At 38.4% G+C, this 461,623-nt stretch overlaps 36 protein-coding genes and 1 long non-coding RNA gene across 62 annotated transcripts; 23 read left to right on the top strand and 14 right to left on the bottom strand.

Moving 5' to 3' along the window:
• The first annotated feature begins 43,532 nt into the window (after window positions 1-43,532).
• Window positions 43,533-48,543, top strand: LOC6505141 (syntaxin-4). Of its 2 annotated transcripts, none has more exons than XM_001965392.4 (7): window positions 43,533-43,689; window positions 45,384-45,638; window positions 46,753-46,846; window positions 46,925-47,167; window positions 47,239-47,312; window positions 47,639-47,887; window positions 47,948-48,543. In XM_001965392.4, the coding sequence occupies exons 1-7, from the start codon at window positions 43,657-43,659 to the stop codon at window positions 48,017-48,019; spliced, it is 1,020 nt and encodes a 339-aa protein (XP_001965428.1). In that variant the 5' UTR covers window positions 43,533-43,656; the 3' UTR covers window positions 48,020-48,543. The 2 variants fall into 2 exon arrangements, with proteins under 2 accessions (XP_001965428.1, XP_014760302.1); XM_014904816.3 differs by lacking the exon at window positions 43,533-43,689 and adding an exon at window positions 44,710-44,863.
• A 202-nt stretch (window positions 48,544-48,745) lies between these two features.
• Window positions 48,746-53,111, top strand: LOC6505142 (protein cramped). The gene is made up of 7 exons (XM_001965393.4): window positions 48,746-48,867; window positions 49,084-49,720; window positions 50,265-50,468; window positions 50,526-52,105; window positions 52,162-52,606; window positions 52,668-52,819; window positions 52,877-53,111. Exons 2-7 carry the CDS (start codon window positions 49,150-49,152, stop codon window positions 52,976-52,978), a joined length of 3,054 nt encoding a protein of 1,017 aa, XP_001965429.2. The 5' UTR covers window positions 48,746-48,867; window positions 49,084-49,149; the 3' UTR covers window positions 52,979-53,111.
• A 63-nt stretch (window positions 53,112-53,174) lies between these two features.
• LOC6505116 (zinc finger protein 771) lies at window positions 53,175-55,703 on the bottom strand. The gene is made up of 2 exons (XM_001965394.4): window positions 54,842-55,703; window positions 53,175-54,782 (listed from the first exon to the last, which is right to left on the bottom strand). Exons 1-2 carry the CDS (start codon window positions 55,580-55,582, stop codon window positions 54,141-54,143), a joined length of 1,383 nt encoding a protein of 460 aa, XP_001965430.1. The 5' UTR covers window positions 55,583-55,703; the 3' UTR covers window positions 53,175-54,140.
• Window positions 55,704-55,910: 207 nt separating this feature from the next.
• On the top strand, window positions 55,911-57,629 carry LOC6505143 (mitochondrial import inner membrane translocase subunit TIM50-C). The gene is made up of 5 exons (XM_001965395.4): window positions 55,911-56,262; window positions 56,321-56,531; window positions 56,595-57,123; window positions 57,184-57,307; window positions 57,366-57,629. Exons 1-5 carry the CDS (start codon window positions 56,082-56,084, stop codon window positions 57,554-57,556), a joined length of 1,236 nt encoding a protein of 411 aa, XP_001965431.1. The 5' UTR covers window positions 55,911-56,081; the 3' UTR covers window positions 57,557-57,629.
• A 471-nt stretch (window positions 57,630-58,100) lies between these two features.
• Window positions 58,101-60,600, bottom strand: LOC6505115 (zinc finger protein 436). The gene is made up of 3 exons (XM_001965396.4): window positions 60,000-60,600; window positions 59,509-59,868; window positions 58,101-59,449 (listed from the first exon to the last, which is right to left on the bottom strand). The coding sequence occupies exons 1-3, from the start codon at window positions 60,468-60,470 to the stop codon at window positions 58,562-58,564; spliced, it is 1,719 nt and encodes a 572-aa protein (XP_001965432.2). The 5' UTR covers window positions 60,471-60,600; the 3' UTR covers window positions 58,101-58,561.
• Window positions 60,601-60,809: 209 nt separating this feature from the next.
• LOC6505144 (RING finger protein vilya) lies at window positions 60,810-62,116 on the top strand. Its single transcript, XM_001965397.4, has 3 exons — window positions 60,810-61,310; window positions 61,363-61,526; window positions 61,588-62,116. The coding sequence occupies exons 1-3, from the start codon at window positions 60,912-60,914 to the stop codon at window positions 61,793-61,795; spliced, it is 771 nt and encodes a 256-aa protein (XP_001965433.2). The 5' UTR covers window positions 60,810-60,911; the 3' UTR covers window positions 61,796-62,116.
• Window positions 62,117-62,270: 154 nt separating this feature from the next.
• On the bottom strand, window positions 62,271-64,601 carry LOC6505114 (mitosis initiation protein fs(1)Ya). Its single transcript, XM_001965398.4, has 2 exons — window positions 64,460-64,601; window positions 62,271-64,398 (listed from the first exon to the last, which is right to left on the bottom strand). The coding sequence occupies exons 1-2, from the start codon at window positions 64,499-64,501 to the stop codon at window positions 62,329-62,331; spliced, it is 2,112 nt and encodes a 703-aa protein (XP_001965434.1). The 5' UTR covers window positions 64,502-64,601; the 3' UTR covers window positions 62,271-62,328.
• Window positions 64,602-65,195: 594 nt separating this feature from the next.
• On the bottom strand, window positions 65,196-70,984 carry LOC6505112. Its single transcript, XM_001965399.4, has 6 exons — window positions 70,902-70,984; window positions 70,440-70,806; window positions 69,740-70,133; window positions 66,374-69,663; window positions 65,998-66,312; window positions 65,196-65,928 (listed from the first exon to the last, which is right to left on the bottom strand). The coding sequence occupies exons 1-6, from the start codon at window positions 70,916-70,918 to the stop codon at window positions 65,608-65,610; spliced, it is 4,704 nt and encodes a 1,567-aa protein (XP_001965435.2). The 5' UTR covers window positions 70,919-70,984; the 3' UTR covers window positions 65,196-65,607.
• A 383-nt stretch (window positions 70,985-71,367) lies between these two features.
• LOC6505146 (activating signal cointegrator 1 complex subunit 2) lies at window positions 71,368-74,109 on the top strand. The gene is made up of 5 exons (XM_001965400.4): window positions 71,368-71,627; window positions 71,681-71,841; window positions 71,898-72,500; window positions 72,568-72,846; window positions 72,916-74,109. Exons 1-5 carry the CDS (start codon window positions 71,514-71,516, stop codon window positions 74,003-74,005), a joined length of 2,247 nt encoding a protein of 748 aa, XP_001965436.2. The 5' UTR covers window positions 71,368-71,513; the 3' UTR covers window positions 74,006-74,109.
• A 122-nt stretch (window positions 74,110-74,231) lies between these two features.
• Window positions 74,232-77,515, bottom strand: LOC6505111 (serine-rich adhesin for platelets). Of its 3 annotated transcripts, XM_001965401.4 has the most exons (7): window positions 77,344-77,515; window positions 76,978-77,275; window positions 76,722-76,901; window positions 76,442-76,516; window positions 75,474-76,337; window positions 75,078-75,414; window positions 74,232-75,012 (listed from the first exon to the last, which is right to left on the bottom strand). In XM_001965401.4, the coding sequence occupies exons 1-7, from the start codon at window positions 77,434-77,436 to the stop codon at window positions 74,640-74,642; spliced, it is 2,220 nt and encodes a 739-aa protein (XP_001965437.1). In that variant the 5' UTR covers window positions 77,437-77,515; the 3' UTR covers window positions 74,232-74,639. The 3 variants fall into 3 exon arrangements, with proteins under 3 accessions (XP_001965437.1, XP_014760299.1, XP_014760298.1); XM_014904813.3 differs by lacking the exon at window positions 76,442-76,516; XM_014904812.3 differs by lacking the exons at window positions 76,978-77,275; window positions 77,344-77,515 and having other exon boundaries at window positions 76,442-76,512; window positions 76,722-76,796.
• A 350-nt stretch (window positions 77,516-77,865) lies between these two features.
• LOC6505147 (WW domain-binding protein 11) lies at window positions 77,866-80,180 on the top strand. The gene is made up of 5 exons (XM_001965402.3): window positions 77,866-78,089; window positions 78,153-78,278; window positions 78,340-78,437; window positions 78,494-79,698; window positions 79,762-80,180. The coding sequence occupies exons 1-5, from the start codon at window positions 78,026-78,028 to the stop codon at window positions 79,952-79,954; spliced, it is 1,686 nt and encodes a 561-aa protein (XP_001965438.1). The 5' UTR covers window positions 77,866-78,025; the 3' UTR covers window positions 79,955-80,180.
• A 2,846-nt stretch (window positions 80,181-83,026) lies between these two features.
• Window positions 83,027-87,414, bottom strand: LOC6505110. 2 transcript variants are annotated; one of them, XM_014904811.3, is made up of 3 exons: window positions 86,345-87,414; window positions 84,963-85,544; window positions 83,027-83,719 (listed from the first exon to the last, which is right to left on the bottom strand). In XM_014904811.3, exons 1-3 carry the CDS (start codon window positions 87,065-87,067, stop codon window positions 83,150-83,152), a joined length of 1,875 nt encoding a protein of 624 aa, XP_014760297.1. In that variant the 5' UTR covers window positions 87,068-87,414; the 3' UTR covers window positions 83,027-83,149. The 2 variants fall into 2 exon arrangements, with proteins under 2 accessions (XP_014760297.1, XP_001965439.1); XM_001965403.4 differs by having other exon boundaries at window positions 83,027-83,716; window positions 86,345-87,411.
• Window positions 87,415-89,102: 1,688 nt separating this feature from the next.
• Window positions 89,103-90,732, top strand: LOC6505148 (glycerol-3-phosphate phosphatase). The gene is made up of 2 exons (XM_001965404.4): window positions 89,103-89,916; window positions 89,991-90,732. Exons 1-2 carry the CDS (start codon window positions 89,527-89,529, stop codon window positions 90,516-90,518), a joined length of 918 nt encoding a protein of 305 aa, XP_001965440.1. The 5' UTR covers window positions 89,103-89,526; the 3' UTR covers window positions 90,519-90,732.
• A 43-nt stretch (window positions 90,733-90,775) lies between these two features.
• On the bottom strand, window positions 90,776-92,259 carry LOC6505109 (translation initiation factor eIF-2B subunit beta). The gene is made up of 5 exons (XM_001965405.4): window positions 92,078-92,259; window positions 91,933-92,019; window positions 91,419-91,875; window positions 90,974-91,359; window positions 90,776-90,914 (listed from the first exon to the last, which is right to left on the bottom strand). Exons 1-5 carry the CDS (start codon window positions 92,131-92,133, stop codon window positions 90,842-90,844), a joined length of 1,059 nt encoding a protein of 352 aa, XP_001965441.1. The 5' UTR covers window positions 92,134-92,259; the 3' UTR covers window positions 90,776-90,841.
• Window positions 92,260-92,818: 559 nt separating this feature from the next.
• Window positions 92,819-96,691, top strand: LOC6505149 (UDP-N-acetylglucosamine transporter). The gene is made up of 3 exons (XM_001965406.4): window positions 92,819-93,274; window positions 93,404-93,523; window positions 95,056-96,691. Exons 1-3 carry the CDS (start codon window positions 93,262-93,264, stop codon window positions 95,991-95,993), a joined length of 1,071 nt encoding a protein of 356 aa, XP_001965442.2. The 5' UTR covers window positions 92,819-93,261; the 3' UTR covers window positions 95,994-96,691.
• Window positions 96,692-97,542: 851 nt separating this feature from the next.
• LOC6505108 (histone-lysine N-methyltransferase 2D) lies at window positions 97,543-100,192 on the bottom strand. Of its 2 annotated transcripts, XM_001965407.4 has the most exons (3): window positions 99,841-100,192; window positions 99,331-99,760; window positions 97,543-98,918 (listed from the first exon to the last, which is right to left on the bottom strand). In XM_001965407.4, exons 1-3 carry the CDS (start codon window positions 100,027-100,029, stop codon window positions 97,732-97,734), a joined length of 1,806 nt encoding a protein of 601 aa, XP_001965443.1. In that variant the 5' UTR covers window positions 100,030-100,192; the 3' UTR covers window positions 97,543-97,731. The 2 variants fall into 2 exon arrangements, with proteins under 2 accessions (XP_001965443.1, XP_044573369.1); XM_044717434.1 differs by lacking the exons at window positions 99,331-99,760; window positions 99,841-100,192 and adding an exon at window positions 98,977-99,129.
• A 1,185-nt stretch (window positions 100,193-101,377) lies between these two features.
• On the bottom strand, window positions 101,378-104,024 carry LOC6505107 (protein RFT1 homolog). Its single transcript, XM_001965408.4, has 4 exons — window positions 103,824-104,024; window positions 103,530-103,744; window positions 102,214-103,471; window positions 101,378-102,162 (listed from the first exon to the last, which is right to left on the bottom strand). The coding sequence occupies exons 1-4, from the start codon at window positions 103,881-103,883 to the stop codon at window positions 102,025-102,027; spliced, it is 1,671 nt and encodes a 556-aa protein (XP_001965444.1). The 5' UTR covers window positions 103,884-104,024; the 3' UTR covers window positions 101,378-102,024.
• Window positions 104,025-105,203: 1,179 nt separating this feature from the next.
• Window positions 105,204-135,748, top strand: LOC6505150. 3 transcript variants are annotated; one of them, XM_044717430.1, is made up of 9 exons: window positions 105,204-105,348; window positions 105,637-105,945; window positions 121,538-121,702; window positions 125,357-125,897; window positions 126,529-126,739; window positions 126,797-127,641; window positions 127,706-127,907; window positions 127,979-129,062; window positions 135,216-135,748. In XM_044717430.1, the coding sequence occupies exons 2-9, from the start codon at window positions 105,913-105,915 to the stop codon at window positions 135,393-135,395; spliced, it is 3,261 nt and encodes a 1,086-aa protein (XP_044573365.1). In that variant the 5' UTR covers window positions 105,204-105,348; window positions 105,637-105,912; the 3' UTR covers window positions 135,396-135,748. The 3 variants fall into 3 exon arrangements, with proteins under 3 accessions (XP_044573365.1, XP_044573364.1, XP_001965445.2); XM_044717429.1 differs by having other exon boundaries at window positions 105,572-105,945; XM_001965409.4 differs by having other exon boundaries at window positions 105,503-105,945.
• On the bottom strand, window positions 130,104-131,240 carry LOC6505106. The gene is made up of 2 exons (XM_001965410.4): window positions 130,934-131,240; window positions 130,104-130,865 (listed from the first exon to the last, which is right to left on the bottom strand). Exons 1-2 carry the CDS (start codon window positions 131,031-131,033, stop codon window positions 130,330-130,332), a joined length of 636 nt encoding a protein of 211 aa, XP_001965446.1. The 5' UTR covers window positions 131,034-131,240; the 3' UTR covers window positions 130,104-130,329.
• On the bottom strand, window positions 135,636-137,170 carry LOC6505105 (pyridoxine/pyridoxamine 5'-phosphate oxidase). The gene is made up of 3 exons (XM_001965411.4): window positions 137,031-137,170; window positions 135,996-136,520; window positions 135,636-135,936 (listed from the first exon to the last, which is right to left on the bottom strand). The coding sequence occupies exons 2-3, from the start codon at window positions 136,517-136,519 to the stop codon at window positions 135,810-135,812; spliced, it is 651 nt and encodes a 216-aa protein (XP_001965447.3). The 5' UTR covers window position 136,520; window positions 137,031-137,170; the 3' UTR covers window positions 135,636-135,809.
• On the top strand, window positions 136,743-140,209 carry LOC6505151. The gene is made up of 5 exons (XM_001965412.4): window positions 136,743-137,102; window positions 138,315-138,661; window positions 138,728-139,072; window positions 139,138-139,295; window positions 139,397-140,209. The coding sequence occupies exons 1-5, from the start codon at window positions 136,896-136,898 to the stop codon at window positions 139,489-139,491; spliced, it is 1,152 nt and encodes a 383-aa protein (XP_001965448.1). The 5' UTR covers window positions 136,743-136,895; the 3' UTR covers window positions 139,492-140,209.
• A 3,880-nt stretch (window positions 140,210-144,089) lies between these two features.
• Window positions 144,090-197,589, top strand: LOC26514175. Of its 5 annotated transcripts, none has more exons than XR_004310177.2 (8): window positions 144,092-144,508; window positions 144,593-144,771; window positions 169,125-169,160; window positions 191,124-191,194; window positions 191,299-191,369; window positions 194,745-194,948; window positions 196,986-197,124; window positions 197,190-197,589. It is a non-coding gene; the product is annotated as an uncharacterized LOC26514175 (long non-coding RNA). The 5 variants fall into 5 exon arrangements; XR_001408381.3 differs by having other exon boundaries at window positions 144,582-144,771; XR_001408380.3 differs by having other exon boundaries at window positions 144,093-144,508; window positions 144,607-144,771.
• LOC6505104 (acetylcholine receptor subunit alpha-like) lies at window positions 146,494-324,709 on the bottom strand. 4 transcript variants are annotated; one of them, XM_044717433.1, is made up of 13 exons: window positions 285,251-285,791; window positions 284,199-284,526; window positions 267,465-267,513; window positions 235,299-236,207; window positions 184,715-185,009; window positions 184,435-184,615; window positions 175,320-175,435; window positions 163,149-163,317; window positions 155,780-155,916; window positions 153,249-153,395; window positions 153,071-153,163; window positions 151,407-152,502; window positions 146,494-148,389 (listed from the first exon to the last, which is right to left on the bottom strand). In XM_044717433.1, the coding sequence occupies exons 4-13, from the start codon at window positions 235,351-235,353 to the stop codon at window positions 148,189-148,191; spliced, it is 2,490 nt and encodes an 829-aa protein (XP_044573368.1). In that variant the 5' UTR covers window positions 235,354-236,207; window positions 267,465-267,513; window positions 284,199-284,526; window positions 285,251-285,791; the 3' UTR covers window positions 146,494-148,188. The 4 variants fall into 4 exon arrangements, with proteins under 4 accessions (XP_044573368.1, XP_044573367.1, XP_032307877.1 ...); XM_044717432.1 differs by lacking the exons at window positions 284,199-284,526; window positions 285,251-285,791 and adding an exon at window positions 324,314-324,709; XM_032451986.2 differs by lacking the exon at window positions 267,465-267,513.
• LOC6505152 lies at window positions 223,169-224,473 on the top strand. The gene is made up of 3 exons (XM_014904819.3): window positions 223,169-223,306; window positions 223,371-223,753; window positions 224,255-224,473. The coding sequence occupies exons 2-3, from the start codon at window positions 223,423-223,425 to the stop codon at window positions 224,263-224,265; spliced, it is 342 nt and encodes a 113-aa protein (XP_014760305.1). The 5' UTR covers window positions 223,169-223,306; window positions 223,371-223,422; the 3' UTR covers window positions 224,266-224,473.
• Window positions 246,408-247,327, top strand: LOC6505154 (SUMO-conjugating enzyme UBC9-A). The gene has a single exon (XM_001965416.4). The coding sequence runs from the start codon at window positions 246,599-246,601 to the stop codon at window positions 247,091-247,093; it is 495 nt and encodes a 164-aa protein (XP_001965452.1). The 5' UTR covers window positions 246,408-246,598; the 3' UTR covers window positions 247,094-247,327.
• Window positions 299,887-300,809, bottom strand: LOC6505103 (SUMO-conjugating enzyme UBC9-A). The gene has a single exon (XM_001965417.4). The coding sequence runs from the start codon at window positions 300,613-300,615 to the stop codon at window positions 300,121-300,123; it is 495 nt and encodes a 164-aa protein (XP_001965453.1). The 5' UTR covers window positions 300,616-300,809; the 3' UTR covers window positions 299,887-300,120.
• Window positions 313,863-319,865, top strand: LOC6505155. The gene is made up of 7 exons (XM_001965418.4): window positions 313,863-314,650; window positions 315,077-315,654; window positions 315,705-316,518; window positions 316,596-316,625; window positions 316,703-317,850; window positions 318,331-318,772; window positions 318,902-319,865. The coding sequence occupies exons 1-7, from the start codon at window positions 314,509-314,511 to the stop codon at window positions 319,516-319,518; spliced, it is 3,771 nt and encodes a 1,256-aa protein (XP_001965454.2). The 5' UTR covers window positions 313,863-314,508; the 3' UTR covers window positions 319,519-319,865.
• A 16,009-nt stretch (window positions 324,710-340,718) lies between the features above and the next one.
• LOC6505157 (pyridoxal-dependent decarboxylase domain-containing protein 1) lies at window positions 340,719-345,107 on the top strand. Its single transcript, XM_001965419.4, has 5 exons — window positions 340,719-341,006; window positions 342,105-343,517; window positions 343,573-344,088; window positions 344,143-344,336; window positions 344,401-345,107. The coding sequence occupies exons 1-5, from the start codon at window positions 340,896-340,898 to the stop codon at window positions 344,729-344,731; spliced, it is 2,565 nt and encodes an 854-aa protein (XP_001965455.1). The 5' UTR covers window positions 340,719-340,895; the 3' UTR covers window positions 344,732-345,107.
• A 4,952-nt stretch (window positions 345,108-350,059) lies between these two features.
• LOC6505101 (protein tweety) lies at window positions 350,060-357,829 on the bottom strand. 4 transcript variants are annotated; one of them, XM_044717428.1, is made up of 8 exons: window positions 357,360-357,829; window positions 355,750-356,127; window positions 354,666-355,151; window positions 353,846-354,609; window positions 353,251-353,420; window positions 352,476-352,487; window positions 351,473-352,394; window positions 350,060-350,525 (listed from the first exon to the last, which is right to left on the bottom strand). In XM_044717428.1, the coding sequence occupies exons 2-8, from the start codon at window positions 355,885-355,887 to the stop codon at window positions 350,099-350,101; spliced, it is 2,919 nt and encodes a 972-aa protein (XP_044573363.1). In that variant the 5' UTR covers window positions 355,888-356,127; window positions 357,360-357,829; the 3' UTR covers window positions 350,060-350,098. The 4 variants fall into 4 exon arrangements, with proteins under 4 accessions (XP_044573363.1, XP_001965456.2, XP_032307897.1 ...); XM_001965420.3 differs by having other exon boundaries at window positions 357,440-357,829; XM_032452006.1 differs by having other exon boundaries at window positions 357,664-357,829.
• A 632-nt stretch (window positions 357,830-358,461) lies between these two features.
• On the top strand, window positions 358,462-364,184 carry LOC6505158 (protein flightless-1). The gene is made up of 4 exons (XM_001965421.4): window positions 358,462-358,753; window positions 358,843-361,982; window positions 362,552-362,702; window positions 362,763-364,184. The coding sequence occupies exons 1-4, from the start codon at window positions 358,700-358,702 to the stop codon at window positions 363,171-363,173; spliced, it is 3,756 nt and encodes a 1,251-aa protein (XP_001965457.2). The 5' UTR covers window positions 358,462-358,699; the 3' UTR covers window positions 363,174-364,184.
• A 979-nt stretch (window positions 364,185-365,163) lies between these two features.
• LOC6505159 (nucleolar and coiled-body phosphoprotein 1) lies at window positions 365,164-369,805 on the top strand. Of its 2 annotated transcripts, XM_001965422.4 has the most exons (5): window positions 365,164-365,326; window positions 365,388-365,648; window positions 366,902-368,200; window positions 368,254-369,285; window positions 369,480-369,805. In XM_001965422.4, exons 2-5 carry the CDS (start codon window positions 365,534-365,536, stop codon window positions 369,560-369,562), a joined length of 2,529 nt encoding a protein of 842 aa, XP_001965458.3. In that variant the 5' UTR covers window positions 365,164-365,326; window positions 365,388-365,533; the 3' UTR covers window positions 369,563-369,805. The 2 variants fall into 2 exon arrangements, with proteins under 2 accessions (XP_001965458.3, XP_032307876.1); XM_032451985.2 differs by lacking the exons at window positions 365,164-365,326; window positions 365,388-365,648 and adding an exon at window positions 366,679-366,828.
• A 559-nt stretch (window positions 369,806-370,364) lies between these two features.
• LOC6505161 (TWiK family of potassium channels protein 7) lies at window positions 370,365-392,085 on the top strand. Its single transcript, XM_001965424.4, has 8 exons — window positions 370,365-371,549; window positions 387,485-387,646; window positions 387,716-387,839; window positions 387,896-388,045; window positions 390,822-391,013; window positions 391,073-391,188; window positions 391,280-391,372; window positions 391,437-392,085. The coding sequence occupies exons 1-8, from the start codon at window positions 371,310-371,312 to the stop codon at window positions 391,593-391,595; spliced, it is 1,236 nt and encodes a 411-aa protein (XP_001965460.3). The 5' UTR covers window positions 370,365-371,309; the 3' UTR covers window positions 391,596-392,085.
• A 1,008-nt stretch (window positions 392,086-393,093) lies between these two features.
• Window positions 393,094-400,403, top strand: LOC6505162 (cytochrome P450 4g15). The gene is made up of 6 exons (XM_032452005.2): window positions 393,094-393,529; window positions 394,099-394,296; window positions 395,283-395,465; window positions 398,364-399,025; window positions 399,466-399,757; window positions 399,834-400,403. The coding sequence occupies exons 1-6, from the start codon at window positions 393,331-393,333 to the stop codon at window positions 399,989-399,991; spliced, it is 1,692 nt and encodes a 563-aa protein (XP_032307896.1). The 5' UTR covers window positions 393,094-393,330; the 3' UTR covers window positions 399,992-400,403.
• A 1,012-nt stretch (window positions 400,404-401,415) lies between these two features.
• LOC6505163 (serine protease persephone) lies at window positions 401,416-403,443 on the top strand. The gene is made up of 6 exons (XM_001965426.4): window positions 401,416-401,510; window positions 401,669-401,768; window positions 401,835-402,021; window positions 402,180-402,582; window positions 402,645-402,828; window positions 402,898-403,443. The coding sequence occupies exons 2-6, from the start codon at window positions 401,693-401,695 to the stop codon at window positions 403,236-403,238; spliced, it is 1,191 nt and encodes a 396-aa protein (XP_001965462.2). The 5' UTR covers window positions 401,416-401,510; window positions 401,669-401,692; the 3' UTR covers window positions 403,239-403,443.
• A 226-nt stretch (window positions 403,444-403,669) lies between these two features.
• LOC6505164 (serine protease Hayan) lies at window positions 403,670-407,878 on the top strand. 8 transcript variants are annotated; one of them, XM_044717426.1, is made up of 8 exons: window positions 403,670-403,802; window positions 403,954-404,013; window positions 405,537-405,628; window positions 405,708-405,891; window positions 406,028-406,654; window positions 406,799-406,875; window positions 406,939-407,394; window positions 407,460-407,878. In XM_044717426.1, exons 3-8 carry the CDS (start codon window positions 405,547-405,549, stop codon window positions 407,804-407,806), a joined length of 1,773 nt encoding a protein of 590 aa, XP_044573361.1. In that variant the 5' UTR covers window positions 403,670-403,802; window positions 403,954-404,013; window positions 405,537-405,546; the 3' UTR covers window positions 407,807-407,878. The 8 variants fall into 8 exon arrangements, with proteins under 8 accessions (XP_044573361.1, XP_032307916.1, XP_044573360.1 ...); XM_032452025.2 differs by having other exon boundaries at window positions 405,534-405,628; XM_044717425.1 differs by having other exon boundaries at window positions 403,673-403,802; window positions 403,951-404,013.
• A 273-nt stretch (window positions 407,879-408,151) lies between these two features.
• Window positions 408,152-460,869, top strand: LOC6505166. The gene is made up of 7 exons (XM_032452073.2): window positions 408,152-408,793; window positions 434,172-434,735; window positions 441,055-441,234; window positions 456,626-456,717; window positions 456,785-456,910; window positions 458,117-458,455; window positions 458,557-460,869. Exons 2-7 carry the CDS (start codon window positions 434,181-434,183, stop codon window positions 460,394-460,396), a joined length of 3,132 nt encoding a protein of 1,043 aa, XP_032307964.1. The 5' UTR covers window positions 408,152-408,793; window positions 434,172-434,180; the 3' UTR covers window positions 460,397-460,869.
• LOC123257640 (histone-lysine N-methyltransferase SETD1A-like) lies at window positions 438,513-440,320 on the top strand. The gene is made up of 2 exons (XM_044717423.1): window positions 438,513-438,629; window positions 438,726-440,320. The coding sequence occupies exons 1-2, from the start codon at window positions 438,624-438,626 to the stop codon at window positions 440,145-440,147; spliced, it is 1,428 nt and encodes a 475-aa protein (XP_044573358.1). The 5' UTR covers window positions 438,513-438,623; the 3' UTR covers window positions 440,148-440,320.
• Window positions 460,870-461,623: the final 754 nt, after the last annotated feature.

Genomic DNA, 461,623 nt, shown 5'->3' with positions numbered 1-461,623 from the left:
TCATGCAGTTGACGTGCCTTTATTTTCTATTCCGCTCCATATGTCACGCCAGTTCGCACACACAACACACAAAAAAATACACACACAAACAAATAAAGAAAGCACGGAGAAAGGGAGAAGGAGGAGAAGGCTTGCACAAAGACACAAAACGTGGAGATACAAAAAGAAAGTACAAAAAGAAAATGCAGAAACATCACTTCGTGTCATTTTTGTGTTCACTTGTTTTTTACTTTTTTTTTTGTTTACTTTAAAAAATTCTCTAAAAAAGGTAGCATTTTTTAAAAAAATAGTTTTTAGAAATTGGAAAAGGAAATTGTTTAAAAAAAATGTTTGCTCCTTAATTTTCTTACCTTTCTATTATTTTTTTTAGCCCCAAAGCTGACTCTTTAGTTTTTAATCTTAAACATCCAAAAAAGATTCCTTTTTTTTTTGAGAAATCCTTTTCCTTTTTTCTTATCCTTTTTGGCCAACACACATGTAGTTTTCTAGTGTTTACACACGTATGTGTTTCTGTGCATCTGTGTGCAATTTTGTTGTATAAATTGCTTTGGGAATAAGAATTGAGTTCTAAAGAGATTTAATGGCATATTCCTTTCTTGGTGGCCTGCTTGGTAGTTGCCTCTCGCTCACACCTCTCCCGGCACTGTCTATCTCTTTCTAGCGGTGGCACGTCTCTTCCTTGACATCCTTGACTTTTGTTGCATGCCCCAATCTCATGGCTTTTTCATTGCAAATGGATCTAAACAATATGTTCTCAAATAAAACATTTTGACTTTGTCAATTTTGCATTTTCATTTGAATAGTTTTTTTTGTCAGTGGCGGGGTGAGAGGGAGAGAGGCTTCTGCGGGTCAGGGGTCAGGGGCTTGGGGAATATAAGACTGACATTTTTGGCAGAATCTCTTGAGTATGTCGCCTAATAATAAAATTCATTTTAAATATTTACTTATTTTAAGTTCTATTTGAGCCGTACATTATGTGGCAGCATTTCAAATTGTACGCTGTACGTTTGTGACATTAAAAACGAATTAAAAAAATAATCGAAACATTTATTTTAAAATTCTATTAATGAAAAAAAAAATATTTTTAGTTTCCTTTAAAAATGTCCCTTTTAAAAACCAAGTTAGTTATTAAAACCAAGTTTAAAATAGAAAATAGCCAACAGAAACCCCTAAAACAAAGTCCCTCAAAGATTAGTGAGTTATAATCTGAACCAAAATCGTGTTAAGAACAAAAACCCCTTTCATGCACGTTCGAAAAACAGAAAATGGGAAAAAAATCCTACAAGCTAGGAAATGCGTTCAATGAACTTTTGTGCCAAGAGGGGTTAAGCACTAGGGGGGTGTAAGCAGCACAAGGGATGGGGTTAAGCAGCACAAGAGAGGGGGGAGATGGGGAGGGTATAAAAATCGCCTGCAGTTTTTCGAAAGCTTCGGTAATATGAAAATTGCACTGGCTGTTAACCCTATTTGCAGTTGCTTTTGTGCCATAAACGCAGCCATTCCTCACCCGTAGTACCCTACCCCCCCACTTTAACCCCTATACGCCGCTGTGCTCCCTTTTTTTTTTGTTATTGTTGTTCTTGTTGTTGTTGTTTATGCTGATTTCGTATCATCAGAGATTTCAGCTTGATGGCCTGTCAGGCTCCTGGCTCTCACGGCTTTGAAATGCAAGTTTTCACTGGGATTATTTTTTTTTTAATTAGACTATAAGAGATTCAAAAAAATAATTTAATAATATCTATAACAAAACACAATTTTTTAAACTATATATACTTCTTTAAACAATTTTTTTTACAATTTTTTATTACAATACAATTAAAGTAGGTAGTCCCTCAAAGTTTTCTAATTTTTTAACAGAATTATTATTTATTAATTATTTTATTAACACAAAAAAAAAATATATTAAATAATATAAAACTAAAATAATATTTAAAAAGACTACCTTATTAACTTAACCTTAACAAGTTATAGCTACTTGTCTGAGAACACTTTTAAAAACTGATTTTTTCAGTGCCCTTTATTGGGGGCAAAAAGTGTAGCATACTTTTCAGAGCTGCCTGATTATATGAAGCTCAGCCTGGCTGGCGGGCTCTGCAAGGGGGGAGGAGGGGGGCCAGTGATGCACCATAGTGTGGAAGAATGTGGTGGAGTTGTGTGGAGCCCCCTTTTTTTTAAAGGGGGGGTCTAGCAACTGCAAGCCAAGCACAAAAACTGAGTCGCAGAGCAGATAACACACTGGAAAAATGATGGTAGTAGAGTGGGGGGCAGAAGAGAGGTGCAGTGCTGGAAGGTAGTAAGCTCTAGTATATACTATACATATGCGTGCTGAACCCCCCCTAAAAAAAAGTAGAAAAAAGGACCCCCTACTCGTATTATCTTTGGCCAGCGGCATGTAAATCATTTTGTATGCATTAAATCGTCTTCCACCTGTTAACTTCCCCATCACCCCCCTCTCCATATCCCCCATCTCTCTCTAACTATCTTCCGTCTCTTGCTACACACATGGAAGACCCTGTAAAAACCTCACTTCCTTTTTTTTTTTTTGCATTTTTTTTTTCACATTTCTTGTTAATTTTTAACCGAATCTAAATTAGTTACGCATATATATTATATAGAAGAATATATAATACTACTAGAGGTAAAAATTTCAAGGGAATATTTCACCAATTTACTGAAGCAGAAAGCGGAAAAAGGGAGGGTGGTGGAAAATCTTTTGGTAAGTATCCTCCTTTAAGCTAAATCTGCAGGTGAAAGCTGGAAATTAATGGAGAAAAAGTTGGCAAGGGAAATCGGAGAAACTCAAATCATAACAATAAAGACAAAAAAATAATTCTTTTCTTTATTTATAATTTTTAGAAGAGTTTAAAATGAGGTTTATCATTAAATATAAATAAAAATCGATTCCTAAAATAATATTATTTTTTAGAAATAATAAGTTCTAAAAAAAATTATTTTTTAATTCAATAAAAACTATTAAAGACATAAAATTAAAAACAAACCACCTTTAAAGAAAAGTCCTTTCTCCAAAAAACTATCCAAAAAAGAAAACTCACCGAAAGCCAAAATGAAAAGGATAAATGCCAAAGAAAAGGATAGCTTTTCAGCAATTTTCAACTTAAAGAAAAGGACCTCCACACGCACACATACACTAACACACACAAACCATTCACACAGACACTTTAATAAAGACAAATGCCAAATTGCTTGTGGCAACACATTCTGACCTGGCCAAGAGAGAGAGAGGTCTTTTTTTTATCCAGTGTTGGCAAGTTTATTAATGTTTTTGACCAAAAAAAAAGAAGGGGGAGGAAAACTCAAAAGAAAATGCTGGAATTTCCACAAAGTGTGTGAGTCAAGTTCTCTGCTAATTTGTCTCCAAGGAAATCATTGTCGCTCGGCTCGAGAAAGTTTTACTTTCTTTATGTTGTTTGTTTTGAATATGTTGGGCGGTTTTCCTTTATGGCGCGGAAAACCCACAAAAACAACAACAAATTATTACAATTTTCAAAGGACACTTTTTGGAAAAAGTAACAAAATTAATTTAGTGAGAGGAAAGGTGGAATATTAAAAGGTAAGACATTTATTCCAAGTGGTTGAATTTTGGCAACTTTGGTATGCAAAATATTGAAAAGTGCATGGGAAGCCCCATTTGAACCCGATCGGAGGCTATATCTTTGCCAACTCCTATCCGATTCTTAAAAGGAATACCTTAAAACATTCGTAGAACGATTCTCCATCGATCTGCATCAAAATCTGGGAACAAAATATTTTTCAGATTTTTTCTCAAATTTCCTGGGGGTCCCCTTCAAAATTCTGAAAAGTGCCTATATGGCCCGGATCGAAGGCTATATCTTTGGCAATTCATATCCGATTCCTGAAAGGGATACCTTAAAACATTCGTAGAACGATTCTCCATCGATCTGCATCAAAATCTGGGAACAAAATATTTTTCAGATTTTTTCTCAAATTTCCTGGGGGTTCCCTTCAAAATTTTGAAAAGTGAATACGATTTCGATCCGATTCTTAAGAGGGATACCTTAAAAAGATTGTTTGATACATTTTTCATAAATCTGCTCTAAATTTTACAAATTATTTGATATTAAACTACCTCCCTGAGGAAACATCTCAATTTCCAGATCTGCTTGGAAGCCAAGACCCAGCTCGAAAGGCTCCTCTTGGAACACGAACCTAGTTTATCGTCGAAAGTTCGTTATTCACTTGTCAAGTTTCAAACACCAGACCGTGCACCTGCCTCCTGCCCATGGTTGGGTTTGGGTGGAATCCCCCCCTCCCCCCCTTTCGTGTGGCGTGTTGAGTGCCTAATAAAATCATAAAATAGCAGGTGTTTAGCGCGCCACAAAACGCCCAAAAGGACAAGCCAGGACACGACCCAAACACACATACACTCTTAAAAAATGTATATGTATGCATACATGAATATATATGTGTGTGGGGGAGCGAGTGAGAGAGATGACATGGTATATAATGGCCGCCCAGCGTCAAATTTGATATTATTAATAACCCTTTTTCTAAATGAAATTTTGTGGCAGAAAACATTTCGCTTGTCATTTTGCCAAGGCGAACCGAATGACACAAGTACATCACACACAGACTAACACACACACACACACATACACCTGCATCTATACACCTTTATATAGATGAGTGTATGTGTGTGTGTGTTTGTAATAAATACATATAATCTGTTCTTTTTTTGTTATACCCATTAGTTTAGTTTTCTTGGCAAAATTACTAGATTTGGATTTATTTTGAAATTTATTTATGGATTGGAGGAAATTATTACTAATTTAAATATATATTTTATTTTTAGCTTAAGTTTTTTATAAAAATAATATTAATAGTTAATAGTAACAAGTTGATAATTTTTTAAATTTTTTGGGATAAAATAAAAGTTTATTTTGCTATTTCTATTTTATCATTTATTTATTTGATTTATTCACAAGATCTTTATTTTTAAGATCTATGGTCTTCAGATAAGAACTTATTGTAAAAAAATAAATATTATAAATTTATACTTGAAATTAATATTAATTAGAATATATAGAAATATATTTTTTAAGAGGTATTATTAATTTCTATTCTAGATCCATAACCAAACGAGTTTCCCTTGCCTTTTTCTGCAGACTGTTGTTAGTTAGTTAGCTAGTTACCCTCTGATCCAGGCTCTCCCACTACTAGACTACTTAGCACTGAGAAAAAATGCTTAAGAAATATTGAAACAAGAAATTTGTAAAAATAATTAAAAGAAAAAGTGGCTTAAAGTATTGAATTTTCTAAGATTTTGAGATAAAAAATAATCTAATCTCTATAAGAAAGTCTTAAAATGTTCAAAATAAATTTCTCGCAGTGCACTTACTCTCTACTTTTCGCCACTCTTTTTGACAGGACCTTTTTGGCGCTTTGATTCAAAGCGGCTGCGGTGGAGGCACAACTAAGTGAGAGGGAGGGGGTGGCTAGGGGGGAGGGGGTCTGTGAGGAAATGGACTGAAAGCCTATGAAAAATGATGTATACCAGGGGCGGTTCAGGAGGAGGAGTGTGGTGAGAGGGGGCAGGCAGGCAGGCGTGGGGTACCTGGCACCGTTTCTCATGTCGAGTGGCTTCGCCATGGGATGGTATTAGTGAGTGTCTATGTGTGGCATGTCATACATTTTTCGTTCGTTTGTTAATTGAAAAATGTTGCCTACATAAGGGGGCATGGGGTGGTGGTGGTAGTAGGGTGACGGGGGCAGTAGGGGGTGAGGGAGGGAAAGGGAGGGAGGGGTAAGTGAAAGAGGATGCCGGGCACACATCATCAAAACTTGTCAAAGTCATACACCGACGACGACCCCACAAAAACCCAAACCACTCTATGAACCCCCAAACCCCCTCTTCTATGGCACCCCCACCTACGCCCCTGTGTGCCAAAAAAAAAAAAAAAAATACATGTCTTGGAAATTATAATTTATAGCTTGTCACTGGTCCGCCTTCATGGCGGCTTTTAGTCTGATTTTATTTTTATGGGCCACAGCACACTCTCCTCCAAACAAAAAAATATATATATATAATAATAATCAAAGTTAAGTAACTAAGACGGTAAGTATTTTCATTAAAGAAAGCCTGTAAGTGAAATATTGAAATAAACAATGATTATTAAAAAGATAAAAAGGGGATTTAAGGAGAGATTACAGGCATTTTACGAGACACTTTATGAAAAATAAATATTTAAGGAGTAGCCTTTAATAAAATAGTGATTTCAGTATGAAAAATAATATATTTTCTATGCAAAAAATAAGTCAGAAAATAATTATATTTAATATATTAGGAAAAAGAATACAAATTATCCGCCTCTACTATTTAATAAGTTTAACCAAAAATTCCCTTAATATATAAATAGATAAAATATGTATCCCTTAATATCTAAATAAATTAATAAAAAATAGATAAAGTGAAAAATAATTATTTAAATATATATAAGGAGAGAACTAAATACAAAACCCCTTCCTTGCTAGGCAGATTAATTAATTACTAAAAAAATAAAACCGACCCACCCCACCTTGTCTCACCGCAGCATCCTTGAAATATCCTTAAATTTTAACCTGCCCCCCCTTGCCACGACCAAGCCCTGCCCCTTAAGCCATCAGGATCCTAGAGTTTCCGGCATTTTAAAAACTGCAAGCTGCATGTCACTAATATCTCGTCTGCCGCTAGAGCGAGATAGTCCTAGCCTATATACATATGCCATCTCCCTTGGCCCAACTTGAAAGCCTGTGTTGGTGTGTGTTTGAGTGTATTTGTGTGTGTGGCCTGGAAATTAATTAGCAACGGAAATTGCGCTAATAAACTAACAAATTTACGAGCTACATTCACGCCAGTCCACGCCCCCTCTTGTGTGTCCTTTGGCATTTTTTTTTTTATTTTTTGCTCCTAGCAGGTCCTGGATGCTGCAAATGCCGTTGCTTTTTCTTTTGGCTTTTCACTTTTCCATTTTCCACACAGTTTTCCCTTTTGGCTTTAACCCCCCGCACCACCCCTTCCAAAAGCGGAAACACTGAAGTGGCCATCATTAGAAGTCGGAGGGAAAAAAATAACAAAATGGCGAAAAAAAATTCAAATTTAGAAAAGCAGATGCTGCCAGCTGACAGTATAAAATATTTAATGATTTTTAAATAATTTAAAAAGAGATATATAGATGAAAAGGGTTATTTTTTATAAATAAAAATTATGTTTTAATTAAAAAGGAAGCAAAAATAATAACTGTTACTCAATTATTCTTTTAATAAAAAAATGAATAAAATATTTTAACCAATTCTGTATAAAATAAATTATAAATTATTTATTAAATTGTTGAAATAAAAATATTATGTTAAAGAATCATAATAGTTCTTCAAAAATAGCAAGAAATCACAAATAAAATCTTGAAATATTTTTATGACAAGGAAATGACTTATTATATATGAAAAAAATATATATATTTATACACCCAACAAATTGTCCTGTGAAAAAAGAGGAAAATAAAAAAAATAAGAAACAACACCAGCCAGAAATATCAAAAGTAGAAACAGAAAACGGAAATCAAATAATTTAAATCGCATTTCCGCTTTGCTGCCACAAACAGCCGCAGCACAAAAGCTGATCAAAAATAAAGCCAAAACAATCAACTGCATATGAGAGTATATATATTTTAAAATATATATGTATATATGGACAGGAGTGTGTATATACAAGGACTATACACACATACACAGGATATACCTGTGGCATGGGATGCATGTGTGCGGAAAAAGTGAAAACAGTTCGCTTATTTCATTGTTTTCTATTTTTTTTTTTGGCTGTTTTTATGTTTTTTTTTTTTATGCCAGTCAGCGAATTGTCGGAACGCACACATGTGTATGTGGGTGTGTGTGTGTGTGTGTTCTGCCTTCTGTGCCACGCCCCTTTGGGCAGTCACCTGCTGACAGCATCCTGGGTTGCAGGAATCCTTTGCAGCATCAACGCATCGTTGACTTTAAACGGTCAGGAAAAAATAAACAACAATTGCACTGAGAGAAATTTAAAAAAAGGACAAAATATAATATTTTTTACTTCATATATACAACAATAAAATATTTTATAGCATACATTTTAGGGCATAGTTCTAAAGACTTCCTAAAAATACACATATTTTTCCTCTTAAATTTTGAAAATAATTAAAAATATTTCTGTAATTTCTTAAGGTGTATAAACGCCGGAAAATGTGGAGGAAAAGCGTCAAGCGTCAGTGGAAAGTGGATAACACGCTCAACACAATTTTAGGGGCGCTGGGCGGATAGACGGATGGGCAGAATGGGCGGATCCAAGGGATCGGGATGAACAAACGAGAGTGACAGATGTTGGAGGTATTTGGCCAGAGGCTGTAAAGGACACGGGACACAGGACACAGGACACAACCCAGAACGGAAAAGGTTTTACCAGAAAATACCAAAATAATATAAAGAAAAACTTTCAAAAACAAAAGTTAGACAAATGGCCAAAAATAAAGGATATATTAGAGGATAAAGGACAAAATATTTAATAAGGAAAAAGGATACCTTTTTTTTAATAAAATTTTTAAGAAATGACATATAACATCAATTAAATTAATAATCTCTAATATAATAACTAAACAAAAACTCTTAAAAAAAAGTAAAATAAGGAGTCTAGGTTGCAATTGTGTATGTGTATTGGTGACTATTTTTTTTAAGGATATGTATTGGTGATGTAACTGTTGTTTGGCATTTTGAAATTTCATTTGTTCGTTTTTGGGTTAACCGCGTATGCGGTAATGTGCTCCAGGTGATGGATGCCAATTCAACCACGCCCCTACCGCCATTCCGCCCTCCTGGCCACCTGCCACTCCCTTCCTAATACGCCCCCTTTCAAATTTTGCCAAAGGATATTTTCTAAATTTTTTTTCTCAGGGTTGCACAAATTCTAAACAAACACACTGAAATTATCCTTTTTTTTTGAATATTTTAGGAGATTAATTTTGAATGTAAAAATTAGTATGGCCTAGTTAAATTTTTTCTATTTAATATTTAAATTTATGATTTTTTTTGTGAGCTTTTTTTTAAATAAAAAAACTAACAGACGAGTATTTTTTTTTAATTTTTATATAATTTTATAATATAAACTATAAAGAAATACAGAAAATAAATTTAAGACAGAAATAAATACAGAATTTTTAAAAATATAGTTCAAGATATGTTTTAAATAATTATCAAATTTTAAAACATATTTTTAAACTAATCCAGCCCCTGGTTTGTTTTTTATACCCTTGCAGAGGGTATTATAATTTTGGTCAAAAGTGTGCAACGCAGTGAAGGAGATATCTCCGACCCTATAAAGTATATATATTCTTGATCAGGATCACCTCCTGAGTCGATATGAGCATGTCCGTCTGTCCGTCTGTCCGTCGGTCCGTCTGTCCGTCTGTCCGTCTGTCTGTTTCTACGCAAACTAGTCTCTCAGTTTTAGAGCTATCGAGTTGAAACTTTGCACACACCCTTCTTTCTGTTGCAGGCAGTATATAAGTCGGAACGGCCGGGATCGGTCGACTATATCCTATAGCTGCCATATAACTGATTGATCGGAAATGCCATAACTTTGGTGTTTTTTAAGTTGGAGGGTTGAGACTTTCCACACATGTTATATTTGACCAAAATATCTTGTGTACAAAATTTCATAAGGATCGGCCGACTATATCCTATAGCTGTCATAGAACGATCGAAATTGGCATAACTTTGTTGTTTTTTAAGTTAGAAAGATGGGATTTGGTACAGATTCAATTTTGGGAAACAAAATCTGATTTGTCGAATTTCATAAGGATCGGCCAACTATATCCTATAGCTGTCATATAACTGATTGATCGGAAATGCTATAACTTCGTTGTTTTTCAAGTTAGAAGCATGGGAGTTTCAATGGATTCCTCTTTTGGCAAAATAATTCGATATGCCAAATTTCATAAGGATCGGCCGACTATATACGATCCGCTATATATCTAATAATATAAGATGCGTGGCGCCACCTAGCGGACTGCGACTCAACTGCAAGGGTATATCAACTTCGGCTCCGCCCGAAGTTAGCTTTCCTTTCTTGTTCTTTATTATTTCTGATTTATTCGAGAGCTACCTTTACAATTTCGCATTTTGCCGGGAGGTCCCACAACAAAAAAAAACAACAACAAGTACGGGAATAGCAGACAGGTCCCCCCTTTAAAAAAAGACCTCCGCCAGGACCCTCCCTCTCCCCTCTGCTAACGTATTATGGAGTAAACATCCGAATCTTTTATGCAACTGTTGCCAATCTGAGTTCGCGTTGCCAATGACATGTCCGCCCAAAGCGAAATGTTACCATTACCAGTTACCTTCCCTTCCCTCCCCCTCCTCCTCGCCAACCCCCACCTACATTTCAGCCCCACACACTCCCCCACGCCCCCTTTTGGCATTCAATCACAGGAGCAGCCCCATTTTTTATGCCTTGTTTTTGAGCGTTTTTTAAACGCGTGTGTTTTGGTTTTTGATTTTCAATTTGTTTTCATTTTAATTCACCTTTTTTTTTGTTTTTATTTAGTGACATCTTTTTTGTAACTTTTAAAAGGTGATTTCTTTCTTTCTTTTCATTTTAAGGCATCAAAGTAAGCTTTCTTTTGTTACTTTTAAAATAATCTATAAATCTTAATTTATTTAAAGATCATTTTTATATTTTCTGAATTGAATAAAAGTTAAAATATGATTTAAAAAATTTATAATAATTAAATAAATAGGGGCGCCCTCCTCCTCGATTCTCATAAGGTAGAGCTAAGCAAAAATGTAAAACAAAAATTAAATTAAATAAAAAATAAATAAAATTAAATTAAAATTAAATAATAATTAAAAAAGCGCCCTCCTCCTCGATTCTCATAGGTTGCACTTAAGTAAAGCAGGAAAACACTAATAAATATTTTTTAATACTAAAAAAAATCAAAAATACTAAAAAATATGCAATAATACTACAGGCTCTAAAATACTAAAAAAAAGTCTTAAATACTAGAAAAGTTCTAAAATACTAGAATAGTTAAAAAATACTAAAATAGTTTTGAATTACTTAAACAAAGTTTTTTAATACTAAAATATTATAAAGTACTACAAAAATATAAAATACTAAACAAAAATTGGTTTAAATTTCTAAATTTAAATAAAATTTAACTTAAAATGTAATTTAAAAACATTCAAATACAATTTTTGATGAAAAAATCTATTAGAAATCTGCATTATTCTGAATTCTATTAAAACCTTTTTGAATTCAAAGGCAAGTTTACTTTATTAATTTCAAATAAGTCAGAAAGGCTTAAGCTATCTTTTATGTTATGGCCAATAAAACGTAAATAAATCATTTTGGGCAACTTAAAATTCGATTTGTGCGGCAATATTCAATATCGACTATCCAATAACCAATATCCAGTGAAAATTGCCTATAAAAATATCAGACAAGTTTTCCTTCTGGTCTGGCGCTGTTAGCACTTGTATTTTTATATTCCTTTTCTGGAGAAATCCAGCAAGTTTTTCTTCTATTTTTTATTTTATTTGTATTTTTTTTTTTGGCCCCCAATCTTGGTCTTGTTTCTTATTACGTTGGCAATTTGGCAATTGCATTGGCAGGACAAAAGGATTCGGTGCAAGGATTGTTTGTTCACTTCGTTGTCAGCGATTTGCATATCGTTTTGTTTTGTTTTGTTTTCTTTATTTTTTTGGGGTTTTGTGGCCCTTATTGTTGTTGCAGGTTGCTCTTTTATTTTATTCCATCTCTTCATATTGCTGGCTATTGTTTGGCTTCGTATTTTACTTCCATACAGAGGAAGAAATAATATTTATTTCATAGTTATTATTTTGCCATATTAAAGTAAAGAAATCTGAGAAATATTTAGTATTTTTTTCGAAACTTATATCCTTCAATGTTCCTTAACTTACTTATATCCTTATTCTTCAAACTAAATTAGAGAAATTGTCAATATTATCATATTTTTAAATTTATCTTGGTCTAATAGATATTATTTCGTTCTTATTGATTATTATTATTTTAAATTATTTATTTTTGTATTTTATCTCAATTTTCTTCAGTGTCTGTGGTGGTGGACTGTGGTGTAAAGCCCGTGTCCTGGAGTGCTGCTGTCCATGCAGTAAACAGTTTTATTGCTGCCCTCCATTTGCGCTGTGGTCTCGGTCTCCAGTCTCCTACTTTCTCCAGAGCCTCCCCTCTGACTTTCTCCCATACCACCCCATCCCACCCCAGCGACTCCTTTTGTCTCATCATTTCCGCATTCGACATTCCGACGTGACTCAAAAATAAAAGACATACAATAAAAAAAAAAAAAAGTTTGAAGAACCCTAGAGATGAAGACGAAAAAGGAGGAAGCTCTTCTCGTGGATGCTATTCTTCTGCCAAAAATTGTATTGCATAATATGCCTTGACATCAGCACAAAAACACCACACACACATCCCTGAACTCCCCCCCCCCCCCCCCACCTCCCAGGGGGCGGGCGTGCCACAAACCCAGAGCTGACTGTTGCACTTCCGTTTTCAACGTTTTACACTTCAATTATCTTCAATTTTGCAGGGCAAATGTCTCAAGAACAATGGTCCTGCTGATTGGAATTCTTTAACTCCCCAACAAACCCCATTGTAAGCCTCATACCATGCTCTTTTAATTCTACACTGTAATAAAATAGTTTTTGTTATAAAATTTTATGTTAAAGAAATTACAAATTTTAAAGAAAAAATTGAAATAAAAACTAAATGAAAATAATAGTAATAGATATATATATTTTTTTTTATGAAAAATACTGATAAAAAAGAGTATCTAATTTTTTGTAAGTGCACATTTGGTGTCTGTTTTGTGGAAATGATTTTGGTGAGACCTGCAAGACAGTTACAAATGCGTCAACATTGTTGCCCTTTAGACTAAACCAGACTTTTCCTTCCTCCAGCAGAGGAGCCTCCCCACCCCCCCAAAAAGGATGAGGGGAGTGGCAAGGACGAGGGGGGTTGCTTGCAACGTAAGGTAAAAATCGAACTGACGCAATGGCGTCTTGCCTGATGGCATTCACTTTATTTTCGGTCCTTCCTTCACCAATTCTCACGTTGTTTATTTTATTTCTTCAATATTTTTTCTCCTTTTTTTTTTTGTCTATTTGTTCGCAGAAGAAGGTTGTAGACTATTTTGTTGCAATTGTGTGCGAATATGTTGCAATTTGATTTTCTATTATCGAATAATTTGGCAAAAAAGATCATCAGGGGGCACAAATAAATTGGTTTGCCAAATGAAATTTCTCAACCAAAAAGATTCGGATTCGGATGCAATTTTTGGCATTTATTTTTGGGAGTTTGAAATTCAATTATTGAAACATAAATATTTGGAAATATATGTTTCTTATTCCGAGTATTATATTTTAAAGATTTTCTTCTTAAATAAATTAAAGGCTTAAAGGATATATAAAGTATTCATTTTATTTGAAAACTATAATTTAATTTTTGAAGTATTTTTAAAAGACTTTTTCAACTGCCTTTTAAAATAATAAGAAAAGTGTTTATTTAAAAATATTTCCAATAGGTTTTTTTTATATTTTTCTGTTATTTTTTAATAGAAATTTGTCTTAAAAAAAAAATAATAATAAAATTAAATGGAAAGCTCTCCTCCTCGCTTCTCATAAGGTGTACTTAAGAAAACAAACTAAAAGCGAAAAATATTTTTAAAAAATACTACATTTTATAATAAATTAAATTGTATTATTATTTATTTTATTATTATCTGCTCCTTTTATTTTTATTTTTCTTTTCCATTCAACCATTCTAACCCCTTGATTTTCTTTATAATTTTATTTTTTGCATTTTTTTTTTGTTAAGGATAACTGATTTTGTATTCAGAAAGGACCACCACCCCTCGGGCATTAAATTCCATTTAAAAACGACTGTTAATTTGGCTTGTTAACGGTTAACTGTGTAACGGGTAACGGATAACTGTATAACGATGTAACGGGATTCGTTACGGAATGGAAATTCCTTTTCGTCAATGTCATTAAAATGCCAGTCAAATGTGATTTCGGTGCCGGGCGGGCGACTGGAATGGCGATTGGAAATTGGAAATTCGAATGGAAATGGAAATGGAACTGAATTCAAACAAAAGCCAACCTGGCAAGAGACTCGAGACTCGAGACCCGAGCAATGAAATCTCTGCAGCAAACAAAAAAATCAACAACAGCCAAAGGAAATACACACAAAAAAACCAGTGGGGGGTCGAAGAGTTTAGAACCAGAGGGATGGAATAAACAAAAAAAAACGAAGTGGAAATTGTAGCAAAGGGCGGCCCGTGGAAATTGACAAAAGCAAACGAAATCAAAAAAGGGAGAGACAATGGGCAACAGTATTGCATATTGATTGCGAGCGGCAGCAGACCTGAAACTTCTCTGCCTCCCCAGCAGACCCCCGTGGCAGGGTCTCACCCCCTGCAGGCCCAACTCATGGGGACACAATAGTGCCCCCCCCTTTAACGGCCGCTCCTGCTCACACACTAACCTCTGGCAAATCAAATTGATTTGGAAATCCTTTTGGGCAGCTACGAATGCAACGGAGAGAAAGAGCCGGAGATACGAAGTCAATACACTGTGCGAAAATCATAGCAAGACTTTTTAAATGGTATAGGATTTAAACCATAATTTATAGGCTCTAAAAAAGTATTTTTATTTTTAAGAAACTATTCGAAATAAAATTATTTTAAAATAATAAATAAATATATCATTGATTTTTAATACTCTTATCTGAAAAATTAAATTTTGGTTTATAAAAATAAACTTTTTCTAAAGGAAGATCTAGAATTTTTCTTTTAGATCATATCTAAAATAAAGTGGGAACAGAAATCGTAACAGAAACTGTTAACTAACAGAGCCAGCGGTACTATCTATGGCAGCTACCAAAATACGTTAAGGTAACAGATACTGTTATGTGAAACATCATTGATCCTTTTTTGATCATAGAAATCAGAAATAAATCAAAGATCTAAGTGTTCTAGCTCCGTAAAAGATTGTTTTTAAAAGAATTTTGGTTTCAAAATTATCAAAAAATTAGTCACAAATAATTAAATTATTAATTATGTCTTAAAAAATCTTAAATACGACGATGTTTACAAAAATATAGATAATAATTATAATTTCAGGAAAAATAATATAAATGAATGAGAGACTTGAGAGAAAAAAAGCAGTAACTTATCATAAAAATTAAACCTTTGTTTAAAAATAAGTTTTTTTAAGTTTTTCTTTCAGTGCATGGCTGTGTAGGTATGCAATGTCATGTCCCTCGACAACTGGAAAAATGTCAAGCCATTGTTGTTGTTGGCCGATACGCTCCGCTTCACTTCGCTGTGATGTGATTTTTGGGCATTGCAATTTTCTAAGCGGCTTAAAGGTGTTCATTCCGAGTCATTGACTCGTCGGCTTCCCCCCTTTTACTCTATTTTTTGGTTGTTGGTATAGTCTAGTAACCCCTTGCAATTTTGGTGGCTTAAAGCAATAAAACAAAGCAAGGGAATAGATTTTAAAATAAAAGGAATAAAGGTTCTCCTTATAGAGTATAATATTTCAAGGCTCTTGCCCAAAGAATATAAATATTAAGTCCTTGAATAAAAACCTCAAAAAACATCAATTTAATTGCTTAACAATTTGTCCCTTAATTTCTTTGTTTGAATTTTTATTACTCTTGTTTTTATTAATTTTTTTTATGGAGCCCAGACACAACAGACCACAAAAGTATATTTAAAATACTGTAGACAAGTGTAAAAAGTGACAAAACGTTACGCGGTTGCATTCAATCGTTTTGTGGTTTGGTTTGCTGGATGAACCAACACCTACCTCATCCCTTCACAGAATCCAATATTGTGGCTTGACAATTTATAGAGTTTTCACATTCGAAAAAGTGGGAGTCCACAGAAAAATATATATTTAAAATTTGGATATGGAAGTAACCATTTCAGGGACAAAAAATAATTAGAAAAGCGTCTTGCAGGGCAACAAATGGAGTTTTGTGTCAGAGCCAATTTTATTTATTATTGTCCATTAAACTGAAACTAAAAATATATATACAGAATGTATACACATATGTTGGATGTCAGGGAAATACATTTTGTAATTTTCCCTATGGTGACAACGGGGCGTATGAATAATATTGGAAAAGGAACTATTTATTTTTCTGATTATTTTTTTGGATATTTTTAATTTTAATAGGCTTTTCTTAGGCTAATACTTTATTTTTATAAATATATTAAAGTTGATTTTACATTTATTTAAGTTGAAATAAAAAGAACAGACCACGGGGCGTATGATCAATATTTCGAAGGACTATTTTATTGGCTTTTTGCTATAATTATACCCTTGCAGAGGGTATTATAATTTTGGTCAAAAGTGTGCAACGCAGTGAAGGAGACATCTCCGACCCTATAAAGTATATATATTCTTGATCAGGATCACCTCCTGAGTCGATATGAGCATGTCCGTCTGTCCGTCTGTCCGTCTGTCCGTCTGTCCGTCTGTCCGTCTGTCCGTTTCTACGCAAACTAGTCTCTCAGTTTTAAAGCTATCGAGTTGAAACTTTGCACACACCCTGCTTTCCTTTGCAGGCAGTATATAAGTCGGAACGGCCGGGATCGGTCGACTATATCCTATAGCTGCCATATAACTGATTGATCGGAAATGCCATAACTTTGGTGTTTTTTAAGTTAGATGGTTGGGACTTTCCACACATGTTATATTTGACCAAAATATCTTGTGTGCAAAATTTCATAAGGATCGGCCGACTATATCCTATAGCTGTCATAGAACTATCGAAATTGGCATAACTTTGGTGTTTTTTAAGTTAGAAAGATGGGATTTGGTACAGATTACTCTTTTGGCAAAATAATTCGATATGCCAAATTTCATAAGGATCGGCCAACTATATACGATCCGCTACATATCTAATAATATAAGATGCGTGGCGCCACCTAGCGGACTGCGAGTGAACTGCAAGGGTATATAAACTTCGGCTCCGCTCGAAGTTAGCTTTCCTTTCTTGTTTTTAGATTAATTTTAAAAAGATATTTTTTGTAATACTTAAACAGAATAATATATATAAATTTTCTTCCTAGTTGAAGATTTATTTCATTCCAAGTCGTTTCCTTTATTTAAGAAATATTTTAATTTAAAGTTAAAATTCATCATTTAGTCTTTTTTTTAATACACTCCTTAATACACTTTGAAACCCCTAACAAATTAACTGATTATCCTGCAAACCTTTTTAAAATCCCTTCATAAATGTATTTTTTTTAATGAGAGAATTATGAAAGTCAAAGCAAAATACTTAACTGGCTAATTAGTCAAAAGGAATGGAAAGAATTTGTTTACAAATGTTTGTCGCAAATAGATAATTGGATCCGTGAAACCAGCAAGTGACATGCCAAGTGGATGTGGCAGAAGTGGCAGGCGTGGCAAGGACTTGCCATGGAGGGACAGAGGGAGAGAGGAAGGTGTGTGTAAATGCTGTGGCAACTTATGCCACACACGTACCCGAAGCACTTGCTTAATATGACATGTGGGTGGCGGGCGGTCGGAGTGGCGGTGCACGGGTGGCTAAAAGTCCTGCCGCAGACAGGATCTCTCCAAGGCGAAGCAGCGAGACAAGGAGCATAGGACGAGAGGACGAGAGGAGCCGGGCATAGCCGCAAGTCAGGAGCAGCTGAACCATCCCAGATGATGAAGGGAGAAACGCGAGAGACGACAAGGACATCGCCGTCTTCTGCCAGGACACCTTGCTACCTTTTTGCATTTCCAAGCCAACCAAAAATCCCACACACCCTCTAGACTCTCCTACGCCACCCCCTGAGTATCCTGGCACAAGGACTCGAAGGCACAAAAAAAATATGACAGATCAATTAGGAAGCGAGTATTTACACAGTTTCTTTGAACTTTTTCCAAAATAATTGATGGGGAATTTGTGTTTTTAATTTTCATTGGAAAAAAGTAGTCTCTAGTTTAATTTTCAAAAATGTTCATAAATTAACATAGTTAATTAGATCTGAAAAATATTATTTTTCAATTAAAAAAAGAGTATCATTTATTAGGAATAAATTGGAATAAAATGCAGGTAAGAAAATGTTATAAACTTGAATAATTAAAAATTAAAAAAATTATTAATGAAAAAACAACTTTTTAAGGAGTTATTTTAAAACACTATAATTCAAATAAATATATTTACTTTAATATTAATTAAAAATTGATACATTTCTTAGAGAAATATGTATTATTTTCTTTAAAAATTTAGGGAAACTGAATAGAGAGTTTTTGAATCATAAATTTTAGAATAAATTAAATTTTAATTTTAATTTTATATATTAATATATATTTTTTTGTAACAATTTCATATTTGAATTATTTTAATAAATCAAGAAAATATGCAACTTGCGACATCCCCATCCACTGGCCATAAACGAGCCGAGTACTCGTCACCCGCCATCCTGGCTGCCCCTTGCCTCCTGTGCCCTTCGCTCTCAGCCACTCCCCACCCTCCCTTGGCAGGATCTCAGGCTGCTGTCGTTGCTGTCGTGAAGGTGTCGTGTTGAACATGTTAGGTGTCTTGTCGCTTATCATGTTAAGTGGGTGCACCCACGACTACGTGCCCAGCATGTGAGCGGAAGGGTAGCTGTTTTTTTTTTTTTTTTTATTTCCCCCCCCTAAAGTCCTACCTACCGATCCCCGTCCTTCCAAAAAAGGGGGGACAAGGAGAAGGTCCTCCGCCATGTGTCTATGGTAATTTTCATAGAAAATATGTAAAATTTTCGAGGCACAGACAGGCTGACAGACAGACAGTTAAAGAAAAATAAAACAAGAACAGAGCAAGTGGGGAAATTAGCAACAACATTTGCCACTCATTCGGGGGACTAAAACAAACACTGAGAACAATTTCTATTTATTTCTAAAGCCTTTAAATATTATCTTACAAAATACTAAGAAATCTTACTATAAAAAATATTTTGAAATATTTTCTATTAAATATATCATATTTGAAATATTTTTTTTTCTCGTCGTGTTCTCTCGAGGATTCCGCTACTTGGATCCTCTGCCACTTGGCCTACTCCTGGCAGCTAATTTCTTTTTAAAGTGCCGCACCTCTCTCTCCCCCTCCTCTTGCAGTGATGTCTTGTGGCAGGCTACGGTTATGGTGTGGCATGGTATATGGTGGGTGTGCGGGTGTGCGGGTGTGTGTGTGGCACGGTGTATAGAAGCGGTGTTTTTGTCGCTGCCTGATGCCTGGGACAAGCTCATTTGCACCTCATTAAATGCTGCCACTCGACCTGATGACGACAACAAGTGGAAGAGGCACTAAGAAGCCTGAGACTGAGATGGAGACTGAGGAGGAGACTGAGAAATCAGTGCCCCAAAGAATACACTCGAAACACAGAATATAAACATATTTTTTTCCGCCACCCCCTCCAAGTTTTGAAAGGCAAGCGAGTGGAATGGAAAAGAGATGGAAATACATAGAGGGGTTTACTTATTTTTTTTATTTTTTTCTCCACCTGCAAGAATGTTTATAGCTCGCGGGCTTTTGCCACAAGGGGTGGCATAATGTGGAGGTGTGTGTGTGCCCCAAAGTTGTTGTGTCAATTGATGAGATTTTTTTTTTGAAGAAAGTGGCCTAGAGAAAGTGGCTGACGAGCACTTGCCAGACGGCGCATCTTAATTAGCCAACTAATCCTTTTTATGACATATTTTTTATTCCAACTCCTGATCCTTAAAATCCTTAAAAAAAAATATGTAATAATTATGAGAGATATGAGAGATAAAATGTCAATCAAGAAAGGCATGAAAATTAATGAGTTAAGAGAGAGAGAGAGAGAGAGAGAGAGAGAAGAAGAGGATATCCTGGCAATTAGAGGACATCAGAAGCAGGATTTAATTGACTTTACTCTGACACTTGGTAACACTAGAACAATGGCCACACCACTTTATCCTGCCAGTGTGGCAGCAGCTCATGTTGCAGCTCTCACACATCCCGTTACTCTGGCCTCAATCCCGACGTTCGCCGGTTCGTTTCGCGTTGCCCATTAAATCAAATTAAGTTAATTTGCCGCACTGCGCACACAATAACGTCATCAGAGGAGTGTAATCCCTGTGGCTGTATGCCACGCCCCCTACCTACCTGCCTACCTACCCTTCCGCCCCTTTTCCGTGTCTGAGGACTGCTAATAAACGTCATCGATGCATTGATGCATGCCAATTAGCAGTAGACAGACAGAAGCCAGGACCAGGAGCCAGGAGCATCACTACCAGACGAAGGATGGCAAAACTGAAAACAAGGACATCGTTATGGAGCCACACATCCCATACCGCCCCCTCTATATCCTGACAATGTTGCTGTCTCATCTTTAGCGAGTGCAGCATAAAAACTGCAACGCAACTGCAATTGCAGCAGCAATCGCCGCATTAATTGCAACTGTCAGCCGCCCGTGACCCGCTTAACCCTTGACTGCCCCCGGGACACACTCACTCCAACTCACTCCGCCATCCTTCTCTTGGCTTTCCAAAAATCAATCATCCGTTCAGCATATAGAGTGCCTTCAGTACAATGAACTAAAACAGCAAATGCAATTAACTATTTAAGAACTGAAAAATTGCATTTCAATTTTTATTCTTTGTTATTTTAATATTTATAGAGAGTTTAACTAACTCTAGAGGCCACTATACACAAATAAAATAAAATAAAAAATAAAATAAATTAAAATAAAAGCAATTTAAAAATTAAGATTTAATTTCTTAATTTTTTATTTAAAAAAATGTCTTCGTTTCTTGGTTTCTTAGAATTTTGTTTGAAAAACCAAGGATATTTTATTCTATTTTTTTTGCCAACACGTCGGCTACTTAATATGGACTTTATTCTACTATATATACTATATATACTATATTAAAATAGCTTTAAAAATGAATATATAATCAATCGAAACCTCTCGTCCCTAAAATTAAAACTATAAAGTTCTAATAATGGGTCTAAAATAGAGTGTTTTTATTTTATAATTCCCAAACAGAACAGTTCTGCCCAAAAAATAAATTAAAAGTGAAGCCTTTAATCTTGATATTAAACCCCTTGAAAATCATTATAATATTTCTTATTTTTTCAAGTCGACAGTTTCCCTACCCCATTATTATGCTTTTATTTGGTTAATATTTTATTTAGATTATTTTTTGCGCCGGCTATCCTGGCTGGACGGAGAAACAAAATGAAGATCATCCATCAGCAAATCATTGACCATCAAAAGAGTTATTGTCCCGGCAGAGATTGTGCCTTATTTTACGTTCAGTTTGGGCCATTTCTTCCTGGCTCCTGGCTCTCGTGTTGGGGGGGCTTTAAGTGTTTGGCGAACGGGAAGGAAATGTGTGAGAGAAGAGTGTGAGAAACTTTCGAAAGCAAATTTCCCCGAGGATGTAAAGATGCGAGGAGATGGAGCTCTTGTCCCAGATCCTGGCTGGCTCCATTCTGCTCCATCTTCTCCTGCTACACTCCATCCACTGCTGCTGTCGACTATAAACGTCATCGGAATTCCCCAAAGCCATTAAGCGCAAATGTATGCAACACCCAAGCCAGTCCAAAACACAAAAAAAAAACAAGAAAGAAAGTCAGAAATATATATGTATATAGGAGACTGGAAAGCAAAGAAGGCGAAATAACTGAAAAATGTGAGCTGGCATTCTTCTACTACCACTTCTCTTGTCCAAAAAAAAAATACCCAAATGCCCCTCCAATCCTGGCAACACTTCATTAGCCAGCTCCGCAGGACGAAAAAGGATATGGCTGTGGAGGGAAGCTGAAGCAGCAAACAGCGAATGGCGGATGGCGGATGGCAGGACCTCCCTTCTCTCAATAATTTCATTTTTCAACACTATTGGCTCTCGCCTTGAACTAAAAAGTAATTTCATTGATTACCAGCGAGTCCTTGCGCGTAAAGGATAACAAGCCAAGTCAACGCGTTTGCCAAACGAAAGGCAAAGGACTTGGGGGAAAAAATACTTCACTTTTTTTGATAATATATAATATTTTCCTATAAAATCTTATAGAATTTATCAATTGTTATCGATAGTTTTTTACCAAAATTGTTCTTAATAGTTTATCAAACATTTATCGATTATTATTGAGTATTTTTCAGAGTCTTTTTCAAGATTTATTCAATATTTATGATAATTTTTTTATCGATTGTTATCGATTAATGGTATAAACTATGAATTTTATATTTTTTCAGTGTAAAACAAACCCATAACCAAACCCAAAGCCCAAACCCAAACTGAAGCCAAGCGAGCAACGACACCAGCCACATGGGAGTTGGCAGAGGAATTGCTATTGGTATTTGGGAATGGTTAGGGTTTTGGGGGGCTATTCAATAGAGTATTGGGAAAGGGTATTGGTTAGGGTATGGGATGATGGGACACTCTATTGGCATTCCAGCTTGCGGTCTTCGGGGGCGTTTGGCGGAAGGAAAGCGAAGGGAATTCATTCATTGTAGCCTTGGTAAGTAGCACTTTCATAAGCAAACACAACGAGCGAAAATCAAAATCGTAAAGCGTTCGATTTCTTAAGTAAATCAAATGAAAATAAAACAAATCGTCGATAGATTTCAATAGAACCAGACATATGGATACAGTGGTTAGGAGTTTAAAATAAATATTTAAGATAAGTTTTAATTCAAATAAAATACAATTTTATACCAGGAATCAGAAAGTACCAAAATTAAAACAGATCGAAATTAATAAACAATATATATCGATTATTTATTAATTAATTATCGATAAAGCTCTACAAGTTTCACAAAAAAAAAAAGATAAAAAGCTATGATTATTGTTTTTAAAATTAAAAACAAATTAATATTCCATTTCAAGATCTATAATCTCACAAAAATCATATTAAATCGAATAAATATTAATATTTCTTATTTATATTAAAACAAGAACCAGTGTGACCCTTTGCATAGCTGAATGACTGCCTTACTTTTGTCAGACCCTCCCTGTAGTCGTCTGGGGGTCACTTTGCCATCGTTTTGAATGCCCTTAACCCATCACATCAATAAACCCTGCCCGGCAATCCAAATGCCATGCCCCATGTCCCCACTGGCGGCACAAAATGAATGATTGGATCAATGACGATGAGTGACTATCGAATGGTGGGGGGGTCAAAGGTCGAAGGTTTGGGCACACACACACACACACACACATACATGGAGTTTATTTCGCAGGATATCTTTCTAACTCGAAATTCATCCACTCACACAAAGCGTTTAATGGCTATGTTGCCGTGGGAATCGTATCCAATGTCCTTAATGATAAGCTGCCATTTTCCACATCCCACAACCCAACTCCCCCCTCCTGGTATACCCCTGGTGGGTTTTCCGCTAACAGTGAAAATTAACTTATCAAACATACATTACAGACCCAAAGTTAACATTAACAGCATTAACATGAACACACAACCGGGGACAGGCTTCTATTTTTTTTTTTCTTTTTTTTGGGTGTGGAGGCAGGGGATTCCCCAAAATTTCTACACCTTGCTTTGTGCACTAAAAGAAATTATGGGTTTATAATTTATAATATTTAAAAATAAATAACTAAGAGTTAAGGAAAAAGTAAGCTTGATTTTCTGATCCTATTAAAATTATGTTTTATATAATAATTACTATCTATTAATTTTTATAATTTATTTTCAGTGCACCCTGGTTAGACCTCAACCTTAACTAATGGCTGAAAACGTTTTCTCCAAATTCCCCAAACAATTGAAAGTTGCCGAGATGCTCTCAGGACCAAAAGTTGCTGCAAGAAAGGAAGTCGGGAAAGGAAACTACGGAGCCAGAGCACACATGGCCGGGACAGAGTCGCCTGGGGCTGTTGTTGCCCGCTGATTGAGTTGGAAATGGAGATGTGGACCAGGAGGACCCCCTCCTTCAAGCTCAGGATAAGGAGAGAGTGGAACCAGGAGCACCCCTCTATGGATAATGGATTAGATTGAAAGGTAAGATGATTAAAGTCTAAACTAAATAATTAGACATTTTATAGGATCTAATAAATTAAATCTTCAATGAATTTTAAATCTTAATAATATATATTTAAACTCTACATATATTTTTATTTATTAAATATAATATTTATTAAAAATAAAACCCCTAAAACCAAACTAGTTGATGTTCAAGAAGGTGAAAAAATTGTTTTCAAAAAATAGAAAATAAAAACAGGACATGTGGGAGTTATTTAAAAGTTCTTCTCCTTTTTTTTAATACAAAGCAAGATAAAAAAATGCTCAAATAAAAAAAATAGTAAGAAAATAGTAGTATTTTCTAGCCCTGTTGTGCTCACCATCTGGCCAAAAACATCGCCATAAAATGATTTAATGCCAGAACGCTTTGCCGCCTTTCATTTCCATTTCCATTTCGAACAATAAGTCTAAGTGAGACCAAAATTCCAAAACAGCAACATGGACAGCTGAACCCCCCCCTGGGTTTTTTTTTTTTTTTTGCTCCCCCTGGCTACCAGTACACCTCATGCCCCTGCCTCTGCCCCTGGGAGTTCCCTAGAGTGAACTGAACTGAAATTATTGGAAAATTCATTAATAAGCGAACGGGAAATGGGAAAATTGCGCGAACGCAGCTAAACAAGAGAAATGCAAGACGCTGTGGCCAAAATGCACTGAAAAATAATTCTACTAGTTTGATTTTATTTTTAACATTTTTTTTTTTACTTCTACCAGAGAATTTTTTAGGATATTTTTTTTAAGGCTGGGAAGGGAAATATTTTAATTAGCATAATTATGATTATTTTTTATTGTGTTAAAAATGGGAAGTGGAGATGAGACGATACCGGCAGATAGACAGTCTCGTTTAATTGCACCCACATGTACTCACACACAGAAACACACCCGCACTGACACACACCACACACATACCTATAAGCATACGTGAGGAAACGCACTAACACTCTCACATACAGTGAACAAAAAATAATTTAAATAATAATTTAAAGAGTTTCAAATATGAAATAAATAATTTTGTGAAGATTTCTAACAAAATCTTGAAAAGAAATATTTTTCTGATACAATAAAGGTTTAAAAAAATAATATTTTTATATAATTTTTTTCAAGTGCATCCTCTCACACATTCAGATCGCATTGCGGGGCTTCTGTTTTGTGTTTAGGCTGCATGAATAATTGCCAATCTGGTTTCCTCGCCAGCCGCGAGGTGCATTTTGCCTAAAGGCGTGGCAAGTATCAGGGGTGGGGGGGGGCGTGGAATAAAGGGTAGCGATCTGAATGTGGGGGATCTGGGGATCGGGGGGAGTAAGTAGAGGGGGGGCATTGTAGCATTGTAGCATTGCCCCCCACAGGATTGCCGAAAGTCGAAACGGCACTTAAATCATCAATGAATGAGTGAATGAATTTGGGTCGTGCCGGCCGGGGCCAGGCCAGCCAATAGGCCCGGGCCCGTAAAGAAATTCGATTGGCCAAAATGAGCAATCGAAATCGGATGATGAATGGCGAAAAAGTCCAAAATTGAATACAAATGATTCCGAAAAACAGAAACAGAAAAAGGGGGGGAAGTGCTCTCTCTTTACTCTAGGGAGGTACCAAAAAAAAATATAAATCTTTGGTTTATTCAGTTCGGTTTGAATAGGTTCAAGGGGGGTGTTTGCAAATGAAATGTATGATTCATTTAATTGGCTAAAAAATATATGAAAGTATCTTTTATTTTTCTGTTCATTTTAGAGTTCTTATATATTTTTTTGGCATTTTTACAAATGAATTTAAAAAAAAGAATACAATTCAAAAATAAGAAGAAATTTTTCTCTTAAAGTTTCAAGACTATTATTTAAGTTTTCTGCTCTAATTTTCTAAGTAAGAGTTCTTATCCTTTTTTTAGATTAAAAAATATGGAAAAGGTTTAAATATCTATACTAAAATCTTTGAAAAATAAAATATAGCTTTATAAAATAAAATAATACTCGTAGGTACAGCTAAATAACCGCCTTAAATATTCATACCCGGTACTTCTAAGTACAAGTGTATATTTGCTTTAAAAAAATGATTCCCAAATACCAATTAAATTCTAAAAATATCTATAAAATATAAACTATCTTAAACCATTTAGAAATGAAATTGCAACAAATGGTGTTAACCCTGACAGCTCCCACAAAAAAATGCCAGTATAAAGTACAAGTTATAGCATAGAAACATTGAACTTTTTGGCAAGTCCTTAAATAAAAGCCTCGTCCTGTCGTGCTGGCAGGATGTTTCCACTGACCACTGACCCAGACACAGACAGAGGAGACACCGAGACAGCTAGACAGTAAACCGTAACAGAAACAGAAACAGAAACAGGACAAAACCGAAGCAGACATCCTGAATCCGCAGGATCTGCACCTGCTCCACTCAGTTTCGCCAAAGTTGTTGCCACATTCTTTTCGAATTTGCTGCTCCGTGCCACTAGCCACTTGCCACTTGCCTCTTGCAACTGCTGCCTTAAATTTTCTTTTTCTTTTTTCCCCCTTTTTTTCTGGCTTCTGGGATGGGGAGGGAGGGGGGTAAGGACAAAGGTCACGCGACCGCAAAAGTATCACAATCCCCAAAAGCTGACCACAGAAACTGCTCCACTTCTGAGTTCTCTGGGTCCGATTCCTGATTCCCCCAAGTCCTCAGAGTCCGAAGAGTCTGAGTCTGCGAGTCTGAGTCCGAAGTCCTGAGTCCTGAGTCTGGGCATCGGGGATTTCCCTGGCCGTTCCTTTCCATTTCGAGAAATCCACAACTAAAATAACTCCACTCCCAGCTACGTGACTATGGAGGCAGGCACTTGAAGAAAATAATTTAAATAATTTAATTAAATTTGTATTTAATTTTTTGTTATAGAAGTTATAGTGCAACTAAACTTGAAATAATAACTAATATAACCTTGAACTCGATGAGTACCAGGTATAATTATTAAAATAATAAGTAATTAGCCAAAGAATGTTATTTCAGTGTAGATTTTACGGCTGACTGGAGGATGATACTCTCGCATATATTTTATTTGGTTTTATTGATTTTATAAAAAGGTTATATCTATGACTCTGAACTGGGAAATGGTTGGGCCAAACGAGAGAAGGAAAATGCGGCCAAAAGGATGATGACAAGGGGGGAGGAAGGTAGTTGGCCAAGTTGAGGCATTTCGGCTTTTAATTTCAATTTGACAAGCAAAACAGTTGGCACTTTTTCTCTCTGTTCCGGCTGTACGTGCATATCGTTCTGTCTGGGGAGTTTTCCGGGTAAATTTTCCACCAATTTTCACCTCCCCCTTTCATACTACCTCCACTTTTAGCCATTACCTACATCTATCTATATATAGTATATATATTTTTGTTCAACCGATATATCCCCTTTCGCATTAGAGTCGCAATTGAAGTCGGAGACGAAGACACGAACAGAACTCGACATTTGGGAGTAACTCACTGCATTTGATGACGGCTTTTGGCCTCTTCTAGCCCTGTAAGGTGCGATTCGGGGTTATAAGGTCTATATTTAATTATATTAATCACTAATATATATTTTTTTTAATTTTTTAAAGAGGGTTTAAGCTTAAAGTGGGTTGAAAAAGGTCTTTAAAAGTTCTCATTAAAGTTTCCTGTTTCAAGTTAAGAGATTAAAAAAATTTATATTTTTCAAGAGTTTTGTTTTAGAATTTTGTACAAAATAAATTATGTTAATATTGAAATAATATATATATATATAATATATATATTTATTTTAAAAATATTAAAAATCTGGATATAAAGCCGACAAGTTTCTAACTAATTTATTAAACTTATATACACTTTATTAATTTTTAAATATATTTTCTTATATTTTTAATTAAATAATTCCCTAAACCTCCCTTCCCTTTTCTCAATTTTATTTTTATTGTTTATAAAGAAAATACTCATTGAATATTTAGATGTAGTGGGTATTCAATAAACCCTATATAGGTCTTCCGTATACCTTTCATCCAGAATATAAATTATCAATTGAGCGAAACGGACTGTCTGTGTGCTGAGTTTTCCGGAACGGGCCTGGTCTGGCCCCGGCACCGGCACCGGCCCGGCCCATGTACGTGCGTTTAAATCTTCGATAACTTTTCCGGCCGTACGTGACTAAAATGCAAGGCGACCTATAGAGACTTCCAAATGTCCAAATGGCTTTCGATATGAGTGGGCTGGTATGGGTGGGTGGTGGTGGGGGGATATGATTTCCCAAAAAATTTAGTAAGACTCCAGGAACTACCAGACTTGTAGCCAAGGATATCTCTCCTCTCTCAGCTTTAACTTTCTTTAAATTAAGTGCTAAATGGTTGAAACACATTGATTTTCAGGTTATACGAGCCTGTATTTGTATTTTTTCAAACAGCTTATTGCACATCCCAAGGTTTCCGACAATAAAATCAATTGAAAAGGGAGATTAAATGAAGATTAAATGGATCAAAAATGAATCAAAAATGTATCAAATAGCACAATTCGATTGCCTGGTTGCCTGGTTCGAAATAATTCAAACTTTAATTTTTATTGAAAAAAAATGATTTATGAAAGAATACAGTTAATTGGAAATTTATAAAGAGTAACAAGAAATTGTAATAAAATATATAAAGAAATAGATACAACTTTCAGTTTCTTAAACTGTCCAAAAAATATATATATTCAATTTACTATTTTGGCTATGATTTTATCTAGCCAATGATTTATTTTGGGATTCATTCAGAAATACAATTTATTCCATTTAATGCCCAGGCATTTAAAGTTTTCTTTTTTAGTTTTCTGGCTGTCGAGTTAATCGTAAGAGGATGAAAAACTATTCAAGAAATATGTATGGTTTTTGTGAAGCTATAAAGTCGCACAAAAACTTCCGTTTTCGAATTGAACATTTTTCGGTGAAAACTTTGCAACTTCCCAGCTTGTTTTCCGGATATATGTGTATGTCTATATATATTTTAGCCTCCACCTTCTAACCATTTTTGGACACAGCTGGCCATTAAAAGCAACTTCTATCCCTTTCTATCAATGCAATCTATTTTTCAATACACTAATAAATATAGTTTTCGGTATTAAATATTTCAAAAAAAAAAGTGTGGCCTTGTTTTGAAGAAACATATAAATATTAGAGTGACCAAATGGATAAAAAAAGCAAACAATTATATAGTATAAAATATAGTTTTAATAATAGTTTTAGTTTTAGAGATTTAAAAAAAGTATGACCTTGTTTTAAGGCATTAGGATTAAGGATTAATGTGACCAACTGTACAAAAGAAGCATTATTTCTTTGAAAAACTGAATAATATTCAAAGAAAATCTATTTGAATCCTTATTTTTCCGATAGTGTATTTTTCTTCCTGGAAAAGCAGGAAAACCATGGAGGATAGCCTGCAGCAGATGTATGCTAGGACCCCCCCTACTTCATAGTTTTTAGTTTTTTTTTTTTTTTCGCCTCACACAGAGCCTCTTGTTGGTGTTGACATCTTTGTCCCCTTGTATCCGTGTATCCTGGGGCCCAGTATCCTTGAGTATGGAGGGAAAATGCGAAAGGAAAATGTGCAAGGAAAATGCAATGACAAATAGGCGACAAAACGAAATGAGAAATATCCAAGGAAGATGGCTAGAAATGCTCGAAGAAGCAAACGTTCCAGCTGAGATTAGAAAAGCATTTGTTCCAATCAAAAAGCCAACAAAAGCGAAACAACATCGCCAGAGAGATGGGAGATGGGATGGTACGGTATGGGATGAGATGAGATGGGGAGCCATAGAGACAAGGCCATAGAGGTCCTTCGTTGTGTCCTTTGGCCAGGCTAAACAAAATGAAAGAACAAAGGACAAATGTGTGAAGATAAACTGCCGGGGCACGTGAATGTGGTTGTCTTAGTGATGGAGGAGATCTAAAGGAACTCTCCAACGCAACGGCATGGTAAAAAAAACAACAAAAAAATGGTAATACAAGACACGACAAAATGGAAAAAAATAGGAAAAAAAAGCCAAGTTTCAATTAGTGTTTGAAAACTTAATTAAGCCATAATAGCCGCAGCTATGCTACAGTCTTGTCAAGTCGATGCATAAATAAACGAAGGAAATTTCTCTTCTGAAAGTCAATAGAGGAAAGGACGAGGAAAAAATAAAGATAGTTTGGAAGATGCTAAGGACACTGAATGGATACTGAAATTCAAAGATATAGTTAGATTTAAATAGGGAAATCAATATTTAGTATTTAAAGTTTAAACTCTTAAGAGTTTTCTTTGCTTATTACTTTTCGTATTATTTAAAAAATGCAACATTATTATATTTATTATTTCCAACAATTACTCTAATTCCCCTACTATTTTTTATAATTTTTGCCATTATTATTGACATTATTCCCTATCATCCTATATAAAACTTTCTCTTTATTATTCATAATCTCACTTTTATTAAATATTTCTTCTAAAAACTATAAAGAAACTTGAAGCTCAAAATAAATAGCCAGTTGACTGTCCAAGTTAGCCAGTGAATGAATGAATGAATGGGCAAGTGATTGAGTGAGTGGGTAAGTGAATGAGTGACTAAGTGAGTGGGTTGAATGAATGGCAGCGGACAGGAGGACGCGGCAGGGCAGGCGTTGTCATTGCCATTCTCCAGCTCATCTGCATCTTAGCTCCTGCCAGCTACTACCATGTCCCTCCCTTGCCCCTTCGCTCCACCCCTCTATTGTTAAATGCATGAAAAATAGCTGACACGGCAATCCTTCAAGGATGCATCTGCCCATCCGATCCTTCCCTTCCGGCATCTCCTCCTGCAATTCGTCCTTTATCCCCTTCCTCCCACCACTCACTACTCCACTACTCAACCACTCCTCTACTCTACTCTACTCTACTCCCCCCTGTTTCTAGCCTTGTGCCGTAACTCATACGCCGTGTTGCCCGTTGGCAATTTATGGCCACTGGCTGCAAATGAACAAAGCAGGTAGCCTAATACCTTGCCTGCCCTTTGTCTTCTCTTCTCAGTCCCTCAAAAATGCACTGCCACAAAAATTGGGAAGCAATTTTGGCCTTTTAGCGGAAAGAATTATGAAATATTTCATTTTTAAACATTTTTTTAAACAATTCTGAAGAAGAAAGTAAGAAAATATATGTATTTTAAGCTTAGGATCTTTCAGTATTCTATATTTTTTAACTTTATTTTAGTTTTATTATTTTTTTATTGAATTATTATTTCTTTTTTATTAATGCTAATTGTTTCTCGAATTTGTATTTTCTAAGAAATCAGAATTTAGTTCTTATTTCAATAAAAATAGTAGTTTTAAATATTATGATTCCAAGAAACTAACTAACTAGCTAACTTTATATTTTATTAATACGAATAATATATTTATTTATTATAGTGTAATTTTTTTTTAATTTCTTTCCCTTTGAACTTTTTTTTAGTAAAAAACTCTTTTGACAAATTACATTGACGCCTGTTTATTGAATTACAAGGACAATGGCCAAAGGACCTGGGAGGATGAGATAACGATAATGATAGAAAGCCAAAGATGAGGCCAATAACTAGAAGGAAACTTAAACCCAAAGTCTGTTCCTATTTGCAAAGTCAATAGCTTTTAATTTAATTATAAATTAAAATAATAGAACTAAATGAAATAAAATATATATAACCTGATAGAATATTTCAGTGGAAAGAAAGGAGTTTTTCCCCCCTATTTTCCACCATAAAGGGATAGCCCCTGGATCTACGTATGCCACTCTCCTGGTACATCCCACGTCCTTGGGCATGAATCCTTTGGGCTGGAACAGCCAACGTGATTCGCATCCATCGAGTTAGCCACGTGAACGGCCACGAACAAATGTGCCGCATTAAATGCAAATTGCTCTTGTCGCACCTGAGGCGCCTTTTGTCCATCCTGTCCATCTCAGTTCCAGCCCAGCAGGCCGAGGACCCTCCAAACAGCCCTCCCACTTACAACACCTTTCCGGCCCTCCCGAAACCCCCAGCCAAGTCCTATTCCGCCTCTTGGCAGTTTCATGAGTTATGGGCTTTCTGCTAATTAAGGAAAATCACGAGGAAATTGATTTGAATGACGACGACAGCAATCAGGATCTATCTGCATTAATTATAGGACTTTTCTACACAAGAACATGTGTTTTTACTTGTATTAAATGCAATGCAAAAATATATATTTCTTGTCCCTTAAAAATAAAAATTAGTGGGACAATATAGCACAGATCGAAGGCTATATCTTTGGCAATTCCCATCCGATCTTTAAAAGGGATACCTTAAAATATTCGTGGAACGATTCTCCATCGATCTGCATCAAAATCTGGGAACAAAATATTTTTCAGATTTTTTCTCAAATTTCCTGGGGGTCCCCTTCAAAATTCTGAAAAGTGCCTATATGGCCCGGATCGAAGGCTATATCTTTGGCAATTCCTATCCGATTCTTGAAAGGGATACCTTAAAATATTCGTGGGACGATTCTCCATCGATCTGCATCAAAATCTGGGAACAAAATATTTTTCAGATTTTTTCTCAAATTTCCTGGGGGTCCCCTTCAAAATTCTGAAAAGTGCCTATATGGCCCGGATCGAAGGCTATATCTTTGGCAATTCCTATCCGATTCTTGAAAGGGATACCTTAAAATATTCGTGGAACGATTCTTCATCGATCTGCATCAAAATCTGGGAACAAAATATTTTTCAGATTTTTTCTCAAATTTCCTGGGGGTCGCCTTCAAAATTCTGAAAAGTGCCTATATGGCCCGGATCGAAGGCTATATCTTTGGCAATTCCTATCCGATTCTTAAAAGCGATACCTTAAAATATTCGTGGAACGATTCTCCATCGATCTGCATCAAAATCTGGGAACAAAATATTTTTCAGATTTTTTCTCAAATTTCCTGGGGGTCCCCTTCAAAATTCTGAAAAGTGCCTATATGGCCCGGATCGAAGGCTATATCTTTGGCAATTCCTATCCGATTCTTAAAAGCGATACCTTAAAATATTCGTGGAACGATTCTCCATCGATCTGCATCAAAATCTGGGAACAAAATATTTTTCAGATTTTTTCTCAAATTTCCTGGGGGTCCCCTTCAAAATTCTGAAAAGTGCCTATATGGCCCGGATCGAAGGCTATATCTTTGGCAATTCCTATCCGATTCTTGAAAGGGATACCTTAAAATATTCGTGGGACGATTCTCCATCGATCTGCATTAAAATCTGGGAACAAAATATTTTTCAGATTTTTTCTCAAATTTCCTGGGGGTCCCCTTCAAAATTCTGAAAAGTGCCTATATGGCCCGGATCGAAGGCTATATCTTTGGCAATTCCTATCCGATTCTTGAAAGGGATACCTTAAAATATTCGTGGGACGATTCTCCATCGATCTGCATCAAAATCTGGGAACAAAATATTTTTCAAAATATTTTCAGATTTTTTCTCAAATTTCCTGGGGGTCCCCTTCAAAATTCTGAAAAGTGCCTATATGGCCCGGATCGAAGGCTATATCTTTGGCAATTCCTATCCGATTCTTAAAAGCGATACCTTAAAATATCCGTGGAACGATTCTCCATCGATCTGCATCAAAATCTGGGAACAAAATATTTTTCAGATTTTTTCTCAAATTTCCTGGGGTCCCCTTGTTTTATTCACTCTGCATAATTATTATATATTTTTAAGTAGTAAATACTACACCCATACCGTATTCTTGTTTAAACCACTTCCATTTTATGTGTTATATATATTGTTTCTTGTGAACAAAAGTCCTTCCATTGTTTCCAACCTCTTTGGCGCGGAAGAAACCCCCAAGCGAAGCAAATCGGATCGAAACGAATCGGAGGGAATCATTTATTATACATCAATTGATTTACTTAAATGTTCTAATCGGCTTTACTTAATTGTCCTTTACCACACCATTATTCCCAGTTAAACTATTTGAAGCGAAAATCGTTGGCGAACAAAAGAAGCAAATCGGTTGCCTACTTTCGGGCTGCGTGAGCTAAATCGCTTTTCCTTTTTTTCTTTCTTTTCTTTTTTTTTTTTTGATTTTCCAAGGAAATGGAAATGCTTTGTATGAAGGGGGAGAGGGAAAAAAAAAGGAATGACTTAATAACCAATAAACTTTTGTTTTATTTATTTGCAAATAAAGCGTTAAATCAGCATAATAGAGGGTGTGAGGTGAGGGGGAAATTAACGCTCCTCCGGCCGCCTAGTCGGCGGTAATTGGAGTTTTGAATAGCAAATGCCATGACCTCCTGGGACCTTCTGGGCCCAGCCCCCGCCTTGCCCGAAACAATGGCTCATTGTTTTAGCCCTAAAGCCCGTGAGTTGGTAATACGTCGGCGGAGGTCAGAGGTCGCCACGGTTAGTGGGAAAAATTAAGGGGGGAAAATGGTGAAAAAGCGTATCGTTTGGTCAACCCCAACAATAACAACAAATAGAATAAATAAAATTAAATGGTTACCCTATAAAAAGAGGGTTATATTTTATATTTTAAATAAAAAAAGAATTTAAGAATTTATTAAATTTATCAAATATTACCTAGAAAAAGTATTTTTTGGTCAATTTTTTCTATTAAATTTATTATTGTTTTTCTTTCAAGTTTATTTTTTAATTAATTTTTTTTTCATTTTGCATTCAACATTTAATTTGATTTAATATTTATTTGAGGTTTTTTTTGAAGGGAAAAGGATGCTGCTGATAGGACTGCTCCAAGTTCAAAACATTTAAGAAGTAAACCTTTTAGATCAGTTTCCAACCTTTTACTGAAGAAAATTAATAAATTAAATAAATCTAAAAAACATCAAGCAAACTCTTTAAAATTGTATAAATTTATAAAATAAGTAACATATCTTACACCTAATTTAATAATTAAATGAACTACAAACTGCAAACATTTAAGGGTATATTTGAGGCTCAATCACTGGCTATCCGAAGGGCATAATAAAAATATTTGCACAAATGCCAAGGAGGCCGAGGAGTCGGCCTAGAAGGACGATAGGCAGGTGGAGGGCCGGCTGGTTGCTAAAAGGACCTCTTCCTGGGACAGGACATGAACAGGTCCTGACGCTGATTGTGTGCGGCTCACGTAGTCGAACCGCAATAAATATTGATGTGCACACAAACACAACATTAAAACATTGTGCGTAAACCGGACGAGGTCCTACGACAGGACCTTATACACCTACACACACACACACACACACCTACACCATGCACATACGTCTGGGCATGCCGTACTCCTCCCCACAACCTCCTCTAATTTGTCTTGGAGCCGCAGCAACAGTTAAAGGCAGTAAAATTTAATAACAATAATAATGCTAGTCCAGGAAATTCGAGGACTTCGCTTTATTTTTATGCCAATTGCTGTTTTTTTTCCCTAGCAAGAAGGATAAAAGGGGAGTGCCAGAGGTGGCAGTTGGTAGGACGGGGCGTGGCAGGAAAGGTTAGACGTGAAGGTGAGGTGAAAGCTTTACGAGAATGGCCCTAGCCCGGGCCAGGAAAATATATTAAATATTTACAGCCACAAAGAGGAAAATATGTCTTAAATTACACTCCAGCCAAATCATAGCAAAATGGGTGGATTGAACAGTTTGCCAATAAAGGAGATATCTAGAAAAAATTGAGAAGTAAAATGAATATAATTTCATATTTATATTATATTATAATTTGTAAAAATTCAAACGGTTTTTAATTATTTAAACTTCAAATAAAGATATTTTTGAATTGAATTTCATTAAAAACCTTTTAAATTCTTTTTACATTATTTTTTTTTACTAAATATTAAAAAAAAAATAATATTCTCTGTATTTCATAATTAATTCATAAATATTTAAGCTTTTTAAAGGCTTAAATATACTTTAAAAATGTTCAAAAGCTTAAAAAAGAATTTTTTAAATTCCAAAACGCTTCTACCCACCCTCGCCTGTTGGAAGTAATTGAATTGACCCAGGTGCGTGGGTATAGGGTGTGTGGGGTGTGTGTGCTTGCGTGGGTGTGTGCTTAGAGGTTCATTTAGTTGGCAATTTCTCTAATAGGTTTACACTCAATCTGCGAAGCCACATGGTTCGACTTCCCCACTCCAATATATTATTTTCTTCTTCCTTTTTTTTTGCGCTGGGAAGTAGGCTATGTTTTTTATTCAACGTCAGGATACGGAACAATGACCAGAAAAAAGGAGAAGAATCGACAAAGCAGTACATATGCTGGCAGTTGAAGTCCAAGAGGCCTTAACTCAATTAATTTGCGGCCAAGCCTGCAATTGATAATTATCGAAATAATTGATGTAATTGCTCGCGTTTGACCAAATCGAATCCCACAATCAATGTCCTCTCCACCGCAGGATACAGGATGTGTGCTCAGCATATCCGAGCGCAACACGAGTGCTCTAATTATATGCACTGAGAGAAATAGACTAGCAAGGGATATTCTTTAAAATATAACTATAAAGGAATTTAAATCAAATTGAATGGAAAATCATTAAAAAATTTTAATATAAATGTAATAATGTTATAGATTTCCTCTCCGTGTAAGGACTAAAGAGGTAAGGACCTGAACTAAAGCGGTAACTGGCATCAGAGCCAAGAGTCGTCAACGGAATTGCAACAACTGGACTTGATTTTGCTTCCTCAGCAGTTGTCCTGGCGATACAAAGCGGTAATCTACGCAGGGGAAGTAGTAGGGGGATGCAGGTCCTTGCAGGACACACTTAACATGCAACTTGCGGTCGTCGGACACTTGTCGTCTTTGCCGTCTTAAGCAAAAAGGACATACCCAGATGTCCTCGAAATAAAAGAGCCTCAAAGTTAATTGCCAAATCCGGCATTTACAATTTATTTTATAAATAAATAATTGAAAGGAAGGGAGAGTCTTTCCAAGTCTTTAATCTCTCTCTTAAATCTTAAACTCTTATCTTTGATTTTGGGTAATTTTTTTTCAACACTTCTGTGGAAAATCTGTGAAAAAGCTCCTGGATCTTTTTTTTTTTAAATTTTTAAGCTTCTGCTCAAATTCCTTAAAATCCCTTTTTCTTCGCCCGCTTAACTGCATCTCCTTGGAACATAGACAACAAATATTTTTTCTCTTCGACAAGAAAAAAAAATAAAATAAAATACAAAAAAAATAAGAAAAGATTTCAGTTAACAAGTTTTAGTCTCTTCATATGCTTTGACAAATCCTTTGGCTGTGGCAAGGACTAAGAATGAAATTTGTCTTCGGACAGGACAATTGCTCTCCCTGCCCCCAGTACATCCTTCACAGCCATATGTGTGTCCTGCAACAGGGAAAAATGTTGCAGGAAGAGATGAGCGGTAAGAAAAAAAAATAAAAATAAAAAAAGGCATCGACTGGTAAGACGTGTTGGAAAAAGGACTTCAGCAGGATGTGTGGGGGGGGGGAGTCAGTTGCTTACAAGGACAAACAGGGGCAAGGATAAATCAGGACAACATGTTGTTGCATCTCAAAATCCTTGGCTCTGATTACAAAGTAAGCCGTTTACTTTGCTCCAGTCTGGGCTTTATACAATCAACTCGGTGTCCAAAGACACCATGAATATGCTATTATTTTTATAGATATATGCTATACTTGAATAAAATATATATTGTAGTGTGCTTTTACTGGAGTATGTATAATAAACGCATCAATAAATATTTATGCGGCAGAGATCCCTTAAGGATTTTGTTGCCAAATAGGAAATCAGTTTTGGTTATCTATTTATTCAATTACTTTCTATTGAATATTTTTTCTGGATTTATTTTCCTTTAATTTATTGCTTAATAATTTATAAGATATAAAACATATTTATACTTCTTTTTTTTATTTTTTGGTAATCTATTCAAGAAGACCTATTTTCTTTTCATTAATTTCTTAATTTTTAGGCAAAAATAGGCCCTATTTCCTTTTCATAAATCATATATATTTTTTTTCCATTTATTATTTTACTCCCTGACACCTTGAAGTTCCATCATCCCGTCCATTTTCTTTATCCCGCAATTCATAACAAAATTCCCAGGCATTCTTTCGCAGTTTCTACACTCTATCAGGGGGTATTACTAAGTGAAGTCCTCTCTTTTAATAAATTTCTGTTCATTCTTGTCCATTCCATTGTCCTACATAGCTATTTCTTTTCAGACTCAGCTGTAAAGAAAATATTCAAAAAATATATATCCACAAGAGTATATGGGATTCATCTCCGCTGAGAAGTATGCTTTACTTTTTTTTGCATTTCTAACCAGCTTGGCTTGGGCAACGTGTCACTTCCTGTCGCTGTTCATCATCGTCCTGTATCCTCTATCGTCGAAGAGTGCTTTGTTGTCCTTTTGTGACTTTATTATAAACAAATAGGAGTGAAAATTTCCTTGGCTCTCAGCAGCTAGCTTCTATCGCCTGCTGACAATGACATGGCAAACACAGGATGCACAAACACACACACACACACACAAAAGGACATGGAAAGGGAGGGTGCGGGGGAGTGCTCCCAAGGATGCAGGGCAAAGCAAAATATTGTCGCCTGCAATAAATGCCAAGCATCCGCTGCGACATGGCAACCGACGAGCCCCAGATCCAAGAAGCAGGAAGTGAGGCTGCAGAAGAAGAACAGGAAGCGACCGAACCACCAACCGCCATTATGAATGCAGCGCCATTTTGTTTTGCTTTCCACTATGGCCTCATCCTTATCATTTCCTTTCCTTTCCTTTTTTTTTGTGCCTTTATTTGTGTGTGTGTGTGTTTTTATTTATATGTGAGTGTGTTTAATGCACCCCCCAATGCGTACGATACAATAAATAATGCGACTTGGCAATTTTCATGGCCTTTTCTGGTTTTTATGCCTTCTTTTTTTTTGGGTGAAGATTTTGGCTTAAAGTTACAGATGTATTTCAGAAGAAAATATCAAGAAATGTTTACAAAAAATTAGTTTTTATCAAGAAACTAAATGAAATTACTAGGCAGAAACTATAAGAAAAGATTTTTGTAGAATTATTTTATCAAAAAATCCATTCAAATCCTGAAAAATACTAATATTCTTACTAATTTAATTAGTAATCTAATATAATACTAATATGTAAAATACCAAAAAGGCAAGCAGAACCTTAAAAAACATTACTCATACGCCCCATGTGTTTTTAAAACCAAGAAATATTAAATAAAAAGATTTATTTTAGAAACTATATGACATTACTAGACTATAATTATTTAAAAATCCATAAAAATACTAATACTATAATATATAATACCCAAAAAGCATGCATAAACTCATAAAAAACATTACTCATACGCCCCATATGTTCGAAAAGCAAAATGAAAACCAAGCGAGAGTTCAACCAACAAGTTTAATTAAAACATGAACTAAGAGCATAAACAAATGAATAATTCACATTATGATGACGGGGTACTACAGTCCACACCCCCAACTGAAGGACCAGATACCCTTTCCCCATCTCCTGCCCCTTCACCCCTTTCTAAAAGCCATCGCCGAAAACCAAACACTTACCCAGACCGCAACTAGAAAAAAAAAAAAATTTGCATTAAAAAAAAAAGTACCATGAAACTTTTGATGTTTTTTTTCACCCCGAGTTGGTTTCGTTTGGTTACACGTTGGTGTGACTTTTATGCAAATGGAGAAAAAGAGAAATATGAAATTTCGATGCATAGTTTTGGGCGCGCATTCAAATTGGTGTGGATCAAGCTTCTCGCATCCATTTTAAAATCCGCATCGCCCTTCGATGCTTTCCCCCCTCTCTCTCTCTCACTTATAATGCCTTAAAGGCTTTAAAAGCAATTTGTCTGCAATTCTTTTATCTTCTTTTTTTTATTATTGTTTTTTTTTGCATTTTTTTGTATTGTTTTGTATTTTGTTTTTGTATTTTTTTGGCACGTGCACAAATTTTGGGAATATTTTCTTTTGTCAATTTAAAAACAGATAGCGTATTGGCTGGGTGTATGGAGTTTTAGGAAGCAAAAAAAATAAAATAAATAGTTCTAGGGAAGTTTTTAATAATATATATATAAATAATATTAATTTACATTTTTTTCTCTTTAAAAACAAACCATAATACATACTTTTTTAATATTTAGGTTTAAATGCCTTAAAATTTCTTTAAAAAAATGTATGCTTATTTTTGAAAATCTTTCATTATTCTTGAATATTCAATTTTCGTTTCATAAAATTAAAATTGAATTAAAAATGCATCTATACTTTAGCATTTTTATTTTTATTTTATTTTATGAAATATGAATAGCAACAATATTTTAGGTAATTTTAGAAACCAAACCCTATTCGAAAAAGCCAAAAACCTGTATTGTTTATTATCATTTTTGGAAAACATTCCATGTTGTTGTGTTTTTCTTTCTTATTTTTTTTTTTTTGGTAGTTTTTTTGACGCGTGCGAATTTAATCAAAAGTCAAAAAGCACACACACACACCTCTGCCTCTCCCCCTGGGCTCTGTTTGGATTTTCCCCCAAAAACATACTCCACTACTGTCCCTTTTCCCTCTTGCTCGTTTTGTGCGTGAGCCTCTGACCCAAATAAAAACAAACAACAACAACAACAACAACAGAGAAGGAGAGAAGGTAGGAGGGGGTAAAAAAGTAAAAACAAAGAAAGGAATAAAAGTGGAACACAACACAAGGGGGGACACAACAACGCACAAAAAGACTCATCAAAAACTCATAAATTTGCAATTTTCGACACATGACAAAATAAATTGTAAACAAAAGAAAAGCCCCACAACCAGACGAAAAGAAAAACTAAAAAAAGCAAAAAAGGAGAAAATGGAAAATGGAACGGAACAATAAACTACCTGTGACAATATTTTTCTTTTTATTATTTCATTTAAACTCCAATTCAATCAATGGAACAAAGAAAATAGCCAAGTAAGGTGTTAAATGTTGTTATGCAAATAGTGGCATTTCTAGGGTTAAAAGTAAAAGGAAATTTATGAAAAAATTAAAATATGATTAAGAATTTAATTTAATTTAATTTAAGAAGGAACTTTAAAAGAAACAAGTATTTATAATAATTCAAATACATTTTTGTGACAAAAATTAGTCGTATACTTCTAAAAATTATAAAAAAAATATGTTTATTTGTTATTCTGTCTTGAAACTTTCTTTTCTTGATTATATATATATTTCTTGAATAAATATCCAAAAAGAAATCCCCTTTTTGAGTCACAACTTCACTAAATTTAACGACTTCCAATCGGCAATGACTTTTAAGCTTTCTTTAAAAATACTCATGGAGGGGCTTGAGTCACATTATAAACCTCATAATATATATATGTATATAATATATATATCTAAAATATTGGCCTTTGGAACTTGAAAGGTAAATGACATTCGAGTGTCATATAATTCCTCTTAAGGAATTCCATTGATAAGCAATTGAAACACAAAAGTCACTCGAGAAATAAAACTTGAACTTGGATGGGAGAGTCTCCCGCCGGGAATTATAAAATCTTTTATAAGAATATTTGTTATTTAGTAAATCAATCAAGTAATTCCCTTCTTGGAATATCTTATTGGGTTCTTATTCAGAGTTGTCATGCAAAGCAATGATTTATTTAAATATTTTGTAGCTAGTGACCCCCCCTTTTCGTTTGGTTCGAATTGCATGCGATTCTACAGTTCAATATATCACACGTATATCATTTTTTATTTATTTATTTTATTTATTTTTTACTTTTTTTTTTTTTTTGCATTATTAACGAGTGGCAATTGTTATTTCCCTTCTCGTTCTGATGGCATGGCAACTTGAGAGGAATTTGCAAAACTGTATGAGAAATGGAAATTCGCAACTGTCTGGTGTTGATGTTTTTTATTGCTTTTTGTGTTGTTGTTGTTACTTTTCTTTTTATTTTTTTTTTGTATTATTTGTTGTCATTATTTTTGTTGTTGTTGTTGACGTATGTAGTTTATAAGCTTCGTTTTGCAACCACAAGAATAGCAACAAAATCATTTAAGAAGGCACAGGAAGGCTAATTCTAGAGGGTACACTACTGGATATACCCTGTAAAATACAAACAAAATTTTAGATTAAAAAAATTCAATATTCAGTATATACAATCTAATAAGTTTTAATCCTTTAATTAAAACAATACCTTTTAACCATACCCATAAAAAAAAATTATTTAAACAATAATATGATAGTTTAAAATATTTTAGGCTTGAAATTGTACAATTATACATAAATTTAAGTAAAAAAAATATATTTCTTCTACTGCAGTCAGAGTTTGAAAATAACTTCGAACTTTAGGACTTATGTTGTGTATTTTTTAAATATTGAAAAATTTTCAAACTTCAATTAATCTAAAACTCCCATAAACAATTAAAATGTAGAAAATTAAATGTATAAAATTTAAATCACAATTTTCTCTCATTTCTCAGTGACCTTTGACCCTAAGCCCTGATAGAAACTACCCCTTGGTACCCTGGGAAAATGCAATATGCCGGGTATTATGGCAGCAGACCTAAAAAGCACAACCAGAAAGCGGCAATAGAAAAAAGTTCAACTAATTAGCGCAAGTGACTTTTGGACGTTGCCATCGTCGGCGTCGACTTCGTGTCGTGGTTGCATATTTTTCTTATTTTTTTTTTTCTTCCAATTGAACGGAACTCTAAGCACAACAAGTAATACTAATAATAATAATAGTAATAATAAACAGTAATTAACACATTTTTCCTGACTCGTTTTTCTAAACCAGTTTACCTTTTCGGGGACAACGAAAAAAAAAATAAAAAATTAAAATGATTTATTCAAGTGAATTGCTACTGTAACTAACTATGCTCATTCTCACTCTCTTTTTTTTGCGAAAAAAGTCACAGATACAAATATATACATAGAAGATATATGTATGTATATATATAGCAAGTAGTGTCTGTCTTTAATCTTTTTGAATTGAAAGAAATCTCGACGCGACTGAGAAGCCTCCCTCCCAGCTTTTATTTTTTTTTTTCGCCCGCCGGCGTTCAATACTCAGTTCGAAAACGTACGCGGCGCGGTAAACACAAAATAATTACTAAATTCTTCAACTAAGAATTTAAAATTAAATTAACTTAAGATTTATAAATATTTATAAAATATATTTAATAAAAATCATGTTTTTTTTAAGTGAAAATTAAAAACAAAAAATTAATTTAAAGAGAAAGAGAGTTCAGTGCCAAATAAAGTGAAAAAATAGTGTGAAAATTATTATTTCTTTCTCGGTCTCGGACTATCTCTTTCTGCCAAGTGAAGGGCACATATTTTGGAATATATATATACCTCTATATATATGTACATATATATATTTCTAATCAGCAAACGTCGTAAACTGATAAGCTTTTTTGATAACATGCCTTAGTTCTCTTTGCACTTTTCTCGCTCTCTCTCTCTGATTCTCTCGAATTCTCGCATTCTCCGGTTGTACGTAAGAAAGCAAACAGCTGTTAGGTTAAAAAATATAAATAATAATAATAAAAGTAATATATATATTATATTTATATATATATCCAAGTTCCAGTTAAGAAGAAAAAATATATGTGGAATAATAATTTAATAAACCGGTAGATAAAAAATTAAAAATATATATAAACCTTATCATAAATATTTACAAAAAACAACAACAATGGGCAGAGATCGGCTACCGGAGCTGTTACAGGTAAGTGGAGCAACAAAATAAAAAGAAAAACTCAAAATCAAGGGGGTGGTGAGGTAACCCGCTAATGAGTTTGCTGCACAGTGGTATAAATTAACAAATTAGGGCTTAAAAAACTATTTTAAAAAACAGTTCAAAATCTTCATAAATCTAAAAAGATTTGAGAGAATTATAAGCAGTTTCTCAGGCTATTAAATCATAAAAAAAAGATATATATAATACTGAGAAATATATACATATTAAATTTACATTATGTACTGACTATAATGAATAAATACTGTGTGCAATAGCTTTGTAAAATAAAGAACAAAAATGGCATAGAAACAAACGGACAGACGGACATACGGACTCACGGACAGACGATCAAATGGACAAGGTTATAGTGACTCAAGTCTTGATACGAATAAGCAATATATAAAAAATATATAAACCTTAAAGAATATATATTTCTTTGATTTGAATAGAGTGCAATACAATGACTAGAATTACTGAGTACTAGAACAAGTTCTTTGTTTTTTTAATTAATTAATAGTTTAAAAAAACTAGAGGTTCTTTTGTTTCATATACTTTTCAATAAAAAAAAAACAATCATGATATATATTATTTTCTTTTCTTTAGTATATAAATTATTTCGATTTATGTATTTAAAACAATGGTTTGTTTTATTTATTCTGTATAAGAGCCTTCTTTACAAAGAATATTCTTTTATATTCAATACTCTAGTTTTTATTTTTCATTCATGAAATATTTTTTTTTTAATCAGTTTATAAAATGTGTATATTACACTTATTTTTTATTTTTCATTAAAATATTTAAAGATTGAAATAGAAATAGAAATGGACAGTATTTTAGAAAAAGTATTATTATATTTTCCTCAAAAAAAATATTTCTTTTAAATTAAATATCACAAAAAATAAACCCTAGTAACTTATCTTAGTTATATTTTTATATTTTTCTATTAGTAACATTTCAAAATTCCCAGTATTCGTTTTAAATTCCGTCACTTTGAATATTTTTTATAAAATAAATTTTCCAATTTTTAGAGACACATATACACATTGGCTACAAAATCGCGGTTATTTTATTATTTTTTTAAACTACTGTACGGCTCTGTCTGCTCCTTAAACGCCCTCGTCTTGAGAGATCGAGAAACGCGAATCGACGAGAATCGAGAGGGGTTAGAAAAAAAAAAGAAAAATAGAGTGCTAAATATTTATCAGATTGTCGAGAGATAACAGCGATAAAGAAGACCGAAACATCACACTTACGCCAACCTGCCACCCACCGACAACTGCCCACATATATAGATTTTTTTTCGAGGCCTCCCTTTTTTTTTTATTTTTTTTATTTAGCACTAAGTGATTTCCAGTACTGAAGTTATTTTTATTGTTCGCTTACACCGCGAACCAGATTGTAGCTCAGCCAAATAACAAAAAAAAAAAAACACACTATAACAAAATACAAAAAAAAAACCCTTAGTTAAAAACAGCAACAAATAGTAAATAAAGTCAAGCAAAAGTTGGTAGTTTCTGTACAATTTTTTTTTACATTTTTCGCTCAGTTTTTCGCTGCACTTCGTTAAGATCGCATGGACTTATTTCACTTGACGATTTTTTCTTTCGAAAAAAATATATTTTAAATATTTTTTGTTATATTTTGTTTATTTTTTTTTTTTGTGTCTGTGTGATTTTTTTTAGCGAACACTGAGCACGAGCTCCAACTCGAATTCTTCGTCAAATGGTTCACTGTTTGTTAATGTGTACAGTGGAACCACGGAGTTCGTGAACAACAGTAATACCAGCAGTGGCAGCAACAACTATACCATTTTACCCAACAACAGTACCACAAATAATACCAACAACAATAATAATAATAGTAGCGAAAAGAATAAAGAGCGAACTGGCACGAAAATGTCTCAGAATGGAACAAATGTGGATGATATTCTTAATCCGGTAAGTGATTTTTTTTCTTTTTTAATGTTTTATAAAAAAAAAGTGGAATTTTGAGAAAATTTGGGGAGTCGAACCGGCGTCAAAATTCAAAAATTAATTAAAAATATAGTTATTTTTGAACAAAAACCACTCCTAGAGTCTAAAAAATCCTTTTTAAATATTTTTTAAGGATTTAATTCAGGAGATTTAAGTTTAATAACAAATAGGCCTAAGGATTCTAATTTAAAAATGTTTTCCCATTTTTATATGTATTTATTTTCAAAACACAGTACTTCAAACTTTTTAAAAATCTCCAATATTTCATATATATAGTTCCTAAAAACCCTAAATTCTCCTTTAATTACTAATTTTTGTTGTTAAAAATTCGGAAAAAAAATCTAGAATCTCTAAAGAATCTGTCTCATTTTTTAGGCATACTTTTTTGTTATGAATCAGCTGTATTACTCAATCGCTGTCGCGCGAAAACTCGTGATAAGCGTAGAAAAAAAACCTTTTTTTTGTGTTATTTCCCATTAAGTCTGTTTGTTGTGATTACGAAGGTAAAAAGGAGAGAGAACAAAAAGAGCGAAAGAGTTGGGGGGAAAGAGTACTTAAATGGTGAAAGTCACGCCCACTTATTCCCAGGGGGGCCCACTATTTCTCCACAATTCTTCACAAAGAATTCTCGCTTGGTAACTGAAGAGATTTTTATTTTCAGAAGGATATAACTTTTAAATAAAATAGTTTAAATAAAAATAAAGGTAAAATAACTAAGAAATCACCTTATATTTGTAAGAACAAACAAAATAAATAAATAGTTGCCGGGCCTTGGCTTTTTAAACAATTTGAGTTTTGTTTATAGTGATTTATGTGACATTTGGAGTCAAAGGGAGATTAAAAGGAAGTTACTATTTAGTAGAAATGAGCTCTAATGAGGTATTTAAAAAAAATTGGAGATTTTTTAATAAATTTATGAAAGTTTCCTTAGTTCTCTATAACCTTCTAAGGAAAGGAAGCTCAAAACTTCAAAGAATTAACAAATACACATATTCTTCAGTAGATTGCCTCCAAAAAACTCTATTTCAATTCTAAAAAAAATAAACCTAATTTTAAATAATAATTCGATATTTTATAGTACTCGGAAATCCGACAACAACTTGCCGTTATTGCCGCCAATTTGGAAGCAATGAACCGAATGACCCAAACCATTAATCTGCGAACGTTCAACGGTGCGTATACTTTATATCCCAAATATATCAAAAATCATCTAAAAATTAATATTAAAATATATGTATCTTCCCACAAAGAAAATGAAATGGATGAACTGCATAATAAAAATCTGAGAGTGGGAAATCAACTGATGGCAAGATTCAAGGACTTTAAGGCGAATCTACCGGCGGAAAATGACTACAGCCTGGAGGCCAGGATGAAAAGGACTCTGTTCTATGGCCTGCATCAGACCTTTATCAATCTGTGGCACAAAAACGAACTATTCCTGCAAAACTACGAGACAAAAGTGAAGAAAAATCTGCGACTTCACTCGAAAATCAGTAAGTACAATCATAAATAGTTTTGATTGAGAAACAAATTCCTCAAATCTCGATTTTCTATTTGTTTTCAGTCAACTCGGAAGCCAGCGAACAAGAAATCGAGTCACTCATCGAAAACAAAACAACGAAACTCTTTGTGGACAATGTAAGTACAGTAAACACTCTCAAAAGACAATAAACAAGGCAATCACTCGCTTATAAAGGCCTTATCTTTAGGGGCATGTACTCCATAAAATATTTCTTCTTTTGAGTCATAAAATTAACAAAATTAAAAGGTTCCTACCTTTCATATCCTTATTGTTGTCCTTTTGGAATATCTTTATATAGGAATAGTCTTAAATCTCCATTGAAATATATGTCCTCCAGAAGCCATTTTGTTTTTTTGGTTCCATTCCTAGTCTGAAAAGGAAGAGCCTGTACTTTTTTGAAAAGCAAGCCAAACTTACGATTGTCCTGATTTCTTTTTCCCAGTTCCTGCAAGAGACGGAGAAGGAACGACAGACGCTGCGCGATCTGATGGATAGGTTCAATGAGCTGCGCCGTCTGGAGAAGTCCATCGAGGAGGTGCACGCTCTGTTCATGCGCATTCAGACGCTGGTGATGGAGCAGAGCGAGACGATCCAGCGGGTCGAGTTCCATGCCCAGCAGGCGACCCTCCATGTCGACAAGGGCGCCGATGAGCTGGACCAGGCCGAGAAGCATCAGAAGCGGGCGCGGAAGGTTTGGCGATTCTAATTGCAAATTCTGCTGCAAAAAACAATTTCATTAATTTTTTTACAGAAAAAAATAATGCTCATAACGATACTAGCGGCCGTTCTATTAGTATTACTCCTTGTTGGTATTTATTTGTGATCCACACGCAACAAACATCTTTTTTTTTATACAATTAAGCTTTTAAAATAAGCAAATAAACTTTATAAATGATAAAACTAAAGGAAATTTAATTATTGACGCCATAATTGGAAAAGTTTAAATTTTTCACGTAGCGTCTGCGAATTTTGGGCAACCCTTGACAGGATTGCCGGATCGTTGCAAATGTTAAGTATTACCGTAAGATAGTGTTATATAATGTTTATACATATATATATTTATTAAAGCATTTAACATAATAATGTTAAATTGTAAATAGAAGATTTAAAATATAACAACTTTATTTTTAATTTTGGTTCCATTTTCTGATTTTTGTGTGTTATAGTCTTAAAAGATTTATTTCTTACTCAAACTATATTTTTATTTTAAACTCTGACCTAAATTGAAGATTAAGACAGTATTCCTTTTTAATTTTCCTAAATCTTTTCAAATAATTAAATATTAGTCAAGATTAATCTTAAAACTTGAAAAACTTTGTAAAATACATAAACATTCCAAAATTGAAATATATAAATGACTTTTGTTGTGAAGGATAAAAAAAGGCTTTAGTAGTGGTATAGTTATTAATAATTTATTTATATATGGTTTATTAAAAATAAAATCATATTAAAACTAAAATCAAAGTTTGATTTTGATTTTTTAAATCCTAACTGCCAATCAGAGTTTAACAATACTGAAAAGTATTAACATGCCCTTAACAGCACACAACCGACTGTTAACTAGCCCACTGTTAAGACAACAGCGTGCTGTTAGGAGAACGTCAACATCCCTAGCGTCTATAACTTTTTTATTATAGTCGAACGAGCCAATTTTTCATGTCTGCCTTTTAGGTGAGTGGCCGCAGAACAGTGAATTCGACGGAAACTGAAGCCCAACGAAATGGCGAAGACAGTGGGCTAGATCTGGGCCAAATCGCATCGATCGATCGGGGCGGGGAGGTCGAAAAAAACAAACACTCTTCGACAGCGGCGAGCGCCATTTTTTGTTGGGATTCTCTTGAAAGCGACGACAACGCAGTTTCATATTGCATCCTGATCCTGTTCCAGCGCCAACTCCATTCGACGGAGGAGGACACGGATGTCCAAACGGTATATCCCAAGGCGGCATCAAAAATGGAAGAAATGTGCAAACCGCCGGCAGTTTCTTCATCAGAGGAATCCAAACATCAACCGCAGCAGTCCCAGCAGTCACAGTCACAGTTACAACAGTCACAACAAGCATCTCTTCCCAATGGCAAGGGCGTTCACTTCAAGCTCCTACCGAGCATCCATCAAGCCGAACCGGAGGAGGAGCTCCTCGGCTCGGTTACCATGCACAACTGCCCTGGAACGCGGGCCAGTGCAAGGGTCATTCAGAAAATGAAGCAGGACCAGACCCGACCGATGACACCGCCTCCGAGTGAACGGGAGCTGTCCAAGAAGGAGGAGAAGGCCGCCCAAAAGACACCGTCCCAGCTGAAGACCGGCAACGGCAAGACCACATGGACGAACATCGAACGGAACTGCTTCTTTGATGCGTTGAACGAGTTCGGCAAGGACTTCGAGGCGGTGGCCAACTGCATCAATGCCAAGCTGAAGCGTCGCAACGCCAACAGCGACTACAGCTTCAAGACCAAGGACCATGTCCGGCAGCACTACTACCAGACCTATCACAAGATCTGCAAGTATGTGCGCTACTCGGAAGGTAAGAGTAGTGGGTTCTGAGAACTCCGTACGAGGGGGATAATCCAAAGAAGATTTGCTGACTCTTTGATGACTCGTTTCTGTTTATTTGGTGCAATTTGAGGTCTTGGCATGGCAACAGTTAATAGGCAGTATTATTTATTTATTTTTTAATTAAAAAAGGAAGAGGGAGGTCTTGGAAAAGGGAGGATTATAGTTTTGTTTACTTTTCTTTTGAAATTAAAGACATACGTAGTTTATGTTAGAATCTAGAAATTGGTGGAGGAATAATTCAGAATTTTGTTTAAAAATAAAAGAAGGCGAATCATAAATAGTATTATTTAATAATTAAATTAATAAAGTATTTATTTATAAATTTTTAAATGGAATAAAATAGAAAAGAAAGAATGAAAGTAAAGTTTAGAGCCAAGATTCTTAATCTAATATTAAATCAATGAATTAATTTATTAAATTAATTGTTTTTAATCAAAATCAAAGCTTAAAATGTCAGTAAATCTATTAACTATAATATACAACTACTAATTTTAAATACAATTATATTTTAGAACTAAAGAAGCCCGCCCAGGAGCTGTACACTCTCATCAATTATGGAGAAATGCGACGCAAGCTGACCTTCCTCACCGAGAAGCACTTCATGAAGATGAAGCAGCTGATCTACCAGGGTCAGATCATGGTGCGATCCAAGGGCAAGAACATAAGGATCAAGACGCCATCCTGCAAGGCACTCCGCCGATTAAACCAATTGGATGGTAAGTCTAGGAGCTCCATAAGAAACCAGTTTCAAACTCATCCTTTATCTCTTGCAGACAGCCTGGAGGACATTCGGTTGCCCAGCAAGGTGGAGGTGGTGGTGACGCCCGCCAACATGGAGTCGTTCGGCCGGGTGCAGTCCCTGGCCCAGAATCCTCGGGGCAGGATCATAGTGCCATTGCACAAGAAACTGATCAGCTTCATCAAGACGTTCGAGTTCAAGTGGCGGAGCGAGAGCCAGCGGCTGAGCGAGGAGAAGTCTGCCTATCTATCCAGTGTAGCTGCTGCCGTCACTACCTCCTCCACCACTGCCACGACGTCCTCCGCTGCTGCTGCAACCTCCTCCGCCGCCGCTGCAACCTCCACCACTGCCACAACCTCCTCCACCGCCACTACAACAACGAACTCCACTGGCACTACCGCCTCGCCAGCCGTAGCTCCTTCCACGAACAACAATAACAATGAAACCGAGTCCAACAACCCCGCCCCATCATTGGATCCGCTGCTGTGCTTCCAACCGCGACCCGGAGTGACCATCCATCGGCCCCTACTCAGCATCACGGCCTATCTGAGCAGCGTTAACATCTGTCTGACGGCCTACGAGGAGCGCATGGGCTTCAAGGTGCGCAGCGAATCGCTGGCCAACGTTCCGGGTGTGCCGGTGGCCACCAGCAAGCGGCCGAGAACTGAGAGCGGCTCCGAGAAGCGCTCCCCCGAGGCCAAGAAGCCCAAGTCCGGTGCTAGTCCGGCATTGGAGAAGAGCCTGGACGAAGGAGGTGGTGGAGTAGGTGGGCCAGTGGCCGAGGAGAACCATGCCAAGGTCGAGAGCAGCAGCGGCGATGAACTGGGCGAGGAGATCCTCGAGTTTCTTGCCGGCGGAGAGGGAGCAGTTGCTGCCACGACGGAAACAACGGAAGCGGCAGAGCCTGCATCGGCTATCCCAGCCTCTGCAGCTCCAGTTCCACCAGCTGCTGTGCCACCACCTCCTCCACCCGCTCCACCTGCTCCGACCGCTCCAGCCTCCACGCCCACCGTCTCCCGCGCCAAACGCAAGGAAGCCAAGGAGGCGGCGGCTGCCGCCCAGGCCCGTAACTTCAAACCCCTGCTCAGCGATGACATTCTCAAGCGGATACGACGCGGCTGGACGGTGTCCAATGCCGCGGACATCACCATCGGGGACCTGTATGTGGTGCTGGGCCAGGACTCCAAGCTGGAGCTGGAGTACTACTGGTGTGAGATCGAGACGACGAGTGCCCCATCGGTTCCATCCTCCTCGACGTGCAGCAACTCCAACAGCACCTCGACATCCTCGCCAGCAACCAGCTTGCTGCCGTACAATCCCAACGACTGTGATAGCGTGGAGCGCGTCAAGGCCGTCACCTCGTCGACGGTGAGCAACCGGCTGAAGCATCTGCTGATGGTGGCCAATCTCAGCGAGCGGGTCCGGCGGAGGCAGTGCACCTGCGGTCACACCTGCGACCGCAAGCGGGATCTGATGAGCAAGGCGCAGCAGCTGGCCGAGGCGGCGGCCGCCGCTGGCGTCAACTCGGGCATGGATGGCAATTTCCGGACACCGATGCTGCCGGTGCGACGGCCCATCGGAAATATCGTTGATCCTGTGCGGCAGCTGACGGCGGTAAGTCTAGGATCTCCTTGGTTTTCATTCCACTATAGAGTATGTCCTTCCAACAGCTCACCCGGCAAAAGCTCCGGAGGCAGGTGCTCGTCCAGCGTCGTCTACTGCCCCCCGGATCTCTGGGCGCTCGTCCGTACGATATGCTCAGTGTCCGGCAGCTGCACAGCGGTCTCTTCCAGCCCATTGATCGTATTAGTGGAGACACTGCCTCCAGCGGCATAGGCAGCTCCGTTTCATCCTCGCCCTCGCCCTCGCCCTCGGTCGGCTCCGTATCCACCACCAGCCAGAGCCCGGCGGGCACTGTCCTCCAGGATAGTCAGGAAAAAGAAGAAGAGCCGGCAGCCCAGCTGACGGAAGGTGTGCCGCTCAATGAGACCTTGCAGGGCGGCCGGGATATGCCCAATTTGGATATATTTGGAACAGCCACTTCCCCCAGCGGCGGGAACAGAGAGATCCCCAGATTCGAGATCCTAGACTCAGATGAGCTAGATGACAGCACCAGTAATAGAACCTATAGTTAAGAAGAGTCTAGGAAAAGTACTAATCATGTTGCTCCTTCCAGCTCAAAACTTATTCGAGGGCAGCGTCAGTCCGATGCACTTGCTCCGCGATTCCACGTCCAATGCCCGCTGGCTGGAGGACAACATCAATGACTTCTCCCTCACATCGCTGCTGGGCCACTTGGAGGAAATAGATGCCACCAGAGATATATTGGTGAGGCTTCTGCATTTATTTTTTAATTTATTAAATTTTTAATTGTTTTATTTTTAGAATCCATCGTCGAGCATGTCGGTGATCAGTGAGAGCAGCGTGGACTTCCGGCACAAGTTCCAGGAGATTGCCGCCCTTCTCCAGCAGCAGGAGAAGGATTAACAGTGGGAGGATATTCTACCAGGCGTGCCTCCATTGAAAGTTTCCCTTTTTCTTATTTTCATTTTTGTTTCAATATTTAATTTTTTTTTCATTTTCGAAAACTAAAGTACTTCCAGAATATTTCAAAAAGAAATCATACATAATTTTTTTTTCAATTTAAAACTCATCGATATTATTCATTACTCAGAGAAGAACGTATATCATATATATATATCATAACGAATCAGAGAAACCTATGTTTAAATGCGACCTTTTGTGATCTGTATATAGGATATAGACGTATGTCCCGATATCTCTATATGTCTGTATATCTTACTCTCATTTTATGTCTGCCAAGTATTAGCAAGCACTCACATTATCCAATCCGTATATATAAACTATATATTTTATTTAGAATTAACACGTATTTATTTAACATTTAAAGTATATATATATTTTTTTTTTTTTAATTTCTCAGTTTTATGTTTTATTTTCTCACTCACTCGCACACACACACACGCTCGTTCTGTACTCTTCTAAATGGTTAAATTTGAAAACAAAAATATTTATTTGATTTCTCTCTTAATTTTTAGTTTATTTTTTAGATTGTAGATCATGAAATATTAATCAGAACTTCCATAGAATATATTCCCGAGAAAGTAAAACATTTTTTTTTTGTCTATAAAAAATAGCATCCAAATCCAAAAAAGACTGGAAGAATTTGTGTATTTGAACCCGTCTTGCCATCCATTAGCTTCCCGACGACATCCCAAGATCTAATCCCTTGTAGAAATATTTATACGAACAGTGAAATGAACCATTTATCCGAATAATAAACTTGTTATAATAAAGAACAAATAATAATAAACAAATAAAATACAAATCTAAACTTATTTCTCTAAAAGATTGCAATTGGTTGGGTTTTATTTGAAAAAGCAATAGCTTCTCAAAACTACTACACTCATGACTCATAACTGAATTTGAAATTTTAAATTTTAAATTTATCTAAAAACTAATTAGAATAATAATACAGAGTCTAGAGAAAACGATTATAATTAATTTTTAAATCTATGACTAATGTTTTCTCAGTTCTCTTCTCCTTTTTTTGGTTCAATATTTTCAAGTGTTTCCATGAAAAATGTGGAAAACTCTTGTGGGGATGTAGGGATGAGGGATTCGTCTCTTAATTCTTCACTTTCAGCTCCATCCATTCCTTCTTTTTGATCTTTCCTTCGCCGCCACTGCCACCACCGCCGTTCTTGTGCGACTGAATGTGGAGGGTGAGGGAGACCTGGCGCTTGAAGGTCTTGGTGCACTCCGGGCACTCGAACGGACGATCGCTGTTGTGGACGAGCATGTGACGGTTGAGCTCTGTGGTGGTGCCGAAGCTCCGCTTCTGACAGACCAGACACTGGTGCGGCTTCTCCTGGGTGTGGCTACGTTTGTGGGCAATCAGATTGCTCGAATAGCGAAAGGTGCGTCGGCAGATATCACATTCGTGCGGCTTCTCGCCGGTGTGGATGAGCATGTGCTTCTTGTAGCCCGATTTCTGGGTGAGACGCTTGCCGCAGACACCGCACTCGAACGGCTTGATGCCGCTGTGGGTCAGCAGGTGGGTGCGCAGCGACGACGCCTGCCGGTACACCTTGCCGCAGGTGGGGCAAGTGTTCGGATTGTTCGGATCGTGCAAGGTGGCATGGCCGTCGTGGGCATTGCGGGTCTTGAATGACTCGCCACATATCTGACAGACAAACGGCTTCTCGTCGCTGTGCAGTTGCATGTGGTACTTGAAGGAGTTGCTGGTGCTCAGTTGCTTTCCGCAAATCTGGAATATCAAGCAAGATGTAGAGGGGGGATCTAAGGAAGAAGGGATTCTTCACTTACTTGACACTTCAGGGAGGGATTTGTGGTCTTCTTGCGACGGCCCCTATTGGCCGAAGTCTGGGTCTTCGCGGTAGTGGTATTAAGCGCCTGGGGTTGCTCTTCAGACGGTTCAGGGGCTACCTCGAAGGTGTCTTCCTCCTCCATGAAGAGCTGGCTCTGGCTGGTCTCCTCGATGATGACGTCCTGAACTTCGTGAACCTCTAGGTCCGCAATGCTTCGCTTCCACAGCTTGGCTACCAGCTCTTCCTCTACCTTTATTTCCAGCTCATCCTGGTGGCCAGTTTGGTCCTCCACCACAAAGGCATCTTCTACAGGATCCAGTTCCTGATCCCGGCTCTGGTCTTCGTCCTGCTCTATCACAAACTCCTGGTCAAGGTCTTCCTCTGACTGGGCTTCTTCATTGTCATCTTCCATAAGGTGCTCCACGACCTCCTCCTCCTCCTCCTCCATCACATAGAAATATTGCTCCTTCTCCTTCAGATCGTCATGGCGTTGTCGTAGAAGCCCGTCCGTCTTCAGGGCGGCGCGTTTGAACTCCCAGAAACGGCACAGCTTGGTCGCACACACCTGGCATATGTTCTGGGGCAGGAAGTCCTCCGCCTCCACGAGCTTCAGACCGCTGCAGGAGCTCAGAACCTTGGCCAGAGTCGTTAGTTCGCCGGAGACCAGGTGCGGCTTGAAGAGTGGCAAGCAGTTATCCGATGCGATATTGCACACACGGCACAGTTCTGTTTGCTCCATGCTGGGCAACTTAAAGGGGGCCTACTGCCAGTTTTCAGACGAATTAAATCGAAATTGGATTCGAAGCGTCCTGTTATTTTTTGTTATTGCCACCTAGTTGATAAGAGTTGCCAGACTGGCTCAAAATGTAGCTGATAAAAATACTGCATTCTAAAAGCTAAAAATTAAATGAAACTCAACTATTAATTACTTAAAATTGTATTATTTTTAATTTAATTTTATTATTAGTTTAATATTAAGTTTTAAATATAAAGTTTTATAAGTTGTTAATAGAAAAATACCACGGAGACAGCACTGTGGCTAATCACCACGTGCTAAATGTACTAACGCCAAGTAGGCGACGTCTGATAATAACCTAACGCCCCCGTGCCGGTTTGTAGGTTGAAAGTTATTTTTTATTGGGATTTTGTACGAATAAGTCGTCACGACTGGGCAGGAAACGGGCGAAACGGGATACCGCGATTAGAGACCGTGATCGAGACCCAGAGGCACTACCCAGATGGCATCACCACCCACAATCATCCAGCTGCTGCGCAGCGTTAGCTCGCCCCGCGTTCTCACATCGATCCGCCAGTACCAGAACCTCAGGTCATTGGGTAATCAACCTCATCGCGGTGCCATCTCGCCAACTGGTGTTGCAATGTACCGTGCCGTACGCGGCTATAGCAGCACAACTAACAGTAAGTACTTTCTTTCATTTCATACAAAATTTCATTAAAAAAATAATAATTTTTATAGAACAGGAAACTGCCGAAACTGGAACGGCCACTGGCAGTTCAGCTGCAGCCAGTAGTGGCGATGAATCCTTGCTCACAAATACACCACTGCTAGCTAAGCTCTTCCCGCAAACAGCTCCCGAAATGGACAGCGACATGGCCAAGGAGCGTAAGCAGCGCGAGGAGGAGGAGGCCAAGGAGAACGAGCATGCCTGGAAGCGTATGAAGCTGGGGTAGCTTTCGTTATATACCTTTTCCTATTCTCCAGCCTTCTATATCCAATACTTTTCTTGCAGCTTTGCCATCTTCGGAGGCGGTGGCCTGGCTGCCGGCCTATGGGCCATTTATGAATTCGGAAAACCCGAGGTCGATCCAAACGGACAGACCATCGAGGACGAGTTCACACAGAAGCCGCTGCTGCAGCAATATTTACAGCGTATGTGGAAGAGCATTCACTACTACCAGAAAATGATCCAAGAACCGTCGCGCGACAAACTATTGCCCGATCCGCTCAAGCATCCGTATATCCAGCCAAAGTATACGCTAGTCCTCGAAATGAAGGATGTGCTGGTGCATCCGGATTGGACATATCAGACCGGTTGGCGTTTCAAGAAGCGTCCCGGCGTCGATCACTTTCTGGCCGAGTGCGCCAAGGACTTTGAAATCGTGGTCTTCACTGCCGAACAGGGCATGACCGTGTTCCCAATTTTGGATGCCCTGGATCCCAATGGCTATATCATGTACCGTCTGGTGCGTGATGCAACGCATTTTGTTGATGGACATCATGTCAAGAACCTGGATAATCTGAACAGAGATTTGAGAAAGGTAAGGGTATCTATATTCTCTATTATTTCTCACTTATTACGTTTGATTTTTATTCCGTAGGTCATTGTTATTGATTGGGATTCGAATTCCACAAAGATGCATCCGGACAACACGTTTGGAATCACACGCTGGCATGGGAACGACGACGATAGCCAGCTGCTGGACCTTATTGCCTTCCTTAAGAGTTAGTCCATCAAGTTAATAGGATTCTGGATCTGGACTAATCCACTCCTTTCTTTTAGTTATTGCCCAGAATAATGTGGACGATGTGCGTGAGGTGCTGCACTATTACCGCCAGTTTGACGATCCGGTTAACAAGTTCCGGGAGAACCAGCGCAAGCTGGCCGAACAAATGCAGGAGGCGGAGCGCATGGAGCAGACAAAGGCCAAGCCGATGGTCAAGCAGTGGTCGCGCGGCATACTGGGGCGTTAGTAGTTGAATATTATGCCAATAATGCCATACATTAACACACACACACGAAAATGATTAAAAAAGAAAGATCTACACAAAAAAATAACCATAAAAAGAGTGTATTCCAAAAGAGAGCCCTGCCCAACAACCTTCCTTCCACGAAAGAGTGCTTATTAAAGAGTATATCCCCATCAGTATCCCCCCGACAGGTGAGATCCATGCACTGCAGATCGCATTAGACACGCCCCATTAGCCCACTGGGAGCCCAGACGGAGTGCTGGTGTTTTTTTATTACATTTTTTTTGGGATAAGCTATACGAATGTTTTTGTTTTAAATAAATCACAAAACTTGCTTGTTTTTGTTGTTTGGCAATGTAAACTTAATACTATTACTATTATTATGTAGAAATGAAAACCAAACAACAGCTAAAAGCTAAAACCAAAACCACAAATCACAAATCAGGTGTTTTATTTTTTCTAATCCCTCATTTTTTTTTATCGTTATCTTATCGGAATGCGTTTCGGATAAGAGATACATAGCTTTTAAGGTAAAAAATAAAGACAATTTGTTCTAAAAAACTGTTGCAATTTATTACCATTAGCATTGCCAATAAATAATTACTTAAAGCCAAGGACACTAAGCTACAAAATATTAATTACAATCGATTGGAACAAATATTTACAATTAAGATTACAATTTATTTCTCTGGCTCTAGCTATCTGGCTATCTGGTGGTAGAAAAATACATGTACATGGTACAGTGTCCGTTTTGCAATTCATTCATAATCCTAGAACCTGTCCTCATATATCCTTATATATATATATATTTATATAGTTCGTTTTTAAACTGAAAGCTATATACAATTTATATTCTGAGTGCATAATTGTCGGTATAATTCAATGGCTTATATATTGTATATAGCTACGTGTATATTATATATAAATATATATATATATCCCTTAAATATCCATGCATGATTGTTTTAAAAAAAAGTCTTAAATTAATTGTCGAAAAGGTAGACCCGCTTAAAGAACCACCACCACCTTGGACGTGGAGACCGGCTGTTCAGGTACATCGCTCCCACCGACGCCACCGCTGCCGCCCGCCATCGCCTTGCGACGCAGATCGATGTTGTGCGAGCCCGTGGAGCCGGACTGCACCGGATGCTCCTTGTTGTGGACGCGGAGGTGGCTGTTCAGGCGCTTCTTTGTGGGAAAGGCCTTTATGCAGAAGTCGCACTTGAACGGCTTTTCGCCGGAGTGGAGGCGGACGTGGGCGTTGAGGTTGCTGGTGAAGGTGAAGGCGCGTCCGCAGATGTGGCATTTGTGCGGCTTGGCGCCGGAGTGGACCAGCAGGTGCTTCTTGTAGCCGGATTTTTGCGAGAGGCCGACGCCACAGATCTCGCAGGTGAAGGCCTTCTCGCCGGTGTGGCTAATCTTGTGCTGGCGCAGCGACGACGAGTCGTAGTAGGCCTTGTCGCACAAATCACAGGCATAGGGACGCTCCCCGGTGTGGGTTAGCTTGTGCCGTCTCAGATGATCCAGGGCCGCATAGCCGCGTCCGCATTGGTCACACGTATACGGCTTCTCGTCGGCGTGGTTGCGTTTGTGGGCCGCCAGGCTGGAGGTGGTGCGATAGTAGCGTCCGCAGATGTCGCACTGGTGCGGCTTGATGTTGGTGTGGGTGAGCATGTGCTCCTTGTAGTTGCGCAGGTGCTTCAGCCGCTTGCCGCACTCCTCGCACTCGTAATGCTTCTCGTCCACATGGCTGCGCATGTGCTGGTTGAGGCGGCACAGCTGCCGGAATCCCTTCTGGCACACCTTACACACATGCGGCAGTGTCTCGTTTGTACTTGTCGGCACCGAGTCCAGTGACTCCTCCACGTAGTCCTCCTCGCACACCTCCTCAGTTATCTGTATTTTAAGAAATCATGATAATAACAAGAAGATTCATGAAAGGATTCCCGCCATACCAAATGCTCTCCGGTACCGTTCTCGTCCATTTCGAGGGTCTCCTCGGCGATCACCTCGTCGCTGGGTATCACAATCATCTGGGCATGGATTATCTCGCCGCCAGTGGCCGATTCGTCCATCACCTCGATGTCATCCTCCTCGGCAATCATCGGGTGGTATTCCTCATCCTTAATCGTAACGTACTCGACATTCGCAGGCTGGTACTCGTGGACGCTCTCCACGATCAGGTGCTCCTCCTTGAGCTGCGACCCGACCATCTCCTGCTCAGTTACCTCCTCAATGACATACTCCTCCTCGTCCTGTGTTATCTCCATTATGGCACCCAGTTTATGCTCTCCCTCCAAATCCCCCTCGTTCAACTGTCGTGAGAATTATGGTTTTAATTAATGCGATTGTAATGGTGTTTCGGAATATGCGGGTGTGAGTTTTATGTCGTCTATTGGAAAATGTGTTAAATATGTGGCTAGCCACGAGTATATTATATATTTACAATGCTTGCATCCTGATCTTCGCCGAGCATTTCGATCATCACGTACTCCTCGTTCTCATCGGGCAACGTCCCTGTTTCGGGAAGGGTTTCCGCTGTCGACATATCGGCTTCGTGCTGGAACTGGTCGCTTTTCTCATGACTTCCCTGGGCGATTTCGTCCAAGCCGAGGCGGAGAAGCTCGTCCGAGTCGAGCACCATACGCTTGAAGTTGAAGGCCTGCTCCAGGAGCTGCAGACAGTGCATGCAAATGTGCTGGGGCATGGCGGCGCCGTCCTGCGGCTCAAAGGACAGGCCGGAGCAGTAGTTCAACATGCTGGCCAGCGTAGTAGTGCCCTCGGCGGGACCCAGCTCGATCTCATCCTGCAGCGCCTTGTGCTGCTTGCAGGCTCTTGTACAGGTGCGGCAATTCAACACCACGCCCGCCTTGCCGCTCATTATTGTCGTCCGGGATGGGAGTTTCTCGATTTTCATTCAGTGACGCCGCTACTTTAGATCAAGCGCCGGCAAACGAAAAAAAAATAATAAAACAAGACAGTTTCTTTAAAATACAAAAGTGCCAAACAGTGATAGTGTGGCCAGATGGTTGAGGTTCATTGATTAGAGACGGGACTATCGTCGAATATTTCTTATTTTTAATTTTTAAATATATTGTCTAGTTTCATTATAGTTTTTCAGAAAGTAATTTAAACTATAAAAACACATCAAAAGCTTATAATAATCATAAAAATCATGCATTTTAATAGAAAACTTAATAAAGTCGATACTATCGAAGGTTGCCAGATGTCTAGCAAAAGTTTGACATTTCTCCAGTGTTGCCAATCGTCCCTCTTTTTCACAGTTATTCAAATTTAAACTGAAAGGTGGAAGCGTCAAGAAATTCAGACAAATTTGTACAATTTATTACATTTTGAGATGTCAAATACCTCTAAACAAAGCAAGCCTCCTGCCGGCGAGTCAGATGATTGCGTCATGGTCAACCAACCTACCATGGACGCGCATAAGCTATGGATCCACTGCAACCGCTGCTACGAACTGTATGCGCGCAAGAAATTTAAGCTCTTCCTTCTCGCCTGCCACCATGTGTCCTGCGAGAAGTGCGTGAAGGTGTGTGTGGGTCGTACTCCGAGCGATGCACTCATCTACCAGTGCCCCATCTGCCGCAAGGAGGTGCGCGGTCGCGAGGTGGGCAACAACATGCCCAGCGGCATCAAGATGCTCTTCCATCCGGAGCCCTGGTCGCTCCACAACGACTTCATCGAGACCTTCCAGGAGAGCAACAGTCGTCACATTGCCAAATTCAAGGAACGTCAAGTGCGTATCTCACCTAGTAACATGAGACATGTATCTAATCCCTTTTTTTTAGGAGAAGCTGGTCGCCAAACTGGCCAAGGATATCGAAATGACCAAGGCCATCTGCCAGAAGCGTTACATCGAGATGAAGCACCTGACTGTGGAGCGGCGCAAGGCTTTCCTTCGTCAGCGTCAAATAAAAGTGGCACTAGCCAACAGGAAGAATGAACAGTCACTGTAATATTCATCTATCTTTTTCGATCTATCTTAAATTAATTCAAAATTATGTTTCTCACAGAATGGCCATGAAGAAGAAGGAGGAACTTAGGAAGAAGCAGCTTCTGGCTGCTTCCTGCTCCTATAAATCTGGATCCCAGAAATCAAAGTCATCGCAACGCAACCAGCGTTCAAGATCCGCCTCACCGGGTCTGAGTACCTCGAAGGGAAGTGCCAAACGCAAAGTGACCGGATTTATGCACCTCTCCAATCATTCCTTCGACCTCTAAGAGTCTAATCTCTCCGAGCTTATGTCCACTTAATAATCCATTTCAAGAATTTATTAAGGTTTCTTGTTAACAACTCTTAAACACTTTAAAATTACCTTTAATAACACATTGTTTATATATTTTCAAGTTTAACAATTCTGTTGCTGGCCTCAATTGTTCTTAACTTGATTTACTTTTCTTTAAATTTCCTCAAAACAAGTAACATATGATTAAACACAGATTTAATTAATATTTAGTTATGGTTTTGAAACAAAGAATACAATGTAAACACCTATTTTGACTTTCAAATACTCTTACTTCAATAAAAATTTAACTTGTTACGATAATTCCAACTAAATTTATTAATTATCTAATCTAATCTAAAAAAAATTATTCATTATCAACAACTTGCTGCTATTTTTCTTAAGTGTAGAGTAAACTTTCTCCGAGTAACATTTTTTCCGCCTAGGTGGCAACTCTGTCGAATAACGGCATCTTCCAGACAACAAAGAATTTATTGAAAAAATCACAAAATACACTTAAAAAGCTAAAATCTAGTTGTTGCGCATGCGCTCTATGGGTTCCCGGGGCCGGATGCGATAGCGCTTGCAGGAACTGGACGGCGACAGTGGACTGCAGTACTGATTATCCAGCGTTTGGGTGCGCTTCCGCTTCAGACTCTGAACATCCTCCTCCTTGTCGGTGGAATCGCCGCGTGATGGACGCACCAGGGATCCAGCAATGGAGGCACAGCGCCGGATGAGGGAACCACCAGCGTTCTCCTTGTTGGCATCCTTCTCGCCGCGCAGGCTGGCCGGCAGCCGGATCATGGAGCTCATCCGGGACCAAATACTACCGGTTCCCGGCTCCTGTTTCTTTTCATTCCGCGTGGACGCATTGGTGGGCAGGAAGATCTCATCCTCGTCGTCCTCGGGCTCTACGGCCATATCCTGGACGCCGCTAAAGGCCTTCACCTGACGACACTCCCGCAACGGAGGACGCGGCTTGGGTCTGGCCACAACCTGGCCACGGTCTTTCTTGGCCTCTGTCTCCTTCTTGGGCGAAAACTCGCCGCTCAGCTGCCGCGGCACAATCGCCTGGCGCCGCCGCTCTGGACGCTCTGGTGGCGTTCCCGGATTTGGGGTATAGAAGTCTTCCCTGCTCTCCTCCTCGTTCTCTTTGTTATCCTTCGGCCCTGGTGTCTCAAATTTGATCTGTTTCTTGTTTATTCCAGTTCCCGTCGACACACGAATGGGTGTTCCATGTGGCACATGCACTTCGGCCGACTGGGAGGTGGAACGGATGATCTCCACGCTCTCGCAGGAGTTATAGACCGTGGAGGAGCTCTCCCGGGTGATGATGATGGACTCGGTGGTCGTTTTCTGGGCCGAGAGCAGGATCTGCCTGGTGTGCTGTTGGGCCTGCGAGGACTGTGACGAATTGGACGAGATCTGCATCGCCGTGGCGCTGGATTCGCTCTGGGTGCGTCGCATGGCTGGAGAGAGGCGCAAGTCCAAGGCGGAGGATGCAGCAGATCCTGCTCCCAGCCCTGCGCCTGGTCCTGCTCCTCCCACCTGTTCGCTGGTTGAGTAATTATTGGATTCGCTGAGGTCCAGACGCACCCTGCGCTGCCCCAGCATTCCGCCGTGCTCCACGAACGCCTTCTGGATGCTCTTCGACATGACCTGGCGCAGCGGAGTCACGGCACTCATCTTGCTCCGCGCCCCCATCTTCCAGGCCCTCTGCTGCAGGGGCTGTTGCTGCTGCTGCTGCTGATGGTGCTGATGCTGGTGGGGATTAGTCTCGATCGCTGGACTGGGCTCTTCGTGATATATGCTCGAGACATAGCCCCCGCCGGAGGCATTGAAGGTTATGGGCTCCTTGGGCTTGGCAAACATGGACTCCACCTGGAGCGGCGTGGACGTGGTACGGATCACTTTACCCTTATCGGAAATTCCACCCATTTGGCCGATGGATCGGCGAATGGAACTGTTGCTGATCGAGGAGAGATTCCGGATGGAGGAGACACTGTCGCTGATGTACTCCTCGTGGGTGATGCTTCGCTTGGCCTTCCAGCGCATATTGAAGAGGGATATGGGCGTCACGGCCGGCGAGGTCTGGGTGGACATGGTGGTGCTAACGACGACGGCCGGCGCCTTCTTCACGGTGATCTTGGAGGCTTCTGTGTCGCAGGTGAGGTCACTAGAACCGGAGCAATCCTGTTGCTGATCGGCACATTTGCTAAACTCCCGCAGATCGTCGATCCGGGTGTAGTTGCGCTGGCATTTCCGGCACCGCAACGGCAGGTGGCAGGCCTCGATGTGGGCCAGCAGCTCGCCGTGCATCTCCTCGCGGAGCAGCAGTGGCCGCCGCTCGCAAATCGGACAAAATACATAGATGGTGGTCACCCCCGGCTCCATTTCCAGACGATGCTCGATGATGCCACCAGCGGAGTAGGATGAAGTGGAGGATGTGGATGATGAGGAGGTGGAGGAGGATTCCCCGGAGGAGTTGCTCGCTGGGAGAGCTAACGATTCCCGCACAGCAATGGCGTGGGTGTTGAACTGATGCTTCTGACGGCACTTGCCGCAGCAGAAGACTCTCTTGCAAATGTGGCACTTGCCCTGGAAAGGAATATTTATGATTTCTGGAGGATCGGGATGTGTGGAGGACTTCCGGGCTCACCTCGTCGGGCAGTGGCATGACAAAATTCTGGAAAATGGACATCACTAGCTTCAGAAACACAAAAAACTCAACCGCACAACTGTTACAGACACACACACATAGTGGGGGAATAACGGTTTCCCGGATAGTCCTAGGTATGGGAGTTACGAGAGTCCCAAGTCCATGGGGCCTAGTTAGTGATACGATTAATATATAGAGGGGGTTTCTTATAAATATTAATAGTAATATATTTTTAATCACATTTTGAAAATATTAAATTGAAAAGAATGTTTTTTTTTTAATTTTTTGTTTTTATTTGCTAAATTTAAACTAAAAATCTTTAAAAAATATAATATTCATTCCTTTTTTTTTATTTTTCAATTTAATAGTGTTTTCTTTCTTATATTATTAATTAATAATAATCAATCATTATTCCCTAAAAAAAATAAAACAAAGTTCTTAAAAAAAGCAAGATTTCTTTAAAATATTTTATTTTAAAATTAAATTGTCAAAAAACATTGTAAAAAGAGTATATATATTTCATATTTAAAATTGTTAAGCCTAATAAGGCACAAAAATTAGGATATATTTTTATTTAATATTTAAAAAATGCATTTTTTTTATAAAATGAGGTAAAAAATAATATTTCAGAACAATAGTTCCAACAATTGAGGATATAAGAGCTTAAAAAAAGCCATTTTAAAAACAATACAGATTAAAGATTAATAATTTTATTTGATTTATTTTAAAAAACCTCTTTTTCGAATCACAATTTATTAAGGATTGTATTTAAAAATCGTCATTAAGAAGCATAATTAATTAAAAAGAGACCACAGAACCACGAGAAGTTGAGAAGAAAATGTGATCCCTTGGTTATAATTTAAAAAATTTAACAACCCATTGATTTTTGAAATAATTATTTAAGGGGATATTTAAAAAAAAAAGGAAACTAAAAACCAAAAGGAATATCAGAATCAGGAAATAAGGTCTCTGGGAAGACCACGAGAAGTTGAGAAGAAAATGTAGAGCCATGGTTTCTTTTTAAAATAAATATTTAAGGGATCACAATTTAAAAAAAAAATTGATTAATTGTGGTTAAAAAAAAAAAACTATAGTTTTGAAAAAAAGTAACCCAAAACTATAAAAAAAATTGAGAAAAAAAGAGCAAATTAGGTGTCAAGAGGGCACTGGACGCTGTTGTCGATGAGATTCTGGAGCTTCTGGAGTCCTTTGGGATCCTCGTAGACCTGGAACCGGCGACGAATGAAGGTACACAGATCCTTGCCCTCATCGTCTAGGATGTTGGGCACAAAAATGGTGCCATTGAGGACGAACTGGACCTTGGCGGTGAAGAGACGCTCGCGCTTGCCCTGCTGCCGGGTGAAGTACTTGTTCCGGATCACCTGGCGCAAGTCATCCGACCAGATGCGCTCCATGCTGTGCGGCCCCAAGCCGATGATCCGCAGCTCAATAGCCTCGTGCGGTTCACTCTAAACGGGGTGAGGATGATTACTTCTCTTTAAAATACAAATCTTCAAGAAGAATCTCCAGAAACTCACCTTAAAGTCCGGCTTACAGACATAGAGCTGGCTGGGATTGTAGGTGAGATGCTCGATGCCCGAGTCCATGAGGCGCACCTCAATCTTCTTGCCATTGGCATCGATGCTGGTGATCAGAACACGCTCATAACGACCCATATTCTTGACGACAACGACGTCGCCGCTCTTGGGATTGAGGTGCTTTTCGCGGTGCTTCTCCTCCTCGTAGTAGAGCTGCAGATCCTTGCTCAGCTTGGTCATCGGAGTGCGGAGGAAGTGGGCGGTGACAGGGTGTTTGTCGCTCAGCCGGATGGCCATGTTGGCGGGGCTATTACACTGAAAGAAAAGGGTAATTTAAATATCAAATGAAAAAGAAACAGAAGAAATCACTACTCACAGTGAGGACCTGGAAACGGATGGCATCTCCCTCCTCGATGTCTATGTCGGGAACGATGGACTTCTCTCCGATCCAGCGGGTGTGACGATAGCGACACTTGCGCCGGAAACAGTCCCCGAAACAGGTCACCTGGCGGCAGAGCGGCACACCCACCAGATACCCATTCTCCTTCTCCATCTTCAGCCGGTGCTCGAAGAGGACTTGAATCCACCCAGTGGGACGAACATAGTGGTGCTTCAGCATGAAGTCGCACATCAGCCAGATGTAGTCGGTCTCCGAGCGGCGGACCAGGACGAACGCCTTGCCCGGGGGATCCCTCTTCGCCACATAGCTGTCGAAGAAGAGGCTGAAGCGGTTCTTGAACCTGGACCAGGTGGTGGCGGCATTGTAGTGGATGAGGATGTCCACAGCTCCGCTCCTAACCTTGGGCAGGATGTCGTCGGTGACGATGAGGACACTGCAGTCCTGGCAGCCCCGCCATTGGGCCACCAGCGGCATGCCCGTGGACTCCTGATAGCATGCCAGGGCGTTGATCTTCGCCTTTCCCATCTCCTGCCGGAGATGGACCGCTTCCGACTGGGTCTGGCACACCACCACCGTCCGGTAAGTCAAAAGATCAATGTCGGTGAGCATCTCCACCAGAAAGTTATCGCTGGCGGCATTCTCCGGCACCTCCACCATCTCCACGTTGACATCCTTGAAGACAGTCGCCTCCAGTGCGTCCTCGAAGACGATGAGAGTGTTGGCCACATGATGCAGGATATTCGGATGCATTTGCTCGTCCCACAGCCGACCAGTGGCGAACAGCTGGCAGGGATTCTTCCGATTCCCATTGAAATTGTAGTTCAGGGCGAACCAATTAATGAGCTTCACCGTGGTCACCGGCTGGAGGCGGACCAGCTCCCCAAAGTTATCCAACGCCACGCACTTGACGGTCCTGGCCTGTAGGATGGGTGCCGCCGAGCTATGGTACTCCTTCAGCTGGAGCATCATATCGGCGGTGGTCAGGAGAATGCCCACCGTGTGACTCAGAGAGTAGGCGGCACTTGCCACATTCCCACGCTCCCAAAGGGTCACCAGCATTTCATAGTTCAGCCGCTTCCTCTTCGCACATCCGGCCATCAATTGGTCGATCCAGGCGGCGATCTGCCTCCCGCTCGACTGACTGTGACAGATGATGATGCCCGTGGGGCCCTGATCGCCCTCCGGCCGGCGGTCCATCTCCGCCAGGGCCACGTTACAGACCTGCGGCAGGAAGCAGAGCGTCTTCCCGGTCAGCTCGTGCCCGACCACGATCAGGGACTTGCCGGCGGCGATGTGCGGCCAGGAGTATCGCTGCATTCCATAGGCACGATTGGGTCCAATGATGTGGTGGCGCATCGCCTCCCGGATCTCGGTGCTGAAGCCGTGGATGTCGTTGATTTCGTAGCAGGGCGTCAGTTTCGAGCCCGCCATTGCAAAGATTCCATACATATTGTACGAGTAGTCGTCCTTGGGACAGGTCTCCTTGTCCATCGCACCATCGTCGGCGTCCTCGTCCTGACCGCCACTCTCTGGCACTTTAGGCGACGGCGGAATCGGCCTCTTTGGTTTCGTCTTTTTCATTTCATCGGCTTCAGGTTTCTTGCTCTCCGAATCCTTCCTAGCTGCCTCCTCCTGCTCCATCTTTCGGAGTACCTCCATGTCCCGGAACATGCCCTCAGCGAAGTTCAATATTGTGGACTTTTTTTCCCCCTCCTTCGCTTCTTTGGCCTTGAAGAATTCTTCCCACTCACTTAAGGTCTCTAGTTTACTCAGAGTCTTGGCCTCCTCCTCCCTCTTTCGGAGCTCCTCCGGGTCCAAGTCCGCGAAGCTCAACATCTTGGAGGGTGGTCCATTTTTTTCAAATTCTTTGGCCTGCGGCTCCGTCTTCTCCGATTCTTTAGCTTCCCGCTCCATGCCCTCCAGATAGTTCATCATTTTGGCATCCGGTTCGATGTCTTGGAATTCCTCGGGGTCGCGAAGGAGACCCTCCACATAGCTCAGAGTCTTGAGCTCCTGTTCGGGTTTCGCTGCCACGTTCTGGGGAAGAGGAAACTCCAGCGTGGGCTCCTTCTTCTTCAGCTCGTAGATCCTACGTTTCTGGGGACATCCCATCTGCATATTCGACCCGAACTTCAGGACATCCCGACTGAACACTCCATCAGACATGGTCGGCTCTTCGTCGATGTCGTTTCTCTCGCGGAACTGCTGCAGACGCATCTGCGCCAGGGGCCAGTTATCGAGGAGCAAGTTGGAGACTGGTGGATCGATCAGGTAACGATTACGGCTCTCCCTATCCCTGGCCTGGTCCTCGTCGTCGTAGAGATTCATGGTGTTGGTCCAGTCGTTGCCCGGCTTCTGGCACACTTCCGGCGTCTTCTGGAGGGCCTTCTTCTTCTCGCTGGCCATTAGGAGATTCGCGTCCAGCGACAGTTCCTCGGGCTGATTTTCAGAAGCTGGTGGAGCAGTCAAGGGACTCCCATTGGTCTCTCTGTCCTTGGATTGGTCCTTATCGTCCCACTGGTCGCATGGTTCCTGGTTCTCCTTGGACTTGACCTGGTTCTCCGGATCTGGCGAATCAATCCAGTAACGACGATTGGCCTTTGGGTCCTTGACCTCTTCTTCAATGGCCCAATCCTGGCCTGATCCCGAATCCTCGCCCACCATATTCATCTTCTCCGAGTCGGTGGATGGCTTCTTCTCCTCTCCAAAGGACATAAACTCTCCTAAGTCCCTCACCTCGATCTCATCTTCATAAACTGGCGGCGAATCAATCAGGAAATCACGAGGATCCTCTATTTCTTTGCCCTCCACTTCATAGTCGTACGAGTTGATGGCCTTGGACCAGTCCATGCCTGCCACCTGGGCCACCATTTTCATCTTCTCCGAGTCGGCGTAGGGATTCTTCTCGAGTGTCCGCTTCTTCTCCTCAGCCTCGGCCCTTCTGGCCTCCAGTGCGTTCAGAATCTCCTGCTCCAGAACGAATGGCTCCGAGCTACTGAAGCAATCGAATAACCTCTTGAAGACCACTTCCTTCAGTTCCTCGCGAACAAACTGATTAATATAATCTATTTCCTTCTTGATATTTAATTTAAATTCGGGTTTCCTTCCACCATCCGAAGCTTCATTGCCATTTCGATTCAAGTCTTCCATGCCGTTGGCACCATCTTCCAGAACGTTCACTTCCTCACTGTTCGAATTCATTTTCTTCAGCTTTAATTGGTGTTGGAGCTTTCTGTCTTTATTATTTTGATGGTCTCTCCTGGTCTCTGCCGAACGAAAGAATATGGTAGCTTCTAGAAGGGGAAAAAAAAAATTTGGGATTATGGTCCAGGACCTACTTACCACGATGTGTCTCGGTCGAGGTTTGGGGTGAAAAGAAAGTTCCACTTCCCTTTGACTTCCCGTCTGTGGAAAGAGTCTCATGTGACCTGTCCTCTGCAATGGATCCTGTTACAGTTTGCCCTCCTGTTAGTCCAGGGTTCCCATTCCCAGTTCGGGTTCTCCAGCAACCGTTATCGACCTGCTGCCGGTTCTCCGATTTTTTCCCAAAACTTAACTTTCCATCTCTCGGTGTTAGGATTATAATGTCCATTTTGGTTTTAATCTTCCTGAGAATCCGAATTCGTTCATTGAAGACTTTTAGGGGCGGCAGGGAGACGTTTATCACCAAATTTATTTGAAAATTCTGAAGGCGCGAAAGCATATTGTCGCAGATTATGAGGGGTTGTTGGATGTACTGGAATTGGAAAACGGTTTTCCGAAATAATATTTAGTAATTTAAAGGTTTAATTAAGGAAATTCAATAAATCTTAAAAATTACAAAGTTTATCGGTTGTGAAAAAAATTCAAAAATAATCTCTTTCTTTGAACATATTTTTTACAAATTAAATCTCACATTAAAAATCAAGGAATATGTTTTATAAATTAATAAAAACTATCTTAAACTAAAATAAAATGATTAACAAAATTTTCTTAATTATTAATCGATAAAATTAATTAAAAATACTAAGGAACTATAGTTCCTATCCCCATTATAACTCACTCCTTCCGACCACAACAGCAACTGCATCTCCAACTGATCCTCACTGATCTGCAGACAGCTCACATTACGCTTCTCCAGCTCCGTTTTGAGGGGCCACGCCTCGGAATTCTGCTGACAAATCAAAACGACTCGGTATCCATAGTCCTCCTGCTCCGATCTCCCCATCGCCGACCGAACCGTCGATCCCATAAAGTCCATGGCAGCATGATCACCCCGCGGGCTTGCATAGGTGAAGACCAGGTCATTGTAGATCGTCTGGAAACTAGGTACGGGCGTGGAAGGATCTGATTTCTTCAAGCGACCACCATTTTGTTCCATTTTATGGCTTTTTTGTGACAAAATTCTGGACTGGCGATCGTGAAACTTACTTGACAATTAAAAAAATCGTGAAGTAAACAAATTAAAAACTTTATTTAATTTGTGAAGTATAGGCTGTGGAGAGTTGTTTCACCTTTCACTTACCCTTTTCTGGGGATCATTGGGATTAGAATAGAGCGATCTCTTAAGCGTCTGTCTATAAGAAAAAAAACCCACTTAATATTTGAAATTTGAGATTGGACAGTGCTGCCAGATCGTTGAACTTAAATTCTTATTAGCTTTTTACCGCTAGATTGTGGCGCCCGCCAAATAAGGTGACTAAAAATGAATTAAAGATTAATTAAAGAAAATCTTAATTAAATTATATCTAAAATAGTTACTTAAAATACTTAGGTAAATAGTTAGCAATAGTTAGTTAAGGGCCTTACATTTTTACATCAAATAATTCTTTTAAAAATGTTTCAAACTCCATAATCGAATAATAATCTAACAAATAATGTTTCTTGTAATAAAAAAAATAAAATTCAACATTTTTAAAACAAATTTCAATAGAAAAAACATACAAAAATCACATTTAAATGAATTGGAAAAGTTGTGACGTCACAGATTGGTGGCGCCACCTTGCCAAGTTGGCCGTACGCCATGCATTACATTGTTGTTGTGTTTTTATTTTAACATTCGCATGAAATTCCCACAAATTGGAAACAAACTAGATCTCTAAGTAAATATAACTACCTTTAGGACCATTTGGAAATCATGCTGGACAACGACACCAGCAACAACAACTGCAATCCACAGAAACTGCCACTGGACGAGCTGAAGTTCACGCTTTCAGGCCAGGATGGTGTCCGGAAGCATATTCCGGCGTTGGTAAGTGTCTCAGGCTACTACCACCGTTCCTGACTAACCAGATTTTGTTGCAGAACGAGCACTGGGTGCGACGCGATAAGCCTTTTGGAACCTACATATGCCTAATGAAGTCCTACGGACGCCTGAAAACCGGAGCCGCTCTGGAGGAGTGGACATTTGCGGCGAAAAACTGTCAACAAGACTTCGAGTTCCTATTGGGCCTGAGGCAACATGAGTGGGTACATCGCCAGAGCACATCTGCGACCTATTTCACATCTCGCTCTTCTCCAGATTCTGGTCGTACATGGTGTACGAGGAGTCCTCCATGGCGGCCATCGTCACATTCCTGCAACGTGCCAATCCCTACTACATCCAGCAAGATACCGACCCAGACAAGGCAACCCAAGAGGCTATCGAGCTGTATGGCCAGCTGCTGGACCTTGTGGTGCGCCTAGTTATGCGTCTGTGCACCTCCCAGGAATCGGATACCGAGTGGATAAGCCCCAAGCAGCACGGTAGTTTGCTTTACACGAACTATCTTATCTCACTGCCCATGCTCTTCGATCTGATAGTCGCCGTGGGCGATGCAGAGCCCTCTAATATCGATCTGCTGCGCGATATCATCGAGAGCGTGCTGCGCCTGCAGCCGGATTACGCCAAGGACATGAAGGAGGCGTTGGCCTTTTACGAGAACGCCTTCCTCAGCATGCAGATCCAGGTGGAGAACGAGGGCTATGAGGGTGCCGGCGGCGGAGCACCATTAGATGCCGAATTGGAGACGCCCTACGACGATGTGGTGCTCTTCGCCATGGACTGTGCCTACACCCTGCACCTGCTGTTGCTACTGCGACCAGAGCTGGTGGAGATTCTGGAAGAGCTGCGACTGGTGCCGAGGTGAGGGTGACTTCCCAGGCTATCTTATCGCCCAGTAACCTATTTTCCGTCTCCCTCTCCTTCGCAGCATTGCCAATTTCTACGACCTGACTGTTCCCATGCTGTACCGGAACATCAACATGATAAATCCCCAGGCGAACTCGCTCCGCTGGCTGAACGAGACCCGCCAGCAGTTCCTTCTCGTGGCCCGGCGCGTCATCAGCATCCAGTTGGAGGAGGGACGGGGCCAGCAGCTGGTGGAGGTGCTCCAGGAGAGCCTGGCCGCCCAGACCTTTGTGGTGGACTATCAGCGCCAGTTTCCCGTGGAGAACGACATCGACCAGCTCCTTCGAAAGTGCCCTAAAGTGTGAGTTTTAAAAAATTAAAAAATAATTATAATTTCATTAATTTTAAATGATTTTTTTTTAACTTTCAGAAAAGACTACAAGATCGACTTTGTGATTTCCGGCTACCAGTCGGCCCTCAGCAGTTGCACCAACGGCATCATGGCGGAGGAGCTGCTCAGTAATCCGGACACCGAGGACGACGAGGAGGAGGAGGAAGAGGAAACCTCACGCGCCTCCCCACTGTCCGATCCTGCGGCTGTGAACGGTAGTGGAGCCACCAGGGATCTGGATGTGGAGGTGACGGCTGTGCTGGATGTCCTGCCCGATCTGGGAACGGGCTTCATCCGGCGACTGCTCGTCCGGTACGAGAACAGCGAGCAGGCTATTGCCGCCATTCTGGACGATAATCTGCCGCCCGATCTGGCCCAGGTGGACCGGCAGGAGTTGTATGTGCCGCCCGATCCGCAGGACAAGCTGCAGCGTCAGACCGGCGTCCGGCACTACAACGTACACGACGGCGATCGCTACGATGTCCTGACCCAGGACAAGCCCGAGTGCATCATAAAGCTGGGCAAGGGATTCCCGGGAGCGCCGCGCAACGCGGAGCAGTTGCTGGACGACAAACGGGACCTGGAGCAGCTGAAGGATCGCTATCAGCAGTACGCTCTGGTGGAGGAGAGTCCGCTGGAGAATGGCGAATACGACGACGAGTACGATGACAGTTATGAGGCTCTGAACGATGGCCAGGCTCCGCCGGTGAGCCTGCTCCGTGCCCGTATCCAGGCGGCTGCCAGCTCGGCCTACGAGCCGCAGGACGTGGCGGAGGATGATGAGGAGAGCTCCGGCAGCGAGTCGGATGGAGAGCCAGCCAAACGGAATCCCATCGATTTCTGTGAGAATCCAGAGATCACAAGAGCTCGCTATCAGCAGCGTTTGATGGCGAAGTATGGGAATAGAGGAGGTGGAGGAGGAGGAGGAGGAGGTGGTGGTGGCGGTGGAGGAGGAGGAGGAGGAGGAGGATCATCTGGTGCCTCTGTTGTGGGAGCACCCAAGGGACAAGGACAATCGCAGCAGACACAACGCAATCGCGGCCAGAAGGAGGCCCACAAATCCTCGCGAGCCAACCACAACCGGAAGGCCGGAGCAGCCTTCAAGCGGAGCAAGGGCATGATGGGATGATTAGCTCCACTGCCCAGCCCCAGCCCCAGCCCCAGCTTCTGGACGGATAATTGTTGAATAATTCAATTTATTTATAAACTAGAGACATTTTTGAGAAACCTGTACAGATTCTAGAGATTCTTTTGGGACAATTATAGAGCGAAGGATGCGAAGGAAGGAAGGATACGGAGTCCATTTATTTATTTTATAACACAGCAGAGTTTATTTCAAATAAATATTCCATAACTTTTCATTTAAATCGTCACATTAATGTTAATTTTAAATATACAAAATATATAGATTGCGTGCAGTTTAGGACTATAAAACTTTAAACTTAAATTTTGATATTTTTTTTTAAACTATGATGAAGCGAAAAAGAGCTTGAATTTAATTATTTCACAAATATTCCAATAATTTTAAAGTTTAAACTTAAATTTTGATTTTTAAGAGCGAGATAAAAAAAAAAGAGAAACTATTTAATAGCACAGCACAGATTAGTTCTTCTAGTTTCGTCCTTAAATCGTCCTTTTTTTTTAGGACTATCAAAAAAATATAATAACCCGTGCAAGTAACGTTTGAAATAAAAATAAATGGCGTTAAAAAAAAATACGCTTAAAGCTAAACGTTAAAAAATAGAAACTAGAAACGAGGAAAGTCAAGAACACGAAACATCCATCCGCTCAGTAGCCCCCGGCTTCAGTCGCTTGTACTGCTCGTTGAGCAGCCGCATCCTGGCACTGTGCACCATCTCGGCCTCTCCGGTCTTCTGGTAGTTCTCCCGGATGAACACCTTGAACGGAGTCATCGCCGGATCCGGCCGGGTGCCCCGATACATATCCGCCGTACTCCATGGCTCCACGGTCACCTCGAACTGGCAGTAATGACATCGCAACTGGCCGATGATATCCGGCTGGAAACGAATCCGCCCGTAGGAACAGCGCACACACATCGTACACACGTACTTGACGTCCGGCTCGCAGTCATCGATGGTGGGCACCTCCGGCATGAGGTGCCTGGCCTGGTAGGCCCTGTGGAAGATATTATACTTAATTAGGCGGAGAGTGGCAGGCGAAATTAAGCAATAATATCTAACCATCTCCGGCAGTTGTCGCCGTGTCCGGCTTCCCGGTTGTACATAAACGCCGCCGCATGGCACATCTCGTGGAGCAGCGGCTTGATGAGCATGCCCGGCTGGGTGATCTGTTCCCACAACAGAATCCGGGCCGTCCGCTGGCCCGTGGACGAGATGACCATCTCACAGATGCAGGGCTGCGGCATGACCCGCTTCCATATCATGGTCGGCTCCAGACCGCAGTGGAAGATGCCGTGATTGAAGACATTGAATACGACCTTGGCCACGTCGGTCTTGCAGTTCTGGAAGTCGCGGTATTTCAACGCCAACGGATGGCACATATTACTCGGTATAGCAGCTGGAAAGGGATTAGAATGAGTCTCCAGACACTCCAGGTACTACTCCAGGATCACTTACGGTTCAGAGACTCTACGAATCTGTAGAAGAGCGGATTGGTCTCCAGGCAGGCGATGTTGGACTTGTGCCGGCGACAGATCTGGTTGCGTACCTTCTCGGGTGGTAGACCGGCGAGATCGATCGGCTCCTTGATGATGTCCGGCGTGTCAGACTCCATGTAACTGGCATTGGCGTTCAGCACCAGATCCCCGTAGTATTTGGCCTGCTTCTCCTCCACCGATGGTGGCTGGGCGTAGGACAGGTTGAGGGTCGACCAGGTGGTCGTCTTTGAAATACTGGGCGCCACTAGGCGACTGGGCGGAGCTGGAGCAGTGGCTGGCGCCTTGACGGGCGTGGAGGATTGAAAGAGGACGCTGCGCTGCCACGAGGAGGAGCCGGCCTTCTCCTCGTCCGCCTCCTCGGTGTCATAGTTCTGGATCGGATTGTAGAGGCGACGACGTGCCGCTATGAGGCCCAGGAACTTGTGCACCTTGGTCTTCAGATCCGGATCGTTGTCCAGGGTTACGCCGTCCTCCGGCTCATCGCGGACAAACACCACCGGCTGTCCCAGCTCCAGATAGATGTAGGCTGGCTCCGGTTCCAGGTTCGAGCTATTTGTGTCACTGGCACTGCTGCTGGTGCTGCCGTGGCTCATGAGGCGACGCTGCTTGCGGGACGCCCACTTTGGCTTCTCGGGATTAAGGTCCAGCTGATAGTCCTCGTCGTCGCTGTCCAAAGAATTGGAGAAAGACTCATCCTCCCCGTCCTCGGCCAGCGATGAGGAATAATCAAACTTCCTATCCATCCGGACATGGACGGTTCGTCCGCTGCGGGTCACCACTTTGGGGCTGGATGGTGGCGCCACTGCCGACGCGGCGCGTTGTTCTGGAGGGGGGGGGAGAACAAACAAAAGGATCATGTTGAGCAGACTACTGGGAATCGGTGGCGTCGAGAAATCTGGAAAGCTGATAAGGTCGTTGTTTACATACCCCCGCGGATAGCATTTCTTTTCAGGTTCATGTCATGTCTTCTAATGGCCATGAACTCCTCTATGCCTGAGCTATCTGATTGGAAACAGGCATATAGGATAGATAATTTGGATGAGAATCGTGGTATGCTATAATGATCATAAGCCAGTCTAGCCGGCTTCTTGAGGAGGAACATGAATCATCCACCATCCCATTGTTTAGATATCATTTGGAGTGATGGCGCCGAGAAAGCCGACACCACTAGTCTAGACCCCGGTAACTGGTAACTGGTACTACTCACGTTTCTTGGCCGGCACCACGGACACCTCGCCCCCCGGTGTCCGGCGCTTTTTGGCCGATCGCGAGGTATTCATATTCCTGTTGCTGCCACTGCTTCCACTGGTACTGTTACTGTTACTGTTGTTACTGCTGGGAGTCGAGGCTGAAGCTGAGCTGGGGCTAGTGGGAAGTGCGTCAACACCTGCGTCAAGTTCGGAGACAATATGTAAACATCGGAGGTAACTCGATCGATATATTTGGATTTTTTGGGAACTCACTCTCATCCGTCTCCCCGATGGTTATGTGCTCCAGATTTTGGGTACTCTCCACCACCTCTACCTCATCGGACGAGGAGGAGTAGTAGGTGGTGGGCTGGAAGAAGCTAAACGGCGACGACGCGGATGAGGATGAACTGGACGAGTCCACCAAACATATGATGCTACTGTCGTTACTGTTGCAGTCCAAGATCTCGACCAGTGATGGTTCTGCTGCTGCTGTTGTGGTTGTTGTTGCGGTTGAGAGTGCCAGTGCCAGTGCCACTTGGGGCACTTTGCACGGCCGTAGATCGTCAGACGACTGCGGGCCACAAAATGAACCAGTTGAATGGTCTGCGGATTGAAACTATTCGGAAATAGGTATCTTACCGGTGGGTCATGCTGGCTGTTCTCCTTGTCGCTCAGGCAGCACTCCTCGAATATGTTCGAGAGGCTAATGTCCCTGGTGTCCTGGCAATCCATATTCCTAAGTCCGATCTTCACGCCGCGGCATCATTCAACAGTATATCGTAATTGCTTATATCGTAAAATGGTTCTAGCCCACCTATCGCCTATCGATGTTGGCCATGTTCGATAACACAGCGGGTAAATTGAAACCCAGAGTTTCTTAAAACTAATTCGATTGTTTGGCTTTCTTTTAAAGCTTACAGATATTTAATGGACAATTTAAATATTGAATTGATTACTAAATAAGGTGCATTCCAGTGTTTAAATGGCACATTTAATGAATAATATTTCATAATAGACTTAAGAAACTGTATGTTTTTGTATAACTTTACCGATTAAATAGTATGTCTTTAAACTAATAATTTCATCAGGAATATGCTTTAAAATTACATTTAAACTTAGTTTTTATTTTATTATCACTTTATTCGGGCTAGATAAGCGATAATCTGTCAGATGTTGTACAACACTAAATGATGCTTTCACATTTTCCAACACTCAACATCGAAATTGTATTAAACAACACGCTAAAAATCAAATACTTTCCTTCACGGGTGGACCGGCTATACATTTTCCTGAATAGCACCAATAAGATAAAGCCGGCAGAATGGGGCGCCGCTCCATCAACACCACCAAGAGTGGGAAATACATGAATCCCACGGATCAGGCGCGTAAGTATCTCTGTTTTCGGTTTCCAATAAAAACTTGACCCAATGATGCAAACTGTCTTCCAGGCAAGGAGGCTCGCAAAAAGGAGCTCAAAAAGAACAAGAGGCAACGCCAAATGGTCCGGGCAGCTGTCCTGAAGAACAAGGATCCCTCCCAGATACTCGAAGAGATGGAGAAAATCGACGAGATGGGTAAGTACTCGACATCCTATATAAGTTTGTCCATTTCTGATGCACTTGCTCCGTATTTTAGAGTACAATGTCCTGCAGCCGTCGCCGCTTAATGAGAAGGTGTTGCGGGACAAGCGGAAGAAGCTGAAGGAGACGTTCGACCGTGTCATGCGACTATATGTAAGTTGTTATCTCCTTCCAAACATAGAACTCGGCAAAAAATCAATCTCCTCCAGCATAACGACGAGCCGGAGCACTGGGCCGACCTGAAGCGCAAGGAGGTGGAGTACGAGAAGAAGCGCCTGAAGAAGCAGCAGTACTACGAGAGCGTCAAGCACGCCCAGAGCGTCCAGGTCGATGAAATTCCCCTGCCAGCTCCTGTGAGCTCCGCCGCGTCGGGTGGTGCTGCCCCTGTGCCTGGACCGGGAGCCAGTGCCAGCTTTGGTGGTGCCAGTGGCATACGTGTTCCTCCGCCTCCCATGACCATGGCACTGCCTCCCTATGCTCCCGGTGCTCCGCCGGGTGTAGCCAAAAATAGCGAACTGAATGCCGGCGAAGCGCAAGCAGAGAAATCCAAAGACGACGAGGACTGGCTGGGCGTCCCGCCAGGCCCACCGCCCGACTTGTTCGCCCTGGCCGAGCTGGATTCCGATGCCGAGGGCAACACGGACTACGATGGCGAGGCCGAGGAGGAGGAGAAGGAGCACAGCGACAAGCTGAAGAGGACCAAGGACAAGGATAAGGAGGCCTCCGAGCCCAGTTCACAAAACATAGATGACTTTATGAAGGAGATGGAGCACGTGCACAAGCGGAAGCATCGCAAGCTGGCTGCTCCGGACGATGAGGATGAGGAGGACGATGACGCGGACAAAGACGAGGATGAGGACGACGAGCACGATGAGCCGGAGAAGGACAGGAAGTCCGGCAGCAGCAGCGACACTGACGACGACGACGAGGATCCGGATGAGGACGAGGACATGGCCGAAGCGCCGCCGAAACCAGCTCCATCCAAACCGTCCGCCAGCGCAGCTCCCATCCAGCCAGCTCCTGCTCCTCCGATTGCACCCACACTGCCGGCAATTCCCTTGCCACCGGCATCCTCCGTGCCGGCTCCTCCCCAGATTCCGCAAATGCCGCCGCTGCACAATCTCGGACCACCGGGCATCATGTACCGCCCGCCGCCCATGCGGCCACCTCACTCTGGCACCGGTTTCGGTATGCGCATGCCACCAGGACCACCGCCCGGAGCACGACCGCCGCATCTGGGACCGATACCGCGCATGGGCATCCGCATGCCGCCGGGTCCGCCTCCAGGACTGCCTCCCCGCATGGCGCACCACAATAAACCGGGCGTGGGTGGTCCAGGTGGCGGTGGAGGCTCGGGTCCACCCAAGGACTCGGCCAAGGGTGTGACCACCATCACTGCCAAGCCACAAATTAGGTTGGTCATCCAACTATTCCTTAAATATTAGACTTTTTATTAATTTTTGTATTTTTTTCGCAGGAATCTAAGCGCCGATGTGACCCGTTTTGTGCCCTCCACGTTGCGGGTTAAGCGAGAGGATCAGCGGCGCTCGGCGCGGCCGAAGCATGCGTCGGGAGACTCCGGACACGGCCAGTCGGAGGGACACAGCAAGCCACCCACCAAGGACGACGCCTATCTGCAGTTCATGAACGAAATGCAGGGCCTGTTGTAGCCCTCGTCCTGGAGGACCTGGACGCGGATGTGGCTGTAAATTGTTTTAGTCTAAGTCCTAGAAGAAACCGAGTCAGGAGAACCAGATGCATTTCTTGGGCTTTGAATTCTAACTTATAAGACGAGCGTTTTTTTTGCCAAGAGGATATTTTGTCAAATATTGGAATGCTAATTAAGTTAAATTAGATTAAATAAAAAATACTTAACAAATTATAGATTCAATGGAAAAATTGAGAATAGTTCCAGAAATCGTCTAAGACACTTCGCTTGCGGATCAGATCAGAATTGGGGAAGATATAGCCAAATCCCTGGGCCAAACAGGGGAAAACCTCATTTCAAGGGATCCCATGGGGAAAAATGTGGAAAAAATTTAAAAAAAATTCCGTTTCAGGGTTTTGATGCAGAATGACGGGGAATAGTTCCAGAAATCGTCTAAGACACTCCGCTTGAGGATCGGATGAGAATTGGGGAAGATATAGCCAAATCCCTGGGCCAAACAGGGGAAAACCTCATTTCAAGGGATCCCATGGGGAAAAATGTGGAAAAAATTGAAAAAATATTCCGTGTCAGGATTTTGATGCAGAATGACGGGGAATAGTTCCAGAAATCGTCTAAGACACTCCGCTTAAGGATCGGATCAGAATTGGGGAAGATATAGCCAAATCCCTGGGCCAAACAGGGGAAAACCTCATTTCAAGGGATCCCATGGGGAAAAATGTGGAAAAAATTGAAAAAATATTCCGTGTCAGGATTTTGATGCAGAGTGACGGGGAATAGTTCCAGAAATCGTCTAAGACACTCCGCTGGAAGATCGGATCAGAATTGGGGAAGATATAGCCAAATCCCTGGGCCATACAGGGGAAAACCTCATTTCAAGGGATCCCATGGGGAAAAATGTGGAAAAAATTGAAAAAATATTCCGTGTCAGGATTTTGATGCAGAATGACGGGGAATAGTTCCAGAAATCGTTTAAGACACTCCGCTTGAGAATCGGATCAGAATTGGGGAAGATATAGCCAAATCCCTGGGCCAAACAGGGGAAAACCTCATTTCAAGGGATCCCATGGGGAAAAATGTGGAAAAAATTGAAAAAATATTCCGTGTCAGGATTTTGATGCAGAGTGACGGGGAATAGTTCCAGAAATCGTCTAAGACACTCCGCTGGAAGATCGGATCAGAATTGGGGAAGATATAGCCAAATCCCTGGGCCAAACAGGGGAAAACCTCATTTCAAGGGATCCCATGGGGAAAAATGTGGAAAAAATTGAAAAAAAATTCCGTTTCAGGGTTTTGATGCAGAATGACGGGGAATAGTTCCAGAAATCGTCTAAGACACTCCGCTTGAGGATCGGATGAGAATTGGGGAAGATATAGCCAAATCTCTTGGCCATACAGGGGAAAACCTCATTTCAAGGGATCCCATGGGGAAAAATGTGGAAAAAATTGAAAAAATATTCCGTGTCAGGATTTTGATGCAGAGTGACGGGGAATAGTTCCAGAAATCGTCTAAGGCACTCCGCTTGAGGATCGGATGAGAATTGGGGAAGATATAGCCAAATCCCTGGGCCAAACAGGGGAAAACCTCATTTCAAGGGATCCCATGGGGAAAAATGTGGAAAAAATTGAAAAAATATTCCGTGTCAGGATTTTGATGCAGAATGACGGGGAATAGTTCCAGAAATCGTCTAAGACACTCCGCTTGAGGATCGGATCAGAATTGGGGAAGATATAGCCAAATCCCTGGGCCATACAGGGGAAAACCTCATTTCAAGGGATTCCATGGGGAAAAATGTGGAAAAAATTGAAAAAATATTCCGTGTCAGGATTTTGATGCAGAATGACGGGGAATAGTTCCAGAAATCGTCTAAGACACTCCGCTGGAAGATCGGATCAGAATTGGGGAAGATATAGCCAAATCCCTGGGCCAAACAGGGGAAAACCTCATTTCAAGGGATCCCATGGGGAAAAATGTGGAAAAAATTGAAAAAATATTCCGTGTCAGGATTTTGATGCAGAGTGACGGGGAATAGTTCCAGAAATCGTCTAAGACACTCCGCTGGAAGATCGGATCAGAATTGGGGAAGATATAGCCAAATCCCTGGGCCATACAGGGGAAAACCTCATTTCAAGGGATCCCATGGGGAAAAATGTGGAAAAAATTTAAAAAATATTCCGTGTCAGGATTTTGATGCAGAATGACGGGGAATAGTTCCAGAAATCGTCTAAGACACTCCTCTTGAGGATCGGATCAGAATTGGGGAAGATATAGCCAAATCCCTGGGCCATACAGGGGAAAACCTCATTTCAAGGGATCCCATGGGGAAAAATGTGGAAAAAATTGAAAAAATATTCCGTGTCAGGATTTTGATGCAGAATGACGGGGAATAGTTCCAGAAATCGTCTAAGACACTCCGCTTAAGGATCGGATCAGAATTGGGGAAGATATAGCCAAATCTCTGGGCCAAACAGGGGAAAACCTCATTTCAAGGGATCCCATGGGGAAAAATGTGGAAAAAATTGAAAAAATATTCCGTGTCAGGATTTTGATGCAGAGTGACGGGGAATAGTTCCAGAAATCGTCTAAGGCACTCCGCTTGAGGATCGGATGAGAATTGGGGAAGATATAGCCAAATCCCTGGGCCAAACAGGGGAAAACCTCATTTCAAGGGATCCCATGGGGAAAAATGTGGAAAAAATTGAAAAATATTCCGTGTCAGGATTTTGATGCAGAATGACGGGGAATAGTTCCAGAAATCGTCTAAGACACTCCGCTTGAGGATCGGATCAGAATTGGGGAAGATATAGCCAAATCCCTGGGCCATACAGGGGAAAACCTCATTTCAAGGGATTCCATGGGGAAAAATGTGGAAAAAATTGAAAAAATATTCCGTGTCAGGATTTTGATGCAGAATGACGGGGAATAGTTCCAGAAATCGTTAAAGACACTCCGCTGGATGATCGGAAAAGAACTGGGGAAGATATAGCCAAATCCCTGGACCATACAGGGGAAAATCCCAAGTCAAATGGATCTGATCAGGAAAAATATAGAAAAAAAGATGCAGAATGAATTTTTTAGTTGCTACATATATTTTTTATTATTTTTTTAAGTATACATTGTAATTATTTACATATATTTTTTTTTTTTACCGTTAATCTGAACACAGAATAAAAAAAAAAGGGAAAACGTATGCAATCACTAGTTACCGTTGGCTTGAACCGGAGAGGAAGGCCCACTGGATATGGCCGCCTTGGAGGACTTTTTGGAAAAGGGACGCATCTCCACGATGTCCGCCTTCAGAGCCCGGAAGCTCTTCCGAAGCGAATCGGACACCTTCTTCGTATAACTGGTACTGTTGCTACACAGGGAGAGCTTGTCATCGCCGTGTCCGTTTCTCAGGACATCACTGGCCAGCGGACGCAGTTCATCCTGATCCGGAGTGTTGGCTGTCTCGTTAAGAGTATTTCTCAGATACTTCCGATTGAAATGGAGCTGGGGTGTACCCCATTTTCTCTCGATTTCCGGGGTCTCCTCCTCTAGATTGGTGGAGGAACTGCCATCCGTGGGAGTCTCGGCAGCCACTATCTCACCCATGGCCTCCTTGTAGGTCCGGGTGATGATCATGCTGGTCGGCACGCTTTTCCCATTGACGCCCACTATCTTGGTCGGATCGTGGTCCACTGGCTGGGGTGGAAGACTCTGCCGTGGAGGTTTCGCCCTACGTGGCGACTTCACCTCCAGGACATTGACACGATAGTGAAGGATCTGCTGAAAGTAATTTTTTTTTAAATCATAACTTTAATTTAACGTTTTTTTAAGTTAAAATTTTCAAATTTAAAATTCTATTTAGTGTTGGTAAACGCGCAAAGCCCTCTGTTAAGCCTGGCTCCTGTTCTGTTAACCGATCGGGTTATTCTTTCGCTTCCGTGTTTCCACGTGTTTTGTGTTTTTTTTTTTTAAGTTTTTGCTTGTTTCTTAAGTGTTTTTAAACAATATTTAATTATAAATAATTATTAACTCGTTCTCTTTAATGGAGAAACTAATCAAATGCTTTTGTGATTTAATTTTTAGTGCCTAGTTCAAATATCGTTTCTGCCGTTAAAAAAGTGTTGAAAGTGTAATAAATAATAGTTTCTCTATAAAATTTAAGCTTCTAAATATAGTTTTTGAGTGAAATTCTTAAAATATTATGAAGTTCAAGAAAAGTGCTCCCTCTCGCGGAAGAATGTAGAAAGAATGAAGGATTGTAAAAATGTTCATCAACTGTACATCAAATGGATGTAAAAACTATGTAATATGTAAGTCGCTTGCTTATTTTATATTTCCTCATAATTTATTATTTAATATTTATTTTTAAATGTTTATTTTCTGTTCGTCATTAATGAATTCCCGAATGTGGCTAAGAATTATTATTATTTTTACCTGCCCAGTACCTGATACCTGATTAGCTTCAATATTTATTTCCAGATAATGGGCGATATTTCTTATCAATGTGCAAATTTATTTATTTTCCAGAGAACTTGCGGGTCCCGGGTCTAGTTCTTGGGAATAAAAATGCAGATCCACTGTCAAAAATTAGTTAGTCCTTGATTTAAAGGAATGAGATAATGATATGACTAAAATATATTTTAATTTTTAAATTTTAGGAACCTTTTTTTTTGAAAAATTATGATAAATGAGCTCTATAAGTTCCCATTTTAAACCTTATTCTTCTAAGAATCGCTATTATTTTATAAATTATCCCCAAAATCCTGTTTCTGATTAGTTTTTGTAAAGTTTTTTGATTAAAATATTTTATTTTTTAGATTTCTAATACTATCCTGAGATCTTAAGATCTTGAAAACGCTTTCAATCTTATAGAAATCCCCTAAAAAATAGATCTTCCTACAAAACAATACCCCAATTCCTTCCAAAATTCCTCTTAAAACTATTATTTTTTGAATATTTCGGAAACTTTCTTTTTAAAGAACAAAAAATAACTATAATTCTTGGAGATCCCTTCCGAACTTACCTTATCCTGATCCACAAAACGAGTCAGATCCGTCAGTGGAATACTGACACAAGTGCCCTCGAGGAGGATGTCCTTGTCGTATTCGCTGTGAACGGGAAACTTCTGGGTCATGGAGAGAGCCTCGTTGTCCGGATGCAGGATGGTGACCTCGTAGGCGTAGTTGTACTTGCTGTCCCGCCGGTTCGAGGTGCAGGTCATGGTGAAGAGGATGCGCTGACGGTCGTGGATCTCATAGAAGTTGAACATCTCGTCGTGGGCCTGGAAGACATAGTAGCCGGTGAGGGGCTTCCGGCGGATAGCCATTTCCCACACCAGATCCGCGGTGGTGGCGCGGAAGAGCCGATCGCCGTGCTGCTCCTCCAGATGCTCCTTCCACTGGACTTCGCGTCCCTGCCACCGGCACTCGCCCCAAACCCGGCCCATGAAGCACTTCATCGGCTTGTAGATGCACTGCTGTTCGTGCCAGGGTAGCAGCACCACTGGCATCCGCACCTGGCAGCCGCCGGAGGCGTGGCCGCAGCGGAAGTGCGCCTTGGCGCACAACGCCTCCACGGTCAGGGAGCGGGAGGTGGTAAAGGGTTCCTGGGTGGGAAAAATAATATTTATTAGGTTTTGAGTCAAAATAGTGTTGGTTAATGTTGAAAAAAGTTCTAAACTCGCGGACAGACGGACAAAATTGTTATTTTTTAATCTTTAAGGCTCGGGATCTTGAAGTTTTTGGGTGTCCAGTGGTTCTAAACTTGTTTCTAGCTCTTTGAAGAATGTTTTCCTTCTTTTCAAACAAAAAATACTTAAAAGAAAGCTTTTAAACTCGCGGACACTGCGGACAGACGGACAAAATAAATTAAAAATTTTTGATATTAGAGGCTCTATACTTTTTTTAAACTTTTTAAATGATGTTTTCCTTCTTTGGAAACAAAAATATACTTCAATAAAAGATTTTTAACTCGCGGACAGTGCGGACAGACGGACAAAATCTGTACTTTATTGCCTCCAAGTCTCTGATTCCATCAATTCCTGTCTATAAACCCACTCTTCTTATTTTAGAGACCCCCTTAAATACCAGATAGTACCAGTTTTGAAGTTATATAACCCCCAATACCCCAGTGGACAGAGGGACAAGCGGACAGGGCCATTATATCATAATTTACAGACTGGCAGATAGTGCAGTTGCCCGTGAAATTGATTAGAGAGGAGGGTGCCTCTCCTCTGTCTCATTGATCCCTCTGCCTCCCAGTCCACCCCCCCAATGATGTCAATCTCCGGCTAATTTCTGTTTGGCTTCCACTTACTTCGGACGTCACTAGATAAGGCCTTTAAGAATGGCCGGCTATTGATAGCCTCCCGAAAGGCGAGATATCCGCCCTGACGTCAATTTTTACCTTGCACAGTGGACACATGAGAAGGATCCGGGTGCACTGCTCGCAGACACTGTGCCCGCTCTTGCAGAGCAGCACGGGCGCCTTCATCGCTCCGGCACATCCCGGACAGCGCAGCTCCTCGATCAGACCCTCGTAGTGCCGGGCGGAAATGGTGGCCGTCGACGACTCCTCCACGGAATTCTCCGCCACAGTACCACTGGATGTTACGGATTTTGTGGGAGTATCGATGACCACGCCCTCGGTCAGACTCTGGCGGAGCAGGGAGCTGCTCTCGGGCGTGAAGCCGCCATTGATGGAGGGACTCCTGCCATCCCCGGATCCGATGCTCCGGGTGCGGGAGAGCATGGGTGGCTTGGGCGGTGGGGAGAGCGGAGATCGCAGGGTCACCACACTGGGACTGGGCAAGGTGGCGTATTTGACGTTCAGGCTGAGGCTGCTGGGTGGCTGGGGTTTCTCCACTTTCTCCACCTTCTCCTCCACCTTGTCTGCCTCTGGCTTCTCCGGGATCTCCTCCAGATCCTTTAGATTCTTCTCCAGCTCCTCCTCCTCCTTTTTGTCATTACCATTGCCGTTCTCCAGTTTGCCATTCTCCTCCGGACTCCCCTCCTCGTTGATGGTGCTCTTGAGGAAGATCCGGCGCTGCTCGTTGATCTGCTCGATGGTCTTCAGTTGGCCCAGAATCTTCAGCTGGCCGGGATCCGACTCCAGAGTGCTATCAGCCATGTTTCAAACAGAACTATTGTGTAACCGGGCGGGAGGGACAGTTCCTCAGTGCTCGGTGGCCAGAATGTATGTCTTTCTGAACTCGAAGAGCACACCGAGCGAGTACTTGGCACTTGGCACTTGGCGCACAACCCGTATCTTATCTGGGCTGCGAGAGACCGCCTAACTAAACTAGCTGGTCTGGCAATCGATTTGGAACCGCGATATACACTCTTTACCCGTTTTAGACACACACTCTGACACAGTCGGACTCATCCGGAGGAGAGTACGGACTGGGGACCACCACCGACTCGACTCTTCCGGACACTGTCGGGCCCCAATGGTGAAATGTTGCATTTGAATCTGAATTATTGGCCATTTGTGGTTTCCTTCTTCGGCTTCTTAGCCCTTCTGGCTTCTGGCTTTCGCTTCCAGCCCGTTTTGGGGCCACCAACTGCCGCAGCAATCAATGTCAAGGTGTTGATGTGTGGCTCGAGGGTGGTTGCCCATTTCCCCACAGTAGAGCCTCCCTAAAGTGCACTTGCTGATTTTTTGAAGAATACTTTGGTTTAGGGCATGTTTTTGATCCCCTTTTCAGTATTTTTTGGTTCAAAAACTCAGTGTTTTCAATAAAACTACATTTTTTGTTTCGAAAAATCCTTTTTTGAAACATATTTCTTTGAAAAATCTAAAACGTAATGATCTTTTCGCAATTTTTTATTTTTTAAAATATATTTTTGATGGTTCTCTATTCCTTTTTCACTATATATTGTTTCAAAACTACAGTTTTTATTTCAAAAAGACCATTTTTGAAAGATATCCGATATATCGTTAAAAAATCTAAAATAAATTATCATATTTTGAACTAAGAATGATATTTTTTAAAGCTTTTTATTCGTTTCTGTTTATTTTTTGTTTTAAAAATACAGTTTTTTCTTTAAAACTAACGTATTTGTTTCAAAAACTACTTTTTGGAAAGATATCTGTTCAAAAAATCTAAAAAGTAAAAAGTTTTTTAAATAAATCTCAAAAATTAAATATTTTTTTAAATATTTTCCACAAAAATGATATTAAATGTTTGTATATATATTTAAGAATATAGATTTAAGATTCTAAATCTTAAGAAATACAAACTAAATCGTTTTTTAAAGTAAACTGGCGCTGACTTTAATTTAATTTAGTTTTTTTATAAAGAAAAGTTTCTTAAACTAAAACTTAAAAATAAATAAATACTATATGATTATATAATGGTTAAAATATATTCTTTAGATATTCCTACTATTTTTTTCAAGTGCACTGTCAAATTATAAAGAAAAGAACCCCTAATTCGTATAAATAATATAAACCTTTATGGATCCAGATAAGATATAAAAAGGTGGAACTATCACATGGGTCATACATGAAACGATCCATAAGAGAGAGACTGGTTCTTGATGTCGAGGGCTCACTGTAGTTGCTGGGGGCATGTAATAGTTATAAGTACGATGGGGACAAGCAATGAGCGACAAACAACAGCACTCGACGATGTAAACAAAAATGCCAAGGCAGCAATCGATATTCCACAGGTATTATGGTGTTTTTATTTATTTATTACCTAAAAGATTCAGATTTTATATTTTAAATTGGTAAATAAAGGGTATATTTATAATATTTAATGACTAGAAATATTTTTTAATATCGATTTCAAGTCTTTGAAATATAAGTTTCAAAGAAAAGTAATTTTTTCCCATTTTTTTTTTTAATTTTTTAATTTAAGGCTCTAATTATAAGATTTAGTTTTCATTTTGAGATATAATAATTGAATCTTTTCTTGAAATATATTTTTAAGGATTTTCTTAAATAATTTCCTTAAAAAAATCATCAAAATTTAAAAAAAAATCGAACTCGTGCCTAGAAAAATGTGTCTCAAAAAAGAGTTTTTGAAATAAAACACTCCATAAAAGACTCCCCTGGCTCCCAGACTTGGTTAAAAATTAAAATATAAAATATTTATTATTTAAATATAATATTTCCTCTAAAAAATAAAAGACAAACCCCACCCCCACTCTTCCCCCCTTTTGGATAAAAAAAATATTTCATATACAGGAAATATTTCGCGCCTCAAGACATCGTTTGTCTTTCTATTCACAGTCTTTTTAAGATTTTTGTTTTATGGAATGGACTGAGAGTCCCCAGATCCACTTCCTCCATAGCCAGACAGCCACTGCCGTAGGGTGGCATCTATTTACATACGGAATCTTATCGGAGAAGCCACTCGCTCGGCGCGGGCTCACTAGTTAGCTAAATCGTGTAATCAAAGATACTAAGAGGCGGAAAGAGCTTCAGGAGGAGGAAGAGGTGGAACAAGAGGAGCAGGAGGAGCAGGAGGAGGAACAGTAGTCAAGTCCAATGTCAATGCGTTGACATTGAAGGTTAAATGTACGGCCGTTCAGTTCGCTGGCGAATTTCCGTGCGCGCGCAACACTTCCAGCATCTCCGACATGGCACCACCGCGTCACATCCTCAAGCTGAGCCGCGAGGAGCAGCGCCAGTTCATCAACTCCTTCGACATGGTCATCAGTGACTGTGATGGAGTGGTGTGGCTCCTTGTTGGATGGATTCCCGGCACGGGTGCGGCCGTAAATGCCCTAAAAGCTGCCGGGAAACAGATCAAGTTCGTGTCCAACAATAGCTTCCGATCGGAGGCGGATTACATGGAGAATTTCCGGCATATTGGCGCCCAGAATGTACAAGAGGACGATGTCGTTCATCCGGTGAAGACCATTGTGCGGTATCTGCAGAAGCACAATCCCGGGGAGAGGGTCTACTCCCTCATGTCCTTGGAGGCGAACGAAACGTTGCGTAAGCACAACATCGAATACGAGTCCTTGGTGGGTAATAGCAGGACTTCCTATCTAAAAATAGTATTTAATTATTGATTTTTTTTTTGTTGGCTGGGATGTAGAACATCAAGGAGCACCTGACGGCCGCCACGCTGGTGAACTACCTGGCCATTGAGAAGCCGGTGGGTGCAGTGCTCTTCGACATCCACCTGGACATGTCGTATGTGGAGCTGGCCAAGGCCATCCGGCACTTGCAGGAGAATCCCGACTGCAAGCTAATAGCCGGAGGGAGTGATGTGATTATGCCGCTGGCGGAGAACCTCAATGTGGCCGGATTCTTTGACTTTTTGGAGCATGTGAAGCGGTATACGGGCCGGGAGGCCACCTTCCTGGGCAAGCCGTCGCCCATTCTCGGCGAGATGTTTGGTGAAATGTTCGAGATCGGAGAGCCAAAGCGTTGCATCTTCATTGGGGATACACTCGTGCAAGATGTTCAGTTCGGGAAGTCCTGTGGCTTTCAGTCCCTGCTCGTCCTGAGCGGCTGCCTCACCAAGGAGGACATGCTGAACGCTCCGGTAGATGCCCAGCCGGACTACTATGCCGATAGCCTGGCCGATTTCACGCAATTGCTGGAGAATCTGAAGGAGTAGGGGCATCTCTGTCCCTTTCTTGTTGGGCGTTGGAACAGAAAACTAAATAGAAACCGAACCACCGCTTGAAAAAAAACAATATTTCAAAAATCAAGTACAAATGTTGTCCGAAAATCATCATCTCTTCAGAGTCCTGCACAAGCCGCGATGATTTTGATAGAATTCTGTTCAAAATACATTAGTAACTAATAAAGGAGTTTAGCTTAAAGGTTAATAGTGTCCTTGAAAGATCCTTTTTGAAGAAAAGAAAGACAGCCTTTGAGAGACAGCCTTTATTGGTTGGATTTTTTTGCTTAAAAAAAAAAGGCAGTAACAAGCAGGACTTAGATTTCCAGATCCTCTGGATGATACAGTTCCGTTAGAAGGCGATAAACGTACGAAGGGGCGTGGCCACCACTAAGAAACACATAAAAATTAAATCAGAAAATCAGAAATTGAAAGAGAGTGCCACTCACGTGTTGGAAATGAAGAGGGTGACCAGCTCGGGCGGAACATAATCGAACATGGGACTGTAGACTTTGGCCTCGCGCGCCGGTATCGAATCGTAGGGTATCACATCCTCGGCACAGCCCACCATGTTGAAGGCATCCTGTTCGCAGAGGTGCAGCGGCGATAGCTTGTACATCGGCGCCAGGACGATGACCGGCACGGAGTAGTGCTTGGCCGCCAGGGCCACTGTGTAGGCGCCGCACGCCGCTCGCAGGCCCCCATTGGCCAGGACACTGTGCGTTCCGATGATCACTTTGTTGACGCGCGACATCATCGCGAAGATGGCCGCATCCGGGATGACGATAATCTCAACATTCTTCTCCCCCGCCAAGCTGGCTGCCAGATTGTGGCCCTGAAAGGGGGATACAAGTTAAAAGACTATCTAGGACCTCCTTGGGATGGGTAACTAACCCGGGAAGCCGGCGCACACTCGGCAACAATGATGGTGAGGAACTGACGCTTCTTGATCGCCCGCTTCAGGAAGTTCTCCACGGACCGGGAGTGGCCCAGCGTCAGGATGATCTCGGACGAGTGAATGTGCTCCTCGGCCTGGACGCAAATGTTCTCTGAGCTGGTCTCCAGCTCCGTTTCCACCTCCTGAAGATGGTCGAGGAGGGCCTCGCGCAGACCCTTCTGCGGCACCGAGTAGTCCACACTGACGTTGCTCTCGCTCGTCTGGGTGACCAGTTTGTGGAGCGAGAGGGAGGCTTGCGAGTCGTCGGCAAAGTGCTGGACCTTGGCCTGCAGCAGGTCGAACTCCTCGCGCGTCAGCTTGAGTATGCGGCGGGCGATGTTGGAGGTAACAGTTTCCTGGGGCAGAGCCGCCTGCAGGATCCGGCACTGGGCGCGCACTATTTGCATCAGGGCACTGGAAATAGGAGAGTTTAAGACTACAGAGTCCTTAATTACCCTGCGACCAGCTTACTCGGCATTCTGCCAGCTCTTGCTCATGATGATGTACTTGAATATGTCCAGTGTCTTGTTGGTAATGCTATAGGAGCCCTCGACCAGGCTGGAAGAAGATACAAGTTCATTATTCTGTCAATTTTTAGGACCTGCCTTGTCCCTACCCCACTTTGATGGCGTGGATCAGCTGGGTGACCTCCTTCAGCGGCTGTTCCTTCATTTTGACGTGGTCTGTTGCTCTGCTTTTCACAATAATCCACAAAAATTACCAACTTGTTTTCGTAAATATGCCACACGGCTGTTTGTTATCGATAACTTCGGGACTAGTGATGAGCAGCCGGTTATCGTATAAAACAGCTGACTGGTGTCACCACTATCGAAAGAGAGGGAAAGCTTGAGAAAAACAAACAAAAACACAAATTAAACATAAAAACATAAGCCGGTTGAGTACATAGATAATTTGAAGGTCAATATAGACGAAGTTTCATTATTCATTTAGTTTTTTATTTGTTTTATTTTGTATTTGTATTTTTATTTGTTTAAAATCGATTATTTCATTGAGGTCAGGTTTGTGTATTACCCTTAAAAAATAAACAATTATGGAAGCAATTGATTAAATAGAAGATATTTAAGAGATTCTTAGGGCGTATGGCTTAAAGTCTTATATTTTTATGGTTTTATAAACAATAAAATAAAAAAAAAAAGATTTTAAAGAGGATTTAAAATTGTTTAGTATTTAAAACTATATATGATAAAGTTATTTGTTTAAATTAAGCTAAAAATTTAAATGATTGGCTTTTTTAAACTTTTTTAACCGATTATCACGCCCCTATGTAGTGTGCCATCTCCAGTGCACATGCAATTGTTATCGAACTTGAGCAATAACAATAACAGCAATAAAAAAAACAACAACAAATATGGCCGATAAAAACTTGCCGCTGGGCAGGCTCTTCTTCTTTTTCGCCGCTTCTGCCGCAGCTCTGCCCGTCGTTGTCCGCTGCCCTCTGTCGCAGCGCCGAGCGCTCTGCCCCGAAGCTCCAGGGCCCCAACAGATTATTGTTTACGTGTCGCCGCAGCCGATTCTTCCGACTCGTCTTGCTAAAGCGGGACGCTTTCTTCTCCAAATCAGGATTTAAATCCGGAGTTTCCCGGTAGGATAGCCAAGAACCGTTACCCGGCAAGAAAGTACCGTTACCCGGCAAGGCACCAAATCAAACTAAAAAAATAATAAAAAAAATATAACAAAAGTTACTGCCAAAAAAAAGCAGCACTTGTTTGGTCTATTGTTTGCACCACAAAGTGGGCACAGCTGCTGGAGATCCGAATCCGAGAGAGAGAAAATCCGACAATGAACATACACAGTGAGTAGTGTGGAGTATGTGGAGTATGGAGCTCCCAACTCCCTACTCCCCCAGTTGGCATTCAACCCAAGACTGAGACACACATGTCCGTAATGCTGCTACCCGCACCCATCTCTTATCGCCCCACAGTGAACACCAACACCCTCAAGTACGTCAGCCTGCTGACTCTAACGCTCCAGAATGCCATCCTCGGACTGAGTATGCGGTATGCCAGGACCCGGCCCGGTGACATCTTTCTCAGTTCCACAGGTGAGTTGGAAGCCATCGCTCATCGAGTGTCTGGGAAGTTCATTCATCCAGGGGTCATGGGGAGCAGACGCACACGAGTCACCTGTCTTGAACTGGCTACCTGGCACTTGAACCATTCACGTGGCACCACCACCATCATAGCTATCACCATAGCGACCACCATCACCATCAGTAGAGGCAGTTGCTCTGGTTGAAGTCGCAGAATTGGAGAGGAAACTGATAAGAACCGACTGGCACTTCCGCAAGTGGCACCTACACCACTCCACTCTGCGCCACTTCCCCTAAAAACCCCCAACACACATTCGAGATAAAATTTTAAAATATTTGAGACATTTATGGCCTGGGTCTCTGTAGTTTCCTGGGTTCTGGATAGTCTGGTAGTTACTTCTCCTCATAAACAGGGAGAGTTATTACGGGGTTTGGTATTGGATATTATGATGAGGTATTCTACGGAGGCATTACAATGGAATTTATTGTCTTTTTTAGTGTTTTTTTTAGAGTTAGATAGAATACTTCAAGGGAGATGAGATCTTTAATGATCTATTATGATTTTTTCAAGAATAGATGGAATACTTTAAAGTAGATTTCTTATTAGTTTTTTATTATTTTAGGAAGTACTATGGACGTTCTTATAGGATTATTATACTGATATAGACTTTATTTTAGGAGTATTATGATTTTATAAAAATATAATAATACAAGAAATACTTTTAAAGGAAGTCTAGGAAGAAAAAAGATAATAGATTCATAGATCAGGACTTATAGACCTATCTATATAAAAAATATATTATTATTCACTATAAACTCTTAAAAATAAGGTAAGATAATGGTACTATCTATAGGAAAAAAATAGAATTGTGCTCTGGAAACTCTTAAAAGTAATTATTTTTTAATAATTTCTTATAGAAAAGTAATAGATTATGGTTATGGATCGGAATAGACCAATAGATCTGGACTAGATAGATGCGGACTTATAGATCTCGACTTGTAGATATAGATGACTTGGAGATATAGGTAGAGATACTATCTATAGGAAAGAAATATAATTATACACTGAAAACTGTTGAAAGTATAATTTTTAAATTTTTCTTATTGAAAAAGGTAATAGATCTGGACTTATAGACCTCGACTTGTAGATAGACCCATCCATAGAACCCACTAGTATTATGCATCCCATAATGCCCAGATTATTTCTCTCTCCACAATACTTTCTTATAGTATTTCTTACAGAACCCCCCAGTTCAATTAATCAAAGAAATTATAAAGATTATACACACTTCTTGAAGATCTCCGATAGTCGCACTTTAAATACAATATGACGCACTCCTCGAGTGCCTTTTCGGGGGGGGACCTGGGTTAACCAGAATTCCAGATAGAAGGGGCTTTCAACAGAAAATAACTCCATTGGACCTAATCTCCAATTGCGCCATGGGTTTATTGTTTGTTTCCCCTGTTTGGCGGGCCATTCCACGCCAGACTTTTATCTTCGGGCACTACGCCGTAATTGATTATCTTACGGCCGTATCTTTCAGCCGTGCTGATGGCCGAGTTCGCCAAGCTGATCACCTGCCTGTTCCTGGTCTTCAACGAGGAGGGCAAGGACGCCCAGAAGTTCATCCGCTCCCTGCACCGGACGATCATCGCCAATCCGGTGGACACTCTCAAGGTGTGCGTCCCCTCGCTCGTCTACATCGTCCAGAACAACCTGCTGTATGTTTCCGCCTCCCATCTGGATGCCGCCACCTACCAGGTCACCTACCAGCTGAAGATCCTCACAACAGCCATGTTCGCGGTGGTGATCCTTCGCCGGAAACTCCTCAACACCCAGTGGGGAGCGCTCCTCCTGCTCGTAATGGGCATTGTCCTCGTCCAGCTGGCCCAGACGGACGGACCGGCGAGTGGCAGCAGCAGTGGCACCTCCTCGCCCGCCGCCGGAGGATCGGGAGCGGCCGGAGCCCCCGAACAGAACCGTATGCTGGGACTGTGGGCCGCCCTGGGCGCATGCTTCCTATCCGGCTTTGCGGGCATCTACTTCGAGAAGATCCTGAAGGGAGCCGAGATCTCCGTTTGGATGCGGAATGTCCAGCTGAGTCTGCTGAGCATTCCGTTTGGGCTGCTCACCTGCTTCGTGAACGACGCCGGAAGGATCTACGACAGGGGCTTCTTCCACGGCTACGATGTGTTCGTGTGGTATCTGGTGCTCCTGCAGGCGGGCGGTGGACTCATCGTGGCTGTGGTGGTCAAGTATGCGGACAACATCCTGAAGGGATTCGCCACCTCGCTGGCCATCATCATATCGTGCGTGGCCTCCATCTACATCTTCGACTTCAACCTGACGCTGCAGTTCAGCTTCGGCGCTGCCCTCGTGATAGCCTCCATATTCCTCTACGGGTATGATCCCTCCAAGCAGGGCACCAAGCCGACTAGCATGCAGGGTCCTGACGAGGAGAAGCTCCTGCCGCGCGTCTAGTTGGTCCTGCGACCAGTTGGACCCGTCAACAGTATTTTGTCCAAAAGCACCAACAAATGTACTTGAACCCACCCACCCATCCATCCCCAATCCCCCCTCGTGCGTGTGCTTTGTGTGTGTTTGTAATATATATCGGATATCGGATATCAGATACTATATACTATCCTACATAGGATATATATATATGTTTTTTTTGAGAAAAGGATGCAAAGAGTCCATCTCTGGACTGATTCAAGTGGTTTTCTTAGCTACCAAGATTCCAGTAACGAAGGAAAACGCGCGGTTGTCTCTGTAAAAAATTAAATACTTAATATATATTACTATATAGCTAAAATCTAATTAGGACTAATGACTACAAATTGTTTAGAAATCTCTGAAAACGGCCTGCGAAAAAGTTCTCGTCTTTTTTCGTTATTATTAAATGTATTTTCGTCACCTACTTGGACAAGAAATGGCTTGAAACGGTCCTTCGAATTAGTTTTTTTTGCATTCCCACGAAAAAGTTGATGTTTTCATCCTAAATTGTGTAATTTTTGTTTGATTTTTGAAAGCAATACCCCTGTATTTAGTATTTAATTTTTGGGGAAAACTAAAAAATAATTATTTATGAGCAATACACAAAAATAAGTGTGATCTTTGCCAATTCTCAACACTTTTTTTCAAATTGTTTGAATAAAAAACGAAAACAAAATAGAAAATGCCAAGTTGTTTATATATTTTTATTTATTTTGGGGTTTAATTAAAAAAAAAAAGAAAATATAAATATTATAAAAGAAAAGATCTTTTAAAATAATGTTCTTAGTGAAGAACTAAAAAAAAACACTAAATAGCTTGTTTTTATTAAATAAGTTTAGTGTTTAGTTAAAAAATAAACTTAAAATAGCCAATTATCTTTTTTTTAGCGACGAAAAGTGCTGCACCAAATGCCTTTTTCAACCCACCCATAAATATATTTCTTGCTTTTTTTTTTTATATATTTTTTTATTTAACATTCAAGAAAGTAAAGAAATTAAAATAAACAAAATAAAAAATAAATTAAACTCTTTTTCACATTTAAATAAAAAATGTTTCTTCTTTCTGGATTTCCTTTCTAATTGGAAACTGGAAGATGATAAATAAATGACAAATTAAAAATTAAAGAACATTAAGTATTTAAAACTAAAGTCTTTTAAATTCTAAAAACAAAAAATGGCACTTATACCTTATATTTACATTTCATCCTAAATATAAAGCTAATAGTTGTTCTTTTTTTTTTAATATTAATTATAAATCTTAGAAATCATCTTCTGAACTTTGAAGGTATCGGTGTAGTTAAAAAGTAAGAAACTTAAAATTAAAAAATCATTTCATTTAACAGCCAATTGTGCTTTTTTTTAGTGACGAAAGTGCTTATTCATGCGCCTTAATATTTAATATTTTTTTGTTTTTTTTTTTTACTCAGTTTTGAGTATTAGTTTTTGTTTTTATTATTTTTTTTTAGTTTTTGAATTTTGTAGTTTAATTTTTAACATTAACATTAAGAAAGTAATGAAAATAAAACAAACTAAAATAATTTAAACATTTCAAAATGTTAGTTAATCAATTAGTGATAATTAATGATAAATTATAGACTAAAAAAAAAAAATAATGCCTAAAAAATAGGCGCCCCCCAAGAACTTAATATAAGCTTCTCCTTTTCGCGGCGATACAGTTAAGAGTATTTGGATCCTAAAGTCTAAATGGCTAGCTGGGGAGGACGCTACTCGAACCAGGCGAGTCGCACGTCGTCGTTGCCATTCTGGAGGCACATGACCAGCTCGAAGACCCGCAGCGCCGGCCCCAGCTTCAGGCCGAATCCGTTCATCACATCGTTCCGGGTGAGCAGGAGCAGCGAGGCGCCGTCGATGTCCTGGAAGCGGAAGGCACTGGCCTCGCGCGGATAGTGCCGGCCCACGAAGCCCACCACTTGGTCCACGGTCCACGTGGCCACCGGTATGTTCCGCAAATCCGCCACCGGTCCGACCAAGGCGAGAGCGTTCTCCGGAGTCGGGGTTAGGGAGTGGGCTTCCGGCGATTCCTCATTTGGCGGCTCATCGTCCGGGAACTCGACCAGAGGGACGACCTGGAGCTCTTCTTCGGGGAACTGGATCAGGGGCTGGGCCTGGGGCTCGTCTTGGACCGGGTCCTGGGGTTGGTGTAGGAGCTGGTCCAGGAGCAGGTTCATGGGCTCGTCTAGGGGCTCGTCCAGGGGATCCGCCTGGGGCTCTTCGTCCCCCTGTTCCGGTGACAGGATCTCCTGCTTGATCTTCACTTCCAGCTCTCCCAGGCTGGACATCTCTGGTTCCTTGGCTACCACGTCCTCCTGGGTGGCATTCTTTGGCTCCTCTTGCTTCTGCTCCTCAGCCTTTGGCTCTTCAGTCTCCGGGTCTTTGTCCTTGGGTTCCTCTGGACGAAGCTCCTCTGGCTTTGGCTCCTCGATCTTAAGCTCCTCTTGCTTCGGCTCTTCAGGCTTCAGCTCCTCAGGCTTCTGCTCCTGATCCTTATGCTCTTCACTCTTTTGCTCCTCATTCTTCTGCTCTTCACTCTTCACCTCCAACTTGGCCATCTTCTCCGGCTTGCCTGCCTTCAGAGGATCTGAGAGCACCCTCTTCTTGCGCCCAGCATTGGACTTCCTCGGCGGGTCAGCCATGCCGCCACTTCCTCCTGGGGCCCCCAGGCTGGCATTGCAGCGGGCACACTTCCATCTAGGATCCATCTCGTCGAGGGTGATGCCCTCCAGCGGCGGATCGTGGCACGAGGGGTGGAAGGCTTCCACGCACAGGCTGCAGATGGGAAGGTCCTTGCACTTGATGCCGCACACCTGGCAGTACCGGCACTTCTCGCACTTGAACTTCTTCCGGGCGAGGCTCAGGTTTTGGAAGGCAACCGGGAGACAGGGAAAGTGCCCTGGAAGTGGATGGAAAGGTAGTTTTTATTTATTCATTATTATTATTATTTATTTTACTTTTCAAATGAGAGTTGCTTAAATTTTTTAGATTTTTATTCTTTTAGGAAAAATTTATTTTTTTGGAATTCAGTTTTTAGGTCTTGTTTCTTTTAGGATCTCAGCTAGACTGTCTTTTTGGGAGGGAATATAATGTAAGGTCTCTAAACTTCACTTTAAAATAAAATAAAAAGCCTGCTTTCTTTAAAAATTATGAGATCCGAGTGGGAAGAACAAGACTCCCCAACAAAATGACAGAAAAGGGCTTCAGTTTCAAACGAAAACCAAGCCAGTAAGGAGCAAGATTTCCAGAAAAGTTCATAAATTATATAATTTGTTAATCTTCTAATACTTTTATCTTTTTAGGAAACTCACATTTATTTGTGCAACTCTTGCAGGTGAGGAAGTTACTCTTGTGGCCCGAGCCACGCTTAGGCTCGCTCTTGGCGCACTTCTGGCACGTGTCGAAGCTGCGGCTCGGCGGCTCGCTCTTCTGGGATGGCTGCGACCTGGCCGGCTGCTGCAGCTTGGATGACGGCTGCGGATGCAGCTGGGCGGTCAGTGGCGCCAGCTGGGCCGCTAGCGTCAGCGGCGGTGGCGGTGTCGACTGGTCTGGAGCACCCGGCGGACTGGTATTCGAATCGCCACCATCACTGGAGTCCTTGGAGGCCGGCAGGGTGGGCGGCGACTGCACCATGGACATGGTGGCCGGACTGTGGGCTGTTGTGTTAGCTCCTGCCGTGGCCAGGGAGCTGCGGTTGCGGGACACATAGTTGTCCGATGGATCGTAGACTTGTTTCGGTTTCTGGAGGCAGTGGAGGGCAGAAGATTAGAGACTTTAGAGATCACATGGATGGGGGTCCAGGGGGAGGCCTTATATGTTACCTTGACACGTCCTGTGGTGCGAACGGCGGCCGCTGCTGCCGATGCCACCGAAGTGGCAACCACACCAGTGGTGGCCACCAAACCGGCCGCCGGGATGGGGGCGTCGGTGCCGTTGCTCCCGGCACTGGGTTGTTGGCCCAGGGAGTGGCCTGGCACTGGGGCACCTTCTTCGTCCTTGGTCCGTTTCATCGCGGTCGGTGAAATCCTGGGAAAAGCGAAAGCAAAAAAGAACAAACGAATCTCCTGCTTGGCGCTCGGTTGTTTAGTGTGACCACTCACCACTTTTTAAATACCAGCTATCTTGTCTGGCTTATCGGTATTTTTCTTATTTCGCAAAATACTGTAAAATATCTATAATTTTCACTTAAATATTACTTTAAATTATTATTTTTGCCTTTCTTATTTATTTTTAAGGCTTATTTTACTTATTAGATATAAAATTTCGATTATAAAATAATTCCCTGTTTATCGAAAATACTAAAAGTGGTTGGATTTCGATAAATCCCTTGGGAAATATTATTACGCGTTAGGGCGTTTTGCTCTACGCGTTAGTATTAAATGGGGAAACTTTTTTCTCGAAATTTGTAAATTTTAAATCGAAATTTTCAATTTTACAAAATGTCTGCCCAGAAAACACGTTTTTTCTACGAATTTTGCACTTTGCTTGAGTTCTCGTATCTTATTTCACAAAATTGAAAGGAAAAGGGAAATGGATTTGGGGAAAAATTGAAAAATATAGTCTTCTCGTGGCAATGACCTTAATTTTTTTATGATGTTTTCTTTAAAAATAAACTAGGGCACATAATGATAGAATATTTGAAAATTTAATTATTGCGATTATTTAATAGTAAATTATGATTAAATATTAACCTACAAAAGGAATATCTTTAAATATAATCAGACTAATAAAAAGATTTTAAAAATATGATCTTTTTTAGTAATTTTCAAATTTATTTATCAACTTCTGGCATGTTTTTAACTTTAATTGTTATCTTATATATTTAAAAATTAAGTTATTTTTAATAAATATTAAACTACAAATGATTTTGGATTGAATTTAAAGTAAAAAGCATATAACTTTCAGGGATATCCTTAAACCTAAAAAGTTTTTAACAAAAATATGAATTTTTTAGCCATTTTCGGATTTATTAATATATTCATCAACCTTAGGCTTATTTTTAACACAAACCAGTTAAAAAAACATCAAATTTTAAAGGATTTCTTTCAAAATACACAGTTTCATAAAAATATGTATTGAAAACAGATAATTTTCATTATTTTTAGATTTATTAATTAACCTGAGGCATAAGCTAGTTAAAAACATAAAAGTCTAAGGAATTTCTTTAAAAATAATATGTTTTATAAAAAGATTAAAAACTGTAGGTATTTTTTCATAAATTTTCAGGTTTATTCATCAACCAAGGCATACTTTTAAACATAAAAACGTTAAAACACAAATAACTTTCGAAAATATCTTTATTTTTAAAGATATTTCAGTCAGTTTGAAAATTGTTCTATAAAAAAAACGACAAACATCTTCAGCAATTTTCAGTTTTATTGATCAACCTAAGGCATATTGTTAACATTAACCATTAACCGGTAATATTAGTGATATAAAGGTAGAAACTTGAACATATATCGTTGTCTTTTGATGCACTTGTGTCTTAAAAATTAAATAAGCACTGGAAGCCTATACAAACACGCAATAAGTCGTAATAACTTAATTTCGGAATAATTTACAATTGTCAGCTATATTATATAAATATATAAATATAAATGTGTATATGAAATATATATTATAGTGGGTTAATGTCTACACTCCAAAAAAAATAAGTTAAATTTTCCAAAAGACATCAAAAGCTAAAAATTTTACTAGAATTTTGAGGTTATTTTTTGAAAAAAATTCCAAGTCCTTTTTTTTGGAATAAAGGGCAATAACGGGAAATTTTACAATATTTTTTTTTGCTAATAACTGGACTTGAAATTTCCTTGAAATTTTCAAAAAAATTAACCCACTAAAATATATATAACCGATATCCATACAAATATGGTCGTAATAGGTTCGATTCTGCTCGGAAGTGTGCGTTTCGTCGGGGGAGGCGAGAGGAAATCAACTAGAACGAACGAACGATCTTTGGGATGCAGTAGCGGTGGTGGTAGTGGCTGGAGAAGCCACCTCCCCCTCTAATCAATCTTAATGCGACGGCCATAGCGCCAGGCCAGACGCACCAGATCCCGATGGGCCAGGGCCCAGGCCAGGAGACAGGCGATCCCAGCCAGGATACCCACTCCAAAGTGGGTAATCAGATCCGAATCTTGATACTAGAATGAGATTATTAGACGAGGGTCCTCCAAGGAGTACAGAGATCTTACCAAATAGCACACAATGCCAGCCAGGATCAGGGTGCCGCCAAAGAGCTTGCCCGGCCAGAGGCCCAGGAGTGGGTCCATGGACAGGATACGATACTGCTGGCGGATGTAGTGAGTGCTGTAGAGGATCCGACTCAACATGTTGATGCAGTTGGCGAAGATGAAGCCCACCGGTCCGAATATGCCCGTCAGGATGTAGGAGAGCACCAGGAAGCTGACCGAGAAGATTGCCATCAGGTAGTTGTACTTGTCGATGTCCTTGCTGGTGTTCGTCGCGAACATGTAGCCCTCACTGATCCCATTCACCGCCAGCAGATAGATGGCCAGGCAGTGCCACTGCAGCAGGCTCTGCGGCAGTCCACCGGCGACAAAGTCCGGTCCACCATAGAGGAGGAGGACGGGATGGGAGTAGCTCTGGCCGAAGGTGAAGGCGATCAGACCGATGGAACTGACGCCAAGGAGGAGGTTCTTGAGGACACTGCCCGCCTGTCGGACCATATCGGACGGTTGCTTGCTCAGCTTCACGTCCCGGGAGAGGGTCTGGGTGAAGTAGAAGTAGGAGCTGTCCTCGATCGGCCGGAATATGAAGCGGGCGGCCATGCTGCCCAGATTGTTCACCACATCGTAGGTGGCCTGCTCCCCGAAGCTCAGCACCGGCGACACCGACATCACATACTTCTCGCCCTCCGTAAGGATCTGTTTGAGGACGCCCTGCTTCACGAAGCTTAGGGTCAAAGTTTGGAGCTCTCGGTTGAATGTCTTCCCGGCGGGATTAAACAGGACACACGGCAGAAAGTCCTGCAGTCGCTTGAAGGGGAAATCGTCCATGTTCTTGTAGAGCGATGACTGCCAGGCCTTGGGTGGCGGTGGCTTCTTGCGCGACTGCTGAGCCACAAAGTCCTGGAAGCCCTTCAGATAGAAATAGAAGAAACCATACTGACCCAGCACGATGGTGACGGCGCTGGAGAGCTGGGCAATGGCGAAGGCATTGATGGCGGCACTCCCATCCCCGGTGACGATCCACAGGAAGATGGCGGAGCGCACAAAGATGTGCAGGGTGTTCAGGAGGATCTTCAACTTGACGAAACAGAAGACCTGCGCGACGAAGACGGCCGACTCGGCGACCAGCTCGAGGACACAGGACAGGGCAACCGCATAGCAGGCAAACTCATACTGACTAAGGTAAATGCTGTCCACCGCCGAGAGCCAGTTGATCCAGATGTAGAGGCAAGGAGCGCACAGAACAGCGCAAATGGGGACTCTGGAAAGGGAGATCCTGGTTAGAAATGGACTATGGAGGACTCTTTAGGGTCGCCTACGTCAGCCACATCTGATTGATGAGCTGGGCCCAGGTACAGCGATCACCCTGCTGGGCATTGGCACTTAGAGCGGCCCGGTTGATGGCCTCGCGGGACAGGAAGAGCAGGGTGCTCTCGAGGAGCAGCAGGCGCACATTCATGATCCCCAGCACCTCCCGGCCGACATGCCGGACGATATAGGCATTGATGCCGAAGGTTAGGATGCGGCATAGTATCTGAAAGATAAAAACATATGAGTAATTTGGCCCGGGAATCGTCGTCGTGGTCGTGGTCGTCGTCAGCGATCGATCTCACCTGAAAGATAATGCTGAAGCCTGCGCCGAGTAGGCTGCTGGCGAGCACGTTCCGGGCCATTGGTCCGCCTTGCTGCTGTTCCTTCCGCTGGCTGGCCCTGCCTCACATCCAGGAAGTCCACAAAAATCAGCTTAAATGAGAGTTTCAAAACAGAAACGACGTAAATCAGTTGACGGCTAACGAAGTAATACGAACGATTTCCCACCAGCTGTTCTAACAGAGCTCCCAACAGACTGTAAAGGCGCTGTTAACTCTATCTCTGTTAAGTGCAGGGCGGGATTTTTGAATTTTCTAATTACGATATTCGTCTTTTTTTATTGTTTTTACTGAGAAAATGTTTTATTTTTAACGACAAATATATTTTTTTAGGTAAAAGGCAGTATTTTTTAATGGGTTTTAGTTTTAATTATTTTTTTTTAGCATTAAAATAAGGGAAAATGGTATATTTTTAAAATTGGTTTAGTTTCATGATTTATTTTTTGTCTTTTTTTTGTTATTTTAAATAAGAAAATGTTTTAAATATTATTGGAATAATATTTTTAGGCAAAAGACTATTCATTTTTAAGACTAGAGTTTTAAAATAATATTATTTATGTATAAAATACGGAAATAATAATATACCACTATAATATATGATTTAAAGGCTTAAAAATGTGGTTTAGGGAAAGTATTCTATTTTAAAAATATAAATATATTATTTTTATAACTAAAACATTACTTAAAATATATTTTATAAATATTTTATTTTCAATTTCTGTTGAAAATTAAGAAAAAATCAAGAAAATAGTTACAATTATGAATGGTTTTTTGGTTAAAATGTAAAAAATCAAATATCAATTCTAATGATTATGTTTTTAAATTTTGTACCTATAAATTTATTTATTTTTCGTGTTAACTTTTAAACATTTTATTTATAAAAAATAATAGTAAAATATCACAATGTATGTCAAAAAATATCAATAAACTATTTTGAAAGTCTGAAATAATTGAAATAAAAAGCTAAGAATATTTAATCTTAATTATTTAATGTATTCTCCCCTAAAACCATAATAAATGATAAGCTAGTATATCTTTGAAAGAAAAGGATCTAACTTCAGCTAACAGCCGGCTGTTGACGTTTTTGTGCCTCGGCTCGGATTCGGCTCATAAATTACCGGCTTAAAGGTGCAAAAGTCCGCAGCTCTCTCGCCAAGGAGGGGAAAAATTTGGAAAAACATCCAAACACCCCAAATATATAATCCAGAGACTCGAAAACCGAAAACTGAAAACTGAAAAACCGAAAACCAAAAAACCGACCGCCTCAAAAAACTGGTTGCGACAACTTTCGTTGCGGCGAAAAAAGAAAAAAATACAAAAAAAAAAAGAAGTCTGTTGGCGGTTTGTGGCCTGCTGATGGTTTTGGCCAAGTTAGTCTGCGTGTTGGCTTCGGACGAGTCGGTACAACAACGGATTCCGGATTAAAAGAGATCTGAGAGCCCCCAGAAGAGCCGAGAAAAAGTCGAATCGAGTCGAGTTTGAAAGAAAGGTGTGTGTTTGGTTGGAAAAGCGAGCGGGAAAAATCGTGTGTTCTGCAACACAGAGCGTGAAGTGTATAGCTTTTTGTTATTATTTATTTTTATTTTTTTTTTTTTATTATTATTTTACCATTTTTGTTATTGTTGTTTTTTGGGTTGAAAAAGATGCGGAAAATCGTATCCGTGAAAACGTAACAATAAACAACGTCAACCTGCCTATCGATTTCAAAACAGAGTGCTGTGTGACACTTTTTCCTTCTAAGAAAAAAAAAATAAAAAATAAAAAAAAATTTATTAAGAAAAAAACAGGTTGCAAGCTTACCTTGCACTCACCTGTCGTCCGGATCACCTGGCGGCGGTCATGCTGCCTTAGTTACTAAACTACAACTATAAAAAAAATAAAAAAAAAATAAATAAAAAATAAATAGAAAGAAAATTAGAAAAGAAAAAGAATACTTGAAATTGTGAAAATAGTTCTTGAAAGTAACCCCAGAGCTGGCGGAAAAGGAGAAGGAGGTGACGCAGCAGCACCTGGAGGCCTAAATTGAATAAAAAAAAGCCATAACCCATCCAGGATGTCGGACATTTATTATTGCAGCAACAGCCAGGTGAGTTCAAATCAATTAGATTCCATTTACCTGGCCAGGAAGTGCATTCCCAGTTAGCTGGCTCTTATATCTTGGTTGTTGGAATTAATTAGAGAGCTTCTGGTAGAAATTAATCGGGAATCTTAATTGGGTTCTGCGGGTCAATAAGGTAGGGCATTATATTCTGTATTTAAAGAGGAGGTAATTTTAGAAAAATGTTAAAAATAAATATAGGAAAGAAATTAAGAAAAAGAGAGTCTAAATGTTCATTAAGATGAAGACTTAATTTCATAGAATTTGTATGGCTTATTTGTCTGGTTCCTTGAAAGCTTTACTAAAAAATTCCAGAAACCTTAAGCCAAGAATCTTTTAAGGTATTTGGAGTAAGGATCTAATAGATATACTCGAAGATATAGCCTACGATCGTGCTAAAGACATATAGTCTTTCCTTAGATTTATTTATTTTTTAAGGGGAAATACCAGAAAAAATTAAAAAAAAAAATGACAAAAACATTTTCTAATCAGCTTTTTAAGGCAAATCAATGGAGAATTTATCGATAACACTGTAAAAATATCCTTCCTAATAATCGGATTAATATTAAAAAAGATACAGCTACCCATCGGGGCAATATTTATTTTTCCTTGAATTCTTAATCAGAAATATAGGAAATAAATTATTTAAAAAATATATGATTTTGGTTTTGATTAAAATCGTTGGGAAATTAATCGATAAATCCTTTTAGGGACTATCTTCCTAAGGATTGGATTAATATTGCAATAGATATAGCCTCCAATCTAATTATTTTATAGTTTTTTCTAATTTTTCTTTAAAAAAAAAGCAAAAGAAAATATTTTTAGTTAGGTTTTGTTATAAATTGTTTGAGAATTAACCGATAAATCTTTCAGGGAAATCTTCCTAAGGATAGGATTAGTATTATAGCCAAATATATAGCCTTATATCTAAGAAATATTTGCTTTCCAATGAATTTCCTATAAAATGCATGGTTTTCATAAACAAAATATTGTTTTTTCTGAGTTTTTTATGCCAATCGGTATCGAATTAATCGATAAATCCATCAATATATCGTTCCCAAAGATTGGATAAATATGGAAAACCATAAAACTTTCTATTGAAGTTATATTTTATATTGTTTTCTTACTTTTTTCAACAAAAAAATCGAAAAAAAATTGTAAATAAATAGTTTTTGTCAGATTTTAAGGCAAAGCTATAAGAAATCAATAGAACTTCCCCTCTAATTTTGTAGGACACTGCAGAATCTATAATTTGATTGATGGACCATTAAGTCCTCACTTTGAAAACAATTCTCTTGCCTTTCGGAGCTCTCCTTTTTGGCCCCAAAGGGGCCCCTATAAAAGCTTTGAAAAGTGCATTGTTTCGGCCATAACCAGACAATGGCTGAAAAAATGGCCTAGAGGGCCAACATACTGTATCTTAGCCCGCTTTTTACCATTTTTTCTGGTTTCGGCTTTCAAAATTCCAAGCCAAGCTACAAATTCTTAAAAAGGTTTTATTTTATTTATTTTTTTTGTCAAGTTTTTATTTTTGGTAACTCGGTTTAAACGGCTTTCCACTTACCAATCGCTGTCATAATTGGAAAACGTCTACCAGACATAATTAATTAATGAAAAAAATGACAAAAACAGAAACAAAAGTAAAAGCGTCGTTAAAAAAACAGTAAATGGCTCGTTTATTTGTATTTTTTTTTTTATTTTTTGTCATGCTACTGGGATTGCATAATAAAAGCCAATATCGGATCGTTGGCCTATTAACTTTTTCTATTTTTTTTATTAACAATTTGTAACGGCATCCATAAAGTGGTAATAAATTTTAAAAAAAAATTAGAGCATTATACATTTAAGTTTTTAATTTTTTTAGCTTCTCGAATAATAATTCCTTAAATTTCTGTTATTTTTTTTACTGAAACCTACTCTGAAATTTATGAAAATTATATAGTGACACACCCCCTATTCAGGTCATAATTTCTGCATATTTTTAGCCTTAAAAATAATAAATAATAATTACTAAAAATTGCTGGCTAAAATTTAAAAAAAAAAAGCGAAAAAATGGCAAAAAAATGCAAAGAGAGTTTCGATCTCTCAGCTGATTTTTAAGTGAAAGTGCGTCCCGTTATAAGCCAATTTCGACTTAGTAACTTACTTTTCTTGGCTGCTTTTCTGCTTCTTCTCTTTGCCTGTTATTATAGCCATGTTGTTGTTGTGTTTATTATTGTTTTTGTTGCTTTTGGCCAGAGGCGCTTGGCTGTAAAATCTGTTTCTGCTTCTGGCCCGCCCAATTCCAAAAGAAATCAAAAGTTTCTGTTTTTTTTTTCGTTTTTTTGCCAGAGTGCGTCGTCTTCTTTTCCATCTTGATCAGATCTTTAGATGCTTACTATACACTGCGGAAAAAAGGGTGTACTTTTATCTAAAAATATCTACAATTATTGCTAGAGTTTTTAAATATTTTAGTTTTTAATTTAAAACCAATACTAGACGCTAAATTTGTTTCAATTTTTGTCAGAATAAGATTTTCTAAGTTTATTTTTGCTTTTAAATTATAAAAAAAAAGTATTTTCTTACATAATTTTTTTATAAAACTTATCTCAAAATATTTTATATGGATTTATAATTTTTACAATATTTTTTTTATTTTAAAACTATTTTCCTTTAACTTTAATAAAAATAAAAGAAAATCTAGCAACAACTATCACTCTTAAAGTTATTAATCAAAAACCTTACTAATAAATTATAACTTTTATATTTTTGTTGTACTTTCTTTAACTATTTTTTGTTATGTATTACCCCCTTGTTTTTGTTTTTAATTTGGCGACTGTTTTCATGCAAAAATTTCTCGTCTTTTTGGCTGGCTTTTCTTTATTATTTCCCGCTTGTTTTTATTTTTAAAATTTTTTAGTTGTTTTTTACCCCTGTGGTGTATAAATTTGTTTGTGAAATGAGACCCTGCTTCCCTTTTGTATCTTTTTTGCTGTTTTTTTGTTGTTTTTTGTCTTTTGTCTCATGTTGTGTGTTGTCTTGGTTGATGAGAATTTTCCAAACAAAATGTGTCGCTTTTAACAATGCAGGTGAAATCTGGCTTAGAGTCGAATCTTTTATACTCTTTTTATTAATTATTATATATTGTTTGTTTTTAAAACTAGTTTTAGGAATTTAAAAAAAAATTTTAATATTTTTCTTGTAGTCTAAGGAATTAAAACACTTTTTAGAGGCTTGATGTTTATATTTTGATGTGAAAATAATCTTAATTTAAAAAAATACATTTTCAAATAAAGTCATTCTTTAAAAACATTCAAAAATAATTTCTAACATTTCAAAAAAAATATAAACTATTTATTTAAATGTTTTTGTTTACTTTTCAAAGAAATATAACTCTTTTTTTGTCTTTTATATTTTTAATTCCTTATCTAATAAATATTAAATATTAAAATTCTCTATAATTCTCTAGTTAACTATTTTTTAAAGTCAATTAAAACTAATTTTATTTAAACTACCGGTTTTTTGTCAAAATCACATGTGAAAAAAAATCTCAACAAATTCGGAGTTCTAATGGCCCGACTAACTAGACTCTATATTCCAAGGCTACAGAAAAACTTGACAAAAAAGCCTTTAAAAAAATGACAAAAATTATACACTTAAGGGTATTATTCACAATTTAAGTTGGCAAGGTTTTTCTTGGCTTGACCAAAGTTTTCCTCGCTTGTTAACTGATTATTGTTGGCGGGTTTCTCGTTTTTTGCCTTTTTGCAACATTTTTTTTAGGGCGTATGTGTCCCAAAAGGGTTTTTTTTCGTCAAGATTTTTTATTGTTAAGGTTTTGGGGTTTACTTATATTTTTTTTCTATAGTTTTTTCTTGTAAAATGTAATAGTTGTAGTAGTAATTGTAATTGTAATTGTTGGTGTTGGCCGCCAAAGGCAAACAACTCCTATTGAGCAATTTGGAGTTTAGGCTGCGATTGTTGTGGGTTCGTTTCTATTTATTTCTTATTATATATACATATGTTTGTATCTACGATCTCTTGGACTATATATTCATACATAAATATATTAAAATAAAATACATAAGCTGAACTATGTACAATTGTGGTTACAAAAAGTGGGATAGGTCTATCTTAAAAAATAATTATAACATTTTTAAGTAGTTTTTGGAGTTTAAATAGAAATTAAATGACTTTAAAATATCTTAAATTTAATAGTAAATATTTTTCTAATTACCAAACCATTTTAAATAATTTTAAATTAATTTTTTTGTAGCAATTTTTATCAAGATTTTTTATTAAAACTCTTTATCTTGACAAGTAAGATTGTGGTACATTTTTTAATCATTTTCTTTATTTTATTTGTTTAAAATAATTATTCAAATTATATTATATAATTTTTATAACAGTATAGTTGAATAAACCAAATGAAAACCCCTCTTAACCCTAAAAATCTGATCAGAACTGTGTGTGTTCGAGTTCGACTTCGAGTCGAGTGTGTGGCTTAAAATTCCACCGAGACCCCCAAGCCCCAGACTCCAGACTAGTCTCTCGTATCGCATTTTATAAGCCAGAAACAACAACAAAAAATAAACCAAAAACCAAAAAAGTGATTGCAATTACAACAACAAACTCGTTTTGGCTAAGAAATCAGAAAAAAAAACGCAACAACTTTCAGTTGTCTGGCGCTGCCTTTGCGGCTATTTTTTACATTTTCTTTTCTATTTTTTCTATTTCATTTATTTTGTTTTTTTTTCTCCTATTATATTTTCTATGCTTATCGGAATTGTGGGGCCTATTATTATTTTTGTTTTTTTTTTTTAACAATCACCAGAAATTTAATGACGACAAGGGATTAAAAATATATATCTTAAAAAATGGTTTGGAAAAAAGCCTTTAAAAATGCCTCAATTATATTCCTTTAATTTATTTCTTCATCATTTAAAAAAAAAACATCTACTTCTCTGATATATTTCCTCACTTTCCTTTGACAATTTTCAATTTTCTGGAAAAATCTTCCTTCAGTTTTTCCTTGGTTGTCGCATTTTCCGCGACATGTGCAGCAGGTTCACCAGAAATTGCAAAAAAATAGTAGAAAAAAAATCGAAATAGCAACAAAAAGCCTAAAGCAGTCAGAGTATGAAATAAAATGCTGTTGCCATTTTGCCAAATGCCATTTTGCCACAACATAGTCAGAGAGCCACTAGAGCTTGGCTTAGAAATAGGCTTAACCCCTTAAAAGTTACTAAAAAAGGTCTAAAAAAATCAAAATCATTTAATTAAATTTCAAATATATTTATAAAGAAATTATAAGCATAAATGGTATATGTTTTTAAAGGTTCAAGTTTAATGTTGAAATAAACTTATGTTTATAATATAAATGAAATAAATCTAAAACCTGTAAAAAATAATAAATCAAATACTCTATTTGTTTATATTTTTTCTTAATTGCTTATTATATTTTTTCTATTATTTTTGTCTTTCAAAGGTTAAGCATCTAGAGCTTTGATTTTTAGTATTTTTTTCTATTTTTTCTCTGCTAACTTGAAGCTGCAATCAAATATTTCTTAGATCGACCTTTTGACAGAAAAATATAAAAAAAAATGGCAAGTCATTAAACCAGTTTAGATTGTTAGAAATAATGAGGGACAAATAAAAAAATAAAATGGGTCTAAAAAAAAGAATAAAAAAATAATAAGAAGGATTTATCTTTAAAGGGAAATTATTTTTTCATCTTTGAGACAAATTTTTTGGTTCAATTTTTAAACGATAAGTTTAAAAATAAAATTAAGAAAAATAGTAAAACCTAAAAATTGTTTAGTAAAATAATACTTACTATTTTTCAAAGCCAATAAACATATTTAAATAAATCTAAAATACATAGTTAAAAATTTTATTATATAAATTTATTAAACTATGAAAATCTATTTTATATTTATTTTAAATAAATGTTTGTTCAATAATTTGATGTTTACAGATTTTTTTCCATATATTTTTTATTGACATTTTTCCGCGTGCATGCTTACCTGAGAACTTTCTCCAGGTGCGTCTGCGGGCTTCTTGCATTTTTTTTCTCCTAAAATGTCATTGAAATAAATTAGAAGCCGTAGAAAGGGGGGGTGGGGGGTAAATCAAAGAAGACTAAACAAAGGCAAATAAGACAAATACAAAAACAAACAATGACAAAAGCTGCGCAGTCGCTGTTGCTGCTGCCTCTGGCTCTGCCGCTGCTAGCAGCGATGGAAGAAAGAAGAAAGAAGAAAGTAGCACAAATCATTGCCTTCTACTGCTTCTTCTTCTTACAAGAGCAGCGTCATCTCGCCATCTCTCCTACATATCATATCTCTCTCCCGCTCCCCCTCTTTTTATTAAAAGCTATTTATGGTGGAATGTTAAATTGATTTTTTTTTCTTATTCGCCCTTTACTTTTCTTAATTTTTCTTTACTTAATTTTTAAATGGTTTATTACACGGTTATTTAGTTTTTTTTTTATTTACACACATGAGAGCTTAAAAAAGCAGTTGTTTTTTTCTCAAACTGCTTGCTTAGCCTTGAAATAACGTTATTTTGCGTGGGTTAACTGCTTAGTTTTTTTTTTTCTAAGGTGTGTTTGTTTTTTTGCTACCTTTTTTTTCTTTTTTTTTTGTTTTTTTTTTGTTTTTTTTTTGTTTACCTTTTGTGGCATTTTCCTGCTGCAGTTTTCTGGCCAAAATAATAGTTGCAAAATTTCAATTAAATATGCAAATCCCAGCGGAAATTAACTTTTTTGGAAATTGTGGGAACTCTCTGATTTTAATTGATTTCTTCTTTGTCTTTTTGGCTTTAATGTTTCTTTCCAAAAAGTCTGTTTCCTAAACAACTAAAATATATCTTAATCTTAAATTGCATTTCTGTAAAAGACATATAAATTAAGATTTGTTTTGTTTTTTTTATTTTTGGTTATGAAAGCTTTAATTATGTGAAGCGATTTTTAGTTTTTACCTTGAGTTTTTCAAGATTTGTATCTTTTTTATCTGTTTTTGGATTTTTAATTACTTAATTTCAGTAGTTTTTTGGTTGTTTATGTCGCTTATGATGTTTCATAATTTTTTTTCATAATTATTAATGATTATTTTATATAAAAATAAAATAAAAATGGATGAAAATAGTTTTTTTTTGGTAATTTTTAAACCAAAAAATACTTGTATTCTTTAGAAAATTAAGATTATTTAAATGTATATAATTTAATGATAAATAATACTTTTATTTTATTTTTTTTGGGATCTTTATATATTATTCTCTCAAGAATAAAAAATAAAATTAAGAATTCTCTTTTTTTCTTGGTTTAATTTTTTTATATTTTTTTGTTGTTATTTATTTTTAAACCACTCCCTTTTGTCTTCTTAATTTATTTCCTTATTTATTAACCATTTATATGCAAATCTGTAAAATCTACCTTGGTTCCCACCCAATCAAGTCTAGAATAACAATCCCATTCCCCATTTTTGAAACTCTGAAAAGAATCGAACTCTGAATAGACAATTTTTGCCAAGAAGGAAGATACAGATAGGTGTAGAAAGAGATGGATGTGGGGGACTATGGAAGAGATAGCGAATAAATTGCCAAGAAAGCGCCCAGCAGCATTCCAATGACTGCCAGCACTGAGAACTTTCTACTTCATTTGGAATGCAAAGCAAAGCATTGGGCACTGAGAGAAATTTAGGAGGGTATTTAGGGTATAATTTTGGGAGGAGATAATAACTATATAATATATTATTAATAATTATATATTTTTAGGTAAACTATAACACATTTAATAAGTATAAAATTATTAAAAAAAATAATAAGTGTCTTTAGTTGAAAGATTGTTTAGGAAAATATGATTATAAAATGGATATGATATTATTATTATACTAAAATTATTTAAAATAAATTATTTATTTACTTTCTGACAATATTTAGCAAAAAAAAACTAGATCCTCAATCTTAAAAAATAGCTTATCTCCCAAAAATATAATATTTTTGATGGTTTTTGTTTTGAAATTATTTTAAAAATATTAAGTAATTAATGAAATTAGAATAAGCCAAGTATTTTTTAGTCAAAGTTTCACCTATAATAATTAATTAAAATTGAATTAAATTTCTCGCAGTGCATAACCCCTTGCCGTATTGCATTTTGATTTGCAATAATTGGTGTGGCTATGTTTTCTGTTGTTTTCCGATTGCTAGTCATTATGCTCGTAGGCCGTACAGTGACTCACATCGACTTCACCCACTTTACCACTTTACACACACCCTAAAAAAAACTAAAAAAAAAAAGGCAAATAAAAAAAAAAGATTTAAAAAGAAACCCAGGCAACCCAGTTTCCAAAGTGGCCAGAAAATCAGTCAGAAAATCGTTTTCAGTCACGTCGCCGGCAGTGAAGTCAGCATTCGGTAATGGCATTACCTCAAACTACTACACACTTTTTAGACTTCGGTGGCTTAGAAGCCAGTCCATCTATCTGTATCTCCAACTTTGTATCTGTATCGGGCAATGCCATCTGGGCGGCGTTCCGAAAGATACACCAAACCACGCACGTACTAGCGGTCTATTTAGGCAGTTTTTTTGGGGAGAAATGGGAGAGTCTAGGTGCAGTTAGAGGAAATAGTTAAGAGATTAGTTAAAAATTAAAAAAATATAGATTTTTTAGGGCTAGGTATTTTTTTTTTAATTTTTGAAGAGAAAAGATGAAAAATTATGAAAGGAATTATGAGAAGATAGGCTAGTATTATCAGTGTGTTTGGGATATTTTATACAAAAAAATACTAAAAAAAATAAAAGAAGGATATTTTAAGTATTTTAAATTATGTTATATGTATTTTAAATTAATTAAAAATTTAATTGCTGAAACTTAGAATTATAAATCATATTGCTAGCAAAGAAGTTGAAGCAAATGTTTAAAATATTTCATAAAATATATTAAGTTATAAAATATATTTATTTTTATAATAAAAATTGTATTTGTTTTCGTTAAATAAAAAAGTGTAAGCCTTAATATTTGTTGCTTCCTTTAATATTTAGTTTTTTATACAAAATATATATACATATAATAATTATTTATATAAAATATTAACTTCTTAAAGCCACTCTTTAAATAAAATTTTTAAAGAAAATAGTCCCTAGTATTTTTTTTAAGTGCATTAGAAGAGAGAGTAGCAACAGTTGGTAGTGAGTGCTCCTTTTGACCGGGATCCGGGGTCACAAAGCAGTTTTATCTCTCTGTTAACTGAATTTTCGACTTGGCGACTTGACGGTTTTGTCTCCGATTTTCCGTGCCTGCCCAGCTTTCCCCCTTCGACTTTCCGACGTTCGGCAAACGTTCCGTTATTAATTCGTCACGATTGAGTGGCAGCTGCTGGGAAAACTTAAAAAAATAAAAAATAAATAAGAAAAAAAAGCTAGAGTAGAAACAAGAGAGGAAAAACTCTGCGGAAAGCCTCTGCGGCGGCTGTGGCGGCTGCTTGAAGGGAAATTAGTGAAAAGCTGTCACAGCTGCCGCCGTTGGTTCCGTTTTTCTTTTTCCATTTTCCATTTTCCGCACGTGTCCACACTTTTAAAGACAATCATGGTACAGAGCTACAACAGATAGGGTTAAAAGGGGGGATTCTACTATATATTTATATAAAAAATTAAGTTTTTTAAAGAAAATATAATCTTATAGGTGGATTAGATCTAATAGATCTTTGGAAATAAATCTTAAAACAAAACTACAATCATTATTAGTTACCTTTCCCTCTCAAGTAACTTGACCAGATCTCTGGGCTATTTCTTTGAAATATGACCCTTAGATTCATTATGAAGTAGCCTTATACCTTAAGGGTTTTGGGTTTCAAAAATTATTGCATAAATACTATTACTAAAAAAAGGGGCTTATAATGCAATTGTAATGTTATGTGGTGTCATTTGATCTATTATTTTAGACTTTATATTGTAGTGGTTGTAATTATTGCATAAAGAGGGTTTTTATTAGAAGGGTTTTGAGTTTATTTATTTATTTTTTTAAGCCATTAATAGCAGTTATTATAAATAATAATTATTATATTTATTATATTTTTATAAGCTATTTTTTTAAAGCATTGTTGTTAAAGAAGTTTTTTAGTTTTCGTTTTTTTTCTTAAAAAAGTGTTTTAAAGGTTCTTTAGTATTATTTTTATAATTTAAATCTTAATAAAAGTAGTATAGGAATTAGATTCTTTAATTCTAAACTCATTTTTTAGATGAATTTTTTAATATAATAGATACAATTATAATTATAGTCTCTTGAACTAAAAAATTGAATAAATAATAATCATATAAAAATAATCATATTAGTTATATTTTTGTTAATACTCATAACTATTAGTAGCTTAAATAAATTAGTTAAAATAAAATCAATCATTCGGAAAGCAAGAAAATAAACCCAAAAGAGACAAGGGCACCCCATGAACTTCTCGGTCAACAATGCAGGTCTTCCGAAGCTTTCCTTTTCAAATAAAACAAAAAAAAAAAATGGGAAAAAAAATCTTGTTGCAACTTTCTTCTTCGTTTCGTGGCCAAAAGGTCACCCAGTCTGTCTCCTGTCTCCTTCCCTCCCCCTGTCATCTGTTTGTCTTCTGATGGCATCGCCCCATCTCTGTCTAGCCAGAGTTCAAAAGACTTCGGCCACGAACTCGTTTTCCCATTTCCATTTTCCATTTTTTTTTTCTCCTCCCCCCCCATTTCCATTTTCATTTCCATTTCCATTTCCACATTGACAAGTGCCATTCCGAGGAATATCTTATAAAAAAAAAGGCAGAAGCTTCGCATTTTTGAATTGTTTGTTTAAATTTTTTTTTTTTATTTTTTATTTGTATTTTTTTTTTTAAACAAAGCGAAAGCGAATTTTTTCGTGCCAATTGCAGTTGAATTGGGGCTTTGCTTTTGTTAATGTAATTTTTTTGTTTTTTTCAAAGCCAAGGCAGCCAAGCTGCAGCTGGAAATGAAAGTGTTTTTGTTGTTGCTGCTTCTGCTTAAGTGCCTGTGCTATTATTAACATTGCCTTTGTTGTTGTTGTTGTTGTTATTGTTGTTGTTGGTTTTTGGGGGCTTTGTGGTGTTTTCTTCAAACACGTTTCGGCAACATTGCCGGGCAACATGTTGCGCCAAACATGTTTCCAAAAAAAATAAAAAAAAAAAACAAAAAGATGCAGCAACCCATATTGCCAAGACACCGAGATTAAAAGGGTTTAGTTTGTTTTTTAATGATTTTTATTTTTTTTATAAAATATAAAATAATTATGCACATATCTAACACATAGGTAGCTTTTCAAGCTTACTATTTTCTTATTCTTTCAAGTCTTTTTGAAGAAAAACATGACCTTTACTCCTCAGATTCCTCAGTTGCAGAAATAGGAAAAACAGTGAGACCAGATCTAACAAAACATACTAAGCATACCACAAACGGTCTAAGGCCTCATACTATGACCCCATATTAAATAACAGTTATCCTAAACAATATATAGCATGGTCACACTGGAATTTCTAAATTTAAGCTTTCTAGCACATTCTATGAAACATATATCTTGACTTCTGAAATGTTTTTTAAGATAATATTTCTTTATAATAATATAAGTAAAATGTCGAAATATTTTTTAAAGGATATATATTTTTAAAAAGACAAAAACCGGCTAAAAGACATAAAAATGGAACAAAACCTTAGCATTTCTCGCAGTGCATTTGAACCCCCGTCAACTTTTAATTCCCAGACTTGGCCGCCCCTGCCCCTCCACTTCGGCTCCACTCTTGAGTTTTCCTAATTAGTCTTCCCGCTCCGTTCCAGTCCCAGTTCCAGTCTCCCCACACCCCACTACCGTGTGAAAGAAAAGCGAAAACTGAAACGAAACGTGGCTTAAAGCCTGAAGCCGAAGCTTCGGAGAGCCTGTTGCCCCGAGATCTGCAACATCTGTTGGCCATTTCGGGCTGGCACTATCATCATCAGCATTACGGCCGTCATTATTATGATGGATGGAGGGGGGGCATGTGGCATGTGGCATGAGTGCAAAATGCTTCCAAGTTTCGAACAAAAGGAGCCGCAAGTAAAAGTTTCCACGCCGAAAATTGGGGGAAAAATTATGTGTAACACTCAAGTTTAGACAAAAGGTGATGAAAAAAGTCCCATGGATCTGTAGAGCACCGACAATACCACAACAAATTGGTGAAATAAAGTGTGGTCACAGAAATGGGGGACATAAAAATTATATTTTTTTCAAAGACAAGACATAAGACAAGCTACTAAGTGTTTATGAAGATAACTTGACAGTTCCTTGAAAAAATCACGCATTCTTTTAGCCAAAAAACATGTCTTGACTTTAAGTTAATACCTTGATTCTCGTAGTTCCAAAAAAAAACTGAATAAATAATAATATCAATAAAAAAAAGAAGAGGGAAAAGCTAATTTTAAGCCAAGACGAAGCATAGATGCTCTTGTGTTGGATATAGAACTTTTTGAAAAAGAAGCCAAAAAGTGTGACCTTAGACTGAGAAAAAAGCTGAAATCCTGCTTCACCAAATAACGCTTCCCTTCACTTAGGCGTTAGGACATTTTCCCCTTGAATCGAGCCTATTTAATGGAAAGAGGATGTGATTTTAATCAGAACCGGGTGTGGAGCCAAACCAACCACATCTAGCTTCTCATTATTTTATTTTTCATAATTTAATTGTTTTTTATTTTTATTTAAACATTGGAACTATCCGTGACCGTAGTATATAACCAAACCAATAATTTTCCTCTGCTTTTCTTATTTTATTTAATTATTAAATAATATTTAAACCTTGGAACTATCCGTGACCGTAGTATATAACCAAAGGGAAAATTTTTCTCTGCTTTTCTTATTATTATTTAATTTTTAATTAATATTTAAACATTGGAACTATCCGTGACCGTAGTATATAACCAAAGGAATAATTTTCCTCTGCTGACCTGATTTTCTTATTTTATTTATTTTTTAAATATTATTTTTGTATAATTTAAACAATTTCGAAGAACCAGTGGCCTCTGCATCAACACTGGAGCTCGATGACATTCGTTTGAACTGATTTTCTTATTTTATTTTTTAATAAATTATTTAACTATTCTTGGCTCTTTAAGGGAATCGATGTCTTTGTTCTTTGTTTTAGTGGCAACTGAAGCTGTAGCTGGAGCAAGATTTTCTAATCTGATTTTCTTATTTTATTTTTTAACAAACTGAGTCTTATATCACCCCATTATTGGTATCTGATATCGGGTGGCGCTTATAGATCCCTTTAATTTTTATTTTTAAGAGTTGGTACTTCAAGGGAATCGATGTCTTTGTTCAAGTCTCGTTAATAACTTACTTAACCTGATTTTCTTATTTAATTTATTATTTCTTCATGAATTATTTTTATTTAATTTTAAATCTGGAATCTAATATGAAGACGATTCAATAAATAGTTAAAACTGATCTTTTCTTCGTTACGGCACCCCTTGGGTTCTAAGCCAGACTCTTATTCTCATATTTTATTTTCTTATTTAATTTTTTAACTTCATTTTTTTTTAAATTGGGTTCTTAAAAAGGATTATGGTTCTGGTTTGTGAATTAAGAAATCTTTATTAAGGACTGATCTTATTTTTTATTTTTTGCCTAAAATATTGTAATTTTAAATATTTTAAAATTTAATTATTAATTTAAAACTCAAATACCTCCAAGAAGCGTAAAAATAACTCAAAAATAGGCTGAAGAAAGAGATGGAGAGACAACTAAAAGAATGAGAGCAAAAACCACAAGATTGAAAAAAAAATCAAGCCGGCGAATAATCAAAAAATATGTAAATATGCTAAACGAATGATATGAATAAACAATAAACAATAAACAGTGAAAAAGCAACAACAACAACACACCAACGAAGGAAACGCAGCAACTTTCTTTTGCGTTGACAGAGGCAGAGGCAGAGGCAGAAGCAGAGGCAGCGACTGAGGCAGAGGCTGAGCTTTGGGGCGCTTGACATTGACGTCTTGTAATATCTTTTTTTTTTTTTTCTTACTTTGAACTGGAGCATGCCTTTGCTTGTTTATCTTTTTTTTTTTTTTTACTCTTTCTAAGAGTTTATTTAAATTTTAGATTAATTTGTTCTCTAGAGGGGCTAGTTTTTTCGATAAAAGTTTGTCCGTTAAATTTTAACTCAAAACTCTTAATATTACATTCTAAATATTTTTTAATCTAGTTTTATAATATTTTTTTTAGATAAGAGTTACTTTTCAACTCAATAAATATTAAAATATTTAAAATATTAAACTCTGTGTCCGTTTTAAAAAATAAAATAAGAAATATTTATAATTTTTTTATAAAAAAAAAGCTTTCAAGAAGATATAGTCCTTTTTGGAAGATTATTTGTATAGCTTCTATAGAACTTTAAATACAAAAATATTAAAGTAAGGGTATACAAGTTTCGGTCTTCCCTTCCAATACCCTTTGGGCGTGGGTCTTGTCTTCCAAAAAAAGAAAAAAAAAATATTCCAAGCAGAGGGCGGTGAACGAGCAAAGAAATTTCCAAAAAGATACCCATTCGGGGGGCTACACTGTGCTAAATTCGTAGTCACACAATTAGCACCTGTCCAGGTATCTTTTTTTTTTTTTTGTGTCTGTCTGTTTTTTATTTATTTTTTTAATGCCTTTGTTGGTCGGTCGGTTAGTTTCGGTTTGGCGCATGTCGTCTCCATTACCCGGCTGGGGGCTTACAAATCTGTGAACACAATTCACGGCATAATACCATATCATTTACTTCCATTCCGATGTGATCACCATCGTACCATCGGTGGTACACCGTACAGTGAACGCTCGCCCATGGGGGAAAACCTTTCTAATTCAATTAACTAAATTAAGCAATTGTGACACAAATTAAATGGCTTACACCGGCTCATTAACACTGTTTTCATTGTTAGACGGGGCTACTAAGATTGGGTTTCTGTTATAGAAATAATTGTGCCAGATTGTGAGTACACGGTTAGCTTATTTCACTCAACTAGTTAGATGTTAATTAATTATGGTATTTAATTTATGTTTTTGTTATGCAAGGGGGAGATTTCAGAGGAATATTGTACTTTTTTGTGTATTAATTGGGGATTTAAACAGTTTGAAACAGTTAATAAATGTCTTATAACTTATTATATTTTTTTCTTTAAAAACTAATATTTTTATTATAATTTTAGGTTTTATTTATATTTTAAACCTTTATCGAGTCATCACTGTATTTATATAACAAAGGTCTAAAGTTCTAATTTGTGTTTCTACATTCCCTGAGTTTTATTTATATATTTTTGCTTTATTTTTTACTAAAAATTAATATTTATAGTTACTATTAGAAACTTCCTAACTTAGAATACCAAAAAATGTCCCGTGGGCAGGAATTAAGCAAAAAAACTAGTTTCCAAGCTTAGAAATATTTTAAACCAAAAAAATAAATCTAAAGCTAAGCTTACTAACTAAGTAAACCAAGTAATTAATCTTTAAAGTTTAAACCAATTAATTATAACATTAAAATCAAAATCTCTCTAAAAAATACCAAATCTAACATACTCTTCCGCCATTTTGTTTTTTTTTTGCAGATGAAAAAGTCCCGGGAAGCAGATAAATCATCCGCCCCGTTGTCGGTCACAAATGCAAATGCCGCCAATATGGCGGCGGCGGACAAGAAGAACAACAACAACAACTGCAGCAATCGCAACAAAGAGAAGAGCATCCAAACGAATGGCGGCAACAAAAATTGGAAGGTAAGAGAGAGCCATCTTATGCGTACAAACGGTAATTAAAAACCACACACATCGATGGCGTAATTAAGGAAAAGTCAAAATAAATAAAGAAGATGGAAGCAAAGGCAGAGCAGATGAAATAAAATGAAGGAAATGCGAAAATTGCAGTGAGGTAACACAGTGAGGGGAAAAGCAAGACTTGCACGTGCCCGCACGCACAACGCATGTGTGTGTGAGAGAGTGTGTGTTTGTGCAAGCAGTGCAAGCACCGTTAGCCGGCACACTGACTTTTGACTTTCCCCCGCTCGCTCTCTCTATCCTCAGCTTTTTCACTCCCATTTCCCTCCCATTTCACATCTCATTTACATCTCACACTTTTCACCTCACCATGCTCTTTGCTCTTGTTTTTGTTTTGTTGTTGTTACGCAGGTAAAAGAGAAAGATGTATGTTTGTGGTTCACTTTTAATTGCAACATGATGCTAATTTTTGAGACATTACTTTAACCCTTGGGGGGTCATTAAGAGTTGGGTTGGGAAATTTCGCGAGGGATTTTCTAGAAGATTTTTTTTCTCTAAAAAAAGATACTTTTATGAGGATTTTACTGCAAAAAATATATTATTCTTAATTGGCCTAATTTTAAAAATAAAAAATGAAATTATATTTTAAAAAATATATTCAGTATTATTCTTTCAAATTTTATTCAAAAATCTATTTAATAATTCCAAAAAAATATAATTTTTTATTCATAATTCAATATAATTATTTTTTTAAAATAAAACCTTAAAAAATTCCTCTTTTCTAGATTCTTAAATTGATTTCTTCTTAATTGTTATTGTATTTAAACTTTTAAAATATTTATATTTTATTTTGTAATATCTCTCCTTACTAAACTATGGACCGTTGTTATGAAATAATTTCCCATATACAAAATTTCCCAAGCAGGGTTAAATTGTGAAAAACCGTTGACCGATAGCTTTTTCTTTCGATTATGAAATGAGGAAGCCATTTTGTGTTTAATTACACGTCTCTTGTTCGTTTTGCTGGACTTTTATTTTATTTCATTATTGTTACAGTTGTTATATATGGAGCTTTTGTTGTTATTGTTGTTTGTTGCCAGCATCGCAGCATTGCAGAAGAAAAAGAAGCAAATGGAAAAAGACAAAAACTGGGCCGAGCGCTGACCTGTTTCAAGAAATCAGAAAAAGAAAAAAAAATAGCAACTAAAGCAGTAGAAACAACAATTAAAGTAGTAACAGTATCTCTCTCTCCTTCTTTTTACCTCACTTGCGCTTTAATTGTTTTTCTAAATTGTGTCTGTCTGGCATTCTTTTTCCTTTTTTTTTCTTCTTATTTTTTTTCATTTTTTTCACTTTAAACGGCTTTCGCAAGTGCAACATAAAAAGTTAAAGCCAAGATATAAAGCCGCAAGTCCGCTATGTTACGTGCTAGTTAAGCTCCATTTTTTAATTTTAAATCAAAACCAAATTAAATCAAACTGATGTGTTCATAAAATTAGGGAATTAGTAAAGGGAGAGAGGGAATTTCTTGGGATTTTTCAATTGAGGATCAACCCAGTCGGGCCTTGCAACTGCCAAATGAACATCCCGCGATAGCAAATGATGCTCGCGGCGCACATCCATCTGCGGAAAACCATCATTCCAATTTACATTGGCGTGGCCGCTTTTTTCATGTATGCCTTCGTTCCGCAAGCGCGTAATGCACGCGGATCGCAGCTTGAGTTCCATTAGGCCCACGCTTCCCGGCTATGGGAAAACGGTATGAACCTTCCACTAGGGAAATTCTGCTTCAAAAAAAATTTCCCCTGCTTTTTGCTTTGCTTTTGATCTTTTGTTTTTGTTTTTCCCAACCATGCCCATTGATTTTTACTAAATTTGAAATGCGTTTTTTGTCATATTTATTTATTATTCATTATATTTATTATTTATTAATCTTAAAAAATAAAACTGAAAAGATAAAAAAAGAAATAACAAAAAGCTGAAAATAAATTAAAAAGAAAAACAAATTATTTAAGATTCTTACAAATAAAGATATTGAGACGTCCAAATTTCTAGTACAGCCAGAACTGAAAATATTTGTTTAATGAAATAACGTTTATTCATCATTATCAACACAATAAAATAGGAATAATTGAATGAACAGAGCAGTAAACTTACCATTTCACAATAATAAACCAATGCGACGCACTACGAACAACCCTATGTGACCGTTTCGATTTGGGTTGATTTAGCTTAAAAACGCTGCACAAAACGCACACTAATTACGCGGGATTATTTTTTTGCTGCATTCAGTTAATGTAAAAAAAAAATTCCTTATATAAATAATATTTTTCATTAAATATTGAGCTATGTTTACATTTTTTACTTCAATAAAATTATTATAGAACATAAATTGGTAAACTTAAATAATATACGTTGAATTGTTCATGAAATAATTTTTTCTAAGTTAAGAGTCCCACGCATAAATTTTTCTAAGTCCCAAGCGAGACGAAAATTTTCTAAGTCCAGTTTTTTGAGAGCAAAATCTATGTTGAGAGAACAAATTCCCTCTCTCAACTCGGGGTGGGTGAGAACAAGGTACGAAAGATGCTTGCCGGAATGCACCGAAACGCTGCTAGCACCGAAAAGTCCGACTGGGAATAAGTGGGTTACCGTTATGTTATTTTGTTTTTGGGTATTTTTTTTGGTATTAAACGCATGTATCTTAGTATTTTGGAGTATCTTTTAAGTTTCTAGTTTCTTTTAGAATTTTTTAAATATAATAAAAATTATAAGTGCTTAAAAATTAAATATATATGCATATTTTTTTTTTATGGAGTATTTTTTAAAAACAAGCTACAATTGTCCCAAATAATTGCTTTAATTTTAATCTTTATTTAAATGTTGTTTTTAAGAAATATTTCTTATTCTTCATGATGATTCTGTTATTTAGGAGTATTTTTTCCGGATAATTTAAAACAGAACCTTCATTAAAACATAATTATTTTCTATATTATTAAATTTTACTATCAAATATTTGACTTTCTTCCTTTTTCTCTTAAATTATAAGTGTTAACAAATAGCTTAAAAAACCCCAAATAAGCCAATTAGTTAAATCTGCACATTTTTTTTAGTAATTTGCATACCAAAGCCCCGCCCTAAACGCCCTCTTGCGAAGCAGTTCCATTTCATTAAACCTTAATGCCTGAAAACCCAAAAAAAAAAAGAAAAACTTAAAATCAAGTGCGGTTAATTTCCTTAATTAATTCAAAAGCTTCCTCGATCAACGAAAAATGCAAAAAAATAATGAAAATCAAGTTGCATGTTGAATTTGCATGCAAAATGCCATAAAAAATACTAACCACAAAAAACATTTCAAGTGCAGTGCTTTTTTTTTGCATATTTCAAGTTTTTGAAGTGTTTTCCCAGATTATTGTTTAGTTTTTTTTTTTTGTTTATTATTTTTAGTTTGGGTATTTTGTTTTTTAGTTTGTTGATTGCGATTGCCGTTGATTTCGTTCCGTGATTTGATTTAACGGCATGATTTGGCTAAAAATGGGAGAAAAAAAAACTAAAATTGAAAAATCCAAAGCATTTAAGGCGATTTTTTGGTCAAAGACCTTGCTTAATTATTGCGACTTATATATATTTTTTATTTTTTATTTTTTTTTTCTACAGGCCATCGTCCAGAGTAATCCCAATCCCAATGGAGGAGGCGGTGGCATAGTGGGCGTGGGTACCACGGCTCAGCCCCCAAAGGTGTTCCACAACACCAGGTGTACCCGTCACCACAAGCCCCATCACAATCACAGTCACAGTCACAGTAATGGCACGGGAATGGGAGCAGGAACGGGAGCAGCAGTCATTGGTGGTGCAGGAGCGGTAGCGGGACTTGCCACCTCCACCGGAAATGGAGTAACTGCCTCCAATGGCGTCAGTCTGGATGTTGCCCAGCGGGAGCGGGAGAGAGACAGAGAAAGGGAGAGAGACAGAGATCGAGAAAGAGATAGGGAGAGGGAGAGGGAACGGGATCATCACCTCCATCACATGCACAATAATCATGGAGGTCTCCGCCGGAAATCAGAGTCCGTACTCTCCACCGACTCGGACATCCGGTTCACGCGCCGGAAACTGGGCGACGGCCAGAAGTGCGGGTGTGCCGTTATAGCCGGCTTCCTGATCGCCCTCCTCGTCGCCGGAGCCTTTGTCTATGTGGGTTGTAAGTATTCCAAAATAATACTAATTAATTTCAATTAATTACAATAATTAATACCAAAAAGTATCTTGCGATTTATTGATTTTTTAGAACAATTTCCAATAATATCTAGATATTTCTTATAGATAGTATCATTTAGTATTATAATAGTTTAGTAAAGTGTCTTAAAAGATATGTGGATTGCTTAAAAAAAGCGTTTTTTAAATAACATTTATCACAAAAAAAAAAAAAATAGAAAGAAAATACTATACCCGGTACTCTTGTCCTTAACACCCTGTCCTTTTAAAGGACTTGGCTTTCTTATCCAAAAATGTTTATTTTTTAAAGGATTTTATGCAATTTAAATGAAAAATAAAAAATAATATTAATAATTAAAAACAGCGCCCTCCTCCTCGATTCTCATAAGTAGCACTTAAGCTACCAGAAAATTAAGCGAACAAATATTTTTTTTTTCATATTTAAAAAAAATATAGTTGTAAAAAATAATAATTAAATAATATTTATAATTAAAAACAGCGCCCTCCTCCTCGCTTCTCATAGGTAGCACTTAAGTAAACTAAAAAAACGCTATAAAAATATAATTATTTTTAAATTACTTTAATTTTTAATAATTATTATATTCGATCTTCCAAAGACACCTACTTCCGTCCGGAACCCCTACCCGACCGCGTCTTCCGCGGCAAGTTCATGGTCCTGAACGACAAGTGGAACATGGAGCTGGCCAACCAGAACTCGATGCGGTTCCAGCATAAGGCCCGGGACTACCGGGAGAGGATCAACCTGACACTCCGCCGCTCCGATCTTCGAGAGGCCTACGAGGGCAGCGAGATATTGGCCCTAGATGGGTGAGTCTCTAAATCTTAAATAATAAATTAATTTAAAAAATAAAATAATATTTTTAGGAGCGAGGAGAACAACAACATTGTGGTGCACTTCAACATGATCTTCGATCCGTACGCCGGAGCCGTGAACAGCGGCGACCTGCTGGCCCTGTTCCACGAGGAGATGACCCAGCCGGCCCAGCACCGCCGCCACTTCGCCAACATGACCGTGGACGTGGCCAGTCTGAGCATCAAGGAGACCACCGGGCTGCTGGAGGAGCCAGTGATGTCCAGTTCCCCCCTGGGGGGACATGATGAGACCACGGAGCCCGTAATTACAACCACTCCGGCGCCACCACGTCGCTGTTATCCGCTGGAGCTCTCCTACTGCCGCCAGCTGGGCTACAACATCACCACCTATCCGAATCTCCTCGGCCACTCCAGCTACGAGCAGCTGGCGGAGGATGTGATCCTGTTCCGGGAACTGGTGGACGGGGAGTGCCATCGGGAGGCGTACGACTTTGTGTGCCGGCTGCTCCAGCCCCCCTGCGACACCCACGGCGCCAATCTCCAGCCCACTCCGGGTCAGATATGTCGGGAGTACTGTGAGTCCTTCATGGCAGGATGCGGGAGTCGGTTGCCCACGAGATTCCGGCACTTCTTCGACTGCGAACGCTTCCCGGAGTCGACGGGCACCCAGTCCTGCCACCAGAAGCCCCACTGCGTCAGCGACATGCAGTCCAATGTCCAGAGTCCCCGGCTCTGTGATGGCTATGCCGATTGTCCGGATCTCTCCGACGAAAGGAGTTGCGCCTTCTGCTCCCCCAACGCCCTGTACTGTGGGCGTGGCAGGGCGTGTGTGCCGCGGAAGGCGCGCTGCGACGGCAAGGCGGACTGTCCGGACGGAGCGGATGAGAAGGATTGCCGTGAGTGTGAATCCTCTCCAGAAATATGATATCCTTGGTAACATTTCTCCTCTTATCCTTTCAGTTTCCATAGCGCCCTTGGCGGCGGATCTGCTGCACCCGGAACCCATGGTCCCGTACCTCTCCCGCTTCCACTCCGCCGGCTATGCCGTCTTCTCCGAGAAGGGTGTGGTGGGGAAGCTGTGCGCCGAGGGACTGGAGGGTGATGCCAAGCTGGTGGTGCGCCAGACGGTCTCCGAGTCCCTGTGCAAGTCCTTGGGATACGAGTAAGTGGGATTGGTCCTTCCGGAGGGTCCTGTATGCCAACTAACTCTAATCCTTCCCCACCAAATCACAGGTCCGTGGAGATATTCGATGTCCAGAATGATACGGAACTGTTGTCGGACTACGTGCGGGTCCTGGATCCCCATGCCCCGGAGATCAGCTTCATCCGGACGCACTGCCCCCGCCGGCAGGTGCTCTACGTGGGCTGTGGCGAGCTGCGCTGTGGCGTCCAGTCCGCCCTCTTCAACGCCAAGCAGCACCTGTCCCTGCCCAAGATGTCCTCGCCCGGGGACTGGCCCTGGCTGGTGGCGCTCTTCCGCGAGGACATCCACGTCTGCGATGGGACTCTTATCTCCCAGGACTGGGTCCTCACCACCGAGGGCTGTTTCCAGGGCCAGCCCCGTGCCACCTGGATGGCCATTGTGGGTGCAGTGCGTCTCTCCGCCAAAGCGCCCTGGACCCAGAGGCGTCGGATTATCGGGATGATCAAGAGCCCCGTGGAGGGATCGACGGCGGCGCTGGTCCGGCTGGAGACTTCCGTCAACTACTCGGATCATGTACGGCCCATTTGCCTGCCGGATGCACTGCAGCGACGGAAACTACAGCAGCCGCCGGCCCAGCGGAGATCCCACGTGGTCCCCGTGGCGGAGCGACTGGAGGGGCAGCCGGCTGTGACCCGGAGTCGCCTCACGCCCGAGAATCAGCAGTTCTTCCTGATCCCGTCCCGGGAGCAGCTGGACAGTGCCACGGAGAACAGCGATGAGGAGGATCCCGACCGGGATCTGGAGGAGGATGGCTTCGGTGGCGAAGCGGCCGCCTCGTTCATGCCCAAGGCGGAGGCCCTGCATCAGGAACTGGACGCCTACCCCCTCCCCGACCATGCCCCGCAAGTGAACTACTACGCGAGTGGAGCGGCGGTCACATCCGCCTCCTCCTCGCCAGCCGCCCGGACGGCCACCAAGGCGCCCACCCTGCCGGCGGCCCATCCTCCGGAGCAGATCTGGACGAACTGCAACACCCTGGGCTGGTCCCGGCAGCGGGATCACCTCCAGAGGGTCCAGCTGAAGATCGGGGACATGGCGCCCTGCGAGAACGTCTCCATCGCCACCGTCAACTCCATGTGCATGGAGGCCACCTACCAGAAGTACGACTGTACGGTGAGTACTCGCTTTTTTATTTTTTATTTATTTATTTATTTTTTTAAGTGTATTTTTAAAGGGGGCATTATTTATGATATTTTTTTTATTTTTTTTTTTACTTATGATCTCATTACCTATTTTTTTTAAGTGTATTTTAGGCTGGAACTTGTGAAGAATTTTAGACTGAGCCACATTATAAATATTAATACACATTATAATAATTAATGATTTTTAAACTATTTAATTTCATTGAAAAATCGTTTTCTTAAATGGGTTTTTTATATTATCTTGTTTTTATATAGATATATCTGATCTGATCTGATCTATAACTATTTATATATGTATTGTCTTCAACCTGAATCTTAAACATCTTTATTATGTCAAATAAACTATACTTGAGACTAAAGTTTAGACTAAACTTTAAAAATTATTAAAAAGAGAGGTATTAATACCCGGTACTTGAGTACTTAAGGTTCTGGTGACTTACTTGAAGAAGGTTTTCGAAAAATTCCCTTTTAAATACATCAGTTTTAGGATTAGAGTAGTAGTAGCTATAGGATTAGAGACTAGGACTTGTAGAAAAGTACTAAGGGGATATCTTCAAAGAATATGTATATATAGTCCGATTTTAGAGATACATATAGTTGCTTTTAAGCAATCCGAAACAACTTAAAAATGTTATAAAAATTCAGGATAATGTTCTCTTTTAACAAAACTACCCATAGTGTCTTTACAATATCTATTTTCCTCACTAATTTCAATCTAATTACCCCCTAATTTTCTTCCATTTAAAATTTAGTTTCAAAAACAAAATTTTTTCAAAAAAAGAAATATATTTTATTAAACTCAACTTTATTATACAGATTTTTAAACAGTAATTGCTTAGTTTTTAAATATATTATTTTAAATATATTATTATAAAACAAATTAAATAATATTTCATAGTATGACTTTCCTATTTTGAATTTAGAAACTTTTTCAGATAAAAAATATCCGAAAAACTAAATTATAAAAATGAGTATTAGAAAGAAAATGAGAATTACAGCCTTTAAATTCTAAAAAAAAAAATAAAAACTAAAATCTAAAGACTAATTCTATTAAAGTAAAGAAGAATTACAATAATTTCGTATACTTTAGTTAACAAATTAAAGTTTTTCTTAAAAAAAAATAGAAATAGATATTTGGACGTATTTTTGGTATTTTTTTTTAAGAGAGTATTTTGTTTTTAGTTTTAGGAACAAAAGTTCAACTTTGTAGGATTAGGAATTTTTGGGGGAATTGGAACCTAGATGCGAATGGAGCGCATGAGTGGCGGTGGGGGATTGGAGGATGCAGTGCGTCGGGGCTTGTGGCAGGCCTCCAGGCGTAGTCTTTTGGCTTGGGAGGCTGTCCTTGGCTGGAGATCCTCCAGCTCCTCCCGCAGGTCCTGCTCCTCCTCCAGCCTGGACATTTGCAGCTGCTGCTGCTCCCTCAAGAAGCTACTCTGTCGGTGGACAGAGGCTCCTCTATTACTGTCACTGGGAGGGAGAGATCCGAGGAAGCAATTCTGACGATACACTGGCACTGGCTCATAGTCCTGGTCCTGATCCTCGTGCTCCTCCTCCTCCGGATCTGAAGAACGCTTGCGTTTGGAGGACTTGCTCTCCTGGGAGAGACTGCGCCGGAGCAGCTGGAAGTCGTAGCGCAGGTGGAAGGTGATCTCTGGGCAGGGGAAGAGCAGCAGGAAGTACTCCAGGAGGTGGGCCTCGAACACGTATCCTTTTCCGTTGGTCAGGATCAGGGCTTCTCTCTCCTGTTCCGAAATTCCAAAGCGATTCATGGCTGGAATTGATTTAATTAATTTAATAATTATTATTTTTTTCAAGATTTAATTTTTTTTTATGACTCACCTTGAGAGATGACCTCTTCGTATGTGTTGGCATTCTCGCAGATAATGAAGCTGGTCTCTCCTTGGAAAAGGACCTTCAGGCAGGACTTGATAGAAGGCATTTTTTAAATGTTTTTTTTATAATTATTTTCTATTTAATCACTTCAGAAATTATTGTTTTTATTTCTTGGAGTTAAAAAAGTCCCAAATATATTCCAAAAGTCGGGAAGAATCGGGAGAGAGAGATAATAATTTCACGTCCTCTCACTTCGCTGGGCAGAAATAAAATAAATGACTCCCACCGCCGGCATTGGGTTTTATAGGTTTTTGTTCTATACCTCTTTCCCTCTCCCCTTCTTTGTTTCTGCCTGCAGCTGCATTCCAGTCTTTACTATCCTAGGTAGTCGAGGGTAACGGGGGTTGCAGACCCTCTTTTCTCACTTCAATGAAAAAGGTTCACAAAGGCCCCGAAGAGAGAGCCTCTCTCCAGCTCTTTCTCTCAGCCCACTCTCTTATTACTCATTCTGCCTGAGAAACGCGTTTCTGCATGTCGCGTGCTAGTGTGACGTCACGATCGCCAATTAGGGTGGCACGAATTAAGTTCCATGGTGAAATTCCTTCCCCAGGTTGGACACTAACTAGCTGCTAATATATACATATATTTTTAAATATTTTTTTTGATCTTCCACAAAAATGAAATAAAAATTAATACAACTTTGTAGCATGTATTTTTTTAAATTTATATTTTTTTATATCTATAGCTATAATCTACACATGTATGTATATAGCTATAATCTATTATCTACATACATATATATAATCTACAATCTCTATATCTGTATAGTCTATAATCTATATATGTACGTACATATGTATATATTTTCTATTTCCCTAAAACTCAAAAAAATGCATAAGATCCCCATTTGACCCCGATCGGAGGCTATATCTTTGCCAATTCCCATCCGATTGCCAAAAGGGATACCTTAAAAGATTCGTGGAAGGATTATCCACCGATCTGCATCAAAATCTGGGAACAAAATATTTTTTAGATTTTTTCTCAAATTTCCTGGAGGGTCCCCTTCAAAATTTCGATATCTGCATGGGAAGCCCCATTTGACCCCGATCGGAGGCTATATCTTTGCCAATTTCCGTCCGATTTCCAAAAGGGATATCTTAAAAGATTCGTGGAAGGATTCTCCACCGATCTGCATCAAAATCTGGGAACACAATATTTTTTTGATTTTTTCTCAAATTTCCTGGAGGGTCCCCTTCAAAATTTCGATATCTGCATGGGAAGCCCCATTTGACCCCGATCGGAGGCTATATCTTTGCCAATTCCCGTCCGATTCCCAAAAGGGATATCTTAAAAGATTTGTAGAATGATTCTCCACCGATCTGCATCAAAATCTGGGAACAAAATATTTTTTAGATTTTTTCTCTAATTTCCTGGAGGGTCCCCTTCAAAATTTCGATATCTGCATGGGAAGCCCCATTTGACCCCGATCGGAGGCTATATCTTTGCCAATTCCCGTCCGATTCCCAAAAGGGATATCTTAAAAGATTCGTGGAAGGATTCTCCATCGATCTGCATCAAAATCTGGGAACAAAATATTTTTTAGATTTTTTCTCAAATTTCCTGGAGGGTCCCCTTCAAAATTTCGATATCTGCATGGGAAGCCCCATTTGACCCCGATCGGAGGCTATATCTTTGCCAATTCCCATTCGATCCCTAAAAGGGATACCTTAAAAGATTCGTAGATTTCTCCATCGAATTCTCCATAAAATTCTCCATCGATCTGCATCAAAATCTGGGAACACAATATTTTTTTGATTTTTTCTCAAATTTCCTGGAGGGTCCCCTTCAAAATTTCGATATCTGCATGGGAAGCCCCATTTGACCCCGATCGGAGGCTATATCTTTGCCAATTCCCGTCCGATTCCCAAAAGGGATATCTTAAAAGATTCGTGGAAGGATTCTCCATCGATCTGCATCAAAATCTGGGAACAAAATATTTTTTAGATTTTTTCTCAAATTTCCTGGAGGGTCCCCTTCAAAATTTCGATATCTGCATGGGAAGCCCCATTTGACCCCGATCGGAGGCTATATCTTTGCCAATTCCCGTCCGATTCCCAAAAGGGATATCTTAAAAGATTTGTAGAATGATTCTCCACCGATCTGCATCAAAATCTGGGAACACAATATTTTTTAGATTTTTTCTCAAATTTCCTGGAGGGTCCCCTTCAAAATTTCGATATCTGCATGGGAAGCCCCATTTGACCCCGATCGGAGGCTATATCTTTGCCAATTCCCATTCGATCCCTAAAAGGGATACCTTAAAAGATTCGTAGATTTCTCCATCGAATTCTCCATAAAATTCTCCATCGATCTGCATCAAAATCTGGGAACACAATATTTTTTAGATTTTTTCTCAAATTTCCTGGAGGGTCCCCTTCAAAATTTCGATATCTGCATGGGAAGCCCCATTTGACCCCGATCGGAGGCTATATCTTTGCCAATTCCCATTCGATCCCTAAAAGGGATACCTTAAAAGATTCGTGGAAGGATTCTCCATCGATCTGCATCAAAATCTGGGAACACAATATTTTTTTGATTTTTTCTCAAATTTCCTGGAGGGTCCCCTTCAAAATTTCGATATCTGCATGGGAAGCCCCATTTGACCCCGATCGGAGGCTATATCTTTACCAATTCCCGTCCGATTCCCAAAAGGGATATCTTAAAAGATTTGTAGAATGATTCTCCACCGATCTGCATCAAAATCTGGGAACAAAATATTTTTTAGATTTTTTCTCAAATTTCCTGGAGGGTCCCCTTCAAAATTTCGATATCTGCATGGGAAGCCCCATTTGACCCCGATCGGAGGCTATATCTTTGCCAATTCCCATTCGATCCCTAAAAGGGATACCTTAAAAGATTCGTGGAAGGATTCTCCATCGATCTGCATCAAAATCTGGGAACACAATATTTTTTTGATTTTTTCTCAAATTTCCTGGAGGGTCCCCTTCAAAATTTCGATATCTGCATGGGAAGCCCCATTTGACCCCGATCGGAGGCTATATCTTTGCCAATTCCTGTCCGATCCCTAAAAGGGATACCTTAAAAGATTCGTGGAAGGATTCTCCATCGATCTGCATCACAATCTAGAAAGAAAATATTTTTTAGATTTTTTCTCAAATTTCCTGGAGGGTCCCCTTCAAAATTTCGATATCTGCATGGGAAGCCCCATTTGACCCCGATCGGAGGCTATATCTTTGCCAATTCTTGTCCGATCCCTAAAAGGGATACCTTAAAAGATTCGTGGAAGGATTCTCCATCGATCTGCATCACAATCTAGAAACAAAATATTTTTTAGATTTTTTCTCAAATTTCCTGGAGGGTCCCCTTCAAAATTTCGATATCTGCATGGGAAGCCCCATTTGACCCCGATCGGAGGCTATATCTTTGCCAATTCCCATTCGATCCCTTAAAGGGATACCTTAAAAGATTCGTAGAAAAATTCTCCATCGATCTGCATCAAAATCTGGGAACACAATATTTTTTAGATTTTTTCTCAAATTTCCTGGAGGGTCCCCTTCAAAATTTCGATATCTGCATGGGAAGCCCCATTTGACCCCGATCGGAGGCTATATCTTTGCCAATTCCCATTCGATCCCTAAAAGGGATACCTTAAAAGATTCGTAGATTTCTCCATCGAATTCTCCATAAAATTCTCCATCGATCTGCATCAAAATCTGGGAACACAATATTTTTTAGATTTTTTCTCAAATTTCCTGGAGGGTCCCCTTCAAAACTTCGATATCTGGATGAGAAGCCCCATTTGACCCCGATCGGAGGCTATATCTTTGCCAATTCCCATTCGATCCCTTAAAGGGATACCTTAAAAGATTCGTAGAAAAATTCTCCATCGATCTGCATCAAAATCTGGGAACACAATATTTTTTAGATTTTTTCTCAAATTTCCTGGAGGGTCCCCTTCAAAATTTCGATATCTGCATGGGAAGCCCCATTTGACCCCGATCGGAGGCTATATCTTTGCCAATTCCCATCCGATTCCCAAAAGGGAAACCTTAGAAGATTCGTGGAAGGATTCTACATCGATCTGCATCACAATCTAGAAACAAAATATTTTTTAGATTTTTTCTGAAATTTTTTTTTAAAACCCCTTATACCTGTACGTATCTCTCCCGTTTTCCATCCGATCCTCTTCGGGAACACCTTAAACGATAAAGTGCACTATAAACCGAAAGAAATAGAAATAAAATCCATTCCCAAATGTCAATTGCAGCAAGAGGAGTACTCCGGAGCACCCGTCCAATGCCTGATCCCGGGCACCAACCAGTGGGCCCTCATCGGCGTCTCGTCCTGGAGGATAGCGTGCGGACCGACGGGCGTGGAGCGGCCCAGGATGTACGACAAGATCGCCTCGAATGCCGCCTGGATACGGGAGACGATCAATGCGGTGTAGCAGGATCCGCAGGATATAGGATGTATATGATAGCATTTTTTATGTAGAAAACAGAGCCGATCCTACATGGGTATTACGAATGTAAAAAAATAACGAGAGGAGATGGATAACCCCTTGAAAGCGTAACTAACCTGTCCTAAAATGTTACTACCTAACTCCACTCTCTATTCTTAAAAAAGTATACATTTTTTTTTTGCTGTTTTGTGTAATATTTATTAACTATGTTTTAATTGTATGTTAAAAAAAAAAAAAAAAACAGACGAAAAAGGAAGCAAATTTTAGTTGTTAGAAAAAATTTAGTTTAGCTGTTTTGTAGAAAGATATTGTTGAAATAAAATGAAATCGCCTAAATATATATTTGGCTTTGTGATTAATTTTTTTGGCATAAAAATTAAAAGATTTGTATGTTTTTTTTTAAGTGGAAACATGCATGGCCTCCCACTTGCCATTGTCCTGGAGGCGATATTGGACTCGATCGGCGATTTCTCCGCGACCCACTTTTAAGAAGTCCCATCTTTGGGGTACGAACTTAAAGGCAGTGCTGAAAAAAATATATATTTTCTTAAAAAATAATAAAATAAAATAGAAATATATACTTACTAAGATTTGGGTCTCTCTAGATCCTTGCCACTGGCCAAGTGATCCTCCAGGAACTTGTCATGCTTGGCCTTCAGCACATCATAGTCGATTGGTTCCCCACACGGACATATATGTCCTCGGATCTGGGACACCAGCTCCTCCTTGGCCCAGAGGGCATCCATCTCACAGTCGGGCAACTCCACAGCCTTGGCTCCAATTAGACGCACCTGCCAGGTCACCAGGTCCTTGCCTTCATTATCCTGGACATTGGTCATATAGAAACAAATGCCAGCTTTGGGATTGGCTTGCAGATTCTTGAAATTCCTCGTATACCGATGGGTGATGTAGAAGGGGAAGTTGTCCTCGGTGAGGCCGCGATAGATGACGGTGCGGTTGAGGACACCGAATTCCTCGTCCAAGGTGGCCAGATTCATGTCCACCAGTAGGCCGTCGGGATGTCCTTTGGCGGCGGCCTGAAGGATTTGTTTGAACATGTCCACGGGATTGGCGGGGAACTCCGCAATTTTTGCCAAAGCTGAAGTCATTCTGCGTAAACGAACCATTTTGTTTTTTTTAGATATTTTTAAATAATATAAAATTTAAACAAGTATTGAAAGATAAATCAAAATTAGCTGATATTTTATACAAAAAAGACACATAAAATTGTAAAAGAAACAAGATATTTTCAAAATTTTGCGCCCATCTGGCTCTGTTATCGCCCAGCTGTTATGTTAATAGCAGCGCGCATTTACCAACACTGCTGTGTGACCAGCTGTAACCGTGACGGAATTCGGCTCTTGGCCCTCTGGCCATACTGGCCAAGACGCGACTGAACCGAAAAATAAAAAACCAAAAAAAGAAAAGAGGAGAGGAGCCGCTCAGCTGGGGCCGAAAAGAGGGAAATAGCCGCTGCGGAGGAGCATGACGTCCATACTGGACATGAAGGCCGGCCCGCCCGACTATTGGGCGGAAATTGGTAACTTCTTCCTGCCGCTAAAGGTCCTGATCACCAACGACCGTTTCGACGCCCTCGTGCGGGACATCGACCTATATTACCTGATCAACGGCGTCTTCTGGATATTTGTGGCACTGTCCTGCGGCTTCTGTGGCTTCCAGCGGCTCTTTCAGGTTCGTATCATTAACTCCCAACCAAATCGCACACACTTGTCCACGTCTGGGCCAAGAAAGCAAAAAAAAAAAAAAAACAGGCACCTTTCAGTAGCGGCTTGCACTTTTCATTTGAGGGCTGCTCGGCCAAAATCGTGTTTATAAATAAACAGAGCGAGCACAGGGGCGGAACGGGGCCGGTCGAGGGGTTCCCCGGAATGTACTCTAGGTCAAGTGCTCACATCTTTAGTCTCTACTAAACTAGTAGCTACTAAATCAATAGGGTGCTCTAATATTATTTTTCTTTTAGAAATTAAGAGGTACGAGACATTCTGGTTTAAAATATTGACATTTAAGGATATGTTTCTGCTATTTTATTGTATATAATGGCTTTTTATATATATTTTTCTTATTTAGAAAGAAACTACAATAATAAATGGTAATTTTTAAATATTTTGAGTTGTTTTTTAGAGACTTGAAGTTTAATACTTTGATTTTTTTTGGATTTTAAATATATCGAGCACTTGAAAAATTAAAATTAGTTTCTTGAGAGAAATTCTAGAAGCTTAGGGGTATTATTAAATATTTTAAAAATCTAAAGTAAGAGTTTTTGAGTCTTTTTTTCTTATATTTTTTAACTCTAAGGATTTTCAAAGTAAATTTTCTAAACTTGTTTCACTTTCAAGCGAAAATAAATAAGAAATGGATAAAAAATAATTTTATCAAACAATATTGGACCTTTTTTTTCACCAAATTGAAGTCTAATTTGTATTTTTTTTTTTAAATTAAATTCAAATTCAAATTTAAAAAAATTCTTAAATAACTTGACATACTTACTTTTCTCTATTAAACCTTTTAAAACATAAATAATTATGCAAATTCGTGGTGTAAAAAATTCTCTTTATTATTTTCCATTATAAAATCTGTTTGTTTTTGCAATATTTTAAAAATATTGTTATATTTGTAAACAAAAAAAAAAGTACTCCTTGGTTCGGTGACCTCAAGTTCCTCGGGCAGAACCAGAACCGGCCCTGGAACCGGCGATAGCATAATGATTCAGACCGCTGACCAAACTGACCGACACCCCACTATCTGTAATGACCCGTGGCGACGTCGGGACCAATGCTCGTCTAATTACCTCTCATGCCCATCGTCCATCTCCTCCTCGTAACATCCACACTGTCTAATCTGTTACCGTCTCCTCTCCGGCACTGCATTCTTTCCGGGATGAAGTTCTTTCTGAAATCGTCAAACATGAAATACTTCAAACGAAGACAATTCGCGCGATTGATTTGGAATATTGCGTTCTATGCGGCCAGTTGTTTATTTTTGTATTTCTACAACGAGTTCATGATCCTGCCCCAACTGATGAAGAATCAAGGAAGATATTCATTATTCTACTCCTCGGATAACTTGATATTCTATCGGTCGCATCAGACGGAAAAATTTCAGTTTTATTCGATATTTATAATAACATTTTACCTGCATGGAGCAATGTTGGACTTTAAGGAGGCAGATTTCTTGGAGGTTGGCTCCAAGGCCCTCTACCTGTTGGCCCTGGTAGCTATCGATGTTTACAGGTAAGTCTGTCGAGGATTAAGATACTAGACATCCTTAAGATACTATCTAATGTTATTCATCTGCAGATATGAGAACTATTTTGTGGGCCTGAATCTGACCGTGGGATTGTACAGCATTCTTACGGAGGTCCTGTCGCTCCTAGTGCTACCCAGTACGAATCGCCATCGATTCATCTACCAGGTCTTCCTCGGCCTAAGGATAGCGGCGTGGGCCCATGTCTTTGTTAATTTGCTGCCCTTTAAGTATTTCATACCGACACTCTTTGCAAAGAACTTTAAGCTGCCGCTTAATGTGGCAATATGGTTGTGGTACGGACTGTCCATCTGGAACTCCCCAGTGTTGCAGTACTTCTATCATCAGATCTATCACACCACACCGTCGGATTGTTCCGGTGAGGGATCAGCAGCCAGGTGAGTTTGTTTATTATTATTTTTAGATATATTTTTAATCTCATAACTTATCACTCTTTTTGTAGATGCATCTTGGTGAAGGACTCGGTGGAGTTCCGTCACTTTAAGACCCTGAAGAAGGCATACTTGGAGGTGAAGTTGGCCCACGAGAAGACCAATGCCAGCTCCCTGCCCTCCGGGGAGACCAGTTCCGCCTCCGCCAAGACCTTCCAGGCCATTAAATGTGAGAAGAACGGGTTCAACCTCCTTCCCCCCTTTGGAATCATATTATTTTTCCCCTATTTTTTGTATAATTTTTTTAAATAATTTTTTTTCCTATTTTAGGTGTCATGATGTTGAAGAGAAAGTTGAAGCGGATCCGGGAGGGACGTGGTCATGAGCCGGAGGACGAGAACGAGGACCTCACCAGCGATGCCTGAAGGATGCAGGAAGGACAGCAGGAATAGAAGAAGACCTGGACCTCGTTAGACGCAACAAACACGTAGACGTTACATTTCCTTAAACCAAAAAAGACACAAGTTCCGCTTAGGCTATAAAGAAACTACCTCCCACTTGGCTAAATTCTAGCGCCCCCCACCCCCTATCTTTCTCTCTCCCTCTCACTCTATGATGATAACCTGTCTCTCTCGCTTTCTATGCAAGTTTATGCGTGTCTCGAAATTGCAATCGAGTGCATTTTGAAAAAAAAAAACCTAAAAAAAAATTGAGGCTAAAAATCAAAAGTAATCTCTTAGATTTCAATAAATTATAAGTTTTCTCTTTCGGATTTCTTTCTTCAGAATGCACTCTTGTAGGCACAATTAATTAAATTAATTAAATTAGCAAATTAAAATATTTAATCAAAATAAAGTGCAAAAAACACACGCATAAACCTCGAAATTTAGATAAAAAATTGTATTTTTCAATTAAGTATATAGTTGGCTATATCTATTACTGTCTCCCTCGCACACCAAACACACACACACACACACAACAGTTATCTCTCCTGTTTTTTTTTTAGATTTGTAAGTCGCCTTCAACTTATTGTTGTTGTTTATTCGCTGTGACTTAATGACATATTTAAATATTGTAATGTGTTTTTTTTTTCATTCGTTCTTTTTAATTGAAATATACTATATATGGGCTAAACGAGCGCAATTGAAATGTGTGTTGTTGTTGTCTGTTATGTTGTTGTTTGTCCTTTTGGGGGTTTGTTTCTAATGTCTCTTACTGCCCTTTTTGCCTCGCCTTTGTATTTATTCTTATCTTAAGTTTTCTTTTGGGGTTTTCCTTCTTGAAATATTTTCTTTTGTTTATTCTTTGCTTTATTGATATTTGAAAAGAGTTGGTTTTCTATTTAAATTTCGGTTTTCACTTTTTTTTTGCCATCTGCCGATACTCCTTGCAATTATTTTTGGCATTTTTGCGTTTAAAAATGTTAGAAAAGAGGGATTTTGGCATTCTTTTGATAAATATAAGTGGTTTTAAATTAAAAACATATATAGCAGAATTTTTAAAAATATTTAAATTCATTTTTAAATTTAATATTACATTTTCTTCAGTATAGTACAAATTGTGGTTTAAAATATCTTTTAAAATTTTTTTATCAAAAGATAATTTAAAAAAAAATATTTAAAACTTGGAAAACTAAATTTAGAATAGATTTTAGAAAACTAAATCTTAAAGCAAATTTTTTGGGTTTCCAACTTAATATAAAACGAAAATTTTAACTTAAAGATTCAATATTTTCAAATATTAAAACAAATTATGCTGAAATTACTTGTTTTTAAATAGTTTTTGGAGAAAATGTTTAATTATATATCTGAAAAATGTATACAATTTTCTTTTTAAATTTTAAATGATTTATTAGTAATTTTAAAATAAGAAAAAGGGATCTCCACTGCTTAAAATCATTTGCTTAGAATTCAGAAATTATTCCTAAATAAATTATGATAAAAAAAACTTTAAAAAGGAACTATTTCTAAATTATATTTAAAAAAAAAAACTTCAAATAAAGTTTTTCAAAATCTCGATTACCATTTTTTGTATGGCTTACACTGCGAACAATTGCAAGGTTATTTCAATATCAATTTCAGTTTTCTCCCCATGTTAACATAGTTTCTTGGTTTATTTTTTATTTTTGGTTTGTTTTTGTTTTTTGGTTTGGGGCATTTCCTCTATCATTCATTTTGCTTTCTTTTTAAAAATTCTCACACTAGAAGCTAGCCATTTTTTATTTTATTTATAATTTCCTTGTTTTGTATATTTTGTTTTCTTATCTTGTGGTTTTTCCTTTTTTATTCTTAGATTTAATTTTAAACTTTTTTGTTTCTTTTCGGTTTCTGCCAATTCTTGTTGCTTATTTTGTTTTTAGAAAATGTTTCTTGTGTGGTTTTTTTTGGTTTTATTTTCGTGACGAACAAATTTTTTACGTGCCGCGAAATATATTTTTTATTTTATTTATTTAATTTAATTTAATTTTTTTTTTTTGGTGAATAGGCATTTGCCCTTGGCTTTGAAAAAAAAAAATTCTTCTCTATTTTTTACATTTATTTTTCTTACTTTTTTTAGATCCTATAATTTTATAGTTTTTTGTGTTTAAATATTTTTTGCTCAATTTTCTCTTAAATTTAAATTCAATTCGTTTTTTTGTTTTCTTGTTCTTGTTCTTTTCTCCAACAATTTTTCTAAATCTTATTTTTTCTTCAACAATTTTCAAATTTGCTGTTTTTTTTGCTGTTGTTTCAATTTAGTTAGTTAGTTGTTCGGCTTAAACGCATTTTAGACGTTTTTCTTTTTGTCTTATTTTTTTTTTAAAGGTACGTTCTAAAAAAAAATGTCTCCTCTTGTTAAATTTTTAATTTTAGGTTTTTTTTTTCTACCCCAAAATATTTATTTATATTTTATATCTGTTTATGTATAAACTTTTTTTTGTGTGTAGCTCACAATTATTTTTTTTTGTGGCAAACGTTCAGGTTCTTTTAATGCTTTAACCCCCTTGACCTTTGACCCTTGACCCCCTTCTTGGCATTTTTTTTTTTCGACTAGTAATTTGCCTTTTAAAAAATATCTTTAAGTTTGTTCCAATTTCCATATAAATTTCTTGTTTTTTTGTTTTTATTTTTGCCTGCTTGATTTCCTTATAATTTTTTTAAATATTTATTTTTTATTTTTGTTTTTAATGTCTAGTGATATATGGTATATATACGACACAAAAATTCACTTTCATACAAGTACTATGGGGGAGCCGAGTTCTGATTTGCATTTTAGTGAAAATATTTAATTATTTAAATATTTTTTTTTTTATTAGTTATTCCTGTGAAACCTTAGAGGTTCATTTTATTTGTGCTAAGTATAATTTAATTTCTGGGAATTCTTTTTCAGACAAATTCTGTGATGTTTTTTGTATTTTTTTTCTTTATTTATTTTTTGAGTGAGATGTCTCGTGGCTTTTATTTTTTATTTAATTTATTAACTCACACACACTTTCAAACACTCTAATTGAAATTAAATAATAATTATAAAAAAATAGAAAATATAGAAAATTTGTGCTTTTTTGGCAAAACAATCATCTGCACTTGTCGCCATAAACCAAAAAGAAACTTTCCAAATGAAATCAAATTCAAATTAGCCAAAAATTCCCGCCTTAGGGAGGTGGCGGCCAACGACGGCCAAGGGGGCGTGGTCCGATAATGAGCCTGCTGAAAATGAGCAGCTTCCAACAATAACAATAACAATTCCAAATATAATGAATGAAATTATGTTGAAAACATATTTTTGTTCCACAAACAAAAAGGCAACTTCCTCCACAACACAAAAAAACAAAAAAATACAAAAAATTCCTTCACAAACTTTGTCCTCCTGACCAGGATTCTATGGTCCTTTTTTTTTGGAGGGGAGGGGGCTGGGAAGTGGGAGGGGCGGAAGGACTCCAAAGGGAGGCTGTTTTCCTATTAGCAAGCAATAAATTCTGGCAAGTCGCCTCTATTGAGCCGAAAGGTGGGCGAGAACAGGACCAGAAACATAGATACCACATTAAAAGTCCTTTACACTCGAAGAAAATCATTTGGAAAAGTTTAGAAAAAATTCAAGACATTAGAAAAACAATTTTAAAGTATGGAATGAGTTTCAAAAACTAAAATCTTGTTGAGAGAGGCCTAATATTCAATTTTTAATATAAATAAGAGTATAATATAAAGTTTGAATATTTGAAAAAATAATTTTCAAAAGTTTTTAATTTTTAAAACATAAAAAATATTGTTAAAAGTTTAAATTAGAATAATAAAAACAATTAATAATTATGAATAAATGTCTGAAATATATAAAAAATAGTTTAAAAACACACTTTCTTTTGTAAATTAGTGAAGATATTCTTTTAAAATTATTCTAACTAATTCTAAATCATCTTAATTAATTTATATTATTTTCCACCTTAAAATATTTCTAATATCATCTTATTTTTTTCTTTCTAATTCTCCTTAAAATTTCCCCTTAATTTTTTCCAGTGCCTAGACCAAAAACATCCTGGAAGGAGGATGGGAAAATGGGAAACTGCTGTAGGAGCCATTAAATAGCGGCTGCCTGCCTGGTGGAAAATGTCGCCCAAGGGTGCAAACTTCGCCCCTCCCCTGCCCCACACTGCCCCCACACACAAACCGGAAACAAGGGAGTGAGGGCGTGGTTATGGAGGACGATAGCACGATAGAAGAGTGTTAGAAGAGGAGAACAAGGGGGTTAGGGGGTTGGAATATAGCCCCAAGAAGCGACCATAACTTTATGATTGCTTTTGTATTGCCCGCTGCGTATTGGGCCCAAAAACGCGACATTGGGGCCGGGAGATAAAATCAACAGCTCCAGCTACCGCTACGGCTACAGTGGGAAATGGCCAATGATGGACTCTTCCGGTTAATCCGGGAAACACTTTTATTTTGAATATTATTTTATTGGGACATTTATTGGGATATTTATTGGAGAGCATTACAAGTGTTCCATTGGGAGGGGGAGTATAAGATGCACTGGCTGCACTTGCGCTCTTTTCCACACTGTCTCAGCCTCTGCTGGCAGCTGTACCTGCGCTCCCTTTCACACCTGCTCTCCCACCCAATCATATTTTAACCTATAATATGCGCTCTTATACACTCCCACTCTGTCTCTGCCAGCGCTTTCAAGATCAGACTCTGCTCCCGCTGCAACTGTGCTCCCTTTCACACCTGCTTTCCCACCCACTTGTAGCGAGAGCTGGCTGCACGTGCGCTCTCATTTACCCCACTCTACCTCTGCCGGCTTTTAGAGAGAGATGCGCTCGCTGCACCTGCTCTCCCACTCATACCTGCTCTCCCACCTCTGCCTGCGCTTTCAGCTTATTGGAGTTATCCTCTCATTTGGCGCATCCTACCACGCTCGCCATTCGCGCAATGCTGCTCGTGCGCTCCGGTTTAATAAAAAGTGATCGCGGAAGTGTGTGTTCTAGTTTTTAAATAATTATTTAATTTGTGTTTCTATTTTCTAGTGATTTTAAAGACTATTTAAGATTGCTTTAAGGATTTCTCTTCTAGCTCGCGTGTGTGTAAGTGCGTTTGTGTTTGGAGGAGAGACGCCGGCCAAGGAGTCCCCAACGCAAAGAACCGTTAACTGAAAACAGAAAATAACATGAGAATGTGGAGAAAAGAAAAGAAAGAAAATAAATATGTAATTCATCTAATGGAAGTACAGTCATAACGGTAAGTTGAACTAGTGTTTTGTTTTTAATTATATTATATAAATAATATGTGCCTAATGATTTTGTTTTTAGTTTTTTTTAATTACAAAAATTATATAAAAAAATAATTACAAAAAATCTAAATTAATTTGAACTGAAATTTTGTGAAAACCCAAAAAAGTATGCTTTAAATTTGTAAATATTGTAAACCCCTTTTTTTAATTAGTTAAAATAAAATATTTTCCAATTATTGCCAAAAGAGAGAAAACTATCCCATATTTCCTTAGTTCCACATGCTAGAGACCCCACTGTAATTACATTAGGGCTCCCAAAAGTGAAAACAAACAAACGAAGCCTCTTAGCAGCGCCACCTATTGGAGCTCCCACCCCACTCCACCTCCCCCCTTTCAAGTCGCAGATTGGTCAAATACAAAAATAAAAGAGAAAACAAAAAAAACCGAAATATAATTAAAATAAAAACAACAAGCTAGGGGGAGACAATTACAACAACAAGAAACAAAAACAAAGAGATGGCAAAGGAGAGGAGCTAATGTCCCTTTTGTGTGTGTGTGTGGCCACAGAGTTTGCAGTCTCCCTCTCCCTCCCCATTTTTTATTTGTAGTTGTTGTTGTTGTTGCTTGTGTGCCCGCAACAATTATGATTTGCGGTATTCTATTCCCCACCAGCCATCCAGCCCCTCCAGGCTCCCCATGCTCTCGCCCCAGAAATTCTTCTTCCTCTTAATTGTTGGGGAGAGGGAATTTCGAAGAGATTCAAGATGATTTTTGCTCTTTTTTTTGGGAGTAACTGTAAAAAATGGGGAGAATTTTTTACAATTAAAAAACTTAAATTAAATGGAAAAATTGGACTAAAATATAATAAATTATAAAATATAAAAATAAAATATATGAGAAATACTAATATTCTTCTTAGTTTTAGTTAATTTTTTTTATTATTTTTCTAAGCCAGAATAAAGAAAATATTTATTTTAATCTGCTTGCTTGTGAGTGTCTGTTTGCTGGAATCTCCTGAACTCCTGAAATTTGTGTGCTTTTTATATCCCGAACAGGATCCAGGATTCAGGATTCAGGATTCTGTTGACATCGCCATGGCACATCCTAGTCCCCCCCTCTTGCCACCACCCAGCACATCCTAGCATATCCTTGCATCCTTGCATCTTCAGATATAATATTTCGTTAATGGCTTTTCATTCTGTGTGCACTTCTCCTCCTCGCCCCCATTTCCCATTCCCCATCTCCCTGTCTCTATCTCGTCCTGTTCTCCTTCTCCCTCTCTCCAATTGCATTTCATTTAATTAAAAACTGAAAAAGTGTGTGTGTGTGTGTGTCTGATATGGGAGGCGGTAGGTGTGGCAGGAAAAATTGCAGTGCGGTGGCTGTGATTGACACTTGTTATTGTTGTTGGCTTTGTTATTGCTCCCCGGGTGTTGTTTTTGTTGTTTTTGGCTTTGATAATAATTCACCAACAGGCGACAACATTTTTCAAAAGTGATTCGAAAAAATATATTCCTCAAAACCTATTCAAAGAAATTTTAATTTTAATTTTAAAAATACATTTGACATTGTTGTAAATTTTTTAGAAACATATTTTTTAAATAAGAGCTTTATCTGTTAATTTTGATAAAAAATTGTATATATTTTGCATTAGGCTTTGTTTATTTTGAATTTTTAAATTATAACTAAAATTTGTTCATTAAATTATTGTTTTATTCTGTTGTTTATTTTAAAATAATACTTTTACAAATATTAAAATTTTTTGTCTTTTTGCTTAATTTTGACTAAAAAACGAAATTTTTTTTATAACGATTAAAATAAAAAAGTTTTTAAGTACTTATTTGGTGAAATACTTTCCAAAATTTTAAATTCAATACTCAATTTTCAATAGTTTTTAATTGAATTTTTTATTTAAGAAGATATGAACTTGCAACAAAAATAAGAAAAAATTTCCCTTTCAAAGGCCAAGCAGAAGCAAACTGAAACCTTTGTCGCCTGTTAGGAGGCTTGGGCTCTGTTAAAATTTCCCTCGGCTTACAGAGCTGTTAGAACGGCCTCCCGAGTACGTTTTAAAAAAAGTTTGTCCTTTTTTTTTTGGTGAGATGGCAAATATATTTGGGGGTTTTTGGATATTGGGGGTATTCCCTGGCCGTCGTTCTTCTTTATTTTTTTTTCTGGCGGCCCCTAATCAGGCATCATTTGATTTTACGAGCAATAAAAAGTGAAAAAAAGGAGGAGGAGGAGGACGAGGAGGTGGCTTTTCCAGGTAAGCTTTTCTTTTTTATTGTTTTGTTTTGTTTTCTTCCTTTTTTTTAGTGAATTATGCAACTGAAAATTAGCATAAATTATGAGAGAAGGTGCAAGTTTTTGTGGCAATTAGGCAGAGGGGGAGTGGGGGGTGGGGGGTGGAACAAAATTGAATTTGAATTTCAAATTGTGATTATTTACGAAGCACATGTACTAAGAAACATGTACTAAGACACTAAAATACACACTAAAACACACACTAATACACACTCTTATACACACACTTATACACACTCTAATACATGTGGAAATGCACGTACTCCTGGGCATAATAACTAAAGCTTTGTGCTAACTAATTGCCCCAAGGCGAAAATACGACGGGGGGGAAGGGAAATTCATGGGGGGGGGGGTGTCTAGGATGGGGATCTTGCCTCTCAGTCACACTCTAGCCCTCTCTCTGTCTCCCTTTAGTTGCACTAATTTGCACGCCTCATTGGCTCTCACACATTTATTCACACTCTCATACATGCTTACCCCCTTTTTTATTCATGTTTATTTATTTTTTATTTATATATTTTTTGTATTTTTTTTATAGTTATTTTTTTTTTACTTAGCTAACTAATGTTGTGCTTTTTTTTATTCCTGTTCAACAAATACAATTATTTTTATTTTATATATATATTTTTTTATTTTATTTATATTTTTTTTGTATTTTTTTTTTGGCTAGGCTAATTTATTTCTCTAATTCAATTATCCTTTTTTTTTTGTAATTATTTCCATAAATTGTATTTTTAATTATCTTTTGCATACTATTTTGCATTTTTTTTGTTGTTATTTTTGCCTAGAAAAAAAAACTGTTTTTTTTTAGCATTCTTGTTGTTTTAAATATTAGTGTACAAATTAATTATAGTTAGTATACAACAAATACAATTTTTATAGTTATAGTTACTTGGATTCTCTTCCACTTTGGTTATTTTTTCTGTTATTTTTGGAACAAGCTTTTGGTTTTTATATTTTGTATTTATTTATTTTATTTTTTATTTTTTATATATATTTTTTTAAGAAAAACAAATGCGAATTTCATTCATTATTTTTTGTTGAGAGGGAGGGGATAGAGGGGTGGTAAAGGATACTGGTTAGAAAAGGATAAATGGTAGAAGGAGCCTATATCCTTGGGCTTACAACACCGGCCTCACCACATTCGGCTTGGCCGTCGTCGAGGCGATCTCCGAGAGCTTGATGTCGATGGGCACCCGGGTGTCGTAGAGCGTGGGCGCCTGCAGGATAATCCCGGCAGTGCCCACCACCACCGCTATTGTGAAGATCCACAGGAACAGTCGGTCCAGCACCATGGCCACATATTTCCAGTCCTCTTTCACCTGCAAGAATGGAGATTAAGGATATTTCTTTAAAAAAAATTTTCACTGATTTTTTAAGAGTTTCTTAGTAGTTCTCTTAGTTTCTTTGATTAAATAAATTTATTAAATAATAATTCTTTAATAAACGTAAGTACCACCCCCTCCCTATAAACAGTTCCTTGCCACAAACCCCCTGCCACATTGCTTCTCCAGTTTTCCGGCAATATGTTCCAGTTTGTCCTCCAAGGCAGCTCCTCCTTCTGGCCACTAATTCTGGCCACCCCCAGCCATGACCTCCCCCCTCCTTATGACCTCCACACTACACCCTCTGGCCTCCAATATGTTTGCGTCTTCTTATTCTGCCCCTTGGGGGCGTGGCGTAAATGACACGCCTTCAATGTAAATGCCACAGAAAAGCATATGCCTTTAAGGGGGTGCCTTTTCAAGGGGGTTTTTAGTAAAAATAATTATACTAATTCATTTCATAATTTGAAACATAATTTTATTTCATCACATAAATTTTATTAAAAAAATAAACTAAAAAAATTAATTTTTTACTTAAAAAGACTCTTAAAATGTGAAAGAAATTCAAGAAATAAAAATAAGACCCGGGTTCGACTCCTCTTCAAATAAATGCAATTTTTTCATATTTTTTCTTGAAAAAAATTACTAGAGAGCCCTTTCTTAAATAAAAATTAATTATAAACACACTATTCCTCTCCACTATATCCTATTCTTCAAATGAAGTCCTTGGTCCTTGGTCCTTTGTCTATTGTCCTTTTGGCAGGACACTAGCCCGCATGACATTCCAATAATGATCGAATGTGTGCGTAATTTTAATAAAATACTTTTATTGGCATTCGGTTGCCTGCCGCAAGAAGGCATTCATTATGACGGCAGGACTCCACAAAGGACATCACTCTACACTGACAAAAATTATCACTGACTTTAAATTGAAATTGAAATGCTTCTAAAAAGTTATCTCTTAATGGGAAAATTATAAACTATTTTTTGTTAAAAAATGAAAAATAATTTAGGTTTTTTTTGGAGAGTGCCAGGATGGCAGGACATGGCAGGACACAGTCGCTGCCCAATAAGGCGCATGAAAAGTCATTAAAACTTTTGCCGCAGCCGGCACAGGTCCGCCCATGGCGGCACATATGGGAGTCAGGGAGTTCGGGAGTCCTGGAAGAGTACGGGACATGGAGTGCTGGAAGGACATCGGCCGGGTAAGGTCAACAAAAGGGCAGTGACAGTCGCAGGACACTCGCTGGACGGATGGAGCGAAGGACATCATCAACAACTGTGTCCTGGACAAGGTAGTTCTCTATCCTCCTCCCTCTCTCCAGCATCTCCAGTTGTCCTCCCTGTTGGACATGTCGCATGTCCTGTTTCCTGTCTCTAGTATAGTATCCTGGCCCATCGATTATCGACCTCCCAATAAATCCCGGCCTAAGGCCGCTCTAATTTATTGCGCCAGGCTTATTAACATCAAAGTCCAAGCACTCTCCCCCTCTCTGTCATTGTCCTTGCTGCCGTCTCTTTCTCAGTCTCAGTCTCAGTCTCAGTCTCAGTCTCAAGTCCTGGCCAAATGTTAAGCGGCTTTCGGGGCCACTTGTCCTGCTTCCTTTTGATTTTTTGGCCCCCCTGTCCGCCCTCCTCCGGACTCCTGCCTTGTGCCGTCGAGTACTGCAGTCCTGCGACATTCCTGAAGAGCAGCCACCGTCTCCTTCTCAAAAGGACCTCTTCTTTTAGCTATTTATCGTGTATTTTTGATTTCTGTGTCGTGTTTTGTGTTTTTTTTGCGAAATCATTGGCCAAATTATGGCCATTTTTTAATGGAAACTAATTGGAAACTTGAAAAAGGACCTGCTCTGAGGTGGTTTTTCTGACAATTTCTAAGAATTCTATTTTCTATCATTAAAGTCCTACAGAAAACTGCCCACTAGTCGTATACTTGATGTAGAACACAGGGCGTATGCGTAATATTTTCAAGAAAAAAGCCAATAGGTCGTATACTTAATATGGATACACTTCTCATCGCAAATTTCTTCACTATTTCTACAATTTCCAACCGATTTGGAAAAGGCATGCCATTCCTTAAACAGGACAAAAATATCCTTCAAACTGCATCCAAAGTTTTAAGAAATCAAACAAAAAAAAATCGATCAAATTTTTGAAAAAAATCATAAGGGGTACCCCTTGGAAAATTTTCAAAAAATGGCTCAAAATTTTGAATGCCAAATTTTGATGAAAAATGATAGTACTCCTTGATACAAGATCGGGAAGGTATAACATTTTCAGATCGGACAACTATTGGCCAAGTTATGGATAGTTAGGTTTTGAAAAAAATGGATCGAGAACAGGATAGGAAAGTGATCAACTTTTCACAGACATTTTAGTCAATTTCTTAGCCATTTTACGTCCGATTTGGAAAAGGCATACCATTCCTGAATCAGGAAACTAATATCCTTCGAACTGCATTAAAAGCTATTAAAATTTGAAGAAAAAAATTTTTTGGAAAATTTTCAAAAAATGAGTCAAATTTTTTTTGGATAAATTTTAAGATTTTTTGCTAAATATTGAAAAAGTATAGAATCCTGATTTATAAATGGTATTCCGTTTAAAAATCGGTTGGAAAACGAAATCCTATAAAGAGATTTCTTTCAAAAATCTTAAAAAAGTGTTGGAAAATGTTTATAATTCATTAAAATGCGTTTTGGAATTAAAAATAGTGTTGGGAAACTCTTATATTTCTTTAAAAAACAATTAGAATTCAAGTATCAGCTCTTCAAGACTTGAACTTGAACCTAAAGTGGGAATTTTTTTATAATTATTGGAAGTCCTTTTGGAAAAAGAACACCGGAAGCTCCTCCATAAGTCAACCATTTTGTTCAGAGTTCCCAGCCCCACTAAAGAGTGCCAGAACCACTTGGGAATTCTAAAGCTAAAACGGATAATATAATCAGTTTCTGATGTCTGTCTCTTAATTTTTCCGCCTTTATGGAAAGATAATGAATAGTTTTCAGGCCACTCACCCTTGTGCTCTCCTCCTCCTTGCGGGTCTGATCCGCTATGTAGGTGACCCCGTCCATGGCCTTGTGGAGCTCCGGGCAGGTGTGCCAGCGATGGCGGACATTGCCACGCCCCGAACAGCAGTGCGGCCCGCCCTCCCGCTGACAGGCGGGCAGTATATCACAGGCCGGCGGAGGCGGTGGCGGCGGGGTACATCCTCCGCCGACGGACGCCGCTGCCGCTGCTGCAGCTGCTGCGGCGGCAGAAGTACTTGGGCCGCCGGAGGCCACAGCTGCTGCTGCTGCTGCTGCCGCTGCTGCGGATGTGGTGGGTCGCTGTTGTTGTTGCTGCTGCTGCTGGTGGTGATGGTGGTGGTGCATTAGGACCTGACCACTCACCTGGTGGTGCAACAATTCCGAGGATTGGCACGCCGCCCCGGCGCCCATACCCTGATGGATCTGGATGGTGCCGCTGCAGCAGGAGTCCGCTAGTGTCGAGGCGGTGGCCACCGAGTTGACCGTTGTCGTTGATTTTATCACATTTGGATTACCCATGGAGACACCACCACCACACCCACCTCCTCCTCCACCGCCCATGCCGAGGTCAGAGGTCATAGTGCTGGCATGCGACTGATGGGCGTGCTGGGGCAGGGGCGAGAAGTTGGCGGAGCAACTCGACTGCTGCCTGTAGAGGTGGTGGCCGTAGGTGTTTGTGGTGGCATTGGCCCCACCACCCGATCCACCGCCGCTCCCATTGCCGTTGCCCGTCTGGCTGGACGTGGAGGTCGTCTGGCGGAACTTGGTGGGCGTCAGTGGGTGGTCCAGCAGGGAGCCCCCCGTCTGCTGGTACTGATTGTGGTACTGGGCGTCGATCAGCGACGAGGTGGTGGACGTCTGCTGGTTCACCGTCGACATGGTCGGCGGGTAGAGGGAGCTCAGGTGGCCCGTTATGGTCGAGGCACCGCATCCCACTCCGCCGCCGCCGCCGCCACCACCTCCGCCCATGCCCATGCCCATTCCCATGCCTCCCATGCCGCAGTCGTCCATCAGGTTGAGGGCCTGGACGCGGTGCGCCAGCGGGGAGGTGCTGCGCGAGGTCGTCTTGGGGCTGTGGTGCATGCTGCAATTGAATTTAAAAAAAAAAGGAATATTTTTTAAGATTTTTAAATTAAAATTAAGGTTGAAAAAGGTTTTTTTTAAGTATTTTTTTGTAGAAAAGGTTTCTATGAAGTCAATTTCCCTAATCAAAGAAACTCTTTCCATAAATTTTATATTTTATACTAAAAAAGTCGACCAAACTAATTGAAACCTTAAAAAAATACATTATATTTAGAAATATTAAAGAATCTTAATAGAAAAGTCTCTTAGAAAGGCAAGAAACATATTTTTTTGCTAATAATTTGCTTCAAGACGTTAAAAAATGGCCTAAAAAATGAACCATACCTATAAATTTACTTATTAATTTAATTATAGATTAAAAATAATAGTTATTTAAACATTTAAAATTTGAGAAAAGAAAAGAAAAGAGAAAATACTTAAAATTCTTAAGAAGAACATCCTCCTTGTAGAGTCTAAAAAAAATACCATTTCTTTCTATTTACTAAAGTTACTATAACTTACTCTTTAAATTTTAAAATATTTAAAATATTAGAAATATAAATCTTAAAAATAGAAATAGAAATACTAACCGAGACAAGGCCACCGGCGGTGGCAGCGGTGGTATTTGATCCCTCAGTTCGAGTCCGTTGCAGGTGCGCACCATCAGTCGGCGCGAGGATTTGCTGTCGGATTAGTCGGATTAGTGATGGACCAAAGTGATAGCCATGAGACATTAGATGGGGTGGGGGAGATGGAGGGACTACTTACATCATTTCGCTGATCGGATAGAGGGGACGCCGCATGACGAGAAAGCGGGGCAGCTGGTTGATGAACACGGTCCGCACCCAGGGCGCCATCGTGTGAGTTTGCGGCGAACGAAAGTGGATGTTCAGCACCAGGACCGTCACACAAATGCTATACAGAGAGAGAAAAAAGGGGTTTTCTAACTAGTATTTATTTTAATTGGGGATATAGAGAGGTCTTAGAAAGGATATTACTTCTAAAAGTAAGGTTTTCTTCTTAAAATGTTAGATTTTTAGTAAATTTCTGCATTTGTAGACCTTTTTAAATATAGTTATACACTTCTATATATTTTTTTAACTGAAATATTCTCAAAACAACTATTTTTGAAACTATTTTCCAACTAAAAACATGTTTAAACAGGTCTAAACACGATTGAAACATGTTTAAAAACTGTACAGTTTCAGTTCTTAACTGTAAAATCCTCATATAACTGATGTTGAAATTAATTTTTGAATAAAAACATGTTTAAACATGATTAGAACTTGCTTTAGCACGATTAATACTTAACCTGAATATACATATTTTTAAACTTATTTTTAATCTTTTTTAACTGTAATAACCTCATAAAACAGTTTTTGAAACTATTTTCCAAATAAAACATGTTTTAATCCGATTGAAACCAGTTTATTTAATAATTGAAACAAGAATATAAAATATATTTCCACTCTTCTATACTTCTACTCTTCTTCTTTCTTAACGGTAATATTCTCAAAAAACTGTTTTTGAAACTATTTTTCAAATAAAAACATGTTTAAACAAGTCTTAACACGATTGAAACGTTTTTAAAAAAGTTTTAAAAAATTGAAACAATTCTTAAATATATTTTTACTCTTCTAGACATTTATTCAACTGAAATATTCTCAAAACAACTATTTTTGAAACTATTTTCCAAATAAAAACAAGTTGAAACATGTTTAAACCTGATTTTTATATTCTCAACTCTCTCTCTCTCTGCAACTCTGCAAATCAAACATTTTTCTTCAGTGTTTTTGTAAGAGAGTTATCCTGTAAGGACAACAACAACAGAAGCTACCGGGGGGTGGGGGGGAGAAAAAAATGAATTGCTGGTAGTGAGAACATGCAGAAAGGACTTAAGTGAGTTGCTCTCTTAGTCTGGGTAATTAACTTTCGACGCCCACGTCTAATTAGCAGCTGGCCAAGGACTATGTCTGGGGTTGGACTGGGCTCCTGGAACTGAAACTGGATGTGGATGTGGATGTGGAAGTGGAAGTGGAAGGGTGTCCTGCCAGCCTTAATTACATCATTTGAGGCGAGGTCCTGTTGCGCCAGTGGCCATTCCATTCCATTGTTAGCCAGGACGACGACGCTCCGACGCTCCGACGCTCCTCCTTTTCGGACTTGGTCGACTTTTGTTTACCAACAATTAGGCGGCCATCATTTGGTGTGGCGGCCAGCCGCCTTCTGGGCGTGGCAAATGACTGTAAATTGCCGCAGCCATTAAATAGGCCGCCCCAGGGGGTAGCGGGGCAAAAGGCAAGGGCGTGGCACTAAGCCAAACAAAGTCGAACAGCTGCCGAATCAAGTTTTATTTTCTGCCTTCGTTGGCGAAACTTTTCAAAATATGTACATTTCTTATCCTTCAAGAAGTTTTCTTTTTAAAAATTACTCAGAAAAGGTGCTAAACTTATATTTTAGGTTTGGTTTTCTAAGATTTTGGGTACTAAGAACTCTTAAGACATATATTTAAATATCCTGTTATATTTTATATTCTTAGCAGTTTAGTTGAACTTACTGCCCTAAACTAAGGATTTTTTCTATTATTAAATAGGTATTTTTATTTTTTAAAGCTTTAAAAAGACATAATGATCAAATACGTATATAATTTTATCAATATTTTAGGAAAAATTCATTTGAATTTGTGCTTTTGAGGCCAGAACTGCCATTTTGTCTTAATAACGATGGGCAGATCCCGATACATTTATAGCGATGGGCAAATACCGATAATATTAATAGTGATGGACAGATCTCGATATATTAATAGCGATGGGCAGATTTCGATACATCTATAGCGAGGAGAAATTACCGATAGCATCAATTGCGATGGACAGATCTCGATATATTGATAGTGATGGGCAAATACCGATACGATTAATAGCGATGAGGAGATATCGATACCATAATTAGCGATGGACAGAGCTTTAACCGATAAATCTTCCTCATTTTAATACTGAAGGAGTGCTCATTGCTAAAATTGGTATTTATCCAGTATTATAATTATGTTTTTCCCCTAATTATGCTTAAAAGCGCCTTATCATTAATGTTTTAAACACTTAAATATGCTTATTTGCCTAAGGATTTAATATAAAAGAGTTTAAATTCTAAAAACTTTATTATTTCAACAAAAAATTATCTAAAATTTAAAACCAAATCACTGTTGGGCCACAGACTTAAAATCAAATGTACACATATTAACGAATACTCCATAAACGCTTTTGGTTTGAGGATGGAGGGAGTGAGGGGATGGCAGGACTCACCTGAAGGTATCCAGTATCATGGTGAAGAGGACGAACTTTCCCAAGAGCGGCACCACCAGCGATGTGGGCGGAATGATTTCCGCCAAAAGCAGGAAGAACACAGTGAGCGACAGCAGAATGGATATGCTTAATGAGACCTGTGAGTAAATAGATATATACCGGAGAGTGTGAGAAACAGGAGGCGGAAAGGGCTGGTGGCAGGGCAAGGCAGGGCAGGGCAGAGTGGGCGTGGCAAATTGAGTTGCACGTCGAGCGGAAAATCTAAAGCGCCATAAAGAAGCGACAATTGAGAAAAGCGAGCAAGCAAAAAGGGCGGAAAGAAGGAAAAATCCCTTCGTCCGATAAGGTTTTCTCATTTATAATGCATAAATATGGCTCAGACGATGGCTATATCCTCTTTCCTCCCTCTAGCTCTCCTCGGAGCATCCTTAGAGCTTGCTTTTAATAGTGGCAACATATCGATTACATAATACCCACAATCCCCCAGTCGGTTATTCAGAAACACTTTGTTGCGACACAGAGCATTTCACATTGGTTTCTCAAAGAGGGAGCAGGTAATGCCATTGAATACCTGGAACAGGTGTGATTACAAAGAAAGTATCTCGGTGGGGTATTTAAAAAGGGGTTGGGTAAGGTTAGGGAATTAAAAAGAAGTAAAATGTAACATTTTTAGATGATTTTAAAAGCAAACAAGGCCACACTTGACCATAAAATACCAGAAAAACATAGTTTCTTCACAAAAAAGTATTGTTTTTAGCACAAATCCCTCTACAAAGTCCTATCTCAGCCCCAAATTAGTTAATCAAAGCCTCTGATTAATAAACAAGACATCTATTAGGGATTTATGTTAATAATTATGATGCGATAACCTGGGCACATTATGTACCTACACGTGTCTGTGTCTTGGCCAAATTAATTTATACAGGAACTAGCCCAAGTCCTGGGATTAATTAATTTGTCTGGCAAAAGTTACTGAGGGCCGTTCGGCCCTAGTCTGGCCACTAATTAAGTGACTAACTAGTTGATTTGATTAAAAGAATAGGTCCTGTATTGGAAAACAATAATACATATTATTTATTGCGAAGAAAAAAGTTAATGGAGATTAATTTTAAAAGGGAAAGTTGAGGGAATAAAGCATTCCGCTCGCTTGGCTGATCATTCAAGCCACAAATCCAAAGCAAAATTGATTTAAAAGGCCTAAACGGGCATCACAACCAAATAATAAGCAAAGTCAATGGGCGTATGAAAAAGCGGTTTGTCAGTCGGCAATTGCCAAAAAATAAAAAACACATAAAAACATTAAAAAACAGAAAAAAAAGAAGAGAAACGAGAAGAATTTGAAAACTGCCTGCCAGCCAAAAGCTGTCTAACAAATCATATGCAAAAAAACAGGAAAAATGCCATAAAAAAGCTTAAAAAAAGAGAGTATTGGGGGTCAAATTGGGGACTAAGTTGGAGGTTATAATACTCTATTTTTTATATTTTGGATATATATTTTAGAAATAAAAATAGTTTTTATATTCTTGTATACATTTTTTAGATTAAAATAAGTTAATTTAAGCTACTACCTTAGAAACTAAAAAAGTGAGGTTAGTTTTGATTACTTAGTGAGGTTATGTTATGAAAACTATAAGATTTAGTTCATCTAACTGGTTTATTTTGAGTTATGTAAGGGTAGGCCTTAAATAAATGGCTATACAAGAAATTCGAGCTTAATATCTTGAGTAAGAGAGTAATTAAGACTTAAAAACACGGACAAGCGGACAAACGGACAGAGGGACATAGATTTCAGGACATTATAGCCTATATATACCATCAAATATTCTTTGATATATATTCTTTCCTAATATTCAATTATAAAATATGCATTTCTAGTTAAGAATCATAATACCCTCTTATAGAGCATCGGAAAAAAGTGAAAAAGTGGAAATGGAAATGAAAACGCGGCACACTTTTCAGGACTCAGGCTCAATAAAGCGAAAAATGATTTGTGGGTGGGCGGTGGTTGGTTGGAGACCAGGACCAGACCTTGCCAAATGCCTCCTCTCCTCCTTTTTTTTTTGGGTGGTGGGGGCGTGGCAGAAGCTCACCTTATTTATGCCTAAGCTGCTTGTAAGTGAAGTGTGTCGGTGTGGAGGAAAGTAATTAAATGTTGAAAATGAGACGCGCGATTTGAGTCGCTTTTCCATCATTCTATATGTTTGTTTAACTGTGTGTGTGTGGTGTGTCTGTGTGTGTGTGTGTGTCTGTGTGTGTGGCATAAATATTCGATGCTTAATGATTTTATGATAATTAGCCTTAGTTGGGGGACTCGGCGCTTGTAAAGCGATTAGTGACGTTGCCTAATTAAGGTTACAACTTGCCAAGCAAATCCAATGCCAGTTCCCTTGGCATCCTCACTACAAATGCACTTAGAAAAAATAATTTGAAACTTAAATAATAAAGTTTTAGATAATATAAAATTCTATGGCATTGAGGAGGTACGGGGTATCATATAGTCAGGAAACTAAAGCTTAAACCTTCATTCTATCTTAATTTAAATAAAAAATAAACTAAAAATCATATAATTTTCTTAGATAGGTTTAAAAAATAAACAAAACTTGAGGTTGCTTTATAGCAGCTGTTCAAAATATAACAAAAAAATAGTTATTTTAGTCAAAACTACAAACTTTATACCACATTTCTCTAAGTGCACTTGATAGCTCATCTAAAACATGTAGAACTAAACCCCAAAACTCATCAGATTTCCCTTCTAGGCTCTCTAGACAATAAAAATCATTTAATAACTTTGGAAGAAAAACCCTTTAAACGACTATCGTTTATGGTTTTTAATATAATATTTGTTAAAGTGCATTGGCAATCGCATCACGCTCCCATCACTGCCAGGACGATGCTCATTATTTATGCAAATGTCCTGTGTAATTAAGGTGGCCAAATGCATTTCGGTTACGATTTCGGTTCGTTTTTGGCTTCACTGGCCTTGCATGAACTGGACTGGACTGGGGGTCAGTTTCTGGGGTTTCAGATACGGATAGGGATTGAGGATTGGGGATTGAGGATTGTTTGCCAGCCATCAGATGGGACAGTTTCAATATGGAACGACCAGGACAACAAGGACGAAAGGGCCAGGAGGACAGGAGGCCAGGACGACCGACGTAAAACGTAATTGTTGACCATATTGACCATAAAAATACGATGCAAATAAACGAGGAGGCGAATTGGGAACAGGAAGCGAATCCAGTACGGCTACTTAGTGTTTGGGTTACTGTCAGCCCTTTCGATTTTTTACACTATAAAAAATAGGGAAAGGTAATGAGAGATATTAAAAAAAAACATGTCATGTAAAGGTATGGCATGTCAGAGTTAGATACTCTTGCATATCTAGCTCTATTGCTTTAAATTATAATACTGGCACTTGCTTTTCTATTTCTTTAATTAATCTACCCTCATTTCTCACTGTGTATTAACCCTCTTTGCCCTTCCTGATGTGCTCAAGCCCCTGAAATCGGCAATTGCATGAATGAAGTGCGTTGTGGCGCATATGCATGTAAATTGGCAATTCCAATTCCGATGCCATCGTTGGCCCGAAACTTTTGCCAATGGGCCAGTGGGTAGTGGCCAGTAGTGGGATGGCCAGCAGGTGGATCCATAGTGGGCGTGGCGTGGTGGTGGCGGCGGCATTACGTGCCAGAGTTAACTGCAAGAATGCGGGCAAGTATTCGCCGGCAGTTTCGGAAGCGTATTACACTTTTTGTTGCCTGCTTTTAGGCGTAAATATTTACGCGCCTCCATGCAGGACTCTCCTGCGAGTGGGCTTGTTTCCGAGAGTCTGCTAGAATGTGAGAGGTTCCAAAAAAAAAAAAAAATAGAAAGAATTCTTTAAAAGTTTATTTAACAGTTGGTATTTTTGGGGAACGATAGGACAAACATAGAGTACCATCACAGATAGAGATGGACCCTTTCCGCTTGACTATCGGAGATGATCTCGATGACTTATTATCGATATAATCATAGTACCGTTACGGACCAGTGCTGCCCATCAGTTGAGATGGCCATTTCTTGCCATAATATCTCTTATTTACTTTGCAAATTGTTTATTTAAATAAAAAAAATTAAAACTAAGCCTTTAATGGCTTATATTAGCTCTATTATGAGCCACTTAGCTGCCAATTGGCTTGGAGTTTATAATTTGCCACCTTTTTTCCGCAAATTTGCTGGCCATATGTGTTTAGATTTGGTGGAATGGCCTCTCCATGGCCCCCACGGGGCTCGGAATATATCAAACTAGTCATTCAATTGCAATCGGAATCTAAATCCAAAATCGAAATCGCCCGGACCTAACTCGATAATGCAGAGCCGGGGCTGAATAGAATGGCATTTGCATAATGCCGGCCCATCAAATGCCCAGTGTGCTGTCAATATTTATAACATAAATTACGCTTCTCCATGGACGGAAATGTCCAGAGTATACGCTATATATACTATATATATTATATTATATATATTTATATTCAATGGAATCGTTTTTGGTCATCAGTCCAGTTCGTTGGTAATCCACAAACCGCTTGCGCACACAAATTATTTTTGCATTTTATTTATTTTGAAAATTGGCCGTAATTTATTCATAAGTCCCTCACTGGATCTCTCTCTCCTCAGCCTCTGCCTCTGTCTCGTGTATGTAAATGTTTATATTTATGCATTATGCCATTTTGTGAACGCTTTTCAGCCTGTTTTCATTTTCATTTGGGTTTTCCCTCAAAGAAGCCGCAAACACAAAAAAAAAGGAAACTCGCGGCATTAAATTGAATACCATGTGTGTAATTCTATTTACTTAAACTTCAATGAAGGCAAACTAAGGGAAAAAATACACAAATATATTTAAAAAAAGAATATAAAGCAAGAAGGTAAAGCAAATACGAAGTTTAGATACACTTTCTGTTGGAACAAGCTGAATTTTTTAAGGGAATCGCTTAGACAGACCAGTTAATCATAAAAAAAATGCTGGAAAAACAATCTCAAGCTTTTGAAGCTCTAAAATAGTGTGACCTTGTTCTGGAAACAGCTAAAATCCCATTGTACTAATTAAGGACATTTTCCCTTAAAGGCTTTAGGACATTTTTGCCCCGACATGAGATTATTTAATAGCAGGAGGATGTGATTTTATTCAGAACCGGGTGTGGAGCCCAACAATCCACATCTAGGTCCTCAATATTTTCATTTTCTTTTACAATTTAATCTTTTTTTTTATTTTAATTAAATCATTGGAGCCTCCGTGACCGTAGTGTATAACCAACCGGGTAGTTTTCCGGTTAGAAGTGATTTTATTCTGATTTTCTGATTTTATTTATTTTCCATTTAATTACTGGGTTCTCCTGTCTTATATAAGTGGCCTCTGCATCAACGCTGGAGCTCGAAGACATTCGTTTAAACTGATTTTCTTATTTTATTTTTTTAATAACTCATTTGAACTTTTTATTCTTGGTTCCTAAAGGGAATCGATGTCTTTGTTCTGGTCCCAACTCTAGCTACTATATCCAGGGTTTGAACTGGGCTTCTTCGTGTAATCTGATTTACTTATTTTATTTTAAAACTTTTTTCCTATTGAGTTCTTCTAAAGTTTATATTTCTGGAGGTTACAACCTTATATTAAGAGTGGGCTCTGTACGACCGAACCCCGGAAAAGTCCGAATCGCTAACTCATTAAGGGATTCAAAGGACTTCCTTGGGATCTGATGAATTTTTTATTAATATTAAAATATGTGGTTCTTCAGTTTTTAATTTAAAGGGTTGGTCCTTCAAGGGAATCGATGTCTTTGTTCGAGTCTCCTTGGTGACCAGCAACTTCTTCTTCTTGTTTAATTTATTTATATTTATTTAATTTGAAAACGACTAGCAATGGTTCCTAAAACTGATCTTTTCTTCGCCGGTAGCCTGATTTTCTCATTTTATTTTTTAAATTGTATTCTTTTAATATTTTCATTGTTATTCTTTTTTAATAAAATAATAGCAAATTGGGTACTTCTTTCTTGGCCTTAGTATTATTAACAGCTTATTATTATTCCCCAATATATAGTCACCTTTCAGTTTTTATTTTAAATAGCTGGTCCTTCAAGGGATGTCTTTGTTCAAGTCTCCTTTGTAACGAGACCATCAGGTCCGAGTTCTTCTTCTAGAGTATTTCATTTGACTTATTTTTTAATTAATTTATTCGCATTTATTTAATTTTTAATCTGGGCCTTAAAACTGATCTTTTCTTCGCCGGTAGCCTGATTTTCTTATTTTATTTTTTAAATTGTATTTAAGTATTTTCATTGTTAGGCTTTGGTCTTGTTTTTGGCCTTTGACTTGAGCTCTTATTTAAAAATTTTTATTTCTTATTCCTAGATCTGCCTTTGGATCTTATATATATATAATATATATATAAGATATATACCCTACAAGGGTATAAAAAATACTGATATAAGTTTTCGTTTTCATTCTCATTTGAGTGTGAATATTATTTTTGCTTTTGCTTTTTAATTAAAAGCACATTTTGAATCAGACTGGCGGGGCAATAAATTTACGGCAAAGGCTTTAATACAAAAGTAAAACACAAAAAAGAGAAAAGCGACAAAAAATATACATACATATATAAAATTAAAGGAAAAAAATTCGATGAAAAATGAAATGGAAAATGGCAGCTTGCAGATGTGACAAAAAAGCAAATATTGCGGGGAAATTGTTGTGTGAAATGCGAGTGCCATTCCACATTAGTACTTCCACTGCCGATGATGGACTTCTGGTTCTAATGGTTAATTCCACAGAAAATCGTTTGTAAATTTGCATAATTTGCAATAAATCGAGTTAAGGCCATTAAATAAATAGCAGGTGATGGGTTTTGGTGTTAACTTTTCCTGACTAATGTGGCTTCTTGTTCGTTTTTTGTTCGCATTTAATCAGTTGTTTAATTTAATTAAAAATCAAACGAAAAATTACTATCAGGACTGTGTTAATCCCATGGAATGTCAAATAGTGTGGCCAAGTTGTAATTAAAAATGAAAAGTAATATAGTTTTTAATAGAATTGGTATTTATTTTGAAAAGGTTTGTAGAACTTCGCTAGAGAAACCATATTGCCAGTCACAATATATTCAAAAGAGGCTTTAAGGTAAAAATTATTAAGAATAAATACTGTCAAGTCAGTGTGACCAAGTCTTAATTCAAAAAGAAAAGGCTTAAACCAGTTAGTGTTAAACAAAATTTGTATATTTATTTTCAAAAAGGCTTGTGTATAACTTTTCTATAGAAACCACATACCATCAAGGAAAATCAAAGCTTTGCAGCTTTAAGCTAATAATTAGTGTCCTTTTTTGGTCCTTTGGAACACTCACCTTTTCGCCACTGTCCGATGGCAGGTAGAACACGAGGATGGTGAGGAAACTGATGCCCATGCAGGGAATAATCAGGTTAACCGTGTAGAAGAGAGTCTTCCGACGCATCGTTATGTTGAAGGTTATATCCAGATATGGCTCGTCGCAGCACGTATAGAACTTCTCGTTCCTAAAAAATCCAAAATAAATATTATTAAGGATGGGGTTTTAGGCAAATTGTTACGCAGCGCGTAAATATTTATTAAGGTTCATTCTCTGGATGCTGATATTTATATTGATGGTCTATGGCCACATAGTGTGGATGTGAGTGTGGATGTGTCTGTATGTCTGCCGATTCCCGGGCATCCGCAGTGCCAGCCACTGAACCGAGTCCTATATTTATTTACATAAACACGTAACGCACATATCCAAAGATATATGGCTCTCCAATCGCATAAATCATCGGCCGCATGATAAATATTGTAAAATGTTAAAAAAGTACCAGTATTGGCCTAGCTGCTAACTGCTAACTGCTAAGTGAGTGCCAAACTGTTTTCTAGCCTTGCACTGACCTCCAGTGGTTCGAAAACTGTTAAAATTTGGCTAAATTTTATTGAAATACAAGAATAATATATATTTCAAGAATATATATACTTCATAGGGTCGGATAAGTCTCTTCTAAAGAGTTGTATCCTAAGAACATTCAGGATTCTGCAACTATACCCGGTACTTTAAGACTGCAAGGATATTGATATGAATGTATCAAGTACAAGTTCTTTATCAAAAATATAATAAAAAGAAAATAAACGAAGGATTTCCGAATCTTTTCATCTTTAATAGAGGACTTCAATGAATATTAAAAAATATAAAGATATTGTAAAAAAAATATATATAAGAAAATCAGACTGATTCCAGCTCAGACTCTGAGGAAACAACTATTCCATCAAACAAACCACTAACCAAAAATCAATTAAAACATGAATATTTATTGTCAAGAGTCAAATAAAATAAACAAGAAAATAAGAAAAATAAGATTTTAAATCGCAGAAGAAGATCCCAGACCAGATGCACTGGTAACAAACGAGACTGGAACAAAGACATCGATTCCCTTAAAGGACCAACTCTTGAAATTAAAAATATACAAGATATAAGTTTAAATATTAATAAAATAATCATCAGATCCCAAGGAAGTTCTTTGAATCCCTTAATGAGTTAGCGATTCCGACTTTTCCGAGGTGCGGTCGTGCAGAGCCCACTCATATTATGTGGATGTAACTTCCAAAAATATAATCTTAAGAAGAACCCAATAGGAAAATAGTTTTCAAACAAAATAAGTAAATCAGATTACACGAAGAAGCCCAGTTCAAACCCTGGATATAGTAGCCAGAGTTGGGACCAGAACAAAGACATCGATTCCCTTTAGGAACCAAGAATAAAAAGTTCAAATGAGTTATTAAAAAATAAAATAAGAAAATCAGATCAAACGAATGTCTTCGAGCTCCAGCATTGATGAGAAGCCACTTGTATAAGACAGGAGAGCCCAGTAATTAAATAGAAAAATAAATAAAATCAGAAAATCAGAATAAAATCACTTCTAGCCGGAAAACTACCCGGTTGGTTATACACTACGGTCACGGAGGCTCCAATGATTTAATTAAAATAAAAAAAAGGATTAAATTGTAAAAGAAAATGAAAATATTGAGGACCTAGATGTGGATTGTTGGGCTCCACACCCGGTTCTGATGAAAAGCACAGCCTCTTGCCATTAAATAGTCTCGTCTCAAGTCAAAAATGTCCTAATGCCTTTGAAGACAAATAAATTTTTTCGGTAAAAGGGGATTTGTGATTTTTGTAGTCAAGGTCACACTATTTTGTTTGATTTTCAAATCCAACCTGCCACTGCCACTGTTTGTTTGTCCTTAAAAAACAGATAAACTTTTTGCATAAAAAAGAAAATCAATTATAGAATTAATTACTCTCCCTTGTTGCCTTCTTTTTTGATTATTTTTTATCCATTTTTTAATCTATTTGTTAATCAATTTAATTTAATCAATTAATTCCACAACAATTAGTGCAACCGTCAGAAGTTTAAGCCATTTGCATTAAATAGTTGCGACATTCGGTGAAGGGTTTTCCTTTTTTTAGCATCTGCCTTTGCTGGCTTTTAGTTTAATATTTTATTTTCCATTTTTTATTTTCCTCTTCCGACCAAATGCATAATTTAAAAGTTAATAATCTGTGACTGCCGCTGCCCAGCAGGAAAGCAGGAAAGAAATGATTTTTGTAAATTGAGTTGAAGGAACTTTTTCGCAGGACCACTGAAGGCAACTGAAGAAGCCAAAAACATGTATATATTTTTTATATATAAACCTTAAAAAATTATAACTGGCGGGCAGGAACAAAAAAAATTAAAGGGGTAAGAGTTGCAAGGGGTTTCTTTTCTTTTTTAATATTTTTTCTCGTTTTTTTTTTTGTGTTTTCGAGGGCCATCAATAATTCCAAGGGGTTTGCGGTTTCATTTTGAATAAGAAAATATTGTAAATAAATAATAAACAAGCGAGGAGAAAGGATAACGCGGGGGAGGGATTGCGAGGGGTGTGGCAGGACTTCGACAAGGATGTGGCCGGCAGGCAACTTAACTGTTTGTGGCAGTTGACTTCCCTCCAAATAGAAATGAAGTATGTGGCAATAGGCACACAAAAATGCTTTCCGAGAGGGTCCTGTGCAAAATAAGGATGTGCTTGAGTGTGTCAGTGTCTGTTTGTGTGTGTTTGTGTCTGTGTGTGTGTGGGGCAAGGAATCCGGGATTGAAGGCCAACATCTTGTGGGTTAGTTTTGATGGCTGCAGCAATAAAATATAATTTGCCAAGGCAATTCCGAATGTCAGTCACTCACAAAGTAAGGGCCAGAGAGGGAAGGTTAATAGGGAGTGGAGGGATAAAAAGGAGGAGGAGAAAGTGGAGGAGAAAGAGAGGGACTAGAGGAGGAGAAAGTTAAAAAAGAATATCAAGATTGCTTTGTTTTTAGGTTTAGAAATTGTTAAAATTTAGAGGTAAAAAATAGTATATAATTCAGGATAATATTCTAGATATTTTTAAGCTATTATTTAGTTAGTTTTTAGTTTAATTTTCCTATAAAGTCTGCCTCTTATTCCCTCTTAAAGTCTATGACTTGTTTAAGAATCATAATTAGAAGAAAACTGCCCAAATAGACTTGGGAGAAATACCTTAAGACTCTATCCCCCCCAAATAGTAACTATACAAACACATAACTTCTCGATAGAAAAACGTAATATATGGCCTGAAGATTAAGTCTGCCAAAGTGAGCTTTGGTCAACACGAAAAGGATAAAAATCCTCCTTGCAGGCAAAGACACTTGAACCGAAACACAAAACAAAAAAAAAACAAAAATGGGATAAGTGGGGGAGATACATACGTGTAAAGGTCAGTGTAATAAGTTCGGTTTGTTGGTTAGCAACCGACGATGGGAAACATACAATAAATCATAAAATAGGCAAGAAAAACATACATATATATAGTACACGCGTGCCTCTATATGGCGCCGGGAGATGGCGCCACATAGGCAAAAAAAAATACAAGAAAAAAAAAACAAAACACACGAAATAGAGAAAGGACTAGAGGATACATTGGAGAAAACAACAAATACCAGCTAAGACCAGTAGAACTTCAGTTTGATTTGACTCCGAGGCACATGCCACTCCCACACTCAATCTGTGGACTCCCCTACGGCCATCCCCCCCCCTCCAAAACCAACACACACACACACACACACACACAGAAACACCCATCATGTAGGCCACAACAAACACTGAAATTGGCAACAATTCATCAATGCGCTGGGCCACGCGGCGTATGCGTAATAAAGGCAAGCCGAATGGAAACAGGACTCGGTGAGCGAACTGAAGTGAATGGAAGACTTAAGTACCCTCGTTCCAGCTCCATCAGGACTCTGATTTGTTAACAGTGAGAGAAAAGTTTGCCAGATAGTTTTTTTAATTAAAAAATATTTATTTAGCTTTTAATTAGTTGGGATTTTTAAGTCTTAATGTAAAAATAATTTAGTCAAAATAAGATTTAAAAAAGGAACGGCCTTATATATATATTTTTTAAACTTAAAAAACTAAACTAAAAAATATACCAAATTATTGCAACCACTTAAGTATGCTATACTTTTTTGTATTTCGATTTTCAAAAGTTTAAAATGCAATAATGGGTAGAAAAGGTCACACTAATTAGTGTTTTATTAGCAATAATGTCTTAAGAAATCTTTTTTAATTATTTTTGCCATTTTTCAGACTTAGTGTGCCCGTTTTTACTTCAATTATTAAATCCTAAAGCTAAAAAATAGAGCAATATTAAGAATAGATGGCCCCTAAAAGATTAAATAATGAATTTTCCAACTAAATAAGCAAAGAAATCGTATAATTTATAAAATATAGACCTCTAGGTTAAAAAGTACAGGGTACCCGAGGCCGCACTTTTAAAGAATTTAAAGTGAAACGAATTCCTCGGGGGTCTAACCGAACCAGAAACCAAAAAAAAAAAAGGGGGGGATGGGGGTTGGAATGGAAAATGCTCAATGGCAGTGGAAATGGAAATGGAAATCGAAAGCAGCCGCCAAAGTCAAACAAAATATATCCCATATCCCCCCCAAAACCCCTGCTCTTTGTGAATGATTTTCTGGAGAAAGAGATTTGAAATCAAATGTTATTTAGATTTGCAGCCACCTCATGCTATTTGTTTTTTTTTTTTGTATGTATATTTTATTTCAATTTTACTTTCCTTATTTTTTCCATTTTCCATTTGGCACCCGTTTGGGTCGCCAAAAAATTAAGTGAAATTCCAACGAAATTGAATCCAGAAACAGAAACTCTTCGTCACGTATTTTCCAGAGACATCTCCACTCCCCACTCCTCACTCCTCTCTGGAAAAGCAAAAAGTTGCAGGGGGGGTAGCTACCACACTAAAGTGACCGAAAATGGTCAGAACGCTGATTGACAACGGGCACTAGGGGGGCACTAGGGGGGGCTCTAGGGGGGGAGTCTGGAAGAACAGCTTGGCTGATTGAAGTCAAAGAACAAACGCATAAATACGAAATGATTGGCAACATATAAAAAATAAAAAAAAAAATAGAAAAAAAAATAATAGAAAAAAATAGAAAGCAAGTAGAAAAGTATAAGAAGCAAAAAAGACATAAGGAAAGCAAAAGAAAGTAAGCATTTCTAGGCGCACTCCCCCCTCCTATCAGACACCTACTGGGTGGGGGAGTCTGGAGAAAGTGCTGGGGGGGGAGGAGTGGAGGTGAAAGAGGAGAAAGGTCTCAACGCTTGATTGATTTCAACAACTTTGTGCCAAAAGTTCTCTATGAGCTTTCGAGTGTTTTCATGTCCTGGTTTTTCCCATTTTTTTTTGCTATGCACTGACAAAAATTATTCGTAGAATTAAGGAACATATTTCTAAGACCTTAAGGAAGAGATTTAGTTTTCTTTTTTTCTATCCTATTTTGAAAAATAAAAAATTGTAAATTTTTTGAAAAAATAATTCATAAAAAATATTCAAAAAACCTTGATTCAAATTAAAAAAAAAATGTATCTTAAATATTTCTCCTTTTATGTTTTATTTTACATGTTAAATATCTACTTTTTGAAGTTTATATATTTTTTTTACCAAAATAACAAATAAAATACTAAGGCAGAGGGTTCGAAACTTGTCTATTTTCAAAATATTGAAACAAATAATACAATTTTTTATTAAAAAAGAGTACAAAACCATTTTTGTTTTAAAATACAAGTTAAAACAGTCAATTAACTATTATAACTATAATTATTTAAAACAAGTATCTTTATTTTTCATTTATTCAACATTGAATACCCCCTTTTATTGAAAATTCTCGAAATTTTAAACTAAAAAAACCCCTCAACTATTTCTTGCCGTGCACTTATCTGTCTTTTGGTTTCGCATTTCTTATTTTTTGTAGATTACCGCAGAAAATTGAGGCCAGCAGAAAATCAAAGTAAGTAATAGAATTTTAATAACTAACATAAACACGCTTCGTTGCATGACTTGAAAAAAAAAGCAGCAGCCAGAATACCAGTTGGCCTGGCCAGTAGTAAAATTGTGAAAGAAAAGCCAGAAGGGAAAAGGGAAAATCGAAGAGGGAGCACCCCTGAGGATAAGATGGCCTAAAAATTTCCCAAAGGCGTGGCAATTGAGGTGTGACCGCAGGGTTATCGAACGGGAGGGAGGGGTCCTGGTCCTTTATAGGTCCTTTCCTTCTCTGGAAAGTTTGCTAATTATGATTTTAATCGATCTGCGATAAAGCGAAAGAAGGAACCGCGGAAAACAAGGGGAATTTGTGCCTGGCAATCAAGCTTTTTTTTTTGCTAGAAAGAAAAGGTGAAAAAGAGAAAAGTTTTGGTCCTCAGAGTCTATATCTATATCTATATCTATACTATATATATGTTTATAAAGATGTATATAAAAAGGAGTGTTGTATGTGCTCTGCGTGTTGATTTGATGTTGGAGAGTAGGATGTTGCCACCCATTGCGGCAATTAAACGAAATACTGCCCCCGGGGGCACAACCGAGAAACGCGCCTGACAACGACAACTCCATAGAGTGGGAGCTATAGAGGGGGTTGAGGGGGTGTAGAGTCCTTGCCAGGACTCGGGCGAAGGAATTGCGCAAACAATGAGTTTATTAGGAAGCCCAGCTTAAAAACCCCAACGACAAAGGGTTAATTAGAAAGCAAAATGTTCGCAATTGTTGATCAACAATCGCCCTTGAATTATAAATAAAATTTCACCTTTTTCCCTCCAAAGCTCTGCCAATTGGGGTAATGGTATATAATTGTTTTAATTATTGTTTATTTAAGGCTATTGAAATATTCAAGTAATTAATAGTGATAGTTACAGAGGGTTACAGAGAGAGAGTGTAGGGTTTTTTAATTTGTGTGTTTTTTGTATATGTTTTTCAGAGATTTAAACACAAGAGCTTAAAGATAATATTTTTTACTGCCTTGGTTATGTATTTTTAACATTTTTTTAAAGGAAAAATATCAATTCGAACTAAAAATGTGTCTTAAACACAAATAACCTATCAAGAGAGGCTGCCTCATATTGTACGGCTGAAAAAGCGGAGATAGATCAGAGAGCTGAAGCTTAAAAGTAAAAATAAACATAAAGAAAGCAAATAAATTAAAACTATTATAATTATTAAAAAAAAAGAACTTAACTTAAAGACTGAAAGTGATTTCTGCTTTAAAAAACTAACCATAAAGTATATATATAGAAAGTTACTCCTAAAAAAAGAAAAAAAAGTAAACTCCCAACAAAAAAGTAGACAGTTTCCTTCAAAAAAAGAAACTATAAACCAAAAATGGCCAGTTTCCCTCCTTCACTATCATTACTTTCCCATCAGATAAAAAAAGGGAGGCCATTTCTTTTGGGGTTTTATAGAGCAGGTTAATTTTATGGTCACTAGACTGTCTTGATTTTTGATTTTGTCTTTAAGACTTGACAGGATTTTTGTGTTTTTTTTTTTGGGTCTGAGTCTCAGGTCTCGGGTGTCCTGCTGCTGTCAATCAATGCCTGATTGTTTTGGTTCCCATTGGATCTCCTGTGGCCTGGCCACCTACCGAAAATTGTTCCACCTGCTTGTCTACGTGCTGCGGCCTGCCACGCCTCTCGTCCTTGCTCGTCCTGCCATCCTGCCGTCCTGCCATCCTGCCGCCCTTCAGTTAATTTAACTGTCGATGCGCATTAAAACTGAATCCGTGTCGGTGGCAGGCAAAGGGGTTCTTAGGGGGCTGAGGCAGGCTTCATGGGAAAATTGCTCTACGTGCTGTGAATTGTGTTGCAGCATTTTAGGCGCAGCAGCCTGCCTGCCATCCCACTAGCCTACCAGCCTACCAGCCTACCATCCTACCATCCTACCATCCTACCATCCTGCAGACAATAAAAGCTGCCAAGGGAGTAGGACAAGTAGGACAAGGGGGAGTTGCTTAAAGGCGGGGTGGTGTATATACATAGGTGGCTTAGAGACTCGCACACACTCTGGCACACACACACACACTCGCCTTTGTGAGTGTGTCACGCACTTGTGGCATAATTTACTGCGAATGCCACGCCACGCCACGCCACGCCAAATAAACCAACGCACACGCACACACTTCAGCACAAAGTCACCGCAAGGCACGCAGATGCACTGCAACAAATTGTCCAAGCTTTAAATTCTATAATCTAACAAATTCTTAGACAGAAAAGTTAAGTTTCTCAAAAATTGTTTCACTTTTAGGGCTTAGAAATCAAAAAAGATATATTCTTTTCGAAGAATTAGCTCTTTGAGAACATATTTTAGAGAGACAAGTTTTTAAAATATTAACAAGTTTTGAGTAGCTTCTGTAAATAGTTTTTTTATTTAAAAATATATTAGGTTTTGAGCCCAGTTTTTCTCTCAGTGCCTCTGCCGACAAACATTCACGTAACTGGCGCTGTCAACTTTTTAATTCCCGTCAATGACTTGAGCCCCGTTTTCAGTGGCTGTTGTTGGTTTCATCTCTTCAAATGGCAAAGGGTCTCAACATGCCCGCAGATGCCCTAACTAAAGGGTATCAGGACTTTTCTTTTAAGGATATATATCTTTATAGATAAGATAATAGAAGACTAAGAGTCTATAGTCGGAATTAAATTAGGTTCTTGGATAAAAAGACTTTAGATCTCCTCACTTCTTATTATTTACGATCTTACTCTTAACTTTGTTTCATAATCTTTTTAACAAGTTTCTCATTTATATTTATTTTTAAATATATATTTTTTAGAGCATTCTTGAGTCTTTTATTCCCCAACTTGATTATTTCTCCGTGCTTTGTTTTATTTATTTGCTTCTCACTGTAGTTTAACATTGTCATTTCCGTCTGTCACGTGCCGCTTATGAAATATGGGGGCGGCCCTGTTAAAGGGGGCGTGGCCTGGCCCCAAAGGCGTGGCCCAGACCAAAAGGGGCGGACCAGGAGATGAAAGTACGAGTTGACTCTTCCCCCCAAAAGGGCAAAGGAATTAAGTTGTTTGAGTTTCACTGGCGTACTCGCAAATTATTCATAGGTGTCGTTAAAATATAATTGTTGTTAATAAAAAAAATATTTAAGGGGGGGTTTGATTATACATTTTTTAAGACTTTATTTGTGGGTTAATTTTATTCATTATTTTGAGATGGTTTTTAAAGAAATGACTTGATGGTTTCTTGTTGAAAGTGTGCCTTTTAGAACTCTGTTTAATAAATTACTAAAAAATAAGAAATCCATAAAGGAGCACTTGTTTTAAAAATAAAATAAAGCAAGTAGTTGGAGCAACTTAACCTTTCCCTCTGATTTATTGAACATTTCTTTCGGAAATAGTTCGAAAATTATTACCTCTCAGCCACTTGGTCTCCTGCTTCTTCAATTTCCACCACTTTCTCTCGGCCATAAAAAATAAAAAGAAAGAAATAAGAAAAAATATATACATATATATCAGCCATACACCTGAAGATTTTATGGCATTTCGGCTGCCTGTGTCCTTTGTCCTTTTGGTTCAGTTAAAGCCAAATGTTGGGATCCATAAACAACACTTTCATGGCTTTCATGGACAATATTCCAGCTTGCCACCTTACCATCCTGCCACCTTGCCACCTGCTACTGCAAAAACTCCCAACAAAAATACCAGAAAACAAAAAAAAAAAAAGAAAGCAGAAGAAAACACCCGAAAAACACCCATTTATCCCGTGGCTCGTAATACTCATATAAAAATAAAATGACTTTGGAGACGCGAGTCGCGACTTGTTTGTGGCTTTTACGCGTGTCACTGCCACGAAGGCAGCAAGAAATATCCCAAAAATATATATATATTTTATACAAGTTGCAACAACTAACCAGAAAATCCGTTGGCTTAACTTTCTTGACTCATACTCTGATTTTCTCTGGGAAAATCAACAATTGAAGAACGACTAGGTGAGCGCAAAAAAGTGAGCTATGAAAAATGCATAAAAATATTTACAACAAAAATGGTATTCATAAAAGGTTTATGAACTAGCAATTTGTAAAAAATGTTTACAGATGAACCTCTTGAAAGATATTGTTTCTTCGAAGCATATTAGTGTGACCTTCATCTAGGAAAATCTTATATCCCAAAACGCCACCAAAAGGTCTCACTTTCAGTTAGGCGTTAGCCCTTTTTTGCCTCCCAGAGCCTATTTAAAGGCGAGTGGAGCTGATTTTCATCAGAAACGGATGTGGAGTCCTACCAACCACATCTATTTTCTCACTATTTTAATTTTTATTATTTTTTTTTTAATTAAAAACAAATAATATTTGGTCTCTGATTTTCTTATATTATTTTTTTTTGAAGAAGTAATCTCTTTCCAATTTCTTTACCTGGGATCTATTTGAACTTTTTCTGGGTTACTTATGGGTGTGCTAGTCGAATAGATTACGGCTCGGTCTACTTTTTCCCTGCGGTCTCTGATAAATTTAATTTTTTTATACATTTTTTTTTAATTTAAAACGTTGACCTGATCGATTTCCTCATCAGGAGTGGGTTCTTTGATGGAATAGATGTTCCATCGGAGTCAGACTAATCGGAAGTGGAAATGGCTTAATTGTTTTCCAACCTTATTTGCTTGTTTTATAAATATTTAACATGAGTTCTTATTCTTTTAAACATTAAATACAAACTAATGAAAAATAAACACCCATTCTGTTGCCAATCAAAGTAAAATCGAAACTTGGTGGTGAGCTGCGGACAAATTAGCTTAATGAAGAGTGTTTTGCAAACTGCAGTTACTCAGTTCATCTAGCACGTGTCATCAACTAATTAATAGCACTCAACAGTATTCCCTGGCTTCTCAAGCTCCTCACCTGCCACACTTGCCACACCTGCCTCACCTGCCTCACTTTCCTGTTTCTCCCCAAAGAAGCCCCAAAGATTTCGCAACAAACTTGCTCTCCAAGTGAAACAAAAATTTCTTGTTGCCTTTTGTTCGGAAGCTTAATGCATTAGAAACATTTTGCCATTCCCCCCACCTCTGGCAAAGTGGGCGTGGCAATTAAACAAACGCCTCCCCAGCCCCCCAAGCTGATGGAAGAAATTTTGGAAAGCTTTCACTTTTCTCTAAAAGAAGGAAAGTCTTTCAGACACATGTTGGTACAATAGAGGTTGAAGAAATATTTCTTTAAAATATTTATATTAAAAATATAAATAAATATTTTATGTTAATAACAAATATATAAAATATAGTTTATATTTAAAGAGAAAGTGTTAGAAATTAATAAATTTTTAATATTATTTTGTTAGCTTTTGAAGCAAAAAAAGTTATGTGGCTCGATTGGAATGGAACTCCAGACTTAAAAATATATAGACTATTTGCTTATTTTATTTTTAATATTGATTTTCTGCAGAGCAAATATTGTAACTAATATTTAAATATTAAATTACTGTTGCTCTTTTTCCGCCCTCTTCTGTTTAAAAACCTCACACATAAATGCCTGACCACTCTAAAAAAAAAAAAAAAATAAATAAAAAATAAAAAGCAAAGGCCTCGACATGGTCTGCCTTTCTAAATTTATTTATATAATTTTTTATTTGTTGTTAGTGTTGTTGCTTTGGCAGCTCCTTTTGGCAAAGTTTTTTAATTTAAAAACTTCAACAGAGCAAGAAAATAAATAAAAAAACAACAAAATGTTGTACCAGAAAGTGCCAGTAGGAGAAGGGAGAAGGTGTGTGTTGAGAGTTCAGAGTGCAGTGCAAAGTGTAAATAACGACTCCGCCCGCCCATCTACACAGCACATCGAAAGATCATCATCATTGGCATTTTTCTGGTAACTTTATCATGAAGCCCAGGTTTTCAATATCTCCTACTCTTTCTTAGCCGCCAAGGCTGTCTCTTTTGCACACTTGCTCTGAAAAGAAACTTGCATCCTTGACCTGCCTGTATGTGTGTTTGTGTTAGTGTGTTAGTGTCCTCTGACATCCTGAAAGATTTGTGTTTGTGTTTTGTGACAGCGTCCAAGGAACTTGCCAAAGGAGTTTCTGCCAAAAATAATTGTTCAAGGGTGGGTGCATTTTTGGATAGAATTTTTTTTTTTTTTTTGTATAGAGAGTGAGTGGGTGGTGTGTTGGGTGTATTGGTAAGAACTTACCGCACTGCAGGAACTTCGAGGATATCCCATTCCACGGACGTGTAGAACTCGGACAGATCCACGCCCACCTCGACCACGTTGGTGCCATTCAGTTCGTCGATGTGCCGCAGATCCACCTGAAAATTCGATTTAAGACAAAGATTTTAACACAAAATGTTGTCAAAAATTGCTTACTTGATGCACTGGGAGAAAGTATTTTAAGATAATTAGAGTTTAATGGCTCAATAGAGTCCTTAGAAACTAGTTTGAAGTTCAATAATTATTTTTTTATTTGCATTTTTAATAAAATACCTTAATTATCCTTTCAAATTTTTATAATAATATTAAATTTTTAATTTTTATAATTAGAACTGGAATATTTTTAATTTTTAATTAATTTTCTAGACTCCAAATTATTGTGCAACAGTGACAGCAACTATAATTGCCTCACAGCTCTCTATCTCTCTCTTCCCCTCGCCATCTATATCTGGGATGTATATCCTGAATAGTCCTGGCATGTCCTGGCGATTCGACTGTCAACGTCAGTTCCACAATTCTCGAAGCAGCAACAGCAGCAGCCGGAGAGGAAAACGAAAAGTACAGAGAGTCCTTCGAGATAGAGTGGGTGGGTGGTTGGTTGCAGGACGAAAGGATAGTTGGTCAGAATAGGTGGCTGGCCAGATGGCCAGATGGCCAGATGGGCAGATGACCAGGTTACTGGGTAACCAGGCAGGTGCAACCTGCATCGATCCCAAAAATGGACACGGTGGAGGCCATCGCACTTCAATTTCAGTTTCAGTTTTGCTTAGTTCGGCACGAGTGCAGCTGACAGGACATGGACGACGGGCATTCGACAGGACACTACTGCAATTGGCATGCCACCACATATACACATACATCAGGACCCATAGACACACACAGATCCTGACATCCTTTTTGGGACTTCATCTTGGTTCTTGGACGATGAACAGTTCTGGATGAAGTATTTGACGTAAAATTGCAACACTCTCTCTCTCGGCCAACCAGCTAAAGTGGTTCAATCAAACTTGATCCTTGGCTCCACAGGACTTGGCTTCAACAGGACATTTTTCAAAAGGACCACCTCCCAAAGGTGGTTGGCTTTTTTTTATACATTTTTTTTTAGGGTTTTTCAACTTATTTTATTGTTGAAAGAAAAATCAAAAACGAAGTTTATATTTATTTTTATTGATTTATTTTTCATACAAGCTATTACATTTTTTAAGCTTGTTAATTAACACTAACAAAGTCCACTGAACCCATTAAAAAATGCTGAATTCCTTTCTGTTCTTCAAACTGGCTTTGAAAGCCAGCTCCCAAAGCGTTTTGTCTGCCGATTTACGCCTCAATGACTCGCCATGGTTCTATTGAGAAAGGGGGGGCCCCACCCCTTTTTAGAAAACCAGCTGCAGGTGGCAGTTGACATGAGAGGCGAGGAAAAGGGGGCTTTTCCGGGCAGGTGGACTGCAGGGGGTGTGGGAAAAAACATTGTAGGAAAAGCGTGAAATTTAAAAAGTGACGTTAATACGATTTCGTGTTTCCAGAATCACACTCTCTTTCTCTCTTCCTAGACAGGCTTGCGATGTGCACTGAGCAAAAAAAAGGAGAATAGATTGATGTTCTCCATAAATAAAAAATAAAAATAATATAAAAATAGATAAAGAAGTACTCAGTTTTTAATAAAAAAACGTAAAGCTTGACGGCAGGAGATACAAGGCATGTACAAAATATAAAAATATATAAAAAAGCGACCAGTTAAAAGAACAATGATGAGTCTGACTCCGATGGAACATCTATTCCATCAAAGAACCCATTCCCGATGAGGAAAACTATCAGGGCCAAGTTTTAATTAAAAAATAATAAACTTGCAAAATAAAAAAAAATAAGAAATCAGAGACTGAACCAGAACACAAAAAATAATAAATTATTAATATTAAAATTAATATTAAAATGTGAACTGTGAGAAGCTAGGTGTGGTTGGTTGGACTCCACACCCGTTTCTGATGAAAAACAGCTCCTCTCGCTCTTAAATAGGCTCCCAGGGAGCCAAAAATGTCCTAACGCTTGAGTGAAAAATTGCGTTAGGTTGTGAAATTGAATATCCGATTTTTATAGAAAAAAGGTCACACTTTTTTTGTGTCAAATTTTGAATTAGTTAATAACAACTCTTTTTTCCACGTGTAATAATTTTTCCCTGCTTCGATTTTTTGTCGTGGGCGTATCCGGTGGAAAATCAAGTGTGAAAATCGAGCCTATGAACTTGCCCTTGCCTTTTATTCTCTCCCCATCCACACCCCCCCCCCCCCCTACATATTTTGGCAATTTTTCTTTCGGAAAAACCTTCCCATTCCCCATTCGCACTCGCACTTTTCACAATTTTCCAGCAGAGCCTGGCTCATTGACATGAAAATTAGGAAATCGATGTTTGCTGAACGTGAATGGAAAACAGGCTGCTGCTTCTCGGCATCTCTCGGCACCTCGGAAGTATGAAGGATGAAGGATTGTGGAAGGAAAGTGCAGTTGTGGAAGTGGGAAAATAATCAGAGAGGATGTGGCATGCCCCAAGATTTTCCCTCAGGTGCAAAAAGTGCCGTTACAAATGCACAAACACTAATGCAGTGACACTTAGTCGAGTCGAGTTGATTCGAGTCCAGTTGCCGAAGCGGAAATTGTTATTTTAAGTGGTAGCGGAAATTTCACTATAAGGAAGTGATGATTTAATGAAATATTTCCGTTCAGAGTGATACTACCTGAAGGGGAAAGTGTACAAGAGACAGAGATAGCGATAGCAATAGAGAAAGAGAAAGCGAGACATTTCTTACTGATGAAGTCGAGTTTGTAAATAATTTGTAGTGACTGTGGGGATATCCTTAATTTTGTGGTTGATTTTATGCTTGAGTTGGAAGAGAACAATGGTTAGAATCTTAGCTAGTAGTACAGACTACACTGTAATTAAACAAGAGAGGGTTTTAAATAAAGTTTACCTTAGTTATATTCTCAAGAGATAGAAAAAAACAAGCCAAGATTAGAGAAAATGACTGAAATTCCATTCTTTTAAAAGTAATATCTCTTAATAGACTGTCATTTCTTTCCGAGACAATGTACATATAGGCCTAGGCAGGTGTACTTCCTCTTCCTGTGGCCCACACTACCTACACACCACCCACACACCACCCACACAACACCCACACACCACCCACACACCACCTACACACCACCTACACACCACCCACTTACCGACTGACACCTCCCTCTCACAGTGTCGTGTCAAATGCTTGTTAGCGCCTTGCCTTTTTAATATTAAATGAGCATTTAGCTTTTTACCAAATTAGTCAAGTGTCTTAGCAGCACCACTACCTTAGTGTGGGTCTCAGGTGTACATATAATAGGGTGGAAAGGGACCCACTACATACATATTCCTAATTGTCCTGACAATTTCAACCAACTTAAAGGCAAAAAGTGTAGTGGCAGTGGCTGCTAGATGCCATCTCCGTACAATATCCTCTCCTAATTGAGTTCACGGAACAAAATACACAGAAAATACACGAGAACACTTTGTTCTGTTTAGGACCTTCGGGCTACGGGCTCACTTGGCTGGCTGACTGGCTCTCAGGCTTGGCTTTAATATGTGGCCATTTAATTTGTGCAAATTCCATCCAAGGAAGGAAGGCAACCCTACTGACTCTCCCAATAATAAATAGTTGCCAATTAAGGTCTTTAAGTCATTTTACATGCATAATTTATACAATTAGAGAGGACAGCAAATTGGATAAACAGGAGTGTTGCAATCGCCTGAGAACTAAACTGATTTAATATATTAATTGATACAAATTAGGGAGACAGTTGTCACTCCTTGCTGGATATTTTATCTGGTTGTTAAATTGATGGAGTTTAAGCAAATATCGTAGAGTTTATAATATATCGAGTGATTAATATTGTTAGCAATGGTTACACTAAAGAGTGTGACCTTGCTAGTGAAAGAGTTGAAATCTCCTAACGCTTTCGACTCTGAAGGCATTAGGACATTTTTGCCTCTACACTAGCCTATTTAAAGGCAAGAGGATGTGATTTTAATCAGAACCGGGTGTGGAGCCCAACAATCCACATCTAGGTCCTCAATATTTTAAGTTTTTATAATTGAATTCTTTTATTTTATTTTTATTTAATCATTGGTCCCTCCGTGACCGTAGTGTATAACCAATCGGGTAGTTTTCCGGCTAGAAGTGATTGAATTCTGATTTTCTGATTTATTTTAATTTTATTTTGATTTATTTATTTTTCCACTCAATTACTGGGTTCTCCTGTATTATACAAGTGACATTCGTTTGACCTGATTTTCTTATTTTATTTTTTAATAACCATTTTGAACTTATTATTGTTGGTTCCTAAAGGGAATCGATGTCTTTGCTCTTCTGAAGTAATTTATTTAATAATCTTGTTTAATAATTTATTTATATTTATTTAATTTTGAACCTGGGATCTAATATTCTTGTAACTGATCTCTTCTTCGGTCGGTGGCCTGATTTTCTTATTTTATTGATGATTTCCTTTTTTTATTTGATATTTTTTATTGATAGGCCTCGGTCTTGTCCTTGGTCTTCAACTTGAGCTCTTATTTTATAAAAGATAAGTAACTTATTGGGTTCTGCTTTCTTGTCGTTGACATTCCACTCTTAAGAGCTTATTGTTATTTCTTATTTTCGGTTACTTATTTTTTTTTTTTTTGCCTAGGCTCTAAGATGACTAAATACGTTCTAGAAAATTATTACTTCTAATTATAATATTTTCGGATACTGATTATTTTTTTGCTTGGGCTCTAAGATGACTAAATACGTTCTAGAAAATCCCTGTTTATAATGTTATCTTTTTTTATTTATTTTTTTTAACTATGGATTAAATATTGCAAAAATAACTGTTCCCTTTTTTTTCTTTTTATATTATTCCAATTCATGCGCCTCTTGACAAGAGCCACTATTTTTCTGGTCCTCTCCTTATTTATTTGTTCAACTTGTTTATTTCTTTAACCGAAACGCGATTTTATGACTTGGCTTAAACACCTCGCCGGATGCAGTCGGTTAACCCAATGCTGGCAACCTCAAATGGGGGCTAACCTGGCTAAGACCCTCCTGGCTAAGGCCCAGTCCCAGTCCCAGTTGCTCGGCTGCCCCGGCCTTTTGGGCCTGTTCATTATTAGCTGGCAAGGAACCCAACCACAAGCCAAAGCCACAAAGCATCCATCTAGGCTGTTTCTATTACTGCACTTGGCAAAATTCTTAAGATAAAAAAAAAAAAAAAAAAATAGTAATAGAAAAAATAAAGAACTATAAACTTTAAAACAAATTCGTTAATGTTTAAAGAGTTAAAATATTTTTTTTAAAGACAGATTCTATTTAGTTTTGAGTCCTTTTTTTCTTCAAGTGTATGGCTGTCTCGGGTTGCATTTTTTTTGGTCAGTGTGTGTGGTGCTGAGAATTTTTACGAGGTTACGAGGCCTCCAATCGTTTTGGTCGCCAGGTGTCAAGCTGCCTCAGTCTCCAATGTCCAATGTCCAATGTCCTGTGTCGGGTGTCCTGTATCCTTTTTGCCCAGCAGCCTGCCTTGCTGGGTCCTACGTCCTGCTTACCACCAGAGACGTTTTTATGAAGCTACCCTGTGGTCGACTGTCCGCGTGTCCGCCCGTCCGCCTATCCGCCTTTTTGTCTCTCTGTTTAACTGTCTATTCGGCAAACCATTCGGCCCGTCTCTATCTGCATCGTGTGTTTGTACCTCTGTGGCCATAAAACGTGAGAAATTCTATGCCAGTGTGTTCCAAAAGGAATTATGACCGTATTTCGGTTTATGACCACTAAACCTGGCTCAGAGACACCCAGAAACAGAACCAGAACCAGAGGTGAGCAATTTGTAAATGTGTAAATGAGATAGCTCCTGGGATGCTCCAGAAGATCCTGCAACTGTGGGTGGTTACACATACATACATACATACATAAATATGAATCCTTGGGCAAACTGGCAACTGGCAAACTGGCACACACCCTTTAATGGCAACATATCTCCTTGATATATACACTTGCCACAGATTTATAAACCAATTAGCCAAAGGCCATACACCACCAACTCGTACAAACTTTCATTTGTGTGGTTTAAATTGGATCTCACAGTCTGTGTGTGTTTGTGTGTGGGTGTGTGTGAATTTTCAAGGATGCAACAAGGATGCTATGGCATGCAAGGCTTCCAAGGATGCAATGCATCTCAGTCTGAATCTCATCACTGGCAACCGAATTCTGCGGTTGCCATAAAAGCGCAAATCGAAGATTTGTTTACTATATAGTATGTACTGACACGTGCCTCCAAAATGGGAAATTGAAATCCCCTTTGCTAGAAGCTTTCCTATTTCCCCCCTTTTTTTGCCGCTTTTTTTTTGTAGTTTTTCAAGAGAGAAATGTAACTAAAATCCGTAATACCACAGAGCTTAGGAAAATTGGTTTTCTTACGAGCTTGTATTTTTGGGGCTAACGAATTTTAGTTTAAGAGTCTTTTTTTGTCGTTTGTATGATGGATTTAAGTAATATCTGGAGATTCAAGACTGAGAAGCCTGAAGGCAAATAATTTTATTTTAATTTTTACTTAATTTAAGGGATAAACTTTCATGTTTTTAATAGAAACAAGCAAAGTAAAGTTTACATCAGCCCACGTTTGAAAAACGCATCTCTCTTACATATATCGATGGAAAAGACTTTCAATATTCACTATTCGATATATCGATAGAAAATTTTAAAGCAATCATTTAGAGAGATTGAATTTGAAAGCTTTGAATTTGTGGAATTTTCCGATGTGTCCCTGAAAGTATTATTTTAACACTAGAAAGTGTGACCTTGTTCGCAAAAGAGCTTAAATCTCATTTCGCCACATAACGCCTTAGGGGCTCAAGGCGGTAGGACATTTTAGCCTCGTCACGAGCCTATATAATAGCGAGCGGCTGTGCTTTCCATCAGAACCGGGTGTGGAGCCCAACAATCCACATCTAGGTCCTCAATATTTTATTTTCTTCTACAATTTAATCTTTTTTTTTTATTTTAATTTAATCATTGGAGCCTCCGTGACCGTAGTGTATAACCAATCGGGTAGTTTTCCGGCTAGAAGTGATTTTATTCTGATTTTCTGATTTTATTTATTTTCCATTTCATTACTGGGTTCTCCTGTCTTATATAAGTGGCCTCTGCATCAACGCTGGAGCTCGAAGACATTCGTTTAAACTGATTTTCTTATTTTATTTTTTTAATAACTCATTTGAACTTTTTATTCTTGGTTCCTAAAGGGAATCGATGTCTTTGTTCTGGTCCCAACTCTAGCTACTATATCCAGGGTTTGAACTGGGCTTCTTCGTGTAATCTGATTTACTTATTTTATTTGAAAACTTTTTTTCTATTGAGTTCTTCTAAAGTTTATATTTCTGGAGGTTACAACCTTATATTATGAGTGGGCTCTGTACGACCGAACCCCGGAAAAGTCCGAATCGCTAACTCAATAAGGGATTCAAAGGACTTCCTTGGGATCAGATGAATTTTTTATTAATATTAAAATATGTGGTTCTTCAGTTTTTAATTTAAAGGGTTGGTCCTTCAAGGGAATCGATGTCTTTGTTCGAGTCTCCTTGGTGACCAGCATCTTCTTCTTCTTGTTTAATTTATTTATATTTATTTAATTTGAAAACGACTAGCAATGGTTCCTAAAACTGATCTTTTCTTCGCCGGTAGCCTGATTTTCTCATTTTATTTTTTAAATTGTATTTTTTTAATATGTTCATTGTTATATTTAATAAAATAATAGCAAATTGGGTACTTCTTTCTTGGCCTTAGTATTATTAACAGCTTATTATTATTCCCCAATATATAGTCACCTTTGAGTTTTTATTTTAAATAGCTGGTCCTTCAAGGGATGTCTTTGTTCAAGTCTCCTTTGTAACGAGACCATCAGGTCCGAGTTCTTCTTCTAGAGTATTTCATTTGACTTATTTTTTAATTAATTTATTCGCATTTATTTAATTTTTAACCTGGGCCTTAAAACTGATCTTTTCTTCGCCGGGGCTCTTCATGGCTCGATTTATTTTTTCAAGTATCGCTTGTTGCCTGTCCATCTGGTCTGGGATCTTCTTCTGGGATTTAAAATTTGATTTTCTTTTTTATTTTTTTTCATTTAAATGTTTTTTATATCTTTGTTATTTTTGTAACACAAACCTGAGTTGTTTCAAGCTCGATTATATTAATTTATATTTAATATATCTGGTTACTTCTTTTTTTGCCAAGGGTCTCGTGCATGACCTCACCTCTGAGAAGTTAGAACTTATTACCTTTATGTGCATTATGGGCCCTTGAGTTATTTTTTTTTCCCTGGGTGCAATAAATTTTAGCTCTGCGTACTTATTCCTATTGGTCTCTGATAGTTTTTATTTATTCTTGTTTGGTATCTATACAAATTATTGGAAATACATTCCCAAACAATATATTTTTTTCAACCTTGGATATCAGTCATTTACAGTCTTTAAATAAGCTGTCATTTACGTTCAATAATCTCACAAAAATCGTTTATTTAATGAAATATTATCAAAAACCAAGGCAAATGGGTAGTTTTTGGTATTTTCCCCTGGCTGAAAATCACATCTTTATTAAAAATATCGATAGAAAAGTTATTCGATTTCCCGATCGATATATTTTTCCTGGTTTGAAAAACGCATCACTATGAAAAATATCGATAGATAAGTAATTAGACATTCTCGACATATCGAAATGTGTTTTTGAATTATCTATCATTTCAGTATTTCATATTTAATGAAATATTAGCAAAAAAAAACCATAACAGTAGTTTTTTTAAGGTTTTTTTCCACAGAATAGTTTGAATCGCTCTATTTTTATATAGAAATCAGATCCCCAAAATACTTGTATTCTAAAAATTTGAACCAAATCGGTGGTTGGGCTTTTCGAAAAGTCATCCAAACTAATTATTTGAAATAAAGAAATCTATTAGGGAGTCCTTGACTTTATATTTTTATCAAAAATATCAAAAATAAATGTCTGGAGCTATGGATATATTAAGAAATGCTTTCCAGGCTCTGAGGACTCACCTGAAAGCCATCGTAGGTCCAGCTGCCGAACTTCATGACGCAGGTCTGCTCGTCGAAGGGAAAGTACTCGACGTCGATCTCGCAGGAGCTTTTGTAAATGGCCGGAGGACGCCACTCGACGCGTCCCGTGTAGTTTAAGGTGGCCTTGGTGGCCAGGGTCACCTCAAAATTGCCATCAGCGCTGAAAAAAATATTTAAAAAATGTTAAAAATAGTCCATAGACTTTACTTTACTATTTTATATCTTAATAGCAAGTTAAAGTGAAGAGAAATGGACTTACTTGTTGTAGAGGACAATGTCCGGACGCCATATGTGATCGGAGGGGACGTGAAGCATTTCGACGCCGCCATACTCCTTGGGCTCCCACTTGAGCTTGTAGTCGTACCAGGACTGCTCCACCCACAGGTTGGTGGTCATTATTTGGTTCTTCAGATTGACATCGATCAGCTGGGATAGCTTCAGCTTGATGCGAACGGTGAGAGCGTCCGTAACATTAACCACCGGCCGGACCAGTTTGTTGTAGTTGCTCAGCAAATCGTCGTACAATCGTTTCGCATCCGGATTCGCTGTGCTGCCTGCAAAAAAATACGGATACGCCGGAAGCAAACGGATACGGGTTTATTGTTACGGCTTTGCACTGGTTACTGGGTACTGGACTGGGGGCACTACTGGACACACTACATACATATACGCTATATACGCTTCAATATGAATAAACTGTCAGCACGGAAAGTGCACAATTGCAGTAAGTGGGTCAGAACGGGGTTCAAATTGGTTTCGGGCCACAGAAACTTTTTTCGATTCGAGTCGAGTCCTTGCCACATCGCCCCAGGGCCCCCAGGAACCCAGCAAAGTGGTCAAGTTCATTAAATGCCCTCAATTGTTGGATAGTTTTTTGTTTAAAAGAGAGAATTGGGTTTAATTGCGAGTTTTAAGAGAACAGATAGCTTTTATATTCGCTTGATTATGAGCAAGGAAAGTTTAAAGTAATAAGTTTAAATATGGCACAAATGTTATCGATAGTTTATAAAAATTAAAAATTGTAACACAAAAAAAGTGTGACCTTGTTCGTAAAGGAGCTAGAATCTCATTTTGCCGCATAACGCCTTTGTTTCTAAAGGCTTTAGCAAATTTTTGCCCCGTCTCAAGCCTATTTAACAGCAAGAGGCTGCGTTTTTAATCAGAACTGGGTGTGGAGCCAAACCAACCACATCTAGCTTCTCATTAAATCATTTATTTTTATTAAATATTATTAATAAATTAATAATATATCGTTTTATATTCTGAGACCTGATTTTCTTATTTTATTTAAATTGTATTCTTAAGTTTCTTTTTCTGGAAGTTATATGAGTGGGCTCTGCATGACTGCACCTCGGAAAAGTCCGAATCGCTAACTCATTAAGAGATTCAAAGGACACCCCTTGGGATCTGATTTTATTGTTTTATTAATATTTTAAAACTGTTTTATAGAGTTGGTTCCTAACCGCAATCGATCCATCTGTACTGCGATCTAAAATCTGATTTTCTCATTTAATTTAATTATATTTATATTATTTTAAGTTTTAAAGCTGGCATCTAATATGAAGACGATTCAACGAATAGTTAAAACTGATCTTTTCTTCGTTGGCAGCTCTGATTTTCTTATATTATTATTTCTTTTTATTTATTTATTTCTAATATCCCTATTTCCCATCCTTGTATATTATTTCTTACTAATTTGTCTGCCTACTTTTGGTAACTTTATTTTATTTAATGACACTACTATTGATTAGTGAACCAGTTCTTGTATTGAAGACCTTTTTAATCCTTTTCCTGATACTGATAGAATGTCCTTAAATAGTTATTTGCTTAAAGCAATTAAAGACCTCCCCCCTAAATCAAATTCAAATTGAAAATCAAAGCTCAGAGTGCTACCCGAACCGCCTCTGCAAACTGAAATAATCCCACTGACCCCAAAAAGCCCCTTGAAGGGGTCATAGGGGGTCATCAATTATTCGCGTGGGTGGGGAGAGGGTGAGGTTGAAGGTGAAGTCCTTGATTCCTGTTTAAAATCGCAATAGCCCTCGGGATCAATCTCACCTCTCATCCTGCCCGGCATGTCATTCAAAGCGAGAGTCCTGCGACTAAATTGATTAACCTGAGGGCTGCTATTGGAGGGGGGTGGTGGTTATGGAAGGACAAGAGGCCAGAGGCATAGAGAGGAGAGTGGAGGTGAAGGATGGTATATATCCTGGACACGTCTCTAACGTAAATGTGCGAAAATTGCAGGTGGCCCTTAATGATGCAGGAAATGAGTTAATGCGCCGTCAATGCCAGCGACACCAGGACACCACTAACAACAACAACAACAATAACTATTACAAAAACTACTAATAACCAACAACAACAAGAGGAATAACAAGAAGCAGCTAAAAGCAAAATGGTTAAATGGGCAAAAGGACTGGGCAGGACAACAACAAGGAAGGCAAGAAGGACTCCATGGCTCAGTCGAGCGTTTGGCTCCATTGTTGTTACCTCCTCCCCGAACATCCTCCCATCCTTGCATCCTTGCATCCTGCCACCAACATCCAACCAGCCAACAATCAACAGCCATCGTTCTGCCATCCTGGCCATCCCGGCCATCAACTCCCTAGCCCCGATCCTGTCCAGCCAGCAGGCTCCATTTCATTCCCATCCTGTTGCACTCAAAATAAATGCAATTCAATTATAGTTTCATTTTCAAGAGCTAATACTATTTTTAGTGGCTTGTTTTTAGTTAGTCAATAGGTGCTTCTAATAGTAAATATTAGTTAATATTAGTTAGTAACTGAATGTGAGAGATTTTAGAGGAATTTTTTTATTTTTTTAACTTTATTAAGAAGCTTTTTCTCAAGACTAGCTTTTCTTTTCTTATAAATTGGTTAGAAAAGATTAAGGCTTTTATTTCAATTTATTTATTAAATAAAAATTAGTAATTTAAATATATTAAATTTATTATTTGAGGGATTACCTAGTCAACTTATTAAATCATAATTAAAATTCAAATAACTAATTTAAAGAAAACCTTTCGTAAAACCTTTTTTTTAACCTTCCAAGACAAAGTAATTCTTCCCATTTTTTTTATTTATGACTCCCCAAAATTACCCTATAATTTTCTCTCTGTGCACCTTTGACATGCAAAATCGGCAAGCGGCAAGAGCCGGGGGGGGAGTCCTGGCGACCAAAGCCTGATTGGCATCCTCGCCTGGGGGCTCAGACCGTTTGTCCCGGAGCCAAGGACCAAGGACCACCAGGGCTTAGCTCAGTCCGGATCAGGATCAGGACAAGGACCAGGACCAGGACCAGGACGAGGTTAAATCAGAATCAGAATCAAAATCAAAATCAGAAGCAAGGACTCTTCTGACTCTATGGCCTGAAAGGGGCGGCTGTAAACTGTCGGCAATGTCATTATTGGGAGGCTTTTCGCTAATCAGCTTATCATTATAACTTGGCCCGAAAGCACATCCTAGTGGCATTAAAATAGTTGATTTAGATGCAACAAAATAAATCAATTAAAAGATTTTCTTGGCCTTCTATTTTCGATTCTATTGTTTTTTGGCAGAAAAAGTGAAAGGCAAGCAAAGAGCCAAAAGGCCAAAATAGTCCAAAAAAAAAAAAAAAAAAAAAAGGCCAAAACCGGAAAAGCTAATTAGCAGAGCGAGCCATTCGAGATTAGTCCCAGAGCACAATGGGTGGGCTGTGTGGTATGGCAGGGGGGCGTGGCATATACAATACATATACATATACATTCCCGTTATCAGCGTATATCATTAATTTAATGTCCCGCACATTAATTGACTTTGTCCGACAGGGAGGGGGGAGGGAGAGTGGCCACCACTCTCGGCCAGTGTCCGATAGGCGATGGCCATAATGCGAGAATATATAATCCAGAATGTTACAACTACAACTCGTACTCCTCCTGATCTATTGAACAATGTTAATGGCTGGAAATGGGCATAAAATGGGAAGAAGGTGGGGGGGGACTGGCGGGGGAAAATAGGTCGGAAAATGGCCAAATGTGCGCCGGACCCGGACATTCCCATTCTAATCCCCCAAAATGGAAATGGATTTGATTTTCCCCCGGCTTAGGTGCAGTATTGTGTCCAGCGAATAAATATATAAATTATCAATGCGAATGGCATTACATTTATGCATTAACGCATTGACAATTGTGTATTACACGGAATCAAATCAGATATACTTTTAATTAGTATTGTTTTTCGGGTAGTATTCGGCCATAATTTATGGAAAGTGTGTTTCATTTTTGGCTCTGTAGGTAGCTCCTCCGAAATATTCAGGTTCAAAGGCTAAGGTTGAGGGAAAAATTAATAAAATAATATGGGAATCATAGGGTTTTTTTTTTGTATATTTTGTAGAAAAATTTAAAGAAAGTGAAAATGTGTGAAAACTATAAAGGTTAAAAGGCTATAAAGCTAAGAAATGGTTGCAGGAATTTATTTAGTTTCGAACTGTAGTATTATTTTTTATTAAAGAATGAGTTCTAAGTGTTTCTTATAAACATGATTTAGACTTTTTTCTCTAATAATTGAGAATTATTAATAATTAGAGAGACTCATACAGAGACTCTTATACTTTTCCTCTAATAATGATTATAATTAGAGTTAAAAATTAGAGAATAATCTTCAGACTTGTTAAATTGTTTCGGAATGTGATCTAGTAAACTCTATAGATTTCTAGACTATATAGAGATGTATCTCTATAGATCTCTGATATAGTATGTGTAGTTGAGTATAGTATAGTTAATAGTTAGTTTATGGTTTTTTTTCTCTAATAATTAGTTATAACTATAGTCTCTAATAGAGAACTAGTCACTAGATAGTCTTTGGACTCTTTAAATTGTTCTAAAATATGGACTAAAATATGTTTATATTTCTATATTGAGTATAGGCTATACTCTACAGATAATATACCTCTAAGATCTATAGATCTATGATCTATGATATAGTTTAGTGATATAGTATAGTAATAGTGAGTTTATGGTCAGTTCTTGATAGTCTATAGAGCTTATGACTACTACTCTTCAAAACCCCATAAAATTCCACTTGAAACAATTCTTATTTAAAGAAATACTTGCTACCAGAAACCCCCAATACCTCCCCCTAATACCACCATTTTCTTACCAACAGTAACTGAGATTATTGGAGCATGGCCCTAACTAGCATTGACCCACCCAACACTTTCACTTTCACTTTCGCTCTCCCCCGTGGCATTACGGTGGCATTCCCATCTGGTTTACTCACTTTTGGCCACATCTTGCGGTTGGCCTAAACATCTTAAACGAGCCTTGAGGCCGTTAGACGGTGTCGAGTAATTTGCCCAGCACATGGCCTTGCCTTTTGCCATTTCCATGCGATTTTTTCCCAACATTTTCACACACCTTTTTTTTTTTTTGCTTCCAAAGGTGTGCGTTTTTGGTGACGACTTTTATGAGAGACTGTGTGTGTGTGTGTGTGTGTGTGTGTTATGACTGTGACTGTAACTGTGTAACTGTAACTGTGTGTGTTTGTTGTTGCTCGCGTGGGAGACGTTAAGTTAAACGGACCTTTGCGGCTAACGCTTCTGCTGGGCCTGTTCTGTCATACGCGGCGTATGCTTTATATTTCTCCCCCGAACATCTGTCCGTATGTGTGTCTGTGTGTGTGTGTGTGTTGGTGTTAATCGACTGCTGCATGAGTGTGTGTGTGTGTGTGACAATCACATTAAGGTAACCAAAAAAGCACATTTTATGATTGCTTTGCGTGTTTTATCCCCTCCTCCTCCCCCGCTACTGTGTAAATGTGTTTATTGTCAAATACACACACATAAACAGGTGTGCAGAGGTGTGCACAGACATGTCTACACTTGTCCAAACCCAAAAAGGGGTTATCCCTTTTAATTGCTTGGGCTTTATTTTATTGGCTTTCTGCCGGAGTTTCAGTTTATTAAGCGATATTAAGAGATTAAAGCGATTTTTCAGAGTGACAAGCTGTTTCTGGGAGGTCCTTAAATGGTTTTTTGTTTTATTTGAGGAGGAAGAGGGAGGAGACATAACCTCAAAGATACAGGTTTTGAGCTTTAGGGAGTAAACAGTTACACTTAATTTATAGACATTTAAGGGGGAAACTCCAGAATTATGAAACCTATAGGTGGATAGAGGAGTAAATGTTTGAAGAGGAAAATTATTTAAAAATACTAACATCTAGATACTAATATTAAAATACTTATATTTAAATCTACATAAATATACCTAAAAATACTAAAAATACTGTATCTTTAATATTCTTGGAATAATACTTTGGAATAATACTATAGAAGGTGCTGCGGTGCACTTTTTGTATTTGGTTTATTTTATTTGACGTTAACAATAAAATAATAATATTTATAATATTTAAAAAAGTCTAGAAAGTAAAGAAATTAATAAAATATGCATTATTCTTCTGTAAATATTATTTTTTAAACCCGTTTAGTCATCTTTTTAGGCTCTTATAGTATTTTTAGTATTATTTTATATCAATTATATTATTTCCTTTAACTATTAGCTAAATTATAAAGCATATACCTATAACTTATTAAGAACTAAGCTTTAAAACTGTCTATAGATAATAAAAAAAAAATATTTCTTTTAATCAAGCTTATATTATTACAAAATATCACTTTTCTTCTATTTCTAGGCCTAAAATAAAAATGGAAGGACTCACAACCAGCCTAGATGACATCTCGGAACAAATGGAACAATTTGGAAGTAAAATAATAATAATAAATAAAATATAGTAGATAATAAAAAATATATATTTCTTTCAATTAAGCTTCTTTTAATAAAAAATATATTTTTTCCTCTATTTCTAGGCCCAAACTACAAATGGAAAGACTGACAACCAGCCTGGACTACGTCTAGGATCAAATGGAACAATTTGGAAGTAAGTACGATACCCTTTTTAATACCATTTCCCCAAAAACAAACCCCCATTTTCGCCAAGTGTACTCCTCTGCTAGTAAATTGATTTGTTTATAGATATTCCGGCAACTGTGCTCCATGCACAACACAATATTAAATCACTGGCGCCTTGGCCTTTCGCTCTGGAGCTAATTGATAAGGCCAAGAGCAATTAAATTTCCATTCGACTGGTCCGGCCACACAGCCACACAGTCACTGGATATATATAGTATGTATATATGCGGTAATCGGTAGCGGAATAGGAATAGGAATCAGAATCAGAATCGAAATTGGAATCAGAAACAGAAACAGAGTTGGGAGTTTAGAGTTGGGAATAGAAGTCGAGGGGTTCCATTGGACTTCCAATTAAGAGAAGAGTTGGAGGGTGAAGGAGCTCCACCTACGGATGGATAGATGGATGGATGGATGAGTGAAGTGGGTGGTTTGGTGGGAATTGTGATTGTCAACCAGGCTGGAAGTGCTCAGTTTGGCTTTGGCTTTTGGCTTTTTGGGTTTTTGGCCACCAACCAAATGCAATTTTCCTGTATTTTCAGAAATTTGCCCACAAACACACACACTACTATACAATACTATATAGCTCCTGTGTTCCAGTGTCCTGTGTTTTGGTGACCAGTGTGTCCTGTGACTCCTAAATAATTATTTGCAATGGCCTCTCTAGTTTCTGGCTTCTGGTTTCGAGTTTCTAGTTTTGTTTCATTCCGTTTCGTTGTTTTAACACAAATACAACACAACTACAACACACAAACACTCTCATACACACACACACATGTGCAACATTAGAGGTTTTGGGAAATGCGAGTCCTGGATATACGCGTATCCCTGTAGTCCTGTGTGTCCAGTTGGCCAGTCCATGAACTTCTGGCTTTGATTAGTTTACTCTTGCAGCCGAGAGTTCCTTTCATTCCTGCGGCGACAATATTAATGAATAAGTACACACCAGCACACACACACACACACACAGTGTGTAGTTCCTGGCTACAGTGCGTTTCACAGCTGTAAGGTTGTCAACAAATCCCCAAATGGCTGCTAATTTTCTCCAAATTAAGGACAACAATGAGTCAGAGACCCGACTTCCAAACCAACGCTTTAAAAATGTGCAAGAAAATTCGAATTTTTTTTCAGTATAGTTTAGTTTAGTTTTATTTTTGAAGCCAACTCCCTCTAATTATCTATCCCCAGGATGAAAGCCTTTAATTAGCTTCTGTGTTGACGGTGTGGGTGTGGCTTTTTGCCTTTAGAAAGCCAGAGAGAAAGTGTGGAAATTCCCAGCGAATTTTTTTTCGCTCAAAAATTATTTATATATTCCGGGAGGGAATTTCAGCTCAAGCAGCTTCAACGCCACATTTCGCATTCACCTGTTTTTCATCCCAATTCTTTTTGCCATTTCTTCTAATACTTTTTTTTCTCTGCCTCCATTTTTTTTCTTTTTTTGTATTTTGCTTACTCAACTGCAAAAGGCGAATGCAATTTTTGTGTAAACAACGCCATAAATTCCAATGGAACTAAACAACAAAACGTTTGGCATTGGCAGACAAGGCCAAAGCTACAAATACAAAAAAAAAAAAAACTAAGAGGAAGGAAGGAAAAACTAGGGGGGGTGCTGAACTGAAGGAAAAACTAAAGGAAAAAGGCAATGGTGCAAGTCCCACCCACCCAAACACCCAATCATCCAAACACCCAACCAGCTTCTCAATCGTCCAAGAAAGAGCTAAAATTATCATGAAAATGTTGGTTATTCCGTCTTAGCCGCCAAGCTGCAACTTGATCTCGGATGACTACACTTCGCTTCTTATTTTTATTTTCCATTTTCCATTCTCCAGTTTGCTGTTGAACGGAAGGGAATTTACACGCAATTATTGTGAATGAATGAATTCAACCACAAAAAACTACAGAAAATAATAGAAAAAAGAGTATAAAAGTGGAGAGAGTCCACTTGAGCACTTTGACCTTTGTTGATCAAAGAATAGCTTATTTAACAAGTTATTTAAACAATTGTCTGGAATGTTTTGTTAGTTATTGTTAGAAACTGTTTTTTTAGTTCTAAAGTAGTTCTAAATATGTTAGCCTGATTGCTTAAGAAACTAGTGTTGTTATGGCTTTACCTTTTAAAATTAGAACGACATATTTTATGTCTGTACTAGATTTTATGTTGTTTTTATTTGATTGATAGGAAAAAACCATGCTTTTTTGATATAGTTATCACAAGATTGCTACTATCTTTATCTTAAACTTAGTTGTGAAACCCCTGACTAGTAACATCTTCCTAAAAAGCTTCCCCACCATCTTTATGTCGTTCTAAAAAACACATAATTTTATGTAGTTTTGTTTTAAGCATCATATTTTGAAATAATTTGTATGTTTTCCAAAAAGCATGCTTTTCCTCAATGAATAAAATTATTAATAAAATTTATTGCTTAAAATAATTACTTTAAATGTAATGTAGTTTTAAAAAGCATGCTTTTTATGTCTTGTGCACATTATGTCGTTCTAAAACAGTGTTGTAAAACTGTTAAAAAAATGATTCAGAAGCAGAAAAACTTGCCTAATTGGTTTAATTTCAACGTGACTCAAAAGCCCCTAATTCTTTGGCATTGCCCTGGAAAAGCAATCACTCAGTTTCAGCCAAAATCCCCATATATCCGCGATGCCTTAGACTGTGAATGATAAACTGTGTTGATTCAGGAGCGATCTGGTTGCGTTTTTCGGATGGTTGGCCGCAGTCCTCAAAAGCAACAAGAATGACAAAAGCAGCGAAAGCAGCAAAAAGAGCAGCTCCATTTTTGCTGCAATTGCAACTGCAGTCGAAAGAGCCAACGGGGCGTATGAATAATAAAACACTGCAACACGACAGTGGCGGGGTGTTAAGAGGTGGTCCGTTCTATTTTTTTTTTTTTGTTTTTTCGTCTGGTATGGACTGGTATGCCTTCGTATGGCTTGGTATGGTGAATGACCAATGTGGGAATTTCGTATGTGGGTGACAAACTGGCCGCGTTTTGTTGTTAACCCGCAATCGCGAATGGTGCGCCACCAACTACCAACCTCCACCTACTGACCCCCATCCGCCCATCACAAAAGGAGGCGTAGCCGTTGGGCGATTTCAGGTGCGGGATCAGGTGATACGCACATTGGGCCAATACAAACACGTTCTACCGCACACAAACAAAAGAATAACCAGCAGGGGGATTGCAGGCAGGGGAACAAATAAATTGCAGATGAAAATACTCGGCGGAAAATACTCGAAACAGCAGGCAGCCATTCCCTGTTCAAATATAATATGAATAATTTTGTTACGTTTTTTTTTCCCCCATTTCATACAATTCTATTTTTATTATTCCAGGCCGGCGGGGACGAAGACAACTGACCCAAGAAGATGCCACAAAAATAAGGGCACTGACTAAAAATGCTGACCATGCCACATGTGGCGGGTCCTTTTTTGAAATTCCACGTCCACAACGCTTCACTTTTTGCCTCACGCCGTGAATATGTTTTCAATGAAAGGAAATATTCGGAATTATGCTCCGTGCCAGATTCAGATTTGGCAGTAAGTTCCAAAAAATATTTGAGCTCTTTAAAATATTGTTAAATTTAAAGTTTTAACCGCAATCGGAAAGCATACTAGCTTGAGTGTTGGAAAGCGTAAGATCACTTGTGTTGCAGCAACATATGCGTCTGCATCATTTGCTGCGCCAGCAACATATGTAACTGAAACCAGCATGGAATCATGTGTTGCTGAAACATTTGTTGCCCAACACACGTCTTCTTACGCTTTGCACATACGTGATCTTACACTTTGCAACACTTACACACTTACTTTCTTTATACCGAAATGTATACCGATTCCGAAAATGTACGGCGTTGCCAGATCGGGCCACAAATAGCCGAGATATAAGCTCTAGAAAGCTCATTTCTGGTTCCGATCTGGCAACGCTGTGCCTTTTTAGAATCAGCGTTGCAAGTCGCTTCGAACTGCATTTTTCGATATCGAACAACTCATTTTCGACCCGATTTTCGAAAAAATGGAAAGGGGTTTACATCCCGTTTTTTCTCGATTTTCGCTGCAAAATTGATTGGAAGAATTACAGGCACCGCTACAGGCAGGTGCTCCACGTAGGAATCGGGTTCCAATTGGAAGAAATACAGGCATCGCTGCCACCCCCAGTGTTGTTTTAAAACGTAAACAAAAAAATCCCAAAAATATTTCCATCCCAGATTTTGATGCAGAATGCTGGGGAATACCTCTACCATTCATTTGAGATGCTCCACGTAGGAATCGGGTTCTAATTGGAAGAAATACACGCAGCGCTGCCACTCCCAGTATTTAAAAAAAAAAATCCCAAAACTATTTCCATCCCAGATTTTGATGCAGAATGCTGGGGACTACCTCTACCATTCATTTGAGGTGCTACACGTAGGAATCGGGTTCCAATTGGAAGAAATACAGGCACTGCCACTCCCAGTATTTTTTTAAAAGTAAACAAAAAATTCCAAAAAATGTCCCATCCCAGATTTTGATGCAGAATGCTGGGGAATACTTCTACCATTCATTTGAGGTGCTCCATGTAGGAACCGGGTTCCAATTGGAAGAAATACAGGCATCGCAGCCACTCTCAGTGTTTTTTTAAAAGTAAACAAAAAATTCCAAAAAAATGTCCCATCCCAGATTTTGATGCAGAATGCTGGGGAATACTTCTACCATTCATTTGAGGTGCTCCACGTAGGAATCGGGTTCCAATTGGAAGAAATACAGGCGCGCTGCCACTCCCAGTATTTTTTTAAAAAGAAAACAAAAAATTCCAAAAAAATGTCCCATCCCAGATTTTGATGCAGAATGCTGGGGAATACCTCTACCATTCATTTGAGGTGCTCCACGTAGGAATGGGGTTCCAATTGGAAGAAATACAGGCGCGCTGCCACTCCCAGTATTTTTTTAAAAAGAAAATAAAAAATTCCAAAAAAATGTCCCATCCCAGATTTTGGTGCAGAATGCTGGGGAATACCTCTACCATTCATTTGAGGTGCTCCACGTAAGAACCGGGTTCCAATTGGAAGAAATACAGGCAGCGCTGAAACTCCCAGTATTTGTTTAAAAAGAAAACAAAAAAATCCCAAAAATATTTCCATCCCAGATTTTAATGCAGAATGCTGGGGAATACCTTTACCATTCATTTGAGGTGCTCCTCGTAGGAATCGGGTTCCAATTGGAAGAAATGCAGGCATTGCTGCCACTCTCAGTGTTTATTTTAAAAAGTAAACAAAAAATTCCAAAAAAATGTCCCATCCCAGATTTTGATGCAGAATGCTGGGGGAATACTTCTACCATTCATTTGAGATGCTCTGCTCTATTGGCAGAAATACGGTATTGCTACCACTCCCCGTGTTTTTTTTAAGTAAAGAAAAAAATCTCAAAAATATTCCCGTGCCAGATTTTTATGCAGAATGCTGGGGAATACTTCTACCATTCTTCGCATAAGAATCAGGTGCTTATTGGCAGAGATATGGGCAACGCTAGCATTCCCTGTATTTTTAAAGGGAACCTACAGAAAGTAAATAAAAGTTCTAAACAATATTTTCTTTCTAGATTTTGATACAGAATGATGGGAAATTCTTCTACGAAGCATTTGAGGTGCTCCACCACGGAATCGAGCACCTTTTGACGGAGATATAGGCATTGCTGGCCCTGAACTGATACATGAACTTATCCAACTTATACATTTCTGGTGAGTAATTATCGAAACAGGCAAATTAAATATTGTGTTAATCTAACATGTCTTCATTTACTTAGGTGACAGGATAGCCGGATGCAGAACAACTATTATAATGGATCAACGCTTTAACCCCGTAAAATCATCCCTCACAAGGCAAGGAAATCCTTACCTATCGGCCGTCGAATTTGCAATCGGAGAACCAACGGGACCGCTGATAGACTTGGAACATTATTTAGCGTTTAAGACAATTTTAAGCATATCCCTCAAAATTTCCCTGATCTCCAATACTTCGGATATACGCGTTTCAGACGATTCTAAAAATTTCCCTCAAAATTTCCCTGATCTCCAATACTTCGGATATACGCGTTTCAGACGATTCTAATAAAATTTCCCTTATTTTCTAAGACTGGATATAGACGTTTAAGATGATTTGTAAAATTTCCCTGATTTTAATAAAATTTTCCTGTATTTCCTGGACATTTTTCGGTCTTTTTATTGGCGGTTCCCTGTATTTTTTAGATCATCCAGTAAGATTTCCGAAAAACCAGTATAATAAAATTTTCCTGTATTTTGGACATTTTTTTGGTTTTTTAATTGGCGGTTTCCCTGTATTTTTTAGATCATACAGTAAGATTTTTGAGAAACCAGTATTTTAAAATAATTTTTTTTGGCCGATTCCCTGTATTTTCCCTACATTATTTAGATCATTTTTGCCACTTAAGCAAATTCGTAAAAATGATCTAAATAATGTAGGGAAAATACAGGGAATCGGCCAAAAAAAATTATTTTAAAATACTGGTTTCTCAAAAATCTTACTGTATGATCTAAAAAATACAGGGAAACCACCAATAAAAAATTGTATTGTAAAAAATTGTAAAAAAGTATTGGAGATCAGGGAAATTTTGAGGGAAATTTCTTAAATCGTCTGAAACGCGTATATCCAAAGTATTGGCCATCAGGGAAATTTTGAGGGAAATTTCTTAAATCGTCTGAAACGCGTATATCCGAAGTATTGGAGATCAGGGAAATTTTGAGGGAAATTTTATTAGAATCGTCTGAAACGCGTATATCCGAAGTATTGGAGATCAGGGAAATTTTTAGAATCGTCTGAAACGCGTATATCCGAAGTATTGGCCATCAGGGAAATTTTGAGGGAAATTTCTTAAATCGTCTGAAACGCGTATATCCGAAGTATTGGAGATCAGGGAAATTTTGAGGGAAATTTTATTAGAATCGTCTGAAACGCGTATATCCGAAGTATTGGCCATCAGGGAAATTTTGAGGGAAATTTTTTAAATCGTCTGAAACGAGTATATCCAAAGTATTGGAGATCAGGGAAATTTTGAGGGATATGCTTAAAATTGTCTTAAACTTAATTGTCTGATTGCAAAGTCGACCACCGGATTCTAAAAATTTCCCTGATGTCCAATACTTCGGATATACGCGTTTCAGACGATTCTAATAAAATTTCCCTAAAAATGTCGCTTATTTTCTGCCTATACGATGATTTGTAAAATTTCCCTGATTTTAATAAAATTTCCTTGTATTTTGGACATTTTTTTGGTTTTTTTTATTGGCGGTTTCCCTGTATTTTTTAGATCATCCAGTAAGATTTTTGAAAAACCAGTATTTTAAAATATTTTTTTTTTGGCCGATTCCCTGTATTTTCCCTACATTATTTAGATAATTTTTGCCATCTAAGCCAATTCGTAAAAATGATCTAAATAATGTAGGTAAATATGTAAAATACAGGGAATCGGCAAAAAAAATTATTTTAAAGATTCGCAGATTTCGGCGATATTTGAATGCATTTCGACTAATTTTGGGGCGCTGATTCCGAAAATGTACGGCGTTGCCAGATCGGGCCACAAATGGCCGAGATATAGGCTCTAGAAATCGCATTTCTGGCCCGATCTGGCAACGCTGTGCATTTTTGGAATCCGCGTTGCAATTCCCTTCGAACTGCATCATCAGTTTTTCGGTATTGAACAACTCATTTTCGACCCGATTTTCGAAAAAATGGAAAGGGGTTACATCACGTTTTTTCTCGATTTTCGCTGAAAAATTCATTGTCCGATTTCGGCGATATTTGGATGCATTTTGACTAACTTTGGGGCGCTGATTCCGAAAATGTACGGCGTTGCCAGATCGGGCCACAAATGGCCGAGATATAGGCTCTAGAAATCGCATTTCTGGCCCGATCTGGCAACGCTGTGCATTTTTGGAATCCGCGTTGCAATTCCCTTCGAACTGCATCATTAGTTTTTCGGTATCGAACAACTCATTTTCGACCCGATTTTCGAAAAAATGGAAAGGGGTTACATCACGTTTTTTCTCGATTTTCGCTGAAAAATTGATTGTCCGATTTCGGCGATATTTGGATGCATTTCGACTAATTTTGGGGCGCTGATTCCGAAAATGTACGGCGTTGCCAGATCGGGCCACAAATGGCCGAGATATAGGCTCTAGAAATCGCATTTCTGTCCCGATCTGGCAACGCTGTGCATTTTTGGAATCCGCGTTGCAATTCCCTTCGAACTGCATCATTAGTTTTTCGGTATCGAACAACTCATTTTCGACCCGATTTTCGAAAAAATGGAAAGGGGTTACATCACGTTTTTTCTCGATTTTCGCTGAAAAATTCATTGTCCGATTTCGGCGATATTTGGATGCATTTTGACTAACTTTGGGGCGCTGATTCCGAAAATGTACGGCGTTGCCAGATCGGGCCACAAATGGCCGAGATATAGGCTCTAGAAATCGCATTTCTGGCCCGATCTGGCAACGCTGTGCATTTTTGGAATCCGCGTTGCAATTCCCTTCGAACTGCATCATTAGTTTTTCGGTATCGAACAACTCATTTTCGACCCGATTTTCGAAAAAATGGAAAGGGGTTACATCACGTTTTTTCTCGATTTTCGCTGAAAAATTGATTGTCCGATTTCGGCGATATTTGGATGCATTTCGACTAATTTTGGGGCGCTGATTCCGAAAATGTACGGCGTTGCCAGATCGGGCCACAAATGGCCGAGATATAGGCTCTAGAAATCGCATTTCTGGCCCGATCTGGCAACGCTGTGCATTTTTGGAATCCGCGTTGCAATTCCCTTCGAACTGCATCATTAGTTTTTCGGTATCGAACAACTCATTTTCGACCCGATTTTCGAAAAAATGGAAAGGGGTTACATCACGTTTTTTCTCGATTTTCGCTGAAAAATTGATTGTCCGATTTCGGCGATATTTGGATGCATTTCGACTAACTTTGGGGCGCTGCTTCCGAAAATGTACGGCGTTGCCAGATCGGGCCACAAATGGCCGAGATATAGGCTCTAGAAATCGCATTTCTGGCCCGATCTGGCAACGCTGTGCATTTTTGGAATCCGCGTTGCAATTCCCTTCGAACTGCATCATTAGTTTTTCGGTATCGAACAACTCATTTTCGACCCGATTTTCGAAAAAATGGAAAGGGGTTACATCACGTTTTTTCTCGATTTTCGCTGAAAAATTGATTGTCCGATTTCGGCGATATTTGGATGCATTTCGACTAATTTTGGGGCGCTGATTCCGAAAATGTACGGCGTTGCCAGATCGGGCCACAAATGGCCGAGATATAGGCTCTAGAAATCGCATTTCTGGCCCGATCTGGCAACGCTGTGCATTTTTGGAATCCGCGTTGCAATTCCCTTCGAACTGCATCATTAGTTTTTCGGTATCGAACAACTCATTTTCGACCCGATTTTCGAAAAAATGGAAAGGGGTTACATCACGTTTTTTCTCGATTTTCGCTGAAAAATTGATTGTCCGATTTCGGCGATATTTGGATGCATTTCGACTAATTTTGGGGCGCTGATTCCGAAAATGTACGGCGTTTCCAGATCGAGTCACAAATGGCCGAGATATAGGCTCTAGAAATCGCATTTCTGGCCCGATCTGGCAACGCTGTGCATTTTTGGAATCAGCGTTGCAATTTCCTTCGAACTGCATCATCAGTTTTTCGGTATCGAACAACTCATTTTCGACCCGATTTTCGAAAAAATCACGTTTTTTCTCGATTTTCGCTGAAAAATTGATTGTCCGATTTCGGCGATATTTGGATGCATTTTGACTAACTTTGGGGCGCTGATTCCGAAAATGTACGGCGTTGCCAGATCGGGCCACAAATGGCCGAGATATAGGCTCTAGAAATCGCATTTCTGGCCCGATCTGGCAACGCTGTGCATTTTTGGAATCCGCGTTGCAATTCCCTTCGAACTGCATCATTAGTTTTTCGGTATCGAACAACTCATTTTCGACCCGATTTTCGAAAAAATGGAAAGGGGTTACATCACGTTTTTTCTCGATTTTCGCTGAAAAATTGATTGTCCGATTTCGGCGATATTTGGATGCATTTCGACTAATTTTGGGGCGCTGATTCCGAAAATGTACGGCGTTGCCAGATCGGGCCACAAATGGCCGAGATATAGGCTCAATTTTCGCATTTCTGGCCCGATCTGGCAACGATCTGGCAAATCGCATTTCTGGCCCGATCTGGCAACGCTGTGCATTTTTGGAATCCGCGTTGCAATTCCCTTCGAACTGCATCATTAGTTTTTCGGTATCGAACAACTCATTTTCGACCCGATTTTCGAAAAAATGGAAAGGGGTTACATCACGTTTTTTCTCGATTTTCGCTGAAAAATTGATTGTCCGATTTCGGCGATATTTGGATACATTTTGACTAACTTTGGGGCGCTGATTCCGAAAATGTACGGCGTTGCCAGATCGGGCCACAAATGGCCGAGATATAGGCTCTAGAAATCGCATTTCTGGCCCGATCTGGCAACGCTGTGCATTTTTGGAATCCGCGTTGCAATTCCCTTCGAACTGCATCATTAGTTTTTCGGTATCGAACAACTCATTTTCGACCCGATTTTCGAAAAAATGGAAAGGGGTTACATCACGTTTTTTCTCGATTTTCGCTGAAAAATTGATTGTCCGATTTCGGCGATATTTGGATGCATTTCGACTAACTTTGGGGCGCTGCTTCCGAAAATGTACGGCGTTGCCAGATCGGGCCACAAATGGCCGAGATATAGGCTCTAGAAATCGCATTTCTGGCCCGATCTGGCAACGCTGTGCATTTTTGGAATCCGCGTTGCAATTCCCTTCGAACTGCATCATTAGTTTTTCGGTATCGAACAACTCATTTTCGACCCGATTTTCGAAAAAATGGAAAGGGGTTACATCACGTTTTTTCTCGATTTTCGCTGAAAAATTGATTGTCCGATTTCGGCGATATTTGGATGCATTTCGACTAATTTTGGGGCGCTGATTCCGAAAATGTACGGCGTTGCCAGATCGGGCCACAAATGGCCGAGATATAGGCTCTAGAAATCGCATTTCTGGCCCGATCTGGCAACGCTGTGCATTTTTGGAATCCGCGTTGCAATTCCCTTCGAACTGCATCATTAGTTTTTCGGTATCGAACAACTCATTTTCGACCCGATTTTCGAAAAAATGGAAAGGGGTTACATCACGTTTTTTCTCGATTTTCGCTGAAAAATTGATTGTCCGATTTCGGCGATATTTGGATGCATTTCGACTAATTTTGGGGCGCTGATTCCGAAAATGTACGGCGTTTCCAGATCGAGTCACAAATGGCCGAGATATAGGCTCTAGAAATCGCATTTCTGGCCCGATCTGGCAACGCTGTGCATTTTTGGAATCAGCGTTGCAATTTCCTTCGAACTGCATCATCAGTTTTTCGGTATCGAACAACTCATTTTCGACCCGATTTTCGAAAAAATCACGTTTTTTCTCGATTTTCGCTGAAAAATTGATTGTCCGATTTCGGCGATATTTGGATGCATTTTGACTAACTTTGGGGCGCTGATTCCGAAAATGTACGGCGTTGCCAGGTCGGGCCACAAATGGCCGAGATATAGGCTCTAGAAATCGCATTTCTGGCCCGATCTGGCAACGCTGTGCATTTTTGGAATCAGCGTTGCAATTTCCTTCGAACTGCATCATCAGTTTTTCGGTATCGAACAACTCATTTTCGACCCGATTTTCGAAAAAATCACGTTTTTTCTCGATTTTCGCTGAAAAATTGATTGTCCGATTTCGGCGATATTTGGATGCATTTTGACTAACTTTGGGGCGCTGATTCCGAAAATGTACGGCGTTGCCAGATCGGGCCACAAATGGCCGAGATATAGGCTCTAGAAATCGCATTTCTGGCCCGATCTGGCAACGCTGTGCATTTTTGGAATCCGCGTTGCAATTCCCTTCGAACTGCATCATTAGTTTTTCGGTATCGAACAACTCATTTTCGACCCGATTTTCGAAAAAATGGAAAGGGGTTACATCACGTTTTTTCTCGATTTTCGCTGAAAAATTGATTGTCCGATTTCGGCGATATTTGGATGCATTTCGACTAACTTTGGGGCGCTGCTTCCGAAAATGTACGGCGTTGCCAGATCGGGCCACAAATGGCCGAGATATAGGCTCTAGAAATCGCATTTCTGGCCCGATCTGGCAACGCTGTGCATTTTTGGAATCCGCGTTGCAATTCCCTTCGAACTGCATCATTAGTTTTTCGGTATCGAACAACTCATTTTCGACCCGATTTTCGAAAAAATGGAAAGGGGTTACATCACGTTTTTTCTCGATTTTCGCTGAAAAATTGATTGTCCGATTTCGGCGATATTTGGATGCATTTCGACTAATTTTGGGGCGCTGATTCCGAAAATGTACGGCGTTGCCAGATCGGGCCACAAATGGCCGAGATATAGGCTCTAGAAATCGCATTTCTGGCCCGATCTGGCAACGCTGTGCATTTTTGGAATCCGCGTTGCAATTCCCTTCGAACTGCATCATTAGTTTTTCGGTATCGAACAACTCATTTTCGACCCGATTTTCGAAAAAATGGAAAGGGGTTACATCACGTTTTTTCTCGATTTTCGCTGAAAAATTGATTGTCCGATTTCGGCGATATTTGGATGCATTTCGACTAATTTTGGGGCGCTGATTCCGAAAATGTACGGCGTTTCCAGATCGAGTCACAAATGGCCGAGATATAGGCTCTAGAAATCGCATTTCTGGCCCGATCTGGCAACGCTGTGCATTTTTGGAATCAGCGTTGCAATTTCCTTCGAACTGCATCATCAGTTTTTCGGTATCGAACAACTCATTTTCGACCCGATTTTCGAAAAAATCACGTTTTTTCTCGATTTTCGCTGAAAAATTGATTGTCCGATTTCGGCGATATTTGGATGCATTTTGACTAACTTTGGGGCGCTGATTCCGAAAATGTACGGCGTTGCCAGGTCGGGCCACAAATGGCCGAGATATAGGCTCTAGAAATCGCATTTCTGGCCCGATCTGGCAACGCTGTGCATTTTTGGAATCAGCGTTGCAATTTCCTTCGAACTGCATCATCAGTTTTTCGGTATCGAACAACTCATTTTCGACCCGATTTTCGAAAAAATCACGTTTTTTCTCGATTTTCGCTGAAAAATTGATTGTCCGATTTCGGCGATATTTGGATGCATTTTGACTAACTTTGGGGCGCTGATTCCGAAAATGTACGGCGTTGCCAGATCGGGCCACAAATGGCCGAGATATAGGCTCTAGAAATCGCATTTCTGGCCCGATCTGGCAACGCTGTGCATTTTTGGAATCCGCGTTGCAATTCCCTTCGAACTGCATCATTAGTTTTTCGGTATCGAACAACTCATTTTCGACCCGATTTTCGAAAAAATGGAAAGGGGTTACATCACGTTTTTTCTCGATTTTCGCTGAAAAATTGATTGTCCGATTTCGGCGATATTTGGATGCATTTCGACTAACTTTGGGGCGCTGCTTCCGAAAATGTACGGCGTTGCCAGATCGGGCCACAAATGGCCGAGATATAGGCTCTAGAAATCGCATTTCTGGCCCGATCTGGCAACGCTGTGCATTTTTGGAATCCGCGTTGCAATTCCCTTCGAACTGCATCATTAGTTTTTCGGTATCGAACAACTCATTTTCGACCCGATTTTCGAAAAAATGGAAAGGGGTTACATCACGTTTTTTCTCGATTTTCGCTGAAAAATTGATTGTCCGATTTCGGCGATATTTGGATGCATTTCGACTAATTTTGGGGCGCTGATTCCGAAAATGTACGGCGTTGCCAGATCGGGCCACAAATGGCCGAGATATAGGCTCTAGAAATCGCATTTCTGGCCCGATCTGGCAACGCTGTGCATTTTTGGAATCAGCGTTGCAATTTCCTTCGAACTGCATCATCAGTTTTTCGGTATCGAACAACTCATTTTCGACCCGATTTTCGAAAAAATCACGTTTTTTCTCGATTTTCGCTGAAAAATTGATTGTCCGATTTCGGCGATATTTGGATGCATTTTGACTAACTTTGGGGCGCTGATTCCGAAAATGTACGGCGTTGCCAGGTCGGGCCACAAATGGCCGAGATATAGGCTCTAGAAATCGCATTTCTGGCCCGATCTGGCAACGCTGTGCATTTTTGGAATCCGCGTTGCAATTCCCTTCGAACTGCATCATTAGTTTTTCGGTATCGAACAACTCATTTTCGACCCGATTTTCGAAAAAATGGAAAGGGGTTACATCACGTTTTTTCTCGATTTTCGCTGAAAAATTGATTGTCCGATTTCGGCGATATTTGGATGCATTTTGACTAACTTTGGGGCGCTGATTCCGAAAATGTACGGCGTTGCCAGATCGGGCCACAAATGGCCGAGATATAGGCTCTAGAAATCGCATTTCTGGCCCGATCTGGCAACGCTGTGCATTTTTGGAATCCGCGTTGCAATTCCCTTCGAACTGCATCATTAGTTTTTCGGTATCGAACAACTCATTTTCGACCCGATTTTCGAAAAAATGGAAAGGGGTTACATCACGTTTTTTCTCGATTTTCGCTGAAAAATTGATTGTCCGATTTCGGCGATATTTGGATGCATTTCGACTAATTTTGGGGCGCTGATTCTGAACATGTATGGCGTTGCCAGATCGGGCCACAAATGGCCGAGATATAAGCTCTAGAAAGCGCAATTCTGCAAAATGGTCCAAAAATGGACAGGGCGCAGATTGTGAAAATTACAGATCATTTGAGAAATCACTTAGATAATCACAAAAAGGAAAATGATTTGGTTTTGATTTATTATTTATATATTTTTAGTTTTATTATACTAGGTATTTATATTTTTATTTTTTTGCAGTCCTCAACGAAAACGAAGACTTCATCGACGATTTCCACGTGGAAACCGGATCTTTGGTACACTGATTAATGACGGAATGGATGACTATGAGCTGCGACAGAAGGATCAAGACCAGCTTCTTCGTTAAAGGATCATCGCCCACAACCCAAGGAACATCTTTAGTTATGTGTCGTCGGAACTTATTGGCATTAGGCGAAACTGGCGAAACAGCATATCCAGAATGTTAACCATATTTTTCTAAGCCTCTGTATAGATTAGTTATAGTAGATATTGTTTAGTTATAATCTAGTATAAGCTAGTATAGTCTATTAGCCTGTATAGTCAGTATTAAATTGAATAAAACAAATGACAAATGGTGTATTTTTTATTAAAGGAGGGTACCAAATAATATAACACTTTCCAGATTTAACAACTTTTCAGAATTTTTACAAGTTTTTCAGCATTTTTCCTATTTTTCTTAAATTTTCCGGATTTTTTTCTAACTTTTAAAGTATTCCAGAGATTTTTCCAATGTGTTAGAGCTTTTCCTGAATTTTCCTGAGTTTTCCTGAATTTTCCATTGTTTTTTTTTATTTTTTCGAATGACTTGCATTTTTTTGGCGCCTTTGAAAAATTGATTGTGGCCACGTGTACCAGGCCTGAAGTACCAGGCGAATAGAAACGCCTAGTAGGTGGGTGAAATTTTTAAATTTTAATTAGCCAAGACACAAACCATCTCATCCAAGGCACAAACCTTTGTCCAAGACCCGGTCCCGTTTAGCCAAGACACCACCCAGTTGTGACGTCACACATCGAAGCTCAAGCTGTGACGTCACGGCCTTAAGTGGCCGAAAATTTCTTAAGTTTTGGCCGCTACCAGGCTCGAAGTACTAGGCGAACAGAAACGACTAGTAGGTGGATTCGATTTTTTGAAACAGTTTTTTATGAATATCTCGGCCATTTCGCATCCAATCCAGGATTGTGATGGGCCATAAAATGCGCAAAAATAAGGCGCATCGACTGGCAAACAGAACTATTTAAAATATCAAAGGGAACACCAACGGGAAATTAAATTACTGGGACGTCATTTTTTATAATTTGGAAAGTGAATATCTCGGCAGTTTCAAAGCCGATCAGAAAATGGAGTACACTTTTGGAACCAGGACCTTCATATCCTTCGATCTGCATCAAAAGATTTCGGAAATCGAACAGCTGTGTGGTGAGTGGCAGCAGAGTTTTCGGATTGGAAATTCATCACAATGTGTGACGTGGCCTACGATTTCGGGGGATTCCTGTGATGCAGTCCGAAGGATATTGATGTCCTGATCCAGGATCAGTACTTCATTTCCAGATCGGTTAAGAAATGGCCGAGATATAAGCAATTGAAAATAAAAGTATATTTTTTTTAGCCAAATTTCTTTACCATTCGGTGTTAACTTGGCCAACACCAGATCTTGTTAGCCTCATAGATGGGCCGTATTTTTGCGCATTTTTTGAGCTATCACGATCCTGGCCTAGACGCAAAATGGCCGAGATATTCACAAAAAACATTTTCAAAAAATCGAATCCACCTACTAGTCGTTTCTGTTCGCCTAGTACTTCGAGCCTGGTGGCAGCCGAAAATTGAAAATTTTTCGGCTACTTTAGGTCGTGACGTCACTCTGATCGTGACGTCACGACGTGATGGTGTCCTGGCTACAAGTGGGCGTGTCTAGGATACAGGTTTGTGTCCTAGATGTCCTGGTTTATGTCTTGAATTTTTTCGATCCGTTATATTTAAATTCAAATTTAAATACAAATTTTTCCCGCCCGCGCCTGTGGATCCGTTATATTTAAATTCAAATTCAAAAATATTTTTCCGCCCCCGCCAATTTTGAAAACTCAGACACAAACCTGTATCCAAGGGACGACCCAGTGTAGCCAAGACACCACCCAGTGATGACGTCACAGGTCCAAGCCCAATCCGTGACGTCACGGCCAAAAGTGGCTGAGAAATTTTCAATTTTCGGGCGCTACCAGGCTCGAAGTACTAGGCGAACAGAAATGACTAGTAGGTGGAATTGATTTTTTGAAAATGCTTTTTGTGAATATCTCGGCCATCTTGCGTCTAAGCCAGGATCGTGATAGCTCAAAAAATGCGCAAAAATACGGCCCATCTATGAGGCTAACAAGATCTGCTGTTGGCCAAGTTAACACCGAGTGGTAAACAAATTTGGCCAAAACGATTATACTTTTTATTTTAAAGTGTTTATATCTCGGCCATTTCGCAACCGATCTGGAAACGAAGTACTGATCCTGGATCCGTATATCAATATCCTTCGGACTGCATCACAGGATTCCCCCGAAATCGTAGGCCACGTCACACATTCTGATGAATTTTCTTTCCGAAAATAAATCTGCCGCTCAGCACTAAACTGTAAGATTTCCAAAATCCTTTGATGCAGATCGAAGGATATAAAGGTCCTGATTCCAACACTGTATTCCCTTTTCCGATCGGCTTTGAAACTGCCGAGATATTCACATTCCAAATTATAAATAATGACGTGTCCCAGTAATTTAATTTCCCGTTGGTGTTCCCTTTGACATTTTAAATTGTCCTGTTTGCCAGTCGATGCGCCTTATTTTTGCGCATTTAATGACCTATCACAATCCTGGATTGGATGCGAAATGGCCGAGATATTCACAAAAAACATTTTCAAAAAATCGAATCCACCTACTAGGCGTTTCTGTTCGCCTAGTACTTCGAGCCTGGTGGCGGCCGAAAATTGAAAATTTTTCAGCCACTTTTGGCCGTGACGTCACGGATTGGGCTTGGACCTGTGACGTCATCACTGGGTGGTGTCTTGGCTACACCGGGTCGTGTCTTGGACACAGGTTTGTTTCCAAATTTTCAAAATTGGCGGGGGCGGGAAAATATTTTTAAATTTGAATTTAAATATATCGGATTAACTATAGCGGGCGGGAAACTTCTTTTTAAATTTGAATTTAAATATAACGGATCGAAAAATTCAAGACATAAACCGGGGTATCTAAGACACAAACCTGTATCCAAGACACACCCCATTGTAGCCAGGTCACCATTGAGTGGTGACGTCACGATCAGAGTGACGTCACGACCTCAAGTGGCTGAAAAATTTTCGATTTTCGGCCGCTACCAGGCTCGAAGTACTAGGCGAACAGAAACGACTAGTAGGTGGATTCGATTTTTTTAAACAGTTTTTTGTGAATATCTCGGCCATTTTGCATCCAATCCAGGATTGTGATAGGTCATTAAATGCGCAAAAATAAGGCGCATCGACTGGTAAACAAAACTTGTTGGAAATGTCAAGGTAACACCGAAAGAAAATTAAATTACTGGAACAACTAATTTTTCATAATTGGGAATGTGAATATCTTGGAAGTTTCAAGCCCGATCTGAAAATGGGTTACAATTTTGGAATCAGGACATTCATATCCTTCGATCTGCATCAAAGGATTTTGGAAATCTTACAGTTTAGTGCTGAGCGGCAGATTTATTTTCGGAAAGAAAATTCATCAGAATGTGTGACGTGGCCTACGATTTCGGGGGAATCCTGTGATGCAGTCCGAAGGATATTGATATACGGATCCAGGATCAGTACTTCGTTTCCAGATCGGTTGCGAAATGGCCGAGATATAAACACTTTAAAATAAAAAGTATAATCGTTTTGGCCAAATTTGTTTACCACTCGGTGTTAACTTGGCCAACAGCAGATCTTGTTAGCCTCATAGATGGGCCGTATTTTTGCGCATTTTTTGAGCTATCACGATCCTGGCTTAGACGCAAGATGGCCGAGATATTCACAAAAAGCATTTTCAAAAAATCAATTCCACCTACTAGTCATTTCTGTTCGCCTAGTACTTCGAGCCTGGTAGCGCCCGAAAATTGAAAATTTCTCAGCCACTTTTGGCCGTGACGTCACAGATTGGGCTTGGACCTGTGACGTCATCATTGGGTGGTGTCTTGGCTACACTGGGTCGTCCCTTGGATACAGGTTTGTGTCTGAGTTTTCAAAATTGGCGGGGGCGGAAAAATATTTTTGAATTTGAATTTAAATATAACGGATCCACAGGCGCGGGCGGGAAAAATTTTTATTTAAATTTGAATTTAAATATAACGGATCGAAAAAATTCAAGACATAAACCAGGACATCTAGGACACAAACCTGTATCCTAGACACGCCCACTTGTAGCCAGGACACCATCACGTCGTGACGACGTGATCTAAAGTAAAGTTCACGACCTAAAGTAGCCGAAAAATTTTCAATTTTCGGCTGCCACCAGGCTCGAAGTACTAGGCGAACAGAAACGACTAGTAGGTGGATTCGATTTTTTGAAAATGTTTTTTGTGAATATCTCGGCCATTTTGCGTCTAGGCCAGGATCGTGATAGCTCAAAAAATGCGCAAAAATACGGCCCTCCTACCTGGCTTACAAGATCTGGTGTTGGCCAAGTTAACACCGAATGGTAAAGAAATTTGGCTAAAAAAAATATACTTTTATTTTCAATTGCTTATATCTCGGCCATTTCTTAACCGATCTGGAAATGAAGTACTGATCCTGGATCAGGACATCAATATCCTTCGGACTGCATCACAGGAATCCCCCGAAATCGTAGGCCACGTCACACATTGTGATGAATTTTCTTTCCGAAAATAAAGCTGCCGCTCAGCACTAAACTGTTAGATTTCCAAAATCCTTTGATGCAGATCGAAGGATATAAGGGTCCTGATTCCAACACTGTATTCCCTTTTCCGATCGGCTTTGAAACTGCCGAGATATTCACATTCCAAATTATAAATAATGACGTGTCCCAGTAATTTAATTTCCCGTTGGTGTTCCCTTTGACATTTTAAATTGTCCTGTTTGCCAGTCGATGCGCCTTATTTTTGCGCATTTAATGACCTATCACAATCCTGGATTGGATGCGAAATGGCCGAGATATTCACAAAAAACATTTTCAAAAAATCGAATCCACCTACTAGGCGTTTCTGTTCGCCTAGTACTTCGAGCCTGGTGGCGGCCGAAAATTGAAAATTTTTCAGCCACTTTTGGCCGTGACGTCACGGATTGGGCTTGGACCTGTGACGTCATCACTGGGTGGTGTCTTGGCTACACCGGGTCGTGTCTTGGACACAGGTTTGTTTCCAAATTTTCAAAATTGGCGGGGGCGGGAAAATATTTTTAAATTTGAATTTAAATATATCGGATTAACTATAGCGGGCGGGAAACTTCTTTTTAAATTTGAATTTAAATATAACGGATCGAAAAATTCAAGACATAAACCGGGGTATCTAAGACACAAACCTGTATCCAAGACACACCCCATTGTAGCCAGGTCACCATTGAGTGGTGACGTCACGATCAGAGTGACGTCACGACCTCAAGTGGCTGAAAAATTTTCGATTTTCGGCCGCTACCAGGCTCGAAGTACTAGGCGAACAGAAACGACTAGTAGGTGGATTCGATTTTTTTAAACAGTTTTTTGTGAATATCTCGGCCATTTTGCATCCAATCCAGGATTGTGATAGGTCATTAAATGCGCAAAAATAAGGCGCATCGACTGGTAAACAAAACTTGTTGGAAATGTCAAGGTAACACCGAAAGAAAATTAAATTACTGGAACAACTAATTTTTCATAATTGGGAATGTGAATATCTTGGAAGTTTCAAGCCCGATCTGAAAATGGGTTACAATTTTGGAATCAGGACATTCATATCCTTCGATCTGCATCAAAGGATTTTGGAAATCTTACAGTTTAGTGCTGAGCGGCAGATTTATTTTCGGAAAGAAAATTCATCAGAATGTGTGACGTGGCCTACGATTTCGGGGGAATCCTGTGATGCAGTCCGAAGGATATTGATATACGGATCCAGGATCAGTACTTCGTTTCCAGATCGGTTGCGAAATGGCCGAGATATAAACACTTTAAAATAAAAAGTATAATCGTTTTGGCCAAATTTGTTTACCACTCGGTGTTAACTTGGCCAACAGCAGATCTTGTTAGCCTCATAGATGGGCCGTATTTTTGCGCATTTTTTGAGCTATCACGATCCTGGCCTAGACGCAAAATGGCCGAGATATTCACAAAAAACATTTTCAAAAAATCGAATCCACCTACTAGTCGTTTCTGTTCGCCTAGTACTTCGAGCCTGGTGGCAGCCGAAAATTGAAAATTTTTCAGCCACTTTTGGCCGTGACGTCACGGATAGGGCTTGGACCTGTGACGTCATCACTGGGTGGTGTCTTGGCTACACCTGGTCGTGTCTTGGACACTGGTTTGTGTCTGAGTTTTCAAAATTCGCGGGGGGCGGGATAATATTTTTGAATTCGAATTTAAATATAACGTCATATTTTTATATAAATATAAATTTACTCTGATCGTGACGTCACTACTGGATGGTGTCTTGGCTACAAAGGGGCGTGTCTTAAATACAGGTTCCTGATAACAGGTGTGTCCTGATAATAGAATAAATGTCCCGATAAGTCCTGAAAACTCAAAAAAAATTGAAAAACTCAAGAAAAATCAGGAAATGTCATGAAAAATAGGAAACTCAAAAGAAAAAACACAAACCTCCAGAGAAAGAACTCCCAAGCACACCATTACATATCACCATGACATATTCTTAATTCTGGAGTGTATAAGAATTAAATCCACAAATGGGTCCATCAATAATTTATTTATAATTTATTATCATCATCATCGTATGCCACAAATCCGGACGATAGAATTTCATGAATTTTTGTAATTAAACTAAATGAAATGAAATAAAATAAAATGTAATTAAATAAAAATGATTGTAAGGAATTTAAATAAATAAAACTAACTTTAAAGAAATGATAAATAAGGTTATGTAAATAAATAAATAATAAATAAATTTAAAAATAAAGTTTCTTCAATTTTTTCTGGCATTTTAAATTGAGTTTAGGGGTATTCCAGTTTGATATATTCTCGGTGATATGACCAATTACATGGCCATCAAATGCAAACGAATGCAATCATTCACTAACTGACACCCTGTTCCAGTTATCCCACTATCCCTCAATCCCGATACCCCTGCCCTCTCTGCCCGCTATTTTCCAGTTTTCCTCGACCAATTTCCAAGCATTTCCTTCGCCAGCCATCGTCATATCCATTTTGGCCCTGTCAGGGGCGTAAACGCTGCGTCCGAAGCTTAAATGGCAATATTTTTGCCAAGTGTCAGGCAATGCCCATCAAATAGCGCCCCCCAATCCTTCGTCACCCCATCCCCATCCTATTTTTTTTTATTTTTTTTTGGTAGAAAATGAAGCAAGCAGGAACCAGCAGCAACCTACCTCCCACATCGAAACCGAATTTCATTCGTTTTGTAGGTGTTGCAACCTGATGAATTGAGCGTAGAGCACGTGCATGATCCCCATCATCATTTTTTATGGCCATGCGTCAAAAAACGAACAGGAATTACCGCACAGCACAGTACCCCCCCACAGTAGGCCCCCAAAAACTTCCACCTCTCGGTAATGAATCCACCTTCTGCTGGCAACAAACTCCCACCTCTGTGCCCATCTGCCAATGTGTCAAAACGTTTTCGGTTACAGTGCCCCGGAAGAAACACTTGAAGAAAATATTGCTAGCTTAAAGGGAGTACATGATATTTCCCATATAGATAAAAGTACATATTTAACCTTCTGTTGTATATGAGTTTAAAATTATTTCTACTCAAAATAGTTAATTAAAAATTTCAAAAATCGCAAACACTTTTTTCTGTGCAGCATGGCCGATAAAAAATGGCAAAATATCAGAAGCTCGAGGGTGTGGCTCGGATTTCAGCAGTTTGTAAGTGGAACTCGAAGGAACTCGAAAAGCGACGGAAACGGATGTAGGAAATGTCGCCGACACGCACACGCCAAAATAAAAACGTGAAGAGATCGGTGATGGGAATGGTAGTAGTAGAAGTAGACGTAGTTAACGCATTTCTAACGAGCCCAAAATCGCATTTATTTGGCACAACAACAACAAAATACTCAGTCTAATGAGATAAATTTCAGCGTATTTAAAAAATTATGCTACAAAATAAAAACAATTATAATTAAAACATTGAAAGAATGTTTATTTTTGTTTAAATCTAAGCATTTCTAAGCATTTCAGGCTCTGAATTAGACGAAAGTAGGCCAACAGTTGACTAAAAAGGGTCAAACCAGTTACCATATTTAAAAAGGCTTATATAATGGCATTAACATGGCCTTAACTAGCCATAACATGGCCAATATTTGGCCGAATGCCGAATGGTATACCTTCCCGGTCTTATTTCTTTGTATTTTCAAATTTAATTAAAATCTGCCTTACTAAAATTTGATCCATTTTTTTTTAATTTTCAAAGGGGTACCATCATGATTTTTTTCAAAAATTGAAAAAGTTTTATTTGTTTTAATTTCCAGAATTTTAAAAGCAGTCGGAAGCAGACTAAAGTCCTGATTCCTAAATGGTATTCCCTTTTCTAATCGACTGCAAAATGTCCAAGATATTCACTAAAAGGTTCATAATAAGATTAAAATTAATTAAATATTTTAAATGTATAATCTAAATTAAATATCCTACTAGATGTAGGCCTTATTGGGATTATGGCCCTCAACCTACCCACTTCCCATTGTCCTGCTCTGGTGTTGGCTTCATTGACGCGCAAAAAGCATGAAATATTTTCACCATTTGTGTGCTGTTACCTTTGACCCCCCCACCCCAAGCAACCACCTTCATTTTCTTCTTTACATTTCTGGGTAACTTAGCTGGAAGCCATTTTGGCCTCCACTTTGCCCAGCGAAAGCTGATTACTTTGGCACAATGGAATGGAATTCCAGAGCAGGTAACCGCAGCGAACAATGCGAAGAACTTTAAATGAATTAAATGTGCAGTCGGAAATTAATGTTTGTCGAATTAAGAATTAATGGTCGATTTAAGGCTTTGTATTATACATATAGCTTAGCTCGGTGTAAATATAAAAATATAAGTATCCGGGATAACTTTTATTGTGATGCCGAAATATCGATACTTATTGGAGTTTGAAAAACTTAATCACTTATAAAAACATTGGCGGAAAGTTGTTTAGATTTTAATCTGATTACTTTGCCAGACGGAAAATAAGAGTGTGTCTTATGTGAAAAGTTTCGGCTTAAATCGGCTTAAAAGATAATCATTATGTTTTTGGGGTGTTTGTGTGGAAATTCTCCGAAAAAAAAAATACCAAGTGGAATAAGGAGTACTTCCTGAAAAGTAATGCCATTATGTTCTTAGAATTGTTTGGTTTGAAAAACAATTTGTTTCATTGCATTTGTAGGCAAATATTTATGTTGATGTCCTGGCAAAAATTCTCATCCTTGGCATCCCCATCCAATATCAGTAAACTATAAATTTTTGTGTCAATATACCACATATAATATAGGAAGCAGATGGCAGATGGGTTTCGAGTGTATTTCAAGCAAATGACAACGTAATCAAGTTCCCATGCTGACGCTGCTTTCGCTGACAAGATAAAATACACACAAGCGCAGTTCCCCCGAAAAGCGGAAACGGAAGTGCAGCCATTGACAGTATGGCAGTAAAAAAAAAAATAAGATGGCGATGATGAAGTGTATCGTATGTGTGAGTGGGTAAATGTGTGTGTTTTGCTATAAATCTAATATCGCTTAATGTTGAAAGAAAGCTTTGCGTCTCAGACTTTCCCCAACACACACACACATACATATGGAAGGAGGAGGGGGTTGAAAGGTCAGGGGGGCGGGGGTGGTGGCTAAATCTTTACCAAAAGAGAGCAGTTTCCGTGGGTGGCTGGCAGATTGGCAACGCTCGATTGGCAATAAATTGAAATACGCGACCATAAAATCACTTAATTGCGAATTCGTGTCTCAGTCTCGCCCTCTCTCTTTCTTTAACCCACACCCCAATGGGCCACTCTGTCTCTTTCCACTCAATACGGGAAGCGGCCAATTCACGTGCCCCACATTTGAGGCGCCACTGAATTTATACCGAGAGAAATTACACAAAATAATATACTTTTACTGATAGTTCAAGAGAAAAGAAATGATTTAAATCAATTTTTTAATGAAATTTGATCTTTTTTCAGTATTTTTTTTATAGTAATTACTGTAGTAATTAATTTCTCTCAGTGCCTTTAAGGATGTAATTGCATTGCGGCTGCCACTGCCACTGGCATTCGGCTTGTCACTCAGCGACTTTTCCGGGCCCAGGAAAATTGAGAGATGGCGATGGAAGGGTCTTCGAGAGGGGGGGGTCATTTATGGATAACTTTCACCCATTTCCTCTCACTCTCCCTCCTCTCCTACTCACATTCACTTTCACTTTCACACAATCACGATCTCAGTCGCCCGCTTTTCCTGTTACTTGATGATTATGGCAAATTGATTTGTTTGCCGCGCACTTTGTGGCTTTTAAATGGTGCCACACACCCATACCCACACACTGATTGACACACACACACGTGGCGAAGTGACAGCATCGACCGGAAGACAAATGAGCAATTGGCGGTTGACATTCAAAGGCGTATGGCACTAAGGGCGGCGGGGCATGAAAATGTGGCAAAGTGGCAGGCTGAAGGCTGAAGGCTGACACTGAGACTGAGACTGAGACTGAGTCTGAGTTGCACGTTAAGATTGCGATTGGTTGCCTGTCAATATTGAGGGCCCAATGAAAAGGTAAGCGACATAAATGACAGGCCAACGAGCTCACCAATTGAGGGAAGTGAGTAGCCATATATCCTGGTTACAAGATGATTATTTTAATTATTTTTGGTATTTAGAGGTGATTTATAAAGAAATCATTATCTACAGGCCTCTAAGGACCAACTATTTGAAAAAGGAATGATCAAAATAGTTAGTAAACTCATGAAAATCTCCCATCAAGTATAAAATTCTCTGCAAACCTGAACTCTTCATAAATATTTCCTAATTTGACAAAATTTGAGGGAAAGTTTTCTCGTTTAAATTCCCTTGGAATTCCAAATTGCTTTACATTCTTGGCCCCACTTTTTTTTTGATTTTTTTCTGCCTTGCTTGTAATTAAAGATCAGCCATGGAAACAGGAAGTTGTCATTCGCCCAGGACCTGTAATCCCAAAAGCAAACAGAGGCTGACTGCTGCAACACTCCAGGAACTTCTCCCCCGGTCTGACAGGTTCTGCTGACATTGGGAAAAAAAAAAATGCGGAAAATGTAGTAATAACATACAGAGCCAAGGATGGCAAGGATATGCCAGGATATATGCCAGGAGAAAGGGTGGTGGCGGATGGGGAGGAGGACCTGGGGATACAAGTTTGAAAGCCGTAAAATGCAATGCGTCACTGAGCTGAAGATTGAACTGCAAGATACACAGATACACAGACACAGATACAGATACATGGGACATACATGAGGCTCTCAAATGCAGCTGGTAACAAATTTGCACAAAACTTGCTGCAAAACGAGGGGGCTGGTGGGGTGTAGCAAGGACGCTGAAAAGTTCGCGCTTTGATAAACAAATACAAATGGCGGAAGGTAAAGTCCGTAGTCCGTAGCCCGTCGCAGAAACCGACAATCCACTAACATGCTCCAATCCCTCCACTTACTACTTAGGGTTACCCCCTTTCAGACCCTTTCACACCCCTGCCCCCTGGCAAAGAGCACCCCCGCATTAAGCGTATGCAAAGCCATCAACGTCATGGCCCAATCCTTATCTCTGGAACGTCCCCAGCACCACCACCCACCACCCACACACTCTTTCACGAGGAAATGCAGTTAGAGAAACAACCTTGTGCATAATATATGTCAGTTGCCGGGTATCTGAGTATCTGCCAGATACATGGCCCAAAAAAAAATACCTCCACAGAGATATTAAATTAGAGTTGAAGCTTGAGGTTGAAACTTATTTTTTGAGGAGAGCTTCTGGTAGTAGCTATTACTATTTTTCTCTTTTTTTTATTATTATTAATGAGTTAAAATAAATTATATAATAGAATAAAAATTATATATATTTCGATTTAAGAAAATATTAAAAAAAGAAGCATCTGATATAAAAAAGCAATAAATGGGAGAAGAATTAAAAAGAAATCTGTAGACTTTCCGTCATATCCTGCCTGCCTCTTTGGCTCCCTAACCCCCTAAAAAAATATCCGTAAAATCCCTTATATAATTAATAATTTTCTCACAGTGCAGTGACTGGCTTACTGGTAACTGGCAAATGGTTACTGGCAACTGGTTACTGCCACAGTTGCTTCGTTTACTGGGCACGCAGCGAACGACAAATGTAACTGTCACTTTATGCGCAGCCATTGGAGTGTGTGCGTGTGTCCCCTTCCCCTTATCCCCTCCTTAGTCCTGTATCCTGTATCCTGTATCCTGCATCCTTTTTATTGTATCTCTGTGTGAGATGCAAATTGTATCCACGACCTTATACAACAACGAAACTCGCATCTAGAAGACGTTTTTATTGCGTTATTCATATTTCATTTGCACCGGACCAGGAAGATGAAGGAGCAGAAGCTAAGGACTCCTTGCAGTCCTTCGGAGAGAATGAGAAACCGACACTCTGGTTAGTGGAATGGGCTCCCAGCTCCCTTTCCTAAGTGGCTAATAAATTCCCCTCATGTACTTGGCCACTTTCTTGAGTGGCCACAAATCGCTCCGATATGGCTTAACGTAATTGTTTTGTCATTTGTCGCAACGGCAGGACATATTTGGCCAAAAAGGGTGGTTGGGATATTTTAAGGATAGCTTTGATTATCCTTTAAGAACATATGATCTATTAATTACACGCCAATTATTAGTAATTTCGTTAATGGCTTTTGATTTCCAAATATTACAAATATATAAAAAATTCACTTAAAACATAATGGAAAATGATTGTAGCCGTTTTTTGGCTCTTCGGTCTTAGTATCTGAAATTTTGATGGAGATTTTGATGGAGAATGATGGAAAAAGGTTCTCCGATTGTTCTAAGGTATCCGGCACAAGGATCTGAGGGTCCTACGAAGAATTATACACTTTTTGGGGAAAAAGAAGCCCCCACGGACTTTTTTTCTCACTTTCAGAAAATACAAAAATTTATCGAAGAGGAGGCTGAATGGGAGACGGGTTTTCCGCTTTTTTTTGTTATTTGGTTTAAGGAGTTAAGGTTTTTGGTTATATTAGACCCTTTATAGTCCTTAGAGATTTGTGTTGTATATTTTTTGTGTACAATATTTAGATCCATTGGCTTCCTAGAAGCAGAACCTAACACTTTTGCACAAAACACCTGTCCAAATAATATCCATAAGTCCTGACCCTCTCAACCCTTCCCCCCCTTGCTGTTTCTGATAATTATTATTATTATGTAATACCTCCACTTTCCATTAAAAGTTATTAAATGCATTTTGCCCTAAAGTAAAATATTCCATTAATTTACGGCGATCAGTTGCTCCGCAGGACTTTCACGGAGAGTGACTGCCTGAGTGAGTGGCGGAGCAAGAGGGAGGGGGGGATGGAGGAGAAACCACTTAACGGAAACTGGAAACTGACCAAAGGCACTCCACCACCCACATCCAGCCTGTACAGTGGTCCCTGCCTGGAAATAACCAAACCTCAAACCGGCAGTCATTTGAACCTCGGCTTCTGGCTTCTGACCCCGCCAGCAATGACACGAAACACGGACACCTTGATGCGGTTGTGGAGTGGCCAGGAGGGGGGGAGGGTTGGAGGGATGAGGGCGGGAGGGCGGCCAGAGTCCTACCTGAGTTGCAGGCTGCAGGATGCCTCGGGGCGTTGGCCTGGGTGTGAGTGGCGTGCTTATGAGTTCATGAAATGCTCTTTGAATATGCATGAGGCCCTAAGGAGCGCTGAGTGCTGCTCCGGCCGAGGAGCTTCTCGCTTCTCGCATCTCGCTCATCGTCCTGCACCCCACCATCCCCTCACCAGCACCCCCCTCTCTGACTTCGTCCTTAGCCGGTGAGTTCCTGCAGGCCAGGATTTCAGCTGTTTTTGGCTTGGCGGTGATTTCGGCCCCGGCCCATGAAAGTAGTCAACACTTTTTTTTAGGCATTGCACTTGGAGGAAGATGTAAAGATTTTGAAAAGGACATAAATCTTTATCCTTAAAACTTACATTTTAATTAACTTTATGCTTTTAGTTACTTTATTTTTTAGTCTTTAATTTTCAACTCAGAAACAACTTCTATATATGTTTCTTACAGAAATGGTATCAACTTTTTCAAAAAAAGGTCCTTGAGGTCCTCAAAAATGCAACTTTACAAAAGTCTACCCAATGCTTGATGAAAAAAGTGATGTATTTCTTTAAGAAATACTCGAATTTCCTTCCAGTGTACACTTATTCCACTGACCCTTGTCGCCGGACCGGCAAACGGACCGAGTTCAAATTAAATTAAAGTGGCAAAGTTGGCCTGGGGAAATTATGGGAAATATTTAAGCGGGAGAACTCTTAGTGGAAATGCCCGAGGGCCGGAATCAGGACCACGTCTACGCCAGGACCAAGTACCTTCTCACTCAAAAGTAGAATAATAAAAATTAGACAAATCCTTGTGGCATCTCTTTCTTGGATCTTGTTTTTGGAAAAATGATCCCTGGAATATTTCGGTTCATAGTTCGGAAAGAAAAAGTTGAAGAAACTTCTTGACTTTGGGCGATTGGCATTCAGGGTTTTTCCTTTTTGCAAGAAGGGTTAATGCAACAAAAGGGGCAACGGCACAGGGGCACAAAGGCATAAGCCGCTAGGCAAATGGTGCCAGAAGTGGCAGGTGTGGCAGGTAAGCCTGGTGGGGCAGGATGGGTGTTGCAGTTGATTCTCTGGCGGATTGCTCGCAAATATATTCACACATATGCACAACAGATATGAAAAATGCATGACTTTGTGGGGCAAGAAAGTGGGTGGCCAGGTGGCAGATACAGTGCGTCTCATAAGTAGAGAGACTAGCCAGAAAAGGTGAGTATTTGATGGAAGTTATGCATTTTGGGGAAATAATATTATAGATTCTTAGATTCTTATTTTTTATTAAATATTTTTTAACCAAAAGAGCTTCTAAAGTATCTCTGATTATTAATCTCTTCAGTATCTGTAAGGTAGCTTGGAAATACATCTGGCAACTCTGAACGATCTAGCAGACTGGCAGCTCTATCAGTTATCGATAGTTTTCTTCCAGATCAGAAAGATCATCAAACTGGCAGTTAATTTTATTAAATATTAATTATTATATTATATTCTAGCATTTTTTTTTGTTTTCTAATATACACTATCTTTTGTGAGACACTGTACTGTCACTAAAGGACTTTCTTTGCTTCTCCGAGTTGTCGTTGAAAAAGGAAATTGCATAAAATCAGCCTAAGAGCCTGGCAGCATGCAATTTTTATTTTCCTTTGAGGGGGTATCCATATATTACAAATTTATAAACAAACTCATACATAGGTACATACATACATACATGCATATATCAAAATATATACATATGTATTTTTTTCACTCTTTGTGTGAAAAGTGAATATTTAATAATAATAATAAAAAAAAGGAGAACAAGAAATGCTAGTAAATAAATAACTGAGAAGGAAATTCCAACTTGAAGATAAATGCAATTTTCCAGCAGAAGCAGGAAGAACAACAACAACAACAACAATAACAATAAAAAGAAAATGGAGTACAAATGATGGCGGTGAATAAGAAGAAGAACAAGAATCTAAAGAAAAAGCAGCAGAGCGCTTTTCCATTTCCGGTTAAGTCACTTCTTCCTCTACTTTTCGCTTCTTTAGCTTCTGCAGGATTTCTATATTATTCTTATTATTATTATTCTTATTATTTTTTTTTTCATTTTTGTTATATGCATTTTTTATTATTTTCCTTTCCGTTGTTTTTTTTTTGCCTGTGTCCTTTGCGGTTTGCTGTCTCACTTCCTCTTTCTGGCCTGGCGAAAATTCTTTTGTCACAGCTTAAAAAATTTCAAGTGTCTGACATTTATTTTTTGCACAAATACAGTTAGGCAAAATGAGTTTAAAAATAAAGAAATAATTAAAAATATATAACTATAATTTAACAAGATTTTAAACCTATATTTCTTTATAATTTTATAATAAATATATTGAAACAAAAACTAATAGAGTTTGAAGAACCTCTGTCTGAAAGAAATATTCTCTAAAATTATTTTTAATTAGGAAACAAATATTTTTTGTGTAGTCTGACACTTTGGCAAACTCATTTGGCAAACTGGCCAGCATTAATGTTGGCCGGGAAAGTGAACAGGGCTAAAACGAATGAAAAAATGGCAACAGTAACAGCAACTGCAACTGCAACTGCAACTGAAATAGCGACAACAACTTCATTTATCAAAACACTCGCTGCCATTTGTCCCGGAGGGTCCCGGGAAGGGGGCTAGTGGTTCAGTTGTGGAGGCGACAGGACACCCACTACAGCCACGCCCCCTAGTCCACGTCCCTCTCCGGGCCAAGTCAAATAGCCAACTAACCTAATTCTTGGCCCAAAATGACATTTTTAGACTTTCCAAGGACTGTTTGCAGTTTGAGTTTTAAGCGGAACACTAAAATACTAGGCAGATATACGTTTTAATATGTTTAGATTATAAAATAAGTTTTTTTTGATTTATTTGAGACACTTTTTAAAATTAAACAACCGTTAAGATCAGTGTTGGACAGCGTCAATGGGCCTATACCGATAATGTAATCGGTAGAATCTATCGATAATGGGGAATTAAGGTAAGAGTCACTGCGATAGTCGAGAAAAAAGCTTATTTCTGCTTCAGTTCAAAGCATTTAAAGAAAGTTTAATTTTTTAATTCCAAAATATCCCCAAAAATCAAGGAATCTATGACTTTTATTTTGTGCCAACAAGTAGTCCTTGGAATCGAACCTGTCAGATCCCAATTCCGAGGCAGTTGAGAGATTTTGTAGAAAGTTCATTCCAACTGCAGCATTCCTGGTGCTCACATTAAGAAACAGATATTTCTAAAATAGTAACTGATATTTTTGGTAAATAAAAATCTGGAATTCAACGAAAATCAAATAAATTTAAATTCAAAACCCTCTTTTTTAGACGATTTATAGAGAATTTTGCACAATTTGTACAAGAAAGTGGGATTGGAATCATGTCGGAGACTTCATTGCCAAAAAGTGAGAAGGACGAGTCTCCGAAGGCTGAGCAGGAGAACGAATTGAATGAGTCTGAGGAGAATGCCTCGGCCCAGGCATCGATTGAGAGCAATGTGAGCCCAAACTCGCCTCCAGGAATTTCCACATCTGATACGTCGGAGAAGGACACCTCGCTGTTCTCCGAGAACGGAACACCACCTTGCAAGCGGAGGAAGGGCATCAAGTTCGAGCCACAGATGCTAAGCGATGCTGACTTCAGTGCCATGGTCGGGACGATGTGCCACGGCAAGTTGAAGTCTTCGCTGTTTGGCGAGAGTTCAGATGAAGGTGAAGACGACCAGAACAAGGACGATGATAAGTCGGACCAAACTGACCAGACTGACCAGACTGACCAGACTGACCAGACTGACCAGAACGAGGAAGCCACTGAGGAACTAAACAGTGACTTGAACAGTGACCCCAACAGTGACCCGACTGGCGACTCGGATGAAGCGTCCCAGGAACAGGCCCAGGAGGAGGACGACGAGAGTCTGCCCCCACAACCCGATCGTGTGTACTTGTCGATCGTAACTGATCACAAGACAGTGCATAGTTTTCGGGTTAATGTCGCAACTAAAATGGCCAAACTGATGGGGGCTTACAGCCTGCACTCCGGTATACCCCTGGAGGCATTCCAGTTCTACTACCGCGGCAAGCCCGTCCACAAAGATGACACCGCCTCCTCCTTGGGCCTGGAATGGGGCGACTTCATCGACTCCCAGACTGACCAGGACATACCGCAGGACGAAAACCCAGACAAAGACCAAGACTAACTTCAACTTCCATTAGATATTCCATAAAATATACAAGACTTCAACTTTTCAAACACTTCCCCGCCGCCAAATTGGACCATGCCCGCCGGACCACTGGTGCCTCCCTGCCTCTAGTGTCCGGGATTTGGTGGAAGGATGTCCTCTCACTCTTCTATCCACGGGCTCCGCAGTTATGAGACTACTTTTTCGGCAACAATAAACACTAAACAGATTGGAAATAAATTTTTGATGTCTATTTGGGTTTATAATTGGCTCTGGAGGTGGTTATTGGTTCTCAATTATTAATAAAGTTGGCAATTACTGAATTGGAAATGGAATTTGTTATGGGAGTGGATTTTAAAGCTAAAAGGCTAAATGATTTCTTAGAGTCTGTGGTATTTGGTTTTAAAAAATGCTTACATAGAATAGATTTCTAAACTAATATGGAGCTTGGTTCTTGGTTATTATGAGAAGGTAAAAGAAATACTAGAATGTATATATTTTAAAAGGCAAAAAGGGCTAAACAGCTCATGGGAATTATTCAAATTTATATATTCCTTAAAGAGTATTCTTTTAGATGGAGTAGAGTATTCTCTGAACTCTTAAATATAGTCAGAAGACTGTTAACAAGAAAGGAGCAGAAACCTATTAAATTTGTAACAAAATCAAGTAATCCTTGAAAAAATAGTTCAACAACAAAGTAATCCATAGAATCCTTCTGTCATCAAAATTGTAAGGCCCTGGGAGAAACTTCTTCCACAGAGCTGAGTCCTACACTCGTAGTGTTTAATACCCAGCTAAAGTACACAACTACACCCACACACACACCCAATTTTGGTACAAAAAAAAATATATTTTCTAATTTTGTAAAAATTTTCCAAAACCCTTTCGGCAAACTTTATAATGTCCGTGCCATCTTCGGTCGCATCTTCGTCAAAGGAGCATGAAAAGGAGTCCTCTCAAGCCACAGCATCAGGATCCTCCAAGGAATCTCCACTCCACCCAGCCTCGAACACAGCCTTCGACGAGGAGGATTCGAGGCAGCTAAGGGTCCCCCGGCCTTCGTTCACGACAGTCCGCGACCTATTGAATCAACCGACGACTCAAACCCAGGCTAGTTCCGAACAGGACGAACCATCGGAGGCGGAACACGTCTATGTGAAGGTCCTGGGCGATCAGACGACGTTCCACCGCTTCCAGATCAAGGCCACCACCAAGATGGCCCGACTGATGGGCGCCTACAGCATATACACGGGCCTGCCCGTCGAGCACTTCCGGCTCTTCTACCAGGGACGACTGGTCGACAAGGACGACACCGTGGACAGCCTGCGGGTGGAGTGGGGCGACATCATCGATGCCCGGACAGCGTCGACCGCGGTGGACACTTCGCCCGAGTAACATCCAAATTCTCCATGATTCTCCCCAATTTACACGATACTCTCTCCCTGGCCTCCCGCCTCATTGGCCCCTGGCTTTTGGCTTGCAGGGTTACCTAGCGCAATATTAAACAAATAGGCTCGTACATCCCAAAGAAATAGTTAGTTTTATTATTAGACTATTTTTGGAGGGAGGTAAGCAGAGAAACTTGACTTCAGACTACAATGGTTGGGGTTTCAGTTTCTGTTTTCTAGGTAAACTTTGTGAGAAGCGTGTAGAAAGGACTAATTTTACTGTAACTGGTATTCTTTGGTATTTTAGGTGTTACTTAGTTGTTTTGCTTATTTAAGTAAACTATACCGAAAGCTATTTTATCTATTGGATATAGGATAAGAAATATAGGAACCTATAAACTTTGATTTCTGCTGCAACTTGACTTCAGACTACAATGGTTGGGGTTTCAGTTTCGGTTTTCTAGCTAAGCTTTATGAGAAGCGTGTAGAAAGGACTACTTTTACTGTTATTAGTAACTATACAGTGATATATGTTATCTAGCAGATATAGAATACAAATTATAAGAAATTTAGCAACCTAAAACACCTTCTTCCACCCCCAACCCTCCAATCCCTCAGTCTCTGTAGAGTCCTTAATCCCAGAACACAACCCTAATGCACAACCCCAATTTTGATTTGGCATTTGATTGTGAAATCGGGTTGAGGCCTCCCCGCCATCAATCAGAGGCATTATCTATTAAATGAGCATTTGGCAGAGCACTCGGCATTGGCCGAAAAGTCCAACAAGAGTCTGCAATCAAAAATTTGTCAACACATTTCGATGCATTCTCATTTGTGTAATTACATTTGGGTGCATTTTGCAGCCAAAACAACAATTAGCGACGCGTTTGTGGGACGCGACTCGTTTACAGAATTCCATCAGAAAACTTTTATGTTGCAAGTGGCAAGTGGCAGGAGGCAGGAGGCAGGAGGCAAGAGGCAAGAGGCACGCGGCAAGAGGCAACATCATCAATCATGCATTTGAAAAGTTTATTAAGGCCCATACACACGCCAGTGGCGTAGGCAAAAAGGGGGTTCGGCCGAGGGCTGGCCTGGCAAGTGTACTTAAGAGCTGACAAACTTTTCAATGGCTTTTTGCGTTCGCAAACTATATAAGTCCATGCCAGAAGCAGGACACCAAAATCAGTAGAGGACAGGCCAAGGACCAAGGACCAAGGACCAGGACACTGCAAGGCTCTAGAGGAAGAGGTGACATATTACCATCTCTTAGTAAGTTAGAGATGGGCATTTTATGATTGGTAGTGTCCTTGAAGTCGATGGTCGATAGAATAACTTTTTATCGATAACATTTTGACGGAGAAAATTAATATTTTTATACAAATTTATCATCAAAGTTTAAGTTTAAACTCAAAACTCGAACCACTCCTTTCCTCTCTTCCATTAATCCCATTTTAATGGATATTATTTATGGATGTTTGCTGGATTTGACGTAGAACGATATTAGATTGCTTTCGGTATTATTTATCGATCAAAGTTTGCTGGCTGCGGGTGCTTTATTAGCGAGAGAATGGATCCGGAGAGTCCATCAATAATGTGAGCCATGAATTAATCATGAACTTCGACCATAATCTCTGCCAGAAACTTTCTTCAGCCTTTCATTCGTTCACCTCGACTACTTGCCACGCCCACTTTCGTTGCAATTTCCAATTTCTTTTTCTTATTTTCGTTGACCCTGAAAGTCGTGGGTGTTGTGGCATTCTGGCACATCGGAAAAATGCAAATGGTAGGAAAATTGTGTGTCTTGGCACTGTACTTTCACTCTTTTTCCCGCTAATCTCCACCGAAAAAAAAAATATATATAGGAAGGATATATGAAAGGATATATATAAAGTGGGTGAGTGTGTGTGTGTGTTCATCAATTTTCAATAACAATGGACGCCAAAAAGGAAATGCACAAAGTGAAAAATAAAAAAAAAATAGGGAAAAAAGTGAAAGAAAAGAGAAAAGCGGAGAAAGCTCCAGACAATGGCAGCACGTGGCGAATTTACGATGCAAAAATCTGCACAGAGAAACTACAACAACCACTCACTTACAATAAAAGCGAAAAAAAAATATCTGAAAAAGAAAAGAAAGAGAAAAACCCCTCAATTCTGGCTGGCTTCAAGCAATTTCAATAAATTGCAAATGATATAAAGCTGTGGAAGAACGCGGGCCAACAAGGACTTTTCTCCGAGATGGCCCGAGAGCAATACTTTCAGCCAATAACCCGAGCGATAAACAATGAATAAGAGATCGCCACTGCCACCGAGTTCGATAATCGCCAAACGATAAGCTATCGATACTATTGTTTCGATTGAATTTATTGGACAAGTAATCGAGGGCAATTTGCTTTGCTTTTGTGAGCTTAGGAGAGAGTTAAGATACTATGATACTTCTAGTATTTCTAGTATTCTAGTATTTAAATTTAGGTTTTAGGATTCAAATGTAGTATTTTTTATGAGCTTTAATATCAAGCTATTATTGTAATTAGAATTTTATGGGGTAAGAAAGTATAACTTCCATTGATAGTTAAGTAAATAGATGGAAATTTAATCGAGTTCTAATATATATATATATAAGTTCTAATATAATTAAATACCAATCTTTAAAAATTTCCATAAAATTTAATACCAAAATCAGTTAGGATCTAAAACTTTTATTTATTATAAGCTTTATAGTTAGCTACTATTTAGAACTATAATTTAGAATTTTAATGTATTATTATTATTAGAATAGTAGATAGAATCGAGTTCTTAAGCTCTTTCTTTAATTAAAAATAAGTCCTAGAACATAAATAAATATAAATCTTTTTAAATCTCCCTAAATTGAATACCAAAATACCTATTATTTTGTTGATTTTCCAACACAAAGACTTATGACTTTATTTTTTGGGAAACGACAAGTCCCTAAGCCTTTGGGGAAATATTTTCAGAGGCAGGTAGTTGGCCCAAAAACTGGATGTGTTGAATAAGTACGCTTGTTTGAGCAAGTTTTCATCTGGCTGAATCCTTCAACCTTCGTTTAAAAAAAAAAAATAAGGAGAAAAACCAAAAATCATTCCAGAAAAAAATAAAAAATAAATAAAGGATAACCATTGTGGCAAGCACCCAAACACATTGACCGACCGAAGGATGCCGCAGGCTTCTTCCGAGCGTCTGTCTTTGCTCAGACTGCTCTTTAGCTTTGCATTCTTTTTTTTTTCGTCGTAGCTTTTTATATATATCCGCCCCTTTTCAGTGTGTTTATACACTGGGAAATATTTTTGGGAATAATTTTAGAGGGATTTCTAACACTAATGGGCTAAGAGATGGCTTAGCTTTGCTTTTTATGGCTATATTTTTAGATATTCCTGTTCCTAATTCTTGCTAATTGAATTATTAAGAAGCTACCTAGTTTTTCTCTCAGTGCCACTTGTGCTAGCCCCTGTTTGTGTGTGTTAAGTCGCGCGTAGACGACGAGAACGAGAACGAGAACGAGAACGAGAACGACACTGGCATGGTGCGGTCATGAATCATGCCAAAAAATTGCAGCCACCGTCGCCGAATGGCGACCCAAATTCCCAGCTACCAAGTCTCCCCAAGTCTCTCCTCCCTCTCTACCCCTCTACCCCTGCCCCTGCCATTCTGTCACATTTTCTCCCTGATGTCTCCCTGCCAGATTCTCAGTTTCTCATTCTCGGATTCGGTATAGTGGTCGCTCCACTTGAGGCAGCACAGACATCAGGCTAGGACGTCGAAGGACAAACGATGGACGAAGGACATGCTCTTATTTCTCCTCAAGCTTCTGCAGCTCCTCTGGCTCCTCTGGCTCCTCCTGGCTGGTGGATTCTACGTTCGCTTCTTCAGAAGCTGCTGCAGTGAATTTGTCGCACTGTCTCACCAAAAAAGGGGGCGTTCTTCTCAATCGTACACAGAAAATAAAAATTATTATTTTATAGAATTGTATAGAATTTAACAGACCTTTTTTTAAAGATGAAGTAACCAATTTGTGTGATTTAATAGAGTTTTTTGCAGAAATAATAAAGAAAAGTAGTTAAAAACATTCTCTATGGGATGAAAAAATGATTTTTGCGATATTGTATTATTTAGTTTAGTATTTAAAAATATAAGTAAATAGATATAATATTTTGGAAAATTATATTTCAACAAGAAACCTGTTTCTTGAATGTCCTGAAACTGAAATGTCTTTCTTAAAGAATTATTAAATAATCAACAAATATTAAACCTTATAAAAAATTTTTATTAAAATAAATAATAAATTTTAATTAAATAAATAATAAAAAAAGGCAACTAATTCTCATTGTTAGCCATTGCTAGTCTTGCCTAATAAAAATTTCCCAAAAAAAAATCTACATAAAATTTCCCCCAGTGCAGGCCATCTTAAGAAGGGCGTCGACACGCCCCATTTTTGCCCCAAACTTGTTGTTGTAGCTGTTGCCGCCTTTGTTGTAGTTGTCGTCATCGTTCCCATCGTCAGCGTTGTCGGTGGCACTTCACTTTTCTATATTAGCGCCACGTAAGTGCAGCCGCAGGGGCGTGGCAATTGCATTAGAGAAGGGGGCACAAGGGGGAGGGGCACCCAGCACCACGGAAGTCGGTTGGGGGGGGGGTTGGGGGGTTGGGGCGGATAATGGGCGTTGGAGGACATTAATATCGCAGTAGATAAAGTGCTTGGAAGTGAAAAATTATACGAAGCTATAATGTTTTTCAAGCCAGACGACAATGGAGGAATTTGAATAAAAAATATCCTAAAACTTAAATATAATATTTATTTTTTAAGAGCTATAATATTTTGTGATTTGTGGCTAAGGATAATAAAAATCTGAGCACTGTCTCTAATTCAAAATGTCACATAAAATCCAACAAAAAGCAAGTCCTTTCTCGAAAATTTCTACTAAAAACAAATAACTCTCAATGAAGTATACTTTCTGGCGTTCTACCGTTCGAGGGCAGCTTCTAGAGTAATATATGCCGCAAAGTTATAGGTTGCCCTTTGACCCACCGATTGAAATAAGTACTGGCAGCAATAACTGTGCAAAAGTGCACAGTTGTCGTCGTTGGTTCAATGGAGGGAAAATGGTTGGGGGGAAAAAAAAGTGGGCATTAGTTGCAGTCTTTTGGTCAGGGTTCCTTTTCAGGGGTACACACTGTAAGAAAATAGGGGGTGCTATTGGAGGGTAAAATACAAATTTCCAGAGATTCTAATAAGATTTTTTATAGAGTTTCCTTTTTTTTTTCTAAAAAGCTTTAATTTATTACGAATTTTTAACTTAAATTCAAACAAATAGGTTGTCATATCTCTCTTTTTTTAAACTTTTTTGGTATTTTTTTTTAATATTCTTTCATAAAAATTCTATAATTTTTAAGGCTTGAATAAGTTGGCATTCTTAAACTTAATTTTCATTTTAAAATCTATACAATTTTAATAAAAAATAATGCTAAAAATATATCAAAAATAGAATTTCAAAAAAAGATAGAAAATGTAATAAAATACTACTTAATACCATTTGTAGTTACTAATACTATTTATACTAAATACTATAGAAGTATAGAAATAGAAATTGAAAGAAAATGGTATTTTCCTCAAGAAATTGTTTTAAAAAATGCCCATTCCTCTAAAATGTATATTTTGAATCATATTTTTTCTCTCTCTGTATGTTTATCTATGCTAGACACATGAGTGTGTGTGTCTATGTGTTTGTGTATTAGTGTGTGCGTGTTGTCTCGGTGTGCGTGTGGCTCGTTTAATGGCCACAAAGCGGAAACTGGAGCGTGGCAGTTGCAGCTTCTTCTTCGCCCTCGTCTTCTTCGGCTGATGCAGCTGCATTAGCAGCCATTTGCAGAAGCCATTGATGCCACTGCATATGTATCTCTCCCTCTCTCTCTCTTTCTGCCTCTCTCTATCTCATTCTGGCGTGCTTTACTGCCATTTATATTTATGTTTGCTGCCGCTCCTCCACCCCCCCACCCCTGCCACCCTTTTGTGGGAAAAATGATGACATGAAAAATTGTGTTGCCCGCTTTTGGGCGCTGCTCTTCGATTTTCGTAGGATCTATGGTATTTTTATTTTATTTTTTTTTTTTTAGTATTATTTTTGTATGTTTTTTTTTATATATTTTTTTCTCTGGACAGCCCTAAGGCCAGTCGGCAGACATCCACCAGGAAGCTTCTCGAGCGCAATTTATGGCTTTTTAAATCGAAAGAAATTCAATGCTTGTTTAAGAAGAATGAACCAAACGATACGAAACGAAACGAAACGAAATGGAAGAAAGGAAAGCAGCTCTCCCCAAAACAAATTTCAAGATTTATGTTTACTTTCTCCGCCTCTAGTCCATCTATTATTTTATTTATTTCCCCACTCTCTGTTTGTTTTTATTTTTATTTTTATTATTCGCATGTGAGTCAAGGATGTTTGGCTTTCGTTAAGTGGCTTTCCATTTTCCGATATGCTAAATTTTTCAAATTAGTCCTGAACTTCTAAATTCTTGAAACAATATTTGCTTTATGCTTTTTTTTTTGAATTTTTCTGTAAGGTAAACAATTTAAGCTGTGGATATTGGTGTTTCTATCCCTCTTGTTATCTTATCTTATTTGTAATTTGAGTTCCAGGTGATTTCAGGTAATTTTTATAAGTAAACCTTAAATTTCTCCATTATTTTTCACCAAGAAATTACTTAAAATATGTATTAGTTTGGCTTTAAATATATTTATTAAATATTTTGTAAATAATATTTGTTTTTCCAGTCAAAATTTAATTATTATATTTTTTGACGATTCTTTTTACTCTCAGTTAGTTATTTAGAGTTTAGTTTAAATATATAATTAAGAAATTGTTTATATAAATCATTTTTTAATTTAATTTCATGATATATTTGACCTTTAATTTCATTTAATTATTAATAATAACTGAAAGCAAACATTGAAAGCTCAAATAAAATATAAATAAGTTGTTATTTTCTACAATTTGTAGAAATTTTAAGTACGAATACTAGTATTTCAAGTATTTTAAAGTATTTTCGCTCCACTTGAATAAAATAAAAAAACACCTCTTAATGAAATACCTTAATAAAATAAAATATAATTGAACTACATTCCATTCTTTCCCTCAATTCCACTATTTATTTCCATTTAAAAACGAAAAAATCCCGCAGCACTTAAGTTTTGTTGAATATTATTTAAAAAATTCGAAAAGAAAAATCTGAAGCACTTGTCAAGCTTTATATTATTCGAAAATATTTTCAATCTTGAGGGCTGAGTGAGAAGTGCTTTTAAATAATTTGATTTTACGAAATAGCGCTTCACGTGTTTGTGTCAAGAGCCCGGACGGGCAGTGCTTGAAAAATTGCACGTAAATTGCTATGCGAAGAGTGAGATATATAGATATATATATATACGATTTCGATCGGTCTCCGACCAGGCAAGGCAGTGAAAGTGAATCCATTGGATGGGTGTGTGTGTGTGCACAGATGGGAGCCCCCTCCCCCCTCCCGAAAATCGAGAACCATTAAATTCTGGCTGGCCTTGATGACGCGTCGCGACGCGATGCGCATAAAAAATGGAAAATCAAATCGAAAAAAAATCACACACACACACAGAGACAGAGAAAACGCACAAAAGGCGTTGGCCAGGACAAAAAAAAAAAAAAAAAAAACAAAAAAAAAAAGGAAAAAATGGTAGGGAGGTTGGAGAAAGTTGGGAGAAAGGGTCTTGGCTCAGATCGCAATCAATGCGTTTAGGGCCGATGGTGGTGGCGGTGCTGCTGGCGATGCTGCTTTGATTGTGGGCGTGGCTGCCTTGTGCCAGTTTCAACTATGCAGCCACACACACTCTTAAAGAGAGGGGTCTCACAGATACAAATACACAGATACAGAGGCTGCTACGGCGGCCTCATTTTGAGGACGCCACTAGAACAGAAACAGAAACTGAAACTGAAACTGAAAAACTGAAAACCAAAGCCGAACCGAATCCGAATCCGAATCCGAGTTCAATGTGGAGATAGATGAGAGAACGACCATTGTCCTTCGTCCTTTTTCTTCGTCCTTTTTTCTGCTGGCATTTTCTGGTTGCATTAGCCAGCAAGCCATATCCAATGCCAACTCATCCCCAATTGCCACTTTCCATTTCAAGTTAACTTCATTTTGTAAGAAAGCGTGGAAGGTTTGGCCTTTTGTTTCTATTTAAATATTAAAAAATAAATGAAACTATTTAATATTAAAAGGGATTCTTAGATTAAGCTTTAAAGCCTCTAATAATATTATTCCTTCTTTATATCCTTTAGCCTCCAGGGTACTTGCCCCATTCGACTACCGATCTTGAACGCTTCTTTTCGTGAATTAATCCCAATTCCCAATCGTTTCTTTCAAGTGATTTTTATTTTATTTTCGTTTCATTTCTTATTTCTGTGTTGACTGCCTGTCTGTCTGTCTGTCTGTCTGCCTGCTGCCTGCCTCTTTCTGTGGCAATTGCCGAAATCCAAATTAAGCTGCGGCAATAAAGCCTGGCCCAGACAATAACAGCTAGTCCCCCCCTTCCACACTCACTCCTCTCCTCCCCCCCCACGGAAAAGAAAAGTCCCTCCAGTCTCATATATACAATGTACATATAGTATTTTCCACTGCCCCGATTCTTGAATAAATGCATAAGTGCAGAGGGAGAAAAAGTGTGGTTGTTGTGGGAAGAAATTAAATACTTTTTGTATGAGAAACTAATTTTAATTTAAAAAAAAATATTAATTAAAAAAAAAAGAAATCTTCATAAGTAATATTTGTATTTATTAGATTAAAGTCTCTTAAGAACTTATTAATTTCTGTTGAGGTTTCTTGCTGGTCTTGCTTGTCACACGTGTCGTATGATTAATATTTTGCACAACATCACTCATACGCACAGTTGGCTTTTATGATAGGCACTTCGGTGCATACTTATCATAGTTAAGAGTGCTTGCTTATTAAAATATTCATTATTTTTTAAAGATTAAATTTAATGGATTACAGATTTAAAGGGACAATGGGGAAACCCCTAGAATTAAATCCTACAAATACCTTGAAAAGGTAGTATTTTTTTAGAAGTATTTTTAAACATAGTATTTTGGTATAATACCACTAAAATATTGACATTTTTAATACTCAAATAATACCAAACACATGTACATATACAGAAGAAGGTATAAATACTAAGTGAATTTAGTAATTTATATAGATACTGTAAAACTTTCATTTATTTTTTAGACTGAGACTATTATTTATTTATTATTTATATCCCTATATTTAAATATATATTTTTTTCAAGTGCCGGCCAGCCTTGTCCGCCCGGTGCCGCCCCCATAACTAACTCAAAGCACTTGAGCGCTTCAATGGACACACGGATACGCAGCCCCAAAATGGATAGGGGGGGGGGGGGGGGGATTAGGGGGATGGGCCAGGGGCGGCGCTTAAAGGGTCTAAGGGAAAAGCCTGGCGGAACTTGGAGAATGTTTTGAGTGTTGAGAGGATGTCGGGGCGAATGTCATGCGATTGTTTTGTGTGTTGTGTGTTATGTTGCAAGAGTCCTTGCCGTCGTCGACGGTCTTTGTTTGAATGGCACTCGAATCGAGAGGGGAGGGGCTAGAGGTTGGATAAAAGATTGGGTCGAGGCTAATAAATACGAGGCACTTACTTGATATAAATGAAAGCACAAGAATCATATCTATGGTCACTTGAAACCACTTCATCTCATTTCCCTCTGCACGCTTTTTTTCGCCTTTGCTGCGGTGGTGCTGGATTCTATTTATTAATTTATTACTTTTTTTGTATTATTAATTATTTATTACTTTTTTTTAATGGTTAAATAATTTTCTCCTCTTTTTTTGTGTTTAGTTTCCTGGCAGCTTCTGGTTTTTTTAAATAATTTCCTGATTCTTCCACGCAGGCGCAGCAACTGTTGAGGAAATTTCAAATTGAAATTTTAATTGAAATTTCTTATTTAATTTATTGATGTTGTTGTTTCTGTTGTTGTTGCTGTTGTGCGTTATATGCATTTCAGTTGTTTTGTTTTCTTATTAGTTGTTGTAATATTGTTGTTGTTGTTGCTGATGATGGCTTCTGTTGTTGTTGTTGTTGATGTCCTCGAACTGGCAGCATTTATTTACATTTTTTATTATTGGATAAGCCCTCATTGCTTCTGGATCTCCCTTCTCGACTCCAATTGTCAATTATATTTTGTATTTTTTAATTGATTCTATATATCAGACATATATGTATGCATGTAGGTGTTATCTCTTTAGGTATATATATAGAAATACTTTAATATATTTATTTGTAAATAAATATATTATATATATATTTTTTTTTTGCTGGCAGTTTTCGATTAAAATTCTTGCAATTTATATTTTTATTTTTTTGGTGGCCTTGGCTTGGCTTCTCCTTTGGCAAGATTTCCTTTGTTGTGCATTTGTTTTGATCCTGCTGGTATCCTTGTTGTCCTTTTCTTGTTCTCTTGCCTTTACATTGTTTCAATTTTCCTTTTTCCCCGCCATCTGTTTGTGGATTTTCTTTTTCAAAGCTTGTTAAAGACTGAGAGACAAATCTAAAAGAAAAGGTGGAAAAAAATACAGTTTTTAGTATTTGTTATTATTAATTATTATAGCTATAATAAATAAATATTATATTTTATGTATTTTTTAGCCAAAGAATAGTATACAGTTTTAAGAAAAAGTATTTTCAAGGCTCTACATATTCTTCTAACTTCTAGTTTCCTTTAAGATTTATTTTATTATATATTCTTCCCTTGCTTATCCTTATCCTTAGTCCTGTTTCCTCTTCAAAGAACAATAAACTTTTCATTTCTAAGAAACAAATCCCAAATAAATCCCCCTCCCCCTCACTCGCAGCAGGACACAACAGGACACAACTTTCCCTATTCTTCTGTTTATGCAAATTGCTTTTAATTATAATTTTCCACTCTCGCCGTTGACCCAAAAATTGGATTGTTTTGAAATATACATATATTATATTTCACTTTTTTTTTGCTTTTTTGGGCCGCAGAACATTTTGTGAATTTTAATTGCTAATTTTGCGTAATTCATTTAGCCTCTGAGAAGATCTGAGAAGGTATATGTCCAAAGGACGACAACTTTTCAGTCCTCCTCCGAATAAAAAGATAGTCCTTTGGGTCTGTTAATTTAATTAATAACTCTCCCCACCTACAACCCCTCCCTTTCAGTCAGTTTCTCAACTTGACGAGTGTCCTTTTTATTCCCTTTTCACTGAATGGGATAATCTTGAAAGTTATTTCTCGTCCTTGTCCTTGTCCTTGCGTCCTTGTGAGTTGTGTGTGTCTGCTGACTGATTGCCGAAAGTTCAAATTTTAAGATGCTCTTGAATGGCTTTTAATTGCTCTTGTTTTGTCTTAATTATTTCAAAAGTGGGAATGGTATTTTTTAATTTGTAATTATTATAGTTATTTGAATTAATAAGTTGTTACTTAACCCTCTTGTGGGCCTCAGTTTATGTAATCCCTTAACCCTTTTCCCTGCAAACTGTTAAAAATCAATAAGCTACCCTTGAAACACTACCCCCTACCACCTTTGAACCTGACTTTCAAGGCCAAGGACGCTCTTCTAACTTGATTACTTAAATCTCTAGCTTAGTAGTTATATTTTGGGTAAGAAATTTTATAATTTTTTAATAGAATTTAATGGAAAAACCCTTTATGCGAATTAAAAACAGCAAGTTTGCCCCCCAAAGTTGTCACATTATTGCGCAATTCAATTAGGGAGACTTTAAGTCGCCACTTGGGGGAGGTGGGTGGTTGGCCCGAGTGGGGCGGTAATGCACAAGGTGCGGGGGGGAGGGGCCGGGAGGGTGAGTGGGCGTGATGATGCTGTTGCCAACTTTTGCGAGGGGCCTGCTAGGGGGCGGTGGGGGGCATGGCATGAATGAGCAATTCAGCGAGGGCGTGAAAAGGTTTTCGGAAGTAATTTAAGAAAATGTCATAAGTGTGTGTGTGCGAGTGTGTGTGTGTGAGTGTGTGTGACCTTACCACCCACCTGTCCTTGCCACTCTTGCTCTACTCCTCCCTCCCCCCCTCTCTGCTGGCTGTCAAATATTTAACCCTCGTAATACCCCCGTGACATATCTGCAAAGTACCAGAAAATGTCACTTTCTCAAATCCACTAAAGTCAAGTGTTTTCAGTCTTAAGAGGGCTCTAGACTTTGTAATTTTAAAAGATTTATATTAAGATTTAAGAGATTAGTTTTTATTTTTGATTAAAGATTAGAATTTAAAGAGTTTTTAAAGAAATAAGCTTATTTCTTTAATTATTTTGATTCTGAAAGTAGGTATTTTGCCATATATATAATAAATATATATTTAAGCCATAAAACATTGATTTAAAACAATTTTTTTTTTATTTGTTTTTATTTAAATATATTTTGATGAGTTTTTAATGATTATTTTTGTTTCTAAGCTATTTAAGCCATTGAATATTATTTTAAAACTATTTAAAAATAAATAAAAATGTTCAAAATTTTGTAAATTAATTTTTGCCACCTAATTAATATTTAAAAATTATTAAAAACACTTCCCGAGAGTTAATCCTGCTGGCCTGCAGCAGCGTCAGGTGGCAGGACATGGCAGGACGTGGCAGGACGTGGCAGGACGTGGCTGGATGGCTGGCTCGAGGACGACACGTTCTTGATGCAACAAAAGATGCCAAAAGTGTCAATTTAAACAGCCGCACACTTGCGGACCCAAGCGAGGGAGGGAGAGGGGGAGAGGACTTGCCTACCAAAAAATGTGCCAGGGGCATCATTCCCTCTCTCTCTCTTACTCAGTCTATCCATCTCCCTCTGCGGCTCTGTCGTCCTGTGCTCCTTGAAGCTTGAAAAAGCCAACGTTGACAGCGTTTAAGACTTTTCCCCATTGTCCTTGCCAGCGCCTTGATGGTTTGACAGAGCAAGGCAAGTCCTTCCCCTCCTGCCACTCCCCGCCCCCCAAGCACACTGCATGTCCTGCATCCTTTCGTCCTGCTCAGGTCCTGCCTGTCTCCGCCTGTTGTTGTCTTTTCATATTAAATGCATTGCAGAATGTGAAAATGCTTCCCGAAAAAAAAAAGAAATCACAAAAAAGGATAACAATGGGACGGGGCAGGACAACAACAATTTAAGCATTAAGGATAAGCATATAGATTAAGGGTTAAGGATTTTTTTTAATATTTTATAAGATTTTATAAGAAAAATAGTGGCTAGAAGAGAAGAGAAATAGAAGCTATTTCTTGAAAACTCTTTTCCAATTAAGGCTTTCTTTAGAAATTATTTAATTCTTTATAAATTATTATAAATTCTGGTTACTAAAAATTAAAAATATAGCACTTTATTGTTTATTTTTTAACTTTAAATTATTGTTTCTTCAATTCTTTCTATTTAAAAGACAATTTCTTACAAAAACCCCTAAAAAATCAAAAATCTTAAGCCATAAGCTCCAAGATCCCCTTATTTATTTCTTAATTTTAATTTTTAACGCCCTATTAGACCCCATTAGCCTATTAACTGATTTAAATATTTAAATAATAATAATAAACCACCAAAAAAAAAAAACAATCCCCAACTTCCGTTTGTCTGTCCAACCAATTTGCTCCGTCATCGTTGCGATTCAGGATAGTTGCCACTGCCACGGCCTTCGCAGCTCCTCGCCCTCCGGTGGCCCCCCAAAAATTCCAGCTGCCACCACCCACTTATGCCCCGCAGCCCCAGCCCCCCTCTTGCACCACATTTGTCGCTCATTATGGGCCCTCATTAGGCGGCGCTCGCGGCATGTCAAGTCTGCACAAAAAAAAAAAAGAAAAAAAAAAACTATATAATAATAAAAAAAATATATAAAGTGGGAGGGAGAAAGCTTAAGCCCCTGACCCCTGACCCTTAACCCCTAATCGGGCTAAAGGGCGTAATAACTATATTATTCAGTCTGACTAAGTTATAGGCCCGATCTGGTATGGAATCTGGAATCTGGCCAGAGCCACTAAACCTTAATGCCAAAAAAAAATAAATTATTTAAGGGGAGCTCTGCAGGATATAGTTTAAGAAATAAAATGCACAAAAAGGACATGACATTAGGATAATTTATATTTAAAATTAATCAAAATGAAAACTATTACTTTAAGTTTAAAAATAAATACTAGTCTAGAATAAATAATATTAATGGCATGAAAAACCCCCTTAAAACCCCTATTTGAATAACAATTATTTAGGATTATTTGATGCCCTCGAGGAAGCACAATATTATTCCGACTTCTTGGCCATGATTTATGTATATATTTTTTGGCTAAAAACAACAATTTCATTCCCATCAGCGTTAACATCGTCATTATTATGATATTTTAGCGAGAAACTGAGAAACTGAGAAGTTCCCGCCACTCATTCGCATGCAGAGCCAAGCTGTTGTCTCTATCTTCCGCCCCATTATCCATCTCTTTCTACATGATGCTCTGTCTCTGTCTCTGTCTCTGTCTCTGTCGCTGTGGGTGGTGGCAGGGTTTGTTGCTGATTTTGCCATTATTACATGCATATTTCGTGTAATGAGTGCGATTAGCATTTTCAATGCAGTGGGGTTAACAATGTGCCTTGCATTTCTAGTTGGGAGCTTCCCCCCCCTTAACCACTTTCTCTCAAGTGCCTCCAGCTATCTCTATCTCTCTCTATCCGCCCCCCCCATCTCTTTCTCTCTTCTAGCAACTGATGACTCTGATGCTCCAAATGTTGCTGCGTCATCAACATAATCATCGGGCATCAACATTTCAAATTGAGCAGCATTATTGGCCCCCAGATCCCCCCCCCGCCCCTTCTCACCCCCTCTCTACCATATAAGGATATATACGATTGCATATATAACGGTACATGGATATATCCATAACGGTATGCTGGGAAGCCATAAACAGTCACTGCAGTTGATCAATTGCCAAGCATATCTATGAATTGCCATCACTGTGATGCCAGAATGGTTGCATTTTTGCTTTAAATATTAAATATATTTAAGGAAAACTTAAATAAAATATATATAAAAATATTAAAAATTTAATTGAATATAATTAGAAGTTTTTAGAATTAAAAAACTATATAAAACTTGCTTTTTAAAGTAAAACAAACTGAAATTAGCTATATTCCAGTTAAATTATATTATTTTTTTAAGTTTAATTACTTTACTTTATAAATTTCTTAAATAAAATATATATTTCAAATATTTGACTAATTTTTAAACACCATTAACTATTATTTTTTTTACTTTTACTATTTTTTAATAAATATTTCCTCAATTATAAAAGTATACTTTTCAGTGGCATTTCTGCAATTTCAATCGCCCTTAGCCGCACACCACCACCCACCCACACACACCCACACACCCATAATGCTAGGACCTCTCTTTTTTTTATGGCCACTTTCCTTAAACCAAACCGAAAAGCCCCCCCTCCCCCCTCAGACCTCAGCCCTAAAACCCTTGCTAAAAACGCCCGCCAGCTGAGCTTTGTCCTTGCGTTGGCATCTTTAATGTTGCCTACTTTTTTGCGCGCTCTTACCATATATATCACAAACACACACACATACATGTATTTGGATATATACACCCACCTAGAAATACATATATATATATATATGTATTCGGTCTAGGATTGCTAGATTTTCGCTTTTAACTCATTGTCTACTTATTGCTTACTTATTTTTTTGTGTCCCTCTGATGCCTTAGCCCTTGTGTCCTTGGTGTCCTTGTCGCTGCTTTTGCATTTCTATCTCAGTGCCTTGCAGTCCTTCCCCCCCCGCCACCAGCAGGGGGCTACACAATTTTAACTGTTACAATTTTTAACTATCTTTTTCTACTATTTTTTAATGTTTTTTTTAACTATAAATTTTAAATAATTGGAAAATAATATGGATTTTAATTTAAAAAATGAGAAAATATATAAGTTAATTCTATTTTAAGTTTAAAATATAATAAATAGATCAAATAATATCAAAATAGTTTAAGAATTTGGAAAATAACAGTTTCTAAATATGATTTTTTGGTATAATTTCGGTTTAATTATCGATAAATATCGATAGTGGTTTTTAAAAAGTGTTGAAAAGTGTTAAAAAGTGAGACAGTCATAAGGCTCTTAATAAGGAAACTACCTCCTAACTAATGTAAACTATTAAGTTTAGTGAATTAATATTTGATTCTGCACAAAATATATAATGTTAGTTAACAAAAATAGTAAATAAAAATTAAGAAACCAAGTTCCTGACAAAATAATTGCTTAAAAACGGTTTGAAACAAGTTGAAAAAAAAACGTATTTAATAACCTCTATTTTTAAAGAGTAACCCCTATTTTTTTAAAGTGCAAACCATTTTGCCATTTGCCTTCGCCTTGGCAGTTGATTTCTGTCACAGCTGCCGTCTGTGATTTGTGTTTTTACCTCGACCGTTTCCCATTTTCCACGGCTTTTCCTTCGCTTTTCTCACACAGACCTCCCCCCTCTAGTTCTTTTTTTTTTTTTTTTTTGCTTGTGCCTTTGTCTTTGTGCCTACTTATTTTGGATTTTTCTTTTGGCATTTTCCAGAAGCACCCTTTAACCCCCCTTAACCCCCTTGGCAGAATGTCATCTCTTTCTCGTTTCTAGCTTACGATTTATTGCTCATACGCACTGTATGCCCCCAGACAGAGACTGCGACTGCGACTGAGACTGAGACACACATTTTGCGGCCATGTTTCATTTCTTTTGTATTTATAAGCTGTTTAAAGCGCTGCCAGAAGAAAACAGGGGCTCGAGTGACAAATTACGAGCCAGAGAATTGATTATCTTGTACGAGATTATCCCAAGTGTCTATGTGACGGGTTATTGCCCCATTCGATGCGGTTCGACTAAGCCGCCATGAATTATACGAGTTCATGGCGACACATTCAACATTCAACTGCCTGCCATGCCTTGCCTCGCCTCCTTATCCTGCCACTCACACATACGTATAATATGTGTTGAAAGAAGTCTCGAGAAAAGAAATAAAAGGGGTTCGAGTTGCGGAAATGGAACCAAAAATATAATTTTTATGCGAAAATTATAATAAATTCTTTTTCAGGGGGGTTTAAAAGGATTTTAAAATACTGGTTTATGCCTAAGAGTTGCTTGGAGAATGGGAGAGGCTTTGAAAGGATCTTTAGTTATTATTAGGAGTATAAAGGATATTAAGGAAAGCTCTTATTTTGATTCTTAAAAAATATAATTAAATTAGGAGGAATATTGGGAAATTAGTTTTAAACCATATCATTTAATTTAATAGAATACTAAAAAGAATATTTGCTGGAGCTAGTTTGTAATTATTTGTATCTTTTTTAAAAGAAATCATTTATTTGAGAATAAAAATAGCTGGAAAAGTAGGCTATATTTGTCTCTAAAATTATAACTAATTAGCACAAAAGCTTTTAATTCTATTCATCTATCAAATCATTTATTTAATAAGCCATAAATATAATTAAAATAATAAACTATTTTATATAATAGCCCTTTCTTAAGCTAAAAATCATAATTATCCAATATATATTCACATTTAATTATTATTAATAACATCTACTTCCCTTTTATTATCTAACTAACATCCTTTTCCATCTAATACCACTTTCTATTAAAACCTAATTATCCATTTGGACAACTGTTATCCTTCAGCTATCCTTTTATTAAGCCCTTCATCTAATACCTCTCTCGTCCTTTTGATTCCAATTAATAATTGGCATCTCTTTCAGCTTCGCAAATTGCAGTCTCGTGGCTTTAACCGGCTTTGAAGAACTCGAGACTGACATTAATGGCTTAATGCCAGGGCCATTTGATATCCACTTGAGTAGGTGGCCTCCTGCCCCTTGCCTTCTGTCCCTTGCCCCTTGCCCCATGGCCTGCCCCTCTTAACCCCTTTTTCTTTAACCCTGCTCTGCCTGCTTACAATATTTTCCTTTTTAATGCGAATTGCAATGCAATTCCTTCGCTATTTTTTCCATCTATTTTTTTTTTCTTTCTAGAGGCTTGTTATGATGAGGCGCAGTTTGGCTCGTTTCCGCTTGGACAGGATCCGTTCGCGTGGAACTTGTTATCGCTGCCACTGGTAGCCCCCTTGGCCCCCTTTAGTCCCCTTTAGTCTTTCAGGTGCGGCTTGCACATTTTTGCAGCTCAAGTTCTATGTTTTTTACTGCATTTATTTTCCCTTTTTTTTATTTTTTTTATTTTTTTTTTCAAAAAATGTATATATTGACGGAAGCTGAAAAGACGAAACTGCTGCCTTGTGTCCTTTTTTTTTTTGTTTTTTCTGTTTATATTTATATTTTGTTGTTGTTGTTGTTTTTGTTGTTCTCCCTGAAGCTTGTTTGCTTCAAACACAAAATGAGACACTTGACCAAAATGGTTGTCATAGTGATGGTCTTGTTGTTGTCCTGCAACAGCAGGATCCTTGAGGATATCCTGCCAGGCCAGACTGTGTAACAGTTTCAGGGATTAAGAAAGTTTAAATGCAAATCAGGTGAGTTTCGAGATGAACAACAATGGCAACAAGGATATATTAAGGATCATAATAATAAGAAATAATAATTAAATAAATATAAATAAATATTAAATAATTATTTAATAAAAAAACTATCTAAAAAAGAAGAGATAGTTATACTTTTTGTTCATAATTTACTCCCCAAGGTACTACCAACTTCTCTACTAAGGTCTGTAGCCTCTAGTCCCTCTACTAGACGCTCCTTCTAGGTCCCCCTTCCAGGACCCTCTCCCAGGACCCTCTTGACTTGATGTTTATGACTGTCATGCTGCCCGTGGACCCTGGAGAGCTGCCCTGAATGGTTTGTTTTGTCATTAAAGTTGAGTTTTCCGTTTGTGTTGATATTTCTGTTGATGTTCGGCCAGTTCGCCGGCTGGTTTTGGTTCCAGGTGAAGTGGCCAGTGGAGGATGCTCTAATTAAATTTCCCCTCTCGGCCCTCTCGGACCTCGCGGCCTCCCATCCCCTCTTCATTATGCCACATCTGAGGGCCACGCCCACTCCGCCCTACCACCCACAACTCTTCACATGTTGACTGAAGCAAATAAATCAAGTTAAATAATTGCCACTCGTATTGTCAACTGTGTGTGTGTAAAGTGTGTGTGTATAGTGTGTGTGTGTGTCTGTCTTTTCGCTGCTCCCTCCCCCCTCTCTATATGTGTGTTGTCTTGTTTGACATGGGCCTGGTCCAACTGCCACGCCCTCTGCTTACACAAATAAACAAGGACTACAAAAGGATATAATTTCACAACAAATTGCGAAACAAAAAAGTTCATTTCATGAAAAGAGAGACTTGTTTTTGTTTGATATTTAATTACTTAAAAGGAAGAGGAAATTATAAGTAAAATAATAAATAAGAGATTTTATTTAAGGGTAGAAGAGTTATTTAATTTAAAGTATTATGAAAAGTATAGCTTTTTCTTAATCTTCTACACTTGGATATAGTTTTTTTATAGTATATACTGGATATAGTTTTTCAGCCCTACCCTCTCTATTCTAGCCGTACAATATGCAACAGCGCCTTATCTATTTAGATTCTTAGCTTAAGGCTTTAAGGTTAACAGATACAATTATTAATTAGTATTTTTACTAAGTATTGTTTATTTTATACTTTTTTATTCTTCATTATTTTATACCTTAACTAAGTATTATTAATTTTTCTTTAAATAAAACATGAAGTTGAAGAAGATTGTAGAATTCTTAAGTATTTTGAGATAAATTATTTAGAATTAATATATTCAAGTATTAAATAATTAATAAATAATAACTATTAATATCAAGACTGTATATCTTAAACATTTATTTCAGAAACTCTTTAAATTTAATAATCTTTTATGCCAATGATTTCTAGCTTCAAACCTAACCTTTTTTTTGTATAATTTTCTCATTTAATAATTTAAATAAAATATATAGAACAAAGTACTATATTTTGTTCAATTATATTTTATATAAAATTGAAACCACAACCCACACACACACACACTGGCACTGCCGACAGCAAAAAGTTTCTTGTTTTACATTAATGTTGCCGGATTTGGGCCTCCTTTGCTGCCACGCCCCTGTTCCTGCCCCTGCCCACCACCCACCGCCCACAACCTTGCAACAACAAATTGTTCTACGAAATTTTATTATAATTAAAACATTTTACTAAGCACCATTCCCCCAAAAAGTCGGCCAAAAAAGGCAACACACACTGCCTCTGCGGGCAGACACATTATCCCACACTTTGGCGGTGTGTGCGGGTCACTTCCTGTTCCTGGCTCCCAGCTTCCGGTCCGGCCCAGGACCACCACACCCACCCATCTACCTCCCACCCCCCCTGGGTACTGGTATGTGTGGCATTCTTCGACTCTATGGCAACTAAACTATGCATGAACTTTGACTCGATCTGGGCAACATATCCCCAGTCGCATTCGAATGGGAGATGCGGCGAATGCCTTCTGGGCATTCTGGTTCAGTTTTTGTTTTCAGTGCAATTTCAATTAAAACTGGCCGGGCACTGGCCATAAAGAGCAAACTGAACACACAACAGAGGAATGGAATACAAAGCATTTTTGATTTTATTTTAATTGGAAGAGATATGCGAGCAGTTCCAAGGGGGCTTCCAAGGTATTCGACTTCAGAACCACATTCTTATGGCCTGAACTGGAAGAGTAGGCCTTAATTTCTATCAGAAATCCACCAAGTAGTCCTTGAAATATTAAAAAACACCTGTCAAAGTCATGGGCCCTCGTCTCCCCCAACTCCAAGTCAGTCTCATTCGGAACTTCGATCTGTGAACACAAAATAAAAATTGAAAGTGAGCCAAAAACAAGAAAGCTGAACAAAAATAGAAGCAAAATTTGTATAAATTGGGACAGTGTGTTTGTACACTAGTTTTTCACTTTTGGAAAAAAGCTAGTAAAGATATAAAAAATTGTTTTTGCTAAATATGGTTGAGGACGCCATAGCTCGGTTGAGGAGGGAGCGGCAGCAGTGGCAGCGGAGCCGTCTCAAGGGATACGAGGCCCAGCCGCAGAGGAACAAGGACGGCACCCTCAATTACATGGTGTGGGACTGCGGGGTGCCCGGCGAGAAGGGCACCCCCTGGGAGGGCGGCGTCTACTGGATGGAGGTGACCTTCAGCAAGGACTACCCCCAGAGGCCGCCGGTGTGCAAGTTCGTGCCCACCGTCCTGCATCCGAACGTCTATCCGTCGGGAATCGTGTGCCACTCGGTCCTGGCCGAGGACTGGCGCCCCGGCATCACCCTCAAGTCCTTGCTGACGTGCATCCAGGAGCTGCTCTACATGCCCAACATGCAGGAGCCCGTCATGAGGAGGGCCTACAACCTGCTCAAGCGGCGCCCCCAGGAGTACAACAAGATCGTCCGCGCCCAGGCCCGCGACATGTCCCCCACATGCGATTCCTCCTCAGACTGGGACTGAGGACTGGACTGGCCTGGACTGGGAACTGGCGACTGGGCACTAGGAGACTGGTCCTTCGCTGCCGGCTTCTGCAGCTCCTATGGGAAGGAAGCGGATACTACACTGAACAAGCCGTACACAAGTGGACAAAACTTTACACAAAACCTTTCGGCCTCCAAATCGAGTGTAGCCCAAGGTGTCTTTAATCTCCAGGAGTGCAAATTCGAAAGTAATAATAAGAACGTACGAATCTCAGGCTGGCCTTCGGTTTTCTCTTCAATTAGATAGGGTGAGGATTGATACAGGGATCTATAGAGGTATTCCGGTTCAGGATAGATCGGGAATTGCCAAAGATATAGCTTTCATTCAGAGTGTCGCCGATATATAGCTTCTTTCATGGGCCATGCGCCATAGGACCTAGGAGTTCCTCGCTCTGTCAAGGGGACCTTGGGAGAAAAAAGGACAACAAATTAGAGAGGATATTTTTACTTGAGATTTCGATGCGGATTTATAGACCATAGATCTACGGATCGTTTAAGGTATTCAGCTTGAGAATCGGATGAGAATTGCCAGAGATATGGCCTTCGAGGCGCTCAAAGTGTCATTCCCGCTGTTTTCAAAGGGGGCCGCCTAGGAATTTTTGAAAAAAAAATGGAAAAATATTTCCCTCCCGGATTTTGATGCAGAATGATGGGAAATTGAACCAAGAATCATTCAGTGTTTCCCTCTTTAAAATCAGATAAAAAATCACCAAAATATAAACGTTCTATCAGAAACTAAACTATCAGAAAACTGTTAAAAAATGTTGTTAAATAATTTAAAACTAAGTAGTAAGAAGTTGTATGGAAATTGGGTTAATTTGTGCGGCACATATCCTTCCGTGTCCTTGCACTGCGACTCACATTCTCGACTATGCCACTGAAACGTGTCCCTGAGTCCACTCGTCGCGAGTCCTGCCTTTGGCTGGCATTTCGAACGCATTAACGGGGGTGGTGGTCGTGGTCCTGCCCCAGTCCACCCTGCTCCCTGCTCCCCGCTCCAGCCGCTCCTTGCCATTTAAACTTGGCTCACATTGAGGCTCATTCCCCGTCCCCCGCCCCCTGCCCCGTGGTGCTCCCGTCTACGCTTATGACCCTGCCTCTAATGGCATTTGGCCCGCAGGCAAATGCAATTTTTTCGGTTCAAAATGAAAGCAAATTTTCCGCATTAAGTAAGCCATAATTGAATAACGTCATAAGCTGCCTCTAACACAGACGCAGGAAAGTGGGCAGCAAAGATGGTGGGCGGGGTTTTGGGGCATGGGGCATGGGGCATGGAGCAGGGGCAGGGGCAGGGGCAGGAGAGTTTCGCGGCCTGCGGTTGTGTGTGTGTAATCAATTATGCTTTTTATGTCAAACGCCATGAGAGAGAATGATCCACACAGGAGGGGGGGGGGGGGGGGGGGGGGGTGGCAGGAGGCGGTAGGCGGTTTTAGAGGCAAGAGTCAGGGGGCGTGGCACAGTGTGCGGCACAAAACATTAGCATCAACAACAGACGCATCACCACAGCCTCCCCAGTCCACTTCCTCCTCCCTCCTCTTCACATTCAGTCATCAGTCAAAATTTAAAACTTAATTTTGACAATTTTTGATTAAAAAAAAAATATCATAAAATTAATAAACAAAAATACACAAAATGAGAGTGAGAAAGTTTGTCAAAAACAATCAATTTGCGTGTGATTTAATTTCAATTTTAATTGCCTCATTTGCATGTCAGAAGAGCTACACTGAGCGAAACTAGCAAAGGGATAGAGTGTTAAAAATAGTAAAAAAAAATAATTAATTAGATTGTCGAAAATAAAATATTATTAGGCAAGATAAGTGGCTAATAGCTTTAGAATTATTATATAATTTATAAAGATGTCCCTTATCCCTACAAGTACCGGGTATTAATTATCCTTAAACATTTAGTTTCAAGTGCTAGTCCTTCCTGCAGCCTTTTCCTTATTCTTGTCAAAAATCCCTTTGTTTTCAGGACCTTCCTGGCTCACCTTTCTATTGAAGAACCCTATTTCCTTTTTTCTTCAAGTGCCTCTACTATTTTTTAGTTATATAAACCGACCGTCTCATTGTCAGATTCATTATCCCCTTCATAATCATCCTGATGGCCGGGCTCGTTGTCATCATCTTTTGTCATTTTGGCTGTGAGAGTCTCTGGGCCCTCCTGGTCTCTTGGCCCCGGTCTGTTGGCCTGTCTCTGGGCCTGTCTAATTCCTCAACGCCTTGCTTAACGTCCATTCATCTTCATCTGCTTCATGGCTTCTAAGCTTTCGTCCTTTGTCCTTTGTCCTTCGTCGCACCTACTTCGTTCTACTTCCCTCGTCGTGTCCTGTCGAATCCTTCCAGCCTTTCAATGCCTACAAATTTTAGCAAATATTTTGTCTTCCCTTTGAGAAGGCACAGTAGTGTACTTCCCTTTTTTTTGAGTCACATATTCTGGTAATTCCCCAGTTTGTTGGCTTTGTCATGGGCCGAGTTGGCCTTTTAGAACAAATTAGCAGAATGACAATTTTCACAAAACTGGGAACAGAAAATTAATAAATAAATGCGATGATATTTAAGATTCTTAACTTTCAAGCTAATCACTGGGCCTCTCCTTGACCCTTCTTGGAAAAAGATGCTACCATCTTCAGTCTGTAAGTCCATTATGACGAAAAATCCACAATTTTTTAATTTAAGTATAATTTTTTATGAAAGAATGACATAAAGCTCGTGACATAAACAATTAAATTTAAGTGTGAACAGCTCCACAAACTCTTAGCTTCAGCCAATAAAGCACCATAATTAGTAGGACCCTCTTCAAAAGCCCAAAAGCCATATGCAAACAAGCTAGAGATCGAAAATCGAGTGGGTCTGGTCACTCTAAGCTTTTTGCTTAAAAGACGAGCCATCTCGGCTCCCAAAGTCATTATTTGTTCGTTCAACGAACTGTCCGGTTCATAGTCTACAGTTTTCATTTATTTTTAATTCATCCGATTCTAGTCATAAATTTAAGATTTTATTTATTTGCCCGGTTCATAGTTTAAATTACTTTTTATTTTATTAATTTTCCATCCTTCTCCTTTGTTATTGCTGGAGGAGGTGGCTTGGTTTCTTCTTATTATATATTTTAATTTATTTTTTAATCGTCTTCTATTGAATTTCTTTTCCTGATTTGCTGATTTTTTATTTTAAATTTATTTTTTAGTTCCGCGCAATAAGTCTAGTCATTTTTTTTTCTTATATTTATTTTTATTTTAAACCTACTTGCCATCTTTTTTGTTGTTGCTGGAGGAGGTGGTGTGGGCTCTTATTTTTTTATTTTTATATTTAAATTATTTTAATCTAAAGCAATTTCCTTACAAGCTACCAAACTAACAGTGAGTTCTTATTTTCTTATATTTTTAAAATAATTTTTATATTCTCTTTTTAAATATTATTAAATTGCCATCTTCCCTCCTTTGTTGTTGCTGGAGGAGGTAGTGTTGGGGCCTTATTTGAACTCTAATAAAACTGGAATTTAAAGATTATTATTTTAAGCTATTTTTTCTAATTTTATTTTTAAATTTTTAAACTGAAAAGCAACCGCTTTAATATGCTAGCGAACCAAAGTCGATCTGTCCTTTCATATTAAATCATATTTAAAATTGAACTGACTGTGCTCTTATTTTCTTATATTTTTTATATTTTATTTTTCATTTTAATATTTTTACATTTAACCTTATTTGTTGTTGCTGGACGAGCTACTCCTGCTTCACTCCTCATTTAAATAATATTTTTAATTGACCATCTCTTATTTCCTTATTTTTTTATTTATATAATTTTTTTAATTAAATATTTCATTTTTAACCTTATTTGTTGTTGCTGGACGAGGTACTGCTGCATTCTTCATTAAAAGGCTAATAAAACTGGAATTCAAAGCCGAAGCTGACATCCTGAAATCTTATTGCTCTTATTTTCTTATTTATTTTATTTAATTTTAATTTTAATCGGACGAGCAATCTCTCTAATATGCTAACGAACCAAGGTCGACTAGCCCTTATTTTCTTCTATATTTTTTTAATCCTTTTTTTAAATATTATTTCGCATTTACAAATTTCAAATCTAAGCTTTGTTGTTGTTGCTGGATGAGATGCTTCTGGTGGCACTCTCCTTTTAAAGACCATAAAACAATTGAAATTCAAAGCAAGGGCTGACAACCTAAAAGCTCATTATTGTTATTGTTATTTTTGACAGTACACCCTAGTACCCTCCCCCCTATTACTAGGGGAGGGGTGGGGAATATCAAAAGCATTAATGCGAATAATCGATAAGTTATCGCCATGGCTCAACATCGAGCGATGCCTGTTTATGTTTTTTGGAGGCTTAGCGATTCGAACAAAGCCGAAATGAATGCATAATGAATGGCTCGAATGGCTCCAATGGTCCGACTGGGCCAACTAAATGAATAAATGCAAAGCAATGGGCTGCCATATGGCTTTAAGGACCAAGAGGTCCTGGGCTACATAGCGAGTGAGTGAGGCTGGTGCGGCGGTGCGGCGGTTGTGGCGCGAAATCAACGAAATGTTAAATAAGCAAAACGTGACTTTATTCGCAAAATGATGAGGCCAGCAGAGCATTGGGTTGGGCTGCCTTCGGTTCTCTGGTGGGCCTGGGCCTGGGCCTGGGCTGGTTTTGACGGTAACCAGGACTCAGAAATAGGAATTTCTCTGCAGCTCCTGGCTCCATGAGCTCCAGGCTGCTGTAGGCCAAAGTCCTTTTGGCATATCGAGCTTAACACCTTTGCCAGTCAGTCACTGACGCTGCTATTTTTCAAACTTTCTGGCAGTTGGGGTATATTGGTTTTTAATTAGGGCAAGATTATTACCACTTTTTGATGATTTTTTTAATTTATTTATTATTTATTTTATATAATAAAAATTATTTAAACAAAAACGTAAAAAAACAATCTTTTATTTCTTTATTCCCATTAGTGTGGCTTCCTTTTTTATAGCAAGATCGTCTTTGTTCTGGTGTGACCATCTTTTAAACACAACCTAACGCCTTGTCTAAAGCTTAGTCTTCTGAAAGTAATAGAAACTATTTGAAAAAAATGCCCTTTTAGATCCAGACAAGAGGTATCTCGTGAGTCCTTTGCCTTGCTGATGTCCTGTGGCTCCTGTTGGCTTTAAGTGCTACTGGCAGCTGACGACGGGCGAACAAAACAAAAAGCAGCGCCAACCGGAGGAAAGGCATACAAAAAAAAAATAGTCGAAGCCAAAAATTGCTGACAGCATTTTTGGAAATTGGCGTCGAAGGCTCTTTCCTCCAGCCTTCTGGATCCTGGCGTGCAAAAGGGATGGGCATATATTCAAAGAGCGAGAGGGTCAGACAGTGACAGGAGGGAAAAGGGGAAGGGAGCGACGACAAGTGCGTCTGACAGGCGTGGCATTAAAGCCGGGACCATAAAGCTGAGAATCGATTTTGTGGAACGAGTCGGCGGCGAGTCGTAGTTGCTTTTAATGTGGCCTGTGCTGTGGCCAAAACCAAAGTTTGTCATAAAGTGTCAAAGTGAATTGAAAATTTCCATTAAGCGCTACAAATCTGCAGAATCCGCGCCAACCACAACCGACCGCACAAAGCCCAACAATAACACCAACAAACTGCAAACCACAAGCTCCAAAAACATTGCAATTCCACCAAAACAAAACTTGCAATTTGCAACAAATGCAAAAATAAAATATAAATAAATGAATAAAAAATTGAAAATACAACAAATCTGTATCAGAATCAGAATAATTGAAACATTCTTGCTGACACAAAAGGCTCTTGTAAACTGATTCAAATAATATCAATTATGAACATCAGAAATTCATCGGGTTGTAAAAAGCTGAAATGTTTTTCTGGTTTCCACAAAAAAAGTAAAAAAAACAAAACCCCCAACAAAAATGTTAAAAGCTGTCATCTCAATTTAATGAGTTTATGGAAATTTATAAAAACAAATTTAATGAATTAATTTAGATTGATTATCTATCTCTAAAAAAAGGAATAAAGAAAAGAGATTACGCAGTTTTTGTTCCACCTCCACTTGACTCATAAATACTGCTAATAATTAATAATTTATAAAATGCTTAAAAATAGTCTCTTTTGCTCAGTCTGTCCAGTCTACCCAAGGGCGCTGTTGCATATTGTACGGCTGGCATCAAGGGTAGCCTCTAAACCATAAAATCACTAACAACAGCCTAATTATTCTCCACATTTTATAGTTCAAACACTTTAATTAACTTGAAAACTAAAAACAATTAGCTTAAAATCATATTTACATTGTGTAGCAACTTAATTTGTTGCTTAAAGAAGTGCGATAACTATCGAAATTGTTATGCCCAAGCCCCAAAGCTTTTCATTTTATCCTGTGGTTAAAATTCTCACACACAACCACACACACACACACACACAGTCACAGTCCCCCACACACATACTAACAAACAAAAGGATAAAATGGCCGTCGGTGGTTGGGTGAAAATTGCCAATGGCACAATTTTCTTTTGTGTTTTTGTAAATTGTGTGAATTTTAACACTTGATATTCTTTTAATGAATTATTTCGTCTTCTCGCCTGCCTGCCTGCCTCCCTGCCAGCCAGCTCTTGTTTCCTCGTTCCTTTGGTTATTTACATTTTTCAACTATTTTACATGCCTAGACCGAACAAGCATGGGCGTCCGTCCTTACCAAAAAAAAATAAAGAAAATATGGCCAGAGAGGATGGCTAGCTACTTTTGTAAGTCAGCAGGCTGCCGGAGGGCGTAGGAAACTTTTCAAGCAAATAGCTTGCAATTGAGTTATTTATTGTGTGTGTTTTTCTCTCTGTGTGTGCGGGTAAATGTGTGTGTGTGGCCCAAAAATGGCCAAATTATTTGGTCCACACCAAGTCCAGTTCAGTCCGTTTCGGCCCGTTTCAATTTCCAGTTAACAGTTTTTTACTTTTACACAAAAAACAAAAATTTAACTCATTTTTTAATTAAAAATAGGCTTTAAAATTTAGTTTATTTTGAAGGGATATTTTTAAGAGTTTTCAGGACAATAGGAACTTAAATAGGACTAAAGCCCAACTTAGTCATTGGTCTTAGGAACTAGGGATTAGTTCATTTCCCAAGCCTATATTTTGGCCAAGTACATTTTGGCAAGTAGCTGTTCCCATTTTGTATTGCCTTTTAGCTACCGGCCAACATTTCGGTTCGTCCTTTACTGTTTTTTTGCGTTTTTCGTTTTCATTTCGTTTTGTTTTGCTTGGCTTTGTGTCTTGCTTCCCTTTCTCACTCTTTATTTGCCTTGTGGTTGCCACTTTTGATTGTTTTGGCCATAATATTTGGCATTGTTGGTGTTCTTGTTGTTGCTGGTGGTGTGTGCGTGCTGCGGCTCAAGCATTGTTATTATGTATTTGTCTATATGGCCGAGAACGCAATTTGCAGTCGGCCTTCTGGCAACGCAACAACAGCATAAAACACCAGAAAAAAAACAGAAAAAACATCCAAAAAAAGCCCTAAAATCTCCCAAAAAATTGGCTACAGCAAGAAAGATTTAGACTTGAAGGTATCCTCAAAAATATAAATTACGTAAAAAATTAAATAGATGATATTTAAAGTCATATTTATAACATTATTTTTAAAAAGTGATATTTAATTCGAGCTAAAAACACTAAAGCTTAATATTTTCTTGGCATTAGTACGTTATTGCCAAATAAAATACTAAAAATACCAAAAACAAAATCCAATTAAGGACTGGTAACACTGATCACTCTTTATAACGAGATAACTTTTAAATCTCCAAGTAAAAACTTCAAAATATAGATTGTAATATTCGAGGATTATTGCCAAGTTTTTAAAAGCCCACAAAATTTGCCATTTGGCAAAATATGTGTGTTAAAAATAAATCACGGGCAATTAAGTGATTGAATAACCGCAGTTATCAGGCCTTTTGAGGGCCAAGAAACCGATATACCCGTTTATGGTTATTGGTTATAAAAAAGAGAGGAAATGAAACGAAACGAAACGAAAATTAAAACAGTGAAATGTTCCATGGAGCCATGGAGAACAAAAAACATTCGAGTCCAACAAGGCGCACTGTACCACAAACACCCGCACAAACACACACTTACACACACATACGCATTAAGGACATAAGGCGTTGTGGTCCTGACGCTCGATTGCCTTTTTATAACAGAAACACTTGGCAGGCTTGGCTTGGCTTGGCTTGGCTTGGCTTGGCTTGGCTTGGAGTATGAGTATGAGTCTGAGTATGAGTATGAGTGTGCTGAGTGTATGAGTATGTATGAGTATGATGTGAATGCTTTAAAAGTTCATTGTTTTGGAGTTTCCCCGGCTACTTGTGTTGATCTATACCCTTTGCCCAACGGTATCCCAAAAGTCCCAAAACTCACTGCCCACCCATCTCCTCCTTAAATCCGTTTACCTTTTTCGCAAAAACTTTTCGCCCAAAAAACTTTTTCTCACTGCAACCAAGAAATTCGTTGGAAAATCGCTTGAAAATCTCCCACAGCCAAAGAAAATGAATGTGGCATATGGGAGATTGTGCGGAATATATATATGTATGTATATGTACACATTACATATAGAAACCTGTTCCATAAAATACATAAAAAATATTTTTACTATTTGCAGTGAACAGGAGTGCGATGAATAATGACGGTGAGTGAGTGCACTCGTGGATGCATGTGGTGTGATCGAGTGGTTTAAATTAAATTACCAAAAATGCTCACCAACCAAATTGGTACACAGGGGGTTTTTCTAGAAGCACTTTAACAAAAAACGAGAAATAAAATATACCCTTGGAAGCAACAGAAGCTTATATAGCCTGAAAAATAAGTAGATCCTTGTAAGAATTTCCCAAAATCAGTTTAATATTAAATCAAAAACAGCTTCTCTAAGATTTTAAGTAAAAATGTCAGAAAAAAATTCAAATTAATTCAAATAAGTGTGACCTTGTGCTACATAAAACAAAAATACCATTTCAGTTAATGTGAGCACTTGAACTTTAGCGTTAGGACATTTTGTCCCCGAAATAAGCTTTCTTAAAAGCGAGATCATGCAAATTTAATCAGAAGCCAGTGTGGAGTCATCCAGTTCACACCTAGGTTCTCATTAATTTACCTTTTTAGTTTTAAGTTTTTATATATTATTTTAAGTATTTTTCCTTGGCTTTTTTTTAGAAAAGTTTGCCAGAAGCTGTTGCCTTTTTGCTTTTTTTTTTTTGAATAAATTTTATCCGAAACTTGGACCTTATATTGTGGCGTTCCAAATTACCTTTTTCTGTTTAATTCTTTTCCTGATGCAGGTCCGTACTTCAGAAAAGTCAGAGTCTTCTGAGGTCTTAGAACAGAGACCTCTTTTCCATGAGATGTCTCCCATGTGGCACCTTCGGATCTATTGTACCTTTAGCCTTGCGGGATAATTGGTCTCCCTGTCGTCTGAAAACGCAAAAACCCCGCAGAAATGCTAAACCACGCCTTGCTCTTGACCCGACCGCAGGTGGCATTTGGAAACCCAATCCACTGGACACTCGGAGGGATGCCCAGGGTCACTTGGCTCTGTGCAGTACAGTACCACCCTGCTTAATTGCTGCATAAGCTCGTGAAACTTTTCTCGCAACGCATTCCAATTTATATTAATAATAATAAGTCATGATAATTTTATAAGTTCAGCGCGTATAAGATACTTGGCCTCTAATGCCACAAAACACAGACACATACGAGCGGACACAGGACACACCGTGTGTGTGTGTGTGTGTGTGAATGGGTGTTTGAATTAGCAGATGTACGTGTCACATTCGGGATAGTCTCGGATCCATTTGCCCCTTCAACTCTTCCTTCCCTCCTCACATGCCAAATGCCAAAGCTCCGAGCGAAAAACAAATTCTTGAGTAGTTTTTCTTACATTTTCCATTACGCCTGCTCATGCATTCTCTTTGCAGCATTCTCTGGCATTTCCGTATGCTCTTTCCGCTTCCTTTCCTGTCTCCTCATCCTGCCACTTGCCACTTGCCACTTGCCACGTTATCCAATGGCCACTGTATTTGCATGCAGTTCACGGCTGTGGCACAGATTTCTGGACTTGAAGTCTGAGCCTGCGACTGAGCCACCACTAGAATCTGGCCTTGCTTCAAGGATTCAAGGCTTCAAGGAGTTGTCGAATGTGTGTGTGATGTGGCAAGGATGTGGCACACATACACACGTATTTGGGTCTGTGCTACGGAGTCTGCAAAAGTGGTTCAAGGGGCAGTCGACTGGCGATGAAGTGGATTGGTTATGAACTGCCAAACAGCTTGCCCCAATGAACTTCAACTCAATGGGCCCAGTGGAAAGCGAAAAAAAAACCCAGTTTTTAATTAATTTCCCTTTTTAGAATTCTACATTCAGGGGCGGATTCGAGAAAACACATAATATCTATAAGTATTTAAATATTGTAGTTTTTTCTGACCCTCAGGGGACCTTTGTCGGCCCAACTAAGATTGGATGCTAGGCACGATACCTCTACCACAGTTTGTGATCAAATGATACAAACTTAAGGGTAGGTTCCTGTAAGCTTTTAGTATTTGTTGTCCAAACAGGTATAAGGTCACACTACCATCTTTGCATAACGATCATTCGATAAGAAATATCGATATATACTGAACTTTATGTTTAAGAATTATAGAAAAAGCATATAATTTAAAAATCTTATTCATTCAGTTACTTAATTTAATAATTATTTCGTAGTAAAGTCCACAAACAATTAAAATGAACAAATAATACTAAAAAAGTGTTAGAAGTGACTAAAACTATCGATAGTTAGTGTTGGAAAGCTCAAAATAAATCGAATATCGCTTAGTGTTGAACAAGATCTTCAAGATCGGTCAAGAAAATGTCGGCGAAAATGCTTAAACTCAAGTTTTATTGAAGAAATCTGTGAATTTATGAATTGCAAGTGAAGTTGGAAAGTGAATAGAGTTTCTAGAAGACCCAAGTTATAAGAAAATGGGTTTGTAGTGATCGTAACAAAAGATCTTTAATTGTAAACAATTTTTTTTAGAGAGAGACTCTGTAGAGTCTGAAAAATGGCGTCTCAGGGGCTTCTGGGTACAGAAAAGCGTCTGTGCATCAAAGAAATGGAAAAAACTATGGGAAAAAAAACTACGACAGCTTGAGAAGGAATCATCTTTGCTTAACAAAATTAATTCAAGTAACTAAGCACTTGTTAAGGAATTAAATCAAAAGGATTACTCGTTTAAAAGTAAGCCCTCTTGCCCACTCCCATGAAATCGCAAGACTTGCTCTGATTTTTATTTAAAACCGGCTAGAAATATGCGCCAATTCTCATTTTATTTTCAGATTTGTATTTACAAGTCAAGCTACTTGTAATACCTCGTAACTTTGTTAACTTTCCCATGCATATTATGATATGCTAATGCAGTTGGCCCCGTCTCGAAGGAGGAGAAGTACTTGGATGGGAATATAGGGAAGCGTTTTCCGCTCTCCATCTGCCTGCTTATTTGGTTTTTATTCCTTTTTCTTATTTATTTCATTTACAATTTGTTTTATTTTATTCAAGTTTTCTTTTTTTTTTCTTCTGCTTACAGCTCCTGGGGATATAGAGTGGGCGTGGCCTGGTATAGAACTTCCCGGGCTGGCCGGGCTGCCTGCCTTTATGTGCCGATCCCTGTTTGGTACGTGAGCTCACGTCGACAGTCGAAGGAGAGACATGATGCCTGAAAATTGAGTATACGACATGTTGGCATTGTCATGATAAAGATGCCAGCCGACAGGACGAGGCCTGCAAAATTGTCCTGGCACTCAGCCAACTCTGCGTGGGAAAAAAAAAAACAAAATAAGGAAGGAGGAAAGCAAGGAACAAATTCCAAGGAACAGAACACTCAACTCAACGCATTAATTATTGTAATTAGAAATTTCTCAGGCTTGCTTTTATATTTTTTTCCCCCGTTTTTGGTTGAATTTTTTTACTAAATTTTTTTTATATTTTGTCCATCAGTCACCGGAGTTGAAAGAAAAGACGACAGCAGGACGACGGCGGAGGAAAGGAGAAAGGCTTTAAGAAAATTCAATTTGATGTTAAATTAACCCTTAAATCATGTGAGTTTCTTTGTCATTTTGTTCTGCATGTCTTTCTATATATATTGGGTGTGTGGGAGTGTGTATGAAATAAAAAGGAAGCTCTTCCCCACCTCCCTCAGTCTGTCTGTCAAACAATGTGCAAGAAAATTAACTCACAACAATTTGGGAAAACATCAAGCTGCCGACTGAAGACTCAAGATTCAAGACTCAAGACTTGAATCGACCGACTACCGACTGTCGACTGCTTTTTGGCCTTTTGTTGTTGCCTGTTTTAGCAGCTCAAATTTCAAATTGCTTACTTAAAGCAATAAAGACGAGCAAACACTCACAAAGGCTGGCATACACACACCCAAATACACACCATCACACACTCAAAGACCCGCCCCCCTTAGACGTTTGTGAAGCACTCAGCCAAAAATGTCTGCTTTTGATAAGTAAAAGCGGAAAAAAAGAAGCAAGAAGCAAATTGCAAACAGCTCACAAAGCTCAAATGGCGGCCAAAGGCAAAAAAAAAAAAAAAAAAAAAAATCGGTAACTGGCTTGAAAAGATTCCCAAAGACAACTACTTTCTGAGTGGGTTTTAGCAGCAAACTATACTTGATTGATTTTACAAGTGATTTGAAATCAAAAATGGTAGAAGAAATAGTGTAGAAGTTTTACTTTCAAGCCTCCCAAACCTTTAGTGATAATATTTATGAAGTTTATAGTTCTGTAAGTCTCTAAAGTAATGACTTGTGAGCCGTACAATATGCGGCAGCTATATTTTTTTTTATTTAATTTAATATTGAGTAGTTGGAAGTCAAAAAATCTTGAAGAAGCCTCCTATAAAAGTCTATAATTCTCATATCTCTTAAAATAATGTCTTTTGGGCCGTACAATATGCGGCAGCTCCCCTCTAAAGATTGGGCGTAGAAAAAATCTATTTGTTTTGTTAATTTAATTTAATGTTGAGTAGTTGGAAGTCAAGAAATCTTGAAGAACTCAAGAAATCCTCTCAAGGAAGAATGCCTGCCATTAACCACTTGACATCTTCTTGGCTGACAGCATTTTTCCATTGGACCAACTTGGTTTTTGGTTGTGTTTTTTTGGCCTAAATGTCGCGCCTGTCCTGATGTTATTTTATTTTATTTTTTTTTTTTTTGTTATTGCTGTTGCAATGCGTAAATATTGTTTTAAATTCCTCCCAAAAAAAAAACAGGCCTCGGGTGGAAATGAATCCCAAAGACAATGGCCGAAATAGACGAAAAATAACAAGGCAGACAAATGAACTTTAGTTTTGTGGGCGAAATGGGCGTTGTGGGAGTGGTAGATGGTAGGTGGTAGTAGAAGTGGGCGTGGCACATAGTTATAATAGAAGTGAACCGAGAGCAGGCAGTAAAAGTTTTTGATTTGTGTATAGAACTCGCACAGACACACACAGATCCAGATACATAGATACAGATACACGCGCGTGGTGGCCCAGCGAAAGTTACAACTTTCATTTCGTTTATAGGATTGAAATGGCCAAGGGACGGAGGGGCGGGGCTTTGTGGGCCAGGTCCATGTGGCCACTTGGCCACTAAAAGGCAAAACTATAATGACACTGGACCGCCGATTTCCGAGTTGAAACTACCATTTATTTTACTCTAAAAAGTCTCTTTAGAATTACGAAAATGTCTTCGAAAGTAATATAATTTCTATTTAAATTTTAAGAGGAATTTATAGATAAGGATTTTAGTTATTTAAGTTTTAAAAGTAATGGGATTTAAGATTTAAAACAGTATTTATGAAATCTTAACTATTTCTTCTCAGTATTTTTCTAATATTATCAAGGAATAATATTTTATAAGTAGTTCAAGTGTATTAATTCTCTAGGAAAATATTAGCTTTTTAAGTCATTGTTTCATTTTTTCAAATAAATCAAAAAGTTTTGGACCCAAACATAACCTAAAAAGTTTCAAAAGTAATTGAGATTTAAGACTAAAGACAGTATTCAAAATCTTAACTATTTGTGATATTTTTCACGAAGTATGTTTTAAAGTATGTAGAATACTTTTTAATACTTATTATATTATATTTAAAAAATAAGTAGATTTAAAATTTAAAACATTATTTATGATTTCTATAAATAAGTCTTTCATAATCTTAACTATTTCTGGTATTATTTAGTATTTTTCTAATATTCTCAACGAATTCTATTTTTAACTTGTTACTTAATGTATTATAATTATATAAATAGTTAAAGTGTATTTATTCTCTAGCAAAATATTATCTTTTCAAAATAATTTAATTTTTTCAAACAAATCCAAAACATAACCTAAAAAAGTTCTCTGGTAAAAAGTAGTACAAGTAGAACCCCCCTTTTTTTTTAATTGAAAAAAGCAACGTTTAATATTTGTGATATTTCTGAGGTCAGTTTTTGGAGCAAAAATGAGGGGGAAAAAGCAAAAAATATACAAAAACCCATTTAGCATGTCTAATCCTAATAGCAACAAGCACGAACATATCGAGGGCAACTGCGAAATATACACATGAGAGTGTATATGTGTGTGTGTGTGGGTGTGTGGGAGGGAGGCTTTTCCTTTCCCCAGGATGCTTGGCCTTTTGTTTTCTATGGCTTATCTTCATAATGTGACTGTCGCCGTTGCCGTCGCCGTTGCTCTCTCACTTGCTCCCAGAAAGTAACTGATAGCAGTTACAACTTTTTCCAACAAACACACACACATACACACACACACACACACACACACTAATACTGACACGCACGTGGGGCATATATATATTTTGTAGCATACTTTTGTGAGCCAAAAACTTTAATGAAACGCCAAAGCGCCAAACTTTCGCTTTTTGTTTCGTTTAGCCAGCCGAATGCGATAAAAATGAAAGACAAAAGACATAGACAGAACGGCAATGGCAATGAGAAAAAGAGAAAGTACAATATATATATATATAAAAGATATATATATATATATATATTTGTACTATACGCATTTCCCGTCTGCTGGCAGCTGCATTGGACAGAAGAAATATGAGAAGGGAAACTGCCAGAGACATAGATTTTTCATTCGGATTTCCGATTTGCGCCAAATGGCTTAATCATAAGCCTCCATTTTATCCCTATCTCTTTCTATTTAACTATACCCATCTCTTTCAGCGGCTGGGTGTGCCTTTTGAGCTTTGCATTTCAGCTTTGTGTGCGTCATAAAAATTATGCCATGAAGGTTGCTCTTTGACAAAAGTAGTAGAAAGTAGCAGAGGAAATGGCTTTGCGGCAAATCTCGCCTCTTTTCCCGTTTTCTCGCCTTCTTCTCCTCCTCGTGGCGCGAAATGAGTGGAAAGCTGGTGGTGGGGATGTCCCTATTTTCCCCTCCAGCGAAAGTGCCATAAAATTAGGCTTTTAAATGCAACCAAAGTGCTGTCTATGCCTCGGGTAGCTACACCTTCTCCAAAAGTCGAAAGAAATGAGGAGAAAGAAGGGGTGTTGACAGGGGAGAGTTTCTCCACAGTAGGATACCCGGTACTCCTCTAAGAATATCTGGTATTTATCTGGTATAGATAGATCACAATTAAGACTATTTACTTGCGATATTATGGTACTTATAATATAATATTAATACTATATTATAGTAATACTAAAATACAAATGTTATTTTCGAACCCCTTAGCTCCTCGAGGAGCTAGAAGAAATATGGATGCTCCCATTTAATCCCATACCTGTATGTTCTTCAATTTTTATCCGATTCTTATGCGGCATATCTTAAAACATTTCTAGATCGATTCTACATCGATCTCCATTTAAATCTCGGAGCAAAATATTTTTTGGATTTTTTATAAAATTTTCTGGAGGGTCCCCTTCAAAATATCAAAAAGTGCATGGGATGTCCGTTATGACCCCGATCGAGGGCTATATCTTAGCCAATTCCCATTTGATTCTTCCGAGGGATACTTTAAAAGATTCGTGGAACGATTCTCCATCGATCTGCATCAAAATCTGCATCGATCTGCTTCAAAATCTGGGAACGAAATATTTTTTGGATTTTTTCTTAAATTTTCTGGGGGGTCCCCTTCGAAATTCTGAAAAGTGCCTATATGACCCCGATCGATGGCTATATCTTTGGCAATTCCTATCCGATTCTTAAAAGGGATACCTTAAAGGATTCGTGGAACGATTCTCCATCGATCTGCATTAAAATCTGGAAACAAAATATTTTTTGGATTTTTTCTCAAATTTTCTGGGGGGTCCCCTTCAAAAGTGTGAAAAGTGCCTATATGACCCCGATCGAAGGCTATATCTTCACCAATTCCTATCCGATCCTTAAAAGGGATACCTTAAAGGATTCGTGGAACGATTCTCCATCGATCTGCATCAAAATCTGGGAACGAAATATTTTTTGGATTTTTCTCAAATTTTCTGGGGGGTCCCCTTCAAAATTCAGAAAAGTGCCTATATGACCCCGATCGAAGGCTATATCTTTGGCAATTCCTATCCGATTCTTAAAAGGGATACCTTAAAGGATTCGTGGAACGATTCTCCATCGATCTGCATCAAAATCTGGAAACGAAATATTTTTTGGATTTTTCTCAAATTTTCTGGGGGGTCCCCTTCAAAATTCTGAAAAGTGCCTATATGACCCCAATCGAAGGCTATATCTTTGGCAATTCCTATCCGATTCTTAAAAGGGATACCTTAAAGGATTCGTGGAACGATTCTCCATCGATCTGCATCAAAATCTGGGAACGAAATATTTTTTGGATTTTTCTCAAATTTTCTGGGGGGTCCCCTTCAAAATTCAGAAAAGTGCCTATATGACCCCGATCGAAGGCTATATCTTTGGCAATTCCTATCCGATCCTTAAAAGGGATACCTTAAAGGATTCGTGGAACGATTCTCCATCGATCTGCATCAAAATCTGGAAACGAAATATTTTTTGGATTTTTCTCAAATTTTCTGGGGGGTCCCCTTCAAAATTCTGAAAAGTGCCTATATGACCCCGATCGAAGGCTATATCTTTGGCAATTCCTATCCGATTCTTAAAAGGGATACCTTAAAGGATTCGTGGAACGATTCTCCATCGATCTGCATCAAAATCTGGAAACGAAATATTTTTTGGATTTTTCTCAAATTTTCTGGGGGGTCCCCTTCAAAATTCAGAAAAGTGCCTATATGACCCCGATCGAAGGCTATATCTTTGGCAATTCCTATCCGATTCTTAAAAGGGATACCTTAAAGGATTCGTGGAACGATTCTCCATCGATCTGCATCAAAATCTGGAAACAAAATATTTTTTGGATTTTTTCTCAAATTTTCTGGGGGGTCCCCTTCGAAATTCTGAAGAGTGCATGGGAAGCCATGCATGACCCAGATCGAAGGCTATATCCATTGGCACTGTAGTAAAAACACTAAAATCGCCTAACCCCGTGATAAATGTCTGGAAAAGCTTAAATCCAATCTGAAGAATAAAAACTAATTATAGAGCTGAATGCCACAAACAAGAAACCACGCGGAGCTCAACTCATTCAACAAAAAGCAGAAAACTTTCCGACCGAGAGCTACGCACTTTTCAGAAAAGATAAATTACGAAAAAATAAAATAAAATAATCAAAATAAAAATGAATTAAGAGAATTAAATGAGGGAGAGAAAAATAAAATAAATAAATAGAAAAAAAGTAAAGGAAATTTGGTTTGGAAAATTGTTTCGCTTTTCAGAAAAGCTGGCAGAAAACCGCAAAACAATGCAACACGAGTGAGTGTGGTTCGATGGGCGAAGGTGGGGGTGTAGGTGGTGGGTGGTGGGTGGGTGGCTCCGTCAAAGTTTCCTCACCTGAGTGGTGCTACTTTTACCCTAGCCGTGGGTGTTATAAATTTCTACCAGAAGTTTCGCAAACACGACGGCAGGGAAATGTTTCTCGAAGCCCGCAAAAGTTTATGTTTTCCAAAAAGTCCGTCGTTTGCTTCTGGTAGTCCTTTTAGTCCTTGTAGTCTTTTAGTCTCTTAGTCTTTTGGTTTAGTTTCCATTTAAGATAATCTCTTGTTTTTTTTTTTATATTTTTAAATGGAAAATCGGATCTCTTAGTTAGAAAAAAAATAAGAAGCAACTTGAGGCTTAAATTATATTTTTTTTTTATAAAATTATAAGAAATATAATTTTTATTCTATTAATTATATTATAATATTTGTCTAAGGATCTCTTTGGGTCTCTAGTTTATATAGATATTCCTTAAATACCTATATTTTTTTGATTTTTTCAACCAAAAGTACAAGTTTTTGAAGCCACTTTGAGTGGCGCGAGTGGCAGGAGTGCCTGGAGTGGCAAGGTGGGTGGCTGCCCCAGAGCCGTCACAAGTTGCAACAAGCGACAAGTTAGAGACCAGAGGGTGTGCGGGGGGGATTGGCGGCGAGACAAGCGACAGGATGCAGTGAACAGGACAAAAGCATTTAAGCACCGCTCATCGCACTCTAAGCCGTAAGCGTTCCCCGGCGAACCCGTCCTTGTTGGCTGCATTAGCATTAGCCACTGGCCAGGACAGGATGAAATGGGCGGATTTCGGGGCTACCATGGGGTGGTTAGTGAGTGAGTGGGTGTAGTGGTGTCCACCCCGAGATTTGAATGGCTGAAGGGTATAAAGTTTTGCGTTCAGTGCGTCGACATTCCTGGTTGCAATTTTCTGATAAGGCACAGAGACAAAGAAAAATATCTCTTTTTTTAGACATTAATAAAAAATATTTTTGAGAATATATATTTGGAAAAATATATATATGCCAATAGCCTACATATTCAGTCAGTTTTTAGCCCTACTCCCTTCCCTGTAACTATTTCTCTCAGTGTTAAGTAGAAGTATCTGCCAGACACTTCCTCCCATCAAAAGTCACTCAGGGTTTTGGGCCCAACTTCCTCCTTGGGCAGCAGGCCCCCCCCCCCCCTTTTTCTGTAAATTATTTTAAAAGTGTCTTAAAGTTTTCATCGCGGAGGATGGGACAGTGTCAGGTTAAGCATTTCAAGTGTCCTTCCGCTCCGTACGTGACGATCGAAGGTCCTGGGCATCGCTCTTAATTCTGCTTTATAATTGTATTTATTTTCATTATTTTTTTTTTGTTTTAAGCCGGCCTGGCCTCTGCCTTCCATGTCAAATATTTTTTTCATTTTATTCATTCTTTTTATTCATTCCATTTATCAGCATTTGTTTCCACTTTTCCGCTGCACGATTTTGCGACAAATTGAATTTGAAATTGAAAACAACAATAAGGACTGATGTGATGGCTAAAAATTGAAATCAATTAAGAATACAATTGTAGACATTTCTGTTCTGTTAAAAAATAAATATTATTTTTATGATTATTATTGAGGAAATGAAATGTAAAACAATGATTTGGCTAATTCCGCATTGAAACGAAACACAAATGCCAATCAATCGAACAATGAATCGAATTCTTTCATCAAAATTATCCATATTCCGAGCCACAAATAGAATTTAAAAGTAAACTAATTGAATTGCATGAAAAATGTACTTTTCCATTTAATATTTTGACAGATTTTTTTTTTACTATTATTAATCGATTTACGGGGAGAAGTAGCAAAAAAAAAAAAAAAAAAAAATTGATTGATTTTTTAGAGCCAGCATCTGGTGTTACACAAGGCTAATTTTTGGTAGTCCTTTCAAATATCCTTTTAGGACAGAGAGAGAGTGCTGCAAGTATGCTAAGTTCTTGTCGCCGTGTGGAAAAAGTAATTATTTTTGATTTATGACAAGTCAGACAGCCGCTTGGCCAGCCGCTGCTGCAAAAACTGCATTAAAAGTGAGCTCCTGGGAGCCACAGAGGACCCAGACCCCCGCCACGCCCTCAGACGCCTCTTGGGCAGACCCTTCTCAAAAAAAAAAAAAAGAATCATTTGCGAATGATGTCAACGCCTGCATAAAACATGTTTCTGCTTAAAAAAAGTGTGATTTCTGAGCTTCTGGGGCTAGTGGGCTTTAATTACTCTAAGTTTTAATTTAAAAAATAATTTAGATATTTTTTTAAGGGATAAATTTAATAGGTTTTAAGATTTTAAGGGCCTGGAAGTCAAAAAAAGTTAAGATTTGTAGGTAATTTCTATTTATGAGGCAGCTTTTTTTGTTCTTTTTTAGGAAAATATTATAATTTCTTTGTTGTTTTTAAGGGTTTAAGTGTAAAAACCTAAAATATTTAACTATAAATGTTTAAAAAACATACATAATATAGAAAAATATTTAATGAAAAGATATATATAATATAATATTCAAAATATAAAATATAGAAAATAAAATACAAACTTACAGGTCTCTGTCATCATGTCTCTTTGTTTGTTTTTTGTTTTATTTTTTAACTGAAAATAAAATGATAAATTAAACTATATTTTAAATAAAAATATATAAGGAAATATAAGTAATACATAGAGTAATTAAAATAAGTTAAAAAATAATATAAAAAACCTTAAAACTAGTCAGAAAACAACCTCAAACTCCAACTCACAAGTCTGCCACAAAATAGGGTATGAGGGAAAGGACCTGAAACAAAAAGCAACTTGTGACAACAAACATGCAACTTACAACTATGCAAATTGCGCGCTTTAAGCCCAACAATAACAACAACAATTACGCCATAGAAACAACAACATTAGAGACTAGAGAGTTAGAGACTAGAGGAAAAAGGAAGGTGGGGGAAATATTCATAAGTGCCAGGTAGAAAAGAGAGACAACGTTGAGAAGCGGAAGTTGCTGTCGCATTATGAATTACATATTGCAAGGCAGCATAGAAGCATGCAACATGAGGCACATACCATACCATACCACACAGACCGAAAGCGAGAGAGAGAGAGAAAGAGAAGGAGGCCGGCATACGCGTCGTATGCGTAATGCGACGATAGGCAGCAACTATTTTAATTATTGTCGCGTAAAGGAGCACATCGCATAAAAACGTTGAAATATGTTCAGTTAAGCAGTAAACTGCCAGGGGCTCTCCCTCTGCTCTGCTCTGGATATTTGCACCAAACATGCCTCGAAATTTTGTGCCTCAGCGCACAAAGTTGGCCCCGAAATCGGGGTTAACATTTCCCCAAAAAGGCCAAATTGCTGGCAAAAAGCTAGCTAAGAATTTTATAATGCAATGGAAAAATGCACTGAAAACCGCACAGAAGAATTTTTAATATTGCATTAGAAACTTTTAACTTTTTGAACAACAAAGTGTGACCTTGTTCGAGAAAAATATAAAATCCCATTTCACCAAAAAACGCCAACTAAACCAGAAGGCTTTAGGACATTTTTGGCTCGAAACTAGTTTTCTTAGTAGGGAGAGTCTGTGATTAATATTAGAAGCTGTTGTGGAGCCAAACCCTTCACATCTAGCTCCTCCATAACTTTTAATTTTTATTTTATTTTAATTCTCAGCCTTCGATATTCGAAACGGCTGCCAGAAACTGCTGGTCTTATTTTCTCATTTTATTTATTTATTTTTTAATTGCGAGAACCATTGGTCCCCGTTCTGATTTCCTTATTTTATTTTATTTTTTGGTGCTGAGGCGCCTGGGATCCATAATGTACCCCTGCGTTCCACGAGCTTAAATAATATTTGTGATTTATTTTTGAATTTTTAAACTTCTCAGTTCCTGGTCTTTCCATGTCTATCTCCATGGACATCTCTGGGTTCTTCTTATTATTATTTTTATTTATTTTATTATTAAATCTTAATATTTAAGAGGTGGCCTGTTCGCGATCCGCCTACTTACGGGTTTCCGATTTAAAATTTGGCCCTCTCCTGGTGTATTTATCTTAAAGGTTCTTATTTTTATTTTTATTATTCTTATTTATTTATTTTTTTTATTTATTTAAGGCCAAGCCTCTAATTCAGGACACTGAAAACAAATCTTAGGGGAAAATAGATATTCCAATAATTTTGTTTCTGGTTGAAAGGAATTTTTGCTCTGGTGTTGGTGAGCACTGGCATCCAGGTGAGGAGTGTCCAGGTGAGGAGCTCGCAAAAGTATGCAATACATTTTTGTGTCTGCACCTGCACCTGTGACACACAGAGCGGTGCGAGGGGCGGTTGGCTATTTGCAGCATGAGTGATATATGTCCACCTGTTAGTGTCAGCTTGGATCAGAGAGAGAGAGGTCCTTGCCAGGACTCCTCCTGCAAGACACAATGCCAAAGTAAATAAAAATCCAAACTAAATTGCATTTTTTTTCATGCACTCAGCAGTTTTTTCGGGTTTTGGGTTCTAACTTTTTTTTTATTCTTTTCTTTATATTTTTAATTTTTATTTAAAAGAAATACCTTGATTCTTTTATGGATTCGGTACAAAAAAAAATATATAACTATTTTTTAAAGGCTTAAAAAGTGCTATAAAAAATATAATTTATTTTCTTAAAAAGTCTTCTTTTCTCTAAGTGTAGAATATACTAGCAACTGCTACCTGCCACGCCCAGCTGATGCCACAACAAACAATTGTTTGTTATTGCAGTATTTTCCATTTTTATTATTTTTCTTTCATTTTTTTTTCTGGACATTTTTTGAGTTTTCCATTTTATTTTTCTGTGTGTGCGTATCTTGTATCTTTTTTTTATTTTTTTTTTTATTTATCAGCATATGAAAATCTGAAAGTGCAACTGCAACAGAATGCGAAGCTGCAACAGCAGCAGCAGCTGGAAAACCTTTACTCGATTGCATATTTTTCATGCAAATTTTTTGATTTGGTTTTTGGTTAGTTTTGTTTTTTTTATTTTTATTTTTTTGCTCCAAAGATGGCAGACAAATTTGTCTATAAAGCGGAAAGTAAATTGGTTTCTTTCTCTTTTTTTTTATTTTTATTATTATTTTTTTTTGAAAACTTTAAATCATTTTTCATTTCATATTTTTTTTTTGGTATTTTTGGGAATTCTTGCTGACAGTTTCCCAAGAGAAAGTGAAAGTAAAAGAGTGCCCAAGGGTGGGGGTGGGGTGCGTTTTAAAAATTCAAGAAGAAGAATGCGTGAACGGTAAATGAGTCGCACCTGGTAGCACCACCTGAGAGAGAGGGGTGGTGGGGAGGGTGGCGAGTCAAAGAAAATTGGAAAATGGAAGGGGTGTGCCGTTAGCGGGCCAGTCAGTGTGAATAAATGCATGAAATGAATGAGTAAATAGCTCGAATGACTAACTGCGCGGCATTTTCCCTCTCAAGACAATTTTCTTTCTCCCAACAGGATTGCCTTTCTCCTCCCCACACACCCACACTCCCCCTTTTAACACCCACTCCCCCCCCCCCTACGGCTAAGAGGGGGGCCTGGCATTTTCTCGATTCTCTAAATTACCAAGACGATGCTGTCGACAACCCAGGACCAGGACCAGGACCAGGCCAGGAGTAGGAGTAGTAGGAGGGCCAAGATGAAGATAAAGCCGAAAGGCGGAAATGCCAGAAGTACTGAGAATTAAATATGGGAGACATCCGGAAGAGTTTGTTACCCTAAGTACCCTCTATCCTCTATCCTATCCTAAGAGAAAAAAAAAGAAAACTACAACCTATAATAAAAAATGGCAGACAATTTATGAAGAAGGAAGAAAATGGCAAAGGATTTGTCTTTGGAGGAAGAAGGGAAAATTGATAGAAACTTTAGTTGCTAGTTACACGGGCCATTGGATAAATTGTGGCAAAGGATTGTCGCCAAAAAGGGGGGTTCTTACTTCAAAAAATATATATTTATTAAAAATTTATGTAAGAAATTTTAGAGATAAGAATATATTAAGAAAATAGGAGATATTTAAGGAAAAAGATTGAAAAACTAATCAAAGCACTCTCTTAATGGCTTTAAATACTAGTGACAAAAGCACATGCTATTAAGGATTGTAGCTAAAGAGGGGGTTCTTACTTTAGAAAAATATATATATTTTTTTTAAATTTATACAAATATTAAGAAAATAGTAGATATTTAAGGAAAAATATTATTGTCTTAATGACATAAAATACCAGTGACGAAAGCACTTGCTTCAAATTTATTTTTTCAATTAGGGAAGGAAGAGGGGTTCTTACTTTAAAAGAATAAAATATTTATTTAAAATTTATACAAATATCAGGCAATTGATAGAAATTTTAGGAAAAATATTGAAACCCGAATTAAAAAACTGCCTTAATGACTTAAAGAACCAGTAACGAAAGCTAATGCTATGCTTAAAATAAATTTTTTCAATTTTAGTGACGAAAGTCACTTTCAAAAATGAAAATATTTGAAAGAAACTCTCGGGAAACTCTCCAGAAAGTTCATCCTTTGAATAAAATAAATCCTTCGAATGATTTAAATGCCTTGAGTTTCTCACTTATTTCTTCTTCTTGTTGCTCGCAATAAAATAAAGAAGCAGAAACCCCTTTTTTTTACCCCTCGAATATTATCACAATAAATCAAAGAAGCAACAACAACAACAACAACAAGAGGAGGAGGATAACAACACTCACTAAAACAGTCTAATCCGGCAATTCAGCTGATCCCCGGAATAAAACTAATATCCCAGGGTGCAGGAATCCCAACAGGATAACGCCTGAGGGGGAAGGAATGAAAAGGACCCTGTGCCAAATGGGGCATGCAACAAAACAAACCGAGACCAGAGCAAAAAAGGTGTGAAAATTCAGGAAACCAACACACACACACACACACACACACATTCATAGTTAGGAGGGTGATGGGAGGATGGAATGTCCTTTGGCATTCGAAAATGGCATTATCAAAATTTACATACACGCATATCCTGATTATCCTTTAAGCATGAATTATTGAAAGCGTAAATACCAAAACACAGTCGACAGTCGTCGAATAAGAAGAAGAAGAAGCCGAAGCAGTCAGAAGGACGAAGGACCTCCTCCACCACCCCCCTAGGCCCAGATAAGGACAACAATGCGACAGAAGTTCGTCGGGAGTAGCTTTTTAGGGCTGCTGCTGATAATAATGATGATGATGATGATGTGTGCGATGTAACTTACAAAAAGGACGAGCCAGAAAGGACTCAACCAGACGACGGCTTAATTTTCACATGACAAGCACAACGAACGACAAAAAAAAAAACAAAAAATACATAAATATAAAAACAAGAGGCAGGAATTTGGAGAGTTAAATAGTCGAAGCCTATAGGCTCTTATAATTGGATGGAAAATAAAGGAAAAAAGGACAATAGAGGAGGATAAGAGGATAAATATTCAAGAAAATTAAGTCTAATATCTAAAAAGTGACTATTTTCCAACAGAAACTTAAGAATTTCAAAGAAAGAAGCCAAAAAGACAAGCAAGCAGACATGTCTGAACATGAATTCCTGACAAGCAAAGCTAACATGTCTGAACATGAAATCTATCACTTGTTATGCTTGTTATGATAAAAATAATAATAATTTCCCAAAAAATCTATCCAAAATATAAAATACTAAATAGTAGTACCCTCTCCCAAAAAAGAGTATCCAAAAAGAGACAATCTGTGGAGAGTGGAGACATTTTGAATGGCAAGTAAGCCAAAAAAAAAAAAAAAAAAAAAAACAGAAACAGGTTGAATTAGGATTTCAAAATGGATGCCAGGAGGGGGGAGAAAGGGTTTAAAACAGAAAGAGAGAGCGAAAGCGATAGCAAGTATTAGCTAGAAAGTGCGTGCCAGGGAGATAGAGAGAGAGAGAAAGACCAGAGAGCGGGAGAGCGGCAAGAGGCAAGATGGTAAGTGATGAGGTGCGATGATGCGGAGAATGTTGGACGAGCAGTTAAGCAAAGCGCCTAAGACAACACAATCGAATAGAGTCAACGAGGGCGGGCATAGAAGTTCTGGAAAAGCAACAAAATATACAAATTAAAACCTTTCTTCCTTGACACTTTTGAGAGAAGAAACTCCATAAATCCATCTTGAAAAAAGATTATATTTGAAATACTTTATAACCTCCCCTCGACCCGCATTTAGGCAAATACACTCTCGCACACTCACACTTCCTCACCAAACAGGACTCACTCACTTGGATAAATGTGTCTACGACTGCAGATAGCTTTCACTCACAAGTGTGTGTGTGTTAGTGTGTGTGTGTGTGTGTTTGTGTTTGTTTATTTGTTTTCAAATGTGTGCGTATATGCGTGTGACGCCCCGAACATCCTTGGGCTCCCTGCTGGCTACCCACTCCCAGGATATGTCAGGAAAATCCTGTTAAAAGTTTGCCATAAATCCTATTTACATATTTTCATCTGCTGCGTCTCAAAATCAACACACACACACACTGGCACACTTGTTTGCTAAAAAAAAAAAACGGAAAAGAGTTGCTAAAATATGTCTTGGCCACGCCCACCCAGAAGAATAGGGGGGGTTAGATCGAAAAATAGTCATATCAATTGTTTAGGCAAATAAATCATAAGACTTCCTTAGCACGCTCGGCTCTCGTCCTTTTTATCTGCTGACCTCATTTTTGATTTGCCTAAGCAGGACCCCCCCTCCCCTTAATATATTTTCCTGACCAAGGTTCACATAGTGTTTCCTTCCAGGATATCCTCTCGACAGAAGCCATTCTTTGATTAATGTTGCCAAAAAAAAAAACAAACAAAAAATTACAAAAAGATAAGTTTGGGGAGAGTAGAAGTTCAAATACCCTTTAGTATTAAAAGGCAAGCCACAAAAAAGTGTGACCATGTTCTAGAAAACAATCTTAAATCCCATTATACTAACTAACGCCATTTTCCCTCAAAGGCGTTAGGACATTTTTACTACAGTCTCTTTTTTTTCTTATTTATTTATTTTTTAACTAAAAGATTATCAAATAAATTTAACTAAAAATGTATTTTGAGAACTGTTTTGAAATCTGCTTAATCCTTGGCCAGTGATGGGCGCATTTGTTATGCTAAGGATTCATTTTTGCATATGCTTCTTAGCCTTATCCTTCGGCTCAGACTCTTGGACCAAGTCTTGGCCTTGGTAAACACATTTTGAATAATTGTCCTGGACACTCTGCACTCTCTATGTGTATGTGTGTGTGTTTGTGTGTGTGTGTCAAGGCAAATCCTTTTTCGGACAAATTCAAATTCAGTGTACAAATGACTGTAAATGGCATAAAGCTTATGCATATTTCATAGTCCTCTCGCACTCTCGCTCCTTTTGTATTTAGCACCAGGACAATCGTCCTGCAAATGTTTGCCTTCACTATCCTTTTGTTTCTGTCTTCAAAGACATCTCATCCAAAATTTGTTAAATCGACAAATTTCTCCTACAACCCCAAGACAGACAAAGCATTAAACCAAAAAAAAAAGAAAAGAAAAGAAGAGAAAATGTATGAGTTTGCCTAAACAATTTGCACTTTATTTAAATGGCTTGTTTAAAATGCATTTAGCATTTCTTGAAAGCTATTTATGGTGCTTGGATAGCTGGGAAAACGATATTCAATTAAGACAAGAAATATTTGATAATGGATAATGGAACACTACAAAATTAACAATGAATATGTTTGCTTGGGCGGACTTAAAGGGAGGGAAACTGTCAATAGTTGAGGACCAAAGAGGACAATTGCTTTGAAGAGGCTTTAAAGGATATGTTTCTAGTATATTTTCAGATATTTTTATATTTTATTAGATACTATTATAGAGTATCGTATAGTATTGTGTATTTTAAGAGTCGAAATTACTAGAAATCCTTTTTATATTCATATTATCATTATAAATTTTGAATAATTTCAGTAGCCTTTAAATTTCTATTAATTTTCTAAGGATTTATAGAATATATTGTAAAATAATCGATAATATCGATACAAACCAAGTAACCTTATCGATTGTTTTGATATTATAAAAATACTACCCTATTTCCTTTGATTCTTCTTTGAGTCTTTGATTTTAAGCTTTTCTTCCTTACTATTTTGTTAAAAATACATATTTTTTATATAAATAGCCTCCAAATATTAATTAACAAGTTATACTATGTATTGTCCCTAATATCGATAGTCTCTTTAGAACAAGATTAAACTATCGATAAAGCCACTATCGAGTATTTTAGTATTTTACATTTAACTTCTTCAAACTAAGTGCAGTATATTTTATACACCCCCTAAGTTAATTTAAAATTAAAAAATATATATAAAAAAAGAGAAAAATAAACAATATTGATCCAATTTCTGGAACTCCCCTAGGCTGCAAAGGTGAGCCTGAGCCAGCCGGAGTAGACAGGAGACAGGAGCCACAAATATAAACCTTAATCACATTAAAGAAGCTCAAAGTCTTCTTACACATGCTACCGCTTCCATATAAATCGTCAGTTGTCAGTGGCAGGCATTAGGCATTAGCTCATCACATTCCCCATGCATGTCTCTTGGATGTTGGATGTTGGAAGTTGCGTATACGCACTGTGGGCACTCTGCCCCCTGCGGCTTCTTTTCTTTTCAGTTTTTTTTTGTTATTTTTTTTTTTTTGCTCTTCTGACAGATTGAATCGATGGCTGGTAAATCACAATTGCCACACCCCCTTTTTGGGGTGGGGGATCTCCCTCGCCCCCTCCTGAAAACACTTTTCGAAACAAAACTCAATTAACGTTCGAGAGGATGAACTGTTGAAGAGACAACAAAGTCAAAGAGCTTAGCACACATACGTTAAAAAAAAAAAGGGGGAAAAAAAACACCAGACACAGAAACCATCAAGAATCGGTTCGACAGAAAAAAAAAAAATGGAGACATTTTTTAGTGCAACTCTGTTGACCATAATAAAAAGTGAGGGGAGTGGGTGGAGGGGCTCTGGGCAGGAGAACATTTGACTGCATTGGTAATTGAAGAGGAAATGGTAATGAAAGCGGGCGGCTGCCAGGGGGCGGGGCTACCAGGGGGCACAAAAAATGCCAAGGGGGGCAAGAAGAAAAAAAAAAAAAAGAAAGAAAGAGTGCCGACAAAGTCGCCTTATTGTGTGGCACATTGTTAACTTTTGCCACAGCCTGGGGAATCACGAGAATGAGAGAGCCATGCACTTTTCAAAATTTGATTTCAGAGAATTAAATAATTATCTTTCCTAATAATTCTCAATTTTCTATATATTTAGATAATTAAAACCTTTAATACTATCTTTTCTTTAAGGTATATATTTTATAAGATGTTTTTGGTATTTAGTATTATTTTTAAAGTATTCTTTCAATGGTAATTATCTATTAAATATGTATAGTAATTAGATCTATATAGTTTTCAATTGCAAAATAAGGATAATGTTCATGAATCTATTATGAGAATATCATTAAAAATCATTATAAATAGTAATTAAGAAACTAATCACTTTTCTTAAAATAATTTAAATAAAAACAAGAAAGGTTAGACTTGATTCTCAACTAAAATGATACCCGGTACGCTTCTAGTCCTTTTCTGTCACTTTTTTTTAACTTTATTAATATATTTTATATTCAATAATGGATTTTAAACCTTTAAGACCCAAGAAATAAGAGGAAAATATCACATAAATACAATCTCATAAATATATAAAATACACAAAAATCTAAAAACAAACATATAATAGTTTTAGATATTTTTTAAAAAGTGTTTTATAGAAAAATAAGCTGTAATAGCCTCTTAAAAGTATGAAAAAAACTATAAAAAATACACCATCCCACTTTGCAACATTTTAAACCCAAATTAAAAGCCAAAAAGTCTTAAAATTTCCCCTTTTTCTCAAAGAACCCCCCAAAAACCTCCTATATCCTTTCTCCCAGTGCAAAACCAAAAAAAAAATCGGAAAGAATTCAAGCAGAAAGTGCAGCAATGTGCATACAGACCAGGCACTATGTATGACAGCTCCCCCAACGAAAGTGCTGTCATGTCTGAGAAGGAAAATAAGCATATAAGCTAAACAAGCAGATATATATATTATACTTATATATAAATAAATATATATACAAATGTAAATACTAAGCGATAGAGGGAACAAATTAAACAAATAAAAGTCGAAGAGCAGACAAGTGGAAAAAGCCGACAAAAAAGTGACAAATGGGGAAAAATGGACACACATACTCTCCGAGATAAAAAGGACAAATTTACAAACAAAATGAATGTCAGGCAGGACGAAGGATATTCAAGATGACAAATAAAAATAGAAGAAATAAAATTAAAACAAATGAAGGAAACATATTCGAATTCGAACTGAAACTGATTAAACACCGGAGACAAATCCACAAATATTTGTGTTTGTTTTTGCTGGCCAGTGTTTGTTTGCTGAAAATTCAACTGAAAATATTCGCAACGAAAAGGTTTCAAATTTAATTGAAAATTGCAAAATCCTAAAATGAATTAAATTTTTATTCAAAACTAGAGAGAGTTTCTATATACAAGATTTTCTATAAATGATAAAGAATATATACTTTTGGTTTAAAATTTCTTATTAAATACGAAAACTTGTGCATGTGGAAAAAAAAGGATGCTTCCTTTTTGGCAGGACTCGCACGCAGGACTCTCGCAAATCTTAAAATGCCTCCTTTCCGTGAAAATTTTCCCTTGCTATTAAAAAGTTTACGCGAATCGGAAAAAAGAGGCCTCCAAAAAAAAAAAAATGGAAAAATATAAAAAAAAAAAGAAGGGAAGGGAAGGAAGTGAAAATGCCAAGTAGCCGCGAACGTTGGCAGGAAGTAACGAACAAAGAATTTATATATATTTATTATAATTTTTTATTTTACGCATTTTGTGCGTTGACTGCGGCCTACCGAAAAAAAAAAGTGGAGAATGGAAAAAATGGATGAAAAAAAATGGGAAAGAAAAGGCCTGAGCCTCAGTCTCAGCCTCAGCGAACAGGAAAAAATGAGGAAAACACATTGAAAACCGCACGGAAAGTGAGAAATATGAGAAGGAAGTGGAAGTGGGAGTGGTGGGGTGGGGTGGAGTGGGGCCAGGCAGGCGGAAGATAAGTGGAGGAAAAAGTGAAGGAATAAAGAAAGGGGAAGGACGAACGGAAATAAAACGGAGTTACGAGTTACAGTTAGCCAGGGTGGTATTTAAAGTTTTCGAAAAAGGAGGTTTTTAATAAGGAATTTTTAAAAATAAAAAAATAAATAAATAAGATTAATATAATAATAATTAAAATTTTAAATTAAGAGCTTTTAAACGAGGATTATTTACAACTAAAATATTAAACAAATTATAATAAATAATGAATATAAATAATAATTTTAAATTTATGAACTAAAAAAGGAATTAAAATCAAAGAGACTCATAAATTTTGTATATAGACTCATCTTCAAAATAAACCGATAAAAAAATACAAAACATACTATAAAATACTAAACTAAAAATACTGTTAGAATCAAATAGAAAAAAGTGTAGCCTATTTTTCTGGGATTGGATATTTTTAAAAGATTAATCCTATTTAAAGTATAGTAGTTAGTATTTAAGAGTAAACACATTTAGCTTTAGAGTATTATTTTAAGGTATTTTATTATTAAAAAAATAGAAACGGGCACATTTAGAGTGACCAATAATGCAAACAGTGCGTTTCAAGTTCAAAAATGTCTAAAATTATTGAAATCAACAAAGTTTCTTATTGAAGAATCATATTATTTGAAATAATTCATTAAAAATGGTGTAAAAAACCTAGAAATTATATTTTAAAGCCTGTTTAAAACCTCCTAAAACAATCTTTAAATAGACCCCTAAAAACTTCTCTCATTTAAACCAAAACAACCTGAAACACTCTTTAAAAACAAGCTCTAAAAAACCCATTATGAACTCCGAACACCTTCCAATAATTGAAATTGCCAAATCGACCCTCGTTCTCAGCTAATTGGGGCCACAAATAAGCCTCTTTTTGCTCATCCCGACTCCCCCCTCCCCGCCCCCTGTCGCTTTTTATCTCCTTCGGACTGTTAAGGATATTTGGTATCCTGCGTAACCTCCCGGTGCCTCACTCCCCCTTCTAAATCCCTGGCAGGCCTTTATATTTATTTTTATTAGCTCTCACCTCCGCACTGCTCCTGACATTTTCCCCACCAACCCCCACTCCCCACTCCCCCTCCCACTTTTCAGGACTTTTTCGCAGTTTTCACACATTTTTCACTTTTCCATTTCGCTATTTTTCTATTTTTTTTTTATTATTTTTTAACCATGTTGTTGTTGGGCTGAAGCAATTAAAAATTTCACCTTTTTTATGGCCAAGGGAAGTACAATTTTTTTTGTTAACAACAAACAACAATAAAGCGGTAATAAAAAATCATAAAAATGGCTGCCCAACAAGGACCAAACTGCAAAAAGTGCTAATTGGTTAATTGTGTGTGTATGTGTGTGTTTAAGGGGGGGGGGGGGGGCGGGGGAGTGTGTGTGTGTGTGAAAAAGGTAAAAAAAAAAAAAACAACTGCCCACCTGTATTCAATAATTCATAGTCTTTAATAGAGATACCCCCCTTTTTTTTTTGGGGAGGATCTCCGATTTAAAGTTACTTTCTTCAGGATATCATTTATCCTGCATGTGTATAAGAGTGTGTAGGAGTGTGTGTGTGTTTTTAATCCCTTTTTTGTAATGTTTTGAGAGGCGTCAGCTGCAATGCAGAGACAATGGGTGGTGGCCCTGGCACACCCACTTGGCCGGCTTCAAGTGCCGCTTGTTAGTTTAAACTGATTTGCAATGTTTGACATGGGCCATAAAAAGCAACGAGGCGAGCGGCAGGACGAGCGACAAGGATAACGGTGAGATGAAGATAGCACAAGGAGCGGAAAAGGACGAAAAGGATATGGCGGAAGAAATGGTAGAGGGGGAGTGGGGAGTGGAGAGTGGGTGGGCCACCAAAAGCAGCAGGAGCAGCACATTAGGACACTCGTTCAGGTCACAACAGAGCACTGACAGAAAAATACTAAAAAAAAATAAATATTTAAACTATAAACAATACAGAATTTATATAAATTTTAATACTTGTAAAAATATTTACCAATTTTTAAATAATTAAATTATATAGACTTTATTTTAAGTTTATTTAGGGATTTTTTTTTTAATTATTTTAAAGTTTAGCCTGAAGACAGAAGCCTTGGCCTTGTTTTTTAGTTTACGTTTCAAAAAAATACTGAATTTATTAAGGAATATATTTAAATTAACTAATTTTCAAACCAATGATAACTTTTTAGTCAAAAAATGAAAAAGTTTAACCAGAAAAGACTAAGAAACTATTTTTAAACTCTAAAAAGTCGAAATACCGATTATATCGATAATAATACAAATGTTTGTAGATGGTAATCGATAATAATCGATAGTTATCTATTTTAGTCAATAATAATATTATCAAGATGCTGTTAAAATATAATATTATATAAAATCAAAGCTAGAAAAGATAAAGAACTTTAGTTATAAACTTTAAACAGCAAAGTATATCGATACTACTACTATTATTAGCCTTTTTAATGATAATAATCGATATTTAGTCGATAACAATATTAAATAGATATTTTTCTCTACATTATTTTCCTAAAAGTTAAGCTAGAAGCAATAAAAATATATTATTTAAACTCTTATAGCCAAAGTAGTAGTATTTTAATCGAAAATTTATCTATTTATAGTCTCTAGAGAAGTTTATATTTATTTTATTATATTTTATTTAACAATTCACTTAATTATTTGTAATTTTTAAACATTTTTGTGGCAGTGCTCTCAATAGAGTTTGATGGCTGAGCCATTTCGTAGCCCCTGGGCTTTGTTTAGAGCTCAAATTTTCAGCGAGTGTCTCGTGCCGAGTCCTTATTCTTTTTAGTCCTGTTTGGTCCTGGTCCTGGTCCTGACTCCTGACTCCTGGCTCTGGCTCTCTCTCCTGGCCATTTCAATAATCTCTTCATTGCAGAGCCCAGAGCCACAAACGATTTTTTTCATGTTAACATTTTATTTGGCCTTTTGTTGTTGGCCCTCCAGGTTGCCAGTCCTTGCAGCTCCTGTCCTAGAGTGTCCTAGAGACGTATAGTCCTTTTTCGTTGCTCATACGCCCCATTGTGCAGACATTTTTGGATTCTTTTGTTTTGTTTTTTTTTTTTGTTTTTTTGTATTTTGTTGTTCACCCACAACAATGAAGGTTAAAATGGCCGAAAACAAACGAGAGCTACATTCTAAATGCTAAGTTCATTCATTCATTTTGGCCAAAAGCCTTAAATGGCCAAAATACACAACAATTAAAACGATTTGAATGCAAAACAGTCAACGCCATTGCTGAAAACTCAACTGGGTCATCATCATGGCCGGTACTGTATTAGCCAATTTCTAGATTTCTGGCCCGAATTGGCCCTTCTACCATTTACAACAGTTACCAGTTACCAGTTACCAGCTACCAGTTACCAGTTACAGATACAATTGCAAACAGATACAAGATACAGATAGAGAGAGAGAGATACTATACTGGGTGGACTTGGCCAAAAGGCAAAATAGAAATGGAAATGGCCAAAAGCACAAAAGTCAACTGGCTTAACTGCATTAGCCGGGCCAAAGAATGCATCTCTCCGAATGCCTTCGAGTGGCTTACAGAGAACAGAAAGTATTGAATACCTTTATTCGAGCGATGGAACGATAAATTGCTGGAGACAAGCGGGCCAAGAAGGCCACTGGCCACTGCATTTGGGCAGTTTTGGGTTAAGGAAGTACTTAATGGGTTAAGGGGAGACATTTAATGGCTTATTCGCTTTTTTAATTCATTAATTTAGTAATTAAAATTATAGATAGAAGCTGATAGGAAGGGAATAGGTACTGAGTTTCAAGTTAATACCACTATCTTTTGTATATTTAGTAATTTTGGAAGAATTTTTTGGTATTAAAGAAAAATTTAAATATTTTATTAAAATTTTATCCAATTTTCTTCACAATTTTTTACATAATATATATTTTATGTAATTTTTGTACTAGAAATACTCTGTTCTTTTATTGACTTCACAGTGTGACCTTAGCCAATAAATTTATCGATAAATTGAATTAACATAAAAGTAAACAGTAACAGCTTTAATCACTTCTAAAACTTATTAAATATAATAACTCTATCTCTTAGATCCAAAACTATCTCCAAATATCTCAAATAAATATAAATCTCTAATAAAACAATAGAAAAACTCCAATTATTTTAAATATTTAATAGAAGTTTATATATATTCTTAGTAGAAAAATAATAAAACCATTAAAGAACTACCATATTATTATTAGTATATTGTTAGTAATTTTTAAATGACTTCAATAAGCCATAAAGTATTAAAGATATATCCCTAAAATAAAAGCCAAAAAACCTTTTTAAAAATCACCAAAAAGCGTTTAAAATACTTCCCTTAATTGCTTTTGATTATATTCTTTGTGTTTTCTGTGATTTTTTCAACATTTTTCATTCTGTTTGCCGCAAAGGAATAATAAACATTAATTTAGTTTCCATTTCAAGTGAGAAAAGGGGGGGCTGCCATGGCCAGAGTGGTGGGGTGGCACTAATTCAACATTTAATCAGATCGTTTAATTTCCATGCTTGGTCACAGTTCGGGGATTTTCATTTGGCCCTTGACTTTATCCCTCCCCTTAACCCTTAACCCTTAACCCTTAACCCCCTCTGATTTTCTGTGAAAATGTGAAATGTTTTTCGCGTGTTTTTGTTTCGAAATGGCATTTGGCTTTTGTTTTTAGTGTTGTTGCATTTAATTAAAAGCCTTTGGAGAAAGTAGATAGTGTGGAGAGTGGAGAATGGAGATTTCCGGGGGAAAAAAAAAAACAAGAACAAAAGCCATCCCAGCTGGCCAGAAATGAATAAATAGAAGGCGCGCGTTCTCCCATTTTTGGCAACAAAACAATAATAATGGCCAAAAAGCGCTTGGCTCTGACTCTGTCTGGGAACAACAATGCCATTTTCACTCCCACTGGACCCATTCATGTCACACACACACACACACAAATACCAACACAAACACACACACAAACACTCACACACCAATTTCGTAATCACTCAAAATTGTTTGGCAAACATTTCAAGCTATTTTGAAGCAATTTTTAGCCAATTTTTGGGCAATTTTTATTCCCAAAAAACTCACAAACTTTTACTTCATTTGCTTTTTGAAACAAAAAATTCAATTAAAAACTAATTATTAAACAGAGATTCTTAGTTTTTTGGCTTTTTTTTATGAAATAAATAAAGGAAATAAAGAAAAGCTTACTGGGCGTGGCTGCTTTTGTAATTTTTGTTCAATATTTCTCTCAAATAATTAGGAACTTTTCCATAAAAGTCTTATTCTTAATCTTTAATTTAAACTTATTTGAGTGTTTGTATTGAGATTTTTGGTTTGAAGAATTTAAAGTTTAAATTAGACATAATAGAATTAGAATTTAAATAAGAAAAATAGTTGTTTTAAGAGGTATTACAGATAACTAGATAAACTAAGGATATAACTTCGATTATAACTTGTTAGTTTGTGTTTGAAAACTTCTTAGAAAATTGTATTTTTTTTTACTTAAGTGTAAATGTAAGTAAAATTAAGTATCAGTAAATTATAAGTTAAGATTTATTATAATTGTTGGATTATAAATGGAATTTTAAAGCCAAAATTATACGTCTCTTTTTAAAATTTCTTGATTTACTTAAGAAAAGAAGAATATTTAATATATTTATGATTTTAAAAAAAAAGAAAATCATTTTTTTTTAGGGAATCAGAAATCAAATAAATCATTAAATATAAAACTTATATTAAATATGATTAGTTTAAAGTATCTATAAAACAATAATTTATCTTAACTTTTCTCCTCTTTTTCTCTTCAATCTTAACTTTTGAAATAAAATAGCTCACTTCCTAATAATTTGAAACCATTTCTTAAAAATATCACAGTTTTCTAAACCCAATCCCCTTACTTTTTAGGCAAAAACGGAACAGGATCTCTCTCCCAACCCTTTAAAAATCCAAATCCTTTATCCTTTGTAGAATTTTCCTTATTTTTTTTGTTTTTGTTTCCCTTTAAAAGGCAACCCAATTTCCGAAAGCGAATTCGCTGGCATTGTTTCGGCTTAACCCACATTTCCTAAAGTAAGGGGTTAAACATACAACATGCAACATACAACTTGCAACATATATTATACATGTATGTATGTGCCACACTTAATTCCTAATCTTACCTTTTGCCACAAAATATATATATTATTTCTTAATTCGTCCGATTTTCTAATTCAGATTCTAAGTTGTGTGTCTTATCTTGTTGTTGTTGTTGTTGCACACAGAGACACACACACGCACACACTTGCCACACACACACACTTGTAGACGTGGCCGTCCTCAGGACGTCAGACAGGAAATTCCTTTCCTTATTTTTGTTTTTCGATTTTCTTAAAATTTTCTTTTACTTTTCCCTTTATTTTTATTTAATTTTCCTTTTTTTTTTTGAGTTTCTCTTTCGGGTTTCGGTTCACCAGCACATTTTCTCCTTTTATTCTTTTATTTTTACTTCTATTTTTATTTACAAGTGTTTTGTTTATTTTTTTTTTAAGTGCGATTTTTTCAAAAAACAAGCAAAAAAATGTACAAAAAAAATTAGATATTTTTTTTGGTGTTTGTTATTTATTTCTGCATCGCTCAGTTCTTAAAACTAAATAACAAAATAAATAAATAAACGACATCAACAAGTTGTTAATTTTTAGTTATTATATATTATAAAAAAAACTTTAAATTTTAATTCGATTTTTAAGCTTTAAACAAGAAATTATTGAATTTTGGCAATATTTTAAGCAACTTTGTTTATTTTTTGACAAAAAAGGCGCCTTTCTTGTTTAAATTTTAATTAAAAATAATAATTTTAGAGCCCTAGTTAGATAATTTTCTATTTTTTACTCTTAAATAAGAAAAACAACAAAAAACACACGCACACCCACACAAACACACACTAATAGCCACACACAGATATAAAATATAGTGGAATTCTTATGTAAGCGTTTCGGGCGCGTTTCATGTGCGTTTCCCTCGCGTTTTTTTTTTTTTTTTTGGGGCTTCAGAGTTTCAACAAAAATATTGTTAAGCCCAGCTGTTGTTTGTTGTTGTTTTTATTGGAGATTTTTTAAAAAATATATTTTAATTTTGAAATATTTTGAAGGCTTATAAATTTTATATTAAAATTGAATTAAAAAAAAAAATCTAAATAAAAACAAACAAAAATAATAATAAAAAAAGGACCTACTTAGGCGGTCACATGAGCGACACAGACACAACAACACACACCAGGACACGCCGACAGGAGCAGCCAGACAGACAGACGAGCGGGCGGGCGACGGGGGGGCGGAGCGGTCGGGCGGACAACGTTGGCGGGACAACAACAAACGCGACTGCGACAACAACGACGACGGCGGCTACGACCAGAAAAAAAAACAAAAAAAAATAACAATAATTATGGCCAAGAAACGAACAACAAACACACCGACGGCGACAACTGGCGACTTTAGCGCGTTTTTTTTTTTGCGATGCGATTTTTTTTATTTTTATTTTTTATTTATTTTTTTATTTGACGACTTGACTTTCCCTCCTAACTTGGCTTTCTGTAATCTTTTGGTGGCTCGGTGGCTCCTCTTCTTCTCGTTCTATCAAAGCGAAACGCGTGCCGTCAGCGCTGAGTCCTGTTTCATACTGTTTATTGGCGGATTCGAGTCCTGCCAAGGATGCTGTTTGGATGCCTGCTGTGCGAGTCCTGTTTGAAGAAATGTTGCTGGCACTGCTACGAAGGATGCCACTGTTATTCTGTTAAGCTCTGCTGCGGCACATGAATTTCCCCCCAACTGGCAATGTTAAAATTTCCCTGGCATGCGCACCATGTACAAATGTTCCCTTTTTTCCCCAATGCGAAATGCAGTTTCACGCTTTTCAATGCCAACAGCCGGCCAACACTGCGTATGAATGATCTCTGCGTTGCGGCAAAAGGTGGCAGTAGCGGGGAGGGGGAGGGAGGGGTTAGTGTTAAAGGGCACAAATAAAATACAGTGCAAAAGTGGACTTTATTAAATAGTGGTCTAGTGTCTTGAGAATAGAGAGTTTAAGGAAGAGTTGGATGGACTGGGAAGTAAAGAAAATAGTTGATATTATAGTGCTCTTGGGCTGGTCTTATCTTAAGCTCTGATAAGACTAAAGAGAGAGATAACAATGAGATAATATCACCAGATTGCCTCACACCTGACCTGCTCTTACTTAAGCCCTTTATTAAATCTAAGAGACCAGTTAAGCTCAGCTTAGGCCTTGATGAGATTAAAGAGAGGAGATAATATCACTCACTTTACACATGGGACACACCATGCTCTCTTATTTGCAGTGCTCATTGAGGTGAAGTGATACAGGGAGTGAGAGGAAGAAGGCTACCTTAAGCTCTGATTAAATCTAAGAGAGCAGCTAATATCTCTCACTTGCATCCTAAGCTTAGATGAGAGAAAAGGGAGGAGAGGAAAGTGATAATTGCATTTCTCTGCACTTTACTCCCAAAGGCCAAGGGCAGTTAGCTAAAGAGAAATCTACACTCCCACTGATAATGCCAAGAATAAGAGCGGCCCAGGTGAGAGGTTCTAAGTAAGGCTCTCTATTATATTCTTATATGAATTATAACGGCAAGTCTTGTAAACAAAGACTGTCAGAGAGAGAGAGAGAGAACCCAGTATTTTGTGACAAAGAGCTCTCTTTTATGATTTATTTGATTGTTAATTGGCTAATTAAACTAATTAAATGCTGTTAGGTGAGTAGATACACCCCCTCCCCTCCCCTTGGTTGAAAACCTGGCAACAATAAACATATTTAACCCTTGAGGGGCTAATTCGGAATTACAAGTGGCAATTGGCAGGCATTAATGGCCACCGCTGTTAGCCGCAATTACGCCGGCTCTTGGCCAAATCAATTTATTTATGAAATTTTGAGGCACTGTGTCCAGTGATGCTGCAATGTAAGCAATGCACGCATATCCTGCAGGACATAAGGACACACGTGCAAACGGCATTAATGCAAATGAGCTGGATAGTGGGATAGTGGGATACTAGGATACAGGATAGGGGCTACTAGGGAGAGGGGGTGGCTACCAGGGAGGAGGCGGAGGTGGATGGATACGAAATGCTCGACTTGATGCCAAATTGAATTATGTTGGATGCCAGAAAGGTTAATGAAAGAGAGCGCCATTCTGCACATCCACTCTGCCACTTCCCCGCCAGAAATCTACCTTCACATCCACGGATTTGGATTTGGATTCGGATTCGGTGTCGGTGCTTGGAATGAATTGTGATGAAGCACCACCCCCACCACCAGTAGCAGCAGAGCCACCCTAAAGCAAAGAGCCACCCTGGGAGATGACCATACACACTGTACACAGATGTAGGACTGCACTGAGCAAAAATTGAAGGCTTAAAAAATAAACAACTTAGCTAAGAACTAGTCTAGAATGTTTAATTTCTTCAAATTCATTTTTAATTCTAATTATTTTATTCCCATTATTTATAATATTAATAAATATATATTTGTTTCAGTGTAACTGGTCAGCCTGCATGCAAATTGATGGTTTTTGTGTGCGGCTCTGCATTATCTTGGTCTCGGTTTTTGGTTTTGCTAAAGGATTCAGGCATCCCGGCTACAGGACTCCCAATCCAGGACTCAGGAGTTACCAGCTTGTCCCACCTCCTAACCCTAACCCCCACCCCAAATAAAATGGAAAATGGAAAGAAATATGTGCAACTAGAAGCAGACACACAACCTGGACTCTCAGTGTAATGGTTATTGGCGATGTTGCCAAAGGATTTATGAAAATTAGCACTTCCTGGAGGTTTTTGTATTTTTTTTCCATTAATAATTCGTTTTTTGTGTTTACTAAAATATTTAAAAAAAACTGTAGATGGAAGAAGTTTTTTTAAATTAATAGTTTTTTTTAAATCTTCTTTATGTTTATTGCATTAAAAACAGTTTTCTAACTCTTTTAAACAGTGTTGGAAAACAACACAGCTTGCCATGTTTTATCGTGAATAATTTTATAGTATTTTATTGAAATTTAAGTTTCTAAATGAATATTTTCCGTTTCTAAGTCTTCTTTCTCTCTCTTATACTCTCTTATAAACACCTATAAACAGTGTTGGAAAATAGCACAGCTTGTCATTTTGTGTCTTGAATAATTTATTTGTATGTTATTGTTGTTTTAGAGTTTCTAGATGAATTTTTTCTCTAAAAGAGTATTGAAAAACATAGTTTGAATGAATAATTTTTGTTTTTAAATCTTCTTGATCTTAATTGCAAAAAAGACAGCTAGTTTTCTCTTCTTATAGCTCCTATAACAGTGTTGGAAAACAGCAAAGCTTGTCATTTTCTTGTATAATTTCATAATTCATGCTTGAAAATGTAAAATTTCTGTATTTTATTGTTATTTAATTAAGCAGACGCCCCTTTTCAATCCCCTTAAATGCCAAATTATAGAATTTAATTTAAAAAAAGCTCTTATAATCCCAATTATACCAATTAATGCCTCATTGTCGCACATAAAGTGTCTGGAAAATCGAACCCCTGCCAATCCGGTTGATTGGCCTTCTCCTTTAAGCCAATATAATCCACAGCCAAGTCCCAACCAGCTTATCCCGCATCATTTTACCAAAAAAAAAAAAAAAAAGACCTCCTTAATTCCGTAATAACTTGGCTCCCGACCACCTTGCCCCTTTTTCAAATCTGTTTTTGGCGCGAAAACCGCAATAAAAAAAGTAAAAAAAAAAAAGTATAATTCATTATAATATACTTTCCATATAACACATACTTTCTGGGCACTTATTTCAATAAACCTCTGGCGCACATCATTGAGCCATTAAATACATACAAAGTGAAGCAAATCGTTTTGACTGAAAGGACCCTTTCGTCCTTTACGGCGGAAAGTCAACTCTCGGGCTCTACATCACCAGAAATGCCTAAATAACCAACCTGTCGTCTGCCAAAGCAATCCTTGTTCTCTTCCTCCCCAGGACCAGCAGGACCTGCTCGTTTTTGTTTCGGTTATCCTTCAGATTTATCCTTCCCTCCGAAAGGAGTTGACAACATGCAACCGACAACCCAAAAAAGGCTCAACCCAACATTTTCCCAGGGCTTCACCATTTTCCGCCTCAATTAATTAAAATGTTTTGTTTTAAATGCCAAAAAAGGATAAGAGAGAGAGAGAGAGAGACGGGCTTCGTCCTTGATGGTCTGACACATCCTGGCTGGCAGTCTAGTGTAAAATGCTGATTGATATTTCCCGGTTTATAACTTTGCCCGGACTACCCTTTTATTTATTTTTATTTTTTTTTTTCTCGCTGTGTACTTTTCAAGGTCGCACAATAAAAATTGAGTTCATCCATCATTTATAGCCGCCCAGGAATGCTAAAAAGGATAATCGGGGGATAAGGTGGTGGCTCGTCCTTTGCGCAATTATTGCCTTTCACTCTGTCTTGCTGACAGGTCCTGCGAACATTTTTCCTCCAACGAGAAAGGATGCCAATAAAGGCGCCTTAAATGCTCTAAACGTATTCCGGGTAATTGCAAAATTAATAAATTCATTTATCCTGGTCTATTTATAGCGATTTTTAACTTAATTAATTGGTTTTGGATGTAACTTAGAGGATATATTTAAATTAGAGATATTATGGGTGGCAGTAAATAATAGATTTTGTAGATAGTTAATAGATTAATCAATCTATAATAGACTAAGACTGTAGATTTTATAGATTATAAAAATTAAATAAATATTATAGATCCTATAGATCTTATAGATATTATAGAAAGTTATACAGACTCTTTGGATCTTAGAACCTAGAACCTTATAGGTCTTCTAGATATTATTAAGATTACAGGTATTGCAGATATTATAGATCTTTTAGAACCTGTAGATATTAAATAAATATTATAGATCCTTTAGATTCTATAATAGCAGGATCTATAGATGTTAACTATCTTATAGATCTAATAGATTTTATACATATACCCCTTAAAAGTCCTATGGATATTATAGATCTCACAGATCTTATAGATTTTATAGAACCTTATAGAGATTCTTTAGATCTTAGAAATCTTATAGAATTTCATAGATTTTTTAGACCCTGTTGGTTATAAATATTTTATAAATCTTAAATATTATTAAGATTATAGGTAGATATTATTGTAAATATTATAGACCCTATATATCTTAAATATATAGTAGATATTAATGGTCTTATGGATATTATAGATTGTTAAAATATTATTCCTCTTATTAGACCTAAAATACAATAAAATAAACTAACTAATTAAAGTTTGAATTAAAATACTAAATAATAAAATACTAAATCAAATAAATACTAAAACTAGCCAAGGTGAGTGACTTTGAAACAATTTAATTGCAATTTGAATAATCAGGTCTTGTTTTTAGATTCCATTTAATGGTCCTTGGAGCGGAGAGTACAAAAGGCACAAGTCAACAGGAGGCAGGCAGGAAGGTAACAAGGATAACGACAGTAACAATAACAACAACAACAACAACAAGGACGACAAGGACAAGGACGAAAACGGAGGAGGAGGGAGCAGCAGGAGGACAACTCAATTAGTAGCAAGTCGGGCTTTTTGCATTTACATAACATTTGAAGCAAGTTTATTTAATTTAATTGTTGTCGACTTTTCGCCGAACATGCCTCAATGTGCTTTCTCCTTTCTCCACCCCTCTGCCCCCTCTCTCTTGATAACATTCTCCCCTGGCATTTCTCCGCCAGATGTTATTGTTTTTTTCTCGTATATTTTGTTATTTTTTTTTTTTGGTTTTTTTGTATTTTGAAAACAATATGGCCTTGTGCCTCGTTAGACAAACCGCAGACACACGAACAAAGGACAAAGGACGAGCCTCGTGTTGGCAGGACAACGTTCACACATAAATAATAATTTTTTGGTGGCCTCTGAGGCAGCCCCAACCAACCAACCAACAAAAGGACTCATTGTCCTTTGTTGTGCGTCCATCTATACGTGTGTGTTTCGGCCTGGCATCCTGCCTGGCTGCTAGATGAACTCCAGCTGGTATTCCTCCTGTAATGATCCACTAATGGCCGCTCAATCATCCGCTTCCCGCAGGAGTCACCTTTCCTTTAATAATTTCTTAAATTATAATATCAGAAATTGTTGAAATATTTCCGAGAGGGAAGTGGTTTAAAAGGAGGTTTCTATATAATTCTTCTCTCTATAGTTTTGTGACGAAAACTCTTTTTAGTTTCTTAAAAATAATATTTTTTAAAATATATTTTAGAATTAAAGAAACTGTTTTAAAGATCAAATATAAAAATATATATCTTTATTTCTTCCAATCTTTCTTGCTAAAATATTTAACTTGTTTCTTTATATATTTCATCACTAAAATTAAAAAAATATATATTTATTAAAATATGTTTAAGAGTTAAAAAAAACTAAAAATAAAATATAATTTATATCTTTAAATATTACTTCCCTAAATATTTAATTATTTCTCTAGATATTTCGTCACTAAAATTAATAATATATATTTTAATTGTAGCAACCACTTTCGTCACAAAGTTAGGCCTACTTATTTTAAATATTTTTTTTATATTAAATATTTAAACCCCCCCTTGAACCTCCTCTTGATCTTGCAACAATTTATCCAATTTGTGATTTTGTTTATTTTCTGCTGCCTCTCGCCACCAACGTGCCACTTGCCACTTGCCACTTGCCACTCGAAACAATTCTGTAATGCTCTTCACTTCCGACACTCCATTGGAAGTAAGTCGCGGAGTGGATTCTCAATGGTTCTTTTCTTTCAATTTGGCACATTTTGGTTTTCTGGCTACAGGACCTGCTACTGGAGTGAAGCTCCAGGACCTGGCAGGACCGGCAGGACCTCTAGGAGCTCGCCCAGCTGTCCTGTCGCAGCTGTCAGTTCTGTTCAGGTCCTGTCAGCCTCAGCTTCAACTTCGGATGAAGCTAAAAATCCTTGGCTCTGGCTCAAGACTTGCCCTGCCAGAGCACTTGACAAAAAGTTATATATTTTATTTATTTATTTATATATAATTGAAATAAGGTTTTTATCCTCTCTTTTTTGTTTTTAAATATTATTTTTAATTGTTTATATTTTTTTTTATTAGTTTTAGTCTTGGGGAAGTTTTTATTTTATTTATTTAATTATTTTCTGCAAGTGTAAAGCCCCTTCAGGCCAACTGACTTTCTTTTTTCCTTCATATTTCTCTCTCTCTCTCTAGCTAGCTATCTCTCTCTTTCTATAATGACCTTTGTTTTGATTTTATTATCCATTTTTTTTTTTTTTTTTTTTTGAGTGGGTGGTGGGGGGTGGGGGGCCTGCTGCTTGTTGTTGCAGCAAATTGCGTGCGGCGCCTCAACGCAACTTTCAAGGATGCCACTTACAGCACGCCACTCCCCTGCCTGCCCCTGCCGCCCCCCCTCTTGTGGCAGTTGGCTAACGATGTTGCCCGTTTACCGTGTGTTCCACTAGCCACGCCCACCTACCGCCCACTGCCCACATCCTAGACCTGAACTAAAGATCAACATTCGAGTGCTACAAAACTTTTGTCATTTACGCGCCGAAAATTTGCTCCCCTTCCCCTTTTGCCCCTTCCTTGCCACTTCGACCTACTGCCACGCCCCCCAGATGACCTCGCCGCCCATCCTGTACAGTTTCTTTGCGTTCCGTTTCGTTTCGTTCCCATAATTGAATTTCTGCTGCCGACGAGACGAAATGAAACTAAACACAAAATGCAAAAAAAAAAACCAAAACCAAAAAAAACAAAAAAGAAATTACAAAAAAAAAAATAGGGAAAGAAAATGGAATATCCTGTTAGCTGATAAAGAAATCAAAAGTACCTTTTAGGAGATAATATTAGTTAGATAAATGAAGTGGGAAAATCATAGCATACTTTTTAGGGCTGGAGTTTAAGAAATATTACTTCGAGAGGAAAGAAAGAAAAGAGAAACTATTTAATATTTTATATTTTATAAATGTTTTTAACTAATTTTTGGAAAATTATTCTTGGAAATTAATAACAAGAAATTAATATACATTTTTTGATATTCCAAAATTAGTTTATATAGTTTTTAGACTATTTTTAAAAAGAAAAAAAAAAATGAATTAATAATTGATAGAAATATTAATTAATTAATTAAATAGAAATATTACATAAATTATATAATATTTTTTCACTTAAATTATACCATTTTTTATTCAAAAATAAATTTTTATTCTCGAATTTGGTCAAAATTTTCAAGAAGATATGTTTCTTTTTAATATTTTTAAAAGTATTTTCAAAAGTAACAATTTCTAAAGAGAAAAACTAATTAGTTATAAAAATAAACTAAACTAAACATTTTAGGGCTGGTATTTGAAAATTTGTATTTCAAAAGGAAAAAAACTTCAGAGAATGTATTTATTATTTTAAATACGTATTTCTAAGAAAAAAAAATAGTTTAAATTCCAAAAGTATTGTTACATTTTCAAAATATTTACTCTCAAAAAAAAAAGTAGAACCCCCTTTCCATAAAAAGGAAAGTACAGGGTATATAGTGAGTGCCAAATAGACCCCTTCTCGCTTTTCAAGATGAACAAAAAACAAAAAAAAAAAAGAAAAAGAAATGTTAGACTGAGAAAAGAAGGCAAAAAAAAAGGAAAAAAGACCAAAAAAATAGTGTAAAATTAAATGAAAAATAAACAATGAAGATGGCGCAGTTGAATTGAATTTGAAGAGAACTGCTCTTGGCAGGAAAAAAAAAATGCGAAAGAGAAAGAGATAGGTAGAGAGAGATGGATAAGGATAAGGATATGGAGACGGAGACATTGTAGTGGCCTGGCATGTCCTGGACTCGTTTGTCTTTGCTCTGCTGCCCTGCTTCCCGGTTTTTCGTTTTTAACACGATGCGAGTGAGTTAAAAATGCTGACATGGCCAGTGGTGCTCCAAAAGGGGGCCTCCCATATGAGCACTGAGTATTTCTATGAATTACAAGAGCACACATACAAACAAAGGCCATGTCTGTGTGTGTGCCATTTCCGTTTCCGTTTTCCACTTTCCACTTGCTGGGACTGGGACTGGGACTGGGGCTGGGTATTTAGTGTTGCTACTCCCCCCCTACTTTCAGTGTTCGTGTAATTGTTGTACTTCGCTTGTACTTTCTGTTGTCGCTGTGATTTTGATACCCCCCCCTCTCCTTTTTTTTTTTTGGTCCAATATTGGACCCCCCCTTTTTTCGCTTGCCGTGCCACGTGTTTGACAAGCCAGCGATGAGCCTCGCATGCAACCTAATTGAGTTTCCAGTTTTAAGCTTGTGCCTCGCATGTGTTGCAAGTTGAGCCCCATGGCTACCCCCCCTTATTTCAGTAGGCTGTCAAACCCGAAAACACACTCCCCCTAAAACTCTCAGCTTAATTAAAAGAGAGCCAAAAAAGAAAAAAAAAACAGAAATACAGTAACAGAAATAATGATCCTGTTGGGATGTGAAACAGAAACGGAAACGGAAACGGAAGTCATGCCTCTCGCTCACCAAAATAATCGTCCTGGCCTTAAACGATGTCTCCAAAATAATTTACAGTGGTTGGGACATATTTTTGACTAAGATACTTAAATAATTAAAATATAAGTAAATTAAATACATAAACAAAACAAAAATTATTTTCTTTGGAATCTTTATAATTCTCAACTAGTTTAAGGCACATGGCTAAAAATATTTTAAAAAACTATATAAACTATAGGCATTCTATTGTTTTATATTTTTAATATATTTTTAAACAAATAGTGAGCCAAAAATCATTTTAAAATAGAAAAATAAATAAGAAAAATAGTACTAAGATAAAAGAAATAAAAAATTGTTTTTTTCTTCAAATCCTTATAATTCTCAACTTGTTCATAATTCTTAGAAAACTATATATTTTGAGCTTTTTAATGAAAACTTAGAACCACTGCAAAATACTTATTACTTAAAGAACCAATTTTAGTTACAAAATTATATAAAAATAGGAAATATTTATAAAATATATTTTCCATCATAAGCTAATAATTCCCAACAAGTTTTAGCAAAAGCTTTATATAAGAGTATGTTTATAAGAACAAATTTATCTTATATATTCTCTCTTATAAAAATGCCTTCATTTTGTGATCTAAAAATACAGAGAACCCTAAAAAATATCTTGATTTTTGTTGGTAATATTAATAATTAAATAATAAACTCTAAAAAAAAACATCATAAATAAGAATAAATGTCAAAAATAGATTTATTTTTTACAAAAAACCCTAAAAACCCCCAGAACCAAGTTCAAACCACTGTAAAATTTGATGGCACCCCCGAGTATCGTTAATATCGCTCATATAATCATAAAATTTGTAAAATCGTTAAGCATTTTTGGAGAATCTCAGTAGTAGAGTGCCAGAATACCCCCAATATCCTTTCTTTCTTTCTTTTTCGCCAACAATCGAAGCATATTTCTGCTTATCAGTTTCTATTTTTTTTTTTTTATTTTTAGAGAGGCAGGAGGTCCATAAAAAAGTTGAGAACTCTGTTTAGGTTGTTGTGGCTTTTTTGCTAATTAAAAGCCGGCAAATCGACGGCCATAAAAGTTGCTAATGAAAAGCTAATGGCTCAAGGAAAAGCGGTTAAGATGTGGGGATTTTCCTCGCGAGGGAAACGGAAGTTGTTTTCCCAAAAAAAAAAAAAAAAATATAGAAACTGGTGCGGGGGAGTTCTAGGAATTGATGACTCAAGTGTCTGGCTTTTGCATTTTCATTACCAGCAGCCTTTGGCAATCAAAGTTTCCAAAAAACCATTGCCAAAGGGGTGGAGGGGGTGGAGGGGAGGACGCACATCATTAAGTCGAATTTTGGGAAAAACTTTTTGCATTTCTATCCCCACACCCCCACTCCCCCACTGCCAGAAGTCAACACTTTCTCCGACAACACTTTCTCCCACAAGACTTTCCCTTTGGTTCTTCCATCACTCTCCATAGGTGACTAAATTGTTTCACATGACAGGTGGGAAACAATAAAAAATGGGGTGTTTAAGGCACTTTTTTATACGACTAGGGGGTACTCTGCTATATATTTCCCTAAAATATGGAGAGTTTGGCATTCTCAGGGTGGTGGAAGTTTTTTTTGCTAAGTAAACACCAATATAAAAATATTGGTATTCAAAAACAACCTAAAAAACATAAATTGTCCTTACAATTCCCAATTGGTTCTAGCCATGAGTCTTTGAAGAGAAAACCCATACCATTTTTTATGTTTTTTTTTTAGTATAAGACGTTTTTATTCAATTTGTTGTATATTTTGTGAAATTGATCATTATATAAATTAAAAACAACATTTTCTTAGAATTCCCAACCTGTTCTAGCTTGAATTTTATTGAAAAATATATATAAAAAATGAGTTAATTGCAATAAGCCTTCATAAGAAGCTTATATTCCGTAAAATGGCATAAAACTGAAGAATTTTTTACAAAAAATACCTCTTTATATAATTCCCAACCTGTTCTGGCTTACATATAGCCCTTACAAATTCTCCTTGATACCCTGTAGTTACAGGATATGTTAAAAAGCCGTTAACTGAAGCAAAGCTGTCGGAAAACTTTTGGCAAATAATTTGCGAAAAACTGTCCTCTGTGGGCTTGGTGGCAGAAGCAATAAAATCTTAAACCAAACACATAAAAAAAAAAAGGAAGAAATGAAAAGGGAAAGGGAAAGGACTTGGTCTCGACCAAGACAAAGGACATTTTGTCCTCTTCACAGGCGGAGAGGAGGAGAGGAGGAGAGTCAGAGTCAGAAGTCAGCCTGGCGGCAAATCGAAGTGAAAGTTTGTCCTTTTGGGCAATAATGGCATCGATTCATTGGAGCCGGGGGCTGAGCTGGGCTGCCTAACATGCAAACTGCCATTAAAACTGACAAAAAATTACACAGGACGAAAGGTGAAAGGACCTCAAAGGACCATCAATTGACTGACAGACAACAAAGTTTACCTTCGTTTAATCAAAGCGACTAGGAGGGGAGGGCAGGTGGAAAAAAGATGCAATTTTTAAGGAAGGAGATGGTGGAGATGGAGATGTGGAGATGACAACCTGTTGCGTGCAGGAGACAACCGCCGATGATGCCCCTTTTGATGCCACAGAGGCGTCCTCGTCCGGCAGAATAATTGGCGACTCGCTCGCGACAGGAAATTGCACAAGGAAGAGAGAGCCAACTTTCTTTTTTTTTTTCATGTCCTGGCGACAGCTGGACCTTTTTTTTTATCCCCCTCGTATTTACAACCTGAGTCGGAACATGAAGTTAACGAAAAAGGCGCTTTTCTTCGACATATTTACGAATGGCAGTGCCATTGAAGGGCGATGAAAGCCAACCGGATGACAGCAGAAAAATTACCTTCTTTGGGCTTTGCTGCCAACTGACAAAATAATAACACAGATTTTATAAAAATAGCAAAAAAAAATGGCAGAATAAATAGTAAAAAAAATAACAAGTCCAATATATATAGCTTGAGAGCTTTAATTGAAGATTTCTGAGACTTTTTCATTATTTTTTCGAAATCTTTTAAATAATCTGGATAGAAGTTTCCTGGAAAATAAGTTTCCTTTTAGGAAAAAAGTGGAAAAGTGGTAATTCCCAACTCTATCTAAGTTTCTTGAAAGATAAATTGTCATTTTTATGTTTAAATTAAAAAAATATTCATAAAAAAACGGAATAATGATAAATAGATGGTACTTTTTCCAAAAAAAAAACAGTTAATTTAAGAATAAAAAGAACATTTTTCCATGAAAAAAAAATAACTTCCAAATAAAAAATAGCCTTCAAGAGTAACTGTGAAGAAAAATTCAATAAATAGGAATAATTATTCCAATTTTGTAATGGAGGAATAAGATTTGATTATTCCTTATAATTCTCAACATGTTCTAGCTAAGAAGCTGACATTAAGGCAAAAGACAAGTAAGAATATTAGACTTTCGAAGAACTTTGAACAAAAAAAACTCAAGATCAATTTACTTTGAAGAAAAATCCCATTAATTCATATAATTACCTCCATGTACCTCCAGATTTTAATAATTCTCAACTTGTTCTGGCTAAGAAGCTGATATATAAGAAGAAGAAATAAGAATAATAGAGTATTAAAATTGTCCCTTAAAATGTTGAATAATTGTAGAAAAAAAAACACATATCGGATAAATATTCTTAAAAATGTTTAAATAATAATAATAAAAAAAGAAAAATAACAATCTTGAAACCCATAGGAAAATGAAAATCTAGTATTTTAGAAAACGGACTATATCTTATCACCGGAATATAGAAATTCCAGCACATATATATTCCAGAATAAGATACATATGTATCTGTATTCATTATCAGCCTTTTCACAAATAGTAACCATAAAGAATCCCCCCCCAACCAGAAGCTCCTCTATCTTTTTTTTTTTATTTTATTTTTTTTCTGCCATGCTTGCCACTTTTCACAACGGTTTCCACGCTTTCCCAGCTGCTTTTGTGCGGCAATTGTTGTTGTTGTTGTTGTTGTTGTTGTTGTTGTTGTTGGTGGCACTGCTCCACATGACATTGCTCAGTTGGTTGGCTGCTGCCACGCCCCCTCCACTCTCCACCACCGCCTCTATCACAGATATTTCCCCTTTTTTTTATGATTTTTTGAACTGGGCGCGAATTTGTTTTCCTCTCCTGCCCCACTCTTTACCCCCCTTTTTTTCTGCTTTGATTTCACTTTTCTGGCTCTTCTTGCCTTTTGTGTCTCACCAAGGATGTGAGTGTGTGTGTGAGTAGAGAGGGGGGGTAGGTGGTGCCAGGGGGGGTGCTCTGCTGAGTGGCACTTGACAAAGTTATGACACACCCGCAGGTGCGGCCAAAACGCCAGCAATGATGCTGATGCTGATGATGATGGCTCTGCTCCTTCCGTCCCCGATGTCCTTAAACGGACACAGGGGGATGGGGATGAGGATGAGGCTGCCATTGATCCTTGATCCTTGATCCCTCATCCGGGGCATTCAAAATTGATCCCTTCAAGGCATGAGAATGTTCTCTCACAGTTGGCTAGGATTTTAAAGTTGAAGAATCACAAGATTCTAGGACGCTTTTCTTCAAAAGTTTGAAAATAATAAATTTGAGAAAAATAAAGGGGAAGTCCCATATGACCCACATCAGGCCCTACGTCTTCCCCAATTCTCATCCGATTCTCGAGCGGAGTGTCTTAAACGATTCGTGGATCGATTCCCCGTCATTCTGTATCAAAATCTGAGAAGGGAATTTTTTTTGGATTTTTTTCAAAAATTTCCAGAGGGTCCCCTTTAAAAACAGCGGGAACCCCAGTATGACCCCCAGCGAAGGTCATATCTTCGCCAATTCTCATCCGATTCTCGAGAGGAATACCTTAAACGATTTGTGGATCGATTCTCCGCCATTCTGCATCAAAATCCGAGAGCGAAATATTTTTTAAATTTTTTTCCAAAATTCCTAGGGGGCCCCCTTCGAAAACAGCGGGAATCCCAGTATGGCCCCCAGCGAATTCCATATCTCTGGCAATTCTCATCCGATTCTCATGCTGAATACCTTAAACGATCCGGAGATCTATGGTCTATAAATCCGCATCAAAATCTCAAGTAAAAATATCCATTCTAATTTTTTGTCCATTTTTCTCCCAAGATCCCCTTGACAGAGCGGGGAACTCTTAGGCCCTATGGCGCATGGCCCATGAAAGAAGCTATATATCGGCGACACTCTGAATGAAAGCTATATCTTTGGTGATTCCCGATCTATCCTGAACCGGAATACCTTTGTAGATCCGTATATCGATCCTCACCCTATCTAATTGAAGAGAAAACCGAAGGCCAGCCTGAGATTCGTACGTTCTTATTATTACTTTCGAATTTGCACTCCTGGAGATTAAAGACACCTTGGGCTACACTCGATTTGGAGGCCGAAAGGTTTTGTGTAAAGTTTTGTCCACTTGTGTACGGCTTGTTCAGTGTAGTATCCGCTTCCTTCCCATAGGAGCTGCAGAAGCCGGCAGCGAAGGACCAGTCTCCTAGTGCCCAGTCGCCAGTTCCCAGTCCAGGCCAGTCCAGTCCTCAGTCCCAGTCTGAGGAGGAATCGCATGTGGGGGACATGTCGCGGGCCTGGGCGCGGACGATCTTGTTGTACTCCTGGGGGCGCCGCTTGAGCAGGTTGTAGGCCCTCCTCATGACGGGCTCCTGCATGTTGGGCATGTAGAGCAGCTCCTGGATGCACGTCAGCAAGGACTTGAGGGTGATGCCGGGGCGCCAGTCCTCGGCCAGGACCGAGTGGCACACGATTCCCGACGGATAGACGTTCGGATGCAGGACGGTGGGCACGAACTTGCACACCGGCGGCCTCTGGGGGTAGTCCTTGCTGAAGGTCACCTCCATCCAGTAGACGCCGCCCTCCCAGGGGGTGCCCTTCTCGCCGGGCACCCCGCAGTCCCACACCATGTAGTTGAGGGTGCCGTCCTTGTTCCTCTGCGGCTGGGCCTCGTATCCCTTGAGACGGCTCCGCTGCCACTGCTGCCGCTCCCTCCTCAACCGAGCTATGGCGTCTTCAACCATATTTAGCAAAAACAATTTTTTATATCTTTACTAGCTTTTTTCCAAAAGTGAAAAACTAGTGTACAAACACACTGTCCCAATTTATACAAATTTTGCTTCTATTTTTGTTCAGCTTTCTTGTTTTTGGCTCACTTTCAATTTTTATTTTGTGTTCACAGATCGAAGTTCCGAATGAGACTGACTTGGAGTTGGGGGAGACGAGGGCCCATGACTTTGACAGGTGTTTTTTAAAATTTCAAGGACTACTTGGTGGATTTCTGATAGAATTTAAGGCCTACTATATAGAGGAGTTTGATTCACGCTTTTTAGAAATATTTTTTAGGAGAAAATAGACTCTTAAGGGAGGATACTGCTAGTACCGGGTATCAGACAGTCTAGGAAGCTTGTTTAGAGAGTCTTAGGGCTAGTTAAGAGAATTCTCAATCCCAATAACGTTAATAATTGCTTAGTAATCACTCCTACTCAACTCTCTCTTTTAATTTATTACAAGGTTTAAGAGACAAATACTCTTAAAAAAGGAAGAACGGCTAGTACCGGGCATCATACAGTCTAAAAAGCAAGTTAAGAGAGTTTTAAACCCAATAACTGCTTACGAAACCCTCTTCCACAACCCTCCATTTCAATTTCTTAAGAATTTCAACCGAAAAATACTCTTAAGAGAAAAGGTACTGCTAGTACCGGGTATCAGACAGTCTGTTAAGAGAGTTTTCAACCCAATAAAGTCAATAATTGCTGGGAAAACCCCCCTACTCTTGAAACATAAATACATATTTTATGGTTTTCTGCTAACTGACCTCCATTAACTTTAGCTTTGACCAGAAAACTGCATAATTTATGTGCATTTTTCTCAAAAAAAAAAAAAAGGATAAAAGAAAAAAGAAGGATCTGAGAGGAGGAAGGAATAAAATGTCCAACAATTTGTTGGCTCAAACAAACTGGCAACAAGCTCTTTGTAAATTCCCTCTATTTTGTACCGTTTTGGGAGTCTCTTCGCAGATGTAGCGCAATAAATAAATAAATAAATAAATCAAAGGCATTTAATTTCGTTTTTTTTCTTCTGTTTTTCTTCTTTTTTTCAGTTCAACTCTGACCCGCCAAAAAGCACACACACACACACGCATTATCTCCCTCTTCCTGAGTTCGCATAAAAAATGCGTGACACACGCGGCGTATGCGTAATCTGGAAGCTGGTAACTGGAGGCCGGAAAAAGGGAATACACGAGAGGTGAAAGCGAAATCATTGGCATAAACTAAACTAAAAGGTGCACTGTGCAAAAAATACTATTTTTTATAATCAAGAGGCTTCAGAAACCCTAAGATAAATTATATTTTAGGGGATAAAAGGGTCAAGAGGTCAAGGAAAAAAGGAATAACATTAATTTCTATTTTTTTTGGCAAAAAATAAGATCAAAAAAACTGTTTTATGCCAAAAAAAAAATATGTAAAAAAAAGTTCAAATAACGATCACTATTTTTTGCAGTGTATAGCAGCCAAAGGAGCAACCAGCCTGGAAGGAAAGAGTCCTGAGGGGCAACTCCACTTTGACGCCTTTTGTCAATTTGTTCACCTTCAGTCCGCAATTGAAGGACGCAGGACGCAGGACGAGTCGTCTCTCGCCAAAGGACCTGCCTCCAATCCCCCAAAAACAAGGTCTGTACGTGCCACGCCTTATTTTCCGTTTGTGTACAATTTTTTTTTCTTATTTTTTTGTTGTTTCTGGTGCTGAGGAACTAACTGAGGCCGCCCTGTTGACTTTTCTATCAGGTGGCAATTTATTTAACTGCGTTTGCATTTAAAATTCGCTCGAAAAGTTCACGGGGGAGAAGGTCCTGTCCGCCAGAGTCCTGGAGCTACTGATTTTCCACCCAAAACTAAACAAAAAAAAAAAAAATTGGAAAAAAAAGGAAAAAGTGAATGGAAGTAGGGGGGGAGGAGGAGGAAGTGGAAGTCGTAAGGATAACGGGAATGGCGAGTAAGCCACGTTAACAGGTTAATGGATCTATTTACTTTTTCATAAACTCCAAATGCCTTAGATCCTTGAAGGGCTTTTGGGGAATCTCATGAAGTTGAACGGAAAAAAAAACAGAAAAAAAGGGGAAAAGTGAAAAAGGATTTGAATTTGTAGGTAATTTAAGGGATTTAATTAGTTAAATAGTTAAAGGGTTTAAAAAGGACGTTTCAAGATAGTCTCTTTTTAATTTATTTATAATTTCAACTTAATACACTTTCCAACACTGCACTTTCTCTCTCTCTGCTATCATTATCCCGTTAACCTGTTGTCGCAACTCCGCCAGAAGAGAATTTTGAAAACCATTTTAATTTCCACCTTTCGTATGTCCCGACCGATACTCTTTGGTCACCTTGGTATCTCTGCTCTTTGATTGACTGACAGCTGATGAGGGCGGGGTGGGGGCCGCCCAACGGCCGGGGCTTTAGGCCAAATGATTGTAGGCCGTTCATTCAATGTATCTGTGTGACTCTTGCCCCAAACACACACACACTTGCACACACACACACGTGCTCTCACATGACAGCTGCCCCTCCTTGGGTAGGCATGACAAATGTCTAGGACATTTCGGCACACTTGTCAGGACTCAAAGCCCAAAAGCCAATTCCCCCGGCACGGCCCCGCCACACACACACACGAAAGAATACAAATACGAAAATAAGAAAGAAAGCGAATGAAATGTACTGAGAGCGCGAATGCTCTTTCTTCGAAGAGTAGAAGGGAGAGGGGAGAAGGGAGAGTTAAAAAGTTTATTTTAACTCTTTTATATTTATTTTCATTTATGGAATTTATATAATTTAATTATTAAATATTAATTATAAAATTTAAATATTTATTAATTATTTAATATTAAATAATAAAATATTTAAACTCACATGCTTTACTGTACTTTAATGATCTCTCAAATTTTCACTCAATATTAGTTTCTCTTTTCTCTCCTCGGCTAAGTGTACTTTTTTGGGGACGTGCAGCATCGCTTGCATCTCCCAGGGTCCTCCGTCCCACTCTCTCACACCTAAACACACGCGAAACCGCAACCGCACCAAAAATTTCACTTCCTTTCAAAAAATAAACTAAAAAAATACATTTAAATGATTGAATTATTTCACTTAAGACACAATTACTATATTAATTAAACAAAAATACTGTTATTCGCGACAGATATACGGACGAACGATGTAACACTTACAAACTCACTCCAAGCAATGATTGCGAGCGCCAAAGGAGAGAACAGGACACACGGCAAAACGGACAACGAAAAGGGGAGAGCCAGGAGCCAAAATCACTTGATCGTGGGGAACCAGAGAGCAGGACCTGAGTGAGAGCAGGTGCCGGGCTGAGCGATGGGAGGTGCTTAAAGTGGGCGAATGTGCTTAGTGAGAGCAGGTGGCGAATGAGAGAGGGTGGCCGAGTGGGAGAAGGTGGCAAGAAAGAGAAGGTGTTAATTGAGAGCAGGGATTGCCATTTGTCATAAATACCTCTAATTGATCTCTCAAAAGTCCCTACATTTTAGGCATTAAAAGTAGTTAAATAATATATTTAATAAATTAAAAAATAAAAAAGTTAAATTTAAGTAAATAATGATCCTAAAGAGCATTAAAATGCATTCATTTTTTGCCACAACTTTTTCCACCTACTACTCTCTCTCTTCTATTTCTGCCATGATTTTGTTGTTGTTGCATTTATTTTGGACTTTCTTTTGGTGTATTTTTCCGGTTCCATTTCCCTGGCAGTTCCTTGGCAGATTTTCGCATTCCGTTTGATTGTCCCGAAGGAGACTCCCGTTTGAAGTGCCCCTCGAGTTGGTTAAAAATTAAAATTTTGTAAACGATTGGAAAGGAGTAACAGTTATATATACTCTCTCTTAATAAATGGAGGTATATATGCACTCTCTTTATAAAGAAAGATATATATGTATATGTACTGCACTTTGTGTATGAATGGAAATCGATTACTGCTTAGTGGGATTTTTAATTGCCATAACTTGGTCAAGCCATGGCATTTTTCTGCCTCATCATTACAGTCATTATCCTTTCTACTTACTCTTATATTTATACTCTATCAGGGGGTTCTTGAGGCTATTATATAATAGAGGGAAATATTATATATTTTAATATTTTTTTTTTTTAATACAAGGATTGCTTGTTGAGGATCTCTATTTAAATTACTCTAATATTTTTATTTCTATCCTATACCTTAAAGAACAGTCTCTATGGGAATTATAAGCAGAGCCTTAAAAGTCCTGTCCTTCTGTCCGTTAGTTTAAATGCAAAAATATCCCTTAATCTTAAAGATATCGAGTTGTAGTACTTCCTCTCTTAACTAGTACTGTTGGGAGAAGAGAAGAGTATTCCACATTCGACTCTCTCCCCTTTCCAACTCCCATTTTGAGTTATTTTTTCTTAATAGACTCTCTCCCAATTGCATTTTCCCTCTCCCCCCTCTCCAACCCTCTATTTTTTTCTTATTATTTCCCCGCTATTTTCGCAAAGCAATGACACTGCAGGCCGAGAGAGGAGTCATTAGCCCAGGAAATATTGATGGCCGCCATCGACTAGCCATATATCACAAATTTCCCAAGCAGAGGCGTCGTGAAAAAATAACCCTGAATAGGAGGGGGGGAAGGAACTGAGCTTAATGGTTTTGCGCGGACAATTTTAAGCTCCGGGAGAAGCGGGTGGCGGATGGCTAATTATTCAACGTCAATTGGCATAAATAATGCACGGCCACTGAAGCTCCTGAAGGCCCAAGGATCACAAGGACAATCGATGCCTTATAAGGCTGGACAGGACTTCAGGACTTCAGGCTCCCCCCCCCCCCCCCCCCCCCCCCCCCCCCTCCTATTAACCCTTGTTCGTTTGGCGTGACATAATTACGTCCGAGGTGCAGGAAAATGCAGGATTTCCTTCCTGCCCTTTCCTTCCAATCCCACATCCCACTTCCCACTTCCCACTCCTGCATTATTAATTCATCAGAAAGTCCATCAAAGGAGTAGAGCCACTACGGGTGATGGGCTGATGGGCGTGGCACATGTTGCAATGTGTGCGTAATTGATGTTAGAGCCCGCGCTTCCCCAGGATCATCAGGACTCTCATCATCATCATCATCATGATTACAATGATGATTAGGATGATGATGGTCGGTGTGGTGGGCTCCTTTTTGCATATTTTAGCTGCTCGGCAAAAGTTTCCAGCAGGCGGAATTGGATCTGGCAGAAGGTCAAGGAATATGGCCTCCTTTTCTCACTACACTGGGAGAAAAAATTATACTAAAGGATATTTTTTTATATTTGTTTTAAAGGGTTTTTTCCTTCAAAAAAATATTATGAAATATTTTTTTTTATTTGTTTTAAATAATTTTTAATTTCTCATCAGTTATCTCCTTTTTTTCACTCTAATTTTTATCATAAATTCCTATTTTTTATTAAAATTATTTTAGAAAGATATATATATATATATTTTATTTTTTATCTTAAACCCAAAAAAAGTGCCATAAAGATACAAAAAGTGTAAAAAACATTAAAAAATTAATTTTAACTCTTAAACCAACAACAAAAATATAAAAAAAACTACATATTAAACAAATTTTAGAACATTAAATTAGAATTCTAAACTATAGTTCCTTTAGGCTCTTAAATTTCCCAAAAAAATCCCTATTAAGTTTCCAACTCCTCACTCTTCTTCCATTTATCAAAAAATTATAATTTCCCTGTTTAGTTTATTGTTTTATTTTTATGGCTATTAAATTATAATTTATGAGGTGTTTGTGTTTTTTTTATTTTTATTTTTTTGAGAGTGCAACCACACCTGTACTGGTGTGGCCCCCCTTTACTGCCACTTTGGGGAGTTTAAACGTCGACGCACTTAGCGGCCGCCTCGACGAGTTGTTAAAAATTTTATTTCTAAAGTGCTGGGAAATTGCCGAGGCGGCCACTTGAATCGGTCAACACAGTTGCTGCTGCTTGCCGCCTTGCCGCCGGTGGTGTTAGCTGATTCCCAGCGAGAATTTTTGGCCAACAAGAACCACTCCCCCCCCTCCTATCCCCTTTTAAACCAGCCCAAAAGGGCCTTAACCCATCGCATTCCTGACCACAAAGAACTTTTGCGCTCCAAAGTCGTTGCGGCAATCAAGCGATGCTGGTTGAATGGCTTTTTTACACTCAAAAAAAATCTTAATTAATTGCATAGTTTATTGATTGTTTTTAGGTATAAGTTTGGCAACTTTTTCTCTCAGTGGATCAGTGGGTCTGGTCTAGATCGGGAGATTTTGGATTCTGGCTCGAGGAGGATCTGGCAAGGGCCGTGTGGCCGGGTGGGCATGGCATGTGGCAAGTTGGTGGTGCAGTTTCAGTTTCAGACTTTCGTTTTCCCTTTTGGCCTTCGCTTCAGCGAACAACGGGATTCGGTGATGTGTGTGTGTGTGTGTGTGTGTGTGTGTGTGGCAGGTTGAAAGGTGGCGTGGCACAGGGGGCTCAGGGGGCACAGGGGGCGTGGCTGATATCAAAGTTATCAAATATATCGGGGTATATCGATTTTATACAGAATTTCTCTTTAAAATGTTAAGTAATTGTTTAAAAATAAATTAGAATTTAAAAAATTCATTTAATTTATATATTTAAGACATTAATCCATTGTCTTTGTTATCGATTTTTATCGATAACAGTCTTAAGTAGGCAAATTTTCTAAGTAATTGTTTTAAAATAATATGAAATAAATTATTTTTAAGCCTAGAAATGATTTAAATTTAAGAAATATAATTATTTAAGAACTTTAAGGACTCAATCGATTGCATTTCTTATCGATTTTTATCGTTAATAGTATAATTTTTTAAAAATTTATGAAATAAATTATTTTGAAGCCTACAAATAGTTTAAATTTAAGAAATCTTATTAATTACGAAATTTTAGACATTTATCGATTGAATTTGTTATCGATTGTTATCGATTATAGTCATAAATAGCCAAAAAACTATAAACCAAAACTACTTCTCATTTAAAATAATTTTTAAACCCTTTTCCAACTTAAATATAATATATTGATTAAAAAAACCCTCTTCCTAAAATTAAATTAAATATTTATAAATTGAAAATCCCTTCGATAGGAAACTCACAGATTCGTTTCGACCCTCTCGGCTAGTCTGGGATAGAAACTAAAATCCTTTTGGCCAACTTTCCTGCAAAAGCCAAGGCATCGCTGCTGGTTTTACTTTCACTTTGTTGGCTGGCCCGTTTAGAGCCCGTTTTGAGTGCTCGGTGGTACGTTCATATTCATTTATCATTGATAAGAAACATAATCAAGGAAATGAATGAATGCCTGACTGAGCAAATGAATGAATGAGTGACTGACTGGCTGGATGGCTGGCTGGTTGGTTCCACCACCAAGTGAGCAGTCCTTCCTTCCTTATATTTTCTTTTTTTGATTTTTTTTTGGCTGGATTTTCATCGTACTTTTGGCCAAAGTTACACTGTTTTTGTTTCCCCTGATGGGGCACACTTGGAAAATAAATAGAAATCAAATGGAAGTCTGGGGATATAGTATTTTTATATAAAATATATATTTTTTGAAATATAATTCCATATTTGGAATAAAAAAATTATTTATAAATTTATTTTCACTTGCATAACGCTTTAGGTTTTTATTGACTTTTGTTTGCTTCTAATTCACATTTGGTCACACTAATTTGCATCTTAGAATTTAGCTAAGCTTGGTTTTTAGCTTATAGTTCTTTAAAATTTAAATTTATTTTTGTGTTTTTTTTTTTATTTTTCTAATTTTAATTAATTTATGAGTATCATTGGGCACTGGTCACACTGTTTGCTCCTTTAAAAGAAGAGGTTCAGAGTTCGACTCTTGCTCTAAAATTTAATTTTTTTATTTTTTTCCTCCCTTTTTTTTAATTTTAAACAAAGTTTCATAAAAGTTCTCTTCAAAAATAATGAAAATTAAAGTTCTAGCCCTTTTTCCCTTCAACTAAGACCATTTCAGACACTCTTATATAATTTCTCTGAGTGCACTTTCTCCTAGCTTTTCCTTCCAACTCTCCCACCCCCTCGTTCGGCCCCCCTTTCTGGCCACAATTTCCCCCCAAAAAGTGAGTGCAGTGCTAAGCGCAGCTGACTTGCATCCCTGAGCTTGACTAACGCCATGTGGCAACTGTTTCCAAATCCCCCGCACATCATTCATCTCCATTTCACAGCCATTTCGCGTTGCAACATTGCCAGGCATTTTCCTTTTGGTTTTAGGGCGGTAGGGCGGTAAGGGGGGAAGGGGGGGTACAGGAGCTTTTCGCAGCTTTTCCCCTCGCACATTCCTGTGCGGTTTTTGTTCACTTTGGGCCCTCTTTTGTCAAAAACTCGTGACAAGGTCTGGGCCAGAATCTCCCCGTCCGGCTTAAGGCGCCCGAGAATGTGCCAGAAGTGGCAAAAAGGATAAAGTGACACTGGACCACATTCACTTGATTGATCCTTATCACAGTCCTTGCACACTCACACACACACATACACTTCCTTCTTGGCCATAATCCCCATCGATTTCTCTTCTGGCACTTTATATCCTGTATCAATGCATTACATAAATTAATAAGAAATTTTCACAAGGACACTAAAAACGTTGAGCTTTCGGTTCTTTTTCTTCCTCTTTTGTTTTTTTAGGGAAAGGACCAAGCTTGAAGGATTTTAGTTTCTTTTAGGGATAATTATAAGAGAAGTAGTGGGGGATAGGGTGTTAGGGAAATTATTTTAAAATAATCTTCAAGGCTATATTGTCTTTATTTAATTTAGTATATGTTTTTTTTTTATTTTTTTAATAAATACTAAGTGATTTTTCAAATAATACCATATAAAACCTTATAATATCCCCTAAATATCCTTAACTTCACCTTAACCCCCTTAAATGTGAAATAGAATGAAGGGGAAATTATTTTAAAATATTTTTCACTTATCTGAAGCTCTCCTCAAGGATGTGTAATTTACTCCTAAACAATAATAACTGCTTTTCATGAGAAAACCCCCTGAAACCCCTATAAAATCTCTTAAATATCCCTAACTCCTTCATATCAACCTCAAATGTGGTTTAGAATAAAGGGGAAATTATTGAAAAATATTTTAAAACAAACTGAAACTTTCCAGAAGGATGTATTATGGTTTAAGGATCTATTATATAACTATTTTTTATTAATTATAATATTTTATTAGCTACAATAGTTTCTCTTTCAAATAATACCATATAAGCCCCTGAAATAACCCTTAAATTTCCCTTTAAGAGCCAATCGATTAACGGTATATATTTCCAATTCACGCCCATCGGCATGCAACCTAAATAGCCCTAAATCACGCCCACAATTATGCAATTGCAACGCCTACACCCCTCCCCCTATCTCTCCCCTCTCTACCAAAACCATGCAAAATTCACGAATTTCATGAAAGGATAAATGCCATCCTGAGAGGGGTGGCAGGTCTTGGGAGGGGGTGGGGAGGAATGGGTCACATGTGCCGCGAACTGGTTAAAAGTCAATTAGTCTAATTGTCAATTTTAATGAGGCCACTGCCCAGGGGCAGACGCGACTGTCCTGAAAAGGACATTAAGGTGCTCCTCCTTCTGTGCCAGTTCCTTTCTTTACCATTCTCACCTGCCACTTCCCATTCACTTTTCTACACTTTTTTTCTTTTTTTTTTTTGTTTTTTTCGTCACTTTCCGTCACTGGTTTTGACAAGAAGTGACTTGTCAAAAGGAAATGACAGCGGGAGGAGTGCACTGCGCTCTCTCCCGCTCTCTCTGCCTCTCTCTCCCCATCACTTCCACTCAAAATCATAACAAACAACATCAACGGCGGCAGTAATAAACATAAAACAAAACAAAAACAACAACTAACGGGAAAACACAAACCCAAGAAGCACAGAACAAAAAAAGAAACAACAAACAGGACATGAGAACAGGTCTATTCCATAGTGTTGGTAAACGACTCAAAATATGCTCTATGAAAAGATGCTCTCTTCGAAAATATGTTTTTTTAATAAATTAATTTTAAAAATAACAAAAAATATTATACAAATTAAAAGATAAATTTATATATTGATAACATTTTTATTTTTTAGGGTACTGAAGTCCAAACTCTTAAAAAGAAACCCCGAAAAAGGACCTCCCATTACCAAGAAAGAAGAACTAAAGAGTAGGGGGCATGAAAAGTGAAAAAGGACACTCGTAAACTTTGCACCTCACTTGCTAATGTGGCAGCTTAGTGCGACAGGGACGGCCTCAGAGACAAACGAGCCAGACGGGGAGCGAGTGTGTGTGGCAAAGAAAAAAAAAACAAAAAGGATGCTTTCAACATATTTTCCAAGGATCTCAAAGTTTTCCTCTCAAATATCCTTATGCTGTTTTTTTTTATATTTTAATATTTAGTTTGTTTTTTATTTTTTTTTTTTGTAAAAAGGTTAGAGTAATAATAATAATACCTAATAATAAAAAAAAAGGCAGGACCTTCTAGAAAAAGGACTAAGTTTTAAAGAAGGTAATGGTGTGTTAATTATTTAACTTAATTTTAACAAAAGTTTTTATGTTTTAGGGAGTTGGAAAGTGTTTTTTTAAAGAAATCGCGAGAAAACCCAAACAAGTAGGCTACACTTTTCAAGACTTTGACTTTTGAAGCTCAAAGTCTTAGATTTCTTAGTTTTTTAATGTTTTTTTTTTAACTAAATATTAAAATTAAATTTATTTTATATATTTTATTTAATAACTAAAATAAACCCCCTCCCTGACCCTAAAAACCGAGTCTATTATCGAGCTACCACTCCCCTTTGAATAGAAACCCAAAAAGAAACACGCAAAATATCCCAAAAATATCCCCCCTACAACAGGACGAAGGACGAAATCCCAGCAGAATTGTGTGGTGGATTTTAGCAATGCATAAATTACGCACTGTAATTGAATTAAAATCAATTTTTGCATTCGTGCGCACAGAATGCATTTAGTGCCCGGGATCAGATGCAGCTGCTCCGGATTCTGGAAAATGCCGGATCCGGGTCTAGAGTACAGACCAGACCCGGGTTTATGGAGGTCTCCGGGTCCGGCTTCCTGATGTTTCCGTATATTTTTCCACTCCCGCCCTCACCTCTATTTTGTGCATTTTACGCAATTTTTTGGACGGCGATGGTGGTTTTCAGCTCTCGGCACTCGCCGGAGCGGTGGAGTGGTGGAGGGGTGGAGGGCGATAACAAACAAGCAAACAACATCATCAATGGACTGGTCAACCGAAGGACTCTCCAGCCACGCCCTCTCATGCTCCCTAGCCTCCTGTGTGTAGCCTTTTAGGAGGGTCCTTCTCCACTCCCAGTCCCACTCCCACTCCCACTTCCACGCATCCATTCACGCATTTTCCCAAAAAAGTATGCTACACTTGGGGAAATATTTCTATTTATAAGGTCCTTTTTTTACTAAAATAATATTATTTATTTATATATTTTATTTTTTAACAATTTTATTAAATAATGTCTTCGAAAATATCAAGTATTATAGGAAATAGCTAGTTTCTAAGGACTTTTAAGGCTAAAAACTAATCAAAAAAAATCTAAAATAATTCGTAGATATGCGAATTTTCTCTCTGTGCCTCTAACCAACAACCAGCATTCATTTTTCAGGCCAAACTTTGACAAATTGCTGCTGGCGAAGCTCAAAATCGAGCTGGATGGCGGAAGGGCCGATACCTATCTCGTCCCCTACATACATACATACATATGGCAGGCAGGTCCTGCCGGGGAGGTCCTAGAAGCAGAAGCCAGGATAGCAGAAGCGGCAGGGGAATGACCTGAACATCATCACATCACTGTGGCTAATTATTACATTTTTACCTTGACCACGCCCCCTCCCAGCCTTCCAGCCTCCCAGCCCAGATGAAGCCACTTTGACAGTCGCTGATAAATCAATGTCAAAAAGGGGCCAGGAGGACAGGACAGGACAGGACAGGACAGGACGAAAGGAGGACCACCAGGCATGGCAGGATTAGTAGCGTTGACTAACGAATGAACACGAGTGCATTATGTATGTATGTATGTCCTGGCCCCGGTGCGAGCTAATTTGATTGAAACATCCATAATTATACAACTAAGTTACGGGGTTTACGAGTCAACCCCTCCATCCTGCCATCCTGCCACATCGTCCTGCCATCCTGCCACCCATAGCCCGTCAAAGTCGAGAGGATGAAAAGGATAGCACGGGGATTAGATGGCCTCAAATGGGTATTCCGTTCTGTAAGCCCCCCCTGACTCCCGGACAAATCAAATTCCGTGTTTAGATTTTCGCATTGGATGTCATCCAGAATGTTTTGGAAGTCATTAGTGGACATTTTTGGGTTTGTTTTTATGATGGGCGGTTTTTCAATAATATTGGAGGAGTTGGTGGAGTTATTTGGGATTTATGGGGATTTTTAGGAGAAGAAGTAATGAGAAGGATGAGCCCTATAGGCTCCTGTCCGCGTGTCCGTTAGCAGCCTTTTTAATTTTCTAATCGATTTAAGAGTTTTGAAACTAATTAGTCATAATTCTACAGACATCTTAGATCTTTTAATCGATCCCATCATATAATACCCTTATAGAACCTACCCTTGTCCGCATGTCCGCTTGTCCGTCTGTCCGTTAGCTTTTATTTCATTTGCTAATAAAATCTTAAAGAAAAACACTTATGGTCTTAACTCTGCACTATATTAGGTTCCATAATACATATATATGCATATCCCTTAACATAATACCCATTATGAACTCTATCTTGTCCGCGTGTCCGTCTGTCCGTTTGCTGGAATATCATTTTCTAATAACTTCTTAAAGTGGATCTAAACTCTAGTTTCTTTGGCAAATATATAATATTTCTCATACTTATTTCCCTAAACATAATACCCATATAGAACCTGCCTTTGTCCGCATGTCCGCTTGTCCGTCTGTCCGTTAGTTTGTATATTATTTCCTAATAACTTCTTAAAGTTAAACCTTAATTGTCTTAGCTCTTCCAGTTCTAAAGCAAGTATATTCCATAATACATATGGTATATCCCCAAACATAACACCCATTTTGAACTCTATCTTGTCTATGTGTCCGCGTGTCCGCTTGTCCGTCTGTCCGTTAGCTTATTTTTCCCATAACTAGAAACTACTATACAACTATTCCCTTTCAAAGAAGCCCTTACAAAAAATGGAAAACCCAGAAAAGTAGAAATTAAAACGAAGCAGCCCGGATTACAGAATATATCGAACGAATCCCAGGAACAGGCCCAGTTTATTATGTCAAATTTTGGAAGCATTCGAAATTGTACACATTTATTTTTACCTGGCATTAACGTAAGTGATACTTGGAATTTTCGTGTGTGTTTTTTTTTTTTTTCTAAAAATACAGACAAATATTTCGAAAAAACCGGCATGTTTTAGTACGCGGTAGTTAGATCCTATTTCTATACATTTTTGTTTTTCGTCAAATTTTTCACGCCCCCGCCCCCAATCCCGCACTCGTTTTAAAAATTAAATTCAAATAGTTTTGAAACGAAAGTCTCGTCTGGGAAAAAAAGGCAGGCAAAATAAAAATTCAAATATCAATAAAACTTTCGGTTCTATTTAGTAAAAAACAAAAAAAAAAAAGGCAAAATTTTTCGCGATCCAATCCGGTGTGAAGTGATCGGGAGACCTCCGCTCGCAGAAAAGTAGAAAGCGGCAGGACGATTCCAGGACTCATCTCATTCAGTCTACACACTCTCACACACACACACCATACACACACATACACACACACACACACGAAGACACAGAGACACATTCATTTTGATTCGATCGGTCCTGTATCGATTATCCGAAAATCGTAATCATCTGAGGACATCGACTTTATTCGATCAAAAGGCAGCAGCAGCAGGATGAAGCCCGATCAGTTGAATCGCTTGATACGAGCCAATAGCCGGATGCAACCCTGGTTTCTAAGGAACACCACTGAGCTGTACGAGAGCGCCGTAAGGACCTACTATGAGCGCAGCTCTGCCGCCATTCCTTACTCTGCACGTGAGTTTAAAAGGGTTTTTTGTCTTTATTCTTATGGAAGTTATAGATTTTTTAACAAATTTGTTTAGTTTTTTATCTAAAATCAGTTCTGGAAGAAAGAAAGAGGTGTCCGCGTGTCCGTTATTAGTTATGTTTTTTAAAAATTATTTGAAGCTTTTTATAAAAATGCTTCCTATTCTTAGAGTTTTATGGTCTAGTCTTCATATTTTTTATCAAAAACATCTCTAGAAGAGACAGATCTTTAGATATCTCTATCAGAGCCCTGTCCGCGTGTCCGCTTGTCCGCCAATTAGCTTCTAGACCAAGCTACTCCTCCATTTTTCAAGCTATCATCACCAGACTTGGCACACATACTTCTTATAGTTTAAAGAAAATGTTGAAATCCTAATTTTATTAATTAATAATTAATCTCCCATTCCTTTCTAGACAATCGCAATGCCCGCCATCGTTATGAGAATATCGGACCCGTTCGAAAACTAAAAAGAGCCCAACCGGAGCCCACCGCCGCCGACAATTATCCGCGAAATCATCGCCTTCAGGCGGATCTGGCGGCCAGTTCCAATTCCAATCAGCTGCTCAATACCGTCCTCCAGGCAACTCGCCGCCGCTCCATGTCCTTTTCGGTGGGCGGATCTCGGCCCGGAGCCGGTGGCATGACCAGTTCCAGTACCGCCGCCGCCGCCGCCGCCCAGCCGTACACCGTCTACGGCCAATCGATGTTGAGTGCCAGCAGTTCCAGCTGCTCCACCGCCACCAGCACCAGTGCCACCTCCCAGGACGGACTGTTCTCTGGACCGTTCGATCGGCGTTTCCGCAAAACCAAGTCCACCAAGAAGCGGGATAAGAAGAACCAGCCGGAAGAGCCCCTCAACATGGGCCTGTTTAATGCCCGTTCGGTCAGCCTGCCGCCACGTCCCTCCATTTCGGGCCTGGGCACCAATTTGGTGCGTCCCATGCCGCCCGGCAGGAAGCATCACTTCGAGTCCTTGCAGAAAAATTCTCAGGTATTTATTGGAGAGAGTCTTGTGGTCTATAAATAATATCGTCCTTGTAGGTCAACTTCCGAAATCTTCCACAAAACGAGGACGACAATCTAATGGTGGTGGATGCGAACTTGAAACGTCGCATCTCTGTTGTGGCATTCGACGGGGAGGCGCCCCAACAAGGGCATGGCAAGGTGCGATCCAAACTGTTGCCGAAAGATGGAGGAGTTGGTGGGAAGACATCGGATATGGCCGGTAGCGATACAGGAATCGGAAGTACGGCATGGAGCGGTAAAAGAGCCGTCACCGGAACTGGCACCGGAACTGGCACCGGCACTGGCAGTGGCAACGAGAGCGGAAACAGTGATGGGAGCGAGATCGTCAGCCAATCGTCGGAGGTGCGTTTCCGCTTTCAGACATTGGCCGATCGGATCAAGCAGTTCGAGTACATTCAGTTTGCGGACGGACCCGTTACCAGTTTCGCCTTCGATCGCCGCAAAAAGATCGCCACCACGGAGAAGAAGGATAATGCTAGTATTGCCCGGAAACCGAGACAGGACACCGCCGAGACCGAGATATCAAAGACAACATCATCATCGTCCGTAACTCCGATAAGGAACGAATCGGCGCTGCGTCGAAATCTAATGATCGAACAGCCACGTCAACTTGGCTACAATAATGTCCTTCATTCGAATCACCGTCAGAGGAGTCGTAGCCTGGAATTGCCGGCACAGATAATGGAATCGATTGGTTTTTTGAATCGCCTCGGAAAGAAAGCAAATGCAACAAATAGTCCCCGAGGCTCCAGTTTGGATAGTACATCCCGATCATTATTCCGGGCAGGCACAACCTCCACCTGGGCACCCATTTTTGGTAAAAATTCAGGTAATCCCAATCGTTTAAATACCACTTTTATTTTAAATATTAACTGTTGTTTTTGTATACAATTCCCCCAAAAATAGATAGTGCAGAAGCATCGACCTCAGACTCAGGTATAATTATGAATGCAATTCCAAACTATTTCTCAATAAACAAATTCTTGATATCCCTATGCAATGCACCTTTTAAGATGTTAAACCAGAAACCCCAGTGAGAACTGCTGGCGGATCTCTGGCTTCCAGCTGGATGACGGCATTCGATCACCCATCATCCATAAATTCAAAATCCCACAAAAATATTTCATGTGAAAATTCGGGCACCACGTTGGGCGCCAATCGTTCAGATAGTACCGGAAAGATACGGCTCCAAACACCCATATTCACAGCCCCCCCCGTAACTGGTATTGCATCCCCCCCTAAATCCCTACCGGCATTAGTATCTGAGGCAAATCTTTCGGATATGAATTGGAGGAAAAAATCCCAAACAAATGGATCAAATACCAATAATAACAACTGGACAATTGGATATAATACGAATTATGGAAGTAAGACCTCGACAGGACCACCACCGCACACTTCTTGGGCAGGAATTTCAAAAAGCGTTAAAATGGGTCCTAGTTTCGGGCCGGGAGAGTACGCTTCCGGATTGATATCGGGAACTTCAGAGGACACTCTGAGGAACAATTACCGTGCATCCACCGCCGGATCATCTACCGCCAGCAGTACCGAGACAATACGCGCCGCCAAACGTGCCACCACCGCTCCGGCAACGTCCCGAGAGAAGTCCCCCGCGGATCCATCCAAAAAATCACCAGTATTGGTATCCCAATCGTCCGAAATAAATAAAACCAATGTGTCGCCAGTACGACGTTATCAAATGCAGAGCCTTCAAGTAGCCAAAAAGGACACAGAGACGCCATTGCTAAGCACCATCATGATGAAGACGAAACCGGTGCGTACGTCGAAGAAATCAGTGGAACAGCAAGTGACCTCCAGTGTGGCCAAGGTCAAGACGAATGTGATCAGTCGCACCAGTCATCGGGCACATGTCCAGTTGCCACAGGATACGCAGAATTTCACTGCCCGGCTATCGAAGAAGGGCAGTGGCAAGCCATCGAGAATCGAAAGGAAACAACAGGACGATGATTCGAATCAGATGATGGCCGAGAAGAGTGCGGATCAACGCGAAAAGGACGTGGGCGGACGGGAGCATGAGGGGCGGGATGTGTCAGGGGTGGAAGTTGCATCCTCCCCTTCATATGTGACGGGTACGCCACTGGGCAAGCAGCCCGTCTATCCAAAAGGAGCCAATCAGCTGCTGGTTGCAAGTGCCACTCAGGTGGGAAATACCTTCAATAATTTCCAATTAATTGTTGCCTATTTTGCCAAAGTCGTTTAAAGCTAATTTTGGGATTTCTCTTCTAATTCTTAAGGTCCTTCTTCTCCCATAACTTCCATAATCTATAATTTCTTTCTACTTTTCTACCCAAAAAGAGAGACACTGCCTCAAATTGCCTCAAAATTCTAATTCTAAATTATTTTAAAAATTATTTCCAAAAATATATACCTTTAGAGATATACTTAGATGAGATTTAAGAGGTTTCTTTAAAGATCTATCACTAAATACGAATACTATAGCCTGAGAGCGCCTATAGCCTTTGAAATCACGTATACGCACTGTAGGCTGTTTGCCTAAGCACTGGAAGTGTTTGGTTCTATTTTGTCCTGAGAAGCTCATAATTTATAAACTATTTTTTTATTTTTAACAACATTTTTTTACGTAATACTTAATGGATTTGTTTGCTTGTTGTCCCCGCAGGTGTCGGCCTACAAGCGTGCCTTCCGCAGCCAGCAGCAGATGCTCAAGGCGGAGATGCTGCACCAGCAGGCGAAGCTCCTACAGCAGGAGGACAACCTTCAAGCTAACTCCCCGCCTCCGACTCCCCATCCGAGGGCAATGCCCGCACCGTCGCCCCCGGTTGCCATGAAATTCATGTCCGGTGATGTGGCGTCGGGTGGTGGTCTTCCGATGACCGCACCGCCGCTTCGAAGCCACCGGGCACCGCCGTTGCCCACCGGTCGGGCCGGAGTTCGTCCCATTGTCCGGCGTAACGGTGCTGGGGAAAGTGCACCGCCCAATCGTAGCCGTGGCCTGGCCGTTCGCCAATCCAGGGGGGATGTGGGGGGAGCTGGAACCACCAATCAGAAAACTGTAAAAAGTAGCACGGCAGGACTACGGGTTAAGGCAGCTGCAAAGACAGGTAAGACTGAAAAAAAACAAAGATTTAAAGCCATAACCAACACTGTTGAACTTGATCTAAGTGCTCTTTTTTAACACTGTTATACCTTTCTAAGCTTTTTCCAACACTAAAAACATATTTACCCTACAGCTGCTCCCGTTACAACGCCCGTACAAGCGACCAAACGCCGTTTTCCAACACGGACGCCGGCTACCTTCCGCTCTCTGCCAGATTCGAAAACAACAAAAGCAAAAACAACGGTCCGGATAGCTGTACCACAACTAAAAATAACAACAACAGCAGGGAGCAGACAATACAATTCAAATGCGGCAAAAGAGAAAGAGCGCCTCAGAGAGAGGACCAAAGAGAAGGATCAGAGAGATCGGGATCGTAATGAAGAGGGAGCACGAGCCAGAATGGCGGGGGGCGTTGCCGATTCGGGGGCAGATGGGGCCGTGGGCATAGCCAGTGCTGCGGCAACAACACATTCAACACGGCCCAGACGTACGACGCTGGCGCTGACAGCGCCGCAGCAGCAGCAGCAGCAGCATTCGCGACATGGTAACGGTACTAGTAATTCGCTTCTCGGCTTCCGGCGCGAAACGCCCAACCGTGCAGCGTCAACGCTGCTGCAGCGACGCGAAGAGTCATCCGGATTGCAGTCTCGTTCACAGTCGCAGTCGCAGTCACCGTCGCATATTCAGCCGCAGTCGCAGCGCCGTCAATTCCATTATAACGGTAATCCTCCCTGGCGTCCCGTTTACTGACGACGATGATGATAAAGAGAAGGACTCAGAGATGTGAAAAATAATCATCGTATTCCTTTATTTTTGGAGACAACAACCAACAAACAAAAAAAAAAAGAGTTGAGAAGAAAAGACAAAGCGAAAAACAAAATTTAGAATTCTTCAGGGTTGCACGTAAATTCCGCTGCTCACTGGACTTGTGGAAACAAAATTTTCATTGTGTTTTCCTACTGAGTGTGTTTTTGTAATGCCATAACATTCAGATACGTAACACGTACATGTGCTCACAAGTATATACATACATATATAACGTAGACAGAGAGTAACAGAGTGTAATGAATAAATTGTAAATTATTGGTAAACATAAATTGAGAAAAAGTGTATTCACAAAAATTTCAAATATAATTTTGTAAGTTTTAAATAAGATTTAAATAACTTTTTGTATTACAAACTGATCTGGTCACACTTAACAGCTTGGTTAAATGAGATGGTCACACTTGCCCATTATCTTTTACATTTTCCAAAGGAATCAATTTGTTGTACAACACGATTTGTATTACAAACTGATCTGGTCACACTAAACACCCTACCAAATTAAATAGCAATCTAACTCTAACCCTAATTTGCATGAAAATTGCCAAAAAAAAAACTAAAAAGCAAAACCAATAACAATTTAAAACCAAATTTAGCAAAAACAGAGATAGAACTAATGGTTAAAACGAGACAGAGCGACAAACCGACTGAAATGCAACGGTAAACAAAATTCGAAAAGTGGACAACGGAAAATTGGTTGCCATTGCGATTACAAGTGGTATGGGGGCAAGTGGTAATGGTGACCCACAGTCCGATACTAATTTCAATACACCACAACATACCGTTCCACACCACACTAAACAAGAACAACAACAATGCTAACAAATACAACAAACAAGACAAGAGAAAAAGAACAGAGGACGAAGAACAGAGGACGGAGGAGTCATAGGCGAAACGCAACCTACTTCTCCCACTATTTCCCGTATCAACAACACAGCATTAATTTTTCATGCAGATTTAACCGTTACATGACAGGACCAACAAACGTTGGCGAAAGGACAGTGGAAAGGAAGTGATTTCGAAGAGAAATAAGATCTACATGGCGTATGAGTAATAAAAATAATCACTCATACGCAATGGTGGCTTTGAAGAATTTAGTAATTCAAGAAAAAGCATGCTTTGAAAGATTGACCAAGCATGGTCACACTTAAAAAGAAAATCTAATTCCTTAAAAGGTAAATAAATTAAGATCTAAACAGTAAACTAGACACTAAAAGGTAAACTATAAAATTTATATAAATAAAAAAAATAAAATAATCTGTTAATTAAACTTTGTATTTGTTTCAGATACAACTTTGGTCACACTGTGCTCATGCACATCAATGTCAAACTGGCAAGATAAGCGTCGACAACAACAATAAAGAACCTAAAGAAACGCAGGAGACAGCCCACGATAGTCCAGAAAGAAAAAAGCAGAGGGGGTAAGGAAAAAAAAAAAATAAAAAATATATATGTAGAGCCCCCCTGAAGAAGACAAAAAAAAAAAAAACAGTTGCGACAAGAAGACGGCATTGGGAAATAAGACTAGAGGTGGGTGGGTGGTGGATTTGGTTGGTTTTTGGCTTGTTGTCAGACCAGCGAATTGTTGCCGCGCTCTTTGATAAATGATGATGCGTGCCACATGACTGGCCATATCAACGGAACGGACTCGACTCCAGGACTTCCTCCAGGACAACAGAGAACCAGAGAACAGTGACAGACAAATAGGCACAGTTTAACGTTTCAACTGGAAACTTTTCGACTCGCCGACTGTCTGGGCCAGGATTTGACAGTTTAACAATGGGTACTAAGATTTGGGGAAACAAAGCCATGAATACTATAAGAAATAGTTCACAGATCCTAACCATTCTTTCTTAAATGTTAAATGCCATAAGAATGAGTATGTATGCCAATTTTCAGGTCATTAGCTTTAAAATTAAGAGACTTACAAGCAGTAGAAACTGTTTGGCGGACAGACGGACACGCGGACAGAGAAACAAAGCCATAGAGTGCCAGGGATCTCTGCTCTGAATTTCTAAATTGGTTTGACTCAAAACAAAAGCCAATTTCCATCGGCATAAATAAATAAAAATCAAATTAAATTAATTCCAACACAAAGTGGCATATCCTGGGTGTCCTTTTTCCTTTCTCTCCGGAGTAACACACATAAAAGGCAATAAAATTAAATCAAATCAAATGAAATGCGCATATGTATGGCATTTTATGAGCTGCGCATTGGCTCCGCTCCCCAATAGCAGAAAAGACAAAGGACCCGAAAAGGAATACAGAAGGTTAGTTAGTAAAAGTGAAAGGATTAAAGCGAAAAACCGCACAAAAGGATACTTGGCAGGGGCTACAACCACAACCTATCCCAATTCGAGATGATTTTGGATGAGGTTTTTGTTTCTTCATTTATTTTACACTATTTTTTTAGAGAGAGGTTATGTTTTAATATTAAATATAATAAAAATAATCAAATAAAATATTGTTTTTAACTAAACTTGTTTCTAAAAGTATTTTTAACCCAAATAAAGTTTAAATAAAAAATATTTCCGACTTCTGATAGTTGTAATATTTTTCATTTAACTTTTTTAATTAAATTTTATAATTTTTTATTTAATTAGGGAATAAATCCTTTGTTTATTTTTAAGTATTGCTTGTAGTTCGTTGGTCTGTTTTGTTGGCTCCTTATTTTTGGCAATAAAATAAATCCACCGCAAAGCCGCTGCGGGTAGATTGCTCGGTTGACCCCAAAAAAAAAATATATATATATATATTTTAAGAAAAGGGGAACGGGAATGGGAATTCTCAACAAAGTAGAGAAGCAGCAGAAACAGAAGCATCACCAGCAGCAGCAGCAGCAGCAGCAGCTGTTACGTATACATAATCAGCTAGAAGGTCCTTGGAATATACACGGTTGGCTTACGGCTCTTGGGCTAATTCAGTTATGTTGTCCTTCCGTTTGGATACTTTTCATCGTTAATGTGTCGGTGTGTCCAGATCCCAGATCTTGCAGCTGCATGGTGGAATGGTGAAGGGAGTCCCAGAACTATTTCCAGAAAAGCAAAAGCATCGAGTGCCGGCATTCCTGTACATTGTCGCATCATGTCCGAGTGCCCATTTCCTGTCCAGGATATTCCGACCGCCACCCACTCTACAGAATCCGCTATACGGATTTCTTCTGCCAGTCTTTCTTGGTGCTTGATGCACTGTGAGAATTTTTGTTTGCTTTTAATTAGCTTTGGGGGGGATTTCTTAAGAGGAGCTGCCACATAATGTACGGCTCATAAAAGTTTTTCTTAAAATGCATGCATTTATCGAAAAAAAGCATGATTTATTAGACAAAAATAATGTTTTTTTTTTAAATAAGCATAATTTACTAGACAAAAAGCATGATTTAGTACAAAAAAATCATACTTTACTCGAAAAAAGCTTGTTTTACTAAAAAAAAGCATGCTTTTATAAAATTATCATGCTTTAATATAAAAACAACATGATTTAGTAAAAAAAAAAGTATGCTTTACTAAAAGATAAATGCTTTACTAGAAAAAAGTATGATTTTCTACAAAAAAATCATGATTTACTAGAAAAACACATTCTTAAATAGAAAAAAGCATGCTTTTTCTACATTTTTCTATAAAATCCCCCAAAAAACTTAAATTTTAATAAAAAAAAATAATTAAAATCATAAATTATTGTTGCAAGTGTATTTTATTGTGTAATCTTGATGTCTTAATGCTTTCTCATAACTTTTGTTTAGTTTTTTTTTGTCAGTGCACTATCGCTCCATCGCACTCTATCTCTTAGGGCTGCCGCCCCCTCTCAATCGCTCTCTCCCGCTCGTTTTGTGGTCATTTCAAATTTTCATTTCATTTGCCATAAAAAGGAAATTGGTTTCGTATGCCAGTTGACATGGCCCTTTACCACTAACCGGACGATCCAACGGGGGACGATACCTAGATACCTAAGGGGTATGTGTGTGTGGCAGTTAAACACATAACTGCAGCAAACAACAAGCTGAAATACCTGACAAGGGAATGGAGAAATGGCAAGAGCAGTAGCTGGTAGCTAGTAGCGGGAACTAAAAAGGATAAGGGAAGGATGTCGGGACAAAGCATAAATGCCAGGAGCTGTGTTTAAGCTCCTTGGGCTTGGACTCTATGGGGGAATTTTTGTGACAGATTCGACCAAACAGAGACCAAACCCCAACATGATGCGATGGAAAATGCAAGAGGAGTGGAGGAAGGGAGTGGGAAGGATAATAGGGAAACGGAAGGAAGGATACTGGACTCTGTTTGCTTTCTGGGGAGTTTAAGTCCCTAATTAATGAACTGCTTATGACACCGCTTGGTCACTTATTAATGAACTGCTACCAGCGAGCTCGGCTTTGGTCCTTTTTTTTTCTTCTTCTCCCAGGACACAAACAGGACACACTTTAGAAGCAAGTAATGCACCTACGCAGCATCCCTCCCATATATTTAAGCTGAAAAGTTTCTCATTTTTATGGTTTTCTATGAATTTCAGATTTTATGTTGAAACATATGGTCAAAACTTTAAATTAAAGGTGATTTGTTTAAATAAATAAATAATCAAAAAATGACAGGCTTTTCTAGAGAAAAAAAGTTTAAAGATAAAAAAAGTTTAAAAAAAATTAAAATAGTTATATATTTAAACCTTAAATTTTAAAATAAATAATAAATTTAAAAATAATTTTTAAATAATTTAAATAAATACTTCAACTCACATGCTCCACTGTACTTCGAAAAACATATTCGCATTAACTGTACTTTTATTTTTTCGCACTCGGTTTTTCAACAACGGTACTTTATATTGGGGACGCTTCTCTTTGAATGATGCTCCATACCTCTCCACGCCTCTCTCACCTAAACACACACGAAACCGCAACCACGACACGTATTTCACTTTATTTCAAGAGTTTAACTAAAACACTATATTTTAATTGATGAATCATTTAATTAGGGATTAAATAATTGTATTTTTTAATCACCAAAACTATTATTTGAGACATAATTACGGACGAACGATCTGAAAGATACAAACTAACTAAGAAGCTGAGAGCGGAAGACGGATGACACAGAAAGATGGGCACAAAATGGAGAGAGCCAAGGATCCAAACAGGATCCCAGTATTTGATCATGAGAGAGAAAGAGAGAGAGGGAGCTGGTGAGAGCAGGTGCTGAGAGAGAGTGGGCGCTGAGTGGGAGTGAATATTTTGGGTGAGAGGGGGGGATGAGGGGGAGTGCAGGTGCTGAAAGAGAGCACAATAAGATATAAAGATGGCCAAGGTAGGGAATATTTGCCAATTCTCTCAGTTCCTGGTTGTGAGGGGGGGATGAGGGGGAGTGGAGGTGCTGAGAGAGAGCACAATAAGATATAAAGATGTAGGGAAAAAAGTAGGGAATACTTGCCAATTCTCTCAGTTCCTGGTTGTGAGGGGGGGATGAGGGGGAGTGCAGGTGCTGAGAGAAAGCAAGATAAGATACAAATATGATCAAAGTAGGGAATATTTGCAAATTCTCTCTATTCGAAATAATCCACAATCTTTTTACATAATTTTTCTTTTAATAATTTCCCATCTTAATAATATTCGAATAAAACGCCTTTAATTCAACTTGAAATTAAACCATTTATTTAATAAAGATATTTGCATTAATCCTTTGGAAAATTGTGCAGGTCAAGACGTCCTTTTTAAATTGAATTCCTTTCGCTAGCTTTTGGCCGATTTCCATGCTCGGCACGCACGGTTTACAAAGTGCAACTAACTTGAAAAATTTAAATTTACTCTTTTTCCTCCCCCTACCCTATGCCGCTCCCCCACCCGTTGCTCGTCCTTTTACATTCTTTTTGTTTCCTTTTTGTGAGCGCGTTTTGCGGCACAAACAAATATTAAATTAACACTCAAACACACTTACACACGTTTACTGAAATAAATGGGTGAAAAAAAATTAAAAAAAAAAAAAAAAAGGAAAATGAAAAATACTAGAGCGCGCAGAAATTTTAGAGTTAAATTCAGGTCAGGGTTGCCAAGCGCCCGCGACGACGGCGATGATGATGGCAATGATGCCAGAGCAGCCACAGAAGTAGGAGCAGCAACAAAAACAACTAACGGTACACAATGTAAGGCAGACACACACACGTAGGGATATAAAGGATAACATTTTAGAAACTAAAAAAAATTAAATACTAAAAAAAATAGTTTTAAATGAAAAAGGCAACTCTATTCACTAAAAAATTAGCAATAAAATTTATATTAAAATTTGTATTTATTAATTTTTAATATTGTAACTAATATTTTAACCCCCATTGTACTGTTAACAGTGAAAGAGCAAGAGAAAGCACAGTAGAAAGGGAAAGCAATTTAGTTCAAAGGCATTTTCGAAGCATAAAAAAAAATTACAAAAAAAAAAAATGGAAAAACTGAAAGTGCAACCGAAAAACGCACAAAAAAATAATTCAGAGGGGAAAAGTGCAAGCGATAAAAATAAATAATGAAAAATAAAATAAGCGAGCAACAAAATTAAAAATTGATTAAATATGTATGGCGAGCATTAAGCTTTTAACTTAAATCTTTAATAATGGACTCTAAATAAATAATAAATGAGAGTCAGTCCAAAACTCGCTACGAAAGTTCTCACAAAAAACCAAAGACAATTAAATATTTAAAATATTTTCACAAAAATCACAACAAAAAAAGCGCACAATATTTTGACAGGACACAAAAACAAAGGATATAAGGGAAAAGGACATCGCACCCCGTCGCTCATAAAACCGTTATGACACTTGCTTAAAATTCAGTGAACTGCAGTGGCTTTATTTGAGTCACTGTGGCAGCTCACTTTTTCACAAGCTGTGACTTTTAATCACTATGTAAACAATAAAAAATGTAAACAATATAGACTGAACGAAAAAGTGGAGGAATTTATTCCTAAATATATTTTTTTGTTACATAAAATAACTTAAATTGTAAAGATAATTAATTTATAAAGATATGCCTTCTCATTAGGGCCATAAGGACATTTCCTGTGTAGGGGACTTTTTAGGGAAATTTAAGAAAAAATCTAAAAAATATTTTGTTTCCAGGTTTTGATGCAGATTGATGGAGAATCGTCCCACAAAGCTTTTAAGGTATTCCCCGCAAGGATCGGATGGAAAATGGCAGAGATATAGCTTTTCAATGGAGCCAAATAGGTATTCCCTACATTTTGAAGGGGACCCCCAGAAAATTTACGAAAAAATCTAAAAAATATTTTGGTCCCATGTTTTGATGCAGACTGGTGCAGAATCGTCCCAAAAAGCTTTTAAGATGTTCCCCGCAAGGATCGTATGGAAAATGGCAGAGATATAGCTTTCCAAAGAGGCCATATGGGTATTTCCTGTATTTTGAAGGGGACCCCAAGAAAATTTAAGAAAAAATCTGAAAAATATTTTGTTTCCAGGTTTTGATGCAGATTGATGGAGAATCGTCCCACGAAGCTTTTAAGATATTCCCCGCAAGGATCGTATGGAAAATGGCAGAGATATAGCTTTTCAATGGAGCCAAATAGGTATTCCCTACATTTTGAAGGGGACCCCCAGAAAATTTACGAAAAAATCTAAAAAATATTTTGGTCCCATGTTTTGATGCAGACTGGTGCAGAATCGTCCCAAAAAGCTTTTAAGATGTTCCCCGCAAGGATCGTATGGAAAATGGCAGAGATATAGCTTTCCAAAGAGGCCATATGGGTATTTCCTGTATTTTGAAGGGGACCCCCAGAAAATTTACGAAAAAATCTAAAAAATATTTTGGTCCCATGTTTTGATGCAGACTGGTGCAGAATCGTCCCAAAAAGCTTTTAAGGTATTCCCGCAAGGATCGGATGGAAAATGGCAGAGATATAGCTTTCCAATGGGGTCATATGGGTATTCCCTACATTTTGAAGGGGACCCCCCAAAAAATGTAAAAAAAATCTAAAAAATATTTTTTTTCCAGGTTTTGATGCAGATTGATGGAGAATCCTCCCACGAAGCTTTTAAGGTGTTCCCCGCAAGGATCGGATGGAAAATGGCAGAGATATAGCTTTTCAATGGAGCCAAATAGGTATTCCCTACATTTTGAAGGGGACCCCCAGAAAATTTACGAAAAAATCTAAAAAATATTTTGGTCCCATGTTTTGATGCAGACTGGTGCAGAATCGTCCCACGAAGCTTTTAAGATATTCCCCGCAAGGATCGGGTGGAAAATGGCAGAGATATAGCTTTCCAATGGGGTCATATGGGTATTTCCTGTATTTTGAAGGGGACCCCCAGAAAATTTAAGAAAAAATCTAAAAAATATTTTGTTTCCAGGTTTTGATGCAGATTGATGGGGAATCGTCCCACAAAGTTTTTAAGGTATTCCCCGCAAGGATCGGTTGGAAAATGGCAGAGATATGGATTTCCATTGGGGCCACCTGCATTTCTCCATATGTCCTGCATTTTTCAAGGATAACTCTGAGAAAACTTGTTTAAAATGAAATGAGCCATGTAAGTGTTAAATAAAAAGTAATAATATGTGTTTAGAAACAATTTTTTAAAATTAAATAAAAAGCGCCCTCCTCCTCGCTTCTCATAGGGCGCACTTATGCAAACCCATTATTTTTATTTAATTAAATTAATTTATTTTTTTAACTTATTATTTTATAGAAAATGATTCGAAAATGCGCTCTGTGTAGCCTTGCTTTAGTTTTTTATCAAATCAATAAAATCTGCATCCCTTTCCGTGCAAAATAAATACAAAATGATTTGCATATTTCTGTTGAATTTTGCGCATTTTTGTATTTGTGTCTGGCAGTGCCGTATCTCTTTCGACGGATGTCTGTCAACTAAGGTTCTTATTTCTTGCATGTTTGTGCATGCTCTGATTTTTGCATTTCTCTTTTCTCATGTATTTTTGCATGCAAATTAACTAGAAGTTTAAGCCATATTTTATATGAATATTATAAACAATTATTTGGGCACTTGCCACCAAGCTCTTTTGAGTCTTTATAATATAAACATTCCCACACTCGCATCTAGCACCCTAACGGAAGACCAAGCTTGAGAAATGAAATAAACAAATTCCCCCTATTGAGCCGGCCACGGCAAAAACAACATTAGACTAAACATCCGCTAGAATCACGCCACTGCGGCTCCCCTTTTTAAGCATCCGTATTGATACCCAAATTTTCCATGCTGATCACAGCAATCCCATTCGGGAAATTCTCTTCGGAATTCAATTCGTAATATACTTCGGGAAGATCCCGAACCAAGAAGGAAAAGAATCAGCTCAAGCCTGGTCAGTCGGAATCTAGCTTAGGTTAAGATATAATGCCTTGTTAGACTTAAGATCGGAATGAAACCTAATAAAGTTTAAATATATATTTTTTTAAAAGTTAAAACCCGTCGTGATTATAATTGGCGCCCAACGTGGGGCACGCGTTAATTAAAAATATCGATTAAAAAAAGATATTCGCGAGTGCCTCAAATAAAAATCATAGACCTGAAAAATAAAGGTTTCTATGTAAAAAAACTTATATCACGTACCGGTAATAACTAGAATAACCTCAACACCCAAAGTGGAATTTTTCAAGAAAAAAGTGACACAAAAGGAGAACAAAAACAAAATATACAAACTAAATAAATTTTGAACCACCAAAAAGTGAAAAATCAAACGAACTCAAAAAAGTGAAAAAAATTAACCCTCAACGCCCTAAGTGGAATTTTTTCAAGAAAAAAGTGACACAAAAGAGAACAAAAACAAAATATACAAATGAATAAATTTTGAACCACCAAAAAAGTAAAGAATCAAACGAACAAAGTGAAAAAATTAACTAAAATAAAATTACAAAAAAAAAAAAAAAAAAAAAAAAACACACAAACACAACAAACAACCCCGACAAACAAGAAGATAAAAAAGAAAAAGATTAAAAATAAAAAGTAAAAACTTAAACAAACTCGAAAAAAGTGAAAAAAAAATTAAATAAAATAAATTAAAAACCAAAAACCTATATTTAAAAAAAAAAAAACGGCAGAAGACCCCCCACTCAACGGAAAAAGGACTGGGAAGGAAGAAAAAAAAAAAAAAAAGCAATTTCATCAGAGGAACACCAAAAAAAAATCACAAACGTGAGATAGATTATTGTTTAGTTTTATAAAAAAAATAAATAATTAAAAATAAAAAACACATCAATGTAAATCCTATTTTACACACCGACACTATATTGAATTTATATGTAACCTTTTTTTTTTCCTCCTCTATTGTGTTTTTATAAATCCCCGTCTCAAAATATGTCTATATATATTTCATATAATATACCAATTATATACTAAATTAAATTCAAGAAAAAAATTGCCTGCTGTTTTGCTAAATAGTGATTAATACTGGAAGAATTAATAAACGCTTTAAGAAACTTTAAAATGACAGACTCAAACGGTCCATCTACTAGCCATAGCGCTAATTTAAGCCGACAAACACCTGAACAAACACTAACATCAGACCTAATTGTCCGATTGATAGCTAACAACCTAACACCACTACATGAGGAAATAAAAACGTTACGTTCTCTCTTGGATTCCAAATCCAATTTAGTGACCGAATTCCAAATCGAACAGATTGACGATACCATTCCATGCGACGAAACACTAGAAATAGTCAAATCCGTTCCCCAATTTTCTGGAAATTTAGACAATTACGTAGCTTGGCGAGAAGCCGCTGAAACAGCAATGGGACTCTATGTCCGCAAAAGTCGTCGGTACTTTGTAGCCCTAACCATTTTAAGAAACAAGATTGTAGGCAAAGCCAATGACGCTTTAACAAACCATGGAACCGTATTGAACTTTGACGCTATTTTGGCCAGACTCGATTTTGTCTTTAGCGACAAGAGGCCAATCCACATAATCGAACAAGAATTAAGCGTGCTGACACAAAACAGATTTTCTGTTATGGACTTTTATAATTTGGTTAACAAAAAGTTAACCCTCTTAATAAATAAAACCATAATGACGTACGGAAAAGAAAATCCAATAACTACAGAAGCAAACCTCAGACATAGACAAAATGCCTTGAGGGTATTCATAACTGGCCTAAACGGCCCAATTTCTGGCATGTTATTTTCCCTAAATCCTCCAGACTTACCAAACGCTCTAGCTAGAGTTCAAGAAATGGAGAGCAATCATATGAGGGCACAGTTCGCTTATCGTTTTAGCGCACCTCAGCGCCGTTATAACGATAACCAACGAAACCAAAACGAACCATATTATAGATCTGATGGTCAGAATCAGGGCAATCAATTGCGCCTGAACAGAACCAACGACAATTACAAAAATTATAACGGACAAAATCCCAATTATCAGCATAACAATAGAAGTTCTCCTCAGAATAATAATAATTCCCAAAATAAAAATAACCCCCAAAATAGTAATAGCTACCAAAACCATAATAGCTATCAACACAATAACACTCGGTATAATCCCTATCCAAGTTATAATACTTGGACTCAAAGGAATAATACATACCAAAACAGAAGCGAACCTATGGAAGTGGACTCCAGCATCCAAATCCAAAATAAAAATAGTAACCAAGTATTCCCAAATGGTGAACAATACCAAACTACAAATAGCCTCCAATATAATTCATTCCAACAACCAGAACAGGCAGTTAAACGCGCACAAATTGAGTCATCTGCTCAACCTAGAAACAAACAAATGCGCATAAATAATATCAAAGAGGAACATTTTTTAGGAGAAGAATAGGTCTGCCACACATATTACGATTTGACAAAAAAATTAATAAAAAACTTAATGTTATGATAGATACAGGAGCCACAGCCTGTTACATAAAAAAAGGTACCTACCAAAACGGGATAGAATTGCCCATTTACAAAAGAGTATCCACGGTTAATGGATACTCAACAATAAAAAAATGCCACTACATAACAATTTTTCAAACAAAACAAATTTTTTACGAAATAGAGGGCCTAAAGGCAGACTTATTAATAGGATACAATTTACTAAAAAAGATAGGAGCAGTCATTGACACGAACAATGACACACTAAAATGTAAGGGAAAAATCGAAAAATTGCACTATGATGAAAAAATAAATTTATTAGAACTAAACAAAGAAACAACCATACTTCCACTAAAAAAATATATATTAGACAAATATTTTAACTACGAAAATTTGTCAAGCAAGAATTCACTTAGCATAAAAAGTTTGGGATATATAAGCCCCAAACACGCCGTCGACGCTCATTCCGACATATACACTTTAGAGTACTCAGGGTCCAAAAACTCTGTCAGCGATATTTCCGAAAATTATAAATGCAACAGTTTGGGGTACATACAACCCGAACACGCCGTCGATGTTCAATCCGACACACACAATTCGAAACACTTAAGTTCTAAGAGCACCATCAGCGATACTTCTGACAATTTCAAATCTAATAGTTTGGGTTATATAAAACCCAAACACGCCGTCGATGTTCATTCCGACACAAGAAATTTGGAATACTCAGGTTCCAAATGCACCAAAAGTCAGATTTCCGACAACTACCCCTCAAGTGGTTCAGGGTACTCAGACACTGAACACGATGCCGATGTAAAATCCGATTCAAACGATATAAAGAATATAGATAACACGGCCGAAAATATTTTTGGCATAAACAATGTAAAAAACAATATAGACGAAACCGATACAGAAAACTACATTGAACTAATAATAAGCACAATAAAAAAAGTACATTCAGAAATAAATACAAATTTACCATTCCGGACGGACGTTCGCTGTGAAATAGACACAATAAACGATAAACCGATTTACTCAAGGCAATACCCATACTCACAAGCAGTAAACGAATTTGTTAATCAAGAAATACAACGAATGATTAATGATGAAATCATTAGACCCAGCAAAAGTCCTTATAACTCACCCGTAATTGTAGTATCAAAAAAAGGTACTAATGAAGATGGCACCCCTAAACATAGATTATGCATCGATTTCAGGAAACTAAACCTTAGCACGATTCCAGATAGATACCCCATGCAAGATCCGACAGTCATTTTATCAAATCTAGGAAAAGCTAAATACTTTAGTACTATAGACTTAGAATCAGGTTTCCACCAAATTTTGATGAAAGAATCAGACGTAGAAAAAACTTCATTTTCAATTAACAACGGAAAGTACGAATTCATTAGAATGCCATTCGGGTTAACAAACGCACCTCGAATCTTCCAGAGGGCAATGGATGATATACTTCGAGAACATGTTGGTAAATTCTGCCATGTCTACATGGATGACATAATTGTTTTCTCTCACTCCCTCGAACAACATTTCAAAGACCTAAATTCAATCATTAATATTTTACATAAAGCCAATATGAAAATATCATTAGAAAAATCTCAATTTTTTAAATTAGAAACTTCATTTTTAGGATATGTAGTAGCGCAAAACGTTATTAAAACCGATCCTCAAAAAATAGACACCATATCGAATTACCCAATTCCCAAAAATATCAGAGAGCTGCGTAGCTTCCTGGGTCTCACTGGGTATTATAGAAAATTTGTAAAAAACTATGCAACCATTGCCAAACCCCTGACTAGATTATTAGAAGGTTCCAATGGAAAAATATCCAAGAGGATGTCAAAAAATGTTTTAATTACTCTTGACGAGACTGCAATACAGGCATTTAATGAACTCAAAGAACACCTAATTTGCCAAATAGAACTGGTCCAACCAGACTATTCAAAACAATTTACATTAACAACTGACGCATCCGACGTAGCCATAGGAGCAGTACTTTCTCAGGACGGATACCCAATCACTTTTATATCAAAAACCCTTAACAAAACTGAAAGAAATTACGCGACTAACAAAAAAGAACTTTTAGCAATAGTATGGGCATTAAAAAACCTAAGAAACTATTTGTACGGAGTATCAGGAATTGAAATACATACAGACCATCAATCACTCTCATACGCAATTTCGGATAAAAACCCAAATGTGGAATTAAAACGATGGTTCAATTACATAGAAAGCTTCAGGCCAAAAATTTTGTATAAACCGGGTACTACCAATGTAGTAGCAGACGCACTGTCCCGAATTGAAATAAATAATATTACAGAAGATGAAGACGTAGAATCCACGGATTACGGAACCCAACACTCAGCCGAAAGTAGCTTTAGTAACATTATAGGCGAAACAAAAAAACCACTTAATCAATTTAAACAACAACTTTTAATAGCAAAGGGAAAATTCACAATTCATGAACAGATAAATGTATTTGAAAATAAACGTCATATTATTGAATATGATCAACCAGAAAACTTAGTTACAGTCCTTAAAGAATATCTACAACCCAATATTAATACAGGGATTCATTGTACTCCTGAAGTGTTGTATGAAATTCAAGTTCAATTAAAAAATAACTTCATTAATAAATTCGTATATACAAAAAGTTTTGTTGTAGACATAACAAATAATGACGATAAAGCAATAATTATAGAGGAAACACACTGTAGAGCGCACCGAGGATTAGATGAAAATTATAAACAAATAACCAGATTATACTATTGGCCGAATCTGTACAAAAAATTAAAAGAATATATAACAAATTGTGAAATTTGTAATACGAACAAATATAATAGAAACCCGACTCAAATACCTATTGGAGAAGCCCCCATTCCAAAAATAGAAGGCCAACACTTACATATTGACATTTTTTACGCGCAAAATCTAACCTTCTTAACTTGCATTGATGCCTATTCCAAATACCTCGTTGTAAAAGAAATTACTAACAAAAAAAATATCGATATAAAAGTCTATGAAATACTTCAAACATTTCCCCAAGTTAAAACGATTATGACAGATAACGAACCTAGCTTTACATCAGCACAATTTAAATCCTTCCTACAGCGTTCTGGTATTTCAATCCATTACGCAGACCCCAGACATAGCCTTTCGAATGGACAAGTTGAAAGAGCCCATTCAACCCTAACTGAGATAGCTCGTTGTATTAAAGATGAGTACCGTCTCCTAGAATATTCCGAAGTTATTATAAGAGCAGCAAAAAGCTACAATATGACAATTCATTCAGTAACAAATCAAAAACCATACGACATTTTATTCAACAAAATAGATCACAGTGACTTACCATTAAAACTACAAACAGCACAAACTAAAATGTTAGATTATCATAATAAAAATAAATTAGATAAAAATTATCATGTAGGAGAAGTAGTATACGAGAAAATACACGGAGAAAGAAACAAATTAGGTCCCAGATTTAAAAAACAAGTCGTTCAGGAAAATTTACCCAATAAAGTAATCATTAATAATAGGAAACGAGTTATTCATAAAGACAACATTAAATAAGCCATATTTTACAGAAAATGGAAATACCATTTATCATCACCATTTTGATAATCACTTGCCACTCCGAAATAATCGACTACACTAACAACGAATACCTACTACTGAAGAATGAAAACGAGGTATTGACGTATGACTCATTCGAGGACCTCTTTCATATCACAAACCTAAGTTTTTACAAAGAAATAATTAGAATAGAAGATAAAAATACTAACAACAGCAACTCAGATTCAGACTGGGACATTTCCCAAAATCTAAACATTATTAAAATTCTTATGTCCCAATTAATACCATCAAGAAATAAAAGGGGCATTAACGAATTGGGCACAGCATGGAAATGGCTAGCAGGTACACCAGACCATGACGACTTAATAAGAATAGAAAACAAAATTAACGAACTGACAGAAAACAATAACAAACAATTCACAATAAATTCACGTATATTTCAAGAAGTCCAACTTATGACCAAAATTCTTAACACAATCGTTGTTAACAAAGAAACAAAAGTAAGACAACACCGACTACAATTAATTACACTTGATATCCAAAATTTAATCGATACAATCACCTTAGCAAAAATAGACATTTTTAATACGAAAATACTAAACGAACAAGATATTAAAGAAATATTTAGACACGAAAATAAACCAGTTGTACTATCAGATCTGTTAGACATCTCCACTTTTAAAATAATAAAAAACCAAGACCTACTTATAATATACATAAAATACCCAATTATAAACAATATCTGTAGCTTGTACACATCAAGGGCAATTGCCCAAAATAATGGAAAATTAATAATAGACGATAAGACAGCATACTGTAATGGAAAATTCTATAAAATAACAAACTTTAAAAAAGAAATATTCAATAACTATTGTAAACTCTCAAACGAGAGCTCGTGTTTTATAAATCTCTTAAATGGAAAAAAGGCAAACTGTTCAAAAATACGAGAAAAAAATAAACAATTTGAAAATTTAGATGAAGGCGCTATTCTCCTCACTGGAGAAAATATTGTAAACGAAACAAAACTAAATGGCGCATTTTTGATTTTATTTAATGAAAGCATAATTATCAATAATATAAAATACATCAACGAAAAACAGAAAATGTTGGATTATATATCACAGTATAAATACAATAATTATATAATAACAGATTACATATTTTCCAACGATTCCGAACTAAGTTTAGACAACATAAGCATTATAAACCCGTTTGTAAAAATAGGAAATACAAAAATATCCCTTGAACTCATATTATTAATTGTAATACTTATCCTTTGTGCCATATATAAATCACGTAAAATAATATTCAAAATGCTAAAACAAATTCAATTAAAACGAACCAATATTGAACAAGAAATAGAAATTCCAAAAAACGAAACCACTGCAGAATCCATTGCAGAAGTTGAATCTGAAAGAAATATTGAAATAACATTTGCCGAACTTAATAATAAAATCACCTCCCTCACCGCACAATTGTAATGAATCGGGACGATTCATCTTAGGAGGGGGAGAATTAACTAGAAGTTTAAGCCATATTTTATATGAATATTATAAACAATTATTTGGGCACTTGCCACCAAGCTCTTTTGAGTCTTTATAATATAAACATTCCCACACTCGCATCTAGCACCCTAACGGAAGACCAAGCTTGAGAAATGAAATAAACAAATTCCCCCTATTGAGCCGGCCACGGCAAAAACAACATTAGACTAAACATCCGCTAGAATCACGCCACTGCGGCTCCCCTTTTTAAGCATCCGTATTGATACCCAAATTTTCCATGCTGATCACAGCAATCCCATTCGGGAAATTCTCTTCGGAATTCAATTCGTAATATACTTCGGGAAGATCCCGAACCAAGAAGGAAAAGAATCAGCTCAAGCCTGGTCAGTCGGAATCTAGCTTAGGTTAAGATATAATGCCTTGTTAGACTTAAGATCGGAATGAAACCTAATAAAGTTTAAATATATATTTTTTTAAAAGTTAAAACCCGTCGTGATTATAATTTGCATTTTCTTGCATGCTTATATTTTGTTGCTGTTTCTTTCATACTTTCTGGCAAGTCAACTTGAACAGATTTACTGTCAATGGCCCAAAGCAACAAACCACCCAGTCGTGCCTGGCGCTCGCCAAACGCGCATCCCGCGGTAGGAAATGGGAGTGCGCGGCGCACTCCCATCTGCGGAAAACCATCATTCCGATTTACATTGGCGTGGCCGCTTTTCTCACCCAGCGGAGCGAGCATCAATATGCTTGGCGATCGGAAAAAGAAGGCGGTTCTCCCCTACCCGCAAGCTTACCGGCTAGGGGAGATCGGCGTGAAATCTCACCCAGGGAAATTCTGGTTGAAAAAAAATTTCCCTTGCTTTTTGCTTTGCTTTTGGTTTTTGTTTTTGTTTTTCCCAACCTGCCCATTGATTTTTACTAAATTCGAAATGCGTTGTTTGTCATATTTATTTATTATTAATTATATTTATTATTTATTAATCTTAATACATAAAACTGAAAAGATAAAAAAAAGAAATAAAAAAAAGCTAAAAATAAATAAATAATAAAAACAAATAAGATTCTTACAAATAAAGATATTGAGACGTCCAAATTTCTAGTACAGCCAGAACTGAAAATATTTGTTTAATGAAATAACGTTTATTCATTATTATCAACACAATAAAATATAAATAATTGAATGAACGGAGCAGTAAACTTACCATTTCACAATAATAAACCAATGCGACTCACTATGAACAACCCTATGTGACCGTTTCGATTTGGGTTGATTTAGCATAAAAACGCTGCACAAAACGCACACTAATTACGCGGGATTATTTTTTTGCTGCCCTCAGTTAAAGTAAAAAATAAATTCCTTATATGAATAATATTTTTCATTAAATATTGAGCTATGTTTAAATTTTGCACTTCAATAAAATTATTATAGAACATAAATTGGTAAACTTAAATAATATACGTTGAATTGTTCATGAAATAATTTTTTCTAGGTTAAAAGTCCCACGCATAAATTTTTCTAAGTCCCAAGCGAGACGAAAATTTTCTAAGTCCAGTTTTTTGAGAGCGAAATCTATGTTGAGAGAACAAATTCCCTCTCTCAACTCGGGGTGGGTGAGAACAAGGTACGAAAGATGCCTGCCGGAATGCACCGAAACGCTGCTAGCACCGAAAAGTCCGACTGGGCAGGCTCATATCTATGTATGTAGTACCGCCCCCCCTCCTCCTACCCATTTGGCATTTGGTGTGAAGAAAGAGAGGAGAGGAAGAGAGAGAGAAAAACCCTTCAATGCTTTTTGGCTGCTGTTTGTTTGAAGCTCCTCTTCTTCTATTTTTTTTTTTTTTTTTGCTTTGTTTTTGTGCGCCTTTTAAGTGGCAACTACTTTGCACCTCTCGGCGGTTCACACGCACCTGCCACACCTCAGCCACCTAACGGTGGGTAACCAGCTCCCGGCCTCCTTCCCTCTCCCTCTCCTACATTTTTCTTGCACGTCCATTCATGTCTGACTGTCTGTGGGGCTGTCTCTTTCTAGTCAAGTGTTTTGGCCTTGGGTTGGTATTTCTCTTTTTTTTTTTTTTGGAAAATCTCTTTTTTTTTTCCACCTTGGCACACATGTTACACCTAAGAGGCCACCTACCAGCACACCACACTGCGTATACGCAATTTATGTAATCAAAAACGAAGTAGGAAAAGGGGGTGGGTTGTGGCATAAAAATTAAAATAAATAAATTATGTTTGCGAAAGTTTTGGGGTTGAAACTGAAAATGCCATTCAAAAAATTGTTAACAAGCTTATTCAGAAAATAAATTACAAAAACTTTACCACCCACCCCCTCTAAAAAAAAATTATATGAATATAAAATTTGGAAAAAACTAAAACCAATTTATATTTAAAATAGATTTTTGTTTAAGGGAAAAGGGTTAAGAAAATTGATGAAAATACTCCTTTTCCGACCGGAGACCAGTATTTTGCAATTATTTGCACGCCAAATTGCAAACAAATTTATATAAATTATGGCCTATAATTTGCAGGGAGAGGGGCTAAGTGGAAGGGGGGTTAAGGGGGACCTACGATTTATGGTATAAAATTAAATTTTGCGGCTTTTTAATCAACAGAAATCAAATGCAGGGCAACAATGTGTACGAGTTATGATTTATTCCAGCCCGCATTTAATTTTTACTCCCAACTACATTATTATTTTTATTTCTTTTAACCCCCTAAAATATATTAAAATTAAATCGTAATGTGGAAAATGGTTATTTTTTTAAATTAATTTAAAAAAAAAATAGAGATTGAGGGAAGCAACCATCCATATATCAGAGGGGCATGTGGCGGGTTAATGTGCGTGCGGGTGCTGCAATCAGGGGGTTAACCCCTACACCGAAGCGGGGGGCGGCGAGCGGCAGAGGCAGGGGCAGAGGCAGAGGCAGCTGTGGCGGTGGCACCCCAAATTGATGCATGTGCAGCAGCACGTTCCGGCAATGCCACTAAATCCCCTCTAGGACAACAGGCGACAGGCGGAAAGCCACAAAAAGGGGCGTGGCAGCTGCCAAGGATGGCGCACGGACCAAGTGGCGGGGGGGTGGGCGGTGAGGCGAGTTCAGTGTCAGTTTGGTTTGGTTCGGTTCGGTTTATTTGAAAAAGCAGCATCGATATGTTATTTGCATGTGTCCAAAAAGGGGGTGGCGCGGGGGCGGGGACTAGTATGTTGTGCAAGGTGGTTGAAAGGGGGCGTGGGGAGTAGGGGTTGGGGGGTGGGGAGGTACAACCCAAGCAAATCCCATGGCAACTTTTTGCCACGCGAAACTTTCTCAGGCAAGTTTATGCATGAATAAAGTGAAAAGCTGCAGGCAAACACATGTGCACTGAGAGAAAATATTTGACAAAAAAAATGTATATATATATTAAATATTTAACTAACTTAAAAAATTAAATAAAACAAGATACAAAAAAATTCATTATTAATATAATTATTTTATAATAATAATTTATTTTTTACCAAATAATTTTTATTTATTTTAAAACCAATACCCTAAAACTTCTATATTTTGTCATATGATTCAAATTATTTAATCCAGAACATAATTTATTATTTTTTTCAGTGTAAACCATCGCCTAGACTTATACAGATGCCATTGCAGAAACAGAAACAGTTGCCACTGCAATATAACTGAAAAAAGTCATTTCGTGTTCTACCCAGTCGCGCATAATCCGGCGAAAAGTTGCCTTTTATTTAGTACAGACATGACAACATATGTTGGCCAACTTCAAATTCACATTAGGCGGCTTGTTTGGCAATCTGGCAGACGGCCAAAACACCATTTAATACCAACTTTCTTTTGTGGCAACTACAAAAATTCAAATGCCCGCCATTGTTTAAATTAGTGATGGCACTGGAAGTCCCGTTAAGGATGGGCAAGGATTCTAATCAGAATTCAGTTATGAACTGGTTCTTCGCTGGATCTAATTTAAAATTTAAATTTTTTTTTAACATTTTATTACTAAAAATAAAAGTAATGGTATTAAAAATAAAATATTAATTTAAAATATATAATTTAACTATTTTATTTTTTACATTAATATGTAATAAGCAAAATATTTAGTGAGTTAAATTATTTAATATAAAATGTAAACTATTATTTTTAATTATTTAATTATATATTTAATTAGAAAAAACAACTAGTTCCAACAGAAAAGAACTAGCAGCACAGCTGGTGCGATATTTTATCGCCGCGCGCGATGCGGTCACACTATTCCACATCACATGCACACATACCATCGTGCTCTCCGCTCGCAAGCACACACACATACACACGCACACACACACGCAAGGTGCGAGTACGAAAACAATTATTTTCCACATCGCTCCCATAGCGCTCGCTAACGAAACGAATCGCTGGCGATAAGTGGATTGGATCGCACATTAGAACGATGTCAGCGGCTGGCAGATCGGACGACGATCCCGGCCAGAATCCGGCCGTGGACCTAACGCCGGATCCGGTCCCATCCACGCCTCCGGTGGCCGAAATCGCCGCCTCCAGTGTGAGTGTTTTCTGCCTATTCTCCCTCATCCCCCCCTCTCTCTCTCTCTCTCTCTTCAGTTCTACCGATTTGTACGATTTGTATTTTTTTTTTTTTTTTGCTGACGACGACGGAAGACACGTCAACTTCTCGGCAACATTGTTGTTTACATTCTGGGCTACACTGGCCAGCATGGAGCCAGTGGGTCTCTGGGGGTCTGGCCCTGGACGGGTGCTCTGCCCTCGCAGGATGTGCTGGACAGGAAGAAGCTGTAGGACTCGGAATCAGTTAGAAGCTCGCCTGCACTAGCCAGCAGGTTTCTGGTCCAGTTGGCAGTTCTTTTGTGGAGTTTTTTTATCTTAAATTTTACGTTTCTTATCTTGGAGGAACTTTTGTTTCAAAAATATTGTATTTAAAGTCGGAAAAGTGTTAGATTTTTGTACTGTACTGTGTATTATACTAGCCTACAAGGTTCTGAAAGGCCTACTCCTAAAAACTGTCTAGAAAGTCAGTTATAATAGTTTCTGATCCAATTCTGAGTCTGACAAATCTTAGTGTTTTGTATTATAACTTTAGAAAGTATTCTTTTATGATTTAAGTCAAAAATAGGGGCTCTAAACTATTCTATTTAAGAAATATTAAGAGTTGTACTAGCCTACAAGGTTCTAATAGCCCTACTCTTTCCAGAGAGTATCTTGGAAGTCAATAATTATAATTATCTATAATAGTTTTAGATCTAATTCCAGTTTCTAGACTATTTAATAGAGAACTCTTCTTAGTTACACTATCCCACAAGTGTTATCCTACTCTTGAACTCTCTAGAAACCCCTCCTAGTCTAAAAAACCACCAGGAAGTCATAAAGAAACCAACCCACAACACTCCGCTTATCTTGAACCGTAAAAAGTACGAATTTCTTGGATTTAAGCTTTCGAGCTATCGGGTTTATGATTCAGAACTATTATTTATGTTGTTATGATGTCTCCAAGTTAGAAAGAATCGTCAAAAAAGAGTTCCTAGAGCCCTAAACATAGGATTCAGGCTCAAAAGTACCGACTATCATGCAGTTTCAATAAAAATCCCACCTAATTTCCCTTTAATTTCCCTCCAACATCTTGCAGATACGTTCCGGACTGGCTGAATTGGAACTACGATCATCGCAGGTCCTGCAGCGACTGGAGAATGTGAAGATATCGACGACCCCGGAGGAGGGAAGCCCCTCGACGGAGAGCAAGGAGAACCATGAGAAGGCCACGGATGACTACTTACTGCCGGCGGAGAACCGAGTACCCTCGGATATCCTCAAGTCGCTGGAGCAACTCGTCTCCTACACGGACAGCGACGATGATCCGGAGTTTCCACTGCCCGCTCTGGACGATGTCTCCCACCTGGCCCTGATATCGCACAGCATTGTGGCCTATTTGTCCCACTTGGATCGCCAGCAGCTGCTCCGGGTGACGAATAGCATCTCGGGTGATGCCACCCGGTGGCTGGGAACATTGTTTCACTTCAATAATCCCGCCAGTAGCTTTCACGCCGACAACGCGGATGCAGTGCTGAGGACAGTCCGGCTGGCGATTGTGGCCAGGTGTCCAGGATACTTAGAGGGCGGAATACCGGCCCTGGCCCAGCCCACGTTCTATATATCGGAGAACACGACGCCCGTGAGGCTGCAGTACGCCTGCCGGCAGTTGGGCATCCCCCTGGATGCCATTAAGATCATACCGGAGAACAGCCAGTTCGGAACGATGGACATCGGGCTGCTGCAGAAGCAGATCCAGCTGGATGTGGCGGCCAATAGGACGCCCCTGCTGGTGGTGGCCGACATCGGGGCCTCGCTCTGCGGCTACATCGACAATCTGATCCGGCTGCGGGATGTGTGCAAGGCGAGCAACATGTGGCTCCATGCCAGTGGCCACGGCCTGGCCGCCCTGGTCTGTGCCCAGTATCCGGGCCATGTGGAGGATGTCCTGCACTCGATGGCCCTGAATTTGGGCAGCTGGCTGGGTGTGCCCAGTCTGCCCATAGTCCTGCTGCACCGTCCGCTCCAGAACAGCGCACTGAGTGCCTTCGAATCCGATCCGATCCTCTCCAGGCGCCTGAACTCACTGTCCCTGTGGACGAGCCTCCAGGCGCTCGGACGGAAGGCGATTGCCGAGCGCCTGCACGTCGCCTTCCAGACCTGCAGCATCCTGTTCGAGATCGCGTCCAAGTGCGAGGGCATCCGAGTACTGAGCCATACGCCGGGCGCCCAAACCGGCGCCTCGCTGTCGGACATCATCCAGAGCCCCTTCGATGTCCAGGCGCTGTTCGATGCCGCCGCTCCCGTGGTGGCCTATCAGTTTGATGGCAGCACCACCATTCCACTGGGGGGCAGCGGCTCCTCCTCCGCCGCCGCCGCCGCCGCAGCTGCCGCGGTTGCCGACCGTGATGTGGTGGATGGATTGAAGCCACTGGAAAAGGTCAACAATGCTTCCTACTTCGATCGCCTCAACTCCTGGCTAGGCCAGATCTTGCAGCGCGATTGTCCCAATGTGAGTATCCTCCAGAGTCGAGAGTCCATATCCTCTAAGTCCTCTTCCCTTCCAGTTCGATTTCGAGGTCATTGAACATCCAACGCACGGCAGTTGCATCCGCTACTGCCCCTTGGAACTGGGCCTGGGAGAGCAGCCGCCCAGCTCCGAGAACCTGGAGAGCTTCGCCCAGAGCCTGGAGGCCCATGTGGACATCCTTCGGGCCACCATCAAGCACAAGGCGCGCTTCATTCATCTGGTGGAGCGCAGCGATGTCCTGCGGCTCGTCCCCTTGCCGGAATGGGCCGGCATGGGCGGTGTCCGGTTTGTCCCCGAGGGCTGGGAGTCCCTCCTCACCGACCAGGCCAAAACGGAGCTGAACAAGCTCAACATCGACCTGGTGGAGGCCCTCAAGTCCACGGATAATGCCTTCTCCCTGGGCGAGGGCACTGACGGGCTGATTTGTGTGCGATTCGGAATGGTTACCCACGAAACGGAGGTGGAGGAGCTCCTGGACCTGGTGGTCACTGTCGGCAAGAGCGTCCAGGAGAACTCCAGGGTGTTGGACACCATGTCGGAGATTGTCAAGAAGGTATGTTACCTAATCTTGTCTAGAAATAATAATTACAAGCCATTGCTTTCTCAGGGGATTGAGGCCGTCACTGCCGACTTGCAACGGGAATCTGAGGAGAAGCTGTGGCAGGAGGGCATCCTGCGACATGTGCCCGTGGTCGGCAGGGTCTTCAACTGGTGGTCGCCGCCCGCCAAGGAGTCGGGCATCAAGGGCCGTAGCCTAAATCTTACCCAGGGCGTGGTCGAGAGCACCGAGAACATATACAAGTGAGGGTTTCCGGATTTTTATTCTCAAAAAAAAAATATAAAAATTATGCTTTTTCCAAATCAGATACCACATGCAGATGACCGGAGCCACTGCCCATCAATTGCCGGCGAATCGATCGCCACCCACGCCCATGGTTCAGACGCCCGTTGGAGCACCGACCACACCCCCCGTCTTTCCCAAAGTGGAGCCCGAGGGCGTCAGCAGTAGCACCACCACCATCCCAGCCACTCCAACGACGGAAGGGGCGGGTGAGACGGCAGCTGCCGAGGTGGCTCCTCCACCACCTGCCACCCAGAACCATGTGGATCATGCTCGAACGGTCAGCCAGAGCAGTGGAGCATCCTCGAATGTCCCGGAACTGGTGCCAGCTAACAGTGCAATTAACAATAATTAAAAAAAACATTAAAAAAATCAATTAAAATGCAAAGGCACACGCAGCAATGGATTTCAGAGCGGGAGAGGCCTTAAAAAAAAAACACAAAAACACTTAGGAAGCAGTCAGAAAATATTAAAATTAAATATCAAAATAACAACAATGCTGATATTAAAAAATGTAACAGGCTTAGCTAAAAAAAAGGCTTCATTTCGAAAACTTTCCCTTAAAAAAATGATAAGAAAAATAAGAATTCCAAAGAATTGAATGATGATGACCAGAAAAAAATCCAATATAATTGCTTTTACGTATTTATATATATATACCTGTATTTCCATACCCACGATGATGATCTTTATATATATATCTCCACATTATATTATATAATTTTACCTTATATACCTTATATATGCCCCCATTATTGTTGTTGTTGTCTCTGAGCCCCGAAAACACACACTGAAAAAGAAAATTAGCTTGAAAATAGCTTATATACATATATATATATTATTTTTTTAATTTTTAAATAATATTTTATTTTATTATATTTTATCTCTTATGTATTTATTGTTCAGAATGCAAGTACCTTTGAGAAAGATATATATATATATATATATATAAATATTTTAAGCAATTGTTCCATGTTCAATTGTGCAAAGCAATAAATTGCATTATTCTAATTTTTTTTAGAAGCTAAGATAAAAAAAAAACAAAAATATATAAATATTAAAATTAAATATTAAAAGGTATATATTTATTATACAACAAAAAAAGTAATAGAAACTGCTGCTGTAAGAATAAAAACAAAAAACTGCACAAATTATAATAAAAAATAGAAAAACAAGCATTAAAAATAAAATGTAAAATAATTTAGAAAGAGATGGATGTTTCTATATAGCTGTGCTCTTCTCTTTCACATTCCACTTTCTCCCATTAAAAAAAAAAACAACTTTTCTCCATCTAACTAATGCAATTAAATTTTATACTTTTATTTTATTTTTATTTAATATTTTGTTGGTTTGTTTTTTTAGCGTTTTTTTTACTTTTTCGCTATTTGCTTTCGAAAGAATTTATGTTCCCCGCTCGTTTTCTTTTTTTTTTTGGAAATTTTGGAATATTTTCCAAATGTTTTTGAATTTTCTTTCGAGGGCATAAAATATTGTTCGTTCCAGAATTGTTTTTCCCAAAATTTTGACAGAGCGAAAGTGTTTTCTGGAATTCACCTTTACTTATTTCTTAACTTTTTCGCATTTTTTTTTTTAGCATTTCGAACCTTTTTTCGTTTTTGTTTTATTTTTTAATGATTTATTAGAATTACTTGTTTAATATGCCACTAAGCGTTTCGATTTTTTTTGCCTCTTTTTTTTTGTTTTCTTTACATTTTCTTTAACTATATTGTATGCATATTACTATTTTTTATTATTATTTATATATATATATTTTTTTTAATATATATATGTTGTACAACTTGATTTTTTTCTTTTCTTGCCTTATTGCTGCTACCGTTGAGCTTTTCGAAAAAAATGTTTTGCGAATTTCGTTCATTTTGTTTTTTTTTTCAGAGTTTTTCAGTTTTTGGTTTTAGGTTTTTTTTCTTTTTTTTTTTTGTAATAACTACAACGCGTACGATGACAACATTTAACACAGAAATATATTTACGAGCTAATTGTGTTGTATTTATTTTTTATATATATATAATGTTATTTTTTTACGTGTAGCCAGAGATATATTTTCGATCTAAGCTCGAAAATTCTCCGAAAACTCTCTAATAATCTCAAAAGGGGGGTTCTATTCCATTTGTCAGAATTTTATTTTATTTTTTTTGCTGATTTTCTGGGAGAGGGAAGTTGATGGGAAAACCCTTAAAGGATTTATTTTTATTATTTTCCGCTTTATTGCATTTTTTTAGGTGGAGACCCCCTTTTTTTTATTGAGAAGAGTTTTAATTTTTTGTTCAGTTTTTATTTTTATAACATTATATTGTATTTTTTGTAATTGTATAATAAGCGAATAAAAAACTTGATTAGTTTGTTCAGTTTGTTTTTACACAATCTATACATATTTACTTGTTTTTTTTTATTTAAAATTTCCCGCTTGTTTTTATTTAAGATTATTGAGTTTTAATTTCGATTTAATTACTCGATTGTTTAATATCTTACAATTGATCGTTTTTTTAAGTGCCGTACATATATATTTAGGGGTTCTTTTATATATATCTTGAATATATATATATATATAGCTAATTCTGTATATGTTTTGAGTACTTTTTTTTCGCTGTGTCGCTTGCATATATTTATTCTTTTGTGTGTGTGTTTTTTTGGGCAGTGTATTTTGGGATTTAATTAGTTGATTGGCCGCATCCTTGTAACTGTTCTTTGGCCTCTGGTCTCCGCTGATTTGTTCCGGAATTCCTTCCTTAAAATCGCTTGCTCATCGTAGGGGGGGGGCAGTAATTTGTAATTCGTATTTAATATTGCTATCGGTTCCATGCCAAGTCAAATGTTAAATCTCTCATCTATTTGGTTATTTGGTTTCTTTATGCTATTACTATTACTATATACTGTATGTGCTCGATGGCCTCTGGTTTCAGCTACTAAATATACAGTTAGCCCACTAAATATATATACTATATAATATAATATATATCTCTATGTCAGTGTCCTTGTTTCCTTCGTTTATTTATTTTATTTATGTATTTATATGCAATATGTGCTAGTTTATTTTTAATAAATGCATTCCATGTTAAGCTTAGGTTAAATACACAATAAAATCGCAGGCTCAAATCCGTCTGTCCCTAAATATATCGATTTAACCCGCCAGTCCCGGACGATTCCCCGAGGAATCCTCCGCAGCACAACCCAAAAATCCAGGACAGAGTCGAGCCCTAAACGGTCTTTTTTTTTTCTTTTTTAATCAAAATGGCTGTGCTTTTATGGCGCTATGGCAGTTACATAATTATAAATAATTCTAAATATAAATAATAATTATAAGTATATTTTTTTAACTTAAAATTAAGTTTCAGTGTATTTCTTTATCTCATTACGATCAAGGAACTCAAACCATATTTTAAAATAATTTTAAAATATAAATAAAATCTAGTATAGTTTCTTAATTGTTTTGTGCGTTTTAACAAATGTTTAAATATTTTTTTTAATTATGGTAAGCTATTTAAAACATAAAAGTTGGCTACTCTATAGAAGAATTTATAAAAAATCATCAAAATAATTACACAGGCCAACAGCAAAAAATCTCCACGCATAATATTACCTGCTCCAAAACCTTTAGGCTCCCCTAAACCAAAGTCCAGAACAAACATAGGTTCTATCACCCACCCTTTCCGCGGTACACCTAAGAGAAGAAATTGATCAAATTTTACCATATATTGAATTATGTAGGCCGTGCAATGGCTATGACCATCATTGTTTCCAGTACATATCATTTTTGAAATGTATGTGTACCAACTAAAATTAAAAAATGGTATCTAGCAGTTACCATATCTTTGGAATACTCATCCAAAGTTGAAATCTCAGATTTTCTACGTTAATTTTTGGTCTTCTATGATTTTTCCCCAAACATTTTTCTATGGAAGATTTTTATTTTCTTATTGAAATCAGTAGATCATACCATGTTTTAATTTTGGATTTAAGGAAAAACTCGAAATAATTTTATTGAATTTATTATAGGTGGTTAAACAATATTTTCTTCAATTAAATTTGAGTTTTTAATCTCATATTTTCAAAAAGTCATGGCTATCTACAACTTCTGTAAAGCTTTACTAAACAAGCTGAACCTGCAATAGATACGTTTTGAATATAGAAACAGTTTTAGATAGCCATGACTTTTTGAAAATATGAGATTAAAAACTCCAATTTAATTGAAGAAAATATTGTTTAACCACCTATAATAAATTCAATAAAATTATTTCGAGTTTTTCCTTAAATCCAAAATTAAAACATGGTATGATCTACTGATTTCAATAAGAAAATAAAAATCTTCCATAGAAAAATGTTTGGGGAAAAATCATAGAAGACCAAAAATTAACGTAGAAAATCTGAGATTTCAACTTTGGATGAGTATTCCAAAGATATGGTAACTGCTAGATACCATTTTTTAATTTTAGTTGGTACACATACATTTCAAAAATGATATGTACTGGAAACAATGATGGTCATAGCCATTGCACGGCCTACATAATTCAATATATGGTAAAATTTGATCAATTTCTTCTCTTAGGTGTACCGCGGAAACGGTGGGTGATAGAACCTATGTTTGTTCTGGACTTTGGTTCAGGGGAGCCTAAAGGTTATGGAGCAGGTAAAATTATGCGTGGAGGAAAAAAAAAGTTGGAAATTGTCGGCCTGTGTTATTATTGATTTGAAAACAATATTGGAATGAAGGAATTTCTAAATATCACATACATTTTATGATATTATGGATTAAAAATAAAATATAAAAAAATTAAAAACAAAATCTCGATAAACTAAATTATCTGCCACGCCCTATTGCACGCCCATTGAGAGACCCGTTAGTCGGTTTATATAAAAAATTGACTCTCGACCAAATGCCTTAAAAAAAATCTTTGCTAAAGTTTCTACTACATTTTCGATTCTAGAACTTATGCCTACGATCCGAATTAATATATTTTTTTTAATTTTTTGGTGGTTGCTTTAAGGTTTTTAGGTTCCATTCTGTTTTTTTTTTTCTCGTCCTTTTGGGTATACGTAGAATTAATATATTTATTTTGGTTGTTGTTTCATAAATGAGTTGTTTTCTTTTGGTTTAAAAAAAATTGTTTCTTTTCGACAATTTTTCATTTTCATTTTCATTTTCATTTTCATTTTAAAATTTGTAAAAATATGCTATTATCAAAAAGGAATAACCGTGTCCTAAATGGATACATAATATATATATATCTGTATATATATAGAAGTAATAGATCGCTGATATATGTTACAAATACAAGTTTCTGTGTCCTGTTTGTGTTTGCGTTTGTGAGTGTCCTGTCGATCCGTTTTGGTCTCTTTTGTGTACGTGTCCTTGTTGTCCTTTAAAGTTAAGATATAGTTTATAGTGTATAGTATTTACAAAAAGTCGAAAAGCAGGATTCCGGTCTAGGATACGATTACGATATACGATATACGATATACGATATACGATATACGATATACGATAAATGCAACAAATCAAGAAGGAACACTCGCCGCTCCAACAAACTTTAAACCCACTTTCCTAATCGCTCATCTCCTCCAGATTCATTTCTAACCTATATGTTTCTATCATACACGAATTCTAGGAAGACTCCCCCCAAAACCCAATCCCAAATCCTGACCAATTCCTTTCCCCTTTCTATCCTTTGTTTTTTTGTATTATGTTCTGCCATCGAATTCCACTTTACAGCTCCGTAACCGCATAATTACTCTCATCGGTTATCGCCGGCGGTGGCGGTGGCAGATCATCGTCATCGTCCACTGCTCCGCCGCCTCCGCCAGTCACTCCGCCGCCGGTGACGCCGCCTCCTCCGTTGTGCAGGACCTTGCCATTGGCCGCCACCTGGCCCATTCGTCCCTTGGCAGTGGCCTCGTTTTGCGCCTCCAGCGGTGGCGGCGGCAGCGATGTGTCCTCGTTGGTGTTTCCTCCTCCTACGCCGGGGCCACCTCCTACGCCGCCATTCTGCAGACCAGGTGGTCCTCCTCCTCCTCCACCGGCATCATTCAGCGGCTGGCCGGCCGGCGGTGGCGGCGAAGTGGGCGTGCCGATGCGCGGCGGCGGTATGGCTTTCATCTGGGGCGGCAACTTCATCGGCGGACGCTGCAGGGTCCTGGATGGGTTTTTTAAACAAATTATTTAATATTTTTTGAGTAAATTGAAAAGAGGTTTTTTCGGAAGAAACCGAAAAGTATGGAGAGTCCCTTGAGGGCTTTACTTTTGAGGTCTTTGTGAGGTTAGGTTGTGAGGACACCTGAAAGTGAGGTTAGGTCTCATTATTTGAGTGAGGTTAGGTTTCAAATTTTTCAGGTTTAGTCTTGTCTTTTTTTGTTCTAACAAGGGATACAGTTCAGGGATGATTTTAAAGACAAAATATAGTACTATAGTAATTTTTGCGGACAAACGGACATAATTTGTTTAATTATTTTTTGTAGTAAAAATAATATAGTAATTAATTCATAAAATTAATGTTGTAAAAATATTATATTACTTTTTTTTTAAGCATCTTACTTTTTCTACTACTTTGTTCTTCATTATATACATTTTTTAAATTTTACTATTGAATTTTATACAAAATATGTTGAAATAAAAATAAACTACTTAAAAAACTACAAGTTTTTAGATTAATAAATAAAAAACGAAAAAATTATACAGCTACATGCAAAAATCAAACTATTTAAAGTACTCTCTGTCTAAGAATAGAATTAAAATATAAAAGTACACAATATTACATTAAAAATAATACAAACTATACTAATAATATAGTTAAAATAATAATTTAAAATCGAAAAAAAGGAAGTACACATCTTTAAATCAAAACTTATACAAACTAAACTAATAATAGAGTTTAAAATACAAGCCCTATAAAAAAATAATAAAAGTTAGAAACTAATGATCACAACAGCATAAAATAAATCATAATTAATACACATTTATAAAAATTAAATTATAAATAAATAACAGAAATATAAAGCCAATAAACCAACTTAATAATTAAATAATACAACTAATATTGCTAAAAATAATAATTAAAAACTATCCCCAAACTGTCCAACCTACTTTGAGTAATTCTGATGCTGGGCCTGCTGCTGCTGGTAGATGGACTCCACCTTGGGCTGCTCGGCATCCTTGGGGATCTCCGGCAGTGGGCAGTTCAGTATCGAGGGCTTGTACTTCGGGTCGAACTTGCCGCCCTGCCGCAGAGTGGAGCACTTGTAGATCTGCTTGTCCCGGTCATAAATCGAATTATCGATGGCCGTGCTAATGGGAATGACATCCGATTCCTGTTGCTGGTGCTGTTGCTGTTGGTGATGTTGCTGCTGTTGCTGTTGCATCTGCTGGTGCTGCTGCTGCTGTTGCATCTGCTGGTGCTGCTGGGGCGACTTCAACTGATGTAATTGCTGTTGCTGCTGGGAAGGCGGTGGCGGCTGTTGTTGCTGCTGATGGAGGCTCGGCGGCGGATGCTGATGGGCCGGAATCTGGGGACCGCCCTGACTATTCTGCCGGCGCATCGTGGCCAAATTGGAGACATAAATGGAGCCCTGGCTGACCGCCACCAGTGGCTGGTAGATCGAATGCGGATTACCATTCGCAGCCGCCGCCGCCAGTTGTGGCGCCAAATGGGCCGGAATCTGCTGATAAATCTGACTCTGTCCCGGGCCCAAGTGATGCGGAGCATGATGGGCGGCTGTCGTATAAGTGCCGTACTGGGCCTGCTGCTGTTGCTGCTGCTGATGGTAGATGGCGTGCTGGTGCTGCACTGCAGCTGCCACGGCGGCTGCCGAATGCGAGTGGGGATGCTGGTGGGGATGCGGATGTGGATGCTGATGGGGATGATGGCAATAAATCGGTTGTGGTCCACCCAATTGCTGCTGTGCCTGTTGTTGTTGCTGCTGTTGTTGCTGTTGCTGCTGCTGTTGTACCTGTTGCTGCTGTTGCTGCTGGGCTGCTGTCGTTGGGGTTGCTCCTGCAATTGCTGCTGCTGCGAAGGGTGGCGACGATTTTCAGTAAAAGTCATTGGCTTCCAATGTCTTGCATTGTTTGCTTAGGGTTGCATATTTACCATTATTGGGACCTACAAAAATGCACACACAACACACACACAACAAATTAGCAATAGGCGGGTCGGACGTGGGATGTGGAATGCAGGATGCAGGATGCAGGATGACGACGCAGTTGCAGTTTGGAACGTTGGATGGGCGCAGGCATTTTTTTTGATTTTTTTTCGATTTTTGGTCGCATGGAATGAGATTATATTTAAAAAAAAAAAGAAAAAAATGATTCGTGATGAGAACTAATTGAGCTGTTTAATTATTTTTAATTATTAATTATATAATTATGATATTAGAATTAATTTTTTAAAATAAATATTAGTAAAGACCCTTCCCGGTTAGCAAGCTTAAATTTTAGATTATTTTAAATATTTTCTTTCATTAAAACTCTATTAAAAAGTTGTATTTTTTGAGAAACTAAAATTTCAAAAACACTCTTTTGAAAAATCCAATTAAAAACTCAATCCCCAGCTCAATTCGATCTCTTTTAAGGACATCTTACTGAGGTCTCCTACTTCCTACATATGGAAAATCATGTATATCATGTATATTTCTATAAAAAGATGGTATTTAAGCACTGAGAAAAAAGTTTCTAAAAATATAGACCACTTAAAAACAAGAAATATAAATATTTCTCAAAAATACTTATAATTCTCAACTACTCTTTCAGTGACAAAAATATTAAAATAATTAAAAATAAAAACTATTTTTTCTCAGTGCTTGAGACAAATGGGCGTGGGTCGTCGAGTATGATGGTGTATGGGTGCGATGTCCAGGTCCACTTACCGGTCATGTGGGTGGGGCTGTGGTTGTGCGAGGGCAGCCTGCCCAGCGTGTGGGTGCCCATGGCGCGCATGTTCTGCTGGATGTGGGCGTGGGCCATCATCTCGTGCTGCTGCCGCTTGCTGGGGTGTTGCAACGTGTGCGATCCGCTGATCACCGGTGGGCTGAAGTGCCTGTAAATTAGATTATAAAAAAAAAACACAAAAAACCCCCACCCCACAAAAAAAAAAAATAAAAAAAATAATAACGGGACGAGAGAGAGCAGAGAAAGAGAGAGAAAGAGCGAGAGAATGGAGGCGGGAATCGGAGGGGGCGGGTCGCATGGGAGAATGGGTTGTCAAAAATTATTTTTTTTCAAAATATTTCAAAAAGTTTTTAAATATAAAAAAAAAAGTGTCCTTCTGTATATCCATTATCCTTTTTTATATCCTTTTTTGAACATGATCTAAAGGATCAAAATCAGACATAATTTTCAAAACCAATATTTAAAAAAATATCTAAAAAACCTCTTTTTCAAAAATCCTTTTTTCGAAAAAATAAATTTCCAATTTTAAGGTTTTTGACAACCCTGGCTAGGGGGGGATCTTCGCAAACATACCCATTATGGTTCCTGGGCAGCGTCCTGGCCGCGTTCATCATCTGCTGATGATTCTGTGGAGCCGGATGGGAAATGTACGAGGGTTCGTCCACCTGGGCGTAGTCATTCCGCTTCCGTATATATATCCACGTGTGCGAGTCCACCCACACCATGATCGTGAGGAGTATGGCGGCTATGAAGCTGGCAATTAGCATCAGGACCAGTCCGAGCAAGCCCCCCTCACACAGTCCTCGAGCGGCGGCCAGGAAGTTGTGATGCACCGCCTTGCAGTCCACCAGGGCCGTCAGTTGGGTCAGCAGCCGTTCGCTGCTATTGAGATCGGCATTTACGGCTCCCAGCTTCGGCTGCAGGCCGGATGACTTGAACAGCACCAGGGAGATCTTCATCACGGTGGCCATGGCGCTCCGGGCGTTGTTCAGCGAGTTCTGTGACTCCCGGAGCCGTTGGGTGAACGGATTCGTGTGTCCCGGTTCGCATTGGGTGTAGTGGAGCAGGACGTTGGTGGGCAGATCCCGGGGGGCAGTGGAGACCAGGAAGTCGGCCGGAGAGATGCACAAATCTCCGACGGCCACCGAGGAGGAGAGATACAAGCCAGACATCAGCCAGGATCCGGTCACGGCCAGCAAGCCGCAAACGCTGAACAGGATGAGGGCGCATCTCGAGTGCCGGGCCACGCCCACCAACAGCACGGCACACAGGACGAGTAGGAGGGCCAGAGTAGCCACCGTTCCCGGCCAGCGGATCAGCTCCCATTGGTCACCGCGCTGCAATGGAGACAGTTAAGATTGGAAGTCTAAAGAGGAAGGGTATTCGTCCTTACCGTCAAGAAGTGGGTCATGGAGATGCTCATGAGGGGTCGTCGGATGTCGGATGCGGCATTGGTGGCCAGCGTAACGTTGCCCTGGACAATGTTCAGTGAGACGAAGAGCTTGGAGAGGGCCGTCTGGTTGGAGACCGGCTGGTCAAAGATATCCGCCAGCTCCACCAGCTGCGGCCGGATGCGATTCGTCAGCGTGTTCTCGAGGATGTGCGTCTGATTCCGGATTGTGGTCACCAGATTGTCCACCTTCCTGCCGGCGGTCAGCACCTCCAGCAGTCCGTTGTGCAGGTCATCGTTCCCATACAGGCCCAGGCCGATCGCAGCACAGCACATCACGGTGACAATGGAGAGGGCCACCTTCAGGCTGGTAATGGAGTGGGCCGGACGTGGCTTTCGGTCGCAGCAGCGGGTCATCAGATAGAAGAGCAGTCCCAGCAGGGAGACAATGAGCAGAGCAGCCGGCACCGAGCCCAATATACCCAGACTCTGTGGGGAAGATAAGGGATAACGGGATAAATATCAGGAATCAACAGAATTCATTCGTTCATTGATTACCAGGTAAGTGAGTAGGAAAAATTTGTAATTTTTTAAAGAATTTTTATAAGATTTACATTTTTTATGGTTTATTCAAAGATTTGAAGCTTATAAAAACTGTTTTTGTTTTGAAATAGTTTTAAAATTTAGAATTTTTTTTATGAAAAAATACAAAATAGTAGAGGAATCATAAGTTATTTCATCAATTACTGGGTGACCAACTGGAAGGGAGTTTTGAAATTATAAATATTTGGGAGATTTTAGATTCTTGGGATTAAAATATAACTTAAAATAGCTTTCAAGCCTTTAAAAATATAATTTTTAAACAAAATAGTACATTAAAACACAGTTTTAAATGTTTTTTTTCAACTAAAGTTTAAAATTTCTTTAGAAAACCAATTTTTATCAAAAATTTTAGTTTTTGAAGTATAGTTTTGAAAGTAAGAGCTTAAATTCTTTACAATCTATAACTTATTTATTTATTTAACTATAAATATACTATTTAACTATAATTTATAACCTATTTTATTGGAAACCCCCTATTTCTCACCTCCAAGTAGATCTCATCGTTCGGTCGGAAGGTGCTGTTGATCTTGTGGAAGGTAATATTGTAGTGGGGCAGGGCGTGGAGCAGCTTGGCTATCACCGGCACCTTGTACTGGTCCGTGAACTCGTGATAGTCGCCCATACTCGCCTGGTATCCGCTTCCGCTTCCGCTTCCTCAACCTCTCCTCGCTCCTCGCTCCTCGCTGCTCTTCTCTTCACCTCCTTTTCCTTCTTCTTCGTTTTTTGGTTTCCTTTCTCGGCGCGTGGGCGGTCCCCCGGCGTTCTGTGCCTTGCTACACTTGGGTTGGGATTTTTCCAGCTACGTGCTCACGGGCCTGAAGTTTCCTTTAACCTCTTGACACCAAATCCAAATTGCCGTGCACTGCCGTCCGAAAAAAAAGGATAAAGAGAGAAAAGGGTTAACATCGTATTGAGTATCGGCCGCATAACGGTTATTGTAACGGTAATTAATTTCTGCCAGCTCAGCAGGTTAAAAGTGCAAGTGCCCGACCCAGAATAGCGGTACTTATTTTTTCTTCTCTCAAATATCTTAGCACACTTTTTGGGGCAAAAATTGGAAGGAGAAAATTGGTAATTTTTTAATGTTTTAATAAAAAATAAATTTTAAATAAATGGAATATAAAATGTTGTTAATTTTTTTTAACTTTTCTGCTTCTTCTTATTTTCCTTTTTGCGATCTTTGGCAAAGCCCTTCTCTCCTCCCACCACTACACACACACACACAACACAGCACTCTCTCGCACACGCACACACACACACGTGTGTACCCATATGTGGGCGTGCATGCGTGGGCATGGCCCTAATTGCTCAATAAGTAGGTTGCCAGCAGCCGCCCCCACTTTTTGGGGCACTTTAATTTTTAATTAAACAATAATAACGGTTGAATGCGTAGCTCTGCTTTATGCCGTGATTGCCGTGATTTGTGAAATGAGTTGCTGGTTACTTTTTTTTTGGGCGTGAGTGTTGTTATTTGTCTCCGGATTGGGGCTTTTTATTGATGCTGGATGCTGGATGCTGCTTCTGCCCAGCGCAATAACTGTTCACTTGTCTTCCTCTTCCTGCCTCTTCGCTTGGTGCAACAACACGCAGCACACAAACAACAAACACACGGGCACACGCGGGGACTAAGCGAGTAACGGTAACAGGCAAAGGAGCGCTCGCTCTCTTTCTCTCGTTGAAACACTCGCTCTCTCTCTCTCTCTCTCTCGGCACACTCGCTCTCGCGCGCTCTCTTTCGCTCTCTCGCTCTCCCTGTGATGCGCATGTGTTTGTATATCTATTGATTAAAATTTGCTCTGCTTCTGCTCCTGCTTTAGCTTCCTTATTCCTTTTTGGCAGTCTCTCGTAATTGCTGCGCCCACTTTCCGCCCACCACGCCCCCCCACAACATCGGCCCATCTTGCTTCAACCTCCAACTCCCTCTCCCCCTAAGGAACTGCAGTAGTTCGCCTCATCCCTCTCCCACGCACTACTACTAATGCAACAATAACACACACACACACGCATACGCATAAATTAAATTCGCCAATTAGATTTTCTTTAAATTTTATCATAATTTTAATTAAGAATTTGAGTTTTTCCGGGGGTACACACCAACACACACACACCCGTAAAGGAAGACACCAAAACAGAATTGTTGTACAACAAACAAAGGGATTACACGGAACTATTACTTTTTGTTGCACTCTTTAATTTGATAAGCTTTTCAATCTTTCATCTCTGGGGCTGTTTTCTCGCTTCTCAATCGAACATCGCGCCTCTGTTATCCATTTAAGTAATTTGTTTCGAAAATAAGTCTTTCCTTTCTTTTGTATTTTTAAGTGAGCTAGTTTTTTTTCATTTTTTTTTTTTTTGTTTTTGCAGTTTTTAAAAAGGCAACACAACACACGAGCAGGACCTTCACATTCCGAAGACTGGGCAAAGTATGAAAATTTCGCGTCGTTCGATTTGGTCACACCCTCTGGATTATGCACACAGGGTTCGTATTATTTTTTTTTATTCTTTTTGTGTCCCGAACAGTGGGCGCAGGATCATGCGCGCAGGATACCGGGCTCGCAGAGTGACCAGATTTCGCACATAACCGAATGTCCTTTTTACGGTTTAAAGCTCTTTTTTGTCATTTTTTTCCATTAAATTGTTCAAAATATATAAACATTGTTTAATTTCTTCTTATTTTAACTTAGTTTTAATTAAAAATAAGGTTATCGTTCGAATAAATCATGTTTTAACTTAATTTTAAGACTTTTTTGCAATAACAGTAAAGTTTTAAACTTTAAGAAGTAGTTATAACTTAAACTAGTTATATTTTAAGATAAAATATTGTTCTAGTTAATAATAGTATCATTCAAAAACTTAAAATAATCTAATTAACGGTTAAAATTTAAAAATTTGCATAAATTAAGGACCATTACTTAACAGTGTTGCTTAAAAGTCTTGTTATATTTGAATGTATGGCCAATATATGAAAAATACCAAACAACTACACAAGGAAGAAAATACTAACAAGAAAAAATATAGTTTCCAATTTTGTTTACCTATAATAATTAAAATTTTTTAAAAAATATTAGTATTTTAAATAAAAATTATACAAAAACAGTTCGAAATCAGTGTTTAAAACTTGTTTTGCAACACTTTTAGTGTTGGCTAACAACACAGCTGGCCCAGTGTGCGATTAGTGTGACCAGAGTGAGACGCTCCATACAAAGTGGCGAACAAATATGTGAGAATTTATATGGAGATGTGACGAACGGTCACCGCTCGCAAAGAGCGCAATTTTTTTTTTCAGTGCAAATAGGAATAGCGAGCAAAATAACAAAAAAAAAAAAAAGAAACGAATAAAAAAAAAAAAAGAAACAGGGCCAAGCAGCTAAAAGGGCTTATTTTGGTGTCGGCGTGTGCCCGAATGATAACAGTTTTATGTAGTTAGCCCCACAATGAGTGTGCTGCCGTTTGTACGCGGCGTGGATTTTACCAAAAATGATTTTAGCGTAAGTATCGAAGCTGCCAGGCAAATGGAAACAGGTCATCCCGGGGTATTAGTCATAATGTGTGTGCGTTTTTGGGTTATTTTGTGCAGAAAACATTCCCCAGCAGCATGCGGCAAATGTCGCGGGTGCAGTGGCTCAATCTGGATCGCACCCAGCTGGCGGAGATACCCGAAGAGCTGGGCCACCTGCAGAAGCTGGAGCATCTCTCCCTAAATCACAACCGTCTGGAGAAGATCTTCGGTGAACTGACGGAGCTAACATGTTTGCGTTCCCTCGACCTGCGGCACAATCAGTTGAAGAACAGCGGTATACCGCCGGAACTGTTCCATCTGGAGGAGCTGACCACTCTGGACCTGTCGCACAACAAGCTGAAGGAGGTGCCGGAGGGCCTGGAGAAGGCTAAGAATCTAATCGTCCTCAATCTCAGCCACAATGTCATCGAGAGCATACCCACGCCGCTATTCATTCACCTCACGGATCTGATATTTCTCGATCTGTCGCACAATCGACTGGAGACACTGCCGCCCCAGACCAGGAGGCTGATCAATCTGAAGACCCTCGACCTGTCGCACAATCCCCTGGAGCTGTTCCAGCTCCGGCAACTGCCGTCGCTGCAAAGTCTCGAGGTCCTCAACATGAGCGGCACTCAGCGAACGCTCCTCAACTTCCCCACCAGCCTCGACACGTTGGCCAATCTGGTCGAGCTGGATCTGTCGCACAATTCCCTGCCCAAGCTGCCGGACGTCGTCTACAATGTGGTGACCCTGGTGCGTCTGAATCTGAGTGATAATGCCATCAACGAGCTGAGCGCCAGCGTGGAGCAGTGGCAGCGCCTGGAATCGTTGAATCTCTCCCGGAATCAGCTAACTACCCTGCCCGCCGCCCTCTGCAAGCTGCCCAAGCTCCGGCGGTTGCTCGTCAATGACAACAAGTTGAATTTCGAGGGCATACCGTCGGGTATTGGGAAACTGGGTGCTCTGGAGGTCTTCTCGGCGGCGAACAATCTCCTCGAAATGGTGCCGGAGGGTCTGTGCCGATGTGGTGCTCTCAAGCAGCTGAACCTGAGCTTCAACCGACTGATCACGCTGCCGGATGCCATACACCTGCTGGAGGGACTCGACCAGCTGGACTTGCGCAACAATCCCGAACTGATAATGCCGCCCAAGCCGAGCGAATCGAGCAAGGCCACCAGCCTGGAGTTCTACAACATCGATTTCAGCCTGCAGACCCAGTTGAGGTTAGCCGGCGCCGCCGTTCCTGCCTCCATTCCCGCTGCCGCCACGCCCAAGGACTCCACAGCCCGTAAGATTCGATTACGTCGCGGCCTGAGGCCCGAGGGCGGCGATCAGGATGCCGCCAAGGTGCTCAAGGGCATGAAGGACGTGGCCAAGGACAAGGAGAACGAACTGGCCGATGATGCCGGCAAGCCGGAGTCCCTGAAACCGAAACGATGGGACGAATCGCTGGAGAAGCCGCAACTGGACTACTCCAAGTTCTTCGAGAAGGAGGACGGACAGCAGCCGGGTCTGACGATTTGGGAGATCGAGAACTTCCTGCCCAACAAGATTGAGGAGGTGGTGCACGGCAAGTTCTACGAGGGCGACTGCTACATTGTGCTGAAAACGAAGTACGACGACCTCGGCACCCTCACCTGGGAGATCTACTTCTGGATCGGCAACGAGGCCACGCTGGACAAGCGCGCCTGTGCGGCGATCCATGCTGTGAACCTGAGGAACTATCTGGGCGCCCGGTGTCGCACCATTCGCGAGGAGCAGGGCGACGAATCCGAGGAGTTCCTGGCCCTCTTCGACACGGAGGTCATCTACATCGAGGGCGGACGCACTGCCACCGGTTTCTACACGATCGAGGAGATGATTCACATAACCCGCTTGTATCTGGTCCATGCCTACGGAGCCACAGTCCATTTGGAGCCGGTTACACTGTCGCACAGCTCCCTGGATCCCCGGCATGCTCTCGTCCTCGACATGGGCACCACCATCTACATCTGGCTGGGGAAGAAGTCGAAGAACACGTTGAACTCCAAGGCCCGCCTGATGGCGGAGAAGATCAGCAAGATGGAGCGGAAGAACAAGTGTGAGATTAGGGTGGAACGGCAGGGCGAGGAGAGCCCCGAGTTCTGGCAGGGCTTGGATCTGACGCCCGAGGAGGTGGCGGCGCTGGAGGAGCCCAAGGAGCATGTGCCCGAGGACTATCAGCCGGTGCAGCCGCGCCTCTACCAGGTCCAGCTGGGCATGGGCTATCTGGAGCTGCCGCAGGTGGAGCTGCCCGACCAGAAACTGTGCCACACCCTGCTGAACAGCAAGCACGTCTACATCCTGGACTGTTGCACGGATCTGTTCGTTTGGTTCGGGAAGAAGTCGACGAGGCTGGTGCGCGCCGCTGCCGTGAAGCTGAGCCGGGAACTGTTCAACATGATGGAGCGGCCGGAGTGCGCCCTGGTGATGCGCGTTCCGGAGGGCAACGAGATGCAGATCTTCCGCACCAAGTTCGCCGGCTGGGACGAAGTGATGGCCGTGGACTTTACGCGAACGGCCAAGTCGGTGGCCAAGACGGGCGCCAATCTGACGCAGTGGGCCAAGAAGCAGGAGACCCGCACGGATCTGGCCGCCCTCTTCATGCCCCGCCAGGCGGCGATGCCGCTCGCCGAGGCCGAGCAGCTGGAGGAGGAGTGGAACTACGATCTGGAGAACATGGATCCGTTTGTGCTCGAGAACAAGAAGTTTGTTCGCCTGCCGGCCGAGGAGCTGGGCCATTTCTACACCGGGGAGTGCTATGTGTTCCTGTGCCGCTACTGCATACCCGTCGAGGAGCCGGAGAACGGGGCGGAGGGTGAGGGGCAGGACGACAGCAAGGCGTCGAACAACCAGCCCGAGGATGAGATTCAGTGCGTCGTCTACTTCTGGCAGGGACGCAATGCCGGCAACATGGGCTGGCTCACCTTCACCTTTACGCTGCAGAAGAAGTTCAAGGCGATGTTCGGGGAGGAGCTGGAGGTGGTTAGGATCTTCCAGCAGCAGGAGAACCTCAAGTTCATGTCCCACTTCAAGCGCAAGTTCATCATTCACACCGGCAAGCGGAAGGACAAGGCTCTCACGGCGGACGGCAAGGCGCCGGTGGAGTTCTTCCACCTGCGCTCGAACGGAGGAGCACTCACTACACGCCTCATCCAGATCAATCCGGATGCAGTGCATCTCAACTCGGCCTTTTGGTGGGTATAGATAATAAATTGTAAAGATTTAGGGGTTTCTTAACTCAAAAAAATCAGAAAACAGTATTTTCATGATTTCTGCTTAAAAAAAATGTATTTAAAGTTAATATTATTATTTTTCAAGTTAAAATTATATATAAAATAAGTTGTGTAAGTTTCAGACGGATCGTTGGAGGCGTTTTCGAGTTATAGCGAAGGGTTCAGAGTTATAGGGACCATTTCTGCTTAGAAGACTGCCTTTTTAATGACATATCTCCATGAATATGGGTCCAATTTCTCTTAAATTTATAGAAAATATTTCTTATATATTTTATTTCTATAAATTGCTATTTAAATTATAAAATTTCAACCTTACTTAACCCCTTAAGACGTTTTAAACACTTTTCAAATATCATATAAGTGCCAACCTTAAAGTATTAAGTTCTTTAAACATTTTTTAAAAACAAGTCATGCCTTGAGGAATTTAACCTTCTTATCTTATCTGTGTAGTCTCTTGTGGTATTCTTCGGAAGTTTATAATTGATAACATCTTTATCTTTCTATATATAATTGATTATATATCTTTGTAGCTATATACTCCATGTGCCATTTGAAACGGAGGACGAATCGCAGTCAGGGATAGTGTACGTCTGGATTGGCAGCAAGTCCTGCAACGAGGAGGCCAAGCTGATCCAGGAAATAGCCGAGGAGATGTTCAACTCACCCTGGGTGAGCCTGCAGGTAAGATTTTTGAGATATCTCTCTGGAAGAGTATAATATTATGTTTGAAATCCCCTCCAGATACTCAACGAGGGCGACGAACCGGAGAACTTCTTCTGGGTGGCTCTGGGAGGAAGGAAACCTTACGATACCGACGCCGAGTACATGGAGTACACGCGCCTATTCCGGTGCTCCAACGAGCGGGGCTACTACACGGTGGCCGAGAAGTGCGCCGATTTCTGTCAGGACGATCTCGCCGACGACGACATCATGATCCTGGACAACGGCGAGCACGTCTTCCTCTGGATGGGACCCCGCTGCAGTGAGGTGGAGGTGAAGCTGGCCTACAAGTCCGCCCAGGTGTACATCCAGCATATGCGGATCAAGCAGCCGGATCGGCCGCGCAAGCTCTTCCTCACGATGAAGAACAAGGAGTCGCGTCGGTTCACCAAATGCTTCCACGGCTGGAGCGCCTTCAAGGTGTATTTATAATTTTAAGTGTAGATCGGAAAACGGATAGCGAGAGAGCCATTTAATTCTAAAATCAGTAGAGTTTTGGAGGGACTTCTATTTTTTTTTTTTTTGTAATTCAAGCATCTTGACTCTTGAGTTGCTTTTTTAGAATTTTTTCAATGATTTTTTAACTCATTTTTTTTTTTTTGGTAATATTGTGCATGTGTAGAGTTTTTTGTTGTTGTCTGAGAAGAATTGAGAAATTATTTAAAAAATAATTCTAAAGTTAGGAACAAAGAAGAGCTCATTTATACAAAAAAAAAAAAAAAAAAAAATTAAAAACTAGGAAAGATGGCTTTAGGGGGAGGGGACGGGGCTGTTGCCGTGACAGAGCAATAGCCTCTTAAAAAAAATTTAAAAAACATGACAAAAAAGCAAATTTTTTTACAAACATCTTAAAAAAAAATACAAAAAACCGTATCAAAAAAAGGATCAGATAGAGAGGGAGAGAGAGAAGAAGAAACCCAATCAAATCGCAAACATGTTTTGTACTTTTTATAAAAATTGTATTTAATTGTTTTGTATAATTAATATATACATATTTTTTTATTAGCTCACTTGCTCCCGCCCTTAACTAATTAGCTAACAAACTCCAACAAACGCCAAGTATTCGCCCCCCACACTCTAATTACGAGGAACCTTATAAATTATATATATATTATTTTATATATATATATATATAGATATATACCCACACCCACACACACACACACACACGCGCTATATGTAATACATAATTACCTATACAAATACGCAATATTTATATATACATACGCTGAGCCGAAAGGATTACTCCTTGTGCTAGTCCTTTTTAAAATGTTAACCTACTTAAAGCTAGCCTGTAATAAAAATCGAAAACAAAAAAACACGACAAAAATGCTAAACAAAAAAAAAACAACTAATTGTACAAAAATGCCACGTATTTATTTTGATTATTTTTATTAATCCAAAATCCAAATGCCAACCCCTGAATAAACAAAACAACAAAAATTGAAAACAAAAAACATTTAGAAAAATTGGAAAACCAATCTGTGTTTCAGGCGGAAATTGAGGCTTTGGGGGGAAAACATATCCTTGATTTTGACGCCCTTACTTATTTTCAGTTTTATAATTCTAAAATATTAATACTTATGACAAATTTTGTAAGAAAAAGCTGTTGAGACCAAAATAATAATTTGGTTAAATATTAAATGAAAATTAACAAAACTAAAGTGATCTACTTTTTGGGTGAATTGTTTCTGGTTTGAGGATATTTTCAGATTATTCTTTTAATCTAAAATCTTTCAACTTATTTAAATATAAACATTTTTATTTTTGATATCCTTTTTAAGCTTTTTTTTTTTTAATATTTTGAAGCACTTTCCAGCACTGTTTGTAGTTTAAAAATGAAGTTCATATAAAAACGGTAAAATAAATCTCTAAACAGACATTTTCTGTGTTTTGTCTTTATTTTAAGCTTATTTTAAATATATTGTGAATATTTACTTAAAATATATTAAAAGTCACTAATAAAACATCATTCATAAAACAAAAATAAAAATTTTTGAAGTTTTATTTGAAAATTTCAATTCCAAAAATATAAAAATAGTAAAAAGGTATACTTTGATTTTATTTCGAATGACCCAATATTGCTAATATTATAAATGAATTTTTGAATTATTTAATATTTGATTAATTCAAATTTGTGAATAATATTCAATACCTCATAAATAGTTTATTTAATTTAAAAAATAAAAAATACTTCTTTTTTTTTACAATGAACATATTTTAAATGAAATTTTTGCCTAGAAATTTTTTATAAACCTTTATTGAATTTAAAATTAAAACACTGTAAGCTAAATAAAGTTAAAATTTAGAAAAGAATAGTGTTGCCAGACCACTTGAGAAGAATTGTTGGGAAACAGTGTTCGCAAACACCTGGCGTTCGCATTTAGCGCGAAAAAATTCGCTGCCCAATACTAGACGGCCAGCGAATTCGCTGTTTTTGTTTGTATGCGTGCGCGTGTGTGTGAGTGTTGGCGTCGATGTCTCTTTAAAATTTTTTGGTGCTGTGCAATTTTGTTGAATGAAAATTGAATTGGGCAGCGAAAAACGCTAGCCCGCTGGCCAAAATATCAGCCACCAGCTGCCAGGTAGTGTTCGGCATGGTATAGTCCCATTTAATTGTTTTAATCGAAGTGCATTTGGTTGCAGATTTAACGCGCGAGGATTCTGCGTGCTCCGGTTTTTTTTTCGTGGGAAAATCTTGGAAAAAGTAGCGGCCCACAGCAGAGGTAGCATCGGCAGGAGAGGCAGCATCGGCAGTGGCATTTTCCGTTTAACCGGATCTGCCAATTAGCATGGAGCTGTTCGACATGGTCAAGGCGGCACCGCCACCGCAACGGATCGGTCTGGCGGAGCGCAAGTCGTCGACTCCGTCCCCCATACCGCCGGACTCACCGCCGGAGGCGATAGGTAAATGCCAGTGTGTGTTCAAGCCCCGCTATCACCCACAGCACCACACCAGCGGTCACAAAAGTGGCGCCCAAAAGTCCTGTTTCACTTCCTCGTAACATGGCAGTTGGGAATTATAAGCTCACTAGGTCCTCAAATACCTTTCTGATTGTTTAAAAATTGTTTCTCATCGGATAGAATTTTCTAATTTATTTTTTTGGCCTAAAAGTGTGTGCTCTATACCGATTTTATTTCATAATTCTCTTATCGCTCGCATCTTTCAATGATTTTCAATAAGTGCCCTTTATTTGGATTTTTTGTTCAGCCCTAAACTGATTATTTTTAATGCTTAAATTATAGATTTTGCTTTAATTATTAAAAAGAAAATGTTTTTATTCATATTTTTCGCAAAATATTAGAAAAGTTGTATTAAAACATTATATATTGAAAATGCCTTTTAAAGATTTGTAATTTTATTGTTTTTATTCTCAGTGTTTTTTTTTCCAAAAATCTCGGGCTTTACAAATGGATGTGTAATATTTTTCAATAATTTTTTCTATTTTATTCGATAATAATTCACATTTTTATAAATAATTTTACCTTTTTTTTCGTAGTTGGTAGTAATTTTTATTTATTTTTAGTTATATTATTTTAACTTGCTTGGGAATTTGACAAATTATTATTTTGAATATTTTTAAAAACTTTATAAGCGTTGTTTCTGAATATTTCATGCTGTAGTTACTAATTTTGAACAAAAACTATAATTTTTTCTTAATAATCAAGGAGTATATATTCCATTTTAGAGCCTTTTCAAATTATTAAATATATAGAAGATGTAGTATTTATTATATTTTAAATATATAGCTAATATATAGTTTATTCTCTTAATTGTCAAGTAGAAAAAAAATATAATTAGAGGGGTTATTATAACCCTGACTAGTTTCTGGTTTATTTTCTTTAAAGTCCCTTATTTAAAAGTGATCTAAAAACGTAAAAAAATTAATAAATAAATAATGAAAACTCGAAGATCAGTTTCAAAAACAAAGCCACCCACTAGATACCTCTCAGAACTGAATCAGAAAGGACCTGTCGTTTGAAATGAAAAATATTTAGTATTTGCAAAGCAGTGTAACAAGGAACACATAGGTCTTTATACATTATTTCTAGAAGTTTCCAATGGCAAGATTAGAATATATACTCGGTAAAAAAAAATATAAATTTAATTTTCAAAAATTCAAAATACAAAAATAAAACTTTTCTTGTTTTCCGAACAGAACCCGAGGTGGATCTGCAGATTGGTGGCACTGGCGCCAAGGAAGCGAAGGAAGACGAAGCTGATTTAACCAAAAAGGACATCGAGCCGCCCTCGAAAGCTCCCAAAACTGGCAAGAAATCGAAGGCGAACGAGGACGACGGCCAGGAGGAGGACAAGTCAGATGAGGAGCCGGAAACAGTGAAGCAGAAGAAGGTCCCAAGGAAACGCAGCCCAGCCGATGATGATGATGAAGAGTCCACTGTATCGCCCACAAAGAAGGCCAAGGGAGAGGGGGAGGGGGTGTCCCTGACCGAGGACAACGATGACGAGGACGACGAGGATTCATGCTCCTTCAATCCGATTCCAACCAAAACCAAGGCCCAGCAGAAGATGTTCAGCGACAGCGACTCGGCCGCCTCCGTGAACTTCGACAAGGAGTGCCATGTCCGGGTGCGTCGTCTCACTATCAAGGAGATAACCAGTGCCGCCCGGTCAGTGTCCACCATCACGGTGATCACCAAGAAGCGCGGCCGACCGCGTCGCAGTGATCAGGGGGATGGGGCAACCACCGCCACCACCACCACCACCACCACTACCACTCAAAAGAAGAACCGGACTCCGTCGCCGCTTAAGAGGCAAAAGTCCCCGAAAGAGCAAACCCCCAAGATACACATTAAAGTTCCTCTGCTGCAGAACGGATCGAAGAAGCGACCCCTGCAGTCTCTCTCCCGCACCCACACCCCGCCCCCCAGCTCATTGCCCAAGAAGGTGAAGCTCCAGTCCAAGTGGAAGTCCCCATCGAGCACCACCAGTCAGGATTTGATCGACACCTTCGGCTCCCGATTCTTTGGTTGTGTTGTGAAGGTGAAGCGGACTCAGTTGCCGGCCCAATCGCCGCCGAGGACATATGGCGGCACTGCCTCCTCCTTCTTGGGCGGCGGTGCCAAGAAGGGGCGACCCCGGAAGTCCAATCTGTCGGTGTCCTTCAGCGAAGCCGTCGAAATCCTCGGCAGCAACGAGAGCAATTCGCGGCGCGCCACCCTCGGTTCCGGTCACATGCCGTCGCCGAAAACCCCGAAACCAACACGTCTGCAGCGCGTCGATGACCGGGGCAATGTCCTGGAGGACATAGCCCTGAGCTCCACATCGCTATTCGCGGCACCGAGCTCGGCGCCACCACTAGGGAATCGCAACCGAAGGTCCTGCAACGGATCGCGCCTAAAGAGGCCGATGCAGCGCCTGCCTCTGGCCGACTTGGCCAGCCTACGGATAGATGATGATTCCAAAACGGGCGAGGACGAGGATGCCGAGTACATAGGTCAGGATATAAAATATAATCATGATCCTTTAAATAACAATCTCTGTTTGTAGTTCCCAACGAGCTGCCGGGCGTGCAGCGGTCTGGCACACCACCGGCCAAGAAGAAGAAGATATCCTTCACCACCACCGTCAGCGACGACGACGAGGACGAGAAGCCGGTGGTGAAAAGGTCAAAGGACTCCGCCAAGAAGGACTCCACCACCAAAAAGCTCAAAGACAAGAAGTTGGACAAAAAGAAAGACCATGACAAGGAGAAGAGCCAGCACAAGTCGAAGGAATCCTCCAAGAAGGACGAAAAGGATTCGAAAAGCCAGGAAAAAGTCGAGGAAGTTATCGATTTGGATGACAAAGAGGAGGAGAATCCGGATGCAGAGGTATCCGGCAAGGAGGACGACAAATTAGAAACAATCAATGAAGAAAAGAATGCCAAGGAGAGCTCCAAGGATAGCTCCAAGGACAGTGAAAATCTCAATACATCACAGGCTCTCAGCGAGAGCCAAATGCCGGTCCTGGAGGTGAGCCAGGACGTGGCAGAGGATGCCCAGTCCGGCAAGGAGGATGAATTAGAAGAGCAAGTCGATAATACCAAACATGACAAAGATGCCCACAAGGAGGCCGAGGACAAGGACGATAAGCAATTTAATGATTTGGCCAGAAGCGATAACGATGCCCTGGAAGCACTGACACCCGTTGACGATATCCGGGATCTGGAGACGCCCACCTCCCGGCCCAGTACCCCAGTTAAGGAGGAGACTGCCAAGGAGCAGGTGCAGCGAATCGCATCGCCCGATTCCGATTGCAGTTTTAAGTCGGCAAGTAATGAGAAAGTGCCCAGTGGCGATGCCAGTAGCGTGGTGGAGGCCTTGGAAGCTACACTGGGTGAAGCGCCCAGTGGTGTGGATGCCATTATCCCAACCGATTTGATTGATCCGCCCACAGATGAGCCCAGTGTGGTGAACGGCAGCGAGTCCACCGATGCCAACAGCTCCGCCGCCGCCGCCGCTGCTGCCATTTCTTCTCAGTTCTATTCCTCCATCGAACCGATGCCCACATTGGATGACGAGGTGCTCGATGACTTAGTCGGTGAGTTTCTGGTCGATCTGGAGGACATCTTGAAAGAAGGCAACTGAAGTTAAAGAAAAGAAAAAAGGGTTTAAAAATATTATTTTGCTCATTTAAGTCCTCCCCTGACCCTTTGACCTTTCTATTTTACTTTCTATTTCTGTTTCTATTAAACTAGTCAAAATGTATCTTAAAAATCAAAATATATCTTTCAGAGCCCGACTTCCAACTAAACTCTAGCCGTCATGCCATTTCCAGGGGCGCCTTGGACGACATCATGACGGCGTTAGAATCATAGGATTATTTGGATCATCAGTCGCACTTATAGGTCACTCATCCACACACAAGGAATCCATAAGATACACCACAGACACAGGCACACAGACACACAGATACTACTGGGGCAATAATGCAAAGGTGAAGAATATCTCGATCGATTCCGCTCTAAACTCTAAGCAAAAAGTCATTTATTTTTTATTGGAAGAACATAATCATTGCTAAGACACAGCCCCCGAAATATATCATTTTTTCATACCTAATATATATATGTATTCATATATATTTAAATTTTTTTTTTTTTTAAGTAAGGACTATTTTTTGTAGCCACTTCTAGTCGGCTTACTGGACAGGAATATACACTGAAAACAAAGAACTCACGGGCACACGCTTTCTAGTTTACAATTCTTCGTAAAGTTGATGCGTTAGTTAAGTCAAAGTCAGCATAAAGCTAAAAAAAATATATACATATATACCTATATGATATAAAATACAAAAAAAAATAAGAGTGTTTTAAAACAAAAGATATGTGTGTGTATTGTTTAAGTTGCTTAAGCAAAAAAAAGTTGGTTATATTACTTACATATATATTCTAAGAAATTTAAATTGTTCATTTGTTCAAACTTGAGCGTTTAAAAACAATTTTTTTTTTTTCAAAAAACATACATTGATGTTCAAAAAGAGTTTTGAAATCAAATAAACTAAAATAATAAACACTAAAGTAAAGAAAATCTTAAATTAGTTGTAAATTCGATGTATTAATGAAAAAAAAGTAAAAATAATCTGTATGTAATGTATAAAGAGAGAAAAAAATCAAACAAAAAAATTACAAAAATTTTGAAATTTTTTTCAATGGTGGGTTTTTCAAAATTATTCACTCTTATTTTTTAATTTGTCTATTTTACTATTTTTTTGTTTGATTTAAATATTCTACATTTTTATTTAAGTCTGCACAAAGTTGCCATATTTTTATTTTATTGCCAGATCGAGAAAAAACCATGGCGCCAATATTCAAAAATTCTATGAGATTAATTTAACTTTTTTTTTTATTATTTTTTCCTTAAATATCAGTTAAATATTACCTTCATTTTAAGTTTAAATATTTGGTTTATTATTTAAAGAATTATTTGATATTTAAAACGTTTTATTTTAAATTTGTTAAGAAAAATTTGTGAATCAACTATTATTATTAATGTTATTACTATTATTTTAGTAAATAAAAAGTAAATATTTTGGGTTCTTTATACAAGTTTTCAAAAATATTTTTTTTTAAAAAGTATATGTTTTCAAAGAACTAAAGAATGTTTTAAAAAATATAGTTATAATTTATGATTATAAAATGTTTTACAATTTATTTTATTACTTAAATTATTCATAGTATTTAAACTTTAAAAAAAATGTAAAAAATTTCAGCCAATGTTGCCACACTTTTTAAGAGCCAGTGGCAGCCCGCCCGAAAGTTTCGTTTTTCATCCAAACGGCGGAAAGCCAAGAGGAGCTCCCTTTAGTCGCAACTTTGACTTGTTGTTCGACGGTTGGCATTTCCTCCACTTTTTCCGGGCGACTCTCCCTCGATTTTCCGGTCGTTTTTGGCGCGCCAGTGAAAATATTCAAACGATAACCCCGAAAATAGTGTTTTTTTTTTAGAAAAATGGACAGGCTGGAGAGTCAAAGAAAGGGCCGAGGTCCCTAGAAAATCATAAAATATTAATTTCAATAAAATTTTAAATTTATAAAAAAAAATTGTAAACAAAATAAAAAATTATAAAATGCCTGTGAAAAAGGTTGCCGTCAAGGAATATGATTCGCAGGACGAGGCCAGCACCGAGTTGCTGGAGAAGCTCAAGCATCTGGATCGTCGTGTGGAGATCGTCGAGGATGGTGCCGGAGGAGGTGGCCGCGGTGGGAAGACCTCCACCGCCTGGTGGCAGTCCGTGAAATGGAAGTCGGCCCTCAATCACATCGGATTGCTCGTTTCGCTGTCCATTTATTGCGGCGTGGGCGGTTTGGTAAAAACGTGTTTCCATTTTTCCCACTAGACCCGAACATAACTAAACAAATATTTAATTATTATTTATTTTTTTTCCTTTCTGCCTTCTTTTGTTTTCTGTTTTGGTTTATGCTTTTTGTTTTTATTTTTATTTTTTCTATTTTGTGGCTGCCGTGAAACATGCAAAAATGAAAATGATTTTTGCCGAAAAACGGCGAGCATTCAAAAGTTTGTTTGGCGGCAGATCCGAAAAATCCTAAAAATTCGAAAAACCAAAAACCCATAAATACAGTAAGTAATCGGAAAGGTAAATTAATTAAATATTTAAAATATTTAGAACTTTTTTAGTGGAGAATATATAAAAATTTAGAAATAAATGTAAAGTAAAAAAAGATTTGATTAAAATTTTAATTTTAAGATAATAAAGAAAAACATAATAATAAATTTAAAAAAAATATGTTTTTTTTTTTATAAATAATTTGTATAATTTATAAAACAAATTGAAGATATAATAGAAGTGACTAAACTTGATCTAAATTTAAAATGTAAAATAAATTGAGATATTCAAAGCAGAGCTCAAATTGGGCTCTAAAATATGTTTTAAAAAATAAAAATAAATTTAATCCATACCACGGTTTAACTTTCCCATACCTTACTGTATAAATACGAATAAAAACAATAATCCAAACAGAGCCAAAATTTATTGCAGTGAAAATAGTAAAAATTAGCCCAAAATTAAGTCATAAAACTATTTTGTACATTTAAGTGCACCGCCCTCGGCCCCGCCCACCGACCCACCGCTAATTGCCGGAGGAATATGAAAAAAAAAATTATATATTTATATTCCAGTCGCACATGAAAAGGGGGGCGGGGATCGGGAGGACGAGGAAGTGCATCCATGGTGGCAGACCATGTCCGACCATGGGAGCCATAGAGGATCCATGGGATTTTCTTTTTTGTTATTTTTGGGAAATTTTGTGAAATTTGGGCCTTGTCTAAACATTTACATTTTCGCCAATGACGTCGTTTTGGCCAAGAAATGGAGAAAAAAAACAAAAAAAGAAAAACTACTGGCCGCACTGACCGGTCTGGTGTTCGAAATTGATGCCGTCAGTTGTCCGAGACCCGAGACTGCAAAATAGCTGCAGTTAATAGGGAATAGCCTCTGAAATACACTGAAAAAAAATACTACAAAAATATATTATTTTATATTATTTAATAAATAAATTAATGGAAAATTAGGAATTTTTAGAGAGAAACTAATAAGTGCTTAAATAAATCCTTAAAAGAAGGACTCATTTTGGCAAAAATAATTCACCTTTTTAAACCTCTTTAAATCAAATAAAAAATAGCTTTATATCCTAAAAAAATATCTTTAAGTTGTAGAATTGTGTAGAATTCTTCGCAGTGCCATTTGAAAAAAGGTACACCCGCCAAAGGACTGCGCGGGAGGCAGGAGCTTAATTGTCGTGTCCCAGGACTTGACATATGGCCGAGTGTCGTGCCGGCGTGGTATTTGTTATATTGCCTCTCAATTTCCTCAAGCACCGACAATTACGGGGCAAATAAGGGGAGGGTGGAGATGTGGCAAGGATATAGAAAGGATATGGCGAGGATTAGCTCAGAAGTAGGTGGAGTAGGTGGGGTCTCCTCAATGAGCTGTATTAATGGCAATCGAAGTGAATCCTGATTGATATTTCTAATAAAAAAAGAGATTTCATTTAGTAGGATTAGTTAGGATTTTTTTATAAATACAATAATTAAAATTAAGAATGACTTAAAGAGTTTTTAATTTCTTAATTTTAGGGTTTAAGGGTTTAATATTTATTTGTTTTGAAATTATTGTTTTCTAACTCCTTAAAGGAAGTAAGCTTAAAATAAGTTTAAAAATTATAAAAAAAAACGTTATGGTTTTTAAAAAAGTTGTATTAAATTAAAAAATATGTTTACTATTTTTGTATATTTTATTATGCTTTTAGAATAGTTTTGTTGTCTTTTTCCTGGAAATGCAAAAAAACGAGAATCAATTTTTTATTGACTTGCCCCGCCTTGGCAGCCAACATGATTCATGATGGCCTTAAATTCTTGGTTATTTCTGGTCAAAATCAAATTAGTTTCTGGTTGAAGCTCCCCCCTAGCCCCTGGTTGGCCCATTTATGTAGTTGGCCCGGCCCTATCAACACCTCGCTGATATATCTGGCCATTTGCGCAGATTTCTGGCAACAAGAGCTGGGCATTAATCAGGCAACACATTCGCATTCATATGGATTATTGGATGGTCGGGATGGAATAACCCCCTATTGCCCCTTAACCACCACCCCTACTACTGGACCACCCCCTTCAATCCTGTCTAGAATTCCCACCACTACCCCCCCCTTTTTTTGGCCAAAATCACAAACACATGTTGGCCAATTATGCCCACTTTTTATTTAAATTGTTCATTAAAAATAAAAATAAATAGTAATATTAATAATAAAAATATTTCAATTACTTAATATTTTTTAATTTAATTTATTGAAGTTGACCCCTTTTTTTTAACCCTTTTCAAACTATTTATTAAACGGATATGAATTCTTGGACATTCAACGGATATCACTTTGAAGTTTTTCCTTCGGAATTTTTCCTGAGATTTTTCCTTAGATTTTTCTTAGATTTTCCTCATATTTTCCTTTAGATTTTCACACTTTTTCTCCCCCCTTTTTTTGTTTGCGGAAATCAGTTTTGTGTCAAGTGACCGGCTAAGGAAACTTGTTTTTCTGGGATTAGTTTTCAAAAAAAAAGTAGGTGCCAAGTTTGTAAATAGCATTGAATTATGATATTAGGAAGGGCTTAAGGGGTTTTCTTGGCTAGAGGGTAATAGTTTTTTAAAGATATTATTTAAGGGGTGTTTAATTAAATTTTTAAAAATAAATAGTGTACAAAAATAAAAAGACTATTTTTCAAGGTTTTCTTTAAAATAAGACCACCTTAAATAGTCCTAACTTAAAAAAATAATCTTCTAAATACTTAATAAATTAAAAATAAAACTCCCATTAATCCCCTCATCAGAAACCACTCCAGATAAGCCACTTTAAAGCCAAATTAAAAATAAAAAGACTTAATAGACTTTTGTTAACGAGTCCTGGTAACCATGGAGAGCAATTGGCTTTTATCCTTTTATGGCTTTGTTACTGGTTCGTTGTCTTTAATCCCAGGAAGTTTGTTTATTAATTAGGGCCAGGACACAGGATACCCCAGGGGGAGGGAGAGGGGTAGGAAGGACTCTTAAGCTCAAATTGCAGGCCAAACAGCCTCCCTATCACATATGGCCCGAACGAAAGTGGCTATAAATCATTTTAATTAGCATTTTGTAGCATACTTGAAGGCGTCATCGATTCGTCTATCTCGCGAGTCCTTCGTGCGTGTGTGTGTGAGTGTGTCCTTTGAAAAATTTGAGTTGTTTTAGGCCAAAAGAATTAAGTTGTTTGGCCAAAAAACACAGCCAATTAGACAGAAGTTAACCCAACCCAGTTTCTTTTCTTCTTTAGACTTTCTTTTACTTTCTCTTATTATAAGTGTGTGTGTGTGTGTGTGTGTGTGTGTAGCATGTGTGTGTGTGTGTTTATCTGATTAACTGACCCATCCAAGCCTACCCAGACATGAGTTTTCATATCAAGGACGATTCAGTTGGCCCTGAAATGGAAACCAGAACCAAAAATCACAGGAACTAGGCTCGGCTCTCCATTCTCGATTGTTTGCAACAGGAAGGTGGGAGGAAAATGGTGGGGAAATGGAGGAAAATGGTGGGAAATGCGGAAAAATTACGTCAGGCCTACATTAAGGGAAATCGCTTGTTTTCTTGACAGTTTTTTCTCCTTTTTTTTGCTTAACATTTATTTAAAAAAAGTAAAATAAATACTTATATTTATAAATATAAAATAAAATATATAATATAATATTTATCATTGTCCTAAATCCTTTAAAAAAATAAAATATAATTTATTTTCCTTAAAAGAAACACCTTTCTTCCCAAAAACAAAACACAAAACCAAACTCCTTCTAACCAAAATCCCTCCCCAAAAGTCACTTCAACTTTGGTTTGCTAATGAAACCATTAGGTTCGAACGCCCTAAGCTAGGCAACACTTTGTTCTGTATCAGTTTTCCACTCTTTTTTTGCCGAATTCTGTTTGCAAATTCCAATCATGTGTCCCCCCGAAAAAAAAAACAACCAAAAATTGCGTGCAAATTGCCGAACAATGACAGGACAACCGATTCGTTTCGATCCAAAATCGAGACAAAAGGTCAATACTGGAACCCCCCCTTAATAGTAGGGGGTGGAGTGCTAAAACTTTTCTTTTGCAAATCCAAAAGTGTTCAAGTGTATTAACAAAAGTGGCAGATGAAGTTCTGCGGCCCATCAATCGGGTCACGCATGAGGCATACAAATCACACAATATTTCAATTTATATTCAAAAAAAAAAAAGAGTCAGAGGTCAGTCATAAAACGGCTAGGTCATCCACTTACAACAAAATGTAAATTGAAAAAGAAATAGTCTTGGGTTTATAAAGAAAATCTACTTAAATTACTTGATTTTCTACGAAAATTGGCAAGAAATAGTTTGTATTTTGTTTCTTTCTTAAAATATATTTAATCATTTTATTTTTCAATAAAAATATTTCAAAGAAATGTAAACAATATTTATTCAGAAAACTTAGAGTCTCTAGAACCAGCATAATTTTTTTTCAAGTGTATAAAACACTTAACTAAATAAGAAAACAAATCTTTGAAACTTTCAATAAATTAAACTTCATCAGACTATAGGCTAAGGTGTTTGTTACTTTTTTTATTTTTACACATGTCCAATCAACAGATACAAGATAAAAGATACAAGATTCAAGATACCCGTACAAATTATTTCTGGCCAGAAGCCAAAAGCCAAATAGCCAAAATGTATAAAAAAAATGAGAAAGAAGAACCAACGTCAAGTGGGAAGTGGCCGTAAAATTATGAACAAATTATGCGCCGACAGGCAGGTGACAAGTATCTGACAGATTTATGCGGCCAGTCACCGAGTGTGAAATGAATTAAATTTATACTATTTATCCCCCTTAGGGGATCTATCCCCTCTCCACCCCACAAACCCATACAACGTCGCGTGTCTTGGCTAAAAATAAAAATATTTTGGGAAAAATTGAGTCATTCTTGTGGCGGGGGATATCTTTGTTTTCCCCGCGAGACAAATTAAGTGGAAATATATATATCTTTCGATATATATTTGTTTATGCCAATATAGAATTGGGGTTGCAAAGTGCATGTAGCAGTTAACCCGATTTCGCTTAAAGCCTCAATCAATCAATCAGTCCATCCATCAAGCCATCAATCGTTAATGTCCCAGCCAGTTGGTTTCTACCACTTATCAGTTTTTAACTTTTTAATCATTTGTTTACATGATGGTTTTTATTTATTGAGTTTATTTTTATAAATTAAAGTTTGTTGATTAAAGAAGTTTACAATTTAAGATAGTTGTTGGTATTTTTTAAAATTTTTAATAGTTATGTAGTATTATTATTTTTCTTTTTAGGCTTCTTTTGAAATCCTTTCTACTTCCTTTATTATTCTTTTGTTTTAATTTCTTTCTTTATTTATTTATTATTTATTATTTTAAACTTCCTGTGTTTTTCTCTGTTAAATTATATATTTTCTTAAATATTTATTTAAAGACTTCACCCAGTTTTCTGGTAATTAAAGAATATACACGTCATTGTCTTGACAAAAGCAACAATTATATTCCAGACCGCCACCGAGAATGTTTTCAGCATCAGTGCCTCTATTTTTTGTTTTTTTATCACTTAAAAACACTGAAAAAAATAGTACAGACTTTTAGGCATTTAAACTATGGTTTATGATGGTTTTAACTATAATTTTTAATATGATTTAAGAGCAATTTAGGTATATTTATTATTTAAAACTAAAAACTCTTTTAAATAATTTTCCAATAAAAAGTTATAATGAAATTTAATAATATTCATTTTCTCTTATACAAAATATATAAATTTCTGAATCAACTAAAATTTCCCTAAGTGTCTCCATCATTCTCACATCATTCTCACTCTTGTTGATGTTTTTTTTGGGATTGGGATATTCTTCTGGGATTTCTTGCCGCCTCTGGCCCAAGCGGCGTATGAGTAATATGCGTATACGTGATTTTTTTAATGCCACGGCAACAAGCAATCAGACACAGCACCGAATTGAAAAAAAAAAACGAATCTTTGTTTAATTATTTAACATATTTTTTCTTGTACAATGTACATTTTGTATCTTTGAAGGTGGAAGCGAATAGACTTGAAGAATTCCGGGGAAAATAAATTGAAAATCATTTGTAAACTATTTGGGGGGGAAATTAAAGTATAATTATGATGATGATTGTTTCGGAATGGCTGTTGATTTTTTCCGTTTCGGCTTATAATTATTAATTATTGTTGTTTTGTCTGTCTGTCAAAATAAACTATTCATAAAAATCTCATTTTTTTTATTCTTCTGGCATTAATAATTTTCGGAAATTTATGTCTCGCTCTGATTGTTGATTTGATTTTGATTTATTTATTTGTTTAGCATAAAAATAGGGGGGATGAGGGGGTGGATGGCTGGTCTAGGTGCTGAAAAACACAGGTTTCAGTGTGAAATTTAAATTGGCCAAAAAAAAAAAAACCAACAGACGTGAAAAATAACAATAATAAGAAACAAATTTATGTGGAGTTGGCATGTCAAGGTTCGAACTGTGTTGTTTTTCCCCAAGTTTTCTTCATTTTTGTGGGTGGTTTTCTCCAAAAATAAAGGAAGTGGCTTATAACAAAACGTTCGACGTCAAATTAGCATAATTGAAAAGGAAAGTGGGGATTTTTTTTGGGGGGATTTGGTTTAAGCCAAGAAAGTACTTCCTTCCAAACAAATAAATCTTGAATGCTCTTTTTTTTTGGTGAAATTCTTTGCCAAGAAATTATTTGGCAAGACTTGTTGTTTTTGAGGCAAAACATATGCTTTATGATTTGTTGAAATTTGATTTATTTCCCACTGGTCTCTTAATAAATTTTATTTACATAAACTCTCATTTAAATGATTTATAACAGATGTGGGATTTTTTTTTAGAAAAGAGATCAACAGGTTCTTGAGGAATTTACTTTGAACTCGTTGAAATGTAATGTTTTTTAAAAGAGATTTTTTGAAGGAATAATAAAAATCATATTTTCTAAATATATTTTTATAATTTAAAAATATTTTTGTTTACCCTTTTCTCTTATAAAATGCGAATAACCCCTCTATACACTGCAAAAAATACACTTTCTTTCAGCAAATTAAACCGCAGCAATTACCTGAATAGCATAGAAAGCAAAGCAAAGCACAAAAGTAGCAAAGCAAGGAATCGCAACAAGGATATGCATAAAAAAATAAAAAAAACTAGAACTCGGTCAGAACTTCTTCTTGGCTTTTGGCCATTCTGGCGCCTTTGCGTGCCAGCCCGTGCAAAAAAAAAAAAAAAAAAAATAGAAAAAATACTCCCCAAAAAGTCAGTCCCATTAACTTACCTACGAAACCCGTCCCACCTCCTTCTCGCCTTTCAATTACCCCACTCCCCCCCATCCACCCCTCAAGAATTGACGCAGCTTTGATTGTTTTTTTTTTTTTCTATATTTTTTTTTTATTTGTCGACACAATCTTTAGCATTTTCTTTGACAGAAGGAAGGAGAAGTCCTGGCACGCGAGCCTCAAAGACCTGAAAAGCAACTCAATTTTTAAAGAAATCGCAGCAGCAGAAGGCGATCCTTAAAAGCTAGTATTATAGGGTATTATAAAGGGTATAATAGGCCAATAAGAAGACTTTTTATCAGAAATCTTACTAGAAAATATTTATACTGAAAAATCTAAGGAGAGAGAAGGGTCTTACTATTTAACAGAGAAGTACCGGGTATCTTAGTGTTATTTTTTTAGATTACTTTATTCATACTTTAGTTTAAGCCTAAAATATTAAAGTTAAATAAAAAATCGAATAATATTTTATAAATTACATTTCAAAAAAATTTATTTTTGGGCAGTATAGCTTTTAAAATTAAAAGAAAAGAAACTTTTTCTTAGTATTTTTATATCTTTTTAATATTACATTTGTTTCTTTTTTTAAGAAATTAATTGTCTAAATTTTAGGAAGGCTTTTATTTATAGTTTATCAATTTAATTTAAATATTTTTTAATATATTTTATTAAATTCTTAAAAAACCCCACCATATTAAAAGATTCATACTCGAGTTGGAATTGAAAAAAATCGCAGGCTTGCAGAAAGTTGCGTGCAAAATTTTTGCATGTCAAAATGGCGTTGATTGATGATGACTTTTAGTGCGTTAGTGTGTGTGTGTGTGTGTGTGTGTGTGTGGGTGTAAGTGTAAGTGTAAGTGTAAGTGTGTGTGTTAAATGCATATAATGCGCATACGCAGCGTTTGATAGGAAAGGGGAGTTACTGAATAAAAAAAAGGATGTTTGAGGCCACGGACTTGACTCAACATATTTTCCGCCAAGAATTGAGCGACAAGCGGTAAACAATAAAATCACTTACAACCACAAACACACTAACACACACAACCATACACACACACACCCTCACACACACTCTAACACACAGTAGTGTAAATAAATTGATGTAATACTTTGGCTGGAACTTTGACAGGCAACAAAATGCATTAAACTTTTGCCTCCTGCCATCGCAAAAGGGGGGGTAGCAGTTATGAAAGTTGCATAAGTTGATTATGGAGATTGTGGAGGTGGTGGTGGGGGGTTCATATGTGTTCTATAGACTTAATGCTAAACACACAAACGGAGGCACTTAATCGCCTTAAGGTCTTAAGGTCTTCAAATTGAGAACTAACTTTGAGTTAAAAAAGTTAAATTGATTTTGAAATAAATAGCTACAGGATATATTTATTTCATTTAAAGGATATTAATTAGCCTTCCTATAAATTTATCATTAAAATGTACTCTCTTTAATATCTTAAATTAATTTCTTAAAGAAAAACCAATTAAGAACCATCTCATGATCATATTTTGAGTGGCAGACCTCCCTCCTACCAGAAAAGCTATCAGTTTCATGATTTGACCGACACTTGTCCAAAAATATGATGCCATCTTCTATGCAAATTGAAAATAAATAAAAACGAAATCTAAAATGAAAAATAAAATAGAATAAAACACACAATCATCAGTGTGAGCTGCGAAGAACTGGCAATCTCATTAGCGAACAAATTCATCCGGCAGCTGGCCACAACACAGTGTCAATCAAAAGTCTACACCCCCTCTTGGATAGATGCCAAAAAATATTAGGGACTGGAAGGGGGGGTCCTGCTGTGATTGCCAGTTCATAATTAGGAAATTAAAAAGCTATTATTTAAAAGTCGACAACATGAATTATTTCTTAGATTATATTTGTTAATTTTTTAAAGGTTTTTTGGTAGATTTTTTTTAGTAAATTTTATTTTTAATATTATTTGTATAGTGTATATATATTTTGGTTTTTTTTTGAATCTCATTAAGACAGTTGAGCAGTCAAGGGCTTGTCTGTCAGTTTGAACAAGTTTTGGTCAGTTTCTTGTTAATGAGCTTAAAATTAAGATGATTTTCCAAATTTAAACAGCTCTGAGACAGGTTAGAGGTGTGTTTTATTTTAGCCTTATATATTATTATTTTTTATCAGTTATCTCTTTTTATTTTGAGCATAAAAATGACTCATAATTTATTCATGATTTAATTTAGTTGTAAGCTGGGCAATTTCCGGGAAACTTTTAATGAAAACACGCAAGGTTTTAAGCTAAAATGTGAGACTTGGAGATATAATAATTGGTATTTTTTTAATTACAAAATTAATTTTAAGTATTTAAAATATAGATAAATAAGATTAATGAATAAAAAGTACAGTTAATTTTACTTTTATTAAATTATATTAAAGAATTTTCATTGAAAACCCTTGCTTCTAAAATCGTTATTTTTAATATTTAATAAATAATTCTTGGTCCCAACTTTGATGTCAAATTTTACGTTAATTTGGCTTGTAATTTTGTTTTTTTTTTTTTGCCATGTGGCACGCAATCTTAAGACCTTCTTCGACGGGCTTTAATCTTTTTGGCCGTCTCTCCGGCTCTTTAGCCTTCAGCTGCCATGTTTGGATTTTCTCGGTTTTCTGGCTGAAAAAAACGCGCCAAAAACGCACACAAATCAAATCTGGTGGGCGAAAAGGGCAAAGAGCGGGGCATTGGGTGGAGAAGGGGGGTGAGGAAGGGGTGGTCGCATATATATTAACTTTAACAGCTGATTTGTTGTCGTGGCATGTAAATTGTGCGCGTGGGGTTGAGTTTCTTTTTTTTTTTTAACTTGTCACGTGCTGATGGACACGCAAAAAAAAAAATACATAAAAAAAAACTGAAACGTATACAAAATTCAAATAAATAAATATAAAAAAAGGGTGGGTCTTTCGTGTAGTTGAAGGGGGGGAGTGTATATGCTTAGAGCTCAAGTCGGATTTGTTGCGACTTTTGACCTGACAGGCCTCCCAGTGGGGTCAAGTGCTGTTCTTTATTCTATTTCCTGTTTATTTTACTTTAAAAAGTATAAAAAATATTGTTTTAAAATTAATTATATATTTTTATTTTTATTTGTTAAGTGTTTTATATTTTTGAGATTTTTAGTAAATATTAAAAAGGGTTAAGGAGGTCAGTTAAGCGTAGTTTTTATTTTAATTTTGAGAACAAAAAGCTTAGCTTCTTTAAGAGTTAAGAATTAATTTTAAAAGGCTTAAAACTCTTATAAATTAAGGTTTTTTTATTAACAACAATTTCTATATAATTCTTTTTAAATCCAAAAAAAACTTCTGTCAAAATCCAAGCCTCTTTAAGAAGAGATTTCTGATGATTTCCGAATCCCGAGTGTCCTGAGGGAAATCAACTGTGTGGCATGTGTGGCAAGTCCAGTGTCCAGAGTCTAGACCCGATAATGATAACAATCTCGGGATTTGTTTTTTGGCACTGGACTCTCGGCCCAGCCCACTTATTTGGCCAAAATTTGGGTCAAAAGGGAGACATTAGCATAAAATGGACATCCGAAAGTGGTGCGGAATGGAATGGCACTTTTTGTGTTGGAAATTGGTTAATTAACAGCAGGTGGGGCTCAAATTATCATACCACCTTCCTCGTTTTTTAATTTGATTTTGGGTCTTCTTTTTTTTTTTTGTTTCTGCTCTTAACTTGGCCATAATAATTACACATAAATATGTCAAGTGGCAGGAGAAGTTCAAGAGAAGAAAAAGTGCCAAGTGCCCTGAAATGGCCAGCCATGGGCGGTCGGCAATAAAATCCCATAATCCCATTTATATTTACGATTATAATTGGTTGCTCTCTCTTTCCTCTTTCCTGATGGCACTACGCTTTTTTTTTAAGTGTATAGAAAAGGGAAATAAAATTTTACAAAGGCCTCAAGCTGTTCCGGAGATAATTTATTTTCGAAAATTGGGTTTAAGACCTTTTTTGAAACAGTTTTTGAAGGGGAATTTTTAATATATAGTCTTTAATATTTATTGAATTTTTTTTAGGAAATAGTAAATGTTAAATACTCTAGAAATACTCTTTTGAATTTCTAAAAAAAAAAGTTTTTTTCCCTCATTATTATTTAATAAATAAATCTTCTAATAAATAAATTATTCAAACCCAATTGTATTTATTTTTTAAAAATCTAAGACCTCTTCTAAGACCTCTTCATATAAAATTCCTCTTCATAAAACACAAAAATTCCGAAAAAAACCTCTTAAGAAGTAAATTATGAGCAATTATTTGTTAAATTTTGTGAGCAAGAACTCTGAGCTTTTTATTCCCTTAATGTGCTTGTCAAATTTACGTTTTGAGAACATAAATCCCTAGCTATTTCGGATCTCAAGCCAACTAAACATAAAATCATTCAACAAGTTGCGTCGTTAACATTTTACAATAGATCTCTTGGGCCAGAAAGGCTTCAAAAGGCCATTCCGTTTTATTGCCAAAACACTCAATAAATAATGAAAAGTTAATGAACTGACAGCGATTTATGCACACAGCCCAGCTAAGAGGAAATTATATCTAATTTTTGTATCAAATCATAAACTTATAAACTCATAAAATCAACAAAAAAAAAATAGACAGGAGGCAGAAAAAACTGCTGAGATTTTTTGACGCGGCCCACCCGCGGTTTTAAACGCGCACGACACAAAAACGCACCGATACGGAAAATCTCCCAGAAAAACGCCGGAAAATGCCAACAAAAAAGCAAGAAAGGGAGTGTTTTTAGTGAGTTTGAATCGAAGTTTGTACGCCCTGAGGATTATTTATGATATTTTTTTAAAAGAATGTATTTTTAATGGCTTATATTTTCATTTTTTTAAAAGAAAGTCTAGGGTTTCTAACAGGAGGAGGTCCTGGAGGAATGATAACGATAAAATATCGATATATTTTGAAAACAATCGAGATGTATTTTTTATTTAAACAGAAAAACTCCTTGTAAGAGTATAAAAAATTAATGTTTTTGTTGTTTTATTTTTTATGTTACCCATAAACAAACAAAAATTTGTACTGGCAGGAGTAGAGTAGGGGGGCATCGAAGTAAAATAATATTTAAGGTTAAAGGGGCGCCCAATGGACGCCGTTGGCCATTTTCGCATTTACACGACGCTTCCGTTTTGGCAGAAACTCAGAAACTTTTTCCACTTCCACTACTTTCTCCACTTTCACCCATTTCCGACATTTTTCATCCAATATTTATATATTTTTTGGGGCCAGGGTCCTGCAGGTCATTGCCGCCCCTGGAACTAATTTTCAATAAATAATATCAATTTATATTTATTATGCATTGGCTTTTGGCGCATTTGGTTTTTATTTTTTTCTTCCCCCTTAAGTATTCATAATAATGTGTATTTTTTTGGGTTTTTTTGAAGCTAAATAATCATAAATAGCAAATTGAAAGATTTATTGTTATTTCTTCGAGTTCGTTGAGTGAAAGTGTCTTTGGATTTTGGTTGGATTTTGGGGGAATTTATATTATTTTGACTGAAAGATCCTTTGTTTTTATTTTTTATGGCTTTTTTAAAAAGCCTAAATGTTAAATAAATATTCTTAAATATATTTAAATATCTTGTTTATCCTGTATAGTTTTTTTTTAAATGTTTTCTTATTATTTTAAAGTTTATTAAGCCCCACAACTATTTATTATATTTTAATCGAACTAGTTAAGTTTAAATAAAAAATGTAGTCTTAAAAAAATCTCTCAATAATAAATAAACAACATAAATAATTTCTTAAATTTTATTTAAACTAAATTATTTTTTATTACTTATAAAGTATATTTATTTTTTAATATATTAATTAAATTCTAAAATATGTAGCTCTCCTAAGCCATTAGTTACACTTTTATTTTTTGCCAAAAAAACAAGCAGAGTGATTTCCATTTTTTGGCTTCCATCAGCCTTCAATCCGTGACCTTGTTCCGGATCCGGAAAAGTGCGGCCATTCCGGAAAAGTGCCGCTCAGTCTGCGGACTGTTTACGGAGCGTGGTGTTTTGTCTCGCGGAGGAAATGAATTATCACCCCCTAAATGGGCGCGCACATCATTATTATACACAGACCCCCCCTTAGAGCGCCCTAAGCCTCAGGCCCCCCCCCCAGAAAGCATTTCCCCGAATTTTCCCCATTTTTCCGCCATTGTAATGAAGAGAAATTGCGCTGGACATTGCCGGTTGTTATTATTAAAAACCAAAAAAAAAGAAAATATAAAAATAAAAACAAAAACAGAAGACAAAAGAATATATGAGAAAGATAATATATAGGAGTAGCAGCTGGGAAAATGGGATTACGGAAACTGGTTGGTCTGGAAACCATATTCTACTGAACTCCCACGAACTTGCCAATCAGGATTAGGTCCAGCCCTGTTTCGGGTATTTTGTGGAGTTACTTGAAAGGGCACACCCTAAAATGACCAAATTTACACTTAAATAAATTAAGGGGTTAAAAAATAAATAAGAAAAAAATAATATTAACCAAAGATTATAATTTAAAGGGAGTATTTTGATGGGTAATTATTAAAAACATATTTTCAAAAACTAATTTCAAAGAACCTATATATGAAGCCTTCAGTTTTTTTATTCAACATAATTTAAAGATTAATTAAAACTTAATAATCTATTTCTATCTTAAGATATTTCTCTTCTAAAAGTATTTTTTTTTTTGTCAGTGTATAGCCAAAGTCCCCCAAAATCCCCATTCAGGTGGCCACTCCATTATTTCCATATGTCGTGCGTTAATTGCCGCACATGTAAGAATCCTTTGGGGCTAAAAGGATACGGGCCAGGATCTGAGGGGGAGGGGGTGTTTGGCCAAAAGGGTTGTAGGCCAGGAGGGGATTAGAGCACTCAAGTAGCGCTGCGTGTGATTTATGATGTGCAAAATGGGGTGACAAAGTGACAAGTACCATAAGCTGGCCGAAAAGCAAAGAGTTTTGGCCAACAAGGAAGTGGCCTGGCCTGGCTGAAAACTGTGATTTTATGGCCCAAATAAATAAATTAAATAATAATTGATAAATGGATTAATAATAAATAAATATTAGATTATTGTCTTTAGAGTTGAAGCTTTAATATTTTGTGTTAAGAATAATATAAGAGGAATATTTTTTAAGTTTTTATTAAGGGAGTATAGTATCTCCAGTCTATAGTTTTTAAGCATATCTTACTAATTTTTATCTTAAAAAATATTTAAAAATTATACTTTAAATAGTACTTAGAAGTACTTAACTTGAACTTAATTTTAAAGTCCATAAGATCTTGATTTAAGCCAAGTGTCATGTCGTTTCTGGCCCTTTTGTAGCTCTGGGGACTTCCCTAATCCCTCTCCTCTTGACCCTCCTCTGGTCAGCCAACAAAAAGCTCAAAAAAGAAGCAAAATGGCCAAGATAAACCCATGTCTAATAATAATTATAATTTATGCGCCACCACAGAAATAAACCCGCAGCAGACACATCTCCCAGACAAACTTTCAACTTTCAACTCATAACTGTGTAACTTTGAATTGCCACCAAATTACAGATCTGTCAGTCATACAAGGACATACATATAATATATATATAGAACAGATATATATGTACCATCTAGAGTGTCATGACACCATTGGGGATGCTGGGAAAGGACACCAAATTAATTAGACAAATGTTGAGTTGGGGAATTGCAGTCCTGACATTGCAACTTGCAACTTGCAACTTGAAACTTTAAAGAAAAGAATTCAATTAATCTTTTTTGATTATAAGAAATACGTGCCTGGAATTCCCAAAAAATAAAAGAAAACTCTATCAATGTCATGGAGTCACTCCAAGGTCTCTCTGGGAAAAAGATAAATTGTCTGACACATTTAAATTGAATTTCTATTCGCTGTTTTTGGCCAGCATTTCCAGTGTGTGGTGGTGTTTGTTTTTAAAAATAAAACTCAAAATCAATTTGTACAAACTATTTTTATAACAAAAACAAAACAAGATGAATCGAAGACGAGCAAGAGTACTACAATTTGAACAAAAATTCCCTCCAAGATGATGTGCGAGAAATTGAATGAAGATTTGATTTTTCATTCTTTATTTTTTTCCCCCCATATTTTTTTTTTTTCGCACATAAAACGTGAAACATCAAACAAGCGGTGGAAAAAATTTCTACTGAATGGATATAATTTTTTTTTCCCATGATATTAAAATTATTTATATTTATATTTTTTTTTTTATTAATAGCCAGCGGGGGTGAAGGTTGAAAGGCTAAAGTTCAAAATCAAATGGAATTCCTGGAATTTCACAAAAACTAACTATGTTTGGGTCTAGAATTTAAACAGCAAAATATTCCTTATTTTTACTTTATATTAAATTAATTTTTTTCTATATCTTGCTTAGATATTCCGTCACTTGGAACGTCCTGCGGAGGTGGAGCGTCTAGGACATTTAAAGGATGTGGTGAAGACCCAGAGGGAGCGCTTCATGAGCACCATTTTAAACAACACCGAAGTTCATAATCTTAACGAGCTTTTAGCCTTCGAATTGGCTAAGTACGAAGCGGTACTTATTTTTTCCTAACTAAAAATTAAACTAAATTAATATTAAAAATTAATATTAAATATTTTAAAGGCCGTTCAAGAGGCTGCGGAAGGGGGACTATTAATAGTGGCCGATAAAGACTTTCCAGAGCCATACGAGCGATGGAGTATTCTTCAAGCTGTGTTCTTCTCATCGACTGTGTTAACCACTATAGGTTGGTCAGACTCTATTTAATAATAAGTTAAATATACATTTTGTATTTATTTGAAGGCTATGGCAACATTGTGCCAGTTACTACCGGTGGTAGGGTATTTTGCATTTGCTTCGCCCTCATCGGAATACCCTTTACTCTCACGGTGATCGCCGACTGGGGCAGGTTGTTTGCCACAGCGGTTTCAGTTTTCGGCAAACATATGCCAAGTAAGTTAATAAAAGTACTATTTTTCAAATTAATAATACCACTAACACATTAAAATAATTGTGAAATTACCTTAACCCACGACTTCATAAGTTTTCTTGTTAAAAATGTCACACGGCGTATGAGTAATAGTTTTAGTCCCAGCTTAATTATTTTAATTGCTAAAATAATAAAAAATATTTAAATAACGTACATAAAATAAATTAGTACCACCTTCCGCATTGATTTTTACAGGGTATACGATTCTAGTAGGGTTTTTTGCAGGGGGTTCCCTTCAAAAATTCTGGGGACATCATATTTTTTAAATTTTTTCTAAAAATTTCCAGGGGGTTCCCTTCAAAAACACCGGGAATGGCACTTTGAGCGCCCCGAAGGCCATATCTCTGCCAATTCTCATCCGATTCTCAAGCGGAGTGCCATTTTGGACTCGGGGATTCAATCCCCATCATTCTGCATCAAAATCTGGGGACATCATATTTTTTAAAGTTTTTCAAAAAATTTCCAGGGGGTCCCCTTCAAAAACACCGGGAATGGCACTTTCAGCGCCCCGAAGGCCATATCTCCGGCAATTCTCATCACATTCTCAAGCGGAGTGCCATTTTGGACTCAGGGATCTATTCCCCATCATTCTGCATCAAAATCTGGGGACATCATATTTTTCAAATTTTTTCAAAAAATTTCCAGGGGGTCTCCTTCGAAAACACCGGGAATGGCACTTTGAGCGCCCCGAAGGCCATATCTCTGCCAATTCTCATCCGATTCTCAAGCGGAGTGCCATTTTGGACTCGGGGATTCATTCCCCATCATTCTGCATCAAAATCTGGGGACATCATATTTTTTAAAGTTTTTCAAAAAATTTCCAGGGGGTCCCCTTCAAAAACACCGGGAATGGCACTTTCAGCGCCCCGAAGGCCATATCTCCGGCAATTCTCATCAGATTCTCAAGCGGAGTGCCATTTTGGACTCGGGGATCTATTCCCCATCATTCTGCATCAAAATCTGGGGACATCATATTTTTTAAAGTTTTTCAAAAAATTTTCAGGGGGTCCCCTTCAAAAACACCGGGAATGGCACTTTGAGTGCCCCGAAGGCCATATCTCTGCCAATTCTCATCCGATTCTCAAGCGGAATGCCTTTTTGGACTTGGGGATCTATTCCCCATCATTCTGCATCAAAATCTGGGGACATCATATTTTTCAAATTTTTTCAAAAAATTTCCAGGGGGTCTCCTTCGAAAACACCGGGAATGGCACTTTGAGCGCCCCGAAGGCCATATCTCTGCCAATTCTCATCCGATTCTCAAGCGGAGTGCCATTTTGGACTCGGGGATCTATTCCCCATCATTCTGCATCAAAATCTGGGGACATCATATTTTTTAAAGTTTTTCAAAAAATTTCCAGGGGGTCCCCTTCGAAAACACCGGGAATGGCACTTTGAGTGCCCCGAAGGCCATATCTCTGCCAATTCTCACTTGATTCTCAAGCGGAGTGCCATTTTGGACTTGGGGATCTATTCCCCATCATTCTGCATCAAAATCTGGGGACATCATATTTTTTAAAGTTTTTCAAAAAATTTTCAGGGGGTCCCCTTCAAAAACACCGGGAATGGCACTTTCAGCGCCCCGAAGGCCATATCTCTGCCAATTCTCATCCGATTCTCAAGCGGAATGCCTTTTTGGACTTGGGGATCTATTCCCCATCATTCTGCATCAAAATCTGGGGACATCATATTTTTCAAATTTTTTCAAAAAATTTCCAGGGGGTCTCCTTCGAAAACACCGGGAATGGCACTTTGAGCGCCCCGAAGGCCATATCTCTGCCAATTCTCATCCGATTCTCAAGCGGAGTGCCATTTTGGACTCGGGGATCTATTCCCCATCATTCTGCATCAAAATCTGGGGACATCATATTTTTTAAAGTTTTTCAAAAAATTTCCAGGGGGTCCCCTTCGAAAACACCGGGAATGGCACTTTCAGCGCCCCGAAGGCCATATCTCTGCCAATTCTCATCCGATTCTCAAGCGGAGTGCCATTTTGGACTCAGGGATCTATTCCCCATCATTCTGCATCAAAATCTGGGGACATCATATTTTTCAAATTTTTTAAAAAAATTTCCAGGGGGTCCCCTTCGAAAACACCGGGAATGGCACTTTGAGCGCCCCGAAGGCCACATCTTCGGCAATTATCATCCGATTCTCAAGCGGAGTGCCATTTTGGACTCGGGGATCTATTCCCCATCATTCTGCATCAAAATCTGGGGACATCATATTTTTTTAATTTTTTCAAAAAATTTCCAGGGGGTCCCCTTCGAAAACACCGGGAATGGCACTTTGAGCGCCCCGAAGGCCATATCTCCGGCAATTCTCATCCGATTCTCAAGCGGAGTGCCATTTTGGACTCGGGGATCCATTCCCCACCATTCTGCATCAAATCTAACAACTACATTTTATTTTGAAATTTGTTCTCTTATTTTCTGGAAGGTCTCCTTTAAATTCTTGAAAAAACGGTTGGGGAGCACTATGTGGCCCCCAGGAAAGGGTATAGGTTCAACTTTTAATCCCAAAATATTATTTGTTAAAAAAAAATGTATTTTAAAATAATTATTAATAGCGCCCTCCTCCTCGATTCTCATAGGTTGTACTTAATCAACTTGAAAATAATATTTTTTTATTTTAATTTTTTTTTTAAATAGTGTTCATTTTTTTAAATATTATTCGTACGGTTGCTCTGTGGAGTCTCTTTCCCCCTAAAAAGCTTATCCTTCTCTATTGTTTTCTTAGCCAAACCAAAGTTTACCAATTTTATTGGCAAGACCTGGTTCTACGCCATTCTGGCCGTGTGCTTCCTGGGCGTTTACTTGGCCGCCGGAGCTGGCCTTCTTCTGCTTTGGGAGGACGATTGGACCTTCTTCGATGGCTTCTACTTTTGTTTCATAACCATGACGACGATTGGCTTTGGTGATTTGGTACCAAGTGGGTATTATTTAAGCATAACTATTTTTTTATTTAATTATCTTTGAAACCCTTTTTAGAGAAACCCAATTACATGTTGTTGTGTACTTTGTATATTCTAATTGGCTTGGCCCTGACATCGACTATTATTGAGTTGGTAAGACGACAGTATGCTACCAGTTGGGCTAAACTTCAGGTAAATATAAGATAAGACATAATAGACTATAATAGAATAGTATAAAATAATAAATATATTTTTTAAACATTTTTTTATTATTATTTTCTAGGAACTATCTGGACCCATGGCGGAGACCTTACGACGTTTGGGAGAAACTGCTGGCACAGGTCTAGATTACACAGCTCTGCAGAAGGTCCTGACGGTAATTAGTATTTTCATAAAATATTTATAATCTAATCTAATATATATTTAATTAAATTTTTAAGGTATCTATGCCCAAGTGGAATACGAACAAAAAGAACGAACACAGTCCCGATATTGCTGCCTTGGAGGCAATCACAAATGCGATATTAAAAGAAGTCAAGGAGGCCCAAAATAACAAACCAAAGGTCCTGCAAATTGTCATCTACGAGTCGTCTGTCTAAAAAAATTAAAAATAATAATACTAATTTAGAAAAAAAAAACGAAAACAGAGAGGTCTTCCGTAGCATACTTGTGGGCATTTTGGTTGAAAAACAAAACAAAAATTGAAATAATATCATGATGGAAAAAAATATCAAATGTAGTTAGGCTTCCGCTTCATCCATGGGTACAGTGGGCACTGGCTAGAGCGTACACTGCCAGACTTCCACAAGTCAGTGTCCGTACTTATATAGCTATTATATAGTCAAAAAAAAAATGTCTAGGCAATAATCATATTGCTCATACGTACTGAGATCAGCAAAATAAAAACAAAAAATCAAAAAAAAATTAATTAAATATCTTAAGGCTTAGTTTTAAATTAAAATGATATTTTTTTTTTGAGGAACTGTAAGCTTAAGTTATCAGTAATATTAATTGTAACTCTTGTCCATACTATATACTATCATAAATGTCATCTTAAAAATAAATCAAAAAAGACTTTCACAATACTAGTTATTATTCATTTATTTTAATTTAAAATTTTAAATCTTCTTTAAAATGGTTAAGCTTATTTTTAAAACCTACTTAAAGCTTGGTATTTTTTATCTACTTTACTTAAAAGCTAAAGAAGCTTTAACTAAATTTCTCTGGAAGCTTTGGAAAGAACTGAGATTTTCGAGGGCGGTTCACATGATCCGATTCTGCGAAAGACCCCAACGAGGCCCCTCGTTATCCCTCTGATTATTGCTCTAAAATACAGTGGGAAAAATGTCTGGACATCTTAGATATAATTCTGTCAGTTTTGAGATGAATTTTATCTGAAAAGTACCGGATATGAATATTATGAATTATTTTCTGAAGAAAATAAACAGTTTTGGGGTTATTATTATAAAGAAATGTTTTAAAATCCTCAAAAAACAGGTCTTATTGTTTAGTTTCTTGTCTTAGTTTGTGGAGTATATTTCGGGTAATTTACATATAATTTTTGTACAGTGTATAGTGCACATTGTTGGCTATAAAAGTCGTTCGCACCGTGAGCAGTGCGGTAGTCGGAAAACTGTAAAGGGAGCGCGAAGAGTGGGACGTGGGTCCATCATTTCTGATTTATATACTAGTATCTGTATCTGTAATTGTATCTGTAACTGTTCTGTATCTGTATCGCCTTGTGGTTGTTCCCTTATTTTATTTTTTATAATTTTTTTTATTTTCGGTATCCAACTATCTAGTGAGTGAGCGAGTGTGTGGGTTGATTCTGTGCGATTCTTATTCTGATTCTGATTGTGATTGTGATTCTGATTTTTTTGTTGGCTCGGCCCCGGCGAGGGGACATCTCCGATTAGTCGAGCGCTGGACGAGCAGCGAGTAACATCCGGTCCACCGTTCCGATCCGATCCGATCCGATCTGATCCGATCTGATCTGGCCCCGATCTGATCCAATCCGATCCGATCCAATCCGATTCGATCATAATCCAATAAAAAATTAATTTTATTTTTAAGATCCCGCCCGCATGGATAGCTGATAAAAAATAAATTTCAACAAAAAAAAAACATAAAAAGTGATCCATACCCGATACTTTTCGGGTTTTGTGTTTGTGGTTTTTCCCCATTTGTTTTTTTTTTAACATTTTTTTACTGGTGAATTAAAGTTAAAAAAATTAAATAGAAAGAGAAAGCAAGACAAGGACAGAGAGACAGCGAGTGAGCGAGACAGAGCGAGAGTGTGAGCAAAAGAGAGAGGAGATCCTTGTAAAAAAGAAAATGGAAGTCCTGAAAAAGGACGCAGCCCTGGGCTCCCCCAGCAGCGTCTTCTACTTTCTGCTGCTTCCAACCCTGGTCCTCTGGTACATCTACTGGCGCCTCTCCCGGGCCCACCTGTACAGGCTGGCCAACCGCCTACCGGGACCCCGGGGCCTGCCCATCGTGGGCCACCTCTTCGACGTCATAGGACCCGCTTCGTGTAAATTTCCACAAACCACGAAAAAAAATTCTTAAAAAATCGACAAATTAAAGCTAAAATCAAGGCAAAATTAAGAATAAGAAATAAATATTAATGACTATAAAATAAATCCTTTTTAAAACTATTTTTTGTTGCTTAAAAAAGGATATAAAGGAAGACTTAATAAAGTAGAACTTGATTTTTTGAATAAATTATTAAAAAATATATAAAAAATATAGATAAAATTATAGAAATAAAAAATAGGAATAGAGTCAAAAATATATAATTAATAAAAATTTTTAAATAATAAATTTCATTTCAAATTTTTTGTCTTTCAAAAAAAGAAAAAGCAAATGACAATTATTTACATATTTTAATTCCATATTTCATTGTTATTATTTATTATTTATTTTGATAAAAAAATATTTGATTTATATTTTAAAATATTTTTGATATTATTTAACAAACAATTATTCTTAGCATCTTGATCTTAAATATCTTGATTTTAGCTTAAAAAATTTAATATTCTATAAAATAATATAAATAACATATTAATATATCAATATATATTATTTAAATCACATTTGTAGCCGTTTTCCGAACAGTCATCCGGAAGAGCGCCCCCTTCGAGCACATCGCCAAGATGTGGATCGGCCCCAAGCTGGTGGTGTTCATCTATGATCCCCGTGACGTGGAGCTCCTCCTCAGCAGTCACGTCTACATCGACAAGGCCTCCGAGTACAAGTTCTTTAAGCCCTGGCTGGGGGATGGACTGCTGATCAGTACAGGTAAGGGGGATAAGGGGGATAAGGGGGGTGGTGGCACCACCGCACCACCAAGCCACCACTTGCCACTAATGCAATTTGCGGAATCATAAATTAATCAAGCGATCCACTAGCCTGACAGTTGGCACAACAATGCCGCTATAAATAAAATCAACGTCGCAGAAAACTCACCGAGAAAAATCATAAAGTAGTTCTATTATTTAAATCAAATATTAAATTTGTTAAAATTAATTTTTTTTAAGAAAGATACATATTTTTTAAATGATTTCTTTGCAAGCTAAAGTCATAAACTCCAACTAAGTTTATCATCTATTTGGATGTTCACATTTTTATTTTTCAGAGAAAGTATTATTTCTGCATTTATTTCTAACAAAATTTAAATATTCATATTTCATTATATTTACTTTAAATAGAACAAGTCAGGACCTATAATTTTTTATAATAAATATTGGGTTTTGCGTTAAAAATAAGAACAGGTTGGAAGAGAATGGAATACAAGTTCGAAGTTCCTGAAATTCAATTATAATTAATTACAATAAATTCAGAAAATGTTAATCATGATTTGTTTTTTATGTATAACTTTTCATTATTATTATAATATTTTAGCTTATTTTAGTATCAGTTTTTAAAGTAACCATTTCTAAGCCTATTAAAATTCACCATTTTTAGTGATTTTTCCAAGAAGTTTTGTTTTAGTATCTTTAGTATCTAGTTTCTATTCTATTCTTTAAATATGTTTTTAGTTTTTTAGTTTTGGTGTAAATTAAAAGAATACATTTCTGAAAATATTTATAAAATTTTTATTTAGTTATTGTTAGGAATTATTATGATAAAATTTAATAAACGAGATACATATACATCCGACTTTACTTTTCAAATAATTTTGAGTTCCTTAAATTATCCTCCGAGTTTTGTTGGATTTTCTTGATTTCTTTTTTTTAAATATTGTTAATATTTTTGAAATATTTTGTATTATATTTAATTTTCAGGTCAAAAATGGCGTTCGCACCGCAAACTGATCGCACCCACATTCCACTTGAACGTCCTGAAGAGCTTCATCGAGCTCTTCAACGAGAATTCGCGGAATGTGGTGCGGAAACTGCGTGCGGAGGATGGTCGCACTTTTGATTGCCATGATTACATGAGCGAGGCAACGGTGGAGATTCTATTGGGTAAGTGACACCAATACATCCATCTATCCATGTGGATAAAATATAATAAAAATATATAGATATACGTACGCACAAATATAAACAGAGGAGCACCACACAAAAGTACAGTCAACTCACACGCATTCCCATTTCCCATATTCCCCATCAGAGTTTTTTGTTCAGATGTTCAGATGCGTGTGTCCGAGTCACCTAATCCCCAAATACCAGATATTATACTGTATATAGTATATAGTATATAGTATATAGGGGGCATGGATCCCCCCCCCTTTCCCGCCTCTCCCACAAAAAAAGAACCCACACACAATTGAGTTTAGACCCATTTCCCTATATACTGACAAATCAAAAATTTCAGTACTCGCTTTTGTTGTGCTCTCCCCTTAATGGACACAAAAGATATATGTTCATATCCACCTATCGGATATGATATATATGATATTTTTGCCTCAAAATCCGCCGAATTATGTCTCATGTGGCTTGGTTACAAAAAAATTACGAAATTCAAATTAATGGAAGCCATAAGATTTATTTCCTAATTTAGGGGGAAATTTTGATAAGGATTTCAGGGACATTTCAGGGAATTTTATAGTGTGAAAATTGGGATTTTTAAGTCAAGATTTTTAAGAGGAAAATGGGATGAGAGGAAATAGGAACTTTATTCTTAAAAACCATTAAAAAATAAGTGAAGAAAAGTCAACTTTTTTATATGAAATATTTGTGTTTAAATTATTATTTTATTCCATTTAATTCATTTTAAAATTATTCATTTTTATAACTAAAAAAAAATGTAAATAAGTGAAGGTTATAGGCAGGCCTTTTGGCCAACCAAAAATGGCTATAAAAACCAATTAAAAGCCACCCCCACCCTGGCCGGGTGATTTGGCCAAAAGACACGTCTTGGCACTGGGCGGCACTGAAACACTGAAAAAAAAAACAAAGTGAAACCACACTTTTGGAGCAGTTGGAAGGCGGCCAATGTTAATGACATTGTGGACTGACTTTTGAATTTTTTGCGAAATGCATTCGGATTGATTTCTAGGCTATTGCATAATCCAACTCGCCTTCAATTTAAATTCAAGATTACGAAAAAAAAAAAAAAAATGGAAAAACTTAAATTAAAAAATGAAAAAATGGGGCTGGGCTGAGTAATTAAAGGCACGTCGCATTGCCATTAAGCTTTTAATCAGGAAAATTTGAATGCAACTGCCGCCGCCGTGTTTTCATTTTTTAATTTCAGTTTTTTCTTTTTTCTATTTTTTTTTTGTGGCTTGATGGGGTCTGATTTTGACTCTGACGCAAACCCGGACAATTAGCAATTAAGACCTGGAAAAACTGCGAAAAAATATGCAATTTAAGAAGTCAACAAAACAAAAAATACAAAAAAAACAGAAAATAGACAGGAAAACCCAATGTCAGGTTGTCTTTTTGTCAGACCGCCAGACCGCCAGATGAATGGAAATGGAAAATTTATAAATGAATGGAAGAGTCTTTCGTTCTTGTATAGGTTTTTAAAAAGATTAATTACAGAGAAGGTAAAGGAATAAATAAAATGGAGCTTAAATATATTAAGATTTCAATTTATAAATGTTTTATTTATTTTAAAATCAGAAATTGGGTTTATTCTTTTTGTTAAAATATATGACAATATTAGTTTAAATAAATCATCATCAAATTATGAGCTCTTTTTATATTCCTTCCTTTTGTTTACTGAATATATGATCAAATTATTATTATCATATTTATTTTATTTAATTATCCTTTATATAATTTATAATTGGTTCTTAGGGGTGTAGTTATGGAGGACTTTTTGAGGAAAGGAAATCAAGATATTTCTGATTTAATTTAAATATTTTTAGGAGTAAATTAAAAAAAAAAAAAAAAAAAAACCTTCAAATTGCTAATATGCATTTTTATAATATTTATAAACATTTAAATATTAAAATAAAACAAACAAGAAAAATGAAAAATCATTGAAAGCGTTGCCACCTTTTATAAAAAGTATTTCATGGCTGGTTATTTAAATTTAATATTTTAATTAAAGCTAAAATGAAGTTATTTGCTGGCAATAAAATGTAATAAATTGTAGTATAGTTTATAAATTAATTTATAAATTTAAAAACTTGTAAAAATCTCAAGAAATTATAATAAATAATTTGATTTCAGCTTAGCTTCCCTTTCGAATACTTTTTTAAGAACTCCTTATTTGCCTCAAATTATTCTGCCCCTATTTAATAATTATTAAATTTGATTATTTTTTAAAATACTATATTATGTTGTGCCAAAAACCTTTAAAACCTCTCCAATATTAATTTCGAAAATTCGCTGACCGCTGAACTTTTCCCACAGCACGGAGGAATACACGGTTTGCTGTGAGGCTGGTGCTGGTGCGGACCTGGTCGTTTATGTTGTCATCTATAGATCTATTTATGCATTGTATCTACAATTAGACAGTCCGGGGATGGCGGATGGATGGACTGACGGATGGATGGATCCAGGACAGGAAGGGAAGGGGGGGGGGGCGGGGGCGGGGGCAGGGGCGGGGGCAGGGGCACTCAGGGAAAAGGGGACAAGGGGGGGTACTCACCGCCGCCTGTTGTCTGTTTGTTAAGTTCAATTGGCGCTTGGGTCAGGCGAGTGCATTCCACTTCCCCCCATTTGTACTGGGCGGCCCATCGCCAAATCTCCGAATCTCCAAGCCCCAGATTATCACTGAAAAAAATATCTAGGGGATTATAAAATTTCAACATATATTTTTTTTGGCAATTTTTTATTACAAAAAATAATATTTTTGTAGAAATTTTTAATAAAATCTCTCTAATAAATTATAAAATTAAACCTCTAATCACTGAAAAAAAAATCTATATTAAATTGATAATTAATTTTTATTTCCTCCTTAAACAGAGACTGCTATGGGAGTGTCGAAGAAGACGCAGGATAAATCAGGATTCGAGTATGCGATGGCCGTGATGCGAATGTGCGATATCCTGCATGCCCGGCATCGCAGCTTCTTCCTGCGGAACGAGTTCATCTTCACCCTCACCCGGTACTACAAGGAGCAAGGACGACTGCTGAACATCATCCACGGCCTGACCACCAAGGTGATCAAGAGCAAGAAGGCCGCCTTCGAGCAGGGCACTCGCGGATCCTTGGCCCAGTGCGAACTGAAGGCGGCGGCTTTGGAGCGCGAACAACAGGAACAGGATAACGCAGGATCCAATCCACCACCTACCAATGGAGAGGCGGCCACTCCAGTGGCAGGACTTTCGTATGGCCAGTCGGCTGGACTCAAGGACGATCTGGATGTGGAGGACAATGATATTGGTGAGAAGAAGCGGCTGGCCTTCTTGGATCTGATGCTGGAAAGTGCCCAGAACGGGGCTCTGATAACGGACACGGAGATCAAGGAGCAGGTGGACACTATAATGTTTGAAGGACACGATACAACGGCTGCAGGATCCTCATTCTTCTTGTCCTTGATGGGCATCCACCAGGAGATACAGGATCGTGTTCTGGCCGAGTTGGATTCCATTTTTGGTGACTCGCAGCGACCAGCTACGTTTCAGGTGAGATTTAGGGAGGGTCGTACTTAAAGGAGCTTAATAGAAGTGGTCTTAAAAAAAAGTTTAATCTTAAATAAATTTAACTTGAAAGTTTTAAAATTTAAGGTTTAATGATTTTTGAGATATAGACTTTTGAAGTCAAGGACAAGTTATCGACAGAGTTTCAGAAGAAGCTAGTTTTTAAAAGGTTTCTAGAGGTTCTAAAAATTTCTGATAATATCATAAAAAAGCTTAAATCTTTAATAATTTTAACTTAAAAGTTTCAAATCTTTAGATTTAATCGTTTTTAAGATACAGAATTTTAAACTCGCGGACAAGTTAACGCACAAAACGGACAGAGCTTCAAGAAAACCTACTTTTTATGAGGCTTCTAGAGGTTCTGAAAATTTCCCCATAATTTCTATATAATTCCTTGTAATATCCCTTCAAAAATCCCTTTGCAGGACACACTGGAAATGAAATATTTGGAACGCTGTCTGATGGAAACCCTGAGAATGTATCCCCCGGTACCGTTGATCGCCCGCGAACTGCAGGAGGACCTCAAGTTGAACTCCGGCAATTATGTGATTCCACGTGGCGCCACGGTGACAGTGGCCACCGTCCTGCTCCACCGTAATCCCAAGGTCTATGCCAATCCGAATGTCTTCGATCCGGATAACTTTCTGCCGGAACGTCAAGCCAATCGACACTACTACGCGTTTGTACCTTTTTCGGCGGGACCCCGCAGCTGTGTGGGTGAGTATCTCTTCTTAATTATTACTTTAATTTTTTATTTAATATTTAATATTAAAAAAATGTGATGTCCTTTTAGGCCGCAAGTATGCAATGCTCAAGTTAAAGATCCTTTTGTCGACCATTCTACGGAACTACCGTGTCTATTCGGATTTGAGTGAATCGGACTTTAAACTGCAGGCGGACATTATCCTGAAGCGGGAGGAGGGCTTCCGTATCCGGCTCCAGCCCAGATGAAGGACCAGATGAAGGGCAGTACACCCAGTACACCGTAAAAAATAAGCAACACAGAACGGACACTTATCCATACAATACACACACACACACACACACCCCTAAGCCTCCTCCCACCCACCCAGTTAACTTGTTGGCAAGTGATAGTCACCGGTTTATAAAGTAATATATTTGATAATATTAAAAAAAAATAATAAACCTGCTCTTCTCCACTCCCCCCCCTAAAACACACTCAATCTATTAAATAGTATAAATAATTAATTATTTTTTTGTCGCATTTAACACAAAAGAAAAAAAAAAGAACACAACTATCATCATCCTTTAACTGTTTTTTTTTTTGTTTATTTAATAATTATAATAACTTTTTTTGTGTAATGATTTTGACAATAAATCTTTGGTGTAATTATACAAAAAAGGGGCGTGGTTGGATTTTTATTTTGCAAAAAAGGGGGGTTTCTATTATATATCCTTAAAAAAAATGGGGTTTTGAAGGCATTTTTTTGAATTAAGCTCACAGAGTTACCAGATTCTTTAGAAAAGGTGGCACTGTTTAAGAAAACTATCGGTTTTTTGATAATTTAATTAAAATTTAATGCTAAAAAAAGGGGCATGATTGGGTTTTATTTTGCGAAAGGGGTTATCTATTATATTTCCTTTAAAAATAATAGTTTTTTGAAGGGATTTTTTCAATTAGGCTTTCAGAGTTGCCAGATTCTTTAAAAAAGGTACCACTCTTTAAGAAAACTATCGATTGTTTATTAATTTAATAAAAATCGAATTAATTAAGTAATATTTTTAGAGTTTAAAGTGTATATATTTAATATCATATGTGAAATATTTATTTTAAAACATTTTCAATTAGTTGTAAGCTCTCTACGTGGCTAATAGCAGCTATCGATAGTCCTTATCGTCCTTAACAGTGCTGTTATTTACGAGGTGAGTTCAATTTCAAATTATTGGCGCCTATTTGTGTTTATTTATTCATTAAATAATCTTCAAAAACAAGGAATTAAAGTCAACTTAGCCTAAATAATTTGTGTTAAATTATTATTTATTAAAGATTAAAGAATATTTTCAGTATATTCCTTCAAATGAATAAACAATTTTATGCACTTCTCGTGTTCTTGCCGCATAAATTAAATGACAAATTAAAATGACCAGATTCCAGGTCCCTCAGAATTCGATTTCTGCAACACGTGTGAGTCATTACCTGTATTTTGTTTACCTTTTTGTACCCTTGAATTTGTTACCCCATTTAGCGGGGTATATACACTTTCATAACAACTAGTGATCTAACTCTAGATGGTGGGTCTGTGTCGGTTCTCCGATCGAAAAAGCTATGTCTATGTTAGTTTTGTTTGTTTTTTTTTATTATTTTTATTGGAAAACCGGTTGGATTTTCTGAGAGAGCAGTTTTTCTACCGGATCCGGATTGAGAATGAGATATTGATTCGATTCTGGGGGCGTCAGTTGTCCGAGAGATGTGTTTCTGATCGGTCAGAATTCCGAGTTCCATTATCTGGTGTGCTATTTTAGTTTTGTTTTCATTTTATTCAGAATATATTACAATAAAGTATTAATGATTTTCCATCGTTATCAGCCTACAGTGTCTTTAGTTTAATTATTTTTATTAATTTCTTTTTTTAAAAGCCCTAATTAATTTGTATTTAATATTTGCAGATCCTAATCTCAACAATTGCAATCATGCTTTTGGAAAAATACTATCTATTATATTATTCCCTGCTTATCTCCTGTTTTTCATCTCAAGCTGATAAAAAATGTAAGTGTTTGGGATTTTTTTTTTTGGGAAAATTGTTTTGGGATTTTATTTCCCATTTTCTTCAAGTGGGGGATCCCTGCCAGGTGACGGATAAGCTTCCGGGTATTTGTCGCAGTTCCGAAGAATGTGAGCCTGTCATCGATCCTTATATCAAGTCGGGGGTCCTGACACTCAACGAAGTGCCCTCCTGCGGCCTCACGCCCTGGGGAGAAGTATTTTGTTGTCCCGCCATTCCATGTTGTCCTTCAAATGGGTAAGTTTCATTAATTTTAAGGGTTTTTAAGCTTAAATACTATTCAATACTAAATTAGTGTGGCCGTTTCTGTTTATAAAGCAATGCGTTATGGTATTTTAGGAGATTTGCCTTCTGGCTTTAGGGATTTCTTTTCTTATTCCCTCTTTCTTTCCCAGAACTTCCCTCAGAGCACCACCACCCAGTACCAGTACCAGTACCAGTAGGCGCCCTCCCATCTCCGTCCGTCCCAGTGCCATTTCCCGGGTGGATGTCCCAACCTCGGAACGTCCCTCGGTCACCTTCTGCAAAAGACTCCGGACCAAGGTCCGTCAGAATCAACTAACCATCCACATTGTGGGCGGAGTGGCGGTGGAACCGGGTATATATCCTCACATGGCCGCCATCGCCTACACCAACTTCGGTAACTTTGACTATCGGTGTGGCGGGTCCTTGATCAGTAGCCGTTTCGTCCTTACCGCCGCCCACTGCGTGAACACGGAGGCCAACACTCCGGCTTTTGTTCGACTCGGTTCCGTGAACATCGAGAATCCGGACAAAAATAATAGGGACATCAGTGTGGTAACTATTTGAATGGCATTTAAATCAAAACTATTATTAAATTTAGTTACTTCCATTGGCAGAAAAGCGTTAAAATTCATCCAGACTATGTGGGTGGGAAGTACAATGATATTGCCGTCATGGAGCTGTCCCAGGATGTGGAGGAGACGAATAATATACGACCAGCTTGTCTCCACACAGATCCCCGTGATCCTCCACTGGATTCGAAGCTCTTTGTGGCCGGCTGGGGTATCATAAACAGTACAAGTAAGTAATCTTAATATTAATATTTAATATTAATATTAATTTTAATTTTATATTTATTTGAATGGCCAGCTCGTGCCACATCGAAGGTGCTGTTGAGGGCCGACCTGGAAGTGGTTCCCCTGCCGCAGTGCAACATCTCCTTTGCGGCCCAACCCGCCTCGATCAAGGCTTTGAAACTGGGCATCATAGACACCCTCATCTGTGCCATGGCGATGCACAAGGATGCCTGCCTGGGCGACTCCGGTGGCCCCCTCATCCACGAGGTCAACATTGAGGACGGCATCTATTCGATCTTGGGCGTAATATCCTCCGGGTTTGGATGTGCCACCAGTACCCCCGGACTGTACCAACGGGTGGCCAACTATCTGGACTTTATCGAGGGCATAGTGTGGCCAGATAATCGGGTTTAGAGAAATCCTTTCCAGAAGGAGCTAGTGCAACCAAAAAAAAATACTCTATTGGCTAAAATATAATTTTAATTTTTATTTGCAATTTTTTTGTATAAAAATCTGTGATTTCAACTTCAAGTTACAAGGTTGGTTGCTTCAAAAAAAAAAAAAATGAGAAAAAATAAATACTCATTTTGAAAAATAAAATATTATTAATTATAGGGTATTGCTTAGTCGAACCATGGACTGGAATGGTTACTTTTTATGAGCGACTTGTCCCCCGGTTGGGGGAACAAAACCGGTTCGTGCTCAGCGGGAGAGCCGACCCGATCCGATCCGATCCGAGGTAGATGGAAGATCTGGGTGCCCTGTGATCGCTATCAGCTGGGCGATTGGGGGGCACCCCTAGCTCTTCTTCCCAAGCTCCCAAGCTCCCAAGCTGCCAAGCTCCATCTCCGGCTTCAGTTGCTTGGACGAAGCATTGCTGAGCGGTCAGGGATTCTCGGATTCTCAGTGTCCGTCCGTCCATAAGTCCATTTCGTCGTGATATTTTCGTTGTCTTCTTGACCAGAGCGATAGCCACCGGTTTATATTCTTTTTTTTTTATTTTATTTTATTTTATTTTTTTTGTTTGTTTGGTTGTGGATTTGGTTTTTTTTTTTATTGTGATTCTTTATTATTTTTCTTGAGTTTTACTTGATTTTTTTATATTTGGATTTTCGTGTACTGGAAGAAGTCTCACTTCGTTATCAAAAAAAAAAAAAGAAAAAATCACCGAAACGGGTCGTGTCAAAAGGTGCGTTCGATAAGCCTCAAAAGTGGACCAAAAAACAAATATAATAATAATATTATAGAGTGTGTATGGGAGGGGGAGAGGTGGGCATTACATGCTCCAGATAGTGGGGCTTGTTGATCAGCTTCCGTTTGTGATCCACACGGGGGAAAATTGGCATTGCACGGCTCTGCTCCGCTCGACTCGATCCGACTCGACTCGGCTTTCAGCCGGAAGCCATTTAAACGGATCGCATTCCGTAATTAGTCGCGAATAGAAAAGCCCGTGATGTCATTACTACTTAGCCGGATAATATATATTTATTTTTTATTTAGTTTTTTATTTTTTTTTTATTTTTTAACAGTACTAAGTAACTGTACTTAGTAACAGTACTTAGTAACAGTCCTTTGTATAATTACTGTCTAAACTTCTCTGGAAACTACATTTTAAAGTCGGGGTTGGATAATTAAATTTTAGAATCTTAGAAAAATGTACATATTTAGTGAAAAAATTCCCTCTAACATTTTATTTTATATTTAAATAGTTTAAAACTTTAAACAAATTAAATTTATATAGTTTTTGGACAAAGAGCTTTCTTTGAAACTACATTTTAAAGTCGAAGTTGGAAAAGAAACCAAAAGATGTGTCTTAGAAATCTTAGAAATCTGTACTTTTTGTTCAAAGTCTGTTTTCTAATAATTTATTATATTTTTAAATAGTTTAAAGTTTTAACAATTTAATTTAATATATTTTTTAGACAATGGGAAACTTTATTAATATTTCAAATATTTCAAAATAGAGTTCTAGAGTTCTAGAATAGTTCTAAAAATACCACAGACTAGAATTGAATCTTAATATTGATGGTCCATAGAATAATTATAATTCAAGTAATAATATTAAGTTAAAATACTAGAAATAATAATAATAAAATAGGCCATAGAATCTTGAATTTAATTTTAATTCTTCAAATTTTTATTCTATTTAAATTCTTTCTTTAAAAATAAAGATAAATCTTATCAAATAATACTCTGAATACTTTGAAATTTTTCCACCCATCACCTTTATTAAAATTAATAATATTGCTTTTAAATATAATATTTAAAAACAGTTTTCCATAGAATTTTAAATAATCTTTAAAATATCTTCAAAACAATTCTAGAAATAGATTAGAAAACAGTCATATTACATAAATATTCCATATATTTTTGTTAATTGCATTTCTTATTAAATAAATGATTTAATTCTTTGAAATTCTTCTACCTATCACCTTAAATAAAAATAATAATATTATTCTTTAATAAAATCTTCAAGATTTCTATAGAATTTAGTTAATTAAACACCCTCATGAATAAAAAATAAAATAAACTTAAAAAGTAGGTCAATGGCAGTTCGCAATATCAGTTTCAACTTTTTGTTTATTTTTGTAAACAGACCGACAGTATAGTGTTCTATTTTATTGTTTTTTTTCTACTTCTATAAAGAGCCGACTCTAAAAAATATATATTTTTAAGACTCTTAATTAATCAATTATTTTATAAAATCAGAAGTTGACCGAAAATGCCCGGGGTCTTGGAGAGAAATTGGTTCCTATTCGGTGTACTCGTCCTTAGTTTTTCCAGCCAGGTGGCACTGGGAGATGGTGAGTACCGGATATCTGTATCTCATAGATACATTTATTTTTTAACATTTTAAAACATTATTTTTTGGTATTTTTTTAGAGGGCGATGAGTGCCTGGTGAAGGCCAATATACCCGGGATATGCCGTGCCTCCTCCAGTTGCCTCAATGTCGATGGTTACATAAGATCGGGCGCCCTGTCCACCAGCGAGGTGCCCAGCTGCGGTTACGGGTTGCGGGAGGAGATCATCTGTTGTCCCATCGCCGCCTGCTGCCCCTCCACTGAGTAAGCCCCCGAGTCCATCTGTGATTGCTTCTGTGCGTGTCCTCCGAGTGCGGCTCTGTGCCATTGATGTTGCATGCCCCTTCCCCCCGCAGACTATCCAGAGCCCGATCTTCTAATTCCTCTTAACCCCTTATAGTCGTAGTAGTAGCACAACCACCAGTACTCCCAGAACCACCACCAGAACCACTTCCACGACCACCTCCTCCACCACCACCACCACAGAGCGTCCCAGGGAGCCGCGCCTCGACGAACATGAAGTCTTCTTCGATTTCAATCAGCTCCTGGGCACCACCGCCCGGCCCCAGAAGACCCACGAGTCCCTGAAGATGCCCACCCAGAGTGTGGGTCACTGGGGAATAGCTCCTCCGCCTCCCAACACCATACCTGGGACTGGTGGCAATGGAGAGGAGAGAACCTCCGGCCACTGGAAATGGAACAGGCCCGAGCCCAGGATCATAAATCGACCCCCTTCGAGGAAGCCCCCGGTGGAGACCTTCTCCAACAACAAGGACAACAGTCTGATCCACTTGGTGAACGATCGACTGCGCCAGCAGGGCATGGAGATAGAAAAGGCGAGGGAGGTCTCCCCCCAGGTTCCGGTTCAGGTGCCAGTCAAGGTTCCCATCAAGATTCCCACGCAAGTGCCAGCTCCACCTCCTGTCAAGGACCCAGTCCAAGTATCAGTCACCCAGCCAACGGAGACAATGGATCCTTTTAAGCCCTTCCAGTTCCGGGGCGAAGACCGCCAGCCGGAGTCCTCGGGGTTTGTCTCAGAACTCATTTCTTTCTAGTGGCATGTGAACATCAGTGGGCCTCAGCCAGGGAGCCGCATGCAGTCTCTGTCTCAGGCAAAGGACCTCTTATCCTCGATACTAATACAGGTACTCTCCTTTCTCTTTCACGGCAGTGACAGGTTCTCGAAGCCCAACTCCACAAGGGATGCTGGAACTGGCCAGGAGGCCAGAGAGCGTCCAGCAGTGGCAGGTACAGAGGCTCCCTAAAATAAAGTAATATGGTACATCCTTTTTATCCTTCTTGAATCCTTAGCCTGCAGAAAAATTCGTGGCGACACCCTGCCCCTGGGAGAGCGCATCCTGGACGGAGTTCGGGTGGGTCTGGGCGTATATCCCCATATGGCGGCCATAGCGTACAACAGTTTCGGGACGACGGAGTATCGGTGCGGCGGATCCTTGATCGACGATCGCTATGTCCTGACGGCGGCCCACTGCATCAGCGAGGAGTTCCAGCCGGCCTTCGTCCGGCTGGGGGCCATCAACCTGAACGAACCGGACCGCGGCTACGTGGACATCAACGTCCGGAGCGTGATGATCCATCCGAGCTACGTGAGCTTCAGCAAGTATTACGACATCGCCATCCTGGAGCTGGCGGAGGCGGCGCCCCGGAACGAGATCATCCGACCCGCCTGCCTCAACACCGACATCCGTGATCCGCCCCAGAGCGCCAGCCTGTTTGTGGCCGGATGGGGTCAGGTCAATCGCACCAGTAGGTCCCAGAGATCCTCCCCAGATCCTCCTCTTAGAAGTCTAATCCTTTTGATGTCCTTACAGCCAAGGCGCGTTCAACGCTGCTGCTGAGAGCGCCCCTGGAACTGGTTCCGCTGGACAAGTGCAACGAGGCGTTCGCCAACCAGCCCACCTCCTCCAGGTCCCTCAAAATGGGCATCATCGAGTCGCAAATGTGCGCCGGCGACCGGCAGCAGAAGAAGGACGCCTGCCAGGGCGACTCCGGCGGCCCGCTCATCCAGGAGCTGAACATCACCGATAGCATCTACAACATCCAGGGCGTGATCTCGGCGGGCATCGGCTGTGCCAGCGCCACCCCTGGCCTCTACTCCAGGGTTGCCGCCTTCCTCGACTACATCGAGGGTATCGTGTGGCCGGATAACCGCGTCTGACCAAAAACTCACTTGGTTTGAATCTCAGGACTGACTTAAAATAAATGGCTTAAAGTAAACAATACTAAAAAACATATTTTTTTATTTAAAAAACTGATATTTTGAGTTTAAAAACATAAATAAACTTTTCAGGGTTGCCATCCAAAAGCTTAAAGGTACTTGTTATTCTCTCTCTTTGTCCTTTATTCTCTTTTAATTAAAAAAAAAAACTAAAGATGTAATTGATTTAATTTTTTTATTTTAAACAACTATAATATTTAATTTTATTTTATAGAATATCAAATATTCTTTATATTTTTATTATTCTTTTTCGGCAACCCTGGCAAGTGTCAAAGTTTTGCCGCCTGCATCTTGTCCGCTTGTACGTAAACAAAGCACGCTCGCTCATGCTCTCCTAAGCTCTCTGGCCCGCTCTCTCGCTCACCGTCGCACAGCACTGCCAGTTGTGTGAAAAAATGCCAACGAAAGCTGCTTACTGAGCTTCTCTAGCCCAGCTGTTTACCGTTACACAGTGTGCTCCTCAAAACGGCCGGCTTACTGCGTGGCAAGCCACCAAAAGAACTCCCACCGCTCTTTTTGGCGTTAACGGGACCTGCTTAAATGCGGCCGCTTCTGCATTTTGGAGCTCAGTTGGTCGCGAGACAGCGAGCGACAACCTTCTCCTTCACCCCGAAAAAGGAAACCGGAGAACTGACACCAAGCCCCCAAAAACAAAAAAAAAACAGAGTGAGTGCGAGTTCCGAGGAGAGCGGCTACGACCGGACAGAGTTTCAAAATCAAGTGCCGCAAGTGTTTGATACCGATCGAGTACCGTTAGACTTGAACTTCTCTATTTTCGCGTCGTGTTTCTTTAATTCTTTTTAGTTATTGTTTTTTAAATATTTTTTTTAAAGTGCTCGGTGTTTAAAAAATAAACTAAAAACAAACTAAAAAAGCAAGAAGAAGAATAAGAATAGTATCATCTAGTGACTCCAGTTAACGGTTAATGTAAGTTAATTTTTTTGTGTCTCTCTCTTGTGTTTTGTGGTTTTTGGTTAATTTTGGTGATTAAACAACGGTTCTTATCGCCCACCCACATAACGGAATATGGTGGGAAATTGATTTTGGGGCCACATCTGTTCCTCCGCCGATAACGGCTCTCATTTCCAGGGCTAATGCCATTCGATCGGAACCAGTTAGTACACCTACTCCCCCTCCCCTCCCCCTCGCATAATCAGAACAGCAAACAACAGGTGCATGGTTAATGATTCAGCCCGGGGGAGGAGGAGGAGGGGAAAATAAATGCAAGTCCTGTCTTGCTCTTTTTTTTTTTTGTCTGATTTTCGGGGCCCATGAGCCCCGCCCGCCGCCGCCTCTAAGCCAGCTTGACAAATGAGCCAGACCCGGCCGGATACTCGGGTATTACCTCGAATATCTCCCGATTTGGGCCCAAGTCGCTTCTGTAATCCCGGGATAAGGCACTGCCCCTCCTCCCCTTCTCCCTCCCCAAAAAGGTGACGAGAACGGTCAGGAATCTAAATTGAATTACGGTTTTTTTTTCTTGTTTTCTTTTTTTTTTTTTGTTTTTTTTTTTAGATTATTATTAATGGAGTGTTTTTTTTAGGAGTTTTAATGTTAAATATTTAATAATTGCAAGGCAATATACAATTTTTAATATTTTCTTGTTTTAGATCATTATTTAAGGGTTTTAATGTTAATGTTAATTTAATATTTAATATAAAGGCAAAGTTAGGCTTTTAGTTTCTGTTTAGTATGCATACTAAATTAAATCCCTTTTAGGAGCTAATATTCAATAAATTACTCAAAAACATAAAGTTATAATTATTCCAGATTCCAGAAAATATATTTTTATAAATAATAATAAATAATAAATAATAATTTTTAAAAACTATTTCAAAGTTACTCTTAAAGTTTCTGTTTCTTTTAGTTTCTTTTTTTTATAATTCATTAAACTAAGTCCTTGCCTTTAAATTATAATCATAATAAAATAATTTATTGTTTTTTTTTTCTTATTTATAAAAATATTTCCCTCCTAGAAGCTCTTAAATTACTTAAAATTGAAAATTATTTTAGACATTGTTGTATATTTATATTTATTTCTTTTTTTTATAATTTTCTCATACTAGTTATCAATTAATATAAAAGTAATTCAAAAGTAATCTTTTAGTTTATGTTTTAATTTATTGAATTAAATCTCTGCTGTATAATAATTATATAAAGAAAGTTTCTGTGTTTCTATAAAATTATTCCACAAAAAATACTAGAACTAGAAAAGTTTTCATTTTTCAAAAGTTTCTTTCAGTTTTTTGTTTTTTTTTCTGATTTGAATTTCATATTTTGACAAAAAATAACACAAATTTGCTCAAAAGTGATAGTTTTTAGGGGGTATTCCATCCATATTTTATTTAATTTATTCTAATTTATTAAAAAAAGTTATGCCAACTTAATTAGTACTTGTTATTCATTAAAAAATAACTTAAAAACATCAAGTTTAAATAAAGTGAAAATAATTCAAAAAAAACAACTAAAATTAAAGAAAAGTGTCTCTTAAAAAGCCAAAAATATTAAAAAATCCCATAGTTTATGTTCCCCCTTTCCCCTCCCTTCTCTAACATTTCTTTATTTTTTATGGAAAGTTAAACACAAAATATAAATTCTACAAAATAATTAAGAATTCGCAACAAAAAGTGAGAACAGTGGAAACTGTGAAAATAGTTGGCACTTTGGCCGGTTGGCCGGCCACCAATCGTTTGGTCAGCGAATTTTGAAGTGAATTTTAAAGGATGTCCTGCAGGACTTCCTGTCTCCCTGCCCCCACTGCCCCCCTTGGCAAACTCGTCCTTGGTCCTTGGACACTGTGTGGTGTTGGCGGTTAGACGAGAGTGGCTATAAATGTGACACTAAGTTAATAAATTTATGGCCAAAACACACCCAACACACCACTCGTGATGGGTGATGTGCTCCTGCTGCTAATTTCCCTTTGGCCGGACAAGCGGACAGACGGACAAGCGGACAGGCGGACAACTAGAGAGGATTGGGGGTGCACGGCAAGAAATAAATTATACATCATCCATTTTATCAGATCAAACAACAGGGGTGGTGAGTGGTGAGTGAGTGAGGACCCCCCCTTTAATTCCGACAAGTGCTATCTAAACAGAATAACGATAACCAGCTACACTGGCCATGTTTTTCTTTCAGTGGCCCCCCCCCCTGACCCGGCGTATTAATAATATTTTTATTGGCCGCTTATTTGCCTTCCGACCGCAACTTGGCCCAACAAGGCTACTAACTATAGTATATACTAAGCCACACACTAAACTACATACTAGATAGTACTACTGCCTACTACCTACTGAGATATGTGATGTCTGGGCCTTTTTTAATTAATAAGAACTACTAGAAGCGCCAGGAGATGGTACTAAACAGGGGTTTCAAGGGGCTTTTGGTTGTTTTGATTTAAATATTCAATTAGGAGCTTTAAAAGTGTGGGATAATACTTAAAAAAGACTAAAAACTAAAAAGTATCACTACTTTTCAGATCTACCAGAAGCTTAAATCTTTTCTTCACTTATTCACTCAGCAAATAATAGTATTTTATAAATACTAATTATATATAATTATTAAACTATTAACTGAAATTAAATCCTTAAAAATGTTTAAATAATATTTCCATTCCATGGCATTGATATATTTTGTTATTTATTTATTGAAAATTATACTACAGTTTACGGTGATATACTCTCTTAAGTTTTGTTAAAATTTAACATAATTTTCACTTATTTTCACATATTTAATAAAAAAAAACGATAAAAATATAGATATTTAATCGCTAAATTAATTAAAAATTTAACTAAAAAATATTATCTTTAAGAAAACCAAAGACTAGAAGACTTCTCTGGCATATTTTTCTTATCTTCTGCTTATAATTTCCCCTTAAAGTTAATTTTTAATTATTAATTGCATGCTTTTAGGCTCCTAGACAAGTGATTTAAAATCTCCAAAGATTTTTCTCATATGGAATTCTGAGAAATCTGTCACTTACTTGATTTGTTACATTTTTAAAGCCTGCTTTTTGGCTCTCAATAAAGAGATTTCATATCTTTAAGGACTTTTTTTATTAAAAATTTACATTCTATTTATGTAATCAATATGAGTTTTTTTCATTTTCAATTAAAATTTAATCAAAAAATTTATTTTTAACGTATAAATTTTATTTTTAGGCTCTTTTACAAATTTCTACTCCATTTTTCCTTTTTTTGAATTTTTCCAATAAACTTAAATTAAACAATTGATTTTTAAGATCTAGAGGCCTGGTTTAAGGCCTTAAATCTTAAAATCTTCTTTGAGAGCTTATCCATTTTCCACTTTCTCCAAAAAATCTCGTATTTTAAGTCTCCAAAGGTGTCTCTCACTCTCTCCTCCCACTCTCCTTCTATCATGTCTCCGCTTCCGAGGGAACTGTAATCTCCAAATACAATCATAACACATGCATTGCCTACTTTTAGGCTCTCAAAAAAGCGATTTAAAATCTCTGAAGGACCAACAATTTGCACTTTTTATTCCTTAAAGGAGAGTAGGGGGCCTCTCCATATTCCTATTCATAAAATAGGCAAAAAAAAGATACATTTCGGCAGAGAGAGAGAGATTAAAGTGCAGCCGTTTTATTTTCGTTCGGAACTTAATCCTCTTCAATATCCTGGAATTCTTGCTTCCACCTGAGTGCCCGGCCAGCCAGTGTCCTGCCGTCTAGTGTCCTGCCGTCTAGTGTCCTGCCGGCTAGTGTCCTTTCAGCAATTCCTCAACGGAAAGCTGACTTAAGCGATGATTTCTGCGATTTCTGCGATGTTCTTGGGATGTTTTTTTTTGTTTTTCTTCCCAGGAATGCAGCAATAAAAATGCCAAGATGGCTTTGGGATGATGGCCAGGAGGAGGAGGGGGGGGGGGGGGGGCGGTAGCAGAAACTAAGCAGCTAATGGTGTTAGTTACTTAGCCTCTCCTCCCCCCTAACTCCACCCCCCACCCCCCCTGAGCTGCCCATAAATTCAAACACAAAAGTTCATTTCAGTTTGGCGCGTAAATCTTTTCGCAAATCTCTCATTTCGGCAGCGAAGCGAGAGGAGTTGGAGGATGGAGAGGGAGGATATTAGAGGAGGAGGAGGAGGAGGAGATTACTGGCTCGAAGTGAGACATACCCTGGGATTAAGGGGGCCTCTCGTTTTAAGCTCTATTAAGTGGGCTTCAAGGGGTTAAGAGAGGGAGGGGGTTTCTACGAAGGAGAGTTGAAGAGAATTATTAAGCCATGAAGGGAGCGATAGAGAAGAGAGGGAAAGAGTTTCTTTGCTTTCTCATTCTAATAGCTTGGAGAATTTTTGGTTTGTAGAGTTCTTAGCTTACAGTTCTACAAATTGTAGAGTTACAAGTTTGTAGATTTCTTAGCTTGTAGAGTCTTTAGATTGTAGAGTTCTATGTTTGTAGACTACTAAGCTTAATGGACTTCTTGGCTTGTAGAGTTCTTAACATGCAGAATTCAAACTTTGTAGAATTCTTCGATTTTTTTGTTCTAAGTTTGTAGAGTTCTTCCTGGCTATCTGTAGAGTTCTTTGTTTGCAGAGTTCTTGCAGAGAGCTTGTAGAATTGTAGAGTTCTTGCAGAATTGTAGAGTTCTTGCAGAATTCTAAGTTTGTCGAGTTCTTTGCTTGTAGAGTTCTTGGCTTGTAGAGCTCTTAGTTTGTAGAATTCTTCTCTTTTTCTTCCAAAAACTATCAAAAAAATTAATTAAAAATCAAAGTTCAAGTCCCGAAGTCCTTAAGTCCCAGAGTCCTGCTGTCTCTGCATTTCCCAGAGCCGGAAATGACTCTCCTGACTTGGCATATGAGGAGGGTCCTCCGTAGTGTCCTCCTCCTCCTCCTTCCCTCCCCCTCCACAGCCCCACAACAAATACATAATAAGTGAGTTGGAGAGTTGTGGAGTGAGGAAGGGAGGGAGGGAGGTCCTTGCGCCAGGACCTGCCAGTCGGGGCAGAGACGTATTCCTGCCACTTAGCTCTGATAAAGAATCAGCTCAACTCGCCACTCTGACATTAGACATAATTTTTGCTTTTCTTTTCTTTATTTTTATTTTTATTTTATTCTTTTTCTTATTTTTTCTTATTTTTTTTTTGTTTTTTTTTTGTTTCTTTTACACATGTAAGTATCATGCATGTTTCTGTTTCTCTTTCTTGCTGTTTGTGTTTCAATTTCTGTTGCTCTTTCTTTTTGGGGGTTTCCTTTATCTTTTTTTTCTTCTCATTTCTCATTTCTCCTTTTCTTGTTTTGCTTCTCCTTCTTTTTTTTGGTGAAAGGTCGTTGACAATGGCACTGGAAAACTCGGAACTGGCAACTCGAAAGGGAAATTTATGGTCGGGCATTAAAAGAAAATTTAATCGATTCCCCGAGTCGAGGGCTTAGCACGTGTGTGTGTCAGTGTGTGTGTGTGTGAGTGTGTGTGTGTGAGATGCCATTTCCCATTTTCCCCACTTAACCAATTTCCATACGCCTCCTGTCTTTGTTAGAGCACTGAGGGAAAAAGGGCAGTTTTTTAATCAATTTCTTAACAAGTTATAATATTAAAATAATAAGATATATTCATAACTAAGATAATTATAGTATATTATATCTAATTTAATAAAAAATATCTATCTAGAAGCCTTAAAATGCTTTCAAATCTTGACTTTTTTTGTTATAATTCCCAACTAGGTATTTTTTTTTAGATAAAAGTCTTCTTAAAATGAAGAAACTCTAAAATCTTCTCTCCTTTTCTTATCCTTTTTTGTTCTAATTCCCAACTACACATTTTTTTGACACAATATTTATTAATTTAAGATAAAACAATAAAAATCTCTTAAATATTTACTCCATTTGCTATCCTTTTTGTTATAATTCCCAACTAGTTATTATTTTCACTTCAAAACTGTTTAATCTTTTCTATCCAATTACTACAATTATTAAAAATTCTAATAAATATTAGTCTAAATTTTACAGAAAAACAACAAAAAACACTCTAAAATCTTATAATTTTTTGATTATAATTCCCAACTAGTCATTCTTTGGATCTAAAAGTGAAAAATTTTACTTTTCAAGCGGTATTCCATCCAATTAGAAGTTAAAATGTGTATATTTCTTAAAAAATACCAAAAAAAATACTCTCCCCTAGCCATTTCTTCGAGTGTAACCCCTTCCCGGCCAACCAGTTCCTGTTACCATTCCCATTTGGTTTTTTGGGCAAACAGTGGAGCGTGCTTTCGACTGCATTCTCGGGGAGGTGGCTCCTTGCTCCTAATATCCCCTTCCCAGCCAGCCCCCCTCCCCCTGGAAACCTGACACACGCATCGTAAACCCCCAATACCCCGCACAGGTCCTGCCGTGCCCTGACACGTCCTGCGACTGCCTGCCGTATGGATATCCTTAATGAAAGCGCCAAAAGAAAAACAGAAACAGAGTCGAAAGTTCCAAAGAAGCGGCCTCCAAGGGGGTGGCCTCATATTTAGAGAGGTAGAGGGAGGGGGAGACAAGGACTCTCGTCCTGGTAGCGTTTACAATGCGTAAATTATTTTGCAGCTTTGTTGTCGTACTTGATATTTGAATGCCTGTTGCTGCCGCGCTATGTGGCATGTAATTAAAAATGTTGTCACGGTCGCCGGAATGAGAGAGAGAGAGAGAAGGGAATGAAAGCGATGGCAACTCTGGCAGTGACGTGGCCAAGTTTAATGCCAGGATTCGTGGTTAGCATAATTGTTCAAGTTTATTCTTGTCTTGAATATCATGTTCCCTCATTGTCATAATACAACGGATCATGGCCTAAAGAGAGTGTTTTTTGAGGGCCTATGCCTGTCCTTTTTCTTCTTAAAGCTCTCCCATGGTATGCTCTTTTCTTTGTTGGGAGAGAGGTAGCTGACTCTCTAAGCCAGAGTTGCCATAATCAGCTACGGAAACAAAGATCACTTAGAGAGAGAGTCTTTCTCTCAAGAGAGTAAAAGATAGTCTAAAAACTCTCCCAAAAAGAGTGTTTTTTTGTTGTTTTTGTTATAAAAATAATAAAAATATTACCTAAACAAAGAATTTGGCTTCATAAACCCTAAAATTGCATTAAAAACTTAATCCTTATCAATAAAACCCCCCCTTGGAACGTGATCTCACGATCACCTCTCTCCACTGGCTCTGTTTCTGTCTGTGTCTCTCTGCCATAAATCAGCGCCCTTGTCGTCAATTACGTGGCAGCTGTACTTTCCGGCATTCCATCAGCAAATTGCAAAAAAAAAACACAAAAATTTGCCATAAAAAGTGGCGGGAAGGAGGGGCTCTGCCAGCTAATGGCCATAACAGGGCCCATAATCTCCTTATTAGAAGCTATCTGAGCGAGTTTGTTAATTTGCATTTTTTATTCTCCTTTTTTTTTTTTTTTTTTTGAAGAAATGAGACTTTAAAGAATGTCATTGAATAACGGGAAATATGTCTAGAAGACCTTTTTCTCTTCTTCTCTCATCTCTCTTTAAGTGTTAAGTGGCCTGGACTAAGAGAACCTTTGTAATTCAATTAGTTGTCTGGAAGAATAAAAAATTCTAATAATAATTATAATTAATAATAACAAAAAAAAGAAGAAGAAGAAAACGAAAGAAAATGTGTCACAGTTGAGGAAGAGGGGGGACTGGCTGTCAATTAGGCCTCCCACCTCAGGCCTCAGAATTCAAGCCTTTTAAAATCGACAGGCCATGCCACGCCCACTTGCCACCCACTTTCCACCCGCCTGTGGTACTCCCTCGTCAAATGAACTCATTAAAGTTAATGAATAACGAGCCGTGGCCAGTCGCTTTTGATGGGCTTAAATGCGACTCAAATCTAATCAGGTTCCACTGTACAGTGGGGCTCTCCCACCTCCCAGTTCCCTGTTCCCCCGCCTCTGCCATGCCTTTCGGTCAACGGTAAATTAAGCTTATTAGATTATAATTGAAACAAGAACCCGTTGCCCCAAAAAGCCAACAAAAAAAAAACAGCAAAAAATAAGGCCAACAGAAATTGTTTAATTGACTTCCAAGTATTTCGCTTTAAGGCTTAGTAACTAATTTTTGATTTAAGTTTTAAGAGTTGTATTAAATATTTAGTTTAAAGGGCTGGAAGAGGGAGTTAGGATTTAATTTTACTCTTCAAGAGAGACTTAAAGCAAAAAAGTTAAAGAGACAATATCACACTTTTAAAGAGAAAGTGATTTAAAGTAAAAAAGAAAAAGAGAGAGAGAGAGAGGGAGAGGGAATAAAGGCTCTTGGCTCTGAGATCGGAGATCGCAGATAGAAGAGGTGGAAATTTTATGAAAAAGTCCTTAAAAGTTTCAACTACAAAAAATATAATCATTTGATTTTTAATTAAACTGATTTTGTATGAAAACTAAGCCCAGTCTCTTTATTTTATTTAAATTTTTAATAATAATTAACACTAATAATTCTTTAATTATTCCCTAATTAATATTCATTAAAAACAATCTTGAAAACGCCCTTTTTTAAAAAATATGCAAATTTTGTAATTAAATCTCTCTAGTTTCCCGGAAAATTCCGCTAAAAAGCCGAAAATGTTTTGGTTTGAACTTTGGAATTGGAAACGGGGCGGATACTTGATTCTTGTTGGCTTTTTTTCTTTCTTTCCTTATTTTTTTTATTGTCCGGAACCGGGACGAAGCCTTTTTGTCAACCATTCAGGACCTCCACTTCCTCTTCCCCAAAGCAGGTGACCACAAAAGAGGCTAGGGGTTAAGGGTTGGGGGTTAGGGGTTAAGGAAGCCAGAAAAGTTCACCGCACGCGCCGTCTGTCCTCTGAAGTTCATCAATAGTCGGGTCACGCATATGGCGGTTACTAGGAGCTCCTCCTCTCGGCAAGGGTTGCCCAATTATGCAGGGTTGCCATCAGCTATTAATTTTTCCAGCCTGTGACTTTTTAATTTTGCCGGGAAATTGCCGGGAAATGGCCGGGGGATGGTAGGTGCCGGGAGGGAGAGATTTTCAAAGAAATTGCACCTTTCCTGAATGCGTTCTTAATTCCATTTTTCTCTTTTTTTTATTTTTTGTTTTTTATTTTTCTGTTTTTTATGCAAATGCGAGAATGCTCTCAGCTGAGGCTTTTGTTGAGAAACAAAAAATGAATAAAAAAATGAAAATAAAAAGCCTATGGCCAGCCCCCCGACTCGTAAACAATGTCAGACGCTCTCTGCTCCCATTTCAGGAGAAAAATAGAGAATGCGGGTTCAAGGATTCCACAAGCTGTGAACAAAAAAAATATAAAAAAAAATGACAAAAAAATAGAGAAGAGAGAGAAGGGAAATCCAAGTCAAGGCGAAAGGCAAGGGAGAGGTCAAGAGTCGCCCCCCAGATCCTGTGCAACCTTTGACCCCCTTTTAGTTTTTGATTTTTTTTTTTTTCGTAAACCACAAAAATGCAGAAAGGGATTTTCTTTAAAGGGATTTCCTCTCAAAACACACAGGGCGGGAGAGGGAGGGCGGGAGAGGGAGGGGAGGATTAAGTGTTAATGGGTATCCCCTCCCCCTCCTGACCATCCACAAATCTCCATTTAAAATTTTTGCACTAATTTGCAATTAGTAAACTTTTCAGGGAGTCTCCTGTCCCCGGAGTCCTCACTTCTCAGTCCTTGGGGCAGTCCCCCGTTAACCGTTATTGAATTCCTCTTGCCAAAAAATCAAAAAAAAAAAGAGAAGAGAGAAGAGAGAAGAGAGAGGAAAGGGAAAAAAGAGAACAAGATTAATCATACGCACCGTTAAACATCCCGACAGACAATACAAGTCGCCAATTGCAAATGGCGGTTCCGCCTCCATTTTGGGGCAATTTTTGGGAAATATTTGGGAGTTTTAAATAAAAAATTAAAAAAATATATTTATATTTTATATTTATAATTTAAATAGTATAAGTGTCTATAGGGAATTTATTTCTTATTATATTTTTATTATTAAAAAATATATACAAAAGTTTGAGGTATTAGTTTAAAAATAAATTTAAAAAAAGTAAAATATATAAAAATATATAATATAATATATAAAATATTCCAGCCCAGACGCCACAGGCCATTGGTACCAAAATCAATGTGGCCCACTTGGGAGTTGATTTTTTGTTTTTTTTTTTTTTGATTTTTTTTCGGAGAATTTGTGCAAGAATTCCCAGTTACTATTACCGTTATGTACCGTTAGGTTTGGGAAATATTCCGGCGAGCAGTCAAGTTGCTTTGAAAATTTTTGTTGCTATTGACAATTGGCAAGGACGAGGGGGGGGGATAGGGGGGTGGTGTCTTGCAAATTGCAGCAAAGGGAGTAAGAGTAATAGAAAGAGAAAGAGATAGAGAGAGGGAGGAAGAGACAGCCAAGTCAATGACCGAAGGCGACTTGCATTGCCCCTGCTCCCAAGGGGGGGAGGGAGGGGGAGTGTGCCCATGGGTGGGCAGTCAACGCCTTCAGACACACTCTCTTACACACACACACAGGCACAGACACAGACTTGCAGGACTGACTTTGGCAGGACTCTCAGGCAAATGGTCTTTGACTGCAAACTCAAGTAGAAACTTGTCAATTCCTTCCGACCCGCAGAGCCACCACCCCCACCCCCACCCCCACCCCCTCCTCAGCCTTGCGCTTTTGTAGTTGTCTTGTTCGAGCTGCCAGTCAGCCAAAGTAGCAAAAATCAAATAAAAGCAACGACAGCGACAAGGACGATAACAGCCCGGAGCCATTCCCGATAAGACCGAAGTGTTAATACCCTAATCGGGGAGAGCAGTGCGTCCCAGCTGGCCAATGGAGATCAGACATGATGGGACTTGCCTCTGAAGAGAGAAGAGAGTTTTGGAGGGAAATTTTTAATTGTTTCAAAGGGAATTCTCACAAAAATAGTGGTTTTTTGGTTCTCTCTTTATATTTTCTTTAATTATTATATAGTTTAATTTAAATAAGTGTCATATTAATATTAAGAATATATTTTAAAATTTAAGTCTTAATTATAAATTAGTTTATTAATTGTTCCAAGGGAGCTTTTACAAAAATAGTGGTTTTTTTTTTTGCTCTCTCTTAATATTTTCTTATATTATTATATATTTTAAATCCATTCTTAATTATAAATTAAGTTTTTAAGCTTCTATGATATTGTTTTTTTAATTGTTTCAAGGGAATTTTTTGAAAAATAGTGTTATTTTGTTTTTGCTCTTAATGTTTTCTTAAATTATTATATATTTTATTATAATTAGGTGTCAAATTAATATTTTAAATATTTTTTTAAGTCAAGTCTTAGTTATAAATTAGTTTTTTTAAGCTTTTATGATATTTTTTAAAGAAACAATTTTTAGGAAAAAGGGTTATACCTGTTAATGTTAAAAACAGTAAATTTAAAAAATAATTAAGTAATAAAAATAGTTAATTTTTAAGCAATAATTGGAATAATTTTCCCATCCATCAGAGAATGCATCCATCGTCTTGGATGTCATCTCTGATGGATCTTTTTTCCCGTTACTTCCCAAAATAAGGGGATAAGAAGAGTTACAAAAAGGGGCAGAGAGGGGGTAGAGAGAGGAAGGAGCATGAAAAATCGATGGTGAAAAGCGCTTAAGAAGTTGCAAGTTTTGCCGGGAAAACTGCCGGAGCTGATTAGCCAACGGCTTGCGAAATCAATTTCCGTTTGGAGTCCCGAGTTTTGGTCCTGCGAAGGAGGTCCTGGCGGGGGGCTAGGACTAGGGCTAGGGCTAGGGAAGTGCCAGAAGGAGTAGCAATTACGTTGAGTGCCTCGTGGCTTGAATCATTGAATCATTGAATTATCCATTCAACCATTCAGTCATTCAACTATTCAGTCATTCAACCATCCAAGCATTCCTTCATTTAGTCCCAAAAGCGAGAAGAAAAAAAAAGAGAAAATATCCCCAGCCGACATGCAAGAAAGTATGCAATTATTTGCACGCTTCCTCCTCTCCGGGAGGTAGGGAGGGAGAGGGAGAGAGCCGCTCCTCGGAATAACTGTTGCTCGCTCTCCCTTTGGAGACAATGGAGACAATCGCCAATGGCCCGAGCACCGTTACACGCCAATATGATTGATTCAATTAAACTAATTACCCCCTCCCCGAGGGTGCAGGGGGGGGTAATGCGCTTCCGCAACTCGACTTCCGATTTCCCATTTCCCATTTCCGATCGAAAAGCATCGCAATGCGCAATAATTAAATAATTGCGCAATTATTTCGTTCGTTCGAATAAGGGGGGGTTCTAGTATCATTAGGAATGCCATGAATAGGGAATCAAAGCCATTGATCCATCCGGGGGAGGGGGTGGAGGGGAGTCCGTGTCCAGGACATGCACACGCTCCTTAAGGACCACCCTTAAGTTTAGGGGTGGTACTCAAGTCCTTCCAAGTGGCTTCCTTTTTTTTATTGAAACATAAAGTGGGAGAGTTATTTCTTTTTTTTTTTATTGTCCGGGGAAATATTTTCCTATAACTTTTTTTTATTTATATTTATTTTTTTATTCTTCAATCTATTTTTATTAGTTTTTATTTTATAATCAACAGAAGTACGAGAAAAAATACAATTTCTTTAGTCTCTTTCCCAAAAATTTATTATTTTTATATTTTTTATTTAAATTTTTTAAGCAAAAAACTTGCCAACTTTTGTTATTTTTGTTTTTATAAACTTTTGTTTTTTTTTTCCTCTTGTTTTTGTTGTGTGTGTTTTTGTTTACAAAGTAACGGCAACTGGCTTATCAATTTCCATGTACAACCCCCCTACCCCACCTACCCCCTTCTAAAGCCATTATCCTTCATGCCATATACCTTTTTGTGTGTTTATTTTCCGACTGGCAGCCATAATCAGTCAATGCCGCATCGCACCAGTTGGCCAAAAAAGAGCAAGAGGTAGGTTAAGAGAGGGGCTAAAAGGGAGGCCAAGTGGGGTCTGGGGAAATGAAACTGTAAAAAGCCTGATAAAAGTTTCCAACTGAAGAGAGTCTGGTTGTCCTCTCCCTCTCCCTCTGCCACTGCCTCTCCCTCTCCTGGCTGCTAATTTATGGACGCACCCGATTCGAAGACGCATTATTCGAAAATTTGTGGCGTTTTTATTTAATTTTTGGTAGGCACTGAAAGGAATTATGTAATCATTAATTAAATATAAAATTGTAAAATAAATTGAGGGTTTAAAAATAAATATTAAGACATTTTAAGAGAACATTTTAAAGGAATAATAGTTACAGAAAAAGGGGTAAACAGATTAAAAGATATTATAATATTAATTAATTTAGAAACTGTTTTAAAATATACTATTTTATATTTTTTTGTAGAATAGTTAGTTTAGTTAGTTAGTTAGTTTATTTTTTAGTACATAAGTAAGTAAATAAGTAAGAATATAAGTGTATAAACTAAGAATATAAGTTAAGTGTATAAGTAGGTAGTACAGACTATAGTATTAATTATATATTATAGTTATTAGTCTCCTGCATAAACCCCTAGACCAACCCCCTAAAGTTTCTCTCAGTGTAGCTGATGAAAATGTATGTACCGTTATTCCAATCCATCCGCCATTGAGAGCTGCCTTCCGCCCGCCACTCCCTCCCACTCGTTCCGTTCTACATGACAAATTTTTATGGCCAAATAATTTGACTTTCTCTCTCGTTGATTTTATGGCCCAAAAGGGGGGCGTACGTGGGCGTTGGGGCGTGGCTGGCTATCAAAATCATTTGTTTGCTAATTAAATACACTTGCTCAGCCGCCGAACGTTGCGTGTTGATGAGCGATTAACTCGCTAGAGGACTGCCAGAGCGCACAGGATGGGATGTGAATGGTAAGGTAGTCCTTTCTGGCAGCAGGTGTCCTGGTCCTGGTCCTGGTCCTGGCAAGGAGAAAGGATGAAGGATGAAGGAGAGAATTATTTAAAATTCACAAAAAGGCTAATAAAGACAGGCAGCCAGCGTAGGAAAGCCAACTAATCGGAAAAGTGAACTGGAAAAGCATTTAAATCCGATTTATGGCCTCAGTTTCTCGGCTATTTAATTATTTAAAAGATTTAAGAGAATTTGAATGAAATTTCATATGGAGTTGGTTAACGGTATTCAGGTAGAGAGGAGAGCACAAAGAGTAAAGAGAGTATCAGAGAACTCTACGATCTCTTTTATTTATCGTTTAAATCGATTATTTATCGTTTAAATTATTATTTATTTATTCCTTTTCTATTCAATTATTCTTTTAATCTTTAATATCTTTAATTATTTAAAATATTTAAGAGAATTTTTAAATTAAGTTTGGCTTCAAGTTTGTTAACGGTAATCAGGTAGAAAAGAGAGTACAAAGAGTCAAGAGAGTATATAGGAAATATGGAGTATAAGAGAACTCTACGATCTCTTTAATTGTCAATTATTATTATTCCCTATATATTTTTTATTTAATAGTTTTATATTATATTATATTTTTATGATAAGATATTAAAAGAATTTTTAAATAAAATTAGGCTTTAGGTTGTTAACGGTACTCAGGTTGAGAGGAGAGTGAAAAGAGTTAAGAGAGCAGAGTATTTAGCGGAGTATCTCTTATGGAGCATCTTAGTACTCTTCGATCTCCCCTCTCTTTGCACTTTAATTGGAAGTCAGCAGTTGTAACTCGAGCCGAGGCCAAGGCCACCGGATAAAATATACACATCTACTATTTGAATTTATTCCGCATGTATGTAAATAATACTCTGTCCGATACTGGCCGAAAGAGACGGATAGCTGCCAGAGAGAGAGAGACAGAGAGAGAGAGACAATGCACTTTAATTAAATCGAATCGCCAAAGCGGACATTTCTGGTCCAGGGATTTGCATTCTTGGCCTTTAGGAGCATCCTTGCCACCTTCTGAGCCATTCCGACCACAAACTTCAGCTGTCTGGCACTCCATAAGGATATTTTTGTACACATCCTTCAGACACACACTCTCTCACACACATACGGTCACACTTGAGCCTGGCATTTAATTTAGCGTCGCTTAATTAGGAAAGTTTTGTGAAAAGACGACGGCGCCGATTTGGTGTTGAACAAGCCATAAATAGGAATAGGAGGGGCAAGGGGAAAGTGGCAAGGGGCGAGGGTGTCCTTGGACCAGGACCTTGAGTCCTGCCAAAGCTGTTGCCTGTCGCTTCTGGTTGTCGCTTCTTAGACGCCTTCTTGTTATCCTTGTTGTTGTTGTCCTTGTTAGCGCTTCGCTGGGCATGCGAGGGAATCAGTATTAATTACTCTGGACTGTGGACTCTGTGACATTAACCAACACTGGCCCTGTCCGCCCTGTCCGCTCTGTCCGCAACGAAAACCAAAACAAATGATCCAGTAAACATGCCAGGACTATGTTTTTCTTGTGGAGTTATGGTTTATTTTTGTTTATAGACTTTTTCTTAAAGGTTTCTGGTAGTTTTTTTGAGAGAATATTACATGTCCGAGTGTCCGTGTGTCCGTCTATCAGAGGGTTGATCTGTTTCTTTACTTTTTTCTTGAAATTTGTGGCCCAAATCGCTTTCGTGAACTCCAATCGCCTTCTTGCTCTTTGGAGAGCCACCACAGACCGATGATTCTGAATCAATATCAAAAGTTAAGGCCAAAAGGGAAGCTCTAAGGTCTAAAGTCAAAGCTGAAACCAAAGCCACAGCCCGCAACCCACAATGCGCTGTCTATCAACATTTTAAGCTAATTAGCGCACAGGGGATATACCAGATGGCATGGGCGGGGAAGCGAAAGGGGGGACTGCTGGCATGTCGGATCAACAGAGGGCTCTGTGGCAAGAACATCAAATGTGGCAAGCCAGCAAGCAAGCAAGCAGTGGCGCAAAATAATTTTATAACTCGGCATGCGACTCGGGAGTGCGACTAATTGACAAATGGATAAAATTCTCAAATTCCCTAGTCATCCGAGAGGCACTGAGAGAAAATACTAAATAATACTAGATAATACTAGCTATTTTAGAAGCAAAAAGTAAAGAAATAGTGAGATTTTAGACACTTTTTTTTTGTCCTCTTGTCCGCTCTGTCCGCCATTGTCAGCCACTGTTTCAGACCCCTTTCTGGCAACAAGTGCCTCCCTAACTCATTATTTATTATCCTGGCGATTAAAACTGGGCCTAGAAATAAAACAAAAACAAAAAAAGAAAGAAAAAATAATCGGAGTGGAACTCATTGGTGCACTGCACCACTGCAGCCCAGCAATTTGCAGCGCCCCCTACCCTGGGGAGCGCCCTCTATAGTGTTCTGGGGGACTGTGTGTGGCTCATGAATCATTTAGGAGCATATAATGGACTCTGACACACTGCTAGACGCTGCTTTTCCACCGGAATGGAGGGGGCATGAGGCATGAGGCAGGAGGACAGAGGAAGGAGGACAGAGGAAGGAGCGTATCGGGAATTGGCGCCCAAAACTGGGCCGCACATGTGAACACAGATAAAGCTGTCGAGGGCAAGAAACTGGTAATGTCAGAGGGGCTATGGGGGCTATGGGGGATATGGGGACTAGAAGGACTACAAGGACTAAAAGGACTAGAAGGGGATGTCTGCCAAATGGCATGTTCAAACAAAATTAAGCTCACCAACAGTTATTGTTGTTGTTGTTGTGTTGCACGGGTCATCAAACCAAGACGGCAGAACTGCAACTGCATTGGGACGCCAATATAGGGTGTCCTGTCCTGTCCTCGCTGTCCTGGTTCGCAGGATATTATTTATTCAAGACTTTAAAAATTGCATTAATTGCTAGGAAAAATAATTTAAAAAGGGGTTCCCCCCCTAAAGTTAACTAAAAATAGAGTTTTGGGGGATTATTTATTAAGTTTATAATGAAAAATTGCGATTTTATAATTATAACATATAATAGAAGATTTTTAACATTATTCTTATAAAATACTATTAAATACTACCAAAAATAAATGTTTATTTGTTTATATAGTATATTTTACAGTATTTTACAGTACTTCTTCCCCAAAGAATCTTAAAAAGAATGATCAGAGAAAGATATTTGAGGTATTTTCTTGTTTAAAAACTTTAAAAAGTATATTTTACAGTATTTTAAAGTATATTTTTCAAGAGAATCTTAAAATAATTCATCAGAATAATCAGAATAATTCATCTTCATTGGAAAATTTCAACAATAACTCTTTTTTTAAATACTAATAAATACTAAATCAGGCATATAATTGTTTAAAAATACTATAAAGTATATTGTACAGTATTTTACAATATATTTTGTTGCAAAGAAACTTAAAATATTAAATTAAATATAATATGAGAAGGCCCAGTTTGAAAATGGAACCAAAATGGACCAAAATACCAACTTAAACATCTAAATCATTTAAAATATTAAAAAATATCTAGAAAAGGACCTATGTCCTTGATAGTTTCGAACTCTGTAGTCCCTGAACATGTCTAATCATGTCTTAAACCCCTACAGCCCAGAATTAATACCAAAAATCTCCAAAAGAACATTCTTAAACCGAAACACCTTCAAAAGTAATTGCATTTTGGCTTCAAGGAGCCAGAAACCTATTTAGAATCTTATTAGAAGGACTTTTGAAGGGTTCTCTGGTTTTAATGGCCGCCATTTTGTTTTATTCGATGGCAGAGGGAAGGTGGTTAGAGGGGAAGGGGGATTCTTCCAGGAAATTAAACGCTACCTGTTCTGAAAGAGAGAGAGAGAGCCTTAAGGCTTCCGCCATAAGCGGTTTCAATTATCATTCTGGATTCCATTTCTTATCCTTTTGTGTCTTTAGAGGGGAGATCTCAAGGACACCCTGTCTCAGTCTCTGTGTGTCCTTTTTTTTTTGGCGGGAAATGTTTTTATTTCCTCGTATTTTGCTGTGGCAGTTGTGGCAGTGGCAAGTGAAGAAAAATTAGCAACAATAAATTGAACGGAAGTTGCTCCTCAAATTGAAAGAAAGAACGGGAGAGGAAGAGCCCACAGCCCAGGGCGGAGAGCAGGAAGTGAGGCATAAGGGCGGCAAGGAGCAGGAGGCGTGGCATGTTTGTCTGTGGCTGCCACTGCCTCGGCTGCCACTGTCTCTGCCTCTGCCTCTGCGGCCATACGGTCAACATACGTGCCACACACACTTTAGTCTCTGCATGTCCTTCGTCCTTCGTCCTTCTTTGTTTTCCTTTCGCTCAGCCAGCTCAGCCAGCTGTCTAGATTGAAATTCCAGACCTGCGCCTCCACACCTTCCCAAATGGAATTCAAAGCAAATATCAAGTATACGCCATGTTTACCAAATTCTAGTCGGAATCCGTATGTCCTGTTAGTGTGTCCTGTTAGTGTCTCTTTCCTACCGACACTCGCTGCATACAGATTTTCAATTTCCATATCGTCCTGCGTCCTCCTTCTCCCCCAATTTCCGCTGCAAATGGCCCAACAAAAGGAAGGATAACAAAAAGGATAACAACCGCATCCAGCATATCCAGCAACAAACAAACAAAAAACATCAACTAGAAGGCAAAACAATGGATCGGCTGGCAAATAAATGAATTAACTGGAAACTGCCATTCCGGAACTGGAAACTGCCTGGCGACAAAGGTGTCTGCCCGCAAGGACACCAAGGAGCCCAAGGATAACGGGCCATCAGGCCATCACGCTCTCGAATATTACAGATTCTGGGAATTCTGGAAATAAATGTGGTCCAGGGTGGTGGAGGGACTCGTTTTGAAGAGAATTCTTGAACAAAAAGTTAATTAATATTCACTTTTCTCCTTAAACTTTTATTTACATTCTAATAAAAGAGATTGGAACTCTTAGAAGTCTATGATTTAAAGGATAATCTGTGATTTTAGGACTATGATGTTAAGAGTAGATATAAAAGAATAAGTCTAGAACTTCATAAACCTTTTAAAAATAGGGGGTTAATTTAAATTAAATAGTTTAAAAGGATATAGAGCCTCTTAGAGGCTCTTTAATGTCTAAAAAATATTAGACATCTCATATATCTGAATCCTTGAAGAATTCTATTCCTCGGAAGCACATTTTTGGATGGAATAATGATGAAGAAACCTCTTAAAAGTAGGAGTTGGAACATAAGAGTTCAAAAACATTAAAAATCTTAATAAAAAATACACAAAAAATAATTAGTTAACTGAAATAGAGATTAAAATAAAGTTAGTTGGTTTCTAAAGAGCTCTTTTGATTAAAATCTATGAAAATCGCTAAAAATAGATACTTATTAGCGATCTATAAAGTCTAAAATAGTATAGATTATATTTCATATAGATTTCAGATCTATTCTATTTCATTTCATATAGATTTCATATTTTAGTTACTAGAATAGTAAAGGGTATTATCAGAACCTGTTTTAGATGGAATTTTGATATAAAAAACCTTTTAAAAGTAGGAGTTGGAACATAACAGGTCAGAAACATTATAAACCTTTCAAAAAAACACCAGAAAATCAGTCTCTATAGGAGATCTGTATAGTCTAAAGTCTTTTTGAGTGGAATATTCTTGAATTCCTTATAAATAATGAAAGGAGATAAGCTTTTTCATAAAATTTATACTAAAATAAGTCAAAAAACATCAGAAACCTCTAAAAACATGGCTGAAAATCAGAGTTGAACTGTTTCAGAGTGATTATAATTTAGTTAGTTTAACTTTCTAATCACCCCCTCCCTTAAAGAGACTAAATAGTTCGCTATAAGAAGTATAGATCCTTGATCCTGAGATCTATATAGTCTAAAATATTTTAGAACAAGTACAGGGTATTGGAGGAACCTCTTGAAGGTAGAACTTTCAACAGATGAAGTTTTATTATTTTGGTATTATTTAGTATTTAGTTTTAGTATTATTTCGGAGTCATTGTAAAGTAGATAGTAGAAAACTAGTATATCTTGAATATTTCATATAATATCTACCCAAAAAATACCAGAAATATAGCCATGACATTTTCCTTCGTCGCCTGTCAGAACAAAAAGTTTCAAGCTCCCAAATCCCAAAAATAAAAACCTCATTTTTAATCCCAACGTCGAGCAGTCAGGATCCAAAAAAAAACTAAAATTTGAAAAAAGTTTAAATACCAAAAAGTATTCAAAATTCCAAGTGAAGATTTAAATAAAAAACAATTTAAAAAAATTAAGAAATTAAAAAAAAAGAGAGTGCATCTCTATTCTTTTCAACTTTAGTAGATTTTCATTTTCTGATCTGAAAAAATACTAAAAAATACTGACAAAAATGTCACTCTCGGCCGGTCCTCTGGACTCCAAGAAGAGGTGGCTGGGGGCGGAGGTGGTGGTGGAGGTCCTGATGCTGGCCAGCGGGAGGCCGATGTCCGCCTCCCAGATCGCCCGGGTGATGCACTACGGCCTGGGATTCGACCGGGAGCCGACGGAGCGGTTCGTGGAGGACATGCTGGAGGACGCGGTGCGGTGGGACTTTGTCAGCAAGGACGAGGGGAGCCGCTACAGACTGAGGGACGACCGGCGGCAGCACTTCATCCTCTACGAGAATCCCCGGATGCTGATCCGGGTGCCCAGCTACGTGAGGAACCTGAATCCGGGCATGTGTCCCTCCGTGAAGGAGGCCCTTGAGAAGACACCACCGCCACCCCCCACCACCACCTCCTGCGACTTGAGTCTGGAGAAGACAGTCTTCCCGCCGGAAGATCCCCAAGAGCCGCCCACCACCTCCCAGGACTCCCAGGACTCCCAGGTGGTGAACTGCGCTGTCCAGGAGCCCTCCCGAGACCGCCGGCAGAAGGCCCAGGGGTCTCACTCGGTGAAGAAGATCAGTATGCGGAGGCCACGCCCCCTGGCTGGGAGTCGGAAGCCCGCGAAGAGCAAGGCCAAGAGGGCGGCGAGGAAGCAGCTATCCCCGCCCCGGCCCTCGAAGGAGAGGAAGGTGGGGGCGCCGAGGTCCCGGAAGTCGGTGGCCAAGAGGACGCAGTGCAGCCGGAGCCCCAAGCGGCAGGAGAGCGGGGGAATAAAGAGGTCCTCCAGCACGGCGCTGGCGAAGAAGTCGAAGAGCATCCGGAGGAGGAGCAAGATCCCGGAGTCCAGTGAGAAGCTGCCACCCGCTCCGAAGAGATCTGCGAGGAAGCCCTCTGCCCCGAAGACGGCGGCGATCCCGGAGAAGACCACCACCACCAGTACTACCTCCTCCGAGCCCCCCAATGGCTTCGCCTCGATGGTGGAGTGGCTGGCCTTCATCTGGCGGAAGGCCATGGGCTTCGACCCTTCCCCTCCGGCTGCGGCTGCGTCTGCGGCTGCGGCTGCGGCGAGGGATGCCTCGGCCGAGCTGGACCTGGGCCCCGAGCGGATGCTGAGTCTGGAGGAGTTCTGCCGGGAGTTCCGGTCGCACTCGATCATCCAGAGCCCGCCGGGCGACCCCTACCCGCGCCTGGACAAGCTCACCCCCGGGAGCGGAGCCACCAGCTACGCCAGTCTCCTCTCCCATCCCCTCCCGGCTGGGGTGGACATCCAGGAGGCAGTCATGGAGGCGGGCGAGGGGGCTGGGAGGCGAGAGGTGCCAGGGGACACGACGAAGGACATGGAGGAGGAGGAGGCCTCCAGTGTGGACGGCACTTCGGAGGATGACATCCAGTCCTCCTCTGTGGAGCTTCTTGACAGTAGTATTAGTGCCCACCAGGATCAGGACACGGAGATGCTCGATTTGACGGGTTCTGTGATGGAGGACGCTTCGGATGTGGACACTAGGCGGGGCAGGACCTGCAGGAAGATGAAGATGAAGCCCAGGGTTCCCACTAAGCGCAGAGCTCCGAAAGTGGCTCCAGATTCTTCCAGAGAGGGCTCCAGTCTAGATGCCAATCCCCGCCAGACTTGCAGGCGAATGAGGAGGAAGCCAAGGATTCAGGCTCCAACTAGAAGGCGCAAGGCTCCGAAGGTAGTTCCCCAGGAGTCCAGCACTCCCGAAGAGGCCGAGGACTACAAGGATTCCTCAACCTCCACCGGGGATGGCTCCTCCAGTCTGGATGCCACTTCGGAGGTGGCCACCAAGAGCCGGAGAACCTGCAAGCAGATGAAGAGGAAGCCCCCAAAGGTCCTCCCCAAGCGTCGCAAGGCCCCGAAGGCAACTCCTCCAGATCCCAGATCCTCGGCCGGGGAGGTGGCTTCAGGTGCTTCCTGTGAGGAGGTGGAACCCAGGCGTCCTAGGACGGCCAAGCAGCTGAAGAACAGACCTCCCAAAGTTGCAACTAAGCGTCGGAGGAATCCCAAGTTCCCTCCCAGGAGCAATCCCCACAAGAAACATAGGAAGGAGCTCCCCGATTCCACAACCTCCAACTCTCCAGAGATAAGGACCAAACCCCGCAGGACCTGCAAGCAGATGAAGAAGAAGCCCAAGTTCCGGGCTCCCCTCAAGCGTCGCAAGAGCCCGAAGGTGGTCCTCCGGAATCCCAGGTCGCCAGCCGGCGGGCGGATAGTTCTGAAGCTGCCAAGTGGTGCTCCCTGGAGAGAGTCGGAGAGCGAAGTCCTCCACCTGACATCCTCCGCCATGGACTGGTGCTCCAGTCTGGACGTCACCTCGGAGGTGGAAGCCACCAGACGTCGCAGATCCTGCAGGGAGATGAAGAAGAAGCCTCCGAAGATTTCCTTTAAACGACGTAGAACCCCGAAGGTAGATCCCCAGAAGTCGCCAGTCGCCGGGGAGATAAGTGGAGATGTGCCCCGAAGGACTGCTGGAGGGAAGGAGTTCCAGGACTCCACAACCACCACTCTGGGAGAGTCCTCCAGTCCGGAGGTCACTTCCCAGCGGCGTAGGACCTGCCGGCAGATGAAGAAGAAGCCTCCAAAGGCCATGGCTTTCAACAAACCTCGCAAGATCCCGAAGAGAGCCGGGGAGCTGGGAGATGAAACTGAAAAGGACAATGCCAAGGACAATGGGAGGAAGTGCGTCAGCTCCGACGTAATCTTCCTGCGAAGGCAGCCGGAATGGTCCTTGGTCCTGTAGGTAGGAGGACCAACTGCCCATCTCTCGGCTCTCCGAAGACTACTCGGATGTCCTTGTCGGAACCACAAGCTCCTCCCTGGCTCTGCTCCAAGACTGTTCTCCCCTGAATCCACTTTCTCCCGTAATCTCCACTCCATTTAGAGTCCTTCCTGGACCCTCCTCTTCCACCTCTTCCGCAAGCAGGATCATATGGATCTGGATGCTCTAGATCCTTTCAAAAATAAAGCCAACCCACCATCTGCCAGATTCCTGACAAAAATATTTATTTTTTTTAATCCTTAGAGATCCTCGGGTTTTCCAGCTCTAAGGTGGCCATATCTTGGTCACTTTCCACCCGATTCTTGAGCGAAATCCCTTAGATTATTTGGACAACAATTTTCTTTCATTCTGCGCTAAAATCTGGAAACAAAATATTTTTCGGATTTTTTGTAAATTTTTCAGGGGGATCCCCTTCGGAAATGTAGGGAATCCCCTTCTGGCCCCAATGGAAGCTATATCTTTGCCATTTTCCATCCGATCCTTGCCGGGAATACCTCAAAAGCTTTGTGCGACGATTCTTCATTAATCTGCATTAAAATCGGGAAACGAAATATTTTTTCGATTTTTCCTCAAATTTCCTAGGGGGTCCCCTTCAAAATTTAGAAAAGTGCTTGGGAGCCCCGTTCGACTCCGATAGAAGGCTATATCTTTGCCAATTCCTGCCCGATTCTTAAAAGGGATACCTTAAAAGATTTGTAGAAGAATTCTCCACCGATCTGCATCAAAACCTGGCAGCGAAATATTTTTGAGATTTTTTTTAAATTTTCTGGAAGCCCCCTTCGAAAATGTAGGGAATACCCATATGGCTCCATTGGAAAGCTATATCTCAGTCAATTCTCACCCGATTCTCAAGCGGAGTACATTTTTGGACTCGGGGATCCATTCCCCATCATTCTGCATCTAAACCTTGAAACAAAATATTTTTAAAATTTTTTCAAAACATTTCCAGGGGGTCCCCTCCAAAAACAGCGGGAATGGCACTTTGAGCGCCCCGAAGGCCATATCTCTGCCAATTTTAACCCGATTCTCAAGAGGAATACCTTAAAACATTCCTGGAACCATTATCTATTATTCCTCATAAGAATCTAGAAACAAATTTATTTTTCAATTTTTTGTAAAATTTTCCAGGCCCCCCCCTTGAAAATACAGGGAATGGCAGTGTGACCCACAGAGGTGGCTATATCTTCCACAATTTTGATCCGATTCCCAAGCGGAGTACCTTTAACGATTTCTTAGACTATTCCCCATCATTCTGCATCAAAATCTGGGAGGGAAATATTTTTTCAATTTTTTCCATCTTTTCTCTAATGGAACCCCTTGAAAGTGGGGTTCTCCCCCTGTGGCCCACAACGATGTCTATATCTGGGCCTATATTGGCCCGAATCTTGAGCGGAATGTCTTAAATAATTCTTAGGACCATTATCTATCATTCTGCACCAAAATCTGGCAACAACAATTTTTTCAATATTTTTGGCAAATTTGCGGAAAGAAATTAAGAGTTCTTATCTCAAACAGTTTTAAAATTAACAAAAGAATTAATAATTAAAAAATACAAATTAATTAAAATAAGAACGCCCTCCTCCTCGATTCTCATAAGGGCTACTTAACAAAACATTTTTTTTTAATAAAAAAATCAAAATTATTATTTTCTTTTTTTGAAGGCCTCTAGAAAAGACTATATCCTTGACTGTATCCTTCCGATTCTTGAGAGAAATTATCTATTAGTATTATCTATATAGTATTATCTATTAATCTGCATCAATATACTCATAATTTTTTAGAATTTTTGGCCTATTTCCTCTCAAAAATACTGGGAATGGCAATTGGAAGGTTAGTCCTAAAAAAAATGCTATTTCTGTGCCAGTTTTTAGCCAATTCTTAAGGGAATACCTTAAAATTTAAGGCTTAGAAGATTCTTAGATGGAATTCCCAGAAATCTGCATTAAAATTAAGGAAAAATATATTTTTTAGAATTTTTGTTAAATTTTAGGGCAGGTCGGGAGGTATTAAGTAATTATCCTTAAGATTTTCAAATTTAGAAACATTTCTTGAAATAGAAGCCATTTTTAAATTAAAACTTGAACTTTTATTGCTAAAATAAAATAATAAATAAATACAAAAAATAAAAAAAAAAATAAAAAAATAATGAAATAAAAACAACGCCCTCCTCCTCGATTCTCAAAGCGAGTACTTAAGGAGCTCGAAAATCGGGAATTAAATTAAAAATAAAAAATTATTTTTTTACATAATTTATTTTTTTTTAAGTGTAAGTAGTGATAAGTAGGTAAGCTCTCTTCCTCTTCTCTTCCTGAAGGATTAACTTAGTCCTTAAAAAAAAATATATATTTTTTTAATTTATTTTTTTTTTAATCAAATATTTATTTTTTTATTTCCAGGCCTTGAAGATGTCGCCCGCCGAACACTTCTCCTTGTTTGGCGGCGGCGGATCCTTCCAGCTGGCGGCCAGCACGGGAGTTGGAGGAGCGGCCCTGGCCGGCGGAGGCAGTGCCGGAGGAGGAGGTGGCGCCGGCGGAGGAGGTGGCGCAGGAGGAGGAGGAGGAGGAGCTGGTGGCTCCAGCGGTTCGCGGGACAACCTGAAGGACATCCACGACAAGTACACGATGGCGATCGCCCACTTCCTCGACTGGCAGGAGAACGACACCCTGGACATGGAGCAGCTGAAGGGGCCGATCCTCAAGTCGACCATCAAGTCGGTCTACTGGCTCTTCCTCATCCAGTACGCCACCCTGGCGCTCCTCGGCGTCGTCCTCAACGTGGCCATTGTGGTCTACATCATGTACCACCGGCTCTACAAGGATGTGACGCACGCCTTCATCATCAACCTGGCGCTGTGCCACTTCGTGCAGTGCGCCCTCGTCCTGCCGGTGTCCTTGATGGTGATGCTCCTCCAGAACTGGATATTCGGCCAGTTCCTGTGCTTCTTCCTTCCCATGCTGCAGGTGAGTGGAGTCCTGGCGATAGTCCTTGGGCTCTAAATGGTGCTAGGATCTATTCTAAGTCTATATCCTTTCTTTATCCTTGCTGTATATCCCTCCCATCCTGTCGCGCTCAATTGAGCAGCCGAGCCGATGTCCTTTGGCAGGCATCGTGATTGACACATACCCCTGGAGGGGGAAGGGGGGGATGGCGGCGGCAGGACGATATCCTTAAGAGTCAGATATCACAAATAGATTCGATTCTGAGCATTTTTCTCCTATTTTTTTCGCTTTTTTTCTGATTTTCTTGTTGTGGGGAAAACAAATGGGACCAGGATAATAGGAGGGGCGGGGGGCAGGCCCGAAATCCTGGCCAAGCCGCCTGACAATTCGATTAGGCCCCCTTCGTCCTTCGTCCTTAAATCAGACAAATGATTACATTTACAAACCTGGCTGGAGATTCTATTATGGAACGGGAACAGGACCTGCCACTGGTCCTGGTCCTGGGAACTGGAACGGGAGCGGAACAGGGACCAGGACCAGGGATGTCCTTGCTGGCAAGGATATGATTCGTTTCGATTCGATTCCTTTCACAAAAGGGCGACAAATAGCTCCTCTTCACACAAACGCAGGTCCTTGCCACGCCTGCCACTTCTGCCACTTGTGCCACTCCTCCCCCGCCTCCTTATCTAATGGCATGATTGATGGGTGCTTTTTGGAAAGGGGCGTGGCCGGGCGGAGCAGTGCGGAGCGACAGCAGCTTCTTCTGCCACAAATCTGTCAAGTTTCGTTAAATTCTCGCCTTAAAGGCCTCCTTCCCTCCGTATATGTACAGCTGTGTTCATAGAAATAGCAGTGCGACAGGAGCAGCACTATAAAGCTCTTTTTTGCCATATTCCCTTTTGATAGTTGATGACTTGAACTTTCTTTTAGTAGAATGGAATATAGACATAAGAAAAGAAAAAAAATCCCGCCAGATTATCTCCATTTTTATGTTTTATCGATAATTTTGGCCATGTGCACAACTTTTTGGCTGTTCACTGAAATAGCAGTTTTTGATTTTGTTTCCAGAAAAGTTACAAAATATTTTGTAATTTTGTAAAAAGTGAGTTTAATTAAGTTCATTATTGTAATTTTTATGGCAATACATTACAAATTTGAAAAAATTTTAATTTTAGTGGGTAGGGGACCTCACTGCTCTAAGGAAGAAAGGGAAAAGATTGTTAGGCTACGAAAGGAGGGTAAAACTTACAAGGAAATTCAAAACATTTTAAAATGTTCAGCCAAGATGGTTTCGAATGCCATAAATCATGATTCCAAGCCAGAAAAACGCGGTGCGAAACGCAAAACAACAATCATAGAGGACCGCCGTATAGTGCGCTTCAGCAAAGCGAATCCTTTCGCATCCTCTAGGGACATAAAAGCGGACCTGAGCTTGGAGATCAGTGATGTGACTATTCGCCGACGACTCTTAGACCAAAATTTGAGTGCACGAAGTCCTAGAAAGGTTCCATTGCTTGGTAAAAGACATATAAAAGCAAGGTTGGAGTTTGCCAAAAGCCACTTGAACTGGCCAGTATCGAAATGGCGTAATATCCTGTGGACAGACGAGTCAAAACTTGTGCTTTTTGGAGGAAAAGGCTCTAGAGAGTATGTTCGTCGAGCCCCAAACACTGAATACCACCCAAACCATACGCTTAAAACCGTGAAGCACGGGGGCCTAAAAATCTTGGTTTGGGCATGTTTTTCTTATAGTGGCGTAGGTCCCATACACATGATAGAGGGAATCATGGATCAACGAGTATACGTAGATATACTAAAAAAAGTTATGCTGCCGTTTGCTGAGGAAGAGATTCCATTAAAATGGACATTCCAACAGGATAATGATCCAAAGCACACCAGCAAATTGGCCAAGGAGTGGTTCAATAAAGAAAAGATTGACGTAATGCCTTGGCCAGCACAATCTCCAGACTTAAATCCCATAGAAAATTTATGGGGGGACATCAAGCGGTATGTGTCCAAGAAATCTCCGACTTCTAAACCGCAGCTTTGGAAAGTTGTGCAGGAGGCATGGGGCCAGATTCCCCTTAAACGGTGCCAGGATCTGGTGGACTCAATGCCACGTCGGTGTGAGGCTGTAATAGCTAATAAGGGGTTTACAACCAAATATTAGGAACTAATAAATATTTTCTTTAATATAATTAAGTTATTTATAAGCTATTGAGAATTTTGTTTTATTTTTAATTTAACACTGCTATTTCAATGATCATCATAATGTATACTTATTTTTTTGTTATTAGCCATATTTTTTTAAATATTTAAGTATGTAGCTTGGAAAAAATTTTGATTTACTTAAAAATAAATACATTAAGCTGTTATAGATAAATTTTGTGTCAAATTTGTGTTTATAATAGTATTTTCCATTCTTGAACGTGCAGGTTGTAGGCACTGCTATTTCAATGAACACAGCTGTATGTAGTTCCACGGAAATTCGAAAATCGGGAAATACAATTTCCCAAAAAAGAAAAACTTGCCTGAAAAATAAAGAGAAAATATGAAAAATAGTATGTGAAGCGAGGAAACCAAAAGGTAGTTCTGGGAAATGATTTTTTGGAGAAACTTAAAGTTGAAACTTCATACCAGTTTGTCATTAGCTTTGGGGCTTAAATTATATTTATGTAAATAATAATATTATTCAATTATTTATTAATTATTTAAATAATAGCACATTTAATTGCCAAGCAGATTCATTTAATACAATAATAAAAAAATAATAATATGTCCGAGTAGTCTAAGTAGTCTGATTTAATAGCCTGATTTTCCATAAAATATTTCCTTTTTATAATAGATACTATGGAATATTTTTACTTATTTTCATATTAAATATATTTTTAAAAATATATACATATTTAAAGCCAAAAACTAAAACAATCAAATAAGTCACGAATACAAGTGAGTTCTTCGAAGTCAAGTTAAGTCACTTTAAATTAGATGTTTTTTTATTAAATAAAATTTAAAAATTTCATATCATATTTCACAATAATTTAAAAATTAATTAATAAAAAACTACAATCTTTAACCGTATGTCTTAAAAATATCTTACCTTTTTTTTTAATGTCAATTAAAAAACAGAGAAAAATATTAAATGTTAAAACATGATTTAAGATAACAATATTATTTTATAAAAATGTAATTTAATAACTAAAATAAACACTTAACAATTGCTTACAATTATTTTCAACAATTATAATTTATTTCATCACAAGTATTAACTTTAAGATTAAATCGTAAACTCCATTTAAATTTCAAAATAGGTTTAAATACATATTCATTTTTTAATAATAATTTTCGTCTATATATAAGTAGTAAGTTTAGGTTATTTTGGGTACTGTTAGTCAGTAGTAGTTAGTTACTGTTAACTCACTACAAGTTTCGGCGCAGTGTAGATCAGGTAGGTGACGAAGCACACAGATTTAAGTGCGGGAGGCTACTGTATTGGACTCTTCTACTATTTCCCAAGAATTACTGGTCTCAGAAAAAAAAAAAAAACAATAATCTAGTATAAAAATGAAACTGAAATGCCTAAATATTTCTAGATATTATTTTATTTATTATATATTTAATTAAGAAATTAAATCTCAAGTGCCAAGTCGGCTACCTTGATTTTCAAATCCCCCTCCCTTCGCCCGCCAGTGCTCGGCAGCGAACCAGAGTCCCCCCGTCCCAGCCACGAGTTGGCAGTTCCGGAGTGCCTTTCTGTGCTTTTCTTCCGAAACTTTCCAACACTTCTCCCCAACACTCCAGCGGCGAGCGGCGAGCGTCTCTCGCTTTTTTCCCCCCAAGCGGCCTGCGCATGCGCCTCTTGAACTATTTTGCTCTTGAATTCCCGGAAGCGTCGCCCGAATCTCGGAAATGTCGGTGAGGAAAAGTAATCCCTAGTCCCAGTGACTCCCTACTGTGTGCTTTTTTTTTTTTGTGATTTTTTTTCTTTTGGTGGATGGCAATGGTGGGCAGGAGGAGGAGCAGCCCCAGTGCAAGGGCCGAGTGCGAAGGTGCGCCGTCCTCCTGCCGCGCAACAAGCTGATCAACATCATGCCGATGATGCGGGGCCTGAACCCGCGGGAGGTGCCCTCGGGGGACTACCACGTGACGGTGGAGACCGTGGAGACGCCGCTGTGCCCGTTCGGTGAGATGCTGGCCGAGGGCGGGGAGCTGCCGGAGGCAGCAGGCAAGGAGGAGGAGGAGCTCTTGGTGGCCGGCGACATGGAGCTCAAAAGCGATCCGGAAGTCATCAACCTCGATTCGAGTTCCAGTTCCAGTTCCAGTTCTAGTTCCAGTTCTGGTTCCAACTCATCTTCGAGTTCCGGTTCGAGTTCGAGTTCGGGCACGGGTTCGAGTTCGAGTTCAAATTCCAGTTCGAATACGAGTTCGAGTTCGAGTTCCGATTCGGAGAAGAGTTCGAACAGAAGTGGCGGGGAAATTTTCGACTCGTTCGAGTTCATGGAGCGGCCCCTGAGCCCGGAGACCAGCCTGGACATGTTCCCGATGTCCTACTCGCCCCCGCCCCAGTACTGGGTGGACTACGAGTCCGACACGCCCCCCGACTCGCCGCCAGACTCCTGGATCGAGGACTACGCCTGGATGGACTTTCCGAATCCGCAGACTGCCGAGCTGAGGACCATGGAGCCCCAGAAGCCGGAGCAGGAGCAGGAGCTGGAGCAAGTGCAGCAGAAGGAGGAGAAGACACCAAAGATGCCCCCACAGCTCCCCACGAACGCCTCCAACTCCCCCTCGGAGCCAGTGTCCCCCGCCTGCTCCTCCTGCGTCTGGTGTCCCCGGAATCTCTGCGAGAACGCCCTCCGACGCATCCGGAACCCCATCACCTTCCAGGGCACCGTCGGCGACTGGCGCGGCGTGGAGGCCATCTGCATGCGGCTGCGGGACATCGAGGTGCCGGACAGGGACGGCCGGCTGGAGGCGCCCGTGACCTTCGACGAGCTGTTCGAGGTGCTGGGCCTGGAGGACGCCGCCGACGAGGAGATGCCCCAGCTGCCGCAGCTGCCCAGCCCCCTGCTCTCGCTGAGCCCGCCGGCCTGGCTCATCGGCTCCGACTTCGACCAGATGATCGCCAAGTCCAATGTGGCGGACGAGAACGACGAGATCTTCGGGAACCTGAGCGACAGCTCCCCGGACCCTGCAGAGCGCGAGGAGGAGCTGGACGTCGGCGTGGAGACCTTCGATGCCGCATGCCCCAAGGTCCTTGTTGAGCCCGACGAAGAGGAGGAGGCGGAGGAGGCGGAGGAGGAAGAGGAGGAGGAGGAGGAGTATAGCAGCGGGGATGAGGAGGAGGACTCTGCCGAGTCCAATGACGAGAATGGCTCCGACACCGAGTGGATGATGCCCGTGGACGTGGAGTCTGATGCCTCCGAGACCTAGAAGCCACCAAGGAGCAGAAGCTATAGAGCTTGGAGATAAAAAATGTCAAAATATTAAAATATTTAAAATTAAGGGGGAATAATTAAGAGAATCAATCAAAACTTCTCACGGAATAAGATTTCTCGCTTCCCTTCACATAGAATCTTAAATATTAAACAAAATATTTAACAACAAAGCTGAGAATCTTGAAAAAATATATATATATATTAATTTTTTAAAATTAATTTCTTAAAGTTAAAAGTTACAAAGTTAAAAACATTATTTCAAAGAATATCTAAAAAGAAAAGTTGATTTATAATTTGCACTTTCTACTTTTTTCTTCAATTTCACTTAAAAACTTGCTTTATTTTTGTTTTTTTTTAATTATTAATATTTCTTAACTATTGCTATTTAAACTATTATAGATATTGTAGCAAAATAATTTAAAAACAAATTAAAAACAAAATTTAAAAAATAATCAAAATATTTCAAATGAAAAGAAAGGAAAGATTTTCTTAATATTTTCTAGAAAAAGTAATTAAATTTATAAAAATTTAAACAATTATAAAAAGAAGTGTCTTAAAAACTGTTAATAATTTATTCCTAAACCTAAATTTAAAAAAAGCCAAAGAAACTAAAGAAACTTAAAAAAGAATTGTTAAGAAAATGAAACAAAAGAAACTGATTTTTTGTAAAAAAATTAAAAATTTAACTTAAATAAATAAGTTAATAATCAGAAAAACCATATTTAATAGAATATAAATACAATAAAATATATAATCATTTAAAATATAATTTATAACTTAAATATTTCTTGTAAATAATATTGTTAAGTGAAAATTAAAGGTATAAATACTTCATAAATATTTAAAATTATTTTAAGATTAAAAAAAATGAGGAAAAGGATTAATGTGTTTTCTCCCCACAGGACATCCCGCTGCACGTGGCCATGATCTCGCACATCCTGATCGCCTGGGACAGGATGCGGTGGCTGAACGATCCGCTGAAAGGACGCCTGCCAGGATTCGTCTGCTGCTGCGCCACCTGGCTGACCGGAATGGTGATTGCCCTTCCATATCCCATTTACACCAATTACGTGGAACTCGGGGTAAGTCCTTTTTCCTTTTTCCACTTTACACTTGATACTCTCCACTTTATACTCTCCACTCTCCACTCTTAACTGTTGATGTCCTGACAGCTCCTTGTTAGGTTATTATTTTGGCAGCCTGGCAACCTCCTTGCCACGCCGGTGGGGGCGGGGAGCGCCTTCCAAGCGGATCAAAGCGGACTCACTAGACCGGAAAAGCGGCACACAATTTCCCTCCCTCCCCCTCTCTCACTGACATGTGACATCGAATTTTCTGATTCTCACAAGTGGGAGAAAATCATTCCCCTTTTTTACTTTTTTTTTGTCTTTTTTTTGGCCAAGTTCTGCTCAATTTCTTGGTCGTTAACAGGGTCCTGTCATCGGCCTGCATTTTGTTGCCAAAATATTCGGCCATGCCCCCAGGTCCTGCCCCAGCAAGAGGCATAAATATTTATGGCCCATAAAGTGTTGCAACATTCTGATACACTCCTCCAGCCTCTGGCAGACTGTCAACTCATCACTGGGACAGGCCCTGGGAGTGCCTCCTCTGTGGTGCTTTTGTTGCAAGTTTTGGTCCAAAAAGAGGCAGATTGGGGAATTTCCATCTCGGGCAGAAAGTGAGCCCAGCAATGTGGGCCCAGAAGACACAACCTGGCCGAGAGAGAGCCTCGAATAGTTTTCAAATATTTTATTTCCAAGCTAAGAGGCTTAAGGTGCTATTATTTTGAAAATAAAAACGAATTCAAACACTATTCCTGATAGAAATAGAAATAATAATACGAAATACATGCCCTTTTCCTCAAATCTCAGTCCAAAATACAAAACAACTCCCCAACGACCTATCTCAATCACACTCTGATTATTCGAGGACATTATCCTCGACTCCCCATTCCTGTTCTGTATGTCCTGTAGATTTTATTTGGCAATTCAGTGGCCAGAGAATAACCTGTCACATCGAGTGGGGCAACAAGTTGCAAGAGTTGCGAGTTGCGAGTTGCGAGTAATCCTCCGGGGTGTCCTTCCGCTGCGACAGGACCTCCTCTGCTACTGCGATGCTCCTGTGCCCAGTCGCCTGTCAATAATTTCATTAATTCAATATTTGCTTATAATTTGATGGCTCCTCTCCAAAGGGAACTCCTGGGCTTATTATTCTGGGCCCTCGCCGGAGCGAAGTGGCACTTCCAAGCGGAGCCGCCCATCTCTCGTGTTTCCAACAATTTATGAATATTTTAGCATTCTATTAGAAAGACACACACACAGAATCCGAATCAGAATCCGAATCAGACTTAGACTGTAAGGATGTGTGCTGGGCATGCCAGGTCCTTGTCCTGAATGGGTCTATAAACAATTCCATGCGGACTCTCCGATTGCCAATTCGCAATTGGGCCAACTGCCCTGCTCCGCAAATCTTTCAACCTACATCCTGTTTAATAAGCAAAACTTTTCCTCCCTCAGATCCTCCGACGAAAGTCAAACACCAAAAAGTGGGCTCAGAGTTTATATTGCTAGTGGTTTATAGAGGTGTATTGGGAGTAGTTATAGGAACTATAGTTATAGGAGATATACTTTCTAGAGATCCAGATACTAGATCGGCGGAATATATCTAGACTGGATCTCATAGGTTCTAGGTTATGAGAAGTGGTAGTGCACTACTTTTGCCTGTAACATTTTATTAACATTTTTTGGAATACTTTTCACAGTTTCATAGTGAAATAGATCTATGGAACTAGTTATAGACTAATTTTTAGACAAATCATAGGTTTCTAAGAAAAGTTATATCAAAAGTTAGGCATTGTGAGTCATTCTATTATTATATTATATTTTATATTATATTTTATAGACTATAACTAAAGTATAGAACCACCTACTATCTATTTCTAGAGTACCAGACTAGTACCAGGTATCATATCGTCTATTCTTCTCTTCCAAAAGTATTAAGCGATTTCATAACTGTGGCCGGGCATTGCAAAAGTTTCTGTTTGTTTTTTGTATATTTGGAAAAGCCTGGAAAAGTGTCAGAAAGTTTTCCCACCACACACACACCTCCCACACACACACACACACAGCCCTAAACAAATTGAAAAATTTTCCATATTTCCCAACGCATTGCATTTTTTTTTGTTTTTTCACCTGGCTTCCCTTTGTGTTCGGCAGCCAAATTGATTTTTTAAGTTGTCCCCAAAAAACAAATCAGTTTGAAAGAATATCTGTGCGTCAGGGGTCAGGGGGTTCGTCTTCATCCTTTTACCTTCATCAAATGGCCAAATAAAAATTGGCAGCTGACCTGGCCAACAAATCTCCCAAATACACTTTTGATGATGTCTGCACTTTTTTGTTTGGTTTCTTATTTAAATTGGTAGCTAATTCCTAGAGGGTTTGTTGCTTCAAAAGTGGGGGGTTTTAAGTGTTTTTTCTTTAAGAATTTAAAATTTAAAATTAGGGAAGGCTTTAAAATGATAAATATTAATAAATAAATATTATAATAAATATAATTATAGGAATTATGGGAATAAAATAGGTATAATGGTGAAAAAGTTTCAACTTTCAGGTTTTAAACAGAAACAAGGCGCTCTTTTTTACTTTTATTTATTTATTTACATTTATTTTATTCTAAAATATTACTTGTATTTAATTTAAATTATATTAAACTAGCTAATTTTAATTAAACTAAATTAAACAAGTTTAAGACAAACATTTTCTTATTTATTTTCTTAAGAATTAATCCTTCTTCTAGGACTAGTTTTTTCTTTTAAATTTTCTTAAGTTTTTGTTTAGTTTTTATTTTGCTTTTATTTGTTTTTTATTTATTTTTTTTAAAGTCTATTTCTGTTTGTTTTTTGAACGGCTTGAGTTGGAATTTGAGGGGCGGCCTGGAAGTTGTGACTGTGTCCTGGCCAAGGACCTGAGTGGCCCGAAGTTGCCGCGAAATCGTTGTGTATGCAAAGGACATGCCTTTGTCTTCGAATCCTTAAAGCCCCCAACCACCAACCTCCCAACCCCCCACCACACCCCACCCCCTGCTCCTCTGCGGCTACAGTTTATTTATGTTTACCGTTCAGTTGTTGCTTCTTGAGTCCTGAGCTTGGGGTTGCTGAAGTCCTTCGTCCTGCCTTGGTCCTGGTAGCCTCGAATCTCCCCGCCCACGCCCCCGCCCACTTGCGGATATCCGGTTGCCGGCGTTGACTTTGGCGCGTAGCATCTCCTAATCCTGCCACCAGTACCAGTTCTAGTCCTTGCCCTCCTCCTTGTCCTGCTCCTAGGACCTAGACTAGGACCTCTACGCCATCCTATTTGTAGGAATTACCAAACAGAACTTGGCCGGATATGCGCCTGCAGAACCAAAATGAAATTACGCCGGCGGGTCGGGTCCTGGAACAGAAACAGAAAAATAAAATAGAATGCTTGGGTTGGAAAAACGGCTGAAAATTCCAGTCACTGCGCAAAAGAAATGTCTAGAGTAAACATTATCAAGTCCCCGGGATTGACGAGATAATATGGCCAATGGATTGCCGCAACTGGGGGGGGGGGCTCTGAGGGTCGTATATGGAGAATATAAGGCTTTTAAGGGGTAAACTATTCAAATATTATTTATTAAGAAGAGGCTTACTTCATCTTCTATTTATTAACTATTTATTATAACACTAGAGTAGGTATTGCAATCCAAAGTATATAATTTATAAAGCAACAAAGAGGCAAGTATTCAAAAATATATTAAAAACTTTAAAGACAAGAGGTTCATGGTGTTTTTGTAATATATACTACTATATATACTATAATAATATTACAGGAATGGGAATTTTCTGAAATATTAAAGAGGGATATATTTGAAAATAAATTATGTGGAAGGGGTTTATCGTACTATCTATTGTAACACTATAATGGGTTTAATCTATATCTATACCATAACTATATTATAAAACATTACAACCCAAAATATCTATTAAGAGGATAGTAGTTGTAGTAATAAGTACTAATTACAAAATACTAAGTAAGTCTAGTGGGAGCACTAGTACTAAGTAGTTTTATCCTCATAAGAACTAGAGAAATTAATTTTCTAGATTATTTAAAGGGATTCTAAGGAAGCCCTACTATATCTTTTAAAGTCTAGTATTTCTAGTATATTCCAGCGAGTCTAGTACATTTTATTGGCCATCCTGAGTAGCTCCTTTTTTGGGCCAGTGGAGATGGCCAGAGCTGCCTCCCTGGGGACAAGGGCATTCGAAAGTTGGTAACTCGTTGCAGACTTTTGGAAACTCCTTGGCCGCCCAGGATCCCGCCTAGGTCCTCCCAGTCCCTCCATTTTTGCCATTTTTTGCCATTTATCTGGCGCAGAAAGAACAGAAACTTTAAATACAATCAACTGGCCCCATTTGCCTTGGCTCGGGGCTCGTTGTAACAATTTGCAAAAATTACACATGCACACACCACAGAGCCAGAGCCAGAGACAGAGACAGGGACTACAGACTACAGACTGGTGTATAAATGAGACTTCCGCTTAAAGCGGAAATCAAATGGTCCTTTGGTCCTGTATCCCGTGCTGGTTCTGGTTCTGGTCCTGGGACTGAGACTGAGTCTGAGACTGGGCCGTCGTCTTCCTCATTATTACATATTATGATTGTAACTTTGTTAACCGGGCAGCTTGTGTCTGTGGGCGGCGAGTCCTGGCGGCGATCCTTAGCCGGAATGCTCACAAAGGCTGCGTGCAAGGATGGCAGGAATAAGGAGTAGGAGGATTGCCAGGAGTGGGAGTGCCAGGAGGAGGTCTTATTAAATTGCCATTTGCCAGGTCATAACGACGCCCCATGCAAATTGCTCCATTGTCGTCCTGCAAATGAGGCTTCGCAGCAGGCCGGGCCAGGTCCTTTCGCAGCAAACTTTATCACAAAAAAGGACAATTTTCAACTGCATAAAGTTCTGCTTCGGCAACTTTTCAACATCAACCGGATGCAGCAGCCAATTAATCAATCAATCAATCAATCAATCAATCAATTACAGAAGCGAAAACAAGTTAATGGGGTTCGGGGGCTTCGTTAGATGAAGTTCGAGGTCAAGTGGCAGGACATTCCAGACAGGATGTTGAGGGCTTTGCATTTTTCAGTATTTAAATAGATAGTTTTAATAGTTTTTAGAGTTATTAGTCATAGTTTTAATATTTTATATTAATTTATTAAGCAATTAATACTATTATTTATAGTTTTTAAGCTTGTTTCTCTAAGAAATGTTTTTAAACTAAGCTTGCTTACTTGTTTTAAGTTTATTCTTCTAATTTATCTTCAAAATATAGTTGGTATTTGCAGTATATACCATAAAATACCATAAAATAGAACTAGTTCCAGGTTTAAAGGATTCTAGTTTCTATACTTCTTCAAAAAGTCTCCCAACTCTTAACTCCTCCAACACCTTCCGACCTCTCAGACTCCTTAAAGTTATCCTTTTCTGCCCTCTGTCCACTTTAAAGCCAACTAATAGCTTCGAATTCCCCAGTTCCCCCCTCAAAATAGCGCATGAAATATGAATAAGATGAAAAGTTTCAATTAAGAAATGAAAATGTAACTCCTTTGAGTCCTGCCACAGATTTGCTTGCCGTTTGACTTTTGCTTTTGAGGTAAATTGGATTTTTTTCTAAGGACATTTCATTTCTGCAACTACTCTGCAGACTTCTAGATACCCTACCCCAGATTCTTACGCATTTACCAACACTACACATGTTTGTTTTTAGGTTAGAATTACAATTTCCCAGCCCAGAGATAACTCGGTTTCTGTTCAAACTTTTTGGCATAAAACTCTTTATGGACTATAAGTTGGCTTAGTACTTGAATTAAATTTAAGCTCCCGGGTGTAATTTCCATTTTATTTTACCCTTGAACTAATTTTGTTGCTTGGGACTTTTCTTTTCTGGTTTCTGGGACTTTTATTCTCTTTCCTTCTCCCTCCGAATGCCCCGGCTGATTGGCATTTTCAATTATTAAACAGGCAGACGTAAACTCATTTCCAGAGCAATTCACACCAAAGGCGAAGCCAAACATAGTGCTCCATTGGATAGGAGGATAGGAGGCCTTACTCCCCCCATCTCTATCGCCCTTCTAGTCCTTTGGCCCCGCCCACACATTAGGGCATAAAAATTCTTATTGGAGAATCGTGAGATTTCATCGAAACTGCAAGTGGCTCTCGTTTCTGCGATTCGTTTAACGAATTTTAATGTCCTGCTGCTCCTTGTTGTTATCCTTGTTGTTGTTGTTGCAAATTGGGTGGCAATGTCCAGGATCAGGACATCAAGGGGACAGGAGGACAGAAGGACATCGGAAGCCTGACGATTTTATGCGTGTTGCAATCGCCCGTAAGGCAATCAATTTTTATCACCACCCCTCGCTGCCCTCGCTCCCTGTCCTTGGGAGGTCCTGCCAAGCAACAGCTGGCACACGCCCACTTATGACAGAGGGGGGGGGGCAGGAGGGGTAAGGCGGTAGTCCTGGCTGAAAACAGGACTCTCCGAAATGGCAAGCGACTTTGACAAATTCCCAATTGCAGGTTGACAAAAGTGCTGCCATCTCGTAATTCACTCACCTGCTCACCTTCTCCTTTCTTGAAAGGATGAGGAAGGACACAAGAAGAAGAGAAAGACAACAAGGTGGCTTTGAGGTTAGGACGAAGCTTAGATGTCCTTAGAAATATTTTGTATACTTGTTTTTTTGGGGTAATAATAATGAAAATGTCTGAAAAGTTGAAGGAATGGTATTATGGGTTTTATTTTTGTTTAGGTATTATGGGGTAAGTTAATACTAAGCGGAGAAAAGGACAAAAGGACATGCTGACAAGGCTATAGGACTTGGAACTCTTTAGTTAGAAAACTTTAATCATAAACTGACTTGGAAAAAGATAGAGGGAGGCTATAGAAGTTAGAATAGTTATAGAACTGCTTCGCTAGACAACTTAAATCTTTGACTTTCTTGATAGAAGATAGACGGACAAGCGGACAGGCAGACAAGCGGACAGACGGACATACGGACAAGGCTATAGAAGAACTTAGAAGTCCTAGACGGACAAGACTATAGAACTTAGAGCTCCTTAGTTAGATAACTTGAATCATTGTAGATAGATATACTTGATAGATGATACCACAAAGATAGACGGACAGGCGGACAGGCGGACAGGCGGACAAGCGGACAAGGCTATAGAAGAACTTAAAAGTCCTAGAGGGATAAGCGGACAGACGGACAAGGCTATAGAACTTGGAACTCTTTAGCTTTTCTAGCTAAAATCTTGAACTTTCTTAAAAAAGCAGGAACGGACAAGCGGACAGCTTACCTAGAAGTCTTAAATCCTTAACTTTCTGGGGAAAAAGATAAACGGACAGACGGACATGAGAACAAGGCCATAGAACTTAGAGCTCCTTGGTTAGAAGTCCTTGACTTTCTTCACCTAGAAACCCCAAGCTAGAAAACCTAATCCTTCAACTTGCTTAGAATCAGATAGAACTTAGAACTCTTCAGCTAGAAGTCTTAAATCTCCAACTTACTAAGAAAATAAAAGACGGACAATCGGACTTGGCCTTAGAACCTTTCAATCTCTAAACTTTAAAAAGCAATCTCTACTTTTGTGGAAACTGGCATACAACCGCAATAGCCCCATCGATTTAAGGGATAAACCCGCTTAAAAATACGAAAAAACGCACTCTTTTTTCCGACAAAACAACAATACCCCTTGAAAGGGTATTGGAAACAAAGGAGGTCCTGGCGTATAGTATTCCTGGTAAACGTTTTACATATTGTAAAATAACAAAAAATAACAATATCAACAAATTCGGCGAAAAGACGGCTGCCAGGAGCGAAATGGAGTCGAGCGAGGGGCGTTTATAGAGTAATAATATTTTAAATAATTTTTTAAGAAGAATTTAAGGAATGATTTAAGTGGCAAGTACCACCTAACTCCCCAAGAACTTTGAGCTTAGATGTTAGAATATATCCTAGATAGATGTTATTTGAAACTTTTCAATCTCCCCCCTCTTCGCACACTCTTGTCAAATTTCTGGCTGCCAGAGGCCGTGAAATGGCAGCTTAAATTTCGTTATAATATTTATGCGTTTGCTCTTTGTTGTGTTTGTGATGTGGGAGGATGGGTGATGGGTGTGAGTGTGTGTGTGTGTGTGTGGGTGGGTGAATGAGTACCTTGAGTGCTATATGCCACACACGATGTACACAGAATATTGTACAAAATATACAAAATATACAGAATATAATATACAGTCGACAGTCGCACTTTAAAGCTTCAAATGCGGTTGGAAGCCATCGAGTTTTGGACAGGACTGGCTCTGTTCCTTAAATAGTAAGGACCTTCTCGTCCCTTTAAGCTGCTTAGTGTCCCAAATCACCTGGTTATCGGAAAATAATAGACAATCGAGTGGCAGAGAGGCTCCAAAGGAGTTCGAAAACAACTCCATTTCTGTCAACTCCTTGAGGACGATGGGCGAAGGACGAAGGACGAAGCTCAAGGACGAGTATTTGAATTCAAATGTATTCATGTATTTTTTGAGAGAAGGAACAAGTACACTTAGTCCTTTGTTGGTGGGCCTCGTTAGCCATTGTTGGTATGCCCATAAGCATAAAATATTAATAACATCAAGGACGAAAAGGACGAAGGAGGCAGGAGTCTGCCAGAGGGGATAGGGGGGGGGGGGGGGGGAGAAGCAACAAGCACACAATGGCCAATAAAAAATCACAAGCAACAAATGCAATTTTCTCATCGGAATGGGAACAGTTTTTTTTTTTTAGATTTTCTTTCTTTATTTTTTTTGTTTTTTTTTTTTATTTTTTTGGGTGAAAAACAAATACGCTGAAATGGCTTTTGATAAGCACTACCCACTACCCACTAGCCAGTAGCCAGTAGCCTTATTGCCACAGGACCTCCTCCCTCCGCCCCCCACTCCCTTTGTAATTTTCCAGCTTTTCTTGGCAGTTTCCACTTCGTTTGCATTTCCCCTGTCACTTGAAACAAGCGAAAAAAATAAAACCCACGGCCCGAAATCAAAACCAAAATCAAAATAAAAGTCTTTGGCGGCGAGTCCACTTCCTGGTCCTCCTCCTCGTCCTCCCCCTCCTCGTCCTTGCCACTCTACAGAGAGAGAAAAAAAGGGGTTCGGAATATAATGAAAACTGGAATTTTATCCTTTTTTATTAAATAATTGGGATTTATATTCATTATTTATATTCTTTATTTATATTATTTACTCATATTCAATATTTATATTCATTATTCATATTTAGTCATTAAACAATTAAAAATAATTTAAGTTATACTATTTTACAGGCATTTAATACTTATACTAAATACTCATACTTATTCTTATTATTATTCTTAATATAATATTCTTTGGATCTATATTAGTCTACTATATTTATTCATAATTTCTATATCTTTAGGTAAGGTTTTTAAAAAATTTCTAAAATTAAAGAGGTTGTTGGGGAGTTATTACGAAAATTGTTAAGAAATTGTTAAGAAAACAAGAGACAATTAACGGAATTTAACAATAATTCTTTTCTAAAATAAATTAATTATAGATATAGATATAATTATACACAATATATCCTATATATATTCTAAATATTCTTAAATATTTAAAAAAAATCTTTTCTCGAGTTCATAATATAGTATATAATAGTAATATAGTAATATTAGTAATATTAGTATATAGTAATAATATATATATATATATATATCCTAGTTCTATCTGGAAATTAAAATTATATATTATTATATTGCTTTTTTGAAAGAGTTGTTTTTTTTTGTATAAAAAGTAAATAGAATCTTAGAAAACGTATGGAATGGAATATGGAATATATTAGTTTAAATTAGCTAAATATATTATAGTTCTTATTTAAGTAAGTTTGTATATAAGTATATAATATTGTAAATAAGTTTCTAAAAAACAAAAACTAACCTTGTCAGACTAATAGACATGGAATATATTTCTAATATAATTTCTAATATTAGTTTAATAAATATAGTATAGTTATTAGTAGTATCTATTAGTCTATTATATATTCGTAGTACCTAGAAGTAGTATCTATTATTAAATATTATCTAGAGTATAGTAGAATCTAGTAGAAGTAACTAGTAGTAGTAATACCGTAAACATTTTTGTTGTATATCTTTATTTAAAATTTAAAAAACCCACCCCTTATTTCTCTCACTGTCCCTGTCTCACCTCCCCCCGCTGCTGTGTGTTTTTGTCCACTTTACGACTTTAATTATGTAAGTACATAATTGTGTTATTATCGTAAGCTGGGGTTCTCGGGTCCAGCTAAATTTTTGGGCTTTGCTCCTGCTCCTAGTCGGTGTCCTTGTCCGTGTCCGTGTCCCTGTCCGTGTCCGGGTCGTGATCTCGGTCCCTCCGGAGGGGGGGCGAGGGCGGGCGATATGTGTGTTTTTCCGTGACCCGTCTGGCCGCTTGGCAAGCATTTTACGGCCATTAAGTCCGGCAGTGTCTTTTGCCCGGACACGGACCCAGACCCGGACCCGGATAGGGATTTTTTCAGAGGCCTAAGCACTCTGGTCCGTTGTTTACATTATAATCCTGTCTCCTGCCTTCTGTCTCCTGCCTGTTGCCAGGACCTACTGGCTACTGTCCTTATCCCCGCCCCCTGGTCCTTTTGTTTTCTTATTATTTAAATTTTGAAATTTCACTTTTAATTATGCATCGAATATACATTTTTTTCTCTGCCTTTTTGAGAGGCAGGAGGATTGTGAATATTTGGAAAATGTCCTATCTCTTATTGTCCTTTTCTTGTATTTTTTTTTGCAATTATTTTCTTGCAATTATTTTCTTTTAATTACTGCTCCTGTATGCGTGCCGGAGAAGCTTCAATTCAATTATCGCTTTCAGAAATTCCCAGCAAATGAGGCTCTTCTCCCCCTCCTCCCTCCTCCAAAAGCGGGCTCAGGACATCAAATTTCAAAGAAAATGTTACAAAGAAACTCCTCTTCCTCCCACTCTCCCGGAAAATGCTGAAAAGTCAATACCTGGCGGAATAAATCGAAATAAATTTTTTAAATAATTTTATTTAAAGTCCCAAGACCTTGAGAGTCCTGGCAGTGGAAAAATGATTGCGATTCGCAACTAAAAGCTTCCAGGCTCTCCAACCATCCATCAAAGTTAATAATACTTTCCCCTACTTTCTCTCACTTTCACTTTCCCTCACTGCCTTTCATTTCCTTTTATTTCGAAACTTGTAATCATTTTCTTGGCCGAAACGGAAATAAATTGTTATTAATGCCACTGGCCTGGCCTGGCCTGGTCCGCTTCCAGAGCCAGATATTATTATTTTTTTGTCCAGAAATAAACCAAAAGAGTCGATAAATTGCTTGGCAAATTGTAAATTTTTATGTGCCACACATGGCTGGAAGGGAGGGAGTGGGGTTAGGGCCATCTTAATGGGCTGGCCACTTGTTGAGGGCTCCCTGGCTGGGTCTCTGGGCCATAAACGGTTTACGGCCCAGAGTTCCAATTGATTTGTGCCTCAAATCAAGTGCATTTGCTCCGCGAAGGTAATCATAACCGATGAGGAGTTGAAGGGCGGAAGTGGGCGGGGTAGGGTGGGGGAGTGTCCTGCCCAGGGAGTGTCCTGTCCTCCCACCTACCACCTTCTTCCCATAAAAAGGAAACGGCACGGAGATGAGCCTGCTGTGCAAAGGGATGTCCATAAAAGAAGGAAAAAAAAAAAATAATACAAATATAAACAAGGACACAAGCCAGGCCGCAGGACGAAAGGGAGGGGGAAGAGGGACAGGAGCAGGAGCAGGAGCAGGAGTTGTAACCACAAAAGTCCCCAGAACCAGAATGGAACCAAGGTCACCGAAAGGAAAGGAACGATCTGCCGGGGAATCCTAACCGAGAAGATGCCCCCAGGCCTCGTTAAATTGCGTGCAGCATCCGTTGTGCCACGCCCACACTGCCTTGCTCCGCCCCCTCTATATCTCTACCCCCTACCTACCCCCTCTCTATCCCCCTCAATGCACAGCAAGAAAAATGATTCATAACCTCCGGAATTTTCGGCCAACTCATTGCCCGGAAAAGTTTCTCGGCCCAGAAACGGCAGATCCCTGAGCTCTTTTTCTGTTTACTTTCCCGGAGAATCGCAGTTTTCTGCAATAATTATCGAAAACTAATTAGAAAGTTTGGTTTACAGGAGCGGCTGAGGGTCCTGGGGGAAATGGGCTGCAGAATTGGGGTTAATTGGGAGGAACTAGGATGTATAAGAGTGCTAAGATTTTGTAGTTTTGGTATTAAAACTAATTTTTTCTATTTTTTACTAGCTAAGTGATTCAATTTAATAGTCTATTTTATGTTAAAAATTAATTAAATATGATTTTTAGAATATTTTTTTATTTTAGAAATTGAAAGAAAACACGAAGAACTTTTCTTATTTGATTTTAAATTGGGCTTTTTGGCTTCTCTTGCATTTTTAATATTAAATTATTTAATAAATATTTCAAATCACATTTTCTTGAATATATTTTCTTAGTTTTAAGACTAGTTTTAAGCTCAAACTAATTAGTTAATTAGTCTATATAGTAGAGTCTAGTAGGTATAGACAGAGAGGGAGTTACTTGAGAGTTTCTTACTTTTTTTTTTGAAATGTTTTAACTCATAAAATAATTTATAAATAGATTTAGTTACATTTTAATCAATATTGAATTTTTGTATTTTATTTATACAATATTTAAGTTAAGTTTTAATCTTCTTAAGCTTAGTATTAAATATAAAAACAGTCGAAAGTGAAGTGCCTCCTCCTACAACCAATAATTTCCCTTCCAATATTTTCCCATAACTCCCAAACTTCCATAACTTTTGATAACTTTTATTCAAAAAATTCCTAAGCCCCCGAACTGTTAAATAAATATTTTTAAATAATTCCCAGAAACATCTAAACTAAAAACATCTGCTGATGAAGGTTGTTTTTGGAAAAGAATTTCCCTGCAAAGCCTCAGTGTGTGTATTGTGTCCCGAGTCCTTTGAGAGTCCTGCCATTTGGACCGCCCGCCCTCCCTAGCGTCCTGCTGTTTTATTGTCAATAAAAACAGGAAAGTCAACCTTTTTTTCTCTCCGTGATGGCTGGCAAGTCGTTTATTTGCATTCTGGGCAGAATGGCAGACTGGCAGACTGGCGGACTGGGCGCAGTGGGCCAAGTATAAGTATTCAAAACAGATTTGTTGGCCAGATTGTACAGCGCTAACAGTTCATTACCCAAATGACTGTTTCTGGAGGGGGTCCTGGCTGTGGGGGCACTGTGGGTGGGGGCGATTTGCTTCAAAAAGGTTTCATTACAATTTCGGGGAAAAGTTTTCCTTTCCAGACGACAAGGACGAGGACTGGAGGACGAGAAGGACGACTCCTTGGTAGTTTGCGATTTGATTTAAAAGTTGGAGCCTCTAGAGGAGGGAGGAGGAGGAGGTCCTCCTTCCTTCCTTCCTTCTTTTTTTCTCTCTGGCAGAGGCAAACTTTTTAATAGTTATTCATACAAAATCATTTACGAGTGGCCCCCTACAGGGGGGTAACAACATATGCCCGCTGCATAAGGGCAACTTGCCGGAGAGTGGCCAGAAATTGTAGCCACGGAGGCGGAAAATAAGGAAACTTTTCCCTTTGTGGGAGTGGGAAATTATCATTTTGTCCTCCACTCCACTCTATGGAGTGTGTGCTTGTTTTCTCGATTAGAAGTCCTTCCGGAAGGGTTACAGTCCTGTCTGCGAATCTGTTTCTAGACTGAGCCAGTCTTTTAGTTTAAGGACTCTAGGCTCTAATATTTCTAGTGGTTATAATTTACTTTTAACTTTGTAGATTACTATATTTATTACTATATCTACTATATTTCTAGGTACTGTAATTTATACTAAACTCGCTTAAGGAACATCTCCAGAGCTATCAGAACCTTGTCCGCTTGTCCTTTAATCTGTTTCTAGACTCTAGAATTATATTATATTATAATTTACACTAAACTTTGTAAATTAAATAATTATTATGGTTTTATAAACCGATCCAGAGCTCTGACAGGCTTGTCCGCTTGTCCCTATGTCCGCCAAGTTACTTCTATACCAAGATAGTCTCCCAGTTTCTAGGATCTATTAGAATCTAGACTCTACTACCTCTAGGTATTATAATTTATACTTAATTATGTTAAGTATCTAAACATACTCGCTTTAAAAACATCTCTAGAGCTCTCAGAGCCTTGTCCGCTTGTCCGTTTGTCCGCTAATCTGTTTCTAGACTAAGTTAGTCCTCAAGCTTTTCAAGTCTAGGCTCTATTGGCCCTAGTTTTCCTCTTCTACAGCTAGTCTCTAGTCAATCCCGCTTAAAAAACAGCTCTAGAGTGCCTACAGACTTGTCCGCCTGTCCGTGTGTCCGCCAAACTACAGTTTCAGAGCAATTGGCTCAAGATTTGGTACACAACCTGCTGGAAGTGAACTACAAGTATATAAAGTGGAGTAGAACCGATGGGATGAGTATATAATAGGCTGTTAAATAGTTATATAATCTATAACTATAACTGATAGATCTTTGAAGATAGACTTCTCACAGATGGGTAGACTTAAGATAGACTTTTTGTACTGATATTCTGATACACTGATTCTACTGCCACCTCCCCTATAACTTACTTACCTTTTCCGCCTCATTTAACTTCCAAGCAGACAATTATGCCGGCCACCATGTGGTCTAGAGCTATCTGATTGATCATTTAATGCCCAGGTCTTTGAAAGGACTTGGCAGGACTTACCGCGACTCCTAAAATACCACCATCCCAGCATCCGTCTCCCGCTTAATGAGAAAATAACTTGGAAGCGGCCATAAATTCATTTCCGCCCTTTGTTTAATTTCCTCTGCTATCCGAAAACTTTTCGCTACGCGCGAATTCATATGTAATTACAATTACGCCGTAATCTCGGCTGTCCGGGTGGCGGTGTCACACCACCTATTGCCATCTAGTGCCACCCAGTCCTCCTCGGTCAAGGTCGCGCCAAAGTTCGCGCCTGTAGGTGAGGCGGCGGCATACGGTGCGTATACTTGATGTTCGTTGCCCCCTCGTGCCAGAGGCCCCAGAGCCGAATCAATTAAAGCTCTTCGATGCAGACTTCAAAGGGGGGTCTCCCTGTAATTATAAAATCAATTCAACTATTTCTCTACGAATCGGGTCCAAATGCCAAGTCGTTGAACCTTCTGGCCGCCACAAATTATTGTTTTCGGAGGCAATTATTTTAGAGAGGTCCTTGGGGCAGGATGGCATGGAATATTCATTGACATTCTGGAACTAAAAAGGAGTAGCTGAAAGGATAGGCTCTGGGAGGCAATTGCTGGAACTAGAAACAGACCCACTCCCCCTATCCTTTGGTTCCTCTACTAATTTTGATCCTTTTCTCGCAGGACTATCTGCCCCAACTGGCCGGCATCGGAGTGTGCGTTGTTAACTTGATGGACGACATGCAGGAGTACCAGCGCGGACTCTTCCTTCTCATGTGAGTATATTAAGATGTCCTTTTAGTCCTTCCCCCCCTTGACTTTCTTGTTCTTCAATACCCAAAGGTACTGTGGTCCCGCCATCCTGCTCTCCTACCTGTACATTCGCACCTCCCAGGAGCTGCGGCCCCCCGAAGGACCCTTCGCCGTGATGATGTACGAGCACCGAGCCGATCTCCGGATGCGACAGAGGTGAGTCCTGGCTCCTGCCGATGCGATTTAGTTGCTAATTGGACTGATTAATTCGGTGATTTGGCAATCACAGACCAAGGACCCGAACTGGCCTGGCCGGGTAATCCGAACGCCCATTAGTCACCGCTAATGAGTTTCAACTCTTCTTTGGATCTCTCTCCAGCCGGGCTTTCGGGGGATACTTTTTCAATAAATTACAAACTCATTTTTAATGCGAAAGGGGGATTAATTAGGGGGGGGGTTTCCTATAATCTTTATTTCTTTTGTTAATTGCTCTAAGGCCTGAAGATTTTTTATTTTTCTTTGTGTTTTTTAGGCTTTTTTGTGCCATTTTTTTATTCTTAGAGCCTTGGGGGTCTGTTATAATTTAGGTCACAAGAATAAAAGGCATCTCCGTTCTCTAAAATATATATATTCCTGATCAAGATCAGGTCTCTTCAGAAAAGACTGCTGAAAATGGTACGCTAGAAACTAAAAAAAATACTAAAAATATTAAATAAATTAAGGGAGTATTTTAGCAGCCTAGAAAAAAGGATAATAAATAAATACTATTTATTTATTTTATTTATTTATTTATTTATATATACTATTTATTAAATAGTAATATAATAATAAAGTCTAACCAAGAAACTCTAATAATAAATATTAAATAAAATAACTGGCTAACCCGGTAGACTTTCTACTGCCTTTACCCATATATCTATATATATATCTATCTATATATCTATCTATATATCTATCTATCTATCTATCTATATATCTCAATATATACATTCATTTGTGTATATATATGATAGAAATAAAGTTCAAATTAAGTCTAAATTTTATTGAGAAATAGAGAAATACTAAAGAATATAATGAGAACTAGAAAAGGACTGTTTTTAGGGTTTTCCCAGCAATTATTTGAGTTTTTCTCGCCTTTTAGACCTTCCCTAGAATATTTCAAGACTAAGATAAGATATGGAGAGACTAAGGAACAGAAACTAATTTAAATATATATAGAAATAATAATAAACTTGCAATTAGTTCCAGTAATTATTCTCTAAATCCTACTGCCTACTAATTTCAGAAGAAATCCGTATTTCTATTTCATGCTATATCTCAAATATAGTCTCTCTGATATAATAATAATCTTAATAATAATAACAAACAATTATAGTATTTTACTATTTAATAATTTCTTTAAAATATCCCCTCCCCCTTCAGAAACTCTTCAACTTCCTCGGTGGAGCCGCGCCACCTCTCCGGGGGAGGAGTGGCCGGGCTGAGCAATGGCGGCGGGAGCACCTCCCGCTCCTACGACCTCTACAGCGCCGAACTGGACGTGAACCGGGAGAAGCGGAAGCAGAGGAACTTCGGGAGCATGGCCGCCACCCAGGTGGTCTGCATGTGTCCACTGATGATCCTGCGCTTTGCGAAGCTCTCCCTCGAGGAGACCTACGAGAACTCGAAGCACTTCGACTTCACCTACCTGATGTTCGTGTGGGTGGCCTTCCTGCCCACGGTGATCTTTCCGTGCATCTACGCCTCCCAGATACTGCCCAGGTGAGTTGGAACCACAAACTAACTATGTACTAGTTATATACTGACTATATACTAACTTAATACTAACTTAATACTATTTTTTGTCCATCTCCTCCTTCCAGGGACGAACAGGAGCGTCTGAGGGGCTACTTCCGGCTCTCCTCGAAGCGCAAGCAGAAGAACCAGCGCCGCAGCGACGCCACCGGAGGCACTGGAGGCAGCTCCCGCGAGGACTCCATCGAGAAGGACGATCCCTCGAATACCACAGGTAGTGTGCGGCATGGTAGTGTTGGTGGTGGTGTAGGAGGAGGTGGTGGTGGTGGTAATGGGGGGAGTAGCAACCCAGAGAATCTCCAGAAGCATGCCACGAAGCTGCGCCACGAGAGGGAGCGAGCCGGCGGAGGAGATCGCTACTCCGGAGCTCCCTATCGTCAGGGCAAGGAAAGGACTAGGGATAGGGAGAGAGACAGGGATAGGGATAGAGACAGGGATAGGGATAGAGATAGAGACAGGGATAGGGAGAGGCGAGGTGGGAGGGGGCCGGGGGATGCCGGAGTCGTCAACAATCTCGGCAAGGACGTGCGCGGCAAGAAGCACGACGTCAAGATCAACATCATATCCGACGGGGGCACTGGCCACGCCCACCCGCACCGCAAACTGGGCGGCAGTGCCAGCGGCAGCGCCAGCAGCAACCGTAGCCGCCAGGTCCAGGGTCCGGGAGGCCAGGGGTCAAGTCCGGGGCATCGCAGCTCCCTGAAACTGACCGCCGAGTGCCTCTCGAACGTCACGGCCTCCACCTACTGCAACGGGAATGGGAGCGGAAACGGAACCAGCGTCGCCATCCCGGACGACAGCAGCACCAGCAACTACGGGGACGGGGAGGAGAGCTCCGTGGTGAGCAGCATGATGGTGCCGCCGCAGCGGTGGCCTCCGGGCGGCGTCGCCCTCCTGCGCCACAAGGACGTCTCGTTCAGCGAGTGCAGCAGCAGCACCTTCTCCTCCAGCACTTTGGAGCGCGACCTGGAGATCATGGACCAGCTGGAGCGGGAACGGAGCATGGACATCCAGGAGATGTTGCAGCGGGATCGGGAGAGGGAGCGGGAACGGGAACGGGAGAAGGGGGGTCGTGGGCGGCAGCTGCCGGACATCGAGAAGCTATACGCCCAGCGGTCGCCCAAGGGGGGCGGCAAAGGGGGCGTGGCCAGGGGCGGCAGCGGGGAGGGGGGCCTGGCCCTGGTCCTGCCCGGCAGCGATCCCCTCAGCAGCCTCTCCCAGTCCCAGTCCCAGTCCCTGGCCACGGAGTACAGCCTCTGCTCCACTCTGGAGACTAGCGGAGGGTCAGTGGCGCCGCCGTCGGACGAGATCCTTCCGAAGGCGTCCCAGATCCGGCAGAACATCGAGGAGGTGGACGACGAGGAGGTCGTGCCGCCGGACTTCTACGACAGCTATACGCCGGGCGGATCCCAGAACCTGCCGCCCGTCGCCGCCGCCGCCGCCGCCGCCGCCGCCGCTGCCGCTCCGCCCGCCTACCAATACCAGTACAGTCGCAGTCGCTTGAGCCGCAAGAGCTGCGGCTCCGGTTCCATGTCCGGCTCCAGCTCCGGCCACCATCACGGTCACGGTTATGGGCAGCACGGCAGCGGGGGCGTTGGCATCGGCGTCGGCCACTCCGGCCGCAACTCGAAGCGGGACAGCTTCAACTCCCTCAACGGCACCGATCTCATAGCCGGGGCCTTCTGCGAACTGGATCCCACCCAGCCCCTCAACAAGATGGCCGTCATTGAGGGCCGGATGCGCCGGAGCAGTCCCCGGAACGCCAGCTTCAGCTCCGGCTCGGGGGTCTCCGGGGGCAGGAGCTCCATGAAGTCCTCCTCGCGGGACTACGACTACGGACACGGCTCTTCCAGCCACTCGGCTCATCCGGAGCTGGACTTCAGGGAGAATATATTCGCGGAGCTGTAAAGGGGGGCTGGATTTTAGGTCAGGAGAGGGTTGCTTAGAAGAATTCTACAAAGCTAGAAGGTGAAGGTGGTTGGGGAAGAAAGAGACTAGAGTTCTTAGGAGAAGGGAGAAGAATTGCCTAGAAGAATTGGGGTACTGGAAGAGGTTCTTCTTGGAGTGGTCTGGAAGAATTGGAAAGACTTTTAAGATAATCGCAGGAAGAAGGAGCTCTAGAAGAATCGGATTTCTTTCAAAATAAACGAAGGGTTTGGGAGATCTAAAAAGGTCTAAAGAGATCTAAAGATCTAGAGATCGAAAGAGATCTTCAAAAATGAATCTAAAAAACTCTAAAAATAATTCCAAAACTTGTAGAAGAATTCAAAAGAGATCTTGGAGAGATCTAAAGAATTATTAAGAACTCCAAAGAGTCTGGAGATTGAAAATGTTTAAAAAACAAAGAAGATTGAAAAAAATATTTGTAAAAGTGGTCTAAAATAAAAGATGATCCAAAATAAATTGGGAGAAGTTGAGAACTTAAAAGAAAATAAGTTCTAAAATCCAAAAAACAAACGAAAAGATCGGGAGAGAAAAGAAAAGTCTGTGAAGAAAGGCTTCATTAGAAATCAGAGAGAGTCAACAGGAAGAGAAAATCAAACAGGAGCTCGAAGAAAGGTAGAAGAAAATCAGGGGAAGGATAATAGGGATAAAGGAGGGAAATATTTAAAAGCCAAGCTGGGAGTCTGGAGGGGCCTGAAGATAAAAAATCGGAAACGAAAAGCTTTAGCGGAGAGTGTTGGAGAGTTGGAGAGTTGGAGGCAGGAGGTAAGATTTAAGTAGCAAATTATTGCCAGAACGAACAAGAAACTGTCTTTTTTTTTTGTCAGTGTAAGGTATATTGAAGTAAGTTGCTCACAAACACACAAAGAGATATCTGAAAGAGAAGAAAACATAATTATAATATTAAATATTAAATATTATTGGAAAAGTACATCCTTGAAAGGTTGTTGAGAAGCGATTGTTGATTCTTTAAAAGTTTGATGCAAAAGAGATGGGTTTGAACGGGGCTATAAGTTATAAGGACTACAAACTTTAAAAATCAAACATAAATAGTTAAAAATTAATAAAAAAAACAAAGAACAATTAAGAAGAAACTGTGCCAAGAAACAAAATCATGCCCCTTGAGAAAGAAAGAAAAAACGAAAATGTGGATGTCTTTTAAATGTTTAATCTGAGCTGTGCCAGTGTTTT

Source organism: Drosophila ananassae, chromosome XR, assembly GCF_017639315.1.
Source record: "Drosophila ananassae strain 14024-0371.13 chromosome XR, ASM1763931v2, whole genome shotgun sequence".
In the NCBI taxonomy this organism is placed as follows: domain Eukaryota; kingdom Metazoa; phylum Arthropoda; class Insecta; order Diptera; family Drosophilidae; genus Drosophila; species Drosophila ananassae.
Note: the sequence above shows the minus strand (reverse complement) of the source record. Positions and strands in the feature narration are given on the sequence as shown.

Excerpts from the sequence above, each read along its gene's own strand:
- LOC6505164 (XM_044717426.1), top strand. The coding sequence starts at position 405,547 with ATGCCCGGGGTCTTGGAGAGAAATTGGTTCCTATTCGGTGTACTCGTC. Across the intron at positions 405,892-406,027 it reads GCCTGCTGCCCCTCCACTGA|TCGTAGTAGTAGCACAACCA; the intron begins GTAAGCCCCCGA and ends AACCCCTTATAG. Across the intron at positions 407,395-407,459 it reads GGGTCAGGTCAATCGCACCA|CCAAGGCGCGTTCAACGCTG; the intron begins GTAGGTCCCAGA and ends ATGTCCTTACAG.
- LOC6505112 (XM_001965399.4), bottom strand. Across the intron at positions 70,134-70,439 it reads TGCTGTTGTGGTCGGAAGGA|TACATCCAACAACCCCTCAT; the intron begins GTGAGTTATAAT and ends TTCCAATTCCAG. Across the intron at positions 65,929-65,997 it reads TCTGTAAGCCGGACTTTAAG|AGTGAACCGCACGAGGCTAT; the intron begins GTGAGTTTCTGG and ends CACCCCGTTTAG.
- LOC6505147 (XM_001965402.3), top strand. The coding sequence starts at position 78,026 with ATGGGGCGCCGCTCCATCAACACCACCAAGAGTGGGAAATACATGAAT. Across the intron at positions 78,090-78,152 it reads GAATCCCACGGATCAGGCGC|GCAAGGAGGCTCGCAAAAAG; the intron begins GTAAGTATCTCT and ends ACTGTCTTCCAG. Across the intron at positions 78,438-78,493 it reads ACCGTGTCATGCGACTATAT|CATAACGACGAGCCGGAGCA; the intron begins GTAAGTTGTTAT and ends AATCTCCTCCAG.
- LOC6505109 (XM_001965405.4), bottom strand. The coding sequence starts at position 92,133 with ATGAAGGAACAGCCGCTGAAGGAGGTCACCCAGCTGATCCACGCCATC. Across the intron at positions 92,020-92,077 it reads ATCCACGCCATCAAAGTGGG|CCTGGTCGAGGGCTCCTATA; the intron begins GTAGGGACAAGG and ends ATCTTCTTCCAG. Across the intron at positions 91,876-91,932 it reads AAGAGCTGGCAGAATGCCGA|TGCCCTGATGCAAATAGTGC; the intron begins GTAAGCTGGTCG and ends TCCTATTTCCAG.
- LOC6505108 (XM_001965407.4), bottom strand. The coding sequence starts at position 100,029 with ATGAAACGGACCAAGGACGAAGAAGGTGCCCCAGTGCCAGGCCACTCC. Across the intron at positions 99,761-99,840 it reads GCACCACAGGACGTGTCAAG|AAACCGAAACAAGTCTACGA; the intron begins GTAACATATAAG and ends CACTGCCTCCAG. Across the intron at positions 98,919-99,330 it reads CAAGAGTTGCACAAATAAAT|GGCACTTTCCCTGTCTCCCG; the intron begins GTGAGTTTCCTA and ends ATCCACTTCCAG.
- LOC6505103 (XM_001965417.4), bottom strand. The coding sequence starts at position 300,615 with ATGGTTGAAGACGCCATAGCTCGGTTGAGGAGGGAGCGGCAGCAGTGG.
- LOC6505158 (XM_001965421.4), top strand. The coding sequence starts at position 358,700 with ATGAGTGTGCTGCCGTTTGTACGCGGCGTGGATTTTACCAAAAATGAT. Across the intron at positions 361,983-362,551 it reads CATCTCAACTCGGCCTTTTG|CTATATACTCCATGTGCCAT; the intron begins GTGGGTATAGAT and ends ATATCTTTGTAG. Across the intron at positions 362,703-362,762 it reads CACCCTGGGTGAGCCTGCAG|ATACTCAACGAGGGCGACGA; the intron begins GTAAGATTTTTG and ends AATCCCCTCCAG.
- LOC6505150 (XM_044717430.1), top strand. The coding sequence starts at position 105,913 with ATGTCGGACATTTATTATTGCAGCAACAGCCAG. Across the intron at positions 125,898-126,528 it reads AGCCTTTGTCTATGTGGGTT|ACACCTACTTCCGTCCGGAA; the intron begins GTAAGTATTCCA and ends GATCTTCCAAAG. Across the intron at positions 126,740-126,796 it reads GAGATATTGGCCCTAGATGG|GAGCGAGGAGAACAACAACA; the intron begins GTGAGTCTCTAA and ends TAATATTTTTAG.
- LOC6505151 (XM_001965412.4), top strand. The coding sequence starts at position 136,896 with ATGACGTCCATACTGGACATGAAGGCCGGCCCGCCCGACTATTGGGCG. Across the intron at positions 137,103-138,314 it reads GCTTCCAGCGGCTCTTTCAG|TTCTTTCTGAAATCGTCAAA; the intron begins GTTCGTATCATT and ends TCCGGGATGAAG. Across the intron at positions 138,662-138,727 it reads GTAGCTATCGATGTTTACAG|ATATGAGAACTATTTTGTGG; the intron begins GTAAGTCTGTCG and ends ATTCATCTGCAG.
- LOC6505116 (XM_001965394.4), bottom strand. The coding sequence starts at position 55,582 with ATGGAGCAAACAGAACTGTGCCGTGTGTGCAATATCGCATCGGATAAC. Across the intron at positions 54,783-54,841 it reads ATCCCTCCCTGAAGTGTCAA|ATTTGCGGAAAGCAACTGAG; the intron begins GTAAGTGAAGAA and ends TTGATATTCCAG.
- LOC6505161 (XM_001965424.4), top strand. The coding sequence starts at position 371,310 with ATGCCTGTGAAAAAGGTTGCCGTCAAGGAATATGATTCGCAGGACGAG. Across the intron at positions 387,840-387,895 it reads GACTGTGTTAACCACTATAG|GCTATGGCAACATTGTGCCA; the intron begins GTTGGTCAGACT and ends ATTTATTTGAAG. Across the intron at positions 391,373-391,436 it reads CTCTGCAGAAGGTCCTGACG|GTATCTATGCCCAAGTGGAA; the intron begins GTAATTAGTATT and ends TAAATTTTTAAG.
- LOC6505142 (XM_001965393.4), top strand. The coding sequence starts at position 49,150 with ATGGAAGAAATGTGCAAACCGCCGGCAGTTTCTTCATCAGAGGAATCC. Across the intron at positions 50,469-50,525 it reads CCGATTAAACCAATTGGATG|ACAGCCTGGAGGACATTCGG; the intron begins GTAAGTCTAGGA and ends TATCTCTTGCAG. Across the intron at positions 52,607-52,667 it reads TGAGCTAGATGACAGCACCA|CTCAAAACTTATTCGAGGGC; the intron begins GTAATAGAACCT and ends TGCTCCTTCCAG.
- LOC6505101 (XM_044717428.1), bottom strand. The coding sequence starts at position 355,887 with ATGGGCGACTATCACGAGTTCACGGACCAGTACAAGGTGCCGGTGATA. Across the intron at positions 355,152-355,749 it reads ACGATGAGATCTACTTGGAG|AGTCTGGGTATATTGGGCTC; the intron begins GTGAGAAATAGG and ends TCTTCCCCACAG. Across the intron at positions 350,526-351,472 it reads CAGCATCAGAATTACTCAAA|GACCCTGCAGCGTCCGCCGA; the intron begins GTAGGTTGGACA and ends AAACCCATCCAG.
- LOC6505159 (XM_001965422.4), top strand. The coding sequence starts at position 365,534 with ATGGAGCTGTTCGACATGGTCAAGGCGGCACCGCCACCGCAACGGATC. Across the intron at positions 365,649-366,901 it reads CTCACCGCCGGAGGCGATAG|AACCCGAGGTGGATCTGCAG; the intron begins GTAAATGCCAGT and ends TTTTCCGAACAG. Across the intron at positions 369,286-369,479 it reads GGTGCTCGATGACTTAGTCG|AGCCCGACTTCCAACTAAAC; the intron begins GTGAGTTTCTGG and ends TATATCTTTCAG.
- LOC6505115 (XM_001965396.4), bottom strand. The coding sequence starts at position 60,470 with ATGAAAATCGAGAAACTCCCATCCCGGACGACAATAATGAGCGGCAAG. Across the intron at positions 59,869-59,999 it reads AAGATCAGGATGCAAGCATT|TTGAACGAGGGGGATTTGGA; the intron begins GTAAATATATAA and ends TTCTCACGACAG. Across the intron at positions 59,450-59,508 it reads ACGGTACCGGAGAGCATTTG|ATAACTGAGGAGGTGTGCGA; the intron begins GTATGGCGGGAA and ends CTTAAAATACAG.
- LOC6505143 (XM_001965395.4), top strand. The coding sequence starts at position 56,082 with ATGGCATCACCACCCACAATCATCCAGCTGCTGCGCAGCGTTAGCTCG. Across the intron at positions 56,532-56,594 it reads TGGAAGCGTATGAAGCTGGG|CTTTGCCATCTTCGGAGGCG; the intron begins GTAGCTTTCGTT and ends CTTTTCTTGCAG. Across the intron at positions 57,308-57,365 it reads CCTTATTGCCTTCCTTAAGA|TTATTGCCCAGAATAATGTG; the intron begins GTTAGTCCATCA and ends CCTTTCTTTTAG.
- LOC6505144 (XM_001965397.4), top strand. The coding sequence starts at position 60,912 with ATGTCAAATACCTCTAAACAAAGCAAGCCTCCTGCCGGCGAGTCAGAT. Across the intron at positions 61,311-61,362 it reads CCAAATTCAAGGAACGTCAA|GAGAAGCTGGTCGCCAAACT; the intron begins GTGCGTATCTCA and ends CCTTTTTTTTAG. Across the intron at positions 61,527-61,587 it reads AGGAAGAATGAACAGTCACT|AATGGCCATGAAGAAGAAGG; the intron begins GTAATATTCATC and ends TGTTTCTCACAG.
- LOC6505163 (XM_001965426.4), top strand. The coding sequence starts at position 401,693 with ATGCTTTTGGAAAAATACTATCTATTATATTATTCCCTGCTTATCTCC. Across the intron at positions 401,769-401,834 it reads ATCTCAAGCTGATAAAAAAT|TGGGGGATCCCTGCCAGGTG; the intron begins GTAAGTGTTTGG and ends ATTTTCTTCAAG. Across the intron at positions 402,022-402,179 it reads CCATGTTGTCCTTCAAATGG|AACTTCCCTCAGAGCACCAC; the intron begins GTAAGTTTCATT and ends TTTCTTTCCCAG.
- LOC6505146 (XM_001965400.4), top strand. The coding sequence starts at position 71,514 with ATGCTGGACAACGACACCAGCAACAACAACTGCAATCCACAGAAACTG. Across the intron at positions 71,628-71,680 it reads GGAAGCATATTCCGGCGTTG|AACGAGCACTGGGTGCGACG; the intron begins GTAAGTGTCTCA and ends ATTTTGTTGCAG. Across the intron at positions 72,847-72,915 it reads CTTCGAAAGTGCCCTAAAGT|AAAAGACTACAAGATCGACT; the intron begins GTGAGTTTTAAA and ends TTTAACTTTCAG.
- LOC6505111 (XM_001965401.4), bottom strand. The coding sequence starts at position 77,436 with ATGGATTGCCAGGACACCAGGGACATTAGCCTCTCGAACATATTCGAG. Across the intron at positions 77,276-77,343 it reads ACAGCCAGCATGACCCACCG|TCGTCTGACGATCTACGGCC; the intron begins GTAAGATACCTA and ends TGTGGCCCGCAG. Across the intron at positions 76,517-76,721 it reads CGTGGTGCCGGCCAAGAAAC|ATAGCTCAGGCATAGAGGAG; the intron begins GTGAGTAGTACC and ends GTTTCCAATCAG.
- LOC6505162 (XM_032452005.2), top strand. The coding sequence starts at position 393,331 with ATGGAAGTCCTGAAAAAGGACGCAGCCCTGGGCTCCCCCAGCAGCGTC. Across the intron at positions 393,530-394,098 it reads CGTCATAGGACCCGCTTCGT|CCGTTTTCCGAACAGTCATC; the intron begins GTAAATTTCCAC and ends TCACATTTGTAG. Across the intron at positions 395,466-398,363 it reads AACGGTGGAGATTCTATTGG|AGACTGCTATGGGAGTGTCG; the intron begins GTAAGTGACACC and ends CTCCTTAAACAG.
- LOC6505105 (XM_001965411.4), bottom strand. The coding sequence starts at position 136,519 with ATGACTTCAGCTTTGGCAAAAATTGCGGAGTTCCCCGCCAATCCCGTG. Across the intron at positions 135,937-135,995 it reads CTAGAGAGACCCAAATCTTA|CACTGCCTTTAAGTTCGTAC; the intron begins GTAAGTATATAT and ends TATTTTTTTCAG.
- LOC6505154 (XM_001965416.4), top strand. The coding sequence starts at position 246,599 with ATGGTTGAGGACGCCATAGCTCGGTTGAGGAGGGAGCGGCAGCAGTGG.
- LOC6505110 (XM_014904811.3), bottom strand. The coding sequence starts at position 87,067 with ATGGCTGATAGCACTCTGGAGTCGGATCCCGGCCAGCTGAAGATTCTG. Across the intron at positions 85,545-86,344 it reads TCATGTGTCCACTGTGCAAG|GAACCCTTTACCACCTCCCG; the intron begins GTAAAAATTGAC and ends TTTCCCACCCAG. Across the intron at positions 83,720-84,962 it reads GTTTTGTGGATCAGGATAAG|CAGATCCTTCACTATCGTGT; the intron begins GTAAGTTCGGAA and ends AATTACTTTCAG.
- LOC6505106 (XM_001965410.4), bottom strand. The coding sequence starts at position 131,033 with ATGCCTTCTATCAAGTCCTGCCTGAAGGTCCTTTTCCAAGGAGAGACC. Across the intron at positions 130,866-130,933 it reads CGAAGAGGTCATCTCTCAAG|CCATGAATCGCTTTGGAATT; the intron begins GTGAGTCATAAA and ends AATCAATTCCAG.
- LOC6505152 (XM_014904819.3), top strand. The coding sequence starts at position 223,423 with ATGTCGGAGACTTCATTGCCAAAAAGTGAGAAGGACGAGTCTCCGAAG.
- LOC6505107 (XM_001965408.4), bottom strand. The coding sequence starts at position 103,883 with ATGGCCCGGAACGTGCTCGCCAGCAGCCTACTCGGCGCAGGCTTCAGC. Across the intron at positions 103,745-103,823 it reads GCTTCAGCATTATCTTTCAG|ATACTATGCCGCATCCTAAC; the intron begins GTGAGATCGATC and ends TTTATCTTTCAG. Across the intron at positions 102,163-102,213 it reads CTGGCATTGTGTGCTATTTG|TATCAAGATTCGGATCTGAT; the intron begins GTAAGATCTCTG and ends ATCTCATTCTAG.
- LOC6505149 (XM_001965406.4), top strand. Across the intron at positions 93,524-95,055 it reads CATCTTTCTCAGTTCCACAG|CCGTGCTGATGGCCGAGTTC; the intron begins GTGAGTTGGAAG and ends CGTATCTTTCAG.
- LOC6505141 (XM_001965392.4), top strand. The coding sequence starts at position 43,657 with ATGGGCAGAGATCGGCTACCGGAGCTGTTACAG. Across the intron at positions 43,690-45,383 it reads GGCTACCGGAGCTGTTACAG|CGAACACTGAGCACGAGCTC; the intron begins GTAAGTGGAGCA and ends GATTTTTTTTAG. Across the intron at positions 47,888-47,947 it reads ATCAGAAGCGGGCGCGGAAG|AAAAAAATAATGCTCATAAC; the intron begins GTTTGGCGATTC and ends ATTTTTTTACAG.
- LOC6505104 (XM_044717432.1), bottom strand. The coding sequence starts at position 235,353 with ATGAAGTGGTTTCAAGTGACCATAGATATGATTCTTGTGCTTTCATTT. Across the intron at positions 153,164-153,248 it reads TATCCGATCAGCGAAATGAT|CAAATCCTCGCGCCGACTGA; the intron begins GTAAGTAGTCCC and ends CTAATCCGACAG. Across the intron at positions 152,503-153,070 it reads CCGCCGGTGGCCTTGTCTCG|CATGCACCACAGCCCCAAGA; the intron begins GTTAGTATTTCT and ends ATTCAATTGCAG.
- LOC6505155 (XM_001965418.4), top strand. The coding sequence starts at position 314,509 with ATGAAGCCCGATCAGTTGAATCGCTTGATACGAGCCAATAGCCGGATG. Across the intron at positions 315,655-315,704 it reads CCTTGCAGAAAAATTCTCAG|GTCAACTTCCGAAATCTTCC; the intron begins GTATTTATTGGA and ends TCGTCCTTGTAG. Across the intron at positions 318,773-318,901 it reads TAAGGCAGCTGCAAAGACAG|CTGCTCCCGTTACAACGCCC; the intron begins GTAAGACTGAAA and ends TTTACCCTACAG.
- LOC6505166 (XM_032452073.2), top strand. The coding sequence starts at position 434,181 with ATGTCGCCCGCCGAACACTTCTCCTTGTTTGGCGGCGGCGGATCCTTC. Across the intron at positions 434,736-441,054 it reads TCTTCCTTCCCATGCTGCAG|GACATCCCGCTGCACGTGGC; the intron begins GTGAGTGGAGTC and ends TTCTCCCCACAG. Across the intron at positions 456,718-456,784 it reads CGCGGACTCTTCCTTCTCAT|GTACTGTGGTCCCGCCATCC; the intron begins GTGAGTATATTA and ends CAATACCCAAAG.
- LOC6505157 (XM_001965419.4), top strand. The coding sequence starts at position 340,896 with ATGTCAGCGGCTGGCAGATCGGACGACGATCCCGGCCAGAATCCGGCC. Across the intron at positions 343,518-343,572 it reads TGCAGCGCGATTGTCCCAAT|TTCGATTTCGAGGTCATTGA; the intron begins GTGAGTATCCTC and ends CTTCCCTTCCAG. Across the intron at positions 344,089-344,142 it reads TGTCGGAGATTGTCAAGAAG|GGGATTGAGGCCGTCACTGC; the intron begins GTATGTTACCTA and ends TTGCTTTCTCAG.
- LOC6505114 (XM_001965398.4), bottom strand. The coding sequence starts at position 64,501 with ATGTCCATTTTCCAGAATTTTGTCATGCCACTGCCCGACGAG. Across the intron at positions 64,399-64,459 it reads TCATGCCACTGCCCGACGAG|GGCAAGTGCCACATTTGCAA; the intron begins GTGAGCCCGGAA and ends ATTCCTTTCCAG.
- LOC6505148 (XM_001965404.4), top strand. The coding sequence starts at position 89,527 with ATGGCACCACCGCGTCACATCCTCAAGCTGAGCCGCGAGGAGCAGCGC. Across the intron at positions 89,917-89,990 it reads ACATCGAATACGAGTCCTTG|AACATCAAGGAGCACCTGAC; the intron begins GTGGGTAATAGC and ends GCTGGGATGTAG.